The 455,682-nt window shown below is 44.0% G+C and overlaps 16 protein-coding genes, 1 long non-coding RNA gene, 1 other non-coding gene and 2 pseudogenes across 75 annotated transcripts; 9 read left to right on the forward strand and 11 right to left on the reverse strand.

Annotated features, from left to right (window-relative positions):
• Nucleotides 1–4,059: 4,059 nt before the first annotated feature.
• Nucleotides 4,060–10,731, reverse strand: LOC112667464 (folate receptor alpha-like). Of its 3 annotated transcripts, none has more exons than XM_049098932.1 (6): nucleotides 10,549–10,731; nucleotides 9,458–9,552; nucleotides 7,061–7,266; nucleotides 4,870–5,058; nucleotides 4,593–4,728; nucleotides 4,060–4,450 (listed from the first exon to the last, which is right to left on the reverse strand). In XM_049098932.1, exons 3-6 carry the CDS (start codon nucleotides 7,211–7,213, stop codon nucleotides 4,170–4,172), a joined length of 759 nt encoding a protein of 252 aa, XP_048954889.1. In that variant the 5' UTR covers nucleotides 7,214–7,266; nucleotides 9,458–9,552; nucleotides 10,549–10,731; the 3' UTR covers nucleotides 4,060–4,169. The 3 variants fall into 3 exon arrangements, with proteins under 3 accessions (XP_048954889.1, XP_048954888.1, XP_035559892.1); XM_049098931.1 differs by having other exon boundaries at nucleotides 7,061–7,236; nucleotides 10,549–10,730; XM_035703999.2 differs by lacking the exon at nucleotides 9,458–9,552 and having other exon boundaries at nucleotides 7,061–7,236; nucleotides 10,549–10,729.
• An 88-nt stretch (nucleotides 10,732–10,819) lies between these two features.
• LOC112667311 (folate receptor gamma-like) lies at nucleotides 10,820–31,382 on the reverse strand. The gene is made up of 6 exons (XM_049098925.1): nucleotides 31,224–31,382; nucleotides 24,768–24,869; nucleotides 14,530–14,718; nucleotides 14,282–14,417; nucleotides 13,965–14,142; nucleotides 10,820–11,282 (listed from the first exon to the last, which is right to left on the reverse strand). Exons 2-6 carry the CDS (start codon nucleotides 24,825–24,827, stop codon nucleotides 10,847–10,849), a joined length of 999 nt encoding a protein of 332 aa, XP_048954882.1. The 5' UTR covers nucleotides 24,828–24,869; nucleotides 31,224–31,382; the 3' UTR covers nucleotides 10,820–10,846.
• A 45-nt stretch (nucleotides 31,383–31,427) lies between these two features.
• ANAPC15 (anaphase promoting complex subunit 15) lies at nucleotides 31,428–35,287 on the forward strand. 6 transcript variants are annotated; one of them, XM_049098947.1, is made up of 5 exons: nucleotides 31,428–31,543; nucleotides 33,675–33,799; nucleotides 34,283–34,342; nucleotides 34,664–34,801; nucleotides 34,944–35,287. In XM_049098947.1, exons 1-5 carry the CDS (start codon nucleotides 31,522–31,524, stop codon nucleotides 35,001–35,003), a joined length of 405 nt encoding a protein of 134 aa, XP_048954904.1. In that variant the 5' UTR covers nucleotides 31,428–31,521; the 3' UTR covers nucleotides 35,004–35,287. The 6 variants fall into 6 exon arrangements, with proteins under 6 accessions (XP_048954904.1, XP_048954905.1, XP_025314975.1 ...); XM_025459190.2 differs by lacking the exon at nucleotides 31,428–31,543 and adding an exon at nucleotides 32,137–32,285 and having other exon boundaries at nucleotides 33,670–33,799; XM_035704001.1 differs by lacking the exon at nucleotides 31,428–31,543 and adding an exon at nucleotides 32,138–32,285 and having other exon boundaries at nucleotides 33,670–33,799; nucleotides 34,956–35,287.
• TOMT (transmembrane O-methyltransferase) lies at nucleotides 33,408–40,868 on the reverse strand. 3 transcript variants are annotated; one of them, XM_049098929.1, is made up of 5 exons: nucleotides 40,391–40,868; nucleotides 39,353–40,287; nucleotides 38,209–38,483; nucleotides 36,740–36,936; nucleotides 33,408–36,258 (listed from the first exon to the last, which is right to left on the reverse strand). In XM_049098929.1, exons 3-5 carry the CDS (start codon nucleotides 38,465–38,467, stop codon nucleotides 35,938–35,940), a joined length of 777 nt encoding a protein of 258 aa, XP_048954886.1. In that variant the 5' UTR covers nucleotides 38,468–38,483; nucleotides 39,353–40,287; nucleotides 40,391–40,868; the 3' UTR covers nucleotides 33,408–35,937. The 3 variants fall into 3 exon arrangements, with proteins under 3 accessions (XP_048954886.1, XP_048954884.1, XP_048954885.1); XM_049098927.1 differs by lacking the exon at nucleotides 39,353–40,287 and having other exon boundaries at nucleotides 40,653–40,868; XM_049098928.1 differs by having other exon boundaries at nucleotides 39,921–40,868.
• Nucleotide 40,869: 1 nt separating this feature from the next.
• Nucleotides 40,870–46,670, forward strand: LAMTOR1 (late endosomal/lysosomal adaptor, MAPK and MTOR activator 1). The gene is made up of 5 exons (XM_025459197.3): nucleotides 40,870–41,080; nucleotides 44,750–44,895; nucleotides 45,145–45,222; nucleotides 45,573–45,699; nucleotides 46,040–46,670. The coding sequence occupies exons 1-5, from the start codon at nucleotides 41,039–41,041 to the stop codon at nucleotides 46,130–46,132; spliced, it is 486 nt and encodes a 161-aa protein (XP_025314982.1). The 5' UTR covers nucleotides 40,870–41,038; the 3' UTR covers nucleotides 46,133–46,670.
• Nucleotides 46,671–47,419: 749 nt separating this feature from the next.
• On the reverse strand, nucleotides 47,420–60,329 carry LRRC51 (leucine rich repeat containing 51). 11 transcript variants are annotated; one of them, XM_049098933.1, is made up of 7 exons: nucleotides 60,125–60,327; nucleotides 57,719–57,847; nucleotides 54,218–54,301; nucleotides 53,446–53,583; nucleotides 49,186–49,391; nucleotides 47,938–48,086; nucleotides 47,420–47,638 (listed from the first exon to the last, which is right to left on the reverse strand). In XM_049098933.1, the coding sequence occupies exons 4-7, from the start codon at nucleotides 53,525–53,527 to the stop codon at nucleotides 47,497–47,499; spliced, it is 579 nt and encodes a 192-aa protein (XP_048954890.1). In that variant the 5' UTR covers nucleotides 53,528–53,583; nucleotides 54,218–54,301; nucleotides 57,719–57,847; nucleotides 60,125–60,327; the 3' UTR covers nucleotides 47,420–47,496. The 11 variants fall into 11 exon arrangements, with proteins under 11 accessions (XP_048954890.1, XP_048954893.1, XP_048954891.1 ...); XM_049098936.1 differs by having other exon boundaries at nucleotides 57,710–57,847; XM_049098934.1 differs by having other exon boundaries at nucleotides 60,009–60,133.
• Nucleotides 60,330–60,364: 35 nt separating this feature from the next.
• On the forward strand, nucleotides 60,365–135,941 carry NUMA1 (nuclear mitotic apparatus protein 1). 7 transcript variants are annotated; one of them, XM_035703972.2, is made up of 26 exons: nucleotides 60,365–60,444; nucleotides 103,001–103,074; nucleotides 108,834–108,919; nucleotides 113,659–113,738; nucleotides 114,867–114,949; nucleotides 115,524–115,604; nucleotides 116,925–117,012; nucleotides 118,305–118,425; nucleotides 118,936–119,093; nucleotides 119,386–119,503; nucleotides 119,598–119,715; nucleotides 120,075–120,215; nucleotides 122,098–122,220; nucleotides 122,364–125,762; nucleotides 126,176–126,217; nucleotides 127,673–127,741; nucleotides 129,470–129,580; nucleotides 129,715–129,933; nucleotides 130,029–130,186; nucleotides 131,321–131,567; nucleotides 132,466–132,694; nucleotides 133,375–133,511; nucleotides 133,873–134,049; nucleotides 134,260–134,373; nucleotides 134,641–134,862; nucleotides 135,198–135,941. In XM_035703972.2, exons 2-26 carry the CDS (start codon nucleotides 103,033–103,035, stop codon nucleotides 135,207–135,209), a joined length of 6,375 nt encoding a protein of 2,124 aa, XP_035559865.2. In that variant the 5' UTR covers nucleotides 60,365–60,444; nucleotides 103,001–103,032; the 3' UTR covers nucleotides 135,210–135,941. The 7 variants fall into 7 exon arrangements, with proteins under 7 accessions (XP_035559865.2, XP_035559866.2, XP_035559867.2 ...); XM_035703973.2 differs by having other exon boundaries at nucleotides 60,444–60,583; XM_035703974.2 differs by lacking the exon at nucleotides 60,365–60,444 and adding an exon at nucleotides 71,525–71,701.
• Nucleotides 135,942–136,202: 261 nt separating this feature from the next.
• On the reverse strand, nucleotides 136,203–140,410 carry LOC112667475 (interleukin 18 binding protein). Of its 4 annotated transcripts, none has more exons than XM_025459186.3 (6): nucleotides 139,291–140,410; nucleotides 138,239–138,332; nucleotides 137,720–137,911; nucleotides 136,948–137,068; nucleotides 136,703–136,847; nucleotides 136,203–136,506 (listed from the first exon to the last, which is right to left on the reverse strand). In XM_025459186.3, exons 2-6 carry the CDS (start codon nucleotides 138,258–138,260, stop codon nucleotides 136,417–136,419), a joined length of 570 nt encoding a protein of 189 aa, XP_025314971.1. In that variant the 5' UTR covers nucleotides 138,261–138,332; nucleotides 139,291–140,410; the 3' UTR covers nucleotides 136,203–136,416. The 4 variants fall into 4 exon arrangements, with proteins under 4 accessions (XP_025314971.1, XP_035559893.1, XP_048954901.1 ...); XM_035704000.2 differs by having other exon boundaries at nucleotides 136,703–136,850; nucleotides 139,291–140,400; XM_049098944.1 differs by lacking the exon at nucleotides 139,291–140,410 and adding an exon at nucleotides 138,452–138,470 and having other exon boundaries at nucleotides 136,703–136,850.
• Nucleotides 140,411–140,544: 134 nt separating this feature from the next.
• Nucleotides 140,545–223,156, reverse strand: RNF121 (ring finger protein 121). The gene is made up of 9 exons (XM_025459176.3): nucleotides 223,040–223,156; nucleotides 192,272–192,309; nucleotides 189,027–189,168; nucleotides 161,373–161,527; nucleotides 158,173–158,280; nucleotides 154,226–154,346; nucleotides 144,231–144,364; nucleotides 143,527–143,628; nucleotides 140,545–141,910 (listed from the first exon to the last, which is right to left on the reverse strand). The coding sequence occupies exons 1-9, from the start codon at nucleotides 223,100–223,102 to the stop codon at nucleotides 141,790–141,792; spliced, it is 984 nt and encodes a 327-aa protein (XP_025314961.1). The 5' UTR covers nucleotides 223,103–223,156; the 3' UTR covers nucleotides 140,545–141,789.
• On the forward strand, nucleotides 183,719–184,791 carry LOC112667473 (60S ribosomal protein L6-like; annotated as a pseudogene).
• On the reverse strand, nucleotides 199,760–207,228 carry LOC112667305 (DPH3 homolog; annotated as a pseudogene).
• On the forward strand, nucleotides 204,292–204,399 carry LOC112668000 (U6 spliceosomal RNA). Its single transcript, XR_003141381.1, has one exon. It is a non-coding gene; the product is annotated as a U6 spliceosomal RNA (small nuclear RNA).
• A 143-nt stretch (nucleotides 223,157–223,299) lies between the features above and the next one.
• On the forward strand, nucleotides 223,300–262,387 carry XNDC1N (XRCC1 N-terminal domain containing 1, N-terminal like). Of its 6 annotated transcripts, XM_049098930.1 has the most exons (24): nucleotides 223,300–223,827; nucleotides 228,703–228,878; nucleotides 230,716–230,857; nucleotides 231,652–231,807; nucleotides 233,662–233,840; nucleotides 237,395–237,477; nucleotides 237,715–237,888; nucleotides 240,207–240,293; nucleotides 242,294–242,421; nucleotides 243,082–243,194; nucleotides 243,765–243,786; nucleotides 244,147–244,163; nucleotides 246,169–246,888; nucleotides 248,495–248,707; nucleotides 249,802–249,966; nucleotides 251,588–251,762; nucleotides 254,528–254,728; nucleotides 254,815–254,977; nucleotides 255,682–255,774; nucleotides 256,889–257,081; nucleotides 257,514–257,641; nucleotides 257,812–257,890; nucleotides 260,984–261,113; nucleotides 261,928–262,387. In XM_049098930.1, the coding sequence occupies exons 2-24, from the start codon at nucleotides 228,834–228,836 to the stop codon at nucleotides 262,269–262,271; spliced, it is 3,750 nt and encodes a 1,249-aa protein (XP_048954887.1). In that variant the 5' UTR covers nucleotides 223,300–223,827; nucleotides 228,703–228,833; the 3' UTR covers nucleotides 262,272–262,387. The 6 variants fall into 6 exon arrangements, with proteins under 6 accessions (XP_048954887.1, XP_035559882.2, XP_035559881.2 ...); XM_035703989.2 differs by lacking the exons at nucleotides 240,207–240,293; nucleotides 242,294–242,421; nucleotides 243,082–243,194; ... (12 more) ...; nucleotides 260,984–261,113; nucleotides 261,928–262,387 and adding an exon at nucleotides 224,529–224,623 and having other exon boundaries at nucleotides 223,484–223,841; nucleotides 237,715–237,917; XM_035703988.2 differs by lacking the exons at nucleotides 240,207–240,293; nucleotides 242,294–242,421; nucleotides 243,082–243,194; ... (12 more) ...; nucleotides 260,984–261,113; nucleotides 261,928–262,387 and adding an exon at nucleotides 224,529–224,623 and having other exon boundaries at nucleotides 223,484–223,827; nucleotides 237,715–237,917.
• A 522-nt stretch (nucleotides 262,388–262,909) lies between these two features.
• ART5 (ADP-ribosyltransferase 5) lies at nucleotides 262,910–268,071 on the reverse strand. 3 transcript variants are annotated; one of them, XM_025459182.3, is made up of 5 exons: nucleotides 266,277–268,071; nucleotides 265,882–265,999; nucleotides 264,212–264,941; nucleotides 263,390–263,422; nucleotides 262,910–263,308 (listed from the first exon to the last, which is right to left on the reverse strand). In XM_025459182.3, exons 2-5 carry the CDS (start codon nucleotides 265,939–265,941, stop codon nucleotides 263,202–263,204), a joined length of 930 nt encoding a protein of 309 aa, XP_025314967.3. In that variant the 5' UTR covers nucleotides 265,942–265,999; nucleotides 266,277–268,071; the 3' UTR covers nucleotides 262,910–263,201. The 3 variants fall into 3 exon arrangements, with proteins under 3 accessions (XP_025314967.3, XP_048954883.1, XP_025314965.1); XM_049098926.1 differs by having other exon boundaries at nucleotides 262,910–263,305; nucleotides 265,882–266,094; nucleotides 266,277–268,070; XM_025459180.3 differs by having other exon boundaries at nucleotides 265,882–266,094; nucleotides 266,277–268,070.
• ART1 (ADP-ribosyltransferase 1) lies at nucleotides 268,042–276,463 on the forward strand. 2 transcript variants are annotated; one of them, XM_025459178.3, is made up of 5 exons: nucleotides 268,042–268,169; nucleotides 271,957–272,094; nucleotides 272,373–273,153; nucleotides 274,191–274,232; nucleotides 275,769–276,463. In XM_025459178.3, exons 2-5 carry the CDS (start codon nucleotides 272,032–272,034, stop codon nucleotides 275,846–275,848), a joined length of 966 nt encoding a protein of 321 aa, XP_025314963.1. In that variant the 5' UTR covers nucleotides 268,042–268,169; nucleotides 271,957–272,031; the 3' UTR covers nucleotides 275,849–276,463. The 2 variants fall into 2 exon arrangements, with proteins under 2 accessions (XP_025314963.1, XP_025314962.1); XM_025459177.3 differs by having other exon boundaries at nucleotides 268,049–268,169; nucleotides 271,977–272,094.
• Nucleotides 276,464–276,759: 296 nt separating this feature from the next.
• Nucleotides 276,760–292,903, reverse strand: CHRNA10 (cholinergic receptor nicotinic alpha 10 subunit). 2 transcript variants are annotated; one of them, XM_049098921.1, is made up of 6 exons: nucleotides 292,792–292,903; nucleotides 281,436–281,620; nucleotides 280,353–280,498; nucleotides 279,762–279,916; nucleotides 278,413–278,945; nucleotides 276,760–277,754 (listed from the first exon to the last, which is right to left on the reverse strand). In XM_049098921.1, the coding sequence occupies exons 2-6, from the start codon at nucleotides 281,515–281,517 to the stop codon at nucleotides 277,297–277,299; spliced, it is 1,374 nt and encodes a 457-aa protein (XP_048954878.1). In that variant the 5' UTR covers nucleotides 281,518–281,620; nucleotides 292,792–292,903; the 3' UTR covers nucleotides 276,760–277,296. The 2 variants fall into 2 exon arrangements, with proteins under 2 accessions (XP_048954878.1, XP_025314942.1); XM_025459157.3 differs by lacking the exon at nucleotides 292,792–292,903 and adding an exon at nucleotides 289,328–289,468.
• Nucleotides 291,259–409,689, reverse strand: NUP98 (nucleoporin 98 and 96 precursor). 5 transcript variants are annotated; one of them, XM_049098920.1, is made up of 33 exons: nucleotides 409,320–409,686; nucleotides 397,357–397,460; nucleotides 393,282–393,383; nucleotides 393,002–393,178; nucleotides 390,967–391,106; nucleotides 389,313–389,420; nucleotides 388,093–388,273; nucleotides 386,377–386,540; nucleotides 382,881–383,018; nucleotides 381,319–381,457; nucleotides 374,535–374,627; nucleotides 367,448–367,588; nucleotides 361,106–361,239; nucleotides 358,318–358,505; nucleotides 348,469–348,585; nucleotides 348,002–348,300; nucleotides 345,224–345,337; nucleotides 344,002–344,140; nucleotides 335,631–335,808; nucleotides 334,561–334,725; nucleotides 328,572–328,754; nucleotides 327,704–327,860; nucleotides 325,634–326,063; nucleotides 323,083–323,312; nucleotides 321,475–321,741; nucleotides 315,391–315,548; nucleotides 314,348–314,491; nucleotides 312,574–312,716; nucleotides 306,452–306,673; nucleotides 302,823–303,064; nucleotides 298,046–298,200; nucleotides 292,792–292,903; nucleotides 291,259–292,667 (listed from the first exon to the last, which is right to left on the reverse strand). In XM_049098920.1, exons 2-33 carry the CDS (start codon nucleotides 397,430–397,432, stop codon nucleotides 292,450–292,452), a joined length of 5,454 nt encoding a protein of 1,817 aa, XP_048954877.1. In that variant the 5' UTR covers nucleotides 397,433–397,460; nucleotides 409,320–409,686; the 3' UTR covers nucleotides 291,259–292,449. The 5 variants fall into 5 exon arrangements, with proteins under 5 accessions (XP_048954877.1, XP_035559876.2, XP_035559875.2 ...); XM_035703983.2 differs by having other exon boundaries at nucleotides 381,394–381,457; nucleotides 409,320–409,685; XM_035703982.2 differs by having other exon boundaries at nucleotides 381,370–381,457; nucleotides 409,320–409,685.
• Nucleotides 409,690–409,787: 98 nt separating this feature from the next.
• Nucleotides 409,788–432,650, forward strand: PGAP2 (post-GPI attachment to proteins 2). Of its 17 annotated transcripts, none has more exons than XM_025459174.2 (8): nucleotides 409,788–409,922; nucleotides 418,397–418,417; nucleotides 421,325–421,499; nucleotides 425,999–426,167; nucleotides 430,158–430,410; nucleotides 430,553–430,659; nucleotides 431,282–431,390; nucleotides 431,600–432,650. In XM_025459174.2, the coding sequence occupies exons 3-8, from the start codon at nucleotides 421,366–421,368 to the stop codon at nucleotides 431,728–431,730; spliced, it is 903 nt and encodes a 300-aa protein (XP_025314959.1). In that variant the 5' UTR covers nucleotides 409,788–409,922; nucleotides 418,397–418,417; nucleotides 421,325–421,365; the 3' UTR covers nucleotides 431,731–432,650. The 17 variants fall into 17 exon arrangements, with proteins under 17 accessions (XP_025314959.1, XP_025314947.1, XP_025314945.1 ...); XM_025459162.2 differs by having other exon boundaries at nucleotides 409,806–409,922; nucleotides 426,021–426,167; XM_025459166.3 differs by lacking the exon at nucleotides 409,788–409,922 and adding an exon at nucleotides 418,083–418,186.
• A 601-nt stretch (nucleotides 432,651–433,251) lies between these two features.
• RHOG (ras homolog family member G) lies at nucleotides 433,252–444,944 on the reverse strand. Its single transcript, XM_025459184.2, has 2 exons — nucleotides 444,842–444,944; nucleotides 433,252–434,489 (listed from the first exon to the last, which is right to left on the reverse strand). The coding sequence occupies exon 2, from the start codon at nucleotides 434,419–434,421 to the stop codon at nucleotides 433,846–433,848; it is 576 nt and encodes a 191-aa protein (XP_025314969.1). The 5' UTR covers nucleotides 434,422–434,489; nucleotides 444,842–444,944; the 3' UTR covers nucleotides 433,252–433,845.
• Nucleotides 444,945–444,986: 42 nt separating this feature from the next.
• LOC118351810 (uncharacterized) lies at nucleotides 444,987–445,989 on the forward strand. Its single transcript, XR_004807874.2, has 2 exons — nucleotides 444,987–445,130; nucleotides 445,811–445,989. It is a non-coding gene; the product is annotated as an uncharacterized LOC118351810 (long non-coding RNA).
• The last annotated feature ends 9,693 nt before the right edge of the window (nucleotides 445,990–455,682 follow it).

A 455,682-nucleotide genomic window follows, 5' to 3' on the forward strand; every position in this document is an offset into this window, starting at 1 on the left:
GTAGACCATTCTTGTGCCAACTGGAATAAACACTCTCTCTAAAAAAATCCTTGTTCAATGGGCCACTCTCCTAAACATCTCTGCTGGTATTGTCCATATCACACCAAGCACATGCTCCCTCCTTTATTGCTTCATTGTTCCAACTAATCTCTCAAAGTTTATGATGGGATAGAGTTTGGCTCAGACAGATTTTTATGAAGCCAGATGATGAATTCCTTAGAATATGTCCCCTCCTGAACACACCCCACAGAAATTCAGAATCATAGATTCTCTGTATGCTACCATTGCAAGCGAGAGTATCATATAGGTAATCATTCATTCACTCACTGTACATATCATAAAAAGTACCCATTTAAAGTTTACAGATATTTTGCCAAATGGAAAAACTTCACCATAAATGAGTTTAGAACATTTTCATGCCCCCTCATACCTGTTTATAATTAATCTGCATTTCCTATTCCAGCCCCAGGCAACCACTGATCTACTTTGTATAAATTTGCCTTTTCTGGAATTTTCATAAAACTGACTTTTAGGGGCACCTGAATGGCTCAGTCCTTTGAGCATCTGCCTTCAACTCAGGTCATGATCTCAGAGTCCTGGGATGGAGCCCCCTCATTGGGCTCCCTACTCCGTGGAGAGTCTGCTTCTCTCTCTCCCTCTGCCCCCACCCCCTCAAGCTCCTGTTTGCTCTTTCTTGCTCTTCCTCAAATAAATAGTCTTTAAAAAAATAGACTTTCACTTAGCATAGTATTTTTAAGGTCCATCCATGACATTAGTTTGTGTCAATAGTTACTTTTTATTGCTGAGTAACATTCTGTTGTATGGATACAACACATTTTATCTATCCATTCTCCGATTGATCAACACTTCAGGTTATTTCAAGCCTTGAGCTATTCTGAATAATGCTTCTATGAACATTCATACAAGTTTTTATGTGGATATATATTTTCATTTCTCTTGATTAGATGCTTAGAAGTGGAATTGCTGGGTCGTAAGGCAGTTTTACATTTAACTGTTTTTGAAACAGCTGCAGTGTTTTCCAAAGGGCAGTACTATTTTACATTTTTGTCAGCAGTATATCAGGGTTCCAATTTCTCCACAGCCTTGCCAACATTTGTTATCGGCTGCCCTATTTATTAAAGACATTCTAGTGGGCGGGGAATGAATTGAATTTTCCTAATGACTAATGGTGTTAAGCATCTTTTCACATTCTTGTTAGCCATTTTGTATAACTTCTTTGATGAAATGTGTTTCTTGGATCCCTGGGTGGCGCAGCGGTTTAGCGCCTGCCTTTGGCCCAGGGCGTGATCCTGGAGACCCGGGATCGAATCCCACGTCGGGCTCCCGGTGCATGGAGCCTGCTTCTCCCTCTGCCTGTGTCTGCCTCTCTCTCTGACTATCATAAATAAAAAAAAAAATTAAAAAAAAAAAGAAATGTGTTTCTTTTGCCCGTTGTTTTCTTAATTTTATTGTTTTAGTGTTATATTTAATCCTCTGATCTTTTTTTTAAGATTTTATTTACTCATGAGAGACAAACAGAGAGAGGCAAAGACATAGGCAGTGGGAGAAGCAGGCTCCTGGCGAGGAGCCTGGTGCAGAACTCGATCCCAGGACCCTAGGATCACGACCTGAGCCAAAGGCAGATAGATGCTCAATGGCTGAGCCACCCAGGTGTCCCAAGTCTATGATCCTTTTGAGTTATTTTTCTTAAAAAAAAAAGATTTTATTTATTTATTCATGAGAGACACACAGAGAGAGTCATAGACATAGGCAGAGGGAGAAGCAGACTCCCTCCAGGGAACCTGTTGTGGGACTCGATTCCAATTCCAGGACTCTGGGCTCACGCCCTGAGCTGAAGGCAGACGCTCAACCACTGAGGCACCCAGATGTCCCTTGAGTTAATTTTCTATAGAAGTTAAAGGGATAAGTTCACCTATTTTGTATATGGATTAATCAGTTATCCCAGCACATTTGTTGAACAGACTATTCTTTCCCTCCAATGAATTGCCTTAGCACCTTTGTAAAAAATCAATGAAATATAAATATAAGGATTTATTTCAGGACTCAGTTCTGATCCATTAATCTCTATGTCTATCCTTATGCCAGTACTACTGCTGAGATCTTAATATGGAAAATTCTTAATATATTCGGCAAGCTAATGACTCCTAGAGAATTTGAGGATGACCAACTCCAAAAAGTAGGACTTAGACTAGTATTCTCACATACGGCTCAGAAACAACACACTAGGTTTTTAATAAAGTATGTTGGCTTGAGGGATGCCTGGGTGGCTCAGTGGTTGAGTGTCTGCCTTTCACTCAGGGCATGGTCCTGGAGACCCAGAATCGAGTCCCACATTGGGCTCCCTGCATGGAGCCTGCTTCTCCTCCCTCTGCCTATGTCTCTGCCTCTCTTTTTGGGTCTCTCCTGAATAAATAAAATCTTTAAAAAAAAATGTATGTTGGCTTGAGTTGATACTAATCTTTTTTTTAAGATTTTATTTTTTTATTTAAGAGAGAGAGAGAGAGAGGGTAGGGGCAGAGGGGGAGGGAGAGGAAGAGAAATGTCAAGATTTTGAGCTGTGCTAGGAACCGAACCCAAGGCTCAATCTCATGACCTGAGCTGAAACCAAGAGACCAGCGCTCAGCCAACTGATCCACCCAGGCCCAAGGTGATAATAATCTTAAATTTCAGTAATCCTAACACATCTATAAATAAGTCACATTTGTAAGTAAATAGTATCACTGGTTCTGTAGAAAATGCAATACATCAGTTGGCCTTGTTTACAAGACTATGTACGTAGGATGGCGGCCAGTGGAATTTCCCACTTTTCATGTCAATATATTTCTTTGCAGAGATTCAAAGAGCTGGTTCTCTTTCTTACCTGAACCTAACTGAAAAATTAAAAAAAATTTTTTTTTGAAAAATTAAATTTGTAACACAGCCATGCCAGAAACAAACTGACCATAATAGCATAACATGTTAGGTCTTTTGACAAACTGTTCTGATTCTTCTCTCCTTTCAAGAACTTGTTAGCATTGTTTTCCTGGTTTCCTTGAAGTTCCTCATGGTCATGAACTGATTTGGCCATCAAAATTAGTGTTGGGTGGAACTTTTAAAAGTCTATATGGAATTCACCAAGTTTCCTATTCCTGTCTCACAGAAATGTGCCACCAGGTGGAGGCTCCCAAGGCCTTGGTCCCTGAGTGACATGTAGGGTATCCTGGATTCCCCACAGTAAGCACTGCAGCTTGAATAAGCTTTGGTTGTTTTGGAAATATTTGAGGTGTTACTATAACATAACTTAGCTTGTTATAACTGCTAAAAACTAGACTTACTGTGAAAGCACTGCCTAAAAATCTGTCAGATTGTTGGTTTGTAACCTGCTCTTGGAGTCTAGGTTTGGGTTCCGTTCTTGGTTCTGCCAGACCAGCTCAGGCCCAGCTTCTCTGGTCAAGTATGAGGTCCATTATCCCTTCAAGATACACGCATTTTCCCACTCCATGGGGCAAAGGGCTTGTTCTCAAGAACCAGATAGCCTGAGGTGGAATCTCAGCTTTTATGCAGAAGTTTTAGCCATATTTTTTACCTTATGTGGCTGTTTCCACACATGTGCAACATGTATCTATAGCCTAGAGCAATAAATATAAATCATTTAGGACAGTGCTTGGTAGATAGTGCTTTGTGTATTAGGTGTTAGTGAAGAATGGCTCTTACTGGCCCCTCTTCACCTCTACCCAGCCATCCATCCAGAACATTCTGGGCTCTCCCATTCCCCCCTTTCCTATGAGAGAGCTGAGCACTGGGCAAAAACAGCCCTGGAACACTTGGGTCCAATTCAAATGATAAAACTCTGGGCCTGGCTCTGGATTAAAGCTGTAGTAAAAAAAAAAAAAATGAAATTGAGAGCTATGAATATGTCCTAGGTTACCAGAACAGTTAAACGTCTATATAGTTCAGAGTATCAGAACTGGAAACTGACCAAGTCTCACTGGCTTCAATCAATGGCAATTGGGAAGCAAAAGTCACATTCCCACCCACACCCAAATAATTCATGTGATACACGGTGGTTGCCTGGTTTATTCCTTGGCCAACAAACAGGAAGTAAATAGCTAGGAGCTGTGGGGCCCAAACAGAGCAGGGCTGTGCAGGTATCAGGAGATAAAAGGAGCTCAGCTAAGTAGCCAGAGCAGCATCAGGGCCAGGCTGAGCAAGGGAGGCCCAAGGACACAGTGCGTAGCCTCACTCATGGCCCTGGCATAGAACCTCGCCACCTCCTCGTTGGGGTTGCCCTGGGCCGGGTCAAACCACATCTGGATGCAGCGGCCGCTCCCTCGGCTGTAGTTGCTGACTTTGTAGGAGTGACTCCAGATTTCACTGCACAGAGCAGCAGATGTGGGGAAGTAGAAATGGAAGGGGTGGCAGGCAGCTCCCTCTGGACACTGGTTATACCCTGTAGGGAAGATGAGAACTTTCAGCCACTAGGCCCAGAACTAGCTTCACTTCCCCCAAGCCCACAGCCTCAAATATTCATATACCAGCTCCACACCCCACACCTCCAGATCTCTCCCTCCCTGCCTGGCCCTGGCCCTCACCTGAGGTCCAGTTCCAGCCCTTGTGCCAGTTGCTCTTGCAGGTGTAGGAGGTGCGGCAGTCCTGCCACCATTGCTCACAATCCTCTTTGCACAGGGGCACATGCAGGATGCGCTCCTTGCGCCAGCTCTGATTTACCTGGGAGAGGTCAGGAGGGGAAAAGGGCTCAGGATTCTCAGCAGCTCAGAAGAGACCCAGAGCTGGAGAAGCAGCCTGAGGAGGTGTCTGGGAAGCTCAATTCCTCTATAAAGTTGAGGGGTCCAGGAGGGACACTCATACCTCCTGAATCCAGGGCCCCAGGTTGGGGGAACACTCATATAGGCAGGTGTCCTGGATGAAGTGCTTTTTGCAGGCAGGTGTCATAGATCCGCAATGGTTCCAGTTAAATCTGTACAGGTAGGAAATATCCTTATGGGCTTCCCGGCTGGTGTTGGCAAAGCAGCAGGAATTCTTCTTCCAGGGGCTGCACTGGGTGGGGAAGACACAGAACTAACTCCCACGCCCAGCACAGCCATAATGTCCCCACATACAGTCTCTCCCTTTTTATTTTACTTAAAGATTTTATTTATTTATTCATGAGAGACACACAGAGAGAAGCAGAGACACAGGCAGAGGGATGGGCAGGCTCCATGCAGGGAGCCCGACGTGGGACTTGATCCCGATACTCCAGGATCATGCCCTGGGCAGAAGGCAGGTGCTTAACCACTGAGCCACCCAGGGATCTCCAGTCTCTCTCTCCCGTTTTAGTCTTTGATCCCCCAACACAGTCAGTCTTTCAGGGAAATGCTTGCCATCGGGGGAAATGCATGCTCTTTGGGGGAAGTGCAGGCATTACAAAATTCATTAATTCAAATCTTTGTTGAGCTCCTACTTACTCTAACCCAGAAACTGGAGACATGACGACGAATACTTACTTATCACAGCATAACTGCTTTGAAAAGAGATTAAGCAGGAGAGAGGGATGGGGAATTGCAGTTTTCTAGAATGGTCAGAGAAGCCTCACTAAGAAGGTAACAAAAGACCTGGGGGTCAGTAGCAAGTCAAATAAACTGGAACCTCAGAACAGATCCAAAACACTGAACGAATATAAACCTGTAGCTTAGAACTCAGTATAAAAACAAAATATTGGGCAGCCCGGGTGGCTCAGTGGTATAGTGCTGCCTTCCGTCCAGGGTGTGGTCCTGTAGTCTCAGAATCGGGTCCCATGTCTGGCTCCCTGCATGAAGCCTGCTTCTCCCTCTGCCTGTGTCTCTGCCTCTCTCTCTCTCTGTCTCTTATGAATAAATAAATAAAATAAAAAATAAAAACAAAATATTAAAACGGTGCATTTTATTTATTTTTTTCAGAGCGGAATGCTCACACACATGCACAAAAGGTGCAGGCCGACTAGAGGGCAGAGGAAGGAGAGAGAGAGCCCCAGGCAGGCTCCACACTCAAGAGCCAAGTTCCACCCAGGGCTGGATCTCAGACTCTGATATAATGACCCCAACTGAAATCAAGAGTCGGAGCCTCAACTGAGTCATCAGGGTGCCCCTAAAATGTGCATTTTAAAAACAATGTATAGAGGGCTCAGTGGTTGAGCATCTGCCTTTGGGCTCAGGTTGTGATCCCAGGGTCCTGGGATTGAGTCCCTCATCAGGTTCCTCCCAGGGAGGCTGCGTCTCCCTTTGCCTATGTTTCTGCCTCTCTCTGTGTCTCTCATGAATAAATAAAATCCTTAAAAATAAAATAAAAACAATATAATAGGCTGAAGAAGTTAGTTAAGTTACATCATCACTTAGCTGCAGGCTCACTGATTCAAAGCTGTGCGATCATTATCTGCCAACGAGGTCAAAATGAACATTTATATATTGGAATGCATTTTGCAAGCAGCTTCCCTTTTGTGTTTTCTTTACAGTTATGGCATGATATTGATTTTTTTTAAACACATAAACAGGTTCAGGATATTAAAGGGGTTGTGGTAAAATAATTGGCATTGAAAGGAGACCTCATTCCAATAAAAAGGTCAGGAGAAATGTTTGCTAGATGTGTGAATCTTGGTGCCTCACACCCAGCCTCGTGCCTGTGAGAAATCCATTTTTCTTGAGCTGTTTGGGGCTGGCAGAAAAGAAGCCACGAGGTGCTGTGTGCACTTTCTCAAGATTCTCAAGAGGGGTCAGTTCCGGTCTGAACTCTGAAATCAAAATCAACCTGGGATGGGTTTCTCCAGTGTCCGTTTCTCAGGTTCCACTCTGGACATGCTTCCTGGTTTGTGTAATGTGAAACCCAACTACCAAGAGCTGATCTGTTGGCATTGTACTGACAACATTGGGCACATGGTGAGCGGTAAGCAGATAGTCCCCACAGTAGTACACCCAAGGCCTCTCAGGTGGTCTCCCTGCCTCCACCACGGAAGGGCTTTGATGCTTCTATCTTCCACTTTCCTCTTCCTGAGTCAGCTCTCCCCACTCCAGCCAGGCCCTCCACTCACCTGCTTATGCAGCCCGTCCTCCGGGCTTGGCTTTTCCTTGTGGTGCTTGGCGTCCATACAGACATTGAGAAGCTCAGTTCTGGGCCGCGCTGTCCATACTGCGGCCACCCCCACCAGAAGGAACAGCACCTGCGTTGTCACCAGCTGGGCCATGTCTCTGAAGGAAGAGCTGTGGTCTGTGGCACCAAGGAAAACAGAGGTGGGGCCTTCAGGTGAGTAGAAACAGCCCCGGTGGGTGGAGTCTCCAGAAAGCCGGGGCCTGGTCCCGCCCCATCCCTACCCCTGAGTCTTCCCAGCCTCAGTGAAGGGTGGGATGAGACACCACCCTCCCACCCCCCAACCCCCCAGGTGCTTGTGTCACTCAAGTTACTGACTTCTTCAGGTGGATGAGATCAAGTGTTGAAACTAAGAGATGGGATTTGGGCAAAATAGCCAGGAGATTGACGTAGGTCCACAGTCCCTTGTTTGAAATCCTTGGAGGCAGATGTTTCAGAATTTAAAATATTTGGGATTTTGTAAAAGGTAATACAATTTACACTCACTCAACAATCAAGCACATTCTGGTGGTAAAAGTTACACTGGTAGGATAAATAAAAACTATAATAACCTCACATTAATTTTCAGGTCAGATTTTAACCAAATGACTTTGTACAAACTTTGATATTAATCTTAGTTTTGGAGCTCCAGATAAGCTATTTATTTAAACAAAACAAAATAAAACAAGGGGCTCCTACGAGGCTCAGGCACTTAAGCGACTGACTCCTGATTTCAGCTCAGATTGTGATCTCAGGATCATGAGATGGAGCCCTGAGTTAGGCTCCGCAGTGGATGGGAACCTGCTTGGGATTTTCTCTCCCTCTGCCCCTCCCCCTGGGTCTGGAAAAAACAAAAACAAAACAAAAACTTCCAGCCTTGGTTCCAGCCCTTTGCAGCCTCATCCTTTGGTTTCTCCCAGAGGTCCTGTGACCTGGGGAATGTCACAGGGCACAGAGGGCTGGGGGTGGGTGTGGGCAGCCAGCTGGACAGCTTCCAGGCCTTGGGAGGTTCCTTGCCTCCCCCTCCCCCTGCCCCAGAGCCAGCCTCCCTTCCACCCATGCAGGCCCTCAGCCCTCTGAGCTGAGACACTGAACCTTGGGAGGTGACCCACTGTTCCCTCACCATGCAGGTCACCGGGCTCCTGGGCTCTCCTAAAATTTGGCATTTGTTTCCCACAGCTCCCAAAAGCATATGCGCCCTTCTGCTCAAAGTTGCCTTGTCTCCCCAGTGCCCCACGTCCTGTGGAACTCTGGCTTCTTCCTGGGCAGGGCCTGAGCTGACGGCCACCTCTGGGCTGACTGCCCACCAGGGCTCATGGAACCAGGGACTAAATTCCCGCCTCACCCCCCTCGCCCCTCACCTTCCTGCCATCCAACATCCTGCTACTCTATTCCAGTGTTCGCTCATTCTTTCACTTGCTAATCCGTTCCTTCCAGGATCCAATTATCCTTCTCATGACCCAATCACTCACTGATGGGCGAAAGCATAGGACCAATCTGTACTCTCTGGCACACCAGGTGACTCTTTGGATCAGGTTCTTGGGGGAAACAGCCTGGCAGTTGAGAGCACAGGGGTCCAGATCAACCAGCCCACCATCTCAGCCCTAACACTCCATCTCTCCCTTGACCTTGGGAGAAAATAACTCAAATTAATCTTGGGCTTTAGTATCCTCATCTAAAGGTTAAATGTGGGGAGAAATCCCCAACAAAGGAGAGTCAGCTGGGTACAGATTGTGCCATCAGTTGGCAGAGGTTAAAGGATGAGCCCCCTGTCATGCAGTAGGGAACACCCAAGCCTGATTCAAGCCCCTCGAGTCCGAGTCCGGAGCTCCTTCAGCTTTGTCCTCTGCACCCTCACTGTGCTGAGATTCTTATGCAGCAGCTGATGTGGAGTACCGGGGGATGCCTGGGGTGAGGGCTCCGTGGGCCCACCTGGTTGGTGGGTGGTTTACCTCCCTGCACTTGCTTTCTAGAGGCAGAGCTCTCTTCTCCCAGCAAGCTATGCCACTCTGCAAGCCACTCCCCACATTCCTTCCTAGTCTCAGCTTCAGATCTCAGTGCAACTCTCCCCCCCAACCACCATCATCTTCATCACCCAGAAGACACACACCCTAGAACCCCAGACTTGAAGGACACTAAAAACTCAGCACTGTGCTAAAAGGCAAGAGCCCACTGGTTCTAGTTTCAGGGGTGGACTTGGTTAATTTAACCTTGGGCAGCCCCTGCTCTGCCCTCAGCCTCTACTTTTGGGTTGTCTGGGATTTGGGCAAGGTGGATCCTCCTGGTTCAGCAAATTCTTTAACACATGCTGGGAGTACCTTGGGGTGTGCTGCCTCTACTGAAGGGGTAGGGAGTGGCATACCTGGGAGAGGAAGTGGTTCCTGGTCTGGCTCAGGCTTCTGCTCCACTCTACAGTTCCCCTTGTCCTACTCCGGGGCACAGCTGAGGTTTAGTGGCCTAGGAGACAGGCAGTAGGGAATGTGGCCCAGGAGCAGAGCCTGGCACTGGACGAAGGCCTCTCAGCAGTTAATTATTGCACCTTAATTATTGTGGGCACTAGCCAGACCTCCATGGGACATGGGTCGGTGGGAGGGAGTGGATTAATAGTGCAGGCCTAAAGCCAGTCCCCTGGCCCCGCTTATCCCATTTTCTCCCCCAAACTCAGGTCTGATAAAATCTTGCAGCCTGAGTTGCTGGGATTCTTTAAACTAATCTGTCCACTTCCAACCCCCTGTCCTTATACAGATGAGAATGAGATCCAGAGAATCAGGACAGAACCAATTGCAGGGCAAGAGCTGGAGTGTAGGCTTCTAAGCTCCCAGGCAGCTGTAGAGAGTACAGACCTCCACAGTCCCCAATGTATAGATCCACCAAGTCCTCCAACCTCATCAGCCCCAGGCATCACCCACCTCCAGCGGTAAAATCAGAGGTGCAGAAGCCTAGAGGTTCAATTGCTCTGGGGGCCCCAGACCCCCTGCCTTCCCCCCCTGCACCCACCCACACGGGTATCACTTCTACAGCATCTGAGAGTCTGGTCTCCTGTTAGACCCCTCCCACCACTCCCACTCCAGCCAAGCACAAACCTTCCTTTTACTGCGGTGGTACCATTTTTACTGTGGCCGCCCCACTGGGTAGGGAAAGGGAAAAAGGGGAGGAGCACACTTGAGCAAGAGGGAATGCGTTTTGTCCCCATTCCTGTGTGCAACCCAGGGAGAAGTGGTTGTAGAGGTGAAAGCCCAGGGGAGGGGAACAAGTTGGATACAGATGTGGGAGCCATCAGCCTATGGTCAGCAATAAGAGTTTAAGGAAGATGGGGCCTTAGCACCCTGGGACCATGGAACAGGAAGGGGAATGGGCTTGCTGGAGAAGCAGCCAAGCCCTGAAGGGCCTGCAAAGAAATGGACTCCTAGGAGACCCCGGACTCATGCCCACCCTGCTCGGAGCCATCCTTACTTGAATCCTGTGACAAGCAGGAAGGGTTACAACCACAGAAGACCTCAGCAGGTGAAGGGCCATCGGACCCCTCACGTCTCTCTTCAGGCTTTATAAAACCAGGGAGCCTACTGTGGATTGGAGAAAGACCAGAGACCTAAGAATGCCCGAAGGTGGGAACTCCTCCAGAAGGAATTTGCACCTACCCAGCATCCTCCACCCCTGCCCTGGGGACTGATCATTAACTGGGCTGGAGCCCCCCCCCCCCCCCCCCCCGCCTTAGGGAGTAAAGGTGTGGGCCCCCCGAGTGCTTTAAAAGTCACCAGCTAATGGGAGATGAGAATGAGGGTGGAGGTTGTTGTTTTTTTTTTTTTTTTTTTTTTTTGTTTAATTCATGAGAAACACAGAGAGAGGCAGAAACACTGGCAGAGGGGGAAGCAGGCTGCAGGGAACCAGATGCAGGACTCGTCCTAGGACCCTGGGATCTCGCCCTGAGCCAAAGGTGGTAGACGGTCAACCACTGAGCCACCCAGGCGCCCCTTGAAGGTGGAGTTCTGATCTGTGGGGAGTCTCTGTCTTTGATGAGCTTCAAGCCTTCCTCTGACTCTGGGATCAGTGTGGAGGCTATCTGACCAGCAGGGTGGGGCAGGGTGAAGCAGCCACCTTTGAGCCCATCCTGAGAATTACCTGCCTGGACCGGACTTTTAATATCAGCAAGGTGAGCCATCGGCATCCTGTAGACCCCAATCTGTAGGCTGTGACCAGACAAAGATAATAGGAAGGTGTTTGATCTGCGCAGGTGGAGGTCCCAGGCTGCCGGGAGTGGGGGTGGGCAAAACTGGAGCTTTTCCAGAGTCCTGCTAGCCCGTCACCTATTTTCTTAACTGTGGAAACTGCAGCTCCCAGAGAGCCAGGGGAGGCTACACTTCGGATCTGAGTCCCATTCCAAGCCAGATTTCTTCCAGGAAGAAAGAAAAGCTCTGTGAGAGGCCCTCAGGGCATCAGCCTAAGGATTGCAAATCCATTGTTTCTCCTCTGGCCTCAGTTCCTGCCCTTGCCCTCTTAACTTCTAGTTCAGCCACCTAGAAATTTCTGCTTCTACTTCCATCCCGGGAAGACTTTGTCCTTGCTGAGCCCTCTCCTTGGAATGCTCTTCCTCCTACCAATTTCTGCTTTGCAAACGACTCTTCTGGAAGCCTACTCTAACCTCCCTGGCTCTTATAGACTTCTCGTGAGTGTATGTTTTGTTAGGTAATAAATAGCATATGATAAACACAGTAGATATTTGTACAAAGGGACAAGAGCGATGTGATAAGAAAGTGCCTGGATGACCTCTTTTGGTTGGGTGGTCTGAAGTCATGTTAGTGGGTAGTCGTAGGTTGAAATTTAAGTGGCTACAAGGAGCCAGCCTGCAGGGGACAAAAGAACATTCCAGGAACACAGAGAATTGCTGGAATAAAGGTGCAAAGTGAAAAGTGAATGGAGCTCACCTCTGCGGTGTGCAAGGGGAACGATTGGAAATGAGCTCTAAGTCGTCTATAGGGATGGAGAGCAGGGCTTTCTATGCCACTGAAGTTTTTTTCCAACAGATACCATGAGAAAGCATTAAAGGGTTGGAGGAGAGGGGCTGTCACATAATAAGACATTTTTGGTGTGTGTTTTACTTTTTAAAGAATGTCCGTCAGTTAATGAAACTCATGGGAGCCAGTTTGATATGAATAGGATAGCTCCAGTTCTCAAATATCTGCCTTTATTATACTTACAAATTACAAAGAGGAAAAAAGTAGTGGAGAAACCTGATGGACCCAGTCTTAACCAGATGGTTAGTTCAAATGGGTGAACTCACCACCCTATGCCTTCTGTTATGATACACTGAGAAGGACATGGTATTGCTTTGGGCGTATTTGTGGCCAAAGTGTATAACCTCAATCTAATGAGAAAGAAACCGATAAACCCCAAATAAGGGATATTCTACAACATAACTGGCCTGTGCCTTTTAATAATGTCAAGATTATAAAAGAACCCCCTCCCGGGGAACCTGGGTGGCTCTCAGTGGTTGAGTGTCTGCCTTTGGCTCAGGTCAAGTCCCACATCAGGTTCCCCATGGGGAGCCTGCTTCTCCTTCTGCCTGTGTCTCTGTTTCTCTTTGTGTGTCTCTCATGAATAAATAAATAGAAGCTTAAAAAAAAAACACCTCTCCCTCAAATATCCATCAGTAGGAAGCTGAGTTAAATGTGACATGTACTACGTAGACTGGAATATTGCCCAACAATTGAAAAGAATGAGCCAAATCTCAATAGATCTATAAGGAAGATCTCAAAAACTGTGTTCTCATGATAAGACACATGGCAAATGAAATCTACACCAAGCTGGCCTTTTCCCACTCATTAGTTTAGCAAAAAATCAGCTTAGTAGGAAATCAAAAGTTTGACAAGGTTGTGGGGAAACAGGCACTCATATATCGCTGGTGGAGGAGCCACACTGATACAACCCCTGTGAAGTTGTAACTATCAAAATTATAAATCCATATACTTCTTGACCCAGCAATCCCTTTTCTGGAATTCAAGTATGACATCCTACTACGTGTAAGAGTATTCACTGCAGGGGCGCCTAGGTGGCTCAGTCTGTTGAGCACCTAACTCCTGGTTTCGGCTCAGGTCATCATCTCAGGGTTCTGAGACTGAACCCCATATCGGGCTCCATGCTTAGCGTGGAGTCTGCTTGAAACTTTCCCTCTGCCCAGCAACTGTCCTTTTTAAAAAGGAAAGCAATGCAGTTGGTCATCATTGGGATTCCTCACCCACTACCAACACCAATATCTCCACCCTAATCCACATCTAGTAAGGGAAGGAAGGGGAAAGAAACTTTCTTTCTCACCAGGCCCTGAGAACTCCTCTATCAGTCTCTTCCCACTTTTTCTGCACCCATCCCCTCATCCCCTTGTAGTGTGGGACTGACAAACTTGGCATGAGGGGTAAGCCTGAAACAGAGGTAAGAGCCTCAGACTAAGGGGTCAGATTCTTCCCCCTACTTGCTGGTGAACTTCAAGCTAGTCCCAGTCCCTCTTTGGCCTTCTCAATAGGAATGATAAAGCAGTGAGGCATGTCCCCCCAAGCCACTCATGGCCACATTATTTGCAAGACACAAGATACACATGGATCTATTAAAATAGGGTGTCAGAGGAACCCCATATGACCCATCTTGGAACAAGAACCAATGACCAGGACATTGTGAGGCCCCCTTTATATGAGAGTGCTGAGCTGGGCTGAACCCAGGTCACCAGGCCTGGGTGCAGACAAGGAAGATGTGCAGGCGTTGGCAGTGGGAGGGGCTCAGCCCAAGAGCCAGAGGTACAGCATGGGGGCCAGGCTGAGCAGGAGACGCTCAATCCCTTGGGGCATAACCCCAGCGTTCCTGGCCCCTGCATAGAACCTCACCACCTCCTCGTTGGGGTTACCCTGGGCCGGGTCAAACTATATCTGGTTTGACCACTCCCTCGGCTGTAGTTGGTGGCCTTGTAGGAGTGATCCCAGATGCCCTCACACAGGGCTGCAGGCGTGGGAAAGTAGGCCTCATATGTGCGGCAGGTGGTCCTAGCTGGACACTTGTTCACTCCTGCAGGGGAGAGAGGGCAGGCACATTCACCCCACCCCCCACCCCGGGCCCAAAGCTCATTTCTGGCCACCCCCAGAAATCCTCACCCAATCCCAGATCCTCAAAGCCCCCCTCCGTCTCCCCACCCCCAAGCCCTCACCTGAGGTCCAGTTCCAGCCCCTGTGCCAGTTGCTCTTGCAGGTGTAGGAGGTGCGGCAGTCCTGCCACCATTGCTCACAGTCCTCTCTGCACAGGGGCACGTGCAGGATGCGCTCCTTGCGCCAGCTCTGGTTCACCTGCGTGGGAGGCCAAGAGGGAGGGCTCCCTTCAGCCAGGGGTGGGGGCAGCCATGGCCTTGCCCAAGCTGGATGGCAGCCTGCTGGGTGGGGGTGAGGGGCAGTCCCGTACCTCCTGGATCCAGGGCCCCAGGTTGGGGGAGCACTCATAGAGACAGTTGTCCTGGATGAAGTGGCGCTTGCAGGCGGGCTCCATCTTGCCGCAGTGGTCCCAGGTGAAGTTATACAGGCGGGAGGTGTCCTTGTGCAGCTCCTGGCTGGTGCTGACGGTGCAGCAGGCCTTCTTCCTCCAGGGAGTGCACTGCGTGGGGGAGACTCAGACTTAACTGCCCCGCTCCCCACAGCCATCTCCTTCAAATTCTGGCTCCTCAGCCCCAGGTAGGGTGTCCAGAGGAATACTTGCTGGGGAGGGCGCCACTATGCCTGGCCCTTGGGGTAGAGGCAATTATAATAGAGTTTTGTTTAAAAAATTACATATTTATTTGAAAGAGAGAGAGCATGAGGGGTTGGGGAAGAGTTAGAGGGAGAGGGAGAAGCAGGCTCTCCACTGAGCAGGGAGGCCAATGCAGGGCTTGGTCTGACTCCAGGATCATGACCTGAGCTGAAGGCAGATGCTTAATAGACTGAGCCACTCAGGCACCCCTATAACAGAGTTTTTAAAAGAAAGTTTTTAAAATGTGGGAGTCCTGGGAACCACTCTCTGGGGAAGCAATCATTTCCGCAGCTCTAAATGACTTACAAGTTACTCCACGTGTTTCGGGTTATTTATATTACTCATTTTGCATCCAGCCAATATTAACTGACTACTTATTATCAATCCCGCATTGTGCTAGGTGCTGAGAATACAACAGTGAGTGAACAAAACATATCAAATCTCTGCCCTTTTTTTTTTTTTTTTTTCAAATTTCTGCCTTTATGGGGCTTATGGCTTTAGTCAGGAGCAGAGGAAGAAGACAAAGAACATTGTAGGTGCAGAAAAGGGCAAGTGCAAAGTTCCCGAGGCTTTTGCACTTTATGCCCTTGACATTCTAGCAAAAGCATCGTTCATTTAATTTTTACAAAGTTTATGTAAGCTGTACCCCTGGTAAATGGTGGGATCCAGTTTTGAACTCAGGGCAGGGAGGAGGAGAGCCTGGCTCCAAGCTATGGTGAGGACGGAGATGGAGGGGGCTGATCTGAGTCTCCTAGGGTCTGGACTCCCAGGTTGGGGACTCCAGATAGGTCCAGAAAGTAGGGAACAGAGGGGGCAATGTTTTGCACGTGAACCCCAAGGTGGATCTGACACAATGCTGGAGGCCGTCCCAAGAGAGGTCAATTCAAGGCAGACAAGACAGTGGAAATGGTGATGGTTTCTCTGTAGAAATAGTTCCAAGGTGGGACTCCAGAGCTGAGTGATTTTTCAGCCAATTGCTTAAAATCTCAGAGATGAATTCTAGCACCCAGAACCAAGCTACCGGGGAGACGTGACAACTCTGGGCAATAAAGGAGAAACAAGGAAAATCCAGGAGGGTGAACCAAACCCACCTATCTCCAACAACCTAACTCATCTCCAGCCCAGCTGGCATAGAACATGCTTCCAGGCCCCCCTGACTTCATGCATGCTCTTCCTCAGATTCCCCAACTCCTGGTGGCTCTGCAAGACCTCATGTACCTAATCCTGGACCTGCCAACCAATCAGTGGTTTCTGCCTCCAAAAGGGTGAATTATTATAATGAAAGGCACTTGCTGGCCTAGAGTAGGGGCTCCTATATAGATAAGCATTCCCATTATAGCCCCTGTCCCTCAGAATTCTAGTCATCTGGCTCCCTCAAAAGTCTGTGTACCATTTCTTGGCCAAGAAGAAGTGCTCCAGAGGGTTGTGAAAAGTACCCTCTAGATCTTAAAAAGTTCTGAAAATGAAGAAGTGGATGCAGACTTTCAGTTTTTGAAGAGAAGCAGTTCTGGTGATAGATCCTGGTGATGTTTGCAAAACAATGTGAATGGACTTCATGGCGCCAAACCGGGAACTTGGAAATGCTTAAAATGGCAAATTTTATATTATGTGTATTTTAGCATGTGTGCACGTGCGCGCACATGCACACACACACACACACACACACACACACCACCACACCACAAATGAGACGTCAGAAATGACTCAGAAGTCATGGGGCTCTGGGCTTCCCGCTTTTCACTTCCAGTCCCTGGATCAGTCCATGGCAGCTTTCCCTGGGGACACCTCCAGCCACCCCCCCCAACCTTCTAGCAACATGAGACCTCATGGGGAGCCGAGGAGCATATGAGAGGGAATGAAGGACGGGCATCTGTCAGAAGCCTGGAGTTCAACTGGAAGCCTAGGTTTTGAGCTGCTTCAGGGGCTTTTCCTATGAAATAGGGCCCCTCTCTGTGGGCAGCAGCATCCTTGGCTCCAGTCACACTCCGCTGGCCACTGCTTGTGCTTTCACCCTCTGTGTACAAACTGTTCTCTGCTAGGCTGCCCTTTCCTGCTTCGTCTTCCTGGAAAACTCTTACTCATCTTCCAAGGCCAAGGCTGATGGCACCTTTCCTGGGAAGTCTTCCCAGAGTTATCTGATTTGTCACTGTCTCTTCAGGACATGATGGGGGCGGAGGACCTGGACTGTTCCTCTGTGTTTGCTGCATCATGATCTTGAGGGGCCTGTCTCCCCTGTACATTGTCTTTGAGCTCCATGGGCCGGGCATATTTAAGGCTGGAAAAGGCACTGCCTGATCCTGTCCTAGCCCGTGCTAAGGATGAGCCTCTCGATTACCAAGGTATGTGAGTATGTCTATATGCACACATATGTACACTATACCTATGCCCTCTGTGGGCCTCATCTCCTATTTCCTCATCTGTTTGAGTAGAGTCCACCATCCACCTACCAAGTAGGTGGAATATTCATGGACAAGGTATGAGGAGAGCTCTTAGAACACAGTGGGTGCCAGAGAAATGGTCCCCCCACAATAGTATATTTGGTGGCCTCATAAGGATCACCTCAGTCACCCTCCTGACTTTATTGCTTCCCACAGCTGATCTTCCCATTCCCTGACTTCTTCCATTTTTAGGGCCAGCTCTCTTCCCAACTCTTGACCCGACTCCATCCTCACCTGGTCATGTAGCTAGTCCTCAGGGCATGGCTTTGTCTTATGGTGCTTGGTGTCCATGCAGATGTTGAGTAGGTCCATCCTGGGCCCTGGAATCCTGGACTGGGCACCCCACAAAGCAGCCACCCAAGCCAGAAGCATTGTATCACTGGCCAGGCCATGTCCATCCATTTCCTACCAGAAAGCTGCAGTCCGAGGTGGACACAGCCTGAGAGAGGCAGCAGTTACAAGACTCTCCACTGGGTTTCTTGTCTCCTTGCCAAGCCCAGATCTTCTGTCCTCCTCACCCAGCGTATCCCTGAGGGCACCTGAGCTAAGCAACAGGGCAAGTGTAGAGGTCTGCGCCAGAGGCAAGACCCTCTCACCCCTTCCCAAGGGCACTCCAACACTAGCTTGCTCTGTGACATTGGTCACTGGGGAGCCACCTGCACCTGTCCTCCTGGATTTCACAGGCGGTATTTCATCCACAGTTTGAGGGCCCTACCAGTTTAGCAAGTCCTCTCAGATCTGCACAACAGGAACCACAGGATGTGGTCTACTGATGAGGGTGGAAAGTGAGAGAAGGAGTACCTGCCAGCCTCAGCTCATCCCCCACCCATCCAAGGCAGCCTAGGTTCAGGCCCCAGAGACTGCCAGGGGGCAGACATGGATGCTGACCTGGGGCCAGCTGAAGGCCACTGAGCCCTTCAGTCACTGCTCATGGTCCTGGACCAGGTGCCATGGGAGTTGGTGTTGGGGGTGCAATGTGGAGAGCCAATGAGGGTGTAGGTCCAGAGAGCCAGACCCCAGTTTCTCACACCTCAACAATCCTTCCCCCTATACAAAGGGGTCTCGGGAAGTTACCCTGGCCGAGTCAGGCTTAGAGCTATGGGAAGGCCAACAGTAAGGTACTTGGGCGAGGGACCTGAGCCAGAGCATTGAGTGGTAGGAGCACTAGAGGAAAATTCAGTAGAAAACCCAGACCCCAAGAGAACTGGGGAAGACTTCACCTTTGCTCCCACCTCCCTCCCCACTTTCCCTCAAGGCCTGCCCTCAGCCCACCTGGAAGTACAGTATCTCCTTCCTCCTCCTCACTCTTTTTAGAAACCTACCTTGACTGCCTGTTGAGCCTTTCTGTCAGGTGAGACAGGCAGGATTTTTCTAGCAAACAACCCAACTGCCTTTCAGTCAGAGACCAGTTAAATAAATCATGGTTCATCCAATGGGATTTAACCTGGTATAAAAGAATGAGAAAGCTCTTGGTATACAAATGTTGAAAAACCTCCAAGTATATTATTAAGGGAAAGAGGAAAGGTGCAGAAATGTGTCAATAGAATGCACTCTTTTGTGTAAACAAGGAGGGAGAATGTATGTCTTTGCATAAGAAAATTCTGAGGGGTACCTGGGTGGCTTAGTCAGTTAAGCATCTGACTCTTGGGTTTGGCTCAGGTCATGATCTTGGGGTTGTGAGTTGAGCCCTTTGTCAGGCACCGCACTCAGCAGGGAGTCAGCTTAAGGTCCTCTCTCACCGTCTGCACTTTACCCTACCCCTCCCTTCATGCTGTGCTCAAGTGATCACTCTCTTTCTCTCTGTCTCTGTCTCTGTCTCTCTCTCAAAAATAAATAAATAAAAATTTAAAAGAAAATTCCAGGGGATCCCTGGGTGGCTCAGCGGTTTGGCGCCTGCCTTGGGCCTGGGGCATGGTCCTGGAGACCCGGGATTGGGATTGAGTCCCACGTCAGGCTCCCTGCGTGGAACCTGCTTCTCCTTCTGCCTGTGTCTCTGCCTCTCTCTCTCTGTGTCTCTCATGAATAAATAAATAAAATCTTAAAAAAAAAAAATTCCAGAAAGGTACAAAAACTTTTTCAAGTAGTTGCTTGGTGGGAGGATATGGGATAGAGATGAGACTTCTGTTTTTTAATTTTAATTTTTAATTTTTTTTTAGTAATCTTTATACCCAACTTGGGGCTTGAGCTCATGACCCTCAGATCAAGAGTTTCATGCTCTTCTGACTGAGTCAGCCAGATGGCCCAACACTTTCTTCTATAAACCTTTCTATGCCGTTTTGATTTGAACCATGTGACTGTATACCTTATTTAAATACAACATATGTTTGTATATATGTGTGAGTATAAATATACAAAATGTTGAATGGGAAAATGAGATACAGAATGATGCACCTGATTTGATATCATTATGTAAATTTCAATAACAAGGCTGTTCATAAAATAATGCTACATATTAGTTATTGATACTGTAGAACTGTTTGCAGAAATATGAACACCAGGCCGCTGGTAGTCCTAGGTCCTTGGGTGTACTGCCAGAGAAATTCTGTGCATTTGTGCCACATACACATATATGTGTATACACATCTGATACAGTTAACCCTTGGACAACATGGGTTTGAACTGCACGGGTCCACTTACACGTGGAAAAATATTTTTGGAAAAATATAGTACAATACTGTAAATGTATTTTCTTTTCTCTAGCTTACTTTATTGTAAGAATACAGGGGGCACTTGAGTGGCTTGGTCTGTTCGGTGTCTGCTTGGGCTCAGGTTTGGCTCCCCACTCAGCGAGGAGTCTGCTTCTCCCTCTCCCCCTGCAGCTCCCCCTGATTGTGTGCGCTCTCTGTCTCTGTCTAAAATAAAGAAAATCTTAAAAAAAAAAATCACCCTAAAAAAGAAAGAATACAGTATATAGGGACACCTGGGTGGCTCAGTCAGTTGAGCATCCAACTCTCAGTTTTGGCTCAGGTCGTAATCTCAGGGTGTTGGGATGGATCCTCACATCAGCATTGCTGGGTTCTGTGCTCAGCAGGGAGTCTGCATCTCTCCCTCCTTCTGTGCCCTTCCCTGCTCACTCTCTCTTTCTAACATAAATAAATAAAGGTTTACGGGGGGGGCCTGGGTGGCTCGGCGGTTTGGCGCCTGCCTTTGGCCCAGGGCGCAATCCTGGGGTTCCAGGATCGAGTCCCACGTCGGGCTCCCGGCATGGAGCCTGCTTCTCCCTCCTCCTGTGTCTCTGCCTCTCTCTCTCTCTCTCTCTATCATAAATAAATAAATAAGTAAATAAATAAATAAATCTTTAAAAAAAAGTTTCCAAAAAAATATAGTGTATAATACACATAATGTACAAAATGTGTGTTGATCTACTGTTTATGTTACTGATAAGGCTTCCAGTCAACAGTTGACTATTAGAAGTTAGGGTTTTGGGGAGTCAGAAGTAACTAACCTCTAACCTGCATTGTTCAAGGTCAACTGTATATTCCATTTGTATATACAAATGATAGCATACTGTTCTACACTTTGCCTTTTTGGGGATAGTTTCATTATACAAAAACTTCATAAAGCCAAGTCATCCACATTTACATATTTGATAGCACATCTGATAATGTAACTTTCAAGTTACTTCTTTATGCTTTGTATAGTCTGAAATAGATGAAAATGCTCTCTATAGCAAGAACCCTTTCATTAACAATTATAAACAAGTTAAGAAAGTGAGTACCTGGCTGGCTCTGTCCGAGGAGTGTGCAACTCTTGATCTTAGGGGTTTATTTTTTTTTATTTTTATTTTATTTTATTTTATTTTTATCTTAGGGGTTTAAATTTGAGCCCTACGTTGAGTGTAGAGAGATTACTTAAAAATAAAATCTTAAAAAAAAAAGTGAAGGAAGAAAAGTTCATTTTTTTCAAGTTAAATTGCTTGATCCTTAGTCTGTTTCTCAAACATTATTGCAGACAGTAAAGTTGCTGTTAGCCTAGGCAGACAGATGGTATTGTTCCTGTTTTTTTAATAATGTATATTGATGTCTTCCCATTATGATTTTGGGAAAACCTCCAAATCCTGTCATCACTTATTTGACTAGTAGAATGCCTCTCCCGGGGCACGGTCTGTGGTTTCAGTCTGTTCTCAGCACAGTCCTGCCGCAGGTACACATAAGGTGACAAGGTCAGGGTGTGGTTATGAGGTGCTCACCTAGCCCCCTCTGCCTGCTGGAAATCCATCACCACTGAGAACCAGACCCCAGTCAGCAGTGCTCTGCCCTCCTCCTGTTGAACCAGCCTGTGATCTTCATCGTGTTGCTGGTCTTAATACCTTCGTTCCCTACATTGGGATATGTATCTGTTTTCCTTCTTTAGGAGTAGTTTGGAAGTGTAAATGAAAGTCTTTTGTAGCCTACTAAACACTTATTACATAATCACACTAGTCCTCACATACTGAGAACCTCTCTACGCCAAGTAGAATAATGGATGCTTTACTTTGTTGTGTCTTATAACTCTCACGACTCACTGCACTAATGACATTATTATTTCCAACATACTCATGAGGAAACTGAGGCCTTGGGAGTTAGGTGAATTCCCAAATAGCTAAAAAGCAGAGGAGTCAGGATTTAACCCAAGCTGATTTAACTGCAAAGCCCATGATTTTTTCACTGTAATGCTATCTCCAGATACATGGTCTCATTTTCTTGCCTTACCTCTAAGAAATTTAGCTGGGAAACCACATGCTACGTTGACTTTTGAGAATAGCCTTCAGAGCTTCTCTCCCCAGAAATCTCTTAGTCTGTAAAATTCTTTTTCCACGTCTGCTAAGTTTTGCCAATGAATGCAAATAAAGGAAATATAATATTTTAGAAATAAGAGTATCATGTGACACCATTTCAACCAGAGATAAGCTTAGATTTTTCATTAGAAGTTCTTCCTAGCCATGTGATTAAGCAGGTATACAAATCATAAATGATGTAAAAAAGAAAAACACAAGGTTTCCATTGCTTTTTTGAAAAAAGCTAAGGAAAGACACAAATAAATCTATAAAGGCAGTCATGCCTGGAGCAATGCTGAGAGCATGCCCAGACCCAAGGCTTATAATTAATCTCATTCTGTGCAGTTGAGGGGAAAAAGCCCTTTCCTATGTGGGGGTTAGAGAAGGGAACAGTCTTTGACTGTTGTGAAGTGAAGTCTATGTCACCTCCCCTTGAGGTGAGCGGTCACAGAGCCTGTTTGTGCTCAACAGGTTCTGTGACTGCTCCGACCAATAGAGTTTGGTAAAACTGATCCTTTGACAATTTCTAGCTCCAGACCTTAAGGGATGATTATGGACTGAATGTGTCTTTCCAACATCTGTATGTTGAACTCTTACCTGCCCCCTACTGTATGATGGTATTAGAAGGTGGGGCCTTTGAGAAATGATTAGAGTTGGAATTAGTGCTCTTATAAAGATCATGAGATGTTTCTCCTTCTGCCTATGCCTGTACCTTTCTTTCTGTGTCTCTCATGAATAAATTAAATCTTTAAAAAAATTTTTTTAAAATGTCACGAGAGAGCTTGCTTCCCCTCTCTGCTCTCCACCATATCAAGATACAAGGAATGGGCAGTCTGCAACTTGGAAGGGGGTGGGGGGTGTGGGGAGCGGGGAGGGTGTCACCAGAACTTACCATGCCCATACCCTGATCTTGGACTTTCAGGCTTCAGAACTGTGAGGAATAAACTTTTGTTATTTAAACCCCCTGTCTCTATGGTATTCTGTTATAGCAGCCCAAACTGACCAAGACAAGGACTAGCAGCTTCTACTTCCTGTTTCTTAGAATATTGGCTCTTAGGCCCCTGAGCCACCATGTGAGAGGACTGACTGCCATGTCAAGAAGCCCATGGGATACATGGAGAAGAGGGGGCCTAGCTGAGGCCAGCCTTCCAGCAAACCCTGCCCAAGGGCCAACCACGTGAGTAAAACCATCTTGGATGTTCAGGAGCATCCCAGACATAAGCTCAACACTACCAAGTAACCCTAGTCATTGCCACATGGAGCAAAAAGAGTATCCAGCTGAGTCTTGCCCAAACTCCAGACTCATAAAATCATGAAATATAACAAGATAGCTATTAAACCACTGTGTCTATTTGATTTTTTTAACTTTGTATTTTGGCAAAATCTTTGAGTTATAGAAAAGTTGCAAGAGTAGTGAAGAGAGTTCCCATATACTTTTCATCCATGTTCCCCAAATGTTGACATCTTACATAACCAAAGTACATTTTGGCCAGAAAATCAGGGAAGTTATGGCCCTTTCAGAGTGTATCATATCAAGGGATATATGATGTGCACAATGTCTTACTGCTAGCAATCATTTGGTTAAGGTGGTTTCTCTCCATATAGGTATTAGTTTTCCCTTCGTGAGTAATCAGCATTTTGTGGGAAGATGCTTGGACACTATGCACACATCCTCATCACCCTGTCCTTCACTTATTTTAACATCCAATCCTGCCTGGAACAGTAAACCACAAAGCCAGGGGATGGTGCAGCGATAGCTAACTGCTAACACCGTGAGAGTCAGTGTCATCTTTTTTTCAGGCTCTGAGAAACAATTTGGCTTATCACCTTAATACAGCCATGTAACAGTTACATCTACAGAATTAACAAAGTATTTCACAGAATTCCTCATCACTGCAGGGGATGATCAAGTTATTTGATCATTGACGAGTTTTAATCTGGAAGTGACATGATTCATTGGGCGATTTTGAAAGATCCAGCTGGTGTGTGCAGATGGATTGCATGTGGACAGGGCAGGTGGATCAGGTAGGCCTCAGGAGTCCAGGCCTGGAATGATGGCTCCTTGGACCAGCAGTATGGAAGTGGGGATGCTGTCAATTAATCAGTTTGAGATCCACTGCGTGCCTACTATGTGCTAAGCTGTTGTAGGTGCTTGGGCTACAGCAGTGAACCAGACGAAGTCCCTGCTCTCATGGAGGCTGACATTCCAGGGAGGGAGGGGAAATAAGAGAAAATAAATGGAGAGGGGCACCTGGGGGCTCATTCAGTTAAGTGTCTGCCTTTAGTTCAGATCATGATCCCCTGGAAGGATCTCCTCTGGAGAAATAAAGTAGGGTAAGGGAATAGAAAGATAGAGGAGGGACTTTTTTTTTAAGATTTTATTTATTTATTTATTTATTTTTATTTTATTTATTATTTTTATTTTTATTTTTTAAGATTTTATTTATTTATTTGAGAGAAAGAGAGCATGAGCAGGGGGAGGGGCAGAGGCAGAGGAAGAAGCAGACTCCACTCTGAGCAGGGAGCCCGATGTGGTGCTTGATCCCAGGACTCCCGGGATCATGACCTGAATCGAAGTCAGATGCTTAGCTGACTGAGCCACCCAGCCACCCAGAAGAGGGGCTATTTTGTATAGGAAAGATCTACAAGGTGATATTTGGGCAGAGGCCACAGTGAAGTAAGGAAAGGATCCCCATGGATATGGAGGGGTGTTTTATACTTACAGGTCTCAGCCTATCAATAAGCAATGTTGTGGTTGGACTGGCCTGGCCCTTGTGGTTCATATTATGAATGTAAGATGCCTTTCAGCAATAACGTTCAGGAAGCTTTGAAAAAAATAAAGATTTATTACTTACAGAACCTGGAAATTACACAGCAAGTTCTCCACCGGCATAGACCGCACATGGGCCTGGGGTTCTGCTTTTATTGGGGTCAAGGGTGGGCGCCTAGGGTTTCACGGGCTCACTCTTGTATTTACTTATTCATTTATTTTAAGACTTTATTTATTTGAGAGAGAGAGAGGGCATGAGCAGGGACAGAGGCAGAGGGAGAGGGAGAAGCAGGCTCTCTACTGATTAGGGAGCCTGATGTGGGGGCTCCATTCCAAGATCCTGAAATCATGACCAGAGCTGAAGGTAGATGCTTAACTGACTGGGCCACCCAGGCACCCCTTCTATTTATTTGTTGGTTTAGGTTTTATTTTTTTGAGAGAGAGAGAGAGAGTGTGAGTACAGGCTCCCTCTGTATTGGTGAATTTTAAACATAAGAGCAGGGGGGTGCCTGGTTGGCTCAGTTAGCAGAGCATGTGACTCTTAATCTCAGGTTTGTAGGCTGGTGGAGTTCAAGCCCCATGTTGGGTGCAGAGCCAATTTAAGGTAAAAAACAACAACAAAATAAGAGTGGGAATCAAAGTGCGAAAAGAGACAAAACAAGTGACCCTAATGGTCCAATGGAAATCAGCCAAGATATTTAAAACAAAAGAGCCTCAGTTGGAGGTGGAAGTAGCCTGGCTCTTTATCTAGCCCGTGGTGTTGGCAAAGTGTTTATTGGAAGTGGTTGTCCTTGGGGATCCCTGGGTGGCTCAGAGGTTTAGCACCGCCTTTGGCCCCGCCTTTGGCCCCGGGCGTGATCTTGGAGACCCAGGGTCGAGTCCCACATTGGGCTCCCTGCATGGAGCCTGCTTCTCCCTCTGCCTTTTTCTCTCTGTGTCTCTCATGAATAAATAAATAAAATATCTTAAAAAAAAAAAAAAAAAAAAAGGAAGTGGCTGTCCTTGAAGCAGATGTGTCAGTAATCAAACTTAAGTCAGGCATTTGGGTTGCAAGAAAGAACAACTGGATCTCAAGGTTTACACTATAATCTACCCTGTGATTCTGAGGTATCAGACCCAATGGTAAGGAGATTAACTGGCAGGGTAGCCAATCTGTTAAAAGTCAGGGGTAGGGCACTTTGTAACCCAGAATACGCACATCTAAATAGGATTATAGTTGCAAATGTAGTGATTATACAGACAATAGTCTGAAATCCAGTCCATAGCCATTGTCCTCAACTTGAAAGGTCTATCCATGAAAACAGGCTAGTGATCTCAGTTCACCTAAAATCTCTCTCTTTCTCTTTTAAAATATTTTGTTTATTTATTCATGAGAGACACAGAGAGAGGCAGAGACATAGGCAGAGGGAGAAGCAGGCTCCCTATGGTAAGCCTGATGCAGGACTTAATCCCAGGACCCACCATCTGAGCCAAAGGCAGATGCTCAACAACTGAGCCACCCAGGTGCCTCTAAAATCTCTTATCCCACTTACCTCTATCTACATTACTTGCTCCCAACAACTATGTTTAGATTACTCAAAAACTTTATTAGACACTAGACAAAGTCAGTCATCATCCCAAGAGACTTTTCTTCCTGACAAAATGTGTATTAGAGATAACATGAATTTGCTCAACCACTGAGCCCAGGCGTCCCTAAACTAGCTTTTATTTACCAAAGGTTATCCCAGATCATAAGAACTTGAAAAACATTTGGGTTAGTTTCTGTATATCTGAGTTTTAGGAATATTTAATTCAAAAGTGCTCATTTTTAAGCCAATTAAATAGAGCTCTTTTACCAACTAATTTTGGCAATATCATCTGGTGGTAGAGAGAGAGAGAAAACCACATGTACATACATATCATACATCCATCGACATTTATAAACATGCAGAGATAACAGAGACCCTATAGCTTCTGTTTCAAAATTTTCACCACGAATCAGGTACATTAATATAAAACTCACTAGTTTATAAATAACAGTTGAGTCCAAATTGACAGATGGAACAAGTTAAGGTTGCCTGCTCCAATGGCTAAAGCTTTTTACTAATGTTTGTGAAGACTTCTTAAGATTTGTATTTGTGTGGGCGCATGGGTGGCTCACCGGTTGAGCAGCTGCCTTTGGCTCAGGGCATGATCCTGGAGTCCCGGGATTGAATCCCACATCGGACTCCCTGCAGGGAGCCTGCTTCTCCCTCTGCCTGTGTCTCTGCCTCTTTCTCTGTGACTCTCATGGATAGATAAATAAAATCTTAAAAAAAAAAAAAGAGATTTGTATTTATGCATGACAAATAATCTTAAATTACTTCCTTGGGTGTTTACATCTTCAAGGGACAGAGAAAGAATGTAAGTTTTCTCCTTGGAGTTTTAGTGCCTTTTGGATGGTTTGATCGTCCCTATAAAATATAGTAGCATTGACCTCCAATTAGGGGAGCACCTGGTAAAAATAATTCTCTGGGGATCCCTGGGTGGCGCAGCGGTTTGGCGTCTGCCTTTGGCCCAGGGCGCGATCCTGGAGATCCAGGATCGAATCCCACGTCAGGCTCCCGGTGCATGGAGCCTGCTTCTCTCTCTCTCTCTCTCTCTCTCTCTCTGTGTGTGACTATCATAAATAAATAAAAAAATTAAAAAAAAAAATTCTCTGGACTCAGGGTCAAATGCGACCTCTTCAGGAATGGAAATGAAGAGGGATCATTTGGGTCATTATGGTCATGAAAATGATAAACCCAATGGACCATGCTGATTTTGTATATAGCAGGAGATGGGTTTCATCTTGGTTTTCCATTCACTGTAAGCCTTAGCAGTGATGACTGTGATGGAAGGATGAGCATGGAGCGAGGCAGTAAATATCGAAGTGAGGACAGGAAGGGTCCTGGTATGAATATCGGGGGCCCTAGGGGCCTCTACCTTCCCACTTCCCTCTTCCTCTTCACTCAAATAAATAAATACATAAATACATAAACAAAATCTTAAAAAACTAAAAAAAAGAGGGGTAATTTAAAGTGAGGATAGGGAACAAATAAGTGGCCCAAATGGTACAGTTATCAAAATCAGCAAAGATCCCAAAAACAAAAGTGCCTTGGTGGAGGGGAAGTGACCTGGCTCTTGGTTTATTAGAGATAGCTGTGCATTGGATGCTTCAGTAATTAAAGCTTAAGTCAGGCACTTACTTTACATAAGAGAAAAGAAACCAACTGTCAGTTTACACTGCCAGAAGGATATGTTCCAGGCTGGGGGAATCGTAAGCCCAAAGGCTGTGGAGCAGGAATGTACTCAGTGCATTTCAGGAACAGGTAGCAAGGAGGTATTGCATTCACATCGCTCAGCTCTCACTCTTTCTGGATCCTGACTACCATCCTGTCCACATCATCTCAGAGCTACCAAAGCCCATCCCATCTGAGTCTCCCTAACATTCTTTCTCATCTTTCTTTCTCTATCCCCAGTTCTGCCCAAAATTCCTAGTTCTTTCAGTGTTCTTCAAACACATCATCACCTTTCAACTCCATGTCCTTGAAGGTAATCATGCCTCTTTATACATTGCCTTCTCCCTCTTGTCTACCAGTAAACTCCTACTCATCCCTCAAGGCCCTCTCTAATGCTTCCCTGGAACAAAAGTCTAAACTTTTCTCCAGAACCCATTCATCTCTCCTTCCTCTGTGCTCTCATATGGTCTCCACATACATTGATTTTTTTTTTTAAGATTTTTAATTTATTTACTCATGAGAGACACAGAGAGAGGGAAGGAGAGACATAGGCAGAGGGAGAAGCAGGCTCCACACAGGGAGACCGATGTGGGACTCAGTCCTGGGACTCCAGGATCATGCCCTAGGCCGAAGGCAGGCACTAAACCGCTGAGTCACCCAGGCGTCCCAACATACACTTATTTATTTTTTCTTTTTTTACATACATTGATTTTTAACATTTACTACCCTCTCCTATAATTGTGTATAATTGTTTTAGTCCTCACTGGACTGTATTTTTCTCTAGGACAGGGATTATGTCTGCTTCTGTCCCTAGGACCTAGCATGTGTCTGGCATTTGCTTGGCACTCAATAAATGTTGACCAAACAGTGGAACAAATGAAGGAATATGAAGCAAATTTCTTAATCTCTCAGTCTTAGTTTTATTATCCTTGAAATGAAAGCAACTTAAACATTCAGCAAGGTTAAATGATGGATAAGGAATGTAAGACAAATGTCACCATCATTGACTGAATTGCCCAAGCCCAAAATAGGAAATCACACAATATTTCCACTTCTCCCATTTCTTTTTTCCCTCCCCCAAGCTAACCAGTCACTGTGGCATGTTGAACCTGGCTGGACCTTGGTAAGAAACTCTAGGTTACAGGAGGATTTCCATTAGGCCAGAGCTGTCAGGAAGCATGGGAGGCAAAGGGTGCTGGAGGTAGGGAGTCTATAAGGAAAAGAAGCAGGAGGACTCATGGGGACATAGTCCACAGGAAGAACAGGTAAGGGATCCAGGAGAAGGGAGACATCAGTCTGAGTCCTGGGGACATAGAAACCACTCAAGTCTGTGCCCTCAAGAATTTCTGGTCTGCTAGGGATACAATAGAATCAATTTGTACAGAACAAGGCTGTAGGGGAGCATCACCTCCTTCCTCATACCTCTTCTGTACTCGGCTTACAGGATACCACCCAGCTTGCCTGCGTTTCTACTTATATTTTTGGACCCCCTCAGTCTGATCTGATGCTTCTCCTTGTTTCCTTAAATGATGAATGTTGAAGGAAACTATTTTCCATCTACACTCATTCCTTTGATGATCTCATATCATCTCATGGCTTTAAATGCCATCTATGTGCTGATAACTCCCAAATTGATATCTGCAGTCTAGATCTCTCCCCTGACCTCAGACTTCTTGCCCCCTGTTCCTCCTGCCCTCTCACCATCTGTACTCTAATGAGCATTTTAAACTCTGCACACACCCAAAAATGAGCTCCAGATAGTTCCCTACATAAAACAACATCTCCCTTGTCTTTCCCATCTCAAGAAATGGTAACGCTGGTCTCCCAGTTGTTCAGTTCAAAAATCTTGGCTCCTTTCTTCCTCTGATATTCTGCATCCAATCTGTCAGCAAGCTCTCTTGTCCCTACCCTCTAAATATATTCAACATTCAACCACTTTTTATCCCCCACCTCTGGATTATTGTAATAGGCTTCCAGTTGGTCTCCCTGCTTCTGCCACTCTCCCTCCTGAATCTATTCTTCATAGAACAGCCAGAGTTAACTCTGTTAAAATGTAAATCAGATTGTGTGGATCCTCTGCTCAAAACCCTTCACAGGATTCTCAACATGGAGTAGAAGCTAAAGTCATTATTGTGACTCGCAAGACTGTACTATCTGGCTCCTGCTACTTCTCTGTCCTCATCTGCAGCTCTCACCGTAGTACACTATGCTTCAGCCATTCTAGACCCTTTGCACTTGTTCTCTCTCTGAAATGCTCTTTCCTAAATATCAGAACAGTGCTCGCCACCCCTGCACCCCCGGCTTTTTCTTTAGACCTTTGCTCAAAAGTCACCTGCCTAGTAAGGTTTTCCTTGGCCCCCCTATCTAAAATAAAACCCCTCCCCTCCCTGCTTCTCTGATTTATGTTTTTTTTTCTAGTTTTTTTTTTAAGGATTTTACTAATTTATTCATAAAAGACACACAGAGAGAGCCTGAGACATAGGCAGAAGGAGAAGCAGGCCCCCTGCAGGGAGCCTGATGTGAGACTTGATCCCAGGGAGCCTGATGTGGGAGCCTGATGTGAGACTTGATCCCAGGACCCTCCTGGGAGCAGATGCTCAACCACTGAGCCACCCAGGTGCCCCTCTCCTAGGTTATTTACTGCAATCCTGCAATCCCAATCTTAAAACTGTATTTTGTTTATCTTCTTTGTTGTTTATCTCTCCTATTAGAATGGAAGCTGCATGGAGATTGTTGGGGGGCATCTGTTTTGTTCCCTATTGTATACCCACTACTTAGACTAGTGACAGGCATATAGTAAGGCACTAAGTACGTACTTGTAGAATGAATGAATGAAAAAGGTGGACATTTCCAAGAGGCAAATTTTACTCTTCACTTTTAAGAAAGATTTTGTTTATTTATTCATGAGAGACACAGAAAGAGAGGCAGAGACACAGGCAGAGGGAGAAGCAGGCTCCATGCAGGGAGCCCGACGTGGGACTCGATCCTGGGACTCGATCCTAGGTCTCCAGGACCAGGTCCTGGGCTGAAGGCGGCGCCAAACCGCTGAGCCACCCGGGGCTGCCCCAAATTTTATCCTTTAATGAAAAGCTTCATGACTACCAGAACTGCTTGGAAACACAATCACGTTAACATACACAGTACACTACCACTTAAACATGTAGTCTCACCAAATCCTCACATCAGTCCAGGATAGGAGGAAGGATGCGCAGTTTATGAAGTTTATGGTTGAAGAGGAAACTGAATCCAGACCGGGGTGGAAAAAGGACTTGTTAAAGCTCACGCATCTGGAGTGGTCAGGAGCAGGAATCAGGGATGATTGCTAGCTCTAGAAGAGGCTGGTGGGTGATGGAGCTTAATGGGGGGGTTGGGTTCGAAGAACTGCCGTTTGACAGAAGGCATGATCTCTGAAGGGGAGGCTGACTCAGCGGTTACCAGAACAGACTCATCAACAAAGGACTGGGAGAGATGACGAGGCTGACCACTAAAGGTATTTAGACCAGTCCCGGAAAGGGCAACTGAATTCCCCAAAAGTGGTGTCCTGAGGCTGACTGGTCACTGAAACCCGTACATGAACTCAGATGCAGAGCTGGACAGGCAGTCGTAAGAAACCGCTGAGTCCACTGTGGGTCTGTGGAGCCTGGCTTCTCCCCTGGACTGTGAGGTCTACGGGGGCAGGGACCGTGATCTAGATTCATCCCCAGCTTCTAGCAGAGCCTGGAATACAGTAGGGACTCAACTATTTCTGCTGAAGTCATACATACATGCACCAACCAAGAAGCTGAGGGTGAGAAAAGACAGACAGAAGGGGCATAATATCGCCCCGCGATTTGGGGGTAGAAGCAAACGAATTTTCTTGGGACGCGCGGCAGGACAAAGAGTTCCAGTGCTAAAGCAGGTAGCTGCTGCCAGCTATTTTCCAGCAGGGCTTGGCAAGCAGATCCTGGCTAGGGACGAATGGGCGGGGTTCGATGGGGCCGTTGGCGGGGGGGCGGGCAGACAGGGGAAGCCGAAGGGCGGAGGCTCAAGGAGGGGCCAACGGAGTATGCAAATTTCCAACCTCAACTACGTGACTGAGGTGTGTAACGTCACATCCGGTGGGGTGGGCGGGAGCGGGAAACAAAAGGAGAGCAAAGGCGCATGCGTCGGTGGTTCCCGGGCTCTGGTGGGTTCTTCCGCTCGGGCAGAGAGAAGTGCTTCCGGGTCGCCGCCGGCTGCCGCCTCCTGGCGCGGTAAGTACGGAAGCCAGGCTGCGGCCTCTGTCTCCTTGCCCCTTCTCGTCTCCCTCTCCCGGAGGACCCCCGCGGTCCTGACCCGGCTTCTCAGGGGCTCCACGTTCCGACTCCTTTCCACATTAAAGAGCTCCAGTTCATTGGCCGCTTCCTCGAGGCTAAGCCCCACCCAGTCGCCCGAGATCCGTCCCTCATTGGTGTCCGTTTCTGTCACCCACCATTCCTCCCAGTTAATTGGCCCCATTCAGGCCCCGCTCCTTTCGCGATTAGCAGCCCTATAAGGGTAAATGCCTGCTCGAATCCCGCCCCTGCATTCTTCGTGTTGGTCCACCCCGCGGTCATTATCATAATGAGCAAAGAGTGGGCGGGGGCTTTGCGGCGAGGGGGGGGGCTTTCGGAGCCTCGGGCTCTGGCTTCTCCTACGACCGGCCGGGAGTGAGGGTGGCTTGTTGTGCTGCTGACACGGCCCGGGAAGCTGAGGTTCACGGAAGGGCAGCGGCGGGCCCGGGATCGGCTAAATGAGTTTAGGGCAAAAGCAGAAGTAGACGTCGGTCTATTTCTCCTGCTCATCTCCTCTAGTGCCTGGCCTCGATTTCTTCCCCGCGGAATATGATGCCCCAGCTCACTTGTGACCTAGAGCCAGTCGTTGCCTGTCGCAGGGCCTCAATTTTCCTGTGAGCTGAAAGGTTTTAATTCAAATTCTCTGGGACCTTTCCGGTCCCCCTCAGCTGCTTTTAATCCGTGCCGAATTTACATTATCCATTCACGTTAGTTCATTCAGCTTTCCATTTACTTATTCATTCATTTACTCATGCCTTTAGAATGTCTTCCTGAACCCTGCTGCACCCCACCCCAATTTAGCTGGTTCATGAGAGAGGTGGTTAGTGTCCTAAATTTCTGACACTGGGTAAGTATGGTATGGATCATCATAGAGGGGCAAAAAGTAGGTCTTAGTGTTTGGAGGAGGTAACGATAGGACCAGAGGAGCCCTGCTGCCTCTGATTTTGTAATGCCAGTCTGCATTCTGGATTCATAGCTCTACATTTGGCTTCCATTCCCCTCCCCGCCTCCCCTTGAACTACTTTACTTCTCCATAAAGTAAATTAATTATCAGAATAAGTATGAGGGTGGTATAATTGTTATTATTCCCCCCATTTTACAGATGAGGAAACTGAGGCTCATAGAGGTTAAGTGACTTGGCCAAGGTCAAACAGCTAGTAAGTGGTGGAGCCAGGACTCAAACCCAGGTCTGTTTGATTCCCACAGAGAAGAGCTATTTCCCTGCTACCTTCTACTCCACCCCATCCCCAAATCAAACTATAACCAAATAAAACCCAAAACCAAACACATCTGACAGCTGGATTCACCTGGCCCTTTACCTCAGTCTAGGAGCCATGTCCACCTTGTTTCCCTCACTCTTCCCCCGTGTGACTGAGACATTGTGGTTTAATCTGGATCGACCCTGTGTGGAGGAGACAGAGCTGCAGCAGCAAGAACAACAGCATCAGGCCTGGGTGAGTAAGGACCTAGCACAGTGGTGGAGCCTCTTGGAGGAGCTTTTTGCCCTGAACTGGGAACAATCAAGCTGGGAGGCAGGAGGCCTAGATTCACATCTTTGTATTACCCTGACTTACTGTGGGCCCGTGAGACTTCTGAGCCAGATTGGAGGCCAAGGCTCTTTCCTCTGAAACATAAGAAATAATAATTTTGACTTTATTGAGGTCCTAGTAGGTGCCTTATTCTAGACTGATAGTCTCTCACTTTACCCTCACCATCATCTTAGGAGGCCACAGTTTCCTCCTAAGAGAGTTGACGTAGTTGGATCGAGTTTATAAGTAAGTGGCAGATGATAAGAGACAAAGAGATTGGCTCTTTCTGGCAACTGGAAGGAAGCTTCACCCTTGAGGGGACTTCTCAGGGGCAGAGTAGGCCAGTCTCATGTCCCTGACCTGTCCTGCTCAGGCTCTGACTCTGCTCTCCACCTGATTTGGCTACAGCTCCAGAGTATTGCAGAGAAAGACAACAACCTGGTACCTATTGGCAAGCCGGCCTCAGAGGTGAGTGGTTCCAGCAGGTAGGGCTTGTGTGGAGCCCAGGTGGACTAAAGCTCTGCTCTACTTCTGAAGGTCCTGCCTCTGACCTCAGAGCGGTTGTGGTGTTCAGCTCTGGATGGAGGCTATAAAGAGGGTGTAGAGTGGTGGCCATTGAACCCAGCACTAAGGTCCTATAGAACATGCATCAGCCTGCTAGACTCAAAGGAGCAGAGAAAGGTTGGGGAATGGAGGGTCATGCACTGGCCCCAAAGACTGGCTCCAAGTGGACCTTGAGCTGGTCCAGGCACTCTTATAGGGCCTATAGTCTTTCCCCTGCCTCACCAGCACTATGATGATGAAGAAGAAGAGGATGAAGATGACGACGAGGATAGTGAAGAGGACTCAGAGGATGATGAGGATATGCAGGACATGGATGAGATGAATGACTACAATGAGTCACCAGATGATGGAGAGGTCAATGAGGTAGGTAGAGGTGTGGGGGAGGGCCCCTGCCCCTGACCTAACTAATTGGTGGCCAAGAGGTACAGAGACTCTGGTGCCAGACGGGCAAGATCTGGGACTGGGGCTGGCTGGGTGGCTGAGGCCCCTCCCCACCCACACCCAGCCTTCTCTCCAGGTGGACATGGAAGGCAACGAACAGGATCAGGACCAGTGGATGATCTAGGTAGACAAGGCAGGGTGGCCTCAGGTAAATTCCAGGCCAGCCCAACTTACCCTGCATCCTCTGCAGAACCAGCTGATTGCCCCAGTGCCTGAAAGCTCACCCTTGGGTATCTCTTCAGCTGCTGCCAGGAACTGGTCTCCTTGGCTCCTCCCAGGCCATCAGTTTGCCCGTGATTCCCCAGGGCCTGAGCCCAACCCACCTTTCTGCCTAGTACCTCACCCTTTGGTTGCCAGGTATAATCTCTTTCTAACTCTCTTGAATAAAGACACAGGACTGATTTTTTCCCCCCGTGTCTATTCCCTATTTGTTGGTGGGGTGCAGAGGAATCCAGCATCTTGAGCTTTAGGAAGAGGGCACACAAGGGACTTCAGGCAAGCCTACCTGACCATGTGGTCCAGGGCTAAGCAAGGCCAGGGTGGCCCTAGCCATGGGCCCAGGCTTCATGTCCGTTTCCTCTGGCCCAGCTTGTATCCATACATTCCTTCAGAGCTTCTCTGTTTCCTCTGATCCCACCTGGAACTGCATGGGCTGGGGAGGGCAGGCTTTCTGAGTCTCAGAGATGGGGGGCCCCTGGAGCTCTTCCAGACAGCTTCGTTGGTATTAGGAGAGCAGATTAAATCTCAGAGCAGCCCAGGGATTCCCTTGGAGTCATCCAGAAAATCAGTGATAGAGTTGGGTTGGGAGCTCAGGACTCTTGCCTGTTAATCCATAGGTCTCTCTGGAAGGATAGGTAGGGGCCAGTGAGACCAAGCAGTCTGACCTAACTTGACGCCTCGTCAGTGTGGAACTGGAGTAGGGCAAAGGTGGGAGGACAGCCTCCCCATCCCTGAGCCCAGCATGTGTCAGGCCACAAGCAGAGAGGGGAGGAGATGTCCTGAGGTCCTTGTTTGGATGGGGGTGGAGGGGCAGCAGTAAGTACCCCTGGGCCTGGACCTCAGCCAGGCCCTGCATAGGTGAGCTGGGCTATGCCATCCTTGATGGCAGGGAAGTCTGGGAGGCCAGTGTGGTGGAGGCGACAGCGGTAGCGGCCACAGTTCTTGGCATACTGCAGGAAGCGAGGTGCACCAGGGAAGAGCACGTGGTCAGCCAACACAGTAGCACCAGCTGGCAGCAGGGCATGGGCCTCCAGCAGCTGCAGGTCTCGCAGGTAACATCGGGGCCGGTGTGCTAGGAGCACCAAGTCTGCCCGACTCAGCTGGTACTGGGTTCGTAGACATGGGATCACCTCCTCTGAGCTACTCACAATGAGCTCCACCTGTAGGGGTGGGAGGAGCTGGAGGTGAGGGTGGGAGGGACTGTCTCCCAAACCAGACCACCTCCCCCAGGATCTGGCTTACTTTATGCCAGGTCCTGGCCTAAGTCCCCATGAGTGTTCTCAGATTTCCTCTGTTTTCAGAACAGACCCAAGAGGTCAGGATCAGTATTGTGATTTCCATTCTGGCAGTGATGAAGCTGAGATTCAGGAAATTAGGTCATAAAGGTCACAAGAGGTAGACTAGACTAAGGGTTCAGACCCAGGTTTGCTAGGCTCCAGAGACCTTCCTCTTAACTGCTCCTTTGTCATCCAGCAGCAAATATGACAAATGACTTGGAACAGGGGGACAGGAGTTCACACATCATCCAAGGTCCCAGTCCCCTATGTGGAATGGAGCTGCTGCTTTCCCCTGGGTGGGATTCCTTTACTGGGGAGGCTTGGCTAGGGCAAGGCTGGGGGTGGAAAGGAGGTGGGTGCTGACCATGCGCTCGTCAAAGCCAGCCAGGCGGATGAGTTTTTCAGCCACTGCTGCCATGCGTGGGTCCCATTCCACGGTGAGAAGGCGGCCCCCAGGGGGCAGAGCACGGGCAAGAAGCAGTGTGGAATACCCGAAGTGGGTGCCCAGCTCCAGCACGCACGCAGGGGTCTTCTCCTCCACCAGTCGCGTCAGGATCTGACCTGAGGGGAAGATGGCTGTTACAGCAGACATGGGAGATGGATTTGGGGTCCCTGATAGAAAAGGATCTCGAATGCCCACTTGCCTCACTGCAGCCCCAACCAGCTGGGGTCTCCTCTCGGACTACAGCTCTAGCTGCCCCACTGGTTCTCCCTTCCCCTCTTTCAGTTTCACTTCATACCAGCCATTAGGCATCTTTCCAACAAACAAATCTGACCCTGTTGCTCCTTAGTTCCTGTGATCCTCAAGGCCTTTGAGATTTAACTTGAGATCCTTAGCCTGACATTCAGGACCTTCCTGGACCTGATCCTATCCAACTTTTCCATTCTTCCATCTGTAGCCTCTACCACAGCCCTCCCAAACAGTGTGCCCAAAGTCAACCAAGGCAGCGCTGGCTCATTTTTTCATGCTGCACCAGTGTATGTGGCTGGCTCTGCCCTTCCCCTCCCCTGTCCTTATCTACTTGGCCAAGCTGAAAGCAATTCTAGGGTCTGTTTCCTCCAGGAGGGCTCAAACAGAAAGAGCCACAGGCTTCTGAGAGACTGTTGCTAGAACATCCAGTTTCATTTCCTCTTATTTTGTTCATTGAATATCTTTCTAACCTTGGAATTGGAAAAATTTCTTCAGACTCTAAAAGCACTTGTGCTGGGTGCCCAGGTAGCTCAGTCGGTTTAGTGTCTGCCTTTAGCTCAGGTCATGATCTTGGGGTCCTAGGATCGAGCCCCAAGTTGGACTCCCCGCTCAGCAAGGAGTCTGCTTCCCTCTCTGCTTCTGCCCCTCTCCCTGACTTGTGCACACTCTCAAATAAAATCTAAAAATAAAATAATAGAATAAAAATTGAAATAAAGTAAAATCACTTGTGCCAGGACCTGGGACTCCAACAAAGCCAGGCATTACTCTGAATGGGATGTAGGAGCCTCCGTGATTGGGGGAGAAATACTTAGCACAGATAATTACAAAGTTATGAGTTATATGCTGAGATGGTTGTCCCCTTTGTACTGTCCCCTTTGAGGCCAACATTTGTGGTTGATTCATCTGTGTGGCCTCTGCCTCCTTTTCCAACCCAGCACTTAGTACAGGCCTAGTACAAAAGTGGTGGCAATAACTGTTAGATGAATGAATAGCTTTGCCCAGCCCCCTCATTTGTGGAGGAGAAAAGAGAGACTCAGAGGATCAGGAACCTGCCCAATGCACCCAGTAGGCAGTGGTAGGTCCCAGACCTTCCTTACCATCTTAGGGGTGCTGCCTGGAGCAGAAGGGTAAGGAACACTGACCTTTGACAGGCCCCATGTGGCCCAGGTACTCGCAGTGGCTGCTCCAGTGGTCCAGGGTGGTGAGGATATGACTGGGGTCCCCAGGCAGGGCGTGGGTGAGCACATAGCTGAAGGCCCGCTCCTCAGCCCGTAGCCCTGACAGGCAGTCTCGGAGGCTCCGCAGCAAGACCATGCGCACCAGCAGTCGGAAGTAGTGCCGGTACCGCACCAGCAATGTCACCACCAGTGGCAGGAAGGCCAGTGCGATGGCGGGGGACATGGTCCCCACCAGGGCTCTGAGGTGAGAAGAGGCAGGGAGGGAAACCCACATCCACCATTTGTCATTTGTATTAATTGTCCCTATGTTTTACAAACCATAGCTCAGAAAGGCTGTCTTTTGCCCATAGTCACACAGCAAAATGGGGATTTGAATCTGAATTGGTTCAATGCCAAAACCATGTACTTACTTTCAAGGACTTCATGCTAGTCTGTGTTCTGCATCCATCCCCAAACCACCTCTTCCCACTTCTGCCCCTTGGTCCTATCTTCACCGTGCTTCTTCCATCCGTTTCCCCTCATCTCTTTAGTCACCTCTTCTGGACCACTTTCCATAGTCCCCTGAGATATCCCCCACCCAGCCTCCCCTCTGCCTTGTCTCCTCTGACCCATTAATGTGGAGCAAAAGAGCACAACTTTGTAGTCAGAAACCCCTTCGGGCCTTGTGTGCTGCCTCAGTAAAAGGCAATCAAAACACTCCATAGGGTGTTAGGATGCAATTCCTTCCCACCCCTCCATCTGTTCTTTCCTGAGGTTGGGAGGAGTCCCTGAGTCTCTGTCTCTTCTCCAGTCCTTTCATGCCTCCTCCCCTGCATTTGCCTTTTCTGTTCTCTTTCAGAATTCTTTTTACAAGCGTGTACACATACAGCACCCACTGTCCCCCCAAGCTCGAGCCTCTTCTTCCAGGGCCCCGATGGGGGATAAGTGCTCTTTCCTCTTGCATACTCTGGATGATCCTCCCTTTCCTCCACATCTGCCCCTTGTGAGGCCTCTGGTGATGGTGGGGACTAAAATTGAAAGCAAGAGTGTAAAAGTGGATGTGAGTAGGTGAGTGATAGTGAGTTTGAACTGGTATGCTTGGGAACCCACACTCAAGAGCCCTGCTTACCTGGGCTGGAGGCTCCGGCTGGGGGAAGATCAGAGCATAGGACAGGAGGAGGAGTCCTTGGGGCTAGAGAACCCTGAGGCAGGCTGCACCTGCTCTCAATTATTGATGCAGAAGCTGCTGCTGTCACCTGAGACCTGCAGTTCAAGTTACTGCAGGAACAAGGTGGGTCTGACTCTTACCCTTCTCAAGCCATGTAAGAATTTACAGAATTTCAGGGTCTTGATCTGAGGGGTATTAAGAGCTACTGGGTTCAGTGACCTCTCCTCTAACTCCTTGTATGTCCCCTCCCAGGACAGGGGACATGGTGTGACCCAAGGTAATGGGAGTCTGTAATTTACTCAATTCAAAATTCAATTGACATTTTGTCTAAGCAAATGCCAGGGTGTGGGTAGCAGAGAGGGTTCAGATCTTGTTCCTTTCCTCCAGGAACTCCCAAGTTTGGAGGAAGAGACTGATCCAGAAAAGGAGAATAAAACATAATCCAGTACTCCATTGATACACTTTAGGCTTTTTTGTGAACCTCTGTATATCTAGACAGAACATTGTGTGGCACATTACAGATAATTACTTGATTCAATAAATGAAGAAATCCGTATGGGATAGGGATTAAGCACAGGGAGCTGAGGATGCCCAAATAATGGGATTGGAGATGGCAATCAGGAGGTTACTGTTTGTAGTGAGGCTTGAAGACAGAAGAGACACCTAGTAGGGAGACAGTGTACAAGGCCACGTGTGGAAAGTCCAGAGGGTCTGTCAGGAAACTGCAAATATTTTCTTTCTTACGGCTGGCTGGCGAGGCATTACTCCGATTCCTGCACCACCACCAGCCCCCGTGACTCAGATGCTGGCATGGGAGGCAGGTAAGAGACTCTGCAAGATCTTGAATGACAGACGTGGACCTGTGTTCAGCGTCCAAGGGAAAATATAGGATGGTTCTAAGAAAAGAGCATTGTGTGTTAGATTACTATGGTTGCTTAAGAAAACCAAGCAAGATTGAAGAGACGTGCCTAAGGGCAAAGACCGTGAGGTGGCCTCTACCTCTTCCAGGTTTGAGCTCTGCTCTGCCTTGGTTTGTGTAGGAGTAAGGGCTCTTCTTCCAGTAAGTTGTCGATCCTTAGTCCAGGGTGAGAACTCCATTGGGTGCCACACTCTATGTGTCCCCCAACTGGACGCTAGGCATCTGGATCCAATGTACACAGAGACTTGTGTGCTCTAGAAGCGTAGGGCGTCAATTCCAATCGCCCCTCGCATGGCATTTAGGAGACCAAATCATAATAGCTTTTGGTAAAAGTTCACTCACTGGCCCAGAGAGGTAGCTTGGCAGCCACGCAACCACATAGCACGAGGGCCGGCCGCAGAGAAGAGCCCCCAGAGCCGGTGGACGAAGCCTCGATCTCTGAAACTGGGCAGAGGCTGAAGTCATGTGATCCGCCCCTCCCTTTCTCGCATCATGTGCCTCGAGTCTTGTCAAGCGAAGCGAGCCTTCCCATTGGTTGGCGATGATCACGCGGTGGAGGCGGGGCCGGAAGCCGGGGTGGCGGCGGCCGCGGCGCGGCTCTGGGAAGGGATAGGCGAGGAGGAGGGTGGCTGCCTGCTGGCTGTAGCCACGGGTCATGTGACCGGAAGGGCTCCCGACGGACGCCGTCCCTCCTCGGCTCGGCCTGAGCGCCCGGCCCGACCCCGGCCATGGGGTGCTGCTACAGCAGCGAGAACGAGGACTCGGACCAGGTGCGGCCGCGGCGGGCGAGGCTCGGGAATGAGGGTTGCGAGACTGGGGCGTCGGGCTCAGAAGAAAACCTGCGGAAGAGCGGGAGCAGGACTGCGGGGCTCATATAGTACGGCGGCCGGGAGGGGACAGATTACAGAGGGGACGCCCGGCCGGGCTCCTACCCCTGTTAAAGCCCCAGCTTTCTCTACAGTCTCCGCACTGGGGTGTGCAGGCAGGTGCTTGTCCCGCTCGCTCCCACCCCTTTCATCTTATCCTACCCTTAAACCTTTATAGCCTTCAGGATCCTCAGCCTAGGTCTCTGGGAAACATGGTCTCATCAGTTTTCTGTGCTTTTTCTGTGCTTGTAGGAGCGGGCTTTGTGAATCCATTCTAGGGATGGGTAAACTGAGGCTCAGAATTAGTTTGTCCTGCATGAATCAGGAATCTGTGTCTGCTCTCAGCCCCTGGGGTTGGAGAAGGAAGGTCACTGCCGATTTGGGGTCAGAGAAGGCGTCTGGAAGTAGGTGGCATTTGAATTGACCAGTGAAGAATTTAATAGAGACAATGACATCGAGATATGTGGGAAGTTGGGAAGTTACAAAGTGGGTTTCTGCTCTGGCTGGATTAAATGAGAGAGATGGGATGGGGAGCACAGTTTTGCCTGCCTCGTGCAGTTTTTGCCTGGGGCCTGAGGGTTCCTTCAGCTAGACGAGTAGTTGTCCTGGGAATTTGTAGATCTGATGCCTTTGCACAAGAGATTAAGCTGGAAAACTTGTGCAGTTTTTCATTCTCCCTCTTCCACTTGGTGCATTCTCACTTCTCACACCTTAAACCCTGCCCTGCCTGCCTATCTCTTTTTAGGAGTGGGGAGACCTTCCCAAGAATGAAGTCTCAAGCTCTTTGCCATCACCTTTTTGATTGCCTCTAAGCCTGGATTCTGCATTTCAACACATTCTAGACGCAGAGACGATAGAAAGATTTCTGCAAGTAGCTCAGAGTCTGGTGGGGAAGATGGTCACAGAAATGGACTATATTACTAGTATTTGCGAAGTAGGTCTTTCCTCAGTCACTCACATGAACCTATTTTGGATTAAGGACTTAAGGCTAGGAAATGTCATTTGTTTGAGAGGCATGGGTAGCTCCTGGGCCTCATTAATTTTCCAAACACTCAATGAACACATCTTATTTCCTATGCCTTATGTTAGGCATACTTTTTTTTTAAAATTTATTTATTTATTTATGATAGTCATCACAGAGAGAGAGAGAGGCAGACACAGGCAGAGGGAGAAGCAGGCTCCATGCACCGGGAGCCCGATGTGGGATTCGATCCCGGGTCTCCAGGATCGGGCCCCGGGCCAAAGGCGGGCGCTAAACCGCTGCACCACCCAGGGATCCCATGTTAGGCATACTTAATGCCTACTACTCCTCAGTTCACCTCAGTCTCTTAGAGGAGACAGTATTCCCGTCTACTGGGAAAACAAGGGTAGTGGGAAATCATCCCCGCAGGATAATACAGACTCTTGCAAGGAAAGAGTCAAGAAGAATTAGTGTCTTCTAATAAAGAATATTGGCTTCTAGTTGGGAGAACTAGGCTTGCTGCTTTCCTGAATTTCATCTTCTTCTTGACAGGCTCTCACTTCTGTTTCTAACCCCCCAGAGAGGTGCTTGATCAGTGCTGGGTGATTTGAGGCTTCGTGTGGCAAAGGTCTATACCATACCATTCACTATCTCAGAGTCCCTCTCCCACTTTCATCTCTACTCCTTTATTATAATAAAAAGAAACCTATTACACATTTTTCAAAGGCCTTTTATAGTTCTTTCATTTGATTTTTGCCAAACGTTTGTCGTATAGGTACAGGTCCTGTATTTAAAGGCAAGGAAAAAGTTTAGAGAGACTAAGTGATTTAGCCAAGGACAGAGAGCCGAATAGTGCCATAGTCACGGTGTCTTGATACCAAGCCATGTGCTTTATACATTGGACCAAGCTGTCTCTTTCAAACCTGTGCCCGTAGACCAGGTGGCTAGTCATGGGCAAGCCACATCTATGTGTCTAGGGCAGACAGTGAAGCCCTGACTCCTGGGTTGACACTGACTCAGGGACAGCCCTTGGTATGGAAAACCTCTTCCCTGCTGCAGTTGCCTGTTGAGGGTGGGATGACGTTATTTGTCCACTCTGATGGGAGTAGCCCAGCCTCCTCTGGGAGTCTAGGTCTCCAGAAAACAACTTTGTTCTTGAGCAACCCGATGGGAAGCTTATGCTCCGTCTTGCAGGCAGATCTGTCTCGAGTAGGGCTGGGGGAAGGATGACACCCAGGAAGCAAACTCAGGGTTCGTGATGGAGCTAGCTTTTCTGTGAGATAGCTCGGTCTGTGGCAAGCCTTTTGTCTTTCTAGCTCTTTAATACTTAGCCTGTGTTTTTAAGGGGGAGGGGCCGTGTTTTTAAGGGGATAGGGCAGAGTCCTACAGCTTTTGTCTCCTGTTGTGGGGAACTGGGGACACTTGGGCACCCTGGGCTTGAGGAAGAGTGTTGTGAAAACGCTGGGCCTGCCTAGGGTGGGGCGGGAGGAAGTGGCCCTGTGTAAGGAGGGTTGTGGAGTCAGGAGCCTTCCACGGGAAGGGCTGTGGTAGGAACTGAGAGCGGCCTGGAGTGGAGCACTGGTGGTCTGGCACTAAGGGTCGGTGAGTCAGCATTAGGCAGGATAGGCCCCTTGTCCTTGGCTTTGTCCTGGGCACCCTTGCCCTTTATGGCTTGGATAGATAACCAGTAAGTCTGCTTATCCAATTTGAAGCTGACACAAAGCCAGCAGGGATTTGCTGCTAATGGGCTCAAAGCAGGGTGGTACCCGGAGACATTGTGGTAGATGAGAACGAGGGACTGAAAGAACGAGGGGAAATATACACAGAATTGTGAAGGACCAGGGAGACCTGGTTTGGCCCCAGGTTAATTCTGGGGGTTTGATTATCAGCATAGGCTAGCAGTAACACGGACTACGGAAAATCAGCAAAACCACACTAACAGAGGTGTGGTGGATTGGCAAGGGAGGGAACAGCTCCAGTGTCAGGCCAGGCTTCACCAGGGGCACCAAGTATAGTCCTGGGAGTCATATACAAAGAGGACATCAGAAGAGAGTGAATACCTGTGAGTAGAAGGGACCTGCCCTCAAGAAGGGGGCACACTTGGGACTGTGTGACCCAGAGACTGGGACTCCTGCCCTGACATTATACGAGGAATAGAACTGTCTGGGTTCTCAGGGCGTCTGTCGTGGGAGCAGCCAGCTAGCTGGGGAGGGCCTGGCCTGGGGATCAGGAGTGCCATTCTTAGGCTCCTGACCTGCAGCAGTTTCTAGACCTCATTCCTCTGGCTTCCAGCTTCCAGTATCCTTTGTCTGTCAGGTGCTGGACTGTTTTCTGAAGCTCTAGACCTGTTACTGAATATATGCTTTGTGCCTGTGTCCATCTTTTCAGGGCCTCTAGGACTGCTTGGTTCCACTTTGATTCATTCTAGACCACCAACTCAGCTGAGCTCCTGAGGGCAGGCAGGACTGAGTCTTAGCTGACATGCCATACACTTGGGCACTTAGGGTATTTTTTGGTGCTTCAGGGTCAGAGCTGGGCTGAGAGAAGAGCCCAGGAAAGGCAGGTTGGACTAAAGGGTCCAGGGCTGACTTCTCTCCTATCACCTCACCTAGGACCGAGAGGAACGGAAGCTGCTGCTGGACCCTAGCAGCCCCCCTACCAAAGCCCTCAATGGAGCTGAGCCCAACTACCACAGCCTGCCTCCCACCCGCACAGATGAGCAGGCCCTGCTCTCCTCCATCCTTGCTAAAACAGCCAGGTGAGCACCACAGGACCAAGCCTGGGCAGAGCTTCTCTATCCATGTTAAAGGATGGACAGAGGGACAGGGCCCAGGACATGGGGGATGGGACAAAGTCAGTGGCAAGAGGTGCTTCTGGGCCCAGTCCTACTCCACTGGGCGGGCAGGGCCAGTGGTGTCAGATAGCCCTGGAGTTGGCACTTGGCAGTGAATCCCGTGTGTCCCTCTTGAAGCACCTGTCATGTTCCCTCTGCCTCCTCTCCCCAAAGCAACATCATTGACGTGTCTGCTGCGGACTCCCAGGGCATGGAGCAGCATGAGTACATGGATCGGGCAAGGCAGTACAGGTGAGACCTGGCCAGCTTGGGTCCCCCCTTCAGGCTCCTTGGGCTCCTCCCTGCCCCTTATCCAGCTTTGGAGCCTGGGCCCCAGGCCAGGCTTCTGGTTTGGGTGAAGCCCAGGAGATGGACGACAGATCTCTCTGCTACCTCAGCAGATGTTCGTGTCAGCCCTGTTTGCCCCATGGCCCTCAAGGGTGCGGAGGCCAAGGGAGGTGGGCCTGAAGTGAGTTTGTGGTGAGCAGAGGTGCCTGTCACCCTGCTCCTCTGGCCCAAGGGACTGAAGCTTGCCTGGGCTGGGCTGGGCTGGGCAGAGCAGACTGGCCTGACCGCTCCCCGCCGTCCTCCCTCTTGGCCAGCACCCGCTTGGCTGTGCTGAGCAGCAGCCTGACCCACTGGAAGAAGCTGCCACCGCTGCCATCTCTCACCAGCCAGCCCCACCAAGTGCTGGCCAGCGAGCCCATCCCCTTCTCCGATTTGCAGCAGGTGAGCCACCCCTGAGCCCACCCGCGCCTACCCTTCCCTTATAGCTGGGCTGTGGCAGAGGGCTCACCCTCTCTGTCTCAGAGGCGGTAGGGAAGTGGAGTTAGGGAGCCTGGTAGCTCGAATGCCCCACTCACTCTCACCTTACTTTGTATCTTCCCCTCTCTACCTTTATTCTCTTTCTCTGCTTTGTACTTTTCTGTCTTTCCCGTCATTACCTTTTCTTTGGCTTCCTGTCCCCCACCACCCCCTCCTCTCTTGCTACCCGATCCCCCTTCCCCGGCTTTCCGGATCTCTCTTCTCACTGTGTCTCTCTGTTGCTCTCGTCCCTGGTCCCTCTCAGGTCTCCAGGATAGCTGCTTATGCCTACAGTGCACTTTCTCAGATCCGAGTGGACGCAAAAGAGGAGCTGGTTGTACAGTTTGGGATCCCATGAAGAGAGGGATCCTTGGACAGCTCTTCTCCTCTCTTCACCCCGTCTCCACCCTGCCTCCCCTGGGCCCCCAGCCTCACTGCGGCTCACACAGTACCCTAACCTGCTACTAATCACAGAGAAGAGTGTGGAGGAGGAGAAGAGTGAGGCTGGAAGCCTGAGCAAATGAGGACAGAGCAAGGGAGGGCAGAACCATTTGGGACTGGTGTTCAAAGCCCTGGCCAGGGATGGGATGGGGGTCAAAAGATTAGGGCCTGGTAGGTCTTCACTGTCACTGGGAAGGTGAAGATACCAGTGTGAGGGTGATCCCTAGGGGGCCTATAGGGGCCCCCTTCCCACCCTTTCTCTTGGCCTCACTCCTTCTCCCTCTCCCTGACCTGGTGCTCACATGCACCTCACTAGGGTTTGTGACCAGGGTCTGGACGAGCTTGAATTTGAATGAATTGAGTTTGTATTTCTAGCACCCTGGGTTTTTACATGTTTGGGGTTTTGGGGTTTCGTTTCGGTTTGTCGCCCTCGATAAAGGAAGTGTATTCATCTGTGTGCTGGTTGCAGCCCCTCTGTCCTGCCCACCACCCTATAGTACTATTTGTGGTCTGTGAGCAGTGAGATTTGGGGGAGGAGGGGCTACGTCTTCTAGGGGCACAAAGAGGAATCCAGGAGATAAGGGTACAGGGTTCCCAGGTTTTAGCTGGAACTTGGCTTGGGCTAGCCTCAGGTTGGATAAGACTGCCTGTCCCTTCTCTGGTGATGGGACTACTATCAGAGCTGAAAAAAACCTGAATCTGAGGCAGTTGTCACCGTTGGGGGCTCTGTCTCAGGTTCAGTGGAATTACCAATAAGCCCAGGGTTAGAGGGTAAAGGCAGAGAAAGGATACTTGATACAGAGCCAGCAAGCCACTGTTTTCAAGCAGAAGATTCTTTTTATCAAATGAAATCTTAGGCAGAATGCACACATATAAAACAGAGTTAGAAGTACTCAGATCTGATTGAAGTGGAAGAGGGGTTCAGAGATCACAGCCTACCATCTTCTCTGAGGCATCTCCAAGAAACTTGGCGCTCTGTGAAGCAGCTCTAACCCCAAGATACCTGAACTGCAGAGCAAAAAAAGGGCCCAGCGAGATTAGGTAAGTTTCTCAAGGCCAAGCAGTAAACCCAGGTCTCCTGCATCCCAGGCCAACAGGCCTTTCCCTCCACTGGCTCCATCTTTCAGCGAAGCAAGACTGAAGCTTCTGACAACTGCCTGAGTTGGAGGACGTTTTTACACCGCACAGATGACTTCACATCTGCTCAACTGCTCAAATCCTTTATTGTTAAACCAAACTGACCATCCTCAGGCCTTTAGGACTGGTCGGGCCCTGGGATCCTCAGAGTGCATTCTGCTTGATCCGGACCTTCTTAGGCTTGATGTTCATGTGTTTCCACACTTCAGCTGTGGCACGGTCTGCTTTGGTGACCCCACTGAAGTCGAATGTGGTGATACGGGGCAGGGTGCACAGCACATATTGCCTGTGGGGAAGACTTGGGCTGGGGGCCAGTCCCCTACCACAACCTCCTTTCCCCTCCACCAGTTGCTGCTATCTCCCCTAACTACGAGGAATGGAGGCACTGAAGTATAGTTCGGGGGAGACAGAGCTTCCCCTGACTGATAGAAATGCCTGAAGGTCTCTACTCCCTTCCCTGTCCCAGTATGGCAGAATGATGGTGTTGGATTTCTTCTTTTCCCAACTCCTTTCCTTTTTTTTTTTTTTTCCCCCAACTCCTTTCCCTCTGGGGAGCCCAGCTTCAGGGGCAGGCAGGGCACTTACCTATACCCCTTCTCTTCCTCTATGGGGTTCCCATGGAGTGTCAGGCTCCGGAGCCTCGGGAGGACAGCCAGCTTGTTGACCTCTCCCAGCCGCTGGATGCTGTTGCCGTGGAGATAGAGTACACTGAGGTTGAAGAAAGTTGTCAGAACCTGTTGGGGAAGGAAACCAAAAGCCTGGATAGAAAGGGCCCTGGATCTGTGCTCAGGACTGACTTGTGGGCAAAGAAAGAAGAGTTTGGGAAACAATTTGCTTTCTAGTCTATGCCACCTTCCTGCAGCCATTCTGGATAACTCTGACCTTTTCATTTAATGTTGAGGATTCAGAGGTATCACATTGACACAGAGCTGTGATCTGAGGGGCAGGAGGTGTGGGCCTGAGGCCTAGCACAGCCGCTGACTTGCCAGGTGACTGGACTCGCCTGCTTCCCCCTGTAGGTGCCCCTACACTGAAGACCTTTTTAGCAGTGGTGACCTAAGATTCTTTCACAACAGGGGACAGGGATATAGAGCATCATGCTAGGTACATAAGAGAAGCTTTCAAAAATAGTAACTAAATTGAGATAACTACAACCAACCTGGCAAGTAGTCTCCAACTCATGCTCTTGCTGCTTTTCCTCTGACAAGAATCCAGGACAAGAAAGAGCCAGTTGTGTTTAGAGCTTAAAATTTGCGTCTGAGTTCATGGCAAATAAGTGCTGTACTTTACCTACCTCTTCCACAGAAGAACTCAGGACAAGAGCTGTTATTTTATTGCAGCCTGCCACGTGCCAGTTGGCTTTCGTAATTCTCATTTAAGCCCCACAAAACCTTTATTTTTTAAAAGATTTATTTATTCAGGAGAGACAGAGAGAGAGGTAGAAACCCAGGCAGAGGGAGAAGCAGGCTCCCTGTGGGGAGCCTGATGTGGGACTCAAACCCTGGACCCTGGGATCGTGACGTGAGTTGAAGGCAGATGCTCAACCTCTGAGCACCCAGGGGTCACTCCATAAAACCTTTATGATGCTGGCATATGCTCCCCATTTTTCAGACAGGGAGGCTGAGATTTGAAAGGTTATTTTGCCCCAAGTCACACAGTAAGAGATCTAGGATTTGAACCTACATCTGTCTGAGCCTACAGCCATGCCCTTTGCACAGCACTGTGCTGCCTCACTACTTATTTGATAATATGTGGGAAGTAGAGAGGCTGGAAGCTGGACAAGTGTCAGGCCCACCCTTGGACACTTGTGGACACTCAAGGCTGGGTACTCACAGGGTCAATGGAAGTCAGGTCGTTGAAGGACAGGTCGATCCAGGCCAGGTTCTCTGGATGCTCCAGAAGCAGTGAAACCACATGGTTGAAGTCTCTCAGGTCATTGAGGACATTGTTGTTCAGCCACAGGGACTGGGTCAGTGACTTCCCTGACTTTGAGTGCCTTAGTGGTCGTAGCCCTGACCGTGGCTCCTCGCTTGTCAGATCTGTGGGGACAAAGTGAGATGTGGGTTATCATCTTTGCTTTTCTGTCTTCAGGGTGGGAAGGGACAGAGCTGGGAGGATATATAGCCTAAGCTATAGCTGGAGGGGCTGCAGGACCATAGAGTCTCGTATGACTCTAACCACTGTAAATTCAGGACCCTGTCCCATAGGCCCCAGGAGTCTGAGTAAACTTGGACTAAGTTACTTAGTTCAAAGACTTACATCCCAAGTTCTTGGTTTGGGTCACCTGGTCTTCTCATGTCTGTCTCATTATTGGGTCCTCTATATACCACTCCTGTTGGGGGTGGGGGAGGCAAAATCACTCCCACTTTATGGAAACTAAGAACTAGAATTGTCAGGCTTGAACCAAGATGATGATAGCACAAAATCTAAGAGTATCCACTGGTAGAGCCTATAGCATTCACTTCAGTACAATAGCCTTTGATGTACTTTCTGCATTACTGCTGAGCAACTGTGTGTGTGCCAGATAGTGGATGTATAGTGGTAAACAAAATGAGAGATGGTCTGCGCCAAGCTCTGGATCAGTAACAGGGCAGGGATGAAGCAGATGTTTGTGCCTTGGAGGAGCTAACAGAAGCAGGATAAAAACAAACTAGCAATATGATAGCAATAGAATCATGAAGAAGGACTCCTAACTTAGTCTGGGAACTCAAGGAAGTTGAACCAGAGATGGAACTCAGTGGATTAGGAGACATTAACTAAGCAAAGGGTGGAAAGGACATTCTTGTAGCATGACACAAGCAGAGGCACAGAGGTGTGATGTATGTATGTGCTGCACGAGGGGGAGAGGCGAGAAGGAAAAACCGTAGGAGCCTTGAACGCCAGGCAGAGTATTTTGGACTTTATTCTGTAGGTGATGGGAAGCCACTGGAGGGTTTAGGCAAAGGAGATGATCCAGATCTTTCATTGCAGAAAGACCATTCTGAAGCTTTAGTGTGGAGATGGATTAAAGGGAGCGGGTGGGACTGGAAGATCAATGTGGCTCTTTTAGTCTCCAACCAAGAGATAAGAGGGAGAGAAAATCAGCCTGACTTCATGGCTGACTGGATGTAAGAGTGAAAGAATAATCAAGGGTGGTGCCCAGTTTCTTGTTTAGGGGACTGATAAGGAACTAGAAAAAGAGAAACCAAGATTGACAAGGTGAGGAGTTCAGGCTTGGCCTTGGTGTGTTCCTATAACCCAATATTAAGGTCTGAAGTTCAGGAGACGGACAAGGATCATTATCATAGAAGGTGTACAAGTCAGAGAAAATAGAGATTCCACGTGGAGATTGAGGGTAGAGAGGGACAAGGAGGAAGCGGAGTCTACTGAATAGTAATGAACAATGACAGAAGAACAGGGAGGGAGAACCACAAGAAGGTAATTTTAAAGATGCTCAGGAAGTCCATAGTTTATAGGAGTGAATTTCAGGAAGATAAGGACTGAAAAGTAATTTTGGCAACTCAAGCCCCTGCTGACCCTGAAATGACAAGGGCCTGGGGACAGAAGCTAGATTGGATGGAGTTCAAGAGTGAAGGTTAAGGAAATCTAAGCAGGTAGTGTAAACACCCCCCTCAGAAAGTTTGGCCAAGGAGGAGAGAGAATAGGGAAAACAGACGTTACAAACCATCTGTGTAGACCCCCACGCACTTTTTGACAAATGAGGTCCAGAGAGAGGATGGGCCCTGCCCCCACCAGTGACAGATCCAGAAGCAGATACCAGCTGTGGCTGAGGGGACTCTATTTTTCCACTTGCCCCTAAGCATCTCACTACTTGTCTAAAGCTGCTTCCGGAGAAGGAAGTATTTAGGATTTGCTGAACCTGGCCAGCTGTCCTTACTCCCCCTCAGCTCTTAGTGGACACTTCCTCGCTTCTATATCTACCCAAGTGTTAACTTCCTTTCCTTGGCTGCAGATCGGGCAGCATCCACCAGATGGCTCTCCACCTTAGTGCTGGAGTGAGCAGGAGCCACAGCAGGAGCCTGAGGTTTGGGGGGAGGCGGCAGGAGGGCATTGGAGCAGAGTACTCCAGCTAATGAATAAACTCCCAATCCTGCCCCCTGCCCCGCCAACATGTCCTGAGAATCCCCAATGAAATGACACAGCTGAATAAAAGTTAGGGTTAAAATAAACCCACGTAGAGATTAGCATCCAGCCTGATGAGGCAGCAGCTTAGGCAATGCTACTAAGCATGGGCGATCTCCAGCTCAGAAGTAGCCACTGGTGGGATTGTGTTGCCTAAAACGTGAGGCTCCCATTGGGGCTGCCATATTGAGGGTGGAAGAGGGTATCCCATTGTTACAGGTTTGTTTCCTTCAGATTCCATGAGGAATCTGCATTGCTTGAGGATGTGTTGAAGCTTGCTTGTTCAGGCCAGGGCAGGTCTGGAAAATGGGCCACAAATATCAGTGCCCACAGAACTGGGGAGAGTTTAGCCCCAGAAAGACCTGGGAAAAAGTGATCCTGTCTTCGTATCTCTGAAGGGTTGCCATGCAACTTTTCCATGTGTCCCTAGAAGGTGGGAGTTAGTTTCATAAGAACTTCCTTGCATTATCCCTCACCCCACAGTGGAAGGGGTTGGTAAATGTGTCTCGTAGGGGACTCCCTTAATGCTATAGGCTCATGAGCAGAAGTTAGAGGATAATGGGTTGGATGTAGTTTGAAGTCCCTGTCATTTCAGAATCTAATCCATCTATTGGTTACTTTAGCAAATGGTCTATCAAGTACCCCCAGACTCTTTCCAAAAGCTCTGGGGAAACTGGCTGGCCTTTAGGGACTTGGATATGCCTCTCCTTTCCCCCTCTTTATAAGACACAGCAAGGAGCACAATGTCTGGCACACATGTATACACAAGTGCTTGCTAAATAGTAGGCGCTCAGTAAATATTCAACTCCTGAATGAAGAACAGGGCATCTTTACAGACTACGGTTTGTGCTATGGAGTTATCTGTGGTTGTAGTAGATGGTTTCTCCCTTCATTTTGAGGGTTCCACAGAGGGCAAAGCTCCATCTCCCCGCTCAGAGCTGGGAATTCCCACGGTAGACAGGAGCCATAATTCCCTCATCTGTCATCTCAGCTTTCTTGTACAGGACCATTACAGCTAAAACCCCTGTGGAACATGGACAACATCAATCAGAAGTGATGCTGTGCCCAGTAAATAAAGATCATGGTAGGTAGGTGTGTGCTCCCGAGAGAACATGAGTTACCACTGTGGCTATTGCAAACCCAGTAGTATCCCAAACTCTAAGGCAGGTCTAATACCTCCTGGATAACTATTTGCCTTCTTCTTGAGCGTAAAACTAGCCATCAATTGCCTATGAGAGAAAATCAAAGCCAGATACTGGGTCTAGGATATGTGAGGACCAGCATGTGTTCTGTGAGAGCAGATGTACTGTGCATGTATAAGAAGTCAGATAGCAGAAGCCAGGGACAGAACTTCCTTGGGAAGAAACATACTCCTCTGAGAATATGACATTGCTAAGAGCCTCCCTTTGTCTTTTTCTGAAGAGTATTAGCCACTGATTTACAGACACTGAACAATAAAATGGGAATGAGCATGGGCAGTGCTGGAACCTGCAATAAGTGTGGGTGATGACAGAGTAAACTTGGATAGGACTGGAATAAATATATTTATCAATAATTTTTTTTATTAATAAATATTTAAACTGGAAACATGCCAGTTAATAACGAGACCCTACACATTTTACCAGTCATCAGAATAGGCTTGTGTCCTCAGAAGAGATAGGGTTCTGCCTCTGTTTTCATTCATTTCTTCCTCTCTTCAGGTAAAAACAGGATAATAAAACCATTGGCTGATAGACTGGTTTCACAGTTTTCTTCTACCTGACTTTACAGCTGTAGCCTGGATTGTTTTGAAGATGATCAGTTACCCCTTCCACTCCTACCACCTCCTTATTCCCTGTTCTTCCCAAAACAAAAAAAGAATCTGCAAGCATACAGGAAGACTCTCTTTAGGCTCTTAAAGACTGGTCTCTCCCTAGGGACCATACCCGGCCTGTTGCATGGTGAGTGGAGTGCAGTACTCTATGGGCTGACCTTGGATCCCGTGGATGCTTCGGAAGGAGTAGTCAAGAGGGGGCTCTTGCACCGAAGTGTTCATATAGTCCTGTTTGCTCATAGCTCAGGCCATCATTTGTCAGATGTAAGCATTGGCCCTGGGAGTCCGGGTTCAGCCTGAGGGGACAGAGAAGGACTGGTGTTCCAGGTACAAGGGGTACCTCCAGATTCCCCTTAGGTATCTCCAGAGCCCTGCACCCTTGCTTTCTACTCTCCACTACTTCAGGTTTGCCTGGCTGTATTTCTATTTTAAGATAGTAATCACCATTCCTTGCATTTGTAGAGCACTCCTACTTCTTAGAGCACCTTTATATGCCTTAGAGCTCATGGATAGTAGTAGCACCCATTTCTACTTTCCACACAAAGAAACTAAGACCCCCAAGGTGAAAGCACCTGCCCCAAGTTAAGCCAATGAGTCAGTGTGGACTGTAATCATAGCCTCCTAAATCCTACTCTGAGGCCCTTTGTGCTACTCCATAGTAGTTACCATGGAGGCTTTCTTGGTACCTACACTCCAGTGACATCAACTGGTCTATTCTATTGCTTAACAAACCCTTGAGGGCCTGCATTGGATCTGGTGTCTGACTGCCCTTTGCAGTCTGACCCAGCTGGGGATTTTGCTACCTTCTCTGCTCAGCTTGTCTGTCAGCCCCATTTCCTTTCCATCCAAGGACCCTACTTCTTGCCACATCTGAATGTAGTCATATGTATATAAGCACATACACATAAAACCAGAGTCTCCTTCACTCACCTGTTACCAATGCCTGAAACTCCACCATTAGGGATTCATTCCTTTGGGTTCAGTGATCATTCCCTGTTAAAATGGAAATACCCCCTAAGAGGGGTGAATACAATGTTAATAATTTACAATGTAGTGTGAACTGTCTTATCAGATCCTTTCCAGTTTGTTAGCTCAAGTAAAGGAGAGAAATTTTCAAGAGATGAGGAAAGCCATGAGAATACTACTCACCTGGGAAGAAAAAAGCTGAAAACATATTTTACCAAGGGGTTTTGTATGTGACACATACAAACAAGACACATAGACTGACAAGGACATGTCCTGGTTAACCTCCCCTTCCTCACTTCATCCACCGCCGTCACCTTCTTTGCTCACTACTTCACCTGCTTTCCAAAAGGATTTGAGGTAGTTTACAGTAAGATTCATAAAGCAGGATGATTTATAGAACGGAGCTGTCCAACTGAAATATAATGAACACTGCAAATGCAAGCCACACATATAATTTTTTCACGTATGCAATTTAAAATTTTCTAGTAGCCACACAAAGAAAAGTCAAAAGAAGGGTTAAAAGCTTAATATATTTTATTTAACCGAATATATTCAAAATAACATTCAACATATAATTGCTATTAATAACAGATACTTTACACATCCCAATTTGGACAAGGTGCCTGTCAAGTGTTCAACAGCTACAGGTGACTAGTGGCTACTGAGACTGGACAGGACAGATGATGTAGGAAATGGAAATATGAAAGAGAAAGATCAGAAGGCAGATTAAAGGAAGAGAAAGAGATGGAATTAGGAACTGGCCTATGTTATCTCCAAAATTCCTGGCATCCAAAGTAAAAAGGGAAACCTTAGGATATGCAGTTCTCGTCATTTGATTAAAAGAAGCAAACAGAAAAAAAAAAAAAAAACAGATTGTATGCAGAAAATGAAATCCACACATTTTCTTAAAATGAAATTCTCTTAAAAACCATGGACCTGATAGTTTATAATTGATCCTAAGCTAAATACAGTTCAAGTAAATTCCTTTTTGGGTGATTTAACAGGTATAGAGGAATGGAAAGTGAATGTCTTCCTCTCAAAAAGCAGCAGTCTCATCTGAGCTTTGAGGAAATGCTGCCCTAAGTCACTTCGCAGCTGAATTCTCTGTCAAATCGGGACTGACCTGGTGGGGCACAGACTGTTGAAGGAGACCTGCATCTCTTAGGTGTCAAATCTACAGACAGACAACAAAGAACAAAGGCTTTTCCAGAAATAGAGGAACTTGGCTTGTGTTCTCACCTAGATAGAGAAGCCCATTCCACCAGAGCACAAACAACAGCTTTTATATGTTGCAGTGAGATTAGATACTCTGAGTCCTGAGTTGGGACCCCAGAGTTCCACACTACTGGACAAGGATTTCATTATTTTTTATTTTTTAAAAAATATTTTATTTATTTATTCATGAGAGAGAGAGAGAGGCAGAGACACAGGCAGAGGGAGAAGCAGGCTTCATGCTGGGAGCCTGATGTGGGACTCCATCTCGGCTGGACATGGACTTTCGATTAAAATATTTAAGGGCAGAGTTTTACCCTTAGTTTCCTTGACCATCAGAGAACCTAACTCAGTGCAATTCCTAACTTCTGACTTTGTGTCACACCAGCTCCTGATGTTTTTTTCTGAGTTGGTATTAAAAATGGAGCCCCCAGTAGTTAGATAAATTTGCCAGCTGGAAAGGGTTATTATTATTCTCCGTTTAAATAGTAGCCCAGGCTGTGAGCTAGCACTGTCTTATTCATCATCTGACACAGAACCTGGCTTACAATAGGCACTCAAGAAATGTTTGTGGGAGGAATGAATGAGAAACGGCCAAATACAAGGATTTCTGTTTTGCTAGTGTTGATGGTAAGCTGCTCATTCTAACAATTGGCTCCCAGGTTCAGTTATTTCAGTCCACACCTCATTCACAGTAAGAAAATTCAATTCTGTAAACATTTATGGAGTGCCCATTGCCCTGTGCCTGACCAGAAGGAATGAAGCCAAGATAACAAATAATAGAACCGTGTCTGTCATGAGCACAGAAGTCTGCTAGGTTTCCATTGTGGCAAACCAGCCTGCATCCAGTTCTAAGAAATAGCTGCCTACTTAGTGAATATTCTCATGATTTCAATACTCAGGCCTAGTATACCCTCTCTGATGAAGCCCATCTTTCCAGATAAAATTGATCAATGTGTCCTGTAGCAGATTGATTGCCTTGATTATTCCTATTCATGGTCTCCCTTGTATCATCTCTTCTGCCCTAGAACTCTGTAGTTCTATCCATTCTGATGCTGAGCTCAGCCATGTGACTTGCTTTGGGCAATGGGACGTTGGTAAACCTGAAGCAAACAGAAAGTTTAAAGACAGGGCTTGCCCTCTTGCTCTTTGCTTGTGCCAAGAGAAAATGACTACCCTACTGGAGGGATGGGAGAGACATGTGCAGGCGAGCTATGTGCAGAGAGCTAGTGTTTCCAGTTGAGGCCATCCCAGCCTAGCCAATAGCCAGCCTACACCAAGTCAAGTTCAGGATAATTACAGGTGCCTGCAGATACATAAATGAGCCCAGCCATGACCAGAAGAAAGATGGCTGACTTATAGACTTGGAAGCAATAATGATTGTTTTAAGTCACTATGGTTTTGGATGGTTTATTACATTGCAATAGCTAACTGATACATGCCCCCACTGTACTTTGAACAAAATTTCATCACAGACCATTTCCTCATCTGTAAAATGGAGACAAACCTATCTTGAGAGTTATTGTATGTCTTGCAGTAGGTGCTAATATTAATACACTGAAGCAGCTGTATTCTCATACTCATTTCTTTTTTCTTTCCTTTTTTTTTTTTTTAAAGATTTATTTATTTGAGAGAGAGAGAGAGAAAGCACAAGTGAATGTGGGGAGGGGCAGAGGGAAAGAATATCAAGCAGAATCCCCATTGAGTGGGGAGGCTGACCCAGGTTTCAATCCCATGACCCCGAGATCATAACCTGAGCTGAAATCAAGAGTTGTTTGCTTTAACCAACTGAGCTACCAGGCACCTCCCACTCCTTTTTTAAAAGTAGGCTCCATGCCCAGTGTGGGGCTTGAACTCATGACCCTGAGATCAAGAACTGCATGCTCTACTGACTGAGCCAGCTAGGTGCCCCTGTACTCATTTCTTTTTTTTTTTTTTTTTAATTTATTTTTTATTGGTGTTCAATTTACTAACATACAGAATAACCCCCAGTGCCCGTCACCCATTCACTCCCACCCCCCGCCCTCCTCCCCTTCTACCACCCCTAGTTCGTTTCTCATTTCTTTATAAACTACTTCCTATTCTTTCCCTGTAAGCTTGAGGCCAGGGTCAGAAGTCAGACTTCTTTCTCTCTTCCCACCATTACTCTGCACTGAGCCTGGCAAAGAATGATCTTCACTAAAGGCTTGATGAACAAATGGATAATGGAAAAAAGAAGAAATGAATAGTGTCTTCAGGTGTCACCTGCTCTACCTGGCTGCTGCTGGGCAGATCTGGATTGCTTTGCTCACTTCAGTGGCTGTGTTTTTGGAGTCAGCCTTTTCCAGCTGCTGTTCTGCCTCATGACCAGTCAGATCCCAGTGCCTTCTTCATCTGTCCAAGCTGATTGACGAACAAAAAGTTTATAGGCATATTTGTCTTGTTTTGGAATTTTTCTTTTCCAAATTGGAAAGATGTTTTACTGTTTTTTTTTTTTTTTTTTAAATTATAAGAGTTAACACAATAGCTGAACAAAGTCAAACAACATAGTGGAATACATTAAATAGAAACTAAAAGTCTGAGTCTCTATCTCACCAAGAACAATCATGATTAACATTTGGGAATATAACCTCAGAAGGATATATACAAAATTGTGTATATCTTTAAATGAACACATAATGTCTTTGTAAATGTATTTTTAAAATTCTACTTTATATGGGGGAATCTCTGGGTGGCTCAGTGGTTTAGCACCTGCCTTCGGCCCAGGGCATGATCCTGGAGTCCTGGGATCCAGTCCCACGTCAGGCTCCCTGCATGGAGCCTGCTTCTCCCTCTGCCTGTGTCTCTGCCTCTCTCTCTCTCTCTGTCTCTCATGAATAAATAAAATCTTAAAAATAAATAAATAAATTCTACTTTATAACTGGGATAACTGACATGAAATATGGTTGCCATTGTAGTGTTAGCTAAGAATGTATTTTTAAAAATTTTTGTAGACTCTTTTAAAAAAATATTTTTAAAGATTATGTGACAGAATGAGTGAGGGTGGGGGCAGAAGGAGAGGGAGGAGATTCCCCAGTGAGCAGAGAGCCAGACACAGGGCTCAATCCCAGAACCCTGAGATTATGACCTAAACTGAAGGCAAATGCTTAACTGAGCCACTCAGGTGCCCCTACTCACCCTTTTTAAATAGAATTCATATGTATCCTACTTTATTTTTTAATTATTTTTAAAAGATTTTATTTATTTATTCATGAGATACACACAGAGAGAGAGGCAGAGACACAGGCAGAGGGAGAAGCAGGCTCCATGCAGGAAGCCGGATGCGGAACTCCATCCCGGGACCCAGGGATCATGCCCTGAGCCGAAGGCAGATGCTAAACCACTGAGCCACTCAGATGTCCCTGTACCCTACTTTACTTACTTACTTTAGCCAATCCAGGGTGGTAAAAATTTGTTTGCAGTTTTTGGAGATTACTAACAATTAGAATTTGATTTGTCGTTAGCTATCTCTTCCCTCTCTCAGGTAAGTAGCAACATGATGGCACAGGAAGCTTTGAGAAATAATCAGATGAGATCTAATAGGAGACTGAATGGCCTGGCCTAGAGAGGGCTTCTGTTTATGGGCTACAGGTGGAAGAAAAAGAATGTCACATGTCGGCCACATAATCTAGTGTATTCTGGGAGGTTATATTTTCAGATGCCACAAGGAAGCCCAAGATACAAACTAACTCATGCCCTGGGGCAGTTTACTCCTTGGAACAAATCTTAAGCTAGACAGGTTGTACACTCAAGCTAGTGACTTAGATTGAAATTGGTGACCTGGGGTCTAGTCCTAAATTGTCACTAATTTGGTGTGTGGCCTTGGGTAAGTCGCTTTCCTCTTTGGATTTCAGTGTTCCAATTTGTAAAATGGGGAGAAATATCCTTGACTCACAAAACTCCAAAGAGAGACTGAAGATGAAGGTGCTGGGTAAGGTGCCAAATGTAATCTGTCATGAAGACTGTAAAAGGAATCAAATGCTAACCATAGAGCTTTGAGAAGCAGACCACAGAGTTGTAGGGAGAAGAGGGAATTTAGGGACAGGACCCCAAATGAGTGTGTGTGGGCAGATGCTCCTGACTCTGAGGAAGAGGCTGTACCCTGGGACCTTGCTGCTTGTAAAGGAAAGAGACAGTGCAAGCCCCATACGTCTGCAGTGTGAAGGCCTGTGATTTAGTCTAATTTTACTCCCATGTCTTGAAGGGTCTCAGTTCATCAGAGGAAAACCCAACCATTTTCTGAGGGCGTTTCAGAATTCCCTCCGTCAGGGATTTGAGGCATCTGTATTAGGGGGGTCTCAGGTTTGTGATACGGATGTTCTTAAGCGCCCCCAGGTCTGTACGGGTATGTATCTCGTTGCCCTTCCCTCCCCTCCCTCGGTCTATTCCATATGGATGTTGTGTCTTGTTCGTTGTCAAAGGGGGGTAAGGGATGTGTGCGGGGGGGAGGGGTTCTCAGGTCCCCGAGAAAGAAAATTCCTTAATCTCTCTTAGAACGAATTTCCTGTGTTCCCGCCTGACTCACCCGCAGTTGTTTTCCCTCCAGCCTCGGCGTCCCACTACCTCAGGCTTACTCAGCGTCAACTCCATAGTAACTACCTCGACCCGGCGACCCGCCGTAAGCGCTGCCGCGATACCTACCGGGAGCTGTAGTTCGCCAGGGGCGGGGCTCCAAAGCCGCGGGACGTGCTGGGGCTTGTAGTTTTCTTTGCTCTCAAGTCCAGGCCGGGGTCCGGAAATAGTGACACCCCCTTCTCTCTTCCCAGTGGTCCTCACACTTCCTTTTCCCGGGTCCTCAAGCGTGCCCTTGCGTGAAACTCCAGCCGACTGGGGCCAATCAGAGGGTGGCGCGAGGGGGCGGGGCCATGGTTTAAACTAATTGTGCGCTCACAGCGCTGGCGCGAGCCCGCGGCAAAAACGATCCCGTGGAAGCGTGAGGCGGAGCGGGAGCGCGCGGCCAGGTAACCGGCGCGGGCCCGCGGCTGGCGTTCGGTCTGGGCACCCGCAGGGATGCCCGGGCCTAAAGGGGGTGCTGGAGAGGCGGGTGCGAGCGGAAGGCCTCCTTCATAACCTACTCTGACTGGGGAGAATCTATTGGGGGTAAGGTTTGTGAGGAGGGGGGCATGTCCGGGGGGAGGTGCCGGCGTGCCTGAGGGGGGAGGGTCTGTTTGGGGGCGTGTCGGTGGAATTCTGTCTACGACCGGGGGGGGGGGGGGGGGGTGGTGGTGCGAGTAGTGCGTGTTCCTGAAAGGCTTGTGACCCAGAGGTCCCAGGGCAGTCTCCGCCTATTATTGTTAACAATAGTAGTAGTAATACTAGTAGTAAACATTTTCCGAGCACCGACTACGTTTCAGACACTCCCTTTACGTGGATCGTTTAAAAATATATTCCTGATTGTCCTATTATCCTTTATTACAGACGGGGAAGCGGAAGTATTTTATAATGCTTACTTGGCCAGGATTACATAGCTAGTGCATGGTTGTCTTCAATAAGGAGTAGAGGGTAAGGGGCTATGTGGGGGTGCGCCTCGTCTTGGACGAGACACCTATTTTGAGCCTCACGTCTCATACATAAACAACGAACTTAACCTGCCTTACCTTATTTCTTGGGGTTGTTCTGAGGGTCAAATCAGGTAAGTTGTTTCATGGAAGCATCTTGAAATGCACAAATCTGTGACTGTAAGTGACTTTGTGAAGGTTGTGGGTGGGAAAGAGCCTAACTGGCTTGATGCTGCCTCTTCTGGGTGCCCTCTCTTGCTTACCCGGCCCGCCCGGAAGTGCTTCTCACTTGGTATTGGAAGAGTGTCTGCATGTCTGTCCTTCTAGGTGGAGACAGTGTCTTTTGTCCCCGTATCCTGATGCCTAGGCAGGTGTGAGTGAAGCCTGCCTTGGCCATTAACATACACTTTGAAATGAGCTTTAATGTTCCGAAAGGAAATAAATAGCCTGGCCTTCCCATCTTCATTTAGTGGCTTTTGAACCTCTGTATGCTATCTTTTTGCCTGGAATGGCACTGCCTTCTAAAAATGTGATATTTACTTGCTTTAATCCATGTTTCCCTCTCTTGGTTTGTTGCCTGGTCCTGTATTCCCAAAGTTCTGGAATGACAAGTGCGGTACTTTGTGGTGGTCAGAAACCTTGGTGGTAAAGGAATTGGGTTACCTTGTGGAGATCTTTACTGCTATGAACATTTGGAAATCCAGAGGGAATATTCTTTCCATCAGTAGGGATGCATGTATGTGTTCCCTCCCTCTCTGTTCCTGTATGGTTCTCCTGTAGAAGAAGAAGCACATACTCCTCTGTAAAAGCTTCCAAAGTACTCTTTTCTTGGCCTAAGTTCAAGTAAATGACTAATTGTAATGCCTGGTTCTTTTTTTTTTTTTTTTTAAGATTTTATTTATTTATGAGAGAGAGACGCAGAGACACAGGCAGAGGGAGAAGCAGGCTCCATGCAGGGAGCCTGACGTGGGACTCGATCCTAGGTCTCCAGGATCACAGCCTGGGCTGAAGGCGGCGCTAAACCGCTGAGCCACCCGGCTGCCCTGTACTGCCTGATTCTTCATCTAATGCCAAAACTATACTCCCCCAAAGCTAGAAGATCTTACCTGAAAGCTCATATGAAAAACACTTCTATTTAGAATGTTCTTTTTTATTTATGGAATATTAAAGTGAGAAGAATGCCTTGAGTAGTACTTGAGTTCTAGAACTGTTAGGATGAGGGAAAGCCCTGCCACAGGTGGCTAAACAGAGCTGGTCTGAGAATGTTTTGACAGCTGTGTCTAATAACACCCTATGGTCATTAAGTGTGTTGGGGGTCATTTATTTCAGCCTCTTACTCAGTGTTATGCTAAACATATCAAAAGGTGTTGTCTGAATTCAAAAATCAAAATGAGCACTTACAATGATGAGACCACTCCCCCAAACAGCCTATTCAATATCGAACAATCCTAAGTAGCAATAATTGTTATTGTGATAGTATTGTTTTGTGCGGTCAGTGGTTACTTCATTTTACCCTTATATGCCGTTTTTTTTCACCATTCTTTCTTGAATTTTATTCCTTTCGTATTAGACAAATATATCCTTCAGATGTTTTCTTCAGTGAGGGTCAGTTGGTGGTAAACACTCTTTGTGGAAACATCTTTATTGCCTCTTCAGTCTTGACAGTTTAGCTGGGTACTGGGCTTCCATTATTTTCGCTCAGCATTTCGAAAATGTTATTTTACTGAAATTTTGCGTTTTTGTTGTTACTTTTGAGAACTGTGTTCACAGTTTAACTATCATGTTGTTGTAGGTAACCTGCTTTTTTCCTTTGGTTTAAAGATCTTGTTTGTGTTTTGCAGTTTCATTACATGGTGTGGATTTAATTGTGTCCTACTGGGGGCTTACAGTGATTGCTCAATCTGAATTTTCATACCTTGCATGACTTTTTTTTGTTTTTTTAAATATTTTATTTTATTTATTTTTTTTTAATTTTTATTTATTTATGATAGTCACAGAGAGAGAGAGAGAGAGAGGCAGAGACACAGGCCGACTGAGAAGCAGGCTCCATGCAGGGAGCCTGATGTGGGACTCGATCCCAGGTCTCTAGGATCCTGGGTCTCTAGGATCACGCCCTGGGCTGAAGGCGGCGCTAAACTGCTGAGCCACGCAGGCTGCCCTTCTTTCATGACTTTTGTAAAAAATTCACTCATTCCCTTTTTAAATAGTGCTTCTCCCAGATCCCATATTTAACTTATGTTGGACTTTTTTATTCTGTCCTCTACATCTCTTATCTTTCATGATTTCTGTCTCTGTTACCTCTGGGTAATTTCTTTAAATCCATCTCCTAGGATACTAACTTACTCCAGCTAGAACTTTTTTGTGTGTGTTTTTTTTTTTCTTTTTTTTTTTTTACTTTTTATTTTTTTAATTTTTAATTTATTTATGATAGTCTCACAGAGAGAGAGAGAGAGGCAGAGACACAGGCAGAGGGAGAAGCAGGCTCCATGCACCGGGAGCCCGACGTGGGATTCGATCCAGGGTCTCCAGGATCGCGCCCTGGGCCAAAGGCAGGCGCCAAACCACTGCGCCACCCAGGGATCCCTTTTTTTTGTGTGTTTTTTAAAGGGAGGGAGAGAGAGAGAAAGAATCTTAAGCAGGCTCCACGCCCAGTGAGAAGCCTGATGCAGAGCTCAATCTCATGATTCTGAGATCATGACCTGAGCTGAAATCAAGAGTTGGATGTTTAACTGCCTGAGCCACCCAGGCGCCCCCTGATTTACTTTTTGAGTTCTTTTTTTTTTTTTTTTTAATTAAAAAATTTTTTTAAGTAGGCTCCATGCCCAGCTTGGAGCTGAACACGGAGATTGAACTCACACCCCTGAGATCAAGACCTGAGCTGAGATCAAGAGTAGGTTCTCAATTGACTGAGCCACCTAGGTGTCCTGAGTTCTTATTTCCATTAGGTTTTTCGTTTTTAGAAGTACTCTTTGGTTCATTTTCAAATCTGCGTCTTTGTTTTCCATGGTATCATTTTTGTCTCATGTTTTCAATTTATATAATAATTAAACTTGTAGTCTCTATCATGCAGAATTTTCTGAAGTTTTTAGGAGTATAATCCTGCCATTTGTTTTAACTGACTCTTGCCTATGATGAATTGTGTCTTCAAGTATTTAGTAGTTTTGGATTGTAAGCTCATATTCAAAAGATCATCATCTATGGTAGACTTATATAGCTTGGGTTGAGGTCAGTTCTCCAAGAACAGTTCTTTTTTTTTTCCAGTTTTCTTTTAAGTAAACTTTCTTTGAAATAATTTATGTAAACTATTTAAGTAAAAAGTGTTTTGATAGATGTATACACCTATAAAAAGTTGCCACAATCAAAATATAGAGCACTCTCAAAAGTTTCTGTATGCTTCTTTATTTTTTTTTTTTTTTTTTTTTTTTTTTTTTTTTTAATTTTTTTTTTTTTTTTTTTGTATGCTTCTTTACAGTTCGTGTTTCCCTTCACCTTGGCTCAGGAACTATTGTAGATGAATTTGCGTTTTCTAAAATTTCACGTAAGTCAGATCATAGAGTGTGTATTCTTAGGCCTAGTTTCTTTCACATAGCATAATGCATTGTGAGATTTATCCATTTAGTTGCATATATCAGTAATTTGTTGCTTTCTGTTATGTAATATTCTGTTGTATGATTATATCATGTAATGTTTATTATTCAGTGTTAGTGGACATTTGGTTTGTTTCCAGTTTTTGGCTTTTATGAATAAAATTGCTATGAGCATTCATGTACAAATCTTTGAGCGTTTGTGTAATTTCCTTTATTTTCAGAGTGGATTGGCTAAGTTGTATGGCAGTTGCATGTTTAACTTTTTAAGAAATTACCAGTTTTCCAAAGTGGTGGTACCATTTTGGCAATATGTGAGAGTTCCATTTGCTTCATATTCTTTTTTTAAAAAAGAAATTATTTATTTATTTATTTATTTATTTATTTATTTATTTATTTATTTATTTATTTATTGGGGGGGGCTTGGTGGAGGGAAGGGGCAAAGGGAGAGGGGAAAAAGAATCTCTAGCATCTCCTGGAGTGCAGGGCTCCATCTCATGACCCTGAGATCATGACCTGTGCCAAAATCAAGAGTCAGATGCTTAACAGACTGAGCCATCCAGATGCCTCTTGCTTCATATTCTTACCAATCCTTGGTATTGTTGGCCTTTTTTAATATTAGCCATTCTCATGGAGGTATAATATTATCTCATCATGGTTTTAATTTGCATTTTCCTGATGACTGATGATGTTGAGCATCTTTTCACATATTAACTGACCATTCATATATCTCCTGGAGAACTTTGTGTTTGCTTATATTGAGCACTCAAGGCTATTCCCAACCTGGGACCAAAACATATGCAAGTTATCTCTACTCACAGATTTCCAGGTCACAAGCTTAGGCCACAAAACAACTATGGTTTTGAGTTACTAGGAGAGTTTTTCCTCCTACTTCACTAGGTGAACAAGATAAGCTTCCTTATTTCCCTGTGGACAGATTTTTTTCTTTTCCTGATCTTTTTATTGACTGTCTCAGCCTTTATACAAGGATCTCAGTTGCTCTTTGTAGGCCCAAAATCTGTCTCCTGGACAAGGAGGAGGTTATAAATTCTTTATGTAGCTGGGACAGCTATGCTGTCAGGTCACACTGTTCCTGGGATTTCCCTTACTTTCTTGTGAGCTCAGTTTACCTATGTATCAGTCAGGATCCAATCAGGAAAGTAGAAACCACACATAAGTATTTTAAGAGTGAACTCAATAAATGGAATTAGTTTAAATCCTTGTTGAGGGCTAAATGCGCAAAATGGGAATCTTAAAGTAATTTTGATGTAATAACTGCATTAAACAGCTACCTCATCTAGGACTGAAAAACAAAGGGAGGAACAGTTGGAGTTATCAGAGCCTAAGAAGTCTGGAGGGATCTGGAGGAACTATGCCCTGATTCTCTGAGGAGAGGGTGTTGCCTGGTGCTGCTGGTTTCTCAGGTGCTCCCAGGAAGGGCCTGGAGGAGCCAGGTTTGGTTGAACTCTGCTCGGCACCTGGTGCTGGTGCCTCTCAGGGAGTGCAATGAGGCTGGTTCTGGCAGTTTAGAAAGAAGTGGGAAGGAACCAACTGCTGTGGTCAAGAAGGAGCAAGCCATAGGAAAGAGGAAGTTCCTGCCTTCCATTTTCCCTTTAGCACCTCCTGTTGACAGATCCTAACAGGGAGCTGGCTGGTAAAGGTGAAATGGGGTTGGCGGAGTCCAAGCCCCAATGTCACAGAGCCGGGTAAAACAGGGCAGGTGTGGAGCTGACAGACAATAAATTGGCACAATCTAAAGATGTTTATTATATTTTCCCAAATATCCAGATGTATTTTCCCAAATATCCAGATGTATTTAGTAGGAAGATTTTCAGGTTATCTGATTTATCATATCAACAATCCTAGCAATAGCTAACGTTCTTTTTATTTTTTTTTCTCAGTGTATACTGTGAGCCAGGCACTAATTTAAGCACTTTACATGAACTGCTTCCTAAAGTTGTATAAGGTGAATACTGTCATCATTACTATTCCCTTTAACAAGCAAGGAAACTGAGCCACAAATAAATAATCCACTCAAAGCCATACAGTTTGTAAGTGGTGGAGTTAGTGTTCTAATCCAAGCATTCTGGGTTCCATAACCCACATTCTTAATTTCTTTATTATACTGAAAGTTTTTCCCTATGTCCAACCAAAATCTCTCTTCCTGTAATTTCTACTCGATAGTTCTGTTTTTGTCTTTTTGCAGGAGAACACCTGTTTTTCTCTTCACCTGCGTGACAAGCATGCATATATTTGAAAAACGTTTTCATGTTCTCCCTGCTAAGTATCTGTAGTTCTTCCCTCATATTTGCCGTGACACAACTTTTAGACCTTTCACTGTAGTTGTCATTTGTCAGCTGCATATACTCTGACTTTGCTCTTTAAAGGTGGGGCACAGAGTTGTCACACAACCTGAGCCTGTATTGATATTTTGGATAGCTCTGTTACATTCATGGTTCATTGAGAGCGGAACAGCCTCTCCCTTCATCTCCCAATATAGGCAGCCGGCTCCCTCGCCTATCCCAAAACAGCCTTTTAAATATGAACCGCTGTACCAGCTCTCTACCATCTTGTATAATTTGATTGACTTCTTTTATTGTGAATGCAAGCCTTCATATTTAATCCTATTAAATTGTATCGTGTTGCTTTTGGTAACTGTTGAGATCTTTTTTTTTGCCAGATCAGATCTAAAAACGTTGTATTTTCTGTCCTTCACAGTTTGTAATTCCAAAGGTTGACAAGCAGTCTTTGTATGTTTTCATTCTGTCTTTGGTAAAAATGTTAGGTTTGAGAAGCAGGCTCTGTGTTACACCACTATAGATATTTGGTCGGTGGAAGTTTGGGGTGAAGAGTTTTGGTTATTCTTTCTGCTAAATGGGTGGAGGAGCTATCTGGAAAGGGCACTATCTTGGCTGTCAGTGAGGGGAGGAGAGCGTCAAGGTTAAGGGTTGGCCATTGGGCAGTCAGTCACCCTAATAAGGGACCACTTGGCTGAAGTAAAATGATCTGGTGGCTGTAGAAGGGAAAGAGCGCATATCGCACAGCACGCTTCTGGGTTGAGGCCTCTGTTGACAGCTGTGTCAGCTGCCCTTTCTGTCCTATTTAAGGGCCGATTTCTCTGAAGCCAGTGCAGGAAATGCCAGTGATTCAGCCTTGCAGATTTCTCTGCCTTACTGCAGCTGAGGACTGGTTTGTATGATGAGTAAAGACTGTGTACTTCAGGCATGTTTATTTGATCACTTGAGTGCCTTCCTGTGACTGGCCAGACACCCTTGTTTTGCAGGTTGTCAAGTTTTTGGTACCCTGTGGCACGGTGGATGCAGCGTGACCCCAGCTCTGGGTCCTTTGCATGGGTAGCAACTGTATTCTGCCCTGTAGGTGGGCATTTGTCAAGTGTCTGACTTCTGGATGGCCTGTGAGGGGCAAGGTAGTAAAAGCTTTTACCTACTTTTCTATTCTTCCTATGGTGTGATGGTCTGAGTTTGAGGGAAATCTCTGGCTTGCTGAGAGTTTGCCACTGAACCCCTCATGAACTGCTGCAAAGTGGACTCTGTCTTGTTGCTGACCTCTGAAGCCCAGTTTCTTTCGGCAGTGAACAAATAAGTAAGGAGTTTATCTCTCTTTTTTTTTTTTTTTTTTTAAGATTTTATTTATTTATTCATGAGAGAGACAGAAAGAGAGGCAGAAACACAGGCAGAGGGAGAAGCAGTTTCCATGCAGGGAGCCCGATGTGGGACTCGATCCCAGGTGTCCAGGATCAGGTCCTGGGCTGAAGGCGGCACTAAACCCCTAAGCCACCTGGGCTGACCAAGTTTATCTCTTAATGTTTTATCTCTTAAAGAGCTGAGTATATAAAGAAGTGTGTGATACAGGATTTTCCTCCTCACCAACTGTTTAAACCTACAGATACATTACAGGAATAATAAATATATAAGTTCAAACCTATTGATACTTTTTTTTTAAAGATTTTATTTAATTATTCATGAGACACACACACACACAGAGGCAGAAACACAGGCAGAGGGAGAAGCAGACTCCACGCAAGGAGCCTGATGTGGGACTCGATCCTGGGACTCCAGGATCACGCCCTGGGCCAAAGGCAAGCACTTAACCACTGAGCCACTTGGGTGTCCCTTTTTTTTTTTTTAAGGTTTTATTTACAAACCTATTGATACTTTATGAGAAAAATAGAACAAATTATATGCTTCGCTTAGATTCACCAGTTGTGAACATTTTGCTGCATTTGCTCTCTATCCTTTATTTTTCTGTTATCTGACTGTTAGACGTGAACATCATATACTTCATCCTAAATATTTCAGCATGTTTCCTAAAAACAAGACTATCTTCCTGTATAGCCACAATACAGTTAGCACTCAGGAAATTTAATTTTGATTCAATAGATCCAATGTATAGTACTTGTTCAGACTTCTCAAATCTTCCCAGTGATGTCTTTCATAGACTTTTTTCCTTTTTTTTTTTAAGATTTTAATTATTCATGAGAGACACAGATGGAGAGGCAGGCTCCCTATGGGAAGCCCAATGTGGGGACTTGATTCCAGGACCCTGGGATCACTCCCTGAGCCGAAGGCAGATGCTCAACCACGGAGCCACCTAGGCGTCCCTCATAGACTTTTTCAAATCAGCCTTCCTAAGAAGGATCATGCTTACATTTAGTTGCCATGATTTTCTTGTTATCATGCCCCTTGAACAATTCTCTAGTCTCTTAAGTGAATTTTTTTTTCTACCATGGTATTGAGATCCTTAGAGTTTAGGTTAGGTTATTGCAGAATATTTTTCTTTCTTTCTTTTTTTTTTTTTTAAGATTTTATTTGCTTATTTATTTGAGAGACAGAATCTGAAGCAGAAGTGCAGAACCTGATGAGTAGGTTGGTCCCACAACTGCCAGATCATGACTTGAGCCGAAACCAATAGTTCAAAGCTTAACCGACTGAGCCACCCAGGTGCCCCCAGAATATTTCTTTCTTTTTTCTTAATTAGGATTTGTATGATTGTTTTCTCTTGATTAGATTCAGGTTAAACATTTTAAGTAGAGCAGGCAGCCTGGGTGGCTCAGCGGTTTAGCGCCGCCTTCAGCCCAGGGCCTGATCCTGGAGACCCAGGATCAAGTCCCACGTCAGGCTCCCTGCATGGATCCTGCTTCTCCCTCTGCCTGTGTGTCTACCTCTCTCTCTCATTAATAAATAAATAAAGTCTTTAAAAAAAACATTTTAAGTAGAGCTATATAGGTTAATAGAGTAGTGTGATTAGTGAAAAATCCTGTATTACACACATGGGCTCAATATTCAGTTTTTCATGACCATATATAATTGAGCATATGATTTTGTTGTCTAGTATGTAAGCCTAATAGAAATTGAGAGAAGAGGGAACTCAGTAGGACTGGGAATAAGTAGGAAAGACTTTCACAGGAAGATGGATGGAATTTGAGGTAGTTGGAGTATGGTTAGATAAGCTGCTTTTGGGTTTCCTATCCCACTATTAAGATTGTATATTATGAAAAATGAATTTATTCTTCAGAGCTTATTTTTAAAAGATTTTGTGGGGGTGCCTGGGTGGCTCAGTGGGTTAAGCATCTGCTTTCCACTTAGGTCATGACTCAGGGTCCTAGGATTGAGCCCCACATCAGACTCCCTCTCCCTCTGCCTGCCACTCCCCCTGCTTGTGCGCTCTCTCTGTCTCTCAAATAAATAAATAAAATCTTTAACCAAAAAATAAATAAATAAAAAATTTTATTTATTTTAGAGAGATTGAGAATATGAGTAGGGGGAGGGGAAGGGGTAGAGGGAGAGAGAGAATCCCAAGCCAACTCTGTGCTGGGCATGGAGCCTGATGCAGGGCTCGATCTCATGACCCTGAGATGGAGCCTGATTTGGGACTCTGTCTCAGTACCTTGAGATCATGACCTGAGCCAAAATCAAGAGTCAGACGCTTAACCAGTTGAGCCACCTAGGTGCCCCTCCTCTTGAGAGTTTAGAGCTCTGTATCTTCTGTGGTGTTTGTACTACTGGGAATCCTAATTTTTTTTTTTTGTTTATTTTATTTATTTATTCATGAGAGACACAGAGAGAGTGGCAGAGACATAGGCAGAGGGAGAAGCAGTCTATCTGCCAGGATCCCAATGCAGGACCCAGTCCCAGGACCCCAGGATCATGACCTGAGCCAAAGGCAGATGCTCAACCACTGAGCCACCCTGGCGCCCCTGGGAATCCTAATATTTTAGAGCTCTGTCTTTGGCTTCAGGGCCCAGCATTTTGTCCCTGCCTAACCTTGAGGAAGTTTCTTCACTTGCAAACTAGAAAGAATATTAATAACTATTTAAGAGGTTATTGTGATGCCCAAAGTGTAGTATTGCATACATATTTGAATTAAAATATTTGAATGCCTTTAGGTGGGGACAGCGTTCTGGGTTCTGCCAATTGCTCCACTGGAGAATCCATTTCTTTTACGTGCCTGACTCCTGAAGGTATTTAAATTTACCACTGCAAAATAACTGAAGGCATGGAAATGAGAGAGGCTCGTGCAGAGAGAAGTGGGAAGACTGGCTTGATAAGTGTAGAGTGTACACTGAGATAATGGGAAATAGGTTGAATAAATGACTTAAGGCCATATAATGGAGGACTCAAAAATTAGGCCAGATAATTTAGGTATGATGCTTTAGGGAGAAGAAAGCCATGGAAGAGTTTTGAATAGGAGAAACACTTGGAAATGAGAGTAGAATGGAGCCTCCTGAGGAAGAACCTTTCCTGGTTTGGAGACCAGAATCCTAATAGGGCAGGGCCTTCCCAGTGCTGACCGAGGAGAGGTGGGGGTGTGGTGTGGTGTGGTTTGGTTTGGCAATCTTACCACAGGAGGCCAGAATTTCTGCCCCAGTGACTCTTCCTGCTCTGCGACTGACTCACCCCGTTGACCTAGGCTGCGTAGCTTCCCTTCCGGTTGCTGTCTGATCTACAGAACGATGGGGCTGCCTAGGATGATATGAGGCTGAGCTGACCAACAGTGGGTGGGGTGGGAGAATGAACAAGCATTTCTGCCCCTTTACCCATTCCCTGGGTAGATGCTAATTCTAAGCCAGACCAGGGATCTCTTTGTCTGGGTTTGAAGAAGCTGTCCACCAGGAGGTAAGTTCAAGATGGTTCCTGTCCTCTCTGGTTTTTCGTAGATCAGCTTTTTCCTGAACAGAAGCTTTACTCTTTTCCTTTCCCTGATTCATGTTCTTCATAGTAACCTCCTTTCAGTTATTTGAAGCACAGGGGTTATTGCAGGAGGTTGGAAGAGAGGTTTAATAGACATATATTCTTAGTGTGTGTGTGTGTGTGTGTGTGTGTGTGTGTGTGTGTGTGTGAGGGGGAGGTGTCCAGAGGTTTCATTGACCCCTGCTCTGAGGTGGATTATTATCCAGAACTCTTGTGAGCTACGTACTATAATGGCTCATACCCGTAGGGGTGATTACAGAGAGGTATCCTGGTCTTAAACCATCATTTCTCAGCTACTGGGTTTCAGAACCATGTGGTGTGCTTTAGTGTCCCAAGTTACTTCCTTTCCCTTTGAAAGACATCAGTGAGGAGCACAGAAGAGGGAGGAGTATGGATTAGAATAGGTTTGTGGATTATGCTAGAAGTCAGGGTGACTGGATTTCTAGTCCTGACTGTTGGTAACCAGCTATGTGACTAGAGATAAATTGCCTAATCTGGATGGACTGAAGTTCTCTTAATGTAAAAATGAACAGTTTGGATTATATGATCTGGAAGATTTCTTTCAGGGTCAAAATTTATGGTTATATAATGTATGACTGTAAAACTATAATTAACATGTGATGTATATTGCACATATCTTGTTCCCTTACTTATAGTTGTGGGACACTTAATAATATTTGTAAATTTGTTCTCCTCAAGGTAATTGTGTTCTCAGCCTTTTTTTAAAATTTACTCTGGCGATGCTGCCAATGCTCAGAATATTTTTGGCTTCTAAGCCAATCTTTTGAATATCCTCAGAAGTAGCAAATCATCACTTTTGCTTGGTGGATTCAGTTTTTGGAAACAGCCAAAAGATATGGTGAGCCAAAGAGTCAAGCAAGGCAGTACATTTTTTGGTGAAGAATCAGTTGTAAACAGTAAGACTTAATTTTTGTGTGTGTCTCACATGGAGTAGACTTTAAAGGCCATTTCCAGAGGAGTGTTTTCACAAATATTTTGAGCGATGGTAATATTGTTAGAATAAGTAAATAACTTCCTACAGAGACTATTTTGACTGCAGTTTTCATTTGATTTAATAAGCTTGGAAATGTTTGTTTAAAAAGGTGTCACTTCGGGATGCCTGGGTGGCTCAGTGGTTGTGCGTCTGCCTTTGGCTCAGGGCGTGATCCCAGGCCCGGGATCGAGTCTCGCATCAGGCTTCCTGCGTGGAGCCTGCTTCTCCCTCTGCCTGTGTCTTGCCTCACTCTGTGTCTCTCATGAATAAATTAAAAAAAAATGGTGTCACTTCCTTTATACTCAGTGGTATAAATGCTGCTTCTCGGCCAAGGTGACTAGATAGTTTGAGAAAATTCACCTTTCTCATGGTAGTCCTCCCAAATCACAAATGGGATTTGAGGGCTGAAAGGGATTGGAACATGCTGGCATAGGACACTAGCTGACAGGGTGTTTGCAGTCCCATCTCCAGAAGACTCAATCACAAGTCCTTTGACTGCAGCACCCACTGTGCACCAGCATGCCAGAGCCCATTCAGAGGGCATGGCTCGAGCAGATAGTTTGATAGTTCCAGTCTTTTCGTGGGAAAAAATGATATATCAAGTTACTTCATTGATTTTTTTTTATTAAATTTAATATTTTTGGTCAGCAGTTTGGTTTGAGAAACGAGGATAGTCAGGGGGATGGAAAGAGGGGGAAAGCAGACAGCCTATCTTGAATGCATTTGAAATAGACTGACTGGAGTACCCTGGAATCCGTTCCGTTCTTGTTGATAACTAGTCAGTAAAATAAGGTGTTCGGCTGTGTGGTCAGAAGATTGTCACTAAGTCACTATATGATCATTTGAAATTATTTAGGCCTCATTTTCCTCATTTTGATATTGAAAGAGTTACATACTAAGAGTTCTAGATCTGAGAACAGGTAGGCCTAAGGAGATTTGAGGTGGGAAAGTACCTACTTGTTCTAAGTTCCTTGACTATTAGATCAGTTCAAAATTCAAAAGAATTTTGAATTCCTTTTTAGCCCTTCAGTTATAGTGATTTTGCTTTCTACGTGCAGTCAAGGCTGAGTGATCAAACGTGAAGTAGCTATTTAATGGGAAGCGGGCACTAGGAGCTTTCTGCTGAAAAACAATCACAGGACATGCTGGTCCTGAGAGAAGTCATTCCCTGGTAGGACCTATTGTTTGAAGGAGTTGGGGGTAAATTTCATCCAAATGGACAGTGTGGATATTGTGATTTAGGAGATTTAGAGACTTTGTTCCCTGCTGTGGTTAATTTCAAGTCTTTCTCTAAAGGGATTCTTTTAATGATCGGTGCAGTGGGCTTCATTTAGAGAAAAAGCCCCAGGTAACCACAATTAGAGGTTAAATGGCCAAGAGCAGAGCTAGAGAGAAAGTGGCCTTCTTAGTTGCTTTTCCATACTTTAGGTCCTATAGTAACCTCAAGGAGAGAATAGGCTGCTTGGTGAGCTCACTAGGCTGGGAGATTTGGGCTCCAAACAGAGTAGGAGGATCTGTAGAATCCACACCTCTTAATCGCCCTATTCCTCTTCTTTCCCTCAGTGCCCTTTAGTTTTAATTAGGATTGTGTAAACATAGCTTGCCAGTCCCCTTAAAGTGGCAGGTCTATGACATTTTCTGTTGGTCACTCATGCTATGTAGGTGACTTTATTTATTTATTTTAAAGATTTTATTTATTCATGAGAGACAGAGAGGGGTGGGGGTGGGGGGGCAGAGACACAGGCAGAGGAAGAAGCAGGCCCGATGTGGGACTAAATCCCAGGACTCCAGGATCACGCCCTGAGCCACCCAGGCTTCCCCATATGTGACTTTAAATTAGAGGACTTGCCCTCTTTGACAATTTGGCTTCCCTGGCTGCCTCGCCGAAAGAATTCATTAGATTAGGGCCAGTTTGCTGTCATTCAGTCAGGCAACATTGTTTAGCACCCACTGTGTGCAAGCATTGTGCTGAAATGGAGCTGGTAAGTGAATGAGAGTGTTTCTGCTTTCCAGAAGCTTCGTCAAGTGAAACATTTGCAGCTAAAGGAGACCCAGAGAGGAATGGAATAAAGTGTATAGAGGAACAAGCAATAGTAGGAACACATAAAGGAGAGGACAGTTGTTTTTGAATTGGGAAAACAAGGAGAGCTTCTGAAGAGAGAAGGCGTTTGAACCAGGTTATAAAATGTGAATTAGGTGTTCAGTAGGTTTAGAAGAAAGAGCATTTTGGAGGAGGTCACAGCATGGGCAGAGGCACAGAGCTTGTTTGGGAAAAGTATTCCTGAGATAGAAGATATTTTAGAGGAATGAGCTGGAGATAGGCTGGAAAGGAAGTTTGATGGTTGGATCTTAAAGAACTTTAAATGTCATGTTAAGGAATTTGGATTTTATTCTGCATGGAGTTAGCTGTTGAAATTTTTTTGTTTATTTTTTTTAGTAACCTCTACACTCAACATAGTGCTCGAACTCACAGCCTAGAGATCAAGAATCACAAGCTCTTCTGGCTGAGCTAGCCAGGAGCACCCTGAAAAAAAAATATTTTTTTAAGATTTATTTTTAGAGAGAGGAGAGCGAGAGCACACATGAGCTGGGGGAGGGCCAAAGGGGAGGGAGAAGCAGAGTCCCTGCTGAGCAGGGAGCCCTACCCTGGGCTCCATTCCAGGACCCTGGGATCATGACCCAAGTGGAAGGCACCCAGGATCCCTGTTGACTTTCTTCTTGTTGTTTTTTTTTTTTTTTTAAAGTAGGCTCCAGGCCCAGTGTTCAGGAGTTAAAGTCACAACCCTGAGATCAAGACCTGAGTTGAGATCAAGAGTCAGATACTTAACTGAGTCACCCACGTGCCTGGCCCCCAATGTTTTTGATGTGAGGAATATCATAATCCAATCCATGTTACTTAAGGATTAGACTTTTTTTTTTCTTTAAAGAAAAAAAACAAACGATGTATTTATTTATTTGAGAGAGTGAGAGCAGGATGGGAGGGGCAGAGGGAGAAAGAATCTTAAGCAGACTCTGCACTGAGCTTGGGCTCATCATGGGGCTTGATCCCAAGACCCTAAGATCAGGACCTGAGCTGAAACCAAGAGTCAAACACTTAACTGACTATGCCACCTAGGTGCCACCATCTGTTTTCTTTAAGTATAAGGTCCTAGATTTAAGGGTTGAGAAGGTGCTGATCCTGGGTCTTGAGTAAAAAGTTTGTCAGGTGTCTCAGTATAACTTGATTCCTCAGTCACATTTATGAAAGCAGCTCCAAAAGCAAGAAGGCAGAAAATGATCAACATTGTCCCTCTAAACTGAGCTTCTCTACACCCCAAAGATGAAAGTTTTCTTAGACATATGCCTTCTGTAGTCTTCTTGCTAGTGGGTTACTTATTTCTGCTAATCCTGTATACAATCCTATACAGATTTCTCACAAAGAATGGACTTTTGATTATACAGTGGAAACCAAAGATGTTTTTTGAATCTGATTGAAAAATAGTATATATTCATTGTAGGAAATAGGAAAAATACAGGAAAGTATAAAGAAGAAAACTAAAATTATCCATAACCCCACCATCTGTAGAAAATCGCTTATTCCCATTTTAGTATTTCAGTGTTTTGTACCTCTACATATTTCTGTTTTGCATAGTCCGAAGTCATATTACCTATAATAATTTTGTATTCTGCTTCCCAGTTACCATTGTTTTCATTGTATAAACTCATATAAATTTAAAATGTTGCTGAAACTATAAGGATTTCTTTTTTTTTTTTTTTTTTTACTATAAGGATTTCTAATGGCTATGTAATAGTTCATCATAGAGGATTTTTATATAGTGCTTTCAGTTTTTCTATTTTATTTTATTTTTTTAGAGATTGATTTATTTAGTCATGAGAGACACACAGAGAGAGAGAGGCGCAGAGACCTAGGCAGAGGGAGAAGCAGGCTCCTTGCAGGCAGCCTGATGCAGGACTCGATCCCAGATGTGGGATCATGATCTGAGTCGCCCAACCTCTGAGCCACCCAGGCATCCCTCAGTTTTTCTATTTTAAACAGTACTGTGATACTTTTATACAAATTATAGAAGTAATGTAACAAATAAGTCCCCTACACTTAACCCTTTATCCTAATTCTACTCTGCAGAGATAACCATTTTTATTTACTAATAGTTTTTATATTACCTTTTTAAAAATTTTTTTGAAAAAGATTTTATTTATTTATTCATGAGAGACACACAGAGAGAGAGAGGGGGGCAGAGACACAGGCAGAAGGAGAAGCAGGCTCCATGCAGGGAGCCTGATGTGGAACTCGATCCCGGGTCTCCAGGATCGTGACCTAGGCTGAAGGCTGCGCCAAACTGCTGAGCCACCCAGGCTGCCCTATATTATCTTTTTTTTTTTTTTTTCTTTTTTTTTATATTATCTTTTTTTTTGAGAGAGACTGCTCAGGAACAAGGTGAGGAGGGCAGAAAGAGGATGAGACAGAGAATATTAGGCAGATTCTATGGAGAGTGTGGAGCCCAATGCAGGACTTGATCTCATAACCCCAAGATCATGACTGAGCCAAACTCAAGATCAATCTCATGCTCAACCTACTGAGCCACCCAGGTGTCCCTTTATTATTATTAGTTCCTGGTGTAAGTTTGTGTCTATTTTTTTTAAGATTTTATTTATTCATGAGAGAAACAGAGAGAGGCAGAGACATCGGCAGAGGGAGAAGCAGGCTCCTTGCAAGGAGCCAATGTGGTTCTCGATCCCTGGACCCTGGGATCATGACCTGAGCCAAAGGCAGATGCTCAATTGCTGAGCCACCCAGGGGTCCCTATATGTATATATTTTTTAAAGATTGTATTTATTTATTTGACAGAGCACAAGTAGGCAGAATGGCAGGCAGAGGGAGAGGGAGAGGCAGACCTTCCACTGAGTAGAGAGCCGGATGCAGGGCTCAATCCCAGGACCTTGGTAGTGACCTAAGCCGAAGGTAGATGCTTAACCAACTGAGCCACCCAGGTGTCCCTGATTATTTTCTTATGCTATATGCTGCAAAACACAAAAAATAAGGTTTTAAGGACAAAAGTAAAAATGACCTGTAATTCCACAACTCAGAAATAAACATTATTTGCTATATATCCTTATAAATTTATATACACAGATTCACACAAGTATACAGGTATATATGTATGTATGATACACATTTGTATATGTAGTTTAAAAAATAAATTTGGATCATACCATATCAAATTTTATGTCTTTTTAAATTCTAACATTGAGTATTTCTCTATGTCATTAAAATTTTAAATATTTTTATTGTTTTTTATTTTTTAAATTTTAAATATTTTTAGTGACTGTATAGGTTTCATCATGGATGTATCATAATTTATTACTTAATTTTGTCCAGTTTTTCATAATGATTAATATATTATATCTTTGTTTATATTTTAGATTAGTTTTATTTCTGTGAATGGAATTATTTGTTCAAAGAACGTGAGTTTTTGGGATCCTTGGGTGGCGCAGCGGTTTGGCACCTGCCTTTGGCCCAGGGCGTGATCCTGGAGACCCAGGATCAAGTCCCACGTCAGGCTCCCTGCATGGAGCCTGCTTCTCCCTCTGCCTGTGTCTCTGCCTCTCTGTCTCTCTCTCTGTGTCTCTCATGAATAAATAAATAAAATCTTAAAAAATATTTTTTAAAATTTTTATTTTATGATAGTCACACACAGAAAGAGAGAGAGGGTAAAATTTTGGGTAAAATGAGCATAACAAAATTTACCATTTTAACTTTAAATTCATGATTTAATTTCAATTCACAATTAAGTGTACAATTCAGTGACATTAAGTCATATTCACAATGTTGTACAGCCATCACCACTATCCATTTTCATCATCCCAGACAGAAACTGTGCCCATTAAACAATAACTCCCATTCCATCCTTCTCCAGCCCCTAATGCCACTCTTTTACCTTCCATTATTATGTATTTGCCCATTCCAGCTACCTCCTAAATTGGACATACAATTGGTGTTCTTTTCTGTCCTGCTTACTTCACTTAGCATAATGTTCGAATATGAACATCTTTCAGGTTCTTTTTTTTTTTTTTAAGATTTTATTTCTTCATGAGAGACACACGGAGAGGCAGAGGGAGAAGCAGGCTCCATGAAGGGAGCACGATGTGGGACTCGATCCTGGGTCTCCAGGATCATGCCCTGGGCCAAAGGCAGGCACCAAACTGCTGAGCCACCTCTGTGTTCCTCTTTTCAGGATCTTTTTTTTTTTTTTTAAGATTTATTTATTCAGAGAGAGAGAGAGAGAGGCAGAGACACAGGCAGAGGGAGAAGCAGGCTCCATGCAGGAAGCCTGACATGGGACTCGATTCCGGGTCTCCAGGATCACACCCCGGGCTGCAGGCGGCACTAAACTGCTGTGCTACCTGGGCTGCCTGTCAGGTTCTTAATATACATTGCCAAATTTCTTTTCAGAGAACCACTTAAAAAAGGGCTTCTTACTTGAATTAGAAAATGCAGTATTCTTTCTTTGACAAATTTTCATTCCAAGTATTAGTTTAAGTTAACTTTCCTGGAGGGTATGATAGCTTCCTTGCCATTATCATATAAAATCAAAATTTGAGAGAGGATGGAAGGAGAAAGAAAGTGTGTATGTGGGGGTCACTGTTAGGTAGCCTCATTTGCTAACATTTTTGGGAATGGAAAGGAGATAAGGTACCCTCAAGTCCCCATTTGTAAAATTGGGATGATGGCATCTTCCCTTGCTACAAAAATCGAATGACCTAAAATTCCTGGTAGAAATGATTTAATTTCATGTCCTGGATATTCAGAATAGTAGGCTTTGCAGGGGAGGATCAGCCTACCTTTCCCACAAAGGTTAGAGCTCTAGCTCTTAGCAATTGGCTAGACATGCTAGAAGTGTTGAGCTGCTTCCTAGTGAATCTTCTTTCTACAACCAGAAGAGGATAGACATCTATGTTGTGCTGTGTTGGGGGGCTATGGTGGGGATGTTTAGCAGCAGAGATAATGTAGCTTACTTTGATTTCATTATCATTGTAGTGTGTGAGTGGGAGCTACATTGTTCGTCAGTGTCACTGAAGGACATCAGGAACCAGGCCTGTTTCCCATTAGTTGAAATTAGACAAGAAGATGAAGAATAAATAGTTCATTGGAAACTCATTAGTGTCTCAACCCAGAAGTAGAGGGATATCTTTGGACTTATTTGAGTGTTTTAGACTTTTTTCAGTATTAAAAACCAGACCTATAGTTGCATATAAATTTTGTTTAAAGATTTATTTATTCATTTGAGTGAGAGACAGAGCCTGCACACGTGCGGGGTGGAGGGGGGGGGCAGAGGGAGAGGCTCTTAAGCAGACTCCTTGCTGAGTGTGGAGCCCTATGACACAGGGCTCAGTCTCATGACCCTGAGATCATTACCTGAGCTGAGGTCAAGAGTTGGACACTTAACCAACTAGCCACCTATGTGCCCATATAAATTCCATTTAAGATGAGCCTCACTGTCTAAAATAGCCACACACTATTGAGTTGGACAACAACTAATCTCCATAAAGAAACTGTTCTTTATGGGCACCTGTGTGGCTCAGTGGTTGAGCATCTACCTTCGGCTCAGGGCATGATCCTGGGGTCCTGGGATCTAGTCCTGCATTGGGCATCTCGCAGAGAGACTGCTTCTCCCTCTGCCTATGTCTCTGTCTCTCTCTGTGTCTGTCATGAATAAATAAATAAAATCTTTTTAATTTTTTTAAAGAAACTGTTCTTTAAGGCAGCCCTGGTGGCTCAGCAGTTTCGTGCCGTCTTCAGCCTAGGGTGTGATCCTGGAGACCTGGGATCGGGTCCCACATTGGGCTCCCTGCATGGAGCCTGCTTCTTCCTCTGTCTGCCTGTGTCTCTCCCTCTCTCTCTCTCTCTCTCTCTCTCTCTCTCTCTCTCTCTGTGTGTCTCATGAATAAATAAATACAATCTTTACAAAAAAAAAAAAACTATTCTTTAGATATTCAATGTAAGTTATTATTTTGTTTAAAGCCAGGTAATAAATATTTGAGGCTTTGCAGGCTGTGTAGTTACAACTACAGTTTACCCTTGAATGACATAGGTTTGAACTACTTGAGTCCACTTATAGAGGGATTTTTTGGATAAATACAGTACTGTAAATGTATTTCTTCTCCTTATAATTTTCCTGGTAACATTTTCTTTTCTCCAGCTTTATTGTTTGGTTACAGTATTAATACATATAACTTTTACAAGATAGGTTTTAATTAGTTGTTTATGTTAGTAAGGTTTCCAGTCAGTAGTGGTTATTGATACTTCAGTATTTGGGGTATCAGAAGTTCTGCATTGATTTTCAGCTGCACAGGGTAGTGGGGATGTCAAGTGATTTGGTACCCCTAACTTTTGCATTGTTCAGGGTTTTCTTTATTCACCTCTGCAGGTCATAGTTTGTTGACCTTCAGATAGTGGGAAATATATTAGAATATATTAGTCAGAAGCCCTAACTGTTCAAAAACTACAGCATTTTACTCAAGTTTTTTAAATTTGAGGAGTCCATTATATACTAATATGGAAACATGTCAAAGAAATTTTTATTTTTATTTTTTTATTTTTTAAAGATTTTATTTATTCACGAGAGACAGACACACACACACAGAGAGAGAGGCAGAGAACACAGGCAGAGGGAGAGCAGGCTCCATACATGGAGTCCGACGTGGGACTCGATCCTGGGTCTCCAGGGTCAGGCCCTGGGCCGAAGGTGGTGCTAAACCGCTGAGCCACCCGAGCTGCCCTCAAAGAAATTTTTAAGTGAAAAAGGCAAGTTGCAAAACAGCATACAATATGATTACAGATATGTAGACCAAACATGCACTCCTTGTGTCTTTATTTACACACCTGCATGTATACACACACACATACACATATATGTATCTCTGTACACGTACATACATGTGTATGTTTGTACATGCTTAGGAAAGGTTACAACAAACTTGTAACAGTGGTCACTCTGAGGAGGGGAGTGTTGGTGAATGTGGGCAAATGGGGAGTTTTACATTTTACTCTCTGTCTCTCTCTATGTGTCTTTTTTTTAAAGAGTTTATTTATTTGACAGAAAGAGTACGAGCAGAGGGAGTGGCAGGCAGAGGGAGAGGGAGAAGCAGGCTCCCCACTGAGCAGAGAGCTGGATGTGGGACTGGAGCCCAGGACCCTGGGATCATGACCTGAGCCAAAGGCAGACCCTTAACTGACTGAGCCACTCTGGTGCCCCTACATTTTACTCTATATATTCTCTATTATAATATTTCATAGTGATAATGTATTCTTTTTCCTTCCTACTTGTTTGGATGGCTGGTGGGCCCATCTGCACTTGCCAGGGTCAGGAGTGTGACAAAGTAGGATGAATTCCACAAGCCAGCTCTGCCCACATCAGTTGAGTGGGAAGCAGCTGCTGAGACCAGAACAAGGAACACATGTATTGGTTAGGGGTGAGGGGGGGCTGTGCGCAGGTGGCTGGGAGAGGCAGCCAAGACAGACCAATTCTAATTTACCAACAGTAAGCATCACATGTCATGCCTTGACATTCTCCAAGTTGTTTTGCCCTCCTTTATCATCACATTGGACCCTGAGGAAAATTCTATGAGCAAGTAAGGCAGGGATGATGACAAGAAAGGAAGCAATGAAAACAGTGGACAAGAATGTGTGTAAATAGAAATTTTTTTCTTTCGTTTAAAAGGAAATCTGGGGCAGCCCCGGTGACGCAGTGGTTTGGCGCTGCCTGCAGCCTGGGGTGTGATCTTGGAGACCTGGGATCGAGTCCCACATCGGGCTCCATGTATGGAGCCTGCTTCTCCCTCTCCCTCTGCCGGTGTCTCTGCCTTTCGCTCTGTGTCTATGAATAAATAAATAAAATCTTTAAAAAAAATAAAAAAATAAAAGGAAATCTGTACAAGGATATGCATTATGGCATTGTTTGAAATGGTAACAGATTGAAAATAGCCATGACCATCAGTAGGAAAATACCTGAACACACTGTATTTTTTTATGTGGACTGTTATTATACAGTCTTTTAAAAGTATGAGTTGAAATTTTATTCACTGACACTTGGGGGGTGTTCATGATAAATTATTAAATGAGAAAAACAAGTTGCAGAGCAATGTTGAAGTGTAAGCCTAGTTTTTTAAAAATAGAGAATAATTAAAAATCCCCTTAAATATAAAAATATATTTGTACTTATGTTCTTGGGGGCATGGAAAAATCTATTAACCTATCTTATCTTGTGGGAGGGCCCAGAGAGGAACGAAAAGGTGCTGAGAGATTACAAATTCTGTTTTTTAATCTCACTTTGTATTGCTTCATTGATTTTAGAGAATAAGGAAAACAAACTTGTTCAAGCAAGAGTCTCCTATTTTTTCACCTTAATTGATTTTAAGAGGTGCTTTTAATTTTTTTAGTGAGTTAATGAAGCAGAGAATTATGAAAGTGAAAATAGTTAACATGTAAATCTTCTTCTGAGTTTAGGGGAGGTATCTGGGTAGTGGAAAGAGTCCTAGGAGTCAGGGAACCAACTTTGTAGTTAGAGTTCTTAACTTTCTGATGTGTGAGCTTCCATTTAATAAGGTTACTTAACTGTTAAAACAGGGCCCCACTCTCTGCATCTCTAAAATGAGGAGTTTGTACCAGAGACACAGATCTCCAAAGTCCTAGAATTTCTAGTCCTAATGCTCCAGGATCTATGATCCCACAATTGAACTACCTCTTGAGATTAGAACATTGTCTTTTATTTATTTTTAAATGCTTTGTTGTTGTTTTTACATTTTAACACTCTGAAATTAGGATGCGTTTATAATTGGTGGCATCTTTCAATTGTCATTGGCTATTTTTTTCACATTTTTATTATCTCTGAAATTGAAATATCTTACTATTGTACTGATAGTACAGGATAGTTGCACTTTTCAAAGGCCATTTTTTTTTTTCATTAACTATAATCTTGGCCCCTTCCTGGGCTTCCCTTACTTCTGATCCCATCAGATTCACTGTCATCACTTAGACATTATGGATAGGGACAAATGGGTGAATACATTATTTGTATGTACAAGGATTTTGTGCATCCTTACTTAACTGGTAGGTGCCCTATATGTACCTGCTGCTTGAGAAGTCAAGTAAGTATATATGTAGCCCTGAGACATCCAATTTTGCTCCCAAATTTTGATTAGTCTATCTTAATTTTGCCTAATGTTTGCTTTTTAATGAAAGTGTAATGTGCATACAGAAAAATGCATAATGTAGCTCATGACTTGTCACAAGGTGAGCACACCTGTGTCATTACAGCTGTTTCAAGAAAGAGAACATTCCAGAACCAGCATTCCGTTATCCCTTTCCAGTCATTATCCCCCAGCTTCCTTTTTTCATTTTATTTATTTACTTATTTTATTGAAGTTCAATTTGCCAACATATAGTATACCCAGTGCTCATCCCATCAAGTGCCCTCCTCAGTGTCCATCACCCAGTTACCTCATCCCCCTGCCCGCCTTCCCTTCCACTACCCTTTGTTCATTTCCCAGAGTTAAGAGTCTCTCATGTTTTGTCACCCTCTCTAATTTTTCCCACACATTTCCCCTCCTTTCCCTTATAATCCCTTTCACTATTTCTTATATTCCCCGTATGAGTGAAACCATATGGTTGTCCTTCTTTGATTGACTTACTTCACTCAGTGTAATACCCTACAGTTCCATCCACGTTGAAGCAAATGGTGGGTATTCGTCCCTTCTAATGGCTGGGTAATATTCCATTGTATACATAGACCACATATTCTTTATCCATTCATCTGTCAAAGGACAACAAGGCTCCTTCAACAGCTTGACTCTTGTGGACATTGCTGCTATAAACATTGGGGTGCAGGGGTCCCGGCATACACCGAGAACCAAGTGGAATACCGTGCTGGTTCATTCTGTGAGATGATATTCTCTCTTCATTTCCATTCTGCCCCCCTCTTTTATCTTGTTTATGTTTTGGTGGTCAATGTTGGGGCCTTCTAGTATTGCTGGTTTATATAAATTTGGGGTTGAGCATCTTCTAACATACAGAACAAAATACACTCAGAACCAAGAGGATCACCCTCTAGGACCCCTCAGGTAGACTACATTCTCTCTCCACTACCACTTTTTCACCACTACCATCCTCTAGTCCCCTCCCCCCCACTTTTTTTTTTTTTATTTTTTCTCTTTTTCCTCTTTACTTTTTTTTTCTTTTTCTTTTTTCTTCTTTTTTGGAGTTTTTGGCCTTTTATATTTTACTACTTTGTTTTAAAATTTGTTTTTTGCTTTAGTGGTCCTTTTGTTTTCTTTCTAAATACAGTAGGGATGGTGACTGTTGGTTCCTAGGTGGGTGGGTGGCTCATGGTTATCTTGGGGTGAATCTGCTGGAAAGAGCTTCAAATTTGGAGCCAGTAGATCGGTCTTGCATTGTGGTCCTAATGTTTTGTACTTGTGTGACCTTAGGCAAAGTGCTTTTCTGAACTTCATTCCTCTTTGATAAAATGAAAACAATGTCTACCTTGGAGAGCTGTTGTGAGGATTATGTGAAATGCTTCGTAGATGGGAAACACATCAGTGTTAAAGCCATACACACAAATGCTAGTCATTTTTAGTGAGGGAGGTAGAATCCCAAGCAGGAAATGATGTGAACTTGATGTAAGGAGAGAAAATGAAGACATTTGATCCCCAAATCCAGTCTCTTAGCTACCTTTCTTTTAGATTGACATTGGTGTAGTCACTGGCTTTCTGTTAAAATTTCCCCAAATGAAAATAATATAAAGGTCCTAATAAAAGGAACCTGCAGAGATTTGGAATTTCACCCAGAGCCCGTCACTTCTCAATATGGGTGTCCCTGGAGCTGTGCAAGGCAGAGGCTGAGGCAGATTAACAAATTTAAAGAGCAAATGTGTAAACCACCTCTTTATAGGCCTCCTAAGCGAGCATGATCCTACTGTAGACCCTTTTCTGATTATAATCACACTGTTCCAAAAGTGACCCAAATCTGTATCTCTACCCTAAATCATATTTTTCACCATCTGCTGGATTTTTCTGATTCTATGTCCAATAGACCCCTCATATCTAAAACCAAACTTTCAACCATTTGCCATTAGGCCTGATGATTTAGATTATGAACTTCTGGGGATGCCTCTGTGGCTCAGCGGTTGAGCACCTGCCTTCCGCCCAGGGTGTGATCCTGGGGTCTGGGGATCGAGTCCCACATCGAGCTCCCAGCATGGAGCCTGCTTCTCCCTCTGACTGTATCTCCACCTCTCTCTTTCTGTCTCTCTCATGAATAAATAAATAAAAATCTTTAAAAAAAAAATAAAAAAGTAAAAATCTTTAAAAAAATAAAAAAATAAAAATCTTAAAAAAATAAAAAAATAAAAATCTTTAAAAAAATAAAAATAAAATCTTTAGATTTTTATTTATTTTATTTTTTTAAGATTTTTATTTATTTATTCATGAGAGACACAGAAAGAGAGAGGTGGAGATACAGTCAGAGGGAGAAGCAGGCTCCATGCTGGGAGCTCGATGTGGGACTCCGATTCCGGGTCTCCAGGATCACGCCCTGGGCCGAAGGTGTTGCTCAACCGCTGAGCCACTCAGGCTGCCCAAATAAAATCTTTAAAAAAAAAAAAGATTATGAACTTTGGAGTGAGAGGGACCTGGGTTTGAATCTTAATTCTGCTACTTGTTAACCTCATGATTTTGGACAGGTGGTTCAACATCTTGAAACTTCTTTGAAAGGGTATATTAATGGCACTTGCCTGATAGAGTGAGTTGGTACTAGTGCTCAATGAATGAAGTTATTACTTTTACATTCTTCTTGTTTGTTTTTGGCACACATGATCATCTACTTTCAAGCTAGGAAATTAGAGGTGCTTCTAGAATTTTCCTTTTCTCATTCTTCACTTACAATTGATTATCAGAGTCTGTCATAAGTGGTTCTCAAACTATTTCTTCCTCTTTTATAAATCCCTGCTTTATTTCAGACATATATCCCCTACTTGCTTGGAACAAGCAGTGGTTTTACACTGCATTCTGTAAAGCTTAATATAATTACAGGACAAAAAAATAAATAAATTAGAAAAAAAATTACAGAACAGACTCAGGAATCAGTGGAAGTAGCAGGGGAACCAGGCTCCAAACAACCTTTACTTCGCACCATCTACTTTTTTCTGTATCTTGGGTTCTATATGAAGATTGAATCTGAAGAGGGTTCACTTTTCAAATATATTCTGAAATCTTTCATTCATCTAAGAAATGCTTATCAAGTACCTTCTATGTGGCAGGTGTTGTGCTGAATTCTAAGAATTCAGTGGTGAGCACGTGATCTGTGATTTCATGGAACATGAGAAAATTAATGAAGTACAATTAGAAACTATGAGAGCTGTGAAGGAAAGGGCTCTGGTGCTATGCATAGTAGGAACTTGACCTAGTATGGAACTGGGAACTAGGCAATTAGGGAGGGTTTACATGAGGAAGTAACATTTGTTGAGCTAAGATGTGATGGGTAAGTTAGAATTAACTAGATGAAGAGGTAGGAAAAGAAAGCTTTGGGTAGAAGGAAGAGCATGGACAACACTAAACCACATGCAGATATAACTTTGTACTAATGAGCTTTCAGCCCCTAATAGCAGCTAGCATTTTTTCTTTGTGCTAGGTATTGTGATAAGCACTTTACACATACTGTCTTATTAAATGTTTTTTTTTTTTTTTTTTAAAGATTTTATTTATTCATGAGGGACACAGAGAAGCAGAGACTTAGAGGGAGAAGCAGGCTCCCTGCGGGGAGCCTGACACAGGACTTTATCCCAGGACCCCAGGATCACAACCTGAGCCAAAGGCAGAGGCTCAACCACTGAGCCAGCCAGGCACCCCCTGTCTTATTAAATCTTTACAATGACCCTTTGAAAAAGTACTGTTAACTACTCACATTTTACAGGTGGGGAAACTGGGGAACCCAAAGAGGCTAAATAATCTGCTCAAGGTTGCACAGCTAGTAAGCTATAGTGCCAGGATTTTAATTAGGCAGTCTAACTCCAGATTCTATGCTCTTAGGCAGCTATATTACCTTCCTCTTGTTTCTTACCATTCTAGCCTGTACGTCATACAGACTGGAACATAGATCTGATCTATGTTTCTCCCCTTTACTCCCTCCCTTTAGAAACCTTGATTGTTTCCTATCACCTACAGGATAAAATCTGAATTCCTTAGTATGATGTAAGTGCCTTACAATTTAGTACTACTTATCCTCATCATCTGCTACACCTTCCTAAAAATGCATGCCATTGCTCACATGTAACAAGCTCTGTCTTTGCATATGCTGTTCTCTCTGCCTAGAATGCTCTTTTTTACTTCTCTTTTGGTGAAACCTTACTCCTCCTACTCACACTTCAAGTACTTAGCTTAAATGTTACTTCCTTGGTACAGCTTTCCTAATCATCCATCCTGAGTTAATCAGACCCTCACATGTCCTTTAAACAGTAACTTCTGTGTTCCTCTTCTGAAGTCTTTTCATCCAAGCAGGAATCCTAGGTCTTTCCCTTCCCACACCCTGTACCTAAGAACTCTGGGTCTACCTCCACAGTGCCTTTCAAATAACACTGTTCTTTTTCAGCCCTACTGCCACTGCAATTACCACCTCACTCTGTTCTGCCTCTGGACTTGATGTTGTGCCAGATTCATTTTTTTGAAAAAGCACACACATGTAAGCCATTCTCCTGCTCAGGACATTGCCTTTCTCAGGTGCCTCCAACAAGTCAGTGTTGGTTTCTACTTCTCAGTGTTCTCTCACCTTACTTTTAGCACCATCCCATCTGTGTTCTTTGGCCTTGTATTAAGGTGAGTTATAGGTATATTTCTTTCTCTACAGGGTTGTAAGCCTGTCTAGTTCATGTTTGAGTCTCCACCATTGTCTCTACAGGTGTTTATTTCAGGTTTATGGTTGAATGTCCCTGATTAAATTTCATTAATTCCGAGTAAAGAGTAATCCATGGTATGTATGTATATTATATATATATATATTTTTTAAGATTTTATTTATTTATTCACAAGAGACAGAGAGAGGCAGAGCATAGGCAGAGGGAGGAGAAGCAGGCTCCATGCAGGGAGACCGATGTGGGACCCGATCTTGGGACTCTGGGATCACACCCTGAGTGGAAGGCAGACACTCAAACCACTGAACCGTGGTATATATTTTGAAGAATCTGTTGGAAATAGTGTTGGTGTTTTTTGTTTTGTTTTTTTAAAATAAAGATTTGGTCCTAAAGGAAGGAAAATTTCACTTTTAGGAAAATTGCTTGTGAGGAACTAACTCCTCATACTTCTCAATGATGCCAGATACATGGGATGTTATTTTGTCTAAATCTGTTCAAGTTACTTAGCATATTTAAAAATGGAGAAAATGACTCCTGCCTTGCCCACACCACAAGTTAGTTATAGCAGAAACCATTTGAACAAAGAATATGTAAGTGCTTTGTACGCATAAAGGACCATATCAATAAGACAGGTATAGGTTGTAGTTGAGACATGCTAGAGAGAGCACTGAATTTTTTTTTTTTTTAAGATTTTATTTATTTATTCATGAGAGACACACAGAGGCAGAGACATAGGTAGAGGGAGAGGCAGGCTCCCTGTGGGAAGCCTGATGTGGGACTCCATCCTCAGGACCCCAGGACCAAGACTTGAGCCAAAGGCAGGGGCTCAACCACTGAGCCACCTGGGTGCCCCAAAAACACTGGATTTAGAAGACTTGGGTTCTGGCTTTGCAATCCTTGTAGGTTGACCTTGAAGCAGGTATTTTCTTCAAGTCTTCTAGTCTATAAAGTTGAAATGAGCATGCTTGGCTCTTAGGGTTCTTTAGGAAGGATTTATTTTATTTTATTTTTTTAATATTTTATTTATTTATTCATGAGAGTCACAGAGAGAGGCAGAGACACAAGCAGAGGGAGAAGCAGGCTCCATGCAGGGAGCCCGACTCAGGACTCGATCCTGGGTCTCCAGGATCACACCCTGAGCTGAAGGCCGATGCTCAACCACTGAGCCACCCAGGTGTCCCTTTTAGGAAGGATTTAATTGAAATGTGAGAAATAGCCTTCCTTAAATTCTTGAAGTCTGTTAAAATGTTAGGTTTGATGTTTGATTTTTTTTTTTTTTAAGTTATGGCCATGTTAGATGCCATTCCCATTTATTTTATTAATAGCATATTAACAACTTTGGTTTTTGAGGCAGTCTAGCATCCTATTTAGAAATCCAACCCTTATGAATATTGTGTTTGTTAATTTCTTTCTGTGGTTAAAGGCATTGCAGTGTGATTGGAGAAGTGGATTTGGAACCGGAAAGACAGGGGATTCAGTGCTGTGTAGGAGGTAGATACAGAAGATAAAGCAGGGGAGGGTGGGGGGAGAGGGAGAGAGGAGAGGATGAGAAAGGAGAGAAGTGTCATCTGAGGTTTTTTTAGCTACTTAAAGCCTATTTGAAATAAACCAGATCCTGGGCAGAGTTCTTATTCTGTAAAGCTTATATTCTGAAATCACAGTTTGTCTCAAATCAGACTTTGCTCAGACATACAAATAAATTGTAAAATTTCCATCTCAGCCAGGAGATACCAAATCTTCAGTCTAGTTGTCACATGTATTCCAGCATGAATGTAGGCTGGGTGACTAGATGACCATTAAGGTCTCTTTCAACTTTAAGATCTGTGATTGTTTACCAGGCATAGAAAGCTGCTTTGGGGGCGCCTGGGTGGCTCAGTCAGTTATGCATCTGCCTCCGGCTCAGGTCATGATCCCCAGTTCCTGGGATGAAGCCCTGAGCCCTGCATCAGGCTCCCTGCTCAGCGAGGAGTGTGCTTTTCCTTCTCTCTCTGCCCCTCCCCCGCCTCGTTGCTCATGCTCCTTTTTTCTCTCACTCATAAATAAATAAAATCTTAAAAAAAATAAGCTATTTTTATTTAGGCTTCTAAGACCAATGTAATTATAAATTGCACTTTTCTCTGTGGCTTTTATTTATGAAACCTTGTAAATGCCTCGAGTATAGTTCCAATCACCTTTTATTGTGCCCCATGCAAAGTTGGTACTACCAGTTTCCAAAGACCACATCAGAATAATTGAAGCATCCACATATGCCTTGCTTTGGGGATGGGATCCAGTAGGGTAACAAAGTGCTTGTTTCTAAGGGATTTGCTTTTTTTTTTTTTTTTTCCCTCCTGGAAAGGAAGCCCTAACTGGTGAAGTTACGACCATATTCTGAGGAGATTAGTTCTACGACAAAGACTTTTATTGTTGTTATTATTGAGAATGGTGTCCTGGAGAAAGAATCACGGGAAATTTTTGGAAGTGCTTTAGATGTGATCTCCCCAGTACCAATACCCTTCTTTTACTGAGACCCAAGCTAGGGCAAGTAACTTGCCTAAAGCCATAAAGAGGGGATGGTAGATCCAGAACTTCCCTCCAGGGGCTTCTAACACCAAATCTAGCTGTTTTTCTCTTTCTTTCTACCATTGGTATGGCTGTCTCCAGGAGTAGTTGCAAATCTTTACACTAAAACTATTCTTCCATCAGTTTCTTTTACCTTTTCCACCATCAGTTCTGTGTTTGTGTGCAAACATTGTGCTAGATGTATTGCCTGTAGGGACAGATCCGTTTACTCCTCTGTGACCATGAAACAGGGTGAACAGGTTCTTAGGTGTTTTGTAGAAAGACCTTCTTGAGGGAAAACTGAATAGGTCCTCTTGGATGTTATAATGAATCCTCTCTGGGTTTTGATTTGCCCTCTGCTTTTCTCCCCAGGAAGCTGCAGGCTTACCAACACTGCCTCATTACTTAGCACTACCCTCTGGAGAAGGGAGAATGAGGCCTGGTAAATAAGCTGGAGGTCAGGGTTCTGAGACAGTAGTCCTTCCCTCCAGCCTTCCTTCTCCATGGCTTCTCCCCCTTGACATATATCCCCCATCCCTTCCAGTAGAAAATTCTTCTACACTCAGTCTTCAGAGTAGTTTTGGTCCTTTAATGTTTGTAAAGCTGTTGCATCTTCAGAAAAAAGTTCTTTAATGGTTACTTTTAAAATTAGAACTGTTTGGGATCCCTGGGTGGCTCGGTGGTCTAGCGCCTGCCTTTGGCCCAGGGCATGTGATCCTGGGTCCCGGGATCGAGTCTTGCATCAGGCTCCCTGCATGGAGCCTGCCTCTCCCTCTGCCTGTGTCTCTGCCTCTCTTTCTCTCTGTGTGTCTCATGAATAAATAAATAAAATCTTAAAAAAAAATAGAACAGTTTGTTTTGATTAAAAAGGTTGATTCTTATGAGGACCTACAGAGATACAGGGTTTTTTTGAGTCACTGAGAGTGTGCAAGCTTTTATTTATTCATTTGATGGTTGTTTAGTTAAGAGCAGTGGAGAATAATGTAGAAACCACATAGACAAGTCACTACCTATGTGACTAAGTCACTTAATGCCTGAGACTCAGATTTCCTCATCTTTAAGACAGAAATAAAACCTATCTTATAGACTGTTGAGAGGACTAAATGAGATAAATATGTAAGAGAATGGGCTCTGGGGAGACCCAGCTGGACTCCCAATTTTGGCTCCAAAATTTATTAGCTGTTGGCCTGAGGCAAGTTATTTAATCTTTCTCAGTTTCTTTTTCTGTAAAATAAAGATAGGTAATCATATTGTTATTGTATTATTGAACTATTGTGAGGATTAAGCAAAATAAAGAAGGGAAATGTTTAGCACAGTGTTTGTGCCATAAATACTCATTAAATGTTAGCTATTAATTACAACAGTAACAGCAATAGTCTGTAGGTTTTTATGATGCTAGGACATCGGGTGGCAGAGGAAAGACTAGAAGGCATAGGGCAGTGGATCTATCAGAGGATTTTTCCCTGCCAGTTTTCCTCATGAGGGGGCCTGTAGGGAATGAGAGGCTCTCATTGGGCCTACAGCTTCCTGCAGCAAAGGCTTCCCTTCCAGGCTAGTAGGCTGAGGTAGGAGGTTCAAAGGGCCTTCAGAGGACAGTGAGAAGACCAGTCTGGCAGGGTAGAGGGTTTGGGTAAGGGCAAAAATAACTCCAGAAGGTAAAACAGGCCCAGTCCTGGAGGGCCTTGAGTGCCAGTCTTTTCTTTGTATTAGAATTACCCTACCCTGGGCCATCTCCGTGGAAATTGCTCCCTTTCCATCATTCCCTTATACTTTTTAAAATGGTAATATACATTATTTTTTTAAATAGCAATATATGATAAAAACTGTATCGTTTACATTTTAAATAAAAATAGTAAAACAAACCCCCATACACCTGCCATCCAGCTCAGGAGATGTAATTTTTAAAAAAAAAATTTTATTTATTTATTTGACAGAGCACAGCAAGGGGGAGCGGGAGAGGGAGAAGCAGGCTCCCTGCTCAGCAAGGCTGATCCTAGAACCCTGGGATCATGACCTCAGCTGAAGGCAGCCGCTTTACCAACTGAGCCACTCAGGCACCCCAGGAGATGTAATATCACTAGACCTTTTGAAAACACCCTGTGTGTGCTCCACATGCATCACCAACTCCTTCCAACCTCTATCTGAGTGCTATCCTGAATCTTGTGTTAGTCATTTATTGTTTTCCTTCCTTCCTCCTTTCATATATATATATATATATATATATATATATATATATATATATTTTTTTTTTTTTTTTTTTTTTTTTTAAGATTTTATTTATTCATGAGAGACACAGAGAGAGGCAGAGACATGGGCAGAGGGGGAAGCAGGCTACATGCAGGGAACCCAATGCGGGACTCGATCCGGAGACTCCAGGATCACACCCCAGGCCAAAGGCAGGCGCTAAACCACTGAGCCACCCAGGGATCCCTCTCCTTTCTTTTATTTATTTTTTATTTTTAAAAATGTTTTTCCTTTCTTTTAAAAATGGTTTTACCTATCCTGGTCTTCTGGGGACAGGAGCAGGGAGTGTGGAATCAGGCAGGAGCCATGTGGCCTGCCTGTTCCCTAGCTAGGCTGGGAGGAGGCTGGGGAAGTTCTGCTGCTGCCACTGGAGGGGAGTGGTGGCACTGTGGTGGGGGAGGGAGAGGCTGGAGAAACTGGCCTGGCTCCTTGGGCTGTCCAGAAGAGCAGGCCCAGAAGCTTGGCAATTTCTGTGGAGAGGTTCCAGAGGAGAGTTCAGCCCTCTGAGGCTGCATAGCTGGAAGCTGTTGCCTGGAGTTTAGAGTCTGGGAGGAGAGTGGGAATCTCTTGTATTCTTTTGAGACACAGTATCCACTCTTTCAGGTGCTAGGAAGCTTCAGGGCTGAACCAGGTGCCAGTGTGGCCAGGACAGTTTGAACAGGCCTGTCTCCTATTTTCACCTCATATATTTTTTGGAGTGTTGATTATGCCAGTCATTAAATTATGTTTCCCACTTTGCTTTTCTATAAAAGCTTTGTGTTTGTTTTGTTTTGTTTTGTTTTTTGCTTTGGCTTGGCTTTTCTGGTCCTTTTTTGAATAAAGAACTTCCCTTTCTACCAATAGCAATTGCTAACCACAGACTGCAAGTGATACTGTGGGAAAGCTAAGGGCCTGGGAGAAGAAGCAGGGTGATGGGGTTCTCCACAGCAATGGGCCTTGCTCTGACCCCCATCACTCACCTCAGTCATTATCTGGTGCCCAGAAAGTTAAATTTGGAAACCTGCCATCCAGATGTATTTCAGTGGATCGGATTCAAAGAGCCCTATTGTGATAGATACCATGGGGGATTATAGAGAGAGAGATGGAACTGATTATGCCCTTAACATTTACATTCTAGATGTGAATACAAGACTTCTATGCTTATATAGTTAAGGCAGCACAAGTGCCAAATGCAGAATGTAGACACAATTTTTCTGATTACCAGTGTAATAACATTTATTAAGAAGAATAAATTCAAATAGAAAAGAAACATATAGTGTTTCTATAGACTGTAGAAACTCCCCGACAGTCTAACTCTTCCCTTAGATAATCACTGATACCTATTAAGAAATATTTGAGGAGTTGAAATTTGGGCTGGACCTTATAGTAAGATCCAGAGAGGCAGACTAATGATGGAAGGAAAGCAAGCATCCTGAGGATCCAAGCTGCCACTCCAGGGAGCAGCGGGGTCCCCCACTGGCTTCTCTGACAGCCCGCTTCTGCTTGGATATCTTGGTGACTAGGCACCAAAATGCTCAGATGGAATTAACCTTTGTTAAGCACCACTTTGTGCCTTATATGCTAGCCAATGTGTTGGGCCCCTTATAGATATCATTGGATTAATCCTCATTATAACCTTATAAAATAGATGCCTTTATTTTTGTTTTACAAATAGGGATACTGAGGCTCAGAGGTTACCTGCCAGGGTCACACAGCAGCAAGTGGTATAGAGTTCTTCCATTCACTAATTGTGTAATCTTGAGCAGATTATTTCATCTCTGTGGCTCAGTTTTCTCATCTGTGAAGTTGAGTGGTAATGGTACCTAATTCACCAAGGGAGCTTTTCAGATTAGTGAGTTAAAACACATGAGGCCAGCAGAACAAGGCATGAGTGGCACATAGTATGCATTCGGTAAGCAATAGCTGCTATTTCTTTTACCTTGTTTTTTCTCTTATTCTAACATGATCTGTATCATCTCCCCACTTCTATATATGGCCTTTTTGTCCACCCAGCCATCCCCCACTCTTTCCTCTCCTTTACAGTTTCTTCCTCTTCCCTTGGATAGAGGGATTCCCAAGCCATTCCCTTGTCTTTATCCGGTCTCTACCATGTCTTTTTTTTTTTTTTTTTTTTTTAAGATTTTATTTATGTATTCATGAGAGACACAGAGACACAGGCAGAAGGAGAAGCAGGCTCCATGCCAGGAGCCCGACGTGGGTCCCCAGGATCATGGCCTGGGCTGAAGGCGGTGCTAAACCACTGAGCCACCGGGGCTGCTTCTACCATGTCTTGTTCTTCATCTTCCCATTCCCTTTCATTTCTCCCTATTTCTTGTCCTCATTACCTGTGCCCTGTTGTGGCAGTCTTCTGACCTGCCTCCCTGCTGTTAGTCTCATTCTTTTATATACCAGAATAATTTCTGAAAGTATGGTTCTCAGTGTACCACATCTCTGTGTTAAAAACAAAATAAGCATTCAAATCTTTGATTTCTTAGTTTCAAGTCCAAGATTCTCCAGCTCGGACGCCCTTATAACTTAAAAGTCTGTTTCCAGACTACTTCCACAGTCCTCTCTGCTTTCCCTTCTTCCCCACTGTATTTCTTTGCTTTGCTTTCTTTTCTTTCTTTTTTTTTTTTTAATAGATTTTATTTGTTTGAGAGAGAGAACGTGGAGTTAGGGGCAGAGGGAGAGGAAGAGGGAGAAGCAAATTCCCCACTGAACCGGGAGACCTATGTGGGGGTTTGACTCCAAGGCCCTGAGATCATGACCTTAGCCAAAGGCAGGTGTTTGAGGGACTCAGCCACCCAGGCGCCCCTCCACTCCAATTTCTGTTGGAGTAGATTTTACCTACGTGTTTTAAGATCCATATTAAAACATCACTTTCTTAGTCTTTTTACCTACTCTGAGTTAGTTGGAATTTTTATATCCTTTTGTGGGAGTTAGCACCTACTGAACGTCTTGAAATATAATTTTCAAGGCACATTTCTTATCTCCTGTGTAATTATAACCTGGCTCAGTGTAGAGGCTGGGTTTAATCCGTCTTTGTATACTGCCATCAATGCCCTGTATTAGTGCCTTGCACATAGTAGGTGCTTAATAAATATCGGTGGTGTAAGTAAAAGAGGAGGGGTGGGGTGCTCCTGATGACTGGTGGGTTTCTCTCCCAGTCCTTGGGAGAGTCACTCTTCGGTGGGTGGAAACGCTGCGGTTTTGTTTTCTGAGGGGCCGACATCTTTACTTTCCGGCCATGGAGGAGAGGCAGAGCCTGTAGGCTCCGCTGCCTGTGGGCCCAGTGCCGGTGCCTGTGCAGCGGCTCCCGCCAGTGCCTGCCGCACCGGTCCCCGTGCCTTGGCCCCTCGGCCCCTCCCCACAAATGCTCGGCGGAACAGGGGATTAGGTTCTGGCAGCACAGCTGGGATTTTGGCGGCCATTCCACAGTCGACAATAGCACGCAGCCACCCGGACAGGACAGCGCAGGCCTGCGCTCCAAGGCCGCAGTCCGCCCGGGCTGCTTGTTTGGGTGGCCGAGGGGGAGGAGCGGGCCCAGCGGCTCCTGGCCTTGCCACGCAGAAGGTACGGGCTGCAGAGATTCCCTCAGGGACCGGGCTCGGGGGGTGGCCTTGTCCCAGGGCAGGCGGCGCCCGCGCAAGGAGGCCGGCGCTTTGTGCGAGCGGCGTGTGTGTGCTTCGAGACACGGCCGCCCCGCCCCGCCCCGCGGCCGGCAGGAAGCTGCCCCCGGAGGGGCCCGCGTCCTGCTCGCTCCCCAAAGCCTCTGCGGCCGGCGCCTCGTCCGCGGCCCGCGCGCCGCCGGGCAGGGGCTGACCGAGTCGTCAGGGCGGTCGGTTGCTGGCCCGAGAGGACAGGCTGTCACCGCCGTGTTAGGAGAGCGGAGGGGGAGTGTCCGGGTGCTACCAGGTTTGTCAGGCAGGCCACTGTGAGATGCGTTTTGTGTTTTTATGCCACAGTTTGCCTTGGCTCTTGCCGCTGTTGCGGCTCAGGATCTTTTTTGTCTGCCGGCTCCCCTCCTCCCCGCTCCATGCGTCCTGTTCTCTTGTTCTCGGGCTCAGCCCTCGCGGCCCCTCCTCTGCGGCGCTCGCCCCGGGCCCGGCCGCCGCCCCTCCCCCCTCGCCGAGCGTTCCCTGCTTTCGCCGCGCTCCCGATCGCGGAAGCTCGCTGTGCCTTTAAAGAAAGCAGACTCCCGGCCGTGACGCACTTCTGGCTGTCAGCCAGGAAGATCGCTCCTGCCAGGCTGACTGAGAAGAAAACCAACAACTTTTCTTTTGTGTGTGGGGTTACTTTCCACTAGCCCCCCCTTTCTCCTCTCCTTTCAAGATTTAAATGCTAATGGCGGATTAAAACCTGTAGATACGTTTGGCTTTAGGAGTCTGGTAAGGCCCCCCCTGCACTGAGACTTTTTCTCCCTCCCTCTTTCTCTGGGTTTTTGTTCAAACATGGACGAGGGGGTGCGGTGCAGTCCCCCCCCCCCCACCTCCTTTTCCTGCGCCATCCTTAAAGGGGAGGGAGAGGAGAGGGAGCGCAAGTAAACACTCAGAAACAGGCGCTGGGAGCAGAGCTTGCCAACATCCGGGAGTTGGCGCCTTTGAGAGCAAAGGGTTGCTTTCTTTCCCCCTCGCGTAGATGTCAGCGTGTTTTTGTTCAGAAGGGGGAAAGCGTGCGGCTGCACATTGAGCTGTAGAGACAGCTCAAGAGAGCTTCTCCATTCCTGAGTGAGGCCTGGGTGTGTACGCAGTGGTGCCGAGTGAGAAAGATTCATTTTGTCAGCTGGTAGCGACCAGGATGTGTGAATATAGCCGTGGGGTCAGGTGCTGATGAACTGCTGGAGTGTGCTTGGGTGTGTATGTGCAGTATATGGCTGTAGGCCCCGGGTCTGTTTCGTGACGGCAACCCTTCTGCCCACACTTTTCTGATCTGGACCCTGCAGAGCATTGGGAGGAGGGGGAGACGCAGATATTAGTAAAGCCACTTTTGAAGAAACAAGGGAAATCTTGGTTTCCTTTGCAGTCCTTCTGTTGTTCCTCACCATGCTCTGGGCCACATTCTAGGCTACACAGAAAGGTTGGTCTTTGTGAAGAGGGGGAGGCCTGAATCCAGACTAAGCCCCTTCAGGGGGCCCAGGGAACGCGTCCAGAAAGCTGCTCTGCCCCGACGTCAGGAGTGCAGAGAAACCCTTTGGACTTATATGAAATAGCCTATACAGGACTCTCCAGTAGTTGAAAAGGATTATATGTTTCCCTCTTCAGCTTCTGTTGGAGCTGCTGGTCCTTGGGCCTTCTACCTCCTCCAAGCCTAGAGAGGCGCACCATTCTTTATGATGAATTAGCCTATGGTGACATAGCTTGGCTTTTGCTGGGCCCCTCTGGGGTAATCTACCAGATGAGGTCTGGGTGCTTGTTTGCCGGTGCCTCCTGACCTACCCCCTCCCAGAGTCAGAGCAGGAACACCCTCAAGATCAGATTTACCCTTTGGATATGGGGTTTGCTCAGATGGTAGGATATCTCTTCTAGAAAGGTGTAAAGAGCATGGAATTCTTAGGGCTACAGGCAGGCAGGCTGTCAGGGTAAGTAGTGGGAAATCTTGCCATTGAGTGTGGTCTTCGAGATAGGACAGACATTTCCTCTCTGAGCCTTTGGAGCTGTGGGCTTGAGAGGGGGTGGGGCTTGGGGAAGGACACTTTGAGGTGGGAGTTTGTGTGGGCTTTGGGCCCAGAAGTTCTGAGAGTGAGAGCTGTCACTTAAGAGAATGGCAGTTCAGTGGAGGCAAGGGCTCCTGAGTGGAGTGATCAGTACAGTTTTGTAGCTTTCTGGGACCAAAGGTCACTTTGGTGTTATCTTGAGGAAGGGCTGGTATACAGGCAGTAAGTGGCTAAGAGATGGTCTCACAGGGAGCTGGCACCCAGGCTGGGGTGGTGGGGTAAGGAGAGCTGTGCTGCCACAACTCAGACTCTCTTGCCCTTAGCCTGTCCCTTGGTTAACCTTAGAACTGAAACTTCTAGAACAGACCAGACCCCAGAGCTTAGCAACCCGACCCTCACGTCCTGGTCCTTGCATTGGAGCAGGTGGTTTGCATTAGCTTCAGCCCTGGTAGGAAACCAGGGCTAAGTTTTAACTCTTAAAGACCCAGAGAGGGTGTGGGCCAGGTGGCTGTGCATCTTTTGAGTGTTACTTTCCTTGTCCTGATATATCTTCTCTAGAAACATAGAGGGGTTACTGTAAATGTGGGAATTGATCTTGATATAGGAATTTACATTATATCAGTTTTGAAAACATAAAGGATGCAGGGCCTTTAGTTTATAAGGCAGCTGCATCTGTGTCTTGGTTCCTTCTTGAGCTCGAGGAAGAGAGGACACCTTATCAGCTCTGTGAAGCCTCTGGGATTCTGGGGGCACTTCTTTTCAAAGAAACGGGCAGGTGGGAATTCTGAAGGTGCCTTGAGAATCAGGTTTGCATTCTTGGGCTTCAGTTTGTTGACTGATTGATTGACTTATTGATTGGAGGATGTGGGTGGGTGGCACCTGATCAAGTTGGGGTGGATCTTAGCAGATCCTTCTGCGAAATGGTTCTGAGCTACAATCGCGGGGATCTGTTTTTCCATCACCATGACCATCACCCAGTCTTCTGGGTGGGGCTTGCCTCAGATTTCAGGGGGAGGGTGGGGAGTATGGTGCTTTGGCTGAGAGCCCTTGGGTTCCAAGCCAAGGCCTGCTTAAAGCTATAGTCCCAGTTGGAGGACTAGCTGTGCCACTGGCTTCAGTCATTCATTACCCAGAGAAGTGAATGGCTGGCTGCCCTAACACCTCCCACCCCAGTGTCCTGTGTCTGGGAAAATGCTTCTTTATGGGCTTTGATCTGACAAGGTCATTCTGGAGTTCCTCATGTTGAGTATTGAATTCCTCCTGTTTCTGTGCCTGGGGAGCATGGAAGAAAGCATTTGGCCTTGACACCAGTTTTCCTGAGCAATGGAACTAGTTTTAGACAGGCTCCCCTAGGGAGGGTATAAGTGTTGTATGTTTTGCCTCTGAGATGAAGGGAAGAGGTTGGTTAAACCTCAGGTCATTTTTAGCAGCACAGCTGTGGAATCTCTCAGAGGGGGCAAGATCTACCTCCGGTTGCAAATAAAATTTCTGACTGAAATTTTGGACCTCTTTAAAAGGATAGCAAGTCTAGAGACAACAGTGGGAATGAGGGAGAGGTGATCTGGGTCTCATTTCCCTTGTTCCTGAATAGCTTAGACTTTTTTTTTTTTTTTTTAAGATTTTATTTATTTAGTCACAAGAGACAGAGAGAGAGAGAGAGAGAGAGAGAGAGAGGCAGAGACACAGGCAGAAAGAAGCAGGCCCCATGCAGGGAGCCCAACATGGGACTCGATCCCAGGTCTCCAGGATCATGCCCTGGGCCGAAGGCAGGGTCTAAACCGCTGAGCCACCCAGGGATCCCCAGACTTTTTTTTTTTTTAAGAAGCCACCCCCCCCCTCCACCCACCCTCCCCCCAATTGAAGATTTCATTTATTTATTCATGAGAGACACAGAGAGAGGCAGAGGAAGAAGCAGGCTCCCTGTGGGAAGCCTGATGCGGGACTCCATCCCAGGACCCTGAGATCATGACCCGAGCTCAAAGGCAGACACTCAACCACTGAGCCACCCAGGTGCCCCTGCTGTGCAGTAGTTGAGACCATCTGTCTTCACCCTTACCTGGCCCAGGGAGCTGGGCATTCAGTGCTGATGGATAGGCCATGCTGGATCAAAATCATCCAAGACTGAGGAACACATAAGCCCTTTAGATTCTCTGCCCTCCTGAGAACTCCCTTAACCACTTCCCTTGCTCTTGCCAAAGCCCAGGTGAATTGGCTCATTTCCAAGACTGTGACGTTGGTATGACAGGTGGAATCTTGTTGGGGTTTGTGGGGTCAGGAAGCATTTAATTATAATTAGCATTTAGTTATATTTAGCATTTAATTATTTTCTATTATTTAAAGCTTCATGTATGTTTAATTTCACTTCTTACCCTGCTGTAAGCTCCTCAGGCAGGGACCATGTCGCTGTCTCCCATTTCCCATGAAGCTTCCAGCACAGGATGAACAGATGTAAGGACTAAGAAAATAACCTTTTTGCTTGGTTGATAAACACAGTACACTTACATAGGAAGGACTAAGAAATGATGCGGAGTGGGTTATCATCAGATTTATGTATATCTTTCTCCTAGTAGATAGTGAGCACGTTATGGACAAGAATGGTATCTTTCTTATCCCCAACACATTGTGTACAGAAGGTGCTTATCGGCAAATGTGGGTCATTGGGGTGGCTCAGTCGGTTAAGCATCTAACTTTGGCTCAGGTCGTGATCTTGGTGTCCTGGGATCAAGCTCCAAGTTGGAGGAGTCTGCTGCTCCCTCTCCGCCTGCTCTTCCTCCTTCCCCTGGCTCATATATGCAAGCTCACACATGCTGCTCGCTCTCTCAGAATCTTAAAATAAAAAAAGAGGTGTTTTAGCAAATGTTGGGTCCATAGAACCCACACCTTGGAGATGCTAATATATGAGGAAAGTTATAGGTGATGTGACTCTTAACCACTTGTGTTCTTCATGGAATAGTGATAGACTGAATACCTGTGACAGAAGGTAGGGTGGCGTTGATTGTTCCCATGATCTGTAGGAATTGTGGGGGCTGCTAGGAGATGTTGAATATTTAGTCACCAGGTCTGTAGTCTCTTGGGCAGGTTGGCAGGCAGGTGGCTGATTCCCAGTGGGAAGGGAAATTGGGAGTAGGAATACCAGGACAGGAAATGTAATCTTTCATTACATGTCCCGTGAGATTTTTCCTAGAATTAGATGTGGCGTCATCCAGTCCCTCATTTGAACCATGTCTTTGACATTTCTGTGGAAGATACAAAAATCCAGAATTTAGAGAGGTTTCCCTCAAGGACTTGTTATTGTTAGGTAGAATTTGAGTACCAGCAGAAAGAACCTGAAGTCAACCTTTTCTGCTTAAGATCAGTGGTCTTTTAATTGTATACCTACCATGTGCCAGGCTCTGTGCTATTTGCGTTACCTGCTTTGTCTTGAAGCCTCACAGTAACCCAGAGAGGTGTTTTTGAATCCAGCAGATGAGGAAACAGACTAAAAGAAGTTAGACTACTTCTCCAAGGTCAAATGGAATCACCATTGGACCCACAGCTGTCTGAGAAAGCATGTTTGTTCCATGTTTTAAGGGCAACTTTGTCTCAAAGAGCAGGGTTGGAAAACAGCCTTGAATGTACCCTTTTCTGTGGATCAGAATGATTGTGTGCAGAGCTTGTGGACATTGAATTAAATGCAGGACTTTTTACTGTTATGATAAGTTTTATAGTAATTTTAATGTGTACTTTGAGCTTTCTGAAAATTCTCATGGTGTCTTGGTGGATTAAGTGCTGAGTGAAGAGAGATTTCTTTAAGTGTTCAAAGCCAGTAATTGAACCGCTTTCCCCCCTTGTCCTTCATCATGGATATATGATATGATTAACTGCTCTTTTCTCTCTCTCTCTCTCTTTCTCTCTCTTTTTTTCTTGGTTTCCAGGTGCATTGGGGTGTCTGTTCGGTGTCACCAAGATGACGCTCCATGCCACCCGGGCAGCTGCACTCCTCTCTTGGGTGAGTAGTCTTCCTCTCTTTTATGTGAAGTTCTCCAGGAAGTTTGCAGGGGTAGGAGAGGAGTATATTAGGAGCCAGGGTTATGTAAAGTCTTCTCATCTCCAGATGAAAGAAATACAGTTTTCCCTTGCCTTGCCCCTTAGTTTTTTGTTTTTATTCTTTTAAAGATTTTATTTATTTATTCATGAGAGAGGCAGAGACACAGGCAGAGGGAGAAACAGGCTCCCAGTGGGAGCCTGATGCTGGGGGTGTCCAGGATCATGCCCTGAGCCCAAGACAGACACTCAACCACTGAGTCACCCAGATGTCCCTGCCTCTTAGTTTTTAACTTTCATTATTTCTGGTGGCATTGTTCCTAACAGTGATCCATGATGCCACTTGTAGAGCTTAGAAGAGACTCCCTTCAAAGCTTCTGTATACTTTTTTTTTTTTTTAAGATTTTATTTATTCATGAGAGACAGGAAGAGAAAGAGAGAGAGAGAGAGAGAGGCAGAGCCGAGAGAGAAGCAGGTTCCCTGCAGGGAGCCCAATGTGGGACTCCATCCCAGGAACCTGGGATCATGACCTGAGGCAAAGGCAGATGCTCAACCAGTGAGCCACCCAGGTACCCCCAGCTTCTGTATACTTCTTAGGAGAGGTTTGTATTTCCTTTTGGTCATGGGAAGGTTGGCTGCAGGGCAGCACAGAGACCCATCTTCATTTGTTTTCCTGTGCATTTTCCTGACTAGAAGAGTTTATCCTGAACTTCAGTGACATGCAGGGACTTTGGTCTTGAAAGGCATTTTATTGTAGGGCAGGGTTCCCCTTGCTTTCTTTACTGTGTTTCTTTCTGCTTCCATTGTCCTCTTGTTGCCTTCTTGATTACCTAAATCCTTATGCTAGATCTTTTCGTATATCTTCTAAGATGAACAACGGCAAATGAAAGAGTAATACCAAGCTTGGGGAACAAAAAGCTGCAAGGAAGCAGAAGAGGACACAGAGTGTAGTTATGACAAGCTTGGGCCATGGACCAGGACTCTGGGACCACGCTCTGAGCCAAAGGCAGATGCAACCACTGAGCCACCCAGGTGCCCCTGTAGGGTGGCTTTAATAAGACATTGTCTTTAATTGCTGTTAGATCTCTAGATAGGAAATATGTTTAAATATACAAAATGTGCATTCTTTGTCTTCAGTTTCTGAAATGTAAATTCTAGTACAGTTTAAAATTGGTATTTTTATATTTCTATTTTACATATTTTATATTTACATTACATTTTAGTGTTTAAGATCTATGTTAGGGATCCCTGGGTGGTGCAGCGGTTTAGCGCCTGCCTTTGGCCCAGGGCGCGATCCTGGAGACCCGGGATCGAATCCCACGTCGGGCTCCCGGTGCATGGAGCCTGCTTCTCCCTCTGCCTGTGTCTCTGCCTCTCTCTCTCTCTCACTGTGTGCCTATTATAAATAAAATAAAATAAAATAAAATAAAGTAAAGTAAAGTAAAAAGTAAAGTAAAATAAAATAAAATATAAAATAAATAAAAATAAGATCTCTGTTAGAAACACCATCTCTTCCTTTTCCTCCATTCACCCCTAAGAAGGGGCTGGTTGAGTTTGGGGACTGTGAGCTTTGTCTCCAGTTCAGTGGATTAACTGAATATTGTGGGATCATTTAGCTGTACTGTTTTAAGTTGATCAGTTTATTTATTTATGTAGGTCCTACACTTGTGTTGATGGTGAGTACTACTGTTACAGAGAACAGATACAGGTCTAGTTTTAGTTAACAACAGATATTTGTATACTTTTTTTGAAAGTCAGAATGAACATACATTAAAATATTAGTATATAGTTAAATAGAATTTTTCTTTTAGAGATTTTTCAATTTAAAAAGTTAGGCAGCTAAGGTGGATTTCCTAATACTGTAGCAATGTCCAGTAATGCTTGCTGTGTTAGTGGGAAGAGTGTGAGTAGAATAAACACATGTGACAATTATAGTTGAGGTTTAGGAAAAAAAATGTAGGAAAAAAAGGACTAGAAAGAAATACATCAAAATGCTAAAGGTGCATGTATTAAAATACTAGAATTGAGTGTTTTTTTCCCCCAAAAATCTTCAGTAATTTTTTAAAAGATTTTATTTACTTATTTGTGAGAGACAGAGAGAAACAGAGACATGGGCAGAGGGAGAAGCAGGCTTCCCACAGGGAGCCTAGTGCGGACTCTGATGCTCGGATCTGGGAACACGGCCTGAGCCCTGAGCCGAAGGCAGATGCTGAGCCACCCAGACATCCCATCAGTAATTTTTTTTATATAACAGTGTAAAAACAAATTTATGTTTTACTTGAAATGTAGCTTGAAATTGTTCTGTACCCAGCAGTTAAGGTGAATGTATTGTTACAGAGAATAGGGGACTTTTTAAGATTTGACAGCCTTAAGGAACCCTGAAAACCTTACAGGCAGCTCTTGGGTTCTGCATTGAGCTTGGCCCTCATTCTCATGTTTTATTTTTATTTTATTTTTTTCATTCTCATGTTTTTGTTTTTTAAAGATTATTTTTATTTATTCATGAGAGACCGAGAGAGAGACAGAGACACAAGCAGAGGGAGAAGCAGGCTCTGTGCAGGGAGCCCTATGCGAGACCGATCCCGGGTCCTCAGGATCACGCCCCGGGCTGAAGGCAGCGCTAAACCACTGAGCTACCAGGGCTGCCCTCATTCTCATGTTTTAAATCCTGACTAAAGATGAGACAGTTTCTGTACTTCCTCAGCTTTCCAATGATTTGTCATTTGAGAGCAAAATGATGAACAGGAAGAAAATACATGTTTATTTTTATTTTTATTTTTATTTTTTTTAAAGATTTTATTTCTCTATTCATGAGAGAGACACACATACACACACACACACACAGAGAGGCAGAGACAAGGCAGAGGGAGAAGCAGGCTCCATGCAGGGATCCTGATGTGGGACTCGATCCCAGGTCTCCAGGATCAGGCCCTGGGCTTAAAGGCGGCGCTAAACTGCTGAGCCACCCTGGCTGCCCGAAAATACATGTTTGAATCCATGAAAGAAACTATTGCTAGATTATTACTTAATTGATATAAGATGAATCTAGATTCCTTAAGTGACTTTAAATTAGCTAACTGGTGTGATTTCTCAGTCTTGTTAGTGAACAAGCATTTGTAGTCCTTGAATGTTTTCCTTCAATAACAGGTATTAAGAGGAGGTGGTTTTGGATGCTTCAGTCTTGGCACTCTCCTCATTTTCAGCTGGTGGAAAAGAATCTTGGCCCGGAATATTCAGAATCTTCCTTGAAAATTTACACTGGCCTCTCCTGATGAATTAGTTAGGCTTTTATCCCTAAAAGATGGCATAAATATGTATTTAGGGCTGCAATGATTGATCACATTTTATGCTCTATTTTTTTTTAACTTTTATTTATTTTTTAAAAATTATTTATTTATTTATGATAGTCACACACACACACACACAGAGAGAGAGAGAGAGAGGCAGAGACATAGGCAGAGGGAGAAGCAGGCTCCATGCACCAGGAGCCCGACGTGGGATTCGATCCCGGGTCTCCAGGATCGCGCCCTGGGCCAAAGGCAGGCGCCAAACCGCTGCGCCACCCAGGGATCCCTTTTTTTAACTTTTAACCTATTTTCATTTAGATCCATCTGGAAGTTGTTTTTAACTTAAACGTATTTAGGAGCATCTGGGTGACTCAGTCAGTTAAACATCTGACTTAGGCTCAGGTCATGATCCCAGCGTCCTAGGATCAAATCTGGGTCTGGCTTCCTGCTCAGCGGGGAGCCTGCTTCTCCCTCTCCCTCTGCCCCTCCCTCCTGCTTATGCTTTCACTTGCTCTGCTCGCGCTCTCTCTCAAATAAATAAATAAAATCTTTAAAAAAATACTCTTGATTCCTAGTGCAGTTGGCTGCTTTACTGAGAAGTAGAGGTTTTGCTGCATGTACTTCATTATTTTATTAATCATAATAGTGCTTTTGCAGTTAGCGCTTGTATTTTGTAGTGTGTTCTTGCATCCATAATCCTGTTTGAACCCATGCTGGTCCTCTCAAGTGAACAATGTGGGGATTCCATCCATTTGGCAAGTGAGAAAGTAGGCACAGAGAGAAATATGTTGATAACAAAGGTTCCTGGCTAGTTAGTGGAGGAGCTGGAGACAAAATCTTCATCTGGGAACTTCCAGCCCAGTTTATTTATTTCTTTTTTGTAATCTCTACACCCAGCATGGGGCTCTAACTCGTGACCCTGAGATCAAGAATAGCATGTGCTTCCGCCTGAACCAGCCAGGTGTCCTGTAGCCTAGTACCTGTTAAAGAGCACATTTATAAACAGTAGAATCTCCTCATTGTACATGTCCACTGTGCTGAAGTTCTCACAGATACCTTGTCAGGCAGCCTGAGTTCTTCCCTCCTTCCTCAGTCTTGCACATGGGATTGATTGACCTAGCAAACCCTTTTTAACAAAGGTGAAGTTCAGCCCAGGCTTTTTCTAAACTCGGTAGCTTTGGAATTCATGAGGTTTTTCTGTAGAAGTTGACCATATATGCTTATTGAATAACCTGTGTACCCGACTCATTTGCAGGTGACTGTTGGTGAATTTCCTAGGTGTAGAGACTGAGTTAGAGGGGTGCCAGCCCGAAGGCAGAGAAGAGAAGCAGGCGATTGAATTGGAATGGACAAGTTTTTCCTTGGGGCTCCCAGCTCTTTTCCTCCCTCTTTTTTTTAAAAAAATTTTATTTATTTATGATAGTCACACACACACACACACACACACACACACACAGAGAGAGAGAGAGAGGCAGAGACATAGGCAGAGGGAGAAGCAGGCTCCATGCACCGGGAGCCCGACGTGGGATTCGATCCCTGGTCTCCAGGATCACACCCTGGGCCAAAGGCAGGCGCTAAACTGCTGCACCATCCAGGGACCCCCCCCCCCCTTTTTTTCTTTAAGTCTTGTTGCCTCCATTTCTTCCTGTGTCAGCCAAAAATTTTCATGTCTGAGAAGAATTTTTTATTTTAATTTTTTAATATTTGTTCATTTGTGAGAGACAGAGACACAGAGGGATAAGCAGGCTCCATGCAGAGAGCCCAGTGTGGGACTTGATCCCACGACCTGGGATCATGCCTGAGCCCAAGGCAGATGCTTAACTGCTGAGCTACCTAGGTGTCCCAAGGAAAGAATTTTTTAAATGCATTAATAACCAGAGTTTCTATCTGTGTGGGAGTGTATAAAACATAGTATTTAATATAAGTTTTGCGTAGATACTTCAAAATTCTAGAGATAGAAAGGGCTATAGTATGAAAATTTGAGCTACAGAGGGTTATAACGTACACATGCAAGAGATACAAGAAGGATAATATAAAAAGCCTTTCTTTTTCCCACCTCTGACTTTTAGCCATCCAGTTCCTGTTTTCAGAGGCAGTGACAGTAGTTTCTCATGTGTCCTTCCAGAAAATCATTCTATGCCTAGTTACATTTAAAGTATGGATCCCTAGTTCCAGCAGGAACATCGTAGGAGAATATAAGCTCTCGTTTAGTTGATGTGGGAGGAAGGACTCTGATGGCAGCATTCAGGTGGCTGCTTCTGGCCGAGTGGGGGCAGCAGCTGTCCTTGGCTGAAATGAAAGCTGGGCTCTTCTGCCCCCGTGCCTGCAGCCTGCAGCTGTGGGCTCTCCCAGCCAGCTGGCGTCTGAGGAGCAGATTGAGCCACAGAGCTTCTGGCACTTCTGGCTCTGGCAGTGGGCTCTTCCTTGTGTTTCGCAGGTGAACAGTCTGCATGTGGCTAGCCCTGTGGAGGCCGTGCTGCAGCTCCAGGACTGCAGCATCTTCATCAAGATCATCGACAGCATGTGAGTATATGCCACACCCTCTCCAGCCTTGCAGGTGAAGCTGTGTCTGGCCGGAGACCACATTTACTCCCTTTCCTTGCTGGCATCTGTGACCAGAAAGCATGGGCAGGACTGCTAGTGTGGAACCAGAGGCAAGGGCACCTTGCCTTGAGGGCACCAAGGGCCTCATCCTCCTGTCATTGTGTCTGCGGGCGAGGTCTCGCTCTTGTCCCACTCTGAGGCTTCCTCACGCTTGTGCGGGGGAGTTTCTGTGCCTCCACAGTGTTTCAGGAGCCTGCTTGGATGGAGCTCACTCTCTTCTTCTCTCAATGAGTCTTCCATAACCTCTCCTTGGGGCTTGCCCTTTTCTCAGAAGCCCTTCTGGCAACCTGTAGGGCCAGGAAGAAGAAAGGGGAAGCTCTTGCACTTGAGGGAAATAAGCAGCACATGAAAATCTTATCTCTAACCTGTTAGCACAGCACAGATATGCTCCTTTTTAAATCATTGTAGCATTTCTGGGGTTTTTCAGCTGCCACGTTAACTTGCTTTGTGAGATCAGTTAGCATTGATAAGCTGCTTGTTGTCATGTAGCCAGGATCTAGTGAGCTTTGTTTTATATCTGTCTTTAGCACCTTACCTTTGAACATCCCAGTTATCTGGGAAATTAGAGTAGTGGGGCTTCCGCCTTATATCTTACCTCTCTGGGACTAAGCAAAGATGGGTCAAGCTATTATTCTAGGATCATATAGCTCATCCTTTTTCCTCTCATCAACTTTCAGGGATTATGGAGGGCAGAACTGACCTTGTTTTCACTTCTCTGTATTATGGGCAAAAGTAGAGTTTGGCCACAATATCAAGGATTGCAGGGACAGCGGAGAGGACCCTCCCCTTTTAAAGGAAAGTGCAGTCAACTCTGAGCCCCCAGGTCAGGGACATACTACTGAGGTGTTGAGGCTTTCTGTTCTACACACACAGCAGTTAGGATGGTGTCAGGGAATCAGCATCTCTGTGAAGCAGCTTGGCCACCCCATTCATAGGGAAAGAATATAGAACTGAGCTTGTCAAAGGCAGGGGGTGGGGCGGTGGGGGGGATGCTGGGTCTGATTCCCCTTGGCGTCTTCTGCACCTGGCTTAACCCAGTACATTGGTTAATATTCATTGAGTAAGTAAATGAACGAAAATGTAGTTGTTGATAACTTTTCATCACCAAATCTAGTGGGGTTGAGTAGCCTGGAATAGATGGATTCACTGTTTATTTTTAATCTTTTAAATATATTTTTTGAAATGTATGTTGGTGGTGAGATGTCTTGTCAGAGGTTTTTAAAGTCCCTGTGGCTCTAACCAGAACCTGCCTTAGTGAAGTGACTGTTTTCTTATTTTGGTACAGAGAGTACCATTTACTCTCCCAGTTACTCAGACAGGACCTTTCAGCAGCATCTTGAATTCCTCCCTCTCTTTGGCAGTGATTCTGCTTGGTCACCATCCTCTCAATTTGTCTTTTGAACGATTTCTCACATCCCTGGCTCTGCCTCAGTGTGGATAGCAGGCCCTGGTGACCTTGTCCTTCTCTAATCTGTGCATATTCCAGGGCATCCCTATTCATGTGATCTCTGGAACCTTCCTTCAGTCCTGCTCACATTGTGGCACCCCACAGCTGGTGGCCCTCGGTGACTCTTCATTGCCAGGAGGTTGAAATTGAAAATCTTCAGCTTTGGTTTTGAAGAGCTTTCATCAGGGGCTCATCTCCTCCCACTTCTTTCCTACTCATTCCTACCTTTATACCATACCCGTTTTCTTTTTTTCCAATCTTACAGAATTTCCTAAGTTCTGGATTTTATTAACTGTATTATCACAGTGCTCCTCAGTTTATTCTTCTCATCCCCTTGTGGCCTGTAAACTGGTGATGAGATCTAAGATTGATTAGCTTAAGGTTTTCTTGTTGCTGTTTTCTGGTTTTTTTGCAAGGATACTTCGTAAGTGAAATTGTGTACCACCTATAAGTCAGCATTTTGCAATTTCTCATAAAAATGATTATTTTTCAAACCCTAATGAAGTGGTAAGTCTAGATCATTAACATCAGTGGCTGGTAAAACCATTAGGCTGACAATACCTAACCTATTTATTTTGAACATCACTGGAAGAGGCGCATTGCCCTCGTGTTGTAACATACAAGGGTGCAGCATGCTGTTTTGTTTTTTTAAGAATAGATCAAGGTGGGGTGCCTAGCCGGCCCAGTCAGTGGAGTACATGACTCCTGATTTTAGGGTTGTGAGTTCAAGCCCCTCGTTGGGGATAGAGATTACTTAAAAAAATAAAATCTTAAAAAGAAAAAAATTTTTTTCCAAGGAGCTTTTGCTTTTGAGGAGATAAATTCCCTTGACCTAATGACAAGAGCAATAGATCGGTCTGGGGGTAAGGATGTCCTTGGTTTAGCCACTGTAGTTTTTATAACCTGGTGGGAAATTTTCCTAGGGAGGGTTACAAATTGAAGATGCACATTTTCCAAGTTGTCTTCTGATGCACTGCCTGAGCCTTAGATTAGGAGGAGTGGAGGTGGATGGAGAGAGAGGGAGAGAGAACAGGAATGTGTGTGTGTGGGGGGGGGGGGGGGGGAGGGGGAGAGGGGCTATTGAAATTCCAGGTTACCCTTAATCTCTGTCTTTGATTCAGGACAGTGCAGACCAACTTCCTTTGGGAAAACAGATGTTCTTGGTGAATATGTTCTGGCTTTATCACTGTAGATGGTGTTACTGTTACCTAAATCGGACGCTAGTTCTCAGGGGAAGACGGTGGAGGATGGCAGGGTTGGTGGCAGGTAGCAGCTGTGGGAACTAAACAGGGCTTGTTCCTTGCCACTTGGCCTTTCTCTGGGAAAATACATTGACATCAACCTCTCTTAACAAGTTTCCTTTCTGTTGTGTATATGAATAGCCTGGAGCAAAAAGGCAGTCTCCTCTCTTGGATATCTGTGAGGCTTGAATAGTAAAGTTTAATAAAGTCATTTTGCCAGAAAACCTAAAGCCCTGACATTTGTGTCACTGACCTTGACCTGTGCTCTTCCTGTAACAGAGCCTCCATCTGTGGGTCAGCCCGTATGTATAGGAGTACCTCCTGTACCCTAGCTTTCAGGTTACGCAGTTAAGAGTGGTCAATTGTAAATGATGCCATTGTATCAGTCAGTGCTGTGGGAATTCCTGAGAGGGAGTGCGGAGGCATGCCTGGCAGTGGTTCTGGATGGCTTCCTGCCAGAGATAAGACTTGAATTCGGTTTTAAAGGATGGCCCGGATGGCTCCAGGTCCAGCATTTTTAAACCATGTTCTGTGCAGCTTGACTTATTCCAGGGGCTTAGTAGGGAAAAAAGAGGTTTTGTGATCAAATAGATTTGGGAAATAATGCAGGTTGTATCTTTTTCTTTAGAAAATGTTCAGTTTGGTTTAATCTAGCATTTCCCAGACATTTAACCTGAGAACCCTCTTTATTTTTATCTAATGGAATACACTTAAGGAAATTACTGCTGTGTGCTGAGGCAAGGAGTCACAGCATTTTAGGGTGTGGGTGAGTAGGGAAGGTGGCTCTTTTAGGAGTCTGGGAGGAGGTTAGCACCTCCTGAAGGCTTTGTAGGCGTCCCTAATCCCAAACAGCTATCCAGAAAATGGGGGTTCATTTGGAAGAAGCCTTCGTGATCTTGAGAGAGACAGAGAGAGACAGAGAGAGAGAAGGAGGTACGTTCATGGCCTTGGCTTAGATATTGCTGATGCTTTGCAGGATATCTGGCAGTGCAAGTTCTCTGATTCCAGAGCCTGCCCTGCCCTCCAGAAACCTGGAGGGTTTGGCTGAAACCTGGAGATTCCGTAGAACCTGGATATTGAGGAATAAGAGGCTCCCTTAATCAGTTATCTCCAGCTGTAATAGCCCAAGAAGAAAAATCCACTTTGTAACTTGAAATGGAGCTCTTCACCCCTGAAATTGAAACCACTGTTGGGGCTGTGTGAGAGCTCCCCCTGCTGCCTCCCTGCCCTCTTTGCTCTCCAGCATGTAGCTTGCCTTTAGCTGGAGATCAAGAGTGTTGGCCCCGGGGGGTGGTGCCCCTGGGTCTCAAGTCTGTTCAGCTTCAGCGTCCCACTCTTGATTTTGGCTCAGATTGTGACCTCGGGGTCGTCTGTGCTCAGCAGGGAGTCTACTTGAGATTCTTTCTGTGCCCCTCCCCCTACTTGCTCCTGCTCTTTGTCTTTCTCAAATACATAAATGAAATCTTAAAAAAAAAAAGTGTTATCCCTCGGCTTTAGCCATCCAGCCTTCTGTCCGCTGTGTGTTGGACTTTGCCTCAGCACTTTAGAGCCTTGGGAATTTCCTCCTGTTCTTTCCATTCTTGGGCCTGTTTTACCCTCTGCATCATCTGCCTGACTCTTCCTGGTTTCCCAGGCTTCCTGACCTTCTACAGTGGAGCTATTCCAGACTGTTGAGCCTAGCTTCCCCTTCATCTGTGCTGCCATAGAGCTTCTTCATGTTTACTGCCAGGGTGGCAGAGTGGCATCTTTTTCAGGACTGCACGCCTCAAGTTCCCACTTCTTACCCACCACACGGTTCTTTCTGACCAAATGATGTTTTGGTAATCTCCCTTGCCTCCAGCATCTGCTCTGGTTCTTGCCCAGATCCAGTGCGGACCAGGCCTGGAGGAATGGGAAGGTAGTAGGTAATAGAGTAGTGAGGAGGGAAGGATTGCCGAGTACTCGAGTCCTGATATTTGTTCTTTTTCTAGCCACGGCACTGAAGAGGGGCAGCAGATCCTGCAACAGCCGGTGCCAGAGAGACTGGAATTTGTGTGCAGTTTTTTGCAAAGTAAGCACCTTTCTTTATCTAGCTAAGAAGGAGCTGCTTCCTCAACTCCTGGGACTTTGGAAGTCCGGAGGAGCCAGCTCACAGGTGTCTGGAGGAGCAAAGGCTCAAGGCTGCTGACTGTACTACAGGAATGAGTACAACTGTTTCTTCTGGGTCTGGTGATGCTGATGCCAGTCAGGGAGGAAGAGTGTTCCTTTAGTCCCTAGCCCATCTCTGAGATCTAGATAGAGCCAAAGGCTCAGTTTTTGGGACTTATCACCGTGGGCTCCTGTTCCCTCTCACCCTGGCCCCCGCCCCACTGCAAGAAGTTGGAGGCAAGGGATGGATCTGTGTTACCCTCTTTCCCTTGCAAGAAAAATATTTACCCTGGATAACTGAATTAATTGCCTAGGCAATGGATGTGGAGCAGAGGCATTTAGGTTGAAGTCTTGGCCCTTCTATTCACAGCTTGTGTGACCTTTCTGGACATAGGTTCCTTGTCTATAAAATGGAGCTAATCATAACTGCTCCTAAGGCTGATGGGTAGTAGGAACAGATGAAAAGCTAGCACAGTGCTTGTCAGTCCCCTCCCTCGTGCAGTCATACACAAGAATCCTCATCTTTGACCCGGGAGCTGTCTGCCATCTCCCCCTCAGAATTATGGGAAAGATGTTAGTAGGTTTAGATAAAGCAGAGAGTTGATAATGGGCTTAAGAGCATAAGGACCAGGTGTTCCAAGTTCTCCTGGTCTCACTCGGCTTCAGTCTTCTTCTGTGACCTTACTTGGAACAAGACTCTAGAGTGACCTGGAATCTCTGGGCTCCTCCTCTGTGGTGCTGAGCAGGAGTTGAAGCATTGAGTGGGTGAGTGCAAGCAAGGTCATGGCCCAGAGCTGCTCTGAATTCCTAGCCTGCTTTTTTCTTGAACTTTTCCTGTAGCCCTTGGACTGATCTAGGATAGAACTAACTTCAGATGGAAATGTATATGTTGGGGGAGAGAGGACAATATAGGAGTAAGGAGGAAAGAAGTAAAGAGACTTTTGTCCCCTAGCCCCGCCAGAGACCGCAATTTTGTTCTACTCTGAGGTGTTCTGATAATCTCAGGGATGATGTCCAGGAAGTTAACCGTTCTACATTGTCATCATTCCAGAAAACCGAAAACATCCCTCTTCTCCGGAATGCCTAGTGTCCGTGCAGAAGGCAATAGAGGGGTCAGAGCTGGAATTGGCCAAGGTACATATGGAATACCAGATGTGAGGGGTGGAGGGTGGCACCAGAGGGACCTGCTGGGCCTTCTGTTAACCCAGGGGAAGTATCAGTGCTTTATTTCTGGGGCTCATGGAAGTTGGAGGTCAGCCACTTAGCTGAGGCAGAGGCTAATTCACCCCAATAATTCTAGAAGTCCATGCCATATGACAGAGAGGTTTGCTAGACTGTTGCTGTGGGCCTCAATAAAGACCTGACAGGAATCAGGTTTCACCCAGCTGTCATAGTCTTTTAGCTCAGTCTCCCTCATTCCCACTCCCGTTTCTGGGTGCTGGCCTGTAGAGAGAGGGTAGCTTAAGCTTCATATTTAGGTTCCATGAGTTCAAGAATTCAGCTGTGCACCATGCTTTTTGCACAATTGACAGTGGGTCCTCAGTCAGGTGTTTCTGGGTCCAGTTAAGGGCAGAGACCTAGGGCTGAAATCTCGAAGCTTCAGAAGAGCCTCCAGAATAGTTCAAGGTCCCCAGAACAGCCTAGAGAGGAGAGTACAGAGAAGAGAGGCAGCCTTGCTCAGTGACTATTTCTCCTATTTGGCTTCTAGATGACTATGCTGCTCTTATACCACTCCACCATGAGCTCCAAAAGTCCCAGGGACTGGGAACAATTCGAATATAAGATTCAGGTAAGTCCTGTGCCTCCACCTCAAGCTAGTGGGCCTAGCCTGTACTTCATTGCTTTTCTTTAAACAGCATATAGTGTTTTCAAAAATTATACTGTAATTCTAACCATTCATTATAGAAAGTCTGGAAAATAAAAGTACAAAAGAAGGAAATAACAGTTGCCAGTAATCTCATCCCCAGAGATCACTGTTAACTTTTAAGGGATATACTTCCAAGTCCTTTCTTACATACAGATGTTTGTTTGTTTGTTTGTTTTTAACATACATTTAACTGTAGTCATAACTGTGCTATGATGGAATAATATGCAGAAATTGTTTTCTCCTTGTGTGTGTTCCCATGTGAATGTGCATATTTTTTACACAAACGGTCACTCCTTTTGTCTCCTCCTTTCCTCTGAAGGATTAGTGAGAGACCATGTCTTTGACCATTGTGACAGTCTAGCTCAGAGTGGTTACCTTCTTTCCCCCCTCCTCTGCTCAGTCGCTAAGTGAAGAGGAGTTGGTGCATCTGTTTCATTATAAAGGGAATTGACCTGGTTTCCAGGAACTACTTGTCATGTGGGTCCTGGTGTTGGCTTTGTGTCCTGCAGCTGTCCTTTATTTCCCAGAGCAGGAGGAACTGGGATGCCACAGTGGGTAATGTAGGTGACTGCAGGGGCAGTGTCCAGGGAACTGTGGCCTTTCACATAGTGGTAAAAATGTTGAATCATCCCTTTTCATACTCCTTTAGCTCATGGCTCCTCTCTGAGGTTGTAGTTGTAGTGGCATGGGAGGAATGGGTGGGTCCTCTTTCAGCCTTTCCTCTGCTCTAAGCTGGTCATAGGCCTAGAAATAGAAATTCTAAAGGAATAAGGAACTGTAGCAGGGTTGGCCAGAAAAATTAGATCAACTTTGTAACTGAAATTCAGACAGAGGAGGGCAGATTTTTACAGCTGAGTTGGTGGATAAGCTTTGAATGAGCCCTGGAGGGTTCTCAGAGAACAATGGTGAGGGTCATTTGGAAGACGGCAACATAGTTAAATATAAAAGCTTTCTGACTGCACTACTTTCTTTGCCTATTTTTTTTCTGCGGTCAGGAGTGAAGTCCAATAGGAACTCCTTCTAAACCTGAGTGCATTTTTAGGGGAACTGAGGGGGCGAGGGCAAGCAGTGTCAGCATGTCTCTGGTAGAATTTTCTCAGCTGAACTGTGGGGCTCTAGGCTTTGAGAGGAAGACTGGGCTCCTGCAGGCTCCTGGGGCTGGCATTGCCAGTATGGTGTCCACCATCTCTTCAGGCCTCTCTGACATTCTTTGATCCTCCTTTTTCTCTCCCTCTGGCCCAGGCTGAGTTAGCAGTCATTCTCAAGTTTGTGCTGGACCATGAGGATGGGCTAAATCTAAATGAGGACATAGAGAACTTCCTGCAGAAAGGTACGTAGGGCCTACTCCTGAGGATGCTGCCCTGTCTGAGCTGGGGACTGCTAGGATCCTGAAGTATTGAGAAACACAGTGGGGGGTTTGTTTGGCTCCCAACACCAGGCACAGAGTGTGTGCTCCGGAAAAGTGTATGTCATGGAAAAGGTTGACTTCTCGGCCTTGTTGCCCTCATCCCAGTTCCTGTGGAGCTCTTCCTTGCTGCCTGGCAGTGCTGAAGCAGGACATGATAAGTGATCATGTCTGTTGGTAGGGTACCTTTTTTTTTTTCTTTAAGTGATTGCTACTTTAGGCTTAAAAGCTGGGAGTAGTGCCTTTTCCCCACATGAAGCTTATGTTCAGTAAGGATAAGAATAAGTGCTAAAACAGAAAGTACCTAATATACCAAATGTGTTGCTGGAAGTACAGGAGAAAGAGTGAGAGCTCCACAGGTCTTCTGATGAAGAGGCTGTCTAGTGAGGATAGGTTGTAAGATGTGGTTCTAGGCAGGTTCTCTGCCAGCTGCTGAATTTGATGATGCACAGGCTGAGGGAAAAGCAGGCTCCCTCTGGGGAGCCTGTGGCACCCTGGGATCATGCCCTGAGCCGAAGGCAGATGCTCAACCACTGAGCCATCCAGGTGTCCCTCTATTTGGCTCTTCAAATGGAGATGTTGGAAAAGTGAGTCTAGAATGTAGGCTAGGGCTGTGGGCCCAGGTTATGGGTTTGCAGGTCAGTGTGTAGATGGCCACTGAAGCCATGGGCACTGTGGGAAGAGCAGTGGGACCCCATCACATCCCATCAGGGATCTTAGAGGGTGTGTAGAGGAGAGGAGGGGCAGATAGGAAGACCAGAAATGGGTATTTAGGGGTAGGAGAGCCGTGTGAAGGTGGTCGTGGGAGCCAGGGGAGGCAAAGGTTTTGAGAAAGAGGTTGTGTTGGCAGTGTAAGATTTCAGAGTGGAGGAGTTCAGGAAGGAGGCCAGTGGCTCTGACCTGAGAAGTTGTTGGGCTGAGAGGAGATCCTGCTCCGAGCAGTTCTCAAGCTGCCTCTGCAGTGTCGGATCCGGGGAAAAGCATGAGCATTTGATGACCCGTGGAAACAGAAGCCCCTTGTTTGACGGAGTTTAGTGCCACTGATCTCTTGGATAATCGACATTGGGGTTCAGGTTCTGCCCAATGGCCTCCCTCTGCAGCTTACACATAAGTGTCTGGATTCACTTCCACTAAGGCAAGTTCTCAATTTCTAGAAAGATGCAAGATGTTCATCTTCTTACTAATCTTTATATGATTGGCTTGCTTTTTTCCCCCAGCTCCTGTCCCTTCTACCTGTTCCAGCACCATCTCTGAAGAGCTGTCCCCACCCAGCCACCAGGCCAAAAGGGAGGTTCGCTTCCTAGAGCTACAGAAGGTTGCCTCTTCCAGTGGGAACAAGTATGTGCTGGGCCTCCTCTCATGGGACAGGGCCTCAACATCCAGTGCTCAAATCCCTGCATTCTAGAGGCTGACACTGTTCACCAGCCTGTTACATCATCAGACAGTGCTTGGAGTATCCTGTAGATGTTCTCACCTGGCCCAGTACCAATTAGGGGAATTGGTTGGGATCTATTTTTGGCGGAAGGCCTCCCTCAAAGGCTGTTCCCTGTTTATGGAATTCCTTTCTTCCATGGAGACTCTGCTAAAGTCTCTTCTCTCAGTGCAGCTCTGCAGAGGCAAGATTTTTTTTGACAAAGAAGTTAAGGCTTGGAGGAGGGAGAAGAACAGTTTTCTCAAGGTCCTGTCATGAGGTGGGAGATAGCCCTACAAACAGAGCTGAGGTGCTTGGCCTCCCAGCCAGTGCTCACAGCCCTAGAGCCCTGCTCACCCATCCCTGCCTGGTGCTCTTCCCTCCCACCCTCCCATTTCGGGCTCTGACCATGGCATCTGGGCCATCTCTTTCTTCAGCTTCCTCTCAGGTTCTCCAGCCTCCCCCATGGGTGACATCCTGCAGACCCCACAATTCCAGATCAGACGGCTGAAGAAGCAGCTTGCGGATGAGAGAAATAACAGAGATGAATTGGAGCTGGAGCTGGCTGAGAACCGCAAGCTCCTCACCGAGAAGGGTAGGCGTCTAGTATGCTGGCAGATGTTCTGTGAATGAGCAGCATTTGGGATTTTCATCCAGGGAAGTGCTGGGCTTATGTGAGGAAGACCCCTCTGTTCCATTGTTGTCTGTTCTGCTGGCCCCGGAGCTTAGTGCTCAGCCTTGGACCAGTCTGGCTGACCTCCTGGAAGTTGGTTCTGCCCTTGCCATCATCCTCCTTTCCCTGAGATTGGATGCCTCCCCTTCCTCTTCACTTCCCCATAGTTCTGTGCTGACCCTCCCCTCCCCTCCCTTCCCCTCCCCCGGGGCAGATGCACAGATAGCTGTGATGCAGCAGCGCATTGACCGCCTGGCTCTGCTGAATGAGAAGCAGGCGGCCAGCCCACTGGAGCCCAGGGAGCTTGAGGAGCTCCGTGGCAAGAATGAGAGGTAGGACTCTCCCTGCTTTTTTCCCAGCTCCCCATCCACACTTGTGTATTGGGGGGTGCTGCTGTCTTTTCTAACTGCTCCCCTTCCCTCACAGCCTCACTGTGCGTCTCCATGAGACTCTGAAGCAGTGCCAGGACCTGAAGACAGAGAAGAGCCAGATGGATCGCAAAATTAACCAGCTTTCTGAGGAGAATGGGGACCTTTCCTTTAAGGTGAATGTTTGGGAGGCGGGGGTCTGTCCCCAGCTGGAGGCCTGTTGGGGCGAGTTGGTCTGGAGGATTCCCAAGAGAGAGGGCTGAGAAGAATGTCCTGGCACCTGTCCTGTGCTTTAGCCTTTCCAGAGACCTGCATAGTTGGGCCTTTTCCTTGTCCCATAATTGGCTCCTGCCAGGGATTGGATTGTGGCCCTGAATTTTTATTTCCGAGTTAAAGATGTGACTAAATATCATTAGTTTGAGGCTGGTTAGAAGAGTGGTCAGATGCCTGCAGCCCCTGGAGTTGGGGAAACACACAGCAGTGGTGGTGCTGGTTTCCATCTTGGGTGATGGGGACTCCCTCTTATCTGCCTCAGCTCCGGGAGTTTGCCAGCCACCTGCAGCAGCTCCAGGGTGCCCTCAATGACCTGACGGAAGAACACAGCAAGGCCAGTCGAGAGTGGGTGGAGAAACAGGCCCATCTCGAGAAGGAGCTCAGCACAGCCATGCACGACAAGGTGACCCATCTGCTTCGGGGAGTCAGGACCACAGTCTTGACCACCTGTTCAAAGCTGAATTCCATTTACCACTATTCTGTGGGGCCTTTGGGAAGTAAGCTGACTCCTCTTCAAATTTTAATAGTGTGCTGTAATGGAAAGATTGTGGGCTGAAGTCCAGTACACCTTTGAATCTTATCTTTGCTGTTTTTAAGGTGGGATCTTGGTTGAATTATTTGACCTCTTTCTGTCTAAGCATGCTTTGTTTAAAGTGGGAAAATTAATGAGTAGCTGCCTCATCGCCCACTGTAGAGCTTGACACATTGTATGGTGCAAAGTTAGCTTTCAGTAAATTCATTTTTTTTTTTTTTTTTTTAAGGTTTTACTTATAGGGGTGCCTGGGTGGCTCAGTCAGTTAAGCTTCTGACTCTGGGTTTCCACACAGGTTGTGATCTCAGGGTTGTGAAATCAAACCCTGCATTGGGCTCCTTGCTCAGCGCAGTCTGATTAAGATTCTCCCTCCTTCCTCCCTGCCCTTACCATTCATGCTCTCATTCTTAAATAAATGAATAATTTTTTAAAATAAATCTTTTATTTTTTATTAATTTTATTTATTTGTTTGTTTAAGATTTTATTTATTTACTCATGAGAGACAGAGAGAGAGAGGCAGAGACCCAGGCAGAAGGAGAAGCAGGCTTCATACAGGAAACCCGATGTGGGACTCGATCCGGGGTCTCCAGGATCATGTCCTGGGCTGAAGGCAGCGCTAAATTGCTGGGCCACCGGGGCTGCCCTTTTTTAAAGTAATCTCTACACCTAGTGTGGGGCTCAAACCTATAATCTTGAGTTCAAGAGTTGTGTGCTCCACTGACTGAGCCAGCTAGGTGCCCCCACTATTATTTCATTTTTAAAGATTTTATTTATTCAAGAGGGATGGAGCATGAGCAAGTGGAAGGGCAGAGGAACAGGGAAGAGCAGGGGCTCAATGCAGGGCTTGATCCTAGGACCCTGGAATCATGACCTGAGCTGAAGGCATGTAACCAACTGAGCCACTCCGGTGCCCCCCCCAAGCTATTATTTTTATTACTGTTTTTAAGAACCCAACTCTACCACTTACGAATTAGTCCTAGGGCAAGACATTTAACATCTGAGCTTCAGATCTTGCTCTGCAAAAGGAGGATAGTAATAGCTGCCTCTCATATCTGTCTGGTGGATTAGGAATTCAGAGAGGACCCAGCACAGTCTTGGCTCTGGCTTCGTGAACAGTGGAGGTGGGGCTGAAGGACGGGTAGGAGGTGCTATGGTTGCTGTTCCCAGGCAGGCTGGGGAGATTTATATGTAAATTTATATATAAATTTTTTTTAAGATTATTTATTTGAGAGAGAGAAGCGTGAGTGCACAAGTAGGGAGAGAAGGGCAGAGGGACAGACAGAATCTTAGACTCCCCACTAAGTGGGGAGCCTGATGCAGGGATTGATCTCACGACCCTGAGATCATGACCTAAGCTGAAATCAAGAGTTAGACACTTAACTGCTTGAGCCACCCCTTAAAAATAATGGGGATGTTTTTAAGCTGGTGAGTGTTTGGATAATCTGGGAGCCAAGACTTGTCTGAGGGAAGGGTATGTAGTAAGGGTATCTGAAGTAAACTAAGATTTACTACTTTAAAAAGTAAGGAAATCTGAAGTAAATTAAGTAGCCTGGGAGAAGAAATTAGCAAGTCATATGGTTTAATTCAGCCCTGAAACTAGGGCTAGAAAATCAGGTACCTCATGATCCCAGGTCCACGGTTTCTGGGTTTTTTCCAAGGCAATCTTGGTAACAGGGTGTTAGAGCTCCATAGGTTGTTGGTAACCTGGTGCCTGTTCCATTTCTGTTCACGTGAGGCTCTTGTTTACTCTTAGAAATGCCTTGAAGAGAAGAACGAAATCCTTCAGGGAAAACTCTCGCAGCTGGAGGAACATTTGGCCCAGCTACGGGACAACCCACCCCGGGAGAAGGGCGAAGTGTTGGGGGATGTCTTGCAGGTAGGAACACACAGGAGCAGAGGTTGAGACCTGTGTCCCAAGGTTGGTGTGGGCCTGTGTTTGGTACATTCCTTCCTTCATTCTCACGGGGTCTGTGGTGATTGAGGAGTCGTGCTGATCCTCATTTGTCTCTATCTCATCAGCTGGAAACCCTGAAGCAAGAGGCGGCCTCTCTCGCTGCAGACAACACCCGGCTTCAAGCCAGGGTGGAGGTGCTGGAGACTGAGCAGGCACAGTGGGAGAACAAGCTGCTGGCCGAGCAGGGCCGCTTTGAGGAAGAAAAGCAGCAGCTGGCTGGCCTTGTTGCTGAGCTGCAGGGCTCCCTGTCCAGCCTCGGCCAGGCAAAGGAAGAGCTGGAGCAGGCCTCTCAGGCTCAGGGGGCCCGGATGTCTGCCCAGGTAGCCACTCTGACTTCTGAACTCACCGCCCTCAATGCCACTCTCCAGCAGCAGGATCAGGAACTGGCCAGCCTGAAACAGCAGGCCAAAAAGGACCAGGCCCAGCTAGCACAGACCCTCCAGCAGCAAGAACAGGCCTCCCAGGGCCTTCGGCAACAGGTGGAGCAACTGAGCAGCGGCCTGAAGCAAAAGGAGCAGCAGTTAGAGGAAGCTGCCCAGGAGCAGGAGGTAGCCAGGCAAGACCATGCCCAGCGATTGGCCACTGCTGCCGAGGAGCGGCAGGCCGCTTTAAAGGAGAGGGATTCTGCCCTCCAGCAGCTGGAGGCTCTGGAGAAGGAGAAGACAGCCAAGCTAGAGGTCCTGCAACAGCAACTTCAGGCTGCTAATGAAGCCCGGGACAGCGCCCAGGCCTCGGTGACTCAGGCCCAACGGGAGAAGGCAGAGCTGAGCCAAAAGGTAGAGGAACTCCATGCCTGTGTTGAGGCAGCCCGCCAGGAGCAGTGTGAGACCCAGGCCCAAGTGGCCGAGCTGAAGGCCCAGCTGAGGTCTGAGCAGCAGAAAGCAACTGAGAGAGAAAGGGTGGCCCAGGAGAATGGCCAGTTCCAGGAGCAGGTCCGGGCTCTTGAGGAGTCCTTGAAGGTCACCAAGGGCAGCCTGGAAGAGGAGAAGCGCAGGGCCTCAGACGCCCTGGAAGAGCAGCAGCGTCATATCTCTAAGCTGGAGGCAGAGACCCGGTGTCTGATGGAACAACATAAGCAGGAACGGAAGGAGCTAGAAGAAGAGAGGTCTGGGCGCAAGGGGCTGGAGGCCCGGTTACGGCAGCTTGGGGAGGCCCATCAGACCGAGCGGGAAGCCCTGCAGCGGGAGCTGGCGGAGGCCATAGCCTCCCAGCGTGAGGCTGAGGGTGAGTGTGAACAGCTTGCCAAGGAGGTGGCCACGTGGCGCGAGCGGTACGAGGATAGCCAGCAAGAGGAGGCACAGTACGGTGCCCTGTTCCAGGAACAGCTGATGACCCTGAAGGAGGAATGCGAGAAGGCCCGCCAGGAACTACAGGAGGCCAAGGAGAAGGTGGCAGGGATAGAGGCCCACAGCGAGCTCCAGATCACCCGGCAGCAGAGTGAACTAGCTCAGCTGCATGCCAACCTGGCCAGAGCCCTCCAGCAGGTCCAGGAGAAGGAGGTCAGGGCCCAGAAGCTTGCCGATGACCTCTCTGCTCTGCAGGAGAAGATGGCAGCCACCAGCAAGGAGGTGGCCCGCCTGGAGGCATTGGTGCGGAAGGCAGGAGAGCGGCAGGAAACGGCCTCCCATGAGCTGCTCAAGGAGCCCCCGAGGCCCGGAGACAGAGAGCCAGAGTGGCGGGAAGAGCAGCAGGGACGCCCGTTCTGCAGCACACAGGCTGCACTGAAGGCCATGGAGCGGGAGGCCGAGCAGATGGGCAGTGAACTGGAGAGGCTCCGGGCTGCCCTGATAGAGAGCCAGGGCCAGCAGCAGGAGGAACGTGGGCAGCAGGAGAGAGAGGTGGCTCGCCTGACCCAGGAGCGGGGCCGGGCCCAAGCTGATCTTGCCCTGGAGAAGGCCGCCAAGGCAGAGCTGGAGATGAGGCTGCAGAATGCTCTCAATGAGCAGCGTGTGGAGTTTGCGACCCTGCAGGAAGCCCTGGCCCATGCCCTGATGGAAAAGGAAGGGAAGGACCAGGAGCTGGCCAAGCTTCGTGGGCAGGAGGCGGCCCAGAGAACAGAGCTGGGGGAGCTTCAGCAAACTGTGCAGCGACTGAAGGAACAGCTGGCCAAGAAAGAGGAGGAGCACCAACAGTCTCTAGGGCCGGCCAGTGGAGAAGACTCTTCTGGGTTGGGAGAGCAGTGCGAGGCTACTGGAAAGAGCGAGCGAAAAACCCCTGAGCTTGAGGCTCTCCGGGCAGAGGTGAGCAAGCTGGAGCAGCAGTGCCGGGAGCACCAGGAGAAGGCCTCTGGCCTGGAGCGCAACCTGGAGTGTGAGCGCGCCTCCCGCACGGAGCAGGCTGCTGCTCTGGAGGCTTTGCAGGGTCGCTTAGAGGAGAAGGCCCAGGAACTGGGGCGCAGTCAGGATGCCTTAGCCACAATCCAGAGGGAGCTGGCTACCCTCCGTGCCAAGGCCCAAGACCATAGCAAGGCTGAGGACGAGTGGAAGACCCAAGTGGCCCGGGGCCAGCAGGAGGCTGAGAGGAAGAACAGCCTCATCAGCAGCTTGGAGGAGGAGGTGTCCATCCTGAACCGCCAGGTCCTGGAGAAAGAGGGTGAGAGCAAGGAGTTGAAGCGGCTCGTCGTAGCGGAGTCGGAGAAGAGCCAGAAGCTGGAGGAGAGGCTGCGGCTGCTCCAGGCAGAGACTGCCAGCAACAGCGCCAGGGCCGCCGAACGCAGCTCTGCTCTGCGGGAGGAGGTCCAGACCCTCCGGGAGGAGGCAGAGAAACAGCGGGTGGCTTCGGAGAGCCTGCGGCAGGAGCTGGCCTCGCAGGCAGAACGAGCGGAAGAGCTGGGCCAGGAGTTAAAGGCATGGCAGGAGAAATTCTTCCAGAAGGAGCAGGCCCTCTCGGCCCTACAGCTGGAGCATACCAGCACGCAGGCCCTAGTGAGCGAGCTGCTGCCTGCTAAGCACCTGTGCCAGCAGCTACAGGCCGAGCAGGCAGCTGCCGAGAAACGCCATCGTGAGGAGTTGGAGCAAAGCAAGCAGGCAGCTGGGGGGCTGCGGGCAGAGCTGATGCGGGTGCAACGGGAGCTTGGGGAGCTGGTGCCCCTGCGGCAAAAGGTGGCAGAGCAAGAGCGAGCAATGCAGCAGCTGCGGGCTGAGAAGGCCAGCTATGCAGAGCAGCTGAGCATACTGAAGAAGGCTCATGGCCTGCTGGCAGAGGAGAACCGGGGGCTGGGTGAGCGGGCCAGCCTTGGCCGGCAATTTCTGGAAGTGGAGCTGGACCAAGCCAGGGAGAAGTATGGCCAAGAGCTGGCAGCTGTGCGTGCTGATGCTGAGACCCGTCTGGCTGAGATGCAGCGGGAAGCGCAGAACGCTGCCCGGGAGCTGGAGGTGATGACTGCCAAGTACGAGGGTGCCAAGGTCAAGGTCCTGGAGGAGAGGCAGCGGTTCCAGGATGAGAGGCAGAAGCTCACTGCCCAGGTACGATGCCCCCAAAGGTTGGACCTGAGGGGAGGGACGTTGTTTCCTCCTGTCTTCTGTCCCCTCACTCGCTGGGTGGCTGGTAGAAAGAACTCTCGTATGTTGCCCCCTACTGTCCTAAAGAAAATACCAGTAGCTTCCTCTTCTCCTGAAGGCTCTGTCCCTGGAGAGTGGACCTGTGAAGGCCATCAGCCCGTCCTAGAGGCACACATGGTGCTAGGCAGGTATACCTGCAGTGGAGACCCTAGGAGGCACTGGGGGCAAGAGTGAGCCAAAGTGGCATTTCTTTAAAACTACTAGCAGTCTCATTCCTTGGAGGAAAGTCTCAGCTTCAGTGAGCTCAGCCTGGCAGCAGGGCTGGTGCCCCTTGGGCCCTCATTTCACTGTCTCCATTGCTCCTCCCCCATGCACAGGTGGAACAGCTAGAGGTATTTCAGAAAGAGCAAACTAAGCAGGTAATGCCTGGGGTCCCCGCTAAATGCTGGCTGCTTAAGCGGTGACCCGTCTCCGTGCATGATCCCGGCCGTGGCTTGCCTCCGCCTGCTCCCGTTGTGAACTGTTTGCCAAGGGGGCAGGGTCGAGCCCTGGAGTCCGGGCCCGGGCTGCCCAGGAGTGCAATGTGGGCCTCATCCCACCCAGCCCAGGTCGGCTTCCCCATCCTTCTGTCCTTTCTCTCATCTGCGTGTCAGGGATGAGGGATAGGGTAGGCTTTATCTTTCCCGTGTCCAGACCAGTGACTGGCATTCCTTGGATTCCCACATCTCCCAAGTTCTATTCCGAGTGTGGGTGCCAAACTGGGAGGAACAGCAGAGGGAGCATGAGGCTCGTTTAACACAGCCCCCCTTCATTTCTGCAGAAGCCCACAAGGATGATAGGAAAGCAGCCCTCACAGGTCAGGGAGGGTCGTGAGCTCAGGACACCTGCCTGGCCCTCTGGGGCTTCAACCCTGAGCATCCAGTAGAGCTGTCTGGGAGCAGGAGAGCCAAGCTTGACCGGAGACAGGAGGTGGCATGGCCTGGCTGCTGGGCTCTCATAAGGATTTCCCTGTGGTGCCCTAGATGTTAGGGCTATTGGACTGGCATTTAGTGGGAGCACCCTTTCTCTACCACCCCTCCTACTGAGTTCCATCAGGCCTACTGAGGAATTGGGCCCTCCTCTCCTTCCATCACCTCCAGGGACCCTGAGATGATGGAGGCAGTCAAACCGAATAGCAAACAGTCAACAATGGAGCTCTTGCCTCTCGTCCTTGCTGCTCCTGCTTGAGCTCCCAGAATGCCTGGAGGAGCCAGCAGTGCTTATGGCTGTTATGCTCCTTTTCAATCCCTCTCTCCCTCTGCTCCTCTTCTCTCTGGGAGTGGGGTGGGCTTTGGATAGAAGGGCTACCCCTACTCTTGTCCAGCAGTTGGCCTCCCGGTGCTAACGCCACCAGCCACATTGCTAACACCAGCCTTAACAGCTTGTGGATATTGGGAAGAGGTCTGAGCATCTGTGGGCTTTGGCAATTGTGAGGAGGAGTGTTGGGTATTCATTATCGTCTGCTAGAGTTATAGACTTGGTCCCTGTTGCTGTCCCCAACTGGGAAGGTCGGGGCTGGGAATAGTGGCAGTAGTAGGGTGGTAGTGGGATGTCAGCTTCTCAGATTCAATTCTGCTAGATTTGGAGGCTGCAGGACTCTGGCAGGCCTCTTGTGTCTGCAGGCTGGGGACAGGCGAGTGTGGGCAGATGGTTCTGGCAGCCCTTGCGTATTGGGTCCTGCCAACCAACCTAAGCAGCAGGCTGTTCCTTAACTGGAGGCCAAAGAAAGGACCAGTTTCTTCTAGGAACACTGGGGATCTGAGGAAAGCTCATAATCTCTCTGGACATCCAGAGGAAGGCCTTTTGAGTCTTCTCCTCTTCCTCCCCTGCTCCAGGTGGAAGAACTGAGTAAGAAGTTAGCTGACCATGACCAAGCCAGCAAGGTGCAGCAACAGAAGCTGAAGGTAGGATATGGTGGAGGATGGGGCATCCTCCATCAGGCTCAGAGCGGGAATGGGGGGAGGGAAGGTGCTCTGGAAGCCCTCAAAGGGGTTGCAGAGGAGGGCCTGGCAGCCTTAGACCTGCCTGTGGCTTAGGAGCCCTTGCATGTGCTTTCTTGAGGGAAAATGAGAATGGCTCCCGTCCCTCAGACCTTCAGTGTCCACTACAGTAGCCCCTAGTTATTTGTGGTTAAATTAAGTAAAAAATTCAATTCTGGGCAGCCCCAGTGGCCCAGTAGTTTAGCGCTGCCTTCGGCCCAGGGCGTGATCCTGGAGACCCGGGATGGAGTTCCACATCTGGCTCCCTGCATGGGGCCCGCTTCTCTCTCTGCCTGTGTCTCTGCCTCTCTCTCTGTGTGTCTCTCATGAATAAATAAAGTCTTACAAAAAAAAAAAAAAAATCCGTTCCTCAATCATGCTAGTTGCATTTCCCTTGCTTAGTTAGTAGTTACATGTGACTAGAGCTACCATGTTGGACAGTCTAGTATATTTCCATAGCTATAGAAAGTTCTTTGGCTAGCACTGCTCTAGACAGCATAGCCTCGAGAAGTGTCAGCAACATTGAATATTACAGTGCAACTTTTAATTCTTTCAGCAACGTCACCCTCTGCTTTTTCGAAGTTCACGCTTCACAGCTTTTAACAAGGGCAGAGGAATCAGGCACCATGGGCCATGGGACTCACTAAAGCCCTGGTGGGACACAGAAATTGGCGGGGAGCTCAGAGCTTCATTTCCCTCAGCTCCCATCCATGCCAAAATTGTGATGAATAGATGCTTATTGGGCTGCCTGGGTGGCGCAGTCGGTTAAGCATCTGAATCTTGGTTTCAGCTCAGGTTGTGATCCCAGGCTTGTGAGAGCAAGCCCCACATTGGGCTCTGCGCTCAGTGAGGAGTCCACTCGAGATTCTCCTTCTCCCTCTGCCCCTTCCGCTCATATTATCTCTAAAATACATAAACCTTAAAAACAAAAAACTCCGATGCCTATTCTCCATTTTCCTGGGGCTCGGAGATGTAGGAGAGCTAAGGCCAGCACTCACTGGCATTGCAGAGGGACCGAGAACTGGATGTGGGCCCTGCTCCTGAGGAGTCTGTGGTCTGGACAGGAGGCCTGTCCAGGAGGCCATCATAAATGACCCCACACAGGTTTGGAGTCAGGTGGACTAAGGTTCAAATCATACTCTGCTGTGACCCTGATCAGTATGTTTAAATCTCTGAGCTCAGTTTCTTCATCCATCAAATGGAGACAAAGTTACTTCCCACAGTAGTTTTAAGGAGAGAGAGTTCACAGGTCCTGAGAGAGTTCATATGCCAAGTGCCTAGTTCTGTGCTCTCCACCCAGGTGTTCCTGAGGCTCAGTTTGCTGGGGAGTGGGGGAGTCTCCCTGGGTCATGGTGATGTTGGAGGAGAGAGAATGAGACAGTTTGGGCCTGGTAGCAAAGAAGGCAAAGATAGGGCTGTCAGAACTCAGTAGCTGGATAGCGAAAGTTCTTACAGAGTATGGACCTCGAGAGGTGTGTGGTGTGTCATTAGGTGGGAGTTGGGGGCAGAGGTAAAAGGATTTTTTGTGCCTGTCCTGAGAGAATATGTAAGAGTCTCAAAACACCCATGGGGCCCAGGAGGCTAGGGCAAGTTCATGATTTGGGTAGGGCGGCCAGATCAGCCACCCCAATCGGCATTTGTCTTGCTTTCTAGGCCCAGGGAGGTGAGAGCCAGCAAGAGGCCCAGCGCCTCCAGGCTCAGCTGAGTGAGCTGCAGGCCCAGCTGAACCAGAAGGAACAGGCAGCGGAGCACTACAAGCTACAGGTGAGCCCCCCCCCCTTCCCCTCTACCCCCCGCCCCCCTCCCCCCCCCCGCCCCCAGCCATGCTACTGCCTGCCCATTGCTTCCCCAGTCCCCGCCCCTCACCACCACCCCTCCCGCCCTGTCTGCCCATGTAGATGGAGAAAGCCAAGACCCACTATGATGCCAAGAAGCAGCAGAACCAAGAGCTGCAGGAGCAGCTCCGGGGCCTGGAGCAGCTGCAGAAGGAGAACAAGGAGCTTCGGGCTGAGGCTGAGCGGCTGGGCCGGGAGCTCCAGCAGGCCGGGCTGAAGACCAAGGAGGCTGAGCAGACCTGCCGTCACCTTAGCGCCCAGGTGCGCAGCCTAGAGGCACAGGTAAGCATCTGCTGGGACGGAGCCCTGTGCCCCCCTCTCCCAGGCTGCCGCTGACTGGGGCTTATCTTCATGCTGCTTTGCCCTCCCCTTCTCAGGTTGCTCACGCTGACCAGCAGCTTCGAGACCTGGGCAAGTTCCAGGTGGCAACTGACGCCCTAAAGAGCCGAGATCCCCAGGCTAAGCCTCAGCTGGACTTAAGTATTGACAGCCTGGATTTGAGCTGCGAGGAGGGGACTCCCCTCAGTGTCACCAGGTGAGGCGGCACCCTGCCTCCTTCCTGTCCATGGACTGCCTGCTGTTTGTCAGGCTGTGTCCTGGGTCTAATGAGGCAAAGATGTAGTCTCTTTGCCCTCTGGGAGCTTATCTGTAGAGAAGAAAAAGGAGAAATGGTCACAGGTGTTAGGCCAGATGTTTGTACAGGGTACAATGGGAGTGAAAAGAAACCCAAGCGGTCAGAAGGCTGTCACTCCTGCCTGCAGCCTGCAGAGTTGCTGAAGGCCTATGTGCCTGGGGAATAGAGGGCAGAGGCCAAGAAAGAACCTGGCTGGGATCCCCAATGAAGTTTAGACTTGATCCTAAAGGCATCAGTGAAGGACCTGGGAGGGGTCTGAAATTAAGGACTATGTGGACCAGTTGGCATCTTAGAAAGATTATTTTGACAGCCAGCGTAGAAACTGAGAAACTGTCGGTACTCTTAGGAGAACACTTTAAAAACATCAGTGCATTTATTTAGCCCTCACAGTCCTCTGTGAGGACTGATTATCTCTTTAACAGATGATACTGGGGCAGAGGGGCAGTCATTTGCCCAAGGTCCCACGGTGGCAGAGGTAGGCTTGAACCGGGCCAGGCTGGCTTGAGTCCTTGCTTATCACTGAGCTAGTGCCTCCTCTCAGGTGCCACTAAGTCTAGGTGAGGGGAGATGAGGTGGACCAGGCCAAGGACACCAGAGCAGACTGGGGTGTGGTTAGGTGACTTGTGTAGGTGGGCAGGAGGGAAGTGGTAGGTCTTTGCCCATGTTCATGGATGGCTGGAGGTGTCCAGCTGGAGGCTGCTCCCATTCACTGAAGTAGGAGATGCAGGAGGAACAGATGGGTGGACTTCGTTTGGAGATGTTCACTGCGGAGCTGAGTGTCCGGGGCAGGGTGGATGGGGATGTCTGGGACAGTGGAGTCCAGGAGTTGCCAGTGTTCAGGAGCTCAGAGAGCCACTGGAGTAGATGGGCTCACCAGGAATGGAGAATGGGGTGAAGGGAGGGCCCAGGGCAAAGACTCTTCCCTGGTGCCTCTCAAAAGTCAGAGTGAGAGTGGGGTGCTTGACCTGGTCTGCTTATAAATGTAGGAATTGGCCACTTTGGATCAAAGGAATGAACAAAATGTTTTTTCCACAGCAAGCTGCCCCGAACCCAGCCAGATGGTACCAGCATCCCCGGAGAGCCAGCCTCGCCCATCTCCCAGCGCTTGCCCCCCAAGGTAGAATCCCTGGAGTCTCTCTACTTCACCCCCATCCCTGCTCGGGGTCAGGCCCCACTGGAGAGCAGCCTGGACTCCCTGGGGGACGGCTTCCTGGACTCAGGCCGGAAGACACGCTCTGCTCGTCGGCGCACCACACAAATCATCAACATCACCATGACCAAGGTCAGGCCGCTGGGAGTGGGGCTGCAGGACAGTGCCCTTCCTTGCTCGTAAGGGCGTCTTTCCCATTGGGCCCTCACAACACCCTCCAGAGACGGGCAGGGCTGACTAGTCCATATCTTACAGATGGAAAAGCTAAGACCCCAAGCAGTACAAGGATAGGTGAGGCCTCTTTTGTAGGAAGGGGCAAGGTTAGACCTGGATGCCTCCTGGCTTGGAGGCACTGATCCTGTGCAAGCCGGAGGGAGAGGGAAGTCGTAGCCTCACCCCGGGCCTCCACTCCTCCGAGGTAGCTGCCGTGCACTGTGGCCCCCGCAGAGGGCTGCTCGCCAGGCTGCGGGCTCTGACTGGCCCTTGTCTCCGTATCCTGAGGAGGTTGGGGGGTACGGCAGAGGTCCCCTCTTGTGTGTGGGTTGCCCTTGCTACCAGGAAGCTGGAGAACTACACAATGGGCAGGGCGCTGGCAGGCTTGGGTTGAAGGACGGCAGAAGCTGTGGGAGGAGCCTGATGGCCCCGAGAGACAAGCAGGGGACAAGCAAGCATTGCAGCCCCAGCTCAGCCCTTGCTAGCTGTGGCCTGGAGGTTGATCACTTATTTCCTTGCACTTGGATTCTAAAATGATCTGCTACATACTCTGCCTTCTGCTACTACTATGCACTGTCAGTAGGCAAGAGAAAATGAGGTCACCTCAGCACCTAGTGTAGGAATCTTAGTCCCCAAGCCGAGTTCTTACACATGTGCAGCTAAGGATCCGGGGGGGGGGGGGGCAGGGCACGGGACGGGACATGACACACAGTGTGGTGCTGGGATGTGAGGCGCTCGGGGGAGGGGAACAGGCAGCCTCGGCATGGGTTCATGGGTTGTCAGGACTCCGCCCCACCACTTTCATTCTCTCTTCCAGAAGCTAGACGTGGAAGAGCCGGATAGTGCCAATTCCTCCTTCTACAGCACACAGTCGGCCCCTGCCTCCCAGGCCGGCCCACGCGCCACCTCTTCTACCCAGTCTCTAGCTCGCCTAGGCTCCCCTGATGACGGCAACTCGGCTCTGCTCAGCCTTCCTGGCTACCGGCCCACCACTCGCAGCTCTGCTCGCCGCTCCCAGGCTGGGGTGTCCAGTGGGGCCCCTCCAGGTGAGGGGACCAGAGGGGTTTTACACACACAAAGATGAAGATGAGACGGGGAGGAGATCCTGGCACAGGAAAGAGACAAGCTTTCAAAACCCCGAGGCTGGTTGCCTTCCGGCTCCTCACCTGCCCCTCTTCCTTGCCGTCTCAGGGCCTTGCCTGTTGGTCCAGGGGCTCCGCTGGGCAGAGGGCGGGTGTTCATCTCAGCCAGGGTGAATGGGAACTGCTCACAGGGGGTGGGATTGCCAGTGTGACAGCGACACTCAGCTCCTGTTACCCCATCTCGTGGTAAGGGGTGCCAGAAGAGCCTTGCTGGGCCAGTGTTCTTAGATTCTTGTTGAAGGCTTTTGCCCTCAGGACCCCTAGATCTCAATTCCTTGTCCTTAATTAGTGCCTCTAAGATGTCACAGCCTCTGCAGATGAGCTCTTTGAACCTCCCCAGGGGGAGAGCAGTGAGCCAGCCCTGGTGGTAAAAATGGCCCGTGAGCCCCACTCCTGGATCTGCAGCACTGAGCAGAGCAGGACTCTGGGGCCCTAGGCTTGAAGTAGGTCCACACACAGGGACAGGAGTGGCGGATGCAACGGTTGGCACGGCACCAGGACCAGGGAATGACCCGCTGCCACTCTCCTAACTCTTCCTGGCCTTCCAGCCCCCCTGCTTCCATCTCCCTGCTCTCTCTCCACAGGAAGGAACAGCTTCTACATGGGCACTTGCCAGGATGAACCAGAGCAGCTGGATGACTGGAACCGCATCGCGGAGTTGCAGCAGCGCAACCGGGTGTGCCCCCCACACTTGAAGACCTGCTACCCCCTGGAGTCCAGGGTGAGCTCGGGCCCCATGCTGGCTCCCCTCCTCCTCCTCCCTTGGCACACCACCCCAATACTACCCACTGGCCCTAGTGCCCTGGGTCTCTGGCCTGCTGCAGAGGGTGACGGTGTGCTTCCAGTGGGTAGCTGGCACAGAGGGGCTCGGGGTGAAGTCCCCGTGGGCAGGCCTGAGTGTGTGGAGGAGGTCTGTTCCGGTCTCCTCCTGTGGCCATCGTGTAGGGCAGGAGAGAAGACAACAGGAAGGGAGGCCTGCGGCCCACGGGAAGGCTTGAGCTGCTGAGCTACTGTACGTGCCAGGCCCATGAGTTGTTCTGGGGCAGTTGTGCCCCACTGACCACTCCTTCCACCCCACACAGCCTTCCCTGAGCCTGGCTACCATCACAGATGAGGAGATGAAAACTGGCGACCCCCGGGAGACCCTGCGCCGAGCCAGCATGCAGCCGGCCCAGATAGCCGAGGGCACGGGCATCACCACCCGGCAGCAGCGCAAACGGGTCTCCTCAGAGCCCCACCAGGGCCCTGGTACCCCCGAGGTAGGTGGCCCTGGCTCCTTCTTTATTCCGTGTATAGCTTGCCCAGGCCAAGCCCCGCTACCCAAGTTTGAAAAGTGGATTAATAGAGAGTCTTCACTCTCCAGGGGCTCAATGCAGGGACGGTTGGGAAGGGAGGCGGTGTTGACTTACAGGCCCCCTTGGCTCTGAGAGACACGCCTGGCTCTGGATATGAACCTCTCTTCCCCATAGTCTAAGAAGGCCACCAGCTGTTTCCCACGCCCCATGACTCCCCGGGACCGACACGAAGGGCGCAAACAGAGCACTACTGAGGCCCAGAAGAAAGCCGCTCCGGTTGTTAAGCAGGTCAATGTGGGGGTGGGGGGGTGGATATGACACAGACGCCTGGGTGGCTCAGCCATTGAGTGCCTGCCTTCTGCCCTGGGATCAAGTCCCACATCAGGTTCCTTGCATGGAGCCTGCTTCTCCCTCTCCTTAGGTCTAGGTCTCTCTCATGAATTAAAAAAAAAAAAAAAAATAGGTCAGTGCGGGAGGCTGGAGGGAGCCCCTGGAGGGACCTTGGTGGCAGGGCATGAACGCAGCCCAGTCTGACAGCCCCTCCCTCCCCAACAGGCTGACCGCCGCCAGTCAATGGCTTTCAGCATCCTCAATACACCCAAGAAGCTCGGAAACAGCCTGCTGCGGAGGGGAGCCTCAAAGAAAGCCCTGTCCAAGGCCTCCCCCAACACCCGTGGCGGGACCCGCCGCTCTCCACGCATCGCCACTACTGCAGCCAGCGCTGCCACGGCGGCTGCCATCGCTGCTGCCACTGCCACCCCTCGGGCCAAGGGCAAGGTGGAGGCACTGATGGGGAAGGGAAGTGGGTAGAAGTATGGCACACCCCCAGGCCACCCCTCGGGAGGTTTCCAAGGCAGGGCCCAGCTAGGCTGCTGGAGGTGGGCTAAATGTGGGCACTTCCTGTCTTGGTTACCTGCTCGTGGAAGAGAGGAGACCCAAGGCTGTTTAGGCACAGCCGGGATCCAATAATCTGCAAGTAGATGTGTCCAGGTCACCCCATGGAAGGGAAGGTAGTCAGGGGGCTTCAGGAGCTAAAAGAGGCCTCCTGCAGCCATCCGGTACAGGCTGGTATCACGAGTTGTCAGCCAAGTGATTGTGTTTCTCTCTTTTAGGCAAAGCACTAAAGGGCCAGGACCAGTGAGAGGCCCCACCTGTGTCCTCAATGCCGACCTCGCCTGGTCCTTTTCCTTCTGCTGTCCCTTTCAGTGCCTTCTCTCAGCTCCCAGGCCAAAAGTGGCCAAACCCGTAGAGACAGTGATGTCTGCCCACACCCCGGCCTGGTACCTCGATCTTCATTGGAGCCTTCACTAGGTGAACAGATGTGTCCTCAGAGTTGGCCCCAGAGGCCTGGAGAGTCTAGGTCTTCTCCCTACCTTGCCTCATGTTTTCATAAAGCAAAGTCGCTTGTCCATCACAACCAGACTTGAGGCCGGCTTTGAGCGGCTGGGCCTGAGGGCTGAGTCAGTCCTCCTCAGCCTCTGGATTCACAAGGGACCATTGGAGGAGCAGGCCCCAGTCCCTGCTGCTCCTGGTTCCCGAATCTAGCAGGGCCCTTTGCTTTTTGAAGTCCAGGACTTGGCATTGACCTAGTGGGTGCACCCAGAGGTTCTCCCATCCACCAAAAGGCTCAGATGCCCAGAGATGCTCTTTTCCAGAACAGATGGGTCCCATGCCTGTGTGTGGCAGCAGGGGCAGCAGGGTGGGGTCGGGGGGCCGCCTCAGCTGCCGCTTATTTCCCACCTTCCCCAGACTTCTACTGGGGTGGGATTTGGAGTGATGGGAAGGTTTTTAAGGGCCAGGGATGGATCTTTTCTAAATGTTATTACTTGTAAATAAAGTCTATTTTTCTCCCTTAAGTGCGGTCTGGGTCTGTGGGGGAAGGGGAAATGTAGGCTCTTTAGAGCACAAGTTTTCCAGACTACCTACCTTCTCTCCAATCCTTTCTCCTGGTCTTTCTGGGGCACCAGGATCTTTCCACACTTTCTCCTCTTTTGAAGGCTGGTATCCCCTGGTTTTGGCCTTTAGCTTCTGAATAACAGTCCCTCTTCCCACACTCCCTCCTAGAAGGAGCCAAGTTCTGTAAGTGGAATGATGGCTTAAATGACAGAGCAGATGCCTTCATTGACAAACCATTTATGCATGTCCCTGTGGGCCCTGCTGGGTGTGACAGAGACACAGCTGGGGACCAGACACAGCGTTCACCCCTGTCTCTTAGTGGGGACAGTGCATTAGAAGGAAAAAGGAAGAATACAACATGAAGGCAATGCCGGAGGAGGCCTGAGTTGTGAGAGCATGGAGACCTCAGTGAAGATGTGACGACTCAATTAGGCTTCAGAATTTCTCCGTCGTGATGAGGCGGGAGAGGGGGCTGCTGGAGGGTGGGGCTTCTTGGGTAGAAGGCGCCACAGTCTCCAGCCCAGCCTGGGGAAGAGAAGGCAGACAAGGGTCAGCGCCAAGGGTGGCTGACCTCTCGTCACCTTCCTCCAAGCCATGCCTCCCCTGCCCGAGTCCTGAACTCCACGGTGGACATTAGCTGGAGGCCACTCTGGGCAGAGCCCACCCTTTCCTCCCCATACTGCTCCTGCTGTCCGTGGAAACCTTCCCTCAGTTTTCTCACCCAGAGCTGGGCCAGGACAACATGCTGCTGGGTAGTGTGCGAGGGATCAGCAAAGACACAAGAGAAGTCGGTGTTGCGCAGGGTGGGGCTCAGCTCCTCTAGCACCAGAGTCCTCCGCAGCTGGGTGTGTTCACCCCTGGACTCCCTGCTAAAGAGGAGTGAAGGCCATGAGAGGATGGCAGAAGAAGCCCCTCTCCCCACCCCCCTCCAACCATGTTGGCTGACCTCCCCACCGCACTCCTCACCTGGTGCTGCCCTCCCTCAGCCGACCTGGGAGGTGCTCGATGAAGGAGCCATTGCCCATCCAGAAGAGGATGTTGAAGGGAGAGCGGCTGCAGGCAGTACAGGACAAGGTCAGCATTCCATCTAAAGACACGTGTGGCTGTTAGCTCCCCTCTGCCGTGCTGCCCTGCCCCCAAGTCCCCCAGTCCCCACAATTCAGGAACCCAGAGTGCTGTTGTACGCACCACCCAGGTGGGGAAGTCCGTTAACTGGGAAGTGTACTTGTTTACAAGGGAGGCCCAAGGCTGAACAAAAGGGATCTGGGGATGGGTCCTTGGTTCAGGTGAGGACTCCTGAGCCTGTTTCTTCAGGATGGCCTTTTCTAGTGCTCACCATTGGTGACTAAGAGCCCTGGCCAAGGAGGCGGCAGCAGGAGGCCACTGCTCTTCTGAGGTGGCCAGCGAGTGAGGGGGCTGGAGACTGGAGTCGGGGTGGGCAGGCGGGCCTTGCAACGTATTGCAGTCAAGGCCCTGGGGCCCTCTGACCATCCTTGTGTCTGAACTCTTTCCATCCCACCGGATAGGGAGCATCTCAGGAGCTGGGCCCTGTACCCACACTCACTCGGAGGGAACATGCCGAGTGCTCTAGCAGGCTGGCCTGGCTGGTGGGGCTACATGGCAGTAGGTGGGGTAGGGTGGGAAGCTCGGGAATCAACCCCACCCTTGGACTCTCTGTGCCCCAAACCCACCCCTGCCCACTATGTCCTTTGGGGCTTCCATCAGAATTGCTCCTTACTCAGCGGGACTTCCACTTCTGGCCCGGTCACCTCCAGTGCTGGGCACTGCTTAGCTGTCAGGAGCCAGGAGAGGCAGGAGTCCTTTGTGATCCCAGCTGAGGCAGCAGCAGTGGCCTGAGGTACAGGTGTGGCTCCAGCCAGGTGACAGAACATGTGCACACACAAAAGCAGGACCCGCAAAGGGCTGGGATCTGAGAGCAGGACACAAAGGCCAGGGCTGTCTGCTAGGAATGCTCAACATCCTGGCCTGGACACACTCTGGCGCAGAGATACCTGGGCTCTGCACAGGGGGTCAGAGGAGCAGAAGGGTTCCTCAGGCCCCGCATGTTGGAATGGAGCGCAGGGAGACTTAGGGACTGGAGCCAGAACCACAGCATCTGGACACAGGCTGAAAGCCGTAACAGCAGAATGGAGTTCCCTCGGGGGGGAAGGCTCAGGGCCGCCTGCACGGCTCCCTTCTGTTCTCAAATCCCACCCCTCACCCCCGACCCCCCGCCCATGCCAGCCCCAGGTCCCACCTGGTGTCCAGTTCTGTCTCATGGTCTTGACGGATGTGTCAAGAGCTGGCGTGCCTGGCTCTATTTATCTGTGACCACTTCCTCCTCTCTCGAGCTGGGGGCGGAAGAGAATGTAAATCAACCATTTATCTCACATCTCTGGCTTGCCTGGATCCCAGCCATTTGTATGGGCCTGTCCTTCCTGTATATTCCACAGCTCTTCCTGGGTCTGACCTCTGAATGGGCTGCCAGGCACTGCTACTTTGCTCCAGGCATCCAGCAAAGGCTGGGGCTTTCCGCACTTAGCAACAAAGCTAAAGACCATCTAGTGACAGTCTTTCCCCATCCTACTAGCTCTTAGTACCATTAACATGCTGATTATGAGTCCACCCTAACTAACCCCTTCATTACAGGGATGAAGAAAGGGACCCAGAGAGGGGCCAGGGACACTACTACAAAGAGAGGCAAAGCCCTCTTTGCTGGAGCTGGTTCTGGGAAGGGCAGGATTAGTGAAGTCCTGCTGGGAAAGCACTGCCCGCCCCCCCTATTTCACTTTCGCTTTTTTTTAACTGGGAAATCTAAAGCAGGCTCTGAGTAACAAGTTACACAAGCAAGATGCCAGCCTGTACACTGCACTTCTGGAACCAAAATTCATGGTGGCCTGGAATCTTCCTGCCCCCTTGGCTTTACCCTCCCAGGGATACAGATGGTATGAACTCATGAAGAGTCTCTCACAGGTGGATTCTTCTGTCCCAGCCAAGGGTCAGAACTTTGGCGTCCACCTTTGCTCTTCAGAACCAGCCCTTGCTTCTACATGAGCAGGCCTCATGTTCTTTCACATTCACACCGATATTCAAGGGGTCAACTCTCCTAGTTACTGGAGACCCCAAGTTGGATCACTTTGACCATTTCAGGGTCACATCAGTCTATCATCCTGGCCTTTCTCTGGCTTGCTACTCCCTCCAAGCCCCACCCACCCATCACCCCTGCACAGCCTTCTCGCTTATCTCATCCCAGCCCCTTGGCCAGAGCTATAGGTCTAGGTTCACTAGGAAGTCTAGACCTCTCCCTACCTGGCTCTCGAGAAGCCCTGAGGAGCCCTCTTTTTCAGAATCCCCGTTCTTGAAGCTCCACTCAGTCCGGCTGTGTTCGGCCCCGCGTAAGCCATGCCTCAGGAACTATGCTGACAGCACCCTCCGGCCTTGTGTGCAGAAACGTCTCAGAACCAGGCTGAGGACTTGAACACCAGCTGGAGCACTGGCCCTAAAAGAGGAGAGGGCACTTCCCAGGGAGGAGAGGGAGCAAGCAGCCTAGCACTGGCCCCGACAACAACAGAGCTATACAAATGCACCAGTCTGGTAGATGATGGGACAAATGGAGCTGGGGCTGCGGCAGGGCCAGCACTAGGGGAAGGCAGTAAGGCACCTGGGATGCAAAGCCGGAGGAGGCATGCACTCACTATCAGGGTCGTACCAGTGTCTATGGAGGCAGAAAGACCAGCACTGGTGACCCAGTCCACACACCGATCAAACATGAAGAACAAGACCAAGTGTCCGAGGTCTGTGGTCTCTGGAATCAGAGGGATGGAATTGCTGGGGACAAAGCCAGGGAGCCAGGGAGGAGATGGGGAGCCATCTCCCATCTCCTCCAGGGAGCCAGGAAGATGGAACTAGGTTTGGAGGATGAGTCATGAAGCTCCCCCATGGGAGTGCCAGTATCTGCAGCTCTTGGGTCAGGAGGTAAGGCTGCTTGGGGCTTCTGAGACACAGTCTTTTGGGAAATGGGATTAGGAGATGGGAGGGAGAGGAGACAGGACTCTACCTCAGAGTGGAACCAAGATAAGAGTTGGGCTGCTGGGAGGTCATGGGACTCAGGCTTGATGAAGTATGAAAAGAGAGCCTTGGACAGCTGGGTCTCGGCTTTTCATGTGAGTCTGATGCGTAGGGATTGGGGGACAAGAGTGAAAGGATGATCCTGGACCCTACAACTGGTCCTCATTCCATTCTCTGAGCATGGGCCCACTGGTATAAGCAGTGGGGGACCATGAGAAGCCATAGCTGGATATGAGAAGCCGAAGTTGAGAGTGGCCCATGAGAAGGGGTGCCATAGAAGGGCACTGACCTCAGGCGGTGAGGAGAGAGTCACCCAGTGATGCTCCAGTGCCCTTCTGCCACGGGACAGAAGCCTGGCATCCCACCATTCCCATGGGTAAGGGGCAGGGCCAACCACCCCTTGGATTCAGCTTTCAAATGGGAACAGTAAAAGGTAGCAAAGGCAAGGCATTCCCAGGGACCCCAGGGAAGAATAAAGCAAAATGGATGTCCAGCTTTCCAACCCAGCTCACAGAGCTTTATTCAGAATGGAGTGACAAGATCCTGCTTGGCTCTTGCTACACTTGAAGGGGCAGGGTCAGCTGGGTCATATTCCCCAGGAACCCAGTGCTGAAGGTCCATGTTTGTCCTCCCACTTCCTTCAAAACCCAGAGGGCCAGAGCTGGGGCCTACCTGGAACCTCTTTTTAAAACTCACACTTCCTGGGGCCTTGCCCTGTTTTCTTTCCACCCACCACCACCCCTGTTGCCAGGTCTGGGCAGGACCCAGGAACATGGATGCTGACTGAGGGATATTCCCTGGGCTGGGAATTCCCTGGCAGCTTCAAGGAACATTGACGACAAGGAGGAGTCATATCTGTCATAGTCCCACTGTCACAAACGGATGAACACACATGCACTCTCACTCAGGCTTTAAGGGAAGGAAGTGATGCGGGAGAGCGTCCTTTGGCACTTGTCACTGCTTCCGGGCTGGACGGTCTGCTTGCACAAGAGGCCTCCAATCACTGCCACCAACGGTAGTCCCCAGGGCTCAACTACACATAGACTCTGCTCTTGGCTAGGGGCAGGTTACCCAAGCTGCTGCTGTTTCGGTTGCCCCCAAATTCTCATTGAAACATGAGGTCCCAGGGCTTCCCTCCCTGGAAAAGTCAGGACAAGGTTCCACTGGCCTCAATCGGTCTACAGGTCGTGGACAAGGAAGACAGAGTAAGATACAACACTGGTCCTGGGGCCCAGATGGGGAGGAGGGACAACACTTCACCCTGCCCTCACTGTGCATCTGCGGCGTCAGGCCGGGTCCGGGAGCTCTTCCACACTGAGTGAACCAGGGTGGAGCTCAACAGGCGGAAGAAAGGGCGGGGGGGGGGGGGGGGGGGTTGCAGGAAGGGCTGAGGCTTTCAGCCAGAGATGAGAAGGCTCCTTTAAACCAAAAATGTCGTGGCTCTGTTCCAGCCCTGCTCAGGCAAGGAGGGTGAGGCATGGAAGAGTTGGGCAATTCCTATGCTCCACAATAAAAAAGGTTTTTAAATATATTCATCAAAATAGTTTTCTTTTAAAAAGCTCCCACTGCTGACAGCCCCACTGGCTGGCTCTCCATCAACTCCCTCCCCAGCCCGGGCACAGCCGGAAGGTTCCTGAGTGGCCCAAGTGCCCCTTTTGAGTCTTTCCCACCCAGGAGGTCTTGGAAGGCAGGCAGGAGAGTGCCCTGAGGTCCATAGTGGGTGGATGCTCTTCTTCCTGACTATTCCAGGCCCAGGATGTAGTTGATGCCTTGTACCAGGCCAATGATGACAGGCTGCCAGGCTACCAAGTATCGAAGCCAATCCAGCAGTTGCCCGTACATGACGTGAGGCCTCTCCCAGCTGTCAGTGCGTTAAAGAGGCTATGTGTCAGAGCTGCTAAGGCCGGGCTAGGGGACAGGTGAGAGGGTCTGCCCACAGTTGTCGACACTCCACAGAAATCAGCCTGCCTACAGGGAGAGCAAGCCCTCACCAGCCTCTCCATGTTAGCAGGAAGGACTGAACCTAGAGAATCGGGGGGAGGTGAGGAGAGGGGGCCAGCGCAGAAGACAGGACAGACACAGGAGGAGTTTGGAGAGGCGAGACTAAGCTAAGACTGACATGTGGAGAGGGCCTCCCACATAATACCTTCTCAAAGATGGGCCCGTTGGCATGAATACACAGTCTGAGACTGCTATAAATGCATCTCTGCCAATGGCTGCAGGGAGGTGGACAGTGGGATAAGGTAACCCCAGAAGTTCTTGTAATATCCCAAATGGAAGGTTTTCTAGGTCAAGGAAGGGGTTCAGTCCAGGGACTGAGGCAGAAGGGAACAGTGAAGAGGCTAGTCACAGGGGGTAACCCTTGGCAGAGGTTCTAAGGAATCCCCACACACCACTAAACATCAGGCCCTACTGAGGAGAAGGGGCCCCAGAGAGGAGTTCTCTTCTTTTAATTTAAATGCTAGGCAAGACATTTAGGGAGGGAGCCCGGGAATCCAGCTCTGGGGAAAACACAGATTAAACCTCATGACACTGGGGGAACCCCTCCAAAAGCCTCAGAAAGTGCAGCCTGGCCCAGTCTCTGGGAGCTGCAGGGAAGCCCCAAGCCTCAGCTTCACCATGGAGTTATTACTTAACTGTTCCTAAATTAGACCCTAGAAGAACCAAGCAAGGAATCTTAAGGGGAGAGGCCAGAGCCTCCTGTTCAGGGGCTGTGGGAATGTGCTGAGAATGCAGTGCCCCTGCCCAGCCCAGCTAATGTCCAGGGGACAGGGAACCCTGGCACACAGGGCAGCTGGGACAAGGAGGGCAAAGATTGCCCCCTGGATCCCAAGGGAAGTGAAGGGGGAATCGGAGTAGTGGCTGAGCAATTTCTACAAGACCAGTGGTGAGGAGGAAGAGGAGGGTGCAGGAAGGCCAACTATGGAGGGCCAGCAGGGTACGGAGTAGTAGCCTGGAGGAGCAGTGGGGTCGTGTTGCAAGTGGATGGGGACAGGGAGTCCCTCAGGCCTCCTTGAACCCTGCAGGCCCTGCACAGGCACAGAGCCAGTCTCTAGCCCCACATCATAGGTAAGGCATCGACTCATTAGCTATGTGACCCTAAACAGGTTTTTCAACCTCTAAATCATTTCATTTGTAAAATGAGGATAATATCACCAAGGTCATCAAATGAGATAATATGGGCAAGGTGCTTAAACACAGTGTAAGGCATACAGTAAGAAACAGTAAATGAGTTTCTATTGCTATTGATTTACCCTTGAGAGATCTAGAACTACGATGAGAATCTGAGCTGTGAGTCCTGCCCCATGTTCCACCCCCAACTTCCCTAGTCCACAGGCCAAATGGAATGGTATGTTACCCGTTACGTACCAGACTGGGGGAAGGAGGAAGGGCCCTGGGAGGACTCAAATGCAGAATGGCACTGGCCAGGACTTTTTCCCATTGCCCAATCTCAACAAGAATACAAACAAAGGATACGGGTTGCTGAACATCCTTTTGAGGTCTACCTTCTCTTTGCAGTAGGGACACGTCTGCTTCTTTCCCACAATGCACCAGCCGCGGATGCAGAACTCGTGGAATCTGAGCACCACTGGTCAAGGAAATGGTGGGCAGACAGGATGGCACTTGAGCTCCGTGCCCGTCGTCAAGGTGCCCAGGCACCAGCTCTGGAGAAAGGTTCAAATTCTAGCTTCACCTCTTATTAGCTGTATAATCTTGGGCACATACCTTCTCTCTCTGACCCTACTTCCTCACATGTGAAGTGAGGATAATGATCTCCACTTTACAGGGTTTTTACGGGGCAAAATGGAGACAATACACAGCACAGAACGGGAGCTGAGCGAGCACATGATAAATACTGCAACTGTTACTCAGGGTGACTGGATTCTGAAACTGAGGGATCCAGCTAGAGGCTTTAGGCTCCTTTCTGATCCAGCCAGGCTATAAACTCTGTTTACATAAGAATGGCTCCCAGCTGTGGGGAAGAAGGAGGGAGAACACAGTTCCCACTCCAGGGTGTCAGCTTCTCTAGCAGAGAACTTCCCCCAAATATCTGCCCTTGTGTGACTCTCCCACGCTTAAAGGTCTGGACAGCATGCCAGGGTAATGATCACCCACTCCCCTCCCTGACCGGAATGCACATGTGGCAGGAGATGTGGCCCAGGGGGTTCCAGGCAGGATACACGTGATTGCAAGATAGCCTATATGTGTTCTCGATGATGCCCTCTTCACTGACATCCACAAAGATCTGCTGCCCACACACGGCACACACACTGTCCGAGAGGTGTTTGGTAGGCATGCCCGACTCGCTGTAGAACTGGGAGAGAAGAACAGGAGGAAAAGACAGGAAAAGTGTGAGAATCAGCCCAAGTAGGACGGTACCACAAAGGCCTTTGGGTCTTCTGAAGAGGAGGCCAAGCAGCAGGGGGAGGAGGCCCCACAACTATAGAACATCTTTTATAGGCCCAATCACCTCATCTGCTGGGTGGATAGGGAGAAAAGGACAGACCAGTGATGGGTTGGGAGGTCAGATCTAATAGGACTTGAGCACTGGGATGGTCAGCACCAGGAACAAGGAGACCAGGAGGTAGAAGGACTCAGGGCTGGTGATCAGGACCTATGTCAGATAAGCCACTCTGTGGCCACACTATGTTTCCATCGGAGATGGACAACATCTCTTCTCTAAGATTCAAAACAGTCAGATATCCAGTGCAATGTTGGTTTGGTGACAAGGGCATTCCCAAACATCTGCCACAGCAACAAAAGAAGTTTGATCCTTTTGAATAGCATCTGGCATGATGTCTCAAACTGCCACACACTTTGACCATTCATTAATGTCATTTCAAGTAATTTAAAGAAGTAAAAATATCAAAAAACTTCAGGTATACAGATATTTATTTAAGTATTATTTATCATTAAAGAAGAGTTTAGCAATTCCTCAATAACTTAAACAGAATGATTGTATGACACAACAATTATTACACCTTACATTTTAGTCATAAAAATCATGAAATTCTGGGCAGCCTGGGTGGCTCAGTGGTTTAGCATCGCCTCCAGCCCAGGGCCTGATCCTGGAGACCCGGGATCGAGCCCTGCATCAGGCTCCCAGCATGGAGCCTGCTTCTCCCTCTGCTGTCTCTGCCTCTCTGTGTGTGTGTGTGTGTCTCTCATGAATAAATAAATAAAAATCTTAAAAAAAAAAAATCATGAAGTTCTGATGCATGCTACAATGCATGAACCTTGAAAACATTAGGCTAAGTAAAATGTCAGACGCCACAGGACAAATATTATATGATTCCATTGATATGATGAAATATATAGAATCAGGCAAATTCATAGAGACAAAAAGCAAGCTAGAGGTGGCCAGAGGCTAGGAGAAGGGAATGGGGAGTTATTGCTTAATGGGCACAGTTATTGCTTGGGATGATGAAAAACTTTGGAAATGGTGATAGCTGCACAATATTGTGAATGTAACTAAGCACTGAACTGTACTTTTAAAAATGGCTAAAACAGTGGGTTTTAGGTTACATAATAGAAAAACCCATAAAATAATAAAAAACAGGCAAAGAAATGGAAATAACCATGCATGACCCAGAATAGGAGAATGTCTAAATAAATTTAGTACACACTCAAGGGACTTAACTGGTGAGTTCATTGAAGGCTGAGATGTAACAATAAGTGGCAAAAAGTAGGGACAAAACTGGAGGCACAACATGATTGGTGTTGTATGTAAAGACAAGCCCAAATCTATACAAGAGAAAAGATCAGAAAGAAATATCAGTATGTTTACGCCAGTGATGTTTTGGCAGTAGGATCATAGGTGATGTGGTTTTTGTGCCTACTTTTCTGTACTCAAATTTTCTTTAATGAATATATATTACTTTTAAAGATTATTTATTACCATACTTAATTATAACAGATAACCAATTCCATGCTCCAAAAAGAAATTACAAGTTTTGCATAATTTCCTTGTGGTTTATTGTTACATAGTTAAATAGCATTTCCCCCTTACTCCAAGGAGAAAAAGACTTGAAATTTATTTGTTGACATTTTCTAAGACCTACTGTTTTTTCCTTTCCTTTGCCTTAAGAACTGTGGTCTAGGAAAGTGTCTGTTAGGCTCCTAGTTTCTGGAGTTCTCCCCATGAGGCTAAAACATGGCAACAGGCAGGCAGGGTCAAATCCCAGTGTTTCAACAGAGCCATTGGGTAAGCTGTCAAATCATGAAGGCCTCGCACCCCCAGGGCTCACAGAAATCACACAGGAAGAGACTGTATCAGAAGATACTGAGGCCAAACTGGGGAAGATACAGGGAGGCCGGACCCCTCCATAGAATAAGCTCAAGGGAGACCTATGCTTTACCTGCATCGGGCAGACCTAACTGCAGTCTTCTGTCACATACTAGCTTGATGAACTTGAGCAAACCATCCAGATCCTTCCTTCCTTCCATCAAATATATACTGGGTACCTACTAATATACACTGGGTACCTACTAATATATACTGGGTACCTACCTACTAAGGTAGGCATAGGTATATATATACCTACAAATATGTACTGGGTACCTACCTACTAAGCAGTAGCAGGCACTGGACTAGGGGAGTCCAGTGGGATATAATGCTGGAAGAAGAGAGACTCGGCCTCTCTCCTATGGAACCTACAACTACAGGAGAATGACAGTAAAGGGCTAAGAAAGGGGTTGCTAACTAAGCCTAGGTGCTATGAAGAGGCTTCTTTGAGGGCGTGACATTTGAGGCTGAGAGGTAAAGGGCAGTGGGAGTTAGCGAGAGGAAGAAAGTCAGCAGGAAGAAGGAAGAGGCCACAAAGCAGAAAGGAGCCTGGTGGGCTTGAGAAACTGAACGGAACCTCATGTGGCTAGAGTTGTGACAAAGAGGAAAACAGTAACACCTTATTGGCCACATGAAGAATTTTGGACTAGAAATGGAAAGTCACTGGAGGCATCTGAACAGACTCAAATTTTTAGAAGATCACTCGGTCTGTGTGAAAAATGGGCTGCAGAGGGGGGCCAACATGGATTCAGAGAGCAGCTAAAGTCTCTGTTTTTTAATTCTTTAAAAGCAAGAGATGCTGGAGATCTAGGCCAAGGTGGCAGTCTGGGCTAATTTAATGGCAATAAAAATAGAAAGGTGTAGACAGACTGGTGATGCTAAACAGCTGAAAACTAAAGATCTGGTAGAAAAGTTCTGGATTAGAGGTCATAGAAAGTCATAGAAAAAGTCATAGAAAAAGAAAAGGGAATGCCTAGGTGAAGTGCAGAGAAGGTGCTTTAGGTCTGAGCTCAGAGGAACAGTAGCATTCACGGGGAGGAAGAGTTAGTAGAGACAGAAGGAAAAGCAGGATACAGAAACATTGCAAAAGCCAATGACAACTGCTGAAGTCAGAATGAGTGACACAGAGTCACTGGTGACCTGAGTAAAAGCCATTTTAGAAGAAGGTTTGAGCCACACCAATTTAGAATAGGCTAAAGAGTAGGTGAATGGTAATCAAAAGGAGACTGGACTTTCTCTAAGTTTAGCTGTGAAGCACAGGAAATGACTCAGTAGCTAGAGAAGAAAGTGGGTCAAAAAAAGTTTTTTGAAAAAGAATGCTTAACAGGTTAATGGGAAGAGCCCAGCAAAGAGGGAGAAGATGAAGGCACAGATAAGAAAGTTAAGTATATAGCATAATGGGTCCCGGAGAAGGAAGAAGGTATGGAGTCCACAGCTAGGGCAAGGTGGGCTTGTGATGGAAGAAAGGACCTTTTCTACAGTGTAACTGGAAGGAAGCAGATGATGGGTACTAATATGTGAGTAGAAAACCCCAGCACAGGAGCCTGCACATAGGTACTCAGGAAATAAATAGGAGTTGCCTTCCACACCACTGAATATCAGAGAATGTGTGCACCATGAGAGCCCTGTGAGCTCTTCCAGTCAGCCCCTCCCTCAACAGGAGAGGACAGAGGAGGAGCAGGACAGCCTCACCTGAAGTCAGAGAGAACTGGTGGCAGAGCTGAGTTGGGGCCTCGTCAGGCTCAAACAGATGATTTTGAAAAAACTTGTTGAAAAACAGAATAAAATACCCATTTCTCAGGGTTCTAAGACACAAGATTCCAGGTCACAGAGTGGTCTGAGATGACTTCAGACAACAGACAGCCTCCAAGAGAGAAGTGGCATATGCTGGCGATTAAGGATTTGTCTGTTCTGTGTCTTGCTCCGTGTGTTGGGTATGATGAAGATACAAAGAAATCCTATAGGGTCTCTGTGCTCCAGGTGACTATAAATATAAAATATATAGCTTTCTAGAAGAGCAGTATTGTACAATAGGTATACTTGATAAATGTTAGCTACCGTCATTATCCTCTCCTTAAGTGCCATGAGCCAGGCTACTCTGCAGAGATCTTTACGTGATGCATTTACTCCTTACAACACTTTATGTCTGGTAATGTTATTACATCCGAGAAAACGAGATCAGAGAAGTAAAGTAACTTGCTCCAGAGTACACAGCTAATTAAAAATTGATTAGAATTTGAAACCAGGTCCATCTGACTCTAACCTCTGGCTTTTGCTGCTACTTCAGAGCAGATGAATGGGCAGCTAGTTATGTCCTAATGTTATCTGGGGTGCAGAAACTCAGAAGAAAAAAAAGTGTGAGGCAGGACATGTGGCCCAATGGAGCACAAACTATGCGTCACTACTCTGTCTGCCCAACAGGTCTCTTTGAAGGAAGAGCCCCATAAAACAAGCTTATTTCACAATCCTCTGTCCTCCACCCCCGCCCCAACATGACTTTTGGATGTGAATGGAAACTATAATGACTGGCTGTCACAAGCTTATGACCTCCCAGTGACTGGCTGAAAAAAAAAAAACAAACATCATCTAAGGTTCCTTTAACCGAAGAGTTACTATAGTTCATATTATAATTTCTCCATGTAAGACAAAGCAGCTATAGTGTAGAATTACCAGAGTAGTGTAGAATAATGAAAAGGAATTGAGAATGTATATTGATACAATTGTAAACCCCATCATTTCATTTCTAGGAACCCTGAAATTAATTAATCACAGATCTGTGGGCAAATTGAACTCCAATCAATAAAAAAATTTTTTTTATATTAATCACAGATCTTTGTAGGTCAAACCACTCAGAGGGGGATCAAGAGATGAATGAGATCTAGTTCCCCACCAGGTAGGTAGAACACTCCAAAATGAACCATAACTCTCTGGGTTTGGAGCTATGACCACAGAATGTACAAAATTCTATGAAAAACACCTAGGACTGAAAATGTGGCATATACACACAATGGAATTCTTTTTTCTAAGAGGCTACATGCGCGCGCACACACACACACACACACACACACACAAGGAGATTATTTATTTAGCAACCTCCCCTTTTTAAAGTAGGCTCTATGCCTAGAGTAGAGACCAGGGCAGGGCTCAAACTTACAACCCTGAGATCAAGAATCAGTCAACCAACAGAGCCACCCAGGTGCTGCGATTTATGGCTCTTTTAAAATTGAGTTATACAATGAAATATTATTCAGTCCGAAAAAAGGAAATTCTGACTCTGCTACGCCATGGGTGGACCTTGAAACATTACACTGAGTCAAATAAGCTAGTCACAAGAGACAAATATTGTGTAAGTTCATTTACACAAGGTACCTACCTAGAGTGGTCAAATTTTATTTTTAAAATATTGTACTTGGGCAGCCCCGGTGGCGCAGTGGTTTAGCGCCGCCTGCAGCCCAGGGTGTGATCCTGGAGACCCTGGATCAAGTCCCACGTCCAGCTATCTGCATGGAGCCTGCTTTTCCCTCTGCCTGTGTCTCTGCCTCTCTCTCTCTCTCTCTCTCTCTCTCTCTCTCTCTGTGTCTCTATGAATAAATAAATAAAATCTTTAAAAAAATAAATAAAAAATAAAAGATTGTACTTATTTATTCATGAGACACACACAGAGAGAGGCAGAGACATAGGAAGAGGGAGGAGAAGCAGGCTCCCTGTAGGGAGCCTGATGCAGGACTCAATCCCGGGACTCCAGTACCATGCCCTGAGCCAAAGGCAGATGCTCAACCACTGAGCCACCCAGGTGTCCCTAGAGTGGTCAAATTTTTAGAGGCAGAAGCAGAATGGTTCTTTCCAGAGGCTGTGGGGAAAGAGGAGTATGGAGATATTATTTAAAGGGTACAGAGCTTCAATTTTGCAAAATGATGAGTTCTATGGATGGATGTGGTGATGGTTGCAGAGCATGTAAATGACTTAATGCCACTGAATTATAGACTTAAAAAATGGTTAAGATAGCAAATTTTATGTGTAGTTTACCATAATTTTTTTTAAATGACTAAGGCAAAAAAATAAAAAAATAAAAAAATAAAATAAAATGACTAAGGCTTGAGCAGCCCCGGTGGCCCAATGGTTTAGCGCCACCTTCGGCCCAGGGTGTGATCCTAGAGACCCAGGATCGAGTCCCACATTGAGCTCCCTGCATGGAGCCTGCTTCTCCCTCTGCCTGTGTCTCTGCCTCTCTCTCTGTGTGTCTCTCATGAATAAATAAATAAAAATCTTTAAAAAATAAATAAATAAAAATTAAATTAAATTAAATTAAATGACTAAGGCTCCTACTTAGAAGTGAGCAGTGGTAGAGCTAGTAAAGGCTGCACTTGGTCATACCTAGCACATTGTGAAAGTTTGATAAATAACAGTTGCTTAAATAAATGAGAAAGAATAAGTTGGCTAACAAATGCATGGAAGGCTGGAATGTCCTAGCTTCCTCAAACTGCCATGACCAAACCACTGATAGGTTGTGGCTTCAAGACCAGGGATGTTCCTGAAATTTAGGTTGCTGTGGTTCACAGCCCCAGGTGTTCGTTCCTAAGTAGACCACACCCCACTTGACCAAAGACCAGGGCAGAAATAGGGGAGTCCTGGAATTCTCAGGTTTGAAAGAACTGTAAAGGTAGTGTAGTCTATCCCTTTATCCCAAACTGGGAGTTGAGTTTCTTCCTCCCTATTCCTGCCTAGTCTTATCTGTGGGCATCCTGAGCACTAGCAGAAAACCTGCTGCTAAATCTCCACATTAGCTATGGAAAACAATGAACGAATCAACTCCTCGCAATTCACCCTGTACTGTCACAAGCCATCCTAGTCTTCCTATGACCCACTCCCTTCCCCTGGAAATGGGGGCTTGGGAAACAGAAAACTGTTAGATTTAGGGTCAACAAGGTCACATTCTATTGGACAGGAGCTGGATTGAGCAGCTTCTCTGAAAGAGATAGACATTCTCAATGTCAAGGACCTAGAGAAAAGGTAGATCTTCAGAGATACTAGGATTCAGAAGGCTGGCCTGAGGTACAGACAAATTTTTATCAGAACACAGATTCTAGATCTAGACATCTAGAGGACAGTGGTTGTCTAGATATGGATTCCAGGTGGCATGTGCTAAGATGGCACCTGCTACATAGAGGTAAGTGGAGAGTTGGATGAGACAGGGTCTGAAAGCCTGGGAAAGCAGGTACCCTGCTATGTCAGATTAACTTCATTCAAGTATTCATGCTTATTTTCCTCTAATAAAGTACAGTGTGATTGTTTGATCCTTGTGTTCTTGTGCTATTAGGAGGTATAGAGAGGTATTTGGATTCATCCTTGGGCCAGACTATTAAAGAATGAGCATCAGGTATTGGGGGTAAGCACGGAGAACTCACAGAAGGAAGGAGAATATGAAGAGTCAAGAGCTGGTGCTTGAGGCACTCTCCACCCTAATGAATAATTCTCCCACCAGGTCTCTCAGTGATGCTGGAATTTATCATTATTAGGGAATAATTACCTTAATAAGGATTATCATTTGTAATCAATGGAACATACAATAATCCTTCCCAAAAGCATGGAAAGAAGTCCAGCTCAAATTCTATTTTTGGGAAGCCAATGTAATGATTCCATCTCCTATAGGAGAAGCTAACTAGTGGATCAATTCTGAGCTCAGTTCCATTTGGACTGAAGAGGGTTTTGTACACTGGTTATTAGTGACCCACCTGAGGGAATTAAGGCTATGCTTAAACTGGCAGCTGATAATAATCTTGAGATAAAATTGGCAACAACCTGGGAAAAACAGAGAATTGGCCCATAAAAAAAAAGAATGAGAAGAAAAAGAAATCACAAGAGGGTACAGGGCAGGATACTGGCAAGAGTCACTTTGAAAAGCTGAGTGTGCCAAAGAAGCAGACTTCAAGAAAAGTTGTTGAAAGTAGACAACTGAATGTCTGGAAATCTCTTCTGGACAGTGAAGTAGTTAAAGGAAGAGCTGAAGTCTACACCAATAGATGAGAGACCATGAAACGTAGCTAAAACACAAGACAGTTGTTCAAACAAGAATCTAATGGGCTGTCTATAAGTGACCCAATACACTTTGTTTCCTTTTAATCTATTATAGAAGAAACAAAAATAGTCCCATGACCCTGAGAAACAAAATCCTATATCTAAAACTGTACTTGATGAAAGTTACCCAAGGTGATGGCTGCGTATTCTGCTTAACCTGAACTGCCCAAAGCCTACCAGTCCATGGCACAAGTGAGACTGCAACAGCTCTGATATAAAATGTGCACAGCAAATATCCTCCCACCTACAAAACTGCCTCAAACTTTCGAAGATTTCCTGAAGTCCTCATACAAAGGCGCCAATCCTTTACTGTGCTTCTCAGTTGGTCTTCATTGGTATCTGCTGCCCCAAGAAAACCCTGACATTCTCCTAAGGTTTCTTTCTAAACTGCCAAACCTTATGTTGCAAGAACTTCTGAAGGCCTTTCAGATCTCCTGTGTCAGACAGAACCACACGCATTTTAGCACAGAACTGGAGAAATGTTCATTAAACTTGGAAATATTCCTTTTTGGGTGGGGCCTTCTAATGAGCTGACACTGAGATGAGGAGTACTTCTTTGTTCACGTAATTATAAAGAGAATGCATTACTTTTACAAGCAGCAAAACAACAAAGACACATTTCCATTTTGAAAAAAAGAAATAAGAATATTGACTTGGGTTTCCTAAGACTGCCTGTTACTTTACTCACATTTAAGCTTGAAGACTCTCTCCCTGGTCTCCACCTTGTAGCATTTCCTAGATCAGTGCAAGTATACCAGCCAAGGAGTGGCTCGCGTTAGACATGTCAGCTTTGATATATACTTTCCTTCAATCTCCAGAACTAATCTATATCCAAGATTAATCCTAGCCAAGTCCTAGCAAACGCACTTCCAAAATACTTCTCAAATGGCCTGGATCTCTCCCTTTGCACCACTTCTTCCCTAACCCAAGCTACCTTCATCTTGCCCAGATTACTGCGACTATCTCTTAGTCCACTCTAAGCTGTGGACCCCTCTCCAATCCCTTCTCAACCCAGCAGCCAGAATGATCTTTTCAAAGTGCAAATCTGAAGATGTCATTTTCTATCTTAGCCTCCCAGGGCTTTTAGCATAAAAACCACAATCTTTCGTTTGGCCTTCAAGGCTCTTTCTAGTTTAGCTTCTATTTCTCTAGATACTTCCAGTACATTCTCAGCCATATAACCACACTGGCCTTAGTTCCTCCAAATGGCTACCCTTTTTCTCACTACAGAACTCCTATCTACACATGCTGTTTGCTCTCTCTGACGCCCACATCACTTCCCATTTCATCTAGTTAACTCCTACATGTCAGCTCCCCCGTCACTTCTTTAGGGAAGCCATCTCTGAGCCCCAAGACTAGGTCCAAATGCCATTACTGCATTTGTTCACAGCATTGTGAACCTTTCCTTCAAAGTATTTATTAAAGTTATAATTTTATATTGGTATGTTCATTACTTTAATTCTCATCTCTGCCACTAGGGCATAAACTCCATCTGGGCAAGGACCATGTACTCCTTTGTAATTCCAGCACAAGCCCAGTGTCCAGGCACATAGGAGGCGTTCAATAAATATCTATTGAATGAATGTCAACTTCCTGAATGGTCAAGCAGTTCTTTTCCTACAAGTGGCCCTAAAGTTAATAATTTCAGGGTACATCTGATATCTGGTTTTCCAAATTTTAAGGAAGAAATCTCCAAACACACTACTGATATCTTGAAGGATTTTTTAAGGTTTATCTCTTCCATCAAACAAGTAATGCTATGCTGACCTCTTTGGAAGTGGTGGGAGGCAATATGAAAAGCCCAGGTGAACTTACCCCTATGGTAGACGCCATGTAGTCTGCACACATTTCTGCAAAGTCTCGCTCAAGAACCCCATAGTAGAGGCCATAGAAGAGGAGAGAAATACCAAAGTCCATGGCATCTTCTGGTTTGATCCTGTAAGGGAAGCAGCATGGCTTGTAAGGCCTGCCCTAAGACACAACTGCTTTGGATCACTACTCCAGAACACATAGTGAGGCACCTAAAGTCAGAAGCTTTAAAGGCTAAAGCAAGTGTAGGCAAAACAAGACCAATTCCAGCCTGCTGCCTGTGTTTTATATGGCCTGTCGGTACCGTTTGAACAGGTTAGCACCGTGAGCTACAAAACCAAGCCAGGGTATGGCCTATTGCTCCTCTTCCCCACTCCGTCCCCAGTGCCTACCTCCTCCAACTGGCAACCACACCTTGTAGCTGTCTAGGGCCCACTCTGGTTGGCACCTAAGTGTTGAGACTCCACTGCTGGAAATCACTGTACACCAACCAGTAGAATTTCAGTCTGGAAGCGGAAACTCACCAAGTTGCCTCACCTCCAGCCAGTGCCCAAGTTGAAATGGCTGGGCAAGGGCACACCAGGATCTGAGCTGTCACTGAATAGTAAGTGAAAATAATCCCAGTGGTCACATAAACCCTTGTCAGACTCCTCCTGAGAATGTCTCATTTGATGGCAAGTGGGCACAAAGTATGCCCCAGATCTGAGAGAGCCTATCCATCAAACAAGGTAAGGCAAGGGAAGAGTTTCCCCTCTTGTTATACTCTATATCATCCTAGACTTTGCCTTTTGTTCACAAAGCCTAAATATTATTTGGCCCTTTACAGAAAAAGTTCACCAACCACAGCTTTAGAAGATAAAGATAAAATTAGTAAATCTACACATACCAGTTACTATAAAATTTTAAGTTGTATCTATACATATTCTGTATCATGTCATCAAAGTTAAATTTTGGTTCAAGAGGCGCCTGGGTGGCTCAGGCAGTTAAGTGGCTGGCTCTTGATTTCAGCTCAGGTCATGATCTCAGGGTCCTGGGATTGAGCCCCACATGGGGCTCCCTTCTCAGCAGGGAGTCTGCCTCTCCCTCTACCTCCCACTCATGCTTATGCTCTCTTAAATAAATAAATAAAATATTTTTTAAAATTGGGGGTCCAAGTCTACTAAGGACAGAGATCTTGCCTATACATTAGCAGGCTTGTTTTAATAATTCCAAGGACCAATAATTTGCGACCTTCAGTCTCTGAATGTTCATTACAGAAAACAACCTTTGTTAAAAATCTGTACCAGGAACTGTATAAGTTCACTTAAAGTTGTAACTTATATTTATCTTAATAAGCTGAGTTTATTATCAATCTTGTAATATTTAACCCACTAGACATCATGATCTTATACCAATTAACCTGATTAGTAGCATAAAAATGGTCATGATTCTCAATTCTGTTTTTCTTGTATATTTTTTTTCTTGTATAGTTTATGTAAGTAAAAACAAACTATAATAACAGAATAACTATCTTCAATACAATGTAGCATCTTTTTTCTTCCTTTTTCTTTTTTTAAAATAGGCTCCGGGGATCCCTGGGTGGCGCAGTGGTTTAGCGCCTGCCTTTGGCCCAGGGTGCGATCCTGGAGACCCAGGATCGAATCCCACATCGGGCTCTCGGTGCATGGAGCCTGCTTCTCCCTCTGCCTATGTCTCTGCCTCTCTTTCTCTCTCTCTTTGTGACTATCATAAATAAATAAAAATTAAAATAAAATAAAATAAAATAGGCTCCATGCTGGATACTGCAGGGCCTGAACTCACGACTCTGAGATCAAGACCTGAGCTGAGGGATGTCTGGGTGGCTTAGCAGTTGAGCATCTGTCTGCCTTTGGCTCAGGGCATGATCCCGGGCTCCGGGGATCAAGTCCCGCATCAGGCTCCCTGTGAGGAGCCTGTTTGTTTCTCCCTCTATGTCTCTGCCTCTCTGTGTGTCTCATGAATAAATAAAATCTTTAAAAAAAGGAAAGAAAGGAAAGAAAGGAAAAGAAAATAAAATAAAAGAAAAGAGAAAGAAAAGAGAAAGAAAAAAGAAAAGAAAAGAAAAGAAAAGAAAAGAAAAGAACGAAAGAAAAGACCTGAGCTGATATTGAGAGTCAAATGCTTAACCGACTGAGCTACCCAGGCACCCTACAATGCAGAAATCTTTTTAACCACACAGATTAGGAAGATATCTGGAAATATCTTGGTTTTCTTTGATGGGGCTTGTTGGACTCTACACTGATGAATTCCGATAAACCTCTGTGAAACCTGTTTATGCTTTTAGCCTATACTACTTCTAGAAGAAAGAATTCCATGGGTATTCTCTCACTTTATAAAGTAAGGACTTACTCTTTTCAGTTTTTTTTTTTTTTTTTTTTTTTTTTTTTAGATTTTATTTATTTATTCATGAAAGACACAGAGACAGAGAGAGAGGCAGAGACACAGGCAGAGGGAGAAGCAGGCTCCACACAGGGAGGCTGATTAGGGACTCGATCCCGCGTCTCCAGGATCATGACCTGAGCTGAAGGCGGTGATAAACCGCTGAACCACCCGGGCTGCCCACTCCTTTCAGTTTCAAAGAGACTCTACCTACAGTGTACTAGATTTGGGAAAGAGGCCAATCTGAATCCTCAATCTCTAGCTTCGAGTGCCCAGCCTTAGGCTTAGGATTCCTCATGATCCACAGCCCACAATCCCCATCAACTCAGTCAGGAGACCACATTTCCACTCTCATCTGCCCTGCTTGATCACTATACCCTACAGTCTCAGAGTCTAGGATTTCTTGGTTTCTGCCTCAACTGGGAGTGGGGGGACCTGTATGCTGGTATGAATCTTTTTGAAATCATATGACAATATGAAGCAATAGCCAGAATCTGACTCCTGATAATGTATCCTTAGAAGCAACAGAGCAATGTTATCTGTGACAGCACAATATTGAAAAACACCGTAAGTGTCCAACAATGCGGTAAGAGTTAAATGTTCACAGGTTAATTTTCTAAAAAACTATTTTCTTAGAAATCTGATAAAAGGGGAATTTCAGCTATGTGACAAAGCAACAATGTGTTAAATATAACCGATGCTTATTACACTGCATCTGGACTGTGAGATTCTTAAAACTGGATGTGTTCCTGGAAAGGTGGAGAAGCTTCTGGGCCATCCATCTGTTTGGTCTCATTCTCTCACATCTCAGCCCTGGAACTACTGTGAGGACTCCTACAGATACCACTCTGCTGTTTCCTGCCCTGTATACTTCTAGATGAACTTGTTAGCAGGTGTGGCCAACTGTATCACATGAGTTTGACGGTCTAGTCCAGGGGTTGACAAACTTTTTATGGAAAGGACCAGGTAGTAAGGATTTTGAGTTTTGTGGCCCAAATAGTCTCTGCCACAAATATTCAACTCTATTATTGTTATACTGCAGAAACAGTATATACATAAAAATGAGTGTGACTGTGTTCCAGTAAAAAACTTTCTTTATTTTATAAAAATAGGAAGTAGGCCAATTTGGTCCACAGGACAGCTTACCAACTCCTAGACTCCCTGAACATAAGACCACTCAGGTAGAGTGGACATTCCAATAAACAGTACTTTCATGGACAAGGAAAATGACTCTGTTAGGATGATGGAGTTATAAGTAACTGGCTATAATCATTATTACACTTACCTTTGTGATACTTTTCCATTAAAATATAGGTTCTTGGAAAATATAACCAATGATTTGGGACTCTAACTCTATATATCCAGACATTCCTTTCTCTTTGCCAGCACAAATCATGGAGGGCCAACCTTCCCATTCCCCAAAGTCCAAGTCTCCTACTATCCTGGATGCCATGTCCCCCTTGTTAATAATCAGGACTTGGCTCTAGGAAGAAAAGTATATCACATCAGCCCCTCCTCCCCAAACACAAGTGAAAACAAAAGCAAAGAGTACTTACTTGAATAATAAATTGAGACCAAAGAGGGTAAACATGACAGCCATGTAGCCAACAATGCCAGTGGCATAGCTGATTTTATAGATCAACAGGAACCACTTATAAACCAACCTGGAGAAAGGAGAGAAAATTAGCAAAGCTGACATGGCAACTCTGGCCTAGGAGCTTCTGGATTACCAGAATCTCTTACTCTTACATTACTGGGGACATCAGGTTATTTGCTTAGGACTTACTGAGCAACTTTAGTTACTGTCCAGAGCTGGTCACTCCCTTAATTGCAGAAATACCTCTCCATACCAGGGAGCTAATGCTTTATATTTTCCCAGTCCCAGACCAAGGAAAGAAAAGAGAGCCTTAAAAGAAGGTTTTAGCCTCAAACAAAAAAAAGCATAGCTGACCACAGACAGCTATGTCCTCTCAAATTCAGATCAGCTGGATAAAGAAGTGAAAATTAGTAACTACAGCTATGCTTAGATGGGAACAGATGGTGAAGGTCAGCTGTTCATTAGGAAAGAGAATTCAAGGGAAGATGAAAAAGAGGTAAAATCAGCTATAGGCTTTCCCCCTACTTTAAAAAAAAATTTATTTATTTAAGTAATCTCTACACCTGACATGGGGCTCAAACTCTTGACCCTGAGATCAAGAATTTCACGTTCTTCCGACTGAGGCAGCCAGGTGCCCCAGGCTTTTCCTACTGGGCATGGTTAACCTGAATACTGCTTTGCTCCCATCTACAGGCCAATAATGAATTAGTGTCTAATGAATTTGCTTCCGAAATGATTTTCTTTCTGGAGAAGAAGGGATAAGAAAGGAGACACTCAAAGAATACCTTTGAATGGATTTGTGTGATGGTGGTGGTAGTAGGGTCATACAAAGCTCTTGAAGGAGGAGCAATGCTCTCCAGAATCCAAAGAAAAGCAGTGTGAAATCTGGTTGGTTGACCCCAGCCAGGTTCAGAGAGGAAAGATGGTTCCCTGAATGTATCAGAGCCTTTTAAATGCCATGCAGGTCCTTGATATCAGCAACGACTACTCTATTTGTGGTGAAAGCAAATGAGAAATTCACTTGAATAAACAGCTCAAGCCTGTCTGGCTCCTGAGACCACATTACCACCAACCTTGCTGGGCTGCAGGGAGGAAGCTCAAGGTCCCTACCTATGAGTCCCGTTGTGGCTAAGCAAGCAGTGATGAGTTCTCAGGCAAGGGAAAGGCCCCAAACATTTTGTAGTGCCTGCCCTCAGAAACCACACAATGCTCCATTATCCAGAGTTTGTACTCATCAGATATGAGTGAGATGGTGGAAAGGATGTGGAATTTTAGGCAGTATCTGGATTAAGTGAGTTTTATTAGCTGGGTAATTCCAGGTAAATCAAATCACCACTCTTAAGGTAAGTTTACTTATTTGTAAAATGGGGAAACCATGATACCTTCCTCAATGGATTGTACAGAGCCCATTCCTGGTGTATATAACACATGCTCAATAAATGCTGCATGACTCAGGATGGATGTTTTAAGAAAGTGCTTTGAAATTATAAAGCATTATCAAATGTTAGTTATTATCATCAAAAACTTCCCATGTCATAGACATATTTTCAGTCATTTTACCTACAAGTTGATATTGTTACTTACTAACTCTTAAAGTATATTTTTACACCTTTTCTTCATAGTACCCTTTATGAGGTACCAATTATTGTCACATTTCTAGGGATAAAAAATTCAAGGCTCAGAAAGGTGAAGCCATACAGGTCATGTAATTTACAACTGGCAGGGCTGTTTCCAATCCACATCCACCTGGTTCCAGAGTCTCCGTCTTCTGTCATAGCCCTTAATGTAAATTACCACAGCCAGAAAGAGACTTTGGATCACCAACTTCACCTTGAAGATAAATTTTACTGTGTACAAGGAAACTCATAAGGCCAAAATAAGGTTTGCAGTGAAATGGCATAAAATGCATGGGGAAAAGAGCAACTTGCAACTTGGAAGACTTTGGTTCTGGTAGGTACAACTTTGAGGCTGGCTAGTTCTTCTGCTAGGCTCTCCTGGACCTGTACATATGTCTCTCACAGCACTTACCAACTGCACTGAAACAGCTGCTTTCTTGTCCATCTCCTCCATTAAACCGAGCATTCCTTGAGGGCAGGGACCATGTCTTATCCAGTTCTGTATCCCCAGCGCTCAGCACAGGGCCTGACACATAGCAGGTGCTTGTTGAATGAATGAATGAATGAGAAAATCTCTCTTTCTGTCAAGTACAGATATTAAATGACCTCACAAGCTGGTTGGGAGGATCAAACTAGAAATGCATTTGGATAAAACACAAAGAATAATACAGGCAGGGGCTGCTCTGTGACCAAAGAAGGAAATATTATTTGTTGAAAAATTGCAAATTTACTGAGATTCATTCATTCAACAAAAATTCACAGAGTAGACTACTATGTGCCAGGCCCTGTGGTAGGGCCTGGATATACAGGGACAAACAAAATACATGTGGTTCCCGATCTCACAGTTATAGTTTAGTGGGGGAGATAGATACTCAAGATTTTGTGATATAGGGATGCCTGGGTGGCTCAGCAGTTTAGCGCCTGCCTTCAGCCCAAGGTGTGATCCCGGAGTTCCAGGATCAAGTCCCACATTGGGCTCCCTGCATGGAACCTGCTTCTCCCTCTGCCTGTGTCTCTCTACCTCTGTGTGTGTGTGTGTGTGTGTGTGTCTCATGAATAAATAAATAAAATCTTTATAAATAAATAAATAAACAAACAAACAAACAAATAAATAATAAAATCTTAAAAAAAAAGACTTTGTGATATGTTCTGTGTTGGAAAACTATAGGGCCTGTGAAAGAATATAACAGAAAATCTAATTTAGAGATCAGAGAAGGGTTCATAAAAGAAAATAACACTTAAAATGAGGCCACAATGATCACCAGAATTTGCTTACTTTTAATACAGACCTTGATACAAACTCTAAGGCAAGCTATAAGGAAATATTTTGGGGGTTTTAATCTGTGAAGGTGAGTGGGGAGTTCTCCCAATCAGCTTGTTTTGGTGGGGCCCCATGCCAAATAATCTTGGCAAACATATTTTGTTTTTTGTTTTACAAATTATTACAATTACAATTTTTTCAACCTAAACCCACCCCAATCCCATACATTCCAACCCATTTGCTTCAGGAAACCTAGCTCTTCCCCACTACCTAAACTCTCACCTTGGGGTTGTCTGTACTAGTGGTTTTCGCGTGGCTCGGAAGGTGACAAAAGCTGTGACAGCAGAGAAGAAGATCCAGATCACTAGGAACCTCCACCAGTGCAGCTTCACTGTGAAATAGAGGGGAACAACCCACATCTGAAAGAGGGTCACCATCTGAAACACAAACACAAGCACTTCAGCTCTAGCCAGCTCCCTCCACGTTCTATCCACAAGTCCAAAGTGTATCTTGTGCCTGATCTTCTCCTCAATTTCCAATTTTGGACAGAGGCACCTCCTAGTGATCTTAGAAACCTAGAACCATGCCTGACACCTCCCTTTCATTCCTTACCTATCTGTTGTATATATTCTTCCCTTTCCATGTGAGCCCTTGCTATCCCTTGCCTGGCTCACTACAATGACCTCTTTGTTAAGTCTCCCTCTCCAATCTATCCTTCCCAAAAGCACTAGAATGTTATCTCTAACACAGAGTCTTGAACATGTCATTCCCCCGCTTACAACCCTCCAGTGGTCCCCAGCATACAGGCAGTCAAATCCCCTACAACGTGGCCCCAAACTACTGTTTCAAGAGTAACTTTCTGCTACTCTCCATGCTAGTCAGGCTGTCCCCCTCAGGCTAAAACATCTTTTTCACCACCTGCCTTTCTGCCTGATAATATCATAACCAAGACACATGAAGCCTTCAATTTCCTTTCCAGGCAGAATGAGTCGTGACTTTCTAGTGCTCCAAAAGCACTTTCTTTTCTACCATCATTACAGTGCTTATCTAAGCATAATTCAGATTCATTCTCATTCTGAATGTAAGCTCCTTGAGAGCAGTGACTAGGCCATTTCCTATGTGCTAGGAAATGGTCTAGCAGATGACAGGTCCTCAGTAAACTTAGATATGTGAGAAGAAAGTAAAACTAGAACCCCAAAGGGAGGCCTGTTTCCACTGTAAAGAGTGTCTCAGAACTCAGACTTCAGACTCAGCTGAAGAGTTCCAAATGTACAAAATGATTCTGTCAGAAGTTTGGGCTAACCACCAGTCCTCTACTCCCTGGTGCCTCCTAACTCCCTCCACCAGCCATCCCACTTTAACTAGATGTCACTCTGTACGGGTGAGGAGCAGGTGTAAAAAAAAAAAAAAAGTAGCACTTAATGGAAGCTTTCTTCCTGATGTCATCAAATGAAATGAAAGACATTTAAAAGGGGCTGGGCATGGGGACGAGTTATAGAGAGGAAAACAGCAGCTAGTTTTCTGAAGTTCCATAGTGGAGAAAGCTTTTGAGAAAGTATTTACTTCGGGATTTCTAAACCAGTGCTACCTAAACAAAATATAATGGAAGTCACATATGTAATTTTAAGTTTTCTAGTAGTGACATTTAAAAAAGTAAAAAGAAACGTTGGGGATCCCTGGGTGGCGCAGCGGTTTGGGGCCTGCTTTTGGCCCAGGGCGCGATCCTGGAGAACCAGGATCGAATCCCACATCGGGCTCCCGGTACATGGAGCCTGCTTCTCCCTCTGCCTGTGTCTCTGCCTCTCTCTCTCTCTCTCTCTCTCTCTGTGACTATCATAAATAAAATAAAAATTTTAAAATATATATATATAAAAAAGTTGATATGAATTTTTTAAAAGATTTTATATATTTGAGAGAGAGACAGCAAGAGAGAGCATGAGCAGGGGGAGGGGCAAAGGGAAAGGGAGAAGCAGAGTCTCTGCTGACTAGGAGACTAACACAGAACTCGATCCTAGGACGCTAGGATCATGACTCAAGCAGAAGGCAGACACATAACCGACTAAGCCACCCAGGTGCCCTGAAATTATTTTTTTAAAGATTTTATTTATTTGAGGAAGTGAGGGGGTGGGAGAGAGAGCATACATGCAAGCATGGGGTGAAACAAAGGGACAGGGACAAGTAGACTCCATGCTGAGCATGAACCTCAATGTGGGACTTGAGCTCACAACCCTCAGATTGTGATCTGAGCTGAAATCAAGAGTCAGATGCTCAACCAACTGAGCCACGAAGGCACCCCCAGATAAGACTAATTTTAATAATATGTTATTATTTTAATTTAAAATTTTAATTAAATTAAAATTAATTTAATTTTAATAATATTTTTTATTTTACCAATATATCCAAAATAATATCATTCTAACATTTTCTCATTATTAAAATTATTTATGAATTATTTTACTTTGGTTTTGAAATATTTTACTTCGGCTTTGAAATCTGATGTGTACTTTATGGCATATGTTAAGAAAGACTAGTTATTTTTTTTTTTTTTGACTAGTTACATTTTAAGTGTTCAATAGCCATATGGTAATAGTGACTCCCATATTGGGACAGTGCAGCTAGAGCATCTTTTTAGCATTTAGTTGTCTCCTGAGGCTTCTAACAGACTGCTCTGTGGCAAGAAAAAACCTTAGTGTTTTAGTGTTATTTTGTGTAAGAGAAAAAAAAAAAAGAGATATGAGAGGAGAATGGTGACAAGATTCTACTTTGCTTGAGAGCTTACAAATCTATGTGCCTCTTGGCGGGATGAGCACCGGGTGTTATGCTATATGTTGGCAAACTGAACTCCAAAACAACAACAACAACAACAAAAGCAAATCTGTGTGCCCTCTGGTACTGGCTAATGGTCAGTTAACAATGTAGTCTCAGTACCCACTCTACTGTACAGGAACCTTCAAGTGACTCTCTGAATGAAACACCCTAAAATATTCTGGCCTTTTTTTTTTTTTTAACCTTGGAATTCATTCATTCATTTATTTGTTTGTTTGTTTATTATTTTTATTTATTTTTTTAAATTTTTTTTTTGTGTTCAATTTACCAACATACAGAATAACCCCCAGTGCCCGTCACCCAATCACTCCCACCCCCCGCCCTCCTCCCCTTCTACCACCCCTAGTTCGTTTCCCAGAGTTAGCGGTCTTTACGTTATGTCTTCCTTTCTGATATTTCCCACACATTTCTTCTCCCTTCCCTTATATTCCCTTTCACTATTATTTATATTCCCCACATGAATGAGAACATATAATGTTTGTCCTTCTCTGACTTACTTCACTCAGCATAATACCCTCCAGTATTCTGGCCTTATATGAAAAGTGTGGAACCACCAGGATGTACTAACAATGTCTATACCCAAAGAACATTCCAGGGCACATTCTACGAGATGGGAGGAGACCAGGAAAGGACATCACATCAAACCACACATTAAACTAGGGGATAAGAGTGATGCCTGGGTGGCTCAGTTGGTTAAGTGCCCAACTCTTGATTTCAGCTCAGGTCAGGATCTCAGGGTTGTGAGATCAAGCCCTCATGTCAGCATCGTGCTCAGTGGGGAGTCTGAGATTTTCTCTCTCTCTCAATAAATAATTTTTTTTTTTCAAAATCTTTAAAAAAATACTGTAGGGACACCTGGGTGGCTCAGCAGTTAACCATCTGCCTTTGGCTCAGGGCGTGATCCTGGAGTCCCAGGATTGAGTCCCACATCAGGCTCCCTGCATGGAGCCTGCTTCTCCCTCTGCCTACGTCTCTGCCTCTCTGTGTGTCTCTCTTACAAATATATAAATAAAATCTTAAAAAATAAAAATAAAAATAATACTGTAAACTAGGGAATAAGACAACCAGAATCCTGATATTCAAAGGGAGTAAATAAATGGTGGTAGGATGTAGAGAAAAGAGCTGCAGGGTCTTTAGCCTTCATATTGTTTGCTTTAACAGGCTCATAGGGATATTTACAAAACAGGAGGCCCAGAGACTAGAGAAGAATTGAATTACAGAATGTGGTTACATTTGTCTTCTCTGAGAAAAACAAACAAACAAACAAACAGGAATTTCTGGTCTTCTTCCAGCTTTTCCAAAAACTTGGCTGTTGCAAAAAATCCAGCCTGTCCCCTACCAGCCTTTTCCCCATTCCTCACCAATCATCAATGGCATGTTCTGAGGGGGAATCTAGTAAAGATAATTTTCTCTACATGAGCTGTAGCTCTGCCTATTTTGGATGCAGAAAGAGGCAAAGGACCTGGATTCTATTCTGGGTTGAACAAAGGCATAATTGGGAATAAGTCTAGGCATCAGTGTAATAGGAATGAAAAAATTTTGCCTTACTTTGTAACTCTGAGGCTTAAAACCTTAAGGGTGGTAAAGCTACTCAACTCACATCATGAAAGAAAGAGAGAAAAAAAAGGAAAGGAAGAAGGAAAGGGAAGAGGGAGCAATTTAGGGACAGAATTAGGTTTTGTTTTTTTTTAATTTTTATTTATTCATGATAGACACAGAGAGAGAGGCAGAGACACAGGCAGAGGGAGAAGCAGACTCCATGACGGGAGCCTGATGCAGGACTCGATCCCGGGACTACAGGATCACGCCCTAGGCCAAAGGCAGGTGCAAAACCACTGAGCCATCCAGGGATCCCCATAAGAATTAGGTTTTTTTAAACCAGACAGCCAAGTAGATGCCCCAAACACTTGGGTTCTAATTCTGTCTGCTTCCAACTCACTGGATCACCCTGAGGAGGTCCTTCCTCCTTGAGGGAAAGGTTTGGCTTGATTTTTCAAGCCCTTCAAGTTCTAACATACCAAAGTTCTATTAAGTAGCCTTGTATCTCAGATTTCTGGGGAGAGTGAAGGCAGTGTTCATTCACTCATACATCAAGTATTTATTTTGCAAAAAGAAAAAAGAATGCAAAATAAACATGACCCTTAGTCCTTGTCCTCAAGAACCTAACAGACAAGCATCAGGAGAAAAATATACACCAAACCTTTAATTTAACGATTCTATTAATCTTTAGATGCTTTTTAAAACACTGTTTTGTTTTAAAGATTTTTTTTTTAGGTTGGCTCCAAGCCCAGCATGGAGCCCAATATGGGGTTGACCTCATGACCCTAAGATCAAGACCTGAGCTGAGATCAAGAGTCAGACGCTTAACCTATTAAGCCATCCAGGCACCTCTAAAGATTTTTAAGTAATTTCTACATCCACTGTGGGGCTCAAACCCATAACCCCATGACTGAGAGTTACATGCTCCATTGAATGAGCCATCCATGTGCGCCTCTTTAGACACTTTTTAGAAATCCAAATGGAGGCCAGCCCCGGTGGCGCAGCGGTTTAGCGCCACCTGCAGCTCAGGGTGTGATCCTGGAGATCCAGGATAGAGTCCCACGTCGGACTCCCTGCATGGAGCCTGCTTCTCCCTCTGTTTGTCTCTGGCCTTTCTCTCTCTCTCTCTGTCTCTCATGAATAAATAGAATCTTGGGATCCCTGGGTGGTGCAGCGGTTTGGTGCCTGCCTTTGGCCCAGGGCGCGATCCTGGAGACCCGGGATCGAGTCCCACGTCAGGCTCCCAGTGCATAGAGCCTCCTTCTCCCTCTGCCTGTGTCTCTGCCTCTCTCTCTCTCTCTCTGTGACTATCATAAATAAATAAAAATTAAAATAAATAAATAAATAAATAAATAAATAAATAAATAAAATCTTAAAAAAGAAATTTAAATAGAAATCATTAAAGAATGAATAAACAAAGTAGAATGACATAGTGAAATGGAGATTTTAGAATTAAAGAGATCTAGAAATGAATCCCAATATAGCTATTTACTGTATTACCTTAGGTAAGTCATTTACTCCTGATAAGCCTAAATTTTCTGAACTGTAAAATGGGGTTAAGAGCATCTACTCTCAAAAAATTGTATAGCATAAGTAATTAATGCATGGAAAGCTCTTGGAACAATGCCTAACAAGGTAAGCATTTAATGTAAGTAATGTAATAATGTATTCAATATAGTAGCCCTTTTATATAAAATAACAAGCAAAGTGCATAATTCATAGTAAGCATTCAGTAAATGATAGCTCTTATTATGTCTTCACGTGTTCAAAACTGCATAAAGTCAAATGTAATGAGGCAAAGAATGCAATGAGGCGACCAATAACATGTTGAAAGTGCTGAGTTATAATGAAAGAGACAAATATATATATATATATATATATATAAAAGATCAGTGAAACCAAGAGCTGATTGTTTGAAAAGATAAACAAGGTTGATAAATCTGTAGCCAGACACAACAAGAGAGAGGACCGAAGTAAAATTAGAAACAAACAAAAAAGAAGTAACAACCAACACCACAGAAATACAAAGAACTAAAAGAAACCACTACAAAAAATTATATTAAAAAATTCATCTATAGAAGAATTAGATAAATTCCTAGAAACATTCAATCTTTCAAAACTGGATCTGGCAGAAACAGAAAATCTGAGCAGACAAATTACTAGTAATGAAATTGAATCAGTAATAAAAAAAAAAAATAAATAAATAAATGAAAAACCTCCCAACAAACAAAAGTCCAGGACCAGATGGCTTTACAGGTGAATCTACCATTTAAAGAAGAGAAGAGTTAATACCTATTCTCAAACTATGTGAAAAGAAAAGAAAGCTTCCAAATACATTCTATAAGGCCAGCATTACTCTGATACAAAACCACACAAGACACTACAAAAAACAAACAAAAACCAACCAAACAAAACACCTACAGGCTAACATTCAGAATGCACATAGATGCTAAAGCCCTCAACAAAATATCAGCAAACCACATTCCACGAACATTAAAAGGATAATGCACCATGATCCAGTGGGACTTATTCTGGGAAAGCAAGGATGATTCAATATTCACAAATCATACTTCACATTAACAAAATGAAGGATAAAAATCATATCATTATCTCAATATATGTAGAAAAAGCATTTGAGAAAATTCAATATTCATTCATGATACAAACTTGATAAAGTGGGGGTAGAGAAAATATACCTCAACATAATAAAGGCCATATATGAAAAACCCACAGCCAATACCATACTCAATGGTGAAAAACCAAAAGCTTTTCCTCTACGATAAGACAAGAATGCCCATTTCTGCCACTTTTATTCAACATAGTACTATAAGTCCCAGCCACAGCAATCAGGCAAGAAAAAGAAATAGAAGCCATTTAAATTCGTAAGGAAGAAGTTTAACTATTACTATTTGCAGATGACATACCAGTATGCATAGAAAACCCTGAAGATTCCACCAAAAATTTATTAGAAATAATATATACATTTAGTAAAGTTTCAGAATACAAATTAATACATAGAAATCTGTTTTTTTTTTAAAGATTTTACTTATTCATGAGTGACACAGACAGAAGCGGGGGGGTGGGGGGGCACAGATCAGAAAAGCAGGCTCTATGCAAGGAGCCTGATGTGGGACTCGATCCCAGGACTCCAGGATCACGCCCTGAGCCGAAGGCAGACGCTCAACCACTGAGCTACCCAGGCGTCTCAGAAATCTGTTGAATATCTGTACTCTAATAATGAAATAGCAGAAAGGAAAAGAAAGAAAAAATTCTACCTGCAATTGTACGAAAAAGAATAAAATACCTAGGAGTAAACTTAATCGAGGTGAAAGACCTACACTCTAAAAACTGTAAGACAGGGGATCCCTGGGTGGCGCAGCGGTTTAGCACCTGCCTTTGGCCCAGGGCGCAATCCTGGAGGCCCGGGATCGAATCCCACGTCGGGCTTCCGGTGCATGGAGCCTGCTTCTCCCTCTGCCTGTGTCTCTGCCTCTCTCTCTCTCTCTCTCTCTGTGTGTGACTATCATAAATAAATAAAAATTTAAAAAAATAAAAACTGTAAGACACTGATGAAAGAAACAGATGACACAAATGGAAAGATATCCCATGCTCATGGATTGGAAGAATGAATATTCCTAAAATGTCCATATCACTCAAAGCAATCTACAGATTCAATGTAATCCCTATCAAAATACCAACAGCATTTCTCACAAAACTACTAAAATTTGTATGGAACCACAAGGACTCCAAAGAGCCAAACCATCCTGAGAAAGGAAAGCAAAGCTGGAGGGTTCACAATGCCAGGTTTCAAGATGTACCACACAAAGCTATAGTATGGTACGGCATAAAAACAGACACAAATTATTCCAACTTTAGTACACATGCTGCCAAAGTAAGCACAGCAGACACATAAATCAACAGAGTATAACAAAGAGTTCAGAAACAAACCCATGTTTATATGGCCAATTAATCTACAACAAAGGAGGCAAGATATACAATGGGGTGAAGACAGTCTCTTTAATAACTGGCACTGGGAAAACTGGACAGCTACACACAAAAAAATGAAACTGAACCACTTTCATAAACTATACACAAAAATTAACTCAAAATGGATTAAAGACCTACATGTGAGAACTAAAACCATAAAACTCCCAAAGGAAAACAGACAGTAATTTCTTTGACATTGGCTTTCGTACCATTTTTCTAGATATGCCTCCTCAGCCAAAGGAAACAAAAGCAAAATTAAACTATTTGGACTACACCAAATTAAAAAGCATCTGTAGAGGGGCACCCAGGTGGCTCAGTTGGTTAAGCATCTAACTCTTGGTTTTAGCTCAGGTCATGATCTCAAGATCCTGGGATAAAGCCCCACATCAGGCTCTGCACTCAGCATGGAATCTGCTGGAGATTCTCTCTCTCTCCCTTCCTCCCTTCCTTTCCTTGCTTGTTCTCTTTCTCTCTCTCTCTAAAATAAGTAAATGAAGGACAGCCCAGGTGGGTCAGCGGTTTAGCACTGCCTTCAGCCCAGGGCATGATCCTGGAGACCTGGGATCGAGTCCCATGTCAGGCTCCCTGCATTGAGCCTGCTTCTCCCTCTGCCTCTCTCTCTCTCTCTCTCTCTCTCTCTGTCTCTAATAAATAAATAAAATCTTAAAAAGAAAATAAAATAAGTAAATGAAATCTAAAAAAAAAAAAAAAGCTTCTGTAGAGCAAATAAAACCATCAACAAAATAAAAAAGGCAACCTACTGAATGGGAGAAGATATTTACAAATGATATACCCAATAAGGGGGGTAATATTCAAAATACATAAAGCACTTCTACAGTCCAACACCAAAAAAACAAATAATCTGATTAAAAATGGACAGAAGAGGGCAGCCTGGGTGGCTCAGCGGTTTAGCTCTGTCTTCAGCCCAGGGCCTGATCCTGGAGACCCGGAATCAAGTCCCACATCAGGCTCCCTGCATGGAGCCTGCTTCTCTCTCTGCCTGTGTCTCTGCCTGCCCCTCTCTCTCTCTCTCTCTCTCTCTCATGTATAAATAAATAAAATCTTAAAAAAAAAAAAAAGGACAGAAGACATGAACATTTTTCCAAAGAAATACACGAAAAGATGCTCGCACTAATCATAAATACAAGTCAAAACCACAATGAGACAGTACCACATGCCTGTCAGAATGGCTAAAATCAAAGATGAGAGAAATGAGAAGTGTTGGCAAGGATATAAAGAAAAAGGAACCCTTGTGCACTGTTGGTAAAATGTAAATTGGTGCAGCCACTGCAGAAAACAGTATAAAGTTTCCTCAAAAAATTAAAAATAGAAATATCAGTAATTCTACTATTAGGTATATACCCAAAGGAAACCAAAACACTGATTTGAAAAGATATGTGAACCTCTATGTTTCCTGCAGCATTATTTACGGTAGCAAGATATGGAAGCAACCCAAGTGTCCAATGGTAGATGAATGAATAATAAAGATGTGGTTTATATATACAATGGAATATTACTCAGCCATAAAAAGGGGAGATCTTGCCATTTGTGACAATATGGACAGACCTAGAAGGTATTATGCTAAGTGAATTAAGAGAAAGACAAATACCACATGATCTTACTTATATGTGGAATTTTAAAAAAATAAATGAACAAACAAAAAGCAGAAACAGACCCACAAACAGAACCAACTGAAGGCTGCCAGAGGGGAAGGAGGAAGGGGGATGGGCAAATGGATGAAGGTGAGTAGTAGATACAGAATTCCAGTTAGAAAATGAGTAAGTCATGGGGATAAAAGGTACACCATAGGGAATATAGTAAATGGTATTGTAATACTGTATGCTGATAGATGGATGCTACGCTCACACTTGTGGTGAGCATGTCATAACACACAGACTTGTTGAATCACTATGTTGTACACCTAAAACTGATGTAATATTGTGTGAATTTTTTAAAAAAATCACCAAAACCTCCGGCGGGGGGGGGGGGAGAGGTATAGCAATTTCTTTATGTTTAATTTGTCCTTTCCAAGAAAACACAAACCAAGGATTTGAGGTCACTTTCAGATACCTGGACACAATCTATTAGGTAGGCTTGAAAGCCAGATTATGTTTAGGGCCTAGAAAGCACTGCCTGACAAAGGACAAAGCAGAGGGGCGAGTGAAGAGAATAGCCTCCCAGGAGAAAACTGGTTAAGTTACAACCTTGTCTGGTTAATTTATTTCTACTGTAGTATTTATTAACATTTTTCTTAATACGTAGATTGAAGCTTCTTCATTAAGGAAGGCATTTTTAGTGGCAAGCTTGGTGATATGTAAATTGCTGCAAGTCATCCAAGATTTTCAGAACAATGTCAAGGATTTTGGTGCCATCTGCTGGCAACACTTTACTCAAAAACATTAGCTTTAATAATTTTTGCTCAAGTGCTTATGCCTGATGCTGGCACAAAGTAATGGGAAGCTTTGCCCCTAACTTCACTCCCAGGATTTGAGATGATGAGACATACGTTAATTGAGAGTGATCAAGTACAAACACCAAAGCATCAAGTACTGACATGAGAGTTCAGAAGAAAGACGTAGCAGTGTGGGCAGGAGCCATCAGGGAAGACTGTCTGAAAGAGGAAGAACTCTGGCTGGCTCTGAAGGGGCTTCCATGTGGCCAGCTAGAGGGGAAAACTGAAAGCCATTCACCTTTCTTTTGCTGAATCTACAAATATAAAGCTGAAGTGAAGACTAGCCTGAAACCTATTCACTGATTCATTCTGCAAACATATACTGAGGGACAATCCCAGCTTCTCTGATCTGGAAAATTAGGAACAGCTATATCCCACCTATCTCTCCACAAGACTACACAATTGAAGTGATGGTGTTAGATGCTAACAATAAGACCGCAATTGTATTTAAATGGACTGTCTTTTAGATTTTTTTTCACCTCAGAAACTATAATTCATGAAAAACCAGAAAAGAGCTCTCATATCACATCCTTCTCTGGCATCAGCTGCCTTGCCGGTCTGCTCATGCTCAGTACTTTGGTCTTTAGGATTCTCATCACTTCTGTATTGCACAATGTGGGAGTAGTGATCACCCACCATGCTTAGCTGAAAAGGTATAGTAAGGATGAATTGAAAACTGCACGTCCAGCTAGTAGAGCAAAGTAAGAGGCTTGCAGCTAGCAGAATAATCAGCTCGGAAAAAAATGCTGATAAATGGACAGAAGTCAACTGGAGGAAGGTCTGGGGTATGCTTCACAGCTCTGGTCAATATTTTCATGAATAATTGGGTTGAAAACGCAAATGATCTGCTTACCAAACTGTGGACAGCAAAACGTTTAGCAGCTAGGAGACAACAAAGCAGGGAACATGGAAGACAGAAGAAGCAAGATCCAAAATGAATAAAGCTTGTTTCTAGAGTTTTTTTTTTTAAAGCTCTAACATTCTATGAGCTAGTATGCTTAAATGAAGAACCAAAACCATATGATGAAACCCAATCAACTACCCAAATATAGGATGGAAAATTAGTGGCTTTAATAGCAGTCCCTGTGAAACAGATCTAGGGGTCTCAGTTGACCACAAATTGCCAGGGAATATATGCCAACAGAGCCACTACCAAAAAAGCCAAGGCCATCTTATGCTGCTTAACTAGGAATATGCCAGAATGAAAGAGGCAGCAGCTCTACTGTTCTGCTCTGTCAAAGCATTCTTTTTTCTTTTTTTCTTTTTTTAAAGATTTTATCCATTTATTTATTTGAGAAAGAGCGAGCGTGAGACAGTACAAGCGGGGGAAGTGGCAGAAGGAGAGGGAGAAGCAGGCTCCCTGCCGGGCAGGGTGGGGCCTGATCCCAGGACTGCAGGATCATGACCCAAGTAGAAAGTAGATGCTCAACTGGCTGAGCAGCCCACCAAATTGTAGGGCCCGGGGATCCCTGGGTGGCGCAGCGGTTTAGCGCCTGCCTTTGGCCCAGGGCAGGATCCTGGAGACCCGGGATTGAATCCCACATCGGGCTCCCGGTGCATGGAGCCTGCTTCTCCCTCTGCCTATGTCTCTGCCTCTCTCTCTCTCTCTCTGTGTGACTATCATAAATAAATAATTTTAAAAAAAATTGTAGGGCCCTACAGTTAAGTCTTGGGACTACACTGTACAAAGAACACTGACAAAGACATGGCGATAAGGGAGGAGCCAGGATTACGAAGGGTCTAGAAACCAAATTACATATTGAACAGCTAAAGGCACTAAGACAAAAGACCTGGAGAACTACAGGAAGACATAGCTGTTACCTTCAATTACCTGAAGATTCTCCAGAGGCTCAGTAAGGAGATATATGCAGTGTAGTTCCTGTGACCAAGTATGACTCTACACATTACTAGAATACTCTACAAGGCAGAAACTTGGCTGTCAATTCCCTCCTACCATATCCCTGGCAAACAGTCAACCTTATCACATGAGGCAGACCATTCCATTGCTAACAGATGTGCTAGGTAGTTCTTCCCTGATGCCAACCTGAAAAATCTGCCTCTGTGTACCTTCTGCCTTTGAGTCCAACCCTTATCCTTCAGAGAGGCACACAGTACATTTACTACCTGTTTCTAATGACTACTCTTCTAATACCTAAAATTTTGTCTTTTTCTCCATGTCATCTTGTCTCCAGGCAAGAGTCAGTCAAGTAATAATTTAACAAACACTTACTGAGCTAAGGACTGCAGAATCCAGAGATAAAAAACTAAACCTCAAGAACTTACGTCTACTAAGGAGAAAAACAGCAACTATAATGCAGTATGATAAGTGCTAAGTAGGCCCTGGTGGCCAAGATAGTAGGAGAGGCTTTCACTCAATGTGGGAGAACCAAGGCTTCCTGAAGAAAGGAACCCTTGATCTCTGTCCAGATGCCCTAGTAGATCTAAGGAAAGACAGGCATCTAATGAGTGTTCCAGGATGAGGGAACATGGTATGTCTGAGAAAGTACAAATAAGGAAGGAGCAGTGAGAAATGAGCCTAAAGAGCAGGCAAGGCTCAGAGAAAGCTGATGTATGCATTACATGTAGAGAAGTTTATATTATAGTCTGGGGGAAAAAGTTTGTCTTTCACATAGAAAGTGGACTGCCACCCTTTACCACCTTACCTTTACCACCTTAGTCCATATCCTCTAGTCACATTCCAGTGACTCTCTTAATGTGTTGGTCTAAGAATAATCTATAGTACTTTAAAGATTTCTAGTTAGGAGACTTTGCCACTTATCCATCCCAGGAGGGAACAGCAGTTCAGGGGATAGGAGTTTGAAAAGATACTGTTTTTGGTAACAGGGATGATGAAAGCTTCTCCTTGGAGATCTTTAAAAATAGTATAGATACTTTTCCAGGCAAAAACTTACTCCTTCCCCTGACATCCCTGCGGGAGCTAGGGAGTAAGTAATATTAGACTCAAAAACAGGTGATGAAAACTGAGTGACAGAGAAGGCAAAAAGCAAGCTGAGGCTGGGCTTAGGTTTCCAATCCAGATCTGTCTCCCAGGTCCTGCCTCCCTGGCACCATTCACTTTTGAGTTTGTGATAACCCTGGAAAGGCTGAGGTGGCAATATGATGCAGACATTCAAGGGGTGGAGAAGGATGGACCTGGGCAAAAGTCACTAAAGAAGGAAAACTCAGGCTGGCTCAGTTGGTTAAACGTCTGACTTCGGCTCAGGTCGTGAGCCCAAGGTCCTGGGATCGAGCCCTGCACTGGGCTCCCTGCTCAGCCAGGAGTCTGCTTTCTCCCTCTCCCTCTGCCTCTCCCCCTTCTTGTTTTCTCTCTCTCTTTCTCTGTCAAATGGATGAATAAAAATCTAAAAAAAAAAGGAAAAATCAGGGGAATTAAAAACAGAAATAAATGACCATGGCAGAAACTGACAATTTCCTAGAGCTTTTGGCTCTAGGAAAATGGCTGAGTACTCATATGAGAAAAGTACTTAATCAAGAATCAGATTTTGAGGGGGATCCCTGGGTGGCTCAGTGGGTTAGTTCCTGCCTTCGGCCCAGGGCGTAATCCTGGAGTCCCGGGATTGAGTCCCGCATCAGGCTCCCTCCGTGGAGCCTGCGTCTCCCTCTGCCTGCGTCTCTGCCTCTCTCTCTCAGTCTCTGTCTCTCATGAATAAATAAATAAAATCTTTAAAAAAAAAAATCAGATTTTGGTTTTATGTCCAGCTCCCTAATTTAATGGTCATGTGCTCCCAGCAAATTTCTTCAAGATTTTGCACTTTGGTTTACTAACCTGAAAAGTGGAGGTATATTCTTATCCTATCATATAAAGCTGTTGTGAGATTCCAAAATATCAGATGAGAAAAGTACCTTTTAAAATATCAATGAAATCCAACTATAAGCAGCTTAAGGTAGTATTACTACTGTTGCTGTTCCTGAATAGAACAGTACCCTAAAATTTAAATACAGAAAACAGTAGGACCTTTTAAATAGCAATTAATTTAGATGAAGTTCTTCTTCTAATGTGAAGGATGGACTTGAATTCCTAAACCACGAAAAAAAATATTTGATACTTTTCACAGTGAAACCACAATCAGTCTAATGACTGGCAACATCCATGCTGCTCCATGGCAGTGCTTCTCATAAGGGGTGAATTTCTTCCCCAGGGGACATTTGATGAAGTCTGGAGACATTTTTGGTTTGTCATGATCAGGAGACGAGATGCTAGTAGGTAGAAGCCAGGCATGCTGCTAAAACATTGTACAATGTACATGACAGTCCCTCATGAAAATAAAGAATCATCTGGCCCAAAATGTGAATAGTCTCCCTAGTCAAAAGACCTAGTCTAGGAGAATAGAGCTTGTGTTTTTCCACTCAGGGGTCATGTGTGCCCACTGAAAGGCTGGGTTGCCAACTTGCCCTAGTGAAGAACAGAAAATTTCATTCAGTTTGAAAGAAACAGAGCCTTATCAATTAATTCCATCACTTCTCAGCATGCCCATAAGAAGCATTTTTTTGAAAGCTCTGATAGCGAATCTCAAACAGTTCATGTTTCTACTACTTGACAATAACCCCAGTGTCTCTCCTTTACACAACATTCTCTGGGAAGTTGTTTTGCTTTGATTCTTTTTTATTCCCATTCTTCACTCCATAGAAATTTAATGTGTTAATATGTATATTTTCTTTTGTGTTTGTTCTTACAAACTGTATTTTTTTGTTCATGTATTTTGTTTTTTTAAAGATTTTATTTATTTATTTATTCATGAGAGAGAGAGAGAGAGGCAGAGACACAGGCAGAGGGAGAAGCAGGCTCCATGATGGGAGCCCAACGCGGAACTCGATCTCGGAACTCCAGGATCAAGCCCTGGGCTAAAGGCAGGCTCTGAACTGCTGAGCCACTCAGGGATCCCTGTGCATGTATTTTGATTTATCAGCTGGCACTGTGTCTTTCTGTTTGTTACTTTTCCCACTCAGTACTCTGCTTGGAAGATTCACAAGTTGTTATGGGTAAACCTAATGGTTTGCTTTTAACTGGAGTACAGAATCACAATATGCATCCACCACATTTTACCTATTTATTCAGAGACAAATACCCAGACTGCCTCCATTGCTTCAATTAACTGCTGTAATTAACATTTAAATCAACACCTTCTCACATATCCCTTTAGGATATGTCACAAGATATGTATATATTCCATCTGACTGAATAGTGCCATGTTGCTCTCTATAATACCTGCCCCATCTTCGTACCTACCAAAAACACACAAAAGTTCCCAAAGCCCCTGATCTCTGCCAGCAGTTGGACATATCTAGTGTCTAGATACCAATTATTACCAGTTTTAATCATTACTAATCTCCTATTATGCTATCAGTTAACTTTGCCTATGATACCCTTTATAGAGTAAACCCCCTTAATCAATCTATCTATCTATCTATCTATCTATCTATCTATCTATCTATCTATCCAGCAAGGGACAGAAGGGATTGGGAAGGGCAGAGAAGGAGAGAAAGAATCACAAGTAGACTCCACGCCCAGCATGGAGTCTGATACGGGGCTTGATCCTACAACCCTGAGACCATAACTCAAGCCAAACTCAAGTCAGACACTTAACTGACTGAGCCACCCAATCCCATCCCCTTAATGTTAATATAATCAAATTCATCAAATTCAAAAATTTTTATTTGTCCACATAATTTTTACTAACTATATAGTTTTGCTTTTTGTAATTAGATCTTTAATCTATCCTTAGTCCCCTTTGTATGCAGTGTGATATAGAAATCTAGCTTTAAATTTCTCCATAAATTTCTGAGTTTTCTCAATACAATCTACTTAACAATGAGTATTTTCTTCACTTATTGGTGGTTACACTTTACTGTCTTTTTTAAAAGATTATTTATTTATTTAAGAGAGAGAGAGAGACGCCAGAGAGCACAAGCAGGGGGAATAGCAGAGAGTGAGGGAGAAGCAGACTCCCTGATGAGTAGGGAGCTAGATGTGGGGCTTTATCCCACTTGAACTGAAGGTAGATGCTTAACCAACTAAGCCACCAAGGCACCCCTTATTGTCTTTTTTAAAAAGGATTGTTTTATTTATTTGAGAGAGAGAAAAAAAAAAGTGGGAGGGTGAAAGAGAGAGTCTCAGACTCTGCACGGAGCCTGGAGCCTGACACAGGTCTCAATCTCACAACCCTGAGATCATAACCTGAGCCGAAACCAAGAATCAGATAACTGACTGAGCCACCCAGGCTCCCCTACACTTTTATTACATATTAAGTTCCCATTATACAGGGATCTGTCTCTGAGATCTTTAGTCTGTTCAACTGGTCTATTTGTCTATTCTTATGGTAAGTCTTACTATTTGGAAAGGCAAGTCAGTGTCTTGGGAATTGTTTTCTTTCTTGCTTTTATTTTTGAACTTCAAGTAGAGGGGGAAAATGAGTTAATCAAAATCTGTAATGAATATTCTCATCATTAGTCATGCATGGGCAACTTTTAATTTTTAAAAATTACTTTTGATTCTGGTAAAAACTCATAAAATTTACCATCTTAATCACTTTTAAATGTATGCTTCAGTAGTGCTAAGTAGTATTCCCATTGTTTTGTAATAGATCTCCAGAACCTTTTCATCATACAAAACTGAGAAAATTCTATGATCATTAAACCACAACTCCCTATTTCCTGCTCTGCCCCAGCTCCTAGAACCACCATTCTATTCTCTGCCTCTATGAATGTGACTACATGTAGGTACCTCTTACGAGTGGAAGACAAATAGAAGCATTGGTCATTTTGTGACTGGCTTATTTCATTTAGCATCATGTCCTAAAGGATCGTCATGTTGAAACATATGACAAAATTCCTTCCTTTTTAAGTTAATTATTCTTTAATAATATGATAACTACTGAACTTACCACCAAACATAAAAGTGGAACATCTAAAACTACTTCAATCTACCTATGTGCTCTTCTCTATTCTATCCTCCAATCTTCCATCCAACATCACCCTTCCATCTACCTATCACCCTTGATTTTATCATTCCTTGCTGCTTAGAATACAGTTGCATTACACATATACATACTTTTAAAATATATCAGTTTTGGTTTTTTTTTTCATTTTCCAGTTTTGTTTTTAACTTTCTATGAAAGGCATCAAGTTATGAGAAATCTTCTGAATCTTTTACACTTAATATTAATTTGCTAAGATTCATCCTTACCATTACTTGTAACTACAGTTAATTATTTTTTGTGTTATTTTATATATTTCATGTAATATGTATGGTTTTATAAGTTCTGTAATATTCCATTGCATGAATACATCACAATTAACTTATCCATTCACCTGTATTTCAGTATTGAGTCATTTTTAAGTTTTTGCTATTACAAATAATGCTGTTATGGAAATTCTGGTACATTCTCCTAGGATGCATATGCAAAACTCCAAGATCAAACTGAAACTGAATGGGGAAGATATCTGCAAATGATGTGTCTGATAAGGGGTTAATTCAAGATATATAAAGAACCTATATAGTTCAACACCAAAAAACAATAACGAAGGAATCTGAATAAAAACGGGCAGAGGAGGGGTGCCTGGGTGGCTCAGTAAGTTGAGCATCTGACTCTTGGTTTTGGTTCCAGTTGTGATCTCAGAGTCCTGGGACTGAGCACTGTGCAGGGCTTCCTGCACTTCTGGAAGTCTGCTTCCCTTCCCTCTGCCCCTCGCCCTGCTCTTGCACATTTACACAGTCTCTCTCTCTCAAATAAATCTTTAAAAAAAAAAAAAAAATTTAAAAAAAAGGGCAGAGGACCTGAATAGACAATATTCCAAAGAAGACCTACAGATGGCCAACAAGTACATGAAAAGATGCTCAACCACTGGCCATCAGGGAAATGCAAATCAAAACTATGGTGAGTTATGACCTCACATAGAATGGCTAGTATCAAAAAAAAAGAAGTAACAACTATTGGCTAGGATGTGAAGAAAAGGGAAGCCTCACGTACTGTAAGTTGGTACAGCTGCTGTGGAAAATATGGTAGAAGTTCCTCAAAAAATTTAAAATAGAAATACCATATGATTTGGTAATTCCACTATTGATTAATTTACCACCCCCTGCCAAAAGAAACCAGTAATTTGAAAAGATATGTGCAATCTCTATGTTTATTGCAGCATTATTTACAATAGTTAAGACATGGAGGGAACCTAAATGTCTAGTGATAGATGAATGAAGATGTGGTATGTGTGTGTGATATTATGCAGCCATAAAAAACAATGAGATCTTGCCATTTGTGACAACATGGATGAACCTAGAGGGTATCATGCTAAGTGAAGTAAGTCAGGTAGAGAAAGACAAATACCATATAACTTCACTTGTATGTGGAATTAAAACAACAATAACATCAAAACAAATGAACAAACAAAAAAAAACAGATTCATAAATACAGAGATAAACAGGTAGTTGGCCAGAGGGGAGAAGGATAGGGGAATGGGCAAAATAGATGAAGGGAATTAAGAGATACAAACTTTCAGGAGAAAATAGGTGAAGGGAATTAAGAGATACAAACTTTCAGGAGAAAACAGGTGAAAGGAATTAAGAGATACAAACTTTCAGTCAGGAGACTAAAAACTACAGCACAGGGAATACAGTTAATAAGACTATAATAATGTATGGCGACAGATGATAAATAGACTTATAGTGAGCACTGTATAATGTATGGAATTGTTGAATCACTATGTTGAACACCTGAAAATTATATAACATTCTGTATCAACCATACTTAAATAAAAATTTTAAGGAAATTGACATATCAAATATAAAAACTAGTCAACAATATAAACAACCGATAGAAGAAACCAAATGCCTAGAAAGCATGAAAACATGCTCAATCACTAATCTAGTAATTAAAAAAGGTAGTTAATAATTTAGATATGTTTACTCTATTAGATTGACAAAAAGCAAGAAAGGAACAGAGAGGAACTATAAAAAACAACCATAAAACGAGTAACAAATGGAAATAAGTACATATCAATTAGTGATTACTTTGGGGTATTTTTATAAGACATTTTATTTTTTTTAAGATTTATTTGTTTATTTATTTATTTATTCAGAGAGAGAGAGAGAGAGAGGCAGAGGGAGAAGCAGGCTCCATGCAGGAAGCCCGACGTGGGACTCGATCCTCAATCTCCAGGATCACACCCCGGGCTGCAGGCGGCACTAAACCACTGTGCCACCGGGGCTGCCCTTATCAGACATTTTAAAATAAGTTTTATGTAAGCAATATCTGTACCCAACATGGGGCTTAAATTTACAACCCTGAGATCAAGAGTCGCACACTCCTCCAACTGAGCCAGATGGATAGGCAACCCCTATCAATAATTACTTTGAATGTAAATGGGTTAAACACTCCATTCAAAAGACATAATGGGTGACAAAATGGATAAAAAAAGCAAGATTCATCTATATGCTGCCTAAAAGAGACACATTTCAGACCTAAAGACACATACAAAATGAAAGTGAGGGGATGGCAAATGGTAGTGAAAAGAAAGCCAGCATAGCAATACTTATACCAGACAAAGTAGACTTTAAAGCAAAGACTGTAACAAGAGATAAAGAAGGACACTATATATAATCATAAAGGAGACAATCCAACAAGAAGCTGTAACAATTGTAAATATTTATACACCCAACTGGGAGTACCTAAATACATAAAACAGCTAATAACACACTTAAAGGAAGTAACTGACAGTGATACAATAATAGTAAGAGAATTTAACACTCCACTTACATCAATGGATAGATCATCCAAACAGAAAATCAACAAGGAAACAAGGAAACAGTGGCTTTGAATGACAAAATGGACGACATGAATCAAACAGATATATTCAGAATAGTCTCTCCAGGAGAGACCACCCATTAGGCCACAAGACACATCTCAACAAATTCAAAATAAACTCAAAATGGATTAAGGATCTAAATGTGAGACCTAAAACCATAAAAATCCTAAAAGAGAGCACAAGCAATAATTTCTCTGACATCAGTCATAGAAGCATTTTCTAGATATGTCTGTCTCCTGAGGCAAGAGAAATGAGAGCAAAATTAAACTACTGGGATTATAACAAAATAAAAAGCTTCTGCACAGCAAAGGAAATAATCAACAAAACTAAAAGACAACCTCCTGAATGGGAAGATATGGGAGAAGATGTTTGCTAATAACATATCCAATAAAGGGTCAGTATCCAAAGCACATAACGAATTTATACAACTCAACACCAAAAAACCCCAATTAATCCAATTAAAAGTGGGCAGAAGACATGAATAGATATTTCTCCAAAGACATACTGATGGCAACAGACACATGAAAAGATGCTCAACATCATTCACCATCAGGGAAATGCAAATCAAAACTATGATGAGGTATGACTTTATACCTGTCAGAATGGCTAAAATCAAAAACACAAGAAACAACAAATGGTCAGGATGTGGGAAAAAAAGGAACCCTTGTGTACTATGGGAATGCAAAATGGTATAGTCACTGCGGAAAATAATACGGAAGTTCCTCAAAAAATTAAAAATAAAATTACTGTATGATCCAGTAATTCCATTCCTGGGTAATTTACCCAAAGAACATAAAAACCTTAAATGGAAAGATATATACACCTCTGTTTATTGCAGTATTATTTACAATAGCCAAATTATGCAAGCAGCCCAAGTTTTAATCAATGAATGAATAATGATGATGTGGTACACACACACACACACACACACACACACAGGAATATTATTCAATCATAAAAAAAGAATGGAAAAAAATAATTTAAAAAAATAATAAAAAAAAGAATGGGATCTTGCCATTTGTAATAACATGGATGGATCTAGTGTGTAATGCTAAGTGAAATATGTCAGTCTGAGAAAGACAAACACTATATGATTTCCTTCATGTATACTTTAAGAAACAAAACAAATGAACAAGAAAAAAAAGAGACAAACCAAAAATAGACTCTTAATTTTAGAGAATAAACTGATGGTTACCAGAGGGGAGGTGGGTAGGGGCAATGAGTGAAATAGGTGAAGGGGATTGATAGTATACTTACTGCGATAAGCCCTGAGTAATGTATAGAATTGCTGAATCATTATATTTTACACCTGAAACTAATGTAACATTGTATATTAGCTATACTGGAAATAAAATAAAATCAAAATAAAAAAAATTTTTTTACAAAATAAATTTTTTAAAAAGTGTGGTATAGACATAAACATAGACATATCGTTAAATAGAATAGAACTGAGAGTACAAAAATAAATGCATCCATCTATGGTCAATTACTTTTTTTTTTTAATAAAAGTAACAAGACCATTCAATGGAAAAAGCATTCTCTTCAAAAATGGTGCTAAGGTAACTCAATAGTCACATCCAAAAAATGAAGTTAGACCCTTACTTCACACCATTTACAATAAGTAACTCAAAATAGACCAAAGACATGTAAGTAAGAGCTAAAAATATAAAACCCTTCAAAGAACACACAGAGATAAAGCTTAATAGTCTTGGATTTGGCAACAGATTCTTAGATATAACACTGAAAGCACAAAGAACAAAAGAATAATAGGTTTAAGGGTGCAAACTTGAAACAAGTAGTAAATAAACCATGGAGATCTATTGCAAAGTATAATGCATATGGACAATACTGTAGTCTAATCATCAAACTTGCTAAGAGACTAGACCTTAATTATTCTAACCACTAAAAAAGGATAATTATATGATGTGATGGAGGTGTGATGTTATAATGGCAATCATAATGCAATAGATAAATGTATCAGTTAACATGTACACTATCTTGCAAGATGAGTAAAAAATCTGAGAAGCCAGGTACTAAGGAGAAGAAATGTGAAGCCAAGAAGGCTGATGCTGGTGGCAAGATTAAGAAGCCTCGCTGCAGTCAAAACCATGTCCTAGTCAGAGGAACTGGTAGCTATACCTGATGAGCTATGTATCCCAAAAAAGGCCATGTACAAGAGGAAGTATTCAGCCGCTAAATCCAGAGTTGAAAAAAAGGTTCTTGCTACTGTCACAAAATCAGCTGGTGGTGACAAGAATGTGGTACTTGAGTGGTTAAACTTCACACGTGCTTAGGTATTATCCTAGTGAAGATGTGCCTTAAAAGCTGTTGAGACATGGCAAAAAACCTTTCAGTCAGCATATGAAAACTGTGAGCTAGTATCACACCTGAGACCATTCTGATCACCCTTACTGGGCACCGCAGGGGTATGAGGGTAGTGTTCCTGAAGCAGCTGAGCAGTGGTTTGCTACTTGTAAACCACTTCTCTGGCCTTCAGAGTTCCTCTGCATAGAACACACCAAAAATCTGCCATTGCGGGCAGCCCGGGTGGCTCAGCGGTTTAGCACCATCTTCAGCCCAGGGCCTGATCCTGAAGACCTTGGGATCGAGTCCCACGTCAGGCTCCTTGCATGGAACCTGCCCCTCTCTCTCTGTCTCTGTGTGTCTCTCATGAACAAATAAATAAAATCTTAAAAAAAAAAAAAAAATCTGCCATTGCCACCTTCACCAAAATTGCTATCAGCAGTGTGAATATCCCAAAACATCTCACTGATGCTTACTTCAAGAAGTCAGCAGTTGCATAAACCCAGACACCAGGAAAGTGAGATCTTTGACACAGAGGAGAAATATGAGATTAAAGAGCAGCACAAGGTTGATCAGAAAGCTGTGGACTCGAAAATTCTGCCAAAAATCAAAGCGGTTCCTCAGCTTCAGGGCTACCTCTGCTCTGTGTTTTCTCTCATAAATGGAGTTTATCCTCACAAATTGGTATTCTAAATTTCTTACAAAGAACCTAATTAATTAAATAACTGATCCATTAAAATGTTTATGCACCAAAGGACACTATCAAGAAGGTAAAAAGGCAACCCACAGAATGGGAGAAAATATTTATAAATTACATATCTAATAATGGTCCAGTATCCAGACTATATAAAGAACTCTTACAACAACAAAAAAGAGAAAAAACAAACAAAAACAATTAAAAAATAGACCAGAGATTTCTCCATGGAAGATATACATGTGGCCAATAAACATATTAAAAGATCCTCAACATCATGAGTCATTAGGGAAATACAAACCAAACCACAATGAGATACTACTTCATGCCCACAAGGGTGACTATATTTAAAAAGAGAGAGAGAGAGAGAGAGAAGAAGAAAAAGGAAAGAAAACAAAAAGAACAAGTGTTGGTGAGAATGTGGAGAAACTGGAACCCAAAGCATTGAGGGTTACTATGTTAAATGGAACAGCTACTATAGAAGATTGTTCTCAAAAAGTTAAACAGTTCTGCTCCAGGACATACCCAAGAACTGAATACAGGTGTTCATATAAAAGTTTATAATGAATGTTCACAGCAGCACTATTCACAATAGCCAAAGGGAGGAAACAACCCAAATGTCCATCAACTGATGAAAGGATGAACAAAATGTGGCAAATCTATACAACAAAATATTCAGCCACAAAAAGGAATAAAATAAAGTACTGATAGTACAATACTGTTGAACCTTGAAAACCTCATGCTATGTGAAAGAAGTCAGACAAAAGGCTACATATTGTATAATTTCATTTATATGAATATCCAGAATAGGCAAATACATAGAAAACAGATCAGATATTACCAGGGCCTGGTGGGAGGGGGAAATAGGGAATGACTGCTTAATGGGTATAGGGTCTCCTTTTGGGGTAATGAAAATGTTCTAGAACTAAATAGTGGTGATGGCTGCAAAACACTGGGTGTGCTAAAAGCCACTGAATTATATACATTAAAATGGTTAGAGGGGATCCCTGGGTGGCGCAGCGGTTTGGCGCCTGCCTTTGGCCCAGGGTGCGATCCTGGAGACCCTGGATCGAATCCCACGTCGGGCTCCCGGTGCATGGAGCCTGCTTCTCCCTCTGCCTATGTCTCTCTCTCTCTCTCTCTCTCTCTCTCTCTGTGACTATCATAAATAAATTAAAAAAATAAAATAAAATAAATGGTTAGAATAGTGAATTTTTTTTAAGTTTTTTTTTTTTTTTTTACTTGAGAGAAAGAGAGCATGAGCGGGAGGGGCAGAAGGAGAAGGAGAGAGAATCTAAAACAGACTCTGTGCTGAAGAACAGAGCCTGACGTGGGGCTTGATCTCAGTACCTCAGGATCATGACCTGAGCTGAAACGGAGAATTGGCCGCTTAACCAACTCCACCATTCAGGTGACCCACAGAATAGTGAATTTCTTTATGTGAAATTGTTCTCAATAAAAAATAAAGTTCTATTCTTCTTCTACATAGTATCTAAAAACATTTTTATGTCTTGAGCTTTTTCTCTCAGGAGAGTGAGCAACAGTGGTTACCAAAAGGAGTTTTAGAGTTTACAAAACACTTTGCCATAGAATCTTACATAATCTTCACAACTCATGAGGTAGATACCACCCCAACCTAGAGATAAGAAAAACAGGCTCAGAGAGTCATATAGCTACAAAGTGAGACAGCTGACTAATCAAGTCAGATTGGGCTGGCTCCATCGTATTATACTGTTTACAAGGCAAACAGCTCCAACTTCTGATAAGCTTGAAAAAGGGTAGGAGAGGTTACTGTGTCTGTGCATCTTGGGCAGCTTTTCTTCTTCCAAAGTTAGTATTTAAATTAAAGCAGTAAAAATATTCATTGTACACAAATTAATAAAAGTTTTTAAAAAACCAATCTAGATCATTACTGTATAACAGCAGCATAAAGCGGATATTATAGATTTTCTTTTTCAATTTTTGCAAGATAAGGGTTTAAGTTTCTCAGTACAAGATATTTTATAATGTTAGCATGTCTGCTCACCAGCGAAGTTCAACATAATGTTTACAGGGTATGGCAGTAAAGTAATGAGATAATTGTGCGTGTTCCTTATATAACTGACTGCATTAAGTTAGTCACATTTCCTATTAAGGATTAACAAATGAATGACATTATCATTGGGTTTTCTAACATTCTGATAACTCCTATATGTTCCTGAGAAGCAGAGGAGTTAGGGTTACCCAGCTCTCTATCAATCAAAGCAGTCTCTTTAATTATTTTCCATACTGGGCTTTTCCTTAAGATATTATTTGAAGAAAGGATTCCACAGTTTCTTTAAAAATACTTATTGAAAACCACTGTAGTACATACATGTAGCCTTACTTCCTTTAGAGGTTTTTATGAATCTTTACAGATTACTCAACATTATGTATTAAGATTATCTCTAAATACCAGCATAGAAATACCAAGGGGGCTCTCACTCTACACTTGGTTTATGAGTGGTCTTATTTTTCCAGGCTCTATTCAACATTCTTGGTTATCCCCATTCTATTTTTCCAGGCTCTATTCAACATTCTTGGTTATCCCCATTCTATGCACTATATTAACACACTGACAAACAAGTGACTTATCTCAGATAACAGGGCAAAGCATGACCAGGGTCCAGACGTGAAGCCCCACCTCAGGTGGCTTAGCCTGCTGTATGGTCTCCAGTTCAAAAAGTATTGGTGTAGGGCAGCCCCGGTGGTGCAGCGGTTTAGTACCGCCTACAGCCCAGGGCATGATCCTGGAGACCCTGGATTGAGTCCCAGGTCAGGCTCTCTGCATGGAGCCTGCTTCTCCCTCTGCCTGTGTCTTTGCCTCTCATTCTCTCTCTGTGTCTCTATGAATAAATAAATAAAATTAAAAAAAAAAAAAAAGTCTTGGTGTAATGTGGTCCATCAGTGCACTGTGACCTGAAGGTACAGATGTCTCTATTTGTGGTGCATAGCAACACTTGAGCTGGCTATAAGCCAGTTATGTTCAGAACTTGTATCTGCTCAAGGGCAAAGATTATCCTGTCTTTCTCCTATGCTCCAGGTTATCTCTCAGTTCCCTTGATGGAAAACCCTTTCCAGGAGCAATATATGCACAATAGAAATTATGAAATATGTAACAGAAGACCTGGGTTCAAATTCTGGCTCTATTAGTATTTCCTTCACGACTCCAACTCCCTGGGCCTGTTTGTTCCTGGTATTTACCTCACTGGTAATCAGGAGGATTAAATGAAATAATGCAGCAGTTCACATCATGTGGGCTACAGACCCCTGGGCATGTCTGACCATATTACCAGAGGTTTGAAAAAGCATATACTAGAGAAAAAGAACCACTTAGGGATCAAGATTAAAAACTCTGGAGTACAACTGTCTGGGTTCAAATAATAGTTTTATCACTGGAGCAAATTAGTTTTCCTGTCTCAGTTCCTCATTTATAATTGGAGAAAACATTACCTTACTGAATTATTACAAGGATTAGCTAAGTCCACACTTGTGAGGTACTTAGAACAGTGACTGGCAGAGTGAGAATTTAATAAATGTTAGCTACTGTTACTATTATATATATGCTTGTATATTCTATACAAAGTATTATCACATAGAAGTTTGCCAAGTTTATGTTAAAGGGTTGTTATTTTTGTAAAGGTTAAAAACTTCTAAGAAAATAGTCACAAAAAAAATCCAGTATACTACACCTGTCATGTCCTAATCCAGAATGCTTGAATCTATGATTTTAATCTTCTCAAATCAATAACACTTGTTTTTTGGCCTAACATATGTTCTTTTCTGGAAAATGGTCCATGTACACTGGAGAAAACTATGTATTCTGCTATTATTGGGGGTAGTATATGTCCTGGGTGTCTGTTAGTTCTAACTGGCTTATAATGTTGCTCAAGTCCTTTACTAACTATTGATATCCTATCTGGTTGTTCTATCCATTAGTGAAAGTCAAGTACTGAACTCTGCAACCATTATTAAAGAACTGTCTATTCCTCTTCAATTCTGTCAATTTTTGTTTCACATAGAACATCTCCTTCATGGATCGGTCCCAAAATGTTTAAAAGGGAAGATCTACTTTTCTGGCCATGAAAGTAGTCTCAGGTTCTATCTGTATTTTCACCAAATGAATTATGTGTCTCTTAAACACATGCCCACCATACACTATTCACTATTCATACATAATGTTTATCACTGTCTGTTCCCTGCCTATAGGCAGCCTGGGTTAGGCCGGACCCTAGAATACTTAGGAAGGGTCTCTTTTGATAACTGTCAGAAAAAGAAGTGAGAAGCAGTGGCTTACATTGTAGGAGCGGGGGTGCCTCTGTTTCCACTGCACCAGGAGTAGCTGGGCCACCACCAAAGTAGCGATGAGGATGAGGACCATTTCAGCGTGCATGGCTTCGTGGCCGCGGTGCTTGGCATGCATGCGTGCGTGTTCAACCCTGAAAGCCAAACAGATGAGGTGAGGCAGGTCAGGAAAGAAGTGCTGATAAAAGGGCAGTGCTTTCCAGAGATATCCTACCAGTCCATAACTCAGAACATATTCTTATGCTTTGCAGCTGCAGGGTACTGTACAAATTAGGGGTGAGGAAAACACTCATCTGGGAGAACAGGCATTTGGGGACATAACAGGGACTCTGTGGGCCCCAGTCAGGAGCTCAGCTATTAAAGATGGGTTGTTTGCTGCCCATCCTCAAGAGCAAAAACAGCTGACACTTGTCCTATAGGAAACAGGACCCAGGAGAAGCCTGCTGTCATTGCCCATTTCAGCCCTATTTCAACCTGTCACTAGAAGAAGAAAGTAACCCAGAGAGAAGGGGATAACCATAAAGTCTCATACTCTTAGTCAATAATATTTATGACACCAATAAAGAAGTACTAGCAGACGTGTACTAATCAAAGGTTAAAATCTTGCTTTGTTTGTCCTATCCTGTCAGGACCAGGGATCCTGAAGACTAAAGCCTGAAAAATCTAGACTGCTTTAACCTTATACTAATCCAACAGTGTCTTTGCCATCAGCATCCACAGGTAAATAGTCTCCTCAAGGGCTTAAGGAAGAGTACAGCTGGAAACTCTTATTTAACCTAAGGTTGGCATTCTCTGGTCCAGAGGACTGGCAACAAATGATTTCCTTGGCCAATATCTGCCTCTAAGAATAGAGTCAGAGTTAGCTAACAGAGAGAAACAAGGAAGAAGTTAGAAAACTAAATATAAATATAGCCTGTAGTCAGGATCTTTTATGGAAATTCTCTATACACGGGGGTATTAGGGAGAGAAGGAAAGGACAACATAAATGCTATCTTCGTAGAATACCCAATAGCAATGACAGACTATGCAAGAAGAGCCCAGTGGGATGAATTACAGATTAATGATAAAGCAAATATAGCAAAAAGCTAATTGTAGAATCTAGGTAGTGGACATAAAGGTGTTTATAATTTTTTCAATTTTTCTGAGATTTTTTTACAATAAAATATTAGGGAGGAAACATGGTGGCGGGGATTGGCAGCCAAATATCAGCAGGCAGCCACAGCACCTAAGGATTCATTTTATATAAACTCATCCAGGGTGGGAGAATATTATAAAAAGACAATATGTAGGAGTCAGAAACTTAGGTTCAGACATCCATGTGACCTTGGCCAAGAAAATTCACATCTCTACACCACAATTTCCTCATCTGTCACAAGTAGTCCATATCTTGGCTCCCTCCCTCAGAGGGTTGTTGTAAGGATAAACTAAACTAAAAGGGCAAAGGACACTTTAAAAGCCTAATGACTGTGGGGAGTTATAAAGATAACAGATACATTTCTTATTCTTAGCATGTGACTGAATGGATGTATACAATAAAAAAAAAAAAAAATCAAAGAAATATGGAGAAAAGACCAGAGAACAACTCCTAGTTCAGGTTCCCACCCAATGCAAACATCTTTACAATCTTTATTTTTTTGTTTTTTTGTTTTTACAATCTTTGTTTGAATACTTCCACTGGCTAAGAACATATGCCTCTTTTTTTTTTTTAAGATTTTATTTATTTATTCATGAGAGACACAGAGAGAGGCAGAGACACAGACAGAGGGAGAAGCAGGCTCCATGCAGGGAGCCCAACGTGGGACTCGATCTCAGGACTCTGGGATCATGCCCTGAGCTGAAGGCAGGCGCTTTAACCACTGAGCTGCCCAGACATCCCAGAACATACACCTCTTAAAGTAATTAGAGAACCATGTGTCTGGCACAATGTAGGTACTCAAGTGTGCTTATGAAGGAATAAAATTCCAGCACTTTAAGGGTAGGAGCTCACTACGTCTCAGTATACTACAATTATTAATGATGTCTCTAATGACAAAACAAAACCTATCTTTCTATAGCTTTAATCTCCTGGACCTAACCTTATGCTCTGGAACGACAAAGGACATATTCACTCTTCTTTCCCACTGTTGCTCTTTCAAAGATTTATCATGATCTTATTTTTAAAAAACAAAACCAAAAATAATCCTCTTCCTACCATCACTCTTCTGTGCCCTTTTAAGCTAACAGTTCTAGATCTTTTAAATGCCATTCGTATAACATAATATGAAAACCATTAATCCTGGTTGCCTTCTTCTAGATGTTATCTAGGTGAAGATCTTCTTAATATGCAGCATTTACAACAAAATCAGTATGGACTCAGTGAAGCAGAGGACAGTGGCACCGTATCTCCCTAAGCAGATAGCATATTTCTATGAACATCTTCCAAATTTTGGAAAGTTTTGATAGCTGAAGTACACAACTGGTGCATATTAAACTTAAAGTTTTCTAAAATCTTGCTGGGTTTGTCATATAAGTTGGTATCTTTGCCATTCTCTATTTTTATAATCTAATAGAAGGGGGTTTTTGGACTACTAATAAAGTTTACGTGGCTGATTTCAACTCATTGGTCAGCTACTCTGTGAAGCTTGTGGAGCTGAAGCACTCTGAAAGCTCTACAATAAGTAATCAGGATAATAAGGTATCTGTTGACTCACTCTAGTTACAAAGCAAGTTAGTAGTAGAGTTGAGATCAGAAGATGCTATTCCCATTTTCCAGCCAGAGTTCTCTGCTCTGTTTCATGCATAATGATGATGTTAATAATGATGATAGTCATATGCAAAGCAAGTAACACTTACTGGGAGCTTACCACATGTCAGGTATTGTTCCAAGAATTTCACGTATATTAATCCTCACAACTCTATAAGGTGTAGGTACTACTGTAACCTTCATTGTGCAAACTGGGGAAACTAAGGTAGTAAGCAATCAAGTAACTTGCCCAAGATAGCATAAATAGGAAATGGCAGAACTAGTAGTATTCAAATTCAGATAAATAGTTTGGTGCAATTACCTACTTACTCCCCAGAACTGAAGGAGCCACCCAGGAGTGACCCAAGTACTAGAAAAGATCCCAAATGACCTCTCCTACTGGTCAAGAGTCACTGCCTCCCCACAGACAAGGAAGCAAAAGGGTAGATATACAACTCTTTTAGAAGGATTAATTTACAGCTCCCAGCCTGAGGTGCCCACACTGTCATACTTACCTCCATTGCTCCTCTGGGGAGAGGTCTGACATATCAACCTGTAGAAAAAAAAACACCAAAAAAATCGATCAATGTCTTAGAACTGTGCCTGCCCAACAGAAGGTGCTCATATATTCATCATTATCTTCAAGGAATTATGAGAATCTTCAAAAAAAAAAAAGAGAATCTTCAACTGTCACAATCTTTATTGAAGCCTTCCCCGATACTCTACTTCCTACCGATCTCTCTGTTCTCTAACCACTTAGTCTCAAGTCTATGACTGACAGTATATTGCATATCTGTGCTAAGCAATAAGGACAGGAGAGTAAACCTAACTCCTAAGATGTTCACAGCCTAGTTGGGAAATCACACATACATACATAAAATGTCTTTGTTATATACTGAGGACTAGCTATGGAAAAATAAAGAAGTGGCTTCTGATCCAATTTGCAGTGTTATAGACTGGCAAAGACTTCCTGGAGGAGATGTGAAATATTATCCAGATGAAGAAATGAGAGAAATGTGTTCCATGCAAAGGGACTAACATTAAAGGAATAAAGTTGTACCACATACGAATAAGTGAGTATGGCTAGAGCAAAAAGTATGAATTAGGATTAGTGGGAGATGAAGCTAGATAAAATATTCTATCATATGTCTTTGACTCTAAATGGCCCCCTGGCAACAGGCAGAACATTAGGCTAGGGAAAACTAAGTTTTAGTCCCTGCTCTGCTACTAGCAGTATGATCTTCCAATTTCAAAGTTCTGGTTCTGTTAGTCTTGTCCTTTAGAGCAGGGCTGCTCAATCTTGGCACTAGGGATATTTGGGGCTGGATAATTTTTTGCTGGGATGAGGAGCTCTCTGTACATTGTAGGATATTTTAGCAGCATCCCTGGCCTCTACCCACTAGATGCCAAAAGCATCTATCTCCACAGAAGCAACAAAGTCTACAGACATTGTAAAATCTCCCCTGTGGGATGAAAATTGCCTCCAATTGAAAACTACTCTGTACTAAACTGCTCTATACTAAACTCTTTGAGTTCAGGACTCAAGTCTTCTACTTCCTTATAGCCATACAAAAGCATAACCAAGTGTCAGTACATAAGTCAAAAACATCACATTGACCTGAGCTGAAAATGTTTCTTGATGTAGAGAAAAGAGACAAGGCCTCAGTCAAACGAATCAACTAACAAATATTCCTTTAGTACTTATGATGTTCAAGGCCCAATTTCCCAATGTTCCTATGATAAGTTCAGAAAAGTACTTTACACAGAATGTTTGAAGTAAAATGGGCAGAACTCTCCTACTGAGTCAAATCAGCACATATTTACCAAGCACCCTTTATGTGTGTATACTGTGTACTCCCATCACTATTTAAGGAGGACTTTTTGATTTTTATATGTCCCAGCCAAGTTAATTAAAAGGGGGGGAGGGGCACCTGGGTGGCTCAGTGGTTGAACATCTGCCTTTGGCTCAGGTCATGATCCCAGAGTCCTGGGAATGAGTCCCACAACAGTCTCCTTGTAGGGAGCCTGCTTCTCCTTCTGCCTATATGTGTCTCTCATGGAAAAAAAAAAAAAAAAAAAAGGGAGGGGGGGTATCTCAAGCCTTCACCCAGCCAATCAGGATAATGAAGTCAACCACCTCCTCCCTTTTCCTACTTTACACAATGCCTCATAGAATGTATTCATGTGTCCAAACTCAGGCCTTCATCTTCCTAGAATGACAGAAGTCCCAGAATATCTCAGGACAAGTGGATATAAGAAATGAAAACGCTGGAACACCTGGGTGGCTCAGCAGTGGAGTGTCTGCCTTCTGCTCAGGGCGTGATACTGGTCCCCGGATTGAGTCCCACATCAGGCTGCAGTCCCATATCAGGCTCCCTGCGAGGAGCCTGCTTCTCCCTCTGCCTATGTCTCTACCTCTCTCTTTGTGTCTCTCATGAATAAATAAAATCTTAAAAAAAAAAAAAAAAAGGAATGAAAATGCCCATCTGGGCAGTATCTAAGCAGACAATTAAGGACCACATTTCTTTCTTTCTTTTAAAGATTTATTTATTTGAGAGAGAGCGTGCATGCTTGCACAGGTAGGGCAAGGGGGAGGGAGGAAGGGAGGGAGGGATAAGCATACTCCCTGCTGAGCAGAGAGCACAATGTGGGGCCTGATTCCAGGACCCAGAGATCATGACTTGAGCCAAAACCAAGAGTTAGACACCTAACTGACTGAGCCACCCAGGTGCCCCAATGTAACTGCTTCTTAAGGCCAGGACCAGGATTAAAGATTAAGGTGGAGATAAGCAAGGGACCTAAGGCTCAAAATTTAAGGTGGCACTCATTGTCAGGTACTGATTCTCCATATACATGACCTTGAAAGTGCCTTGTTTGCTTCACCCTAGTCCTGGCCTGCTTCTGTCTATCTTACTCCCAACCCATAAACCTGGAAGATCCCACAGAGCCAAGGAGAATACACTGTGTTGTATCTTTCAAGGAAAATAGAACAGAGCTGAACTTAGACTAAGCACTCAGTGAGTACTACAGGAATTGAACAGAATTCTCTCCAATACAATAAGTATGATGACAAATCAGCACCCCACCTGGAGATGGAGATGCTTAAATGGGAGTGTACACAAACACTTGAAAAACACTTAACAAGCATCTGGGAAAGAAGTATTCATTTGACAGCAGGAGGCACCCAGAAAACCACATTTAAAAACTACATGTCAGAACAAAAAGAAACAACACAACTACATCTTCAAAGAAGCAAGACAAGCACCATTTTACATTTCCATCCCTCCTCTGAAGGGAAAACTAAGATCCAAAGAACTGAGCCAGCCACGGAATGCTTCTTCATGAGAGTGTGGTCAAGCGTGCTACTATCTATACATACCTTAGTCTCTCTGTCTAGAAAACAGAGAATAAGACTTCTGACTTCACTGTGGAGTTCTGACAGTAAGAAGATTCAAGGTGACCAAGTGATTTCATTGCCTTTTCTTCTTGAGAGTGGAAACACTTTATAAAGTACCAGGAAAGGCTGGGGAACCAAATGTTGATGAAACGTAGTACAGGGCTGCTTTTGGAGCCTCAGGGAAAACACCTCAGTAGGGCAAATACTAAGGCTGAAACTAGACCTGGGCTTAGAAGACTGTTTAGAACTTCATGGAGTACTACGGATGCAAGGAGTAGAGACATGATTTGGCTTTAATATTTGCCACCGAACCAAATGATTATTTAACATCCATACTGGTCTCTCAGCGCAAGTGGAAAAAAACAAGGAAAGCTGTCAACTATAGCTATAATTAACCTGTACCATCTGGAAATACATCTTTATTTGCTCCCTCATTAATGAGTTTATTCATCTGGGCCCAAGTAGTAAGTCAGTCTGATTGTGCCTTGTCCAGAGCTCAGGCAGCTAATTAGGGAGGCTCTCTGGGCACAGTTACTGATTGATGGGCCCACATTCCACTCCCAAGACCCACACATAGAATGTTTTCTTGCCAACCAATCACTCCCCTCATAGAAGCTCACAAGGCCCCTAGTAGTGCCAATCTACCTAAATCCAGATTTGAAAGAAGTTAAACCAAACATATCAGGCAGAGAATAAGAGAAAACGTCATTAAAAAAACAAAATGCTCAGGTGCAAGACTCAGGGACTCACCCTTATAATGCCACAAACAGGCCTCTTGTCCCCCACAAATATCAGACACTCTGTGGTCTCTAAGTCTTTTTTTTTTTTAAGATTGTATTTATTTATTCATGAGAGACACAGGCAGAGGGAGAAGCAGGTTCCTCAAGGGAAGCCTGATGTGAGACTCGATCCCAGAACTCCGAGATCATGACCTGAGCCAAAGTCAGACGCTCAACCACTGAACCACCCAGGCGTCCCTGTGGTCTCTACGTCTTTACACAGGTTGGTTACCTTGTCCATTAAGCCCCTCTCTTCCACCAAACCACATTATGCCTTCCTACAAAATCTAAAACCTCAAAGGCTCTTTAGACTGACCCCATTTACTGAAGAAACAAACATCCTTTACCACCTTGCTAAGCATGGGCCACAGCCCAGCATCATCAGTACCCTGAGAGCTTATTTAGAACAAGAGAATGTTACTCTATTCCAGACTTTCTAAATCAGAAGCCACACTAAATAAGACAAGCAGGTAATTCATATAAAGTTTGAGAAGCACTGCTACTGCACCCCAGCACTCACACTGACAACTTGTCCTTGTCATATACTTCTATGCACCTGATTATTTTATTAACAGCTTTACTGAGATCTAATTCACATACCATAAAATTCACCCATTCAGTGTATTACTCAGTGATTCTTAGTATATGGAGTAGTGCTGCCATCACCACTTTTCAGTTTAGAACATTTTACCACCCCAAAAAGAAACCACATACCAGTTAGCACTCCCTCTCCGTCCTTCCCTAGCCCAAGGAACCACTAATTGACTTTCTGACTTTATCTATAAATTGCCTATTCTAGATGTTTCATATAAATAGGATCATACAATAGGTGGTCTTCTGTGATTGGCTTCTTTCACTTGGCTTACTGTTTTCAATGATCATCAGGTTATAGCACATATTCCCTTTTTTGTTGCCAAACAATACTGCACTGTATGGACATACCACATTTATCTATCCACTCTTCAATTACTGGATATTTGGGTTGTTTATATTTTCTGGCTATTACAAATAATGTTACTATGAACATTCATCTACAAGTCTTTGTGTAGACATGTTTTCACTTCTCTTGAGCATATATATCTAGGAGTAAAATCATTGGGTCATATAGTAATTCTATGCTTAACCTTTTGAGAAACTGCCAAATTGTTTTCCATAGCAGATGCACCATTTTACATTTCCATCAGCATTGTATGAAAGTTCCAATATCTCCACATCCTCAACATTTGTTATTCTCTTCTGGATAAAAGCATTCTAGTTAGTGGGAAATAGTATCACAATGTATTTCCAATTTTACATTTCTCTGAAGGATAATGATGCTGAGCACCTTTCTTTATGTTTATTGGTCATTTATATATGACCTGAGCACCTTTCTTTATGTTTATTGGTCATTTATATATGACTCCAGAGGAGTCTGGAGAAAAAGTTTATTCAGATCCTTTGTCCACTTCTAAAAAGTAGACTATTGAGATCAATTTTAAGCTCATAGCAAAACTGAATGGAAAATAGAGATTGCCCATATGTCCCCTGCACCCAAATATGCAGAGCCTCCCCCATTAACAATATCCCCCCACCAGAGTAGTACATTTGTTCCAACTGATGAACCTACACTGACACATAATTTTACCCAAAGTTCATAGTTTACCTTAAAGCTCATTACTGTTATATATTCTACTGGTTTGGGCAAATGTATAATGTATAAAGAGATGTATGCAACACTCAATTATCATACAGAATAGTTTCACAGTCCTAAAAATCCTGTCTCTTTTCATGGTTTGATTGTTCATTTCTTCTTAGTGAATAATATTCACAAAGATATTCCACCATCTGGATGTACCACAGTTTATTTATCCACTCACCTACTGAAGGACATCTTGCTTGCTTCCAATATTTGGCAACTATGAATAAAGCTGCTATAAACATCTGTGTGCAGGTCTCTGGATGGACACAGATTTTTAACTCTTACGGGGAAACACTATGGAGCACAATTACTGGATTGCATTATAATAGAATGTTTAGTTTTCTTCTCCTTCAATACTGTATTCGCTATTCTGGGTCTCTTTATATGGGCCTCTCCATATAAAGTTTAGAATCAGTTTGTCAATATCCACAAGAGAACTTGCTGGGATTCTGACAGGCATTGTCAAGTTGGCATAAATCAAGTTGGGAAGAACAGATATCTTGATAACATTGAGTCTTCCTATACCTGAACATAGAATATCACTCCATTTCTTTAGTTCTTCTTTATTTTTTAAATGCTTAATTCATTTATTTGAAAGAGAGCAAACAAGCAAGAGCAGGCAGAGAGGCAGGGAAAGGGAGAGAGAGAGAATCCCAAGCCGACTCCAGTCTGAGTACAGAGCCCAGTGTGGGGCTCAATCTTACAACCCTGAGATCATGACTTGAGCCAAAGCCAAGAGTGTCATGCTTAACTGACTGAGCCACACAGGTATCCTAGTTCTTCTTTAATATTTTGATCAGAGCTTTACAGTTTTCCTCACATAGGTCTGATAAACATTTTGCTAGAGTTGTTAGTATCTATAGAGCTAAATTGTACTGTGTTTTTAATTTCAAATTACACTTGTTCATTGCTGAAACATAGGAATGCAACCGGCTTTTTTTTTTTTATTAACCTTGCTAGATTTATATTATCCTGAAACCCTGCTATAATCAAATAGTTAGTTCCAGGAGGGTTTTTTTTTTTTTTTTTTATTCTTTTGGATTTTCTACACAGACAATTATGTCATCTGTGAATAAAGATGTTATTTCTTCCTTCCAAATCTGTATAGATTTTATTCTCTTTTCTTATTACATTAGTTAGGACTAATGATTTTGAAAAGCATGGAGAGGGGACATCATTACTTTGTTCCTAAGCTTATGGGAAAGCTTCAATCTTCTCACCATCAAGTATGATGTTAGCTGTAACTTTTTTTGTATTCTTTATCAAGTTGAGGAAGTTCCTCTCTATTCCTAGTTTTCTGAGAATTTTTATTTTAAATAGTATGGGATTTTATCAAGGGATCCCTGGGTGGCGCAGCGGTTTAGCGCCTGCCTTTGGCCCAGGGCGTGATCCTGGAGACCCGGGATCAAGTCCCACGTCGGGCTCCCGGTGTATGGAGCCTGCTTCTCCCTCTGCCTGTGTCTCTGCCTCTCTCTCTCTCTCTCTCACTGTGTGCCTATCATAAAAAAAAAAAAAAAAAAAAGGTTTTCCTATTTCTATTCATACATTTATGTAATTTTTCTTCTTTAACCTGTTGATGTGATGGATTACATTAACTGATTTTCAAATGTTGGACCAACTTGCACACCTGGGATAAATCCCACTTGGTCATGGTGTATGATGCTTTTTATACACTGTCAGATTCAATTTGTTAATATCTTACTGATGATTTTTACATTGATGTTCATGAAAGACACTAATTTGTATTTTTCTCAACAAGTCCCTTCTTTCACTTATTAGTAATTTGTGTCCTCTTTTTTTTAGTTAGCCTGGCTGCCAATCTACTAGCTTTATCAATTTTTTTTTTTAAGATTTTATTTATGAGAGACACACAGAGAGAGGCAGAGACATAGGCAGAGGGAGAAGCAGGCTCCCGACAGGGAGCCTGATGCAGGATTCAATCCTACAACCCCAGGATCATGACCTGAGCCAAAGGTAGATGCTCAACCACTGAGCCACCCAAGTGCCCCTATCAATCTTTCAAAGGATTAGATTTTTATTTTCTCTTTTTTTTAATTCATTGATTTCTGCTCTGTTTTTCATTATTTCTTTTCTCCTGCTTACTTTGGTTTTATTTATTTATTTATTTTATTTTTTTTTTAACTTTTATTTATTTATGATAGTCACAGAGAGAGAGAGGCGCAGAGACACAGGCAGAGGGAGAAGCAGGCTCCATGCACCGGGAGCCCGACGTGGGATTCGATCCCGGGTCTCCAGGATCGCGCCCTGGGCCAAAGGCAGGCGCCAAACCGCTGCGCCACCCAGGGATCCCTTACTTTGGTTTTAATGTGTTCTTTTTCTAGTTTCCAAAGGTGGATCCTTAAGTGATTGATTTTACTTTTTTTAATGTTTTTATTTTTTCAAGTAGTGGACTTGCTTCTTTAATTGGAGATGAACTCAGCACCCAATGGCAAGGATCCACACTCTAATGGAAGAGCCAACTACAGAATGGTTGTTCTCTTGAAGAAACCAGTAACTTGCATTTGATTTTTCCTGCTTGGCTCATTCCCAAATGTTCAGGATTTGGATCCTAAAATCTCCAGTATTTAACTAATTCTTTGTGAGTGGAAGGGGCTGGGACTGTTTATCCACACATAAACTGATCCTTGTCATAAATCACTTTTATAATGAGAAAGCAACTAGGACACATTGTCATGTGTTTCCCACGCTCCAAATCTTCTTTGGTAATGCACAAGTTATACCCACATGGGCAGGGGTAGAAATGTCTCCAAGACTTTGTCATATTGCAAGTCCTTGATCTCCACCTCATCATGAAACACAGCCACTGTCACTGGGGCTAGTAGAGGTCTGTTGCCTCAACGAGCCAAAGCTGCCCCAGGAACAGTCTAATTTGGCAGGCATGGGCCCCAACCCAAATGATTGTCCTGTCTTCTAAGCGTGGCTTTTGTTGTATCCCACAAATTTTGGTAAGCTGTGTTTTCATCTTCATTTAGCTCAAATATATTTAAATTTCTCTTGAGATTTCTTCTTTGATCCATGTGTTATTGAAAAGTATTTTGTTTGGTCTTTAAGTATTTGCGGATTTTTTGTCTTTGTTATTGATTTCTACCTGAATTCCATTATGCTCTGACAGGAGACAATGTATGATTCCTATTCTTTTAAATTTGTTAAATTGTGTTCTATGGCCCACTTGGTCATCTATCTTGGTGAATGTTCCATATAAACTTGAGAAGAATGTCTCTATTTTGCTGTTGTCAGATAAAGCAGCATACAAATGTCCATTATATCCACTTGGTTGATGGTGTTACTGAATACAGCTACGTATTTACTTTCTGCCTCCTGAATCTGTTTGCTTCTGACACAGGAATGTTAAACTCTCCAACTAGAATATTTGTGATTTTTCTATTTCTCCTTTCAATTCTATCAGTTTTTGCCTTACATATTTTGATACCTTTTGTTAGGCACATACATAGTAAGGATTGCTATGTCTTCTTGAAGGATTGACTCTTTCATCACTACATATGCCCCTCTTGATCCCTAATTAACTTTCCTTCTCTGAAATGTGCTCTGTTGGGACACCTGGATGGCTCAGTTGGTTAAGCACTTGACTCTTCATTTTGGTTTGGGTAATGATCTCAGGGTCATGAGATCCAGCCCTCCACCAGGCTGTACACTCAGTGGGGAGTCTGCTTGAGCTTTTCTCCCTCTCCCTCTGCCCCCTCCCCGACCTCACATGCTCCCTCTAAAATAAATAAATTTTGAAGTCTGCTCTTTCTGAAATACAGCTAGTCTTGCTTTCTTTTGATTAATATAGTATGGTATATCTTTCTCCATTCATTTACTTCTAATTTATATGTGTCCTTTTGCTTAAAATGGGGTTCTTATAGGCAATATATAGTGGATCTTGTTTTTTATTCACTCTGACAATCTTTAATTGGTGCATTTGGATCACTGATGTTCAAAGTAACTACTGATATAGTTGGATTAATATCTACTATATTTGTTAATATTTTGTTTGTTGTCCTTATTCTTGGCTCCTGTTTTTGTCTTCCAAGCTTTTATGATTTTTAAGTAGGCTCCATGCCCTGGGTGGAACCCAACATGGGGCTTGAACTCACAACTGAGATGAAGATCTGAGCTAAAATCAAGAGTTGGAAGCACGCAGGCATTCCCAAGATTTTGTGATTTTAATGCAGAATTTTATATAATTATATTTTCTCCCATTTCTTAGCTTATCACTTTTACTTCTGTTTTTATTTCAGTGGTTGCCCTAGGGTTTGCAGTATACATAAACAACTAATTAAGTCCATTTTCAAATAATACTATACCACTTCATGGGCAATATGAGTACCTTATAACAAAATAATCCTAGTTCCTCCCTCTCATCCTTTGTTTCATTGCTGCCATTTATTTCACTTTTTCATAAGCATATCTACATACACACACTATACATAGACACATAAATGCATACATAATCAAATACAGTGTTGGTATTATTATTTTGAAAAACTACTGTTAGATCAATTAAAAGTTTAAAAAGAACATCTACAAAAATCCTATAGCTTAAAATTATATTCTTTTTAAAATATTTTTTATAGATTTTATTATTTATTCATGAGAGACACAGAGAGTGAGAGAGACAGAGACACAGGCAGAGGGAGAAGCAGGCTCCATGCAGGGAGCCCGACATGGGATCCGATCCCGGGTCCCCAAGATCATGCCCTGGGCTGAAGGTGGCATTAAACCACTGAGCCACCGGGGCTGCCCTAAAATTATATTCGATACTAAAAAACTAAATGCTTTCCCTTTAAAATCAGAAACAATGTCAGTATGTCCACCCTCACCACTACTATTCAATATAATACTGAAGTTTTTAGCCAGCATAATAAGGCAATAAGGGGAGATAAAAGGCACACAAATTGGAGAGAATTAAAACTGCCCCTATTTGCAGATGAATGATGTTCTACATAGAAAATCCCAAGGAATCTTGCTCCAGAAGGAACTGTCTGAGGGATCGTAAGGGATTTCTAAATATGGGAAAGGGGAATAAATCACTTGTTGAAGTCAATTGTACATATATTTTTGCAGGTCTAAAGAAAGAACAAGGTCTAAAGAAAGAACAAGGCCTATATAACAGGAATCCAGTTCTTCAGGGATACCAAAAGGGAATTTTCAAGTCATTTTTGGTGCAACCTAGCTGTGGAAATTAGCATACAATTGTTTGAGCCTTGCTGAATAAAAGTTTAACCTTCCAAAAAAAAAAAAAAAAAATCCCAAAGAATCTATAAAAAGAAAAAAATCTGAGAATAAGAATTCAGTAACATGGTAGAATACAATATAAACACACTCCAAATATATATTTCTATGTATTAGTAATGAACACAGAAACACTGAAATTAAAAATATAAAATTCATAATCATTCATAAAAAAAGAACAACTAAATGTTCTATTCTATATTCACATATTCCTTTTCTGGTATTTCCTTCCCTTATGTAGGTCTGAGTTTCTGACTTCTATCATTTTCCTTCTAAGTAACATTTCTTTTAAGAAAATATATGAGGGAGGGGGAGGGTGGAGAGGGGATGGGCAGAGGGAGAAGAGAGAATCTTAAGCAAGCACCACACCTAGCCCTCAGCCCAACTCGGGGCTCGATCTCACAAGCCTGAGATCATGACCTGAGCCAGAGTCAAGAGTTGGATGCTTAACCAACTGAGCCACCTGGGTGCCCCTTTTCTCAACACTTTAAACATTTCATTCTACTTCTTCTTACTTGCATTGTTTCTGAGGAAAAGTTGGATTTAATTCTTATCCTTGCTCCTCTGTAGGTACAGTGATTTTTCCTCCGGCTTCTTTCAGGATTTTCTATCTTTGATTTTCTACAGTTTGAAAAATGATATGTCTAGGTGTAGTTTTTTGGCATGGAAGATTTTTGTATCTGTACTATAAATATAAGCACATAAACATAAAGCAAACATATAAATTAGGCCTCAAAACTATCTATGATGTTTGATATATTTATACATTTACTCAATTCTCACTTAAGGTACTGTTGTTCTAAAAAAAAAAAAAGGTACTGTTGTTCTAAATGTGCAGGTCCAGGGCTAGGCATGGGGATGCACAGATGAACGAAAGTTTTTTTCTTGCTCTTGAGGAGAAAAATAAAAAATAAAATAATTAAGCTGTATTGGGTCATCTGGGTGACTCAGTGGTTGAGCATCTGCCTTTGGCTCGGGTCACAATCCCTGGGTCCTGGGGTCAAGTCCTGCATCAGGCTCCCCACAGGAAGCCTGCTTCTCCCTATGTCTCCGCCTGTCTCTCTGGGTCTCTCATGAATAAATAAACAAAATCTTAAAAAAAAAAAGATTAGACTGTTTTAAAAGTATGAATTTACTCAGCCCGGAGCACAATTGTTTCTACTTTACAGAAGGCACAGATGATATATGAAGGAGAGAAATGACTCATTCAAAATCACAGTTGCAAAGAGTGATGGCAAAAGGGTCACAGAACTTATGGGTAAAATCAAAGACAGGGCTTAGGGCCTTAAACGACCAAATCAATGGCTAGTCACAAAATCCTCCTAGAGTCACATTATGATTTTCATGGGGCCCAGGTACTTCTGCCTTTGTGGGCCCCTTACTCCATTAAAAAAAAAAATACATACATATATATTTTTAAATACAGTGCTCAGTTGGGCAGCACATACACTAAAATTGGAATCATACAGAGAAGATCAGCATGGCCCTTCTGCAAGGATGACACACAAAAATATATTTTATGACTATATTGCTATAAAGATGTATAATCCAAGCTAGACTATATTCACATTTTTCTTCTTAAAGGAAATTAAGACATTTTTGTGGGTCCCTGGGCACTGTGTCTAATGGATAAGTCAGCTCTGGGTCCTGCTGTCTCCCCACAGCTATGAACCAAGTGTTCTCTCCCCAGATGCCAAGTCACTTTGCTCTACAGCTTCTAAGATTCTATCTCTCCTGGGCCTATTTGACCAAACAGCATGAGGTTTAAGTTCACACTAAATCTCACAGCCTAAATCCACCATAAAAGGTAGCCTCGGGTGGCTCGGTGGTTTAGCGCTGCCTTCTGCCCAGGGCGTGATCCTAGAGACCCAGGATCGAGTCCCACATCAGGCTCCCTGCGTGGAGCCTGCTTCTTCCTCGGTCTGTGTCTCTGTCTCTCTCTCTCCCTCTCTGTCGCTCATGAATAAATAAATATTAAAAAAAAAAAAAAGGTAGCCTCACTCTATTCATATGAGCACTATAATGTCATTGGAAAAATCACTTGACAATAATGTGTATTCTGTGTTCTAGAAAGGTTTAGATACATTAATGATCACACCCAAAGTAATAAACAGACATGTCACTGACCTGCAAACACCAAAGGCATGAGAAGCATATACCTGGCATCTTGAAAGTAGCCAATTAGTATTTGTTTGTTCACTCATTCAGTCACAAGACAAGCATAAAACAAAGTCTATTCCCTTATAAAATTTACCTTCTAATAAGAAAACGGATAATAAACATGTAAACAAACATATATTTATATATGAAATAAATTCTGGTAGTGTTACGAAGGAAAATAAAACACGTAAGAAAAGAAAAGAAAAAGGCAGATTGGGCAGCCCGGGTGGCTCAGCGGTTGAGTGCCGCCTTCAGCCCAGGGTCTGATCCCGGAGACCCGGGATCGAGTCCCACGTCGGGCTCCCTGCATGGAGCCTGCTTCTCCCTCTGCCTGTGTCTCTGCCCCTCTCTCTCTCTCCCCGTGTTTCTCACGAATAAATAAAATCTTAAAAAAATAAAAAGAATAAAGAAAAGGCAGATTATTTTGTTGCTACACTGTAGACACTCATTTCCCCAAAAGATTTCCAACAACAGGAGAACATGCTGGGTGAGATAGCCAGTAGAACATACCCCATAAGGTATGTCTTGTTTCCTTGGGTTTTATCTCATTCCCACTTTTCACCCCCAAAAATGGCTTTAGGGCAAAGATTATCTTTCTCAGTGAAGAAAAGAGCAGTTGAGGTCCTAGTAATCTAGCATAGCTATTTAATTGTTATATATCAATGAACAGGGAATTTCCTCTATGCCTCAATTTCCCCATATATAAAATGAGGGGGTGGCTTAAGTAATTTTCAATGTCCTTTAAAGCTAAAATACTGTAATAATTCACACCAAATCTGTCTAACTCCAAAGCTTTGGAGTCAACTGTAATACCATGGCTTTCCAAACTGCCAGTTTCCTTAGTTACCATAGAATTAAAAACAAAATGCCTTCAATATGGTAAGGTGTGATTTAACAGGATGCTACCAAATTAAATCAATGAAACTTCACCAAGTGACTACCACAGGCATGCATCAGGAATATTAATCAGTCAGGGGATGGCCTCTTGTACTAGCTTCAAGTACCTGCTAACTACAAAGGACCCTAAACTCCTGAACCCCATCTACCAGGCAAACTGGAATTTCAGAGGTCCCAACTGATCCTTCCAAATCAGGGACTGATCAACCATGCAGCTAGAGACTTCATTCTTTCACAAAAATTAGAGATGAATAAACCCAACCTTTGTGGTGAGGTATTCACGTTGGTAGGGGGCAGGGAAGGGGAGGAAACAGGACACAACAAACTATTAAACATAAAATAGTATGACATTAAAACAAAATACTATGTAAGCCCAAAGAAAGAGATTAGCTAGTTCCTGGACCTGGTAGGAATACAGCACACCAGGCTGGCTGCCTCTTCTATCCTGTGGGGACAGATGCTCTGGTCCACTGGGTGATTAGGATAACAAGTACAAAGGTTCACAGGCTCTCCATATTTGTAGCTCTCCATTCTCCTCTCATTCACATGCTTCTTCAACTCCGTAGCCTTGCCAAGATTTCAAGGCCAATAAATCAAAGTGCAACCACCTCGCTTTTAAAAAAAGACTTCATGAATCAGCTGGGAATCACGCAGACGTTGGATCTGCTTGGCCAAACTGTAAGGAGACCTGATATAGACAGCACACTTTGAGCAGGAAAGTGAAAGTAGATGCTAGTGGTAACAACTGCTATGGCTGCTGCCTGTCCATCACACCACCTCTCCTACCATCATCAGAAAGCCAGGCCAGCTGAGTTGGCAAGGCCAACCCGTCCTCCAGGCCAGCTTATTCTCTAGGTCAGCTGAGTTGGGAAGCATTTTAATGAAAAGTTTCAAATATATATAAAAGTAGAAGGAATAATTTAATGACCTTTTCCCCACTCAACAATTATCAAATTTGGGGGCGCCTAACATTCTTTGATTCTTCAAGTCCTTTCCCATCAAATTCCTACTTTTCAGACTAGCTTCTTCCCCACCTGGCCCTCTCTTACTTTCTCCTACGTGCACTCCAGCCTCCCATGCACTCTATACCTTTTTACCAATAAGATCCAATCCAGGTGCCACCTCTTACAGAAACCCTTTCAGAGCAAAAAACGATCCTTTGTATGAACTCCTTTAGAGTTTGGACTATTCATCTGCTAATCGCATCTACCCACCTATGGAATCTTCCTTGAATTTTTCATTGCCACACCTCTTTAGTTCAGACTTTATCCCTTGCTCTCTCTTACTAGAGTACTGCAGTGACATCCCAGGTGATCTCCCTGAATCTAATCTTGCCAGAACAGATTCATATATGACAGCAGCCACAGTTCTCTTTATCAGACACAAAATTGACCTCATCACCCTCTACTTAGACTTTGTTTTTTCTTTTTTAAATAATGAATTTTTTTTAGTATTCAAATCTGCCATTCATAATACTTTTTATTTTATTTTATTTTATTTTATTTTTTCATTCATTCATGAGAGACACAGAGAGAGAGAGAGAGAGAAAGAGAGAGAGAGGCAGAGACACAGGCAGAGGGAGAAGCAGGCTCCATGCAGGGAGCCCGATGTGGGACTTGATCCCAGGACTCCAGGATCATGCTCTGGGCCGAAGGCAAGTGCTAAACCGCTGAGCCACATAGGGATCCCCCTCTACTTAGACTTTGATAACTTTCTATTGCCTTTGGGTTAAAGCCCAAACTTCTTTGTATGATACACAAGGTACTTCATAATCTGGTTCAACCAGATACTTACCTCACTACTCTCCACCAAATGGCCTACACTCCAGCCACAGAGAACCACCTATCATTCTAACATGCCCTTCCTTTTATCGCTTAGTGCTTTGTCCCGTGCCATCTTCTCTCCCTAGAATTCTTTCCTCCCCTTCATCACCTAGTTCATTTCTATCACCTCCTTTATGAGACAGACATTCTCCACTGTTACTCATTCACACATCTATTCAACAACTGTTAGATGAACAAACATATGGTAAGTTCTAGACTGGGGATACAATGATAAATAACAGCTCTCACTCTCAAGATGCTTAGGCTCTGGTAGATCTCCTCAGGTGGAGTGATTCCTCTCTCTTCTGCAGAAATTTGCAATTTACACATATCTCCAAAGTTACATTTATTAGTTTTTATACTTGTCTCTGAGTCTATTTCCATAACTAGATTCTAATCATCTTGAGGTCAAGAATCTTTTTTAAAAAGTTTTCTTGAGGCACAGCATCTATTTTAGGTGGACCACTGAATGATTGTTCACATATTTACAGAGTTGTACAATCATCTTATCTTAAATAATTTCCATCACTTTAAAAACAAACCTCATTCTCATTTGCCAACACCCCATTCATACCCTCAGACCTGATCAACTACTAGTCTACTTTATATCTCTACAGATTTGTCTTTTCTGGACCTTTTTTTTTCTTTTTCTTTATTTTAAGATTTCATTTATTTATTCATAAGAGACACACAGAGAGAGAGGCAGAGACATAGGTAAAAGGAGAAGCAGGCTCCATGCAGGGAGCCCAATGTGGGCCTCGATCCCAGGACTCCAGGATCACACCCTGAGCTGAAGGCAGATGCTTAACTGCTGAGCCACCCAGGTGTCTCATGGACCTTTCAAATACATGAAATACAAACTGCAGTTTTTTTTGACTGGCTTCTTTCAGACACTATGTTTTTTCAAGGATCATCCATGTTCTAACATGTATCAGTAGGTCACTCTTTTTTCTTGCCAAGTAATGTTCCATTGTGTGGCTATATGTTTTATTTATTCATTTATCAGTTGATAGACATTTGCGTTGTTTCTACTTTGGGGCTATTATGAATAATATTGCTGTGAACATTTATGCATAAGCTTTTGTGTGTACACATGTTTTTATTTCTCAAGTTATCTATCTTAGGAGTGAAATTACTGGGTCATATGGTACCTCTATGTTTAACCTTTTGAGGAATCACCAAATCATTTCCCACAGCAGCTCCATCACTTTACATTTCCGCTACCAGCCTATGAGGGTTCCATTTTCTCCACCTCCTTGGCAACACTTATTTTGTTATTATAGTATCATAGTGGGTATGAAGTGGTATCTCACTGTGGTTTTGATTTGCATTTCTCTGATGGCTAATAAAGTTTAAAATCTTTTCATGCGCTTACTAGCCATTTGTATATTTTCTTGGGAAAAAAAGTCAAATTCAGATAATCCAGTAAAGACTGGACAGATGATTTATCTTTCTCTTGCTGAGCTGTAAGAGTTCTTTATATATTCTGAATGAAAGTTCCTCATCAGATATATAATTTGCAAATATCTTCCCCCATTCAGCAATCTTACTGGATGTGAAGTGGGTCCGAGGATCATCTGAATCTTATTCACTTTTGTGTTTCAAAGAACTAGCCTGGGAATGCCTGACTGGCTCAGTCAGTTGAAGAGTTGAGCATCTTACTCGATTTTGGCTAAGATCATGATCTCAGGGTCTGCACGAAGTCTGCTTGGGATTCTCTCTCCCTTTGCCCCCTCTCTGCTCATGCTCTTATGTGTGTTCTCTCAAATAAATACATAAAATCTTAAAAAAAAATTACAGGCCCAAAGAACTGGCCTGTAATCTGGTACACCATATGTGTTCAATAAATGTTAGATGGATGTTACTTAACATTTTACAGCTTTGACGACAAGGATAATGCCTTACTCATTCAGCATCCCCTCCATACTTCACACCTAGCACTAGAAATAAAGCACATGCTTTGGAAATAGATACTAATTCTCCTTTGAACAAACAGTGGAGATGAAGTCACATAGAATGGCCAAACAATTTTTCATATTTCCTCTCCCCTCCCCCTAAAACTTCTCCCCTGATCCCTTCTATTTGCATGGTATCGCCGATTAGTCAAGTCAAAGCAAAAGTCCCCAAAATCTGAAAGTCAAGCTTGAGTATCTCCCTTATACCTAGTATCCAATCCACAAGCAAGTTCTGTAGGCTCTACTTCAAAACATATTCTAAATTCATCCACTTTCCCCATCATCTCTGCTATCCTACCTCCAATGCTATCATCTCTCACCTGAACTACTGCAAGTCTCCTAACTGTTCTCCTTGAATGTCCTTCTACAATTCATTCTTCTCAAAGCAGCCAGAAAGGTATTTTTTAACGCAAACCAGCAGGGAAGTCTAGGTGGCTCAGTTGGTTAAGCACTGGTCTCAGGTTAGGATCTCAGGGTCTAGAGATCCAGTCCAGTCTTGGGCTCTGCTTGAGATTCTCTTCCTCTCCCTCTCTGCTCCTCCTCTGCGTTCACTCATGTAGTCTAAGATAAATAAATAAATCTTAAAAAAAAAATGCACACCAGCTCACCTCACTTTCATCTTTCAAACCATCCAAAATCTATTCATTGTACACTCAATAAAATTCAACAGGTTTAGTGGCATCTATGAGACCTTAACAGATCTGGCTCTGCCAAAATTCCCTGACCTCATTGGTACTATTTTCCTTGATTCAGACACACTGGCTTTCACTTTGGTCCCCAGATGTGTCTAACTCATTCCCACTGATTTGTACTTCTCCCTCCATGTGACACATGTCTGTTTCCAAATCTTCAAATTCCTAGGTCTTCTTCATTCAGGTGTTGGTTCAAATATCACCTTAGAGGCTTTTCATAACCTTTCCTAGTTGTTCTCCATCATATCACCCTACCTTCTTCAGAGGACTTATCATCATTTGCAGTTATTTTGTTCTGCATGCACCCATTAGAAAGTAAACTTCACAAGAGCAACGACCTTGGTTGTTTTGTTCATTGCAGAGTTACTGGGACCAAGAAAAATGCCTGTCTATTGTACGCACAGTATTTGAAGAAAGAAAGATTGAACGAGCAATACAGATTACATATTTAATAAACGCTTGATGAATATGTGAGTGGATTAAAGGAGAGGTACAGAAAGCACAAAGAATAAGTGGAAGCACTAGTATTTTTTATAGCTGCTCACTTTTTCTCACCTTCACTGCCTTTGCTTTTGCTCAGACCCTCATTATGTTTTAGCTACTCAAGTACTCCCAACTAATTTCTTCTTTTCTCAACCTGATCCCTCCAAAAATAACTTCTACATTTCTATCAGACTTCAACATTCCTTAGAATGATCTAACATTGATCTAACGTGTTCAGATCGTTTATCACTGCTATCCCCCTACATTTAGCCTATACTTCAGTTATATACAAATTATTTCAGTTCCTAGAATATTCTATGTTGTTTAATGCCTGGAAGCCTTTGTATAGCTTTTCATTTTGCTGGACCACTATTCCTATCTCATAGACTTTATCTATTGGACTCAAATTTAATTCTTAAGAACTAAGAACCTTCTCTGCTAAGTCTTTAATGATTCCCCTAAGCAGAGTTAGTTAATCAGTCCCTCCTTTGGGTCACCACGGTATGACACCCATTTACACTATACCATAATTATTTGTTTCCATGTCTATCTTCCCCTACATGACTATTAGCCCCCTGAGAGTAGGAGCCAGGTTTTCATCTTTGTGCTCCCTGCACAGTATCTGCAGCATATATAAGCACTCAATAACTGATGACTGAAGCAATGAGTAAACAAATCTTAACTCCTCAGCGTGGCATTCAAAATCAACCTCATGTTGGTCCCAACCTATGTTTCTAGATCTAGCACTTAGTCCTCCCTTACTTGATGATCTCCAAATACATCCTTCTTTTTCACATTTACTTGGGAGCTTTATTCCTAATGTTCTCTCTCTAGTGATATTTAAATCATCCATTAAGGTCCAGCTCAGAAGTCTCCCTCTCCATGAAGTCTTCCCTAATTCTATCAATGAGAAGGGATTTACTTCCCCAATAGTACTTTGCTTTTTCTACTGTTAAGGTAATTAGGACCTCTTATTTTATAATTATAGCCACTACCTTTGTAACTGAACTACATGTCCTATTTTCTTTTTTTTTTTTTTCTAAGATTTTATTTATTTATTCATGAGAAACACAGAGAGGAGAGAGAAAGAGGCAGAGACACAGGCAGAGGGAGAAGCAGGCTCCATGCAGGGAGCTCAACGTGGGACTTGATCCCGGGTCTCCAGGACCAGGCCCTGGGCTGAAGGCGGTGCTAAACGCCCTATGTCCTATTTTCTAACAGAACTGTAAGCTCCTATGTCCTATTTTCTAACAGAACTGTAAGCTCCTTGAAAGCTACAAACATGATCTAGCATCCTTTCTCTCAACCCAAGTGCCTAACACAGCGCCTTGTACAAAACAAGCAGTTATCAATAAATGTTTTAGTAGTGAAGAATAGTTGCTCAAGGATTAGAGATTCTGGGATCCCTGGGTGGCGCAGTGGTTTAGCGCCTGCCTTTGGCCCAGGGTGTGATCCTGGAGACCCGGGATCGAATCCCACGTCGGGCTCCCGGTGCATGGAGCCTGCTTCTCCCTCCGCCTATGTCTCTGCCTCTCTCTCTCTCTCTCTCTCTCTGTGTGACTATCATAAATAAATAAAAATTAAAAAAAAAAAAGAAAGGCTAACAGTTTAAAAAAAAAAAAGGATTAGAGATTCTTTGCCTCCATCTCTTCACATATATGATTTTTACTCACCTTGGTGTCAACTGGCCTCCTATTCATATGGTAAACTTTTACCTCTCCTTTAAGAATTAGCCCAATGTCATATCCTCTCTGAAGTCTTCCCTAACTCTCCCAAATATATGGAGGCACTCCATCCATGTACCTGTGGCACCTTGTATAACTCTACTCATAACACATACTGTCATTATCAGTTGATGGGTTCCTTTTCCCACTAGACCATTAACTCTTTTGGAGCAGATAGTCTCATTATCCATTTATGAATTCCTGAGACCAAACAAAGTATCTGGCATAATTAAACACTCAATAAAGATGTAGTGAAGTTCAAAAATAGTGAGTCCATGTTATGGAGACACCAGTAATAGAGATCATAGAGTCCTATAGCCAGGTTCAAATCCTACCTCCACTTACAACCTATGTAATCTTGAGTAAATTAAAATTACTTAGCTGTGCCTTGGTTTTTCTCACCTAGAAATTAACATAATAGCATTAAAAAGAATTAAAAGAGCTAACGCCATGTAAAATGCTTACTATAGTGCCTGGTACATAGTATGCACTAAAAAAGTTAGCTATTGTTATCATTAGAATAGAAGGAGAAAAACTGTTTCTGCCGGGTGCTGACAGATTCAAGAAAAGCTGAGGCTCAAGCCTATGGGCAATGAGGAGTAAAATGTCATTAGAGTCCTCTTAAGTAACAGACACATTAAGTTATTGAGAATATCCTATTGGAAAAGGGGAAGGAGAACAGAGGGAACACAAACCTTGGCAGGCTTATGCTTTATGCTCTCTGCCTCCAGTTCCCTGCTTCTTTCCCCACCGTTTCTCCCTAGTTGCTCAGGGACAAAAGCCCCATGGCCATAACTCAGCATCCCCTTGGGAAAGCTGTACTTTAGAGAGAACTAATGAGTTTATGTTTACCTACAGATTTTCCTCTGAGGAGCAAAAAGATAACAAACTACTCCAAGAAGGGAAAATACAAATAAAGTGGAGATAAGGAATGACACCAGATGGATTATCTTGGGTTGGCTTTCATGGAGTAGGCTTTCAGGACAAATAGCCCCACCCCCACCCCAGATTGAACCTACACACCCCAGAGGCATTCTCTGGCAGTGCCTGTGCTTGTATGTGCTTCCATGAGTCAAAGATGCAGAGAAGCAGGATCTGGGAAAAGGAACAAGTACTAAAAAGTTGAAGCTACAGAAATAAAAATTCTAGCCCAATTTGAAGAATACTGCAACAGAGGTATTCAAAGAGGGAACAGGATGAAAACAGGAGAAAAGGGGATCCGTGGGTGGCTCAGCAGTTTGGGGCCTGTCTTCAGCCCAGGGCATGGTCCTGGGGTCCCGGAACCGAGTCCTGCGTCGGGCTCTCTGCATGGAGCTTGCTCCTCCCTCTGCCTGTGTCTCTGCTTCTCTTTCTTTCTGTGTCTTTCATGAATAAATAAAATCTTAAAAAAAAAAAAAAAAAAAAAAAAAAAAACCAGGAGAAAAGCTCCCTACTATTAGAGGGTTTTAAACATAGACTGGGATTGATCACTTGCTGAAGATATTCGACAAGGATGATGGACTAGATTTAAGATTCAAACTCAGAAAACATTTGAATATCTACTCTATGCTAGCCACTGTGAGAGATTAGGTGCTAGGAATATAGAGATGAAAAATAATATAGCTGTCCCTTCCAGAAGTTCATTGCCCAATGGGGGAGACAAACAATACAATGTGGTAAGTGCCGACAGAAATCTATATCCGGTACTATGGGGCAGAGAGCAAGTCCTCAGATTCTGTGTCTGTGACTCACTGGTAAGGAGCAATATGGCATTAATTACAAATGGAAATGCTTCATAAGCAGTTTGTAAGCAAATGCTATCAGGTGCTATTGTGTTATTTCCAGAACAGACGGTTAAGCGTCAGTTAACCTTCTTTTTTTTTTTTAAGATTTTATTTATTTATTCATGAAAGACAGAGAGAGAGAGAGAGGCAGAGACACAGGCAGAGGGAGAAGCAGGCTCCATGCAGGGAGCCTGATGCAGGACTCGATCCTGGAACTCCAGGATCAAGCCCTGGGCTGAAGGCAGGCCCTAAACCACTGATGTGGGATCCCCACATCAGGTAACCTTTGCTATCAAGTCAATACTTACCTTTTCCTGAACATAACCCACACCTACAAACATTCTTAATTATGACATCTTTTTTTTTTTTTTTTTAAGTAGGCCCCAAGTCCAACATGGAGCCCAACACAGGGCTTGAACTCATAACCCTGAGAATAAGACCTGAACTGAGATCAAGAGTCACCCAGGTGCCCGTATCATTTATTTAATAAATATATTGATGTCTGCTATGTGCCAAGCAGTGGGTAGGTAAGTCACTGAGGAATGTAAAGAGAAAAACAGTCTCTGCATTCAAGGAGTTAGAACATTCCTCTTCATCTTTTCCTCTCTCTCTCCTATCCCATTTTATTGACCAGATGACAATTTAAATTCCTTCTGAAAATAGATGAGTTATTAAGATATAAGCCTAATCAAGAAGTGACTTGCAAAAAGCAAGAGTGAGCTGGGGATAGGTGAATGGGAAACCAAATGGGATACACTGTCTGCAGACAGGGTATCTGCCCAAGTATGAGACTCTCTGCATTAAAAAGTCAAGGGTTAAATGTGGGCCTTTTTGTCTACAACTTCCCTATTACCATTTTTTTTCTTCTCTCAACTTAATATTATTAGCATAGATTATTAACAATAATTATATATGGGGTGCCAGGATGGCTCAGTAGGTTTGGCATCTGCCTTTCACATGGGCCATGATCCTGGGGTCCTGGAATCAAGCCCTGCATTGGGCTCCCTGCTCAGCAGGGAAGGGAGTCAGCTTCTCCCTGTTCCCCTACTGCTTGTATGCTCACGCTCACACACATGCTCACTATAAATAATCTTAATTTATTATAAATAATCTTGAAACAAAACCAAAAACACAATAATTATACTTTCACTCACTCTGTCATTCACTAGTATTTACCTGATAGAAATAAAATAGTACCTGAATACCTGATAGGAACTATAGGAAACAGGCCAGGTAAAATACTGGGATCCAGGACTTGCAAAGTTGCAAGAGATCTCTAAAACATCATCTAAGTCCAAACCTGTCATTTTACAGATGGAGAAGTGAGGTACAGAGAGGTTGAAATCTTTTATGAATTCATATCTTCATGCATTTATTGAATCATACTCTTTGCCAGGCACCATGGATATAAGGATGGACAGGGCTTTCAAGGAGAACCTAATCTCATGGGAGACAGACAAATACATGACCCCAAATTATCTCTGTAAATGACGTCACATACTTAAGTAGTAGAAATATCCAATGTAGGACAATATTAGAAGTATACAGTACTCACACCACCCAGAGTGGTTAAGAGCACAGGTGCTGGAGTCATCTTGGATTTGAACACTAGCTCTGTCACATACCTAGCTGTATAACACTGGACAAGTTACTTAAATTCTCTATACCTCAGTTTCTGCATCTGTAGGATGGGGATAACCATAATAGTAGCTACAGTAAGGTTTTGATGTTAAATTAGATAATGTACTTAAACAGTTGGCACAGGACCTAACACTAAGTATCTTATTTTGCCTTTGACACCCACCTGCTGAGCCCTGGTCTCAGAATCTTCCTCAACACAGCCTTCTAAGCATCTATTATCATTCAGCTGTGTCTGAGGTAAAACAAATCTGCTATTCCTAGTCTAGAACCCAAGTGTATTGTTTACTATGCTTTTTTCCTACTACACTATGCTATTATTCATTTTATATGCCTTAAACATAGTCCAAAGATAAATGGTCAGACATCCAAGATTAAACCTCAGTCACACGTGCCTCAATCCCTCAATAAGATCTTGGTTTTGGCCAAAAATCTCTAGAGAAGAAAACCCCTGGAAACAAGAAACATATATCAAGTGTCTATAGGGAGAGACCCACAGGAGGGGGAGAAAAAAAAAAACACAACAAAACAAAGCTATGATTACTACTTTAAGGAAGCAAGGGATTTCTACTGCCATGCTGCTAAGGGTTTACCAGTCTAGCAGGGAAGAGGAGATAGGACATGAATTGCCACTTCCTCGTTGATTTACCTACCACACCTACTGCCTAGCACAGCACCTGTGACATGTTTTTTTATCAGTCTTTCTCTTCTCATGCTAGTCCATGAACTCCGTGAAGGCAATTATCACGCCTTCTCCATCTTGGTATCCTCAAGCATAGCATAGTGCCTGGCACACAAAAGGTGTTTCCGAAAAAGTTGATAAATTTATAAATGAACACAGAAAAAAAAACATCAAAGGCAAGGAAAGAAGACATCAGTGTAGATCAGAATACTTCTAGAAGTCAAGTCATCAGCCTTGGGCTAGAACCTTAAGTACAGGTGGATTTGGAAACACACAGAGAGAAAGGAAAGGCATTCGAGGCAGACAGGACAGCACCACCAACAAAGACCTGGCAGTAACCAGAAACATGGTGCACAGTATGTTAGAACCAGAAAGAGTTTTAAACATGATTTAGTCCAGGGGCCCCCATGTGGCTCAGTCGTTAAGTGTTTGCCTTCAGCTCAGGTCACGATCTCCCGGATCCTGGGATAGAGCCTGCATAGGGCTCCCTACTCAGCAGGGAGTCTGTCTTTCCCTCTCCATCTGCCCCTCTCCCTCCCTACTTATGTTTACTCTCAAATAAATTGAATCTTGGGGATCCCTGGGTGGCTCAGCGGTTTGGCGGCTGCCTTTGGCCCAGGCGCGATCCTGGAGTCCCAGGATCGAGTTCCGCATCAGGTTCCCCACATGGAGCCTGCTTCTCCCCCCTCCTCTGTCTCTGCCTCTCTCTCTCTCTCTTTCTATATATATATATGTATATATATACACACACGTATATATATATATATATCATAAATAAATCTTTAAAAATAAATAAATACATAAATAAAAATAAATTGAATCTTGGGCAGCCCAAGTGGCTCAGCAGTTTAGCACCGCCTTTAGCCCGGGGCCTGATCCTGGAGACCCAGATCGAGTCCCACAGAGTCCCACATCAGGCTCCCTGCATGGAGCCTGCTTCTCCCTCTGCCTGGGTCTCTGTCTCTCTGTCTCTCTCTGTGTCTGTCATGAATAAATAAATAAAATCTTTAAAAAAAAGGGATCCCTGGGTGGCGCAGCGGTTTGGCGCCTGCCTTTGGCCCAGGGCGCGATCCCGGAGACCCGGGATCGAGTCCCACATCGGGCTCCCGGTGCATGGAGCCTGCTTCTCCCTCTGCCTGTGTCTCTGCCTCTCTCTCTCTCTCTCTGTGACTATCATAAATAAATAAAAAATTTTAAAAAAAATCTTTAAAAAAAATAAAAATTAAATTAAAAAACATTGAATCTCAAAAAAAAACAAACCACCATGATTCAGTCCAACAGTTCAATTCTCATAGAGATGTTGTAAACATTCAATAAAAAACCATGTACTACTGAGCAGAGGAGCTGGCATATTACAAATACTAACTGGTAGCTATTATTACTATTACTTAAAAATAATAATTATACAACACTTAGTGGGTGCCTGTTGTATGGCAGGCAGCATGCTGAGGGAAAGAACTACAACAATGAGCAAGATAGACTTGGGCTTTCCTCTCTCATCTAAGAGTTTGGTGGGGAAGACAGACAAAATAATCCTTGGTAGGCCTGGGCTAGGAGTATGGGGGAAGGCAGCTGAAGGAACAAACGGTAGGGTCATCCAATCAGGGGCAGTCACAGATAGCACCTTGATTATCAAAGTGTGTCTTAAGATATACAAGGGGTTCTGAGTCTCTTCAAGGACCCCAAGGCTTCAAATCAAGATTCTTCTTGAAAATAGGTATGGCTGGGATCCCTGGGTGGTGCAGCGGTTTGGCGCCTGCCTGTGGCCCAGGGCGCGATCCTGGAGACTCGGGATCGAATCCCACGTCGGGCTCCCTGCATGGAGCCTGCTTCTCCCTCTGCCTGTGTCTCTGCCTCTCTCTCTCTCTCTCTCTCTCTGTGTGTGACTATCATGAATAAATAAATAAAATCTTAAAAAAGAAAATAGGTATGGCTAAATAAAGGTTTAAAAGCCACCAATCTAGTCCAATCTCCTCTTTTAACAAGAATAAAATAGGGCCCAGATGAGGTAAATTACATACTTGAGGCAACAATACCTCAAGTTAGTTGTAGACTGGTATTCTTGCTTTGAACTTGAGCTGCAAACTACTCACTGATCTGCATGATATAACATCATTCTGGCAGATGAACAAGCACTGGGAGTAGACACATCCAGAATTCACAGGCACTGGCCAGGCAGGCAGGCTAGCTGGCCCTGATTGGATGTTGACATGCTTTTTCTACCTTAGATCCCAAGCCAGCTCTCCGTGCCAAAATGAGGTCTCCAATTCCTCTCTGAGGTTGGCCAGCTACACCTTCCAGGAGGAGCTAACTGGCTCCAGGAGTGGGTCTGCTTCTGGGCCACCTATCTCATAACAATGCTTTATCCTACTAACGTCCTCCAGGGCCATGTGGTTTGGCAAGTTGAGACCAAGAACTGAGTTTAACCAGTTATTACATCCTGTTTAATACCTAGCCTAGGCTGGCTAGACCCATCTCTCATCTCCCTAACTACCCCTAAACTAATCACTCCTCCCATTCAGGAGGGTTAGCAGAATCAAGTTATCAGTAAATTAAAGGACCTGTATAGAAAAAACAACATTCCTTTTGTCAATCCCTACTTTATATCTCTCAGGAATGAAATGCTACTTCATGTTTTGGAGATGAAACTTCTGTATATATTGGGACGCCTGGGTGGCTCAGCGGTTGAGCATCTGCCTTTGGCTCAGGGTGTGATCCCAGAGTCGTGGGATCAAGTCCCACATCAGGCTTCCTGCAGGAAGCCTGCTTCTCCCTCTGCTTATGTCTCTGCCTCTCTCTCTCTCTCTCTCTGTCTTTCATGAATAAGTAAATAAAATCTTTTTTTTTTTTTTTTTTTTAAAGAGAAACTTCTGTATATAAAGAAAGGGGTAGTTTACTTTGGTAAGATGAGTCTGCAGTTTAGGCCTTTAAACTGAGGGGAAACAAATACTTTGGAATCTGGAAAAATATATGGGTTTAAACCACTTAGTAGTTGCAAGATCCTCAGCATTCTCAAATACTCTGAACCTCAACTTCCCTGATTATAATTAGGGAATATTAACAAAATCACTGTCACAAATGTGAGACTCAAAATGCTCTTTTGAATCATAGTCACTTATGAAATGTACTGTATCAATTTTCACATGAGATCATAAGACTATACAGTTTTAAATTACCTACCCAGAGGGGACGCCTGGGTGGCTCAGTGGTTGAGCGTTTGCCTTTGGCTCAGGTCATGATCCCCAGGTCCTGGGATCAAGTCCTGCATCGGACTCCCTGTAGGGAGCCTGCTTTCCCCCTCTGCCTATGTCTCTGCCTCTCTGTGTCTCTCATGAATAATAAATTTTTAAAAAATTACCTACCCACAGCACAAATAATAGAGAAATGGAACGAAGGTGCTCAGTACAGCACAGGCTAAGCTCAGGATAGCACAGGCAGACCTGGGTTAGAATGTGAACCTCCCCACTCACAAACAGTAGAATCCTAGAAAAGTTATGCAACCTCAGTCTTCTCAGGTATAAAATGCAGTTAATACCATCTAACTCACAGGGCTGCTGCTATTAGTAATGAATGAGATAATGCAAGTAGATGATTTTAAACAGGGGCTGGTTTATGGTAAGGACTCAATAAACTGTAACCTTTCCTAAACCCTCTTTTCCAAACACCTCTCCAAAACAAGAGAGGCATTTTAGCAAAGCCTTTGTCACCTCAATTACTAGAGAAGCAAATAATGAAAAGACAAAAGAGGAAAGGAATGAATGAACTGATGGCTGCTATTCCAGACCACTTATCATGCTAACGGCATCTGATATTGGAAAACACAAGTACAATATCCTGAAGACAAAACCACAGCATGTGCCATCTTTCCAAAGAAGTGGCAAAAAGTACCAACTGCCTCTTAGTTAGGCTACCCGCTACCCTTATCCGGTGCCTTAAGGTAGTCTCCCCATCAAACAGAAAAGGGCTACCGGAAGACAACTCTATCACCACATGCAAATCACTTCTTTGTAAACCCAATCTTTATTTTTTCAGCTCAAAACCCACCTCTGTCAGAAAGATTTCACTGACTCCCCCTAGCAGACTTAAGTGCTTGCCCCCACTGAATTTTTTACACAGTTCCATTATAACAATTATCTAGCACTATAGAGCTATTTGCGTGTCTCTTCCCCACATTGTAACTTAGGGTAAAGATCCTGTCTTACTTTTGAATTGCCAGTGCATAACACACAGTAGACCTCCATAATTACAAATTATAAGGATGAATTTCACCTTCTTCACTAATTAAGGCTGCTAAGAAACAGCTGGGTAGACTTTAATAGAAACTCACATAAACTAAGGTCCGCCAGACCAGACCCCTGGTTTTTTGTTTGTTCGTTTGTTTGGGGGGAAGGGAACTTGAAGGGATAACTGGCTGTTCCTGCTTGTCAGAGTTATTTTCTCAGACACACAAAAGATAGAACTAGTCCATATAGAATTTCCAGACAGATTATATTCTTTCGCAGTAAGTAAAACAAGTTAATAGAAGTTTCTGGGACGGATGCTGGTGGTGACATATAAAGCTGATTTCTAGGCATGACACTCTAATAAGTCTATAACATACTCATAGTAAGTATATTACACAACTAGAAGCTCTTAAGTTCTTAAAACATAAGAAAAGCTAAGAAGCAAAAATCAAAAGTGTCTTAGATCACTTGAAGACTTTTTCTTTTCTCCTCTCCCAGTACTTTTGCTCTCTATCCCAATAGTCCCTGATATACATAACTGAAATAAGCCGCCCTCAAAGGAAAGCTCATGACTAACAAACCATACGTAATAACTTTAATACCATATTTACTTTTTCCAGGGCACTTTCAAACACACCTCACTGAACCACAGCCAACTGTAATCACAGAAACTTAAAGCTGGAAGGGGCCTTAGAGGTCATGTCCACAGCCACCACCCGCTGTCACCAACTGAGCGATATCAAATACCTCGAGTGGTTAGCAGGTATGGGTCTAAAGTGCTTCTTTAAAAACCTCCCCCTGCTCTAACCACCTGTCACTTACTCAGTCTCATCCTGCCACCTTAATCATCCCACTCAGGTAAACCGAATCCACTAAGTCATCCCACCACGAAGCAACAGTCTTGACTTCTCCAGTCCACTTCTACTCCCTTTCTTTGAGCCTCACCCCCAGTCTTCCCCAGGCTCCCATCCCCAAAACCAAGACCTGTAATATTCTGATCTCTCAGCGATCCCCTCGATTCCACTCCTGGCAATCAATCCCTTTCCTCCCATCCCTCTGTGCTGTCCATCTACTGTCCTGTGCAAAGTCACAAGCACCCCTTGTTCTGAATATACCTTTGGCCTCAGAATCATCTCCCTTTCCTTTGTCACCTTCTCTTTACTTCTCAGCGCCATCCCTTCATTCCTTTCAAACTCAGGGTCCCTTTCCCTCCCAGTGATTCAAGGGCCACTGGCAATTTAATACATCAGTTGTTCAACGCCTATTAAACAGGAAAAGGGGACATACATCCTCAAGGAGCTCACCTTCAAAGAACTAATACGTCCAGAAGGCGCCAGAAATAGAGAATCATTTATCCCATAAGATTCAGTTCCTCTGGGAAGCCTTCTCTAGCCCCAAATGAATTGGTCCCCTCTTTTCAGTGCCACCATTATACCGCTGATGCAATGACTTGTCTGCCTTGTGGGTCTCCCACCGCTAGGCTATGGGCTGTTCCATGGGAGGGCCCCTATATCCCTAGCACTTAGTCCAGGACTCAGCACAAAGACAGCATGTAATGTTTGTCAACTGAGTGAATGAATTCCGGTATATAATCATTCATTCATCCATTCAGTGCCCAAAACTTTACTGAGTGCACATTATGTACAAAGTCCTAGAGTGTAAGGATAGATAAAATAGTTCTTACATAAAAATAACGCTATATCACTAGTAGACTAGCACTCTCCCGCGGTCCGCGTCCCCAACCCCCACCCCAAATCCAGACTCGACTCTCCCACGGCGAAAGCCCGGCCTTCCCTTACAGAAGTCCACGCCCCTCCAACTCAAGCTCCCTCTGAGCCCTTCAGTCACACCCTAGGACCCCCAGCTAATAATCTCAAATCTTAACCCCCCCACCCTCCCTGGCTTCTCTCCCTGTCCTCCACCTCCACCCTTGAGGTTACTGCAAGTCTCCTACCCCCATGACCGCCTCTGAGTCCCCGAGCCCAGGGTACCTCTGATTTCACTCTCCTCGCACCCGCCCCCCAGTTGGCTCCTTCCCTTTCAGGGTCCCGCCTCCCCCAGGACCTTACTCTCCTCCCCTCCCTTCAATTTCAGGCTGAGCCTCTTCCCTCCTTGACTCTGAACTCTTCTTACCTCATCTAGCTCCCGTTCCCCGGCAGCACCTCCTCCAACCTCCACCTCCACCACTGCCGCCATCTTCACAACTCTCCCCCTCCCTTCGTCCCCCCGCTAGCCAGCTGCTTCCGCCGCTCAAGTGCTCCTAGCCAATCGGCGGCTCGAGCTCCAGCAGGGGGGCGGGGCATCAAGACAGGCGGAGCTCCGAGAGGGACTAAGAGACCGTCTACCTGCTACTCCGTAAAGGTCAGGGAGGGAAGGTTTCCGTGCACTTCCAAGCTTCCGTGAAGGAGGGTTCTTGGAAAATGAGAAATTGGGTTTGTATTATTCTCAGTGCAAATATTTCACCAATTCTCCCTTTTGGACAGCCAAAGAGAAGGGTCTCTAAATCGTCAACTTTCGCGACGCTCCCTCACTCTGAGCTCCAAGAAGTGAAGCGTGGAGGCCAAGGACTACATTTCCCAGAATGCATTGAATCTGACCCGGAAGTTTAAGTTCCGAGCTCTGAAAGACTTGTAGCGAGTGAAAATTTGCATAATATATGCCTAAAAATATACATTTAAAAATAGACGTAAAGCATACATAGATACACACGAAATGTATTTTTCTTGCTGTTAGCGAATGTCTTCTTGCCTCGATGGGAGTCATTTTTCAGAAACAGCGGCTTCTTGAGGCCACAGAGCAATTTCCCGGACCTGGAGAGGCGTCAGAGGCGTGATCCAGGTCAGACGGCGGAGGTCAGAGGGCCGAATTGGCGGGAGAATGGGTTCGTGGTCCACGGTCTGAGGCTGCGGTGGCTCTTCGAGGTCCGTTGTCCCGGGTGAGGGGCTTTGGGAGGCTGTTGATGCGGAGGGAAGTTGCCGAGAATGGGTGGCGGAGCAGGAATACACAAAACAGCGTGTTCCAAGGTTTTTTTTTGGGGGGGGGGGGTGCTGCGCGGCTTAGAAGAGCCTCGCGCGACCTCCACTGCCCCAAACTGCTTCTTGGCCTCTCACGCCTTAGGATCACTTCACACATCTCGATACTCTTTCCGACTACGCGTCCTGCATCCCCAGCTCCCATCTGTATTCTCTGTGCTGCGCCCCAACTTAAACTTGCTAACTCATTTCCAACCCCTTGTTAGCCTTACTTCTTACAACTTACAACCTGTGGCCCCTGCACACTTAACCCCTGAGCATCCCAGCTGGATCTATGGGGGAGAATAGTGCCAGGGATGAGCAGTGGACTCCCACTAGGGTGCCTGTCAACTTTGTTTTAGGACCAACCAGAAGTTACAGGGTAATATTTACACCATCTACAGGCATCTTATTTACTTAAAATGGGAATTGTTATTATGTGAAACAATGCAGAGAATATTGTAATCACCTTATACCCAATCACCCCAAATTGACTATTGACATCATGATCAATTTGCGTCCTCATTTTTTTTTGCGTCCTCATTTTTTAAAAAGATAAAATAATACAGATATTATATAAGGTTGAACTTCTCTGTGTCTTCAATTCTCAGACCCAGTACCCTTTCATCTTTCCGAGACACAACTATTGTCACAATTAGCTGGATATGTTTCCAGTCTATGGGGAAAAATTCTGTGTATTCACAGTGTAAGTGTATTCATTTTGTTTTTTGATGAACATAAGTGCTGTTTTCTTTTTTTTTTTATAAGTGCTGTTTTCTATATCACTCTGTAACTTACCCTTTCGCTGTATTTTTTGAAGACTGTCCATGTTTATGTAATATTTACATCTAATTCATGTCTTTTAACAGATAATATTCCATTATATAATATATATAGTAGTTCCCGTATTCCCATTTATCCATTCTTCAACTAATGGGCATTAGAATTTTATGGTTTTTTGCTATTAGAAATATTTTATATGTCTGTACACATGGTCTTAGAGGAAGAAGGAGTTGCAGTTTCTTTATTACCAGGGAGTATAAGGATTCTTTTAAATACGGATTCTTGGTCATTCAGATCTTATGTGACTTGTATTTCTATCTTCTTTCCAGTTTTCTATTGGACTTTTGTCCTTTCTTACTGATTTGTAATATTTGAAAATATACATTCTGAATACTGTCCAAGTTTTTATGAGTTGTGGATATCTTCTTCCAGTCATTTCTACTTTAATCTTGTTTTTGTTACCTTAAAGTATTTTTCATGTTTCCATCTTTGATTCATTTGAGGATAATTTTTCAAATATGTTATGAGGTAGGGATCTACTTGTATTTTTCTTCACAAGTAGACCAAGTTTTGGGGGTTTTTTGTTGTTGTTGTTTAAAGATTTTTATTTATTTATTCATGAGAGAGAGAGAGAGAGAGAGAGGGAGAGACACAGGCAGAGGGAGAAGCAGGCGCCAATGCAGGGAGCCCGATGTGGGACTCGATCCCGGGACCCCCAGATCACGCCCTGATCTGAAGGTAGACACTAAACTGCTGAGCCGGGATCCATGGGTGGTGCAGCGGTTTGGCACCTGCCTTTGGCCCAGGGGCGATCCTGGAGACCCGGGATTGAATCCCACATCGGGCTCCCGGTGCATGGAGCCTGCTTCTCCCTCTGCCTGTGTCTCTGCCTCTCTCTCTCTCTGTGTGTGTGACTATCATAAATTAAATAAATTAAATAATAATAAATAAATAAATAAATAAATAACTGCTGAGCCACCCAGGCATCCCTGGACCAAGTTTTTGAACACCATTTATTACCTCATCTTCTTTCTTAATATTTTATTTATTTATTCATGAGAGACACAGAGAGAGAGAGAGAGGCAGAGACACAGGCAGAGGGAGAAGCAGGCTCCATGCAGGGAGCCTGTCGTGGGACTCGATCCTAGGTCTCCAGGATCAGGCCCTGGGCTGAAGGCGGCAGTAAACCACTGAGCCACACGGGCTGCCCTACCTCATCTTTTTTTTGACAGCCTCATGACTCTGTTCTATCTTACAATCAACAGGTAAAGTCCCATTTATATGCATCTGTTTCTGGGATCTGTTTGTCTGTCTTTTTAGAATTTGTGGCCGTTTATTTGTTGATGAGTTTGTCAGAATCTTCTGCTGAAATTCTGATTGGAAGTATATTGACTTAATAAACTACTTTTTTCAATGGCTTTTTGTACCTACTGTGTTTCAGCATCTCCCCGAGGTGTGAGAGGTGATGAACATGACAAAAATCTGCATCCTAAAAGTGCTCTCTACATAGTGAGGTAAACAGGCCAGTGCCAAAAAATAAGAACTACAGCATGTACAAGCATGAGGAGGTTGGAAAGCACTTATCTTGGAGAACTGCAAGCAGTTTGATAGACTGTGATCTTCATGAAAAAGATTGTATATATCTTACTCCTCATTGTGTATTCTATACCAATGCACTGCCTGGTACCTACTAAAATATTAACTAAATAAAATATCCAAGATTGACAGCTTCAGGGTCCCCAAGCCTAGAGTGTAGTTTGGGGGCTGGCCAAGTCAGTCCTCTGTGTTAGTGATGAGAGATGGAGTTTTCACATCAAATCACAAATGTAGAAGAAAAAAAAATAAACAACGGGCATCCCAGGTGGCTCAGTGGTTTAGTGCCGCCTTCAGCCCAGGGCCTGATCCTGGAGACCTAGGATCAAGTCCCACGTTGGGCTCCCTGCATGGAGCCTGCTTCTCCCTCTGCCTGTGTCTCTGCCTCTCTCTCCTCTCTGTGTTTCTCATGAATAAATAAATGAAATCTTAGAAAAAAAATCACAAACGTATGCTGGGAGTTTCTCCAAAATAGAGACCATATCTTATTTATTATTTTTATATATCCAATACATCTTTTTTGTGCCGAGAGTAAGAAAAAATGTTGAAGTTCAATGAGTGCCTATAGTGGGAATAATCAACTCTAATTAATCTGAAGGCCTAGAAACTCATTCTGCATTCTTCCCACTTTGAAGCCATGGCACCGTATTGAATGTGACCTATGAAGAGTGCTTGACTTTTGGATGACCTTCACTGTTTCCACTGGCATAGCAATGTACCCCACTATGAGCACTCCATGACTGCTGGCCCTTTGGAGCTCAATTTTTATGGTCATTCATTCAGAAGACATTTGCTAATCTGGAACTATATGTTTCTCCCTCTTATATTGAAGATACAGAAATGAATTAGACATGAAGCTTGTCCTCTAAGAGCTTACAGTTGGTCAAGGGACATAAGACATATATTCAGATAGGGCACCTGGGTGGCTCAGTCAATTAAACTTCTGCCTTTGGCTCAGATCATAATCTCAGGGTCCTGAGATTGGGCCCTACATTGGGCTCCCTGCTCAGCAGAGAGCCTACTTCTCCCTCTCCCTCTGCCACTCCCCCTACTTGTGGTCTCTTGTTCTCTCTCTCTTTCTCTCTCTCTCTCTCTCATAAATAAATAAATCTTTAAAAAAAAAAAATGGGATGCCTGGGTGGCTCAGCAGTTAAATGCCTGCCTTTGGCCCAGGAAGTGATCTGGAGTCCAAGGATCGAGTCCCACATCAGGCTTCCTACATGGAACCTGCTTCTCTCTCTGCCTATTTCTCTGCCTCTCTCTGTGTGTCTCTCATGAATAAGTAAAATCTTTAAAAAAAGACATATACCTAGATAATTGTAACACAGAATCAAGAGGATGGAAATATCAATTGAGCTGGTTGAGATGGAGATGATATTTGAGCATCAGAGATGCATTTGATTTGACGAGTGCAAAAGAGAAAGAACATTTCAAGCAAAGACAATGGAATGAAGAAAGTCTTGGAGATGAGGGGAAGAAATTGGAGATTGAGGGAGTAGGGAAGGAGGCAAGAAGACCAAACATTATGGCCAGAAATGTATTAGGAATCATGGACTCATTCTTAGGGGCCAGATGGGTAGCAAACAAGGGTAAAAAGGCAGGGTATAAATATTTGGGGAGAGATCACACTTAAAGGCATTCAGGCAACTTTAAAACACCTCTACCCAAGGAATTGTTGAAGCCAGGTGATGGATGAGTAAAAGTCCATTATACTAATATGTATGTTTTTGCATATATTTAAAATGTTCCATAAAGAAGTTTGGCAAAAGACAAAGTGCAGATGTCCATAATGAGCTTTCAATATTAAATAAAACAATGAGAGGTAAAATACATCCTCTGATGAAAGGAGTAGGAGCAGATGAAGCAGAAAATGTAGAGCTCTACATTATAGATACCTTGAGGGGCAAAGCTGCATTAATATTTATTAAGTACCTACCATGTAAAAAGGGATTTGCATACATCAACAAGCCCTTGAAGATTCCTAATAGGGGAGTAACAATGAAAAACAAAGTTAAGATTAATTTTGTTTTATTTTTTACTTTTTAAAAGAAGGTTGATTTTAAAGGGAAGAAAAAATTAAGATGTAATTGAACATTTGTCACATCTTTGCTATGTACTAGGTTCTAGTGGCATAATGTAGGTGAATGATTAAAGGCACAACTCATGCCTTTGGGAGTTCACCTACATATTAACCCACTATACTCATAGTAACATATTTTGTACTTGCCACTCTGTTGCCCTGTGAATGCATTCCAGTTGTTTCATGTTTGTTGGAATCTCCCCTCCGAGCCAGATCTGTTCCCTGCCCATTGCCCATCATGGGCACCAAAAACAGTCTTACTCACTGCTGCAGAAATTACCAGAGAACCAGCCATGGCTAGTTTGTTTTTCTTATGTTTTTTTCTTCAGGAGTAACGTGAGGATTCTTTCTCTTCTGGAAGCAGACAGGACCAAAACATAGGCAGTGCCAAAGTGGTGACAGAAGAAATCTTAGGAGAAAGTATTTTTGCCTTGTACTTGGGAGAACTGCTGGACCTACCATGGCTCCTGTAAAGATTAGCCACGTGGTATCATTTTCCTCTCAGGTAATGTTAATTAGCAGGCATAGTTTTTTCTTGGTGACTGAAAGGAGTGACAAGAAAAGGAGACTTGGCTGCACTTTCAGGAAACTCCCAGTTTAATCGAAGAGACATTGCCCCTTCTTTGGAGATCCAAAGTCAAAGGAAGACACATAGGTCTTGTGCTCACATTGTTCCCAGAGCAATGCAGGATGGGTAAAAGAAGCATTCCCAGGAATTAAAAGGTAAAGAAGGAAACAACCTCAGGATTCCACCCTTAGTTGGAAGGAAATTGCTAAAACTGTAGGTCTACGGTCTGTACCAGGGTAGTTACTCTCTCATTGAGAGCAGGCCAGAACACTCAAAGTCATCTCTGACCTGTGAGGATATCATCCCCACCATCAAAGGTGATCTCAGCCTCCTACCTAGAAGTTCACTTTCTGGAAATCCCGATTATCCCAATTAGATCTAGATGCTGGGCCCTGGGCCCAGGATTGATCCAATGTGGTGATTCTTAGGGACTTCCCACCCTTTCCCACCCTTTCCTCTGTTGTCATTTCTATCCGTTTACACTTTCTTCCCACTCCTCACCTTCTATTACCTTCTGTTTCTCAGAGGGTACCTTGGCATTTTGGGTGACATAAGTCTGCATTTATAGCAGGATCATTATGACAATCAAAAACATCCCCACTTATTTTGGAAAGACCTTTAAGAGAGTCTTTAAGAACTACTATATCAACTCCTAAGTGAAATAAAATAAATATTACCCATGTTCTTCTTACCAACATAATCAGCCGGAATGGTTTTCTTTATACACTGAGCCTTATAAAATGCTAGCGATCATTCCTTACCACCTAATACTGAGGTTTTCAAACTATACTCTGTGGGCACCCAGTTCTGGAAATGCAGACAGTCTTTAGGCCCCCCAACCTGTGTTTTAACCAGAGCTTTGTTTTTATTTGTGGAAAATACACACACACACACACACACACACACACACACACACATTTTAGGGTATTTTTTCAGTTAAGAGGATGGATTTTATTGCTAAAACAAAATTGAAAACCATGAATATAATCTCCCTCCCCTTTACTTATGGATGAAGAAACTTAGATGCAGAGAGAGAAAGTAGTTTGCTCAGGGCCTTTCCACAAAAAAATACTAATTTTGAATTCAAACCAAGAATTACTTTATTTCCAACCATCAGTTGTAAACTTAGAATAAAAATCCTTGCCTTTCTTTTCTCATAGGGTTAAAGATAAATAGATGTCTGTGAAAGCGCTTTATAAATGAAAAGAAAGAAATAGTGCAGTGTGGTGGTTAAGAGCTCTGGATTCAGAAACAGGTGTTCTAACTTTGGTTATTTGGCTTTGTGGCCTTGGGTAAGTTTCTGAACCTAAGCTCAGCTTATCGATCTGTTAATTAAGAAACTGTTAAGTAAACTAAATAGTAAACTAAAGTGTTACAAGGAGGGATGCCTGGGTCGCTCAGTGGTTGAGCGTCTGCCTTTGGCTCAGGATGTGATCCCGGAGACCTGGGATCGAGTTCCACATCAGGCTCCCTGCATGGAGCCTGCTTCTCCCTCTGCCTCTGTGTGTGTGTGTGGATAAATAAATAAAATCTTTAAAAAAAAAAAAAGTGTTAGGAGGATGAAATGAGGTAGTTTTGTAAATAAAGGAGGGGTAAACGGTCTGTAAATCCCTTGTCATGTGATAACTGTATTTTTATGGACCATGTAGTGTTCCTTCTACCATGTTAAAATGCCTGGAAAGGTTTGAGAATGTAGGGGTCCCTCCTTTGCGGGCATCCTTCTTGGCTTTGGTTCAGTGAGTTTTCTGATTTGCTCCGTCTCTCTCTGACATAGGATCCCAAGTATCCTGTGGAGAACTTGCTGAACCCAGACAGTCCAAGGGGACCTTGGCTCAGCTGCCCTCAGGACAAGAGTGGGCAACTGAAAGTAGAACTCCAGCTGGAGAGGGTAGTGCCCATTGGCTACATTGATGTGGGTGAGTGAGTTCTCCGAGCTCTGGAAACCTCTGTGTGAGACACAGGAGTAACATTCCCCTCCAAATGTGCCACCAAAATGTCTCTATTCAGTCGAACTGAGCACCTTCCATGGTGTGAACGTGAGATATGGCCCTTGCCCTGGGGACAGGTGTATGGTGTTGGCAAACTCTGAGGATTCTGTTCACATAGAATGCAACAGGGATAGCATTCCCTGAATTATGCAATATACCTGCCCTGCTTTGATCTGAGCAGACTGGGTAAAGCCTGAGGACACTGACATAATTATAAATGCCAAGATGTAGAACCTGTATACACCTCTAAATATCATTGTCAAGAGCAGGCTGGGGCTGAGCTCTGCATACTAATCTAAGAAGGCTCCATAGGAGTTTATGGGCTGAGAAGGTTGGCCTTAGAATTCTCTGGAGTAGAGAATTGACATATACCATTGGTCTCAGCTCTGTCAGGACGGAGAGGTGTCAGGCTCCTTAGCAGGGGTTAATAGAGAAATATTAGCATTGCCTGCCAGAGCCAGAGGGTGAGGAAACAGAAAGTCTACTGAGTCAGGGAAGGTTTCCAGCTGGTAGGACCACTGTGAACCTTCATATTGTTATTTTGTGGACTGAGATCTCGTCCACTTCAAGTGCTGGCTCACTATGTTCCTTGATCTTTCTAGGCTTCCAAATAGCCCCAGAGTAGAAGAATGTCCTTTTCCTACCCAATTCTTTGTGCGCAGTAGGGGGAGCATCTGTCTTCCCGTCACCTTTAAATTCTTCTCTCAACCTTTTGTCCCCAGGTAACTGTGGCTGTGCTTTCCTGCAAATTGATGTGGGCCGTTCTTCCTGGTCCCTGGACAGACCTTTTGTTACCCTGCTCCCTGCAACCATGCTCATGTCCTTAGCTGATTCAAAGCAGGGGAAAAACCGCTCAAGTGTCCGCATGTTTAAGGATGGTAAGGAAGGGCACCTCCGTGGCTCAGTTAAGCGTCTGCCTTTGGCTCAGGTCATGATCCCAGGGTCCTGGGATTGAGCCCCATGTCAGGCTCCGCTTTCAGCGAGGAATCTGCTTCTTCATCTCCCTCTGCCCCTCCCCCTGCTTGTACTCATCTTGCACAGTCTCTCTCTCTCTCTCATAAATTAATAAAATCTTGAAAAATTAAAAAAAAATTTAATTAGGCGACTTCCCTGACTCAGGCCACCTCTCCGGGTCAGGGAACCTCGCCCAGGAGCGTTCCCTATTAAAGCACTCTCGAACCTAAAAAAAAAAAAAAAAAATTTATTAAAAAATAAAAATGGTAAGGAAGGCGAAAAGCAGAAATGAGAGAGTCTGAGCAAGAAAGATTATAAAAAAGAGATGCTGTGCTGTGAAGCTAGATGACCTGCTATAGAGGGCCATGGAGCTGAGCTGGTTGGTGGGCTTGGAGGAGGGGCCTGTGCAGGTGCTCAGTTATATCTGGGGTAGGTAGGGAGCGAACAGCTGTGTGGTGTGTTTGTGTATGAGTTCTCTGTGATGAGAATAGATGATAGCCGGGAATATTGATAAGCTATGATTTGTATTTACACATAACATGATTGGGTGGAGGTGGCTATAGAACTCTTATTTGTGAGTGGTGTTTTTATTTGTACAAATGTACATTAGTGTGAGTACAGTAGTCCCCCTGCAGTCAACCACAGCCCAGAAGCAGATGATGCTCCCTCTGACATAATGTCAAAAGGTCAAGTAGTAGTGCCTGCATCAGTCACCTCACTTCATTTCATCACGTAGGCATTTTATCATCTCATAGCATCACAAGAAAAAGGGTGAGTAGATTACGATGTTTTGAGAGAGGGAGACCACATTCATATAACTTTAATTATAATATATTACTATAATTGCTCTATTTTATTATTAGTTATTGTTGTTAATCTCTCCCTGTGCCTTATTTATAAGTTCAGCTTTATCATAGGTATGCACATATAGGAAAAAGCAGTTTGTATCTGTAGTTTCAAGCATCCACTAGGAGTCTTGGAACATGTGCCCTACAGATAAGGATGGACAACTATACACGTGTTAGTAGAGAATGTTTCTGTAAGTGATAGAAAACTATAGGATGGCTATATTGAGGTACTATACGGTAATTCCTGAGTGCCAATCTATGCAAATCTCTGTGTTCACTACACTCTGCAGAAGAAATATAAGATCTGATTCCTGGCCTCTGGGGATTTACAGTCTAGCAAGGATTTATCTATGTTGAAATTCAGGTGTTTGTAATGTCTCAAAGGAAGAGTGATATGGGAGGAGCACAGGAGGTGCAGGAGCTGAGGTACTACCAGATAGGATAGTGCTGGGAGCTAAAGGTGGAAAGGGTTTGCAGTATTGGTATGTCATAGTGTGAAGGCCATGGAGTGCTGAGGGAGGCAGAGGTCTCGTGGTCCAGGAAGAGTAGATACAGCTCCCTACCAGGCAGGTGGTCACCTCAGACCCCAGAGCTACAGGTACATCCTGTAAAATAAGATATTGAGAAGGTCCCCAGAAAGTTGTAGCATGAAGATGTGCTCATGCCGGGCATGGTGTGGGACGCTGAGGAGGGATGGTGGGAAGGCAAGGCCCTGAGTCTGAGTGCACCTTGATGGGTCTGCATGGTGCTGCATGCCAAGCACCAAGGCATGAAGGGCCAGTTACTGATGACCTCCATTCTTCCTTTTGTTGGAGTTTACCCTATGCAGTCCGTCTCTTCTTCCCTCTCCTCAATACTGACCTTCTCATCCTTTCTCCCTTCCATTCACACATTTCCTTTCCCTCTCATTTTCTTTCTTTTTCCTTTGAGGTGATTTCCTGGCTCCAGCCTCAGGTGAGTCATGGGATCGACTTCGCCTGACCTGCTCCCAACCATTCACACGTCAGCAGTCTTTTGGCCTGGCCTTCCTCCGGGTGTGTTCCTCCCTGGACTCCTTAGATGACCCTGTGAGGGCTCCCTCAGCCCCCGAGAGCTCTAGGCTGAGCCAGGTATGTACGATACTAGAACAAGGACTTCGTATTTTCCTACCTTTTTTTTCAATTTCTGGGTAGAAAGCTGGTGCTTGATTGAGGGATAAACACGTGTGCACGTACACATACACACTCAAATAAAAACATAAATGGGCTTGCTACCCTTTCTTACAGGTGCCAGTTAACACCTCTCCTCCCCATTGATCCGTGGGAGACTCAAGGGAGTGAGCCTTCAGTACTGTGAAGCTATTAGACCACTCATTCTTTATCAAGAGTGAAGTTTCTTTCTGGATTCAAACTTAATCTCATCCTTTAGGCTTAGGTTCCTGTGGGCTATAGCTTTCATCAGACTTTTCCTTCCGGCACCTGCAAGTCCTGGGGCTCACTTACTGTCTGTCCATCATCATTCTCACCTGACCCACCTGCCAGGAGAACAAGTTATAATCTTAGATACGTGTTCTGCAATTTCATCTGTTTTCCTGCCTTCTCTCCCCTCACAGCACACAAATACTGCTAAGAGACAATGGATAGGTATCTGGTCAGTTTCTCTCCCCTTGTCTCAGCCAGTCTTCTAGTTATTTTTTTCCTCCTAAGCCTATTCTGACTCCCCCTGCTTTCTTGCCACTGGTGTCTTCATTAATCTTTCTGATACCCTCCATCATAATTCACTCACAAACAAGTACAAAGACAGAATCACATACAGCTAGAGTCATAGAATTCTAGAGGTGAAAAAATACTTAGAGATCATCAGGCCTCATTCTGCACCTCATTCTCCATCTCAGCTAGGAGAACCTCCATATTCAGATTCACATAGTGACTCAGAGCAGAGGAGGGACTAGAGATCAATTCTCCTGCCATTGTACCACAGGCCTTCCTATGCACACAGTATAGCTCTAGAAGCTCCAAACATCTGACATCACCAAAAGAAGCTCAGCCCCAGGAGTCAATGTCACAGGTGTCATTGCTGTTAAAGTTACTGAGAAAAACAAGAGACTGGGCGTGGAGAAGAGAAGAGGAGATGCTTTTGTAGTATAGCCTTGGGAGAGACCCAGGGAACTGAGACAAAGTAGAGCCTAGCCTGAGATTTACTCCTCCTTCTTTGGAAGGGCTAAAAAATGCAGCAGGACCAGTGGAAACAGTTCCAGTTCCAGCCAGATTCTGGTACTGCAGTGCCCAGGGGCTGATACGAATGGAGCTACAGCCCCGTGGCCCCGGCTCCAATTAAACGGAAGCTCTGCGAAATTAGGGACCTGTTTGCCTTACTCCATACTGGTTCTTGGCAGCTAGAACAGAGCATGCAAGTGGGTTTTTACAATAACTGATCATCCAGGGGCAAATTGCAGATAGGAACACCATAAAATTTACCAACCAAACTGAGAGACATTTAAAGTGCAAAAAAGAGTGCCATTAATTATATCAAGACAACAGTATCATCCCAGGCGAATCAGGACATGTGGTCTCCCTAATTATAGGCTAAATAAGAGTTTCTTAGAACCTTTTCCATTTTGGCCATCTAAATTACCCTGCACTGGGGATCCCTGGGTGGCTCAGCGGTTTGGTGCCTGCCTTCGGCCCAGGGTGTGATCCTGGGGTCCTGGGATCGAGTTCCGCATCGGACTCCCTGCGTGGAGCCTGCTTCTCCTTCTGCCTGTGTCTCTCCCTGTTTCTCTCATGAATAAATAAATTTTTAAAAATTTTTAAAAAATTACCCTGTACCTTTAAGACCCAGGTGGGATAGCAGAGGGACTCAGCAGCCCCAGAGCCATAATGTCAAAGGTGTTGAACATTAGTAGCAGAGTGAAACATACTGCACACACCTCAGTGAAACCACGGGGAAAGAGATCCCGAAACATTTCTACTCCTAAGGGTTGGTGCATGGAAATAGGTTGATGGCACTTGGTTTTATAATTTAAGATATCTAAAATTCCATAGGTTTTTTTTCCCTAATGTGTCATTCTAGTGGTATATTATAGTGAAAGCAAAACATAAGGGCTTTTTAGCCCTATGAAATAAGATCTTTTGTGGCACTGGTTTTTCCAGTTAGGAAACAGAAGCACAGAGAAATTTAGTGAGATGCCCCAGGTCATGTGACCAAATAAGCCAAGCGACCTGACTACACTTAATTTGTGCATAGGAGCCCAATTCCTAATCTCATTTAGAGTTAAATAAACCCATCCAGTTATCTTTTCTAGTAACATTCACTGTAAAATTTATGAGACAAGGCAAAGAAAAAATAAAATCCCTGGAAAATTAAAATATTTCAAAATTAGTGATAGGTCCAAGATGAAACTATGATGGCACTTATAAAGTATTAAACCATGAATGCGATTACTTAAATAAATATAACAAGCTGTGAATGTGAACAAAAATACTACTTCTCATATTTGCAGAATGAAGCCAAGGTCATGCTTCACAAGAAAGATGTTTATCTCTAATAGAATCTGTGATAAGGGCGCCTGAGTGGCTTAGTTGGTAGAGTATTGGACTCTTGATTTCAGCTCAGGTCTTGATTTCAGCTCAGGTCTTGATCTCAAGGTCATGAGTTCAAGCCCCATGTTGGGCACAGAGCCTACATGCATACATATTAAAAAGAAGAGTGTGATAGAAGAATCAGAGCTGCAAATTAAGGACAAAATTTTTTACTTCTTTTAAATTCAAGGGAAAAAGGAAATTTGGAAAAATAAAAAAGGAAATAGGTACAAATGAATTGACATGGATAAATTGAATTTTGAAAAATAGAAACTGTAGCACATGCCACATAAAATCTATATGGAAATGATCTATTGCATGATTATCATATGCAGACATTTCTAGAGTTAGAAGTAAAGAGGTTTATAAAATACCTATGATAGTTACATATAGTGGCTACTGCTAGTGGCTAGGCTAATACTTGTGGTATCTATATATACATATGTACATACACATCTCTTTCTATCAATAGGTAGAAATGATGGCTAAAATTGATAGGTTTTTAGTTGCAGGTGAACAAAATTGTACACAAAAGAAATCATACTGGAAATTAAACAATATTATTAAATAATATTTAGAAGAGAAAAATTATAAGAATGTTCTCTTTTGAACTATTTTTAAATACAGAGAAACATGGGTATATTTCTTTCTCTCCTAGGTGTATAAAGAGAGAGAAGTGATTTGAGTTTTGTACCTACACGAATCAATTTTATGTACATACAGATTGAAACTACATATGTATATATGTAGTTTATATGTAGCATATATATATATATATATATATATATATATATATATATATATATGCTTTCCAAAGTTTGCACATGATTGTCAGTCCTCTGGCCCTGTTTTTCCCAAAAGCATATATTCTTTGATCTTTCTGAATAATGACAAAACCCTTAGCATTGGGAAACTAAGTATACAAAACTACTGGATCTCATACCCTAGAGCCGGAAGAGAGTGTGCGCACAAGCAAAAGTACCACATAAAGTTATAATAAATATACTTACTCATTAAGGTGAAGTCCTCAGGTTTGGGACTACCCTGATACTTGGTGGCAGTGCCCCCTGGTGGTGAATGTGTGTTCTCCATTTTCTTCTCAGGGTTCTGATGCTCAGGAGTCTGGTCCCAGTCCCTGGCTTGCTAATCCTTCCATTCGGAGGACATTCTTCCCAGATCCTCAGACGTATGTAGCTACCAGAATCGAGTTTGCTTGTCCACTTTTCATTTTTTTCTCCTAAAAAAAGGAAAGCCTACCAAATCATTCACAGGCACTAACTGCCTGGTTTCCCCCCACTTAATCACATCCTCTAGACCTAACTCTGTATATCAAAGTGGCTTTCTTGGTTAGATGCTACCGACTTGGGTGAGCAGAATGAGAGTCTCTGTTCTGAATGAAACCAAGTCTCTGTTTTCTCTGCAGGAGCACCAAGGACAATTCAGAGCTTAGGGATATCCTAAAGCACCTGCAGCCAGGGTCTTTGGGACGTTCAGCCCGCATGGTGCTTTCAGCTGCCCGCAGGGTACCCCCTGCGAGTGTGGCAAACACAAAAACCAGCCACGTGGAACCAGGTCCCAGTCACCCAGCCAGCTGCAGGTGAGTCCCCACAACCTGCCTTTGGCTCCTCACTCTCCCTAGCCCCATCCTTCCTCCCTGAATCCACTGCTACTATCCAAGGATGCCTTACCAATGAGACTTCATGTGGGAAAAATACAGTTGTCAGTATCTTGTTACCAGAAGAGAAATCAGATACTGTATAGTAATAATTGAAATAACACTGGCCTGGAAGTCAGGAATCCATATCCCTTTGGGCCCCAACTCCCACATCTTCAAAGTGAAGGAATTAAAGCATATGAATAGAGGCCTCTTGCACCATTAATGTCTTGTGATCCCTTCAGAAGGACAGTTAAGTCAGAGTAGTGGTGTATGGAGCATATTGAGTAAAGTAAGGGAATAGCATGATTTTATCACAGAGGAAGAGAGGATTAAAAATGTCGTAGCTCCTACTTTGCACCAGACAATGCAAGGGCACTTTTACTAACTTAAGTATTTAATGTTCATAACAAACCTATGAGGTAGATACTGTTACTGTTATATTCATTTTACAAAAGAACCTAAGGTTCAGAAAGGTTCTGAATCATATAGTTAATAAGTGGCAAAACCAGAATTTGAACCCCAGAGTTCTTGGTTTTTACTGTTCTAGACAGCAAGAGAGAAAATAAGTAGAGTTTCATTGAAAACCTTTAGTTTCACTCATTGCTTCATTGGGAATTTTTTTTTTTAAGATTTTATTTATTCATGAGACACAGAAAGAGGCAGAGACCTAGGCAGAGGGAGAAGCAGGCTCCCTGCAGGGAGCCTGATGTGGGTTCGATCCCAGGATTCCACATCCTGAGCCAAAGGCAGACACTCAACCACTGAGCCACCCAGGTGGCTCAATTTTTTTTTTTTTTTTTTTAATCTGACAAAGAGAAAGAACAGACAAGCAGGAGGAGTTGCAGGCAGAGGGAGAGAGAAAAGCAGGCTCTCTGCTGAGCAGGGAGCCCGATGCGGGACTCAGTCCCAGGACTCTGGGGTCATGACCTGAGCTGAAGGCAGATGTTTAACCAACTGAGCCACCCAAGCACCTTCATTGAAAACATTTTTAAAAAGGAAACAGAAAAAAAATAATAAAATAAAAAAAATAAAAAGGAAACAGTTTGGGCACCTGGGTGGCTCAGTGATCTGAGCCCTAGCTCACTCTCTTGGTTGTTGGTAGGATTCAATTCCTCCTGGGCTGTCAGACTTCCCTCACTTCCTTCACCATGAGAGCCTAGAGCATCTCATAGTGTAGAAGCTTGCTTCATCACAGTAAGCAAGCTACAGAGCAAGGGGGCAGGCAGCAAGAAAGAGGTCAGTGGGGTGCCTGGCTGGCCAAGTCGGAAGACCATGAGACTCTTAATCTCGAGGTTCTAAGGTCGAGCCCCATGATGGATATAGAGATTACTAAAATATAAATAAACTTTTATGAAAAGAAAAAAGTCAGTCTTTTATAACCTAATCACAGGACTGGCATCCTATCACTTCTTGCCATAATCTGTTTATTCGAAGCAAATTACTAGGTTTTGGCTAAATTAAGCAGGAAGCATGAGTACCAGGAGACAGGAATCAATAGGACTCATTTCAGAAGCGGTGTGCCATAAGGAAGGATATAGTTTATTATTTTAAGAGACAGAAAATAGGAAGGAACTAATCTTTTGGGGATACCAGATCAGCTGGGCACTGGAGCTATGAAACTACCTTGGAAAATACTAAATACTATATAAAATGTTTCTTAAGTTCCAAATAGCTGGACAAATGGTTGTTGCTGGGTTTTGTTGCCACTCATTGGATAGATATTTATTGAGTATCTCTATGTGCAAGGCTCTGTGCTGGGTGTCAGGAATACCACAGTAAATAAAATAGTAGTGCTGCTACCCAAATGGAGAGACATCTCCATGTCATACAAGTAAGTCTGAAACGTCAGACTGTGATAAGTACCTCAGAAGCAAAGCATAATAGGATGATCAGATTTAGATTAGAGAATCCAGGGAAAGTGCCTCACATGAATTAGCATCTCATCAAAGACTTGAAGAGTGAGAAAGAATTAGCCAGGCAAAAAAGATAGAAAGAATATTCTTAAAAGAAGGAACATCAGGGTGCCTGGGTGGCTCAGTCGGTTAAGCATATGCCTTTGGCTCAGATCATGATCTCGGGGTCCTGGGATTGAGCCCCACTTCAGGCTCCTTGCTCAGTGGGGAGTCTGCTTGTTACTCTCCCTCTGCCCCTCCCCGCACTCTACTCTCTTTCTCCCAAATAAATAAATCAAATCTTTAAAAAAGAAGAAGAAATATCATATGTGAAGGCCTTTTTGTTCGTGTACTAGATTTAATGAGTATTTCTAACACAGAGCTCAGACCAGAGGAGCAAAACTCCGTGAATGATGTGGGCAGGACAAAGAGACGGAAGGTACAAGCCCACAGGTGAGTAGGTCAACCTGAAAGACCCACATCACCTCCCCAAATCTTATTGCCCTTCTACACCTGTCCTTCTTTTCCTACTTGTGTCTTAGTGGGGTCAGAGAGTACCATTGGTACTCCTACTTGTTTCTTTTTTTTTTTTTTTCTCCTACTTGTTTCTTGATCTCCGTGTCCAGACCTAGAAGGTAAGTAGAGAAAAGATGTCCTTGTCTACATGTTGCTAGTTAGGCAAGGAGGTAGCTCTATAGTGAATTAGAATCTGAAGATGAACATACACTGTGTCTCATGGACTTTGTTAAAATGAAATCTTTTTCTGTTTCAAAGAATACTGTCAAGAAAATAAAAATAAAAAGAACACACAGAATATGTGAGAAAATATTTGCATATCATATTCATAAGGGACTTTTTTTCTAGAATACATAGAGAACGCTTACAACTTAACAATAAAAAGATAACCTAATTTTTTAGTGGACAAAAGATCTGAATAGACTTTTCTCCAGAGAAGATATACAAATGGCCAACAAGCACATGAAAAGATGCTTAATATCATTAGCCATCAGAGAAAAGCAAATCAAAACCACAGTGATCAACCCACTAGGTTAACAGTAATCAAAAAGACAGTAGCAGAGGCTCCTGGCTTGCTCAGTCAGTAAAGCATGCAACCCTTGATCGCAGGGTCCTGAGTTGGAGTCCCACATAGGGTATAGAACTTACTTTAAAAGTAAATTTTTTAAAAGACAATAACAAATGTTGGCAAAGATGTGGAGAAATTGGAACTGTCATACACTGCTAGTGAAAATGTAAAATGGTGCACCCACTCTGATAAAATCTGGCAGTTCTTCAAAAGGCTAAATATAGAATTATCATATGACCCAACAATTCCACTTCTAGGAATAGACCCCAAAGAATGGACAACAGGGGCGACTGGGTGTCTCAGTCAGTTAAAGAGTCTGCCTTTGGCTCAGCTCATGATCTCAGGGGATCAAGCCCTGCATCTGGCTCCCTGCTCAGGTGAGCAGGGAGCCTGCTTCTCCCTCTCTCTCTGCCCTCCCCCCCACACACTAGTGCTTCTCTCTCTCTCTCTCAAATAAATAAAATCTTTAAAAAAAAAATAATAATTGAGGGGATTCCTGGGTGGCTCAGCGGTTTGGCGCCCACCTTTGGCCCGGGGCGCAATCCTGGAGTCCCGGGATTGAGTCCCATGTCGGGCTCCCTGCATGGAGCCTGCTTCCCCCTCTACCTGTGTCTCTGCCTCTCTCTCTGTGTCTCTCATGAATAAATAAAATCTTAAAAAAAAAATTGATAACAGGTGTTCACACTAAAACATATAGACAAAGGCTCATAGCAACATTATTTATGATCGTCAAAAAGTAGAAACAGCCCAAATGTCCATCAACTGATGATCAGATAAACAGGATGTGGTATATTGATACCATAGAATATTGTTCAACCATGAAAGAAGAATAAAGTACTGATGCAAGCTACAATATGGATGAATCTTGAAACATGCTAAGTGACAGAAGTCAGTCAAAAAAGACCACACAGTATATAATTGCATGTATATGAAATGTCCAAAATAGACAAATCCACAGAGACAGAAGGTAAATTAGTGGTTGCTAGGGCCTGGCAGGGGGGCAGGGGGTGTTTAGTGACTACTAGTGGGTTTAGGGTTTCCTTTTGGGGTGATAAAAATGTTCTAGAATAGGTAGTCGTGGTGGTTATATAGCCTTGTGAATATCCCAAAGCTGTATATTAAAGTATACTTTAATAGGATGAATTTTATTGGATGTGCATTATATCTCAATAAAAGAATAATTTTTAAAACCTGAAAGCAATAAGAGAACTTCTGGACTCAGATGTTCAAGGCTACATGACTTCCCTCAATTTGGGTCCATTAAGCTTCTGCTTCTACATCTAGGAGTCCACACTCTTGTGTCCTAACCTGAGGCTCCTTCAGCCCCTGTGGCCTCTTACTAATAGCTGGTCTTTCTTCTTTCTCACAGGCCTTTATCCAGCTCGAACTCGAGGCCCAACCAGAGGAGGACAGCAAAGGCAGGTCAGAGAGAACACCACCGACCCCAGGCTCAAAGCAGTGAGGTCCAGGACAGTGCACAGTGCCCCGTTTGTGCAGGTGAGCTGCTGGGGCCCAGGGGGTTATTGTGGGACTACGAGGCCTCCCTTGAGGGAAGACTAGAAGACCTGGGAATGTTGCCAGGGAACATTCGAGCTTGGACTCCTGGTCTTCTCCACGGTTACATACAAGTCCGCATTGAACACATGCTCACATTGTGTTGGCCAAGCTAAAGAAAGGACTCAGGCCCTATCCCCAGAGGAAACATGAAACAAAACAATATGAAATACTATCAGAGAGAGCCTAGCATTTCCTTCCCAACTGTTTCCTCCGGGTCCCAATTCTCTAAGTCCCCGTTCAAATGGTGCTTATCTGCCAAATCTTGTCTGATCTTTTCAGATCATCTTTCCCAGCTGAGCCCCTGCAGCATTCTCAGATTACCTTGCACTTAGCACATCTCACCTCTGCTTTGTTTCACAGCCGCCTGTGGCCGTAGCTTCTCTTTACCCCTGAACTCTGCAGTGCAGAAGGACTTGCCTAGGTCTCTGCCCCCCAGCTCCGGGCACAGTGTAGGGCCTACAGTAAACCCTTGATGAATGTTTGCTGTCAGGTGTAGAATATCCAGCCAGAATAAATTTCCCGCTAAAAACAATCACATGGGGGTGGCATCCTGCCTGGAAGTGGGCCCAACTTCGCTAACCTCTTTCTCTTCCCCCTTAGGCTCCTTCAGCACCGAGGTTCTTCCCTGGCATGCTGCCACTTGTGGAGAGACCTCCCTGCCTCTCCCAGCCTCGCCCTCCTCATCACCATCTTCATCGCAGTCCGTGCTATGGGTGTCCTCCCCAGAGAGCTCACCACCCGCTTCCTGGGTCCAGTGCCCTATATGCCAGTTGTGGTTCTTAGCAGGAGAAATAGAAGAACATGCCAGCACATGTGGGGAGGTCCCACAGACATGAGCCAGGAAGTCCTATGGTTTTGGCCTCCCCACCCTCTATGACTGACACTGGGGCGTGGACCTCACAACAACTGAGAAGAGCTGATAATGCCAAGCTGCCCTCTCTTCTCTCCACTGGTTCCCTCAGGACTCTGCCTGAGGGCACATCTGGGCCCAACCTGGTCTCCACTCCCAATTGTCAAGGCTTCTGTCGCTATGGCACCCTATTCTCCCAAGACCACTCCATCCTTTTCCCCTTTGTAACTTCTGGGTTAGAACTGGTGATCTCTCTAGGGCTTCGGGACACAATCCAGAATGCCTTCCTCTCAGTGAGTGATGCACACCCTCATGTTCGTTTTCCTGAAAGGAAAACTGAGACCCAGTGAAACAAAAGGACTGCCTAGCAAATAAGATCTTGTGGTATACTTGGAAGTTGAGGGTGATTTTTGAGCATGAGACTAACCTTTAGCATCCCATGACCTTAACCCCCAGTATCATGTGTGGATTCCCTCCCTAGATACAATCAAGTAACAGTGTTGCTTGAAGAACTTGAAGCAAGTTCTTTATCTTGGACCCAGAATTAACCCTCAGTAACAGAAAACCCCTGTCATCCTGCTTGCAGAGCCCTTCTAGGGATCAGATGGGTTGATGACTAAGGAATGGATCTCAGCTTGGCTGCGGAACCTTGCGCAAATCCCAGTCCCCATTCCCATCTGTACAATGAGGCAGTTGGACTAGAGGGTCTCTAAGGTCCCCTCCACCTGTGACATTCTCAATTCTATTCCCGCCTTTCTGGAGCAACTACATCCTCTCCCCTTTCGCCAAAGTTTTCACTGTGTGTTGCTCACAAGTTCCTCTGGTCTCCAGGGTACAGGGCAGAAGGGGCGCAGCTGGTCCTGGCAAAGGGATGGCTCAGGGCGGGGTTTTGAACTCAAGGGTAGGAAAGCGGAAGCTGGGCACAGTCAGGGGAGCCAAGGAGCAGGAGAGCAGGAGTTAAATCTTTCGCTCCCTACCAGCATAAGTGGGTGCAGCCATGGACCTCCTCACGGTAAGAGGCCTGCTCTCCTACTTTTCCTCATCCTGGTCCCATTTCTGGCCATAGTTAAACAATAGATTGAGCCTCAGGGGTGGTAAGGACATCCTAGCTGCCATGCAGATGACGGATATTGCCATGTTGGTGGAGGAGAGCCCTTGGTGCTCCAAGCCTGAGCCCAGAGAAAACAGTAAGGATGGGCTAGGCTTGGTACAAGAGAGGGGCAAGGCAGCACTGATGGAGAAATGCCACTCCAAGTAGGAGAGGACAGAGCCAGGGAAGGTTGGTGGGGGAGGAGCATTAGGATCTGCTAGGAGGCCTGGACAGAGCTGAGAGGCTGCGGAAAAGCCCAGTTCAAAGACCCCTGCGTGGACGTGTCTGGACCTGTCCGTTGGAGGCTCTGGGATTCTCAGAGGGATGAGCAGCTGGGAGGTGAAGTCAACAAGATAGCTGAGTCCTGGGCAGATCCTATGTTAGACTCCCCTGCCTACCTGCTTTAACCTGCCCTTTCTCGGGGTGCCCACACTACCATGCTTGTGTGGGTTCCTATGAGGGTAGAAGCTGTGCTGAGGAAGGGGCCCCCAGGCAGACCCAGGCCTGGTACTTCCTCACGTAGGAATCTACACAAGAAAATGTTGACTAAGGAAATGTTTGTAATCTTCGGTGCTGCTCGTTTTTAAGATGGTGGAGGTGACCATAAACTAACATAGCTCTAGAAGCTGGAATAGGATTCTCCCTTAGAGCCACCCTGACACCTTGAGTTTTTAGCCCAATGGTACTGACTTCTGAATTCTAATCTCTAGGACTGTAATAATAAATTTGTATCGTTTTAAGCTATTTTTTTTAAAGAAAAAGATGCTTTTTCCAACCAAGACCAATTTTTTAAACGTCAGTATTTCAGTAAAAGGGGTATTTATTAACAGCATAACAAATCTATACAAGAAGCTATTATTACTATGTTATGAAAGGGTATTTCCAAAATGATTCCTAGAAAATATGGACATGAAATGTATCCCCTATACAGACACAATTTTGGGGGGAACATTCGTATTATAATTAAGATGATTACATTAGATATACCATATATACTAGAGTATAGGGTGTATATTTGATGTAGAATTTAATTTCAGAGTAATACATAGATAAAGTTGGTAACATTACTTTCCTTCTCAAAAGAAATGGTATCATTTATTTTTTTACATTTTCATATCACACATTTTGGATGTTTTGAACTAGTAAATATTTCAGAAATCCAAAACTAGTAACAGTAATTCCTGTTTGAGTTGAGAAGTAGCATAAAAAGTGTAGTTAAGAACACCAGCTCGGGGCAGCCCCAGTGGCGCAGCGGTTTGGCGCCACCTGCAGCCTGGGGTGTGATCCTGGAGACTCGGGATCGAGTCCCATATTGGGCTCCCTGCATGGAGCCTGCTTCTCCCTCTGCCTGTGTCTTTGTCTCTCTGTGTCTATGAATAAATAAATAAAATCTAAAAAAAAAAAAAAAAAAAAAACACCAGCTCCTCAGCCAGGCTGCCTGGGTCCCCATCTCATCTAAGTGGCTTTGCATATCTGTACCCCAGTTTCCTCTCCTGTTGAAGGGTGGGGTGACTGCCTCTACCTCACAGAGTTATTGAAAGGAGTGAGTGAGTTACTGTACTTGAAAAGCACTCAGAAAAGTAGCATATAGAAGTACTGCATAAAGTGTACTTTGAAAACAACACTAGTAGGTGTTCGGGCTAAAGCAAAATAGTATGGTGGTTGGGGTTGAGGCCTAAGGGAAGAAGCATGAGGGAGCCGCCAAAAGCAAAGGACTGAGGGGTCCCCCTCTCCATCCTTCCTCCAGCCGCAGCCCACCTGGATGGAGATCCTGAACAAGAAGCTGAGATTCCCACCTCCGCTGCTGGCTGCCATCCAGGAGGGGCGCCTGGGCCTCGTGCAGCAGTTGCTGGAGTCGGGGGTCGAGGCAGCGGGCAGCGGGCCAGGAGGGCCCCTGAGGAACGTGGAGGAGGCCGAGGATCGCTCCTGGAGGGAAGCTCTCAATCTGGCCATCCGGCTGGGCCATGAGGCCATCACTGACGTGCTGCTGGCCAATGTCAAGTTTGACTTCCGGCAGATTCACGAGGCCCTGCTGGTGGCCGTGGACACAAACCAGCCAGCAGCCGTGCGGCGCCTGCTGGCCCGGCTGGAACGAGAGAAGGGCCGCAAGGTGGACACGAGGTCTTCCTCGCTGGCTTTCTTTGACTCGTCCATCGACGGCTCGCGCTTTGGCCCCGGGGTCACCCCACTGACCCTGGCCTGCCAGAAGGACTTGTACGAGATCGCGCAGCTGCTCATGGAGCAGGGCCACACCATTGCCCGGCCGCACCCGGTCTCCTGCGCCTGCCTCGAGTGCAGCAACGCCCGCCGCTACGACCTGCTCAAGTTCTCCCTGTCCCGCATCAACACGTACCGCGGCATGGCCAGCAGGGCCCACCTCTCCCTGGCCAGCGAGGACGCCGTGCTGGCCGCCTTCCAGCTCAGCCGGGAGCTCAGGCGCCTCGCGCGCAAGGAACCGGAGTTCAAGGTGGGACTCTCAGACCTCCTCCCGCCCCGGGTCCCCAGAGCCATCCTTCCACACGGCCCGGTAGGCTTGCGGTGGGTATTCCGAGGTGGGGGTTCAGGAAGATGAGGAGGCCTTGTTCTGTTCTCAGTAGCCCTTCATTTTAATGGGGGAGTTGCAGAACCCCACCCTGAAGGAAGATCTCCTTCCAAGGGCAGAGAGCCATCGCTTTAGGGGCGCCTAGCTGTGGGGGCGGCACACGCCCTACCCTAGGGATGCCCGAGTCTAAGGGAGGCGGGAGGGCACAGATAGAAAAGCAGCTAGACTTAGAGATGACATTAGTGAAACCCGCCCTTTCTGAAATCCTCCGTGAGGTCCCACATCAACCATTGTGTGTTGAGGCCTCAAGCTTGTGCTCAGAAGCAGGGAAGAGCAGAGTGAGGTGGCCAAGGCCCTCCTAGTGAAGCCGCTCAGCTTCACTACGTGCCTCAGTGGAGAAGGCTCCCTGGCTTCCAAAACCCAGAAAAGAGAGCTCAGGAGGCTACAGCTGTTGTGTTCAGGGCAGACTCTGGAAGAAGCAGAATGAATCTCCGCTACACAGCCAAGCAGTTTAATACAAGTGAAGAGGAGGAGGGAGCATATTTGCAGTAGGGGTGCAGTCCAAGCAAAGGCTGCCACGTTGAAAAAGTAGATGAGAGTAGATCATCTCACGGTGATGAGAGCAGGGGCCTGCAAGCACGGGACAGAGAATGTGTGAGGGGGAACAGGGAGGCCTGGTGGCAGGCACTCATCAGGAGCCATGAATTCCACCAGCCCAGTTCCATCCCTCACTCATCCACCGACATCTCCTCCGTGCCAGGGGGACTCGGTCCCCAGGGTATCGGAACAGAGGCCTAAGGAAGGATGTGGCTCTTGCCCAATGAGCTGGAGAAAGAGCACGCTGCTTCACCAGAGTTGTGGGAGAATCAGAGCCCCCATTTCACAAGTAGCAGGAAAGTGGGGTCCTTCCAAAGGACTTTTCTTCTGCGCTCACAGCAGCCCACAGAAGGAGGCAGCAGGGATTGTCAGCCCCGTTCCCCAACGTGTCACCAGTGTGACACCACCTGAGGGCCAGTGGAGGGCTTGGGCCCAGCCTCCTGTAGTTCTCACCTGTGTTCTCTCTGGGATTGGGGCCCTGAGTAAAACTGAGGCTAGGATGGGGAAAGTGGAGGCAAGAACTGCCTTACCCGTGTCTGCTTCTAAAACTGCCAGCTTCTTGTGCAAAGTAGGTGCTCAGAAAAATTAATGAAATGAACACAAGGAAGGCATGAGGAACAGGCCGAGAAGTGGGACAGGAAATGGACTAGAAAGGGGAGATACAAAGGACAGGCAAGGGGGGTTGTAATGACTTAGAGATGAGGTGAGTGGAGCACCAGAGAAGCAAAATTGATGCAAGAGGCATCTCACAGCAAGGAGAAGAGCTGAGGTGGCAAAGAAAGGACATCTGACTCAGGGTGACATCCCATGTGGGGAAGTGATGGCCTGAGGCAGGACAGAGGTGGCCCAGGCTCACTGTTGGGGGGTTGAGGGCCGGCTTCACGGGGCGGGGGCTGCAGTGGGGGCAGGCACACACGGACCTGTTTCCCTACAGCCCGAGTACATTGCCCTGGAGTTGCTGAGCCAGGACTATGGCTTTGAACTGCTGGGCATGTGCCGAAACCAGAGCGAGGTCACTGCGGTGCTCAATGATTGGGGCGAGGACAACGAGACTGAACCTGAGGCTGATGGCCTGGGCCAGGCCTTTGAGGAAGGCATCCCCAACCTGGCGAGGCTGCGACTGGCCATCAACTACAACCAGAAGCGGGTCAGCTGGGCCCTGCCCCAACCCTCACCCCCGCCCCCATCCCTGCCCTGCTGTGGCTGGGCAGCCCCTGGTACAGCCCAAATAAGTTCTCTCCTTGCCTTCCTAGATCATGATCCCAAGCACCCTTCCATCTAGGCCCTTGGCCCTGTGGGTCTCCTCACCTTCCTCCTTACCTTTAGTCTAAGCCCCTAACCTCTCCCCAGCCCTGGCAAGTCCCATTACCCACCAGGACCCTACCTTCAGCTCAGACATCTGGGTTTCACTCAGCTCTGCCTCTGGCCTATATAGTAAGTTTGGTCCAGTCTTATTCTGATGTTAGACTTCAGTATCTCTCCCTATACAGCAAGATTAGACTAGATCTCTGAGGGCTCAGATATCAAGTGTTTCCATTATTCCCCACCTCATTAGATGCCTGTTCCTATAAGCTAAAGACTTTTAGCCTGCCCATCCCTTACTTCTCCCTCTCACCCACCCTCAGATATCCTATCCCACCAGGAGCTTAACCAAAAACCTCCTTTCATAATAGTTTCTCTGGCCCTGTCCCCCAAGACACCAAACCCTACTTTCCCTGCTCCTGTCATCCTCAAGACTGGTGCCCCACATCTCTAACAAGACAGGAACCCCTAAGGATTCTGCAACTTGGGTACCTAGTCCCATCCATCACTGCCTGACTTAGATTCAAGAATGTAGGATCTGAGGGCACCTGGCTGGCTCACTCAGTAGAGCATCTGACTCTTGGGTTGTGAGTTTGAGCCCCCCATTGGGTAAAGAGATGACAAAGAGAGAGAGAGAGAGAGAGAGAGAGAGAGAGAGAGAGAGAATGAATGTGGGATCCAGAGAGTCCAGAAAAATCTTTGAGTTCAACTTCTCCTTCATAGACTAGGAAACCAAGGCCCAAAGAGGGATGGGGTCTGGGGTCAGCCCAAGGTCACATGGCAAATGAGTTTCCTCTCTGGAGCTGGGTGGCCTCAGAAGAAAAGAAATACAGCTCAATCTTTGCAGCAGGGAAGTAAGGACTACGTACCCAGTTGGCTTCCCCTCTCTCTTCCCTGCCTGGTAACCACCCACTCTACTCACGCGCCATCTCTGCTTAGTTTGTAGCACACCCCATCTGCCAGCAAGTCCTGTCCTCCATCTGGTGTGGGAACCTGGCTGGCTGGCGTGGAAGCACCACCATCTGGAAGCTCTTCATTGCTTTCCTCATCTTCCTCACCATGCCCTTCCTCTGCCTTGGCTACTGGCTGGCACCCAAGTCCCGGGTACTAAGAATAATAAGAACTGCCATTTACCAAGCACTTTGCTAATGTGCCCATTAAGTCACCTGAAGGGGTGCTAGGAAGTAGGTATGACACTTATTTATAGAGGAGGCATATCGGGATGCCTGGGTGGCTCAGCAGTTTGGCACCTGCCTTTGGCCTGGGGCGTGGTCCTGGAGTCCCAGGATGAAGTCCTGTGTGGGGCTCCCTGCATGGATCCTGCTTCTCCCTCCGCCTATGTCTCTGCCTCTCACTGTGTCTCTCATGAATAAATAAATCTTTAAAAATATAGAGAGAGAGGAGACACAGAGGATGGAAGTGCTCTTTTTGTCCAGAGGTGACAGGAAATAGCTCAGTCGGGATTGATTAATTAAGATTTTATTTATTTATTCATGAGAGACACACACGGAGAGGCAGAGACAGGCAGAGGGAGAAGCAGGCTTCCTGCGGGGAGCCTAATGTGGGACTTGATCCCAGGACCCAGGGTCATGACCTGAGCCAAAGGCAGCCGCTCAACCACTGAGCCACCCAGGTGTCCCTGCAGTCAGGATTTAAACTGAGGTCTCTGCCTCCAAAGCCTGATCTTATATACAACCCTATACTCTCCTAAAGAGACCCCCACCCCAGCCTACAAATTATTTGAGTCTTTATGGGCCCAGATATTTTTATTCTTTCATTTCCACAAGTATTTCCTTGAAAGCCTATTGTGAGCCAGGCGTTAGGCCTGGCCCTGGGGATATCACAAAGAGCAAGCAATGTCAACCAGGTGAGGAACAGGGAGAGCAGTGTTCCAGGGAACGGGAGCATATCCGAAGGCCCAGGGGACAAAGAACATGAAGGATTAGTGAAACTGGAAGAATTTCTGTGTTGCTAAAGCCTAAGTAGAAATAGCAAGTGGTGGGAAGCAGGCAGGGGCCAGATCTAGCAGAGCCTCAGAAGCAGTGATGGAAGTCATTGTAGGATTGTAAGGAAGTGAGTGATCCCATTAGTTGTGGGTTTTAGAAAGTTCTCTCTACTAGAGGCATGAGGATGGATGGGGTGAGGGAGGGCAGGAGTTCGGGAGATGGTCATTGTCTAAGATGAAGACACAGGAGGAGGTGAAAGAACGAGTTTGGGATAGAAGATGATGAATTTATTTTTTTTAACTTGCTTGTGACTGAACTCAAGGACCCTGAGGGACCTCCTGGGGGAAGTCACTTTACTTCTGTGGTCCTCAGTTCTTAGCTGAAAAAACTGAGAATACTCATATGGTTGTGAAGGAAATAGACATGGAATATAGGACTTCTCTTTTTTTTTTTTTTTTCAATTTTTTATTTATTTATGATAGTCACAGAGAGAGAGAGAGAGAGAGAGAGAGACAGAGACAGAGACACAGGCCGAGGGAGAAGCAGGCTCCATGCACCGGGAGCCCGATGTGGGATTCGATCCCGGGTCTCCAGGATCGCGCCCTGGGCCAAAGGCAGGCGCCAAACTGCTGCGCCACCCAGGGATCCCGAAATATAGGACTTCTCAATAAATGTCCAAACAAGGGCATGAGTGAAAGGAAGAGTCTGGAAGTTCCTCCCAGGAAGGGGAGAGCTGTGACAGACCCCAGAGAGCCATGCTTTCCTTCCTTCCCCCCAAGCTGGGCCGTCTGCTAAAGATCCCAGTGCTGAAGTTCCTGCTGCACTCGGCCTCGTATCTGTGGTTCCTTATCTTCCTGCTGGGTGAATCCCTGGCCATGGAGTCACAACTGAGTACCTTCCACGGCCGCAGCCAGACCGTCTGGGAGACCTCCCTACACATGGTTTGGGTCACAGGTACATGTGTGGGGCATTTTATTTGTAGCAGTAGCAGTCCCCTTTTATGGGCTCCCTACTGCTCTTCAAAATAAGTACTCCAACGGGGCGGGGGAGGGAGGCAGCTCTCCCTGTGGATGCAGCCTGAACCTGTAACCTAACCCCTCTGGGCTCCAACACACCAAGAGATGTTCTTCATTTGCTCCCAGTTAGGGAGTTAGCCCTGTGATAAGACTCCCTGAGAAAGGGCCCCATATTTCCCCCACTCTGGATGTTCCTATCCTCTCACAAATAAGACACTGATCCATCGTGGCAGGTGGGAAATTAGCTTGGTGTCATGATAGCCTGCCAATATACCACCAAGCAATCTATTCCCAAAAGTCAGGGAACAAGAAGTCTCACAGATCAAATCGAGATGCCTAAATCATATAGTTTATTAAATCCACAAATGGTATACTTATGATGGTGGTGTCAGGGGAACCAGAGTTGAGGTTCGAGCAGAGGCGACAACAGCCAGAAGTTGCCTGGCCCCAACACTTCATCTATGGGAGAGACGTAGGGGCAAGTATGTCTGGCCACAGCTGAAGCTTGCTAATCATCCTGAGGATCAGCTATGAATTGCCTTTGCAATCCTTGTGCAAAGGACACATAGGGCCAGAATGGGTATTACTAATGGGTAGCAGACTTAAAAGCTGATGAATCCTGAGAGCTTCATCTGCCATATGTATATTCAGTACATAACAAATATTTAGTCTACCCATCCCTTTCTATATATGTTCACACATATATGCTCTACTCAATTTATTTGTTCAACATGTCACCCAAATAACTAACTTATCTGTGCTCAGTGTATAAGTTTCATCCATTCCATCAGTTTTCTCTATAGCAGCATCAAGTATTCCTTAACAATTCAGCAAAAGCCAATACAAGAATCCCCAGAGCACTACCTAGCCTCTGGCTGGCCAGCTCAACGGGCTGGGCTGTTGGCCCCATCCTCAGCCGTCCTCCCCTCATTTAGCTCTAGCTTAGTTAGCAAACCCCCAAGCTACCAGTAGACCAAGTCCACTCCTCCACCCTGTACCAAGCCAGTCAATGATGCCCAAAAGGAAATTTGGCCAAAAAACTCTGGGGAAGAAAACAACAGTCCAACAGGAAAAAATTTTCATCCAATGATTTACTAAACACTGTGGACCTATGCTAAGTGCAGATGAAACCAATTCTGTTCCAGCCCATGGGGAAAGAAACATCTTAAGCAACAAAACTCTGCATTTCTTCATGTACTGTGCTCACTGCTACCCTACTGTGAGTGGAGCCCCAATAATGCACGGATAAGTTAAATATGGTTTCATCCACCTGTGAAACATAAAGGACTGAACATTCCCACCAGGCTCACGAGATAGTCTCCGGCTGGGAGAACTGATGTAGTTCCTGAACTCACCTTGCTCCCGCTTGTCCCCTGGCCTGTGTTCATCCTCTTTTCCCAGCACTGATGCCTGCCCATGCTGCTTAGCCACCTGGCTGGCTCAAATCTCAGCTTAAAGGTTCCTTTTTTGAGAAACTTTGCCTGGCCCCCAAATCAGGGTGAGGATCTGTTCCTAAACATTCCCAAGGCAGCCTCTCTATTCCTTGCTCTTCAATCTTAGCATTTATCACACTGGCTTGTAACTACTTGGCTACTTGCCTGTCTTCCTCGCTAGAATCTGGGAGTCCAGAGACTGTATTTGTCTTATTCACCACAGGGCCCCCCTGACACATGTAGTAGCTTAATAAATGTTGGCCTAATTGTGACTCCTAGGCTTTGTTCTGGGCACTGTGGACAAGGAGATGAATCAGACACAGTCCCTCCCCTTAAGGAGTTCAAAGTTTAGGGGAGGTGAGGGGAGATAGACCCAGGAAGAGATATCCTATGGTGCCCCGTGGTTGATGGCATCACAGAAATCTGAAGGAAGCTGTGAGAGCAGAGTTCAGGGTGCAATTCACTCTCTCTGCTTAGGGAAGGCTTCACAGAGGAGGTAGTTTTTGACCTGGGCCATCATGGTGAGCCTGGCTTCAAGCAGGTGTGGAAGGGCCTTCTAGGCAAACAGAGAAAGCACACGCTTGTGTATCCAGAGAATGGAGAAGGGTACAATGCAGCAGGATTGCCTGGCTAATGCGGTCTAGCTTCTATGACCCCCCCAATCCCCAGGTCTGGAACTTTTCCCCACTGAGGCACAGAGCACTCAGAGCAGATGGATAATTTGGAGCCCCTTCAAATCAATATTCTCGAAATATTTGTCCAGTATTTATTTGGTGGAAGGAAGGGAGACAACAGATTTAAATCATTGCCTCCTAGTACCAGCCTCTCCCAGGTGTTAGTTTATGCATATCAACTGCCTGGGATCATCAGTGCAGGCCACACCACAAATGAGTCTGCATCAGCTAGGAGGCATTCATTCATTCATTCATTCACTCATTCATTCATTCATTCATTTAGAGAGAGAGCGCACCAGTGAGGTGGGGAGGGGCAGAGGGAGAGGGAGAGAGAGAATTTAAGCAGTCACCATACCCAGCACAGACCCTGAGATCATGACCTGAGCTAAAATTAAAAGTCCAAGGCTCAACTGACTGAGCCACTCAGGCACCCTGGGAGTCTTTTTTATTTTCACAGAAGATCATTTTGTACTTACGTAGATTGCATGTTTACGTTTTACCAACTTTGTCCTTATGGTATCTTAGCTCTCCCCCTACCCTGCCAGGGGTAGGTGCCCCCCACCATAACCTAGCTCTCCCCCTACCACCTCCTCCAGGTTTCCTGTGGTTTGAGTGCAAGGAAGTGTGGATCGAGGGCCTGCGCAGTTACCTCCTGGACTGGTGGAACTTTCTGGACATGGTCATCCTGTCCCTGTACCTGGCAGCCTTCGCGCTGCGCCTCCTTCTGGCTGGGCTTGCCCACGTGCACTGCCGGGATGCCCCTGATGGAGCCACCTGCCACTATTTCACCACAGCTGGTGAGTGCCCCCCAACTCGGTTTGGATCCCCCAGTCCCTTCTCTCCCTGGCCTCTCAGCCTCGGCCTCCATTCCAACCCTGCACAGAGCGAAGTGAGTGGCACACTGAGGACCCCCAGTTCTTGGCGGAGGTACTGTTTGCTGTCACCAGCATGCTCAGCTTCACCCGCCTGGCCTACATCCTGCCGGCCCACGAGTCACTGGGGACTCTGCAGATTTCCATCGGCAAGATGATTGACGACATGATTCGGTGTGTAGTGTCCCTGCTCAGAGCATCCTCCCCTGTGATAGACTCTGCTTGATCTCCTTGTAAAATTCCCTAGCCCCCAACCCCCAGCCCCCAGCCCCTGCTGGCTAATCCATTCTCATCCAAGGCTTTAACTCTGCTGATGATAAATCTTGTCCAGTAGGACTCTCTGACATACTCACTCATCCTTGAACCACATCTCAGTATTTCAGTCCCTCCCTGGGAGACAGTCCCATCCCCAGATTTGATTGCTTCAACTCAGTACCCTTCATTCTCAGGGAAGAGCTCCTGCTTCGGCACCATTTTATTTTATGATTTTTAAAGATTTATGCATTTATAGAGACAGAGTGTGCGCATGTGAGTAGAGGTGGGTGTGGAGTGGGTTGGGAAGGTAGGCAGAGGAAGAGAGGCAGAGAGAGAGGGAGAGAGAATCCTTGAGCAGACTCCCTGCTGAGCACAGAGCCCAACTAGGGGCTCAATCCCAGGACCCTGAGATCATGAGCCCCCAAGCACACCCCTATCCTGGCACCATTTTAAATGGCTTCTCCTTTCCCATCCCTACTTTCTCTATTCTTAATAGTCACCAAATTGAACACTTGTCAAGAGATACTGAGTCTGAAGGGTGTCATCCGATCCCTCTTCCCAGAGCATGACTTCTCCCAAGGTGGAGACCTTCTCTGACTCTTCCCCATCCCACCCCCTGCCAGGTTCATGTTCATCCTCATAATCATCTTGACTGCCTTCCTCTGTGGTCTCAACAACATCTATGTGCCCTACCAGGAGACGGAGAGGCTGGGCAAGTATGCTGGGGCAGAGGCAGCATGGGCAGGTGGAAGTCTGGAGCTTAGGGATCACCTCTGCCTTCCCCTGCTTCTTCATCTATTCACTCATAATTAATCTCTTGTTTGGGCAAAAATTAATTCACTCTCTCGATTCACATTCATTCATTTGTTAACTCATTCATTTACTCACTTTCTTCTCAAACTTATTATTTTAATAATGTCAGTCCTATGAAATAATTCAAAGCACATTGGACACCTATATACCCTTCACCTAGCCCTATCAATTGAAAATGTTTTGCCACATTTTGCTCAATTTTTTGCTCTCCTTATTCTTTTTTTTTTTTCCTTGAAACATTTAAAAATAGGTTGCAAACATCATGACATTTCATCCCTAAATATTTCAGGAGATTTACAGCATAACCACAAAACCATTATCACACTCAAAAGCTTTTTTCTTTCTTTCTTTCTTTCTTTCTTTCTTTCTTTCTTTCTTTCTTTCTTTCTTTCTTTTCTTTTCTTTTCTTTTCTTTTCTTTTCTTTTTTTTTTTAAATAGGTGCTACACCCCACGTGGGGCTTGAACTCACAATCCATGTGCTACCAACTGAGCCAGCCAGATGCCTCCACACTTAAAAAGTTAATATCATGATCCTGGGGTCATGAGTTCAAACCCCACATTGGGCATAGAGCTTACTTCTGAAAAAAAAATTAAATAAGTAAATAATTTGAAATGAATCCCAAATTATTATTTACTTCACAGTTCTTATTCAAATTTCCCAGTTGCCCCTGCCAAAAAGTCTTTCTAGCTTTTTAAAAATCTGAGATCCAGTCTGGGTCATGTGTTACATTCTGTTGTCATATTAGTCTCCTTTAATCTGCAATATGCCCTCTACCTTTTCTTTTAGCACCTTTGGTGCTACTATATGCTCAATAAATGTTGGCTTACTGAAAGAATGAGTGAGAGCTGAGAAATGACAAGAGTCAGTACGAACTGGGCCTGGGTAGTCCAAGAGCTTCACGGAAGCAGAACACCCTTGGCTGGGTCCTGGAGGATGAGGAGGAGTGTGTGGGGGCAGCACTTAGGCTCTCCTCCCACCCCTCACATCCTATCCTTTGCTCGGCTCTGCGTGCCAGTTTCAACGAGACATTCCAGTTTCTGTTCTGGACTATGTTTGGCATGGAGGAGCACAGCGTTGTAGACATGCCTCAGTTTCTGGTGCCTGAATTCGTGGGCCGGGTCCTCTATGGCATCTTTACCATTGTCATGGTCATTGTGCTGCTCAACATGCTCATCGCCATGATTACCAACTCCTTCCAGAAGATTGAGGTGAGCTGAGGCCAGCTCAAGGCCAGGGAGAAGAAGGGACACAGGGATGAGTCTTAGTAATGCTATCAGTTTCTCCAGACCCAAGTCTGGTGCTCTTTCCACTTCCTGGTTGTGAGGAAGTGTGCGCTGTGGAAAAGTAGGTGGGAACATGAGAAGGCAGAGGGAAGATGGGTGGGGTAGGGGTTGTGGCTGGAGAACAGCCTGGGCAGGAACTGGATGGCAGAGGATGAAAGCTAGTGGGGAGGAAGAGAGGAAAAGGTGTGCCAGGCAGGGGCAGTGTGGGTGGTAGACGGAAAAGGGGAGAAGAAGGTGGTGGGCACACTGCAGAAGGAGAGATGTGGACCCTGGGGAGCTTGAGGCAGACAGGGCTGGCAGGAGGGCTGAGGGCTGGCTACCAAAGTGGCCCTTGCTCAGCCCCTGCCTCCGCCCCAGGACGACGCCGATGTAGAGTGGAAGTTTGCTCGCTCCAAGCTCTACCTGTCCTACTTCCGGGAGGGCCTGACGCTGCCTGTGCCCTTCAACATCCTGCCCTCCCCCAAAGCCCTCTTCTACCTCCTCAGGTGATGACTCAGAGCACTCACCCCCCACCTCCCACGCACCCCGCACTCCACTGTGGAGCTCCACTGGGCTTGTTCCCACCCCCCCACCACTCTACCTCCACCCCCCACCGCCGCCACTTCCTAGGCCCTGGCCCCTGACTAACCCTTGCTGGCCCCTCCGAATCTCTCAGGAAAATTTTCCGCCTCATCTGCTGTTGCTGCTCCTGCTGCAAAAGCAAGAAGCTGGACTATCCGCCAATCCCCACCTTTGTGAGTAATTCATTTGCTAGTCCTGGGTCTTGTCACACCAGGACTTCAACTGTCTTGTCTATACCACCTGTTTGTCTGCACACCCCTAGTCTGTCTTGCCAGTATGTTCCTCAGAAAGCCATTTCCCAAGTCCTCCTCTCGCTTCTGGCTGCCTTTCCCTGTTCCTGGCTCTTGCCATTTCCTAGATTTCCAATCATGGGTCACCCAGCTTCAACAGAAATCCATACTGTGCTGCTCCCAAGCCACAGGCACCCTATTTGGCTCAGACCTGTCCTGCAGCCTTAAGCAGCTGCTTGAGCACCTGCTGAGCCAGAGAAGGATCTGGAAACCCCTACTCTCCCCTACCAATCCTTTTCAGTATTGCATTTTTATTACTATTTTTACACAATCTTTTTGCCATCAAAAAGAAAAAAGCTCCAGATTTCAGACAAACCTCTTTGCCTTAAACTGAGCCAAGACACAGTTGAATGTTTTTGGTTTCTTTTTTTAATGTTAGACACCTGATGGCTCAGTGGTTGAGCATCTGCCTTCAGCTCAGGGCATGATCCTGTGGTCCTAAGATCGAGTCCCTCTGCCTGTGTCTCTGCCTCTCTCTGTGTCTCTCATGAATAAATACAATCTTTATAAATAAATTAATTAATTTTAAAAATGTTAAGAATCCAAGGGAAGAATGCCATCACAAACTGGGAAGTTAAACAGCTGATAGAGACGAGAGGAGAGAGGAGGCTGAGCTTCCTTACCTCTTGGTATCTGCTCCCTGACCCAGGCTAGGCATGGGAGCCCCATCCTATTTCAGGCCAGTGTTATGGCCAAGTCTGTAGGAAGTTCTCTCCATTCCCTTTAAAACTTGTTATCTGGGGGCACCTGGGTAGTTCAGACTGTTAAGTGTCTGCCTTCGGCTCAGGTCATGATCACAGGGTCCTAGGATTGGGCCCCGAGTCAGGCTTCCTGTTCAGTGGGGAATAGGCTTCCCCTTCTCCCTCTGGCCTTCCCCCTCTGCTTGCGCTCTCTCTCTTGCTCATGCCCTCTCTCTCTCTCAAATAAATAGATAAAATATTTTGAAAAACAAAACAAAACAAAATACAACACTTGCTATCTGAGGATCTCTCCAAGCCAGAGACTCCAGGCCAGTCTGAGGGGGCCCCAGGTCAACTCTGGAGCTCTGAGGTCCCTGGATCCCCAGGTAAGGAAGGCCTTCCCTGATTGGCCGATAGTTTGTTCAACAAACCCTTACCGAGCACACCCATACTGGCAATAAAGATCTGCATAGCAGTGGTCTCTGAAGGTGCTGCCTGTCTAGAGTAGCAGGAGGAAATGGATAGTAATTGCACCACAGGACAAGCCCATGAATGAGAGAAGCACAGGGAGCACAGGGGACAAGCCCCAGATCCAGACTCAGGAGTCAGGGAGCTTCCCAGAGCCCTTGAGAACAGAACAGAACCCTGCAGGGTATACAGGAGGCTGATGGGCAGATACAGTGGAGATGGGAGTTCTAGGCACAAAAACCTGCATGTACTCAGCATGGGGCAAACAGGAGGCTTATAATCAACTAAACGCCCAGAGTTCCCAGTTCCTACCACTCCCTGGCTCCGGGCGATCCTATGTGGATGCCTCCTTCACCGTCATGGACCTCTGACTCCAAATTCTGGAACTATCACCTTTTCCCTTGGTCACTTCCTATTCCTGTCCAGGCTGCCTGGTGCCTCTTCACAGACCATCTGTCAGGGAGGCTCCACTCTAGGGTGAGACTCTACTTCTCCACCTGAGGCTGTACCCAATTCTCTGGGCCTGTGCCCAGTCCTAGAGGGGCAGAGCTACTGTGTCCTGCTGGATCCCCTGACACTAGCCAGCTAGGATGTCCCCCACTGGAGTCCCACCCTCCTCCCAGCTGCCCCCACCTCACTAGCCTGTTCTTTGGTGACCCAGTCGGATGTCCCTGACCACCTACCCTGCATCCTCAGGAAATGGCCTCCCTATGTTCTTATTCCTTATTTTATACAAGGAAAATGCTTTATAGACTCTGTAATTGTAAGAGGCCTATAATTCTCTCTCATATTTCTGCCTGCCCCAGCTTGGTCAATCCCATCTTTCCCCTGAAAATATTTAATAAAATACCTTGCTTTTTTTTATGAGTAAATATGCTAACTATAAAATATTTAGAGAGAAGAGGGCAGCCCAGGTGGCTCGGTTTAGCACCGCCTTCAGCCCAGGGCCTGATCCTGGAGACCCGGGATCGAGTCCCACATCGGGCTCCCTGCATGGAGCCTGCTTCTCCCTCTGCCTATGTCTCTGCCTCTCTCTCTCTCTCTCTCTCTCTCTCTCTCTGTCTCTCATGAATAAATAAATAAAATCTTAAAAAATATATTTAAAGAGAAGACAAAACTATATACAAATAATTATTTCCTAGGCATTTAGAGAGCCCCTACTCTATGCCAGGGAAGTACTAACCTGGGAAGTAGGCATTGCTACTATTTCTGTATTAAATTTGGATACCCTCAGGCCTGAAGGAATTAACTTACCTGAGGCGCACAGCTGTTAAGTGACTGAGCTAGAATTTGAGCCTCTATCTTCCCAGTCTTGTGCTTTGCCTACTACACCTCTGTTCTCTCCCACAGTCTGCCCCATCTACATGGGCCCTGCTTGCCCTCTTGGTACTGTCCTGGGGTCTACGGCCGGACCCCAAATCAATCATTCCAATTTGCCTGATGATTTCCAAGTAGACACCTCTCCACATCCTCTAGTTTCCCCCTCTGCAGCCTTTGAAGGGCAAGGTTAACCTGGACCAACTCAAGAAAACCAAGGTGGGGTTGGTGGCAGGAGAGAGAACTCAATAGTGCCAGACTCAACATTTTTGTCTCTGCCCCCACCTTTCTGCTCTGCACCCCCACACACACCACACCCCCAGTTCTTTTATACTCAGCCTTTGCTCAGCTTCTGCCTCCTTCTGCCTTCCAGGACTGCACCAGTTTCTAGCTATGTGGCCTTCAGGGAGAGACTTAGCCTCCATCCTTTATCATCTGGGGAGAGAGTGTAGTGATTACAAAATGACTGAAGGGATAGAGTCCTTCTCACCCTCTGGTCTTCCCATCTCAGGCCAATCCCGGGGCAGGGGCAGGGCCTGGGGAGGGAGAGCACAGATCCTACCGCCTCCGAGTCATCAAGGCCCTGGTACAGCGCTACATAGAGACTGCCCAGCGGGAGTTTGAGGAGACCCGACGGAAAGGTTAGTGGCTCACCCCCAAGCCTTCCCCATGCATTGCGGGAATAAATACCCAGGCTCACACCCTGCAGTGTGGCCCTCCTACTCAATGACTCTCTGAGCCATTCTGACATTTATTCCACTCATTTCATTCACTCCTTCCTTCGTGTGTTCGTTAACTCATCCATTGGCTCACTCTCTTAACTCATTACTCATTCATTTGCTCATTCACTAATTCACTCATTCAATCTACATTCATTGCCACATCCCCTTTGTTCCAGCCTCATTTTGGAGGGAGGGGGCACTGGGTAGAGCAGAGACTCGGGGGAAGTTTTCCGTCTGGTGAGAAAGAGAAACCATCTTTGTAAGCAGATAGTACTTAGGAGAGACCCAGATTGCAATGGGAGCCCCAGGGAGATGGAGAGCCTATTGTTTTGAGAGGCTCATGGGAAGGTAGAAGGAGAGAGGACCAGAGTTGGAGAAAGCAGAGGTGTAATTCAAACTGGGCCCTGAGCATGGGTAGATGGGAATAGGGCTGACAAGGACAGAGACACAAATCTCTACCCATTAAAAATGTTCCCATCCCTGTGATTCCTGATCCCTTCTCTGGCCCACAAGACTTTCCTTCTTGATATCTCCTAAACTCACGACCACCCCAGTCCCACTCAGATTCGTCTGCTCCAGACTCTGCCTATCCTGACCCCCAGCCCATGAGCCAGTCTCTCACTCCCTCTGGCCTGCAGGCAGGATGTCCCCTGGGATTCTGTTGAGGGAAGTGGTTCAGGGCTGGCTCATCTTCTGAGGGACCACCCCATCAGCATTTTGTCCCCCACCCCAGACCTTGGCAACAGACTCACAGAGCTGACGAAGACAGTGTCTCGCCTGCAAAGTGATGTGGCTGGTGTGCGGAGGACCCTGGCAGAGGGAGGGACGTCCTGGCCACCTGAAGGTGCCAGCATCCTCAGTCGCTACATCACTCGAGTGCGTAACAGCTTCCAGAACCTGGGCCCTCCCATCCCCGAAACCCCAGAGCTGACAGAGCCAGGGATCGTGGAGACTCCAGCTTCTGGAGAGTCTGGCCCTTCCTCCCCAGCTCACGTGTTAGTGCACAGGGAGCAGGAATCAGAGGCGGCTGGGGACCTGCCCCAGAAGGAAGATTTGGGAATCAAGGAGGGGTCCTGATGCAGTGGGAGGGTCCCTTCTGTTGCTTGGTAGAGCAGCCTAGGTGGGTGAGGATAGGTGTCACTCAGTAGAAGCCTATGCTGCTTTACTTGCCTCAATAAAGTTTCTGTTCTGGATGTCAGATGCCTCCAGAATGTGTGAGAATCTCTGTCTCTCCATGTTTTGAGGTTCCCCTTCCCTCACCCCTAAAATGGACTCTTGTGAGAGCAGGACAGAGAGAAAGGTCTTGCTCTGGGGTCCCAGGTATCTCAGGCTTAGGCTCCTACTTTGAGTTAGAATCTTTAGTCAAAAGAGTTCTGGACTGGGAGGCAGGGAGCCTGGTTTCAATACTAACTCTTTGACCCTAAGCAAGTTGCTTCCCTCCTTAGCTTTGCATTCCTCTTCTGAGAAATGGGCTGATGAATCCATCTGTCCTCTTTCCTTCCTTCCTTCCTTCCTTTGGGGAGTTTGTGAGGAATCTCTGGCTGTTAAAGCTTCTGGGTTTGCAAGTTGTGGTATGTGACAGGGGTCTGCACAGGAGACCATGTCTAGGAGTGATCAAGAAGTCATCCTTTTAGTTCTTCTGTCTCTGAGTCTCCCAAAGCCAAAGCAGGGTAAATGGTCTAGTCTCATGGAATAAACCAATCAAACCAATGAAATTTGATGTCACCACACTGCAATACTGTTTAATTGAGTGGCCATCATAGTACCACCCTTGCTTGTCCCAGGGAGTCCCTACCACATAGCAGAACTCCCTCCACCCTGCCATGGCCTCAGATCCCCCCATATCCTGATTGGATAGAGAGATGACTGGGTAGGTCCCCATCCCTGGGGAAATGGCTGCTAGGGCTGGGTCCGAAACCACGTTCCCACTTTGAGGCCGTTCTAGGCCTTCTTCTTCATATGAAGGTCACGAGTTCCTAGGACTCCTAAGTGACAGACACTGGGCTTTCATGGCCCAGCTCCTGAGAGCTGGAAGCCCCCGGGGGCCAAGAGCAGGGTCTTCCAGGAAAGCAGAGAGAAGTCCTTCTTGGAGGTGGAGTCCGGGTGCCCTCCTGCTGGAGAGAAAAAAGAAGGTGAAGGGTCAGCTGAGCCAGGGGGAGTTGAAGCAGGTGAGGAAGGGGCAGGAAGATACTCACTTGGTACAGACACACACCTCCGCCTCTTCTCCCCTGCAACAGACAGCACGGTGAGGCCTTGGGGTAGATAGCTCCTCACACTCCAAGCTTCCCTTCCCTCCAGGCCCTGGCGTGGGCCATTCCCCTTCTCAATCCAGCTTTCCCTTCTAGCTCTAACTTTCCTTCTTCTCTCTCCCCTGGGAAATCTCCCGCAGATTCCCTATCCATCCCTACTCCCACCCCAGCCCCAGCGGCTCCTGCAGCCTGTCCCTGCCTCAGCACTTGGGTATGGTGTATATATGTTGTGTCAAGCCCACTTAGTCCAAGGCCTCCTGAGACCTGAAGCAGCTCCCCTATTACTTTCCTCTGCTTTTCAACCTTCTTAACCAGGTTCTTTTGGTCAATTAGACTGTTCAGCAGATAGAACCTTTTGAGAACATTAACAGAATCACCTGAGGGTGTTCATAGAGCCAGAAAACACTTATAAGACCTTCTACGAGGGGCTCCTGGGTGTTTCAGACGGTTAAGCGTCTGTCTTTGGCTCCGGTCATGATCTCATGGTCCTGGGATCGAGGCCCACATAAGGCTCCCTGCTCAGCGCGGAGAGTCTGCTTCTCCTTCTCCTTCCCCTAGCTCATGCTCTCTTTCTTTCAATAAATAAATAAAATCTTTTTTTTTTTTATTTTTTTTAATAAATAAAATCTTAAAAAAAAAAAAAAAAAGGCCTCCTAAGAGTTGAGAACCCAAGTCATAGAGAACAGTCATCCCAACTTCCCCACTGACCACGTGGGTCTCCTGGTCTCTCCCACCCTGCTGGTCCTGCTTCCCTCATGCATGGCTCACCACCCAGATAGGCGCAGTTAAAGTGACTGCAGGTCTGATTATAGCTCCAGAGGGTCACCAGGCTCCGGGCTCCATCCTGGGAGAACCTGGTGACCAAGAAGACTTCATGTGGAGGGATCAGCACCTCGCGCTCCTCAGGAAAGACAGACAAGGCCTGGATAGGGGCCCCAAAGCAAGTCCTTAGAGAGAAGAAGGTGGCGTTGCCAAATCTGCGGGCCACTGCCTCATCCAGGGAGCTGGAAGCAAACTGGCCCAAGCGGACAGAGTCCCCAAGCCTCTTGGGTTCAAAGTGAAGAGTGCCCACACCTCGGAACACCACCTCCCCAGGTCCCCGGCTGCAGCCTCCACTGCCCTGCAGCAGCTGCAGGGCCCGGGTGAGGTAGAAATGCAGAGCCTTGAAGGGAAAGTGCCTCATGTAGGACTCCCGGGAGCCACCACCTGTCCGCACAGCCTGGTTCAGCTCCCAGTACAAAGTGTTAGATGAGTTGGTATAGACCATGATGGCGATTCCATGCTGGGCTTTGAAGCCAGGGGGCAGGGTGAGCCCTTGGCGCTTGTGCTCCCAGGCCCCCCGGGCTGCCTCCCAGGACTCTCGCAGCAGGGCATGGCGGGCCATCTCCTCCTTCAGCAGAGGGCCTGCTTTCTCTTCCATCTCCTCTGTGCAGCCCACATAAGCATCATCGAAAGTGTCTGGAGCCAGGCCCAGGGGCAGGATGGGAACAGCCTGGGCCTATGGATGTAGGAAAGAGAGGAGCCACATAGGAAAGGGCAGAAGTTCAGAGCACTGGACAGAGAACACTGGACTGGTGGCAGATCAATCCAGAAACACAGTATCTCGTTTCCATGACCAAATATCCAGTGTATGTCATTTGGCAAGAGCTCAAGAGCTTAAATAGCACAGCTGCCGGAGTCAGACAGCCGTGGATTCAAATCATGACTTCTCCACCTACTAGCTATGGGATCTCAGGCAAGTCTCTTAACTTTTCTGAGCTTGAGGTTCTCCATGTATAAACTGAGGATACTTCCAACCTCACAGGAATATTGCGAGGGCAGCATGTACAACGTGAAGGGGTCATTTTGTCCTTAGAGAGTTCCTACACCTGGTAGGAAGTGGGGTTAGCTGACTTCCAAACACTGTTCTGGCTCTAAGACTCAGTATGCAGGTGATACACAAATCTACAGCCAACGTCCAGTGACCTGACCAGGTCTCCATCCTTAGGTTCACTTGCCCCTTCATGCCACCACACCCAGACAGTGTCAGCTCTGAGACTCCTGAGTCCTCTCTCCTGCTTTCGCAGCCCATACTCCCAAGCATGGGGTGGGGCTGTGGAGGAGGTCAAGCTCTGGTCTGGGAGGGCCTGCAGGAGGGCAGCACACAGGTAGCCAGAGCCGGTTTCCCTGGGCTGAGCCTGTGGTGGCAGACAGGGAGTGAGGAGGAACAATATGAAGGAAGGAGGACCCTAAGGGGACCAGTGGATGGAGGCAGAGGTTCTGGGAGAGAGAATGGGAACTTGGGGCTCCCTGCAGGGGAGAGAAGAAGAGGATTAAGAGGACTGGTATCCTAGAAGAGGGTCCCTGGGAGAAATTTTTGAGGAGTCAGCCCCCCAGTCCACCTCTTTTGGGTCTGCACCTGACCTGTTCCCTTTGTGGCAGAAGGTTCTCCCAGTTACCTGCCAGAGGGCATGGAAGCCGAGGTAGCTAAGAGCCATCAGCAGAGCCGCCAGCATCATTCCTGGGGGAGACTCAGGAGGGCGAGGTCCAGATGAAGAGGGCACCAGCGGCGATGGGCTGGGGGACAGAGATCAGGGTCCCTTCCTCTGGGGTGTGAAGGGTCCCAGTCCGGGACGCGGCCCAAGCAGGTGTGGGCGGGGCCAAGGGCGGGCCTAAGGGAGTGGGCGGGGTTTTAGATTTTATCGTACCCCCCCAACCCCAAGGCTCGGCTCCCCAGGTTTCCCACTAGCCCCCATGCTGCGCCTTCTGCTCCGAGACCATCTTGCGATGGTAAAGGTGGAGCACTAGCTTGGCTCGGCCCGGAGAGGGGAGGGGGCGGGAGCCAGGGACCCACCTGGAAGTTGCTGGGGTGACAGCGGGAAGGAGCACTGAGGGCACGGGCGGCGGGGGGCTAAGTCCCGGCGGGCGCTGCGCTGTCCCGGGAGTGCAGCCGATCCACAAAGTCCCGCGGCTAACTATAGCCCCCGCGGCGGTAACCCGACACCTCTCTTCTGCAACAACGGACACGGGGTAGGGGAACGCGAGCGGCGCGGGAAGGGGCCGAGGGGCGCACCTCCCCTGCCCTACTGCCACCTCTCTGCAGAATCCGCTGTGGCTCGGAGCGGGACCAGGCTTAGAGGAGGGACTCGTGATGCTCGGCCTCTCCCTCTAGCGGCCCCGACCTGGCCGTGCCCCAGCTCTCAGACCACTAGGCCGGGGAGGCCCACGAGGGTCCCCCCCACCAAGAACTCTCCGCTGGGGCACTCGCCGATTTGCATGAAATTTGCATAAGGCCCACTCATGGGGCACGTGTGGTCCAGCATCTGGGCGGCACCCACCCGTCCCCTTCCCTTCTGTAGGGCTGGACCAGATGCAGAGCTGTCTCACATCCTCAGGGGCCAGCCCCGCTCCCTCCCCAGACCCTCTCTCTCTGGATCTCTTAGACCCAGGTGACCCCATGTTTATAAACACTAGCCTTTCCCCTCCCCTGCTGCGGGCCTGTCTATAAATAACCTGGCTCTGAGTTTTGGATGCTAATCAGAGGTAATGGGAGAAGGGGCCAGCTGAGAAATCAGTAAGCAGCTCTGGGGACAGCTTTCTGGCAGCCTGAGCCTGAGGGTTATTCCCAAAATGGTCAGGGATTTGGGGGGTCCCAAAAAGAGATGCTTCTTGCTGCTTGCTGGGGCTGAGGTGGGCGTAGAAGGCTAGACTTTCCTCAGGGCCTCCATCCTGATCTGGCTCATTCGTTTAGCCCCATCTGCACCGCCCCATTCCCGCAGGTTGCCAGTCAAATGAAGAATTTCCTTCTTCTAAAATCCTTTCTCCAAAAATCCTTCCTATATACCAAAAAAGACAAACTGTGTGTCTGGGCTTGGAGAAATGCAGCAAGGCAGGTGGGAAAAGTGTCTTCCCAAAAAACCAGAGCGTTTGTCAGGCAGACACACAGCTTCTAGACAAGTACTCTTGTCCCCCTCCAGTGAGATGGACCATCCCGAAGTTCACCTAGGTTAGAAACATCAGTTTCTCTACTGTTCCCCATTACTGTGAAAAACCAAATCTTGCCTATTTATCCTGACTGCCTGTCTCCATGGAGGACCCTGAGCACTCGCAGTTGCTGGAACAGAAGATACTGTCTGGGACAGCTAGGCCTGCTGAAACAAGTCTACCGGGATCAGGGTTTGTCCTCTCCCCACATGGAAGTGCTTCTCCCAACCGAAATGCGGAAATCCAAGAAAGGCCCCAGGAGATGGAGTCACATTTAGTCATTGAGCAGGGGCCTTGAGCGAGGCAGAAAGTCCTCCAAGATCACATAGCAAATCAGTGCTGGCCAGACCCAGCCTCCTTAATCTGGAATTTTCTCCTTGCACGTTAGGAGAGTCTCCATGCTCACATAAGACAAACACAAAGTGCAAAGATACTGAGGACAGGGCTGCTGCACAAAGGACCAGACCCAGTGGGGAGGCAGTTGTTCTAGCCTGGATCCTCGATGTCTCAGCCCACCTTCTCTCTGGCTTCAGGGCTTCCCTTTTTTATGGGAGGTACACGGGCCCAGGGCAGACTGGGCAGAGGCTAGCGTTCCCAAGCCTTCAGGAGACATCCAGAAATAGATGGGGGAGTGTCACATTTCTGAGCAGCTGTGTGGATACAAGGGGTGGGAGAACTGACAGTATAAAGGAGAAACCTGCCTTCCCCCTCCCCTGGTGGTCATCACTGGAGACCAACACCAGCTTCCCTGGAGAAAGCCTAGGTAAGGGGCACACCACCCTCCTCCTGGGTACAGGGCAGGGAAAGACTTTTTTAAAGGGGAATTTTGGGGTATTTTTTTAAGAAAGATTTTATTTATTCATTTGAGAAAGAGAGAGAGCCTGAGCAGAGGGAGGGGTAGAGGGAGAAGCAGACTCCCTGCTGAGCAAGGAGCCTGACACCCCAGGATCATGATCTGAGCTGAAGGCCACCCAGGCACCTGAAATCTGGAGTATTGGTAGAATTCTAGGAGTCGATAGGAACAGTTTCAGGGAAACTTTTATCTTAGTCTGTTCAGGCTGCTATAAACCACCACAGACTGAATAACTTATAAACAACAGACATTTATTTATCATAGTTCTGGAGGCTGAAAGTCTGAGGTTGGGGTGCCAGCATGGTTGGGTGAAGGCCCTCTTTCTGGCTCATAGCCAATACCTTTTCACAATGTCCTCACGTGGGGGTAGGGGCTAGGGAATTTTGTGGGGTCTCTTTTATAAGAACAGTAATCTCATTCACGAGGGCTCTGCCCTCATGAACTAATTATGTCCTAAAGGCCCCACCTTCTGAAGCCATCAGAGCAGGCATTAGGATTTCAACATATGAATTTTGGGTGGACACCAACATACAGACCATAGCATCTTTGATGGAGATATTTAGGATATCTGGAAGGTTTGGGGGCATTGGGAAATTTGGGGGTTCCTGGAGTCAAAACCCCAGAAGGGAATGTTCAGTGAGGGTCTGGATGAGGAGAAACTGACAGGTGTCCCGACAGGATGAGGAAAAAAACAGAGGGCAGGTAGGATAGAAGTGGCTGCCCAGTGCCTCCATCTCCTCACCTCCCGTAATGTCCTCATCGCTCAGGTCCCACCCTATTCCCCCTCAACGCTGCTCACCAAAGTCATCCATCAACTTGCTCTGCAGTGGCCTACACTGTCAGCTGTACCCAGAAAGTCTCTCAGACTCTCAGCAAACATTCCAGGAGGCCTCATTTGTGCCTGGCTGGGGCTCAGCTCTGTGTTTTTTGGGGGCTATCTTTTGTTCAAAGTGACCCATTCTGTGTCCCAGCCCTGAAGGAACTCACAAGCCAGGACAGGAGATAGACACAGAAGGGCAACACAGTATGATGAGGACAGTGACAGAGGAAAGCACTGGGTGATGTAAGACCACAGAGAAGTTGGACGGCTCCCTGGAGAAGGTGACCCCTGAGCTCAGTCTTGAAAAGTGGGTAGTAGGATGAGGGCATCCCCAGCAGATGGCAATGCGTGCAGAGCCACAGGGAAGGAAGCAGTGATGCCTCACCTGGGAGCTTTGTTCTGTCTTGAAGAAGCCAAGCGTGGGGCAGGGGGGAGGGCACAGGGCTGCAAAGATCATGGAGGGCTAGGTCACAGAGCACCTCCAATGCCAACTTGAGGAGGCTCTGTCCTGAGGCCACGGAGGAAAGTTGTGTTTTGTTGTGGTTTTTTTTTTTCCCTTTCTAGATGTGTTCTCATCTCTTCCCTCATATATATATTTTTAAAAATTGAAAAAAAGAAAAGAACCAGAGGGGATTATGGAGCAGGGACACTTAGCCTGAGAACGACTGGGGGCAGAGACACAAGCACCTGAAACTCCTATAACACGGTGTGAAAGTGCATATATCCATTGTCTGAGGAGAGGCTTCAGCTTTCATCAGATTTCCGAAGATAAAGAACCGCTGTTTTGCCATTTGTGAAAGGAAATTGGAAATACCTGTGATTCTGCTTATATGTGCATAGGGTATCTTTAGAAGGATACACAGAAAATGGGAATGTTAGTTGCCTCTGGGGAGACAAGGAAAGGACATAGAGAGAGAAAGGTGTTTCACTGCATGCCTTTCGGACTATTTACATTTTGAACAATGAAAATGTATTTACCTGTAGAAAATTAAAACTTTAAAATGGTAAAGATTAAAGTTAAGGTTGATCTTATTAGTGAGCAGAGATGTGAATTAAAAAATAGATACCATCTGTGCCCACCAGGTAAGTGAAAGTTAAAAACAGACCATGATAGCCAGCACTGGCAAAGATGTAGAGGAAAGGGCCCTCTCATTCACTATTGTGGAAGGGCAAACCAGTGCCCCTGGGTGGCAGTTTGGCAGTGCCAAATAAACAATAATTATAGCCTTTAAACATCATATAACTTCTGGATATCTTTCCTATAAAAATATGCACACAAATAGACAAAGATTTCTATACCAGGATGTTCAGTGAAGTATTATGTGTAATATTAAAAATGTCAAAAAATGGGCACGTGGGTGGCTCAATGATTGAGCATCTGCCTTTGGCTCAGGTCATGATCCCAGGGTCTGGGGATCGAGTCCCATATCAGGCTCCCAGCAGGAAGCCTGCTTCTCCCTCTGCCTGGGTCTCTGCCTCTCTGTGTGTGTGTGTTTCATGAATAAATAAAATCTTTTTTTTTATGTAAAAAAATTAGGAAAAAAATCTGGGTGCATGCATATTTACATATTAAATTATTTGCACGTGCACCTAAAATGGTCCTACAGGATACTATTATTATGGTAATAGCAGCACAAGTATGAGAGAGGGAGGGCTCGGAGGGAGAAAGAAGACAGGGACTTGGACTCTATGATTCATTTTTTTTTCCACTATAAGCATATGCATTACTTGGTAATAAAAGAAACAGAAAAAAATAAGAAGCAGTGCTGATTTAAAAACCATCTGTTCCAATCCTGACCCAAAGCTGGGACTCCGCCTTCTTGGAGCATCACTCCCTACCCCATCCTCCCCTATCTCCCAGGCCCTCTCCCTCACCACCTGGGAGTCTATACTATCACTGTCCTGGACACAGTTGAGGGCTTAGGAGAGGAGGGCTCAGTTCTCAGCAGGACTTCGGGAGGAGAGGATGGCTGGATCCTGTCCCTGGAGAACTGCCATGGCCCCACCAGCTGGCCAGTCCTGGATCTGTTCCAGCCTCACATCCCCCATTGGGTGAAGCCCAAACCTCTCACCATGACAGTCGAGACCTTTCAAGACTGGCCCCAGTCTTTCCAACATTCCCACACTGCAAGCTCTGCCATGCTGGACACAAGGTCTTTCACTTTTTACATCCAATACATTTGCTCCTCTTATTTCTGCTGTTCTAGGTAGGCTCTTTCCCACCCCAAATCCCACTCCTCTCCCAATCTCCACTAATCGAAGCCTTATTTTCCTATTCATCCTGAAAGATCCTATTCAGATAACACCTCCTCCAGGAAGTCTCCCAAGATCCTTCTGGCAAGAAAGGTCCTCTCCCGAGCATTCATTTCTTTCTTTCCTTCTTTCTTTCTTTTTTAAGGATTATTTATTTGTGAGAGAGAGAGAGAGAGAGAGCATGAGCGCGGAGGAGGAGGCAGGGGGACAGGGAGAAGTAGCAGACTCCCTGCTGAGCAGGGAGCCTGATGCAGGGCTCAATCCCAGGACTCTGGGATCATGACCTGAGCCAAAAGCAGATGTACGACCAACTGAGCCACCCAGGTGCCGTGAGCCTTCATTTTTATGCTGTGACTCTGTGCCAGGCACTGGGAGTGGCACAGACCAGGTGTCAATTAATGTTTTATTTTTTTTTTTTAATTTTTTAAATTTATTTATGATAGTCACAGAGAGAGAGAGAGAGAGAGAGGCAGAGACATAGGCAGAGGGAGAAGCAGGCTCCATGCACCGGGAGCCCAACGTGGGATTTGATCCCGGGTCTCCAGGATCGCGCCCTGGGCCAAAGGCAGGCGCTAAACCGCTGCACCACCCAGGGATCCCTAATTAATGTTTTAAATTGTACAGGTAACATTCCCATTTTCTAGATGAAGAAACTGAGACCCACAGAGAGACAGTGACTTGTCCAGGGCTACCTCCAACATGCAGACTCCTCCCCTGATGTCTCTGCTGCTTGTGTCTGTGGGCCTCATGGAAGCCCTTCAGGTATGGTCACCCTCCACCGTGCCCACGCCAGCAGGGAGCTGCTTTGTTGGCTTCTTCTGAACACTGGGAGGAGGAGCCGTGGGAGTAGAGGGCGACTGTCTCCACTGCCGCTCGCCCAGCAGAGGGGCCAGCCCCAGACCCACTAGTGGTCCCGATCCCCTCCCCCGCCAGGTGTGTCTGGGACCCTCGGGGTCCTCATCTAGTTGGACAAATTTGATGACAGGCTCCCACTCTCCCGAGGCTCAATCCCTCAGTCCTGACTGCCCCGTCTCCCTCAGGCCCAGGGCCACCCCATCACCCGTCGAGACCTGTTCGCTCAGGAAATGCCCCTGGACATGGCCCCAGCCTCCTTCGATGACCAGTACGCTGGCTGCGCGGCAGCCATGACGGCCGCTCTCCCCGACCTCAACCAAACGGAGTTCCAGGCCAACAAGGTGTACGCCGACAGCTGGGCGCTGGCAAGCAGCCAGTGGCGGCACCGCCAGGCCTGGGGCCCGGAGTGGGGCCCGAGGCCCACCCGGCTGCCCGCACGGCCCCCCGGCTTCCGCGACGAGCACGGGGTGGCCCTCCTGGCCTACACAGCCCACAGCCCCCTGCACAAGGAGTTCAACGCGGCCGTGCGCGAGGCGGGCCGCTCCAGAGCCCACTACCTCAACCACTTCTCCTTCAAGACACTCCATTTCCTGCTGACGGAGGCCCTACAGCTGCTGGGCAGGGGCCAGCGTTCACCCCAGTGCCACCAGGTGTTCCGAGGGGTGCATGGCCTGCGCTTCCGGCCAGCCGGACCCGGGGCCACCGTAAGGCTGGGGGGGTTTGCATCTGCATCCCTGCAGAACGTCGCAGCCCAGCAGTTTGGGGAGGATACCTTCTTCGGCATCTGGACTTGCCTTGGGGCACCTATCAAGGGCTATTCCTTCTTCCCCGGGGAGGAGGAGGTGCTGATCCCCCCCTTCGAGACCTTCCAGGTGATCAATGCCAGTAGACCAGCCCAGGGCCCCACCCGCATCTACCTCCGGGCCCTGGGCAAGCGCAGCACGTACAACTGTGAATACATTAAAGGTGAGCATGGAGTGTGCCCCACGCAGAAGACAGGCTTCCCCGCATTTCCAGCAGGTCCATATACAAATTCGACAAACAGATGAACAGTGAGGGGGACCCAGTCCTATCCTCTGCCCCTCTACCCTTTGCATCTAAGAGGAGACAATCTTCTGAGGTAGCAGGACCCTTGTCCTTGGAGGTCCCTAAGCCAGGGCTGGTCACTTACCTGCCGGGAGGCCGAAGAGGGTTTCCTGACTGAAGCAGGTGGCCATTTGAGGGCCAAACAGAATTGGTCAGGCTTTTCTCCCAGCTGGAAGTTAGAAGGCAACTAATTTATGGCCACAGCACTGACATCCAGACCATTGTTGCCAGGTACGAGTAAGAGCCCCAAACTCAGTTTCCAAGAGGAACACGTGTATCTGGCTGAATGGAAATCCTGTGCTGCCGTGTATACTGACTGGGGGTGTCAGGGGGGTGGGAAGACAGCAGTTGGGTGTTGTGCCCCAAAGTTCCACTTCAGGCAGTCACAGGCTTCAGATACTCTTCCTGTCTATCCCCCAGGACCGGCCAGAGGTGGAATCCTGAAGACAGGCCCAGGTTCTTAATCTCTGAAAGGGCTGTGGCCCGCTGGTCCTGGCTGAGTGACTCCCAGGGGCTTGCGAGGTCCATTTTGCACAATTAGAGGCAGGTTGTTGGCTGGAACTGTGGACTGCATCTAAAATGGGAGATGGTCCAGTGTGGCTTCCATTCCCACTTGGACAGCATCATGAGTGCGCAGGAATTGGCAGAAGGCGAGAAGACATGCAAAGTACATCAACTAGTGCCTCCTTGGCTGTGACAAGGCATAGGAGAGGGAGAGGGCTGGCTCCCTTCTAGCTCTGCAGCTCATGGGTCAAGTCAAATGCAGGTAAGGGAGGTCCTACCATAAGGAAGCAGAGTTAGGAGAAAATGTACCAGCTTGTCCTAGAGTAAGCCGGGGATGGACCACAGGGTTCTGGGGCTCCTTCCTGTCCTGAGAGCTACTGACCCTTTGATTCTTTTCTGTTTCTTCCCTACAGACAAGCAGTGTAAGTCTAGGCCCTGCCGTCTGGATAACTCAGGTAAGAGCTGCAAGTCTATGTGGGGCTCAGCTGAAGGATAAGTAGGCTGCCCTTGGGTTGGACTCCTCTCCTGGATGCATGTTCCCCTTGAAAGGAAAACAACCCCCTTTTCATCAAAACAAGTAAATCGTCTGAAGCAGAACCCCTATAGGACATATGTGTGTGTATGGGGCAGTGGTCAGCAAGCTGACACACCTGCCTGCCAGTCTGGGGCTGCCCCCTCCCTCACAGGAGGCCACTAATCAGGCCCTAGAGAGATCCAGGGTATCCTGGGGGGACAGAGGGAAGGGTCACTCCCACAGTCCTCCCTGGGTCTTTTTCAGCTGCAGAACCCACTGTCTCTATTACTGCCCTCAGGGCTCCTTAGACCACCTTCCAAGGTCAAGGTCAGGCCTTGGGTGCTGGAGACCTGCGCTCTCATCTAGACTCTACCAACTCTCTCTGTGACCAAGTCAATCCCTCTCTGGCCTCAGTTTTCCTATCTGTATAATAAGCATATTAGACTAGATGAGCCCCAGGTGCCTTTCAGCTGTGACTCTTTTCTTTCCTTGAATATCCTACTTATCTGGGCCTTTCTGGGCCACACTTCTCCAGGTGGGGACAGGCTTTTCCAGGGGAACCAACTGGAATAGGGCCATTCTCAGGGAATAATGGCTTTCTCCACTCCTCCCCCTTAGGCCCCTCCTCCTTGCCCCAGGGCTCTGTGAACAGTGGGCAGGCAGGCACCCTGGGCTCCACTTAGTTCCCACCATTCTCCATGACATAGTACCACTCAGAGTTCCAGGCACATGATGCCATGAATCCTCACCATGATCCAGGAGTGTGGGTACTGTCATCACCCCTATTCTACAGATGAGGGAACCAAGACCCAGAGAGATAAAGCAACCACCCTACACACACAGCTAGTAAGGGGTAGGGTCCAAACAGCCAAATTCTGAACCACCACACCACCTGGTCCCCACCACTCCCCAGACACCATCTTGTTTTGTTCTCATTGTACAATAAACTATTGGAAGGGGGAAGAACAGGGAGTATTATCCTCATTATACAGGAAAGGGAGACCCAGAGACAGAAGTGACTTGCCTAAGGTGACAGAATGAGTCAGTGGCAGAGCCAGTGTCAGAATCCAGATCTCCAGCCTCCAACCAGCCTGAGTTCTGGTAATGTAATTTCAAGCACTGGACACGTTTAGGATCCACCCCTACCCCTGGACAACCAGCAATCAGGGGTTGGGCAGAGGGGCAACGATGAGCATCACTAGAGCCCACTCACACCTCCTCTCATTGTTCACCCCACCCTGCAATGCCTCCTTTGTGTCAGCGGAGGCAGGGGCACAGACCCTCCTAGTAACCTCTGGAAGGCGAACAGGGGGCTCTTTCATCTGCCTGCCCTCCTCCCTGAATTCTTGCTCCTCATCTCTGGCTCCCATTGTTTGTCAGTGTTTGCAGCTCACTCTGCTCATTCCTCTTCATCCTGTTCCTTTGTGTACCGGATTTTAGCCCGAAACCTCTCTCTCTGGCTCTGTTTTTCCTGCAGCCATGGGTCAAGGCCCCCCTTCTGCAGTCTGGTCCCTCCTACTGCCGCTCTGGTTTCTTGCCGGGGGAACCTTTCCATAGAGACCAGCCTCCCACGATCCATCCAACACTGAACAGCTCTGCCTTCCCAACACGCTGCCTTGATCGTCGAACACGGTGATGCCAGCCTCCTGTGTGCTTTAAGGACAGCCAGGATCCATGGTAACTCCCTCTGCAGGGAACACTGGGACTTCCTCTGGCAGCTGCCAGGTTTGCTAATGAAGAAATAAAGGACTTCGGGGACTGAGCCTTACCCAAAACTCTGAGAGTGAGACACTGAATAGAGGCAGGGGTCTCTAGGGCAGGCAACAACTCACTTGGAGACTGAAGATTAAACTAGTTTGGGGAGGGCCTGGGGAGGAAAGCCCTTGGCCATGGTATTTGCTGGTGTTACTCAAATGCCTCACACGTGCCCCTGGAAAGTTCCTGTTCAGTCTTCTAGGAAGCCCACTCTGACCTCTCCCTCCTGGCTGGGCAAGGGGCCCTGCCTCTTTGCTCCCATAGGTCTCGGGGAGGGGGGTTCTCTACACCAGGTGCCCATGTAAGTCTTCCATGTCAGACTGTGAGCTCTTGAGGGCAGGGAATGGGTCTAAAGCACAGAGGCAGCGCCAGAAAACATGTGAAAGTCAGAAATACAGAAAGTCAGAAAGGAACAAATACTCTGTGAACGGCTCATCTCTGCACGCCCCCACTGAGGACTCTTTGAAGCTCTCTGAATGTCGGTGTGTGGGAATGATGTGGACTGGCTCCAGCTCCACAGGGTAGAGAGCACGAATGACAGCAAAGAGAGCATCAGGTCCTCAGCCAGGGTCTCAGCTGATTTCTTGTCAGCAAAGACATAATCCCTGCCCTGTTCTATGCATCCTAAGGTTCCTGTCTCTAGAGAGGAAGGAAGCTGGATCCCCAACTCCCACTACCACAGACCCCAAGGGTAAAACAGGACATCAAAGAGGTGCTAGGCACACACTTTCTTTATTATGAGTTGGGGCTTTGGGACCAAATCCTGTGTGGCCTCCTGCTCTGGAAACTAGAGAATGAATCCTGGATCCCCTTCACTGAGTCCCTAGGGAGGGATGTTGGGCAAGCTCAAGTCCCTAACACAAGAGCTGCCGAGGAAGGAAGAGAAGACAAGGACCCATGGTAGTTCTGTTTCTTATATAACCTGCATTCTTGCCACCAAAAGCTCTAACACGCAGCATCAAAATTCAATTCTGTCCCTCCAGGACTGCGTTCTGATCATGACCCTTCTTAGAGTTCCTCTTCTGGAGGAATTAGGGGAGTGGTGAGCTCTGGATTTCCCTTAGAGTTTAGGGTACACAGACAAGCGGTCCCTGTAGTTTGTGAGGTCAGCCTCGCTGATCCTGAAGAGAGGGTGTCCCAGGCTCTTAAGCACAGTGGGGAGAGACCGGGTGGCCCGTCCGAGAGCCAACAACCACCGGGCTTCTCCATCCGTCTCTGGAGGTGCCGTGGCTGCACCAGACCCCGGGGATTCACAGGGCCTGCACTAGCACCAGGAGGCTCATGACCAGGGCCATGGAGAAGAAGATGCCCAGGAAGAAGCGATCCATCACACGGGCCAGCCGCTTCCAGTCCTCATGGCGGCGCTGCGCAGCCCGGTGGCTGTGGAAGGCGTTAGCAATGGTAGCCACGTGGTGCAGCAGGGCTTCCTGACGGCACAGACACCGGGGCTCACGGCAAGGAACTGCTGGAGGGCGAGCCCCTCCGTCAGGAGGTCGGGGACTGGGGGATGATTCCGGTGGTCTAGCCTGCCCACAGGGCTCCCCTCGTTCCCGCACGCACAAGCCTCGTGCCAGGCGTCCAAGCAGGAGGGTCCGGGCCCAGGCTGGCACTGGTCGGGCGCTGGGACCACAGTAATGCAGGTTCATGATAAGGATGGTGAGTGCCGTGGAAAATGTGACCATGGTCATGGTGGCCATGTAGTACTTCCCTGCAAGAGAGAGTAGGCTGGGGCCCAGAGCGAGAACTGAGCTTGCCCACCGCCTCAACACAGGGAGGCACCAGCTCCCCCACCAGGAGGCTCTCAAGGCCCTCCCTGTCCCAGTCCCAGTGGAGGCGGCGGCAGGTAAGGGCTAAGGTCTCCTCGTTCCTAGTTCTTGCGAGTGGGTTCTCAGAAGCTCCCCGCTCCCTAGTTGTTCTCCCCACTGCTGGACGCTGCACCCTCACCCCCAATCCGTGAAAGTCACGGTCTCAAATAGCACAAGCACCACCTGGGGCAAGTTAGCGATCCTTTTGGCACAACTGGGATAACAGAGCCTATCTCAGGTTGGTGGTGATGCCTCAGTGAATTAGTACAAAAAAAAAAAAATAATCAAGTGTTTAGGAGAGTGCCTGGCACACTGCCAGAACCCAGCGCATTTTGCCTGCGGACCGGACCGTGGGGTGGGGTGGGGTGGGGTGTCCTTCCCGGAAGGGGCCTTCTCCTCCTGCCCTCCCCTTCCCGCACGGACTTGGCGCTGCTCTGCGGGGGGTGGGGCGCCCGTCCCGCTCGCCGCCCGGCCCCGGTGGAGGCCCCCACGGGCGTCCGCAGCCCCAGGTGTGGGGGTGGGGTGGGGGCGCCGCGCCCGGCCCGGCCCGGCCCGGCTCACCGATGAGCGGCACGCTCTCCGCCGGCGGCATGCTCTCTGCCAGCAGCAGCTGGAAGACGGTGAGCGCCAGCAGCACCGTGACGCCCAGCGACACCTTCTCGCCCGAGTCTGCGGGCAGGTGGAAGGCGAGCGGCGCGAGCAGCGAGATGAGCACGCAGGGCAGCAGCAGGTTGCACACGTAGGCGGCGGCGCGGCGGCGCAGCAGCAGCGTGAAGGTCACGTCGGGGTAGGGCTCGGAGCAGCAGCCGTAGGTGAGCACGCGCCGCCGCGCCGGCATGCCCAGCACGCGCCACTCCACGTTCTCCACGAAGTCGGCCAGGCCGGCGGCGGCGCCGCGCGGCCGCACGTCCAGCTGGTGCCCCCCGTGCGTCCAGGAGCCGAACGTCAGGCCGCAGCGCTGCGCGTCGAACGGGAAGGCGGACACGTCCACGCGGCACGAGCTGCGCGTGATGGCCGGCGCGTCCCAGCGCACGGCGCCGTCGTGCCGCAGAACCACGTTGGTGCTGGCGGAGGCCGGCGGCTGGGCGTCCGCCCTGCGGGCAGAGGGGGCGGGGCTGCGCGGGCGGGGCGGGGCCGGGGGCGGGGCCGGGGCCGAGGGCGGGGCGTCCGCCTGCGGGCAGAGGGGGCGGGGCTGCGCGGGCGGGCCGGGGGCGGGGCCGGGGGCCGGGGGCGGGGCCGGGGGCCGGGGGCGGGGCCGGGGGCCGGGGGCGGGGCCGGCACCCTGCAGGGCCTCTCCCGCCGCGCCCGCGCCCAGATGGTGGAGGGGTGGCCCACACGCCCTGGGAGCTGACCCACATCTAGGCCAGGGCCGTGGGAAAACACACCTGTCCCGGTCGGCCCCCCGCTGCAGCGTCACCCGTGAATCTCCTCGAGCCCCCCCCCACCCCCCCGCCCACCGGGGCAATGTGCAGAGCCCTACGTTGTCTGGGAACCACACAACTGGTTTCCGAGGCATAAAGGAATGCTCCAGAGGGTTAGGCCCTGGAGGAAGCCCCTAGGCAGGTCCTCAGGGAGACCTGGGAGACTTGGAGCGGCCCCGAAGGCTGGAATATGCCATCTAAAGGCACTTGTGCCCCAGAACCCTTTCCGTACTACATACAGAACTGGCCCCGGAACACACAGTGCGTCCCCAGGAGACACTCAGCCTGGGTTGGCTGGGGACAGACTAAAGTGGGGGTGTCATGGAGGGGCTCTGAACTGCCGGCAGCTTACAAGGGTCCTGGGGGGAAAGCTTCCAGGGCAGCATAGCAACCAGGTTAGGTTGGGGAGTTGGGGAATCACTGCATACCCAGAGCCAAGGGCAACTGTAGGGCGGGGGAGGGGAGGGGAGGGGCCCAGGCAGGCAGTACTTGTTATAGAGTACGATGTCTGGTCGCCACACGAGACTGCTGGGGATGCGGATAGCATCCAGGCCACCATAGGCATCAGGGTCCCATCGTAGGTAGGCATCTGTCCACTCCTGTCGGATCCACAGGTACAGGGTCAGCACCTGGTTCCGCTCATCCTAGTGGGAGGCAGGGAGTGGGCACAGATGTGGGCGCATATATGCACACCCTTCCCTGTGTGTACGCACTCACCTACAGCGCTCTGGACAGCAGCCATAAACCCAGCTGGCTCACAGTCCAGTTCCTACCCAGGCCTGACCTTGCTATGTGGTCTTGGCAGATTCTTTTCTTCTTTAGGCTTCCGTTTCCTTAGTAGTTACGTGGGCTATAATCCCTGCTAGGCAGCAATGCAAGTGCGCAAAGTGTTGGGCACACTGTGGGTACCTGCCCAGCAGTTAGTATCCAACAGTTAGTAGCTCTTATTATTGTTGGTAATATTAACATTCACAGAAAATAATTGTTTGGAGAATAATCCCAGTCTCTCACTAAGCCCCAACCCCATTCCATGACACTGCCGCAGGCATGGTCCACACTTGTACTACCACCACCACACACCATGTCAATGATCTGGGACAATGTCACCTCCAGGGTCACGTTCAGAGCCTGGTCTGTGTCCGCCACAGGTCTCAGAGCACTTGTGTAGTTGGCGAAGAGGTCACGGAACAGCTTGTGAGCCAGCCTGCCCTCGGCTCCCAAGCACCCTGAAGGACCAGGAAGAAGCGTTGTCCATTTGAGGCCCTTGTCCAGGGGCATCTCCTCACACCCTCCACTCCCACAAGGCTGGCGTCCCGTCACCTGCTTCTGATGCTATAGGCCATTCCCTCCTGAAAACACTGCTTTCCCTAGGCTTTTGTGGCCACACTTTCAGCCCCTGACTCAAGTACTGTTCCCCAGAATCCTGGGTGTTGGGCTTTTCTTTTTTTTTTTTTTTTCAGCCCAGATTTTTCTTCTGAGCTCGAGACCCATAAATACAGTTCACTCCTGAATGTCCTACTCTGTAGGTCCAAAATATGAACTCATTTCCTCCCCTCCTGTTCTGAAACCTGTTCCTTGTTCTGTGTTCCCCATCTCAGCAAACAGCACCCACTCCGGGTGACCTCAGCCAGAAATCTGTGCATTATCCTTCCTATCTGCTGCCTCCCCCTGCAATCCAGCCAGTGCCCAAGTCCTGCCAGCCATGCTGCTGGGCATCTTTTGAACATTTAGTCGCCCCTGAAGCTTGAGTGGATCCCAGCAGCAGCCTCCCCACTGCTCCTGCTGCCGGTTCGGTCTCTCTAACCATCCTCCACGTTTCTGAGATGAGGGTTTTAGACACTCAAGTCTGACCAGGCCAGTAGCTGCTTAACACTATTCAATGGCCCCCCATTGCCTGCTGGATAAAGTCCAAACTCTGCCTGGCATTCAATGTCCTTCGTGATCTGCTCCCCACCCCGCCCCTGGCTTTTCCATCACTGCTCCCACCACAGCCAGGCAGATCTCCTGTCATCCTCTTCAGCACCTCCGTCCTCCCTGCCACCCAGATAGAGCGCTTATTCCCAGCACAGTAGTGAAGAGAAATGGGATGTGGAGAGAGATCTGGGGAGGAAGGGAACAGCAGCAGTGCCCAGAGAGGCAGGGCTGGTTTGCTGCACTTCACACCTGGAAGTGGTGAGAACAGAAACAGAAGGCCCAGGCTGGAGACAGAGAAGCCGAGGCTGAGGCGGTGGCTCCTGGGCCCCATGGCTCTGCCACAGCAAGAGGTAGGGTGGGTCTCTGGGGGTGAGCCTCCTGGTCAGATGGAGGGCAGCATCAGGCCCTGCTGGCAAGGATGATGTGGACGATACCTGGAAGTCAGAAGGAAGTCTGAGGTCTCTGCCGGGGAGTCCGGCGGCCCTTCCAGTTCTCTGACCCTCCTGTTTGTACCTGCCCTCGGATTTTAGTGCTTGCACTGGGGCATCTGCTCTTTCTCCTCCACTGGTTGGCCCTTGCCTCTTCAGGCCTCTTCCCCGTGCTTGTCTCTGCCCCACCCCCCCACCCCCGCCCCCTTTACCTTGTCTCAACTCAGCCTGTCTCCATTTCCTTGTGTCTTTTCCTCTGGAACTCTTTTTTTTGCTTTCTGCCCTTTTTGACTTTGGTCTTCCTCCAACACTCTCTTCCTTTCTCCTTCCTCCTTCTGCTTTAGCCCCCTAACTTCCTTTCTCTATTCCCCATACCTGGACTCCGGATGAGCCTGGCTCATTCTCAGCACAACAGGGGCAGGGACTCAGAGGGCTCCGGGCTGCAGGCCCCTCTCATCTGCCCTTTTCCTTAGCTTAATTACAGGGTTGGGACACTTGTGCCCATGGGAACAGAGCAACTGAAATTGACACCTCAGGTCACTGGGACCTAAATTATTCAAATTGTAACACAGCACCCAGACTCAGCTCAAGCCCAGGCTGGGGTGTTGGAAGACACAGAGGTACTGGGGTCAGGAGCTGCAAAAGACTGGGCTTAAGGGTGTGAGGGGCCAGACCTGTGTATGGTGTTGTCCTCCTACCTCTGCCACCATTGTTGAATTCTTGAGGCTCTTTTTTTTTTATTGTATTTAAATTCACTTGATTAACATACGGTGTATTATTAGTTTCAGAGATAGAATTCAGTGATTAATCAGTTGCAAATAACAACACCCAGTGCTCATTACATCACATGCCCTTCTGAATTGCCCATCACCCAGTTAACCTATCCCCCCACCCACCCTGAGGCTCCCTTTAGACAGTCAGTTCTGCCTCAAGTGAGAGATGGAGCACATCTGTTCAGGCTAGGCACTTGGTGCCAAGCACGCTCTGCCTGGTGGGAAGGGGGCTGAGCCTCAGGCTGCTCTGGGTGGTCCCACAAAGCAGGAAATGGAGCTCACAATCTTTACCTCCAACTGCCTACAGCCATCCCCATCTGAGCCTGTGTTCTCCCCCAGCCTAAACACTGACATTGGGTAGCAGGGAAAATATAGGCTTTACAGTCACTCTCAGCTCTGTTGTATGAGCTGTCTAATCTGGGCAAGATACCGAGACTCTCTGGTTTATGTTTTCATACGGGATAATGGGATTAACAGTCCTCACTTCAGAAGTTATGAGGATTGAATGAGACAAGGCAAGTACCTCGCATATTGCTTGATGCACAGCAGTCAACCAAAAGTAGATATACCATAATCCCAGTGGATTAGTTAGACCATTCTACCTTCAGGAACGCACACTTAGATTCACAAGTCCCCGGCCCCCAGCAACCACCATTACACTTTCTATCTCCATGATTTTGACTTACTCATGTATGAGCAATCACATGTCTTTTTTTTTTTTTTTTAAGATTTTATTTAAAGAGCGAGAGAGAGCACAAGTGCGGGGGAGGGTCAGAGGCAGAGAGGCAAGCAGATTCCCCACTGAGCGGGGAGCCCAAAGTGGGGTTCGATACCAGGACCCTGGGATGATGATCACCTGAGCCCAAGGCAGATACTTAACCAACTGAGCCACTTAGGCACCCCTAAATCACGCATTTGTCGTTTTGAAATCAGCTGATTTCACTTCACAGAATATCCTCAAAATTCATCCATTTTGTTACATATGTTGGAATGTCTTTATTTTAAGCCTGTATATATTTTATTGTATGGATATACTACCTTTTGCTTATCCATTCATTCCTAGAGGAATACTTTGGTTGCATCCACATTTTAGCTAGTGTGAATAATACTGCTGTGTATGGAAGTAGAAATATTTCCTCAAGACTTAGCTTTTGGTTCTTTTGGACTATATACCCAGAAATGAAATTGCTAGGTCATATGGTGATTCTATTTTTTATTTTTTGAGGAATCGTCATACTACTTTCTACAGTGGCTATATTCCCACCAACAGGATACAAAAGTTCCCGCTTCTCTACATCCTCACCAACAGTGGTTTTGTTGTTGTTTTCAATACTAGCTATCTTAATGGGTGTAAGGTGGTATCTCACTGTAGTTTTGATTTGCATTTCCCTAATAATTAGTAGTTGAGCATTGTTTCATATGTTTATTGGCCATTTGTATATCTTCTTTGGAGAAATGTCTATTCTAGTCCTTTGTCTATTTTTTTTTTTTTAATTGGGTTGTGTTGTTGCATTTTAGGAGTTCTCTTTATATTCTGGATATTAATTCCTTTTGAGGTATATAATTTGCAAATATTTTGTCCCATTTTCTGGGTTGCTTTTTAACTCAGTTGATGTATCCTTTTGGTGAACAAAATTTTAAATATTTTATGAATCCCATTTTGTCTATATATTCTTTTTGTCTGCACTTTAAAGTCAGATCCAGTAAATCATTGCCAAATCCAATGCTGTGAAGCTTTTGCCCTATCTTCTAAGAGATTTAGTTTTGGTTCTTACATTTAAGTCTTTGACCCATCTGTAGTTAATTGTGTATGGTGTTTATTTTTTATTTTTTTTAAGATTGTATTTATTTATTCATGATAGACACAGAGAGAGGCAGAAACATAGGCAGAGGGAGAAGCAGTCTCCCTGGGGAGCCTGACATGAGACTTGATCCCAGGACACTGGGATCACAACCCTCCCCAAAGGCAGACACTCAACCACTGAGCCACCGAGGTGCCCCGTATATGGTGTTTAGATAAAGATCCAACTTCATTTCTTTGTATGTGTATATCCAGTTTCCCCAGCACCATTTTTTAAAATAAAGATTTTATTTATTTGAGGAAGAATCAGAGAATGCACAGAGGGAGAAGGGGTCATGACCTGAGCCAAAGGCAGGCGCTTAACCGAGCCACCCAGTCACCCCTCCCAGAACCATTTGTTAAGATTGTCCTTTCTCCCAGTGAATAGTCTTGGCAGCCTTGTCAAAAATCATTTGACCATATATGTGAGAGATTATCCCTGGGCTCCCTAGCCTATTTATCTTTGTGCCGTACCACACTGTTTTGATTACTATAGCTTTGCAGTGAGTTTTGAAATTAGGAAATTAGGAAATTAGGAGTTCTCCAACTTTGTTCTTTTTCAAGATTGTATTTGGTTATTCAGATTCCCTTGAGATTCCATATGAATTTTAGGGTGGATTTTTCTATTTCTGCAAAAAACAAAAACAAAAAAACCACTGAGATTTTGAGAGGGAGTGTGGGTATCTTTCCATTTATGTCTTAATTTCTTTAAGCAGTGTTTTTAGTTTTCAGTGTATATGTCTTTTGTCTCCTTGGTTATGTTCATTCCTAATGATTTTATTCTTTTTGATGGTATTAAAAGTGGAATTGTTTCTGTAATTTTCTTTTGGATTGTTCATTGTTAGTGTATAGAATGCAATTGATTTTTGCATGTTGACTTTATACTGCTACTTTGAATTCATCTGTTCTTTTTTTTTTTTTTCATCTGTTAGTTCTAACAGTGTTGCTGAACTGTGTCATTGTTGCTGTCATTGGTTTAGTAATATTTAGGGTTTTCTACATATAAGATTATATCATCTACATATTTTACTTCTTCCTTTCCAATTTGGAGGTCTTTTGTCTTTCTTCCCTAATTGGTCTGGCTAGAACTTACAGCATAATGTTGAATAGAAGTGGTGAAAGCAGATGTCCTTGCTTTCTTACTTGATCTTGGAGTAAAAGCTTTCACTCTTTCACCATGGAGTACGATGTTTATTGTGGGTTTTTCAGATATGGCTTTTATTTATTTTTAAAGATATGCTTTTTTTTTTTTTTTTTAAAGATTTTACTTATTTATGAAAGACAGAGAGAGGCAGAGACACAGGCAGAGGGAGAAGCAGGCTCCATGCAGGGAGCAATGTGGGACTCGATCCTGGGACTCCAGGATCATGCTCTGAGCCGAAAGCAGGTGCTTAAACACTCAGCCACCCAGGCATCTCAAGATTTACTTTAGAGAGAGAGAATTCTCAAGCAGATTCCTACTGAATGCAGAGCTCAAGACAAGACTTAATCGCAGGACCCTGGGATCATGACCTGAGCTGAAACCAAGAGTTGGGCACCTAATGGACTGAGCTACCCAAGCACCCCCATATATGGCTTTTATTATGTTGAGTTGGCTTCCTATTACTAGTTTGTTGAGTGTCTTTATCATGAAAGAGTATTGAATTCTGTCAAATGTTTTTTCTGTATCAAGTGAAATGGTCATACGCTTTTCTCCCCATTCTGTTAATGTGGTGTATTACATTATTTTCATATGTTGAACCATCCCTGCATTTCAGAAATAAATTCCACTTCGTCCTGGTGTGTAACCCTTCTGATATGCTGAATTCAATTTGCTGGTATTCTGTTGAGGATTTATGCATCAATGTTCATAAAAGATATTTCTCTGTAGTTTTTTTGTAGTGTCTTCGTTTAGCTTTGGTATAAGGGTACTTGTATACATTAAATGGGTAATTAAAGGTAGGGGTGCCTGGATGGCTCTGTAGGTAGAGCATAAGACTCTTGATCTTGGGTTTGTAAATTTGAGCTTCACACTGGGTGTAGAAATTACTTAAAATAAAATCTTTAGGTAATTGTATGGTAATGTGAATTAGATCTCAATAAAGCTGTTACCAAAAATATCATACTCCATATCATGAGTGAGAATTAGCTGAAACAAGAAAACAATCACAGAAACAAGAAAGATCACAGATACTGGACATATTAAATAATAGTAATTTGAGTATTTTGTGTATTGTGTATTGCTAAAAAGGTAAGATATATTAATTCATTAGTCTCACAATATCCTATAAAGGGAGAAGCAGGCTCTAGGCAGGGAGCCCAATGTGGGACTCGATCTCAGGACTCTGGGATCACACCCTGAGCCGAAGGCACATGTTTAACTGCTGAGCCACCCAAGTGTCCCAAGCATGCAACTCTTTTTTTTTTTAATTTTTTTTTTTAATTTTTTTTATTTATGATAGGCACACAGTGAGAGAGAGAGAGGCAGAGACACAGGCAGAGGGAGAAGCAGGCTCCATGCACCGGGAGCCCGATGTGGGATTCGATCCCGGGTCTCCAGGATCGTGCCCTGGGCCAAAGGCAGGCGCCAAACCGCTGCGCCACCCAGGGATCCCTTTTTTTTTTTTTAAAGATTTTATTTATTTATTCATGAAAGACACACAGAGAGAGACAGAGACATAGGCATAGGGAGAGGCAGGCTCCATGCAGGGAGCCCGATGTGGGACTTGATCCTTTGGGCTCCAGGATCACACCTTGGGCTGAAGGCAGGCACTAAACCGCTGAGCCACCCAGGCATCCCTCAAGCATGCAACTCTTGATCTCAGAGTCCTAAGTTTGAGTCTCATGTTAGGGGCAGAGGTTACTTAAAAAAAAAAAAAAAAAAATGTGCTTCAAAACAGCAAGAATGGAGTGCACATATGGAATAGACCAAAGAGTTAAAGAAGCTTCAATTTACAAAACACATTTGGGATTCATCTAACATGGCACACGATTCAAATTCTTGGGGCACCTGGGTGACTCAGTTGGTTAAACATCTGCCTTCTGCTAATGATCATTATCCCAGGGTCCTGGGATCAAGCCCCACATTGACCTCCCTGGTGAGAGCCTGCTTCTCCTTCTCCTTCTGCCCCTCCCCCTCTCAAATAAAACTTAAAAAGACAAAAAAACCCAACTTCTTGCTGATTCCAGCAGGCTGGGGAGGACAGGGTGGTGGGGATGTCCCTCAGGACCAGCCAAGAGTCCTTGGCTTCACACAGGATGAAAATCAAGTGTGAACCAGCAGGAGGTGAAAGTAGTTTACTAAAGATATATATATGGAGAGAGAGAGAGAGTATCCGGGAGACTTAAAAAGGAAAAGAACATATCTCTGTTCAGGGACTTGTGGTTTTATTGAGGATGGTGGTCTAGTTTATGTGTCCTCTTAGGCATCCAGGAATTCGTTAGAAGATGAAGGTCCAGGTGTTATTCCTTGGAGCCAGGGGTTCTTGGCTCTGAGATGTTTAGCTCCAAAGGTCTGGAATGCATATACATATATGATAGCTTTTTCAGGTCATCTTCACCTGGTCCTTCCTTAGATGTTATTTATTCTAGAGAATCATGAACTCTTTGTCCCTCACAAGGAGGACACAGTCTATTTGCATTACAAGGCATGGGTAAAGTGGGGTCCTAGCAAGACTAGAAACCAGAAAAGCAGCAAAGGAAAAAAAAACAACCACCAGCTCTTTCTCTCCTCTTTGGTTTCCTTGTCTCATTTACATAGTATAATCTTTGACTAAAGACTAATGTTTAAATTGGTGTTTACCTGAAAAAAAAAAAAAGGTAAAATGTTTCTCATAATCTATTTACTGTGATTTGGGGTGAAAATGTTATATTGTTAATATACATAAAAAAAAAAATCCAGAAGTTGGTGGGTGAGTTTTAAGAAGCTATGGGGGGGGGGGGGGGCAGGGAACAAAGTAAAAAAATTAACTGCACAATAGCAGTATGATTTAAGCCTCTATTTTGAAAAGAACAAATTACTACATATAAAAAGGTAAGGGATATACAATAATGAAATAATGACCCTTTGCCATGATTATCATCAGACAGAAGGTTGATGGGAAGTTATATAAAGGGCGAATAAGGCTGACAACACCTGAATCAATGTTAACAACACTAAAAGTGGAACAACCTAAACATGTGTCTTCTGAAGTGGTAACACACCACCATCCATTCATTACCAGGGAGTAGGGGGGCAGCTGAGAGAAGGAAACAATCTAATCAAGCCTCTAGATCTAACCAGCAGTATATAGGAAGTAAGGGGGAGTATATAGATAGGAAGGACCAGTGTTAAGGATGTAGAGGCACAACCAGCCGAACCTAGAAGGTCCTGGTCCTCAATCCTAAAGGACAAATGACCTAGTTACTTTAACAAATAAAGGACATTTAAAAAAAGGGGGGGGGGGAAGTGCACTGGTAATAGACTGACACTTGAGACTTACCAACCAAATGCAAAGTGTGGACTCTGTTGAGATCCTAATTCAAACAATTCAACCATGAGGTGCCTGGATGGCTCAGTTGATTGAATAAGTCTTGATTTCAGCTCAGGTTGTGATCTCAGGGTTGTAAGTTTGAGCCCTGCATTGGGCTCCACGCTCAGCAGGGAGTCTGCTTGAGATTTTTTTCTCCCTTTCTCCTTCCTCACCATGTTCATGCATGTTCTCTCAAAAATAAATCTCCCAACAATTCAACCATAAAAATGTAGTTTGAGACAACTGGGGAAATTTGAAAATGCAGAGGGTATTAGCTGCTATCTTGGGATTACTGTTAATTTTGTTAGGTGTGACAATGCTGCTGTGATTATGTTTTACCTGTTGGTGGGGCACCTGGGTCGGTAACCCACCCAGGTGGGTGACTGGGCTGGTAAGCATCTGACTCTTGATTTCATTTCAACTAGGTCATGATCTCAGGGTCATTTGATTGAACCCTGCATCAGGCTCTGAACTGGGCATGGAGCCTGCTTAAAGATTCTCTCCTTCCCAATCACTCTGCCCTTTCCCCCACTCATGAGCTCCCTCTCTAAAAAAAAAAAGAAATAAAAAAAAAATAAAAAAAAATAAAACAGAACAAAACAAAAATTACCTGTTAGAAATGCTTAGGTATTGATGAAATGATGATCTGCTTTAGAAATACCATTGTGGGGTAGGTAAAATAACAGTGGAGGTAGAGATGAAATAAGATTGGAGGAATTTCACAAATGTTGAATGTGGATTCATTACATCATTTTACTTTTGCATAGATGAAAATCTCTACAGTAAAAGGTTAAAAAAAAAAAAAAGCCCTCAAGAAAACATAAGGAATGAATGTTTAAAGCAGAAATCAATACATTACAATATAGAACTCTGGTAAAAATTGGTCAATAAGTCAAAGACTGGTTCTTTGAAAAACAACAAATTTGGAGTAATTTTCTGTTAATACAAAGTAGCACCTGAGTCAAAGAGTAAAACATCTGAAAAAAGCAGCTACTCTGCAGGCCTTGGTTTAGCTAATTCAAAATTTAATCTCCAGACCTTTCCGGACTTTGATTTTGGCATCATTCCAGCACTTTGACAAGGAATACATTTACTTTGGATGTTCTATGAGGTTGTAGATTTTACAAGTCTGTTGAGTTTTGAGAAAACAGATTCCTGTTTTTAATTTTTGAGAAACTTAAAATTTTATTTCAATGGAATTTTGTAATGTAGAAGAGGAGCTTGTCATCTTATTAACTTTTTTAAAATTATTTTTTTAAGATTTTATTTATTCATGAGAGACGGAGACACACACACACACACACACACACACACACACACACACACACACACACAGGCAGAGGGAGAAGCAGGCTCCATGCAGGGAGCCTGATGTGGGACTGGATCCTAGGACTCCAGGATCATGCCTTGGGCCAAACGCAGGCACTAAACCGCTGAGCCACCCAGGGATCCCTTTATCATTAACTTTGAACTATAAATCTGTCTGTGATGTAACACAGCTACGATAAACATTTGACTTAGAGCCTTTAAAGAATATATATGAAATACTTGTCACAAGAGGAAATACTGCCCATATTCACAATTCTTAATACGTCTAAAAAGGCTAACCAAAAAAAAAAAAAAAAAAAAGGCTAACCATTTCTATAGCACACTCGCTTTTCACAAAACACTTCTCACGAGGAAACCACAACAGGAATTCTTTGCTATAAGCCCAGTAATGCTCTGTGACTCAGGTTCATAGTTAGTAATGGCGGGAGATTCCCAGGAGTTATCCTTAATCTTTGGGGGTCTAAATTAAAGCCCCAGATCCACTCTGCTTTATCTCCAAATTCCTCCAAGGCCCAGTGTCTTAGACCTAAGCCTATTTGGAATTTGCTCACACCTTCAGTTTAACAGGAAAAAAAAAAAAAATCCAAATAGTACTCCTCAGATTTATTTGCTCCCTCTGGAAAATAGCTGTGTTTAGCAGCAACATCCAAGATCATCATCCACCTTACACAATGGAAAATGAAATTAAAAGAGTGAAGTGTGGGGTGCCTGGGTGGCTCAGTGGTTGAGCTTCTTTCTCTCTCTGGCTCAAGCCATGAACCTGGATTCCTGGGATCGAGTCCTGCATCAGCCTCCCCACAGGGAGCCTGCCTCTCCTGTCTGTGTCTCTGCCTCTCTCTGTTTCTCATGAATAAATATATAAAATCTTAAATGAAAATAAAAAATAAAAGAGTGAAGTTATCACCCAAGATTTATAAACAAAACCCCCAGAGCAGAAGAGCCAGGCTTTGAATCTTAAGTTTATTCCACTGGGCAATGAAACTCTTCCCCATCCCCTACTGGGAAGCCAAGCACAGAAATACATGCTTTTAAATATATTTATATCAATATAAGAAGTCAGTGTTAATTAATAATCTCATCCCTAAATTTGCTCTAATAAATTTAGCCTTTGATTGTTCTTTCTTTAACCCATGGCCCATCTCCTGTTAGACTGAGGCCACTGTAAAGATCTTTGGAGTTAAGAAGGCTCAAAAAATACAAAGGGAAAGCCAATAGCAGGAATGCTATAAACATTTTATTTATTTTTTTAAGAAAGTAGCTTCAGAAAAAGAGGAAAATAATCTAGATCATTTATTTATATATATATATATACTTTTTAATAAAAACCTTTACATAATCTTCATGCATAAAGACCCAGAGGTGGCCATGTTGTCTGTGACAGCTCTCATACCAGCTGTCGCAGGCCTTTATCTGGGACTCCCCATAGTTGGCAGCAGTGTGGCAAAGGCCCTCCACTTGCCCTTAAAAGCCCGGCTCCTTGCCTGCCTCAGTAATGGATTTACTTCTGGGACTGTAGACAATGGGTAGGAAATGCTTTGGGTTAGAATAAGAAGGATAGGGAGGGGGGAAAAAAAAAAAAAAAAGGACAGGGAGGGCTACCCAACATGCTGTGTTTTATCCAAACTCTTCAGGCAAATCCAGACAGGAAGCCTAGCAAGAGGGCTGAAAACCAGGGATCAAACTGAATTCTGGAGCCTCTGAGAGACATGGGGTCTATGACCAAGAGTTCCTGCACATGATAGTAGGAAAAGTTTGGTGTTCATGGGACATTCAAGGCAGGAACAAAGAAGCCTTGAAGATTCATCCCTCTGTGGCAGGTACTCACTTCTACCCTAAAATGAGTCAGAAAGACCCTGTTCTGTTTCCTAACTTAGTCCCACCCTCTTTTGACTCTAAAACAGTGTTAACTCCTCAATCTACTTAAGAGACAAATTCTCCTTTCTTCTGTGGATAGTTTATCTGTTAAGGAAGGACAATCCTTGATTAACATATTTGTCCTAGTATAAAAGGGTTGAGGTAGGACTAGGGTAGCAGGTTGGCATGGAGGGTCACAAGATCCAGAACAGCTGAAGGTGGAAAAGGATTCCCTGGTTCTCTGGAGGGAATTTTGCCAAAGGTATTTTATTGACCATTTTTTTTAAAACGGGGGAGAAAAAAATGATCTTAAGGAAAGTAAAAAGAGACTTGGCTCCTTTTTTTTGGGTTCTAAAAGCCCTTATGCTTTGTTAAGTATTAAGAAAAGCCCTGAATAAATGGAGGATGCTGCTTGGGGCAGCAGGAAAAGAGGATGGATTCCACAGCCACTCAAGAGAATGGCAAACAGTGCCAATTAACTCAATGCAGGGGATTTCAGTGTGGTGAGTGTGAATGAGCATGTGAGTGTGGTGGGAGGAACTTGGGAGTTCACTGGCTCCCAACAGTCAATTCTCGCAGGTAGGACTGTGTGAGGCCACGTAGTTCCTCCAAGGCATAGTCCTCAGGCATGGGGAGCTGGCCAATGTGGGGAGCCAAGAGGCCCAAAGGGACTCGCTGAGGGTCTGGTGTTGAGTCAGAAGTTGTATCAGGGGCACGCTGAAGGCTCCATACCACCCGTAGCAGGTTGGCTGCTTGTTTGGCCATGTCTAGAGAGAAAAAATGAAGTGGGCACCATGGATGAGGGGTGGTAAGGGTGGGCATCGGGGTATAGGTATAATACTTAAGACTGGAAGCAAGCAGGCAGGAAGCAGGGAGAGGCTGGAGGATTACCTGACTGGGCCAGGAGATCCTTTGCATTGTAACACTGCATCTGCTGTATGCGATTGCACAGGGAGATCACTTTGGCATGTAACTGTTCCAGCTCATAAACTGAGCAATCCACCTACAAAAAAGCAGAGAAACCAATTAGGTCAAGAAGACTTCCCATTACCCCAATTCTGTCCATGGACTATGTGAAGCTCTGAAGCGACAGAAAAAACCCACAGAGCTGGCTTGCAGTGTCATGTCACCACTATCTACTATCCTAACCACAGTGGACAAAACCCAACCTCAGCAATAATCCACAAGAGCAAAGTAACATAGTATCAAAGCTCTGAATTGGGCAAGTCTTGAGATGAGCATTAATGAACCAAATGACACCTAAAATCTAGATAAATCTGGGCTCAGAGGGACACATGGGTGGCTCGGTGGTTGGACGTCTGCCTTTGGCTCGGGTCATGATCCCGGGGTCCTAGGATCAAGTCCCACATCAGACGTCCTGCAGGGAGCCTGCTTCTCCCTCTGCCTATGTCTCTGCCTCTGTGTGTCTCTCATGAATAAATAAATTCTTAAAAAAAAAAAAAAAAACTGGGCTCAGAGAGATTGTATGAGTTCTTAAGAGTGCATAGTAAGTAAGAAGTAGAGTCCAAACTAGCATTTAATTTAGGTATCCTAACTCCAAGTTCACAACTCTTTCTAAAATACTGTGGGGCCCTATGTCCTCTCCCTATGTGCTGCAATCCACTCCTATGGCTCTAATTGTTATTTGAAATTAATTTATTAGAGAGAGAGTGAGCAAGCAGGAGGAGCAGCAGAGAGAGAGAGGGAAAGGCAGAGAATACCAAGCAGACTGTGTGCTGAACTGAGTGTAGAAACTGATGCGAGGCTTGATCCCACAATCCTGAGACCACAACCTGAGATGAAACCAAGAGTTGGATGCTTAATCAAGTGAGGCACCCAGGCACCCCACCTATGGCTCCAATTATGATCAATGTGCTGATGATTCCTAAATCTTTAGCCTAATATTCCAACCTTGCATTCCCCTTCCCAGGGCCACTGCCTTAGCTTGGGTTATCATTATTTCTTACTTGAAATATCTTAAGAGGTTGATCACTATCTTCAGTGTCATCCCCATTACATCACATCTGGTAGTCAGAGTGACTTTCCTAAAAAGCAAGTCTGTATTTTTATTTTCTCAATTTTTAAAAAGTTTATTTAAGTAATCCCTACCCCCAACATGGGGCTCAAACTCCCAACCCCAAGATCAAGAGTCATATACTCTTCTGACTGAGCCAGTCAGGAACACTATTTTTATTCTTTACTTGTATTCTCAACACTTTCCAGCAGCATCTTATTCCTGTTTGCCTCACATGTCTCTTGGTTGCCCACACCCTCTTCAAACTTACATTAAACCGCCCTACTTGCTAAATGTCCTATCACCTCCTCCTTCTCCAAATGCTCACCCAGCCCTTCCATGAAGCATCTCTCTTATTGAATCTACTTTTGGAGTGCTTTGTAGAATCTACCATTTAATGCCTCTGCAAGTATTTTTTATCCACAAGAATCTAGTATGTATGTATGTATGTATGTATGTATGTATGTATTTATTTAAGATTTTATTTATTTATTCATAACAGACAGAGAGGGGGGGGGGCAGAGACAGAGGCAGAGGGAGAAGCAGGCTCCATGCAGGGAGCCCGATGTGGGATTCGATCCCGGGTCTCCAGGATCAGGCCCTGGCTGAATGTGGCGCTAAACCGCTGAGCCACCGGGGCTGCCCCAAGAATCCACTCTTTAACTGGACATTTAAAGGTGGTAAATATGATGAGGTCTTTGCTCTGAAGAAACTCATAGAAAATAAAAAAACTATCAGACAGAGGTAAACCTTGAAGAACCACAAGCTATGGAGATCATTCAAACATGAAGTGGCAGAAAAACTGGATGGCAACTTCAGATGAGGAAAGGTTTCCCTGAGGGAGGTCGTATCTTAGTGGAGACCTGAATAACAACAAAAGGGTCAGGTTTTCTAGCCAAAGAAAACAGCTAAAACTACAAGACAGGAATGCAAAGAAAGCGTATGTGGATAAAATGCAGAGTTTAAAGAGGAGAATAGAAGAAGAGAAAACTGGAGAGGTTTTATATGCCAGAAGATCATAACTGGGGATCCTCAGAATTCAGAGTGTAAACTTGGACTGAGAATAAAATCTTTATTTTTATTAACTTTTTATTAAAAATCAGAATTATTAATTTAGATGCCACGCAATAATTGTGACTTTGTCATCAACAGAAATCATGGCTATTTTCATATTACTTTACAGTTGTTAGTGATTTTTAAATATAGTACTTCAAAATTAAGAATAGTTAGGAGAGCCACTGCTGGGCTTGTTATTTAGGATGTTAAATAAATCACCTACTACTTACCATTAAGTTCTTGGTATTTTGATAACTATTTTAACATAATTGGTTTTCTTTGTAATCCCACGAATTTAATTTTTATGCATTAAAACACATTAGACAGCTATCCATGGGGTTCACCAGCCAAAAACCAATTATTGAGGCAGACTTTTATAAGACTTGCTAAGGAATACTTTATTCTAAGTGAAATGAGAAGCCACTGGAAGATTTTTGAGAAGAGAGTGAGATGATATGATTTACATTTTAGAAAGATCACTCTGGCTACTATGTGGAAATAGATTGTAAAGGAGTAAGTGCAGAAGCAGGGAGACCAATTAAGTGTCCGGTACTGCAGTCCAGGTGAGAGATTTTGTGGCTTTACTAAACCTACATGGCTCCCCTTTCCACCCTATAATCCACTACTACTTTATTTAAAGCTCCCTGGAGGGACACCTGGGTGGCTTTAGCTGGTTGAGCGGCCAACTCCTGATTTCGGTTCAGTTCATGATCTCTAGGGTTGCAATGGTTCGGAGTTGGCCGAAAATTCTTTCTCTCCCTTTCCCCTTCCTCTGCTCATTCACGGTCTAATTAATTAAAATCTTAAAAAAAAAACAAAAACAAAACACACACACACACACACACACACACACACACAAAAGCCCCCCAGAAGCCCTATGATCTCTCTGATCTCTAGACTTATGCTATGCCCTCTGCTGAAGCATTGTCCCAACTATCCTTTTTCTTCCTTAGGAGCTTAGATGCCACTTCTAAAAAGCCTTTTAGACTCCCTCAGACGGGGTTAAGTACTCACGTTTATGTGCTACTACAGAACACTCTGCTTAATCCTTACACTTACCTTTCTATAGCAGTTGCTGTTTTACACACACACACACACACACACACACACACACACACACCTTCCTCACCAATACTGTCACTGGTAAGGGCAAACATATATTACTGCTTACCTTTATATTCCCCAAATCCACTAGTGCTTGGGACATAGTAAGTTCTCAATAACTAGGTTGTGTAAATGTATTAATATTCAACTAGAAAACCGTTTTCCTCAATAATTTAGGGGTGATGCTCTTAATCTATCCTAAAAGTGTAGCAAATAATAAATTATGTACGTTATATGCCAGGCATAGTGCTAGTAGTTGGGAATTTGATAAGGACAATAGATAACAATTACTAGGCACTTAATATATGTAAACTAGTCTGCTAAAACACTTTAAGTATATTTTAATTGTTGGACAACTCTGTCAGATAGCTACAATAATCTGTGCCACCCCTCCCCCCACCCTTTTCAGAAGAGACAGAGGTTAATCTATTTGCTTAAGGTTACATAACGAGCGAGTGAGGGAACCATGAATTGAACCTAACAGTTTGGCTCCAGAACTTGATTCTTACCCTCTCTACTCTATTGCCTTTAATCTTAAAGAAGATATCCCCAAAAGGAGTTTATGATAACCTAAAAACAGATGTGGATAAGTAATTATAATACAGTCAGTAGACAAATGTACCAAATCCTTTGGCAGTAAAAAGGAAAGTGCAATTAACATTTCTTAGGGGAAAAGGAGAACGAAGTTGAGCTTACAGCAATGCAGATCTTAAAGGATGAGTGTGTGTGCTAAAGACTGATATAAAACAAGCTTTGTTGGAAACACCATGACTAGTGTGATCAGAGCAGAGTAGGTTGGCAATTGGAATGTGGGGTAACACTAGTAGAAATAAGGCAGGGGTTAAAGGTAAAAGCCTCTATGTGGGCTTGAATTCTATGTTTAAGGGGCTGGTCTTTGTGATAAGCAATAGAGGCCTATCTTATAACTACAAAGACTGACCCCCAATTCATTCATTCATTCATTCATTCATTCATTTAGATTTTATTTATTTATTCATAGAGACAGAGAGAGGCAGAGACACAGGCAGAGGGAGAAGCAGACATCATACAAAGAGCCTGAAGTGGGACTCGAGAGCCTGACGTGGGACGCGATCCAGGGTCTCCAGGATCACGTCCTGGGCTGCAGGCGGTGCTAAACTGCTGAGCCTCCGGGGCTGCCCAACCCCAATACATTTTAATGAAGACTTAAAAAACTGGGGGATCCCGAGGTGGCTCAGCAGTTTAGCGCCTGCCTTTGGCCCAGAGTGTGATCCTGGAGTCCCGGGACCGAGTGCCGCATTGGGCTCCCTGCATGGAGCCTGCTTCTCCCTCTGCCTGTGTCTCTGCCTCTCTCTGTGTCTCATGAATAAATAAATAAAATCTTTAAAAAAAAATTAAAAACTGTAATACTTGTAATTTTATTTTACTTTATTTTTTTTAAATATTTTATTTATTTATTCATGAGAAAGAGAGAGAGACAGGCAGAGGGAGAAGCAGGCTCCATGCAGGAAGCCTGACGTGGGACTCGATCCCGGGACTCCAGGATCACGCCCTGGGCCAAAGGCAGGCGCTAAAGCGCTGAGCCACCCAGGGATCCCCAATACTTGTAATTTTAAAACATGCCAAATGATATGTGAAACAATTACCATTCTCACCAAATCTCTGACCTTACTATCTCTCTCATCCCTGAGCTTTTCACTCAAACAAGGCATGGACAAGGACAGAAGATGGGACTATGGATAAACAAATCTGAGGAATGTCTACCGTACATACCACTCGGTAATAAGCACAAAACAAATAATTTTTTTAAGTTTTGATACAGCTGTCAAAGTGGCTAGAGCAAATTAGACTCATCAAAATGTCCTGCCTGCACGGACAGTTCTATTTCTGCCAATGAGTTTTTCAAGTAGTTGCTCAGGCCTTTTGAGGTCTCTGTGGCTTTAAGGGACAGGGAAAATGAAAACTAAGTAGTAGTTTAAGGAACACAGGTACCTGCTGTATCTGGTGAAGCATCTCAATGATCCGAATATAGTCCAAGTAAACAAGCCCAGATGTTTCCCAGTCCTGGATTAGGCTACTACGCTCTGGAGGTGCCAGGTCTTCCAAGAACCCCTTCAGGTAGTCATAGTTCTCATTAATGATGGCATCTGAAGAAACAAAATATTAAGCACTATGTCTACACAAATATGTGGTTCTCAAAAGTACACAGAGGACATGGCAGAAATCCAAAACAGGAAGGAAGGGGAAATAATGTAGGGTCCTACTAGAGAATTACAAGTAGATATCTTCAAATTCTCCAAAGAAAAATGTGGAAAATTTCTTGCTTCATTTTCTTAAACAGAGATTTCTGGTGTGTTTTGTTTTCTTTTCTTAAAATTAAGACATAATTGACCTGTAATATGATGTTAGTTTCGGGTATACAAAATAACAATTCAAAACTTGCATATGTTGCAAAATGACCACCACAATGTCTAGTTAATATGTTACAATAGTTATAGAATTTTTTTTCATTTGATAAGAACTTCTAAGATTTACTCTATTAGCAACTTCCTGTTTTTTAAAGATTTTATTATTATTATTTTTAATTTTTATTTATTTATGATAGTTACAGAGAGAGAGAGAGAGAGAGAGAGAAAGGCAGAGACATAGGCAGAGGGAGAAGCAGGCTCCATGCACCGGGAGCCCGACGTGGGATTCGATCCTGGGTCTCCAGGATCGCGCCCTGGGCCAAAGGCAGGTGCCAAACCGCTGCGCCACTCAGGGATTCCATAAAGATTTTAAGTAATCTCTACATCCAATGTGGGGCTTGAACTCAACCCACGACCAAGAGTTGCATGCTCTTGGTGTAATACAGTGCTATTAACTTTGGTAATGTATATTTGTAAATATACACCCACATATATAGATGTATAATATATGTATAATGTATATTTCATCCTCATGACTTATTTATTTCATAACAGGATGTTTGTACCCTTAGACTTCATTCATTCATTTTGCCAATCTCCAACCTCCTCTGGCAACCACCAATCTTTTCTATGAGTCATTTTTTTTTTTTTAAAGATTCTACATATAAAGTGAGATCATACAGTATTTGTCTTTCTCTGATTTATTTCCCTTAATACTGTGAGGGTCATCCATATTGTTGCAAATAGTAAGATTTCATTCTTTCATTTCATTCTTCTTTATAGCCGAATAATATTCTGTTGTATATGTATACAATACAAATATATATATATACATATACATACACACCACTTTTCCTTTATCCATTCATCCACTGATTTTGTTTCCCTATCTAGGGTATTGTAAATAATATTGCAATTAACATGCTGGTGCACATTTCTTTATGAGTTGTGTTTTCGTTTTCTTTGGATAATTACCCAAAAATGGAATGGCTAGATCATATGGTAGTTATACTTTAAATTTTTGAGGAACTTCCATATTGTTTTTCATAGTGGCTGTGCCAATTTACAGGCCCACCAACAGTGTACAAAGGCTCCCTTTTGTCCACATCCTCACCGACCTTATTATTTATCTTTGACAATAGCAATTCTAACAGGGATGAGATGATCTCACTGTGACTTTGATTTGCACTTCTGATTAGTGACATAGAACGTCATTTCATGTAACTGGAAGCCATCTGTATATGTCTTTAGAAAAATGCTCAGATCCTCTATTTTTTTAAAGATTTTGTTTTTTGCTCTTTTTATGAGTTCTTTATTTTGGATGGTAACCCTTTATCATTCCTATGTTACCTTTTCATTTTGCAGATGGTTTCCTTTGCTGTGCAGAAACTTTTTAGTTTGATGTAGTCCCATTTGTTTATTTCTGCTTTTGCTGCCTTTGACTCTGGTGTCACAACCAAAAAAAAAAAAAAAAAAAAATCACCACCCAGATGGTTGTCAAGGAGCTTACTGCCTATGCCTATGTTTCTTTTCCAGTTCAATACTTTCAGGTCTTATAGTTTAAGTCTTTGCCCATTTTGAGTTAATTTTTGTACCTGGAATTAGATAGTTAGTGATCCAGTTTCATTCTTTTGCATGTGGCTGTCCAGTCTTCTCAACACTATTTATTGAAAAGATTGTATATTGGGGATCCTTGGATGGCTCAGCGGTTTAGTGACTGCCTTCAGCCCAGGGCGTGGTCCTGAAGTCCCGGGATCCAGTCCCATGTCAGGCTCCCTGCATGGAGCCTGCTTCTCTCTCTGCCTATGTCTCTGCTTCTCTGTTTCTGCCTCTCTTTCTCTCTCTCTCATGAATAAATAAATAAAAATCTTAAAAAAAAAAAAAAAAGACAAGACTGTATATTCTTGGCTACTTTGTTATAAACTAATTGACCACATATGTATGGGTTTATTTCTGGGCTCTCTAATCTGTTTCAATGATTTATGGTATCTGTTTTCAGGCCTGTATCCTGGTGTTTTGATTTACTATAGCTATATAATTGAGTTTGAAATCAGAGAGTGTGATGTCTTCAGCTTTATTCTTCTTTCTTAAGATCACTTTGGCTATTGGAGGTCTTTTGTGGTTCCACACAAATTTTAGCGGTTTGTTCTAGTTCTGTGAAAAATGCAACTGAAATTTTGAAGGGTTATACTGTATCTGTAGATTGTTTTAGGTAGTAAGGATATTTTAACAATGTTAATTCTTCTAATCCACAGGCAAGGAGTATCTTTACATTTCTTTGTGTCTTTAATTTCTTTTTTTTTTTTAATTTTTATTTATTTATGATAGAGAGAGAGAGAGAGAGAGAGAGAGAGGCAGAGACACAGGCAGAGGGAGAAGCAGGCTCCATGCACCGGGAGCCCGACGTGGGATTCGATCCCGGGTCTCCAGGATTGCACCCTGGGCCAAAGGCAAGCGCCAAACCTCTGCGCCACCCAGGGATCCCTAATTTCTTTCATCAATGTCATAGTTTTAAGGATATAGGTCTTTGACCTCCTTGGTTAAACTTCTTCCTGGATATGTTATTCTTTTGATGCAATTGCAAATGGGATTGATTCCTCTGATAATTCATGATTAGTGTACAGGAATGCAACAGATTTCTACATATTGATTTTGTATCCAGCAATTTACTGAATCCATTTATTAATTTTAACAGTTTTTTGGTAGAGCCTTCAGAGTTTTCTGTATATTGTATCTTGTCATCTGCAAATAGTGACAGTTTTATTTCTACCTTTCTTGTTTGGGTGTCTCTTTCTGTTTCTTTTTTCTTTCTTTTAAAGATTTTATTTATTTACTCATGAGAGACACACAGAAAGGCAGAGACACAGGCAGAGAGAGAAGCAGGCTCCATGCAGGGAGCCCAATGTGGGACTCAATCCCGGGACTCCAGGATCATGCCTTGAGCCAAAGGCAGACGCTCAACCGCTGAGCCATCCAGGTGTCCCTCTGACTTCTTTTTGTTGCCTAACTGCTCTGGTTAGGACTTCCAATACTATGTTGAATAAAAGTGGTGAAACTGGGAACCTTTGTCTTCTTGATCTTAGAGGAAAAGCTGAAAGCTTTTCATCATTTTTAAAATTTTTATTTACTTATTTATGAGAGACAGAGAGAGAGAGAGAGAGAGAGAGAGAGAGAGAGGGGCAGAGACACAGGCAGAGGGAGAAGCAGGCTCCATGCAGGGAGCCAGATGTGGGACTTGATCCCAGGACTCCAGGATCACACCCTGGCGGAAAGCGGTGCTAAACCGCTGAGCCACCCGGGCTGCCCATGAAAGCTTTTCATCATTAAGTATGATGTTAGCTATATGGTTGTCATATATGGCTTTTATTATTGAGGTATGTTCCTTCTATACCAATTAGTTTTCATCATAAATGGATGTTGAGTTTATCAAATGCTTTTTCTGCATCTATTGAGATGATCGTATGATTTTTATCTTTCATTATGTTAATGTGATGTATTAACATAACAGCCCTGAGATCATGACCTGAGCTGATTTGTAAATGTTAAACCACCCTGGTTATAAATCCCACTTGATCATGGTATATAATCCTTTGAATGGTTTATAATTTGGTTGCTAATAATTTGCTGGGAATTTTTGCATCTATGTTTACCATGGATATTAGTCTGTACTTTCCTCTTATAATGGTATCCTTATCTGGTTTTGACATTAGGGTAATGCTGGCCTTATAAAATGAGTTTGGAAATGTTCTCCCCCTCTTCTATTTTTTGTAAGGGTTTGAGAAGGATTGGTATTAATTCTTTGAATGTTTGGTAGAATTCACTAGTGAAGCCATCTGGTCCTGGAGTCTTCTTTGTAGGGAGTTTTTTGATTACAGATTTAATCTGCTTTACTACTAACTGGTCTGTTCAGATTTTCTATTTCTTTATGATTCAATCTTAGAAGGCTTTGTATGTTTCTAGGAATTTCTCTAATTCTTCCAGGTTGTCCAATTTGTTGGTATATAATTACTCACAGTAATCTCTAATGATCCTTTGCATTTCTACGGTACCAGTTATAATGTCTCCTTTTTTCATTTTGGCAAATAAAATTTCCTAAAGCCACACAAAATTTAACATAATTCATGCACATTAAGCATATCCTTGGCAAATGGTAACATAATATTACTGTCAATCCCTGCCCCTCTAGCCCTTCATCCTGGCCAAGTTTCTTCTGCACAGAGAACTTTTGCAAAGTGTAATCTGATTCAAGACTGCAAAATTCTATATAGAAATAATCTTTGGCCTGATTAATCATGGGGTTCAGAGGTTGGAAGAATTTGGGGTGATTCCAGGAGACATGGGCCCTGGTCTGAAGCACTTACCAGAAGCTAAGTGCTTGATGATGAATTTGTGGCAGCGGTTCCAATGTCCAGCTTTAAATAAATAGAGGGCCTCCAAGTGCTTGTCAGATTCCATGTGTGCTCGCACTGCTTTGGCCTCATTAATCCACTCAGCAGGCACACAAAGCTTTTGAGTCAGGAAAGTCTCCTTAGCCCAAGACTCAGGGGTCTCTACTAGTTGGCAGTGCCGGGTAAGCAGCTCTCGAACAGCCTTCTCACGCATGCTGTAGGAAGAAAGACAATGTTGAATAAATCCTATCTTCATTGATGGAGAAGGCTCCCTCAGACAGCATAGAGTGACCCCTGAGATAGTCTCTTAAACTGCAGGTCTTAATGCTTAGTGGAGCACTTCAAACTTCACTTAACACACACACACACAAAGCCATCATATCATCATTTATTTCTTAAATGAAATAGAAGTATCTTTTTTTTTTTTTTTTAAAGATTTTATTTATTCATGATAGTCACACAGAGAGAGACAGAGAGGCAGAGGCACAGGCAGAGAGAGAAGCAGGCTCCATGCACCGGGAGCCCGACGTGGGATTCGATCCCGGGTCTCCAGGATCGCGCCCTGGGCCAAAGGCAGGCGCCAAACCGCTGCGCCACCCAGGGATCCCGAAATAGAAGTATCTAAACACATTATATTTTCATGATAAAAAAATACTGAAAACTAATACTCTAGGGAAGGTTGTCCAGTGCTAAGGAAACGCTTTCTCTTTTTTTTCTTTTTCTTTTTAGTAACAGGAGATCAAGGACCAGGATAGGAGAATCCTATTCTCCACAAAGTCGTTCTTTGTAGTTCATTCTTAACCTTCTCCCTTCCTTTTCTCCCATATGGTCAGTATAGGTAAACAAAGTAGTTTTTAAAGGTAAGGTATCTTCCAGGTCCTTGTTTTTTTTTTTTTCCCTTCAAAACCATCAGCTTTCCTAATTCATTTTCTCTCTGCCTCTAGATTTAGGCTACCCTCACTCTTTTTGGTCTCAAGGTCCCTTAAAGAGAGCCCGTTTATATCTGGGCCAGAGGACCAGCTGTTGATTTATTTCTTTTTCTTTTTAAAGATTTTATTTGAGAGAGAGTGGGGGCATGGCAGGGGTAGTAGTGGGAGGGAGGGAGAGAAAGAGAGAGAGCCTCAAGTAGACTCCACACCCAGCGTGAAGCCCAACTCATGGCTCAACCCCACAGCGCTGAGGATCATGACCTGAGCTGAAATCAAGAATCAGACAGATGTTCAATGAACTGAGCCACCCAGGTGCCACAAAGGACCAGATTTTTTTATTTTAAAGATTTTATTTATTTTAGAGAGAGTGAGAGAGAAAGCATGAGACAGGACAAGCAGGGGGATCAGCAGACAGAGAGGGAGAAGCAGGCTCCTTGCTGAGCAGGAAGCCGGATGTGAGGTTCAATCCCAGGACCCTGGGATCATGTTCCCAGAACTCTGGGATCATGACCCGAGTTGAAGGCAGATGCTTAACCAACTGAGCCACCCAGGTACCCCCCAAAGGACCAGATTTAAATATCAAATCAAAACTAGTCTCATCTTAGAATCTTTTCTGAACATTTTTTTCAAGGACCTTTTCAAGGCTTTCCATTGAATCCATTCTCAACTTCTTCATTTCTAAGATTCTTTATCAAGGGGTGCCTAGCTGGGTCAGTAAGAAGGGCACGCCAACTCTTCATCTCAGAGTCCTGAGTTTGAGCCCCATGTTGAGTATAGAGATGACAAATATACACTAAATTGAAAAATTCATTAAAAAAATCCTTCATCAGGAAATAGGATTTGCCTCCCTAGATCCTACTCTGAAACACCATTATTTTTTTTTTTTAAGGATTTTATTCATTTACTCATGAGAAAAAGAGAGAGAGAGAGAGAGAGAGAGAGGCAGAGACACAGGCAGAGGATGAAGCAGTCTCCACACAGGGAGCCCTACGCAGGACTCGATCCCGGAACTCCAGGATCACACCCTGGGCCAAAGGCAGGTGCCAAACCACTAAGCCACCCAGGGATCCCCATCAGTTATTCTTTTAGCCAGTCTTTTACCATGTGATATTCCTATTAATTTGTTTAAATAAATTCAAAGGAAAGTATGAAGGCCTTTTTCTTCCTGGTAAGGGAGGAGAAATTTTTTTTTTTTTGAGGAGAAATTTCTTAAAGAGAAGACTGTGCTAGATGCTTTATATTTTCATTCCCTTTAAAAGAAAAACATTTTTTAAAAATATTTTATTTATTTATTTGAGAGAGGAGAGCTGGGAGAGAGATAGAGGGGGAAGAAGAAGGAGAGGGAAAGAATCTCAAGTAGATTCTGTCCTGAGGATGGAGCCCCACATAGGGCTTCATCTCATGATCCTGAGATCATGACCAGGGCTGGAACCAAGAGTCAGATGCTTAACCAGTTACTGAGCCACCCAGGAGCCCCTTAAAACTTGTTTTTTATTAAGTAATCTCAATACCCAATATGGGGCTTGTACTTATGACTCCAACATCAAGAATCACACACTCCACCAACTAAGCCAGTCAGGCACTCCTACTTTTCCTCCTTTAATCCCACAACCAGCCTTTGACTAGGCAGAGATTAATATTATGATTTTACAGATAAGCAAGTATATGATGGATCTAGAATTAAGATCCATCTGTAAAACTCAACTCCTTTCCAGACTATATAATATGACAACGAATGGAGTATACTGATTAAGAGCACAGACTCTGGGTGTCTTGAGTTGGAAGACTTTGGCATTTACTAGCTATGTGACCTTGAGCAAAAATTACTTAATCTCTCTGGGTTGCAGGCTGCCCATCTGTAAAATAGTGATTATAAGAGTGCTTATAGATTCCTTATGAGCATTAACTGAGTTGATATATGTAAAGTATTTACAACAGAGTATAAATACATTTAAAAGTACTATATGACAAAGTACTATATAAACATTTTTGTTATTAGTGTAATGCCATGCTACTATCATTAACAAAATGGAAAAGTTTCTAACTTTATCCCAGTCATACCATGGAGATAAGGTTCTTTTAGGAAAACATTAGGCAAGTAAGCAAGGATATACTTATAAATATGATACTACTAAAGTTGAAAGGTAGGTGTGGGTGGATGACAAGGGAAGGCCAGAGAGGGAGAAAGCCAGCAGACAGAAGAAGCAGGGGCCCTCCCTGCCAACTCATTTCATCACTCAACAGATCCTCTGAGGCAGCTCAGCAGCATTATTTCTGCATAATTCCTAAGCATGCCACATTCCAATGAATCTGTGTCTAAGTTAATGGAGTAGCCCTATGTGGACATGTCCTTCCCTTTCCTGTAATTATTCCTGTTCCTGTCTAAGGTTTTCCCTGATTACTGCAGTTCCCAGAGATCTCTTCTCACTTCTCCGACTACTGAGAGATCTTATGATAAACAGAATTTGCACTTATCTCAAGGCAGTCTCACTTCTAACTTGTTCACATGAATATAGAGATAACTGCAGGCTGAACTCTCTTGAGGTTTATCACAAGGCTGAACCCAGAATACACTCTAGATGCTTACTTGCTGAATTAAATGCTAGGAGACTGATGCGACTGGCATTGCCTGGTAGCACTAGATGTATAGTGGGTTCATACATTCTTACTCACCTTGAGTTGTCAATGTGTAGGAGGACAAAGACGGCCCACTCCCAGAGCCCCTCACTTTCCAGTTGGCCAGCATAACTGGTCTGTAGTACACCCTCACATTGTTCTGAGAGATGAGTATAATTAAGAGCCCGCAGCACCTCCCACAAGTGCCAGCTTAGGCGGTAGTCCAAAGGATCTGCTGTTACACTTCGAGGCTCCAGCAGCTGGTTGAGATCATAATGTCTGCAAAGGAAAATGTGCTGAGAGTTATCATATCAAGGAAGCAGACCACCTGCACTGAACAGGTCAACTATTCTGGCTATGGTTTAGAAGATAATAAAGGCAAGCATATGACAACAGAAGCATTACTAGATGATCTCCCTCTGAGACTGTACTGTATCAATCTACTTGTAGGTTCAGCAAGATTACAGATCCTACTAAAAATGAAGGCACCTCCTCTTTTGTGGTTGTGTGATTGGACAGGCTTGCTGGTATTTGTTTGGCTTAGATATTTACCATCCCGGTACATGGAGTCTTCACAACTCTTAAGTCTTCATTTTTAACCATTTGTGTATTTTTAAGATGTTATTTATTTGAGAGAGAGAGAGAAAGAGAGCGAAAGAATGCATGAGTGGGGGGGGGGGGGCAGTGGGGAGGGAGAAGCAGACTTCCTGCTGAGCACGGAAGTCTGATACAGGTCTTGATCCCTGGACCCTGAGATCATGACCTGAGCTGAAGATGGATGGTTAACCGAGTGAGCCACCCAGGTACACCGATACTTTTCTTAATCATTTAAAACACATAGGTATCTTACAATCTTTCATACTGTTGTATTATATGAAATGGCTAATTTTCCTCTTTGTTTAAGCAGCTAACTATTCTTCACAATGGTTATTTCCTTCTTTTTTTTTTTTTTTAAGATTTTATTTATTTATTCATGAGAGACAGAGAAAGAGAGAGAGAGAGAGAGAGAGGCAGAGACACAGGCAGAGGGAGAAGCAGGCTCCATTCAGGGAGCCCAACATGGGACTCGATTCTGGGTCTCCAGGATCACGCCCTGGGCTGAAGGCGGCACTAAACTGCTGAGCCACCTGGTCTGTCCTCGTTATTTCCTTCTAAGGCTTGTAATTTCTATCTCTGATTTTGTCTCCAGTGGGGTTTTCTTTATATAAGGAAATTCAGGTACCCTGAATTTTTAAAGTGTCCCTATCCAGACTTTTGGTCTTTCTTCTACTGGGAGCCCAAAGATTTTAATGGTCCTGGATCAGTTTCTGTGTAAAGTTCTTAGCTTGTAATTCCCAGATCGTAATTAATATAAACTCAGATCTCACACCTGCAAATTTTAGGGCTTAGATTACCAATCAATAACTTTTTCTTTTCACCTAAGATCCCAGACTTTTTATAACTTCCTAACACTTCCCTAAGTAAAGAACAAAAGTTTTCATGATCAGTGTTGCCAAATTGAACTTTTGTGGGATGATGGAAATGAACTATAATCTGCCCTGACCAATGACAGCCAATAGCTACATGTGGCTATTAGACACTTGAAATGTGGCTATTGTGAATGAGTAACTAAATTTTAAAGTTTACTAAAAGAGTCATATGTGAATAGCAGCCATTATGTTGGAAGTGAAAATTCTAGACTATGTGATTGGGACAGAGTGTGGATTTTACGTAAAGTTTTATTTAAAAAAATTTTTTTTAAAGATTTGTATTAAAAAATAAATAAATACCGATTTTTATTTATTTATTCATGATAGAGAGACAGAGAGAGGCAGAGACACAGGCAGAGGGAGAAGCAGGTTCCATGCCGGGAGCCCATCACAGGACTCGATCCCGGGACTCCAGGATCGCGCTCTGGGCCAAAGGCAGGCGCCAAACTGCTGAGCCACCCAGGGATCCCCCTATGTAAGGTTTTAGTCATAGCAATTCTACCTTTCTTGAGAACAAGGTTTTTACTATCTCCTGGCTCCAGTTTCTCTATTTCTAGTACCTTGAGATACTTTCTTTTTCTTCTTTTTTGACATTAAAAAAACTGACATACAGTAAACAAAACATATTTAGAATGTACAGTTTTTTCATTAAGTTTTCATTAAGCTTTAACATATGTACAAAACTGAAATTACCAACCAAGGTGAAGATAACAAACATACTCATCACCTTCAAAAGTTTCTTTATGTCTCTCTGTGAGCCTTCTCTTCCTGCCCTCCTTGCACCCACCCTTCCCAGGCAACCACTGATCTGCTTTCTGTGATTCATCAGTTTGCATTTTCCAGAATTTTATGTAGATTGGAATCATATAGTAGGTATGTTTCTGGTACTTTTTTGTCTTCTTTCAAAACCAAATAAAATTATCTTGTGATTCACTATGTTATCTTGTATATCAATAGTTCATTCTCTTTTATTGCTGAGTAGTATTCCACTACACAGATATACCACAGTTTGTTTAGCCATTTACATAGTGATGGGAATTTGGCTTGATTCCCACTTTTGGACCATTACAAACAAAGCTGTTACAAACATTTGTACACAGACATGTTTTCATTCCTTTTGGGTAAATACCTTAGAGGGCATAGCTGGATCATATGCATGCAGGTGTATGGCTAACATTCTAAGCTGCCAAATTGTTTATCAGAGTGCCAATAACATTTTACAGGGATCCCTGGGTGGCGCAGCAGTTTGGCGCCTGCCTTTGGCCCAGGGTGCGATCCTGGAGACCCGGGATCGAATCCCACGTCAGGCTCCCGGTGCATGGAGCCTGCTTCTCCCTCTGCCTGTGTCTCTGCCTCTCTCTCTCTCTCTCTATGTGACTATCATAAATAAATAAATAAAAATTTTAAAAAAATAACATTTTACATTTTTTCACCAGCACTGTATGAGAATTCCAGTTGTTCCACATCTATGACAACACTTGGTATAGGTCTTTTTATTTTAGGTTTTTTAAAGTAAGCTCCACGCTGGGAGGAGCTTGCACTCAAGACTTTGAGATCAACACCTGAGCTGAGATCAAGAGTCAGAGGCTTACCTGACTGAGCCACGCAGGTGCCCCTAGGGCTTTTTAATATCTAGGCGTTCTAATAGGTGGTATCGCATGATGGTTTTAATTTGCATTTTCCTTTTGCCTATTGATGCTGAACACTTTCTCTTGTGATTGACATCTAAGTCTTCTTTGGTAAAGCAACTATATAAGTATTTTTCCCATTTAAAAATTGGGTTGTAAAAAAAATAATAAAATTGGGTTTTTTTTTTTATTATTGAGTATTAAGAGTTATTTATATGTTCTGGGGATGCCTGGGTGGCTCAGTCAGGTGTCTGACTCTTCATTTCAGCTTAGTTTATGACTTCAGGGTCGAGAGATTGAGCCCCATGTCAGCCTCCAAGCTCCACATTTAGCATGAAGTCTGCTTGTTCTTCTCCCACCCCACCCACTTGTGCATGCTCGCTCTCTCAAATAAATAAAATCTTAAAAAAGAAAAAAAAGTGGGATCCCTAGGTGGCGCAACGGTTTGGCGCCTGCCTTTGGCCCAGGGTGCAATCCTGGAGACCCGGGATTGAATCCCACATCGGGCTCCCGGTGCATGGAGCCTGCTTCTCCCTCTGCCTGTGTCTCTGCCTCTCTGTCTCTCTGTCTCTCTCTCTCTCTCTCTCTCTGTGACTATCATAAATCAATAAAAATTAAAAAAAAATTAAAAAGAAAAAGAAAAAAGTTCTTTATATGTTTTGATACAAGTTCTTTATCAGTTCCACAAATTACAAATATATTCCCCTAATCTGTGGCTTGTCTTTTCATTCTCCTAACAGTTTTTCAATGACTAGCAGCTTCTAATTTTTTTGGTCTAGTTCACCAATTTTTTCTTCTACAAATTATTTATTTGGTGTCAAAAAAATGTTTGCCTAACTTACAGTTGCAAAGACTTTCTGGTTTGGTTTCTTCTGTTTGCTTTATGGTTTAAGTTTGAAATTTAGATTTCTGATCTATTTTGAACTAGACAGATAGTAGAGGTAAGCAATAAAACCAAAAACTGGAGGTAGACCAGACTAATCAAGGAAAAAAAAAAAAAAAAAGAGAGAAAGGAAACATATTAACAATATCAAGAGAGAGATACAGGGATCCCTGGGTGGCGCAGCGGTTTGGCGCCTGCCTTTGGCCCAGGGCGCGATCCTGGAGACCCGGGATCGAATCCCACATCGGGCTCCTGGTGCAGGGAGCCTGCTTCTCCCTCTGCCTGTGTCTCTGCCTCTCTCTCTTTCTCTCTGTGTGACTATCATAAATAAAAAAAAAAAAAAATTAAAAAAAAAAAAAAGAGAGATACAGTTACAGATCATACATACAGACATTTAAAAAAGATAATAAGGAAAATGTTATGAATAATTTTATGCCAATAAATTTGGTGACTTCAGGAAAATAAATTTACAGTTTAAACTTCTCTTCATTTTCTTTTTTAAGAAAATGAAAAAACAAGCCCTTATACAAGTATAATTGCAAAAACACATTTATAATAAAGGAGTAATATCCAGAATATATAAAGAGATATTGAAACACAAGACAACTCTATTAAAAAATGGGCAAAAAAAATGTGAATTATACTTTCACAAGGAAGATATATAGATGATGGTAAATAAGCATGTGAAAAAAATGCCTCAACATCATCAGACATTAGGGAAATGCAAAAAAAAATTTTTTTTAAAGATTTTATTTACTTATTCATGAGAGACAGAAAGAGAGGTAGAGAAATAGGCAGAGATATAGGCAGAGGGGAGAAGCAGGCTCCCTGTGGAAAGCCCAAAGTGGGACCCTGGGATCACACCCTGAGCCAAAGGCGGAAGCTCAACCACTGAGCCACCCAGGCACCCAGGAAATGCAAATTAAAGCACTACTTTAGGGCAGCCACAGTGGCCCAGCGGTTTAGCGCCACAGCCCGGGGTGTGATCCTGGAGACCCAGGATTGAGTCCCATGTTGGGCTCCCTGCACGGAGCCGGCTTCTCCCACTGCCTCTCTCTCTGTCATAAATAAATAAATAAAATCTTTAAAAATAAATAAATAAATAACTTTAGTTATTTATATGTTTCCACAATATAAAACTATACTATCTGGGAGCACCTGGGTGGCTCACTCGGTTCAGCACCTGACTTCAGCTCAAGTTATGATCTCAGGGTCCTAGGATGGAGCCTCATACAGGGCTCCCTGTTTAGCAGGGAGTCTGCTTGTCCCTCTCCCTTTGCTTCTCCCCACCTCATGCTTTCTAATAAATAAAATCTTAAAAACAAACAAAAAAGTGTATTATCCTTTAACACAGCTACATATTTAATACTTAAAAAGTATTTAAAGAACTGAAATAGGAATTAGTTATGACTGAAAAAAATCCCTCAGTTTCTGATATATGCAAGAGTTCTGCTGAAATTGTTTTAAATAACTGAATATAATAAGATGCCACTATATGCTCATTAAAATGGCAAAATTTTTAAAAATGACAAATTAAAATTTAAAAATTTAAAAATTAAAAAAAAAATGACAATACCAAATTTTGAAGAGGATATGGAACACCTAGAGATCTAGGTGGGAATGTAATACAATATGAATACTTTGGATATAAATGATCAGGACACATTTATTCATAACAACCCAAATCAAGAAAAACTATCCATCAACAAATGAATAAATTATGCAATAAAAATCCTTCTGTTAATACACATATTAATATGGATAAACCTTAAAATCATTATGTGAGTAAAACAAGCCAGGCGCAAAAGTTAACAGAATGATCCTAATTATGTAAAAATCTAGAAGAGCAAAATTATTCTATAGTAAAAAAAACTTAGTTGTCTTGGGGTGGGGACTGATTGCAAAAGGGAATGAGGGAACTTTTGGGGGGTAATATAATTGTTATCTTGATCATGACAGTTACATTATAATGAAATGCACACTTCATTATTTATAAATTGTATCTTAATTAAAATCGATCAATTCTTAGATTTCTAACTCTAATTCCAATATTCTTCGCATTCAACTACTATAAATTATACTTTAATTTATACAAACTTTTGGCAATCTGGCCTCACATTAAAGGGAAAAAAACTCAGGAAAGGACTCCCTAGGGCTGATTAAGCTCTCAAATGACTATCATGCATGGCTCTGACTTACCTGTCACTATAGAGTTTTAGAAGGTGAAAGCAGACATCTTGAAGTGGTCTCTGTGAATTTTGCTCCTCCTCTATCACATAGCCAGAGCCCTCCAGGTATGAAGGAAGTGGGGAGCAGGCATATCTGTCAGCTTCAGAGGAACTCTTGAGGGGAAGAATTTGATAAAACAATACATCAGTCGTGAGTGTATTTCACTAGATGTGATCATGTATCAATTACTTAGGCACATGTATTAAGAATGATGACACCCTAATGGAATGTGTCAAGATCTTCAGCTTATTTTAAAAGATGACATGGCCTACCTGTCTTCAAGGGACTATCAAAGATTTTGGATAGCTGTCATCAATCCTCATATCTCTCTTGTCATAATTCTTACTACACTCAGTTTCTTTAGTGTTCTCTTTCTCCTGACAAATGATATCAGAGACAGTAACTATTGACAGGAAGAAAAGAACTGAAGAAATGATGGCTTTGAAAACACTAATAGTGGTACCTCAGTGGCTCAGCTAGTTAAGTGTTTGACTCTGGGTTTCAGGTCAGGTCATGGTTTCAGAGTTGTGGAACTGAGGCCTGCGTTAGGCTCTGGGCTGCTGTGGAGTCTGCTTGGGATTCTCCACCTCCCTCTGTCCCTCCCCCTACTCCTTGCACTCTATCTCTAAAGAAAAAAATATATTTAAAAAACCCATATTAATTATATTTTTAAAAGATTTTGCTTATTTTAGAGAGAGAGCATGAGGGAGGGGGGAGCAGAGAAGTGGAGGGAGAGGAGAGCAAATCTCAAGTAGACTTCCTATTGAGCACAGAGTCCAATGCGGGGCTCAATCTTATAACCCTGAGAACATGACCTGAGCTGAAAACAAGACTTGGATGCTCAACTAACTTGGCCACTCAGACACCCCTCACATTAATAATACTTAAACCTCAACACTGTCAAGGCATATGAAATGTGATATTTAGAGGTAACTTTTTCAAGCCTGCTAATTTGGGGCTATACCAATCTTTTTTTTAATTTATGATAGTCACACAAAGAGAGAGAGAAAGAGAGGCAAGACATAGGCAGAGGGAGAAGTAGGCTCCATGCACTGGGAGCCCGATGTGGGACTCGATCCCGGGTCTCCAGGATCACGCCCTGGGCCAAAGGCAGGCGCCAAACCGCTGCGCCACCCAGGGATCCCGGGCTATACCAATCTTGAGGTTGGGCTATTATCTCAAGGAATTCCCAAAGGAATAAGACAGCACTAGGAATAAAGAAAATTCCTCTCATTTGGGGGCAGGAAAACAGCTTCAGGAAAGTCAACTGTGGAAACGTCATATTAAATGAAATAGAAGCAGTCACTTAGACAATTTTAAGAGTAGCCCTATCCAGAGGCAGGAGAAAAGGAAAGTTTCCCATCAGATTTCCTGGGTTCATTTTTTAAAAAATATTATTTATTTATTTATTTGTTCGTTTGTTTGAGAGAGAGAGAGAGAGAGAGAGCGCGCAAGCACAGAGGGCGAGGAAAATGGAGTAGACTCCCCACTGAGCGGAGAGCCTGATGTGAGGCTTGATCCCAGGATCCTGAGATCATGACTTGAGCCGAAGGCAGACACCTAACCAACTGAGCCACCCAGACACCACTCCAGGGTCCATTTCAATTTTATGGTACTTTCAAAAAAAGCAGTTAGGAAAAAGTATTATGAAGTGTGACTTGGATGGTTTTTTCTCTGCAGTACTTTTCTGGCAAAAACAGGACTTCCCCCATGACTATTGGTTGGCTCTACTGGACAAAGATACCTGAAATGCTTCTTCATACATGCTGAGTGCCCTGGAAATGGAGGCTGTTGGTGGAAGCAAATACCAAAGATGGACAGCCAAGGCACGTTTCCAATCCAAAAATGAGCACACATTGATCTGTCTGTGCTCTGTGAGCTGCCATACCTGGAAAAGATAAAATCATCATCAAGCTATGTGTTACACATTACCTTGTTACTGCCCAAATCTGCAAGTTACTCACTTATTATTCAAGTAACATTTTTTTTTTAAACCCAACATGGGGTTCAAACTCATGATCCCAAGATCAAGAGTTGTATGCTCTACTGAGCCAGCCAGGTGCTCCTGTTAACATTTTGCATGAACTAGGTTGGCAGTGTTAACAATCCAAACATAAAATACACAGTTCCTTAGTGGCAGGTGAGAGGGTGTATTTGGACAACTGGTGCTCTGAGAAGAGACGAGAACCACAGAGTGAAGAGGAGGTTTTTTTACTGGCCAGAGTTGCCATCTTATAAAACTTTAAATTTATGCATAAATTCTGACCAGCTATTTCATTTTTGGAAAGTAACATCGAGAAGTCAATCATGTAGGCAGCAAAAGAAAGCCTGCTTATGATAATTATGGTATATTACCCATAAAATGAACAGAAGTGGCTATTAAAAAGAATGATGCTACATGACATGAAAAAATGTCCATAAATAGTCAGTTAACTTGCAGAACTTCTATGTATAACTGATTTTATTGCAATATACACACATGTATAAATATGCACACATATATGTTGATATAGACTTAAAAATGTCTGGAAAGAAACTACAAATTACCACTATGGTAAGGGACATAGTGAATTTTAATGTTTTATTTCTATGTAACCAGTTCTTTTTTTTAGAATGTACATGTTATATCTTTGTAATTTGAAAACACTTCCACTAAAACTTAAAAACAAGTTAGTTAGTTATGTGTCACGGTATACCATTTAAAAAGATAGCACTTTCCCTTAACCTCAAGCCATCTTGAATTTATAAGAAAACTTTATGCAAGTTTATGGGAAAAGAAGAAAGTACCGGTTTTCCAGCCAACAACGCAAAGATCCGCAGTCTCTCATCCTGGATGAAACAGTTAGCTTGGAGCTGTTGCCAGTCCACCAGCTGCATGGTAAGCAGCTCCCGGATTGACTGGCTACCCACCAACTGGGATAAAAGAAGGGCAAGACGATGATCACCTACAAGAGAAACAGAAGTTCTCTGGTGATCACTGAGGACTAACAGACTTGGGGAAATACCTGGGGGAATTATCTTCTTTCTTCTAGTCCTCAGGAGGAAGAACCTTACACTGTGACTACTTTCTGCAGTAGTGCCAAAATACTGATGGAGAGCTTACCATTTTCTGCTTGGGTAGAAAATATTCAAAGTAGATTAACCTAAATTACATATAGACTGTATAGTATACAGAGTTCAATGATAGATCTGTTACTTCTGCGACTCTAGATAAAGTACGTCATCTGTAAAATGGAGCAAAGTATTATCTGATTCAAAGGTTTATATGGTGAAAGCTGAGATGACATAACTGAAAACCTGCCCAATTAGAAAAAGCTATTCACAGCGCAAGTGAAGATGAATGCCAGAGGAATTGGATCTCAGCTGAAGGACAGTATACCAGTTACTGGACTTTCAGCAAGTGGACCTTTTGAAGGGCATGATCTTTTTCAAGAAGGTTTTCCTTGTGTGAACTTCTGCTCAGTCATCCTCTTGAATTACCAGAAAAAAATCTGTTTGCTCCCTAAAATTACTGAGAAACCCAGGCATTCCTGATGTATAAAACATGAAAAGTACGAACAGATGAGAATTTTTGCCTTAAAAAAAAAAAAAAAGAAAGAAAAAGGGCAGCCCCAGTGGTGCAGCGGTTTAGCGCCGCCTTCAGCCTGGGTGGGATCCTGCCTTCAGCCTGGGTGTGATCCTGGAGACCCAGGATCGAGTCCCACGTCGGGCTCCCTGTGTGGAACCCGCTTCTCCCTCTGCCTGTGTCTCTGCCTCTCTCTCTCTCTCTCTGTCTCTATGAATAAATAAAATCTTAAAAAAAAAAAAAAAAAAAACAAAACAAAAAGAAAACATATCCAACTATATGGTACTGAGAAATGGCAAACTGAAATCTAGAGGAAAAGTCTATGTGTGCAGTATAAAGAGAATCACTGACTCTTTCACTCTCCCAGGTCCAATAATCTTTTACTACAAATTTTTAATTACAAAGGCTGAAGCAATAAAAAGATTCTTGGGGCACGTGGATGGCTCAGTGGTTCAGCATCTGCCTTTGGCTCAGGGTGTGATCCCGGGTCCCCAGATCAAGTCTTGCATCAGGGTCCCCGCAGGGAGCCTGCTTCTCCCTCTGCCTACGTCTCCACAACTCTCTGTGCTTCTCATGAATAAATAAATAAAATCTTTTAAATAAACAAATAAATAGATTCTCATTAACCAGAAAGTGAGGGGATAGAAATTCCAGTTAATGAAACTTCCAGTTAAGCTGTACATTAAGAGAAAAATGTTTAGTTTCAGCCCTTACAACAAACCTCCTAGAAGTCAAGTCCTTTTGTTTTTGTATATGGGTCAGCGCTTACACGTCTATATAAAGTACCATCCTGCCACAAAAGTTTCCTTCACAAACAAGAGAGGCCTAGAGGACAGAAATCATGCCATCGGGAACACATCTGGAAATGTGAGGCCAAGTGGTCTCTCTGCATATATGTAATCAAAGCATGACTGGACTATGATTCATGCAGTAAGTGCTGTAGCCCACTTGACCATGAGCTGCTGGTATTCTAGGTGACAATACTAAAGGAAAAAAGAAAAGATATTTAAGTGTATCTAGAGAACCCAAAAGAGAGGATTTATTGACCAAGATGTATAAATATCTTGGTCACTAGAGATGGCTGAGTTCAGAGCTTAATACAATCATTCATTAAGAGCCTGTCTTAGCTTTAATTACACAGTTAACCAACCAAACTGCTTCTGCTAGGCATCCTTGACTTTTCAGAGACTTTCTCATTGATGAGGACATATACTGAGCAAATGGTATAGCATTCTAGGGTACTCTCTCAAATTAATTTTAATGTATGGTACAGGTAAGAATATATACTAATCTGCATATGAATATCCAACTAAAAGACTATTCATATTTAAATTACCTTGGCACTTTTGTCAAAAAAATCAACTGAATAAAAGTGGAAGGATTTTATATTTGAAATCCCATTTCCATCATATTTTTCTATGCTCATTCTTATGCCAGTACCACACTGTCTTGACTGCTGCAGTCTTATAGAGGTTTTGAAATCAGATAGGTGTTGTGTTGCATGACTTTGTTCTTTTCCAAAGCTGTTTAAAGATTTTTTACATTTTTTTTTATTTTTTACATTTCTAAATAATGATCAGCCTATTAATTTCTGCAAAAATGCCTGCTGTAGACTTTGAGAGAAAATGCACTAAATATACAAATTAACAACCTGAGGTTCATAATGCATCAGTGCTTCTCATTTTGAGTGGTTTTGTTCCCAAGGGAACATTTGGCAATGTCTAAGAGGTATTTTCTGGTTGTCACAGCTGAGGGTAAAGGACTTTTAAAGGCAGGGGGCAGGGATGCTGTTAGGTATCTTGCAATGCCCAAGACAGCCTCAACAAAAAATTACCAGCCAAAAATGACAATGGAAAAAAAAATAAATTAAATAAAAAAAAAATGACAATGGTTCTGTAGCTGAAGTGTATTCCGCAAACGTAAAATATATTTCTTCATTTATGTAGATCTTTATTTCCTCAGCACTGCTTTATAGTTATAGTACAAGTCTCATTTTTGTTACATTTATTCTTTAGGTATTTTATTCTTTCTGATGTTATTGCGAATTCAATTGTTTTTCTAATTTCATTTTTGGATTGCCTGTTAATAATAAATAGAAACAGGGATCCCTGGGTGGCGCAGTGGTTTGGTGCCTGCCTTTGGCCCAGGGCGCGATCCTGGAGACCCGGGATCGGATCCCTCGTCGGGCTCCCGGTGCATGGAGCCTGCTTCTCCCTCTGCCTCTCTCTCTCTCTCTCTGTGTGACTATCATGAATAAATAAAAAAAATTAAAAAAAAAAATAATAATAAATAGAAACACAACTGAATTTCATATTCTAATCTTGAATCCTGAGACCTTGTGGAACTATTTAGTCCCACTGCCTTTTCTGTGCATTCCTTGGAGCTGATATATCTACATACAGAATCATGTCATCTTTGAAAAAAGACAGTTTTACCTCTTCCTTCTTAATCTGTATGACTTTTGCTTCTTTTCCTTATCTGATTACACGGTCTACAACATCCATTACAATGTTGTATAGAGATGGTATTCCCCAACTTACGGTGAAATCAGTCTTTCAACTTTCTCTTATTTTTTTTATTTAAAAAAAAATTTTTTTTAAACGTTTATTTATTTATGATAGTCACAGAGAGAGAAAGAGAGAGAGGCAGAGACACAGGCAGAGGAAGAAGCAGGCTCCATGCACCGGAAGCCCGATGTGGGATTCGATCCCGGGTCTCCAGGATCGCGCCCTGGGCCAAAGGCAGGCGCCAAACCCCTGCACCACCCAGGGATCCCGTCTTTCAACTTTCAAGTATGATTTTAACTGTAGGTTTTTTGTACATCTGGTTTGATATTAGGGTAATAATGCCATCATAGAACAAGGTGGAAAGTGTTCCCTCTATTTTCTGAAAGAGCTACAGAGGATTGGTATTGTTTCTTTAAAAACAGTGTTTACTGGGACGCCTGGGTGGCTCAGTTTTGAGCTTCTGACTTTGGCTCAGGGCGTGATCCTGCGGTCCCGTGATTGAGTCCCACATCAGGCTCCCTGCATGGAGCCTGCTCCTCCCTCTGCCTAAGTCGCTGCCTCTCTCTGTCTCTCATGAATAAATAAAAAATATTAAAAATAAATAAATAAAAATAGCGTTTACTAGTGAAGATATATGGAATTTGGCTTTTCTGAGTGAAGATTTTTAATTATTCAATTTCTTGTTATAGATCAATTTGGATTATCTACTTTTTCTTGAGTCAGTTTTGGTAATTTATATTTTCTTAGGAATTTGTCAATTTTATCTAAGTTGTTGAACTTGTTAACACAGAATTTCTTATATTTCCTTTTCTGTAGGGTTAGTAGTGATGTTCTTTCATTTCTATTTTTTGGTAATTTGTCTTTCCCATTATCAGTGTAGTCAAAGGTTTGCAAACTTCCTTAATCTTTTCAAAGACCTAATGTTTGGTGTTACTGATTACTGTTTTTAATGGTGTCATTTTCATTGATTTCTGTTCTAATCTTTACTGTTTCTTCTCTTCTGCCTTTTGGTTTAGTTCTTATTTTGTTAGTTTCTTAAGGTAGAAGCTTAAGTTATTGATTTGAGGTCTTCTTGTTGGGTAGGTATCAGGTAACACTGACAGTATTCAAGTATTTTACATTCTTGATACTCTATTGAGTTGTTCTATCAATTTTTAAAAGTGGAGGTAGTGAAGCAAAAGTTTTTGATATGGTGAAAGGTAGTGCCTCGCCAAAAGCCTAACCATAAAGAAAAGAAAAAAAGGAGGAAAAAGAGTTTGTGAACAAATAAATCTAAGGACCAGACTTCCTTAAGATCCTCTTATGCTGTACATATATGTGTTGGTGAGCATAACTTTATAAAAAAGGCCAATCCTAAAGACAAATTTTCAGTACAAAAATATATGAAGACCACAAAAGGCATTGAGCTAAACATGTAGTGATAGTGGAATGCAACTAGTCATGTATGTAAGTTCTTGATTCTAGCTTTTTCTATGATTTGTTCCTTACAATCCAAACTGGCCAAGTCCTCCAAAAATAAATCCAGTTCAAGGCTCCAATTAGTTGGTTTCAGATGAGTTAGGTTTCAGTAAAAATGTTTGATGAGGGATCTTATTATACACATAGATTAAACTGGACTATGCCATTTATTATTATTATTATTATTTTTTAAGATTGTATTTATTTACTCATGAAAGACACACAGAGAGTCAGAGACACAGGTAGAGGGAGAAGCAGGCTCCATGCAGGCAGCCCGACACGGGACTCGATCCCAGGTCTCCAGGATCACACCCTGGGCTGAAGGCAGCGCTAAACCGCTGAGCCACCCGGGCTGCCTGTCATTTTTTATTCTTAACAAGATTTGTGTCTGGATAATTATTAAGTACTTGCTGAATGCCTCTCATTAGTGGAAGGGAAACTAAAAAAAGCATTAATATATAATGGGAAGTCCTAAAAAAAAAAAAGTAAATATCTTAACCCAGAAGTTAAATTTACATATTTATTTACTTGAATGAAGTAAGTGAATTAATGTAAAATACCTATGTTTAATAGGTTTGGAGTGTTACTTATAGTGGAGGGTGGGGGGGCCTAAATGTCAAAAAAGGAATTCAGTAACATGGTACATTTGTAGATTAAAAAAATACTAAGAACCATTTGACTATAATATTTATATCATAGAACATGAAAAGAACACATGATACACACAGTAGGATACCATCTTTGAAAAATTTACATGCATATTTACTTTGCGTGCATTTACTTTGTGTGCACAATTTTTTTTTAAAGATTTTATTTATTCACGAGAGACAACAGAGAGAGGCAGAGCATAGGCAGAGGGAGAAGCAGGCTCCCTGAGGGAAGACTCGATCCCAGGACCAGAGGATCATGATCTGAGCTAAAGGCAGATGCTCAACCACTGAGCCACCCTGGTGTCCGAACCCCCACCTACACGAATTTTAATATACCTTATATATTCCAAAGTAAACAGTCCAAGTACAAGCTGTACATTGAAATGTATATAGTAAATGCTAAAGGACTTAGGTGATTTGGGTTTATTGCTTTTTGCTTATCTGCATTTTCTAGTTTTACTACAAATGTATAGGTAACATACAAAACTGAAATAATTTTAACTAAGTAAACTTAATGTTTAAAGTACTAGAAAGAAAACTAGAAACCAGTCCCTATTCTGGAGAATCAGCAAGCTTCCTGGGAAGTTTATAATTACTTAATTCAGGTTAGAAGACAAAGACAAATCTATAATTAAGGGGCAGGGACCACTAGGGAGTAGGATGTAGATAAAGGTGTACAGAAGGACCATACCTGACTGCTGGGCCAGAGAACAGGCCTCACTGATCCTCTTGCCCGTGAGGTAGCTGAAGACAGCCTCCACAGGCTTGTCTTTTCGGGTTAAGGAGACTTCCTCCTCTATTAGAGGTGCGGCAGTATGGGATAACCAGCGAGAGAAAGTTCTTCTTCGCTCCAGAATCTGAATGTATTCACTGGGCTCATCCAGCTGGCTGTCAGGCTCCTTCAGGTGGCCCCATAAGGCTTCACATAATGTCCATGTTAGGCTCCAGTGCTTCACAACTAAAGAAGGGACAGGAAAACAGTACTGATATGAAGTCAAAGTACGTACAGAGGACATCACTATAATTGTGGCATTAAAATACATAAATTAATAAATACCTCAAACCACTCAAGTTAATTTCCCTAAATTTGTCTCCAGCTCACTCTGCTGTGTCTTACAAGTTCCAGTGTGTAGTATAACTGCTTGTTCACTCTATGTTCCTGTGATACTTCTATAACAAATCTAACTCTATGTTCCTTTAAACAGATTCTTCTATCTGAATTATGGCTAATATAATCTCAAATGACAGAGAAAAGTCCTCTAATTTGATTAAATTCTGTTTACAAAATGCTTTATAAAAACATGAAGTGCTCTAAAAACTTGTCGGGGAGTCTTCTCTCCTGCAGCAGGTATAGCCTAGCATATAGTGAGCCTGAGTGACAGTTTAAAGCACTTAAGAGTAAAGCCAACTCTAAACTACACCATGTAACTATACAGTAGTTACCATCTTTATGTTATAGATGAGGAAACTAAAGTACAGAGCATTATGTGACTTGCTTAAAGTTATAGGCAACATGCAGCAGAGCCAAGCTTTGAACCCAAGTAATCTGAGTCCACCTCTATATTCTTAACTACTGTTGCTCCTCAGGAAGGACAACAAAACGGAAGAATTGTTTACCACTAAGCCAAATACAAATATACAATGGTAAGATGACTCACATGTTTGAAAAGAAGATAACTAAAGCAAACACAAAGAAATGAATATAAACAATTCCCAAAATGTGTGGTATGGAAACAGTCTAAAATAGTCACCATTCTTCAATAATGTTGAAATGTTATGAAACATCTAATTAAGTATGATTTTCTACTATTTGAAATAGTAAGTTCCCAAATTAGGAAAATCTTTTTCAAAGTATGGTTTAGAAAACCATGGTCACAATAGTTATAGAAAGGTAATAGGGAGGTTAGGAAGGCAAGTTATGACTGCTAAAACTGTTGGGAAGAACAAGTGGTACTTAAGATGGACATAGAAGAATGGGTAGGATGTAGAAAAGCAAGAAGGAATGGCTTTTTCTTCCTATGTTCTCTGGGTGGAGGAAGGAATGCAACTTCAAAAATCCAAGGAATCTGGCAATAGTTCCTGTGAACAAGGACTTGCATGTTAAAAGCCATAAGAATAATTGTAAAAAGGTTATCATCATTTCTTCTTCCTTGAGATTTTGCTCATTCCAACTCAACTATAAACAAGTGGGAGCTTGGGCATCCGCTGACTACATTTGCATAAGGAAATTTGTCCTCCTATGAACACATGCTCCTACTCTAGTTCCTGAAACACCAAAGGTTAGAACAGTCCAACTTACTTTGTGCTTCCAAAAAATCTCCTGATGCTTTCTTAACCCAATTTGCATAGTCATGAATGACAGCAACTCCTGGATTAGGGACAATGAGAGGACACAGTTCATCCACATGGACGGTACTATGTTTTAATTTGAGCTCCAGAGGTATCTGATATAATTGTATGTCTTCATCTGGCTTCTTTTGTCTCAAACTGAGTTTTTCCAAATGAACTTTGAATGGAGACTCAGTTAGGCTATAAGAACAAATGACAAGACAGAAAATAAAGATAAAACAGATTTTAGAATTTTCCTATAAATCTTTATATCTTTTTATGATTACAAAGAGAATGCAAAACACGTCCCAATGATTTTACAGAAATTGTATTTTGTAATGTCAAACTATAATGAACTTATTTGCCATATACTAAGTAAACAAATTGTCTGGCCCATGCATTCAGAATCCAAAGGCTTAAATTTATTCTTTAGGTCAGGTCATAACAAGAATGGAAATCAATATAGTTCCACTTGGGGCAGCCCGAGTGGCTCAGCGGTTTAGCGCCGCCTTCAGTCCAGGGTGTGACCCTGGAGACCCAGGATGGAGTCCCACGTCAGGCTCCCTGCATGGAGTCTGCTTCTCCCTCTGCCTGTGTCTCTGCCTCTCTCTCTCTCTCTCTCTCTCTCTCTCTCTCTGTGTCTATCATGAATAAATAAATAAAATCTAAAAAAAAAAAAAAGAGTTCCACTTGGAACTGGTTTCAGTATGTATCTAGATATTATGAAATCCAAGGACCAAAGGGCATTGTGGGATACTGATTTCTCAAGTTATACTTCATGAGGTATCAAAAGTTGTGAGGCTAAGCTTATATATATATATATATATATACACACACACACACACACACACACACACACACACTGTAGAACTGATTCTAAATTAAGATGAACATATAATCAATCTGGCTCTGATCTAAGATTGATATTAACAATTTTCAAAATATCATGACATTGGAGCACCTGGGTGGCTCAGTTAGGTGTCTGCCTTAGGCTGGAGTCATGATCTTGGGGCTGGAGTCAGGATCGAGCCCTGCGTTGGCTTCCTGCTCAGCAGGGAGTCTGCTTCTCCCTCTCCCTCTGCCCCTCTCACCACCAACTCCTCGCTTGTGCTCTCTCTCTCTCAAATAAATAAAATCTTAAAAAGAAAACAAACTTAAAAACCTATAAAATATCATGACATCATGCATAACCTAGGTTTAGAATCAACATTCCTGACTGTGAGGTTCAAGAGATACTGTTGTTCTGTGTTTCTTCAAAGTCAACTTTAAAAATTAAGAATAGGTAATCACAGTCATTTAATCTGTAACAAAGCACAATTTGGGATGCCTGGGTGGCTCAGCAGTTGGGAGTCTAACTTTGACTCAGGGCATGATCCCGGAGTCCCGGGGTCGAGTCCCACATCGGGCTTCCTGCATGAAGCCTGCTTATCCTTCTGCCTATGTCTCTGCCTCTCTCTCTCTCTGTGTCTCACATGAATAAATAAATAAAATCTTTTTTTTAAATAAAATCTTAAAAAAAAGGACAGCACAATTTATTATAAAAAGTAAATACGAAAATGTTATATATTTTGCACAAAACTGTATGCATACTGCCTAATTACTACCAGAAACTATACATAATAGGCATGATATATATAGATCCATATACATGCACACTCATACACATAGACAAAGTATATAGAACTATAAACACACATGTTAATGATAAGGATTATGTAGTAATATATAACATAATACAGTTATCAGATGATCATCTTTTTTTTTTTTTTTTAAAGTAAGCTCTACACCAAATGTGTGTGTGTGTGGGGGGGGCTTGAACTCAGAAAGCCGAGATCAAGAGTTTGTATGCTCTACCAACTGAGCCAGCCAGGAGCCCCTATTAGATGTCATCTTATTTCCAAATACTTATGTACAGATTATACAGTTTATACATTCACCTTATCAGATCCAAGATATAGGAATTGTGCCTAATTAAGAAGATACCTTATATATATATATTTAAAAAAAAAGAAAAAAAAAGACTTACAATAAAAAGGATGAAAAAAAAAAACAAGGAATGCTGCAGTATCAGCTTTGGGTCTGTTACATTTTCAACTAAAGTTTAACCATTAAGGAAGTATTATATACTCTTCATACCCTGATGGTACAATGGAATCATCTTATTAATCAGTTTCAGTTAATTTTTTTTATGTTTTTTATTGGAGTTCAATTTGCCAACATATAGCATAACACCCAGTGCTCATCCCGCCAAGTGCCCCCTCAGTGCCCATTACCCAGTCACCCTAACCCCCCGCCCACCTCCCCCTTCCACTTGTTCATTTCCCAGAGTTAGGTGTCTCTCATGTTTTGTCAGTTTAGTTTTTAGTTATACAAAGATCTTCTGCTATCTAAAACTGTACTAAGAACATTTCTAGAAAGATCACCAAAGCAGAGCCTTGACCTTGGGTCACTTCATAATGAAATGTTTTTGTCTTACCAACTAAGTTGCCTTTCTTAAAAAGCATAAGGAAAATGTGACTCACGATTTAACAGCTACTGGATTAGGCAGGAATCCATATTCCATAGAATCAGCAATCTGATGATTTTCCAGTTCATGTGAGCCACTCAGCTGTTCTCCACTATTAGCAAGAGTCCAATTGGGTCCCCAACCAACTCGAAATGAGCGTCCCATAAATAGGGCCATGTCCATCAAGAGTTTCCCCTTGCCATAGGTAACAGACTTTTCAAGAGGAACTAGGCCTGGTTGTCTGCGTGTACCCACGGTTTTCAATTGAATTTCAGGGGCTGGGCTGGGCACTGTAAACACAGAGGTCAGGGGTGGAGGGACAGACCAAGGGGACGTGGATGGGATATTCATCAAAGATGCTGCTCTGGGAGTACGACATTCTTGTACAGAGGCACTTGGTGAAAGAAAAGATCCACTAGTGAACTTTGATTGTAGTAACCCACCAACTGAAACAGGGGGAAAAAAAGACTATTAGAAAATACAGTCTCTATTGCTTCTCGAACAGCAATAATCAGTGAGGATGAAATCACAGCTTTATCAAACCAACTAAATCAGATATTGGTGACAAGCAGCAAGTCAGTGTGTGTAATGCTCTTTCAACCAAGAAATCAAGGCAGGAATTTTAGTGACAACGAGCCCAACAACAATTATTGACATCAAAAACACTACTACTACTATTTTGTTTTTTTACTACTACTATTTTAAAAAATTATTTAGCTCTTATCTGTGACTCTGTGTAGGCCATTTGTATATACTGTTTCATTTCACCTTTCAATAACTTCAGACGGACACCAATATTATCCTCATTTAATAGGTGGAAAAATTGGGCTCAGAATAGTGTTTAGTCCAAATCCACAAAGCTATTAAGTGGCAGCACTGACAGAAGCCCAGGGAAGTCTAACACCAATGTTCATACCCTTGTTAGAATGTCAAATGTAACCATTTCTTAGTCAACAGAAAAAGCTTAATAAGATCTAAATTCAAACTGCTACCACTCTAATACTCAATGCTAGACTCAATGAAAGAAAAACCCACCGAGACATCTTACACGTTTTGGAGGACAGTTCTTATTACTACTGCCTGTTTTCTAATCCTGTCTAAAGCAATGAGTTAGTTATTGAAGTATAAGATTTTCATGTAGTGCCCATTATGGAAAAGGTTGTAATGAATGTTTAACTGGTAGTTTATTAGTTACAATATTTTTAAAATGGAAATTAACACTTGAAAGAATTGAAAACTAAACAGTTTTTCAGACAACATAGACAAATCTCTTCCTGGTAGTTTCCTTGGCTTAAGGAACCAATCCAAATGTACTTAAATCCCTTAAACCCCCAATCCAAATGTACTTAAGTCCCTCTATCCTCAGTTCCACATAGTTAGAAGCCCACGAGAAGGGAAAGCTTTAAAGTCAAATATTACTTCCCTAGGAATTTAGGGAGATTTAGGAAAAGGTAGAAATCTGACAAGTTACTGTGCATTTTAAGAAGCAACATTTGCCCCCAGAAGGCAATAAAATAAGGATAGCATGAGGATTGCCCAAAAAGAGTACAGTGCAGGACAATTTGCTTATTCCTCTAAAATATGATAAAAATGAGGAAATCTGAGCTTACTACCTAATCCACATTCATAGGCAAATAAAGACATAACCCAAACAAAACACAAATGCTTTGTGTTCCACAAAACTTCTTCATCTACACCAATAAAGCTGATTATGGCTTTTAAAAACTGGCCCACTGGGCAGCCTGGGTGGCTCAGCGGTTTAGCACCACCTTTGGCCAAGGGCATGGTCCTGGGGACCCAGGATTGAGGCCCACATCATGCTCCCTGCATGGAGCCTGCTTCTCCCTCTGCCTGCGTGTCTGCCCCCCCCCACCCCCATGAATAAATAAAATCTTAAAAAAAAAAAAAAAAAAAAGAAACCCAAAACTGGCCCACCTAACAAATTTCTAAGAATACATCTCCTCTTGACATCCTTATTATCATATGTCTTTAGGGGGATATTCGCTAGAGAAGCTGACTCAACTTAGAAGACAGGTGAAAAGCAGGACTTTACAGCTTTCTTGTAAAATAGCATCATTTACAGTACCTAAAGAACGGGATTTTGATGAGTGGGATGCTGAAATGGGGAGTCTGGGAGAACAGATTTCTTGAGAAGTATCTGCTTTAGAAGGAAGGTGACTGAAGCGTTGATCCAGAACCATATCTACATCTTCTTCATCAGCAAGCAATGATGCTTTCATGATCTAAAAAGGCAATATCTATAGAATGAATGTGTTCCCTGAAATCCAAAGGCCAAAAAAGAAAAATGCAGTTTCCAATAATCAATAAACTGCTCTTCCTACAGGCTCTGTCCAGAGCTAGTATATTTGTGTGGCTGACTCTGTTATACTGTATGTACCTGAAGGGTAGAAATTATAGAATACTTTTTGTATCTAGAGTCTTGCCAAAGCCTGGCACACAGCAATTGCCCATCTGTTTGCTGAATGATTAACTTCAAATATAAGACAAAGGCTAAACTTATAGCATGCCAAAAGGCACAGGTAGGGGGAAGTTGAGATAGAGTTTAAAGAAACCAGTATCTACCAGCTTATTAAGAAAACTTTTATGGAGCACTTTCTAGAGCCTCAAAACCACCCTAGGGAGGAAACAAAGTATATTTTATAGAGAAAAATCAGTGCTCACAGATGTTAAAGGACTTGTCTAAAGTCACATGGTAATAGTTACAAAACCGAGGTTGGAATCCAGGTCTTCTGAATTTCAATATAACGTTCCCCTTCCCTCCCAGAATGGAAAAATGAGGCCCAAACATGGTCCATATTCTTGTTTTTTTTTTCTCATTCCAATGACCAGTCAATGCTCTTCAGTCAATAATTAAAGAAGCAGCCCAAGGTTATGCACGGGAGGTAAAGAGCAGTTTGGCTTCCTGTTGTAGGAAGGGTGGGTTAGGACTTCACCTGTAAGACATGTGGATTAATTCCCAGTGAAGACGCAATGTGTGTTGAGGCAGACACGGGCTCCTGATCCTCAGGCACGCTCTCTTCTAACATGGAATCCAAAACTGGCTCCTGGGTGATATCTACCATGTCACTGTCCAGCTCCACAACCCTCCCTAACTGCTCCACCTCTGGGCTCTGGCTCTGTAGACAGCAGAAAGATCAGGGAAGCAGCATTAAATTACACCAGACAGACAGCTTTTAGACCACATTTAGTTCATTCAGAACATGATATAGCAGGACTAGATTCTGCTGATCCTGCGACAATGCAAGATAGCATGTTTGCTAAAAAGGCTTCAACAATAATTATCCTAAATCCCCTCTATATGTACTTGGGAGTCCAAATACAGATTCCTGAAATCACCCTTTTGTAATATATGCAGGTCTGGTGTCTGGATCCGAAGCCCCATACTGAGCAAATAGTGGTCTTTATTATTATTATTATTTTTTTAAATAGTGGTCTTTAGACAAAGATTATGCCTTACCTGATTTAGCTAGCAAATATAATTTTCTGATATACACAGGATAACCCTGCCCTTACACTGCCTTGTAGCCAGAAGCCTTTGGGAAAAGAGATTAAAAGGTCTCCAACAACTTGGCATTTTTAAAATGAAAACAATTAGAAATAAATTTCCAGTGAACATAATTTGGGGCCTGGAGTTTACTTTTTGGGTAACCGAATCCTAAAAGTCAGCTGGGCTCTATATATGTAGTACCATATAAGATACAATGTTTATTTTCCCAAAAGGAAAAACAAAGTAATATTAGGAACTGTTTGGTGTTTTTCTTTTTCGTTTTGTTTTTTAAAATAAGCTCTATGCCTAAGGTGGGGGCTTGAACTGCTGATCCTAAGATCAAGAGTCCCATGCTTTACTGACTGAGCCAGCCAGGTGCCCCTAGGAACAATAGAATCTTGGAATAATCCTTTTGTTCAAGTGCTTAGAATTAGATTTACATTTATTAAGCAGTTTTCAAGATATACTCATGACTAACAGTTTATGATCTGGAAAGGTAATAACTCATCAATCTGTAGGACACTGTAAAATAACTGGTTCAGCACAAATTCATTAAGTATATCCTAAACTTGCATAGTACATCTGATAAAATGGTATCAAGTGGCTAAACCAATTTATGAAACATTCTCAAAATCAAAAAGTTTTACTAATTATTTTTATCATGGTATCATCTGTAGATTATTAATATTCCAAAGTTTGAGGCTTATCTTCATAAGTGGCCTATTTCACAGAGACCTTCAAATTGATGCTATTATGTTAACAGGTAGTTTAAAAAAATAATTTCATGGTTACTGTGGACAAAGAAATAGCCATTAATGTAACTTTTTCAACTTTAAAAAAATAAAAAAGTAGACTTGGTCACAATGTTCCTATTTTACTTACAAGAACTGTGGGAACACTCTAACTCCAAAGGTTCCTTCACAAGTTAGTTTTTAACCAATTCACTTTTAGGAAAAGTTATTAAACTACTTCACATCCTCTGTGTCAGCCTATCAGTGAGGATACTCTCTGTCTGTTGGGCTCCTATAATACCCCGTCTAAACTGTTTTTAATAATTTATCATGATATATTATGATTTCTCACATATGCAGTATTTATTTGTCCCACCACATTGTCAAGGCTTGGAAACAGATTATAGCCTACTTTTATTCTCTGTATCTATTATCAAGCATATTGTTAAAGTCAACATTCATCGGATATTCTCTTCATCAATTCTACTGCCTAGTGTGATCCCTGGCACACAGTAGCAAAAGCAATTGATAATATGAAAGAACAAGGAGTGAAGATGGGTGGGAGGAAAGGAAAAAAGGGGAGGATGGTTTCAACTTACACTACTCAACAAAGAAATAACAGCAGCAAGAGATGTTCACTTAGAACAATTTGATGAAATCTACCCATTTTGCCTTAAACGACTTAGAGACCTAAGGGACCCAGAGTATTTTTAAGAAGTATCAAGGTTTTATTTGCTCCACCCTCATGCATAGATTTTGAAGCTATGAGGTATCATGTAATAACTGGATAAGGGGGAAACTATGAAACTATGAGGAACTAGTAAGCTCCTAGGACCCCCATTAGTGAATTTGTTAAAGTATATCTAAGCAATTGCAATAAACTCCCCCAAAAGATGTCTGTGTACTTATTTTCAGAGAAATCTTGGGAGATCAGGTGCTTCTTCAAAGCCAGTCCTGAAAAGAAAAATAGACTAATAATAATAATAATAGAAAGATGGCTCAAAAGGGATCAAGGAAGTTGTTTTCTTTTGGTTTTGTTTTTAAAGGAAGCCCTTAGGAAATCTATGGAAAAGAGCAAATAAAATACTGGGAAAAGCAGACAAACAGAATATCTCTTTCATATATTATAATCTCTGAAAGTTGATCTTACTTATGTCTAAATACCAGCACAGTATATTACAATTCCTACATACAAAGGTACTATCTGTAAAATGACCGTCTCTTTAGATATATGGAGAGTGAAGTTTCATGAATGAAACCTTCCATGAGGGACACCTGGGTGGCTCAGCAGTTAAGCATCTGCATTCGGCTCAGCGTGTGATCCTGGAGTCCCAGGATTGAGTCCCACATCGAGCTCCCTGCATGGAGCCTGATTCTCCCTCTGTCTATGTCTCTGCCTCTCTCTCTGTGTCTCTCATGAATAAATAAAATCTTAAAAAAAAAAAAAAAAGAAAACCTTCAATGATTTTAGGAACCTTCACTTTCCACCTCAAGAGAATATTCCTCATACAAAGCTGCCAAACCCTGAAAATAAAGCACCTCTTAATCTAGAACATAAAGTAATTCAAGTAGGTAAAGTAAATCATGACATCCTTTATTCAAAAAAGGGTGAAAAACCAATCCATGGTCAAACAGATATTTAAATAATTCATACTGTCCTTCCCCTCAGTTTTATCTAGTATAACTATTACTGTTGCCTGCTACCAAAATAACTGGTTTCCTAACTGCAAAAAATGTTTCATATTCATTTGGCTGGAAAATCAACCCTATCAACATTACAGTGTTCTCAGGAGGAATTTCATGTCAGGGTTTCAAGGGCCACCAAAGTGTGTATATTTCTAAACATATATTCAGGGATATTACAACAAGAAGTGTAGGACAGTGCAACATTAATATCTAAAACAAAAAGGCTTCTAGTATCTATTTTAGAAATTTAGAAATTCTTCTAAATCCTAATCACTTCTTCCCTCTAAACAAATTTCTAATTCATTTTAATGTACTCATCAAGTAAGCAATAGTGAGTTTCTGAAGCAAGTCAACTATTCTGTCCTGATCATACTGAACACAAGATACAGTGCAGTAAAATGTGAAAGTAAAAAGCGAATATGTCTCTCTGCCTAAATGCCATTTGAGGTCTTTCAACAAATGGTTCTAAAGCCTGACCACATATTTCAATCACCTGGGGGAAAGCATTTAAAATATAATTCTCCCTGAACCCCATGCCATAAATATGGAATTAAAGGTCACCAAAGTAGTGACGCAGTCAACTGAAAACTGGATCTCAGATCAGCATTTTGGAAATGTTCTATCAAATGTTTCTGCAACTGCCCTGAATCATTTGTGTGATGAAAGTCTTTCTATCAACATTTTCTCTAACTTCAAAGGCATAGAAGAGATTATGTGGGGCAGCCCGGGTGGCTCAGCGGTTTAGCGCCGCCTTCAGACCAGGACGTGATCCTGGAGACCCCGGATCGAGTCCCACATTGGGCTCCCTGCATGGAGCCTGCTTCTCCCTCTGCCTGTGTCTCTGCCCCTCTCTCTCTCTCTCTGTGTCTCATGAATAAATGAATAAAATCTTAAAAAAAAAAAAGATTATGTGAAGATTTAGTTACCTCAATGTTTTCTGGCTGCGTAGATTTACCTCTTTAGGAGCAAATCAAAATTAAGAACAAACTACAAAGAGGGGAATAGGGATATTACATAAAAGGGAGTGGGATAAAGTGACCATTAAACAAAAATATAGATCTTCCTAATACCTAAAAAACCCTCTACTCTCAACTCTGAGAACTTGAGATTGTGCACAGGAGAAGGGGAAAAAAAAAAAAAAGCTAGAGCGGACTGAGGGAACACAATGTCCCTGAAATCAAGCTCCCCAGGGGTGACATTGTGAAGACAGTCATCTTGACACTAAGATGAAAAGACTGTGCTCTCTGCTCTCTGTTCCTGGTTCATTCAGATGGCTCAAGTACTTTCCTCATGCTAAATAAAATGTAGATCTTTGGTGCTAATGAAAGCTATGCAACTACTAACATTTTCTACCTGTCTCACTTAGGTCTCTGGGTAATATAAAGGAAGAGTCCTTCTTTACTATTCTAATATGTTAGCCTAATACCTAAACAACTCTATCTGTTTCTCCCATTTCTGCTTTCTCCATCCAAAGACCACCCACTTCTTCAAAGGGGATATCTGAAAAAGATCCCACTTGCTGTATTCTCATTGCCCGTTTGCATCCTTACCACGTCTCTTTTTCCTATAACCTGGTTCTTCTGAAATTTTTTGGTGCTCTTATTAAAGAGTCCTCACCTACTGACGTGTCATCACAGAAATGTACAGTTAACTCTTACTGTTTGTATTCTGGAAATTAAACAGCCTAAAAAAAAAATCACTGGTTGTCAAGACACATGACATAAATTTGCTCTATCCACAGATAAAGCTTTTCTTTCACAGCTGCATCTTTAGGATCTTAGAATTATTTTATTAGCAGAAATAAAGCTATCTGACTTATCTTGAGAAATACATATAATGAAAGATCAAAAAAACACTTTGGAGAGAAAGGGATTATACAAGGCATGATTCAGGAAAAAAATGAACGTGGAAAACTGGAAAACCAAGTCCATTTACAGCATTTCTTTAGGTCAGAAGAGATTTCTTAGGGACTTTATGCTACAAAGATTATGAACATAGAAGCCAATGTATTTTCCACTCCCCACTTTTATCATACCCTCCCCTCACCTTATACGCGCAAATATGAACATACATACACAACAATCTCCAGAAAATGCCTCCCAAGAAATTATTTAATAAATCATAAAAAACGCACATTTCAGCAGCCATAAGAATTATAGCACAAAAAATTCCAAAGGTCCTGCTTTTAGCAGCTGAGAGGTAGAGGATGCTTTACAAAGAAATTCTGTATTAAGTTCTCCTCTTTGAGGGAGTATGGCAGCAAAGAAAAAAATTTTTTGTAACTTGATTGAATATAAACAACATCCAAAGAAAAGTAAAACTCTTTATGAATTGGTAAAGAAACTACTTGATATTTAAATTACAACCCTTTCCCTGCATGGACAAAAGGTTTATACTGGCTTAACAATACTGAAAGAGTATGACACAAGTAATTGCAATAAACAATGCAGCCCTTCCCTCCCCACGCCAAATAATTCATTTATATTCTAAAACCTGACCTATTTTCAGAAAGATTATGTATTGTTAAAATACAAATATCAAGAGGTTACCTGAAGTATATAAGCAAACAATTTGAGAAAAATGGAGTTAAAAAACCCTTGCAGAAAGCTAATCGAACTTTTAAAAAACCACGGAGGTAAAGAACAAGATTAAACTGCACATCGGGTAGTCAAGGAAATTAGGATTTACTTTGTATCAACCCACACAAGCAAAATGCTACCTTAAGTTGATAACTAAGCAGAGAATTCAGCAAGTCCAAATGAAAGAGAGGGAGGTGTTTAAGAATGACAATCTGTAGAAGGAATGATCCACACAGTATGAGAATTCTTTAAATCTCTCAATTTAAAAACAGATGCCAGAACCACCTCATGCCCTCCCTTGTACTTGTCTCAACGTGATTGCCAATACATTTGTACTCTTCAAAGTTCCAGGGGTCATAAACAGCTTTGTACTAGCTGAATGACTTGGTTTCAACTTCTGTATCATGGATTCCATTCAAATTCACTGTCCTGTCTCTACCTGGGGTGGAGGTGCTGGCTTGCCATTAAGAGCCATCTGGAATGGGGTGGCCTGGCCTGCAGGAGGCAAAGGAGCAGTCTTCAACTTCTTTGTACTAGTTTTAGACGGTCGTTCCTCCTCCTCTTCATCAGAATCCTGAAGGCCATACTTGGAAAAATGAGAGACCTAAGGAAAAGAAAAATCCAACAAAATTACTTTTTTCAAGATTTTATTTTTAAGTAATCTCTACATCCAACTCACAACCCCAAGATCGAACTCAAACTCGCAACTCAAACTCATAACCCTGAGATCAAGAGACACACTCTACCGACTCAACCAGCCAGGTGTGCCCCAGAATCCAACAAAATCAATTTTAACACTTATATTCTTCAGAGCTTCCATAGTACTGTCCTTGCAATCATGCAGAATTAGCTTTAAGAAAATACAAGAGAGCTATCAAAATATTTAAGGCATAATGAAATGTTATCTATCACACATACCTGTCCTTAGACTTAGATGTTTAGTAAAAGTACTAGTTGCTCGTATATAAACACTAACTTATTAATACAGAAAACCAAATCTAAAAAAGCCATTACTTTTTTAGTGCACAATGCATCGATGTGCCGCAAATGCACATTGATATACTGCCTAGTCGTTTGCTACAGACTTGTGTCAGGCCTTCAACTAGTTAAATAATCCAACTGGCTTAAAAGAGAAAGAAATCATGAGGTTAAAAAAATTAAGGGAGGGAGGAAGTCAACAGCTTCCTCACCAGAAAGCTGTAAATCAACTCTAGGAAGAGTTGATATCAAGAGACAAAAATTCTGCCTCATGTCTCTAATGATGCCACACACTAAAAAACATTCCTTAGAAGTATATCTAAATGCTCACAGAAAGAGGCAGAGATGTGTGAGCATAAAGTTTTTAATAGCTCCTTATTGTGCTAGGGTTTAACTAAGATGTGCAACTTGGAGAAATTCATGATGCATCTCTTCATCTCTTTCCTAATTTGTAAAAATAAAAAGAATTTAAGAGAGGATCTCTTCTAACACATTTTGTCACTCTTTATAAGAACTAAGTGACTATTATACCTTAAACACCCAAGAACCCGTTTCAGGACGGTACTCTTTGAATTGAGCTCCCTGTTTCCTTGAAACTGCTTCCAATCTGCCCTCATAGTTGATATCAGCAAGTCGATCTGGGCTCTTTATTAAACAACGAGATGTTTTATCTGTTGGCCAAACTCCATCCAGTGTAACTTCAGCCTTCCTGTAATGTACAACCACATGAAGCATAAAATATTCCATATTTAAGATCAGAAAGCCAAGTAGCACCTCTATCAAAAACAAATAAAGGTACCTATGTTACTTTGGAATTATTCTGCAGGTGTTCCATAACCTTGAGTCTTGCCTCCCAGGGTAGAGTGGATAAGCTTAAAGCAAGGCATTACCTGCACCATCAATTCAGTATCTGGTTTAAGAGTCAAACTCCATTTATTTTAAACTACCACAGCATATCAATGATTTCCAATTAAATTTTAATTAACACTTAAACTATACAGCCTTGGGCAGCCCTGGTGGCTCAGCGGTTTAGCACCTCCTTCAGCCCAGGGTGTGAACCTGGAGACCCGGGATAGAGTCCCGTGTTGGGCTCCCTGCATGGGGCCTGTTTCTCCCCTCTGCCTGTGTCTCTGCCTTTCTCTGTCTCTGTGTCTCTCATGAATAAATAAAATCTTTAAAAATAAATAAACTATACAGCCTTGACCAAATTCACTGCTAATAGTCCAGTACTATGATCGAAGTCTTTTTTTTTAAGGTTTTATTTATTTATTCATGAGGAACACACACAGAGGCAGAGACACAGGCAGAGGTAGAAGCAGGCTCCATGCAGGAAGCCCGATGTGGGACTCAATCCAGGGACTCTGGGATCACGCCCTGAGCCAAAGGTAGACGCTCAACTGCTGAGCCACCCAGGTGTTCCTAAGATCTAAGTCTTAATGAAGGTCTTAAAGTGCTATTTTTGTTAAAAAAAAAAAAAAAAACACATTAATAATAGCAACTACCACTGATTTTTTTTTTAAAGATTATTTATTTATTCATGAGAGATCTACAGAGAGAGAGGCAGAGGGAAAAGCAGGCTCCATGCAGGAAGCCCGATGTGGGACTCGATCCTGGGACTCAGGGATCACGACCTGAGCCAAAGGCAGATGCTCAACTGTTGAGCCCCCCAGGCACCCCGCAACTACCACATATTAACAAATGCTTGCAGAATGAGATATCAGGAACACCATATGTTAACCATAAAGTAATGAGTGTGAAGAGGACTGTAACAGCAGTATGTGAGATCAAGGACTGTGATCTATTCATTTTGTATGCCTCAAACCTAGTATAGTGATTAGCACATAATAACGACTTTTTTCCTTTTATTTATTAAGTAATCTTTACCCCCTCTGTGAGACCTGAACTCATGACCCTGAGATCAAGAGTCACAGGCTCCACCAAATGAGTCAGCCAGGTGCCCCTAGATGACTTTTTAAAAAATTAAGTATAATTAGGACACCTGGATGGCTGAGCAGTTGAACGACTGCCTTTGGCTCAAGGCGTGATCCCCAGTTCGGGGATCAAGTCCCACATCTGGCTCCCTGGGAGGAGCCTGCTTCCTCTGCCTATGTCTCTGCCTCTCATGAATAAATAAATAAAAATCTTTAAAAAAAGAATTTAATATAATTAAAACACAATGTTTAATGTGACTTTTTTTTTAATGTGACTTTTAAAACATTTTTTTATTGGGATAAAAGGTATACCACAAAATTTACTATCTTAACCATTTCTAGCTAATACCATTCAGTAGTGTTAAATATGTTCCTACTGTTGTACAACCAGTCTCCAAAAGTTATTAAATATTTCAAAACTAAAATTCTATGCCCATGAAAAAACAACGCCTCATACTTCCAGCTACTGGTAAGCAGGATTCTACTGTTTGTTGCTGGGACTCTGACTCTGCAGATGGGCTTAAGTAAGTGGAATCATACAGTATTGACTTTTTACAACCAGCTTATTTCACTTAGCATGTACTCAAGATTCATTTATGATTTAGAACAGGTCAGAACTCCCTTCCTTTTTAAGGCTGTGTATGTGTATAAAACCGTATCTTGTTTGTCCATTCATCTGTCAATGGATAGATATCTGGTTGCTTCTACCTCCTATTATGTACATGGATGTATACACACTTCTTTGAGATCCTGTTTTCAATTCTCTTGTACACTCAGTATATCTATGTCTATATATCTATGAGATATATAGATCCATTCCTGGTTTTTATTCTTTTGGAATTGATGAATCATTCTTAGTTTTCTGAAGAATCACCATACTCTTTTCCATAGTAATTGCACCATTTTACGTTCCTACCAAAAATATAAACAGTGGTTCCAATTTCTCCACACTCTTGCAAAAACTTACTCTTTTTTGAAATTTAGTAACCATTCTAACGAGTGTGATAGCTCACTGTGGTTCTGATTTGGATTTCCTAATTAGTAATGCTGAGTGTCTTTCCTTCTTATTTTTCCTTCTTTTTTTAAGATTTAAAGATTTCTTTACTTATTTGAGGGGGGGAGAGAGAGAGAATGCATGAGTGAGCACATACATGGAGAGGAAAAGGGAGAAGCAGATTCCCTACTGAACAGGGAGTCCATTGCAGAATTCAATCCCAGCACCCCAGCATCATGACCTGAGAGCTAAAGGCAGACGCTTAACCAACTGTCACCTAGGCTGCCATAAAGAAATTATTTTAGAGAGAGAGAGAGTGAATAAGCAAGCACCAGCAAGGGGAAGGGCAGAGGGAGAGAAAATATCCACAAGAAGACTCCCTGCTGAGCAGAGTCAGACTCCAGGACCCTGAGATCATGACCTGAGCCAAAATCGAACTGGCCACTTAACCAACTGAGCCACTCAGGTGCCACAAGTATCTTTTCATAAACGTTTGTTGGCCATCTGTATGTCTGGAGAAATGTGTATTGAAGTCCTTTGCCCATTTTTAATTGAGTGTTTTGTATTTTGGTTGTTGCCGAGTTGTAGTTCTTCATATTAAACCCTTATCAGAAATATGATTTGTCAATATTTTCTCCCATTCTGTAGGTTGGCTTTTCATTCTGTTGACTATGTTCTTAGATGTACAGAAGTCTTGTTTTATTTTATTTTATTTTATTTTATTTTATTTTATTTTATTTTTTCATGAGAGACACAGAGAGAGAGAAAGGCAGAGACATAGGCAGAGGGAGAAGCAGGCTCCCTTCGGGGAGTCCGATGTGGGACTTGATTCCATGACCCTAGGATCACGATCTAAGCCAAAGGCAGACATCCAACCGCTGAGCCACCCTGCGTCCCAAGAAGTCTTGTATTTTAATATAGTCTGGGATCCCTGGGTGGCGCAGAGGTTTGGCACCTGCCTTTGGCCCAGGGCGCAATCCTGGAGACCCGGGATCGAATCCCACATCGGGCTTCCGGTGCATGGAGCCTGCTTCTCCCTCTGCCTATGTCTCTGCCTCTCTCTCTTTCTCTCTCTGTGACTATAATAAATAAATAAAAAAATTAAAAAAAAAATTAAAAAAAATATAGTCTAATTTGTTCATTTTTACTATTGTTGCTTATACTTTTAGTGTTTCACCCAGGAAATCCTTGTCAAAATACAACGACATGGGAGAAAGAATGTCTTCAACAAATGGTGTTGGGAAAATTAGACAGCCACATGCAAAAAAATGAAGCTTAAGTCAGTCGGAGAAGGACAAACATTGTATGTTCTCATTCATTTGGGGAATATAAATAATAGTGAAAGGGAATAGAAGGGAAGGGAGAAGAAATGTGTGGGAAATATCAGAAAGGGAGACAGAACGTAAAGACTGCTAACTCTGGGAAACGAACTAGGGGTGGTAGAAGGGGAGGAGGGCGGGGGGTGGGAGTGAATGGGTGACGGGCACTGGGGGTTATTCTGTATGTTGTTATATTGAACACCAATAAAAAATAAATTAAAAAAAATAAAAAAAATGAAGCTGGCCCACTTTCTTATACCATACACAAAAATTCAAAATGGATTAAAGAACTAAATGTGAGAAATGAAACTATAAAAACCCTAGAAGAGAACACAGGCAGTAATTTCTTTGACATCAGCCATAGCAACTTCTTTATAGATGTGTCTCCAGACACAGTGCAAACAAAATAAAAAATAAACTATTGGGACTACATCAGAATAAAAAGTTTCTCAACAACGAAGGAAACAATAACACTAAAAGGCAACCAACCTATGAGATGGAAGGAGATATTTGCAAAGATGCATCTGATAAAGGGTTAGTATCCAAAATCTACAAAGAATTTATTAAACACCCAAAAAACCAAACAATCCAGTTAGGAAATAGGCAGAAGGAAATAGGCATGAATAGACATTTTTCCAAAGAAGACATATAAACGGCTAAAAGACACGCTCAACATCATTGATCATCAGGGAAATGCCAATCAAAACTATAATAAGGTATCATCTCATATCTGTCAGAATGGCTAAAATCAACAACACAAGAAACAGGTGTTGGTGAGGATGTGGAGAAAGTGGAAACCTCCTGCACAGCTGGTGGGAATACAAAGTGGTACAGCACTATAGAAAACAGTACAGAGATTCCTCAAAAAGTTAAAAATAGAGAACTATCCTACATTTCAGAAATCACACTACCAGTATTTACCCAAAAATACTAATTCAAAGGGATACACGCATGCCGATATTTGTAGCAGCATTATCTACAATACCCAAATTATGGAAATAACTCCAGTATCCATCAGTTGATAAATTGATAAAGATGATGTGGCACGCGCGCGCACGCACACACACACACGCCATGGAACATTACTCAGCTATAAAAAAGAATGAAATCTTGCCATCTACAACAATATAGATGGTACTAGAGAGTCTACTGCTAAGCAAAATCAGTCGGAGAAAGAAAAGTACTGTATGATTTCACTCATGTGGAATTTAAGAAACAAAACAAGCAAGGGGGGGGGGGGGGACCAAGAAACAGACTCTTAACTATAGAGAACAAACTGATAGTCACCAGAAGGGAGGTGGAGGTGGATGAGTGAAATAGGTGATGGGGATTAAGGAGTGTATTTGTGATGAACACTGGGTGATGTATGGAAGTGTTTAATCACTATACTGTATAACCAAAACTAAAATTACACTATATATATATATATATATATATATATATATATATATATATATATATAAAACACTTAAAAATATAGATATAATGTCATGGAACTTCTATGTTTTACTCTAAGATTTTTTTTTTAGGATTTTATTTATGAGAGAGAGAGAGAGAAAAAGAGAGAGAGAGGCACACAAAGACACAAGCAGAGGAAGAAGTAGGCTCCATGCAGGGAGCCCAACGTGGGACTTGATCCCCAGACTCCAGGATCATGCCCTGAGCTGAAGGCAGGTGCTAAACTGCTGAGCCACCCAGGCGTCCCTACTCTAAGAATTTTATAAGCTTTAGGTCTTATGTTTAGTCTTTGGTTCATTTTGAGTTCATTTTTCTATGATATAAGAGTACAACTTCATTATTCTGTATGTGGGATATAAGGTTTCCCAGAATCATTTGATAAAGATATTGTTCTCTCCCCACTGGTCTTGATAGCCTTGTCAAAAATCTACTGAATATGTATATGAGGTTTCTTGAGATTCCAGGATTTTAGGATAGATTTTTCTATTTCTGTAAAAAAAATGCTGCCGGCATCTTGATAGGAATTATATTAAATCTGTATATTGCTTTGGTTAGTATGCACATCTTAATAATAATTTAAAGTCTTGGGATGCCTGGGTGGCTCAGCAGTTGAGCGTCTGCCTTCGGCTCAGAGCATGATCCTGGGATCCAGGATCAAGTCCCGCATCAGGCTCCCTGTATGGAGCCTGCTTTTCCGTCCATCTGCCTCTGCCTCTCTCTGTGTCTCTCATTAATAAATAAATCTTTAAAAAATAAATAATTAAATAAATAAATATAATTTAAAGTCTTCCAATCCATGAATATGGGATAACTTTGCATTTATTTGTCTTTTTTCAATTCTTTCAGCTTTTGCTTCCCTGGTTAAGTTAATTAGTAAGTATTTTATTCTTTCTGATGCCATTGTAAATAGAATTTTTTTCTTAACTTCCTTTTTGGATTTCTCGTTGTTGGTATATAGAAACTCAATTGATTTTGGTGTGCTTATTTTGTATCCTGCTGTCTTACCGAATTTATAATAATTTTTTGTGGAATCTTTAGGTTTTTCTGCACAAATCATTTTATCTCTGAACGGAGATATTTTACTTCTTCCTTTTCAATGTAGACAATACCTTTTATTTATTTTCCATGCTTAATTGCTCTGACTAGTGTTTTTATTTTTTTATTTTTATTTTTTAAATATTTTTTTTAAAGATTTATTTATTCATAGAGATGCAGAGAGAGAGAGAGAGAGAGGCAGAGACACAGGCAGAGGGAGAAGCAGGCTCCATGCAGAGAGCCTGATGTGGGACTCGATCCCGGGACTCCAGGATCATGCCTTGGGCTGCAGGCGGCGCTAAACTGCTATGCCACTAGGGCTGCCCCATGACTAGTGTTTTTAGTATTATGTTGAATAAAAGTGGCATAGTGGGCATCCTTATCTTATTCCTCATCTTAGAGGAAAAGTTTTCATTCTTTTACCACTGAGTCTGATATTCTTTTGAAAATATGGCTTCTGGGATCCCTGGGTGGTGCAGCGGTTTAGCGCCTGCCTTTGGCCTGGGGCGCGATCCTGGAGACTCGGGATCGAATCCCACGTCGGGCTCCTGGTGCATGGAGCCTGCTTCTCCCTCTGCCTATGTCTCTGCCTCTCTCTCTCTCTCTGTGTGACTATCATAATAAAAATTAAAAAAAAAAAAAGAAAATATGGCTTCTATTAAGTTGAGGTAGTGTCCCTTTTGTTTTTTAATTATCACTATTATTTTAAGATTTATTTTTAAGTAACCTCTACACCAAATGTGGATGGGGCTTGAACTTAACAACCCTGAGATCCAGAGTCGTACACTTTACCAACTGAGCCAATCAGGTACTCTGAGGTAGTTTCCTTCTATCTCTAGTTTGTTGCATGTCTTTATCATTAAAGGATGCTGTATTTTGTCAGATGTTTTTTCTGCACCAGGTGAGGTAATCATGTGATTTCTTCCTTAATTCTGCAAATGTGATGTATTACATCAATCAATTTTCATACATTAAACCATCCTTATGTTCCTGGAATAAATCCTACTTGGCCATGGCATATAATCCTTTCAATATACTGTTACAATCTTTTTGCTAATACAGTTGGCCCTTGAACAATACCGGGGTCAGGGGCACCAAGTCCCTACACAGTTGAAAATCTGTGTATTTTTGAAACCCACAAAATTTAACTACTAATAGCCTACCATTGACCGAAACCTTACTGATAATCTAGAAGTCAACTAACACATATTTGGTATGTTATATGCACTATATATTGTATTTACAGTAAAGTTAAGCTAGAAAAAAAGAAAATTCTAAGAAAAATATACTTAAAGTACTATAAAAAAAATCTACACATGTGAACCACAGTTCAAACCTGTGTGGTTCAAAGATCAAATGTTTTTTTTTTTTTTTTTTAAGATTTTATTTATTTATTCATGAGAGACACACAGAGAGAGAGAGAGAGGTGCAGAGACACAGGCAGAGATGGAGAAGCAGGCTTCATGCAGGGAGCCCGATGTGGGACTCGATCCTGGGACTCCAGGATCAGGCCCCGGGCCGAAGGCAGGCACCAAACTGCTGAGCCACCTGGGCTGCCCTCAAATGTATTTTGAAGATATTTACGTCCGTATTCATCAAGGACATTGATCTATAATTTTATCGTAGTTTTGTCGTCTAGCTTTAGAAACAGGGTAATGCGCTCTCTTTTTTGAACGCATTTCAGAACTGATAATAATTCTTTAAATGTTTGGTAGACTTCAACAGTGAAGTCATCTGGTCAAAGGCTTTTGATTTGGGGGGTTGATTTTTTAAATTATAATTCAATTTCCTTATTGTAGGGGTATTCTGAATTTTTATTTGTTCATGATTCAATCTTGGTAGGTTGTGAACATAAATTAATTATTTTTTCCAAATAGGTATCAGAAGCTAGTTTCTCAAACTAAAGTACAGGGAAAGAATTAAAAATGGTCATAGCAAATATAAGGAAAAAAGTACTATTAAAATGTGTTTTTGGAAAATAACAGTTGGACCTGATATTATTGAAAAGAAGTCAAAAAGTCCTAGTGTAGCACTTATAATTTATACATTTAAATTAGAGAAATAATCATCACATAAATCAAAAAAGCAAGTTGAAGAAAAATATACATAATGTGAAAAGAATTTTGTGATTAGATTATTTTCTAAATATGTAAGTAAATCCATACCTATTTAGCCCTTCACCCACAGGCGGTTTTTGGTTATCATCTAAGTAGACAATCACTTCTTTCCTTCGAATATGCACAATATCATCCAAATTTAGATTTGTCAAATTCACATCTCCTTCAAAATAGATTGAACCATAACCTGTAAGTCAAAGCAAATAGTTAACAACTCTTCCTGTACAGAGGGCAAATAACCTCTTTTAAACCTCCAATGACTAAATACTCAGAAGAAGCAAGCAACTTTAAACATTAATCAGTATTTTTATTTAAAAAATTTGTTTAAAGATTTCATTTTTTAAAAAGATTTTATTTACTTATTTGACACAGAGAAAAAGCACAAGCACGGGGAGCATCAGGCAAAGGGAGAAGAAGCAGCAGGCTCCCCACAGAGCAGGGAGCCCAATGCAGGTCTCAATCCCAGGACCCTGGGAACATGACCTGAGCTGAGGCAAACTTTTAACCAACTGAGCCACCCAGCTGCCTCTGAAGATTTCCTTTTTGTAAGTAATCTCTACATCTAACATGAGGCTTGAACTCACAATCTCAAAAAAGAAAGAATCATATGCCCTACAAACTGAGTCAGTCAGGTGCCCCTAAACATTAATCAGTATTTTAAATTACTGAGTACTACCATCAATGGGTTATATCATCCATAGTATGTATCAGGGGGTGACAGCAAATACAGTTACCAGGTTTAACACTTCTACAGCACTTAATCTTTTTTTTTTTTTTTACAGCACTTAATCTTAAAACAGTCTTTTAAAACCTCTTCCAAGTATCTGTACTACTGCTACATATATAATCCTTACTTAGTACCTAAGTTTGCAGAATGAGTTACAATACCTGAGAACCCTTTTTAAAATACAGTATAGCAAGATGAGATTTTTTCCCCAAGAAAACTGTATCTGTATGAACATAATAATATGAAGTTGAACCTAAATATTATTCATCTCTTACTACTCAATTTTCTCTTAGCATTTTTTTGTCATTTATAGTATTTTGTTTAATTGTAGAAAACTGCAAATAGTTACCAAAGAATGTTATGTGGTCCTAGTCTCATCTTGTTACTTGTCAATCCAAGTGTCTACTATCCAGATCAAGGTGGATCCAAACAGAAAAAAACAAAAAAAAAGGATTCAACTATCAAAGGCTTCTTTTACTTAATTACAAAAATAAGGTGCAGACCTTTGGCTTAAACACTACAAACTCCTAAGCTCACACTTACCTTTACGACCAATAGTGAAGTCAGAGACAATGCACTCTCCTTTTTCATTGGTAATTTTAGCAAGGTCATCCATCGATGGAATAGTATAGTAACCGACCTTGGTGAGAACAATGCCTATGACAAAAGAAACAGAAAATGTACTATGTATTGTAATTATCCTTACATAATAAGAATTTTCATAGTATCTATTTCACTTTTTCATTTTTAAAAAGAGTAACTGTCAAAATAATCTGAAATAATCAATACCTAAATTAAATAAAGAGGAAATATATAGAAATAAGGCATTTCTCCAAACTGGTTTTCTAAGAAACATTATTCCTAGGAGAAACCGAGTTTTCTTTTTTTTTTTTTTAATTTTATTTATTTATTGATGAGAGACACAGAGAGAGGGGCAGAGACATAGGCAGAGGGAGAAGCAGGCTCCCTGTGGGGAACCTGACATGGGACTTGATCCCAGGACTCCAGGACCACAACCTGAGCCAAAGGCACCACTGAGCGACCCAGGTGCTCCTGAAACTGTTTTCTTTTTTTTTTTTTTTTAAGATTTTATTTATTTATTCATGACAGTCACACAGAGAGAGAGGGAGAGACATAGGCAGAGGGAGAAGCAGGCTCCATGCAGGGAGCCCGATGTGGGATTCGATCCCGGGTCTCCAGGATCGCGCCCTGGGCCAAAGGCAGGTGCCAAACCGCTGCGCCACCCAGGGATCCCTGAAACTGTTTTCTAAAGAAAGGTTCCTAGTCAAGTTAGGTTTGAGAAATACACACGATTGTATGTCACAGGCTCTAAGAACTTGCAAAATAATTAAGTCGAATAATCAAATCTTAATCCAAACTTAACCACAGAACCTTTTTTTTTTCTTTTAAATGTTATTTATTTATTCATGAGAGACATACAAAGAGAGAGAGAGAAAGGCAGAGACACAGGTAGAGGGAGAAGCAGGCTCCATGCAGGGAACGCAACGTGGGACTCGATCCCAGGTCTCCAGGATCCTGCCCTGGGCTGAAGGTGGCGCTAAACCAATGAGCCACTGGGGCTGCCCAGAACCTTCTTTTCATACAGCACTCGTTAACATACTTCATTACGAAAGGCATTCCATAAAATGTATTCTGAGGAAAGGCTTATTTAATGCATTTTTCTTTTATTCTATACAAAACCCAACATGGAAAGAACCTGCCTTGATTACAAAGTAATTCAGTGATAGAGGCAAAGCTGTAACTCCAAACTCATCTTTCTTTTTTGTTTTTTTAAAGATTTATTTATTTTAGAGAAAGAAAGAAAGTATGAGTGTAAGAAGGGCAAAGGGAGAGACAGAATCCCAAGCAGACTCCCCATTGAACACAGAACCTAACTCGGGGCTCAATCCTATGACCCTGAGATCATGACCTGATCTGAAATCAATAGTTGGATGCTTAACCAGCTAAGCCACCCAGGCACCCTGGCAATGGAATTTTAAATTGAAAAGTGACAAATAAGGTCAATGAGAAAACTAAGAACAATAAAAAAATTTAGACTGGGTATTTGAAAATAGATGTAGTATCATAATAAATTTGTGTAGATACACACACACAAATATAGATACTTGGATTCTTAACATGAAAATATAAATTTGTTCCCTTAGGGCACTAAGTGGCCAGAAGATATATATGAAGGCAACAAGATAATTACAGAAAAACTTCAGACACTTCAAGAGTAACTATAAAACAACCCAAATGTTCACTAACAGAGATTAGATAAACCAAGTATGGCATACATTTATAATGGACTATTATTCAGCAATAAGAAAGAATGAACCAGGACATCTGGGTGGCTCAGTGGTTGAGTGACTGCCTTTGGTTGGGGGCATGATCCTAGGGTCTTGGGATCGAGTCCCACATTGGTCTCCCTGCAGGGAGCCTGCCTCTCCCTCTGCCTATGTCTCTCTCTGTCTCTCATAATTCATTGAAATAAACTTAAGACCTGTGTCCTTCACTACATATACATTATATCTTGGTTAAAAAAAAAAAAAAAAAAAAGAATGTGATTACATTCATGAAAACCCAAATAAGATATGTCAACACAGAAAAAGACAAGCCAAGTGCCTGACCAGCTCAGGTGGTGGAAAATGTAACTCTTGATCTCAGGGTTAAGTTTGGGCCTCACACTGGGTGTAGAGATTACTTGAGAATGAATGAATGAGTGAATGAATGAATGAATAAATTTAAAAATGCAAGTTTTAAGTGACCAATCGACATACTATAATCTTGTAGTTTATATTATGTGTTTCATGGATTCATTGGGAAAAAAACTAAGCAGTTCACTGTTGAGGAGAAAAAAAGCAAAGCACAGAACTGAGGTAATAATAATTAACCAGAGCAACTGATACCATTTGAATGCCTATACATTTCAGGCATTATGGTTTATATACTAATCTAATTGAAACCTCAAAAACCTTATATGATAATTATCAGTATTATTTTAATTAAAAAGCTAATAAGCAATCTATCTGAGTTTATAAAGCTAGGTAAAGTATAACGATAGTCTCTCTGGCTATAAAATTTGGGATCTTTATACCAGGATAACTAATGACATGAATTTTAACCACTCCAAAGGCAGAAAAAGTATGTGAATTAGGAATCAAAGCGTAAGTGAATAGTGTTTAAATGTTACCATCTATAAACATAATAAAATCATTTAAGATCTCTGGTAGCTGACTTCCACTAAATTGAGTATCTGTGACAAATAAGAGGTGTCAAATGACTGGTAAAAGATTACCCATGTACCAATCTGAATCTGACCTGCTGGATGCATATGGTAAGTATTATTTTCTATTTCTTCTCGGTCATCCTGAAGTGACTCCTCATGAAAAGAGGTCTCTTCACTGCTTCCTTCCAGCCCATTTCGCAAAGCAGCACGCATGTTTAATGCAACAATAGTATCATCCACACTGCTACTGCTGTTGTGTTTATTTCCAGCACTCTCTGGGGTTTGAGGAATGGGTTTGGCAATAGGGTTAGTATAAAAACGTGACACAAGAGAATCATCATCTCCATCCTGCTGATGGTTGTCTTCGACAGGTTTGCTCAGGAAGCTGAATCTGAAAAGGTAGAAAAGAAACAGTATCTCAGTCCTTTATAACAATGATAACAGCCAACCCTCACTAAATCTTTACTGAGTGATTGGCACCATTCTAGGTGCTCGAAATCCCTTCAAAGTGAGAACAGGGCTCTCTACCAGAAACAACTCGAAACAAAATTTGGTTTACCTCTCCCCATTTTCCGGATAATCAGATGGTGAAGCTAGATCTTCTGAGTCACGATTAACAGGAGAGAAGAGATTGCTATTGTTAAGGTTTTTCAAAACCAACTTCTTAATGCTCTTCCTATAAATAGAGACCAAAAGAGGAAAAAAAAAAATTTCAGGTACACATAATTACATCACAAGCATTATCTTAAAAACTAGAGTCAAAAAGAACATTCTTGTTCAGCTCTTACGTATCTAAAAATTACCTAACAAGTCAATTCACAATGTTTAATACATAACCAGAACCTAAGGTCTCAAATATATTATACTATGGCATTTGAAAGAATAAGCTAAACACATTTAAAATAAAGTGGGAAATCTCCTTGAGGACATTCTTCTCTGAACCCTGAGCACTTTATCCAAATACTTATTTAACCCATCACACTATGTCTTGTATTTCAATTATTTCTGTGTATGTCTTCTCTCTTTAAACATTTTCTTCCTTTTTTGACAGTAAGGATTCACGACTGTCTCCTCACAGAACCTGACATGCTGCCTTGAAGAAAATAGGAAGGATACATTTGCTGACTAAATAAGATTTCTTTTTAAAGATGACAAAAAGAGGGGCAGCCCGGGTGGCTCAGCGGTTTAGCGCTGCCTTCAGCCCAGGGCATGATCCTGGAGACCCAGGATCTAGTCCCAGGTCAGGCTCGCTGCATGGAGCCTGCTTCTCCCTCTGCCTGTGTCTCTGCCTCTCTCTCTCTGTCTCTCATGAATAAATAAATAAAATCTTAAAAAAAAATAATAAAGATGACAAAAAAAAAAAAAACCAAAACAGGACCGAAAAACCCTGAGAGCCAATAATGCAAATAATTGCAAATACCTTAAAATTTCAGGTGTGCATACAGCAGATTTATTTAAGACAAGAACCTCTATCGTATATAAGCTTCAAACAGAAGAAACAGAGATCATCTTATCTTACTCAACCTCCACTTAAAAACCCCCTGGATTAATTCATGTGCCCAATCCTTCTTTCATAAACAAACTACAATGGGTGATGAAGTCAGTTAAGCATCTGACTTTTGATTTTGGCTTGGGTCCTGATATCAAGGTCTTGAGATTGAGCCCTGTGTCAAGCTCTCCACCCAGCTTGGAGTCTGCCTGGGACTCTCTCTCCCTCTCCCTCTGCCCCTCTCCGCTGCATGTGCTCCTTCTCTCTCAAATAAATAGATACATCTTTTAAAATAATTAATTAATTAGTTAATTAACAAGTAGTAGACCACTCTTGTATATTTATTTCTAATCTCAACAACTGAGTTATGGTTAATCATCAGTAGCATTTGTTACAAACACACATATGCTAGTTATACTCATTATAATCATGTAATATTTATTAAATTAGCCAATGAAATAAGCACTTGACAGTAAGGAATTAGTATTTCTGTGAAAATTAAAACTTGCTTTCCTATCAATGACGGACTGGGTAATGCAAACCGATCCTCCTAGGACTAGGAGGAGCCAGAGCTCTCAAACTAGGAGAGCCAGAGCTCTCTATAAAGCAAACAAAATAGTAAAAAAAGATTGAGCCAGCACTAAGGGGCACTGGCACAGGGGCATGTCTGTTATTTAGGGTTGCTTTTCTCCTGGGGGCTTTTCTGATTCTAAGAGGAAGGTTAAGGGGCGCCTAGGTGGCTTCATCGGTTAAGTGTCTGCATTTGGCTCAAGTCATGATCCCATGGTCCTGGAATTGAGCCCTACCTCTGACTCCCTGCTCAGTGGGGAGACTGCTTCTGCATCTGCCCTTTTCCCCCGCTCATACTTTCTCTTTTTCAAATAAATACACAAAACCTTTAAAAAAAAATAAGAGGAAGGTTATGAAGTTGATGGTATGCTTGACAGTCTTCATGGACTAGAGAGACAGACACTGGAGCCTAGAGCCACCAAGAGGTTAAGGGCACTAGTGAATGCCACTTGCTCTGTGTTGGGACCTGGAAAAACTCTACTCCTCAAGTTTAGAGAGAACTAAAAGTAAAAAACATAAAATCACAAGTTTAGCTTTGATTCTATCATCAAGCACCTATCATAAAAAAGCAAAAATTCTCTTAAAAGTCAGTATCATCTTTGACCTCTATTGCCACAGTTTTGAGAATATATTAACAGACATAAAATAATTTTTAAAAAGACACAGAGACACAAAATATTTCTTCAAAGAAGATAAATGGCCAATAAGCAAATGATAAGATGTTCAACATTATTAGTCATAAAGGAAAGAAATACCTCATAGAAAGAGATATCTCATAAAGCATGAGATACCACTTCACACCCACTAGGGTGGCTGTTATAAGCAAACAAAAGAAAAAATACTAGGTGCTGACAAGAAAATGGAGAACATGGAAACATGCATTACTGTTGGGAATGTAAAATGGTGCAACTGTTACAGGAAAACAGTTGACAGTTCCTCAAAGGTTAAACATAGGATTTATGTATGACCAAACAATTCTAATCATAGATATATACCCAAAATAACTGAAAATAGGGAGTCAAACAGATACTCGTACATCATGGGATCCCTGGATGGTTCAGCGGTTTAGTGCCTGTCTTCAGACCAGCGCATGATCCTGGAGTCCCGGGATCAAGTCCCACATCAGGCCCTATATGGAGCCTGCTTCGCCCTCTGCCTGTGTCTCTGCCCGCCCCCTCTGTGTCTCTCATGAATAAATAAAATCTTAAAAAAAAAAAAAAAAAAAAAAAAACTCGTACATCGATGTTCATGATGGCACTATCCAGGTAGCTAAAAGGTAGAAACAATCCAAACATCCACCAACAGATGAATAGATAAACAAAATGTATTATCCATAAAATAGAGTATTATTCAAGCTCAAAAAGTGAAGTTTTTGTTTTTTTAAGATTTCATTTATTTATTTGAGAGACAGAGAGTGTGTACTCACGTAGGCACAGGTGGACAGAGAGAAAGGGAGAAGCAGACTCCCTGCAGAGAAGGTAGCCTGACTTGGGGCTCAATCCCAGGACTGGGATCATGACCTGAGCCAAAGGCAGATGCTTAACAAACTGAGCCACCTAGGTGCCCCTGATTTTAATCATTTTTATGTATATTTCATCACAATAAGAATTATTAAGTTTTAAAAACCCTTAGGTAAAATACAAGTGATTCAGTCATAGATATGTAAAGACTGTTAAATATTAAAATGGATAAATTTAGGAAAACTGTAGATGCATTCATTTTTTATGATATTGGAAGGAAATAAAGTAATCAAAATATCCAAACATAAACACAAAAGAGGAAAAAATCAGTATGAATATAGAAGACTTAAATGATTAGCAAGCTTGTTCTAATTCAAGATCACCATACCCAACAATTGTAAAATACATACTTTTTTCAAGTACATATATGGAATATTTATGAAAACTAGCCATACGTTGAACCATTAAAAGCCCTAAGTTTCTAAGAATCAAAATCACCTGGAGTACCTTTTTTGCACATAAGCAGGAAATCATGAACAAAATGATCACTTAAAAAATCTCCATGTTAAGAATTTACACTCTCATATAACCCAAGGCACTGCCATAAAAATCAGAAAGCATTTTTACTATCATATATAATTATCATCTGAATAATAAGGGTACTCCATATCAAAATTTAGAAAATACAAATACAGTTGCACTAAAGGAAAATTTATATCTTTAAATGCATTACCTGGAAAGAAGGAAAGTTGAAATATCAAAAAAACTGAGCATCCACTTAGACAAAGGACAGAAAGGTAAACACCAAGAAAAGGGGAGGTGGAAGAGGAAGAACTAAAAACAAAATAAATGCTAGTGAAAATATAAATAAAATTAAAAATTAGTAGAACAGAAAACAATCACAGAATCAGGAGCATCAATAAAAGCCAGATGTTAGTTCTTTGAAATCACCAATAAAATGGTAGATTCCTAACCAGATTGAGAAAATAGGCAAAAAAAAAAAAAAAAAAAAAAAAAAACAACCCTTGTCACAAATGAAAATGGGGCATCTCCACAGATTCTACTGAAATGAAACAGGATACTTTTTTAACAACTTTATGCCAATAAATTTAAAATTTTAGTTAGCTGGACAAATTTATAAAAATATGACTTACCAAAAGTTACTCAAAAAAATAAAAAAGCTCACTAGCCTTATAACTTCTATATAAATTAGTAAGAAAAAAAACAAAAACAGATTTAAGCTTTATTACAAATATGACTTCACACTCATATATCTTCACTGGCACCCTACATTTAATGAAAACCAAAAACCAAAAAAAAAAAAAAAAAAAAAAAAGGCCTATCTTACATAAAATCTTCCAGAAAACAGAAAAAGAAAATACTCCCCAATTTGTTTATAAGGTCAGCAGTTTTAAACTTTATACCAAAGCCACACAAGAAAGGAACATTCCGGCCAATCTAAGTTATGAACAGAATGGCAGAAAATCCTGAACAAAATCTTACACAGTGAATCCTAACGAGGTAGGAAGTTACCATAACCAAACACTAACAGAGCCTGTGTGGAAAGAACTTAGGGGGAAAAAAAAAGAACTTAGGAGCAACTTAAAAGGGCCTCTGCCAGCCAGAGATGGGACAACTTGGCAATCATAAAAAACACGAGTTCCAACAGACTGAAGCACAGAGATCAGAGTGGGGGATTGATTAAATTTTTCACATGAAGAATATACTTCCAACTATAAGACAAGGAACAAAACAAAAACTGTGCCAGGCAAAAGTAAACAGGATTACGATCAGAAATACCAAGTTAGACAGTTACAAGAAACAGAAATATAGCAACACTAATGTGGGAAAGCAAAACTATAAGACCTCAAAGACTAGATTTATTTCAACAATGAATACCTCATCATGTAAAAATAAATAACAGAATCAAGTGTATTTTGCCATAGTTGTATCAATATCCTCAACTGGCTTATAGGAATATAGCCATAAAGGTATACAGGAATAGAATGGACTTTTATATATTGAACTTGTATCTCACAAACCTTGCTACATTAGTTCATAACTGACATACAGTAAATTGCACATACTAAATTGTACAATTTGATAAGCTCTGACATCTGTATACACCAGTGAAACCATGATCACAAACCAAAAAATCAACATAGCCATTATACTGAAAAGTTTCCTCATACTCCTTGGTATGAACCTTCAAAAATAGATCTCCTTTCTACCATTGCCAGACAATGACTTTTGCATTTTCTAATATTTTATGTAAGTGGGGGGAAAAAAAAACCCTAATTTTGTAAATGCATTCAGTCAAGTAAGTCATGTTTGAAACAAACATCCAAAAGAAAACTGGAAAATAAAATTTTATTCACCTAAAAAAAATAGGCATATTTAAAACCAGAGACACAGCAAAATATTCCCTACAACAGTCCTCCCTATCCCTCTTCAGTTTATTCATATACTTATTTTTAAAGTAATCTCTATGCCCAATGTGGGGGGCTCAAACTCACAACCCAGAGACATAGAGTAGCATGCTCTACTGACTCAGCCAGTCAGGTGCCCCCCGTCTTCAGTTTAAATTACACACCCTCAGAGCAGCTTTCCTTCCTCATTCTCTATTAGTTTCCCCTACAGCGGCAATCTCTACTACTCCTTTTTGTCACTTGTCTCACTCATGATTACTGTCAACATCTCTCTTCCCTCATAGACTGTGAATTCAGTGATGGAGGATGTATCTTGTTCCTAGCTGCATTCTCAGTGGCTGCCACACCTGGCATTTAGTAGTTACTTGATAAATGTTTGTTAAATGAAGGGATGAATAGATGAATTAAAGATTTTCAAATCTGCCATTCAGAATAAATAAAATTACTGTCCTGCTCTATAGTCACTTTCCTCCAACTGGTATGAACAGGCAAAAGGAAAAAGTTATAGCATCGATAAGGTTCTCACACTGTCAATCTACCAAATTCATCTTTCAGGGCAGACAGAGTACACTGTTCTAGTGGTAGCCATACTTATAAAGTCCTTCATGAATCCTTTACCCTCTGTGGTATTATATGGCATCTGTTTACAGAGCTATAAAGTGGTAGCCATTTCTTTTTTTTTTTAATTAAAACTTTTTTTTTAAGATTTTATTTATCTATTCATGAGAGACAGAGAGAGAGAGAGAGAGAGAGAGAGAAAGGGGCAGAGACACAGGCAAAGAGAGAAGCAGACTCCACGCAGGGAGCCTGATGTGGGACTCAATTCTGGGACTCCATTCCGGCCCTGGACTGAAGGCAGTGCTAAACCTCTGAGCCACCTGGGCTGCCTGCCATTTCCTTTAGATTTAAATAAGTTAAGATTAAATTCTAGATTCTAACAACTCAATCATGGAAAGCTGACAGCATAAACTGGAAAGACCTTTACAATCTCCATCCCCTCTTATCCCTTGGCTTAGATGATCTTGATCTCCATCTCCAAGGCCCTCCCTCCTGTAACTGGGATTCTATACTACTATTTAGCTCCTCTTATGGTTCCAGATGCATTCAGATGTTCAACATTTATTGATTACTTATTATGTAACAGGAACTATTTCAGGCACTTTACATAACAGAAAAAACAAGGGTACCTACTTATATAGAGCTTATATTCTAGGGGGAAAAATACAAAAAAATAAATTATACATTAGAAGGTATGAGAAAACAAAGAAAAGAAGGATAATAAGAACGTGGGGAATGCAGACGAGAAAAAAGATGAGTGCAATTTTAAATAGACTGGTCAGAATAGTCTTTGTTGAGGGAACACGTGAGTAAATAGTGAGGATTACCTATATGGATTTATGGGGAGAAGTGTTTCATGCAAAGAGAACAAGTATGGCAAAGATTAAAAGGCAACAGCATGCCTTTACTGTGCTAACAGTGCCAAGAAAGTAGTAACATTAAAGTGGAGTAAACATCAGAGAGAGTACTAGATATCTTCGTGAGGTAAAGGAACGTCAGATCTTACAGCACCTTACACACCATTGTAAGGAATTTGGCTTTTAGTCTGAGTAAAATATGAACCACTGCAGAGTTTTGGACAGATGATATGATATGATTTCCACTTCAAACAGATTACTGTACCTATATTCAGAATAGAACACAAAAGGGTAAGAGTAAAGCTGAAAGATCAGGAGGCTATTATAATAATTCATTCAAGAGATGATGATGCCTTTGTGGGGCACCTGGCTGGTTTAGCTGATGAAGCATGCAACTTTTGATCTCAGGGTTGTGAGTCTGGGCCTCATGTGTAGAGATTACTTAAAAATGAAATTTAGGGGACATCTGGGTAGCTCAGCTGCTGGATGTCTGTCTTCCGCTCAAGGCTCAGGCTTCCTGCATCTGGGGATCGAGTCACACACATCAGGCTCCCTGAGAGGAGCCCGTTTCTCCCTCTGTCTATGTCTCTGCCCCTCTCCCTGTATCTCTCATGAATAAATAAAACCTTAAAATAAAATAAAATCTTAGAAAAACAACAACAAAAAAGACAATGATGGCTTGGATCAGGGTGGTCAGTAGTAGTTAAAAGTGGTAAACTGGTCAGATGTTAGGTAAATTTTGAAGGTTTAACAAAGATTTCACTGATGGTTTAGATGTGGGACATATGAAAGAAGTCAAGGATGATTCCAAAGTTTTTGGCCTAAATAACTAGAATGATGGAAATGCAGTTATCTGAGATAGGGAAGGCTTTGAATGGAACAGGTCTGAGGTAGACAATGAGTTCAGTGTTGGCCATATTAATTTTGAATTAAGTATCTTTTAGACATCTAAGTGGAAATGTTGAGTAGGGCTGGATATAAAAATCTGGAGTTTGGGAGAGAAATCTGGGGTGGAGATAAAAGGTTGGGAATCATCAGACTATAAATAACATATAGAGCTATGAAACTAAATTAAATCACTCTGGGAGACAGTAAAGAAAATGTGATCAACTCAGGGCATTCCAATTTTAAGAGGCTGGGAAGAAGAGGAACCAGCAAAGGAGACAGAAGGAACAACCAGTAAGGTAGGAAGAAAACTAGGAAAGTATGGGGTTCCTGGAAGCCAATTAAAGAATCCAAGAAGGAGAGATGAACTCCAAAATATTTCTGATCAATGGCAGAAGTGGACGCCAAGAAGGGGATATAGGTGGTATTATCGGCAAAATGTATACCTCCCCAACCTAATCCTTTCTGTGCCAAACAAACTGCTAAATGCTAGGACGTAAACATAAATAATACACTGTCCCTCCCTTTAAAATAATCCAATTATGTGCTAAGAAATGTATAAAATTGGACTTTGTTTTTTCTGAACCAGCAGTCCACCGTATATATATGTATTTTTAAAGATTTTATTTACTTATTGGAGGGAGGGAGAAAGAGTGCAGGAGTGAGCTGGAGAACACTCTGAAGTAGACTGTGTAGAGCCCAATATGGGGCTGAATCCCACGACTGAGAGATCATGACCTGAGCTGAAACCAAGAGTCAGCTGCCTAACTGACCACCCAGGTGCCCCCACCATATTTTTAAGGAAAGAAAAAGAGTCATGCTTTTTTAACTTAGTAACATTCAGAAATAAAGAGCTGTAAAGGATGAATCACCATTTTTCCCCCACAACTTAAAAAAAAAAAAAAAAAAAAAGAAAGAAAGAAAGAAAGAAAACAAAACCACACTTTTTTTTTTTTTTTAATTTACTTATTTATTTGAGAGAGAGAGAGAGTGCAGAACAAACACGAGGGCATAGTGGGAGGGAAGAGCAGAGGGAGAGGGAGAAGCAGGCTCCTTCCTGAGCAGGAAGCCTGATACGGGGCTTGATCCCAAAGCCTGGGATTACAACCTGAGTGGAAGACAGATGTTTGACTGAGCCACCAAGACTCGCTAAGGCCAAGCTTTTCTGATTAGAAAGTATCTGCTGTTTAAAAAGCCTATGTCTGTAGGTCTAGCTATGTATCTAGAAAAATAACGCAGAAATGAATGCTCTGAAATTATATCTCCAAATGTTAATTATTGTTAACAGTTTGGTGTATATTTTTCTTCATTCCCCCCCGTGTATATATTAAGAGTATAGGGCATATTTGCTCTAGTGCATAATTTAAGTGTAATTTTAAATGTTTACCAACTCTTCTACATACTTTGTGTACTTTTTCCTGTGTAATTATTATTGGTTCAATACCTGCATGTACGGGAATATAAAAATATGTAGAGGGATTCTTCTTAATTGGTTTGGCCAATTTAAGTTTTAAGAAAAAAGTGTCTCCTACTTAAAATTATGTAAGCCCTAAAATCTTAAAATAAAACAAAAACATATGAATCAAAATATTTTTATGTTAACCATGGTTAATACCTGGTGAATAATCAGGCCACTTTTATTATTTGTAATATTCTCTATTTTTCAAATTAAAAACGGGGTGCCTGGGTGGCTCAGTTAAGTGTCTGACTTTTGGTTTTGGCTCAGGTCATGACCTCATGGGTCACCAGGACTGAGCCTTGTGTCAAGCCCCTCAGAAGAGTTGGGCAATGTACTACTCAGTGGAGAGTCTGCTTGAAGATTCTCTTCCTCTGGGGGCACCTGGGTGGCATCTGCCTTTGGCTCAGGTCATAATCCCAGCACCCTGGAATCAAGTCCCACATTGGGCTCCCTCCTCTGTGGGGAGTCTGCTTCCCCCTCTCCCTTAACCCCTCTATGCTGCTTGTATGCTCTCAAATAAATAAAATCTTTAAAAAAACAAAAAGATTCTCTCCCCCTCTGCCCCCTTTCTCACTTGTGTGAGTTGCGCTAATAGATAAATCTTTAAAAAAACAAAAAACAAATAAAACTAAACTTACAACATTCATACTATATTTAAATTAATATTTATATTTAACTTATGTTAACAAAAATAAACTCACTTGGGCATGAATGCTCCATTGGCTAAGGATGGCTCATCATCATCCAGCCCATCAAAGAGATGTGACTTGGCTGTGCCTGTTGTTTGTAAAGCCTTTGGTCGAACTCTGGTGGCAGGGCGGGGTGTTAGTTTATAATGAGTGGGTGTAGTGAGAGCCTTCTGGGCTGCTGGATTTGTTGGTTTCAATCTCTGAAAAACAAAAGCATCAAGGAAAGTTCTCATTTAACTCATATGCATTATTCGGCCTTAAAAAAAAAACAAACAAAAACACATTAAGAACAGAGTTCAAATATCTCTGCCATTTACCCAGGTAGATACTGTTTATTTTTCAACTCAACCAAAAATCTTATGCTTCAATATAAACTGAAATCTACCTTTGAATTTGTATTCAACTTCTGTGCAATCTAAATCATGCTGAAAAAATGATATTAGCTTGCATTTATTCAGCATTAGTTAAACGTTGATAACTGCCATGAGTCAAAAACTAAGTACTGGCAATAAAAATAATAAAATCACTTTCCCTGGTATTTGAGGAAATTACAAGTTAGTAGAAGAGAGACACAACTAATGAAAACTTCAGGTGGGAGGCAGCCCGGGTGGCTCAGCTCAGCGGTTTAGCGCCGCCTTCAGCCCAGGGCCTGATCCTGGAGACCTGGGATCAAGTCCCACGCTGGGCTCCCTGCATGGAGCCTGCTTCTCCCTCTGCCTATGTCTCTGCCTCTCCCTCTCTGTGTCTCTCATGAATAAATTAATTAAAAAAAAAGAAAAGAAAACTTCAGGTGGATTTTGATGGCACCTTTAGTATGATTCTATAGCATCTGCAGGATGTTACACATTTGTTTTCCTAAACATTATACATGGGATCATATAACCACTTGAAACAACAATGTCTAACACATAAACCCTGACATAGTTTATGTTTCTCTTTACAGTGCAGACTGTTTAGACTTTAGCAACAATGAACCTTTCTAGATCTTTTTTGTGATCCTTCACAATCGTGTGCCATTGCTTGGAATGTCTTGACCTAGAACTACCAACTTCGCCTCACATACTCAAAAAAAGTTAAATGTTACCTCTTTTGCAAAAGCCTTATCACACTCATCCAAGAATCTACACTCTTCCTTAACATTATATTCAACATTTTAACTCATACAATACAGGGAATTTTAGTGTATTTACTAAGTTGGGCAAGAATCACCATGTTCTAAGTCCAGAACATTCCCCTCACTTCAAAAAAAGAAATATTGTGCCTCCCAATTCCACTCCTTACCAGCAGGCACACACACAAATATACTTTGTCTCAAAAAATTTGCCTATTCTGGGCATTTTATATAAATGGAGTTATGTGGCCTCCTATGTCTGACTTCTTTCACCCAGCATAATGTTTCCAAGGTTCACTCACATTGTATGTAGCATGTATCAGTACTTATTTCCTTTTTACGACTGAATGATATCTGAATATCTCATCGTATAGATATACAACATTTTGTTTCTCGATTATCAGCTGATGGGCTATTTTATTACTGTATTTACTGTATTGAAATTGGGTAAATTTGAACACCTTAAGAGATCTAATCTTCCTCACTAAATAAATAGCAAACACTTAGAAGATAAATTCTTGTTTTCACTTTGTATCCTTGGTACTGAACACAGTGACTAGCACATACTCAGGCCTCTAATTATACTATACAAGTAACACATAATTTTCTTTTCTTTTTTTTTTTTTTAAGTAGGCTCCACACCCAGCATGGAGCCCAACATGGGACTTGAACTCACAACCCTGAGATCAAGAGTCAGATGTTTAACTGACCAAGCCACTCAGATGCCACACACATAATTTTCATTTAAGCACAACTTACATTTAAAAGCATGTTATAGGGGCACTTGACAGGATGAGCACTGGGTGTTATTCTGTATGTTGGTAAATTGAACACCAATAAAAAATTTATTTAAAAAAATAAATAAATAAAACTAAGATAACATTGTGTGTCATATACTCAAATTTTAAACATTTTAGTAAATAGTTTCATTTTCTTCAAAAAAAGAATAAATAAATAAAAGCATGTCATAAAGCACTTAATTCCTATCTTACTTCTCATTATATCTAGTTATAGAGTTAATTCAAATACCAGCTGAAGGAGAAATGCGATGACATGAATAACTCAGTAGTAACATCTATAGACGGCCTTACTATGAACTAGGTATGCATTATCTCATTTAATTCTCAACACTAAAGAGTATTACTATTCCCATTTTACAGATGAAGAAACACATTCAGAGGCAAAAATATATGCTCAAGGTCTCAGACTATACACGGCAACATGAGGATTAAACACACCAAAGACTACTTTTAACCCACACCACTGTGAGTAGAAAATCGTTTCTTTGACATTAGTGCATAAAAGATTAAGAAAAGGTTAACTATAGAAACCAGAAGAAACGATATTGATGTGCCACTTAAGAGCATTATGATTTTAGGAAAATTAGCCTCTCTGAGCCTTAGATTGGCTCAACTATAAAATTGGAATAATAATATATGCCTTATTTCAGGGCTGTTGAAAAGCCAGCCCTCACCTCCAGTCTAGTGTTTATTTCACTGTTTGTCATGCTGCCTTCTAGATACAGCAAACATAACTTACCTCCTGGCCCATTGAAAAGATAAGTAATGTGTCTTAAAAACTTAATTACAACTAACTTTGCTTAGGCTATTTAAGAAGTTACATACTGCTCATTTTGTTTCTCCTGATCTGAAAAATAAACGTTACAAAAGTAAAGTTCTTTAAGTTTACCTCTTCTTTCTTCTTAGGGTCTGACATGGGATTCCGGAACAGAGGAGAGTCTCCGAAAGGTGAGTATGTTAGACTATTGATGTGCTGTTGCAGAACAGCTTGCTGGGCAGCAGAAGCATTAGGATCTGTCAAAGCTTTTTGAAAAAAAGAAAAGAGAAAGCAAGATGTCAGTCCAAGGATCCAATGCAATTACAGCAAGAAAACATAGAATCATTTGGGAAAGGTTTTTAAAATGTTCAGATTCACTACATGGCATTATTGGTGGGGAGTACAAGAGCAAACTGTGAAAGAAATCAACAATCAAATAAACTAATGGCTCAAAGATATGAAGAGGCACTTCATTTCGTAAGAGCCAACACACAAAGATTTTTACTTAGGTGTTCTCTGTCACGAATAATCAATAAAATGTAATTTAAAACAACCTGGAAGAAGTATTTTATGCATATCTCATTATCTATCAGTGCCACAGCTGTATGAAAAGAATTATAGTCTTGGACTTCTAGAAACATTATAAATTGGTTTTTACTCAACAGAAATAATATGACAGTACATAAAACAAGTTCTGTTTCTGTATTTTTTAACCTACTCATTTCAATCATGGAAATTTAACCCAAGGGTTTAAAATAGAAACAAAGAGAAGTTTGTTAAGTATTCAATAAATACTATTTGTAATTGTTACGACTTGGAAACAACCATATCCAACATTAACAGTTGTAAAAATCATGATACATCAACATGGTGAGTTAAGCGGTTATTAAAAATAACAATGTGTTTCTCTGTAGAAATCAGGAAATATCATTGATTTAATTTAATAAGTAAAAATTCCAGGGGCGCCTGGGTGGCTAAGTAGTTGAGTGCCTGCCTTTGGCTCAGGTCGAGATCCCAGGGTCCAGGGATCGAGTCCCGCATTGGGCTCCCCGTGGGGAGCCTGCTTCTTCTCTATGCCTATATCTCTGCCTCTATGTCTCTCATGAATAAATAAATAAAACCTTTAAAAATAATAAGTAAAAATTCCAGAATAAAAAATATTCAAAGATAATCAAAGAATAATCAAAGAAGAAACTGGCATACAAAAAATAAAAATGGCTGTTAAGGTTTCCTTATATGTTTACTATTTATATTTAATATTCTTATTACATTCAAGTAAAAATTGAAAGAAAAAATAAACCCTGATTAGTCTAATTTTCTTTTAAATTTAAAAACATGTCATTAGTCACAGAGAATTTAGGGAACAGACAAGGAATGATGATGGTCTGTAATTACATTCAATAAAAAGAAAACAAGAAAACCCACACAACCACCTACATTGTACCTTGAAGAAACTTCTTTGGAAAATATTTCCAAAAATAATGATAAAAAAAATCAGATCATACTTGTTATTTCAGAGATAAATACTTTTCCTTTATAAGTGTTTAAAATAAGGATAACACCAAAATATAAATAAGATAATCCACGTTAAAGGAGTCCCACAAACAAAACATTTAGAAAATTTTAATACTCATAAGGGGGGAAAAAAACGTAACAGCAGCAGTAATAACAAAACAAGAACACACACACCTAAAGCTAAATCAATAAAAAAGGGATAAATCCACTCTTTTCAAATTATGCTTTCTTAAAATTAGACATACTAATACTAAAACAATGGATGCTAATATATAAGGAGAAAGTGCAAGTTTGCTCAAGATGGTGAAAATCAGAGATGTTGATTTAAAGAGCATATAGCAAATCATCTGTATTCAGAAAGTTCCTAAACCAATTTAAGACTATCAGTGAGTGGGCAGCTCGGGTGGCTCAGCGGTTTAGCACCACCTTTAGCCCAGGGTGTGATCCAGGAGACCCAGGATCGAGTCCCACGTTGGGCTCCCTGTGTGGAGCCTGCTTCTCCCTCTGCCAGTGTCTCTCCTCTCTCTCTCTGTGTGTCTTTCATGAATAATAAATAAAATCTTAAAAAAAAAAAAAAAACGTAAGAAAAGTAGTTTCTGTTACAGAGTAAGTACCACACAGTAACTGCATAATGTTATTCTGTGGACTATTCAAGGAGACTCAAGAAAACCTGGATGTTTTTTAAGAATGCTAGTCGTCCATTACTTGACAGGCAATTATGCATTAAAAGTAACACTGACTTGGGGGAGCCCAGGTGGCTCAACGGTTCAGTGCCGCCTTCAGCCCAGGGCGTGACCCTGGATAAAGTCCCATGTCCGGCTCCCTGCATGGAGCCTGTTTCTCCCTCTGCCTATCTCTGCATCTCTCTCACATGAATGAGTAAATAAAAATCTTAAAAAAAAAAAAAACACTGACCTGCACCATCTGATCCGATCATTAATTAGTATAATAGATCATCCCACCTGAGCTTACTCAAAAGAAAAAGAACTCCTTTACTCCTTTAACAAATCCAAATGTAATTAGGAAAGTGTGAGGATTTTTTTTCTTTGGTATGTTTAAATATGGAATATTTTCTAAGCTAACTGTTTAAAAATAGAGACAAGAGAGCTGATGTTAGCAAAAATAAGTGAACAAGCAAGCATAAGCACTAAACTGCCATTTGTGTTATATTCAATTCTGCTCAAAATAATTTGAAAACACACATACACAAAAGAAGAAAACAAAAATATGAAAAATATGTTGAAAAGCCACATCATGACAAAAAAGGGACAGGAAAAAGTATTAAAAAAAAAAAGTCTAGAACACTGATGATATTTTATCTAGAACAAAGACAATAGGGTTACTGCAAAGAAACTGACAGACTGGTTTGCTTAGCTTAGGAGGTAAAAGTAGAACCACAAAGTGGAAGTTCTATGGAAGCATGTTTTGGTTTCTAAACAACCTGAACAAAACAATAGACTAGACTGACTTGGAAAACTGTAACGAAGGAACACCATGGTAAAAGAGGACTCACATAAGCTCTATAAAGCATCTTTCAACTAACATCCTATGATGTAAAGATGTACATTCCAAAATGCAGTACAGCTACTTTCATATGCATGGTAACACTACCATATGTAATTATAACATCAAATGCTCATGTCAGGAACTTTGACTTTAGAAAAAGAGGGATTAACAAAAACCATTCAAAGGGTGCTCAGCTGGCTCAGTCAGAAGAGCACGTGACTCTTAATCGTGGCTCGGGGTTGAGTTCAAGCTCCACATTGGTGTAGAGATTATATAAATAAGGAAAACTTAAAAAAAATTTTTTTTAAACCTCAACTAGTCAAAACACTATCCAGGTAAAAATGGCAGGTTACGGTATTTTATGGTATGTCCCTTCTACTGAAAACAACTAAAACTAAGGAAAAGAAATAAAAGTGAAAATATCACCTTTAATGATAAAACTGATTCTAATGTTTACACAGAGATCAAGTAGAATTCTAATTCACCTCCACACCAAAGATCTAAATAAAATCTGTTTTTCATGAAGATTTTATTTATTATTATTTATGAGAGAGAGAGAAAATAAGTGAGGGGAAGGAACAGAGGGAGACGAGAACTCCATAAGTGGAGAGCTTGATGTGGAACTTGATCTCAGAACCCTAAAATCATGACCTGAACCAAAGGCAGACGCTTAACTAACTGAGCCACCCAAGCACCCCTAAGTAAAATCTGTGTTTAGTCAAATTAAAATATATCTATGTAACCCATAATGACAAAGAACGGGAAATAACAAATGAAGAGATGAGAAAATAGAACAAATTTCTAGGGGGAAAGAAGTAGACAGAGGAGTGACAAAGCAGCATAGTGCAAATTATAGCTTAGAATACATTCACAAGGGATTACAGCCCAAAGTGGAGCATATCTGCCCTGTAGAATCCCAGAAAGATTAGGGATTCAAATAAGCAAGTTTGATGAACTGAGACTGAAAGCAGGAGAAGTGTACTCAACAGATAAGCCAAACATCAAGAGTGTGTGCCTCTGATGAAACCAAGTTAACATATGGAAATAACAAGGGCAACAAGTTTCAGTACTTGCATCATCCCAGAGCTAAGAATGTAGCATTCTGACAGAGGACCCTTCAACAATAACTGGTTCCTGGACTACTTACCTTAAAGTGAAACTTACTGGTAAACAAGTTCTACCCATAAACATAAGTTGCCAGTGAGCTTTTTATTATTTTATTCTTGAATATGAATGGTAAAGATCACAGAGTATTAAAGAGTAGGACCAAAGCAAAAATAATCCTCAAGATTTATTAAGGCACAAAAAGACCTAAAAATATTTTTTATTTTTTATTTTTATTTTTTTTTAATTTTTTTTTTTTAAATATTTATTTATGATAGTCACAGAGAAAGAAAGAGAGAGAGGCAGAGACACAGGCAGAGGGAGAAGCAGGCTCCATGCACCGGGAGCCCGACGTGGGATTCGATCCCGGGTCTCCAGGATCGCGCCCTGGGCCAAAGGCAGGCGCCAAACCCCTGCGCCACCCAGGGATCCCTAAAAATATTTTTTAAATGCCAGTTAAAGTTTCAAGAGAAAATTGCATCTACAAACTGGATGCCTGAGAAAGGAAATTTTCAAAGGAGAAGGAATTCTTACAAGCTGAAAACAAAAATTCAAAAAGATGACTTAGAAGACAATAAAAAATCTCCTAAAAAATAGAAACAGCTTAAGAATCAAGCATTAAAATAAAAAATGGGTGCCTGAGTGGCTTAATTGGTTAAGCATCCAATTCTTGATTTTTGGTTCAGGTCATGATCTCAGGGTTGTGACATCAAGCTTCGAGTTGGGCTTTGCATTGGGCATGGAGTCTGCTTGAGTCTCTTTCCCTGTCTGCCCGTCCCCCCCACTCTAAAAAACGAAAAGAAAAGAATCTTAAAAAAAAAAAAGGATATAAGTAATTCAGTATAATTTCAGGACAAGGGAACAATCCTAAATACTTATGGAAGTAGTGGCTGAAAAGTCTCAAGAATTAGAAAGGCATCAGACTTTTCAACAAATAATAATGGTTAATGCAATAAATACAGTCCAGGTTCTGAGGATAAATTATTTTCACACTAGAATTCCATAACATTAAAGCATGAGGAACAAAAAAAGGTATTTTCAGACCTGTAAGTGATCAAAGTTTACCTTATATGTACACTTAATTTAAAAATACATTCTAGGCAATTCAGGAAGTAGAGGAAAAACCAACACCTAGGACAGAGCAGTTCCCACTGAATAGACTTGAAGTGAGTATCAGGAGCATGTTGAAGGCCTAGGGAATAATCAGAGTTCATACTACTGGAGGATAGAGGGATCAATGAATGATATATCCAGAGTGAAAGAATTCTGATACTGTCCTTAAGAATTTGGACCAGTTTAGGAGGGTGATAAAGGCTGGTAATGCAAGGAGAAAAAAGAAATCAAATTCTAGGGGAAGGAAAAAGCTGTACAAAAAAGATGTACATGGCTGGGCAGCAATATTTTCATAGTTGTAATAAATGCTGTGTTCACATTTACAACTTTTAAATTATTCTTTAATCAAAGAAATGATGAAGGTAATAATTATAGGACAGAATACATTATCAATATAAAAATATAAAGATGGCAAAAGAAGAAATGAGGAAAAAGAAAGTAAGAAAGGGCAGTAATATCCTTACTTGACCAAGGAGATTCAAGAAATACTCTCTTGCAGTTGACAGAATAAGAAAATGTAGGGACATGGTTTAAATTTGCAAAAAACTTATCCAAACGTGGTACACGGATCATGATGAGAGATGAACTTCATGGTACAGAGACTAACTTAACTTTCTCTTGCTCTCTCTCATTCTCTCAGTTACTCCATTTATGCCAGCTGATATCAGGGTTTTTTTTAAGCTCCAATAGAGCAGATTTCTTTTAAAAAGATATTTACACTAAGAAGTTAATTTTAAGTTAAAAATAATAATAATAAAGATAGTAGACAGAGAGGGCAATAACTGGGAAAAAGTATTCAAACGATTGAAGTATGAAAAACACTTCAATAGATAAAATGACTCAGGGAATTTAGTAACATAGCTATATTAGGAGAAGTGAATAAAGAACATAGAGGTGGGTGGTTAAGTGAGCTATATTTCCCACCTACCATTAACAAGTTAAATTTACTTAAGACTTAATAAAGCAAAACACAGCAACATAAGCACATCATTTAATTATATACCAGGAAACAAAGTGGCCATAACAAAGCAGTCTCTTTGGGGGACTAGGCCTGGGAGTCAGGAAGTGGAGAAGGCCAGGATCCATCACAAGCCCTTCTGTACTACATGACTGTTTAGTGATATGCACTTTTGTACTGCTTAAGGGTGGGATGGAGTGGGAGGAAAATCAGGTTAACAAGTTAAGTATTAGCAAGAAATAAACTGAGTAAAGCCTTCTAAAGTGACTGACACTTACCTACTGGGGCCTGGGGGGCTCCAAAGCCCAAAGTGGCTGTCGTAGTATTAAATCCAGGGGCCCCAAAGGCTCCTGTACCAAGAGGCCCTCCGATCTTAGGTTGGTTGTTCCCAAACAAAGATGCCTGTCCAGCACCAAGAGCTATGGAGACAAGAGGAAAGAAAAAGTGCCACAGGAGATCCTTTGAATGTTGTGCCAGAGGTCAGATACTTAAAAATATAATACATTTGGAAACTTCATAATGACCATTCATTTCAACAAAAGAGGTAATACAGTAAATGTTAATTATATGCCAGGCACTGTGTTGAGTACATTCTATACATCAGAGGCAAAATATTTAACCTCTCTGTGCTTGTTTCAACTATAACATGTGATAGTAATATATAGCTTAGGTATTTGTCCCTAAGATTAAAATGAAAAAACACATATTAAGCATTTACAAGAGGACTAGTAGACACTAACATTCATAAGCTACTGTTTCATTCCTCATAACCCTGAAGTAGGAAATATTATCCACATTTTATAGATGAGAAAATTGAGGGTTTAGGAATCAGCTCAACGTCATCAATGTAGTAAAAGGTTAAACTGAGGTTCAAACCCTTGGTGCATCAGGGTTAACTGCTACACTATAGTAATACAGAGTTTGAAAGAATTAAAAAAATAAGTCTCCTTAAATTTCAATATTTGCAAATTAAAATATGCAGCTGAACCAATCACAATGTTATCATTTTGATTAACATAGAAGCTAACCTATAGAAAACCAAATCCAATACATCTTCTTTGAATAGCAAAAGTAACACTTTCAAATATACCATCTTATGCATACTACTTTACACCAAGACAAACGTTTTGTTTTATAAAAAGGTAAGTGGGGGCGCCTGGCTGGTTCAAAGAGCATGCCACTCTTGATCTTGGGGTCATGATCTGAAACCCCACTTGGTGTATAGAGATTACTTAAATAAATAAAACTTAAAAAAAAAAAAAAAGAAAAGCGAAATGCCCTGTGATGAGCTTACTAAACAGATTCGAGTTTCATTATGAATCAGACTGGATGGAATAAAAACTTATTTTCAGAGGGGAAACCCACTGCAGAAACTTATGTTTTAAAGCCTAATGAATCTTGCTTATGGATACTGTTGGCTGTGAAAATGGGGAGAATTTATTTAGAATAAATTACTGGCATAAAATTTTTTAAAAATTTCCGTCCCGTCCTCCTCAAAAAGTTACTAGCAGTTTGGAAGATCTACAGTTCCGTGAGAGAACTGTAAAGTCACTTCAAGTTATACTTAGAGGTCAAAAATATAAAAGGGCGCCTGGGTGGCTCAGTCAGTTAAGCTTCCAACTCTTGATTTCAGCTCAGGTCAAGATCTCAGGGTCTTGAGATCGAGCCCTGCACTGGGCTCTGCATTCAGTGTGGAGCCTGGTTGAGATTTTCTCCCTCTCCCTCCACCCCCGCTCAAGGTCTCTCGCACTCTCTCTAAAATAAGTAAATAAAATATATTGAATACAAACTGCTCTGAGATTGCAATAGCAAAGATAAGTCTATGCTCAGAAAATCCATACAATATAAATTAGTCAGGGTAACTATTAAATGGACAAAACATTCCTTAATTGTCCAACTTCATCAATAACAAGAAGATAACAAGGTAGCAAAGGGATTATTTCTCCTTATAAACCCTAGCTCTGGAACAGGAAATAAGACTTCTTTTAAAGTCCCAAACCACTAGAAATTGGTGAAAATTCCAAGAAAAACTGAAACTACTGCCTTGAAAGATATAGTTTATACAAATTTCAGAATTCTTTATTTTTCCAGGTAGCAAATCCCTCCTTACCCCCTAAACAAAAACTTAGAAAAAACCCAAATATATAAAATGGACAAAAATTTCTCATCTAGATGCATATTTCCCTCACCTTTGTAGCAGTCCTGGATGAAGAAACATGAAACAGTCTAAAAACCACTGTATTTCAATAACCCAAAAAAGAATAAAAAAGGCATTGAGCGGTGATCTAGAAAGAGACCATCAAAAATTGACCTGCCTGCTACTGTTACAATTTATTAATGAAAAAATACGCATTTTACCCAGACCTATCTTATATTACACAAATGGATCTTTACACTTAATGAAAGGATTTACTAATAGTCCATAAGCTAAGGGACATTCTGATGGAAGATAATGTCAATTCATGAAATGTAGTGTATTTATAATTAGCTGTAGGAATCATAAAGTAGATATATACAGGGCACCATAGTAGTAGTGGCCCTGGAAACTCCAGGGATACTCAAGAAAAATGTGAAAATGGTCATATTCCTTTTGAGATCTTCTAATAAACATTAAAATTTAATTTTATTTATGGTATCTATTAGCTTTGGGTATATTTTTCTTAGTGTAACAATAAACTTTACTAGATGTACCCTTAAACTTACTACTTCACGGAAACTTTTAAGAACTAAAATTTCTGGGATCCCTGGGTGGCGCAGCGATTTGGCGCCTGCCTTTGGCCCAGGGCGCGATCCTGGAGACCCAGGATCGAATCCCACGTCGGGCTCCTGGTGCATGGGGCCGGCTTCTCCCTCTGCCTGTGTCTCTGCCTCTCTCTCTCTCTGTGTGTGACTATAATAAATAAAAATTAAAAAAAAAAAAAAGAACTAAAATTTCTTAATATTACTAAATAACTACCAAGAAAATGCCATACTGATAGTGCCAATGATAGTTAATATTACTGTCAAATTAAATCAGAAACTTATACACCCATGATTTAATGAGTATTCCTTAGCTGAGCACATAAGGGGGTAAAAATATCACACACCAATAAATAATATAAAATGTTTTACAAGAAAATTTGTTAGCTGAGGTAAGAGTATGAATCTCCATCACTCAATACAAAAGGTGCATAGGAATACCCACTCAGCTAATGCCCCAAAAATACATCATCCCAACCTATACTGTGCTATTCTATTCATGATACCATGACACATAGGGTTCATGAACATGGGTATTTACATACAATTGTCTCCAGACACTGCTCTCAAAGCCTAAAGTCTGCTTTAGCAGATGTGAACATCAAAGAATTCCAATAGTGTATGCTCAGTGATTCTCAGAACTCTCATTTCTCTATATCATCTATTTCTGCTAAGGTTGGGAATGTAAAATTCTTTACTGATTGTATTTCAGTTTATGCAAAGCATGAATGAGGGATATATAACAGCAGTAAAAAAAATGGGATCTGTTGACCGTGAGGTAGAGCTGTTTAAGGAAAACTGAATATATTCAGGGACGTCTGGGCGGCTCAACGGTTGAGCATCTGCCTTCGGCCCAGGGAGTGATCAGAGAGGGTCCTGGGACTGAGTCCCACACTGGGCTCTCTGCATGGAGCCTGCTTCTCTCTCTACCTATGTCTCTGCCTCTCTCTCAGTCTCTCATGAATATATAAAATCTTAAGAAAAAAAATTGAATATATCCAAATAAAAAAAGGGAGTTAATACATTATTGTGGAAAAGAAGATGATAGCATCAGAAAAAGTTATACAATACTATACAATTTGGACTGCAGGAGAAGGCACTGCTAATAACCTGCAAGACCTAAAAGCCAAAGAGGAAAGAATGACAACTTTAACCACATAAAAATAAAACTTATACGTGAAGATACCATAAAATTACATGGCAATAAAAAATAATAATAAAAAAAATTACATGGTAAAACTTATAAAGATTTGGTGGAAATTTTTTTTTTTTTTAATTTATGATAGTCACAGAGAGAGAGAGAGAGAGAGAGAGAGAGAGAGAGAGGCAGAGACACAGGCAGAGGGAGAAGCAGGCTCTATGCACCGGGAGCCCGATGTGGGATTCGATCCCGGGTCTCCAGGATCGCACCCTGAGCCAAAGGCAGGCGCTAAACTGCTGCGCCACCCAGGGATCCCTGGTGGAAATATTTTTAACAGACATTAGAGTAGCATCTTACCTGCACTTTGTGTTTATGGTTCACAAATTGTGTAGGGTCAAAACTACCCTTGAAAAAGCTTTGTAATTTGCCCATACCAAAGCTAATTTTTCCACCAGGATTAGAAGAGAACACTGATGTCAGATGATATATTTTGCTTAGAGATCACACTGAACAAAAAACTAGAGCTTTTTAATTTTTATTTCTTGCAAAATATATGTGATAGAATTCGGATAAATTAAAAAGTTCAGATAAAACTCTATCATACAACCCAAAAGAGTTAATATCCACAATATAAAAGCACTCTCAAAAATAGATTAACAATGATCAAATATTATGAACAAGGAACTGAAAGATTCAAATGGCCAGTAAAATACATTGAGACTATCCTTCACCAGTAATCAGTGAAATGCAAGTTAGAACATACCAATTTCCACTATCATGCATGTAAAGATGAAAAAGTCAACAATATGGGGGGGAGTGGAAAAGAAAAAAATATATGGAAAGGTATGGGAAAAATTAGCACTTTTATACAATGAGAACAAAACTTCAAAACGGCATTTTTTTTTTTTGGAAGACAAATTAACAAGACTGACCAAACTTCAAAATGTTTATCTTCTGATCCAATTCCAAATCTCAATCTTTTTTTTTTAAGATTTATTTATTTATTCACGAGAGACAAACACACAGAGAGAGAGAGGCAGAGGGAGAAGCAGGCTCCTTGCAGGGAGCCAGATGTGGGACTCGATCCCAGGTCTCCAGGATCAGGCTCTGGGCCGAAGGCAGCACTAAACCGCTGAGCCACCCGGGCTGCCCCCAAGTCTCAATCTTATAGTAATACTAACACATACAAAATTATGTAAAAAAGATCTTCATTATTGCATTGCTATTAATATAACTCAAATGTCTAATAGGGGGAAACTGAATTATAACATATATAATTATGTGTTATGTGCATATATGCACACATATACATAATGGAATACTAAACAGTTATTTTTAAAGCATTAATTAGGGATCCCTGGGTGGCGCAGCGGTTTAGCGCCTGCCTTTGGCCCGGGGCGTGATCCTGGAGACCCGGGATCGAATCCCACGTCGGGCTCCCGGTGCATGGAGCCTGCTTCTCCCTCTGCCTATGTCTCTGCTTCTCTCTCTCTCTGTGTGACTATAATAAATAAATAAAAATTAAAAAAAAAAAAAATTTAAAGCATTAATTAGACCTATATATATGGATCAAAAGAAAAAAATAACATGCCCAAAATGTCATGGGAAGTGAAAAAATGAAATACAGAATACCACATAAGGCAGTTGCTTTCAGATTGAAACATTTTACTGTAGCACACAATATGAAATACCTGGAGACTCATAAACATATATATAAATAAAACAAAAATTAAATGATACTTAATTTGCTTTGTACAATGATTTTTTCATTCTAATTTTTTTTCCCCTTAAATGCTGTTTGTAGCCCACTCTATGAGTATTATATCCCACTAATGTATGTATCTCAGTCTTTGGTTAAGGATATGGTTTCTATTTAAGAATATAATAAAAATATACATATATATCACACACACACAACTTTGTGTGTGTACACATTTGAAAAATGTAATAAATGAAAAAACTGTATAAGATGTAAAGGAGTCTGACAAGAACACCAAACTTTCAATACTGTTACTTCACAGCTGAATGATGTTGACTTATCATGAAACTTCTGTATTGCTGAATTTTTTTAAAAAAAGCACCTAGATCTTTTATTTTAAAAAGAAAAATAGAGGGATCCCGGGTGGCTCAGCGGTTAAGCATCTGCCTTCCGGCTCAGGGCATGATCCTGGGGTCCTGGGATTGAGTCCCACATCGGGCTTCCTGCATGGAGTCTGCTTCTCCCTCTGCCTATGTCTCTGTGCCTCTCTCTCTCTCTGTGTCTATCATGAATAAATAAAATCTTAAAAAAAAGGAAAAAAAGAAAAATGGAAGGAAATAGCTCATAGAGTACAAAATAAGGTTCTATTAAAAAGGAGAGGATGGGGATCCCTGGGTGGCGCAGTGGTTTAGCGCCTGCCTTTGGCCGAGGGCGTGATCCTGGAGACTCGGGATCGAATCCCACATCAGGCTCCCGGTGCATGGAGCCTGCTTCTCCCTCTGCCTGTGTCTCTGCCTCTCCCTCTCTCTCTGTGTGACTATAATAAATGAATAATAATAAAAAAAAATTTTTTTTAAATAAATAAATAAATAAAAAGGAGAGGATGAAGTGCCCCGCTGGCTCAGTCATTTAATCATGAGACTCTTGATCTTGGGGTTGTGGGTTCAAGCCCTACAATGGGTATAGAAATTGCTTAAAAGTAAAATCTTAAAAAAAAAAAAAAATTAAAAAGGAAATGACAGATAAATGATCAGAGCATAGAAGCAAAAACAAGAGATAACTGGACAAGGGAAACAGAGACCATGGAAATAAATGGTTTGCAACTAAATGACCACACACCCATGGTCAGATGACTTGGGAAACAGGCAAAACTATATGCTATAACAATCTTGTTAGAACTCTACATGCTGAAGCATTATTCATCTTATGACCACTACCACTCTCATACTGCTTAAAACAGCTGGGCAGGCAAAAAGGTCAGTGTCTTCAAAAGCATTAAATCAATAGTAGAAATAGAGATAAAGGTGTGAAGACTCTACATCAAGGTGGAAAGAACTGAGAGGTATGCACCGACCTTATAAAACCTCAGGGTATTTGCTAAAATTACTTCAACTTATGCTCTTACTGCTCTCTCTTACCATTAGGGTAATAAAGCTTACTTGACTAACAGTTCAAATCTCTGTTACAAAGGTAGCACAAGGGAAGTGAAAATTAATAATGCCATCATATTGACAAGTCTCACATTAAAAACTAAAAATCCCAGACAGACTAGACTATCAGAAGACAAACGTTTTATAGAAAGGGAGAATACAACCTCTAAGATAAAATGTGCAAATGTTTTAAAACCTGATAAAATATAACTGCTGGGAATGTTTTATTAGTCCACTTGTGAAAATGAAAATCTAGGCTGCCTATTTCCAGGCATATGATTTAACGGTGGTCTTAACTTCTAGCAAATAGAAAGCCATGTTGTGCCACTTCCTAAATCTCAGGTACAGTTCCTTACCTGTTCCAAATCCTGCACCAAGCCCAGTTCCCAGAGTGCCAGGTCCCGGTTTACTTCCAAAAATACTACTCCCACTGGTATTTGTGCCAAAACCTAGAAGGAGAAAAGAATGAGTGGACTATACTTTTAACACAACTCTTAATTTCCTATACAAGGGAATTTTTAAAAAGGCAGTATGATCCTAAGCTTTGCATCTTGTCCAGTTATTGATATTTAGAAATCCTAAATGGTAGGCTTTTTAAATTTTTTTTAATTTTGATGCCTATAAACAGACCCCAAAATCTTCCTATTTACTTATGTTTCAGACTTGAAATATTCAATACAGGATAATATCCATTAAAACAAAGTGATTGTGCTTGAGCATATACATTCCCTTTTTAATACTCAAAGCCTCAAACCTATTTTTTACATTTAATTAATGGAAGAAAAATGCATTTCCTCAAACTTTCACTAAAAATAAGACAATTGGGGCCCCTAGCTGGCTCAATCAGTAGAGCATGTGGCCTTTGATCTCAGGATTGTGAGTTTGAGCCCCAAACTGGGTACAGAGATTACTTAATCTATATATATGAGACAATCAACAAAGACTACTGAAGCTAAAGGTTCTTGTTAATAGGAATTTATCTATAAAAATCTCTACAGTAGGTTTGGTTTTGAACAAATGAATCCTGTACGGGCAATAATGTGTGGCTGGCTGATCACACAGGAGCAACTTTAATGGTATAACCAATCAGCTCATGGAGTACTCAAGAACTCAACTAGCTGATAATTAAAATGAGAAGATAATCTATAAATAACTTTTCTTGTGTTGAACTACTTCATTATCAGAGATGATGGAGATAAACAAACCATCCTCCTTCACTATTACCTACCATCCTATGATAAAATCCTATGATTTCCCCCTGGAAAATCCACAGGTTTCCCCAAAAGATACCTATATACTGCATTCATTACTGTCATTTCCCTTCTGTTCAGATATGTCCAAAAGTTCTGCACCTCTTTTAGAGCTAAGTATCAATAAAACAGCCAATAAACATATCATTAATCTTTTTTTAATTAAGATTTTGTTAAGTAATCTCTACACCCAACGTGCAGCTTGAACTCACAACCCTGAGATCAAGAGCTAAATGCGGGATCCCTGGGTGGTGCAGCGGTTTAGCGCCTGCCTTTGGCCCAGGGCGCGATCCTGGAGACCCAGGATCGAATCCCACATCGGGCTCCCAGTGCATGGAGCCTGCTTCTCCTTCTGCCTGTGTCTCTGCTTCTCTCTCTCTCTGTGTGACTATCATAAATAAATAAAAATTAAAAAAAAAAAAAAAAAAGAGCTAAATGCTCCAGGGGTACCTGGTTGTCAGTGGAGCATCAGACTCTTATGGTTGGCTCAAGTCATGATCTTGTGGGTCAGGAGACTGGGCCCTGCATCAGGCTCCACACTTGATAGGGAGTCTGTTTCAGGATTCTCTCACTCTGGCTCCTCCCCTAACTAATGCATGCAAGAAAAAGAGCTGCATGTTCCACCTACTGAATCAGCCAGGTAACCCTATCATTGATCTCTCTTGATAAGAGGAAAAAAGAAAAATCAATCATTGGCCAGCAAACCTTGTTCTTGGAACACCTGGAAGTTTTTTTAAGGGGTATCATGGAGGGAAACAAGTTCAAAAGATAACAAAGTAAAGAGAATATCTGGAATATAGGATATTATCACCAACTAAGAATGTTACACTCAGTCAGTCATGCCAGTATTTGGATTATTATCTCAATGAGAAAGATCAAGAAAAGTTAAAGAATGTAAACAGTTTGAAAATATGTTTCTAATACACGTAAAAATGCATGTAATCTGACATAATCTATTTAATTCATACATTCATTAAATCTTTGCAATTATGCTAATTAATAGCTATGCCACAAAATGGGAGTACTGCTACTCAAGCACAATCAATTTTTTTAAAGGAAAAAAAAAAAACAGGAAAAAATGTACTTGGAGATATTCTTTTCCTTTTCGAGTTAAAATATATCCAGAAAGGATCTTCCAGCCCCATTAACAGTAGAAAATAAGATACTCATGAACTATCTCAAACCCACACGAGGGAAATAAGTCCCAACTTACACTGTTTATACCACACATTTCCTCCGATTCTTACTGACAAAAGTTGATCAACTCTGTTATTTCAAAACAATTTTTAAATTAAAATTAAGAACCATTAATTAATGTTCAATTAATTTAAAACAAAGAAGCCAAGAATATACAATGGGAAAGAATAGTCTCCCCAATAAATGATGCCAGGAAACCTAGACAGCAAAAGAATGAAACTGGACCACCATCATACACAATACACAAAAATTAGACTTAAACTGTAAGACTTCAAAGTATAAAACTCCTAGAAGAAAACATTGGCAGTAAACTCCTTAATATCTGTCCTGGCAATGATTTTTTAGATGTAATGCAAAAAGCAAAGGCAACAAAAGCAGAAATAAACAACTGGGACTACATCAAATTCAAAAGCTTCTGTACAGCAAAGGGAACCATCAACAAAATAAAAGGCAGTCTACTGAATGAGGGAAAATATTTGCAAATCGTACATCTGGTAAGAGGCTAATATCCAATCAACAATCCAACAGCAAAAACACAATCTAATTAAAAAATAGGTAGAAGATCCTTGCAGACCTCTTTACAAAGAAGACATATAGATAGCCAAAAGACACATGCAAAGATGCTCAACATCATTAATTATCAGGGAAATGCAAATCAAAACCACAATGAGTTATCACCTCACACCTGTTAAAATGGCTATTATCCCAAGGACAAGAAATAACAAATGTTGGTGAAAACACAGAGAAAAGGGAACCCACGGTGCACTGTTGATGAGCATGTAAACTGGTGTAGACACTGTGGAAACAGTTTGGAGGGTCCTCAAAAAATTAAAACTATAATTACCATATGATCCAGCAATCCCCCTTCTGGGTATTTATTCAAAGGGGGAAAAAAAAAAAACTAACTCGAGAAGATATATGCACCCTCACATTCATTGTAGCATTATTTATAATAGTCAAGATACAAGATATAACCTAAGTAGCCATTGGTGGATAAACAGATAAAGATGTAGTACATGCATACAATGGAGTAGTATTCCACTATAAAGCACAATGAAATTTTACCATTTGTGACAACACAGATGGATTTTAAAGCATTGTGATAACTGAAGTAAACCATACAGAGAAAGACAAATATTGCATGATCTCATTTATATGTGTAATCTTGTAAAACAAAAAACCATATCTGTCTCACACATACAATGTATTGGTGGTTGCCAGAGGCAGAAATGGGGGATGGATGAAATGGGTAAAAGGGAATCAAAAAGTACAAACTTCCAGTTATAAAATAAAAAGTCACGGGGATGTAATGCGTATCATGGTGACTATAGTTAATACTGTCTTGCATATTTCGAAGTTCCTAAAATAGTAGACCTTAAAAGTTCTCATCACAACAAGTATAACTATGCATGATGACAGATGTTAACTAGACTATGGTGATCACTTCACAATATTACAGAAATAGCAAATTAATATGTCCTACACTTGAAACAAATGTTATACTTCAATTATATCACAATTCAGAAAAATGAGCTTTAAAAAAAAGATGTTTAAGTATACAAATAGCTCCTAACTGTCCACCTAATCATATAGTACAGAAAAACCACTGACTTATTGCCCATCACCATCTCATCAATACCTAAGGAATCAACCTTTCTAAATTGTTGCTCACAAATGCTGACATCCAACGAGTCTGTAATTCCTCTCCTAAAAGAATTCTATTTCTCCATTCATTTAGAAATTCAGACACTATCTTATATTCACTTAATCTTAAACTTGTCCCTGCCAGGAGTAATTACTTACTAAGAAAATGAACTAATATCTCTAAAGAATGACTTTAGGATCTCACAACACCAACTGTAGCAACTCTACAACTGTAGTAACTCTAACCCCAACCTTTAACTTTGTGGATTAATCAGCAGCAGAAACAAAATCCCGTAATGGATAATGTGTGGCTAACAATAATAGAATGATGCTCTTAATCTTTGTATAACTGTATTCCATTTCCAGATTGTTATATGGCTTATTTCCAAACAGAGGACTCTCGACCACAAACTCCAAGTTGACAGCTTCTCAAGAAAACAAGAATTTCAAAGAAAGCTTTACGCAGACAAGATCCCTCAAGAGTAGTAATGGAATGTTCAATTCACCCAAGTTCCCACCCTACAACCTTCATCTGACTTAGAAGTAATCCTTCCTCTTAGGGCCCCATTTATTCACTCAGTAATTCATTTAAGTTTTAGTGAGCATCTATTCTATGTCCGGCACTAGGTCAACACTGGAGATTAAAAAAGAAAAAAAAATAAGGACGATTAAGTTTCATCACATAAGCTAATAAGGCATATTAGATAAAAATGAAATCTTTCACTTTCAAATCATTGAACATGAGTATAAATAGATTTACACAAAAACAAAAAATCTCCAAACAAATCAGAAATCTGCAACCATGAAAGAACATTAAGTATATTTCAGTAAGTCCAGCCCATTTTATAATTTTAGCTTATATAAGTATCCAGATAAAAACAATTTTTTTTCTGACAATGAAGCATGCTACAAAAAAAAAAAAAAAACCAAAAGTGCATTTTCAAAGAAAGGAAAAAGTGGTTCTCCAGGGGCTAAATGAATCATAGCTATACAGTGGCTTATAGCCCTCAAAGCCCATATCATATAAACAGATAAAAGAAACACATGTGGTATTAAAATCTCACAGGGTGAGAAGATTATTAAGAAAAAAATGGTTTACAAAGCTTTTGGGGGAAGGAGTGGTAGTGATGAAAAAAGACTGAAAAACACTGGTTTAGCCCTTAAGTATCTTTCCCGTCTTAATTTTATAAAATAAGAAATAAGTACACATGTTAACCAAGCCCGCTGCCTCAAAACCACTCTTTCACAGAGTATAATAAAAAATAATTCTAGGTGAAATGATAATCATTACTAGGAGTAAGTGACCAACACAAGAGGTAAAAAAAAAATCAAACTAAAGGGGCACCAGGGGGTGCAATTAGTTAAATGTCCGAATCTTGGTTTCAGTTCAGGTCATGATCTTGGGGATGGATGCTCAGCAGAGTCCACTTAGGATTCTCTCTACCTTTCCCGTAGCCCCTCCCCGATCCTGCACTCAAGCATGAACACTCTCTAAAGTAAATTATTTTTTAAAAAGCAAATTAAACACAAAAATTTAATAATTGGTACCTATTTTTCACATATATTTCTGTAATAATTCATGTTTAATGTAGTCCCTTTTTCCATACACTGTAAGACTTCTCAAAAACACCAAAAAATTATATAACTGCTGACCTATAGCAAATAACCATGTCTTTTTTTTTTTTTTTTTTTTTTTTAAAGTAATCCCTCCATCCAAAGGGAGGCTCAAATTCACGACCCTAAGATCAGGAGTCACATGCTCTTCCAATTGAGTCAGCCGGGCACTCCAACAACCATGTCTTTTCATTTATCTCTCAATAAATATTCCCAGTGTCTAATGATGTATCTGACACATAAAATCCTAACAGATACTTAAACCACTATTTCCCTTGGTCATGAAATGAACTTCCTTATCTTACTTATAACACAAATTATGTTAATTTGTTTAAAAGCTGATTTAGAACTTAATTAGGTAGTTACAGAAGACAAATGTTTCTATTAAGCAAGTTTAATGATTCCAACATTTCTCTAAATAGTTTAGGGTTATTTTTAAAATTATTCCATCTCAACTGTATTTTTCATATTTTTAAATGAACATAAAATATACTTTTATAGCTGAAAGAAAGCTTCAATTTTCAGTAAGAATCATCAAATCACCCCCCCCCCAAAATGAAATCTCTAAAAGAAAAATAATCAAAACAAAAACAACAAAAAACATTAAAAAGTCATCAAATCTCGGGACGCCTGGGTGGCTCAATGGTTGAGTGTTTGCTTTAGGCTCAGGTTATGATCTGAGTCCTGGGATTGAGACTCACATCGGGCTCCCCAGGGGAGCTTCTCCCTCTGCCTATGTTGCTGCCTCTCTCTATGTCTCTCATGAATAAATAAAATATTTTTTAAAAAATTCATCAAGGGATCCCTGGGTGGCGCAGCGGTTTAGCGCCTGCCTTTGGCCCAGGGCGCGATCCTGGAGACCCGGGATCGAATCCCACGTTGGGCTCCCAGTGCATGGAGCCTGCTTCTCCCTCTGCCTGTGTCTCTGCGTCTCTCTCTCTCTGTATGACTATCATAAATAAATAAAAGTTAAAAAAAATTAAAAAAAATAAAAAAAATAAAAAATTCATCAAATCTCATTTGTGCACTACTTCCCTGTTTGAAACCTGGCCTAAGAGAATGTGTTATCTCAACTGAATGTGTTTCATATGGTTTCTCAACTACTGGTGAGGTAATCCAAGAAAAAATTAATCTCCATTAGAAAAGCAACTTTCTACAAGGTACTACTGCATGTGTTGAATGGCCCATTTTATCCAAAGCCCATTTTATCCAAAGCAAGGAGTTAAGAGACTAATAATGAGGTAAGGGAATTTACATCTCTTCTAGGTATGTCAACCCAAGTCCATGATTTTAAACCTTTCCCCCTCTGGTACCTCATATCTAGCCACAGCTTACCTGAGAATTTTTAAATATTCCCAATCATATGAATCAGGAGAATGATGTGTGGTATAGTCAGTGTAACTTTAAGAGAGCCAAACCTGCTTTTTATATGTACCAAAATTGGAAGTGTTTGTATTGGTTCCTAAAGTCAGGGTTGGTTTGTTACCAAAGAGCCCGCCACTGGTTGTACCAAATGAAGGAGCACTGGTTGTGCTGGTTCCAAATGTAGTAAGCTTGTTATTGCCAAACAGGGTCTAAAAGGAACAAAATACAGAAAAGTTTTAAGTAGTAAAAAGATACATCCACACAGCAAATAGAGGCTACCTCAGGTATACGGAGTTGGATGTGAGGTAAGCAAGAGAAGATGTCATAACTTTTATGAAAAAAGTAGAAATAGGATGAATAAAGATTATCAGAAAAGTATACTAATCTGAATAAGATTCACTTTATAGAGCATGCTCTATAAAATCTGTAAAATCAATGGCAACCCTTCAGCAAACACAGTATATTTCAGTGAGTCAAAGAAAACAATACAGTAATCAACTATTTTTTTGACCTGGTAACAGAATGTATCATATTCAATCTGCAAATAGAAATAGTCACAATAAAAAATTTAAACATGTTAGGCCATGGAAGAATCTTCAAAAACATTAATGCTAAGTAAAAGAAATCAGTCACAAAAGTCTATATATTATGTGATTCAATGTTTATGAAATGACCAGAATAGATAAATCTAGACAGAAGGCCTGAAGTAATTGAGGGGAAATGAGAAGGGACTGAGTATGAGGTTTCTTTTTATTAAGGTGATCAGTATGTTCTAAAATGGAGTATGGTGATAGTTCCAATCTGTTGGTATACTAAAAACCACTGAATTATAAACTTTAAAAGGGTGAATTGTATAGCATATGGATTATATCTCAATAAAGTGGTTACTAAAAACTTTTTGAAGCATTATTTAATTTTCTCAATTTCTCACCTTAATTAGCTGCCCAAAGAAAAGTTAGGAAATAACAGATTTCAATTTCCATGAAAATCACGTTTTGGAATTTTTCTTTCCTTTACATTATCTACAACATGTGTCAAAGCTTTTTTTAAATGGGTACATAATACAGATTGGCTGTTTCATACTGATTCTCATATAGTTAAGTAAGTGGCAATACAGAATTCACCGATATTTTTAAGTCAGGTGCACTTGTAAATAGTAGTTTACTTAAATGACTTAACAAGGAACACAATTCAGTTAAGCCTCCAACTACATGAAAACCATGAGACCACCAACAATTTTAGCAAGTTCAAAAATTTAATTATCAAGTATCACATTGACTTTTCACCCCAAACAGAGGTTAGATACAGGAAGTAAAAATTACCCGATTTTAAGAATGATAGCACTTCAATTTACACTCAATAATTTAAACAACTGGAGTGATAGTGTGCCATCAGAAATAAACTGTTTATTAGTACCGAGGCAAAGAAGTTTAAAAAAGAACTTACTACTTGAAAATTAACTGACTAAAGTTACCTTGTTATTCTTTTTTGCACCAAAGAGCTTTTAGTTATTTCCAGTATCAGGTCATATTATGTATCCAGTAAAAAATACTTGCTAGTTAAATCTTTCTTAGAAATCCCTTTAACAAATGTATACATATCTTCAAATTAGAGTCAACTGTAAAAACTTACCGAACCAACAGCACCAAATCCAGTGTTGGGCTGCCCAAAGAGACCTGTTCCTGTTCCAAATGCTGTCCCAGTGCTGGTATTTGTAGCTGTCCCAAAAAGACCTCCAGGTTGTGAAGCTTGGGTTACCCCAAATAAACCCTGCAAAAGGTAATGTACATTAAAAGATATCCTACAACAATCAGTTTTAAGTCTTAGGTTAATAATAGTTGCCATTTTTAAAAAGCTTTTTTGATATTATACTAAACACAAAGAGTTCCTTTCTTCACAACAACCCTAATGAGGGCCATTTTCAAAAAACAAAGAAACAGATACATACCTCAGGGCAGTTAAAAACTTGCCCAATATGTCACAGATCCTGACTGACAGAACCAGAAATTAGAATCTACATCTATAAGCCCAATGAGTTCTGAGATCCTGGGCAGCTAGTAAGACTTTATACTAACTCTTGTGCTCTACAAAGTAGCGGAGTTGCAGCACTGAAAACAAAATATGGGGCAGCCCAGGTGGCTCAGTGGTTTAGTGCCACCTTCAGCCCAGGACATGATCCTGGAGTGCCAGGATCGAGTCCCGCATCAGGCTCCCTGCATGGAGCCTGCTTCCCCTCTGCCTCTGTCTCTACTTCTCTCTCTCTCTCTCTCTCTGTCTCTCATGAATAAACAAATGTTTAAAAAAAAAAAAAAAAGGGTCAAGGAGGTAAGAATAAGAAAGCCCCTCACCTTTATAAAAAAAAAAATGACAGAATGCTTCATTTTCAAAGAGTTATGCCAAAATAACTAATCAATACTGAGCTGGGGAATGTACTTTGAAGCAAGTAACTGAAAACAATCGGAGGAAATAACCAATCTGGACAGAGGCAGGAGTATAAAGTTCAAAAGTCGCCTTAATTTGAGATGAGCAACTACACTCATTTCAAATAAGAAAATATTTAAGAATGTATTTATTTATGCATTAGTTAACAAAAGAAAAATACTGCACTAATAGACTATTACTGCTGAAATGAGAACTCAACATAGTATTGGGGTTGTTTTTCAAAATGTATTCGAGAGACAGAGCAAGCCCACATAGGGGGTAAAGTAGATGGAGAGGAGCAGAGGGAGGGAGAGACCATCTCAAGCAGACTCCCTGCTGAGCAGGAAGCCTGATGTGGGGCTCAATCTGATGTACCCGATATCATGATCTGAATCAAAACCAAAAGCCAGATGCTTAACTAACTGAGCCTCTACCCAGGTGCCCCAAACATCATGGTTTGTTTTTTTTTTAATTTTTAAAAATTTATTTATGATAGTCACACACAGAGAGAGAGAGAGAGAGAGAGAGAGAGAGAGAGGCAGAGACATAGGCAGAGGGAGAAACAGGCTCCATGCACCGGGAGCCTGACATGGGATTCGATCCCGGGTCTCCAGGATCAGGCCCCAGGCTGCAGGAGACGCTAAACTGCTGTGCCACCGGGGCTGCCCCTGGATCAAATACTTAAATGTAAGAGCTGAAATACAGGGACGCCTGGGTGGCTCAGTGGTTGAGCACCTGCCTTCTGCCTTCAGCTCAGGGCGTGATCCTGGAGTCCCGGGATTGAGTCCCACATCGGGCTTCCTGCAGGGAGCCTGCTTCTCCCTCGGCCTGTGTTCTCTGAATAAATAAATAAATAATCTTTTTTTTTTAATTTTTATTTATTTATGATAGTCAGAGAGAGAGAGAGAGAGAGAGAGAGAGAGAGGCAGAGACACAGGCAGAGGGAGAAGCAGGCTCCATGCACCAGGAGCCCGACGTGGGATTCGATCCCGGGTCTCCAGGATCGCGCCCTGGGCCAAAGGCAGGCGCCAAACCGCTGCGCCACTCAGGGATCCCTAAATAAATCTTTAAAAAAAAAAAAAAAAAAAGTATTTGATCCATTCTGAGTTAACGTGTATAGATGCCACAACGGTAGGAAGAAAGAATCTAGTCACATTTTTTCCAAATGCATTTTTATGCATTGAAAAATCAATTGTCCTTGGGGAACCTGGGTAGCTCACTAGGTTGAATCTCTTGATTTCAGCTCAGGCCATGATCTCAGGGTTGTGGGACTGAGCCCCACACATTGGGCTCCTTACTCAATAGGGAGTCTGCCCCTTTCCATCTCTCTCTGCACTACCCTCCCTGCTTATACTCTCTAAAATTAATTAATCTTAAAAAAAAAAAAAGAGAGAGAGAGAAAGAGAAAGAAAGAAAATTCAATTGTCCTAGCACCATTTGTTGAAAAGACTCTTCTTTCCCCATTGGGAACTGTTTTGGTTTTATTGTTACAAATCATTTCTGTGGAAATGTGAGGGTTTATTTCTGGACTCTCAATTCTATTACACTGATCTGTATGTCTAGCCTTATGTCAGTACCACAGTCTTGATTACTACCACTTTATAGTAAACTTGAAAATTAAGAAGTGTGGGTCCTCCAGCTTTCCTCTTTCTCAAGATTATTTTAGCTATTCTGGGTCCCTTTCTATTCTTTGTTGAGTGTTTTTATCATGAAAGGGTGTCAAATGCTTTTTCTGCACGTACTGAGGTGATCATGTGGTTTATTCTTTTTTCTTTTTTCTTAAGTGCACTCCACATCTCACCTTGCCTCACATGGAGTCCAATGCAGGGCTTGAACTCACAATCCTGAGACCAAGATCTAAGTTGAGATCAAGAGTTGGACATTTAACTGAGTCACCTAGGCATCCTTTTTAAATTCAATTTCTCTGGTTCATGACATTGATTAGTTTTTCTATACTGAATCAACTTTCTGAGATGAATCCCACTTGGTCATGGTTGCAATCTTTTTCATATATTATTGAATTTTGTTTGCCAGTATTTTTAAGACTGTGGGGTCTGGCTGTACTCGTTTTTTAATCAGATAAAGTATCTCTAACTTAAAGGCTAGTTAAATTCCAAGAACTTGAGTCAATAAATCATACCTCTAATTAACCTGAATTTTATTCCTCCCCAAGTCCTTAGAAATAAACTGGTAATGACTCAGGACTTTCTCTTTTGCTTTTTGATAGAAACCAAGTATCCAATATGGCTTTGAGTTTTAGTGCTCCCTTATTTATTTTAACAAATTACACATCTTTGCCTGACCCCACACTTAAGGAAAAAAGGTGAAAGAATATTCTGAAATATAGCCGGTAATTTATAAGTATATTCTCTTATTACTCTACAGAACGGATAGAGCCAATGGCCTCCTTCAGGATGGCCAATTCTAGCACACTAACCAGCTCCTAGTGAAATATGCTTAGAAAGAATAAGTGACTTGAACAACAGCCTCTCAATGAGTAAAAAGTAGAGCTTGCACTAGAATCTAGGTTTTAATTATTTATATTTTGCTCTTTCCTCTACTATATACCATCAATCCTTAACAACTACAGGAGAAGTAGAGCTTACTAGTTTGACATGATTAGAAGTCTCATTACTTAGCTCTATGAATATATGGTGTGGAGGTTTTTTTTTTGGTGTGGAGTTTAATTAAGGGCCTGGTTCCTTACCATGGTGTTGGTGCTTGGCTGTCCTAGTGTGCTGGTATTACCAAAGGAAAAGCCAGTGTTCTGGGTGGTTATGGCCTGGGCAAACGGTTTGCTGAAGAGGCTGGTAGTCTGCTGATTCTGTTGGCCAAAGAGACCACCTGGATTTGTTCCAAATCCAGTGGTACCTTTCAGAAAAAAAGAAATAAAGTAAAAATAAATGAAGAAAACCTTCCTCAAACCTCACATTATTCAGTTACTGTAACAGCCTTAAAACTCTTGATTATATATATAAATTAGTCTACATTCAGTCATTACTCAAACTGGATAACCATTTCATTCCCGATCTTTTTTTTCACCTAACTAGGATTTGGTTCAGACTTTAATTCCTACAATACTCTGATCCCAAGAACCCTTGCTGGGCTTTGTGATTTTCCTTGGTAAGTCCAAAACTTTATTCTGTTTTAAAAGATACTACACTACACTTAAAATCTATTAAGTGTATTTTAACCTTGTTAGATTACGTTTTTGAGAACAGAAGCTTTCTCTTTATATATCCAGCATAGGCTACATTGTACTTGATAATGAATATATGGCTAAACCACACCACAGAATACCAAGATTGAAATGAATGTTAAATGCCACTTAAACATGTATATATCTATATATTTGGGTGTGTATAAATCTCTCTAAAAGATCTCAAAAAAAGTCTATTTTTTGTTTGTTTCTATGTAAGCAAAATGGTAGCTAGAGGAGGAAAAGATACCTTTGGTTACAGACTTTATTGTGTCTCATGAGCTTTTTATCACATATATATAACATCTATGGAAAAGTAACATTTGTATAAAGTAATTTAGTCATCACCATAAACTTCCCTCTTTCACATTCTAAATCAAAGCAATCTATCAGCAAATCCCACCAGTTCTATATTCAAACTGGGTCCGGAATCTAACATTTTTACCACCTTCATCATCTCTCAAGTGAATGAATCAACAGCTTTTATAACTGATTAGTTTTTACACTTGCTCCCTACAATCTTTTCCTTTTTCTGGATTTTTTGAAGTTGATACACAACTATATTAGTTTCAGGTATACCACACAGTGACTTGACAAGTCTCTAGGTTATGCTATGCTCACAAACGTAGCTACCACACTTTTTTCCCCCCTCATTGTAAAATGTAGTTTTATTAAAGCATAGGGACAGGACTCATGAGCAAAAAGAGCTGCCTACCACAATCTACTCTTAATACAGCAGCCTTCAGATGATCCTTCATTCATCATTATATGACTCCTCTTTCTACACCTTCTAATGGCTTTCCAACTCAAAAATTCAAATTTTGACACTGGTCCACAAAGTTCCATAAAATAGAGTCCCTGTATCTTTCAATAATTCCCCTTGGTCTTTATCACTTTGGAAAAACCTCAGGGTTTTTTATTTTTTAGAGTTATAGCTTCCTTTGGCTGGAATGTTCTTCCAACAGAAATCTGTATAGCTTTATCTTTTGCCTTCCTCTGAGAGGTCACTTTTCAAATATCACCTTATCAAAGTGAGTACCTTTTAACCACCTTTATCTAAAACTATTTCTTTCCCCCCGACACACACACATCAGACACACTATTCCTCCACCACCCCTGAATTATTTTTCTCCATAGCATTTATCAAAAAAATGACAATTATGTTTTACTTTTATAGTTGTCTATCCCTCATCAATATGGCTCAATATGATGCCAAGTGCTTACTAGTTCCAAAGGCTGTTTTGTTCTGACCATATGCAAAGCCTGAATTAGTGGTAGAGGAGCTGAAGAGTCCTGTTGCACTGGAGGTGGCTGGAGAAGACCCAAACAAGCCAGCTGTGGTACCTGCTCCCACTTGGTTCTGCGGGCCTTTCCGGTTTGCCTGATAATCCTCTAAACGAAGTTCCTAGAGGAAAGAAAAGCATATTTCCCACCTTAAAAGGCAGCCCAAAAAATTATTTAGGAAACTAAATACCTAAAATTTAGAATTCAATTTCCATGTTCACATAGGAACCATGACTAAAAACCAGAAACTACAGAACATTAACAATATCATTACAGAAAAACACTGTCAATAATGTAGAGTGGACATTAAAATCCATACCACAATCACTAAAACTACAGGCCAAAGGACCAACCATATCTTAATTTTAATTATCTCTTAAAAGCAATAATGCTTTCTTCTAATAGAATGCTATATAATAAACTTATCTACTCCCACTCCAAATGTAAAAATTATCCAAGGATTCTAGGGTGGGGTAAGAGGTCTTAGAAAATTAGGGCAAGAAGGGATAAAATTTAACATTAACAGTTTTGTCTCACAAGTCAGGACGTTTCTATATACTCCAATAAAGCAAGTACAGTTTGGGATGTAGAAGAAACAAAAGCTACAATCATGCATAACACTCAAAATATACAACACACTACCTATCACTTAGTAATAAGAATGAACAAACTGTAACCTCATGCAATACCATGGATAAATCTCACAATGTGGAAAAACAAACTTAGCTTGGTATGTAATGTAAGATTCCAGCTGTATAAAGTTTGAAATGAGGACAACATGGGCAGTCACAATAGTGGTTACCTTTGGTTACCTTTGCGGGGGTAGGGGGTGGTGAAATGTGAGTAAGCAACATAAAATCACAATAGACTAATAAAACCATACCAGTACATACAGCTAAATATTGCCCTGCCTAAAACAAGAGATGTATAAACAATACGTTAATTCAAAAAAAGAATTTGGTTGTGGGGCGCATGGCTGGCTTAGTCAGGAAAGCATGTGACTCTTAATCTCGGGCATAGAGCTTACTTAAAAATGTCACTAGTTTTTTTTACATAAACCCAGTGTGAACCTCTTAATCTTAAAAATAAAACATTTTTAAAAGCTGCCTTCCAATAGAATCAAAAGGTTAGGCTGATATTCTGTATTGCATTTTACTGACCTCTAGTGACTTGCTTTCATATTCTTTCATAGCAGTAATACACTGATGCTTGGTACTGATGTTCGTGCTAACTCCAGCTTTAACCATAGTATCTGTACCAGTTGGAGGCTGCAAAGGAAGATAAAGGCAAATATGAAAGTCTAAAGCAAATGTTTAATTCCAAACGTTAAATCCCTAATCTCAAAGACAATTCTTCAATCACTGAACTCTACAGTAACCAGTCTTATAGGTCTTCTGCTAAACAAGATAGTTTCAAGGGCACTTAATTAAATATATTGTATTTCTGATCTCTCCTCTCCTTATGTCAAGGTTATCTAAATAAATCAATCTCAATAATTGTTATCACAGGCATTAAGCCCATAACTAAGCTATCTAATTATCTGCTAAAATACACTTAAGGGACTTCCGGCCTGGGTGGCTCAGGTCATGATCTCAGGGTCTTGGGATTGAGCCCCACAGTGGGCTCACCGCTCAGCAGGGAGTCTGCTTCTCCCTCTCCCTCTCTGCTCTGTCTTTCTCAAATAAGTAAAAATCCTTTTAAAAAAAAATATGGGGGATCCCTGGGTGGCACAGCGGTTTGGCGCCTGCCTTTGGCCCAGGGCGCGATCCTGGAGACCTGGGATCGAATCCCACATCGGGCTCCCAGTGCATGGAGCCTGCTTCTCCCTCTGCCTCTGTCTCTGCCTCTCTCTCTCTCTGTGACTATCATAAATTAATAAAAATTAAAAAAAAATAAAATAAATAAAAATAAAAAAAATATGGAAGCCTGGATTTTTTCCCTATAACCTTATGAGGAAAAAGGAACAATCTATAACTAAAAGATTTCTCCATGTACTGTCAGTTTTCTTAATTATTGTACTTTCCAGGAGATAACACACAGTATTTTTCACTATCATTTATATTTAATTTTATTTTAAATTTAGGTTTCTAAATTTAGTATTAGGACTTCACCACCTTACCTGAGAAATTCTTCATTTCCTAGAATAAGTTTTAACAAGAAGTTAAGCCAAGACCTATTTTTCCCAGGTTTTCTTTAGGCTAATTGCAACTCCAGCCTATTCTAAATATCTCCCAATCAATCACATCAAGTGGTATCTTGCATCAAGTAGTATTCCATACATTTTCATTAACAAATCTTCTACTCTAACCCTCTACCAAGTCGTCTCAAAAAAGCCAAAGAAAACATTAAACTCTATTGCCCCATTTGACATTTCATCAAAAGTTTTATTTTTCATTGGCAAACGGAATACTGATGAGTTATTCTATCTCCTTAAAGAGACCCTATTTTCAATATTTTTTTTAGTTTGCCCCCTCATTCCTTTATGTATGTAAGGAATGGTTGATCATTCAGAAGCAAGTTATGAATGCAGTAAATACAAGTTCAACCTCATACTACCTATTGCAATCAACCTTATGAATATAAATTTGATTGGGTTGAGCATGATTCAAAAACATATAATCAAGATTTATGTTTCATGACTTTTCCTACCTACCATATAAATATTTACAGATTTTGTTCTTAACGTATCTTTCAAGAAGAGTGAGACTAAACTGTGCATAACTGGAAAAGAGAAATCTTACAATTCATCCTACAAAGAGATATATACAAATGGAAGGGTAATATATTCCACAAAGACTGGAAGAAAATACTTACATTGAACTTAATAGTGGTTCCAGTAGGAGCAGCTGTAAAACTACTTGGCCCAAAGAGAGAACCAGATGTGCTACCAAAAGGATTGGAGGTTGTATTTGTAGTACCAAAAAGTCCCCCACTGCTAGTACTTGTTCCAAAATCTGTAAATTAGGAAGAAAAAGAAGATGGCAACAGTTAAGAATTTAAGAATCTGTAAGTTATCTTGGAATTGGGCTATGATGCCATAGCAGCATTACTTTTACATCCTCAATTTTTCTATTTTTCAAGTCTCCCTAGCAGGATGCCTGGGTGGTTCAGTCGTTGAGTGCCTGCCTTCCATTCCATGTAGTGGTCCAGGGGTGCTGGGATCGATTCCTGCATCAGGCTCCCTACGAGGAGTCTGCTCCTCCCTCTGCCTATGTCTCTGCCTCTCTCTCTCTCTCTGTCTCTCTCATGAATAAATAAAATCTTTTTAAAAAAGAAAAAAAAAAAGTCTCCCTAGCAAGGATGTTCAAACAGGTATTTCATAAGACACATACATAATTCTAAGCTCCCAACTTTGAAATGAAACAAAATCTGAATCCTTTTGTCAGCTAAGTGCCTATAAAGTTCTTCTTGGGCCAACATGGAAGATAAGTGAAAAGAAATAGTACTCTATTTCATCATAAATTTTATCTCATTTCTCCTTTCTTGATAAGATTACATGCTGAATGAACTTGTCTCTTGAATTCAACAGGGGTCACAGTAAATTTTCTTTACATATATTAATATGAACATGTACAAAGAACCAAAAAGTTCAAAAGTCCTATTAGGTGAACCAGACAGGTTAATACATAACTTTGCCCAGAAAAATAATTTAGAAAAATTAGTAGGCATGTTGACTATTTTACAGAATAAATCCTGATTGTCTTACTTTTCCAAAAAGCTGATTTTCAAAAAATTATGTAAAAGCGAATTTAATTGTTATCTAAGGAATATGCTTTTCAAAGTAAGAGAAATACTGGTTCTCAAGAAGTTATACATAGGTGCAGAAGTATCAGTAAGAAATAAGGCTATCTGCCAATATTTAATAGTAAGTGACACCCTAATTACCAATTTAAGGTGAATGTGTTTTCTCACTGACAAACTATTTCTTTTCTAAAAACATGTCCTAATGTATGGTTTCAAGTAAACTAATTCAAGTGCTTTTGAATTAGCACTTTAAATTGCATTTTAAATTGTCGTGGTTAAAATACTTTAATACTGCTGCAACTTTCCCTTTGTGAAATATTGATAGCTGGCTGACTTTTCATTCTGCTACACTTTTGCACTGGGAATGCCTCAAAACACACAGCATATCTATTTAGCTAGTAGTGGTTATCTCAATGTACTGTCTGGAGAAGCACCCCTAGGCCACATTTAGACTTAAAGAGAAAGAAACCATCAATTAAAAACATCTGCCATGGGGGCACCTGGGTCACTTAGTCAGTTAAGCATCTGACTCTTGGCTTCAGCTCAGGTCTTGATCTCAGGGTTGTAGGTGCAAGCCCTCCACTAGGTGTGGAGCCCACTTAAATAAAACAACAAAACATCTGCCATGGATAAGGATAGATATGGAGTGGAAGAGTAACCATGTCACATTCAGTATCTGTCATTCCTGCTTTATTTTGTTTTTTTTTTTTTTCCATTCCTGCTTTAAAAGTGTCTTGTACCCAATGTGAATCAGAGGCAAGAAGGTGCCCTTGAAGTACAATATGGCTGACCACATGCATTTCTCCTTGAAATTCTCCTAACACTTAAGACATTACTGTGACCTGGCTTTTCACCCAATCTCTGGTCATTCTATATCAGGAGCCTCTTCCTCTGCATATCCCCTTAAAATACTAGTGCTTCTCAAATTTCCACTCTTGGAGAGGTAATCTCCTTTCCAGCCCATTAAACTTTTCAATACATTTTGAATGTTTTTGCCGTCTGGTAGAAAAAGGAGATAAAGGAACACAGGAAAAGAAGAAAGAATGCATTCAATAAGCAAATCAAATTATTGCATGCAGAAGTCCAATGATGTCCTCCTACTTACTTCCAAAGCCAGTTGGTTTATTTTGTGCAAAGGCATTGTTTTGGGATGAGAAGAGACTGGTCCCTGTACTTGCAGTTCCAAACAAGCTATTTGATGTTCCTGTTGATGTGCCAAACCCAAAGCCAGTGCTTGTGGAAGTAGCTGGCTGACTAAATGAATTAGTACCAAATAATCCTCCTGGGGAGATGGAAAGAGGAAAAAACAATTAAATAGATGGATTGGAACTGAAGCCCTATACCAGCTATGAACAAACCAACTGTAATCCGAGTAAAACCCCTACCTGGTTTGGTCTGTGAATTTCCAAAGAGGCCTCCAGTATTGTTGCTAGAACCAAATGCAGATGTTCCAAATGCCCCTCCACTAGTAGTGCCAAACCCAGTGTCTGAAAAAGCAAAATCCAAGGTCAAAATAAAATCTAAATCAGATGACCCGATGAAAAGGATTTTAGTATTTCCTTTTTTTTTTTTTGAATTTGTATTTTAGTATTTCCTAACATTCTGTGTTTGAATAGGATCACGGGTCTAATCTGAAAACGACTTTCTCAAAATTCCATCAGACTACAAATTATAGAGTTAAAATTGAGCCAGACATTTTATTCATTGATCCAGGTGAAAAAAACAAAAAGAGGTGTTGACAGGATTATAAAAAAAAAAAAAAAAAAAAAAAGTGTGCCACGATAACTAGTGAATCTGAGCTACAGTCAAAAATAAAGTAATCAAAATTAGTGTTAGAAAGGCACCTGAGATGAGCACTGGGTGTTTTACGCTATGTTGGCAAATTGAATTTAAATTAAAAAAAAAAAATTAAAGGGACGCCTAGGTGGCTCAGCAGTTGAGCGTCTGCCTTTGGCTCAAGGCATGATCCTGGGGTCCTGGGATTGAGTCCCACATCAGGCTTCCTGCATGGAGCCTGCTTCTCCCTCTGCCTATGTCTCTGCCTCTCTCTCTCTGCGTCTCTCATAAATTAAATAAATAAATAAATAAATAAATAAATAAATAAATAAATAAATAAATAAATAAAAATAGATAGATAGATAGATAGATAGATAGATTTTAAACAATGAAAGCGTTAAGTTCTTTCCAGGCATCATGCATTCCATAGTCAATGGAATGAATGGTTCTTTTTTAGAGGAACGGCATCAGAATGACTTGGGAAGGTTTTTCAAAATATACATGCTGAGGTTCCAACCAAGATGCACTAGTTCCATACTTCTATGAAAGAAAAGATGTTATTAAAAAAAAAAAAAAAAAAAAAAAAACCAATTCCACGAGTAATTATAATGGGCACTGTTTGTTAAAAAGCCAAGGACCTAGATGTACACAGTATTTTAAGAAGTCAAAAGCAGGGTAGGGTGCCTGGGTCGCTCAGTTGCTTAAGTGTCTGCTTAACCTCAGATCATGATCCCCGGGTCAAGAGCGTGGCCCTGCACTGGGCTCCCTGCTCAGTGGGGAATCTGCCCCTCCCCTCATTCATGCTTGTACATGCTCTCTCCCCCCAATAAATAATTTTTTAAAATCCTTAAAAGTAAAAAGGTCAGAAGAGAGTTGAAAAAAAAAAAAGGGCAGCCCGGGTGGCTCAGCGGTTTGGCGCCCCCTTTAGCCCAGGGCCTGATTCTGGAGACCTGGTATGGTGTCCCACATCAGGCTCCCTGCATGGAGCCTGCTTCTCCCTCTGCCTGTGCCTGTGCCCCTCTCTCTCTCTCTCTCATGAATAAATATTAAAAAAAAAAAAGAAAAAAATTTCCTCTATTGTATTTTTTATTACATATAATTAAGGAAGTTTGGAAGTTATACTTTTAAAAAATCCCCACCAGTTAGGAGAAAGTTTCTGGGGACGCTTGGGTGGCTCAGAGGTTGAGCATCTGCCTTCAGCTCAGGGCGTGATCCCAGGGTCCTGGGATCAAGGACCCTCTGCCTATGTCCCTTTGCCTATGTCTCTGCCTCTCTCTCCGGGTCTCTCATGAATAAATAAATAAAATCTTTAAAAAAAAAAAAGTTTCTGGGGATTTGCATTAAAATAAGTCTGTTCAAATACTCTTCCCCTAAAGAGAGAAGGATAAAAACAAGACTAGGAAAATCGTGATTGCTGAAGCTGAGAGATAAGTACATGAGAGTTCATTATACCATTCTTTTTACTTTTGTCTAAGTCTAAAATTTTAAACTACAAGTTTAAATGTGAATTAATAAGCATTGCTACAGGCAACTAGTATCATGTACAATACTGAGTAGAAAGGGAAGTGGATCTTAGGAGGGCTGGTGGGTATTAGGGATCTCGGCATTTTAACAGTTTTATTTCTGAATGTCATGTATTATTCAGAACAAATCTCACAATCTATTCAATAACTGCATTTTTTTTTACTACAATATAAAGAGATTATTTCCTGGTCTAAAAATCATTAACACAGTAACTTTTTGCTACAAGAACCAATTAATAAAATATTTTGGGGGGGGGGCACCTAGCTAGCTCAGTTGGTAGATCATGTGACTCTTGGTCTCAGGGTCATGAGTTCAAGCCCCATATTGGGTGTGGAGCCTATTTTAAAAAAAAAAAAGAAAAGGACAAGAAGGGGCACCTGGGTGGCTCAATAGGTTAAGCATTTGCCTTCAGCTCAGGTCATGATCTCAGGGTCCTAGGATAGAGCCCCTTGTCAGGCTCACTGCTCAATGAGAAGTCTACTTCTCCCTCTCCCTCTGCCCTCCCCCCACTGTCCTACCCCCCCCCCCCACCTCCAGCTTGTGCTCTCTCTCAAATACATCAATTCTTTAAAAAAAATTTTTCTCTTTCCCTCTGCCAGTCTCCTTAACCAACCCCCCACCCGGCTCATATGAATGCTCACTCTTGCTCGCTCTCAAAAAAAAAAAAAAAAAAAAAAAAAAAAAATTCAAGGACCTTCTATGAATGATCAAAAAACCATGAAAACTCAGAACTTATTTCTATTGTCTTAGAAATTTCTAACAAGGGATCCCTGGGTGGCACAGCGGTTTGGCGCCTGCCTTTGGCCCAGGGCGCGATCCTGGAGACCCGGGATCGAATCCCACGTCGGGCTCCCGGTGCATGGAGCCTGCTTCTCCCTCTGCCTGTGTCTCTGCCTCTCTCTCTCTCTGTGTGTGACTATCATAAATAAATAAAAAAAAAAATTAAAAAAAGAAATTTCTAACAAGATCTTATCTGGTCATTTATCAGAGAACTTGTTATAAGACCAAAGTATGAATAAAATTCCTGGGCAGCCCGGGTGGCTCAGCGGTTTAGCACTGACTTCAGCCCAGGGTGTGATCCTGGAGACTCGGGATTGAGTCCCACGTCAGGCTCCCTGCATGGAGCCTGCTTTTCCCTCTGCCTGTGTCTCTCTCTGTGTCTCTCATGAATAAAATCCTAAAAAAAAAAAAAAAAATTCCTATCTAAAGCAATCAGAATGATTTGTTTTTTTAAATATTTATTCAAGGGCAGCCCCAGTGGCTCAGAGGTTTAGCGCCACCTTCAGCCAGGGGCATGATCCTGGAGACCCAGGATCGAGTCCCACATCGGGCTCCCTGCATGGAGCCTGCTTCTCCCTCTGCCTGTGTCTCTGCCTCTTTCTCTCTCTGTGTGTCTCTCATCAATCAATAAATAAAATCTTAAAAAAAAAAAAAATTAAAAACAAATAAATAAATATTTATCCAAGTATAATTAACACATGGTGTTACATTCATTTCAGTTTCATTAGTTTCAGACTCTGTATTTAAAAGTATGTGCTTTAGTCTTTTTTCTTTGTTCATTTGTTTTGTTTCTTAAATTCCACATGAGAGGAATCATGGTATTTGTCTTTCTCTGACTTACTTCACTTAGCATTATACCCTCTAGGTCCATCCATGTTGCTACAAATGGCAAGAGCTCATTCTTTTTTTGTGACTGAATAATATTCCACTTTACGTGTGTGTGTGTGTGTGTGTGTGTGTGTGTGTGTGTGTGCATCACATATTCTTTATCAATTCATCAATCTATGAAAACTTGGATTGTTTCCATATCTTGGCTATTGCAAATAATGCTGCAATAAACATAGGGGTGCACATATCTTAGTGCACTCCTATGTACACTAGTTAGTGTTTTGGTATTCTTTGGGTAAAATACTTAGTAGTACAGTTGCTGGATCATCGGGCAATTCTATTTTTAATTTTTTGTGGAACTTCCATACTGTTTTTCACAGTGGCTGCACCATTTTACATCCCCACCAAGAGTGGGCAAGGAAGGGTTCCTTTTTCTCTCCACCTCTGCCAGCACTTGATATTCCTTGTGTTTATTTCAGCCATCAGAATGGATTTGTTCTTAATTAGAATAGCTTAAGTTTTTTCCCTTCTTTGGTTCTTTGTAAAACTTACTCTGTCCAAATGTTGAAGTTGTGCCAAAGCCACCAGTGCCACCCCCAAAGGGTGTTCCAAATGACTTATTAAACATCTTCAAAATGAGTCTTTGCTTCAGAAAGCTGAAAGAAAAAATTATCACCTTTTAAAGACCACAGAATACAACATAATTCTTTAAAAAAAATGTACTTTACAAATTTATCCAAACTATAGCATAATGTTCACATTTAATATCCTAAAACTCTGTATGATAGAAGATTTTCTAAAATTGAGCTAAGGGTTAAGCATTGGCCTTTGGCTCATGTCATGGTCCTGAGATCCAGCCCTGCATTCATTGGGCTCCCTCCTGCTTCCCCCTCTTCTAATGCCTCTCCCTCTGCTTGTGTGCACACTCTCTTAAATATCTTAAAAAAAAAATAAAATAAAATTGGGCTGAATTATTAGTACAATAATGTGAAGTTAAACTTCAGATCCCATCAACAATCTTCCCTTTAAAAACAATGTTTTTTGACCTTTTTTCTTTTAAAGTTCCCTTTTGGGCAGCCCAGGTGGCGCAGTGGTTTAGCACCACCTGTAGCCCAGGGCGCAATCCTGGAGACCCTGGATGAGTCCCATGTCAGGCTCTCTGCATGGTGCCTGCTTCTGTCTCTGCCTCTCTCTCTCTGCGTCTCTATGAATAAATAAATAAAATCATAAATAAATAAATAAATAAATAAATAAATAAATAAATAAATAAATAAAAAGTTCCCTTTTAATGAACTTTCTTTTAATGAAGATTTCTGGTCCACTATGCCAATCTAGGAAGTTATGCACAATAACCATTAAAAATTACCATGATACTCTCCTATCACAACCACCTGAGAAGTTAAAATTTTCATCAGGCTTTATTTTCTGTAGTTTGCACTGTAAAGTTTTTTTGCCCTCTTTTTTTTTTTTTTTTTGGAATATAAAATGCTGTAATATTAAATGTTCTTTGTGGTGTCTGGGTGGCTTGGTTAAGTGTCTGCCTTCAGCTCAGGTCATGGTATCAGGGTCCAGGGTCCTGGGTCTGAGCCTGAGCCCTGCATGGGGCTCCCTGCTCAGTGGGAGTCTGCTTCTCCCTCTCCCCTTCTCCTGCTCCCTCCTCCTCCCTCTCTCATTCATGCAGGCTGGGCTCTCTCTCTCTCTCTCAAATAAATACATAACATCTTTAAAAAAAAATGTTCTTTAAATTATGCGTCCCATCTCCAAATCCCAGAGATGCTGGTGCCCTGACACTCTCTGAGACTACTTAAGAGCATCTTTCTGTCCCCTACTTATCTATCTTTGGGAACATTAAAGAAAATTTTTGGTGAAAATCCCCCACCTCATATGAATGATTCCGTTCCAGTATCCAAACTATGCACTTAATGAGTTGGACCAAAGTGTTCCAACAAGTACAAAAGAGAAGTTTGGCTTCCCTCTCCCAGATCTGTATAAAAAACAAGTTAAAGGTATAGTCTATTCAAAAGTAAACACTGGGACAGCCCCGGTGACTCAGGGGTTTCGCTCCGCCTTCAGCCCAGGGCATGATCCTGGAGACCTGGGATCGAGTCCCATGTCAGGATCCCTGGATGGAGCCTGCTTCTCCCTCTGCCTGTGTCTCTGTGCCCCTCTGTGTGTATGTGTTCTTTCATGAATGGATAAATAAAAATCTTTAAAAAAAAACAAAAGTAAACACTGTCCCTCTGATACATTTTCCTTAAACTTATGATATCCACTACCACTTATCAGCCAGGAGACAAGAAAATACTGAGTAAACTACGTATTTTTAACCTAAAGTCTCAGAAAATAGCCAATCATGCTTATCTGGACTTTGTGACAGGTAGGATGATTTTTCTATTATATACACATGATGGAAGTTTTTTCTTCTAGTAAAATCATACCTCATTCACATTCATATAATAGAATTAAATACAACACTGAGAGGTGCTCCCCACAATGTCCTGGTGTCCCTTTAATACTTAGTTATTCTAATAAACAAAACTTTTTGTGGAACTTTGGAAAATATGAAGATGTCCCTAAATACCTAATGGTTTTACAAAAATCAACATTCTGTCCCCTATACTCCTTTAGGAAAAAAAATTCCAACACACAGTTCTTTCTCCCAACATCCAAGAATTTAAGAATTCCAATTAAACAAAGCTCACTGAAACCAGTAGTTCAGCAAATTTTTCAAAACACAATCCTTTCAGACCCCATTCTAGAAATGGATGGGGTGTAAACTTTTGTATTTAGAAAGGCTTTTCTTGGAACCAGAGGCTCTATTTCATGTAATCGCCATTTCTCTTAGTAATAAGATCTGAAGTTTCCTGCCTTGCCAATTTAACAGGTGTCACAAAGTGTACAAATTGGGCTTTTAGGGCAGCCCCGGTGGCTCAGCAGTTTAGCGCCGCCTTCAGCCCAAGGCGTGATCCTGAAGACCCGAGATCGAGTCCCACATCGGGCTCCCTACATGGAGCCTGCTTCTCCCTCTGCCTGTGTCTCTGCGCCTCTCTCTGTCTCTCATAAATAAATAAAACCTTAAAAAAAAAAAAAAAAAAAGAAATGAGCACCAGATAAATACAGTGCACAGGTAAAAATGGCATTTGTATACCTATCCTATCTGGCCTTAATATTTTAACACCAAAGCCCAGCTCCCCTCATATGGTAAGCATTCATAAATGTACTTATCAGTTCATAGGTAGGTGTCACTAACTTTAAATTATCTAGCTAAACAAGCAAACCAGAGCACTCTGCTACATATATACCCAGGATATGGTATCAAGATGAGGACACCACCAGAACATTTGGACAAAGTTACCCTTGAGAGTTATTTCAAGCAAAAGAATGAAAATGAAAAAAAAAAAAAAAAAAAAGCAAATTGCAAAAAGATACACTTGGCAGATTATGTCAAATAGAAAAGACAATACACTGTTATTTATGGATATGTATATACATAGAGTAAAGAGGGAGACTAGAAAAATATATGAAAGTGCTTGCCTCTGGAGAAATGAAGGTAAATGAAACATGGGGCAAAGAATTTAGAGGACCCAAACTTTTCTATCATGTTTATTTCTTCTATTAACAGCAGCAACAAAAGATCTAGAGAATGCAGGTATCTGTATTAACTCTATTTTTCCATTGGGAAAAAAAAAAAAAGTATGGGCACCTGGCTAGCTCAGTTTGGTAGAGCGTGTGATTCTTGATTTCGGCTCAGGTCACGATCTTGGGGTTGTGAGACTGGGCTCTGAGTTGGCTCCATGCTGAGCATGGAGCCTGCTTGCATAGAGCTTAAGATTCTCTCTCTTCCTTTGCCTCTGCCCTTCCCCCACTCACAGCTGTGCTCTCCCTTTCTCTTAAAAAAATGGGGGGAGAAGTAATCCTAGAGATTGCTATGTGTGGAACTTCTAAATCCATTCAAGTTTAAAGGCAATAAAAAAAAATTTAAAGGGATTGCACACATTCAAGTCTTTATCCTTTCAAACATATTAACCTTGCCCAAATTGAAATACTAGCTAACATTTTAACTTTCACTGTGTCCCAGGCAATGCCTAAGTACATTTTACAAATTATCTCATATAAACCTCCCAAGAATCCAAAGAGGCAGGTATTTTTAGTCCTTATTTTACAAATGGTGAAATTGAGGCATGATCATAAAGCTACTTTTGATTATTAGCTATGTGTACAGCACCTAGAGCTCCTAGAGAAAGAACACTGCCAACTAATGGGAAAAATGACTTTGCATTCACTATAAATAAGGAAGCTATAAAACCAAAATTTGGCATATTAATCCAGCACTATCAGGGGAAAGAGACACTTCTCTGGCAAACACGACAGTTCTAGTCATCAGAAAGATAATTGCTTGCTCTTTATGGACAATTTATGTGGCCTAGATGAACTTTCCTGGAAAGATTAACCACTTTCTTTATGGATGAATGTACTTTACTCATCACAATTTTTTGATGACATTTTTAGAAAGAAAAATTAAAATGAAATAGTCCTATACAAAAAGACAATGCCCTTAAAAAATGTACTTCATTCTTTGTGCTGATCTTTTTTTTAAGTGGGCTCCACATCCAGAGTGGAGCCCAACAGGGCTTGAACTCATGACCCTGAGATCAAGACCTGAGCTGAGACCAAATCAAGTCAGGCCTTATAACTGACTGAGCTACCCAGATGCCCCTGTGCTCAATCTTCTAATTAATAATTCAGATTGTCAGAAACAAGAAGGGCCACTTGTGGCTCAAGTAGTAACCTCAGGGTCCTGGGATTGAGCCATCCAGCTTTCTGCTCAGCAGGGAGTCTGCTTCTCTGTCTCCCTCTGCCCCTCCCGACCTTACACAGACTTTTGCTCTCTGAAATGAAGAGAAAATCTTTTTTTTTTTTTTTTTAAAGGGTTTTATTTATCTGAGAGAAAGAAAGAGTACAAGCAGGGAGAGTGGTAGGCAGAGGGAGATGGAGAAGCAGGCCCCTTGCCAAGCAGGGCTCGATCCAAAGAACCTATGATCATGACCTCTGCTGAAGGCAGACTCCCAACTGACTGAGCCACAGAGGCACCCCTAGATAGATAAAATCTTAAAAAAAAAAAAAAAAAAAAACACACACACACACAAAAGACAAAAAACAGACTGTCAGATACAAGAAAGAAGTAGCCTTAATAAGACACCATTGTCCAGTATTACCCCACTGCCCCATATGAAGCTTAATAAACTGATATAACATACAACTTTTGTGAGCTTTGTGAACTCTGGGAACAATGACAAAACCCAGTTTTCTTCCAGCAAAGTGGTGGACAGACCCTGAAACATGGTAACAACCCAGCAATTGCCAATTTTAAGTGCTATCTGAATGACTAAGCAAGCTGCTGCTCTCTGACAACAGAAAGTTACACAACTGGGAAGCAATTTTTCCTTTCCACTTCACTGAGTTCCTTTGTATCAAACTCAGTAAAGAGCAAAAACAATAAATAATTGTTAGATGAATGAACTAGTACTTCCCAGTTTACAAAGTACTTTTTTATATATCCTCTTGTCTAATTTTCACAAAATACTAGAATAGGCAGGAATTATCACCCATAGTTAAACTGAATGGAAAAAATGACTATTGAGTTTTGCCTTGACCAAGAGAGGAGGGATAGGAGAGTTAGGTAGAATTCTGAGAAGTTAGCTTAGTCTTAATGATCTAATATCACAGCCCAGCAAAATCACCTGCTATCCTCATTTTACTATATCCTTCCTATGATCAATCCCAGATCAAGCAATTCCCTTTGTTAAAACATTCATTTTTCTCTCTAAAAACTATGTCCAGTTTTTCTTTCTAAAAATTGCTGTTCAGGTACACCTGGCTGGCTTAGTCAGTGGAGTGTGTGACTCTTGGATTTTGGGGTTGTATTCAAGCCCCAAGGTGGGTATACCGATTACATCAAAAAATAAAATCTTAAAAAAAATAATAATAAATAAACATTGCTAAGGTGCCTGACTCAGTGGGTAGAGCGTGTGATTCTTGATCTCGGGGTTGTGAGTTCGAACCTCTCACACTGGGTGCAGAGATTACTTAAAAATAAAAAAAAATAAAAATAAAAAATAAAAACTGCTGTTCAAGCCTCACCTATTTCACAAAGACTGTCCCAGATCAGACCCTTCAGACTCTTATCAGTATAAAAACACACCCTCTTCCCCTCCCCCTTTGCAAACCCAATTACGTAAACTAATGCCTCCCAGCTGCTTTTAGTTATGCAATATGTTGTCATACCTGCCACTTGAGTGTATGAGCTGTTTACTTACTACTCTAGTAAAAAGCATCTGGATTTTGCTCAATTTCTTCCATTAGGGTGTAAATTAATTAAAAACAATCTATATTGTGCTTGCTTCAGCAGCACATATACTAAAAAACAATCTTTATTATCTAATAGAGCTTCTTTCCTCACGATGCTGAGTAACATTTTCATCCCCTTAACATAACCTTCATTTGACAGAACTAGTGGAAGGAGTACATCAGATTTCCCAGTAAGACAAATCTGTATTTAAAACTCTCCACCACTTCCAATTCTCTGTAAATCTAAAATTAACTCAAAAAGTTAAAAATGAATTTTAAAAACTCTGCCATTTGCTACTGTGTAGCTGTACTAGTCACATATTCAACTTCTTAGACCTCTACATTTACAATTGAACAATAGGGATTATCCCACCTACAATGAAGGACAAAAATGCCTCAAACTAGAGCTCCTCAAAAGTGGGTTGGTTTTTTTTTTTCAAGATTTTTAATTTTTTAAAGTAATTTCTACATCCAAAAGCAGGTTTTTGTTTAGCTTTTCAACAAATATTTTTACAATATTTTTAGTTAGAAAAATGTAAATTAATTTCCCCTCACTCTAGGCCTTGACTGCACAAAATATAGCTAGAACACCATACATAAGATTATTTCCTGATACTTCAATGTCTTCTACTGACCATTTAATACAAAAATAAAATACCACTGTAAACAAAAACACACACCCCTCCACACACACACTGAGGTCACTCTGATCATTCATCTTCTTCCGCGTTTCTCACTCCCCTTGTCTCATTCCCAACAGGTCACCTTTAATCTACAAATCCATTTACCTATTTCTTAAGAAGCTTAAACCACCAAGAAAGGTAAGATGTCTAGATACCAGAAGTCTCTATGTTAAATGAGCACGTGGAAGCAACTAAGGTTTGAAGTGATGAGTACAACATGCATTCATGAAGGATGAATTGTTTCTTTCCTGAACAAAGAGTCCTAATTCAGCCAATTCTTTCTTCCCTTGATTAGTGGTTTTCAAATATTTTTAGTCATGGAACCAAATACATAAAACAGACATAAGCAGAAGCTGCTCTGGCTGAAGTAAAGAGGAACAGGTGTAGTAGAAAACTACTAGCTGAACGCTTTCAAAGCTTAGAGCTGTACAAACTAATGTGAAAAATCATTGTCCTTTCTAGATCAGAGATTCTGAAAGCGAGGCCTGAAGGCCCCTAAAAGTCCTTGAGACCTCTTCCAGGGTGTCCATGAAGTCAAAACTATTTTCATAATAATACTAAGACATTATTTACCTTTTTTTATTAAAGCTGTACTAACCTCAGCACTGGAGTGCAAAAGCAATTGTGTATAAAACTGCTGGAGCCGGAGTATGAATCAGGACAATGACCGAAACTGTAAAACAGTCACTGAATTCTTCACTGCCACACACAGCATACGCAAAAATATACCTTCACTTGAATGTCTTTGATGAAGCAGTAAAAATTACCGACTGTATTCCTGACATTTCAGTACACATTTTTTAAAAATATTCTGTGATTATTCTTTGAAATGAAATGGGAAATACTCAAAAGCACTTCTGTATATGGAAATACAAGGGCTATCTCAAAGAAAAACACCTTGTGATTACCCTAGTAGAAAGCTGAACCAGCTGATTTTTTTCATGGAACATTTTTACTTTAGAGGATAAATGACAAACTATAGTTTATTCAGATTTGAAAATTAGAATTGTGTCTGCTACTACGAGCTTGTCAACTTCCCAAATCTTAAGACGGGTGGAAATGTTAACTGTATAATTTGTCAACATTTCAAAGAACTACATAACCCAGTGAACTAATAATTTCTAAATAACCAATGTATGATATCATAAAATCATGCATGAGTAAATATCCATTCAAAGTGCAAGACAGGAAAAAAAAAAAAAAAAACAAAGTGCAAGACAGGGATGCCTGGGTGGCTCAGCAGTTGAGTTCCTGCCTTCAGCTCAGGGTGTGATCCTGGAGTCGCGGGATTGAGTTCCACATGGGGCTCCCTGCATGGAGCCTGCTTCTCTCTCTGCCTGTGTCTCTGCCCTCTCTCTGTCTCTCATTAATAAATAAAATCTTAAAAAAAAAAAAAGTGCAAGACAAACCAATGAATTTTAATATAATGGTGTACTAAAATCAATAATATGGCTTCAGATTCCATATTGCAACAAATCTTTAGAATAATTTATAGTGTCCAAGGGTAATATCTATAATTATTTGAAAAAGTTGCTGAAACATTCCTCTTTTCCATCTACTCATCTGTATGAAACTGGATTTTCTTCACATACTTCAACCAAAACAACTTACCACCTGTCTGAATGCAAAAGATCTGCAAATCCAGTGGTCTTCTCATAAGCCAGACATCAGAGAGATTTACAAACAAGTAGAACACCACCAGCCTTGTCACTAAAATTTTTTTAGTAATTTTTCATAAAATTGTTACATTAACAAATGAGTTTATTTTTTTAAGTCAATGAATCTTTAAAACTTTAATCTCTAGTATAGTAAATATGAGTAGATATAACCCATTTAACAAAAGCTGTTGGGATCCCTGGGTGGCGCAGCGGTTTAGCGCCTGCCTTTGGCCCAGGGCGTGATCCTGGAGACCCGGGATCAAATCCCACGTCGGGCTCCTGGTGCATGGAGCCTGCTTCTCCCTCTGCCTATGTCTCTGCCTCTCTCTCTGTGTGTGATTATCATAAATAAAAAAAAAAAAATTTTTTTTAAAGAAAAAAATAAAAACAAAACAAAACAAAAAAAAACAAAAGCTGTCTGGAATCTTCAATAATTTTTAAAAGTATAAAGCAATCCCAAAACTTCAAATGTTGAGAACTGCTATACTAGACTGTTGCTATAGCCTCCCTCTAATTCATCTGCTGGACTCGTTTCACATCTTCCAATTTACCCTATAACCCACAGGCTTAGTATTAGACTTAGCTAATTAGAGCTATATCTTAATAATTTTTATTTCTCTACTACAAAATTCCAATTATGTACAAACTGAATTACAGTTTATATTAAGTACAAACTCTTCAATATGACAATTCTCAGTGACAGTACAATGGGACAAGACTTCCGATCAATGCATATTCATATGACATCAACTGTCTCAGTGAAATGGAAAGATAATGGAATCTCACAGCACCACATTTAACTACATCAATTCAACTACAAGCTCTTTTTGCCCTCTTCCACGAAAAGAGAAATAGATATTGCTTGATTTTCCCAATGGCCTATCCCCTTTCAAACAAAACCTTGATTTCTATCACAGAGAAAGGGAGGCTACCAGAAATAAAGAAAGCGACTCTCAGCTTTTCAGCTTCCTGATATCAGATTTTTACAATTTAAGGGTTTTTCAAGGACACTTTAACAAGACACAATTTATTAGCTGACTTGACAAGCATACACCAGGCAAGATAAAGGTATGATTTAATGAAAGATTGGTAGGCAATGTTTTCTCAAAAGCAGTCATCTCTCAATCAGGGCAATTCTGCCTCCTGGTGGACATCTGACAATGTTTGGAGACCTTCCAAATTATTACAACTCCGGGAGGAGGTGTTATGGATATTTAATGGGTAAAGGTGGGGAATGCTGCTAAACACCCTACAATACAAAACATAGCTTTGAGACAAAAGGAATTACCTGCCCCAAAATGATAACAGTGCAGAGGCTGAAAAATCTTCTGTAGAGACATGCTATGCCAAATACTTAGGTTCAATTCCTAACCAAAAGAAACGCACCAAATTCTTAAGAAACAATGTTTAGGTACCTTAACTCTAATATCTATATTGTTAAATCTCCAAAAATGTCTTAGACCGCCCCTAACCTTTCAACAAACTGCATAATCACAGATGTGCACTCTGTTGGAAATTAAACATTAGTAGTAACCCTTACTTCCTAGGTTAATTACTACAATAAAAATATCACAATAAAATAATATACTCAATTTCTTCCGAGCTGTTAATTTGGTTCCCTAAAAGCTTGATTTCAACTATCTAGGAACTAGTAGAGACATGAATAAAGTCAGGTACCAAAGTACCACGAAACATATGAACGGTGTAAGTCCTCTTATCTAGGCCCCATATTTCAGGAACACACATATAATCAGTCTTTTAATAGACAATTTTTAGGTTTAGCTGCTCCCTGCTCCCTATTTATCCCTTCAAGTAAACACTGAACGCCTATTAGGTGGCAAGCAATCTGAATACAAAGAGAAGAAATGGGTGCCTGGGTGACTTAGTTAAGCATCTAACTCTTGATTTCGCTCAGGTCATTATTTCAGGTTTGTGAGCTTGAGCCCCAAGTCAGGCTCCACACCAGCAGGGAGTCTGCTTGGATTCTCCCTCTCCCTCTCTCTCTCTTTCCACCTCTCTAAAATAAATAAATAATTTTTTTAAAAAGATAAAAATATTTTACCACAGTCTAATAAGATAAACAGCTAAAATACAAAATGATGTGTGCTATAAATAGAAGTATCAAATAAGTGTTATGGAAGCTTGCTGGAGACAGAATGCCAGGAAAGGCTTCCCAGAAGAGGGTGATGCTTGAACTGAGAAAATGTCACAGAAAATATACTCTTCACATTTCTGTGTTTAGACTACCGTTCTCTTCTGCTCTTACACACTAGTTTTCAGTTTTTGCTTTGTCATCTAAACAAGAACATGTGATATGACCAGTGTGAACAGACCAAAGTGGCAACTTTTAACTCAATTTCCTCAAATCTTAATGAAGAGTCAAAAAAAAAAAATTTTTTTTTTCTGTCAAAGTATTTCCCAGTATCTGCAAATTGTCCCAGTTCTGGTTTTGTTTTTTAAATCTCCTAACTTCTTCCATCAAGTGAATAGATCATCTGTCTCCCAGTTAACAAGCTGAATTTCTAAGACTGTCGTCACAGGGGATGATCACTGCTCTTTTCTTCCAGTTAGTTTCTGCTTCCAAAGAGAGGTTTCATTTCCTCACCTTTTCCCACTACAATACTTTGAATTCTGTCAGGAAGGAGCCATAAATTCCAAGGTACAAGAACTACAAAATTACCGCTGCCTATCTAAGTCTTGTCTGTATTTTCTGCTTTCTATTCCAAAACTCTTATGAGTCACTAAGTGGATTCTGTCTCCTGAGTCCCCAGCAGCTGACACAAATAATTTCAGATTTGGAATAGGAAATTAGCCAGACATGGGAGTCTTATCCATTTGTTTCCAATACATTTACATCACCGACATTCCTTACCCAACTTTTTAATTCTCATGGTTTAGGTTAGGGTCCCGCAGATGAAGTTTCTGCCTTAACACGAACAGAACTGGTAACCACGCAGAAACGCTGTTGAAGGCTGCTTCTAAATACCGAAGCCCCCCCCCCCTCCCCCCAAAGGTTCCAAATTGAACCTTCAATAATAGGAGGATGGAACACCCAGGGAGAGTGATACAGTAGAAAAATTTCTAGACTGAGGTGGATCTGGTACAGGCTAATCCTAATCCTGTCCCTTCTTTGGACCTCAGTTCCTCCACCTATAAAACTCGCACGTGATGTACGATAGGGGGATTGGCTTAATTTCTAAGGTTCCCCAAAGCTACAGTAATCCAGAAATCCCACCTTTCTCCTCCTCTAGCTTTACACGAAACACGTGGGAGGGCAGAAAATAACCTTTTACTCCACTAGATCGATCTTAATTCTCAGATCTTGTGTTAAAAAGCTTAGCAAACTCCCGACCCACCCATCCGAAACGCCGGGCTGCACATCTCCCCCGTGGAGACGTCAAGGCAAATTAAAGCCCGTCCCGAACGACCGTCAACCAAGCAAGCGCTGGGGAGATCCTATTCAGGGTCCTAAGACGCGGCCCCCGCAAAGGGCCCGCCCACCTAATCACCGCCAGGCAAATGAATGAGTACCACCAGATACATGGACGCTCCCCGAGCGCAGGCTGCCACGGGAGACCCCGGGGCCCTGGCTCCCCGGACCTCGGTCCCCTCCCAGCGCCCGCAGAGCCGGGCCTCGGGGCCTCGGGGCCTCGGGGCCGCGGGGCCGCGGGGTCGCGGGCCCCGCCCCCTCCCTCGGGGCAGAAGGTGCGCGCCCGGGCGCGAGACTTCGGCGCGGAGGGCCTGGGACGCCCCGCGCACCCGCCCGCCCAGAGGGGAGGAGGAGCCTGTCGGTCCGGGGCCGCCACCGCCCGGGCTCTCCACTTACCGCGGTGCGGTGGGGGAAGGGAAGTGTCAGGAGTGAAGGCCTAGGCCCGTCCGCCACCCGCCGCTCGGGGAGCAGCGCGCGGCCGCCACGAAACCGTCGCCGCCGATACCACCGCCGCCACCGACCGCCGCTTCGGGCGCAGCGCGCAGAGGGCCCGACTGCGTCACACGCCGCCTACCGTCACAGGCTCGCCCCGGGCGCTCCGCCCTCGCTGCCTGCGCATTGGCAGACGCCCCCGCCACTCTAGGCCCGCCCTGCGACTCATTGGGCAACTGGTCTTTTGAAACCGAACGTGAGGGCGGTCTTCGGGAGAAGGAGCGAGGGGGAAGAGGAGGAACGGGAGGAGTTACGGGGGGGAAAGGGGAGGGACGGTGGGAGGGACAGGGAGTCCCGCCCCCTCTGCCGCGATTGGCTGGGGCGAGTCGTGACGTCACACAAGGCCCCCGCGAGGCGGGCTTGTGAGTGGCTGCGTTGGTGTGCACTGGGCGGGGTGCGGGAGAAGGGTGGTGACGCTATGCCGAGGCTCCGCCCCCCGCGTTGGAGCCGAGACAGTCAGGCTGCTGAAGCTCGGGCCAATCAGAGGGGAGGCTCCAGGATGGCATGGTAACTATTCTACCCTTTCGTTGCCCCAGTCCGCGGGCGGTGATGGGAAGGCTTCCCCGTAGTCCTGCCCGTACTTCCTGGCCAGACCACGTGCGGAGCTGGAGGGCCCTCCTGGGAGGTCTGTCTCTCCGCATAGCTCGCCTGCAGCTGCTCTGAGGCCCCAAAACCTGGCCTCCTGGTTTCCCAACCTATGCCGGCCCCGTCACAACCTTTCCTCTCTGAATCCCCAGAATAGACGCTATGAGCATGCCCTAAGGGGATGGCTCAGGGTAGGATATGTTACAAATGAGTATTCTTGGAACTTCTTAACCACCTGCACTTTAGGAGCTCTTATTTATTCTTAAAGGCCTGGTTCAAATGTTCCCGCCTTCTCTGGGATACATTCCCAGATCTGTCTCAGAGTGTTGGGCTACTGCTTGGTTGGGCAGGCCTCTGTTACAGCTTTGTCACTTTGTATCCTATTATTTACTTTTCTGTCTTCTGTGCCCAGGCTCTTTAAGGTCACAGCGGCATTTTATTCATAAAGGTTTCCCTTCCCCACCCTGGCCTAGTCCAAAACAGAAGTATTACAAGGGGAAATGTTGAGCATGTTCTAGAAACCAGACCCAGTAACTGAGAGTCCTGACACAGAATAGCAGGGACTGTGCTCAGAAAGCAAAACCTATTCAGACTACTCTCCACCACCACCTTCTCCTGGAACATCAATACAAGACTGAAATGGGCTCTGCACAAAAGTAGATGAATTTAAATCCCTCTTAGTGTTCAATGGTAGCAAGGAATTAGAAAAAATTGGCTAATTTGTTAGGAAGCGGAATGGTTGTAAAGATGAAATAAGATAATGGATAGGAGACATCTGGTAGGTGCTCAGTTGGTGTTCAAAGGAAGGAAAAAATAAATATATAGATGTTCAAATAGGAAAGCTAGTTTAAACATCTGACTCCAGCCACTTTCCCCCCACTCCTGCATCCAAACATCCCTTCCTTTCCTCCACCCTCCCTTGCCTGTGTTCTACATTAGAAAGTCATTAGTTCTCCCTGGATAGTTTACTGTACCTTCCTCAAAGACCTACTGAAACTTTGATTTCTCATCCTTCAGTCCTGAAACACAACTATTCTGGTATCCCTAAGGCCAGGCCTACAGTGTAGGTCCACATTAAATGTTTCATGCATGAATGAGTGAATTATTGTCTTAAGCAGAATAGTAGTAGAAGTGTGAGACTTTTTTTTTTTTTTTTTAGAAGTGTGAGACTTTTAAGTCAGGGAACCCTGGGTTTAAATCTGAGTCCAACCATTTATTACCTGTGTGAATTTGGGCAAATTTCTTAACACCTGAACCTGTTTTCTTGTCTGTAAAATAATTATTCCTATTCTTTAAAAATGTCAAGGAATTCCTGAGGCATTTGGGTAACTCAGCCAGGTAAGCATCTGACTCTTGATTTCAGCTCAAGTCATGATCTCAGTGTCATGAGATTGAGTCCTGTGTAGGGCTCCACACTGAGCATTGAACCTGCTTGAGATTCTCTCTTCCTCTGCCCCCCTCGACCCTCCCCCGCTCATGTGCATGTGTGTACACTCTCTCAAAATGAATAAATAAATAAAATATCAAGAAATTTCCATTCTAAATATTCTAAGACACTGATTCTGACACAGAAATGGGGCTCAAAAGTATGTTGTAAGTAAATACATTCAGTCCAAAGTACTAGTGTGTATACAGAAGCTAGGATCATTAAATAGTGCATAGTTGCAGGAAGACTGGAGGGAGAGGCATTGGATGAGGGGTGCCACAAGGTAAAAGTTCTATAATTCTGATGATTTCTTTTTCTTTTTTTTTTTTTTTATTTATGATAGTCACAGAGAGAGAGAGAGAGAGGCAGAGACATAGTCAGAGGGAGAAGCAGGCTCCATGCACCGGGAGCCCAATGTGGGATTCGATCCCGGGTCTCCAGGATCGCGCCCTGGGCCAAAGGCAGGTGCCAAACCGCTGTGCCACCCAGGGATCCCTTCTGATGATTTCTATGCAGAAAGACTTCTCTGCATATGCTTACTGTGGTAGGCATATGGTTATTAAGTTCATCATTCCTGGGTACTTCTGCCCTAGAAAGGACTTTGTAGACAATATACTCTTACTCTGCCTAATTCTCATAATGCCTTTTTGATTATCATCATCTTCCTTCTTCCCTTCTAAAGAAAAGGAATTTGGTGCGTGCTCACAAGTTTGCTGAACCAAGCCCTCTCCTGGGCATCAGGATCCCAGAGATGTCCAAAGCTCAACACTCTGCTCTGGCCAAGAGAGACAAAACAAAGGAAAGTCCAGCTCTGTGCTAGGAACCCTCCAGTCTCTCACATACATGCTGTGAGAGCTCACCCTATGCAGCTTTGAAACATTGGTCCTCAGGGAGGAGACAGGACTCATAAAGACTACAGAATCAGGGAAGAGCAAGAGACTTTGTCTTTCAGAGTGATGGTCTAGATTTCTTAAGTGGTACATTGGAAAGAGTGTCAGATTTGGAGTTAAACAGCTAAGTATGTCTTGCTACTTTTTAGACCTCACACAAATATTTAACTGTTCTGTGACCCACTTCCCTTATCTATAAAATGGGCAGAAAAATTCCCATGTTGTAAGGTGGTTGTAAAGGTCAAATAAGGGAATTTGCAAAGAACTGGGCACATGTTTGACACACAGTAAGTACCTAGTAAAGGTTGATTTCCTTCCTCTTTTTCCTACAACTTGATAAGGAAGGATAATGTTTATAAATAACATACAATTAGATTTTCATAAATCTTGTGTGAATACATTTGACTTTGAACTAGAGCATTTAGTCTATTGCATTTAAAGAATTTACTGGTATATTCAGGGTTTTATCTAGCATTTTCTAATTTGTCCAATCTGTTCCATTTCTGTTTCTTTCCTTTATTTTTTTTTAATTTTAGTTCTTTTGTAATAGTAATAACTTCCATTTTCTTTTGAGTCTCAGTCCTGCCAGATTTTTAAAAAATTGAGATATAACTCACATAATATAATATTCACCCATTTTTTAAAAGAGTTTATTTATTAATTCATGAGAGACACAGAGAGAGAGAGAGAGGCAGAGACATAGGCAGAGGGAGAAGCAGGCTCCATGCAGGGAGCCCGACGTGGGACTCAATACCAGGACTCCAGGATCATGCCCTGGGCTGAAGGCAGGCGCTAAACTGCTGAGCCAGTGAGGCGTCCCAATATTTACCCATTTAAAGTATATGATTCCAGAGAATTTAATATAGTTGACCCTAGAATGACATGGATTTTAACTGGGCAGGTTCACTTATTTTTTAAAGATTTATTTATTAGAGCGAGCATGAGCAGTGGGAGGAGCAGAGGGAGAGGAAGAGAATCTAGAGTAGACTCCCTGCTGATCAGGGAGCCTGACATAGGACTTCAACTCATGACCCCGAAATTATGACCTGAGCCAAAACCAAGAGTTAGACACTCAACCCACTAAGCCATCCAGGCACCCTTGGGGTATGCTCACTTGTAAGAGAATTTTTTTCAATAAATACAATACAGCACTGTAAATGTATTTTTTCTTCTTTATGATGTCCTTAAGAACATATTCTTTTCTCCAGCTTATTTTATTATAAGAATACAATATGTAATATATAGCACATATAAAATATGTGTTCATCAACTGTTTATGTTATCAGTAAGGTTTCTGCTCAACAGTAGGCTCTTAGTAGCTATGGTTTTGAGGAGTCAAAAGTTTTACTTGGATTTTGGACTATAGGGGGTTAGCACCCCTTAAAACACCTGTGTTGTTCAAGGGTCAATTATATTCACAAAGTTGTGCAGCTATCACTACTACCTAATTCCAAAAGATTTTCGTTACCCAAAAAGAAATCCCAGATCATTAGCAGTCATTCCCCATCTTCCCTCACCCCAGCCCCTGGCAACTACTAATCTACTTTTTATCTCAATGGATTTGCCTATCTGGACATCACCTATAAATGGAATCATACAATATGTGGCCTTTGTGTCTGAATTATTTCAGTTAACATAATGTTTTCAAGGTTCTTCCCTGTTGTAGCACCTAACAGAACTTCATTCCATTTTATGATAGAATAATATTCCATTTTGTGGATAAGCCATATTTCATGTATACGGTCAAAAGTTGAATGACATTTGAGTTTCTACCTTGTGGCCACTATGAATAATACTGCTATGGACATTGATGTACAAGTTTTTTATGGATGTATGTTTTCAATTCTCCTGTGTTTATACCTAGGAGTGGATTTATGGGGTCTTTCGTAACTGTGTGTTTAATTATGTGAGGAACTACCAGACTGTTTTCCAAAGTGGCTGCACTCTTTTACATTACTGCTAGCAGTGGGTGAGGGTTACACTTTTCCACACCCTTGCCAACACTTGCTATTTTCCTTTTATTATTATTATTATAGCCATCTTAGGCGCTATAAAGTTACACCTCATTGAGGTTTTTGTAAACATTTCCCTAATAACTGATGATGATAACCCTCTTTTCAACTGCTTGTTTTCATGTAAATCCCTGTTTTCTTAACATTCTTTTACATTACTTAGTTTCTCCTCCTGTACCAGTTTAGAAATTAAATTCTCCTTTTTATATTATTGTAGTCATCTCCCTAGAAGTTACCACATGCATTGCTAAGTGTGACATTCATTAATACCTTATAGGCAAAGTGCAGTTTGCTGAGATGGAAGAAAAGAGGCATCTCAGGCCAGATGAACAGAAAGAACAAAGATGTAGGACCAGGAAAGAGCTCAGTATATCCAGAGTTGCAAACTGGAACCTCATCCTGGAAATGATAGGGGAGCCAAAGAAAGTTGAAAAACGAAGAACAAAATACACAGTGAAGATTTAATTACAATTTGAGGCAGAATGGGCCTAGAACAGATGGGAGAGCCTGGTGTGGGTAGTTTAAAGCCATCCAGGAAGGATCTCTGCCGTGAGAAAGATCTCTAGGAAGAACAAAACAATTCCACCTCAACCTTGGAAGACTTTCCTGAGGCGGCCCAGGAGACAGGGGCAGAGTTTGGCCTGAAACTGGATGTCATTAGCACTGTGTCCCTGCTTCTTTACCTACCCCAGGCCATATTCATTGTGCCTCTATCCCCTACAACGGCAGTGTTTCTTTGGAGACTTTTCTTACGATTCCTAAATCTCCTCATGATATATCTAAATCCTGCCTATCCTTCAATACCCAGTTCAAGTCAATCAACCCAATAAATATTTTCTGGGCTCCTATGTCTGCCCTGGCCTAAGCTGAGAGATTCAGAAATAAATATAATGGGTGAGGGTTCCATCCTTAAATGAGCTCCCAGGCGGAGTGGGGGACACAGACACGTAACAGATGATTTCACTATACTGGTCAGTCCTAATAAAGGTGTGATGGACTTTTTATGCTTTCTGGGGAACGGGGAGGTGGGCAAATCAGGGCGCCAAGGGAGAGAGGAAGAAGTTAAGCAAAGCTCATGAAGAATTAAGTGTAGCCGGACTATGAGATATGTGCTTGCCAGAGTAGAGGATGACCAGATTATGAAGGATGTTGAATACCCCACTAAGGAATTTGCTCTTGATCCTAAAAGCCATAGGGAGTTATTAAATAGTTTGCAGCAAAGGAGGCACATGATCAGATCTGTGTTTTAAGAAGAGCAAATGTGCCTACAAATGAAGAGCTAGTAGAGCAAGGAGGCCAGTGAAGGAGATCCACATGAAGCTTTCCTTGACAACTGCACCCCCACATTCACTTTTCTTATGCTTCCTACCTCTACACCATCCCCATGCTACTGGGGGCTGGAACATCCCTGTAAATAAATGGCTTGAGGTATCTGATGTGTGTGTGGGCAGGGGAAGTGGAGCAGGAGTTGTGGCCAAAGCTGGAAAGTCGGGTGGTGCTGTTTCAGGCACAGGCCTCTTTGGGGTATGTCCAGGCATCAGGCAAACGAAACCAGGAGGACAGGAGACATTGAAAGGCTTCAACAGGGGGGATGCCTGGGTGGCTCAGCAGTTGAATGTCTGCCTTTGACTTAGGGTGTGATCCTGGAGTCCCGGGATTGAGTTCCACATTGGGCTCCTCACAGGGAGCCTCCTTCTCCCTCTGCCTGTATCTCTGCCTCTCTTTCTGTGTCTCTCGTGAATAAATAAATAAAATCTTGAAAGAAAGAAAGAAAGAAAGAAAGAAAGAAAGAAAGAAAGAAAGAAAGAAAGAAAGAAGAAAGAAAAGAAAAGAAAGAAAGAAAAGAAAAGAAAAAAAGAAAAGAAAGAAAAGCTTCAACAGCAGCAGCTACTTAGACAATGGGCAAATGTCCTTTGGCAAACACTGAGTGCCCACTGAACGAAGGCAAGACTGGAGGCTTAGATGCTTGCTCAACTCCCCTTTTTTCCCCCCAGATTTTATTTATTCATGAGAGACACAGAGAGGGCAAAGACATAGGCAGAGGGAGAATGTGGCTGAGCCACCTGGGTGCCCCTACCTCATTTAATTCTCACAGCAACCCTCTGCTGTGGATATTCCTAAAACCATCATACAGATGAAGAAACCAAGATTCAGGACAGTATGGTGAATTGCCCAAATCACCAAAGAATTAAAGGCAAGATTAATATATCATTGGGGTAGTATAGAGGCAGAGAGAAGGGACCCAGCCTCAGGGAATGGTATTTAGAGCCAAAGGAACAAACTGTCAAGATAGGGAATAAAGACTAAGAGTAGGCATCTGTGGGTTGGAGCTAGAAAAAGAAGATGACACAAAGCCCTAAGGTAGGAAACCTACATCTAATTTTTGAAACTAAAAGGAGGTTTTCTTTCAGTTAAGTGTTACTAAATGTTCATTTGTCCTGGGACCTTAAAGGACAGAGTGGAGGAGAGTTCGAGGTAAAAAAAAAAAAAAAAAAAGGTAGCTTTTAAAATAAGGTATCACCTCTCCAGACATGGGTCCCCCAGGAGTGAGGTATCTCTGGGTCCCCACCATTGCCCGGCTAGGGCCTGCCACAGACAGGGTCTAGGCTCAGTGAATGAACAAGAATGGATGCATGAAAAAGAGCTCTGGCAAGTTAATCAAATTGGAGCCTCTGTATCCCCACCTGCAAAGTGGTGATTATAGCTACCTTGTGGATTAACATTATACATTTGACTCCTGAACGACACAGGAGTTAGGGTGCTGAACTCTGGCACAGTCAAAAATCCATGTACACAGGGTCTCTGGATAGTTTAGTGGGTGAATGTCTGCCTTTGGTTCAAGTTGTGGTTCTGGGGTCCTGGGATGGAGTCTGGCATCAAATTCCCCATGGGGAGCCTGCTTCTCCCTCTGCCTATGTCTCTGCCTCTCTCTGGATCTATTATGAATGAATAAATAAAATCTTAAAAAAAAATCCTTGTATAACTTTTGACTCCCATAGAACTTAACTACAAATAGTAGTACTTTGGTTAACAAAGTACTAATAGTAGTACTTTGGTTTCTCTCTCTCTCACTGTGTGTCTATCATAAATAAATTAAATTAAAAAAAAATTAGAGAGAGAGAGAGGCAGAGACACAGGCACGGGGAGAAGCAGGGAGCCCGACGTGGAACTCGATCCCAGGACTCCAGGATCACGCCCTGGGCTGAAGGCGGCGCTAAACCTCTGGGCCACCGGGGCTGCCCTGTATATATTTTTTAAAGAAAATCATAAGGAAGAGAAAATACATTTACAATATTGTGCTGTGTAAGTGGACCTGCGCTGTTCAAACTCGTGTTGTTCCAGGGTCAACCATATAGGGATTAAGAGAATGGCCTCAGGTGCCAGACCCCAATCCAGGTTCTGACATTTATAACTGTGTGAATAGGTAACATAGCTTTTCTGTTTCCTATCGGTAAAATGGGGATATTAATAGTATCTACCTAATGGGGTTAAGGAAGATTAAATGGGATAATGTATAAGAAGTAGAAAAGTCCCTGGAAGACAGAGAATGCTCAAAATGTGCTAATTACTACTGTGGGGATTTAAATAGGAAAATGTGATGGTAACCACGTCTAACTCGGAGATCCTTCACCCCCTGCAGGTGTTCTGACAACCCCAACAGTCCTCCTCGAGTTCCTGTGTGGGCCAGTCGGGGTGGAGGGGACAGCTGGGGGCTAAGGATCAACCCTTTCGGGGTGGGGAGAGACCCAGGGCACTGTTGTGTCGGACAGGACAGGGCGCCCTCTTCTGATCAAAGGCGGGAACAAGCTCTGGCCCAGAGTTTTGAGGATGGGCCTCCCTGATCTCTCTACCCAAAAGGTGCTCTTCCCTTTCCTGAAATGCCCGAATCGGCTCTGGAGAGCAGAGTTACCGGGAGGGGCGCTAAGGCCGGGGCAAAACTGTTGTAATGTTTCAGAAGGGCGAGGCCGGGTAACTCGGCTAGACTTGGGGGCGTGGGCTGGAGAGACCGAGGTTAGGAAATGAGAGAATTCGGGGCCCTGTTGAATTAATCTTACGCTCTTTCAACAGGTGATGGAACGCAGCCGAGAGGTAAGGTGGAAGGTGGCTCATCCCGCGTGTCCAACCCAGGGGTCCAGGGCTCTTCCGGCTGCCCCCACGCAGCAGGAATTAGTGGGGCGGGCTGGAGCTGGGCGAGCAGGCACCGGGGGACGCCGGATCGAGGGGGAGCGCCCAGGGTCCAGGTCCGCAGAGGTGGGGAGGGGCCAACGCAGGATCTGGGCGCAGTTTCCTCCCCGAGCGCGCTGGCCCCGCCCCCGCCGTTCCCGCACCGGCCCGCCCCCCGCCGCTGGCCCCTGGCCGGGCCTGGGCTCCCCTCGGGTTCCCCCAGCGCCCGGCCTGCGCTGGCGGGGCCTCCTCGCCGCCACAGCCTGGGTGAGTATGGGGATGGGTGAGCGGGACTGCCGGGCAACCCCGCTTGGGGGAGCTCCGCCACGCGGTCCGGCCTCCTCACGGCCCAGCCCCAAGCTCTGACGGTGCTGGCTGGGGCTCACCCAGAATCTGCTGCTGTCCCGACTTCTGAACTAACCCTGCTCCCCCACATGGTGCTGCGTGTGCATTGGTGGAGCTCTCCCTTCTTCACTTCGCAGGGACTGCTAGTTTTCTGGTTTCTCTTTAGCTGCCAGGGATGGAGGTGTGTGTAGGGGGTGGGAGGGGGGGCGGGTGCGCCCTGGAACCCCATACAGTAATTTCAAATCCCACCTCTGCCAGTTACTAGCCTGTGACCTTGGGCAAGTGTTTTTAACCTCCCCGAGCCTCAATTGCCTCTACTGTGAAATGGAAATACACAAGCTATAGGGCCTGTGTAGAATTATAGAGAGGATTAAAGAAATAATGTATATCAAGTGTATCAAGTGCTAATCAGGGTGCCTCATACTCAAAAGGTACCCGGTAAGTATGGATTCCTGCTGGAGGCTGAGAAGATCTCTGGGGCCTTTGTAAATAAAGTTGGGATACTCCTAAGAAAGCAGTGTCCAGCAAGTAGTCCCTATGAAGAGGTTAAGAGCTGATTGGGGCTGAACAGCTGCCCTTCAGGTAGTGAGCTCCCTGTCCTGAGGCCTGGAGGAATAAAATGGCCATGTTGGAATGGCCCTATTGGTCATCTGAACCACATGATCTTCATGTTGCACAGCTGTGGAAAAAGGCCCAGAGTGATTAGATGACTTGTCCAAGGTCACACAGCTAACAGAGAATCCAGGCACACCTCCACGCTGTGGAATAGACCATTTCTCCAATCTCTTTATCCACCCCCTTGCCTTGGGCAGTGCCTAGTAATTCACTGAGGATCTGGCCTTCAGTTTGGGCATCCCAGTGGCTCCTGAAGGATCTAGAATCACTGGCTTCAGGAAAGAGACTAGTGCTGCTAAAAGTATAGAATCAGGGTTTGGACTGGGTGGGGAAGTTACTCCCCTGTAGGCCTGTAGGGACTTCTAGTCCATTTGGGGATGATCCAAGAAATGTGTTTGATTTGGGCGGTCACCAGAGTCACTTCCAACTACCCTAGGAGATCCCTGGCTCCTGAAGGGAGGAAGGACTTTGGGCAACTGGGGCAGGCTGCCTAATCGGGCCTGGCAGAGGTGGGTAGGAGAAGATGGAGGAGAACACAGAGGCGTATTCACCTGGTTCTGGAATGTCAGGGTGGGGCCAGGAAGAGTTGGGGCTTGATCTGGTGAGACCTTTGAGTCCAGAGGGGCAGGTTCTTCATGAATCTGGAGCCAGCCCTAGTTTGGCTGCTGGAAGCCCAAGTTCCAAGGATGGCTTTCCCTCAGGCTCATCATCTGGCTTTGAGGAAGGACCTTCTCTCTCTGCATCTTGGTTTCTCTGCTGCAGTGGGGACAGGGCTCACTGACTCATCTCTATAGGATTTGATTTACCTTTCTTTCTCTTCTGGACAGACACCCCTTCACTCTCCCCTCCTAATTTGACCTAACCTGACCTTTCTGCCCAGACCTCTGGGTCAGCAAGGAAGGGGTCACAGAAGGCAAGAGCTGCAGTTTGTGACCATCAGGGCCCTACATCTCCCCACTGCTGGGTCTTCCTTCAAGTTGTTGTAGAACCCGGAGTAGGTTCCCACTCTTCTCTTGGCCTCAATGTCACCTTCTATGCACTAAGGGAGGCTGGGCTAGGACTGTTGGTGTATACTTGGTTATTATAGTTCCTAACTTTCCTATTCCCATCTGGCGGGGCGGGGGGCGGGGGGCGGTCATAGTCCTCAGGAGCCTTTACTTCATCTCTGGTGGGGGATGGACAGGCCCCCATGGGTACTGGGAAGCCTCCAGAAGCTGACAAGGCAGCTCTTTGCAGCAAAAAGCAAGCCTAGGCTAGCACTAGGCCTGATTCTGCAAAGCCTTTCACCCTCAGAGCACGTGAGGCAGGAGGCGGGGACAGGCAGGGGGTCAGAGTTCTATAGGCTTCCATGGAGTCCTTGCTGCCATGCACTGTGGTGCAGGCACACAGAACCTGGGAAGGGACTGGAAGTACAGAAGATGCTGGGCCAGTGAGTGAAGCAGGGAGAGCTGAAGGGAGGCCCTGAAGCCTGGAGGCTCAAAGGCCTATGGGTGTAGATGAGCCATCCTGTCCACTGGGAGCCTTTAGGATAGGTTCCTGAAACCAGAAAGACCAGTTAAACCAGCTCCTGTTGTCCTAGGCCTCTAAAGCCAGCTTATAAGGGAGAAGTAGTTCTCCCAATATATTCAGGTTTCGTTTTAGCATAGATTGGGTTTATTGTCTTTACTCTGAAATTGAGGATGAATGTTCTCTTGGGATTTCCAGTCAGTCTTCAGGGCAGGGGCTGTCCAAGCTTAGGGGCTAGCTGACTTTCTTCTCAGACTCTTCAACCCATAGCACAGCAAAGCTGAGGACTGAGCACAAGGGCCAGCTTCACCACTGAGTCCCAGCCTTGCTGCCTTGGGTCTTGACAGCACATTACTTCATCCCCAGGTGTGACAAGATGTACCAGGTCCCACTGCCACTGGACCGGGATGGGACCCTGGTCCGGCTCCGCTTCACCCTGGTGGCCCTGGTCACGGTCTGCTGTCCACTTGTCGCCTTCCTCTTCTGCATCCTCTGGTCCCTGCTCTTCCACTTCAAGGAGACTACGGCCACACACTGTGGGGTAGGGCTTGCCAAGTGGGGTCGGGAAATGGTATCTCATATTCAGGCCCAGTTGGATCTTTTTGGATCCTGGTTCTATTTTTTTTTTTTTTTAAGATTTTATTTATTTGTTCATGAGAAACACAGAGAGAGAGAGAGAAAGAGGCAGAGACACAGGCAGATGGAGAACAGGCTCCATGCAGGGAGCCTGACTTGGGACTTGATCCCGGGTCTCCAGGATCACACCCTGGGCTGAAGACGGCACTAAACCGCTGAGCCAAAAAATAAATAAGTAAGTAAGTAAGTAAGTAAGTAAGTAAGTAAATAAATAAATAAATAAATAAATAAATAAATAAATAAAATAAAATAAACCGCTGAGCCACCCGGGCTGCCTGGATCCTGGTTCTATTTTAACAGGATTAGTGAGCTCTCCAGTGGGATCCATCAATCAAATTGGGCTGCTGGGGGTTAGGGTGCCTGCAAATCGGGGTCTCAAGAATTGGCCTTCTGCCACTTTTAATGAAGGTCACTAGAGCCTAGTGTGCCTGAAGTTGGGCAGCCCCAGAACCCAATCTTTACTTTCATAGAGGGGCAGATTCAGGAGCCCCAGGGTTTTGTGAGGGATAGAGAGAGAACAGGCCTGAGGTTGAGGGTGCTGGAGCCTCTCAGTATGGCACTGTGGGCTGTGCCTGTGTCTGTGGGATTGTGATTATGTATGCGTGTGTGTGGCTGTGAAGGACATGACTGTATGTGTGTGGGAGAGACCGTATCTGTGCGTGTCTGGAGGAAGGCCTGATGATGTGTGTGTGTATGTATTCCATATGTGTATATGAGCTACATTCCCATAGGTAGCCATGTACCCTCTAGACGGGAATATGGAATGAGTTTTTTGACAGGAGAAAAATGTGAGTTTTCTCTGTAATATATCAGAGTAAAGAGAGTGAGACCTGTGTTGACCTCTGTTACATGCCTAGTTCATCCACTGACTCTGAATTACCTGAGACACAGAGGCTGAGCCTCAGCTTCCTCATGTCTAAAATGGAGTTGATAATTCCCATCCTCCTTCTCAGGGCTAGTGTAGAGCTAGACAGAGGAAGAATAGGCAGGTGGTTTGGGAAATGTGAAGGGCAAGAAGCAGAAGGGAGAGGAGGAAGAGGAGTTTGTCAGGTTGGAAGGTAGGGAGGAGAGGAAGAGCTTAGGGGCTCTAGGTGGAAAGGAGGCAGGGCCTGGACATAGACCCTTGGAGTAGCATCAGAGAGAGCTATGAAGGCCCTCACTCAGCTCAACTTCCCGCCTTCCTATAAAAAGCATCTGCTCCAAAAATAGGGCTATGACTAGGACTGGGGTCTGGCTGGTGGTGTGGAATGGGGCCTACCTCTTTTGTTCATAGGACTTGAAGTTTTTCCTCTCCTTGATTTGTCAATGGATAGATATTGGCCTTGAGCTGTGGGTGGCCAGTCTGATGAGACCCCGGGCTGGGAGCTATCAGAAAGAACAGAACTGGAAGGAAAAGGGGTGACCAGATGATGGAGGGGCGGGGCGGGGGGTCGGGAAGGATCAGAAAGGGTCCAACCAATGGCTTTTCCCAACCTAGTTTTCACCTTAGCTAATGCCTCAGATGTTCCTCTCACCCATCAACTCCTTTGTATCTTGCAAAACTCTTCTCAAGTGTCTCTTCCTTTGAAAAGCCTTCCCTAGCCTCCTTGGGGGCAGACTTAATCACTCCCTCCTCTGAGAGTTCCCTATTTTTCATACAGCTCTATCAAATCATATTTGTGTCTTGTTCCCCACCAGACCAGGAGCTTCTTCAAAGTGGGCATTACATCTGAATCAGAATTTGTTGAGTAAATAAATAGGACCCCCTCCCGCCCCCCCCGCCAATGCCTCGGGAATTGGTACCTGGTACCTGGTGCCGTGTTGTCATAGTCCATCCAGAAAATTATAATATTTGTACGGTATATGGAGTTAAGTGGAGTAAGCTATTTGCTCTGCCTCTCATGGCTGGCTCCTAAGGGCTAATGGGATCAATAACCCAGCATACCTGATATATGTATAACCCATTCTTGGCATACTAGTTGGAGAGCTAAGGCATGGGCATAGGGGCACAGGTACCTGGCCACTCTGGGCCAGGACTGAGCTTAGTGACCCAGGGGGTGATTTGTCCCCACTCCCTGGGACTACTATGTTGGAGCCACCTAGGGACAATCCAGGTGGATGTATGTTCTGAATTTCTCACCTAGAGTATTCCAGGAATTGCCAACCCTAGGAATAAAAGAAATAACCTTAGTCTAATGCATCTATAATTAGATGACTTTGCCTTTGCTTGCATATCCCTAGTGATGGGGAGCTTCCTTCCTCTCCAGGCAGCCTATTCCAAGGAGGCAGAGTAACTAACAATTGGCAGACTCTTGTAGTGAGGATACATTCTCTTTCAGGTGAATCCCTGGTTTTGCACTGGGTCTGCTTCGGGACCCTAAGAGCTGCTTTCTCCTCCTGACGTTACGCCAGTCCTGCAGAGATGGGACAGCTGTGATGGGGGGTCCCTGAGTTTACTCTTATTGGGTAGCATAACTCCAGTTCTTTTAGACAACCCTCACAGGACATGCGCCCCTAGTTTTGGCCCAGTTGGTCACTGTTTCCTCCATATGAGGCCCTGATCTGGGCATAGGACTTCATATGGCCTGGGCAGTACGGTCAACAGCAGTACTGTTGCATTCCTATTACTGGCTGTTAGACCCCTGTTAAGGTATCTTGAACTGATGTTAGCTGTTTCTGCACAGCAGGCTGGACACTGATAACCTCATATTCAGTCCCATCTAGATATGCTTTGTTTTTTAAAGGTTTTATTTATTTATTTGACAGAGAGAGAGAGCATAAGCAGAGGGAGCAGCAGACTTCCCACAGTGCAGGGTAGCCCAATGTGGGACTCAATCTCAGGACCCCAGGATCATGACCTGAGTCAGAGGTGGATACTCAACCGACTGAGCCACCCAGGTGCCCCTAGAGCTCTTTTGGGTCTTGAATCTATTATCCAAGATTAACTAGCTCTTCAGTTAGGCCCAACAGACATAATCCTGCTCCAACAAAAAGGGGTGAAATCCTATTCTGCTTTCTCCCTTCCCCTTCCCAGAGACCTGCCCGTATCCCAGGACACAGCACTCAGAAAGGTACCTACACCCATCCTTGGCAAAGAAGCTACTGTAGGCTGACCTTAGCCACTATCACTCTTATCTTTGCAGAGTGTTCCAGGAATTATGATATGGCCTTGTTGGCCTTGGGAGGGCTGTGTGCTTGGGCAGGCGTGGAGATCTGGTCTCTGTGGGCGGGAGGGCAGGCTCTGGGGAGCTAGGGGTGGGACCCTCCAGTCCTAGGATAGTCTCAGTCTGGCTAGAGCCCTCAAGCCAAGCCCCGGATCCGTCAGCACCCAGTGTGAGTGTTGCCCAGTGCGCGCCCCTGCCCCATTTTTCTGATGCTGAGCTGGAGTAGTGGACTGGGGATCCCTTAACGGAGGGAGGCATGAGTCCCAAGGGAGGTTTGATCCTAGGCCTTTTAACACAAAGCCATTTCTGTCTGTCCCCCAGAAGGGAACCCTGCTTGCAAGTCATGGTGGTTGGGGCAGTGGGGGGTGAGAGGAGGGAGTTCTCTGCCTAGTGGAAGAAGCTCAGCTCCCTTGGTCTGAGTTTGTCCTTGCTGGATCCAACCCAGCATACAGGCTCAAGATGAGTGGAGAAGTTTCCTGTGACTCTCAGATTCCTATAAACTTTGGATTGGGTGACAGTCTTTTGAGAGAGGAAGGAGGTAGAAGTCTGGGCTTCTGTAGGGACCCTGGTATCTTGAGATGACAGTGCTGCTGGCCTGAGGCTTGGATCATTCTAAGCCTGGGGGTGTGCTGGTTGGCAGCATGTGGCCCCAGAGAAATAGGTTCTGGGCACTCCCACTGTTCCTAGTTGAACTTGGGTGAAGAGCAGGAATGTGGTCAGACAGGGTCAGTGGGAGGGCTTGGGCCAGTCTGAGCCAAGGGTCCTTTGTCTAGGTTATTTGGCCTGAAGAAAGCCTTGACTTGGGAGCTTTAGGCTGTCAGGTGGCTGAGGCCTTAGTCCTAATGTTTGATCCTGGCATAGCTCTCCTCTTGTATGGAACAAAAATAATAACCTTTCTACCTCTGACCCTTCTGAGTGGGTATGAGAGTCTTGAGAATGAGGTGGCCCATCAGAACTGCCTGGTTCAGGCCACTGGGAACCTCTCATCTCCAGACTCTTCAGGAGGTGGACCTACATGACCATTGGGCCAAAAGGGTTCCTAAGAGCTGACCCTGCCTGACTCAGCAGCTCCCGCCCCATCTCTCTCTGCATCTCCTTATTTTCTGCACTGCTTTCCTTTTCCCCTTCTGCTCTTTCTACTCTGGCTCTTCCCAATACCCAGAGGAGCCAGCTCTGGGAAAGGTCCCACTTCCTAAGGGCCAGGTGTCCCACTAGGCCCCAAGTCCTGTCCCTCGCCCTGCTTGGGCACCACTCCCTACAGGATGTTCTCTGCGGCCTCACAGCCCTTGGACCCGGATGGACCTGTGTTCCGGCTCCGCTTCACGGCCATGATCTGGTGGGTCATCACTTTCCCCATGTTCGGCTTCTTCTTCTGCATCATCTGGTCCCTGGTGTTCCACTTTGAGTACACGGTGGCCACTGACTGTGGGGTGAGTGCCAAGCTCCCCCGCTCCTGGGTCAGGGCCAGGTTGGGAGATGGCGGTAAGATTGGAATCAGAGAGTGGGAGAAAAGGGGGAGGCTCAGAGAGAGGGTAAGGGGATCTAAAGGGATGGCAGGGGGAATTTATGAGCAGGGACAGAGTAAGAGTGGATTCATGGTGCTCTGAGAGTAGAAGATCACAGAGTCCCAGGGATTGGATGGGAGAGGGAAAGAGAAGGGAGGGAAATAGGCAAGAGAGGTCATGAGAGGGAAGAGGAGACTGATGAAAAACCAGACTGGGAAGGAAGCCAGGACTGAGAAGTCAGATGGGGCCTGGAGCCAGGAGAAGTCAGAGGTGGTGGTAGGTACCCTGGAATCTTCTAGTGTGGTTTCTCCCTCTGGCAGCCTCAGGTCCTACAACCTGTGTCCACTCAGGGCTCTGCTGGTTAGAAAGCTACATGGACTTCTTGCCTCTAGGAGCAGTCCACCAGGCCTTTCCCAAGGGCTCGGGGCCAGAGGTTCTGTCAGGGGCCTGGAACTGAATATGGACTTGCTCTTAGCCTCTCATCCTGCAAGAGACAGTCCCAGGCCCAGTGAGATGGGACTCCTGCTCTGATAAAGGGGAGCATAGGGATCAGGGGGCCCAAAGGAAGCACTTCATCTAGCCTGGATGTGGGGAAGACTTCCTTCCTGAAGCAGGGGGCATTGCAGCTATTCAGGTAAAGAAGAATTTTGCGAATGCCAGGCTGATGACTAATGATTTTATCCAGAGGGCAGTGGTGAGCTTTAGAATGATTTTAAGCAGGGGAGGGACGTAATCGGATTTATGCTTTAGAAGACCATTCTGGCTCCTGAGTGGAGAACAGATTTAAGGGTAGGTGGCAAGAATAGGGAGATCAGTGAGGAGGCTAGTGTAATAATAATTCATGCTACTGGAGAGACCAGAACTAACATGGGGATTATGAGGATGGCGAGGTGGGGATGGAGTCCAGAGAAGGGTAACTGGTTGAATTGATAGGGATAAGAGGTTGTGTCCAGTTGGCAAGGGATGGGGGCAGTAGATAGAAAAATCATCCATAACTTCAGGGGACTTTATCAAATGAATGAATCTCTAATGGTGAAATCTGAGGTGTTATAATAAGGAATTTTTTGGACTCTCACCCTTTATACTATGTTAATTTCTTATCTACTGACCTGCCATAGATCCACTGAGCCACATCTTCCATGCCAGTGGAAGGGTTTCTGTTCTTGGGGAAAGGGGTTATGTTCCCATCTCAGTACCTTAAGTTCTGAGCTCACGGGGAGACTTAGAGTGAACTGGGGACCTGGTCTCTGATAGCTCCTGATGTTGCTAGCATAATTGGTGAGTGGGGAACTTGTGTGTGGGGGATAGGGTGACAGATATGAATATCTATACCTGATTGTGTGTGTGTGAAAGAGAGAAAGAAGAAATGCCTGCTCTCAGCATCCTACCTCAACCCCTAATCTGAGAGCAACTTCTGAGGATGGCATGAGTAGCCAGAGGGCCCTCCCTTCCTCCTGAGATGTCCCCCAGCTCTTTGCCATCTCTACCCTTTACCTGTTTCCCAGTTAGGGTTCTAGGCCCTCCCAGCCAAGCTTTAGAAGCTCATGCTAAAAAAAAAAAAAAAAAAAAAAAAAAAGCTCCTGTTGGTTCTGCTCCCATTACACTTGCTGGGGTTGGGGCAGGAGTTTTCAGAATGAATATTCTAGGAAGTAAAGGCAACACCCCTACTGACCTTACTCACGGGACCTACTCAGAGGGGCTGAAAAGTGAGGAGACTTGGAGATCTCAGAAATCTCTGGCGAAGATAGGATTTCCACCGCTAGCTCATGTGCAGTCTTGCCATGTTCAAGAACCACATAGCTCACCAGCTATTTGCAGGCTTTTCAGCAAAAAAATTGGTCTTCTGAAAGCCATCACTTGTAGCCATTGTGTACCAAACATTGCAGACGCTCTGCAGACATTATATTTAATATTCGGAACCATCTTGCAAGGTAGGTGGTAGCATCCCTATTTTGCCAGTGAGGAAGTTGAAGCTCTGGGAGGTGAAGTGACCTGCTCAAGGTCACTCATCTAATAAAGGCAGAGATGGGATGCAGACCTGGATTTGTGTGGCTCTGAAGCCTCCATGCTGCCTCTTTACTCAGAGTGAGTATCTGAGCCTGGTCTCAGGCTATGTTATTATCTCAAGCTTTAGCCTTGAGAACAGCACCCTGTCCCCAAGCTGCCTCTGAGAGTGCTGAGGGGAATCTGTTTCCTTTCCTGTGAAGGCTTCAAAGCCCCTGGCAGGTGTTCCCCCAGGCCGAACCCTGCTCCATGAGCTACCTCCATCATTGCTACCTGCCCCGCCTTGATGGAGACCCAGTCAACATCCCCATTTAGAGAAAGAAAGGGACCTCTTAGAACTCCATCTCTGAAGACTGGCCCTGCTATAGTCACAGCAGGGTCATTCACTCGCTGTGTCGCTGGGCTCTGGCACTGCTCTGGGTCTTCTTGAAAGTCTAAAAAAGTCCACAGAAAGTGTGCGCAGCAAACTGATAGCTTCCAGTCCTGGAATCCTTTGGAAATGCAGATCCTCATATTCCAGACTGGCTACATTCTCACACAAGCCCTGGTGAGTTACATGCATATTAAAGATAGGCCCTGGAGTCTGAGAGGTCATCCTCCTATCCCTGGCTGTCCTGTCTCCATCTACACTGTTGTTCATTCATCCCTCATCCTCTCACCCTGTCACGCAACACACCAGTTCTCACATGTGCCTCTTCCTCCTTCCTCAACTTTAAAAAAATTTTAAAAAGATTTTATTTATTCATTCATGAGACAGAGAGAGAGAGGCAGAGACATAGACAGAGGGAGAAGCAGGCTCCCTACAGGGAGCCTGATGCAGGACTCGATCCCAGGACCCTGGGATCATGACCTGAGCCAAAGCAAAGGCAGACACTCAACCACTGAGCCACCCAGGTGCCCATCCTTCCTCTACTTTATTTATTTATTTATTTATTTATTATTCATTCATTCATTCATTCATTCATTCATTCAAGACACACAGAGAGAGGCAGAGGGAGAAGCAGGCTCCCCATGGGGAGCCCCATGCAGGACTCGATCCCAGGACCCTGGGATCATGACCTGAGCCGAAGGCAGACACTCAACCACTGAGCCATCCAGGCACCCTCTTCCTCAACTTTAAAGAATAGTACTCCAATTCCTTAAGGAATGAGGAATTCCAGGCTTTGAGAAAGATGAATGAGAGAGATGCCTAAGAGTAGGGTCATTTTCTTAGACTATCCCAGGTTAAGAGCACCCACTTTCTTAAGCATAATCAGGGTGGGGGTACCCTTCTGACCCAGCTCTCCCAAGATCTCACAGGACCCTCTACCACCTTGGCACACCTACCCAGAAGAATAAGTGGAACTGGGAGCAGTTGGAAGAACAGCTTAGCTGTCGAGTGAATCCAGCACTGTCCCAAGGAAGCTCAGGTGGTCTGTGACTCATCCCTGTCCTCAGGACTGTATCTAAGGTCCTGGGCTCACGGACCCCCACAAGGCCTTACCAAAGGCGCATCTCTGTGCTACGGGCTCAGAGAGCATCCGAATCTGTCTACAGCTTCACACAGCCATGTATAGTTTCTTTTCTTTTTTTTTTTTTTTAAGATTTTATTTATTTATTCATGAGAGACACAGATAGAGTCAGAGAGAGAAACAGACTCCACGCAGGGATTCCAATCCCTAGGACTTGATCCTGGGACTCCAGTATCATGCCACCCGGACATCCCAGCCATGTATAGTTTCCATCAGGCTACCTGGGGGCTGGGACCTGGAAGGGGACGTCTCCCAGGAGAGCTCTGGGGAGTGCCCCAAGGAGGCCTTCCTAGAGTGGAAGGGGCTGGAGCAGAGCCTTAGGAGAGCCAGGGTGATTTCTGGCAGATGGAGTGGGTGGGGCCAGTGGAGGCCTGCCACCAGACGGGTCACAACTCTCTAGGTGCCCAATTACCTGCCTTCGGTGAGCTCGGCCATCGGTGGGGAGGTGCCCCAGCGCTACGTGTGGCGCTTCTGCATCGGCCTGCACTCGGCGCCCCGCTTCTTGGTGGCCTTCGCCTACTGGAACCACTACCTCAGCTGCGCATCCCCGTGTCCTGGCTACCGCCCACTTTGCCGCCTCAACTTCGGCCTCAACGTCGTGGAGAACCTTGCGCTGCTAGTGCTCACCTACGTCTCCTCTTCCGAGGACTTCAGTGGGTGCCCAGATGAGGGAAGGAGGAGCAGGGAAGGGTTGGGGAGGGCCACCCCCACACCCTCCCTCGCTTGGACCTTCAGACGGAGGGGTTCGGATGCTCCCTGAAGTGCATGCTCCCAATGCCCCCTCTCTCCCTCCAGCCATCCACGAAAATGCTTTCATCGTGTTCATTGCCTCATCCCTCGGTCACATGCTCCTCACCTGTATTCTCTGGAGGCTGACCAAGAAGCACACAGTAAGTCAGGAGGTACGGTCTACCCCTAGTGGGGCTCCAAGCGGCCCAGAGGAAAGTCAAGGACACCCATCCTCGGGATGTGGGTAATGATGAGGTGGGAACCAGAGTTCTAACGGGAATCCGGGCTGGGCCTGGGACTTGGACTTGGGGACAAGTGGAGGGTGATCAATTGGTCAGAATCGAGGGCTGTGTTCGGGTAGGATGGAAGACGGACAATAGAAGAGATGGAGGCTCCAAGTGGGGATAGAATGTGGGAGAGCACTCACCCTGCTGTGGGTTAGGAATGGTGTCAGGGGTCTGTGGTCTATAATAACTCCAGTGCCCTCTACGTCCCCCACACCTTTCTTCTCTCCACAGTATGTGGAGGTGTCAGGTGGGTGGGTGGCTCCAAGTAACTTTTATATTCCATCCTGCTAAAGTGGGAGGGGCAGAGACACCACTGCTCCTTGGCCTCATTATACTCCCAAATGCAGGGAGGGATATGAACATGCCCATCATTTCTGCTGCCCTTGCCTGTATCCCCTTCTATAACCAAGGGAGCTAAGACACAGCCCTTAGGAATTGAGGCCAAGAGGGGAGGCTGCCCACACACATCCAACAGGCTACAGAGTGATCAAATAGCCCATTCCCCTAGGACCGCAAGTCCTACAACTGGAAACAGCGGCTTTTCATCATCAACTTCATCTCCTTCTTCACGGCGCTGGCTGTCTACTTTCGGCACAACATGTATTGTGAGGCTGGAGGTGAGGCCAGGCTGGGATCCATAGGTTGTCACAGTGGCTATGGGACAGTTGTGTTTTCTGTAGTGTGCGATATGGCAGTGGTCTTGGGGGCTGGCTGCCATCGTGTCCCCTGTATAGAGATGTGGTGGTGGGGACTTCTTAGGAGGCCCCGGGAGGATGGGGTGGGGGCAGAAGGCTCACCATGCCCTGTTTTTGTGTCCTCACAACAGTGTACACCATTTTTGCCATCCTGGAGTATACTGTTGTCCTAACCAACATGGCATTCCACATGACGGCCTGGTGGGACTTCGGAAACAAGGAACTGCTCATTACCTCCCAGCCTGAGGAAAAGCGATTCTAAACCGTTTCTCTCCTGCTAGGAAAGAGGCAGTCCACTGCCCAGAAACTAGAAACAAGAAACTACTCTGGCCTTCCCCACCCCGTGTCCTCTGTGGGTCCTGCTGAAGCTGGGGGAGGGGCGGGAAGAAAGGAGGAAGGCACAGGACAGGGCTTCGGACAGCCCTGCTCCTTTCCCTCACCCCAATTGAAGGCACAGGAACCTTCAAGCAGCAGCGTCACCCTTATCTGAGAAGCCCCAAGAAGCTGAGCTGGCAGGAGAGCTCCACCATCTGGTGCTAAAAAAAGTCCTGAGGTTCATAACCACCATCGGTTCTTGGTCTTTACATAGCCACCTTCTTGCTGAGGTCGGGGACCACTTAGCAGTGGCTGCTACCTGAAAACCACAGCCTTTTCTCTCCACAGGGTCATTCACTTAACTGATGTGTCTAGTCCTCTCCTGTACACACCCAGGCATACCTAAGGCCACAGTCCCCTGCCAGGTTTGCTCAGGTGTTCTAGGCCTGAGCTCACCTCCAATTTAGCATGTACCTTTCCCTGCCTGAGCCTCAGTGTGTCCATGTGGGTAATGGAGGGTTGGAAGGCTGTATGATTTTTTTGGGGTGGGGGGGGCTGTATGATTTTTAAGGGCTCGGCCAGTCTGCGGTTCTGACACTGCCTTATGGAGGTGGTGCTCTGTACCTGAAGGGTGACTTGCTCCAGGAAAAGCACTGGTGCAGCACCTCTTTTCCTTCCCTTCTGAAATATCTGGCTTACAAACTCTTTCTTCTTGGCAAAGGTGTGGAGTGGGGTCAGAGGCAGATTCCTGCCCCCAAATGGGCTCTCTGGTATCCCCCTCTACTCCTACTGCCCCATGCCCTGATCTCTTCTGGTTGTACATTTTATTTTGAAGGAAAATAAATTTTTTTTTCTTTTTTGCCAAAAGCCTGGGCTAGGCCTGCTTGTCTTTGTTTAATGGAACTGAGGTGAGAGACAGGCTCCAGGATGGAGGGAGTAAGTCCATGGCAGGGTGTGGTTCCAAGTGGCTTCCTACCTTAGGCCTGGAGTCTCCTTAAGGCTGCTCTAAGCCCCAATTTCAGTGAGTAGGAGTGACTGGGCTATCTCTGTAATGACTCTAGGCTTGGTAGCTGGGGTAACTGGAAGTCTTGGTTTGAGGCACAGGCTTTTCCAGTCTCTGTCAGTAAAGACCTGTAAGCAAACAGCTCTCAAATGCATGACTGTGAGCACCTGCCTGCAGGCTGGTGGCTCTCAACCTCTTCCTTTCTGAGCCTTAGATCAGAGATTTTTAGACTTTGTATCCTAGTCAACTACAGAATCTGTGGTTGGGGCCCAGCACAAGACTGGCCCCTCCAAGGGAGCCCAGAGCTTTGTTAGGGAAATTGGGGGGTGGGGGGACCACAATGAAGCCTATTGTCTCCTGTCCCCTTTTACAGGAAACAAAAGGCTCCCAGTCTCTGGGGAGCCCTAGCCCATGCCCATCCCCTGCCCAACCCCCAATGCCTAGCACACAGGGAGGAGCCAGGGCCACTGGAGACAGGAGGTTTTATTGATGCTGATGGGGGTAGGAAAGGCCCCCAGGAGCCTGGGGAAGGGGGTGGGGGCTGAGTCAGTCAGCGAATGCATAAGGCCTGGGCACATGGGGGTAGGTTAGGGCACATTCATCTTCTCAGGATTCTGTGGCTCCTTTGGAAGGAAGGGGGAGAGCATCTTGAGGGAGGAGCAATTCAAAGAGCAGCGAGGGAGAAGTCAGGGACAGCTGAGAGCTCCTAACCTGAAAGAAGGCACCACAATAGGCAGCAACATCTGTGTGGAAAGCTGGATCAGTAGGGGAAATGGGGGAGGGGCACTTCGGTTGGCTTCTTGGAGAGGGGTCATCCACTCTCGGCCTGGGTGAGCTCTCAGGGATACCTGGTACTCCCAAGCAGAGTTGGGCAGGGCCCAAAGCCCCCTTCCCTGTGGGCTTCAGTAGGGAGAATTAGGCATTCAGAGAAAAGGGCATTCAGGGAGCCCCCTGGCAAGGGGTGCCAGAATTAGTCCTTAAGGCACAGCTGGGGGCAGACAAGGCGCCAAGGCACAACTGGTGGGGGGATAGGGGCAGCCTCCAAGCTGAGTGCCAGGGTCACAAGAGGACACAGGACCGCCCACGCTTGATGGGCGTGGGGTTGAGCACAGCCCGGACAGCCTCAGCAAACACTTCCTTGACGCCGTCCTGCTGCAGGGCCGAGCACTCGAGGTAGCGCACAGCATGGATCTGCTTGGCCAGGGCCTGGCCCTGCTGCGGTGTGATAGGTGCCTGGCCCTGCTCCTTAAGGCGCCGTAGGGTGTCAGGCTGGGCTCTCAGGTCCTTCTTGGTGCCCACTAGGAGGATGGGCACATCAGGGCAGTGGTGGCACACCTCTGGATGCCACTTGTGCCGCACATTCTCGTAGGAGGGCGGACTGGCAATGGAGAAACAGATGACAAAGACGTTGGTCTGAGGGTAGGAGAGTGTGCGGAGTCGGTCGTACTCCTCCTGGCCCGCTGTGTCCCACAGGTTCAGGTTCACCGTACGCCCATCAACTGCGCTCTGGGCACTGTAATTGTCGAACACCGTGGGGATGTATTCCTTGGGGAAGGCATTAGTTGTGTAGCAGATGAGCAGGCACGTCTTGCCCACAGCCCCATCGCCCACCACCACACACTTGATGCTCTGCATCGTGGGTGCAGCTGCTACAGTGGAGGCAACGCCTCCTTCCCCTTCTGGGACCCTCCGGATGCAGTGACCTATGGACAGATTAAAGGGACACTCATGGTTAGGGAGGACTCTACCCACTGGGAGAAAGAATGGAAACACATGGACGGAAACCAGCTCCTGTTCTCTCAACCTGACACCATCCTGCAATCCCATGAAGACAGAGAGAGAGAAAGAGAGAAATGATACAATGAGAGAGGCCTTGAGACCAAGCCAAGATGCTCAGATGTATGGAGGATGGCAGTATAATGTGTAATATATTATGTGAAGCAAATAAGTTCTGGTACCAGACTGAATAAAGTCAAATCCTGGTTCTGCTATTTCCTACCTGTGTGACCCTGGACAAATTACTTAACCTCTAAGCCTCCATTTTCTTATCTGTAAAATGAGGATAAAATAATACCCACCTTTTTGGGTTGTTATAAGGATTATGTAAATTAACACATCTATGCCATTTAGAACAGTGCCTTGGGTCAAAATAAGTATTAGCTGCCTTTTTTTTTTCTCCAAGCAGTATAGACACAAAAAGTGAGGTACATAAGTATAGGATCTACCAGATTCTCTACCAGATGGGGACCCCTCCCACTGAGTAGACTACAGAGAGGTTCTGGCACACAGCAGCTGTCCCAGGTCACTCTGAGATGTAGCCACGGGTGCAGCCTCTACCAACTCAGGGCCCACCCTGCCCAGTGCACTGATGTTTTAAGTTCAGACCGGACATCTTAGCTACTAAGTGCAAACCAAAAGGCACAATGAGAAACCTGCTGAGTAAGGAGCACAATTCTCTAGACAGCTGCCCTATCTCAATTCCCGGGTGCCTGAGGGGTGGGGAGAAGGAGGGAGGGCTGACCTCATAACTCTTATAAGCACAGTAAACCCTATCTGGCAACTCTGTGCAGGAGAATCCTGGAGACTGAGCCAGGGTTGGGATTTGGTCTGGAATCTGGTATGTAATGATGAATAAGGCAGAGGCTGTGGCTCCCAGACATCAGCATCTTCTCTCAAGGCCCCTGATGGGGTGGAGGTAGAAGAGGGTTGGACAGAAGAGGAAAACAAACATTTGATTTCTCCGTTAATGGTACGTCCTTTTCCTGAGATCATGGCATGTGCCTCTGAAAAATTTCAGAAGCTTCCAGACTCTTAGATAGAGAACATAGTGCCATTAAAGCACTATCACTGAGAAATACATGCTGACATCAGACTGGCCAGGGATTCTAATTACAGCTCCACCAACCAGTCATGTTTGATCTTGGGCAACATATTTAAGTTTCCTGAGTCTCAAATTTCTCATCTGTGAAATGGGAATAATCTTGCCTGTTGTGTTAGAACTGCCAAGAGAATGAAATGGTTGAACATGAAGAAAGTGTTTGGCATGAGGTATGGCACATAGGAAATGCCAAATACATAGGCTGCTATAATTATTGGTGGAGTTAAGTATGAGAAATCCCAGCTCCAGCCATCACCCTAGTCCTCCCTGCAGTTCACAGGGCTTTGGCGTGAGGAACTGCTCTTCTAAGTTCTGGAACAGAGCAGAGCTTCCGGAAACCCTGTGATTATTTATACTGCTGTGGCAAGATTCCTCCTCTCATTGGCTACTTCCTCTCAGCCATGGGGGACTTTTTCTGGCTAGTATGTGACTTCCTTTCCCTGACTCTCTCCCACAACCAGGTCCCTACTCCCTGGGAGGAGACTGCCTTGTTTTAGACACACCCAATCTCTTAAGTATCTCTTGTTCCACCCAAACACCATCACCACTGGCCCATTTTCCCCATTTCACTTTATACAAACTATACCCTGGTCCGAGAACCCCTTACCCCCAGCTGGACCTCTCGATCATTGGTTCAGAAGCCTCAAAAACTAAATGGGGAGAGGGGGGAAGGAATCTCCCATTGGGAAACAGAAAAGGAATTCTGGTGGTATGGGATCTGCATAGGACCCAGGGATGGTCCCTGGGACCAGCTTGGAGGGAAATGGCTTCACAATCCTCTCTGGGCATTAAAAATATTTCAGTCTTACTTGCATGAATAAGTATGTGTTCGGGATCCCTGGGTGGCGCAGCGGTTTGGCACCTGCCTTTGGCAGGGCGCGATCCTGGAGACCCGGGATCAAATCCCACGTCGGGCTCCCGGTGCATGGAGCCTGCTTCTCCCTCTGCCTATGTCTCTGCCTCTCTCTATCTCTGTGTGTGACTATCATAAATAAATAAAAATGTATTTTAAAAAAAAAAGTATGTGTTCAATCTCAGGAGAGAGGATAGAGAACCTTGGGAATGGGTCTGGGAAGGAAATAAGGGCCCCCTCGGGCAGTGGAGAGAACCCCAGACTAGAAGTGAAGAGACCTAACCTGAGTCTGTGCCCCAGCTCTGTTCTGCTGCTGACCCACTGCAACCAAGCACGAGGCACTTACCCTCTCTGGGCCTCAGTGTCCCAATTCATGAAATGGGGAGAAAGATGCCTGTGACAGGGGTACTAGGTAGATGAAATGAGTCAAGAGCCCTGGGAGCAGAGGATAGGATGATGGAGGTAGGAAAGGCCCCCTAGGAGCACAGGGTGGGGGCGGGAGGGCAGAGTCAGGAAATGCCTAAGGCCTGGGCACACTGGGGCAAGTTAGGGCACATTCATTCTTAGGATTCTGTGACTCCTTCCCTGGGGAAAGGAGCAATCAGTTTTTTAGGGTAGGAAAAAAGGGCCTTCTTATGTCCACAAGATTATCTGGGAGACTGGCATTTTGAGAGCTCTTGGGCTTGTAAATCTTCAGTTCCACACAGAGCCGGGGAGTGGGTGTGGCCGTGTGATTGGGAACTCTTCCCCTACCAGCCCAACACTGAGCTGGCCCAGGCAGGAAGACGAGGAGGGAACTCTGGCCAGCAGTCACAAGGCCCAAGAGACTGGAAGTGTAGCAGGCTCCAGGGAGCTCTCTAGGGAGGGGTTATCAACCAGCAATCGGTAAATCAGCCCTCAAAGAAGCTGGGAGGGACCGGGTGGCTTCCGGGCTGGCAAGGGAACAGGGACTGACACCGGAAAAGGATCATGAGTGAGGTAGTGTCCAGAAACAGGGCAAAGCAGAAGCCGTGTGGTATAGAGCCAGGAGCACTAGATAAATGAATTTGACCTCTTAACGCTCACCTGGTGACTCTGCCCCTTGGTCAAAAACACTCACATGGTACAACCTCTTATAGGTCATGTGATATCGTTATTTGATCCTTCTACCTACCTATGGGTAATATTCCTAATTTGTAGATTAGGGAACAAACTTAAAGGAACCCAACACATTCACACAGCTCATTAGCCTGGAAGCCAGGATATAAACCCCAGTTTTATAATCCTACATCCCATGTTTTTCTTAATGTGTCCCACTGCCTCCAAATGATCCCTTACTAGCTGTCATAGAGGCCTTAAGCAAGTAAGTCACTTCCCTCCCTGGAGTCTCAGTTTCTTCATCTGTACAATAGGAACAACAGTACTTGCCCTCCCTGCCTCAAAGGGCAGAAGTGAGGATCCCCAAACATGGGAATGAATGTGCTTTGTAAACTGGTAAGTGCTATGCATTCAAGAGGTTACAAAAGCAATGCTGTTCATCCCAAGAGGCAGAAAGCACTGAGTATGCAGGTGTCTGAGTTTTGGCATCAGTTCAATTTTCTCTACTCAGGTCTAGCTCAGACTCTTAGCCTCTCTCCCAGGACAACTGTGTTCTCTGAAATCCTATGGTCTGAGCTGTGTCAAGTAAGTTCCCGCAGGTCACTTAAGGAGGGCACATGCTACAAGGTAGGGTCTAACCTGTGCCACATTAGAAGGGACAGTCAGTGCTACAGGGGCCAAACATCCAGACCTGGGTCAGGGATCATCTGTGGCTTATTCACTAGGTGACGCTTTTTTTTTTTTTTTAAAGGATTTCTGTTTAGTAAATAAGTTAATGTTTGCAAATCTGTACAGTATCAGCCAAATTATGACTTATTCTGGCTTTATATTCTCACCTTAATTCAGATCCTGCCTGTTCCCTCACCTTTAGGGTTTTTCATAATCTGGTAGGGGTTTTGGAGTTGGATAGATCTGGGTTTAAATCCTAGTTTTGCCACTTAGGACCTAAATAATAGCACCAACCTTACCAGGTTGTTAGGATTAAATACAATAGATGAATACAAAGTAGATAAGTTGCAAATGTGAGTTTTCCTGAGTTTCGGGCTCCCTGCTCCAGAGGGATCTTCACTGTCCTCTGTAAACAAGCCAGGCTCACTCTTGCCTCTGAGCTTTTTTCTCTTGCCCTTCTGTATGCTGCTCCCCTCACCACTCTTACATCTTCCTGCCTCCAGACCTAGCTTCAGTCTGACAGTCTCAGGAGTCCATAGCATGGCCACCTCTTTTAACCCTTCTCTGGCTCTAACTTTTCTCCAAGAGTCATATGTAAGTTTCCTAGCTTGTGGATGCCCCCTCCCCCTCCAAACAGCAGCTTGAACTTCTCCTGACTGCCCCCACAGAAGAGGGAAGTATAGTGTGCAGCCACTGGCTTCTGATGGGCTTGCTTTTGCCCCCATTACTGAGATCTGGATAGATGCCTCAAGCCCAGAATTGGATGATAAATAACCCCATAGCCAAAAGCTCTGACTGTGATAGGCAAAAATCTCTCCTCCCACTACCAGCTTGACCTGGCTCCCGCAAGGAGCACAGCTCATGGGGAGTAAATCCTGTCTGAATGTGGTCTCTGGAGCTCAGCTTGCACCCACTGGGACCTGGTCTTGGGGTGTGGCCCAGGCAGGCCCAGAATGGGGGAGGGAAAGGAAGCAGCAGATTGCCTGATTGCCAGATCTCCGTGGCCGTTACAGCAGGGGAAGTGTCCCAACTGGGAGTGGGGGAGGGGAGGAATGGGCTGTTAAGAGATGGGGGAGCATAGAGGCAATGGGGACTTACTGCAGCCTCCTAACCTGCGTCCCTGACACGGGGCTCCCCTTCTACACCCCTTCCTGAAACTCATTCTAACTAAGATCCGTCAGTGGGCATTCTGTTCTAAGCTCTGGCCACAGCACCTCCATCCTCTTCAGGCAGCCTCCACAAACTCTTCCCCAAAACACATCAAGCAGCAATACTTCCGGTCCCTGTGGGAATCTAGCATTTCTCCCCCATTTCATTCCTCCAATCCCCCTCCTCACTCCTGTGTGTACCTCTAACCTTGGTCCTCTGGAGCCAAGTACTCTTCCCACTTCCTTTAGGAAAGTTTTTGTAAATCACCCAAATCCCAAATGACTTATCCCCTCCCAGGTCTGGTCTCTGTTTCTCTCACAGGTACATACTATCTTGCATCACAAGAAGGCTGATCTGAATCTTATCTCTAGTCACTAGACTGGGAGGGTCTAGAGGGCAAGGTCCTAGTTGATCTGTCTCCTTAGGCTGAGCACAGCACACTGTGGTTATCAGTAAATAAATAAATAAACTTGATGCATCCCTCATGTCTTTGCACATGGGAGTTCCTCTTTCTAGAATTCTGTTTCCTGACTTCAGAGCCTCTGGGTCTTCCAGGGTCCAGTTCTGTTCCCCAGCTTCTCTGAGGCACCAAAGCAACCCCTTCTCCTGCCCTATCTTCCCCGGCACTGTCTGAACTATTCACGGTACTGAACTGGATGCCTCATGCGGAGGTAAGTCCACCCTGCTTACTTCCAGAAGCCCAGCAGAGGGCTGAGCAAAAGCTGCAAGCTGACACACATCTCCTCCCCCATCAATCCAGACTTCGATTCTGGGAACAAGGAAGAGCCTCCATGCCCAGGAGACATAAGACAAGGGTAACTGACTTCCGACTTCCGACTTCCTCTGTGGGGTACAATTCAGAGTGATGAGCACACAGGCTAGATTGAGCCTGGAGGGGTGAGGGTGTGGGGTGGGGGATGCAGGCACAGCGGGCCCAGAGGTGATGAGGAAGATGGGCAGGAAAAGTGATCCTGATAAAGCTAAGAACTGGTAACATCAGAAGGATGACATAAGGGTCAGGGTTAGTATTGGAAATGGCTTCAGAAGTTCTTCAAGTCTGTTGGTTTTGAAGGAGAGGTGGAGAGGTGATATGAAAAGGCTCAAAGGGGCTGCAGCTGGCTGCAGCTGGGCTAGGAGGAGGAAGCTGGGGGGAGACATGAGGTCAATGCGGGGCTGGGACCAGGCCAAGGGCTGAGTCTCTCTCATTCTTCCCCTTCTCCCCATCAGCAGGGACAGAACCCAGGAGAGCCTAGTTCCCAGCCTTAAAAAGAAAACAACAATGTACGCTGAAGAGCTCTCCACTTCTTGCTATTCTTCACCCTTTAGCCCCTGCAGAGGATCCTGCAGGGCAGCAGGGTAAGAGGCAAAGAGAGTTGACTCTACCTGGTAGGGGCAGGACAGCTGTAGCTGGGAAGGCTCTGTGGGGCTGGGACCCTTTCACTAAGGCCCAGTTCCCTTCCTTCCCATTCTAGCACCTGGGGTGCTCCTCAAAGGGTGAGCCCCAGGGCCAGGGCGGCTCTGGGTGGGGGAGCTGAGGAGGCTGCCCCTCCCCCACCAGGCGGCACAGAGGAAGGCTCCAACACTTGCTTCCTCCTCCCTGCTTCACAGGCTTCACAGCAGCTCAGCAGTCCCGGGGCCCCATGAAAGGCCTGTGAGGTGGCACTTCCTTTGCCTTTGCTCATTTCACACGATGCTGTACAGAAATGCCATCCTCCCAATCCTGCCTCCCCCACCTGAAAATACCCACAGAGAGACCCAGGGCCGCCCTGTCCCTTCAGCCCCGCCCCAGCTCTGAGGGGGTTTCCACAAGGGAAAAACACATCAGGGAGGAAACTCCGGCATCGATTTTCCACTGTCAGTGGGGCAGAGCTGGAACAGGGCAGAGGGTACTCCCCCCATATTGCTGCCCCCTGGCATAATCCCCGACATTCTGCCAAATTCTCTTCTTTTAACCCGTAGGAATCCTTGTGCTTTGGGGGAAAGGAGCCACAGGTCCCATTGCTGAATAGATAGAGACTACTGAGGCCTGTCAGATCAAGGCTGGCATGAGACAGGAGGGCCCAGAGTGTGTGTGTGTGGGGGGGGTACTGCTACAAGGAGCCCCTTAGGGGAAAGAGACTTAGAATTCTCAGTATTCTCTATGCTCATTAGAGGTATTAACAGGCAACTCCTATTGTTGGAGCTGAGCCACAAGAGACAAAGTTGACCAGGGTTATACAGATTTGGGAGCAAATCCAGGGCAAGGACCTGGGTCTCTTAACCTCCAGCCTGATGTCACTTCCACAAAGAAAAGTTGAGAACTGTTACTCTGGCCTGGGAATGGGCCCATGTTTCTGGCCTCACTTAGGATGACCCTACAATGGTTTTATTCCTTCAGGAAATGGGCCAAAGGGATTAGGTTGATGCCCAAACCCATTCTGCTTCCAAGTTCCCTGGCTCTCATGTCTAGCCAACATGAGGCTGTCCATGATCTAGAACTGATACTAGTGGACAGACAGCCACCCTAGCCTGCCCCAATTGAGAAGCTCCCTCTATAAGCTCTAGCTCCTGGGGAGATGTCCTCCGCCCATGACAGGAGGACAAAAGAGGAAGCTAGACCCTAGACAGGAAAACCAATCTGTTCTGGGGAGGCGGCCCAGGCTTTGTCTTTGGTTTCCCTCCTCACAGACCCCCTACAAGCCTAACTACTAATGGGTCTACACTGTGTATGGAGGGAGAGGTCTTCATTCTGGGCCCAGGCCCCCACCTTCTTCCCAGCTGCCCAGCTACCCCCATTCTAATATCTTCCCAACTGTCTCATTATAGCTACAACTTCTCATATCTTCCTGCTATAACCTCCTAAAAGCTCACCTCGGCCACTTCATCTGACCTAACATTTGGCCAGAAACAACTCTCCATATCCTAGATTCCCAACCAGGATCTGTGACAATCTCACATTAGCCATTTCTTCCCCAAATAAGGACTGGTTTAGCAGGTGGGGAGTCAGAACTCCTGGATGGTTTTTTAATGAGCCACGATGCTGAAAAAGTGCCTTGCATGCACATCCTTCTCTGAGCTGGAATTTTTTGCAGGTTCCTGGGATTTCCTCCTGGAGTGGAACCACCTGTACCTCCCAGAGTGACAGTAGGAGATACGGTGGAAGAAGGGACAATTCACGGAAGAAGGGGGAAAGGCTAGAATGAGGAACCGGGTTAGCTCTTAAATCTAGTTGTGCTTGGGAATCCCAAAAAAGTTCCCCTCCACTTCTCTTTTTTTTCTAATGGGGAGAAATGAATACAGTAGACTTGAGGTGGAGAAGCAGGATCTCTCAGCATGCTTCCCAAAGACTTGAGGAAGGAGCTTTAGAATGGGGACAAGAGCGCGTAGAGCCAAGCTGGACTGAAGTTAAACTCGAGAGGAACTCCTGAAACACAGGGAGTAGGGTCCTGGATGAGAGGGGGAAAATTAACAATGCCTGAAGGCAGAGGGGTCGGCAGAGGACTTGTCATGGAGACCCTAATGCAGCCAGGGCACGTGAGTTCCCAGGCTGGGCAGGCCCCAGAAGGAAGGAGGGAAGACGGGGCAGACACTTCTGCCTTACTTCCTTCTCCTTAACTAAAACAGTAAAGACTTAAGTTAGACCAGCTATCTAGTCTTCCCTCCAGAATCCTGCCTTTGTCCTCTCCCTTTCCTTCCACCACACCTAGCTGACCTCATCCCATTTTCCCTAACAGGTGGTGTAGGAACAAGCAAGCACTGGAATCAGGGGCCTTCAGGCTCTCTCCCAGCCTCTATACCTGGCCTCTTGGTTAAGCACCCAAGGGTTTGGGTGATTTGATTTCCCACGGCCTCGCTCACCAGTCTTATTCCTGTGTCACTCTACCCTTACTGCTACAGACTGCTTCCTCCTGCCTAACCACAACCTCACCCACTGCAGGTTCCCTTCATTCTGCTGGTTTCCCCTGCCCTGGGCCCTCTCAAGGCTGAGGGCAGTTATTTTGTCTCCAAGAGATAAAGACATAGACACATTGACAATCCCAGGCAAATACACATAGAGAAAAGTTTTCCAGCCCTTTAATCATCTTTATCACTGGGAGGTTGTAGCCTGTCTCTCTGAGGTCGGGAGATCTGAAAAGGCTCTCAAACCCACCAAAGTTCTGGACCCCAAAGCCAGAGATAAGTGGCTGAAAGGGAAGGAGACAGGGAGATTAAGAGAAGTGAGGAAAGGTGGAAGAAGCAAGAGGGTGGATATGTGTTTGGGAACCAGTAGGGGGGCAAGGAAGGGAGGTGGGGAGGCTGCAGGGAACAGAGGTGGACAGAGGGGCAGGGCAGGTGACAGGACAGGACCTGGGCATGACAGTGTGTTTAGGTGAAAGACTACAGAGGATGCAAGAAGAGGGTGATGGAGTGTTTGCAGATAGGGTCTGAAGAAGGAATGGAGGAAGAGAAATGAGAATATAGAATTTAGGGACTAACGATTGGGTGGAGGGAATAGGAGATGCTCCCAATTATTTCCCAAGGCCAGAGCTGGCACTGCCACCCAGAAGGTCTGTTCTCTCATCCCCTCAAAATAGCCCCCATCTCAGCGATGCCACCTTGTCAGGGCCTATCAGCACCTCTGAATGAGAGTCCTTCCACCGCTAGTCACAAGACCAGGCCCTCTTCTTCCTCAGTTTACCCCCCAAAGAGCGAGGCCAGGCCCTGGTCAGCCAGGCACAGAGATGTTTGCCAACTAAATACCTGTTGCTTCATTCCAGGGATGGAGAGGTTGGGCGTCAGAAAAACAGGCATAGAGAGCGAGACTGCGACTGGCGGGGCTCCCCCCTCCCTGCCCTCCCCTGAGTGCACAGGACCTTGGACTGCAGCCTGCGAATGCGGGTCCGGATTGGCACTTGCAGGGAGGGAGCTCTATTCTCCGCAGTCCAGGGCTTCGAGGGCCCCAGACACCGCCCCCCTCCAACCTCCAACCTTGCAAGTGTCACAACTGCCGAGCGGAGGGGAGCACTTTCTCTGCAGCCCAGGGGGCCCCCTTCCTTCACGCAATTTGGGACACCCCCCTCCCCTTCTGAGGTCACCCCAGCCCTGAATCCCATCGCCCAGCTCCGAGCTCTTCCACTTCGGAGACTTTTCTCTCGGAGCCGGGGACTCTCCCACCTCCGCGGTGCCGCCTCCCCGGGGACAGAAACCCACCGTCACGGTACCGCCGCCGGCTCGCAGGGGCCGGCTCCCCGCCCGCCCGCCCGCCCGCCCGGCCGCGCCCGCCCAGCTTGCGGAGAGCCGAGAAGCTCCCGCCCGCGCCTCCCGCAAGCGAACTTCCCCGGCCCGCGCCGCGCCCGCGCCCGCGCCCGCGCCCGCGCGCAGTCCCTGCCGGCCGCGCTCCCCCGCCCCCTCCCCCGCCCCCTCCCCCGGCCCCCCGGCCCCCCGGCCCGCCGGCCCGCGCCGGGCCTCACCTGGTGCCCTCCCCGCCGAGGGGGAGCTGGGGGCGGCGGCAGCGGCTCCGGGCTCGAGAAGGAAGTGAGAGCGGGAGGCCGGAGGAAGTGGGGGGGGCGGGCCGGCCGGGGCGGGGCGGGGCGCGGGGCGGGGCGCGGGGCGGGGCGGGCCGGACCGGGAAGTGCGCGAGGCCCGGGCCCCCCGGCCGGGGTCTCCCCCCAACACCTGCCCGGCGCGGTCCGGGGTCGGGCCCTGGGCTCCCTAACCCCGGCCCTCTGCCTCGGAGGCCCCTAAGTCAGGTCTCCTAAGGTCAGTCCTGCCCGTCTCCTCCGTGCCACCCCACCCCAGTCGAGGCCGTAGCCGGGGCCCCAAGCTTTTGTCCCCCTCCCCGTATCTTGCCCCACCCACTCCCCGCGGGAAGATGCTGAGAACCGGCGCCCCAGGGTGGGCGCCTCGGTCAAGCCCAGGGAGGGAGCGCTGGCCCAGCCTGCGGGTTGGCCGGAGTGGGTCCGGCTGGGACAGTCCCCACCCCTGCCCCGAGCCCCAGCGGAGCGCGCAGTGGTGGTGATTCAGCAGTGGGAAGGCCCCAGACCCCTGGGGAGGGTGCGGAGACTGGGGGCAGGGGAGCTGGCGTCAGCACCCGGGGAAAGACAAGATCAGCAGAGGCGCCGACCGAGCCGCGGGCCCCAAAAACAGGATGTCGTGTCGTCGTTCCGCAACCGGCTGCTCCGTGCGCTGGGCTCTGGGGAGGGGAGGGGGCGGGGCGGGGCGGGGCGGGCGGAGGACGTAGGGCTCCCCTCGCCCTCGCCCTCGCCCTCGCCCTCGCCCTCGCCCTCGCCCTCGCCCTCGCCCTCGCCCTCTCTCTCCTCGCCGCCGGGCGCGCCACCGCTTAGGGCTGCAGGGCGGCACCCAGGCCCAAGATCCTGCCGGCGCCCCGGGGACAGCGGGTGGACGGGCTCGCGGGCGCCCTCTGCTGCTTCTGCACCCAGGTGTTGCTCAGGAGCTCTGACGGCTCCAGAAGGGGCGGATAGCCTTCCTCCGTTCAACCCAAACTTTCTGAGCGCCTACCACGTGGACAGCTGCAGCTCCGTGCGGCGTTTAGGACAGGCTCCCTGTCTCCAAGAGGCTTTCCAGATAAAAAGGAAGAATAAATAGCGTAACCTTCTGAGCCTCAGTTCTATCTTTGGTAAAATAGAATAACCTCTCCTTCGTCCTGTAGAGGGGAGATAACATGAGAATGGATGTAAAAGGCCTGCTATTGGTGCCCGGCTCAAAGTAAACATTCAACGAATGCTTTAAAAAAAAAAAAAAATCATGCTATAAGAATAAGTTTCCGGGATCCCTGGGTGGCGCAGCGGTTTGGCGCCTGCCTTTGGCCCAGGGCGCGATCCTGGAGACCTGGGATCAAGTCCCACGTCGGGCTCCCGGTGCATGGAGCCTGCTTCTCCCTCTGCCTGTGTCTCTGCCTCTCTCTCTCTCTCTCTCTCTGTGTGACTATCATAAATAAATAAATAAATAAGTAAATAAAATTATTAAAAAAAATAAAAAAGAATAAGTTTCCTAAACACAACATGTCTGCCCACATCTTTGGGTCTTTGCCCCTTCTATTCCCTCTGCCGTGCCTTCTTTCCTGTATTGATTGCCAGGCGAAATCCACTCAGACTTTCACAATTCGGCCCCAAAGGACTACTCCCTGCGTGGTTGCCATCACCCTTCCTCCCACAACACAGATACACCCACCCCACCTCTGCCATGCGGTTGATAGTCTCTCCCGGTGCTGTCTAATGAAAATAATGTAAGCTACACATGTAACTTAAAATATTCTATTGATGACATTTTTTAAAAAGTAAAAAGAAACAGGTAAAATTAATTTTAATGATATGTTTTACTTAGCCCACTATATCTAAAATGGGATCATTCAACATGTAACCACTATAAAATTATTCACTATACAAATGAATAGGGTATTTTACATTCTTTTTTTGTACTAAGGCTTTGAAATCTGCTATGTGTTTTATACTCACACTACATCTGAATTTTGACTAGACATATTTCAAGTGCTCAACAGTACACATGGCTAGAGGGTATGGTATAGGACAACAAAATAGAGCCTCTGTCAGAGTCAAGCTGGTAGATGACTGAGTAGGTGAATTCATTCTCTATGAGCTTTCTGGGTAAGCTTGTCCTGATCCTCCTACGTGGAGTTTGGGTCTCTGTCCTCCCTCCCCATAGCACTTGGGACAAACTCCTCTCTGTGGAGAAGAGGAGAGCAGGAAAGACAAAAGGAAAATCTGATGCCCCTCTATACCCTACTAGGAACACCTGGCTGGCTGGTGCTTGGCGTTTGATGATGAAGAAAGCATTGTGCGTTTCCATAAAAGACAGGGTTCAGTGGAGGAGTACATACTAAAGCAGCTTCTAGAAGCCATTAAAAATTATGTCTCAGAACAAAGGTTTTTGAGCTGAGTTCCTAGAGTTCCCCTCCCAGGATTTGAAGGGAGGAAAATAGTGGGGCTCTGGCCTCCCTTCCCTTCAACCAGAGTGATTTTGCTTTTATCTGATTTATATACTGCTATTCTGGATAAAGAACTTTTTTTTTTTTGTTTTTAAGACTTATTTATTTGTTTGAGAGAGAGAGTGCACGAGGGGGAGGAACAAAGGGAGAGGAAGAGACAATCCTAAGCAGACTCTGTGCTGAGCATAGAGCCCCCTACACAGGCTGATCTCATCACCTGAGATCACAGCTCCAGCCAAGAGTTAGAGGCTCAACAGACTGAGCCACGTAGGTGCCCCAAGAGCTTATTTTTAAAAAGTTTCTTGCAAAAAAAATTTAAAAATCAACTTTGGGATTTTACTCTGCACAAGACTAAGAGTAGAGTAGGAGAGTAAGAGTAGGGTGCACATTATACACAGTAGACCAAAATGCTGGATTGGCAGCATGGAGTCAGACTGAATTTCCAAAGCTCTTGGTCTTGGGCATGCATGGCCTCAGTTCAGCTTGCTTAGGTGGGAGAACCTGACTTGGCCTCGAGGATTTCATAGTCTGGTGGGATATGGGCCTGCTACATGTGAAGATACCAGAGGAGGAAGAAAGAGCCCTGCGCTGTGCTTCAGAGGACCTGAAGTCTAGTCTTGGCTCAGCCAGACTGGCTACTGAAACTACCCAGGCCTCACTCTTATCTGGGTTTCAGACTCCTTCACTGGAAAACAAGGGTTAAATCAGATAATACCTTTGAGCTCTGACTTTCTATGATACACTCTTTAAAATAATAATTAGGCAATTAAGGTTTATGTATATAGCATATTCTTTAAAACCATTTAGGTCATCTTGCTTTGTGCTCTAGTTAATTGTATCTGTCTCCCCCACTGACTATAAGTTCTTTGAGGTTGTGTCTGATTCATCCTTGTGTTCATCCACTGGACCTAGCACAGGCAGGCCTAAGCATCCATTTGTCTTCAGAGTCATCTGTGGAATAAAATTGCCATAATAAAGCATTGATATGTGTAGAACCACGAGAGGCCGGGTGACTTAGAGCCAGATATAGGATGGGCCAATAAGAACAGAAGAGTGGGAGACAGGCAGTGGGATGGGACTGTCTGCAAAGGCCTCTTAGAGGAGGAAGATGCTTAGCTGAAAAGTGTAGGAAGAGGTCTCAGGACCCAAAGGGCTGTTTCTTCTTCCTACTCTCTCGCTCACTTTCTCTGAATAGGTGAGCTCTTGGTAGGTGGTGTATGTCTGTGCTTACAAGCAGCTGAGAAGCAAGAACACCCCCTGGGACCTTTAGAAGTGAGACAAAATATGAAAGTACTTTTGGGGGGTAAAACAGAGAGATCAGACAGGTTCTGAAGTCAGACAGTCCAGGATTCAAATCCCATTTGTGCCACTTTCATCGTGGCCTTTGGCAAGTCACATGAACTTTCATTCATTCCCTGAACCCGTATTTATTGAAAACCTCTGGACTAGGCATAATGTCACATGCCAATGACGCAGCGGTGAAAACATAGATAAGTCCCTATTCTGATGTAACTAGCAAGGGAGATAGATCTTAAACAGGTGATTATGTGCTGTAAGATCACAGAGCGGAGCTATGTAGTTCCATTTTAAAATGGGAATGATAATACTACGGGCTTTGTGGGACTGTGAGGATTAAATGAGAGAATGCAAATAGAATGCCCTAGCCGATTGCCTAGGGTACAACAACATTAATTTCTCATATGCCCATGACTTGGTGCCCCTAAAAGAGCAGGGCAGAGACAGAAAGGAGGAGGAAAAAAAAAAAAGCCTTGAAATGATTTCACCTCTGCCCTCCTGTCTTCCAAAGAGGTCTTCCTAGCCTGGTGTGCATAAACACCATCTCCTATAGCTCACCAGTGGCTCACAAGGGTCTTCTTTCTGTTCAGTCCCAGTCTCAGCCTCTTCAGACTAACCCTAAACCTGAGTTTTCCTTTGTCTCTGATGGGGCTCCTCTTGATTCCCTGGTGCTCCCTCTCTCAGCCTGCCCCTCCCCTTCATTGCTCTTCTTCATTGCTACCCCCAAAGACAAGCCTGATGTCCTATTTTGTGACATGGGAAGATGATGAGCAAGACAGGAGATAGCAAAAAGAACAAACAGGGGAAGTGACAAACGCAACAGAGTTCTAGAGTTGCGTCCTCTGATCCATTGTTCCTGATTCCCTCTGAGGAACTAACTAATGAGGGGAGGAAGGGGAAGGGGCTTGCCCTATCTCCTAGGAGAGTCAATCCTCCCAGGCAGGGCAGCTTTGAATCTTTGAGGTTCTCCAAACTGAGTGTTACCCACATCATTTGGAATAATCCCCCCTGGGAATTCCTCCCTCTTTGGCGCTGGCATTTTCCAGAAGCAATTCAGTTTAAGCAGTCACCAACAGTACCAGGATGTGAATCTAGGCAATCTAATTCCAGAACCCCTCCCACTCCCCACAAGTGTGTGCCTCTGCACATCCTCTGATTGCTTTATTTTTTTTTCTCTGATTGCTTTAGGGAGTTACTTGCTAATCCTCTGTGCTCCCTCACCAATTCCTATCAAGACATTATACAACAACTGCTAATTACTATTCATATACAGATTTCCCCTAAAAACCAAACTCTTCACGAATAGGAACTGGGTTGTTATGAACAGGTGCTTGGTATATGCCAAATCAATAAATGAACCTCCGTACTAAGATCCTACACCTGATTTTGGAAAAGCAGGTGATTTTCTTTGTGAAACTAGCATGGAAGAATTGCTAAAAGCCAATCAAAATCTCTCTCCTCATTCCTACCCAGCCAGACCTAGGGCCCTTTCTCAGGGATAGCTGTAATTTCCATTTTTGAACACCAGGGGGCGCCACTGCTAACAGAGCCCAAACTCGGATTTTAAACTAAACTTTTGGGAGCAGATTTAGGACTCCTTATTGCACTTCTACTGAAGATACTGTCACTTTCCGAATGAAAGCTACTGGTAACCAGAAGCCCTGTGGTAGGGAGGAATGAAAGCTAGAAACATGACAGCCAGTTCATAGAGAGCACACATCATTCACGTTCTTTTATCGAGTACCAGCTTTGTACTAGCCAGAGAGAGCATGAAGATGAATGAAATTCAGTCCCTGATGAATGCAGAAGCTAATGGGGAAGACAGATACTTATAAGATAATCATAATCCAGTTATAAAAGTACTCTAAGGTATAGCAGAGGACTGAAGCACAGTGCAAGTTAGGCAAGTCAGGCAAGGTGGTGAAGGAAGGAAGGAGTAGCTTTTGAGCTGGGTATTTTATATTTTATTTTATTTTATGCCAACCACAACTTTTTTCATGCTATGCTGTCACCATTGGTAAGGCATGGATGCTTTTCTTTCACTGCAGCTGAGACTTGAAGGATAGAGAGAAAATTCCAAAGGGAAGAGCTTGATGTGGTAGCATCAGCCTTAGTTTATCTATAATGAGTATAGCTTCTGTCTTATCTAGTAGAGCTCTTGTGAAGGAGAGAGATGTTTGATGTGAAAGCTCTTGCAAAGAGTGGAAGAGAAGCAAGAGAATTGTTAATCTAATTTTATTTAACTCCTGGGTAGCTCAGCAGTTTAGTGCCTGCCTTCAGCCTAGGACGTGATCCTGGAGTCCTGGGATTGAGTCCCACACCGGGCTCCCTGCATGGAGACTGCTTCTCCCTCTGCCTATGTCTCTGCCTCACTCTCTGTGTCTCTCATGAATAAATAAATAAAATCTTGGGATCCCTGGGTGACGCAGCAGTTTAGCGCCTGCCTTTGGCCCAGGGCATGATCCTGGAGACCCGGGATCGAATCCCATGTCGGGCTCCCGGTGCATGGAGCCTGCTTCTCCCTCTGCCTATGTCTCTGCTTCTCTCTCTCTCTCACTGTGTGCCTATCATAAAAAAAAAAAAAAAAAAAAATCTTAAAAAATTTTTGAAAAAAAAATTTTGATTTAACCAACCAGAATATCAGGAGAAAGGCCCTAAGAGCAATTCAAGGGTGATACACCTGGTATATGGTAAGGGCTTGGTGTGTAGGTTTAAAAAAGACAGATGAGAAAAAAATCTTTGTTTCCTCTGAGACTCATAATGTGAGGAGGGGTTCTTACAGAGGCTACAGCTCACATTAAGACCCAACATAGGAGCTACTGAAGTGAGAGTCACAGCTTCAGATCCAGGAAGATCCATGAGGTCTCAGGATTTTCTTGTTTTGTAAAATATTAAAGCCAAACTGAAATAATAATCTGGTACTTATAAATCCTATAATTGGGGAGACTAAGATCAAGAGGAGAACTGGGGGACACTTGGGTGGCTCAGCGGTTGAGCGTCTGCCTTAGGCTCAAGGCGTGATCCCGGGTTCCGGGATCAAGTCCCATATCAGGCTCCTTGCATGGAGCCTATTTCTCCTGTCTCTGCCTCTTTCTCTGCCTCTCTCAGGAATAAGTAAATAAAATCTTAAAAAAACAACCACAAAAGAGAATTGGCTTGTTTTTAAAATGATTTTATTTGTTTATTTGAAAGAGAAATAGCATGTACATGAGTGGAGGGGAGAGGCAGAGAGAGGGAGAAGCAGGTTCCCCTGCTCATCAGGGAGCCCAATGTGGGTCTTGATCTCAGGATCCTGGGATCATGACTGAAGCCAATGGCAGGCACTTAACCCACTGAACCACCCAGGTGCCCCAGGAACTGGCTTTTCTGATGTTACATCATTATTTGGGAGGCAGAGAGAGGAAACCAAAATGTTCCTCCTGTTATGTAGGCCGTGGCTTTGGTTCCCAGATACCATTTTTTTTTTTTTTTTTTTACCATTTGTTTTTATTTTTGTTTTTAATTGTGGTAAAATACACCTAACCTAAGGTTTATCTTCTTCATCATTTTTTTTTTAAGATTTTATGTATTTATTCATGAGAGGCACAGAGAGAGAGAGAGGCAGAGACACGGGCAGAGTGAGAAGTAGGCTCCATTCAAGGAGCCTGATGTGGGAATCGATCCTAGGTATCCAGGATCACGCCCTGGGCCAAAGGCGGCACTAAACCGCTGAGCCACTCAGTGATCCTCTCTTCTTCATCATTTTTAAGTGTACAGTTCAGTCATGTTTGGTATATTCACATTGTTTTGCAACTAATCTTGGAAAACTTAAAGTATATCTGTTAAACAATTTTCTACCCTCTCTGGGCAACCACTCTCCTACTCTCTGTCTCTCTGCATTTCACTACTTTAGATACCTCACGTATGTAGAATCATACAGCATTTGTTTTTTGTGAGCAGCTTATCTAACTTAGCATAATGTCCTCAGGGCTCATCCATATTGTAGTATGTAGAATTTCCTTCCTCGTTAAGGCTGAATAATATTCCACTGTAGGTATATACCACATTGTATTTATTCCTTTGTCCACTCAGACTCTACCTTTTGGCTATTGTGAATAGTGCTGCTGTGAACATGGGTGTACAAATATCTCTCTGAAATCCTGCTTTCAATTTTTTTGAGTATATATATCCAGAAGTGAAATTGCTGGATCATATGCTAATTCCTTCCTTCCTTCCTTCCTTCTTTCTCTAAAAAATTGAACAGGCCCCACGCCCAATGTAGGGCTTGAACTCAGGACCCTAAGATCAAGAGTTGCATTTTCTACTGAGTGAGCCAGCCAGATGCCCCATATGCTAATTCTATTTTTAGTTCCCAGTCACCATTTCAGCCTCACAGGAAATGCAACATGCTCCAACAGTTCAAATTCTTGGTGTGAATTGGTAACAGGCCCTCACTTCCTGCCTTCAAGATGAGGCTTTTTGTATCAAATGGGTTATGTACTCACACTACCCCTAAAATCATGTGGTAGCTAAGAGAAATAATGCAGTCGAGTTTAAAGGAAGTTAAACATGTTTTACTTTCCTTTTTTCTTGTGTGTTCTCTTAGATAAGTGAACAGGCAAGTTGGCTTAGGCAGAAGTGACAAACTAGCAGTCTGAGTGATTAATTTATACTGTAAATGTGTGTATGTGGTCCATACAGGGCTTTTTACCTTTAAAAATTAATTGCTAGGGCAGTCCCGGTGGCGCAGCGGTTTAGCGCCGCCTGCAGCCCAGGGCTGATCCTGGAGACCCTGGATCAAGTCCCATGTCAGGCTCTCTGCATAGTGCCTGTTCTCTCTGTCTTCTGCCTCTCTCTCTCTCTCTCTCTCTGTGTGTGTGTGTCTCTATGAATAAATAAATAAAGTCTTTAAAAAATAAAAAATAAAAATTAATTGCTAGTACTAAAAAAAGGGCTATGTCATATGAAACTCCAGCTTTCCACTTTCTTTTACAGATGATCCGGGGGGGTGCCTGGGTGGTTCAGTTGGTTGAACAGCTGCCTTCAGCTTAGGTCATGATCTTTGGGTTCTGGGATAGAGCCTCGCATCAGGCTTCCTGTTCAGCAGGGAGTCTACTTCTCTCCCCCCCCCCCCGCTGCCCCTCCCCCCACTCATTCTCTCTCTTTCTTTCAAATAAATAAAATCTCTAAAAAAAAATAAAGATGATCTGGGAATAAGGAGTCCACCTTCCTGCCTGCTCTTCAGTGTGCCACAGTCCCCACCACTCCCTATTACCCACCTATTCCTCTCAATTGTATTATCTATCTGCGGACTTTGCCATTTGAGCCTAGGGTCCCTGACTAAGAGATAGGTGTAGTAGAACCTAGGTCAGGGGCTTGTCTTCTCTTTTGGCCAATTTCCCAGCACAGAGTCGTTATTCAGTAAATATTTTAGTGGTCGAGTGAATTAACTTATGTTCACCAGCTTTTACTGAGCATGTACTATGTGCAGGGCTCATGGCTGGATCCTCCTTTCTCAGAGATGAATAAGGCACATCCCCCTGGCCTCTGAGTACTCAATCTTACGAGGTGGAGGGAGCTAGACCTTTGTATGGTCCAATTCTGGACTGGAGGCACTGGTCAGAAATGCGAGTTTCTGAGGAGGAGACCTTGAACTGTATCTGGAAGAAGGAAAGGGCAGCTATATGAGGAGCTGGAGGTAGAGGGGAGAGTGTTTCAGGCAGAAGCAACAGCAGATACAAAGGCGGGGTGGTGGTGGTGAAGTTTCAGTGTGTTTGAGGAACTTAAAAGGCAGTGTGACTGGAGTTTGAGAGGGGAGAGAGTGGTAGTAGATGACGTGAGGAGTGTATTTTTATATCAACAGCCTAGCCCTTAAGCCAGGCAGCTGTTGGGCAAATCCCTGTTGCTGGTCTTCAGAGGGCTCTCTCAGAACAGGTAGCTAGCTAGCTTAGCACTGTCAGCCAGAGGAGAGACTGGGCCTAATTCCTTCCCCTACCTCCCATGCCAAGGACAGGGTAGGGCACAGAGCAGGTTTTAGTAAAGATCTGCTGACAGCATACTCGAGAGAGAACAGGAAATGCAGGCTCTGTTGAAGGAGGCCTAGGCGCGGCTCTCTCTTCATTGGGGCACTCATTCTAAGTCGCTAACACCTCCTCCAAGCGACAGTGAGAGCTGGGAGAGAGGCCGAGAGGAACCAGCCAAGGCCCTACCCACAAAAACCTCAAAGGGGAGGGGATTTGAGGGGCAGGTAGGAAAATGAGCTGTGACAGTTAAAGGGAGGGCATCCGACTTCCCTTGAATGAGGCGGAGGGGGCGGTCAGGAAGGCAGATGGAGTCCTTTAGCCGACTTCAGTGGTGTGTGGGGCAATTTTAACTATAGTGTTTTGGACGTTTCATTTTGTTTTCTGGCATCATTTCCTCCCTAAACACTTGCAGTCCCTAAAGGGTTGCCTCGGGGCGGATCCTAGCTTCACTCCCCAACCCCTCTGCAAAGGGGCAGGGCCTCCCAGGAGCGCGAGTCCCGCCTGCAGCACCCAGATTTGCCCGCCAGGGGCCGCTGCGCACGGGTGCCTAAGCGCGCAGGTTCCGAAACTGCAGCGAGGAGGAAGCTGATTGGCTGCGCGGCGCGGCGGGAGGGCGGAGCCTGAGAGCCGGCCGGGAGTGGGGGGCTGGGAGCGCGCCCCCGGCCCAGCCCGGCCCAGCCCGGCCCGGCCCGGCGGCGGTGGCTTCCCGCAGCCCGGGGCTGCGGTCGTTGTGCCGGGGGCCTGTGCCCAAGCCGGCCCTAGAGCTGAGGCGAGTGGAGCCGCGCCGAGGCCCGGAGGTCCGGGCGGGGCAGTTCCTGCCGCCGTCGCCGCAGGCCTGGGTTACCTGAGCAACTGCGTGTCCGGGGCCCGCCCACCGGCGGGCGGGGAGAGCGGGAGAGGCTCCCGTGGGCGGAGGGGCGGCCGAGCCCCGACCCTTGGCGCGGAGCGGGGTCCTGTCGGAGACCCGTGCGGGCCAGGGCCGGGGGCGTGCGGCGGCCGCCTCCAACAGGTTATTCCGGGAGGAGCCGGGCGCTGGGGCGGGCCGGGC

This window comes from Canis lupus, chromosome 21 (assembly GCF_003254725.2).
Source record: "Canis lupus dingo isolate Sandy chromosome 21, ASM325472v2, whole genome shotgun sequence".
Classification (NCBI taxonomy): Eukaryota; Metazoa; Chordata; class Mammalia; order Carnivora; family Canidae; genus Canis; species Canis lupus.

Bases quoted from the DNA above. Each gene is read 5' to 3' on its own strand.
- NUP98 (XM_049098920.1), bottom strand. From the start codon at position 397,432: ATGTTTAATAAGTCATTTGGAACACCCTTTGGGGGTGGCACTGGTGGC. The intron at 312,717-314,347 runs GTATCTTTGTCC...CTTCCCCTCAAG, and splicing joins TGTATGAAGAAGCATTTCAG to AGTTCCTCTGAAGCTGACAG. The intron at 298,201-302,822 runs GTAAGTGCTTCA...TTGTTTCTTCAG, and splicing joins CATCAAGCACTTAGCTTCTG to ATGCCATCATTAATGAGAAC.
- ART1 (XM_025459178.3), top strand. From the start codon at position 272,032: ATGCAGACTCCTCCCCTGATGTCTCTGCTGCTTGTGTCTGTGGGCCTC. The intron at 273,154-274,190 runs GTGAGCATGGAG...TCTTCCCTACAG, and splicing joins CAACTGTGAATACATTAAAG to ACAAGCAGTGTAAGTCTAGG. The intron at 274,233-275,768 runs GTAAGAGCTGCA...TTTTTCCTGCAG, and splicing joins CTGCCGTCTGGATAACTCAG to CCATGGGTCAAGGCCCCCCT.
- LOC112667475 (XM_035704000.2), bottom strand. From the start codon at position 138,260: ATGAGACAGAACTGGACACCAG. The intron at 137,912-138,238 runs GTGGGACCTGGG...TCCTGCTCTCAG, and splicing joins GAGACAGAACTGGACACCAG to ATCCCAGCCCTTTGCGGGTC. The intron at 136,851-136,947 runs GTGAGGAGTGCG...ACTCCTCTTTAG, and splicing joins CTGAGGGAGGGCAGCACCAG to CAGGGAGTCCAGGGGTGAAC.
- LOC112667464 (XM_049098932.1), bottom strand. From the start codon at position 7,213: ATGGCCCAGCTGGTGACAACGCAGGTGCTGTTCCTTCTGGTGGGGGTG. The intron at 4,729-4,869 runs GTATGAGTGTCC...GACCTCTCCCAG, and splicing joins TGGGGCCCTGGATTCAGGAG to GTAAATCAGAGCTGGCGCAA. The intron at 4,451-4,592 runs GTGAGGGCCAGG...TCTTCCCTACAG, and splicing joins GGGCTGGAACTGGACCTCAG to GGTATAACCAGTGTCCAGAG.
- ANAPC15 (XM_025459190.2), top strand. From the start codon at position 32,194: ATGCGTCGGTGGTTCCCGGGCTCTGGTGGGTTCTTCCGCTCGGGCAGA. The intron at 32,286-33,669 runs GTAAGTACGGAA...CCTTTACCTCAG, and splicing joins GGCTGCCGCCTCCTGGCGCG to TCTAGGAGCCATGTCCACCT. The intron at 34,343-34,663 runs GTGAGTGGTTCC...CTGCCTCACCAG, and splicing joins TTGGCAAGCCGGCCTCAGAG to CACTATGATGATGAAGAAGA.
- RHOG (XM_025459184.2), bottom strand. From the start codon at position 434,421: ATGCAGAGCATCAAGTGTGTGGTGGTGGGCGATGGGGCTGTGGGCAAG.
- TOMT (XM_049098927.1), bottom strand. From the start codon at position 40,690: ATGTGGTTGCGTGGCTGCCAAGCTACCTCTCTGGGCCA. The intron at 36,937-38,208 runs GTCAGTGTTCCT...TCTTCCCCTCAG, and splicing joins CCACATGGGGCCTGTCAAAG to GTCAGATCCTGACGCGACTG. The intron at 36,259-36,739 runs GTCAGCACCCAC...CCACCCCTACAG, and splicing joins CTGGCTTTGACGAGCGCATG to GTGGAGCTCATTGTGAGTAG.
- XNDC1N (XM_049098930.1), top strand. From the start codon at position 228,834: ATGGCTCCTGTAAAGATTAGCCACGTGGTATCATTTTCCTCTCAG. The intron at 240,294-242,293 runs GTGAGTAGGTCA...TCTTTCTCACAG, and splicing joins CGGAAGGTACAAGCCCACAG to GCCTTTATCCAGCTCGAACT. The intron at 242,422-243,081 runs GTGAGCTGCTGG...CTTCCCCCTTAG, and splicing joins ACAGTGCCCCGTTTGTGCAG to GCTCCTTCAGCACCGAGGTT.
- LOC112667311 (XM_049098925.1), bottom strand. From the start codon at position 24,827: ATGAACCACAAGGGCCAGGCCAGTCCAACCACAACATTGCTTATTGAT. The intron at 14,719-24,767 runs GTAAGTATAAAA...TCCCCCACGCAG, and splicing joins TTATTGATAGGCTGAGACCT to TGCACTCCCTGGAGGAAGAA. The intron at 11,283-13,964 runs GTGAGGTTCTAT...GTCTGGTCACAG, and splicing joins GTAACCCCAACGAGGAGGTG to CCTACAGATTGGGGTCTACA.
- PGAP2 (XM_025459158.3), top strand. From the start codon at position 409,834: ATGCCGAGGCTCCGCCCCCCGCGTTGGAGCCGAGACAGTCAGGCTGCT. The intron at 409,923-421,324 runs GTAACTATTCTA...CTTCATCCCCAG, and splicing joins GGAGGCTCCAGGATGGCATG to GTGTGACAAGATGTACCAGG. The intron at 421,500-426,020 runs GTAGGGCTTGCC...GCGGCCTCACAG, and splicing joins CTACGGCCACACACTGTGGG to CCCTTGGACCCGGATGGACC.
- LRRC51 (XM_049098933.1), bottom strand. From the start codon at position 53,527: ATGAGCAAACAGGACTATATGAACACTTCGGTGCAAGAGCCCCCTCTT. The intron at 48,087-49,185 runs GTGAGTACCCAG...CTTCCCCAACAG, and splicing joins ACCTGACTTCCATTGACCCT to GTTCTGACAACTTTCTTCAA. The intron at 47,639-47,937 runs GTAAGTGCCCTG...TCTTCCCCACAG, and splicing joins GAGGAAGAGAAGGGGTATAG to GCAATATGTGCTGTGCACCC.
- NUMA1 (XM_035703972.2), top strand. From the start codon at position 103,033: ATGACGCTCCATGCCACCCGGGCAGCTGCACTCCTCTCTTGG. The intron at 119,094-119,385 runs GTAGGCGTCTAG...CCCCCGGGGCAG, and splicing joins CAAGCTCCTCACCGAGAAGG to ATGCACAGATAGCTGTGATG. The intron at 134,050-134,259 runs GTAGGTGGCCCT...TCTTCCCCATAG, and splicing joins AGGGCCCTGGTACCCCCGAG to TCTAAGAAGGCCACCAGCTG.
- LAMTOR1 (XM_025459197.3), top strand. From the start codon at position 41,039: ATGGGGTGCTGCTACAGCAGCGAGAACGAGGACTCGGACCAG. The intron at 44,896-45,144 runs GTGAGCACCACA...CTCTCCCCAAAG, and splicing joins ATCCTTGCTAAAACAGCCAG to CAACATCATTGACGTGTCTG. The intron at 45,700-46,039 runs GTGAGCCACCCC...GGTCCCTCTCAG, and splicing joins CCTTCTCCGATTTGCAGCAG to GTCTCCAGGATAGCTGCTTA.
- CHRNA10 (XM_049098921.1), bottom strand. From the start codon at position 281,517: ATGGGGCCCAGGAGCCACCGCCTCAGCCTCGGCTTCTCTGTCTCCAGC. The intron at 280,499-281,435 runs GTGTGAAGTGCA...CTGGTCCTTCAG, and splicing joins TCTGTTCTCACCACTTCCAG to GGTGCTTGGGAGCCGAGGGC. The intron at 277,755-278,412 runs GTGAGCCGGGCC...TCTCTCTTGCAG, and splicing joins GGAGAGCGTGCCGCTCATCG to GGAAGTACTACATGGCCACC.
- RNF121 (XM_025459176.3), bottom strand. From the start codon at position 223,102: ATGGCGGCAGTGGTGGAGGTGGAGGTTGGAGGAGGTGCTGCCGGGGAA. The intron at 189,169-192,271 runs GTAAGTATGACA...TTTGGCTTTCAG, and splicing joins TCCCCAGAGGAGCAATGGAG to GGTTGAACACGCACGCATGC. The intron at 154,347-158,172 runs GTAAGTACTCTT...CTTCCCTTACAG, and splicing joins GGTCTCAATTTATTATTCAA to GATCAAACCAGAAGATGCCA.
- ART5 (XM_025459182.3), bottom strand. From the start codon at position 265,941: ATGATGCTGGCGGCTCTGCTGATGGCTCTTAGCTACCTCGGCTTCCAT. The intron at 264,942-265,881 runs GTAACTGGGAGA...CTACATCCATAG, and splicing joins GCTTCCATGCCCTCTGGCAG to GCCCAGGCTGTTCCCATCCT. The intron at 263,309-263,389 runs GTGAGTATCTTC...TTTTCTCTCCAG, and splicing joins GAGGTGTGTGTCTGTACCAA to CAGGAGGGCACCCGGACTCC.